Here is a 566,738-nt window from a genome sequence, read left to right as displayed (position 1 = left end):
CATTACTTCCTGGTTGTGCAACATTAGCTTGCTGAGATCATGAGGCAGCCCCCAGCGTGCTTGAAGTGGGCCATATTTATCATACAGTACGTGACTGTGATTGCCTGTGATTATCCCTCCCTCTCCCGCTCCTTTCATTTGAGATTGCAATGATGTCACCCTGCTCTTTGGAATGTCAGGGACTATTACCTTGACTACGTAGTCATGGGATGGAAGGCAGGAAAGGGAGGTTCATTAATAGAAGGTCTCTAGGATCTGCAGATGTACCAACAGGCCACTGCCCCTCTGTAAGGATGGACGTTGTTGCAAAAGAAATGTGGAAAATAAATGTTGTCTAAGGTTGAGAGAAGTTCACAGTCAGAAGAACTAATCTTCCACTGTGGAAATCCAACATTCAAAATGTAGTAGACCTTTGTGGATAGCAGCTTCAAAACAAAAGGAACTTATTAAAAATGGAAGTAGTTCATGGAATTATTTATTCTCTGATGAAAATATTTGATGTAAGAGCATTGGGATTCCAAGTGTTGTCCAAAACAAATCTATTGGCAATATGAAACATACAACATACATATACAATAGTATAAATTGTATGTCAACACAGAGAGAAAAAAGCAACTGAAAAGAGAGAAGGAAGGAAGGAAGGAAGGAAGGAAGGAAGGAAGAGAAGCAGCCGTTTAGAAGCTTTCCTTCAAGTTGTTTCTGGCAGGGCCAGATTGCAGAGATTTATGCAATTCATGCCAGATACAATTGATTCAGTAACAGTATTTTGCAGACAGTGGTCTAATAATAGAAATGTTGAAACTTCTTCAAGAAGGAAGGGGGTCAAGAAGCATATTAGTGGGTTTAGATTTTGCCACGAGCTTGAAGAATATTTCAATAGAAATATTCAGTGAGAATCAGGATCAGTGAGAATGTCAATGTGCAGGGGGGCTAGGGCTGAAGGGGGGTTTGTGGTACAGATCTGTATGTCCAGGCTGCTGGATCAAAGTGTCACGTTTTGCTGTTGATAGTTATAAAGCTGACAGTATAACTAACTTGGGTCAGTAGTTTCATTTAGCTGAACCCTGTCGGGAGAGTTAAGAAAGTGGGACAATGGCCTTGTTTTGTTTTTCCTCTCCTCTTGCAACACATCTCACTTTCAAGGTAATAAGAGACCCTGTCATCCATGGCTAAATGCATGCCTGCCTTTCTTTCTCCTCCACTCTTACTCTCCTTCATCCACACACACCACCTTTGTGAGGGATATATCTTAGTCTATTCTACTGCTCTCTCATCTTGCATTGGAACAACCTTGAAAAATCATCCTCAAACTCCAACCAATCATCCAATCTATACAATTAGCTAAATGATAATAGGTTTACAGAGAAAATAAAGTATATGATAGCATTACAGTACAGAGGCCCTTTACCACTATTTTCCAGGCTCTCTATGGAATTGCAGCTATAACTCATTGAAGAGGAGACACTTTCCTATCAGATATGGTTCTGCAACTAATACACTGAAAGGACCTCATCTGCTGAATTGAGGAAAGACTGGGCTCTGTACCGTAACGGCATGGCGTTATTGATTTTCTCCTTCAATAATAAGGAGTCTTTCCATTCACAGCTCAGCAAATAGAAACTGCCTCACTGTGTCAGAAGCCGAGGTAACCATGAAGACAGCTCCCACCGGTGACAGATGTCTTAACCATGAGAGGGCTGTTTTAACCAATGAGGAGCGCAGATACTGTACATGTGATCGTTGATGGATGTTATAACCATGAGAAGAGTGTTTTAACCAATGAGGAGAGCAGATACTGTACATGTGACCATTAATGGATGGCTTTCCACTTTTCACCCTTTATTGCAATGGTCAGGGAAAAATATGCATTTCGACTGATAAGCCTACTGGATTGCCATTCAAAAGTTTCACATATCAAGCTACTGTATGACCCCGAAATGTGGCAGAGAAGGAGGTCCTGAGGAGGTACATTTTGTCCCAGTGTGATGATAAACCAGGCATAACTCACAACCGTGTCGTGTGGGCCTCACTGCCAGCTTAGCAGCAGCAGCAGCTGTCTGGGACATGTGACCAGGTTCCCATAAAGGGAATGAGCTGTATCATGATTGATAAGCCCAAACATCACCTTAATTCTGATGAGCGGGGCCAGCCGGCCATGTCAGCGACAGCCATACACAAACTATTCAGTTCCCTTTTTCTCTGCTCTCTCCTCACACTGTTCTTTTCCCTTTTGTGTTTCCCTTTCTCATGCTCTCCCCTTTTTTCTTTCTCCCCAACTCCGCTCTCTCGCTTCCTGTCCTCCTTTGCTTTCTTTTCAAGGCTTTTTACCCAAATCTCTTATGCAACAAAAAACCTGTCGAGATGTATTATGAGGCTTCATCATTACACTAATACACTCTGAACACGTGGGGAACAGCTGGTGTGAACCAGTCCAAATTATTGCCTCAACCCTGCTTCCGTCCTACCCTGCGACCTCTATAACCCAAGGTCAGCTACAATCCCCCAATTCATTTCATGATGTAACTCTTCTATTATGGAGGACTAAATGGGACTAAATGTGCCAAAATTAAATACATAAATAAATAAATACTTAAATAAATAAATACTTAAATAAATAAATACTTAAATAAATAAATAAATAGACATCTCTTAAGTGATGATATTGTTAACATGTGGCCTGTTCACAGTCACGTTTATTGAAGCAAGCGCATGATCAGGTAAAGGGCCAGAGAAGTGTGTGCGTCTTGGTTGTGCCAGGCTGCCAGCACCGTTCTACAGCTCCACACCAGGCATAAACCATTACAGGTTACGTTTTAGGGCCATTTAAACATGTTCAGGAAAAAACTGTGTTTTATATAGCCTGAAACACTGCAGTTCCATGAGGACAGTTCTATCAAATGGTTTATGTTCCGCCTCTTTACATTTAAAATGAAATGTGCATTTTATTTTAAATGAAAAGAGGCGGGACATAAGCAGTTTTATCAAAGACCTGCCTCTTTACATTTAAAATGAAATGCGCATTTCATTTTAAATGTAAAGAGGCGGGACTTAAGCAGTTTTATCAAAGTCCCGCCTCTTTACATTTAAAATGAATTGCACATTTATTTTCCTTTGAAAAGAGGCGGGACATAACCAGTTGCACAGACCTGTCCTTATTGGACTGCAATGTTTTACTCTTTGAGCACTGTGATTGGACACTGTGTGTGATAGCAAACTGTCAGACCTGAGCTGTCAATCAAGGAGCAGATATATTCAATTTTATTGAAACGCAAATGGTCCACTTTGAAAACGATTGAACCAGATATGTTCTTGTTGACATGTGGCCTGTTCTCAGTCACGTTCATTGAAGCAAGCGCATGATCAGGTAGAGGGTCAGAGAAGTGTGTGTGTTTTGGTTGTGCCATGCTGCCAGCACCGTTCAACAGCTCAATACCAGGCATAAACCATTACAGGTTACATTTTAGGGCCATTCAAACATGTTCAGGAAAAAACAGTGTTTCATAAAACCCAAAACATTGCAGTTCCAGCTCTATCAAATGGCTTATGTCCCGCCCCTTTTCATTTAAAATGACACATTTCTTTTCCTTTGAAAAGAGGCGGGACAAAAGCAGTTTATCAAAGTCCTGCCTCTTTTCATATAAAATGAAATGCGCATTTCATTTTAAATGAAAAGAGGCGCGACATAAGCAGTTTTATCAAAGTCCCGCCTCTTTACATTTAAAATGAAATGCGCATTTCATTTTAAATGTAAAGAGGCGGGACTTGTTCAATCCTGAAGAATTATGTTATACAAGAATTATGTTATACAACAATTCTCAAAGACATCTTTTATCAGCACTAAGGCGTGAGGCCCAATTGTTTTTATAGGCCTCACCACTTGTTTATATAATTCAGTGAAGGACAAACATTGTCTCGAAGGAGCCGTTTCAATCATAAACATATATATTCAGAGTCGGTGGATTAGTGACTTTTTAGATTAGGCCACAGTCACATGACTCTATAAGAACTACCAGGCTATCTTATATGGAATACATAGAGTACATAACCCTGAGGTCAAAATGAGGTCAGGGTTTATAAACACAATTAAGTCCCAGCTCAAATTGGACAGGGTTAGAAATCTCCACATTACCAAGACTTCAGCAAACACAACATCTGCGGGATGTGTCCTCAAGTGAGCCCAATGAACAAGAATATTTGACGAGTGAAGTCTTACTCTGAGCTGTTTGCATTTATGGCACTCTCATTTGGACACAGCATATGTTAGACATACTCTGTTGTTCACGTCCTTAAGAAAGTGGACCATGTCTTTCTTGCTTTGGGAATGCTTGAGGATTGCCTTAGAATGATGTACTCAGGGCTCTGTTGTGCAACAGCATTTTACATATTACATTTATGATAAGTCGGTTGGTTGTTTTATTTGATTATGCTTGAGTGTACAGTAGCTTCATTGTGTATGTGTGTATGTTGGTATGTGTGTGTGTGCACACGTGTGTGCTTGTGTATATGTGTTTTTCTGCACTTTACTCTGTGTTTTGTAGTCAAGGTTTCCTTGTGAAAGAGATACAGGGGAAGTCTCAATAAGCCTGGATAGGGGAACAAGGTAAATGCAGAGAAGGTACATTTAATAAATGTTTATTCAAATGATTACTGACCAAGGACACAATACTTCCCGATGGATACAACAATTTGTAATCCAAACCCCTACAGTCATTAAGGTCACTGCAGAATCATGAATGAGGTTAGACTATGCAGGTTTCAAGGGGGAGCCTTTAGGTGAGGGTTTTCTCATTAGGCTATTCTTCCCCAATAGACAGATAGTCAGTGTGTGTATAGTGTGCCTCCGTGTGTGTTTCTGTGTGTGTTCCAGACTTCTACTTGGCATGCACGGGCAGGGCTGATTAGGTTCCCCTGTGCCCTGGCTCCCTGTCTACTTACTGGTATGTGTTTACAGGTACGATCAGGGTACCCGACACGGGTGTGTAACTAGAGAAGCATTGATACCACACAGACAGTGGGATTGGGTAAGGAGAGATCACACAAGAACAAAACAAAGGCTAAGCAAATTCTGCTAAATACTTATTATCAGGCCATTTAGAGATATATCATTTCAGAATGACTGTTACCCAGGTATGTCTCAAATCATTGATTTGAAGTACGAGTTTGTGTTCCTTATCATATCAAGAGTCTTCCTGAAAGGAATTGGGTCATCATGAATGGTACTAGGAAAGAAAGTTATTTTTGTTGAATATGCAGCTTTTATATTACGCACAAGGCACAGCTCTGGTATGATTTATAGTGTAGTTATCCAGGTAGCTGCAGATATATCACAAGCTCGCCTGAAATATTGTCTTCATGCCTGTGACGACAGCAGTAATGTAGAGGGAAACAGCATATAGGTCAAGCTAATAGATGGTCCATATTCTCTCATGTAAAACACAAAATGCTTTTGCAGACTACAATGGAGAATGTCAATGGACAACAATGGATAATGTGCCTGTACTTACTGTAAGTCGCTCTGGATAAGAGCGTCTGCCAAATAACTAAATGTAATGGGGCTCAGCTGATAGTATGCCTGGTATGCTGTGTTTAATACAACAACATTTAGTACACTGGGAGAAATGATGTATTCTATAGCCATCTTACATTTCGTTGGACTGTCAATTCTCATCACACAATGCGATACCATCTTTCCATCTCCGCAATGTAAACTTGCCATATACCTTTATAGACAACTGATTCGGTGATATTGCTGGTAAAACATTTCCCTCTGGCATTTCTGAGGATCAGAATGATGAGGATACATCTGGGAAAACAAGGCTGTATCAATCCCGTTTTTAATTGCAATGTCCAGTACAGTATGCAGCCCAAGAGTCTTTATTCTACTGGCTGATGTCAAAGAAGTCCCTTTCAAAGCCCTGAAAATTTAGTTACATTTATATGACATTACAGATTCAATCCATCACTCCATCTTTTCTTCTTTCCTTTTTCCATTTGTCCCTGTCCATGTCCCTCAGAGAGCTGCATGGTGACATCACTGAGAACAGCCTGCTCTGTCACATCCTAACCCCCTGACAGAGACACAACCCACACGTGTTGGTGTTAGTCCTGAACGGATTCACACCTCAGTGAAGCTACAACCCCAGAGTGAGTCGTTAGCCTGTCACAATACATCCAGATCCTTCAGTTTGTACCACTGGTTTCATTATGCCAGTAGTGAACGCTGAAGTCTTATTTTTAGCAACATTTATTTGATTGACATCTAATACAAAATGATTACTGACTACTGTAACAGTAATTATGAAGTTTGCAATTCATTATCCAGAGATTTCTAGATACAAACGATTACTGTAAAATCATGGGTATGAAGAAACCTGACTTGGAAATGTGAATACATTTTTAAACCAAACACTGTATGAACATTTTATAAAACAATGGACTGTAACATTGCATGAATAACCATGTTTACCCAGCTATAGTGCAGTATTGTACAGTTGATCTCTCTACCCGTCATACACGTACACTGTTCTTTCTGCATTGCAGTGGGATCCCCTCTCCTGTCAGTCTTTGATATCCCCTCATTGCCCCTCCTCCCTTGCTAAGACATCTTCTCTGTGCTAATTTTCACAGTGGGCCGAGCTAAAATAACTCTGCTGCACGTTCATAATTCCAGCTGCTTGTGCCGATGTTCTGTACAAATGTATAAAGAAAACAATCAGAGGCAGAGAGCACGTGAGTGGGAGCCCAGGTTTTATTTCTTGATTTGTTTAACCTTTATTTTAACAGGCAAGTCAATTATGGATCTTATTTACAAAAATCACCTGGCAAGAGATAAGGGGCCTCTTGGAGGGAAAGAGATTGGGAGAAAAAATAAAGAAACTAATGACAAACTCAAATAAATGGAGAAGAGAATCAAAGAAACATGTAGAATACAAATAGTAGATTGTACAACATAAAGCAGTACAACACAATAAAAGAGACAGAATAACTATACAGGGTTCAGTCATCGTTCTTAGGAATTACAGTCACATGCTCAAGGACTGTGTGTTACCCTCCTGCACCATGTTCCTACCCTCCTGCACCATGTTCTTACCCTCCTGCATCATGTTCCTACCCTCCTGCACCATGTTCCTACCCTCCTGCACCATGTTCTTACCCTCCTGCATCATGTTCTTACCCTCCTGCATCATGTTCCTACCCTCCTGCCCCATGTTCCTACCCTCCTGCACCATGTTCCTAACATCCTGCCCCATGTTCCTACCCTCCTGCACCATGTTCCTACCCTCCTGCATCATGTTCCTGGGGACAACTGTTCTCCAATGTGTTTGTAGCAGAGAACATTTACAGGAGATAACAATACAGAGAGGGGAGGGGGGTGTTGAGCCTGAGTGATTACTTCCATCGTCTGGAGGGGTTCCCTTTTGAAGGTCTGGAGCTTGTAGTGTGTGTGTGTGTGTGTGTGTGTGTGTGTGTGTGTGTGTGTGTGTGTGTGTGTGTGTGTGTGTGTGTGTATGTGTGTGTGTATGTGTGTGTGTGTGTTAGCGTGTGTGTGTGTGTGTGTTAGCGTGTGTGTGAAATTTGAATGTTAATATAGCAAGTGAGCTGTTTATAAAAACATGTGCATGTGTGTTCTATGTCATGTGCATGCTCTCCCACATTTGTACAGCTGCCCATGTTCTAGCTCATGTGGCTGTTACTGAGGCCCATCTACTTAGTCCAATCAGCTCACTGGGGAGCTTTGCTTGCCCGCCCCCTTTTTTCCTGCTGTCCCGACCCCAAGCAAACAGTAGTTGTGTTTTGTGCAGATTAATGGGCTGGAGTTGTCCCAGAAAATGTCTGGGAGTATCTTCCTGCCAGGAACTGAATTCTGGGATGCATCACAAGCCGTCTCATATTTCATCATCACTACAAGCCAGACCAACTCAGAGTTTGTATGCAAACAGCAGCACAAAAAGTACAACTTCTCTGTACCTCCCCCCTCTACTAAGTAGAGTTGGTCCACTTGAAGATCTTAACATTAATATCTTAAAATAGACCCTCCCACTCTCAGCGCCACTTCCCTGTTAATGCTGTACGATCTTTGTGTTGGCAGTCTCACAATCATCAAGTCCCCACCAGGCCACAACACAGAGCCAGATGGAGGGAACCAGATGTTCCAGATTACTAAGAAAACAAAAAAATCTGCATTTCATCATTAGCAAAAAAAGAAAGATATGAACGAAAATAATAAATAAATAAATGTTTTTTGGAGCATCAGTTCAATGAGACAAACAGAAATGCCCTTCGTATTTCAGGCTTTCATGTAATTACCACTTCTTTAAAAGATGGGTCTGTTAGCCCAACTGCTGTTACATAACAGCTTGAAATGGAAGCTCTGTTATTTAGCCTTGGCTTCGAACCCCTCTGAGCAGTGGGCCAGATATACGCCTCCAAGGCTGCTGCTGTTAGCTTAAGACCATGTGCCAGCCCAAGGAGTTGAGAATCCCCGTTGATGCACCACTTGTGACGACAGAGATGTGCAGAGTCAGCAGTTAAAGCAATGTCCCAACAGCAGTGGTCCTTGGGGGGCTTGGGGTTTTTAATATATCGTGTCCAAAGGGGTCGGGGAGACCATGTTAAGACCTTCAGCCTCAGAACAGTTTCAGTAGCATTTGTAAGCTTGTGATAAGAGTGCTCATAAGCCAAGCTCATACTGCACTCAGAGGGCATGGCATTACCGTAAAGTGAACCTTAAGCCAGTACCCCCACCAGATCAACAGCTCATACAACACTCTGAACAAACCCAACATGCACTACCACAACAACTGTTTTTGTAGACATTTCAGACATTTGATGATCCACTCACATTTTGTCTAAACACATTTTGACTGCTAATATTCTTTTTTCTTTACAGTTGTGAATACTGCATTTTACTATTTCAAATGGCATGAAGATTTGGAAGGAGTAAAAGAGAAAGGGCTGGAGCTGGATCCAGTGTGCAGTACGCAGAGTGGCACCTCCTCTTGTCAAAAATACCCCCTGATGCCTCTGCGTACTTGATCTCAGATGCCTAACCAAGGGCCACTTATATCATTATCTTTGCCTTCCTTGTCACATCAGTACCCTGCGGACAGCTCCTCAGGAGGGCATGGGTAGCAAGATGCTACCCTGGATAACAAGTCATCTACAGGGCCAACTGCACTCTGTGGAGTCCCCAAAGTGACTGACATATTTGCTTTTAGTTTTTTTTCATGCAGAACATTGGTTGGATGTGGAGCTACCATGGTTTGATGACTTGCAAAATTGTAAAGATATGGTAACTGAAAGACTCTGAACAAATAATATTCTGTGTTTATTTTTCCTTAGTAGAAACCATGCATTTACCAATATTCCTATTTTTTTTTTTCTCTCTCCTCTCTTTTGCACACTTAAAAGCCTTGGCCCAGATGCAAGTAAACAATGTCAGCTGCTGAAATTGTATCAGAGACTGAAGTCGCTCTCAGGTACACCAGTCACATCGTCTGAAAGAATCGAGGGTGGCAAAGCAATTCCAACAAATCATCAGCGGGTGCATTCTGCCGGTCGCTTGTGACATTACTTCAGTGTTCTCTGACCTGCTCTCAAGTGCCTCTGTTCCACCCAGAGCCTGGGTCAGGGCCGTTCACTGTCTAGAGTAACTGAACGCCACTGATTTTCTGGAGGGATCGTGTGGCCCTCCTTGTTTCAGTCACACTTGGCAGACACCTGGGGAAACTATGTAGGTCACACACTCCATGGACTCATTAAATATTCAGCATGGAGAGACTTAGGCAACACAAAAAGAAAAGCATTGGTCTCAATACCTTTCCCCAAAAAATCTAACTTTGTAAATCCAAATATATAATTAAATGATCAAAGGGCTACATACTGATTACTGTACATCCAAAAAGATACTATAATGCATATGAATGATTTTACCATCTTTAAATGAATGAACTGTCTTAGAATGTGGGTTTGTTTTCACAAACAGATAGAAGGCTGTATCCTGGAGCTGTTAAATTGCTTGGAGCTGTGTGCACATGGATGTCCCAGGGCACTTCAATGAGCAATGCTCTACGACATCATCTCAGAAACCTTTTATTCTAGCACTGCTTTGACATACACCAATCAGGTCAAACGACACAGGGAGATCTGTGTTGTCATATGTGACTGGTCAGAACATTGTCTATGGAGTCATGGGGATGTCCTCTGTAACTTGAAAACTGATAGACTGGAATGAATAGAGAGAGTGCAGCACAGCCGGTTTGTACTATTGTGTGATTTGTTTCTGCGAGATGCTTGTCAAATGTTATTTGAAGAAATAACAGTGGAAATTGCTTAGACAGAAATAGGTCATCTTATAGCTGCACATTTACAGTCCTTTCAATTAGCATACTGTACAACAGGATGAATAATCCTCATCGTGTTGCAACAGATCTTCTTGTGACTTGATTATGCTTCTGCTGCATTATGGAAATAGAGCATCGTAATCTGATTTTGTGGAGATTAATTGATTGGGACATATGTAGAGACTTATACTTACAGAACACTATGAAATAATCATAAGAAACATGCAAATATTACGAATTGTATCCACACCAAAATTAGACAATAATGTCATAAGTAAAGGGAGTGACGGTGGTGAAGCCATCCTCTCTCTATATACATATACATACACACACACACACACACGCACACACACACACACACACACACACACACACACACACACGCACACAAACACACACAGTACAAACACATGCTCGAGAGCCTCAAAGTTGTCTCAAGAGAATAGCCTTTGGATGCTATGATCTGTGAAGGCAGACTGCTATGACTGTATTTTCTTATCTCTTGTTTTAAGAGCAGGATACCTAGCCTCAGCAGCTGCCTACAGGTCCCCATAGGGCACAAACCACACAACGGCTGTCTTATTTACTCATGCCTCCTTACATTCAATAGAAATGTTGAGATTGCTGACATGTGGTTCTCACAGTGAGGCCTTGATACATTTTTACATTTCCCTTTACAGTTCAGACAAAGAAACTGTAAGAAAACCTATTCAAAGGACACTGGCCAAGTTTTAAGTTCATCTTACCATATAGTGTCAGCAGTGATAGCAGGCGTTTGCCTCACACATTCGTTAAATCTGACAATCAAACAGAAGTTGCTTTGTATCTTCGTCATAACTTAATTAATGGGTAGAGTGTAAGAATGACATTAGCTGTGCTCTGTTTAGATTTCACCTGAGTTGTAACTTGGTGTGGCACTCGCTGTCTGAGCATGTGCAGTGATACACTGCAGTGCTGTTGTGTGGTATGGTGTGGAGACGGAGTGATGTAGAGAGTGAAACTGATGAAAAAGAAGGGGGACAAAGAGAGAAACTCTGTGAGCAATAGAAGGAAAGAGAGGGGAAAGCAAAGTAAGAAGTAAGAGCAAGAGAGAGAGAGAGAGAGAGGGGAGGGGGGAAGAGAGAAGTGGGTGGGGGGTTTCACATGTAATGTGTGTTTTTTGCTTCTGTCAGCAGGGTGTCCAGACCCATTCTCTGTCTGGCAGCCTCTAAAATAGGTGTCTTCCTGATGATTGAAAGGATGAAAAGAACACAGCCTTGCTCGTTGTGGTCTGGCCACAGCATAGCGTCCCTCTCTGTTAAAACAGGCAGGAAAGGGTTAATGCGAAGCCAGGCAGCCATCATGCACCGACGGAAATGGATGGAGAGTCCATTCACTGGCTCAGATACCCCCATAACTCAGCTGAGAGGAAAGCTAATGGCAGAACTCTCTCTTTCGTCTTGCTCTGTTCTCTATGCTGAGGCATCAAAACAGGTGGAACATAAATGGCACAGCATGCGCATCCCCGAGCCATGACGCACCATGGTATTTTCAAAGGCCGTCATCCATTTTGTCGATGATGACGGTGAGGGTGGTGGTGAAAAGCGTTCTCTGAGATTAAAGAGCCACCATGTGGCCAAAGAGGGGATTTAACCTCCTGAACAGTGACAAGTGAGTCCCACACAAATTTAGTATGGTAGACACTACATGCTACATACTACAAACTGTGGTAGTATGGGTGTAGGCTAGGATACACCTGCATATTAATTGCAAATAACTGCAATTCCAGCATGTTTGGTTAATATGAAGACACTGTCCAGTTTAACCCTCCTCAATTAGATAAAGAGGCATAGCTTTTGGTTGTTTGTCCATTATTTTACAAAAAACTACAGAGTTCTGGGATGCATCCATGGCTGTGTTTATAGCACACTGAAAAGAATGGATTGGAAGGCAGCGAGTTTTACTCAGGAATCCTCATGGCTAGTCTACAAAGACAAGTAACCGTATGGATTCTCTTTTCAAAAGGTTATACTAGGACTGGATCTCTTTGGAAGTTATGAACATCCTTCAAATAAAAATACATGAAATAAAAAAGTTAATCGTATACGCTTGATTAATTGAGTGGTGACCATCAGTGTAAATGAAACCTGTGTTCTACTGTTACACTCAAATATCCCTTTTCGGGGTATTCAGTGGATCAGCTGTCCAGCTCACCGTAATGCCACACCACTTTCCTGAGAAACAGAAGACTGGCAGGTCTCTGCAGATGCCAATGGGAGGGGGAGCAGGGCATTACCTCACATTGGGGTCACGGTCATGGAGAGGTTAAGGTCAAATTTGGTACTGATCATTGTCCCACTGTTCAGCTTTGAATGGTGTGAAGCTTGCACCATATCACCTCTTGATTGTATTTGTACTGTAGTTTGTGACAGAAAACAGGTGCAGGAGTGATTTTTAGTGAATTAGATAAATAGATAAATTAGATATGCTTTTGTTGTTGTTGTTTTTACAGAATATTGATATGTTTATGTGATAGAATACATAATCATGCTCTTACAATGTGTGGTATTCATGTTGGAAATGTGTGTAATTCAAATTGTCTGAGTAAAAAACTGATAAACATAACTGTTTTGCAATTTACAGAAGAACAGCCACATTGAATTACTAGGCGACCTAAGTTCCCATTTTAATTTTGGTAATGCAAGTATGTACCTTTGCTGTAAAACACACATGAAAGGTCCTCAGGCAATTCATTCTTAAAAGTCTTCGGTTAGTGCATACCACCTCCTCGCTAAAACAAACGTGCTATTTAGATAGCATCGTTGAATTCAATTGTTTTTACCAAGTTCTACAGGGAGAAGTTTGGACACCAAATATCCATCGGTTTAATGAAAGTTGCCATTACTATCTCAACCACGTGGGGGTAGCAAAGATTACATCACCTCAATCAAAAGTCAAGGAAGAGAGTATGATTGAGAAAAACAGAAAACGCCCGGTGTCTTTAAATGTGTCCATGAAGTATTAACTTTTTAATGACGGTGTGACGTCATTTATTTCCCAAAGACAAGTCTGTCTACAAATGCACCCTATGCAAACGGCCCTTGTTCAGATCACTGCATGTCAGCAGCTCATGGAACGCCCCATAAATCATTAAGGGGTTAAGGCTTCGTGATATAGTAAAAAAAAATCCCCAACTTTCTAATCTTTAGAAATTATCAGGCGGTAGGAGGAGCCGATAGAGGGCTGAGCTCAGTTGTGAATGTGATACTCACTTGAGTCAGCAGCCCCGTGCGTCCTATCCAATCATTTAAGCTCTCCAATCGTCTCGTATAATTGCGTCTAGAAGCCCATAGTGGGGTACAGGTGTTCGGAGGTTACCGCTCTAGAGGAGATGATCTTTCAACGAAACGGGTCACCTCTTCTGATATCAGTGTTCTTTATGTTCTGCTCACAGGGCTTGTTTTGGTCTTACCGTGAAGAGCATGATGCCACTGACAGGTATGAGCGTACTGATTTATTACTTTGAATACACGTTTACTTTCCGGCTATAGACGAGAAAGTGTATTCGATTAAGTCATGCAATTATTTTACAGTGAAGTTTGTTCAGAAAACAAGATCGCCACAACAAAATATCCTTGCCTCAAATCATCTGGAGAGGTGACAACATGCTACAGGTAGGAAGGATTTTCGAATCAAAACTTAAACGTGAAATTATGTTTACTATAGGTCTACGTCGATATGGGTACCATGAATGGACTAACTTGCACAATGAAACATGTCATTGAGACTTTAAATGTTTGACCACAATATACATAGGTAAAGATTGCATATTTTCCAACCTGAATTGCCCTCTCTTCAAAATAAGCACATACAACTCCACAGTCGTTCCTAATGGGTGGATGATGTGAACAGGTCATCTGTGTTTCTATGACTACTGAGCTAGATCTGAGACCTACAATGCTTCTTTATTCGTTGAAGGTCTGGCAAAGCTCAGCTCATCCTTACAGGCAAGAGCAGACACAGACAGCCCTTACAGCACCACTTTAAAGCCTGTCTGATCGCCCTATGTCTTACATAATTGTTTATGCTCTTTAAGTGATTAGGTTGCTTATGGTTAGCCTATTGGCTCTTGTCTATTGTTTTATTCATAGAAGACAGATGTGGTGGTAGAGGGGGAACAACATTTTGCATAGCTTTGCAATCCACTCCCCAAATGGATTGTACAAGTTAACACATGACTGGCTCTGTATTACACTGTTGTTGTGTAATGGCAGTAGGTCTTATCAGCATCATTGTAAAGAGTGCTTCAGCGCTTGTCCCTGGGATGTACTTTCCTAATTATGCATTGCGGCATCTAAATGTTCAGTTTGGTCCTTGGTTTTGTTTGGTAATGTGTGATTTCATCCTTGTTGAGGTATGCTGTGCAAGTGTTTCCAGTGAGGACAGAGCCTCAGTTTATCATTTCCAACTGTTGGCAACAGTAGTTTTTGGTTGAATTTACAATTTGACCCTTCAAGCAAAAAACTTGACCCTGTAAGACAAATATAAAAAGAATGTTGTTTGTTTGGATCCTCTCTATGGAAACAAATACAGAGCTTTGTATGTTAGTAAAATCTCATTGGCTTACTTAATGAAACATTATATGGTGTAACCTAATGCAAATGAGGACTGAATAGTTAAATATGATGACTGGAGAGTGTGGTCCCTCACATACCTGTCCGTCACAGACACAACAATGGAGAAATAGGAGGTCTTTTCTATATCTCTTCTTGGTTGACGAGAGATTACACACAAGGCAGTGATTACATAGAGTTGATTTATTGCATACACCAGCTAGCTGCTAGCCTGCTACTCCAGGGTTCATAGGAGATGCTAAGCTGAGCCAGGGTTGCACTAACAGACCATTTCCATTCCAGCACCGCAACCGTCACACATAATTGACATGTGGCATATGTAATTGTTGCTTTGTTATTCTCCAAAATATTTGATGTGGTCTTAGGCAAGTTGTCCCCTCTTCCCACAGCCATTCACCTCTTCCTCTCGAATGCTTCATAGCCCTGGCATTCCTGGTTAAATCAGTTGACCTGAACGGAACTAAAGGACACATAATCTTCAATCTGATAAATAACGTCAAAACATTTGTACCCCCTGTGAGGCAAGATAGCCATAATACAGACACACACACTCACTCCTGTTATACACATCTCTCTGGCATTTTGATGGTATCCCACAATTGTTGGTATTTTTCATCTTCGTGAAAAGAGACAAGTGTTTTGATGTTATTTTGTCTCTGCACAATGTCCTCACCTTGCCAATAGTCCTTTATTCATCCACAAAAATGGGCCTCAGGGTTGGCAATTAAACTTGACCCTGAGTTGCATTATCTTACTGTTAAACCATAGGGATTAAATCCCCTTTGCCGATCCCATCTCCTGGCCACTTACTAAATTCTGCTCTGCTTTTTGTGTAAATTGCAATTATATCTGTTACTGTGGGCATTTTGGATTAATATCAGGCCATTCTGGGTTTCTGGGCTGTGACATTCTAGGCTTGTTCCCATCTCAACGTCAGTCATTAAGAGGGAGAGAGATGGAGCTCTGTGATTGCTGTAGTTGGCTGTCAGCTGTCATTTTTCCAGCATCTGGAATGACAAACTATCTTTTTGTGGCCCATCCTGAGGGCTGAGTAGATCCACCCCCTAGTGTTCACCTTCTGATTCATTCCTTGTTAGCTGGGTTTGAGGTTTTTGAATTTCACTGTGAATGTTCTCTGCATTGTTAACTGACTGCTGTGCAACAAAAAACGTGAATATAAAGACTGTGCCATGTGTTGATAAAGCATGAGTTTCACAAGATAATGACATTTTTGCTGACTCCACAGGAAGTACAGTCAACCCCAGTATGCATTTTCTTTGTGCAGTGTAGAATGGTCTCCTGTGGGTTTTGTAAATATCTAGAATTGTTCTACAGTTTCTGAAGAAACTCTTGTATAAAGTTTCACATTCAAAGTAGCCATGCATGTCTCATCAGTTGATTATTTTACCATCAAACTAAAGAGCTCTCTGTTTATTGCACTTATGAGTGTAACGGAAATATTAGGCAATTTACAATGATTAATATGTGTCACCGACATCTAGTCCAGATGTTTTTTATTAGTGGAAATCTAATCATTAGGCAAGCACTTGATGTATGTTACTGAAAGAGCTGTCATCTCTGTTGTAAAAGACCAGTCAGTGGAACTCCATGGAATTGAGCATTGAGCAATACATGACATGGTAGAGCAGTATTCTCAAAAGTGGCATTGATGTAACAGGAAATGTCTGTCGATGTGAGTGTGTGTGTTTCACTTTACTTAACGTTTCACCCCACGAGACCCAATGGCAAAGCGGTGATAAATTCGCTACACGTTGCATTCTATTCTAAACAAAATCGTTAAGATGAATGTTGCACCAGGGGCTCTTGTTTTCCAAAAACAATGAAGTACCTGAGTGAATAAAGAAGCTACACTAAAAAAGCTACACTAAAATCTCAGGTGTTATGTAATGTCTATTAATGGTCATTCCTTTACAACAAAAAAATCCTAGATCTCCATGTGTGAATAGGGAATAGGGAGCATGGAACACATTCTTAACGTTTCCCAACATCTAGAGGGAAACAACATTTTATAAAATTAGGCTCTTGATGGTATCTAAGATCAAATTGTTGCCAAAAATGTTTAAAATGAAAACCTGCCTTGGTTTTTACGTTTAAACATTTATGTTCAAATTGCCTTATAAAATAGTGACATAAAAGCATTATAAGTTTTTGCAAATGGTTTTTAAGCATATCTTGCTTACTAATACCCTAACATCATGAACTCCAGCTGCTAAGACTGTCCAATATCTCCTTCTATTTATAAAATATTAGCTGTAATCATTAAAACCAAAAGACTGTTCCAGGAGAAATTACATGTTGGAATCTGGCTGTTGTCACTGGAGACTTATGAACTAAACCTCTCCCATTGTGTTCTGTTCAACAGTTCAACTTTCAAGTCCATGCTAGTGAGGCTATGATGTGATCTCTCCACAGAGTTTAAGGGATGTTAATTATATATTTCAAGTAGGTTTTTGGGGAGTCCTTTAGTGGTGTCTCCCAAACAGCTGAAAGGCCATTCAAGTGAGGTCATAAGCTAGAGAGGTTAGCTGCTGTGTGATGGGAACGATCTCAGCTGTCACATTGAAGTGCTCCTGTTTACCAAAAAGTGAACATGTAGATAAAGTTGTCAACTGAAGTCATTATCCTCACTGTTATTGTTACCCGTCAAGATTACCAAAGGGCGTTACGGGAGACACATGCCCAGTTAATCATTGTTGTATTTTACTGGTCTGTACTTGTTATGGTGCTAAACTTCCCAAAAATCCACTATCTCCTCTGTCCTGTCCTTGATGGATTCTAAATCATTTTCGTCAGTGAAACCCAACTGTTCAAGAAAGCATAAGACTTTTATTTTATTACCAGATAATGGTAAACAGTGGTGAAGGTTTGGCCAGAATATTATTCAGCACTTTCAGAAGAAACAACCCATGCAGGCCAGCTGAAGGCTTCCATACCCTTCCCTGAAAAACAGTGAGGAGATTTGTGTTGGGGTGAGTTATGTTGGTGAGTGCAGGGGAGGACGTGTTGTTTGTGTTTAGCAGCATTCCTCAATGAGTTATGTGTAGCTCCAGAAACACTGTTTGTTCTATGGAGTTTGCTACCCCCCCCTCCTCCTACCCTTTGTTTCCTGTTGAAGACACCTCACTTTGACTTACAGTAAACCAATGTGTGATGAAATATAGTATATACAGCAGGAGTAGAGACATATCGTTCATGTGGAATTAATGTGCTCAAAGTGCAGTTAGTAGTTACTGTCAAAATGTTGCTGGAAGTGAGCTGAATGACATTAGTCTGATCTCTTTCTTTTCTCTTTCTTTGTTCTTTTTTCCCGCTCTCTCTCTTTTTTTAACAGTGTTCTTTCCATGTGTTAATCGTATCCTTTCCAAGCAAAAATGAGTGACAACTTCTTCCAGCCAGTTGCTTGCATTAAAACACAGAAAACCATACATTTCCATTAGTTTTTCCTATGGTACAGCAGCTAGATCTAAAACATCTATCACGAAGCACACCTCATTTAGACTCATGATAACTTGAATCACTTACAGATACAGAAATAACTTGACTCTAAGTTACGTTACTCCCACAATGTATCTGTTTTTTGTTTTCCGATTAATAATAATGCAATATTTCTGCACTTTGGTGGCAGATGTGATGGTAATTTGGTAATTTGATTTGTTCATCTGTTTCAGTTTGACTACATATTGTAATACAGGACATGCCTTCCCAGAAAGGCCATTACTTCAAATAATTTGTAATGGTTTGGGATGCCTTAAGTGGTTTTATCTGAAATGCACTATAGTTAAAGTGGATTGGGAAATTACCTTTTATTTCCCAGTGCTGTATCAATCAGAATATATCAAACAAGAAGAAACATTTGGGACCAAGGACTGTTAATGAGGATGGATTTGCAAAGCTATTGCTAAACTGAGATGCATTTACCATTTAATGAAAATATTCTAAATAGGGAAACAATATATATAAATAATTCCAATAGTCCCCATACACATGTAGGAGCCCGCTGTGTTATCATTTCTAAAGATCTTGGTATAATAGAATCAGATACACTACTAAATCAACATCTTACACTGGTGTGCCACAATGTCCTTGTGTCTTAAAATTCCATTCTAAATTTGCATTATAGAACCCTAAATAACTGTATAGATTCTTGTTGAATAAAATGTATCCAATATGAATCAAATTGGAAGATTTATTTTGCTTCTGTGAAATGGCCCAAATAAATGTACTGATACACATTAAACCTTATTGAAAACTCATGTTGACATGTCAATTGTGTCTTCTAAATAATGAGACTATAATGAGACACTTTTATCCAAAGCGACTTTCAAGAGAGAGCTTTACAAAAGCGCCTAGGTCACTGATCATAACAACGAGGTAGCCCCAAACATTGCAAGCAGCCAAAACATGAAGCATACATTGTGAAAAACCAATTCAGTGCCAAAGGGAAGAACCATAAGAGCAGGCAGTTAAACAAGTTACAATTAAACAACATGAAACTCAAAAAGTGCAAGTACAATTTAAACAGCATGAAACCCAAAAAGTGCAAGAGTGTACCTGTAGAGGAACAATCAAAAGTAAAATATTTCACAGCGAGTACAGTGAGAACTTTCAGAGATCCAAGCCTATTTAGAGAAATACAACCCTTTGGACAGTCTGTCTGCAGTCTCCGGCCTTGCCATGACCTGTCATTGTCCTGTCATGGTGCACAGTGAACCATCCTGTGGTTATGCTACGGGCATGCTACAGTTGTGCTAGCACATGGTCGCTAATCTCTAAAGCAGAGGTTGTGGTTGTGTGGCCTGCCCCTACTCTCTCATTTGATAAAAACACAGTGTTTGTTCTACGGATCTTGCTGCAAGAGAGAATGGCTCTTGTTATCTTAGTACGGCATGTAAGCCTCATCAAAACACTTGGATGTGGTAAAACTGAAACTGGCATTTAAATGTTACTTTTGTAATGTTAAATGTTTTTTATTGTTCATTATTGTTCCTCAACCTGGGGCCCACTGTTAATTTATTCTCACATTAGTGAAAAAGCGTAAGATGACAACTCTTAAGTCCTGCAGGACAGCAGCAAGCCAAAGGAAATGTTCCACACTGCTCCATTAAACATGGCCATACCAATCATTCTCTATTGCAAACAGCTGCCCCCTTCAAGATTAATAAAATAGTTTGGAACATAGGCTTCACATTTAGTGCTTTTTGGCATCACAAACGTCGCCCTCTGCCATTGTAATAATCCTGCAGGTATGCTTTTGAATTGTAATATATTGTCGGTTGTTTCCAGTACTTTGTAGTTACACCTCATTGCTGGGCTGTCTTGACACAGAGGTTCACCCTGACAGTCCAAACTGTTTTACTCAAAGGTGCAAACTCCTCTTTTGTCTTGGAGACCACAGTTAGGCCATTTAAGGGGACTGCACGTTATTGCATTTAATTTCTTCATGCCGAATCAAGTATAAAAGTTGGTATTATGATATTTAAATAATATTTAATATAATATAGTCCTCAGACAATCATGTCTTAGTAAAAAAAGAAAATCTAACCAGCTTCTTACAGTTTCTTCATGTTTGCTGGATTTTACGCTCCAAATGTTTTCCTTTAGGTTGAACCAAATGTTGACATAGGTTCACTTTTTAAAGAGGTCACTTCCCAAGTGAACACTTCTCATACACTCAACCCTTTCGTCATATGACTTCCTATATGAATAAGACTTTAAGTAAATAATATTATATTGACATCATGTGGACATAATGAGTAAATGATGGTATGTATCATTTGACAAGATGATAGAATGTGTTATTGATTAAGAACTCTATTTTTATGAATTCTGTATTTGTCAGGAATTTTTGTAATCTTTAATCAATCTTAAGATTCAAAAAGATGGAATTTGATAATGACAGCAAACCAGGAAAATCATAATATTTCTTCACACGGCATGCCTTTGATACTCCTTGCAGTATTTCAGCTGTGTAGACATCGAGGACACTAACAGTAATACAGTGTTTTAATCTGTAGAATCTGGTCTGTAGCCAGTAGGTTGTATGGTTCGAGTTATAGGAGGAAAGAGCCAAGAGGATACAATATGACTGGTGAAGTTACCCCTTGACAGCCACGTTCTCTACAATTTCCTGGGATGTCAGGATGAGACGCATCAGACAGAAGTCACTTGCTCCCTGCTGGGGGGATATTGTTGACATCCAGAGGTGAGTTAAGAAAAGACTGTGGGTTTGTCTGTGGGTGAGTGGTTTTGTTTCTCAATTTCAGCAGTGGAAAGCACCCTAGAGATAATGGATCACATATTTTCCTCCTGATCTAGGTTATAACCCGTCATGTTTTCAGACTTTAGAGGATGATAGGTGGTTTTTAGATCTTTTAGGCTGATAAAAGAAAAGCAAATTAAAAGAAAAAAACTCCTTTCCTCACTAGGTTCCCAAGCCCTTTGGTGGTCTTCGTATGTCTTCACATCGTTCTGAAATATTGAATGTCTTTTGAGTCCATTGCCTGCGGATATTGAGGTGGTAATGTAATGAATACCACAAATGAACTCTGTCTTTCTGTGAGACACGTATCACAGTTACCCACATTGACAATTATAGGCAATTCCTAATGTTTCCTCTGAGTCTAGCATGAATGATGTATGAGATAGGTATACAGGAATAAAGGCAAAGGGGCATGAATGAGAAAGGGTAGGCCTATGGAATTACAAGATTAAATGAAGCAGTACCTTTGTGCAAACTCTGTCTTGAGAGGGTGTTTTTTGGGATGAGGGGTCTTGCCCCGACAATTAAAACAATTTGGCTGTCTGAAGAAACTCTTGAGTACTAGGCCTCATTTAGCAATAGTTCTATACTGTGTTCAGATGGTGTATTATGAGCTGATATGCTCTTTCTCTTTGATTCATCATCGTGCTGTCTCTTGTAACTCTCACTTTTTCTTTATTTTTCTTTCTCTTTCTGTGTCTCTCCTTCTCTGGCTTACAGCTGCCTTGTTGTCTCTGTTAAACAGTGTTTAATACCGCCTTCCTCTGTGCTCTGGGGTCAGGGACTCAGCAGAATAGGGGCATACGGCCAGAGAAGCAGCAGGGTTCTGGAGCTTTCTCAGACAGCCCAATTGACTGCTTCACTCAAGGCTGGAAACGACACACTTCCTCCCCCACAGGCTGCCCACTCTGGGCTGTTTTTGGACTTCTTGGAAATACAGAATGAATGTAGAGAGAGGAGAAATGCAACGAGAATGTATTCACAAATCAATGTTTCAAAGCAATCAAGTCATTGGTGAACTGCTTCGGGTTTTACTGTACAACTTGTGTCTGTAATGGACTGTATCCAGCTGACTTAGTATGTGTAATATTAATTTCCAACATGATTCACCCTGCCCGGATGTCTGAAAACAGAGTAATTGTGTCGCAATAACAGACGATATAGCAGAGAAGTTAAACTACATTGTGGCAAATGTTTTTCTGAACAAATGAGAGTATCACATGCTGTCTTTACCTCCTGTCACCTGCTGAGTAATATTTTTTGTCAAGCAGATGATCCATCCAGGATGTGTTTTTTGATGTTGTTTTTTAAAGCATTTTTGATGACACAAGGTATTCAAGCATTCTTAGGTTCTCCTGCCCCAGAGTTAATGTCTTCCTTTAAACAGTATTCTCCAAGGACTTTGTGTTTGGACACAGCTACATCTTTCCAGCACAGACTGTCCTTTTTGATATACCGTTGTGTAGTTTTGACTTGCTGGTAATATTTTCTCCTCACATTATTTTAACTTTGTGATGATGGCCATGTCTCGTATACAACAAGATTTAGTTTGTTTTGACATCCAACTTATTATAGATCTCTGCTCTCAGTGACATCATGTGAATGTGCTTCCTGTCATAAGATGGTTAAATACAAGTGGTAATGTAAACACTGTGAGAATTGAAAAGAACTGGGATGTTTCTCTTATCATGAGCTGCTGCGAGGAGGCGGCCATGTTGACTGAATCTTTATGTCCTTGTGTTTGTCGTGTAAACTTAGTGTTTATGTCCTTGTGTTTGTCGTGTAAATTCCACTTTAGTGACCTGCTAAAGCTGGGTGCTTATCATCTGGCTCCTTTTCCTGGTACTTTATTTGATCAGTTTAGTATGACTGTGTAGTGTGTCATTGTGTGCATTTGATTGTTTAAATGAATATAAAAGTGTGTGTGGATGCAACAAGAACTAAGAAACCTCATGAATACAAATTATTCTCTCTCTCTAGTATATTGACCCCAAAAGAATATGTTGGTTTTGGACAGTTTTTGTTGTTGAGAACACAAAAACGGGACTTCCTGTTCCTGTCGGCCTCTTAGTCCTGCTTGTCACTATCGTCTCATCTGTTGAAGGCCCCAAAGCTCCAGTCATTCTAAAAGGCATTTCAACTCTTCAAAGGCATTGCTTTAGGAATTCCTTTGGATAGGAGGGAGCTCATTTAGTAATGTTTAATGAAGAGGTAAGCGGATGGTTTCATCCAAAGCAAGATTCAAACAGAAAGAGAGTAAAAGGTGAAGGATCCTAAGTGCTAGAGATATGATTGCACAGGCCTGTATAACATCTGACTGCTGGTTACAGGGAAATCAACGCAAGTGAAAGCATTGTTTTCACAAAGGAACACAATGGTTTCATAATACAAATATTATTGTGTAAATATGAGTTCAGATCTGCCTAGAGCACTGATACCTTCATGCTTAGAATTTAAAATCTGTTGACTTCCACCCCCCCCCCCCCCCCCCCCCCCCCCCCCCCCTGAAAAAAATATTGTTTTGTTGGGCGCAAATCCAAGTGTTTAAATGAAGCATTCTCACATCTATACCAAACTGATGGTAATCAGAACTGGAATCAGTTCTACACAGTCCAATAGCCACACTGAAATGGGTCCTCCTGCTCCATAGAGGATATTTAGCACTACATGCGTTTTTAATTGAGTCTCTCAAAGGAAACGTGGGGGGCGTAGAGAAAGAAAAGTCCAATCCATCTGGCCCTGTTTTGAGTTGAATGTTGAGCCATTGGTTGTGCTTTGTCAGTGTTCTTGATTATATATCAAAACCTACTAAGCATTCAGGCAGAGAGAAGTGTGTGTGTGTGCCTGCTAGGCTCCCAGACTGTATAGCCTCTGGCAGGATCCTGCATTAAGACATAAAAGACTAGTCTGGGGGAACTTGGATTGTTACGTTGTTACGGGAAAAAAAAACATCTGTCAGTGTGTTTGATACAATGTCTCTTAAAGTGACAGATAAGAAAGGCGAGGACGAAACAAAAACAAGCCGGCTCTGAGGGGACCTGCACAGCACCACATGGTCTCTCACAGCTGTCCTTGCTGAATGTGGCTGTGACCCACTTTGTTTTATAACCCAGTGTCTCAGAGAACTGTATGCAAGGAAAGGGATCATGCAGGCTAATCAGTCACTGAAGGTGGCATGAGGTTAAGTATCCGTAGCTGTCTCAGGGACATTGTGCGGCACTGGGCAGTTGCATGTGTACGTACCAACTTGTCCTGACTGACTTTGTGTGGTTGTTCTTGTGTTTGTGTGAGTGTGTGTGTGTTGCTCTGCATTGCAGAGCAGGCAAGTGTTTGTTTAGTGGGAGTCCTATGAATGTTTATGAGGTAATTAGAGTCCGTATAGCTAACTGGGGGTAACTGAGGTCAAGTTAATCTGTGTTGGTATTTCATGGGGCCCCAGAAATATGATACGGATGACTACAGAAAGTGAAATAACCTTGTATAAAAGAAAGCACAGGTGGAAAAGCACTCCCAAACTGTCTGTGAGTGACCTTGATCTCGCTGTCTTGGAACAGACGTGTGTGTGTGTGTGTGTGTGTGTGTGTGCACGTGTGAAATAAGTTCATTATGAGTAGTGTTACATGTTTGGTAAATATCATTTTTCACCTCTTAATCCTAGCTGATAGTTTTGCTTTTGTGCAGATTGGACAGTATAATGAGTGGGCCCTTTGTGGGCCGGAGCACAGTTTGAAAACAAAATTCCCTCCTTTAATATTGATTTATTCATGTAAGGAATCAAACAAACAATTTGATTGTCCCTGAGTCCAATCTCCCTGGATAGCAATATAGCGATCTACCGCTTAAAAAATCTAAATGGCTTGCAGGAAGGTGAGGTGTATTTTTAAGTAGGTTTGGGGATTTATCGATGCACCGTATTGACTGTACAGCTGAACAAAGAGACTGTCTTTTGAAATGCAGAGCTCAGTCATGTTCAGTTTCAGAGTTGGCACAGAATACAGAGGTCATTCAGAGCCTTTCAGAGGTCCAAAGGTTTACATACTGTGCCCAACCCCCACAACTGCATGGGTAAATGCCCCAAAATGTTAAACTGCTTTCCATGTCTAAAACATATTCTATTCCTTTTTTTAGGAGGTTACGGTATATATTTTTCATTTGTGCCGTTTGAACAGGTTTGCTCTCTAACCACCTCTCACTTTACAATATGTGATGGGTCAGTGGAGTGGTTATTTCACTGTTAAAGCACAATGACCCTTGCAAATAATTTCTAGCTTGGTGCCAATCCCCATGAGTTCCTTTTCAGCATCTGGTGCTCTGAGGTGCCCGTATCACTGGTATATTGGTTCAGTGTTTTCACTGCTGCTCAGACACCTCCTTTCACCTTCACTGAGAACCTCAGTGTTTTAATCAAGCACCAGCAAAATACTGACAAATGTGAATCAGTAGATTTGGGGTGGAAATTATGTAATAAATAAAAACATTGCTTCTCTGTTTCTTTTTTTGTCCTATTGTATCTTGCATTTAGCCTGTGAAATAATCATATATTCTCTGGACTTTGATCGGAACATGATCAAACACCCTCTGTGTTGAGATTTGTGGTCCTCAAGAGTGGGCTCTTCATCCCACTCCCTCCCTTATCCCTTTGTCTGTGAGATATCCAACGATAGTTTATGTCAAACATATGCACACACACATACTAGTGTAACCCACATCCAATTCCCAGCCCAGACCTGGAGTGCCTCTCAAGTAGGGAACTGATCAGGCACTAAATCAGACACAGTCACAGGGGTAGCGGTGTTGAGAGGCGGCAGAGACTTATAATCAGATTGTTGCATGTTCACACCCCTTCTGGGAAACTGAAGAGCATTGAGGGAGGTCCTTGCTGCTCCCACTTGAGGCAGTGAAATGTCCAGCTGCATGTGTGGAGAGCACTTGAATGGGAAGTGTATGCACTGAATATACGGCTCCACAACTTAGGGGGAATGTCCATTTCAGCACTGTGATGATGCTATTGTATGAACACTGAAGAGCCAGTTGGCCAAATGTTAGATGAAACTGTGAGGCATTGTGTTGTTTGAAATATTACTGCATTTCCTCATGGATTAAGTTCAGATGGCACAGTTTTGCACAATCCATTTAATTCAAGCAAGCTAATCAGATCTGTAAGGCGGAATGAAAAAGGGCATACAGTACTGTGGATAACATCTTTATGGAACATTGCCCGGCCACATGCTGATTCATTGAATCAACAAATGGCAGCATCAAAAGATCATTACAATAGAAAGCAGAGCTGAACATGGGGCATTTCCAGACCACACAAAGTGAGGACTGACTGGGAGAGGGGGCACTTAAACAGCCTGCCATCCCCCCAACTCCCTCCCCTTTACACCTGATTCCAAGCCATAAACTGTTACAGAGCCCACCCGTTCTCTGCACCGGTGAATCATGAGAACATGCCGGCATTGCTGTGATGCAACAGTGCCATGGGATTTGCCTTTGAAGAGAAACACCTGGCATCACTTTACGGTTTTTACTGTTAGCTTGAGTCGGTATCGGTAGGCTACATTGTAGCTGTCAAACCTGCACTACAAGAATTGTCTGTCCATTTGTAGCATCACAAAATGTTGTGACAAAAACCTAGGCTTGTTTCATCAAACATCCTGCAATAGTTGCTTTCAGCTATGAAAAATTGATGCACAACTCTGGCAAGTTATGGCCAGACTATTCCCTGCAACATCCCTGCTGGAAGTAGCGGCAACCATAAGTAGTGAGGCTTTCCTCTCATGTGAACCCAACCAGCCAGGGAAAGCACATTGACCTGGCATCTCCTACTCTCTGGGCAAGCGAGTGTTGTGGATGTTGTAATCTCATCAGAAGAGATAATCCTCCAAACAGATCCGCTGAGAAGGCAGGGAAAAATTACATGGAATGTATCCAGTTATTATGATTTGAGGTCCTCTGTATTTTAACCAATATACTTATGGTGAGATCAGACTGTGGTCTTTTTAAACTGTCCAGAAGTGTTTTTTACGTACATTTGTCTTATCTTTCTTTCAGGAAAAAATGCTGCAAAGGCTTTAAGTTTGTGTTGGGCCAATGCATTCCTGAAGGTATGGAAATGTTCCAGAGCTGTTTGGATGGTTGTCTGCGGTTTTCAGTTCAGATTTATTTTGGAAGTGTTCTGTTTCCTTTTGTTCCATGGATTTTCCTTACTTGGCTGATACATCATTATATTGATGTTCTGTTGTTTTAACCTACAGAAAACAATAAGAAATGGAAGACAGTTTTTTTTGTTTTCACACTACTTTTGTATTTCATCTTATGTTTTGATTTCTGGGGGATTTCTTCTCTGTTAGCATATTGTTAAAAAATGTATATGCATGTTGTAAAAGCCACTTAGTTTCTGAATACTGTATGTTAATCGCTGCTCCAATTTAAATTCAGATGTTACTGTTATCAAGATACGAAGGGCATACTCTAACTGAAAATAAATCTGTAAGTTAATGAACATTGACTGAAGAAGTGATTTGAGAGGCCATTGAAATGTGACCCAATGGTTTTGCAGACTTTGATGTGTGCGCTGGCGCCCCCTGTGAACAGCAGTGCACAGACCACTTTGGCCGTATTGTGTGCACCTGTTACCCGGGTTACCGCTACGACCGAGAGCGTCACAGGAACCGAGATAAACCATATTGTCTGGGTGAGTTTGTTATAATGCTCCACAGGCGATAGAGTCAATGTTTCATATTTGATTCTAATAGAACAGAATACTTGACTTAAATAAATGGGAATATTATTCTGAGCGTTAAGACCCACCTCGACAAATCTATGCTTTGTTGAAAGCACTTCACATTTTAATAATGTAACTTAAACTGTTACCCATTATTGGTAGTTGGTAAAAGCAAAGGACTCATCATCAAGGACTCAGACAGTATCATGTGTAGTTGTTCTTTTTAAACAGCCTCCTCGCCAGAGGTCACAAAAGCACAACCAGCAAGCATGCCACTGTATTCTCTTTATCCTTTCCTCTCCCTTCTCTCGTTACACACCCTCAATGGTATAGACATCGACGAATGCGCCAGCAAAAATGAGACAATGTGCTCTCAGGTCTGTGTCAACTCTGTCGGGAGCTACAGGTGTGAGTGTGAGAACGGCTATTTCCTGGAGGAAGACAAGAAAACCTGCACCGTGGGGGAGAGAGGTGAGAACTTATTTTTAGTAGGCATTTCTTATTCTTTACCCTCCAGAAGGGACATTTGATTGAGATGAGGAGGACTCACCGCTGCGTGTGTACAGACACCTGGTAGTCATTACACGGGCAGCTCCTCCACTACTTGTCAAAATGATTCTTCCCCCCTCCATAAAAACACACAGCTCTGCCCATTTGGCTCGTAGATTGTTTTGATTTGCCTGATGCCTCTGAAGCAAACATTAGAAATGGACCAGAGAGGGGAAAAAGGGTTTGCAAGTAAATGAAGCAGTCAGAGGCTGGCAGCTGCCTCTCATGAGGTTATCTTACACTTCTCAGAGGCTGGTATGTTCAAGAGATAGCTTTGTGGAACACGACCATGGCCCGGTATGTGGCGTGCTGCCGAGGATAAGAACATGTAAGAACACACTCTCACCTGCAATGTGAAAGTTCCAACTTCCAACCTCTTTCTCTACCGTTTAGTCTGCTGCAGACGTAAAAGCAAAACAGTGCTATGTGGCATATTTTGGTTTGTGTATTAACAGTTTTGTCCACCCCTACCAACATATACACACAGCCTCTTACCGTCATTCTGATAATAAACCTTGAACCAAGAGGAACGGCTGGTCGCGAGGTTGTCCCCATAACTTGCCAGCCTCAATGCCACACGCAGGTCTGGTCTTGAGAATTGCTGCGTACTGTAGGTACATCAAGCTGAACTGTTAGGGGGAAGTCCTGCGACCCGTAGCTATTCAGTCGGCTCAATTCCCCTCCTACTCTCTGGCACATTTACTAGAACAGCTTCCTGCCTCCGTCTGCTGTGTTCAGTGACCCGTCACAACAGAGTCCGAGTGTTGACATGTTACAATGTTTAGCTACATCACACTTGTCACTCATTGCCAACACAGCCAGTTAGCTTTTTATGCTATTAATTCTTTAATTCTTAATGCCTTTTTTAGTTTGGACTCTTGTTACTCTTATCTGTGGAGTAAACACTACTGTTACTATAGTACAGTAAAGATTGCATGCATGTAAAATTGTCTCTCTTAAATAGAAGGTACACTGTGGAGGTGACATACAGAGAACATGGTGAGGTGACATACAGAGAACATGGTGAGGCAACTGTGAGGTGACATCCAGAGAACATGGTGAGGTAACTGTAGAGGTGACATACAGAGAACATGGTGAGGTAACTGTGAGGTGACATCCAGAGAACATGGTGAGGTAACTGTGAGGTGACATACAGAGAACATGGTGAGGTAACTGTGAGGTGACATCCAGAGAACATGGTGAGGTAACTGTAGAGGTGACATCCAGAGAACATGGTGAGGTAACTGTGAGGTGACATCCAGAGAACATGGTGAGGTAACTGTGAGGTGACATCCAGAGAACATGGTGAGGTAACTGTAGAGGTGACATCCAGAGAACATGGTGAGGTAACTGTGAGGTGACATACAGAGAACATGGTGAGGCAACTGTGAGGTGACATCCAGAGAACATGGTGAGGCAACTGTGAGGTGACATCCAGAGAACATGGTGAGGTAACTGTGAGGTGACATCCAGAGAACATGGTGAGGTAACTGTGAGGTGACATCCAGAGAACATGGTGAGGTAACTGTAGAGGTGACATCCAGAGAACATGGTGAGGTAACTGTGTTGTTCTGTGTATCCCAGCAGCTCGTCTCTTTGAGAAGTCGGACAACGTGATGAAGGTGGGAATGTGTTCGGCCACCTGCGAGGACTTCCACCAGATCAAGATGGCTGTTCTACAGCTCAAACAGAAGGTGCTGCTTACCACTGGGTGACAATGACAAACAGGAGCTGAAGAGCCCTGAGCAACAGGGCATCAATTTACAGACATCAAATGCTTACTCACATACTACTTTACTACTAGATATACTCAAATTGAGACTCTGGGGCTGGTGAACTGTGATCCTTTATCAGTCCTCTCATACCAGTCCCCATATATGATGCACCTGCAAAGGGCTCAGAGTGACTGTGGGCCAAATTGTTCATTTGCTTTGTTTATCATTAAGGGCTTATATTACCATACCTGCCAACAGCTCAGAAATAACACCAGGTCTCCTTTTACACATCCTCAGGGATGCATTACAGAGGTTTACTGGCCAATAAAAAAAGATTGAAATAATTTCAAATACTGGAGCTAGTTAGTGGTGAGACTTTGTCCATGGTATTAAAATTTGTCGGTAAGTCATATTAAAGTCTGCCATGTGGTGATATTGCCCTGTGGGTATTTGCAGCCTTTGCAGTCTGTGCCTATCTGAACACCAGTCTGTCAACGAGGAAACTCAACGCTCTTCCTGTAATACATGAAATATGATGATATATCACTTGCAGCTGTATGGTTACACACGCTTTTCTTGCTGGAAAAAAAGGGAACGGATTTTGAGCCAACAAAGCAATCGCGCTGAAAGGTAGTTCACTGCCCATGTTTGGCTACAAGTACCTTAGGTCTTTTAAGGGCCACAGAAGGGGGGTTGTTCATCTGAGCTGCCTCCTCCCTCCACCCTCCATGGAAAGGTTTGGAGGGAAATTGGAAAGAATGTTTTGTACCTCAGGTACAATATGATATCCCCTGCCATGTAAAACTTCCAGTCGATCCATATGGAAAACACATGTAAAATCTTCAACTGATTAGATTTATATAATTGATTTTTCTGAATAATAATTAACAATTGTATGCTCTGCTAAAGCAGACGAGTGTGCTACTCCTATGAAGGAGAACATTTATTTCAGAACATTTTCAAAAAGTTCTTTTGAAACATGACACCAATATTGTGCACTACACAACATTGTTTATAGTGTCTTTTTGTGTAAGTTATATAAATAAATATATTTATATAATTTATAAATAAATGTTCTTGATTGATTGTCTTAGAATTGTGGTTTTGAAATAAATTAAGTTGAAGGCCTGAAAAATATTAAACGATCGGTGCGTTAGCAGTTACATGGCTACAAGAGTAAAGAGAGCGAGCAAAATAGAGCTATGTCTGTGGTTTATGGAGCCAGCCCAATAGTAGACCTGATTATGTGACCTGCAGGGTCATTCAATCATATGACCCAAGCTCCACAATGGAACCCACCACTCTTTGTAAAAAATGTTGTAATGATTTAAATTGTGGTAGTAAGGAAGTCACCCCCACCTCATGCCCCAGAGAAGGTTTTATCCTGGGCCGGCTTTGCCTGGCTCACCTGAATTATTCACAGAGGTTTCCCTCTGCCCCATATGTCAGCTTTCCAGCTCCAATAAAAGGCCTATTGAGTTTCAAGTCTGGCAGGTTCCATTTGTAATTTGACAGACAGTGTTTTTCCTATGAGCTCTCTTCAAGTCTTCCCTCATGTGGCCTATGATTTGTGTAAATGTATTGTCATGTAATATACATCCAGTGACAAATACGTCCTTGAATGTTTTGTGAACAGCAATTTCCTCAGACAGACAGCCAAGATTGACACCTAAATTACTTTACAGCGTGTGTACTGTTTCTCTCCTTGTTCTGACATAACTTCCTGTTTCAGATGCTGCCCAATAATGCAGAAGTCCACAAGCAGATGACCAGTGAGAAGATGCACTCTTTCCTGCCCGGGCCTCCTGGACAGCCAGGACCTCCAGGTGAGGACCCCTATTGCTTATTGGGTCTCAGTATATTTTACTCACAATCAGGCAGTCAAGGTTCACTCAGCCAGGAGAGCTGTGGAAGCTGCCATGTGCTCCCTAGGTGAATCGGGAGATGCATGTTATTAATTGTGGGTTTGCCATTGGGTTTGACTTGGAAGTTGCATTGAATTTTTTTTTTTATCTCTCTCTCTCTATCACTCTTTCTCTGCCCTGTGCCACCAAGGTCCACAGGGGGTCCCAGGACCTACCGGCCAGTCGGGAACCCCAGGCCTAGTCGGACCCAGGGGATTGATGGGGCCTGTAGGACCGTCACCAGACCTTGGCAACATCAAACAGGGCCGACGTGGACCAATGGTCAGTCCCTACGATTATATCCTTGTGCACTGTCCTGCTGTACTACTGTTAGAGGACTATAGGGCGTTATTAGACTCTAACATGTTGTTTTATGACACTGTGTACCGTGAGTCAAGAAATTACATTATCAAGCATTTTCTTATCCTCCCTTTTCCTGCAAGTATTATATTCTCCACTATATCAAATTCATAGTACATTTTAGATCTGCTGAGCTACCATGTTTGTAGTAACAAAGCGCTACTTATGCTGTGTGTGTGTGTGTTTCTGCCTCGCCAGCTAGTGATGACCTCTCTGGGGATATCTGGGACACTGCAAGTCTCCTTCTCAGTCCATAGATCATGTGCTCCATGGTTGAGATTGACAAGAGGCGCGATTGATTCATGATCCTGGATGGGATTGGAGTGCCCCACTTGGCCCTTCATGTCACACAATAACTTCAAAAGGATAAATGCAACGTTAAATGTGTCCGACAGTGTCAGACACACTAAACACACCCACATACTTACACACACTCCTGTCATGCCCTTAGGGGCAGCTTACAGACCCCTGGAGTTGACAAATGTTAATGATAATAACAGGGAAATGGCAGAATGCCAGCGTTGTTTTCTTTGGCTCGTTCCATGTTGAGGTTCTTGCAAGTTGCCTTGTCTGTGAGTGTTGACCTTTCTTTTTTAATGTACCAGACCTGAGAAGCAACGTGTCAAAATCGCAGAGGGAAAATGTTTATTCATGGTGGGTTTGCAATGGCCTGTATTAATGCACCAGGCCTTTTGAAATGCTAGGCCTATCACCACCTCTGATACTTACTTATGTGCAGTGCGGTGCTAGCACATGAGCTCCATGAAAAGTGTTATTCCTGTGGAGGAACCATTTGGGTTTCTACTATGAGGGGTCTATAATCGCACTGTTCGCACCCTGACATTCTTCTGCTGATGGGCCTGAATGCATGTCTGTGAATGTGCATGAAGCCAAAGGGGAGGGCCCTTCCTGTCCCATAAGACTTCTTATTGGCCTTTGGGCATGTGTTTGGGCGTATCCCCGGGTCATGGGTGACATGTGAGGGGCGGTGTGAGTCTCTGAGTGCCCAGTGTGAATACGTTTGGGCCTAAAGATCTGTCCCACACCCTTTATGCGGTCGCCAGGCCTCTTTCATTATGGTCATAACTTCAGGATGAGATACAGCTCTTTGCCTTTTGTGTGTTGAAAGCACTGTAATGCTTTGGAATTAGGCCCAACATCAAGCCTTTCTAATCCTTGTTGAAGCTGTAAAATGAAATACAGTCACGATATCTGGGATTTTCTGTTTTTCAAACCTACCCTAATAATCTCTTGGTTAATGTACTTGAAGGATTGTGGTTGATATTGATACCTGTGTTGTGTTTTTGATCCTGTACAGGGCCCTCCAGGTGCCCCAGGAAAAGATGGTATGAAGGTGAGTGTAGACCTCCATATAATCCTTCTCATCTGCAACAGCTGTTCTTTAAAACCAATGCAGTTTGTTAGGGCATTGGACTGTGAGGCTTCAAAATGACAGTGAGCCACAAAATTCCCTATGCATCAGATGTAAATACTGCCCTCATCTGGTCTGAAGATGACACAACATGCAACCTAAAGATGAAAGGGTACATTGTGAGAAGATTTTTATGAAGCCATGTGCAGATGTTAAAACAAAACAACAAAAAAACATGATGTAAGTGCATTCAATTCTGCATTATATGCTTAACATTTGGATTTGGACAAGAACCAGGTTAAGTGGTTGGCTAATGCAGGCGTCATGACAGCCAAATTACCTCTTTGTGTGGTTATGATTTGGTGAGTAGCTACATCCCTAGCATTTAAGTTATAGTACACAAAGCATAGAGATTTGCGTTAGATCATTGCCTCACTACGATAGGTAATGTTGGCCGTAGTAGGACTGTAATAAACATGCCCAATCATTGCGTTTGGACCAAATACAATTATTGGATGACATTCGGACGTAATGCAATGATTGGATGGGATGCTTGTCTGTCTACCTAGCTCCCAGCAGTAGTCAGGCAGCGGGTTCATGTGTTTTGGGGGAGTGTCTTTGAAGGGAGGGGGTGGGGTATTTTGAGTTGCATGTGTTCATACCCAAGCCAAAATGGCTAGTTTCGAAGAACTAATCTACCCTACCTTTAACCAAGCTTAATTGGATCTTCTCAATGCATTGTGGCGTTCACTCATGTTCACTCAGTATGGCATCCTGTTTTCCCATGCTTGAATTACACAAAGAAACTCCTAGACCGGCCAGTGAAGTATTCTTATGTTTTTTGTACTGTAACTCATCTTAGCCAAATATTTGTTTTGTTTCCCCAGGGAGATCGTGGGGCTCCTGGACTTTCCGGACCACCAGTAAGACTCTATTTTGATGCCACTCACTGTATTATTTCTATAAGTATTATGTACTTCTAGTACTAGATACTAGTATGATATACAGTAAAGCAGTAAAACTCAAATAAGTAATCCCATGAAAGACATGAAAATAGCGTACCCTAAGTACAGCAAATACACAGTAACAAATTTTCTCAGTTTTGTCCAGGATGTTATAGAAGAAGAGAGAGCGATAATGAGTTGGGAAAAAAGATGGCGAGGGAAAGGGAGGCAAGGGGTGAAATCTGTCAAGAGATTAAAAAAATAAGGCCTTGTGAACTGCTTAAGTTTAGAGGTCAATGAACAAATAGGCACCCTCCCATTCCAGGAGGAGCCAGACCAGAGCCAACGATGAATGTTCCTTCAAAGCTTTTGAAGATGTTTTAGCCAATAGATCACACTAATGGTGACAGAGTTCAGAAAAAAACACTAAATACCAACTTGTTCCACACCTGTGTGTAATAACACTGGAATGCCCCTCTCTCTACTGATATCAGTTTTAATAAGGAATGACAGTTTGTCTTATTTAACGTATTACTACAACGTCAATACTGTGAAAAGGTCAATGTTGTGAAGTTAAATTGGTTAACTTGACCTACTTATGTATATGCTGTCATTTATTGGTGGCATAGCTGTCTATAGCCATTTCTGTGGAGGATTTTAATGTCATTTTTTAAGTCAGAAGACCTTCAAATGACTGTGGGATGAATCTTCTCTGACCCATGTGACCCAGGGCCCTCCCGGATCATTCGACTTCCTGTTGCTGCTAATGGCAGACATCCGTAACGACATCGCTGAGTTGCAGCGCAAAGTGTTGGGCAGGCAGATCCCCTCACCGGGGGAGGACTTCCCCATGGCCCCCCACAGCTGGGGGGATAACCAGGACACCCTGGAAGCTGGCTCTGGAGAGGACTACAATGACTCCACATCCCACAGAGGCAGGGCCAAGAGCAGTAGGAAGAGAAAGCCCACAAGGGACTTTACAGACTCTGAATGGACACCTTGAGAATGCTTGCATTTGCCGCTGGTGTAAATAATAAGTATTTTATTTAACATATATTTTTTGACCTCTCAGTTAGAATGTATTACTTTTTTTACCAAATGTTTATTTTTATAAACTGGATATTGTGTGATATTTATATGTTGGACTAACTTGACCATCTTCAGCAGTATTTTGTCCAAGTGGCAGCGCTATTCTTTATCAGATTAATTATCCCTGAAAACTCAATCAGTGAAGGTTCCATTCTCTAAAGAGTAAACATTTCTGTTGTAAGGGTACCGAATAGGACCGCAGTAGGATTATTATTGGTTTATATTTATTCTGTACGTCCAAACACTATTTTGGGATTATGTCTGGTTTCCATGGTTACAAAGGAAGTGGGCAGCACTGCTTTAAGGTTGAATAATTCAGTCAGAACACTCAAACCATTAATCATCAGAAAAACAGGAGTGCTACTCACGTTAAACTTCTTTATCGAAATATTAATTTAAAAAAAGCTTCTATTTCAACATTGGGAAATTATACTTTCCTCTTGGTGGTCTCCAAACTGTCTGATAATGCAAAATAGCATGTCGTCAATTAAAATTTAAAATAGAGATATAGATAGACTGAGACTCTGAAATACTTCCAGTTGTGTGGCCATAGTTCGTCTGGTTGGTTTAGCTTCACATGACCAAAGTACTATTGCCTATTATCTGTTCTTCTGACTGTTGTCTGTTTATAAGAAGTGTTCGATATAAGATATTACAATATAGGAAATAATGTGAAAATAAGAATCATAACTTGTATTTTTGGTATGTGATGTCATGATTGGAGAAACATTAAAACTTGGGCTTTGATACAATCAGGCCTCCAGGCTTACAACCTTCCAAGCTTAAGCATTCCTCATCTCTGTCAAACTATTCTCCCTTTCAGCTGCCACTTTTCTCTTCAGCTTTTTATCTCTCTCAAACTCACACATTATCATTGTTTCTCTGAGCATAGGGCATAGGTGCAATAAGTGTATTGATCACAAAAATGATGTATCATTCTAATTGAGGCTGAGGAGAGGTCTACCTCATTGACACAGATGAATGTGGGCTGGGGGATAACATTTTAAATGTTTACTGAGTGGTTCTTGGTATTTATTTCATTGACATGGACAGCTCCACACACAAGAATTCATGCTGACAAAAGGGTTCTTATAATATTTTAAAACACCTTCCTTCGAATTACAATGCTAATACTATACCTAACACTACAAATTGGTCACACAATATGACTTTTAGTGATATATAACTCTGAGTGGGTTTTGGTATACAAACCACGTTTGGATGATCAGGCATTCAGTAGAAGGCTTAATGTGTTTGAACAGTGTGTTAATTTGTTTCATATTTCCCCAGCTGAAAGTCATAAATCACATCTGACCAACTGTCTCAATCTATCACCCTGAGCTGACAGAGGTTAAAATAGCTGGATCTTTCTAACACATGGGAAAGGAATGGGTTAATCTTACATGAATGGAAATTTGATGAAGCTGCAACTTTGTGTCCGGTTCTGATGTTTTTTTTATGTAAAAGTTTTTTTTTATAGTTAGTCCTAAGAAATTTTTTATTAGTATTGTATTGGTCCATTGTAGAAACTTGTTTTTCATTAGAATTGTATAACTTTGAATAACTAATGTTATGTCATGTATTCCACAGGATGAAAACGTTTTTATACAAATGACAGGTATTCTAATCTAAGGTAGTGTTATCATTTCATATTCAAAACTGTATCCAGTTTACTGTGTTGTCTTGTGGCGTTCTCATCAAGATCTTTGGGAGACTGACTTTGTATTGTTGAGAAAGTCAATCAACTGATAGTAGCACTGATAGTATTTACTCTGCATGATTTACTTGGCACTCTCAGTTCTTCTTTATATCCACTAGGTGGCAGTGACTGATTAACAATAGTCCACATTAAGAAACCCTATTAATAATTTCCTCAAATACAAAATGCCAACTGCGAGAGATGCACAGTTGGGCACTCAACATGATAGACTGGATGTTCCTCACCTGTTGTCATGTGATTCACTGTGTACATGCATTGAAAAGAGAAAGCAAGAGAATGTGCCAGAATGAGCAACTTACCGTGATAACTCACATATATGCATATTATAGTAACGTTTTGGAAGTAGCACAATGGTTTGAGCGTTTGACTACAGATCAAAAGGTTTCAGGTTTGAATCCCCTAGTGATCTATATATTGCTTCGGAGAAAAGTTTCTGCTAAATGAACATGTCTTTATAGAAAAGGGAAGGTTATTATGGTGACAAGTTTCTGGGTTGTAATTTATATTTTTGGTACAACCAACTCTGAGAAAAACTGAAGTGAGTCATCAAAAGCATTCATTACATTTGAGAGAATAATTGCATAAGTCAATAAAATTGCACTGCTTAACTAACAAAAGCATGAGAAAAAAAAAAAAACGCGTACTGAACAACAACTAAAAACTGTCCTGTCTAAGTCAAAAGACAACAACATTCTACATGGCAATGTTGCTGCCAGGGCCTGTAAGAGTATTAGTTGTTTTTAGTATGTCATGATTTTAAATTTTTTTATCCTGTGACAATTCAACCATAGCACTGTTACAACAATCCCAGACCATGGGGTAAACTGTAAAGTTTCACACTTTATATTTAAGAAAACAACATGCATTTTAAGTTTTATTTACATTTATACTATAACTACAGAAATGTGTAATGGAAAGATTGTTAGGTTATTTGTATGAAATATTGAATACAAAAGACAATCTGAGAAGCTATTTCTGCTATTGTATACAGACATGTTTAGTCCAATGGACAAATGTCCAATGGACAAATTGTGTTAAAAACACGATTTGGCTTTGATGGGCAGTTGCAACATGGAGAGAATTGAGATCTCAATGTGTGAAGGTGTATGTAATTACATTGGGTAGATTCTACCACTTTAACACAGCCACTAACTTTCTCCATAACAACGGTGATGAGGATAATTAAGTCAGCTGATATGTATCCGAAGAGATCAGAGAAGCCATGTTTCGTACATTTTGATGTACCGCCCCAACGTAATTAAAGCAATGTTACAAATCAAACACTTACGGAGCTTGAGCTTCATTAAACACTACATTATTGTTTACATGTTGTTTATTTGTTCCACAATGAGGCCATGCTCAGATAAATGTTTCATAATTGAAAAGGGACCAAAATACAAGTTTCAAGCACGTCCCCGCTTGGATGGGGGTGAATTGGCAAGATATTTTTGCAAAATACCATCTGGAAGTAATTAATCGACAGTGTACAAGTGGTTTGCCTTAAAAGATTTCAATTTTTTTCTGAAGTGCTCCTTGTGCCTAATTATATCTTCCTGCCTGTCTCTCTCATTATTTAGAACTGTCCACAACAAAAATGTGAGACTGAGTCCCCCTGCCCCCCTTTCTTTCAAATCATTCAATTAATCCTTAATGGAAGAGAATGAATGAGTTACTGTCCTGGAAAAAAGACATTAATGAGGTAATTCTATTAGCACGACTGGTCCAGAATTGTTGGGAAAACGGGGGTACACAGAGAGAGAAAATTAGTGTTACTCTACGCACTAATTAACGCATTTAAAGTATTTAGCGCAGCCACCAAATTAACTGCCCCAAAAACTTTCATTGACGGAAAAAAAGAGATACATTGTTGCCCACCCAACATAATTACAGGACAGTGCAAATTCAGTTCTAATGAGGTGAAAGCCACCCTTTAACATGTCCCCATCCCCACCCCCACCCTATCCCCTCCCCCACACTTTTGAGAGCCTTCTCTTGTTGGCCCTAAGTTTAAGGAAGCATTGAGGGAGGGGGAAATAATAGGTTGTTGGGGCCCTGAGTGCTTTACACGCTGCACACAGGTAAAGGGTTGAATAGCTCCCCTTCTGGGACTCCTGGGAGGCCAGTCTTCCCAGCACACACTTGGCCCTGAAAAAAGGGGGTCCAGCAAGGAGGCTAGAGGTGAATGGACCAACGCTACAGCAAGGAGACCTGAATGACCAGTCGTTCTTTTGCTGTACCCCCCTTTCCTTTCTCGCCAACCCTACCACCCCACCCCAAACCCCCCTCCTCATCAAGTTATCTTTACTCAAGCTTTGTCTCCTCTAATTGGAGCTGATGAGGGACTAATTGGTAGCTTTTTTACAAAACCTAGTACTTAAGAAATGGCAAGCTGAGGAGGACAGCATGAGCAGAGTTAATGAGAGGCTTTGCACAAATAAAGGCTTTAAATGGGCCTTTTTCACAGAATGAGAGAAAAGGAAAGTTGAGGATATCCTTTTGTGTCCTGACATCTTTCACTTACGTGCAGGTATCTGAAAGGAAGATTCCACACGGTGGTCGGAGAAATGTTGAGCACTTGTGGGCATAAAGGAGTCTATTCTGTATTGTTGGGGGGCCTTCATTTAGTGTCTATAAATAATGAGAGAGGGCTTTTCCTCAAATGAATGTCCTTCAGTCCCCCACAATGACATCCCACTTTTCTCTGGCAACACTTGCCCATGTTGAACCACTCTGAGGTAAATGTTTTAGTTCCCATAAACAATAGTAAATACCATATTGCCCTTATGTTGCACTGCATTGTCATGGGCTAGGATATATTGTATGTGTGCAGACAAATAATCAAACCAGGGAATGAATGGGCCAACAACACAGTGGCATGCTCCCTTTGCTGTGTACAATACAATAAGACAAATACAAAAAGGATTTACAAGTATGATTGAAATTGGAAAACAGCTGATGGCAGTGGTCAGAGAGAGCCAGTTTGAGTTGTTGTAGCAGTAATCTTCACGGCAGGTTGCAGGACATGACATTTCCTTAGCATGCTGGCCACTAAGCCAATACTGTGTTTATGTGTTAATTGTTGGCCTTGTACTACTTGGGCACAAATAAACTCCATGAGGTGGCTTCATTTAGCTAAGCTGTGGTGTCACACTGAGAGGAGGAGAAAACTACTCTCTCTCTCCCCCTGCGGTTAAGGTACCTGAGTCCCTGTAGTGGCAAACATCTCATTGCACCTGTGCATGAGTGTTCCACCATACATATTGAACAAACAAATAAGAAAGAGCCATTTTGAAATCAGCAACAGTTCTTTTTACTTGTATGGTTGAAAAGGTCAATGCTGACTAAACTAAAGAAATTACAAATGCACTTTCTGATGAAAGCGGCAATGCAGCCTACCTTTGCTCTGATTTACTGGAGGTTTTGCTAAAGCTAGAGCCATATTATTCAGGCTTACTCAGCATCAGTAACACCTAAGGTAACCTTTAGTCAGACCCCTATTTAATTGGCTGGCCAAATATTTGTGCTGACTAATTTGTAATGTTATTCACAGTCTAAGTGATCCATTAGCTTCCTACTGGTCTCATTGTCTAGATCCAAAAGCACTATTTGCATTTCTATTGTCATGAAAATCATGCATTTCCTCTAAAGAGTGAGAATTAACTCTTACAAAGGCCCCATACAAAGAGACACCCCTCTTTTTCGACTATATTTTAGAGTCCCCTAAACACAGACTATAGTTATGTCATTTGGCACTACAATGACATGAAATGTAGGAAATATATTTAGTTAAAGTTTACATTAATATATCCGGTGAAAAGTCCAGCAGAAAATTATACAAAAATTATACACGTGCCTGAATGGCTAATAGCCATATTAGTCTAAACGGTATTCCAAGAATGGTGACATGCTGACATGCAACACATTCAGGGGTCCTGTTTCACTATCAGGGGTAAGAGCATCGAAAGTGAATGGAGAATGAACGGCCAGGGGAATTGTGTCAAAGCGACCTCCCACTGTGGATTTAGGTTTCTCCGAGGAAGAGAGGTCGGCAGGGATCATGTCATAAAGTAAACCTTGATTTAAGCCTATGTGTCATTTCAGCTTGACCACCTGCACAGTGAGGTGTAATACACACTAACCGCATGAGCTCGTTTACTGTGGAGCACCTTCTATTCTGAGTCACGCAGTATGAAGCTCCGTCTGTAAAGGTGCACGTAAATCCTTCCAGGCTTCATTTTCTTCAGCAAATAGATCACCCATGTATTGATAATACAAACTCATTATTTTTAATCCGATTATCGTCATCATTATGATGTCTCTCTAATGTCTCTCTAATCGAGAGGGCGCTCAACTTTATATGGTTGTGGCATAGAGTTAGGGGTTGTAGTTATCTACGAGAAAAAAAAGATAATGGGCCACTGAGCATGAACAAAATCAGGCATGTAAAAAAATGCAAAACAGGTACTGACTTCTTGTGATTCAGTTTTGTAAACAGTATAGTGGCCTATAAAAAGTGAGATTTTCATTTGGCACGAATATAGCCTATTTGTGCTTCAAGTAACCTCGGTCTGGCAGCCTCATGTGTGCCTGAATAAATCGACCAATGAGGAAGCGCCCTGTTGGCCCTTCAGACGTACCCGTCATCCCCCTTGGATCAGCGCTACGTCAGCACTGGTATTGAAACATGGCGGTGTCCATAGGAAAGCTTCTGGCTGTAGATGCTTGTATACTTATTGCTTTCATATTTCACCAGACTTATGCCAATATTGACGCAGGTTCCTCAACTGCTGACGACCCACCACACCGCCGTTTTGAATATAAGTACAGTTTCAAAGGACCTCACTTGTCACAACCAGACGGCAGCATTCCTTTTTGGGTGCATACTGGAAGTAAGTTTGGCACCTGCTGTTAGCTAACGTTATCATAAACTCAAACGTACTCACTTCCTTGTGGTTGTGTGATCGTTGTTGAATTAATAAGACATCTTAAGATTCGGCTAGCATAAATGCATGCTAAAGTCATGAATGGCCGCTAGCATGCTATTACTGTTGCCAGATATAAGGTATCTGCTACCATAGCTAGAGCTAGCTATGTGAATTATGCAAATAGTGTCTTTACAATGTAGGAGAAATCCACCCACCTTTGTTCCCATGAACGAATGCTGGAATGTCCTGAATTTGCAATGAACCAAACAAGAATAATTAATTCAGGATTTAACACAGTTATCCTTTTACAGTCAGAATATGTTGCCAATTGATAATGTCCATACAAACGTAAATAGCAATGAACGACAGAAATGGCAAAAGTCACAGAATATAAATCTTGCTAGTCCCCCTAAAATGGGCTAAAGCTATAACTAGTTGTTGGACGAGCAATGACAAATGTGGATAGGAAAAGTCAAACACAAAGGAATAGTTTTCTGTCTGCTTCTTTCATCTTCATTGAACTAGTAGTGGCCTAAACAAAATGGTTCCCATTCAAATGTGTAGACATGAGTTACAGCATATGAGACACAATTGGGTCAAACATCAGACTTTGGGAGCTGACACTTACAAACTGACGTAACGTTAAGTAAAGTTTTTACTGTAAGCTACAGTGTTGGTTCTAAACATATTGTTCTGTACCCATTCATGGGTGTGTAAGGGTTAACAAATCAGTTTCAAGGGGCAGTGCAAAGGCCAGAGATATTGAAGTCAACATCAGCTCCCTGTACAAGATTGCACTATTACGACATTTGTCTTTGGGGAACACAAGCCAAGCCATTATGTGAACACTAGGATAAGACCCCTTAGTGTACTGAATTTTGAATATCTAACACATTGAATTTAATGGGGCATACCTTTATTTTGTTTTGGGTGAAGTTATCCTACAATCAACCCACTTACGACAGATCTGACACTTAAACTTAGATTGAGGTTTTTGGGCAACAACTAAGGTACACAGTATGTATTAGGTTAGCTGTTTTGTAGTGGTACCTTGTAGTTGGTTAACCACCTTTCTTGTTTTAGATGCCATCCCCAGTGCAGACCAGGTCCGGATCACTCCTTCACTCAGGAGTCAGAAGGGATCCGTGTGGACTAAGAACACTGTCAATTTTGAAAACTGGGAGGCAGAGGTGACCTTCCGTGTGTCTGGCCGAGGGAGAATGGGAGCAGATGGACTGGTAAAAGAGAATTGCAAGTTTATTCATTTTGTAATAATGTATAAGTACTTTGGAATTCTCTTCCTAGTGTTCAAACGTAAGTCCTAAATAGTTCCATCGCGGGATGTTTAGAATGATTTATTATGGGTAATTAAATTGAGTTCCAATGAATATAGTTGATTAGATTAGTTGCAATCATGTTTCATTCACCCACAAGTAGAAATTTCCCAGCAGCCCTCATTACATGAGATGCACAAGTTCGGGAGTGGACTTTGCTCGCACATGAACAAACATAGTAAATTGCAGCTGATGCTTTTTAAAATCATGACTGTTCACTCTGCTGTTCTAAACAGCAGAGAGAGATAGCATACCCGTTAGCCTTTTTCTAAATGGTCTATGCGATTGGTAAAACATTTTTTATGCCTCTGCTATAAATTGCGTGCAAACTCACTGCAATGTTGGGTGCAGACTCTAAAACGAATTGCTACGTCCCTTGGCAAACCTTAAGACCCCAAAGTAGGCCCATCTGTTCTTAATATCAAATGAACAGTGCCAGAGACAGCTTGGCCTAAGTTATGTTCTATCCAAGCCTAGTAAAGGCCCACATCTTTTAAGTGGGACTAAGCATTTGTGTGTCGTGATAATGTAATTAATCAAGTAACAAATTCATCCTTTTGTTCTAACAGGCTGTTTGGTTTACATCTCAACAAGGTCTTGACGGCCCAGTCTATGGTGCAGCTGATGCCTGGAATGGTATTGGCATTTTCTTTGACTCCTTTGACAATGACGGCAAGGTATGTGGCTGATGCTATTGTCTGTCAACATTGTCCGGGCCAAAAATATGCGATTCTTCAGTGCGTAATGCTCAGCAATGTATAGAATTTGGGGGAATTACTCAATTTTGACAATATCAAATATGATATTGATATTCTGTAAACAAAATAAATTGTGTAGATATAATGATATTCTATCTGGATTAAAGAAAAGGTTGTTTTCAAGTGGGATGATTTTAGGTTTGCTGGTTTAAAGAAGGGACACATATGACCTTGGTGTTGTAGATTAGGTGGATTTGGATTAACTCTTTCCTCATAATATTGTTTCAGAAAAATAACCCTGCTATTGTAGTTGTGGGAAACAATGGAAAACTTGTTTATGACCACCAAAAGTAAGTAAATGTTTCTCTGACCTCATCGCTCACTCAGATAAACTCAAATTTAACAACTTGAAGAAGATTAGAAAATATGATTATTTGTGCTTTGAGAAAATAATCCTCTATCTTTCGTAATCTCGCAGGCCAGTGAAAGCTTTAAATCACTTTTCTGTTCAGTGGTGTTGTATGCCCGTCTCAGATGTGACACAATTTCCCCCTCATTGCCCAGTGCTACAGCAGTGTTACAATAAAATAATTAAAGGATTTACCTCTTATCCAAAATATTTTTGTTGTTTTTTTGCTTGCCCTCCCAAACCTTCAAAACGTTTATGTACAATATTGTTTTGAATATCTTTTGAGATTTGGCAATTTGAGATTGTTGTTCAGAATTGTATGGATTGCTGTGCTGTATTGGAAAACTATGTTTTCCTACAGTGATGGCACAACACAAGCTCTGGGAACTTGCTTAAGGGACTTCAGAAACAAACCATACCCTGTCAGAGCCAAAATAGTATACTACAAGAGAACATTAACGGTAAAACCCATCAACCTTTTGAAATGTCAAAAAAACATTAAATGAATATAAATGGCAAGTGCTATAAATCTATCTATTTAGTCTAATACTAAGTGTGTCACTGCCTATCATATAACGTATAAACAAATTTACCCTCAAATCTCTGTATTCTCAGGTGTTTATAAATAATGGCTTCACACCAGATAAAGATGACTATGAGTTCTGTACGAAGGTAGAAAACATGGTCATTCCCAAGGAAGGCTACTTTGGAATCTCCGCAGCCACTGGTGGCTTAGCAGGTAGCTTTCCAGAATCCTTCAAAGCACAACATGTTATCTTCTTTTACCTGTATTATTATTATTATTGTTTTAATCTTATGGATAGCTAACAACTAGGCTATTATAACTTTGATTGATTTTACGGCTTCCGAAAAGGTTTATTTGGACCATTTGAATGATGGTTTCAGTGGTTATTTGTGAGCTCTTAAGTCATGATTCCAAAGCAGTTCAGATGAACATCTTTCTGTTTTCCAGATGACCATGATGTTCTCTCCTTCTTATTGTTCAGACTAGCTGAGCCAGGGCAACAACTGGTAACAAGATTCCCTTAATACCACTCTTCAGTGCAATTTAATTAGTAGAACATCTGACTGAAATTGTGTGGCCATTTCTGAATAGCAGTATATGAGAGTGGGGTGCAGCCTAAGGGGCCTCTTGTGAGTTCAGTGCTTGTTTTGTTTCTTCCATTGAAGCCCCCACCTGAAGCCGAGATTCCCAAGGAGGAGAAGGACAAGTACCAGGAGGAATTTGAGAACTTTCAGCAAGACCTCGACAAAAAGAAAGAAGAATTTCAGAAAGAGCATCCGGACGTGCAGGGAGAACCCAGTTAGTTTCACTGCAAAGATAACAAACATGTTTCAAATAGACCTCATTCTCTGTTCCTTATCACAGTCTTTGATGTTTGTGTTCAGTAAGATTTTGTTATGCTACACAAAAATGACAGCTCTAACTAAGTCATCAGGAGTGGATCAACTTTGTGAAATTAGATATATATATATTATTATTGTGATGAGTTGCAATTTTTTTGTAAATTAGTGGTGTTGAGGCTGATGGGTGTGTGTGTGTCCTGAGTAGTTGAGGACCTTTACGAGAGCGTAAATGATCGGGAGATCCGCCAGGTGTTTGAAGGGCAGAACAGGATCCACCTGGAGATCAAACAGCTCCACCGGCAGCTTGCCATGATCCTGGATGAGCAGCGCAGATATGTCTCAGTGATCACCGATGAGATGAGCAAGCGCGGGGCAAGCACAGAGACAGGACAGGTTGGATCACACCCACACGCACATCTACACACGCTTACACATGCACCTGTACACAGAACAAAAGCATAAACATACATCCACACACATTACATAACTCATGTTGTACCAATACACTTTATGGCAGTGTTCTGTCTATCCTTAAGGCCCCAAACCCAATTACATTTACATTACTTAGCTATTTTATTCTTTTCAAATCATTAAACCATGCACTATTTGTTTCCCTTTAGGCCCCCAGTCAAGAGATGGGTGCAGTGGTTGCAACACAACAGGAGGTACTTAAAAACCTGAATGAGCTGAGGTAAGTAACATCAGGAACAGTTGTTTTTGTTATTCTTGAATTGTATTTGTTTATCTCCACACACAATAATTGGAATACGCCCCAGGAAAAGAAAACGTGAAATATAATCCATAATATCCTTGAATCATTTAATCTCCCAATACAATAGTCCCCACTGTAACAGGTAGGACCACCCCTCCCCTCACCCAATACACAAACACGCTCTCTAGACTCAGTATGCAATACCTTAACCACCAATATCCTTCCCCCTCCCTCAGAAAAATATTCACCTTATCCCTCTGGGCTTATCCCTAAACCATATTTACATTAAGCTCTTGTGTGCTGACTATACTGTGATTTGACCCTGAGAATGTGACTACCTATAAGTAGTATTTGATCAATTAAAATGTAATTAATATTAAAACTGCAGATGAGGAATTAATAGTTATTTGCTCCTTTTTTTATGATTTTAGGAATATGTAAGGTATCTTGTGCACACATTGCTTTGTTTTGGGATTAGCTGACGGAGATCAAGATGTTTGTATGTACCATACAAAAACGCATAATTATGTACAGTTAAAACAAATATTATTTGTAAGTATTGTTTTAGTTTTATTTAGTTTATTTCTCCTTCTTTAATTGAGACATATGAGGCAGGGTCAGTGCGCGTGGTTATATGGTAAATACGTGGTTATATGGTAAATACGAGATTATACTGTAAATACGTGGTTATATGGTAAATACGTGGTTATAGGGTCCCAATCCCTTATTTTTGGAACAAACGTTATTTACTTTCCTTTCAACAGCGTTTTAAGGCCTACCATAGGAACCAATGAAACATATTGAGTAATTTTTAAGATGGCTATTTTCCACTTTGCAGCTGGAATTCAAATGAACATTTGGTTCACGGATAAGGCTAAGTAATAATGAGTTATTTGTCACCACCACTGTGATGGTTTTCATAAATACTAACAATAACGTACTTGTGTTTATATATGTTTTGGTGCTTTTAATTGTATTCAAATTTTTAGTAGATCATCATAGCACATGTTTCAATTGTAATGAAAGGATTACAGAACAGAAAGAACAATCACAATAGTTATGAAATACATTGTACGTTTTTAATCTGTTCTTACTATACTACAACTCTCCAATTATTTTGTCTAGTGAACGTGATAATAGACATTGACACTGTCAATGTCTATCTATGTAGCGTGTTAAAATTACACAAGCATATTTGCATAACCATTTAATCAGAATAAAGATGTAGTTATTAACTACTTTCAGTAATCTTCCAGACCCTCATTGCTTTATCATAGGGCAACCAAGCTGTTTTAGAATGTCCTTAATCCAACATTACATTCATTACATCTGAAATGTTGGCATTTACTGAGCATTCTTCCAAATCTTCTTGAGTGATGAATTATCATGTTGTCATATTTACGTTAAAGATATGGCTTTGCTACATGTCTGGTAGATAACTGAAAAGGGCAGGACACTCATATTGTTCTGATTCAGTTTGAGGAAAGCACAATACTAATAAATCTGTTGGTGATGTTCTAATACTAAATAATCTGATTGACATAATACAGTAATTCTCACATTGCATGCACTTGATTGATCTGCATAACCTTGTAGATTATGGACTCGGTAGGTCCTCATCCTTTCAATAAACACTTGATTGATCACATGACCTTATCTTAGTCTTTAAAATTAATATATCCAAGGAGGGCTTTCTGGTCATAAATGGGTCACTTGTACAGGATTAAGATTAGACGTGGGGTTTAATAAATGTACACTTACTTTTTCAAGGAGATTTGCCTTTTAATGTCCTTTTTCCTCCCTTAGAGGGAACATTTGATTTGTTTGTATGTCTTTGCTGTCAGTCTCTCAGCCATGTACCATGTGGCACTGCAAGAAAAAGCCAAGTCTTAGCACCAATTGTCCATCGGAGATTAGACAACAGAATTTAAATATATATACTTCAAACATTGTCCTCCTCTGATTAATTTCTTGCTGTCACAATCTCTTTCAAGGACGGCGTTCTTCTCTACACTCAAATTGCTTGTATTTATCAAGTTGTCAATGTAATCTTCTTTAATTTCTTGGAGACAATAAGGTTATACCGTCGGGTTGCCCCCTGTTAGTAATAATACATTTTAAGAGAATGTAATTTGATCAGGAACACAATCCTTTGGATCCTGTGATCTTTATTAAACGGTTAAATCTATTTTCATCATCCCTGGTTATAGACTGCTATGACACTGAGAAATGTTGGTTGGGCAGAATTTTGAGTGATTTTTATAGATATTTTTTGAAATGGACAATTTATGTTGGCCATCGGAAGGTCACGCTCAAAATTTTATAATAATAACTAGCTAATCAGAAAATAGGAAAATAAATAAAGATTTTATGATTGGGGGCAATACAAAAATATGGTGGGGCCCTACCTCCTACAACTAGCCCTGCTTTCGATACACACCACAGACCCAATATTTTAGTTTGGAAGTAAAGTTACAGATTTAGGTAGTGTGAAATGTTACATTAAATAGAATCAGTGCTTTTCTGAGTGTTTTTTTTTATTTTATGTCAGATCAAATGTGCTTTAGTGTTTTGTATTGTTAGCATGTAACAGTGGTGAGTATAATAATAATGTTCTTGGGTTTCGATTGATAGTAAGTTGCTAAACTATTCATAATTTTTTACTTTTAATTGAACAATTCAATCAAATTTTGATCACACTGGATTACATATTGTCAATAATGTCACAAAGCAAGTATGTTTTAAGATTGTCCATTTGTTGTAGGAATGTGTTTTTACAGGAGATTATTTTTTTTATCAATCCCCTCACTGGGACGGTAATTCATAGTTTATGATTTAAGGATATGGTCTCACGAGTAAGATTAAAAGATTAGTTTAGGAGACTTTATCGAAATATTTGTATGTAAATGGTTTGTTCCTGCAAGCTTTCAAATGAATAAACAATTAGTTCTTACTATATCGAATCAATCTTACACTTAGTTGACTATTCTTCATTTTTAGGTAGCGATCATCTTTTCATGGACAAATCAAATCTCTGGACTTAAGGTCCGTATTTAGATGTCTTTACAGCCAAGCAACAATGTTATCAATGCTTAATCCAACTCAATATTGTCTCCTTTTCTCAGAAACTCGTTTCACGAATCCTTGAAGCAGATTGGAGCAACCCAGAACCAAGGCAATGCCGTCGGTATGGGGACGTATGAGACTGTTCAACACTTTAATGACATCAAGGAACATCTTCACGTGGTTAAGAGGAATGTGGAGCACCTGATCCAACGTAATGGGGTGAGTATGTCCTGGTTCACAACATCCCTCAATGGGCACAATTGGAAATAAAATACATCCTTGTTGTAAATATAAGTCAGTACACCCTCAATCTTGGCTTTGGATTCAAGCCCTCCCCAAAAAACATATTTTTGCTGTTTTTAGAACCCTGGTGACAAAGTGGTAAAGTGTCCAGAACTGCCGGCGATGCCTTCCTGTTTGTCCACCGTCCACTTTGTGATTTTCGTGGTCATTCAGTCAGTCCTGTTCTTTAGCTATATCATGTACAGGTGAGAGCTTGTTTGAGTTTTTCTGTAACTTTTTATATAGTATTTCTGCTTCATTTATTCTGTAATAACTTTCTTCCTCCCCTATTATTCATTTGTTCTCTCTGTGTAGAAGTCAACAAGAAGCAGCAGCAAAGAAGTTCTTTTGATGATGTGCATAAATGAAATTACGACATATAAATAAGGGATTGTCTGTTTTGCTGGTTTCTGGTTTGTTTTTGTTTTCAATTTGTAAATTATTGTATTTTGAAAATTAGATTTACGTTTGAGACTTTTTTAGTTTCCTATTTTTAATTTGGTCAGAACTACAGGTTGTGTGTGTAAATGCTTTCTCGAAGCGTGTAGGACATATGGTTCAAGATTCCAAACATGATGTAATATATTCCATACAGTATTTTTGCCAAATGTTCTGGACATTTGTTCTGTGGACAAGTTCATGACAAAGTCCCATCGCTCAAAAAATAAATAAGCACTCTGTTCTCAAGTTTGGAAAACTGTGGATTAAATGTTCAATTTTGTTGAATTTCTAAACTATGTTGATGGCCAGAGCAGATGTACAGTGTGTGATTGTGTCTTGAATGGATGAAACTGTAGAGATCATCTCCCTAAGCAATTTATATAAACAAATACAAACCTTCTGTGTCTTTCCATCCTTTGTATCAAGCTATATCAATAACATTGTGTTCACCTGTACAGCAATGTAAACATTATTTTACTATGCCAAGCTCTTCCACAACAGAACACCTCTGAATAAAGTACATCTAATAGGATCGTGAGCAGGTGCCAGTGGGCATGAGTACTTGCAGTGATTGTGTGCGCAGACACTTAAGAGGATGCGTATGAACATGTTACAGTACTGTGCCATTCAGTGATGAGGTGCTAGCCCCCTGTGGCCTATAGGCATCATCAAGGTTCCTATATATGGCCTTGACACCAATATGTTCATTGCCCTTGAAGTAGACCTTTACATAAATGACCTGGTTACAGTGTGATTCACCTAATAAAGTATTGCTTTTTTATACAATGTAACAACCTGTACTTAATATGCATTTATACTGTAGAACAGACTATAATGACACTGCAAAAAATCTGCAGCCAAGCATCACTGTCACTGCTCTTTCAAGTGGTTGTAGTAAGGCTTTATTATATGAGAAAGTAGATGTTACTCCGTTTCTTACATTACGGTAATTGTAAGAATATGAATTGAATGTGAAGTGAGAGTTGGAATTTCTTGCAGGCCAACCCCTTGTTGTGTCAAGTGACTGAAAAAACAATTCAAACATCTGGAAAACACTGGCGGCAATATATTATTCTAATCAAAGGCTTTAGGAGATCTCTATAGAGTCTCTGTAATCCTGCTGCCATGCACATGAATGTTTAACTTATCCACTACAATCTGAAAAAGTAGGGGAACAGCAAAGCTGGGAATGTTAATGCACAACCCTATCTCTGTCTGTGGACATCATGGCAGTGCATGTCTGCCTGTATAGCATGTAGTGCAGCATATGCATGTAATACAACTCTCAAACCTTTACTAATTAAAGTGCACTGCACCTAAATACAATGCATAGATTGGTAATCCCCTTTCTGTCAGTCATCCCTTTTCCTTCTCCCTCACTGCCTACCTCTCTCTAACGCCCTCATACCAGCCCACGCTCTCTCTCCAACCCCACACCCTCCCCGACAACCACCCCCAGTAATAGAATTTGATCAGTGCATGTGAAAGTCCAGCACATCTGCCATACATGCCATCTTCACAAATCAATTGACAGCAGGACAAACATTTTCGCCTGACCACAATTAGTAGAGTAGCATGTGGTCACTACCCCTCTCACAATCAGATTTTAGTACATGTTTTAAATATCCAGATATACTGTATATCTTGTAATCTGACTTCATTGCAAAGAGAGTGAAAGGCTCATCTGAACAATACATTAAATCAAGTATAAAAATTATACAGAATATTTTCAAGAGGGAATCATTGCTCTTTGAAGGAGCAGTTTTACCACCCTCAACCCTGTATGTTCTGAAATCCTTTTTATTCAAGGCAACATAACACTTTGCAATAGAATCCTTTTAGAGATAGAAAGAACAGTTTATGTTCATGGCCATCAGCTCCCATACTTGTATTTTCTATTGTATATGCCGTGACAATAGGACTTTTGTTTTTTACAAAACCTAAATATTTTCAGATTACTGTTTGATTAATTTTGTATTGTTCACCCACATGATATTGTCACAGTTGAAAACACGTCAGCCTTACATATTTTAACTGCTTTTTTCACCATATAACTACATAACTGTGGAGAGAGGCTAATGCAAGCTTCATTACAGGGAATGAATGAACAACAGCCAATCTGCATTGGAGATAACATGTACTGCAGGGATGACTTGATATACAAGCACTTTTGAACAGCCTTTCTCTAAAACTTGACTCCCTGCCCCCTCGCCTCTCATTCCCCAATTAAAAGAGACATCGGTTGATGCCATAGAAAGACTTGTGGGCCTACACTAGCTCTTGTCCATCATGGTGCCGCTAAACAAAAGCCCAGGACAACCAGAGGATATGAATGGCTGTGTGAGTGGGGGATAAACAGTCTGGTAATCCTGCTTCTTGTGGCTCCTCAGCCCCAGCTCTAGCCCCAGCTCAGCGGTATAAATGGAAATCACCAGTGGATGCGCCACACGGGCCGCCCCCTTCTTAAGTAATGTGATTAACAACCAGTGGGCGGAAGCAACATATGTGACGCTACCAGGAAAACAAGAATGTCCTCTCAAAATCTTTCATTTTAACGATGATCTCTCAAGGTTCGAGGGTGTGAGGAAGGGTACCCAAAGACGTCAGATGTGATCAGTGTGCATCAATCATCGATATCAAATCTATAACATTTTGACATTCTAAAAAACAAACAAAGAAAACAGGCCATCTGCCTCTTAGTATAAGGGAGAGGTTTAATCCAGATTATGGCTGGGGCAAAACAGTTTTTTGTCGGCGTGTGTTGCTAGCCGTCAGTGTGTCCTTCACTACATAGACAAGCAGCAGTTTAGCTAGGCAGGCTCCCGGTGGACTTTGCGGGTGCAGGAATTTCAACCCAGGAGACGTCATACGGGAATAACTAGTCTCAACTATTGAAATATTATATTTATAAAAACAGATAGCAGACCCCATTGGACACAATGGCTTTTCTAATCAAAAGCATGCTGCCCAGTAACCCATTGAAGGGAATGGGTCTTGGTGGAGGAGAGGAACCAGCGGCGGAGGCCGCCCCCTCCGACCCAGCCAAAGCAGCAGGGATGACACGCGAAGAGTATGAAGAGTACCAGAAACAGGTGGTGGAGGAGAAGTGAGTAGAACACAATCACTTGATTTTGGTTTTGATAGTGCTAAATGGTCAGGGATGAAACATTTACAACAAATTCAATCACAGCAACGCTCTGACCTTGACAAGCACTAGGAAACTCCTTTACATTCAATTCTTTTTATTGCAATAAATATATAAATATGCTTGGTAAAATTACAGTTTTTTGGAATTTCAGTCTATAAAATAGTAGTTATAATCATGTCCATCTTGTTGGAAAAATGTTTTTCTTCCACTGCTCTTTTACTCAAGGTCATAAAAGACTGGTCATAACCATACTGTGCACTTTCTAGAATGCTCTTTGTAGAAAGGATTCAATAGCAAGCAACAGGACAATTATAGCCTTCAATTAATCTCCACTCAATGATCTTTATCTGTCTTCTAAACAAACGTGTTGTTGATAAAGATACAGATGAGCTTGTTGTTATCACTGAAATTGACCTCAAAAACACTGGGGTCCCCACTTTACAAAGATGGACTAAAATATCAACCCATTTTCTTTTTAAAGATTATTATATGGATTTACAGTATATATGCCACCTATTCTCTAGGCATACAAATCCTGCATGGTAAAATGGCGGCTGGGGTTTGACCAGGGATCATTTCACTGGGACTGCAGGTGGGGAGGGGTCTTGATGATGCAGGAAAAACAGAGCTTCAGAAATCAATAAATCGTATTTGGTGTGTAACTTTCACTTTTTTCTTGGTTATTAACTCTACATCAACAGTTTCAGAGAAAATGTAGTCTTTATCTGAGTGTTGCTGAGTGACAATATTTATGAAGATTGTGCTTAAAATGTTTGGTGGCCATTTTGTTTTATGTAAGATGTTTCTGACCAATAGGGCGTGTATAATTCTTACAGTGAGTTATTGAACAGAATCTGAATCCTGTCCGACTACAAGTGAAGCAGACTTACTATATGTCACACACTGATGTATTGTACATGTCTGTATTCTCCAACACTACTGATGTAGTGTATATGTATGTATTCTCCATCACAAAACAATTTTTCTTATTGTATTATACAGCAGTAGTCCACTGACAAATGTTTTACCCAAATAGGTTATATAACAAGATTTAAGATGTGTGACTGATTTTAGAACAATTAATGTGGCAGACAGTTTTTGAGACAATATTTTTTTGTAAATTTACAATATATTCCATCCCCCTTCTATATCTTTTTTTACAGTTATCTGCCCAATAATCAGATGTGTCACTCTAAAGTTACAAATACATGTTTAATTGAATTATTATTAGTAATCATTTTAAAGAAGGCATGGTTGCCTGATTGAGTAAAGCAATTAGCAGATGAACTAAGAGTTGCACATTTCACTAAAATAAATTTGGGCCCAGAGTATAAATTAGTCAGCGGGCCCAGAAACCCTTGCGGTGCCCCTGAAGATAGGGAACGTTCTTTACAGCAGATGATTAGTTTGGAACATTCTAACTCAAATGGATTAGGATCCAAACAAATCATCTTTTGTGAAGAATGTTCCCCAACATCACCTAAAGATATGAATGTTTGATGAGATGTGCTATTCTTGTTCATTTGCTCATTGGTTTATTAAATCAGGCGACCATACCTTTGTTTCACACACACAAAAATGTTATATTTATAACAGATTTAATTTTGTATTTGTAATGTTTGTACAGTGGCAGATTAATCTGTAACTTACGTTGTGGCATCAAGTCTAATTTTGTTATCATAAGCCTCCTCATTTGCTCCATCATGTGTGTAGTTATGCTGTTCGTCCTCAGTTCCAGAGAAACAGCACTATAAATAAACAATGACATTATACTTTTGCAGATGGGTTGTAGGTGAAGCATGTGTATTTAGATGAAAAACATGTTTATCTAAAAAGACTACTAAAAAGGAAATATACCCTATAACTGCCAGTGACATTTTATAGATAAAAGGTAACCCTGGACCCTATGAAACAAGGCATTTTCGCACTAGCATTTGAGTATCAGGCTAACGATGATATTATACTGTCTAAAAATACCTATCTGCACTTCTTACTTATACTCTTTCAAAATTACACACCAAGAACCACCATCAACAATCAATCCTCCCTCAACACACCACACACACCATACACGTATATAATAACACACAGTTTTTTTGTGTACTGTACACTGACTTGGCCATACATTAATATACAATCAATCACTAAATCACTATACTAAGCAGAAAGGTTAATCCAAAGTGTATGCACTTTATCTTCATAAGTTCTCATTCCAATAGGATATTTTTGTATAGTTTATCTTTTTTATGTGAGTTTACAAAAGTTAAACACATTCAACTCCCTGTGTATTTTAGGATGGAGAGAGATGCTGACTTCTTACACAAGAAGGCTGAGAGAGCAACTTTGCGAGTATGCCTCAGAGACAAATACAGGCTCCCCAAGGTAAGTAACTTAGTCAGCCATCTTGTTTCACACACACAAAGTATTTCTGACTTATTAGACCCACTGAAGAACTTAGGGTTTCAAGTCTCTAAATTGTTTACTAAAATAGTATTTGACAACAGTGTATAGCCATCTATTGTCTACACATATAACTTGATATGATCAGTTGGACTACAGCTACACTACAGTGGTACAGTCAGTCCTAGTGTGTAAATGGTGTTTAAAAACAGGCAGCTTCCTCACACTGGCCAAGCGTGCCTTTATCCCCTTTAGAACATGTCAGGTCATACAGGGCAAAGGAAGGTGGACACTGCCAAAGGATTAGGGACCAAGATGTTCAATAAAAGACCTGGAGGAGTTTACAAGTCCCATATTGCAGCCTGGCTTTAGACGTACACACAGCCATCTGCCGTACTGTGCCACAGGTGTCTCTGGGTCAGTAGGAAGGTTAAGGCACTGGATTGACTGACTACTGGATCCATATACATCACTGGATCCATTTGGTTTTATTACACATTTCTGAAAGTTGTTTCATAAGGATTTGATTTTAATTCTCCAAAATGGACGGAGGAAAAAAGGTACAGTAAGATTAAAATCACTCAACACTATCAACACAAAAAATTGTATTATTGTCTTCATATCTGAATTTAGAAAATATTGCTAGCTGCATTTGATTAACAAAATTCAAGGTCACTGTTGAATTTAACAACAGGAAACGTACCGTGTGGGAACCAAGAATTAGCAGCTTTACTCTGTGTCTCTTTGGAAAGACATTCACAATTAACATGTTTGTGACAGTGTTGTTTTCTCATGATATCATATACAATGAACTAATAACTTCAGGGATATTTTTTATTTATTTTTTACTCGCACTATTATTCTGCCACAATAACTAAGTGATGTGTGTATATTCCTGCATTAGATAGAGCAGAGATGAAATACATGGACGAGAATCAAGAATCGTTCTATCATTCTACTCCGATAGAATTAGTGTTTTGTTTAAAGGTACGGCAGGTGTCTAGACACTATTCCCAGGTGGAAGGCTAATACAGGTGTCAGCTAATTCTGTAGAGTGAAGTGTGCGGTTGCGTGTTTCAGGATAAGCTTCCCCCCCAAAAAAAATATTTTCAAGGACTACGTTAGTTTTCATTGCCTCTTTAGTTTATGTGTTCTAATTTTATGGATGAAATCTCCTGAACAGCCTTGTGTTGAACATACAGTCTCAAATGCAGAAAAAAATCCATTGAGTGGTTTGACTGATTTTGACTGGTGATAAAGGTATGTATTTTCAACTATATGGTTTGTAACCAAAGTGCCTCTCTGCTTGATCCTAAAGAGCGAGCAGGATGAGAACATGCTCCAAATGGCAGGTGATGATGTGGACGTTCCTGAGGAGCTCCTCAAGATGGTAGATGAGGACGCCACAGAGGAGGAAGATAAGGACTCCATCCTGGGGCAAATGGGGAACATCCAGAACATGGACATGGACCAGATCAAGGAGAAGGCCTCTGCCATGGCCACTGAGATGAAGACCAAGGCAGAGGAGAAGTGCTCTGTCATGTAGGAAACCCCTGCCCAGAATTCCAAATGTAACACAGAGAAACAAAGAAAATGGCTTCCCTTTCTTAAAAGTCTGAGGTCTACTGTGGGGATTCAATCAAGGCCACAGAGCTAATATTTATGCAGGGGCTCTTTAAAATCTGTATAAGTCTGAGTCTACTATGTCTGAGTAATGTTAACAAATAACAAAATATTGCTCAGGCAGTTTTGACTGAATTGTGGCCCAATGATTTTCCCATTTCCACCTCTATGGAAAAGTTCCAACAGCCTCCAAGTCTCACTGTTACCTCCCCAAAACTCCTTGTGTGAATGGTCTTTTTTCGATTTGTTCCTCTCAAATCCTTGTTAAATTCATATAGATGTTTTGGTATGTGTTTTCTGAATAAATGCTGTTATAGTTGTATTTTTCCCCTCTCCCTGCTTTTTGTATTTTTCTCCATCTTTCATCCCATCATTCAAGTTGACACTATTGAGGTTTTTTGTTTTAATGATCTGTTCCACTTCGCCCACACGTTATCCAGACCACACAACTGGCATTGTAATGTCATTTTATAGCATTTCCACCAGCAGTTGTAATCCAAAGAAAATCCATCCTGATCAACACTAATGCAAAGCCAATATGCAGTATTAAAATGTTAAAACTAGCAACACTATACTTGCAAATACACTGTTTTCAATCCTTAGTTAAAACTAAACATATCATTGACTCAACATCAGACAAACAAAAAAATATAAAAACAATTTTAAATGTGGACATAGGCTGGTGACTAATAAAATGACTGATTTGTAGCCTGTTTCATTTGACTATTCCGTCAGCAGTATTTAATGAACACAGAGCTAGCTGTATGAGTCCAAGTAAAGCCACTAATAAACATACATAGATTAAGTGCTTACTATTTGGAATTCACTAACACCAATAAAAAATGGGTCTTAATTTAATTGGAGATTATTGAAAAACACTTGGTGGAGTTGATTAGACAGAAGGAAAGGTCCAAAATCCTGTCTGTTGAGAGTTTCACATGCGACCAAGTTCATAGGGCCTTACTGAATTTCCAAAAGAGGCTATAGGATCAATGTAGTTGAAGTCATTGGCCCATCAGGGTTAAATGTCTTTGGCAGCTTCTCCCTGAAAGTGGGACTTGTGATCTCTGACGAGCTGGGAATAAATCCACATACACATTATCAGAAGGTCACAAACATTTGTCATACATTGTAATATCTATCAAATCTAAGTCGGTAAGTTTTGCATTTGGCTCTCCCCATTGTTATTTTAAAGGTGTGTGGTCATCAGTTAGATTACAGAATCTGTAATCTAACTTGCAGTGACCAAGATGATGGTACTGTTCTTTTCTCAACTGAATTAGAGAATTGTTGTTTGTTGATGTGCCGAACCATGCACTTATAATGTTACGTGGACATTTGTAGTTTGCATTCTGTTAAAATACAAAAATGTGGAGTCAAAACGGATAATTGAGTGCTGAAAGACCAAAATAATTTTGGGATGAGGTTGTTTATGGTTCTAGAAATTATTTAAATCTATTATATGCTATGAATAAATTGACTTATTATATTATTAGGATACTGTTAGGTGTGTTTGCAGTTATAAACTCCTAATGTGTTCATATGATAATATACAGTTTGGTTCAGATTCCATCTGATTGTGTTTCAATCTTAAAATTGCTTTCTGTCTCTCTTTCTTTCTCTTTCTCTGTGTGTCTCTCATTCTCTCTCTCTTTTTATCTCTGTCACACACACATGAATATTTACAATATCTGTATATATATATTAGTTGTCATGATGGCTGTATTGCAATAGTCATATTGCAAAACTTGTATTTACTTAGACATTACTTCACAACTCCACACATTTCTGAACTTCCATCCAGATGTAAACATGACAAACACATCCACGGCTTACTTTGCTGAGAACAAATGTTTAGTTGACATTTACATAATCAGAGTGAAAGAGAAGCGATCATGTCTCATTAGAGTCCCCAACCCCAAACTCTCAACACTGTCTCTGGGTCTTCCAACACAGTGAGCATCTATTTGGCAAACAAAGAATAATGTCACCTTGGGTAATTAGGAAAACCTTAATAGTTTTAAGAGTTTTAACTCTTTTGAGTAGAAAAACGTAATCCCCTTAAGCAGCGTGTGGCCGAAGGATTACCCAACTGCTGTCAATTGCTGTTAGTGTTAATTACGTATATCACTTCAATATTGATTAAGGACTTAAGACATTTCCTGTTTCTGGTTTGTTCTCAGTAATTCAAATAGAAGGTTCTATATGGTACACACTCTGCTGTTAGGAGAGGCTTGTTGGCACATTATTTAACCTAGGAGACAAACAAAAAACTACAGTATTCAAATAATGTCAAAAACTGCAAGGAATAGGCCCTCTTGATAAGGCAGACTCATCAACAATCAAAATTAAGCATATTAAATCAAATCATGATACTAGAAAAATAGCACATTGTATTTTGCTAGATATAAATGATACAAATGATAAAGTTAAAATCAATTACTGCAATTATTTGGTAATAAACGATGTGAACCTTTTTGCTTTGTGTGAAGACTGTGAAGGCATTTTAACAATAAATAGATATTCACAACACACAAAGAGCTGTTCCACTTAAAAAATATTACACTTCTCTTACAACTCTGTCGTATGTCATGTAATAATATCATTGATAATAAAATAGGTTTGATTAAATGTAAATCTGACATATTTGCAATCTGTGACCTGACCAAAATCTTGTATCTCTAAATTTCCTCTACCTTAAGCTTTAATCTGTAGGCCGGTCCTTTTTTCCTTTTTTTATTTTATTGCAGGCCATCATGGACATGACATCTGGAGGAGGAAAAGATGGTTTTAAGATTTATGTAAGGCAGTTTAAACCCTTGACTGTGTTGGTGCAAGATTTGAGGTAGGGAGGAGTTAGTGCTGACAGCACTGGGCATTGGTTCACTGGGACAATGTCATTACCCCTAAATCCAGGGCAAATCCGACATGACATCCCCTTTTGACGTGTCGTGGGGGCTGTCACATGGGCATGGGGGGTCTTGCCCGGGGTACTTAAAAGCCCCTAAGAGTGTGCGCTAACAAGTCCGGACAGATTATTTACGGAATACACATTTTGCAGTAATATATATTTTTTGCTTTACCTTTTTTACATTATATTGATATATTTTCGAATTGTATTTGATTGTAGCATATTTATTTTTCCGTTATTCAAACTTGTTGAATTGGCTTTTTTACCGCTTCTGAAGCTTCTTCAGGTGAATTCGGTGTTTAAGAGTTTTGACTGAAGAAGTTCTATTTATTCAATGTGGCTCATTGGTTCGCCTATGGAAGTTATGATGGAAGAGCGCATGTCACCTTCCGCACGTTTCGTCAGAAGTCCGGTGAACACATCCCGAGTTCACAGCATTGAAGCAATACTGGGATTTAAAGATGAAAACATTTTTCATCAGACAGTCTCGTACAACAGTTCGGGTAAATTACATGTGAAAGATTGCGAGGGAAAAGGGAATGAGAGTATGTCCGCACTCAAGAAAAAACATCACACAGACCATTTTGAAAGTAAGTAGAAAATTGTCAGAATATAGCCTATACTTTTTACTATAGCTTAAAAAGTATATTGTATTGGTCTAGCCCTATCCTATTAGTTCAGATCATGTTGTGTTGTACCAAGATGTGTTATTGACTCTAAACAAATTGATAACTCATGCATGGCGCTGTGTATTTTCAGGTGTTTGTTGCTCGAGCAGTTCGGGTGCCCCGGCTAGTCCTGACTCACTTGAGGGGGACAGTAAACTTTCTGATGATGAGAATCCCAAGAAAAAGCACAGGCGGAACAGGACGACGTTCACCACCTTTCAGCTTCACGAGCTGGAAAGAGCATTTGAAAAGTCCCACTACCCTGACGTGTACAGTCGAGAGGAACTTGCCCTTAAAGTTAATCTACCGGAAGTTCGAGTGCAGGTAAATTAACTGTCCTCATGCCTCACGTGTTGATAAATAAATAATTGTCTACAAGAGTTTGATAAAAATTCAACTGTTCAAATATTTTGCTAACAAAAAACTGGACACGTTTTTCATTTAGGAATCCAGTAGTCCAAAACATATGCTCCTTTTCAGTAATTCACAAAATGTTATGTACATATGCTATTAGAGCCTTTTATGTAGGCCTAATATAATTAAACAATCATATTTCTAGACTTTATATTCGTCTATAACCATCCAAACGGTTCCATATCATCATTTATAGTTAGGCCGATAGGCTATAACGTGTTCATTTAGTAATCAATTTCTTTTTTTAATTCAACAACATATTTGCACGTCATACACTTGACGACCAAAGGAATTATTTTTAATAACGCTTCTGTTCTTGATAAGCAATATTGTTTGTACTTAACTTGATTTTTCAAAAATCTAAAATATCAAAACACCATATCATTGTTCATCATATCGTTTGGGAGTTTAACCATGAATGACAAGATATGGCAATTCAAAAATTAAATGTAAAAAAATCAAGATTCTTTTACTCTTAGTTAAAATTGTTGATGGATCAGTAATTGTTGAGTAAAAAGCATTGGATGATTATTTTGATTCATTGTTAATCATACACTGTTAATAGTATAATCTAGGAACAAGACTATTCAGACTGTATCATCTTGGCAGAATTCATTAGTAAAAAAAACAATTTCCATGATTGTCCAACAAAAAATAAATAAGACTATATTATAAATACATTATTTATTCAAAAAATGTCAACCTATCCAGATAATAGTAATGTGTGGAATTATACATGACTAACCAAAGTCTTATTGTGTGATTGGCAGGTGTGGTTCCAGAACCGTAGGGCAAAGTGGCGACGCCAGGAGAAGCTGGAAGTCAGCGCCATCAAACTCCAGGACAGCGTCCTGTCTTTTAGCCGCTCTCCTCCACACTCCCTGGGCTCAGGGCTGCAGCTGGAGCCCTGGCTTAGTACCCCCATATCCACCTCCACCACCCTGCAGTCTCTCCCCGGCTTTATCAGCCCCCCGCAAGGCCTTCCCGGCAGTTATACCCCCCCACAGAACTTTCTTAACCCATCCTCTACCCTCGGACACAACCTGCCCCATTTAGGCACAGCCATGTGCCCTCCACCAACTTACCAGTGCTCTGGGTTCATGGACAAGCTGGTCATAGAGGGGACAGATCCCCGAAACTCCAGCATCGCTTCACTTAGGATGAAGGCTAAGGAGCACATCCAGTCTATTGGGAAGACGTGGTAATATTAGACTGAAGGCATCTTCCTCAAAGGGACATTCAGAGATGAAGGAAGATCCATAGACAAATATGGATACAACCCATGTACTGATGGAAGTTCCTGCTGCTGCTGCTTTTGAGCTACAGACTGCCATACAGAGAACACTTCTTTCTCACCGTACTTCTTTTTCTTCTTGTTGTACTTGATCTTAAATGCTGCCGCTGAGTTACAGTGGCAACATTTACAGTTGTACGTGTTTGTTTCACTGCTGTCTGTCTGTTATTATTTCATACATTACAATCTGTTTTCTTAATTTGATTTCTTATGTATCTACTTCCAGGACAATCACACATTAAAATAATTCATTTAATATTCTACTGCTATTATTTGTATATTTGGTAAATTGACACAATCCGGAGTCTGGATAGCTGTACTGAAATGAGTTTTAGACATCTATGAGATGGACACTGCAAGAATAAAATTACCTTAGATAAATAAACTATTATTTTGCACACTTTATATCTGGCTCCTATCAAGATCCTTTTTCTTGGTAGTATCATATTTAGATTCCCCATTTGCGGAAACCTCATCATAACTTTACCAAACTTAATCTTCTGCATCCGTTGTTCATTTGTATTAAGTGTTAATGAACAAATTCTGTTTTACATTTTGTTTTGCTTTGGAGTAATGTTTGTTCCACACTTGTTTTAGTAAGACACAGAACAACCTGTACAAACTACTTTAAACTTAATCACAGAATTTCACAATGATCGTTTCTTCTTTTCATTCGATCTTCATATCAAAGCATGAACCTCTTCTCCCTCTAGTGGTACATTATTGAACTCTATGAGTTCAAGAAAAAGCTATTTAGCAAATTTGTTTCCCACGAAGACAATATATTTTACATAGTTTTATTATTACCTCAACTGCCTCAAAATCTAAATCTCCACACTTGCGGCATTACAAACTCCTTACAACAGATCAGCCTTAAAACTATATAAATGCGTGCAGCATGGTATCAACTCATCAGTAAGGTCTTGCATCATAATGGCCTTACTTTTATTGGACAATGCCAGCCACAATAAAGGAGAACTAATACAGTGTACCATGGACTCAGAATACAGATGTGTGTCATTTCCTCCTCATTGATTTGTGCAAACACTATTCCTTTGACACTAGGATTACACTGGAAGAGGGAGGAAGTGGTGTAAGTGGTCCGTACCCCATTAACCATCATTCATCTGTGACAAATGAGGAAATAGGTTCAATCCTCCTCAATGCTGTGTGAACAGGATGAGATTTACCAACAAAATTTTGACAGTTAGCTTTTCTTAGTGGGAGCAACCCCTTGCCCAATACTTAAGTCCATTGTTTCCAGTGGACAGCTAAAAGACACTGGAGGAAAAGATGGTTGCTCAACATTCAATAATTGAGTTTCCAGACAAAATTATTTCATATGTTTTATATGAGTTGATAGTAAACCATATACCTGACCACAATAGAGTAACTTTTGGTAGGCTTCAAAAAGGATGGCAAATGAGGTTTTTATGTGTAATGTAACATTGAAAACATGTATGTAATTCAAATATGTAGGCTAAAGTAGGTTATCCTGGCTCTGCCCTCCTAGGTTCTTATGCGATGAGTTTTAAAATGCAATCTTGAACCTGACTGCCTGCAAATAAGTTATTGTCTGTCTTATTGTGGTTAATATCTGCTACTACATCTCTCACTCACCTCGGGCCATTCAACCAGTCTCCAACAGTAATGACCTATATTGAAACATGAGTGAATGCACAGCTATTCACTATGCAGTTATCCCAGTATTATATTTATTAATAGCTCTAAACACAACATGGTTGGTGTGTATGTGGTGACACCATTAAAATATCACAAAAAATTAAGATGGCACAAATATATTGTAACAATTGAAAATATCTTAACCATATTTGACAAGCAGTGATATGTTTACCCTTGAAATGGATTACTAAGAGTATATCAAATACACGGGTGTCATTCAAATCGTGAACCGCTCTAATGAGTCGCCATAGATGTAGGACAGAGAGTGTGTGGATGTTAAGCAGTCTCTGTGTGGTTGTATGAGGGAGCATTCTTCAGCTGGCGCTGTTCTCCTTTGTGTTCAGAACCTGGAGCAGAAGGCTTTCCAACTTTGGAGAGAAGAATAAAAAATACACAACAGTTCCAGTAGAGTAAAAGTTTGCCACAACAGCCAAATTGCAGTACACATTTGACAAAAATGTATTTTATGATTTGAATCTGACAAGACATGCACGGCATTCTAAACATACTTATATATATACACTGAGAGAGAAAGAGAGAGAGAGAAAGAGAGAGAGAGAGAGAGAGAGAGAGAGAGAGAGAGAGAGAGAGAGAGAAAGGCAGGTAGGAGAGGCAGGAGAACCCTCAACACACAGAAACCATTCAGTACTGACCTGTTGGATAAACATGTCTCTCTTTTGTTGTTCCTGCTGCCTGCTCCGGAACAGAGCCAGTCTGACGGGGGGTTGTCTCTGGGCCTCCCGTCCAAGCAGTAAGGACCCATACAGCCTGGATGGACGTTTGTTTTCTTCTGGGAGACGCACATGGTCACTGGCCTGAGCACGCTCCTCTGCTCCAGAGAGGCTGTCTAAGCTCTTCTTACCCATCAAGTGCCCTAGGAAGCAAATAAAGATTGTAAAGATAATGAAAGAAGATTTTCACAAGATGTAACAATTTTCATAATTTGTAGGTCCTGATTTCAATTTCAAGTTTCAAATTTCTATGATAGAAAGACATAGGAACATCTTTTTTATGACAACTTGTTTTGTTAACACATATTCAAAAGACAAAAACTACAGCCAAAATGTCACATTTCGTAAAAACACCAAAAACCTTAATGGATTCGGATATTGGAGCCGATGGTGCTCTAGGTGCTATGTACATGTCAAGTGTGGGACCTCTTTTCTGATTCAATAAACGTAGCCTATCTGATGACACACAAACAGTTCTCTACTGCAATACATTGAGAATTAATATAAACCTATAAAATTGCGTTATAGCTCTATAATTAATATTTTCACATTGATGTCCTCGTTAAGAAATCCTGCTATGTTGTTGTCATTGTTGAAATACTTCTTACCTACTGCCCAGTGGTTGCCGCGTGGATAAACGTTTTCAATAGTTGCTGGATTCTCTGAACATTGCATCACACATGTAATTGATAGCAAAATGACAACCATTGATGACGATGGTTTGTAAATCCATGGATGCCCGATCTCTCCCATGTTATAAAAATGAAAAGTAGTACAGAGCAGTCCTGTAACTTAATCCGAGCAGTTTACATGCGCAAGTCAAACATTCTTCAGACACAAAAAACGGGTGGTCCTTTATATCATTTCTGGAAGAAACTTCCAACTTGTTGATCTTGACGTTCTGAAGTTGCACACGAGGATCCCGCGGGAGTAATGTTTGTGAATAGGTGATGCTGAAAGTGAAATGCCTTCCATCATACGTCAGCAATCTTGAACTCATACGCCATCATGATGCTAAAATGACAAATTAAAAATGACAAATTGTAATAACCTGTCATCATCCAAACAATAACGATTCTTTGCCCGGAGACTGAGATGTCACCGTCTTTTCATTAATGTTGGCGTCCGATCTAATGTTAACAGTAAATTGATTTCTTCCACGCAGGTGCAAATTGCCCAAACTAATTTGTGGTTTCACAAGGTCTATTGTAAGACATATAACATATGTCATATAATAATGAGAGACAATCGTAGGATGATTTAGTCAATCCAATATTATAACAAGGTTCACTAACATTGCAAAGCAGATTAACCTAATTGGCCTAGGATGTGTTAAATTTAAATAGTATCCTACGTTTCTCCTAAATTCTAATAGGTTATCGATTTGTAAGATTCTCTTGGGTTCTAAATTCGTTTAAAAGTTTGATAAATTGCCTTAACTACCACGTTTACTCTCTTTTAGATCAGAAGTAGCTATATCAAACCAGATCGAAAGGTTATAACACATCATGTAGGCTAATTGTACCAATTATGAGAACAAACAAACAGACAAGCAGTGTCCAGGATGGTATTTGCTATCAAACCACAGCAACTGGGCAGCATTCATCTTTACACAAAGGCAAATGTTTCTCTTTACGGATGAATGTGGTCTTGATATTGGACATTATGGAATCAGTTATCAGTGAAGCCAATAAGCTGCTCAATATAGAAAGATCAACTGCATTAAGTAAGAAGCTTGTTGTTATAAATGGGCTTCTATGCACGTCCTCATGATTAAATGTGAATATTTGAGTGATCACATTCATTACAGTTGCGACACAAAGATCACTGTAGAAAGAATAGATGCAGACAGTTTGGCAATCCACCCAATGTGCAGCCTTGTGTTGCAAGCAGGTTACATTTGTACTGATAAGGTTGAGCATTTCCTCTGGCTATTGTCACTGCTGTAAAACTCTTCAGTGATTACTGGTAAGACTGCTTCCATGACATCTTCTGTGAATGGCATCATGCACATGATAAGTTCTGTATATTTGTTCATGATTCAATATGGCTATGAATAGCCAACAACATGTGATCCTACCCTTTTGTGTTCTATGTCAATATTGAAGCACTTAATTGTTAATAATTTAAAAAAGGATGCATCTCATTGCTGATTGCGTCATTTAGCTGAATGTCAACTACTAACAACTATTGTCCTCACTGACTCACAGAACTGATTAATTTCCCTTAGCAGATCCTCTGCATCCCAACACTCTTGTGTGTAAATCACTCTTGGTAATCTCACACCACAAATGAGGACAAAACAGTGGTAAAAGCAATGGATCTTAAAATATAAAGAGATTTGTTAAGTTGGTGTTGCACTAGGTAACACACACAGTTTAAATAATGGCAAATCAAGCCTTTTCAGATGTTATGTTAAACGTGTTTTATCTGAACTTGAAAAGAAAATCCATATATTATAGATTAATGAGTTTCCATCAGTTAAGCAAAGTGGAAGACACACATGCACACTTGGTGTGTTCCGTGTCACTCTGAGACATCAAGATGACACTAGATGGCAGTGTTTGGTCCTTCTTGTCAAAACCCAAGGCTCAATTAACAAAAATGACCTCACTGGCAAAGTATCATGACAACAATGGAGAATTTTCAATGAAGAGTGTGTAATTTAGGGTTGTCCTTTTAGCAGAATATATCAATTAAAGTTGATAATATGCTCGAATGGCCATTAGGAAGCCTGTGATGTGTGTCATATTAATGAATAGTGTTCCATTTACTCACTATTTCAATTACATAAAAAGACGCATGAAAAACCATTGTATAAATAATTGCAGCGTTACTCATGATAATCTTGGTTTGAAATTCACAGGGACATTGACATATTTCAATGCATGCTAAATCAAAGAATAACAGAAGAAATATTAATACTGTAATTAAACATTTATTTTAGGATTTAGCATATAGGCTTGAATAGACTATTTTTGGTGGTGGCCGTTGAATTTGAAAGATGTAAGTTATGTATGTAATATGCAAAATAGTAAAATGTACAAATTTATATTTGTGTCTCTAGCGAACCTTGAGTACCTGGGGGAGATGAGATGCTTGTAAGTCCTTTAATTTGTAAGTTTAGTTTCTGATGATCTTTAAGACAGCCTTGACATTGTGTTATTTTATTCCTAAATACGTTTTTGACAAGTTAAGTAAAATACATAGGCCTACAAGCAACCATGGTCCACAGCTGGAGATGGAAAAAAAATATGGTCTATACAAAAGACTGTGTCAAATTGAAATTTGTAAAAGTCCTTGATGACACAATTCATGTTATAATAATTCGATTTTTTTCAGTGTAATTGTGATTTTTGACAGTCAATTTGATGTCTAAACCTATTTCCCACTTTTATAATTATTGATCCTTTGATTGTGTGGCATACGTGCCAGAGAATCACGAAAGGCATTGTGGGTATGCGAAAGTCTGCACCGGCTTTAACGTCACATCTTTTTGAAAGTGTTCGCACATAGCGCGTTTCCGATAGTTTGTAGGCCTAGATAATAAACGCGTTTCCTAGCATACCTTTCGAATACTTTAGGATATATAAGTCCGACGCTGTAACAGTTTTCTTGTCATAATCAAGAATCAAAACACGTTGAAGAGTCACGTGACTGAATGAATTGGGGTGGGCAGCAACCTCTGCTCCTCTTCGTGCAGCTCTCAACGGTACAGCGCAGAGCTGTGAGCAAGAAGGTATCACACTGGCCTTCTCCCTCTCTAAATGTACATTTTCATTATCTGAACACTGACAGCATAGTTATGTGCAAATGTGACTCATTGATGCTGACAAACAAACATGTATCCTTTGCAGGTGAACTAAAATGCTGGTGATGATTTGAGAAGGTTTGGTGGCATTCTGCCTATGACAGTCTTCTTGTCTGAACATAGTGCTGCCAAGAAAATGACATCAACAAAGACAGCATTTTGCTACTGAGCCCATCTCGACACCCATCTCAGGTAGGTAGTCTATTACTTATAGATTAAGGTAACTGTATATGTGGCTCGTACTAATGCAGCCTGGGCAGATTGTCAGAATTAATCCAGGTGAATTGTACCCATATTACATCATATTGTACATCTGTTGTCATAACTGGGTAGCAAAATATTCCGTATTAGTATAAAAAATACAAACTTATTCAGCATGATGACAATAGTTTTTGTTTTATTGTGTGCTCTCAAAAAAAAAATCCCTAATATGAAAATTGACTTGTTATACATTTTGGTCCAACTGTAATAAAACAACAACCAGATTTAAAAACAGATAGCATACCTTCGGGTTACCCTGTGACTGAAACAAGCCCAAGGCCTACTATTGATAGTCTGCCCTTCGTAGGCCTACTGTAGGCCAGGCAAGAACATCTTAAAAATGTTGCCCTGCACAGGAAATAAAAAGACCCTGATCTTACAGAGCAGGACCATTGTGCTGTATAAAAGCACTAACTGTCTTTAAGTCCATCAGGTCTACTAATTATTTTGGCATCCGTACATGCCTAGACCTCTTTAACATTCACCCCATGCCCTCTTGAATTTTGTTTTCACCATATTCTCTCATGTTTCCCTCTCTCTTCCCCTCCTTTCCTCTCCTCTGTTCACTGACTTCTCCTCCCTGCACCAGCTGCTGCTGCTCCAGAGCCAGAGGAGTCACTTCTGCCCCCCCCTCCACACACACATACACAAAAGGCCTGATCGAGCTGTCGAATACTGCCCCTTTTTCCATGCATGTCGCAGAGTCTGGAGAGACGAGGCTGGGGCTGGGCCTGAGGCTGAGGCCGACCTACAGAGCAGGAACACTGTCCCGAGGGGGGAGAATGGGGGCTGGATTGCTTCTGTCAGTGTGCATGATGAGGCCTCCCCAGGAAGATTCCTCATAGTGGAAAAAACAGACAAGGGTATGGCACCATCTCCTTTATCCCCTGTCTTTGTGTATCTGTGTATGCATGTTTTATGCCTGCATACATTTAGATTGCTGTTTCTGTGTGTTTGTGTATGTATTGTTCTTTCCCTGCCCGTGTCAGAAAGAAAAATGACTGCTTGCGTATGTGTGTCAGGGGCCTTTGTTTCATAGATGGGTCAGACAGCTACCTAGGACTATAGGGATAATGACAGAGCGGCTACTCTATGGCCAAATTAGGCTGTCTGAGAAAAAGACATAGAGTAGACAGAGAGACAAGCGGCCAGTGAGACAGCCAGGAAAGCTTGCTCAGATGCAGGCAGACAGGGCCAGGTACCGACGTCTTACTTTTTCTGCGGCTGCTCCTTCCCCCATTCTGAGTTCTGCAGAGCTTGTTCATACAATCCGAGCTTGTTTAAAACAATATGTGCCTAAACTCACATGCTTTCTGTTCTGAGTCTTCTGTTTGTCTGTGTTTATTACAGTCTTCTGGGTTTGTGTTTACATAAGAATAGCTGTGAAACCACCATAGGGTATCGCTGTTTTTTCCCACTGAAGTTGTTGATGCGTTATCAAGGCCTATTTATATAGCTGGGTTTGTGACCTGAATTCCAAATTAGTTTGGCACATATCAGGAGCACATTCTAGAATTGATCTAGAATCTTCTCATGTGTAACACCAACACGGCCCCCCCACAACACCGTCAGAGTTTTTCGGTTAATTATAATGAATAAATCCAGTCAGCCACTGCAGCCAGAGAAGTACGCACAGTGTCTGAGTGGCTGTTCTGCAGCATAGGCTTTACGTGACCATAACCGGCTGAAACTGGTTTGAGGCAGACAGGGGGCTCAGGAACAATGCAGTCTCTGTGCTACACTGGGAGAGAGATAGCCCTGGCTGTTCCACGGCAGACCTTCTAGCTGAGAATGAGTCTTCAGCAGGAAGTCTCTGGTTGTGTAGCAGATTCGCCCGTCTGCAGTCTCTACTTTGGGTGTGCAAGCCGAGGCTTACTGCAGGCAGGGAGAGCTGAGGATGAGGCGGGGGGTGAGGAGGGGAGGGGGGCAAGTCTACAGCCCTTTAGCCGGCAGCCCTAGAGCCAAGCTCACAGGACCATTGCTTGTCTGTCTGCTGCGGCTGCTAGAAGTGCAGAGAATGACTCAGGAGTGTCACACACCACACACATCTCTGGGGGATGAAATCTGACCTCTGTGTTTTGCGCCCTGGTGTGTTGTGAGGAGGAATGGATGGGGGTGGTGGTTTGATGATGTTGAATCTATAGAGGCAGGAAGGAAGGAGGTTTGTAGGCTGGAGAGAGACAGAGGTTGAGAAGTGGCTCATTAGCATGCTTCCACTATTGCGTCTTTCTATCGGCACTGTCATTTGAATGGTTGACGTGACATGGTTAGTCCATTCAATTTAGGGTACGTGGTTGTATTGTTTTCTTTTGTATTCTCTTACATTCTATCATATGTTGGGCAGTTTTACTGCCACTAGTAACATGCTACAGGACGTCTTCTGTTCTCTCCTCTGAAATCAGCAGCACCCCCCCATGACACACATTTTCTTAATTTCTCTTTTTCCCCACTCCTTCTCAAACTAAATCTTTTTCTCAGTCTTTCTTTTCTATTTCTTCTCTTTGCTTGGCTGCTCCTTGTGGCAATGTTGTCATCTGTAGCCGGGGAGATGTTTTGTTGTGTTTGCTAGCCAGTTCAGATGTTAAGAGCTGATCATGTCTATACACTTCTCTGTCCTCCATTTTGATTAACCAGAAGTCCTGCTTTCATTCCAGCTGGGGGGTATTCCAGAAAGTAGGTTATGCAACATAACCGGGTAAGTTAACCCACCAGCTGATTCGCAATGTTGCAGCAGCCTACTGGAAATGTTGCTACAACGCTGGGTGTCAGCTGGGGAGTTAACTTACCCGGGTATGTCACATAACCTGCTTTCTAGAGTACCGCCCTGGTCAGCTCCATATCTGTGTCTTCTGCCTCCAATCAAACAACTTGCAGACATAATGTCCCTCCTGCAGTTCTTCGTAACAACATTATTATTCTGTATATATATAATAAATGTTATTTTTAATGCACCTTTATTGCGCCTAAAGCGTTACAAACAGTAAACATTGCAATCATAAAACATAATTACAATAATAATAAGAACAGACACAAATAAATTCAAAATTAAAAACAACAAAGTGACTACACAATTCACAAATGCATGCCCATGCGTACACAATCTATTCACAGAAAATACATGTTTGTAATTGGGTTGGATGTATAATAAAGTTACAGTATACATTAGATGTTTGTCAAATTAGTTCATTATTTGGGTCATGTTAAATACAAGGTTTTTATTATGATTTGATTGCAAGACTAAGTGATAGAGTGGTAAATGATTGTCAAATTGCTCAGAAGAACTACATATAGAGGGTTTGACGAATGTTATAAGTTGCATGTGATCGGAGACTTGGTGTGTAGAGAATTCTAATAATATGTGACATAAGCAAGAACCGTTTTGGACAAAGATGTGAAATTGTGGGAAATTCTAGATTTTTGTTTTGTTTGACAGTAATGCTACTTTTCTCACTACATTCAATGAGAAACTGTTGTATTGTATTATTTTACCATCTTATAGTGCTATAAAGTTGTACGTCACTAGAATATAGCAGTAGGGAGAGTAGCACACCATGTGGTTGACAGTGGTATTATTGATGCAGTGGATTGAAGTGCACTATTTGGCCAATAGTATACTGACACTTGATTGTTGAACCTTTCATAAAAACAAATTGAGTATTACAATTTGAATTGGTTCCCCTTGTGCTTCTATAACTGCCTTCACATTTCTGGAAAGGCTTTTCAACAGGAGTGTTATAATAGTTGTGATTGTCAGACTTGAATAATTTGCACTGATGTTTCTCCATTCATATTTGTCTCCTAAGGCTGATCTTGTCACCACCGTGAAAGGACCATGGGAGATGTGAAGACTCCTGACTTTGACGACCTGCTGGCAGCCTTCGATATCCCTGACATGGTAGACCCCAATGCAGCCATCGAGTTGAGCCACGATGACCAAAAACCCAGCATCCCCCAAGAGAACGAGGCCCACACCCCCTCCTCTGGCCCAGATGGAGGCATCAGCGTCATCGTCAAAAATGTCCGCAACTTGGATGCCAGTCAGCATGCCCAGTTGGAGAAAGAAGTCCACTCCCATGCCACCATTGGCAATGGGCTCCATAATGGCATCCCTGCCATGTCGCCTATCAATCGATATGGGATGAAAGGAGCAGACAAATCATCCTTTCAGGTGGGGGGTTGCAGTCAGGCTGTCAGTAGTCCTTCAACCTTTAACCAGTTCAGTCCCATATCTAGCGCAGAGGAGTTTGATGATGATGATAAGACTGAAATGGATGACCCTATGGACCAGCAGAAAAGTCAGATATTCTTTCGCCTGGCCCAAGATCCCATAAAAGTCCCTCTTATTAAAAGAGAGAACCAGACCAAAATCACCACATTGACAGACAGTCTAGCCAATCCTGGCTCCAATGGAAATTGTGATCAATCTAAAGTTAATAAAAACAACAAAAACAATGGTGCTTTGAGCCGTTTTACCCAGCAAAACTCCCTTAAAACAAGGAAAGTGGAGGCCCAAGCCGGAGACCTGGTTGATAAGTCCATGGAAGTGAGGGAGCCTGGAGACCATTCAGGTCAGGCTGCTTTATCCACCATCTCCCAGGACAAGGCCAAATCGTCAGCCAAGCTCTCTTACTGCATGGCTGCCTTAGCTGCCCTCAGTGCCAAAGTCACAGCTGATACAGGGCTGTCAGAGTCAGTCACTACGCAGACAGAATCCAAAGCTCCCCAGAGGGTGCCTCCCAAGGAGGGCAGAGAAGACACTAGGGTGACGGAGACACTCACAGAACAGGAGTCACCTTTGGAATCGGCCAAGATGCTACTGGCTAAACAGCCTGACAGCCCACTCGACATCCCCAGTGAGGGTGGCAGTAAGGGTTCCCCGTCCTCACCCACTGGCTGCACCCCTGTCATCCCCAAAGTACGGATCAAAACCATCAAGACCTCGTCAGGCCACATCAAACGCACTGTCACCAGAGTCCTGCCCGAGTTTGACCCAATGTTTCTCAAGAAAGGGGAAAACAACGCCTCCATCGTGGTCTCTTCCATCCTCTCCTCCCCCATGTCTACCTCCATATTCTCCACCCAAGCACGGACCTCCCTGCCTGCCATGGTTATAGCCAGTTCCGCAGGTCCCACCATGGAAATAACCAAACAGATGACCATCAAGCCCGTGGCCACAGCCTTCTTGCCCGTGTCGGCGGTAAAGACAGCAGGGTCCCAGGTCATCAACCTGAAACTGGCCAACAACACCACCGTAAAGGCTACGGTCATCCCTGCCACCTCAGTGCAGAGTGCCAGCAGTGCCATCCTCAAGGCGGCCAATGCCATCCAGCAGCAGGCCGTCATGGTGCAAACCTCCAGCCTGGCCAACGCCAAACTCATACCAAAAACCGTCCACCTCACCAACTTAAACCTCCTGCCTCAGACAACCTTGGCCACTGAGTTCCACCAGGTCCTGTCAAAGCCATTGCAGCAGCAGCCCATCACGCAGGCTCTTCTGGCAGCCCAGGGCCAGCTGCAGGTTCCTAGGAAGCTCTCCAGGATCCAGGTGTTGGCCAGCTCTCAGAGCTCCATGGTGGAGGCCTTTAACAAGGTTCTGAGCAGCATCAACCCCGTACCGGTGTATGTACCCAACCTCAGCCCCCCCTCCTTGGCCTGTATCTCCTTGCCTTCGCGAGGCTACAAGTGCCTGGAGTGTGAGGACTCATTTGCCCTGGAGAAGAGCCTCACGCAGCACTACGACCGCCGCAGTGTACGCATCGAGGTCACCTGCAACCACTGCACCAAAAACCTGGTTTTCTACAACAAATGCAGTTTGCTGTCCCACGCCCGAGGGCACAAGGATAAGGGTGTGGCCATGCAATGCTCTCACCTCATCCTAAAGCCAATCCCTGCTGACCAGATGATTACCGTGTCCTTTTCACCGGCCTCCACCCAAATCTCCACCCTGGCCCAGTGCTCTACTAGACAGCTTCCAGGGAAGGGACTCCAGGCAGCAGTGATCTCTGCCCCCTCTGGCACCCCCCAGATGGCAGCCATGCCCCTGGAGGACGACAGCCCTCGCCTCTGTAGACACAGTCTCAAGTGTCTGGAGTGCAGCGAGGTGTTCCAGGACGAGAGCTCTCTAGCTTTGCACTTTCAGCAGCCTCTGGAGTCCTGTAGACAGGTGTGCATATGTTTGGTTTTTCTTTGCTGTATGTTTCGAGTAATGGGGATAAAGTAGTTACGTTACACTTATTTTAATTCATTTAGCAGCTGCAGATAATCAAGGACACTGTTCTAACAGTATTACAGTGCCAAGGAATAGTATGTGTTTCAAAACACAGTGCAATAACAATATCACAATAAAGAGTACATTTCAACAGAGCTGACGTGTGTCTTGCAACTCCTTTTGCATTCATAGAAAACCTGCACTATCTGCCAAATGCTGCTGCCCAACCAGTGCAGTTTCACCTCCCATCAACGGATCCACCAGCACAAGTCACCTTATATCTGCCCGGAGTGTGGAGCCATCTGTCGCTCGGTCCACTTCCAGTCCCACGTCACAAAGAACTGCCTGCACTACACCCGCAGAGTGGGCTACCGGTCAGACTCAGTCTTCTGCTTTTCTACAAAGGGACCTGTTTAGTCCGTTAAAATCATTATATTAGTTATATATGAGTGGTAGAAGATTCTTGTTATTGGCCTTTGTTCCATGTGGTTTGTTCAATACATCACCACAAAGAATATCCAAATGTTAACCCCCCCTCTCCCCCCCGCTCCACTCAATATTGAAGTGTCCTCTGCACAATTCATATTCCTTCCTTCTCACTTCAAAGTGCCACTTGGTCAATCATGGCTAAGTAATTGCACAGCAATTTCAGTGTCAATTATCCCTTTGCATCAAGTACCAAAACGCCATTAAGGGTGACGTTTGAAGGTGTTTTTCTCCCCCTTGTTTTTGTCTCTTTTTCTCTGTCTCTCCCTCTCTCTGTTCTCCAGCTGTGTACACTGCAGCGTCATCTACACTGACGTGACTGCCCTCAAGGCTCACCTCCACAGTACCCACTGTGAGATCTTCTACAAATGCCCTATATGCCCCATGGCCTTCAAATCTGCCCCGGGAACCCACTCCCATGCCTACACACAGCACCCCGGGATCAAGATAGGAGAGTCCAAGTAAGTCCTGACATGGTTTCAGTTCATACAAAACAAGTCTGTTTCCAAATGTCGTTTTTATATACTTTTAATATACCATGTCAGTCTCGGAAAAAGCTGTTAACGTTGCATGATGCACTTTTAAAGGTTTAGTCCTAACCCTTTTTATTCATGTATGTCCAACCTTGTTAAGTTTTCATGGCATCCTGCTCTCTCACGACCTCTGCATTCCAGTTTGCTTTTGTATGTTGTTGACGCTCAAGCCCTTTCTGCTTCCCCAAATTAATCCAACCCAGTTTTGACGAGAAGCTGTTATCTGTTATCTGTATCATAATCCTTTTTGGTCAGACCTATTCACCGATTATAGTGAATGGTTGCGTGTTAAACAGTGTTAGATATGGTAGCTTTGTCGCTGTATTTTCCCTCATGGTGACCTTTCTCTAAATGCAACCCATCCCCCTAACTCCCACCGCCCATCACCAAACCACTAATGAATTTCCCAGACTGGAGCAGGTGTGCGTCCATGTACCCAGGACCCTATGAGCTCTCTCAGAAATGGTTCATTTAGAAGCTCACAGAAAACGGCACCTGGTCCTGAGTACATTCTCCAGAGAATGACAAGGCTGCTCCTCTGTTGTCTTTCAGGTTGATATATAAGTGTTCCATGTGCGATACGGTGTTTACCCAGCAGGCCTTGCTCTACTCCCACTTTGACCATCATCTGGCCAGTCAGAAGGTGTCTGTCTTCAAATGCCCGGACTGCTCAATGCACTATGTCCAGAAACAGCTAATGCTGGACCACATTAAGGTATCATCATAGTCAGAAAGGAACTCTGCTTTGTGTCAGAAACAAATGTAGTAAAAGGCATTTGTTACACAAACAAACAAAAAATATTGGGTATACAAAAACATCAGATTTGTTGTTTGTCTGTCGGTTTGTCTCTAAAGGCCATGCATGGCACCCTGAAATCCATCGAGGGCCCACCCAACCTGGGCATCACCCGGCCCCTCAACACCAAGCCCACCAAACCCCTGTCTGTGAGCCCCAACAACAGGGCGGGGCCTGGACTCAATGGCATGGACAGCAGTGACAAGAAACCACCTTCCTCATCCTCCCCCATCAAGAAGCCCCTTGGCCCCGGGTGGAAGTGCACACAGTGTGAGCGCCTCTTTCCTCAGAGGGAGGTCTTTGTGGCCCACATGAGACGAGAGCACGGCAAGGTCAGTAGTGAAGACCTGAACAGCTAAACAGTATAAGAGAGGAGCCCTTTCCTGAGAGAAGTCCAAATTGAAATGTGTGGTTGTAGCTTTCATGTCACCTCTGCCCACAGCACCTGAAAAAGCACCCGTGTCCTCAGTGCGACAAGTCCTTCAGCTCCTCCCACAGCCTGTTCCGACACAACCGTATCAAACACAAGGGCCTTCGCAAGATCTACTCCTGCCCGTGGGTACTCCTGCTGCGACATACTGGAGCTAGTGGACACATCAGTAGCACCGACACACATACAAACCTGGGTCTTTAAATGCTGTACTCTCAAAAGGATTTTAAAGGATTTATCAGGACTCAATTTGAAGTATTTCACCCTGGTGTGGGAAATATTTACTGTGTCATTCATAGACAGATTTTTAAATAGAAGCCATATTTCTTTCTTTTTTTTTTATTTACGCCACTATAGACACTGCCCAGATCTCAATCAAACGTTTACCAAGAGGTTGATGCTGGACAAACACATTCAGCTGGTGCATGATATAAAGGGTTCGGAGGGGAAGTCAGCACGGGACCATGAAAACCTGGAGGACGCACCTGAAAAGGTACAGCAACTTCACACACACACACAATCACACACACATACACACACAGTATACACTTAAGCTTACATTCACAGGCTAACAGCCCTCTGTGTGGTACTGGTCCTCCTCACCTGTTTCCACTCAGGCTCCCAGCCCTAAGAGAAACCAAGAAGAAGACGAGGGGTCTCCCGATGTGCAGTCCAGGGGCTCCGAGGCTCAGGCCCTGAAGAAGCTCAAGGTGAACGTTTTCAAAGAGCGCACGTGTGCGGTCTGTGGCTTCACCACTGAAGAGGTCGACACCTTCCGTGGCCACATCCCGCAGCATAAGTCGGATGGCTCGTCCTTCCAGTGCAGGGAGTGTGGCCTGTGCTACACCTCCCACCCTTCGCTGGCCCGACACCTCTTCATCGTCCACCGGGTAAAGGAGCCGCACAGTTTGGCCCGACGCTATGGAGCTCTCGAAGACGATGAGAGCCAGCAAGAGAACCAGCTGGGGCCATCACACAGCAACGCCGACGGGACACCAGAGACCAAATGCAAAGTGTGTGGGAAGATGTTTGAGACAGAAAGTAGCTTGAACACACACATGAGGACACATGGCATGGCTTTCATCAAGTCCAAGAGACTGAGCATGGCGGAGAAATAGGATGCAGACAGTGTGTTGGAGGTGCCTTTGAAAGCCTCTCTTTCCTCCCCACAGATACAACATTATCGCTGACGCCATTCACACCTGTGCCACACAGTCTGCTGGGTGTCACCATTGACTCCTCTAATCACATATATAAAGAATATACAGTATATGACAATATATACACACAGATTCTGAATGTGTAATACAAAGTAAGTGATAGATTCAAAGTGAATTTACATGTATTTAAATCAAGAATATGACATGACAACATTTTGTACACTTTACGACAGTTGTTTTTTATGGGTGTTGTTTTATACTGCGTCAAATATGTTTTCATGATTGTCCTCTCACCCTGATGGAAACATGTTTGGAGGATGTGTCCCAGTAAACATTCTGAGGGTTTGACAGTTGGTAAGGATTTGTTCTCTACTATGGGTTAATGCCTATTTCAGAAAGAATACACGGTTTAAGGTCTGTTTCCCAGACACTTTAACAGCGTAGTCCTCTGCCAGGGCCCTGAGATCCAAACTTTTAAGTTTTTCCTCTGAGGCGAGCATTGTCCATACCTCCATGTTAAATCAGACAAATTCAGGACAGGTGGACACATCTTAAGGAAAATTGTGAATGTGGTATGCCTGGCTTAACTACAACAACAGGAAATGGGTTTGATCATAAAATCTGTGATCAACATTGTCCCTGTCACAGCTAAGAGCAGGACAATCAGTCCAGAATGTGCAAGTTGGGTCTGCTTTGCCATCTCACTTCTCTATCTTTACAAAGCCATGTGTTATTTCTGAAGGGTCAATTAGCAAACAATTCAAACTGTTCAAACAATCAAGAGGGCTGCCTTTAATTCTCACATCTGGTTTACACCTGTTTTGTTTCCACCATGGTTTTTGGATATTACCTTTTCTAGAAAGATTGTATGGAGATATATCTGCATGAGAGAATCTATAGATAGTTGTTCTCAGTTTCTATGTGTCTCGCTGCTGGCCTCTAGATGTGTCTCAGCACTGGATACAAAGCAGCTCTTGGTGTTAATAAACTGTGGAACTAGAGGTGGGATTTGATGTCCACATGGAACATCAGATCCTCCTAGAAACAAATGACTTTGTTTGTCCGCCCTTGTTCATTAACCATCACGTTGGCACAGAAGACAACAGACCTACAGCATCACAGAAGCACACAGTTTAAGGACAACTTAACGGAGGTACATTATATGTTTTAGATGTGGGTCAGCAGTTCGAATAGCGATCTGCACCTGCTCCCTGTGGACTGTAGAGACAGCAACACAAACAATGTCATTTTGAAATGTAATTTTTTAAACAAACTGCAAATAAAAACATAACTACAAATAAAAACTTAATGACAGTGAAGAACAAGTAAGGTAGTACTACTCAAGAGGAAAACAGATTTAACGGTCCAGAGGTTCAGGCTAGTGACGACTGGCCAGGTAATTCACAGTGATGTGTGAAGCCTCAATTACCACGCTGATTGGTCTAGGTCAGATTAAGGGACAGGAAGTGATCACAGCCCAGGTGATCATGTGTCTCCCCCTGTGTTATTTAAAGAGCTGGTCTATTGAAAACATGCACTCCCTGAGATGGTCCTGGTCCGGGGCCCTCTGTTGTACCGTCTCACTCTGTGGGCTGTGGTGACAGCAGCCTACAGTGGGAACGTAACCGAGAGATGCATGCAGGACACCAAGGCTTTTCTCTGGGAGCTTAATCAGGACAGCCCAAGTCCATATGCTGCTCTAAGTAAGTACCTGATTGTCTCCTAAGATGATATGTAGTCAAGCTGAAGGATATTTGAATTGAAGTAATGATGTGACACCTCATTGATGTGCTGTGTGTATGTGTGCATGCACGCTTTTATGTACAGTGTACGATGCCTTTGGGAAGATAGGCAGCGATGTGAAGGGCGGCAACACTAACAGACCAGGGTCTCTCCAGGAGTGTCTCTCTGTCCAAGGCCCCTCCTTTTCAGGTCAATATTGCCAGGTGTTCCTCGAGCAGGTGAGGAGAACGAGTACTTAATGCAGACTTAGAATCCGCTTCACCAAAGCCACATCCTGACATTACTAATAAATGGGGGAAAAAACTAATAACCGATATAAGATCTGACCTAAAGCCTCCCCCAGGGCATATTGTATCATATTGTGACTTAATGCCAAGTTACTGTGTGTCCTGAATATGCATTTATGTTATAGGACCCAGTCCAGTATTTTGTAGGCATCTGTGTTCCTGACTCCTGTGATGAAGAAGAGGTGCAGAACATGGTTGTTTACGGTCGGTGTCAAGGTCAAAAAATTATCACAGACCGAACAAAGACAGACATGGGTCTCACACAACCGTGTAAAGGTTCCTATTCTATCTCTTTTTTTCGGATCCATTGATAGAATGTAAATGTGCGTTTCCAGAAATGTTCCAGAAAGGTCACACGCCCCTCATCCCTCCGTTTCCGTCCATCCTGGTGGCCCAGTCCACTCAGGGCATCTTCATAACTCATTGTCTAAGCAACACGGCCACCCCGGACCTGTCTGCTGTTACCTGCCTGTAAATATCTCTGACCTAACCTATTGTTCTCTTATTAGCTCAAGGCAGAAAGGCATTGTTTCATGGGCTGTGGCCATCTCTCTCTCATTCTACTCCAGGTTTGTTTGTTGCGCCATGGTGGCTGTTCCCCTTGCTGCAACTGTACTCATAGCCATCATCAAGTGGCAGCTGAACAGAGAAGTCAGTCCAGGAGTGGAGTCTTCTTCTCTGAGCACCAACCCTAACATGTATGGGACCCTCATGCACAATGGCTCCCCTAGTGTTGATATAAACCACTGCACTCTCCAACAGCTAAACCAGGTCAGCGAGACAGATGACAACCATAGAGAGGACTCTGAGGAAAACAGTAAGTTTGTGTGTGTGCCTAACCCTAACCCCTAATAAACACCCTCCTCTGTGTACTGCTTGCAAGAGTACTGTGCGTAGCCTTCTCAGGAAGTATAGGTGCTTTGGGGCTGATTCTATTGCCGCATCCAATTGCCTGGACCAGGAGAGGTCATCATTCAACTCTGTTACACCAATGTGTATCTGTGTGTAAACATGTACAGTACATGTGTGTGTGTGTCTGGGAGTCCCAACACCCCCCCTCCTGTGTGCTGCCAGGCTGGGTCTACTCGTGCCTGCAGGCCTTCTCCATCCAGAGGAGCAGCCAGGGGGTCCTGAGCTGGACGGGCACCAGGGCAAGCTACTCCTCCCTCAATGGTGTCCGTATCTTGAGCCTGCTCTGGATCATCTGTGGGCACACCATCCAGCTCAGCGCCTGGAACAACCTAGGTATGCCCTGATACGGCACATGTCGCCGATAGACCTCGCATGGAAAGAAGAGAAGCAACCTAGCCCTCTTTCAACTCACACTGCTCGTTCCAACAAGACGATCTAGAATGACCTGAATCAGAAATAAATGAGACACCAGTGGAAACCTTTAGATTATTGGGAAGCATATAAATGAGATGTTTCCATTACAGATAATGACAAGAGGTGGAAGGAGACAGTGGACAGGAATCCTCTGTATGTATTTGCTTTCAGTGGGCCTGTGTATCTGGCAGTAGACACCTTCCTGCTTTTGGGGTGAGTCTGGAACAATAAAGTAGTCCTGGTATAATTCTACAGATGAAAGTCAAGTGTGCACAAAGTGACTGCTCTTGCATGTGTGCATGTGTGTGTCAGAGGGCTCCTGAGTGCTAAGTCTCTACTGGGTTCCATACAAAAGTCTGATGACAAGTTGAGCCTCTGTCTGGTGGTCAGTTATCTCTTCAAGAGATTCAAAAGGTGGGTTCATTTTCCCCCAAATAGATAATGGAGTACTGAAAACGATTTCTCAGATGTGTATGCTCTCGTATTGTAAATCGTGCTGTAATGTCTGTGTGTAACATGTCCCCCACTCACCACCTGTCCAGAGTCCAGCCCCTGCACCTGTTCATCATCTGCGTGGCCATCGGATTCTTCTCTGTGGTCCATAGGGGAACCTTCTGGTTCATCGCTGAGGATGAAATCCTCAACTGCAAGAAGTACTGGTGGTCCAATCTGCTGCTGGTCAACAACCTCTTGACCATCACTGACATTGTGCGAACATAGTGTGTTTGGTGGGCTGGGGGAAAGAATATGGCAGGGTGGAGGAGGAATCGCTGTTTGCAACAAACATAAAGACTTTGTTTTGAATCTTGTCTTTTTCCACAGTGTGCACCTTGGACCTGGTATCTGTCCCTAGACTTCCAGTTCTATGCCACCACACCTCTGATTGTCTACCTCTACAGGCTGTGAGTCAGGCTCATCTGATACAATCATGAATATATTTCACATCATTTCCCTGGCCTTCTATTACAGTATGTTCTCCTCATTGACAGTGTTTCATAAAAACTGGGTTGCTCGACATTATGTTCAAACAAATTATGATCAATGAGTTCAGCCATCACTGGACATGGAATTGATTTGAACTGGCATGCCTATTGCATTGTTTCAATTCTACATCTCCACCTTTCACTGTGGCAGGAACAAAGGTTTGCTGGTTTCCATTGCAGCAGTCTTACTGGTTTTGTCCAGTGTCACCAGTGCTGTCCTTACTGCTTTCCTGCACCTCCCAGTTCACCAACCAACGACTCTGTAAGACCTACTCAAATAGAATTAGAAATACAGGAGATATATTTTAAGTGTATACTACTCGTTTATGTAGTTAATGTTGCTCTTGTTGTCTGTTTGTGTTTTTCCAGTGCCTATAAAAGCTACTTTCAATATTACTACAATAAACCATACACCAGATATGGGCCCTACCTAATAGGAATCCTATCAGGGATATTCATGACCACCAAAAAGAATAACTTCATAAGACTCCAGGTATGCTGCCATTCATATCTACTAGTCTTAGTACAAGGCATAAACACAATACTCTGCAGATGTATGACCTCATTTAAAATGAGCGTTACCATGGCTGCATTGACTGTATATGTCTCTGTCTCTTCTGTGACAGTGGCAAGCAGCGCTGGGTTGGTTCACCTCCCTGTCAGTCATGGCTGTGCTGGTGGGATTGGCCTATGTTCTCCGTGAGGTCCCTGCCCAGGCCTCTGCCCCCCATGCTCTCTACCAGGGTCTCCATCGCCCCCTGTGGGCCTTGACTGTGGCCTGGATAGTACTAGCCTGTGAGGAGGGCTATGGAGGTAAGAACAAATATTGACTCGAAAGATGCACTACTACTCCTTGATCACCTGCTGTACTTGTTATATTCACGATTTACGTTGCTTTGGATAAAAGCATCAAATGAAGGAAACATTGTTAAATGTAATTATTTGCCTGTGCTCTAACTCATTCTTTCTCTCTCAACAACTCTCTCTCTCTCTGCCTCCCTCTCGTTGCCTGTTTCCTTCTCTCTCTGCCACCCTTTAGGGTTAGTTGACAGGCTCCTGTCCCTCAGCCTGTGGGTTCCTCTGTCCAACATCAGCTTCGCCTGTTATCTCATCCACCCCATTCTTATCATCATCTACAATGGCAAACAGGAAACACCAATTCACTACACCGACATCAATTTTGTGAGTAGTTCATCGTCCTACGTAGTTTTGAATCATCCTGACTGATCAGACTCTGAGTTAAACTGGGTTCAAATGGGTTTGAGTGTCTAACGCTGTTTCCTTTTTTCTCCTCAGTTGTATCTGTTTATAGGCCACACAGTGCTCACGCTGGTGGTGGGCTATGTTCTAACAGTCCTGGTGGAGAAGCCATACCTGTTCCTGAAGGGGAAGAACACAAAGTACCAAAACTAAGTCATTGGACATTGGACCAGTCAAAATGCAGCCTCAGCCTAGTTCATCTCCACCCCTATGGGATCTATTCCCTATTCACTAGAACCAGTACATAGACAACCCCAACGACTGACCTCCTACTCGGTCAGGTTTAAGAGGAATGGATATGTACATGTACAAGCAAGATGGTGCTCACTTACTGGGAGAAGCCGGACATGAGAACTGATATGTGGACCAAATATGGACAAATGTGGACATGGAAGGAGTGTGCCAATTTAGTTGACAAAAACATACTTCATTTACCGTTTGTTTTCACATAGTTTTGTGGTTAATGTCTAGTCAGGGTTTTGATTCTGTGATATTTGTGAAACCTCAAACCTTAACGCCTAAGTGTTTATTGAAAGTGGTTAGAATGTACCGTAGTGCTGGAACATTCCAATAATAGCTAAAGCAAAACCCAGACGTAGAAAACTGTGGCTGTCAAGCAGGGGGACGGTCTCTGCTTCATGCAAACTGTGACCTTTACCTCTCCAACTGCCTGCCACCACATGTAAATGGGAGCATAGTAACCCAACCATCACACACAGTGAAGAACAGACACACACAAACACACATAAGCATGGCGTATATATGTCACACTTTTTCCATTGTTTTAAAATATTTGCCTGTTTATTAAGTCAATCTATCTACGAAGCATATAATGATAAAGGCACAGCTGACTGACTGAAGGAAGATGTGGGTGAGTGCAAAAGGGAACGGCCAAACATATAATGTCAGAATGAAGTGAATTGACAAGGAATCTTGTTGAATGGCTCTTGATTGGGCATTAAAGGTATCGCCATGGTAATTGTCAGAGTCAGCGTGTGAGTGAAACATTTTTAATTAACCGTAATCAACCTGTTGATTCAGATTACAAATGACCACTCTCTGTGATGAAGTGTCTCAGGTAGAGCTTTCAATTACCTCAGGCTGATCCAACACTCTCATATACACTTTTTTCGGCCCAACTAAATTTCCATGCAAAATACAATTCATAATTTATTTCCTTGTGATACATACTCCCCCCAGTGGACAGCTGTGAGATTGTCATTAAAGCGCTGAACAGCAAGGCAGTTCTGTGTAGAGGCTTTTGTAGTTGTTGCATTGAGAGTGACTCATCAGGCTGACTCATCCAAAAATATGTACCACAGTATCTTAACATGCTGTCCCTTTTAACATTGGACAACTGTGCCTTCCTGGTCTCTTGACATTTGGTCCTGGAGGTTAGCCGTTGTGGTCTCAGCCGTCGGCCCCCCTCTACCCTACCCACCACCACAGTGTGTGCGTCAGAATGGTGATTAACATGGAATCATGTTTTAAGATCAGCACGGTGGAATGGGGCGTGTTTTCATCTTCACAGCTTCGTGACATCTGTTGTTGGTTGACTCGGGTTATGAGCAAGAGTTTAAATGTTTTGGTTCATATCATAGAGATCCACACTGTATATTCCTCCACAGAAAACTGAATTAATCTCTACTACTGTTGTCACATAAATAAGGTTCTACTATGGGATGTATAATTTAGATAATAGATCATCTCCGTCAAGAAAAAACATCCATTTCATTAGAGCTGGAATGACCTAAACTGTCTCTTGGACAAAATCAATTCCACTGTAAAGCCTGTCAAGCATTGCTCCATAGTTGTCTGTCAGACAGTGTTGTGTGTGACTCAATCATTTCTGGGAAGTGATCCTGCAGGAGTCTCCAGTCAGCCGTCAACTCTTCTTGCGTGTGTCACACCCCCGTCCACCTGGCCCTGCGTAGGCATAGAGTCACCACTGGTCGGCGGGTGCCAAATGGCAAGTCGTTTGACAACACAAGGTAAATATAACTGAAGAAGGAAATCTGAAACCGTCCTCTGCATTTGGCTTCCTGAGACTTCCATGGGTTCAAATCAGCTCCGCTGAGAAGCTCGCACAACAACGGCAATAATCCACGCTTTCCTTATTACAGAGCCGAGCTGGACTATAGAGGTCTGATGTGCCTGTGAGTCCTCCAAAAGGGCATTTTCTGATTCATACAAATCCCAAATACTTTTGTGGAAGTCCTCAGTTTTAGATAGGAACATGTCATCTAATCTGTGCTCCACACAATTACAGTTTAGTATCTTGTTTTAGTTTACATGATTCTTCTATACTGTTTGTCACTGTCCACCCATCATAGAATACCTTCCTTCCTCTGCAGTTCCTCCTTTGATGAGGAACTTTTAAGAAGCCACAGTGAGGGTCACCCTTCAGCTATTGAGGGCCCATAACAAGTGTAGGCAACAGTTTCTTGGGCGCAAGTGTAGAAGTAACAACGTGCTGTAGCGTTCCTGGTAAATATACAGACTGAGGAATCAGTATCTCAATTGTTGCTTTTCGTATCAGCTAAGACCCTTTGTCTGCCATGTCAGCCACTAAAGCAACCTGTGTACTTGATTGGCTGTACTGCCGGCCTGGTCCTCTCTGTGCCCCATGGACCCTCTCAAGCTGAGTGTTGGAGAAAGCAGTGATAAGTAAAGACACAACACAGCATACTGGAGGGTATTTGGAACCCACAGAACATAAGTCTCACACTTGTTCGCACACACTGTGCCCTCTGGCTGTTATGTCACCTTAGCACTTTGTGTGTTTACAAAACAGGAACAGGTGTGGTAGGATGGAGGGAGAAGGGGGGACTGAAGAGAAGGACTGACCTCTGTGTATGTGACCTCAAGGGCATTTACCTGGCACATCAATTCCCAGGCAAACACCATGGAGAGACAGTACCACACACATGCACACACAAACACACAGCTACAAAGACTTGCAAATCCCTAAATAAACAAACCCCGTCGGAGACATAGCCAGGCCTCTCTAAACAACCTCACCAGTTGTTTCATGATGAGACAGTGGAGCTTAAATAAGTGACCCTATTACAAAACAGAACTACAGACAGATGATGTCACTATGGAATATTATAGACAACCATTATTTCAATTGCAAACAGGCTTTCAGGCTTTGTGTTGACTGCTCCCCAGTCACCAGTCACCAGTAACCAATGCTAAAACTGAAAGACTGCAAGTGGAGGAGCGCAGTACCAGGTGTTTTGAAAGAGGATGGATCGTTAGGTTTGGAGGCGTAGGAAAGTCTGGAGGGGTGACAGGGTGTTCTCCTTAGCCCTGGTGTGCTGCAGTGATATGGCTGTGGTTGATGCTGCAGTGATATGGCTGTGGTTGATGCTGCAGTGATATGGCTGTGGTTGATGCTGCAGTGATATGGCTGTGGTTGATGCTGCAGTGATATGGCTGTGGTTGATGCTGCAGTGATATGGCTGTGGTTGATGCTGCAGTGATATGGCTGTGGTTGATGCTGCAGTGATATGGCTGTGGTTGATGCTGCAGTGATATGGCTGTGGTTGATGCTGCAGTGATATGGCTGTGGTTGATGCTGCAGTGATATGGCTGTGGCTGTGACCGTCCAGGTGGGGTATTGGGCTGTGGGGATGGGCTGGGTGTGGGTGTGGAGGAAGGATAGGAAAGGGATGGACATAGGCAAGAAGGAGAGGCTGAGATATTAAGGCCCTAAAGAGAGAAGGAGAAAAGCTTTGTCAAGGTACATTCTGTGGGGAATGGGACTGATGGGCAAAGTGGAAAGTGGGAGAGGGGGACAGGTGCACAAACAGACGCTGTGGCTAACAGTGTGCACTCACTGTCTGGGCTGCATTAAATAGCATGTTCTGTAAGCCCTCGTGCTCCCTGAGTTGAGGTTGTATTCTTCGGTTCGGTCCTCAACAACCGCACAGTTTTAGGGTGACAGCTAAATCTTCCTTAACAGCAACCACACAGAGGTGGGGACTGGGCCACAGACAGAAGGGCATCCAGCCTGTGTGCTCTCATCTCTCACATACTTTGATATTCACTGACCTGGATATCAGCCAGTTGAGTGGGCTATCAGCCAGTTGATATCTACAAAGCTTTAAATCACTTCATCACAACTTTTCCATGCCATCTACCCAAGCCAGGATACCTTTCCTCGAATTGAGCCATGGAAATATGTGGTGCCCGGCCACCTGTCAAGAGGGGCCACCTCACATTTCCATCTCACAGGGTCAGTAGAGCTGACTTTAAAGGGTAGTGTGGACAACTGAGCCCAAGGATAAGAGGGGGGTCGGGAGTAGACTCTGTCAATAAGGCCTAACCTAGCCGGCTACTTCCCCTTAGTCTACAGTGAAACCCAGAGTTGTGCCTCAATGCCTCCTCTAGACAGCATTTCATAGCACAGCGTCCCAGATTCCCATCACCATCACAGTGTTCTGTGACGCCACTAAGATTACAAAGGAGAATGGGCACTAAACCTAATGACCACAGGCGTTTTCATCTATATATTTTTTTAAACATGTTAGAGCTGGATGTTTGTAAGGGCAATAGTTAGTGAAAACGACTGAAATATAGAGTATGTGTTAGGTCCTCAGGATTGGCATGTGTCCTTGCTATCAGGTAACTGACTTTGTACTTGAGGGGGGCAACAGCTAAAAATACGAGCCCCTTTGGCTAAGCTTGAGCTTGTACCCCATGTCCACTCTGTATAATCGACCACGCGGATGTAAAAAAGGTATGTAAAAGCCTTTTGGAAATACCCCTCTCTATGCAGACACCTGACTGTCTTAAACTTATGTGAGGTTTGCTGTTGTTATTTGACAGGGCTTGTTTGGTATGTTCACTTTAATGTGTTTACTGTAAGTGTTTATTCTGGACAAAATATCTATGTACATGGAAATAATTGTTGTTGGGCCCAAACAAATGTTATCAAAGTGTTAATCCTTGTTTCAGTATTTGCTTTGATATTTCTGAAATCACTTGTTTAGATATATTATAGATTAATCAAAACGGTTGCAAATTGTGGTGAGTTAATCAACAACATGTAGGTAGTGTGTCAGTGGTTGTTAAATAAAACACCAGGTTGATGATGACAGTTCTAGTGTGACGTTAGTGACATTTATGGCGACCTACATTTACCAGACTGCATTAAGCTTCTACAGAGGTACATGTAAAAGGTTGCTATGGTAATAGCAAGGCATATTTAGATAGTCTTGAACAGCCTTTGATTTGGATGAAGAACACACTGTCATGATCATGTGATCTGTGATTATACTGACTGGCATATACAGCATGTGGGCAGACAGAGCACATGCTGACAGCTTTATTGTTCCTTAATGTCAGACCAAACAAATGTATGACCTTTCACCTGGGGGTAGGGGGGATAATGGTCACAGTGACAGTCATGATACGTCACATAGTTGATCCTAGGCAGCATCAATACAATAATTCGAGTAAATTATCTGTGTGTATCTCCAGTTCTCTGGCGCATGGTCGGCACTCAGATGCATTCTAATTGGACAATATGGGAGGAAAATATTTATAATGAGCTACCGATCACTGAAAACAATGATGGTCAAATACAATTCTTGACATCTTTAAAGGTGTGAAACAACAATAATGTGTATAGGCAGATCATATGTTTTAGGGTAGGGGAAGATGGAACCTGTGTGGAACAGGTTTATAAATGTAGTCTGAACTTTGTCAACAGGTCTCTTTCTAGTCTTGGTAAACATCGCAAATGTCCCTGTTCAGGCGCCCTTCATCTTAAATGGAATTCCACTGACGCAGGACATGGGCTGAACTGGTATTTTTCCAGAATGGCTGCCTTTCCCCCTGCCCCCACCCCCTCTTCTCCTCCTCCCTGGAAACTAAAACAGGCTGCACCTCCCCCCCCCCCACTTCTGTCCTGTCGTCTCCAATCTCTCTGGATGGTACCACACTGGCTACATCAGGTCATTAGGTTATCTGATGGTTCAAGCAACTAGTGTAGCTATCTATGACAGAGTAGAATTCCTGGATGTGGCCAGACAGCTAGAGAGAGTTGTTGGGCTTATTGAGTGATGAGACTTAACACTGCTGTTAAAACCTGCTGATGCTGATGAACTGCTGCTGCCTTTTTTCTTTCTTTCCTTGTTTTGTTCACCCCCTGACTTCACAGAAGTGTAGAGAGAAGTTTTACTGCTTGGGAGGAAATTACAGCTGATCAGGTTGATTCTGAAGAGGCCAATCATTTACTGTTCGCTAACCTCTCCACTGTCCAGCCACAACCCCTGCCCACACCCTTCACCCTGGGGTTACTGGGAAAAACCACCAATGGTGTGACTCTAGTCTAAGTTCTGGAGTTTACACGCATTTCTCATTCAGCTGAATGGACAGTGTAAGACCAGACAAGCAATTGGACTCAAGAATTATAAATAGATCAAAGACACAGAGAGGGCCTGCTACAAAGTTTTTCATAGGCAGGAAGGTCAGAGAGCTACTTTTATAGTGAACACGAAGAAAACGGAGACAAGAGATGACAGCTGGTATAAAGAAAAGAAGGCGGATAAATACAAAAGGCAGTCCTTGAATACTATGTTAGTTTTCTTACCGGTCGGAGCACAGGACATGGAGAATACACTAGAGTAAAAGGGGACATACTCACAAGACTGCAATACAATAATCAATACAACTGAGTATGGTAAAATGTAGATAACAATGTATAATCTAATGCAAGATGTTAATAAGGCAAAACTTGATCACTGATTTGGATTGACACATGCCAACAGTAAATCCTTCAATTTCTTTACAATCACAACTCCGGCTACCCCATCTAAGACTCAATAGCCTCTTCCCCTTCTGAAGCCCATATCAGGTCTCCCAGACAGCTTGATGGACCAGGACGGCATCTCCAATCATGGCACACCCCCTGACTCAGTGTGGACACCTCAGAACATTTCAATCGGGACCATTGAGTACAGTCTCAGGATTGACAGGGCAGTGGATGACAGGACTGTCGATGACAGGGCAGTGGATGACAATGTGATTAATAGTGAGTCTGACTATGACACACGTGTCTTATTCTTGCTCTCGAAGGATCCAACAACAGAAGCCAAACGGATTAGTGAACAGGGGCCCCTGAGCCTGTCAGAAATGGGCCAGCGCGAAATCGAGCTGCCCTCTGTCACTGTTGGGAGCTTAACACGCAAGATCAGGCCCACGACACCAGAGGTTATCTACATATCCACGGAGGAGGAAGAAAGTGACACTTCTAATGAGTTGTGGTTGGACGCGTGCCAATACTTGGCAGATGAGGAGAATGAGGGGGCTATTTTAGACAAGTGTGGACATTCTCTGGACGTGGGCAGGACTTGGCCAAGATTCTCTGCCGACAACACAAAGGTGTCAGATTTCACCTGTGGAGCGGACACTGTCATTGGTCAGATTGGCAGTGACTTGGACCACTTGAGGCCACCGGTTGAGAGGTGGCTGTCTGCAGACAGCTGGTCAAGCGCACTTTCAGACTGGGCGGTCGAAGAACAAGTCCCCGAGGACTTCATTGCAGCCTTCACGCCAACACAAACAGCCACTCAGGGACATCCACAGTTGCCCATGGCCATCCAGGACCAGATGTTGGAGCCCGGCCCCAGCACAGAGAGCCCCATCCTCACTGGGCAACACTGTTTCAGCACCACCAGCCCTACCATCCCAGGCAAACTACCTAAGGAAGCCCAGTTCCAGGTCAGAGACAGAGAAGACAACCAGACAGCCAAGTTGAAACCGAGTCGAGTGGAAACACCATCAGTGAAAGGAGATGAGGAGCCCAGAGAGAGCCAAGCCACCCAAGATGACAGCTTTGACTGCCCTGCAGACACACTCTGTGGCACACGGGGCTCTGAACAATATCTTTTCTGTGAGGGCGCACCATCAGACAGAGTTTTTACAGGGAATTATGAAGCTGGTGTGGAAATGGACACTCTCTTATTGTCCTCTGAAGAAGACAGTGAGTGTCAATATACCTTCCTGGAGGGTGACTATACCTTTGTGAAGAAGGATAAAACAGAGGTAGGATTTCATCGTTTATGTTTTTCATGTTTGGTATTAGTTTTGAAAAAATATTCTGTGTTTTATTGGAATTGCTTTTTGAATACTAAAATGGTGTAGTGTGTGTGTCTCAGCAGCAACATTTAAGGGCATATTTTCATGGGAAAGAAGAAAGCTGGTAAATTAGGTTAAGGAGAGTAGCGTCATACACTCATGTATCACACCCTTTTACTGGAGTGATGTCACCTTGAGATGTACCCTTGAGGATCTTTGCATGGTGCAAATGTAACACACTAGCCACAGTCAAGTCAAAATAAATATTTCCACTGCAACACCCAATGTTTTAACGTCATCCCTATCCTGCTGAGCTCTGCTCTCGACCTGGCACCAAATCAGTCTACTGGTTCATAAGAATAGTCACCTTGCACAGTTCTCAAGTCATCCTCTTAGTACTCTAGATTGGAAATTGGAAGGAGTCCACCAGTCTTTTAGTTGAACTTGTCCACGAGGCCTGGCTACTGTGTTTCAGACTGACAGCAGGGTATGGAAAGGAAATGGGAGGGCTAGAGATAAGGTATCCGATGGATAAAAATGGCGTCTAATTATAACGGGTGTTCGGTTATATAAGCACGCATCGCAAGCGTGTCAGACAAGTGGGGTGAAGGGAGAGCACAGCTGACGATGTCACAGAAACTCCCCCTCCCCAGCGTGCGGATACACAGTGTCAAGAAGCTCACTGGCCGACTGGTCTGTGGAGGCATCTTTGGATTGGCTCTGCCCTAGGGCTGCCTATAAAGAGGGCTTGTTTGTTTTAGTAGTCTGAGAAAGACCCTTTATGTAGAGAGGGCCATATTGACAGTAACTCTGACATGTAAGCATGATGTTTTGTCCAATCCTGTCCTGACGTTCCATAGAAAGGTACGTCTATGACATGAATGCTCTGTGAACGATAATGTGAGAAATGTGGAGGATGACGTGTTTTAACCAAACACTGCCAGCTAAAACATTAACAGCTACCTACTATTTTACAATTCAAAAACTGTTGCATACAAAAACATTGTATGTTTGTTGGAACTGTCAATAAAACACATATACATCCTTGATTACTATACATTTAATAATGATAATGAGCTATGTTAAAACATGTAACAAAATGTTTAGTAATCATAATGATTAAATCCACTTTAAACTATTTTTGTGTGATTTTTTTTGTTTCTCCAGAGTAGTACAGAAGTACTGAGGAAGGAGACAGAGGAAGGTGTCGTGACGCAGCTGGCTTCGCTGGTGGAGGAGAGAGGTGCAGGGAGTTATGGGTCAGCAATAAGCCTCTCACATTTCCCATGTCAAGAGGCGACCAAGGTTGAGTGTGTGTGTGGCAAAGCAGCCGAACAGTTGACGGAGCTTCACATCTCCACACACACCCAGAGGAACACTCTTGTAACCACGGACTTGCAAGGAAAGGGCACGCACGTGTCCTTAAACACATCGTCCCTCCAGGAGGGGAACAAGGAAGGAACATGGGGGAGTCCACATTTTATGATTCCATTAGCTCCTCTCAGTGTTGGCTCCACTCATAGGTCAAACAGTGCTTTGGGAGGAGAACCAGCCTGTGCCAAGAGTTCTTTCAATGGTGCCAAAGGCCAGACGTGTCACTGTACACAACCTAGCGAACTCTGGCTATCATTTAGAGGAAATACTGACAAGCCAAATTTGGACAATCATGTTAAAAACTTGTCAGGTGGGCATCGTGGACAGTTGACGTTTGGCTCCACTTGGAGTCTGAATGAAGATTCTCTCACGTACTCTGGTGAAAAGGAGGAGTATTACTTCAATGACAAGACAACAAATGCACAGGATCTCAAGGAACTTGGCAAAGAACTATCCAATCTGATCATACTAACCAGTGATAAACTTGTGGTTTCTGAGGAAGACCGAGTTGCCTGTGTCACACTGGATCTCCAGGACTCCTTGACCTCCAGTTTTAAACCTGTTTTCAAATCTGTTATGGCGGGCAACGGACACTGCATTATGGATCAGAAAATGGGCCAGAAGATGCCTCACAAATCGGCCAAGAACACTTCAGAGATGAAAACACGCTCCAAGAAGGATTTGTGTCACCAATTAGCTCCGCAGGCTTCAAAGAAGCAGATTATTGGACCGAACCAAATATCCTCAAAGCAGCAGGAGAATATGGGAGCCAATGAGAACCAGGACGACAGTTTGGTGACTGTCATAGAGACAGGTGTCATCACAGAGAAAGTTGCAAAAGCCCATGGTAAGAAAAAGAAAAAACACTCACAAAATGCAGCGGTGAAAAGCGAGGCTGAGCCATTGGTGGAGGTAGAGAACGGAGCTAAACAGAAAATAGCAAAAGGTAAAAATTACATCACTGAGGCCAAAGCGTCTGCCGTGAGTGGGCAAAGTAACCCAACATCAGCTTGTCAGAAAGACAACAGTGAAACAGCTTACCCTGAAAGACAGCCACAGCAACCTGCTGTCAAATATGCATCTGAGGGGGTCACTAACAAAGTGGTCTCTGTAGGGGAACCTCTCTCTGTGACCCCTAAGGTACCCCAGAATATTGTCTTATTGGGCCAGCGGAGTGATGATGTCATCAAACGGCGACGTGTTTCTGAGCTGAAGTTGGGTAAGCACGCGGTGGAATCCAAAGCACAGCAGTCAGCAGAGTGTTCTGTCCAAGCGAGAGGAGAGGAGACCAAGGCACCTGTGGAAACAGCTCGGAAAAAAGCCTACAGTGAAGTGGTCAAGAAGAACGTTCACAGAAACATAGAAGGTCAATGGAAAGTCTAATCAAAGTTTCAATCCAATAACTGTAACATTTGGCCTGGGTGGTTTCCAATGTTTGTCCACATCTTTCTCCAGTGCCCAGAGTGGTACAGCCCATCCAGGCAGGACCCGTGGATGAAGACCCTCAGAGCCTCTGTCTGTGGTGCCAGTTCTCTGCTGTGTTCACAGACCACACAGTCACATGGACCAGAGACGGTGCTGCCCTGGCTGTGGTCCATAGAAGGTGAGTCCGCTTCTTATCTTGGGTGTTTTTTGTCTCACCACTGGGTGGTGCTCTTCTCCACCACAAGGAGCAAATGCCTTTCGTAACCCATGTGGTGATGATTCAACCCCAATCTAGAGTGGGAGGAAGAGACACGTTTTCTGTTTATTCATTTTTTCTCAGCTTTCTCACCAGAAAAAAAACCCCACTTCTCATGTAGACTTGGCTAAAGCAAATCACAGCCACTGGGTGACATCTCCTAACGTCACATAAAAAAGAATCACGTTTTACAGGGCACTGTGTGAACAGTCTCACTTGGACATGGTCATATTCGTCTTCTGTGGAGACTCGTGAGCCATGTTGAGTGGTGTTTCCAACAGCCTCTCTCCTTCGTCCAGTGCAGGAGATGAGAGTCGAGTGTCCGTCGCTCTCTCCAAGGCCTCTAACAAGGACCTGGGAAGGTACCAGTGCTGCCTCAGATGTCCTGATGGCTCCGTCTCCCTGGACTATCTCCTCACTTATGAAGGTATGAATGCAACACTCCTCCTCTGCCAGAGAGACGGAGGGAGGCAGGATGTGAACGACCACTAAGGATCTAATTTTGACTCCACAATGAAACTCACCTTTTTTGTTTTCTGACCTCGCTTCCACAGTGCTCAGTGAGATAATCATCCCCCCTCAGAGAAATATCCCAGGTACAAAATAAAGACTATTTAAAGAACATACATTGATGACCCAAAACATTATGACCACCTGCCTAATATGCGGTTGGTCCTCCATGTGCTGCCAAAACAGCACCGACCCACTGAGGCATGGACTCTACCAGCTCCCTGAACATGTCTTGTGGTATCTGGCACCAAAACATTAGCAGCTCATCCTTCAAGTCCTGTCCACAAGGCAATGCCTCAGCGGGTCAGCACTGTTTTAACAGCAGGCAGAAGACCAACAGCATATTAGTCAGACGGTTGTCATTTTTGGGCTTATCGATATAAGCAACCGTCTTCTACAGATGATTCATTACATTCATGGTATTTCTCATCTTCCAGCTGCCCCTGCAGAGGTGGAGGAGGAGGAAGAGGATATTAAGTGCTCCAGACTGCTGTTTCACAAGGACTTCCTGTGTGACCAGCACTTTGCTGAGGACCAGTCTGCTAGCGTTGTGACGGAGAAGGTCCACTTTGGCGAGGGCATGCACCGCCGTGCCTTTCGCACCAAGATGCAGGCTGGCATGGTCTCTGTATTTATGCCTGGGCACCCCTGCGTGCTGAAGGTCCACAACGCCATCAGCTACGGGACCAAGAACAATGAGGAGCTGATTCAGAGGAACTACAACCTGGCCGTCGAGGTAAGTAGTTAGGTCGGTCCGGTATTGATGGCCAGTAGATTCTGCAAGGTTCTAATGTTCTGGTGTGTGTGTCTGTAGGAGTGCCACGTCCAGAACACAGCCAGAGAGTACATCAAGGCCTACACAGTTGTGGCCCAGTCCAAGGAGTCCTTTGGTGATGTTCCAGAGTGAGTATTGCCTCTTTAAAGAGAAACATTTTGAGCAGACATTTAAGTACATTTCTAATCTTGATACGAGTATGCGTTTGTGCGACAATTTTAGGATTATTCCCATCTACCTGGTCCACCGGCCATCCAATGACATCCCGTATGCCACCCTGGAGGAGGAGCTACGGGGAGACTTTGTCAAGTACTCAGTGAGGGACGGGAAGGAGATCAACCTCATGAGACGCGACTCAGAGGCTGGGCAGAAGTGCTGCACTTTCCAGCACTGGGTTTACCACAAGACTGAAGGAAACCTGCTGGTCACCGACATGCAAGGTGGGTTAAAGCGAATGGTCACGCACATATACATAAACACATGCACAGCAAGGACATTCTTTTTTGCTACATATATCTCGTCTCACTCTAGGAGTTGGAATGAGACTGACAGATGTGGGAATCGCAACCTGTAAGAAAGGGTGAGCATGTTTATGAGTGAGAGAGAGGAACATAGAAAAAGCGCTGTGATAAATTTGATTGGGTGTAGTGATTGTGGTTGGGATTCACTAATTGTGCCTTGTGTCTACTTTATCCAGATACAGAGGTTTCCGTGGTAACTGTGCCACATCCTTCATCGACCAGTTCAAAGTCTTGCACCTGTGCAACAAGTACTGTGAGCTGTTGGGACTCAAATCTCTACAGCCTAAACCCAAGAAGGTGGTCTCTGCCCCTAAACCTAAAGCACACCCTGCCCCTAAAAAAAAGACATTTGGACCCACTGTCAAGGGCAAGCTCTGATAGGTCGATGCCCTCAGATCACAGGCATTAGCTGGCTGTCGGAGATGGCAGAGTCAAGGTTGCGCCACATGCTGTTAGGGCTTTGATCTGGGTTTGGGGCCTAAACTGTGGAGAAATCTGTAATTCGTTCAGATTAACAGGTGTATTTCTTGTATTTCAGCAGTTTGGGGACTGGATAAACGTCTTACATTTTATTGGACTTCACATTAACTATTTGTCTCTTTTAAAATGTTATCTTGTTGCATCTGAGTTTTTTGTACTTTGAAGGCACATCTGAACATTTTTATTGATTTAACATGTGTCATATGAATACATACAGCAGTTTGTGAAATAAAAAAATGTAAGCAGAAAGATGATTCTGCTACAGTTGAAAGGTGAAAATATTGTACGTAGAAGTTGGACTGAGTGTTGGTTTTGTTCCAAGGCAATGAGACATTGTGGTCTCCGAAACTACAGTATCTATGTATATTTTCTAGTGTGTAATACAATTTGTTCATTTAGTAAATACTTTTGTCTAATTTTGACTCTTTTTGTTTACTTTATCTTGACATTCACCACATTACCAAAATATTTATAATGTATGATATAAAATGATCCACAAGTCTACAACCAAAGCTTAAATAATCCATTATAACTATGTTTAAGGGAAGTTTATAATGATTGCCAGTTATTACCCTTCACAGCAGTCTCAGGGGAGGTAGAGTGTGATTTTAACACTTGAGAGCCCCACCTCCCCTGGCGACATCTTAAGCCAGCTGTCGGCCTATACAACCTTGTCAGAATGTTGGCTGTGCCTCTAATCCTGCCAGGTGGTTATGGGAGATGTGCATTGACATCTGAGCTGCCAGCCTCTACACTGTTCACACCACTGCTAGTGTAATTTAGGTTGTCTTACTGAATTAGGTAGGGTGATGCAATGGGTGGTAGTGGTCCTCATCAACTGTCCATTAGGGTTGATGTTAGTGTGTGAGAGAGTGAGAGAGTTTACAGATACCGACATAGTCACTGCTGTTTGTCGGCTATTTTCATGTATTCTGATGTCATACAGTCCTAGTTTGGCAGCCAGAAATGACATGGCATGACAGCTCCATTGTTTTTAAAATGCAGACCACCTGGTCCATACGAATGTGAGAATGTGATCGAAGGGCAAAATAAATGGTACAATAAAGGTTCAATCTTCACAAATGTTTATTATATGAATGCATTTTACAATACAGCACAACACTAAAGCTTTGTCGGGCACAAAATGGGTCATGTATTTTTGTCGGTGAGGATCACAGTATTTGTGCATTAGAGACCCATGAACACCACCTCGGCACGCAGAGAACTGGGTCACCATCTGAGACCTTGGTTTTTGACACGGTGTCACTCATCTACAGTGTTTAACTCTATGACCTCCCCACCTTACTCTGCCCAGCAACAGATGACTCATCTGATTTCAATGTAACTGTCGATTTAAAATAAAGTATGTGTACGGTTGGTTGATCGGCCTAAAATGAGTTTTTTTTGCTCAGCATGTTGCTACACCTGGAAACAAAAACTCTGTTATCCATATACTGTAGGTGGATGTTTGTTTGTCTTGTGAGTTCTGAGGAACGCAATGACATCAGCAGCCAGTCAAGGCCAGGTGGTTCTCTTCTCACCCTAGCTATTTGGTGTGATAATGGCGTTTGATAGCAGTGGACACAAACACCATTGTCACACTCCAAAGCTCAGGAAGATTAGACAAGGAGGAAGCATCTGCAGTAGTGACAGGGTGAGGGGGGGGGAGAGAATGACAGGTTGAGAGACTGATAACAAGTGGAAACTCATCGGAGAATCATCAGTTACTTGTTGGAGACATCTAAAAGGATCAGGATTGCTGTCTGGTATTTAAGTGCCAAACTGTGAAATATTGGCCACACAAAATACTATTATGTTCAAAATGAAGTCCAGTTCTATCTAATGATGATTCTCAGTCATTCAATAAATGACAAAATACATCAACTTTGCGAGTGTAAAGATGTGGTTTAGCATGGTTCTCCAGGTAGTTAGAGTTACTCACTGTGGGGCTTCCACTTTGGGCCCCAGGGTTTCCTCCTGGCCGATCCCTTCACTCCGCACTGTTCACTCAGCAGCGCTCTCCCTCTGCCTCCAGTCGAAGGCGTTTCCATCCAAGGCCTCTCTTTCATTGATTTCTCTCATCCTGCCACCCAGTCCATCTTTGGGCCTTATTCTTTTGTGTGTATCTGTCTCTTTTATTCCCTTTCCCTCTCTCAATGGCTGTCTCTCTTTCCTCCCATCTCTGTGGCAGTACGAGTCCAGGCCAGCTCCCAGTCCTCCATCCAGGTGCAGCAGGCAGGGCTGGCGTTCTGCGCTCCATTTGGGGTGCGTGTATCCACGTTCCCTGCCTTTATGTAGCCAGAGGCGGGTTTAGACAAACAGCTAGCTACCCTCTGTGATAAGCTGCGGGGAAGTATTGATCGACCCTGACCAGTAGAGATGGATGGGAGGAGGGGTGCAGCACTAACCACCTGCCCCAGTATGGCAGAAGGCCCACACCAACATTTTACTCTCACTTACAATCTTCTCTATTTTAGGTCAACCTATAACATCCTAAAAGTCCCAATTGCTCATAATACAGAATACATACATTTTTGTTTGGGGAGTTGCTTTGATTTACTATGACTAGTCTGATATATTGTAAGCAAGTGATCCCCACCAGCTTTTGTTTCCACAGGCAGCTCATAAAAAAACTAGACACTTTAGAACAGGGGTGTCGAACTCCGGTCCTCGAGGGCCGCTGTCCTGCATGTTTTAGATGTTTCCCTGCTCCAACACACCTGATTCAATTAAAAGGGTTGTTATAACGACCATTCATTCGAATCAGGTGAGCTGGATCAGGGAAACATCTAAAACATGCAGGACAGCGGCCCTCGAGGACCGGAGTTCGACACCCCTGCTTTAGAAGATGACAGGATAGATGCATGAATGAGGTACAGTGATTACCCACATATCAGAGGGATCCAAAGTTACCTTGCCAATCACCACTCTCAAAACTATTTATATATCTGTTCCATGAGACATTGAAAAGAACAGAAACACTGCATGTGACTGACTGCTAATCTGTTGAGCTAGCGTCAAGTTATCAGAGGTTATGCTATGGATGTCCCAGGTTGGCTCCTTATTACAAGACAGTAGTCCCAGTCAGAACCACTACAATTCTGTAAACAAGATCAGTTCAAATGCAGCTTACGGTCAAGCCTGGTTCTAACCTTGTACTGACTTCTGTCTGAGTTCAGCTCAGGTCAAGGCTGCCAATCAATCCTGGTAACTATGGATACCATGGTCCTTGGCCTGTGCTTGAAAGGCTAAGCTAAATATAAGGATTAACCCTGGAGATCGTGACTTGGTCTGTGTGTTCTGTAGATGTCTGTGTATTTTACCTTTCCGTTTCGCAGTACACGTCAACTTAGAATCTGACTTTTGAGAACCCCAGGATACTGTCAGCACAGATTCATTCTAATGGGACCTTTGTGACATTTTCTTATAACAGACGATGAGAAACGCTTGGCTCCAGGATTGTTTGTGACCAGAGAAAGGGGGCTTGATAAAATGTACCAGGACTGGCAGGAAGGCCACCTTATATTTACTTGTCCTTGGAGCTGATAACTATTAGATTGCCTGTGTGAATGAACTAGGTTCCTTTCACTCCACACATGCCCCAGGCCCAGCCTTACACCATATCTACTACCTGTGTGAAACAAGAGACTTACTCCAGTTTATGGATGAATTACATTTCAGAAGCAAAATATGTCTTTAGGAAGGGAGGTTTGTTTTTCTGTACTACCATGTGTTTGTTCCACCAATACAATGAGCCAGCAGATGGCATCCATCTGCTCTGAAACTATTTTAAAAAGCATGAGCTGAATTTAATTTACAATAAACCCCAGCATCTACTGGTCTCATGTACCAAGCAGAAGTAATCTACAGTAACTACTTTTGGTCACTGACTAGGGTCACTGATATAATTCTGGATTTGACTACTGAGCCGATATAGGGATTTAGTTAATCTTTAACCTTGCCTTGGTCTAAAGGTTTTGCAGGGCTTCAGAATTGTCTATTGGCAAGTTTCCTATGGCTACTGATAAACAGGATCAATGGTGAAACATGCACACAAGCAAATACACATCTGTGGTTTAAATACAACATATTAAAGCGAGGGGAGGGTGCAGGGGAGGATGTGGGAAGGTTCTATTAGGATCATGTCAAACTATTTCACATGACGAACATAACAGAACACCAACAGGTTCCATGTTTCAGGTTTATTTTGACCCATGTTACAGAATATGAACCGCAGGGGCTTACAGAATAGTGACATTTAACAAAAGTGAACTTTGCCCCCTGAAAAAACAGCAGTCCCTCAAACAGAAGTCAACGAAGACCACATCTACAGAGAGTAGAGGGCAAAACAAAGGGATGGGACAGAATATCAAAAGTCCTGTCCATCATTCTTATTTCCTCCACCTTTGTACCTGAACTGCAAAGGAGGAGATGTTTCCTGCCTCCACGAGATATTCCTTCAACAAGAGCTGAGAGAAAACATGGAATCATAGAGACATTTTGAAATTCGACCAGAGAGGCTCAACCGGCAAAAGCTTCCGTCTGCCATTTTTCTACATTAGCAGCAGTCAGATGTGCAGACTATTTGATATTGCACAAGGTTAACAAGTGCTCTCAATGAAAAAGAATCACATTCAAGTTAATGATAAAAGACATACAAAAGGTGACATGAGCTTAGTGTCATGTGTAAAGTGCCCTCTAGGTTCAGTGGTGTTAGAAAACGGAGAACTAAACAAGAAATAGGAGAACTGAACAAAAAAAACTAAAGGAATTTCATTTTTAAGAGCGTGCTAGTGTCAAATCACAGCTTAATTTAATCTGTTCTTAATACTTCTGTAAAATGTAATGTGTGTGTGTATATATTTATATACACACACACACAGGATATATATGAGAGATTGAGTGTGAAATAATTTCATAGAAATACATTTACAGCTTTTTGAATAGGGAAAGGCATAACATATTGATATATTATTTGTGACATAAACCTTTCCGCTTTCCCCAAGACTTTGAAACCAAGAAGGAGCATACACTGTTAATTACTATGTAATCAAAGCAAACACAAGGTACATTTTCATGCCATTGCCATAGCACTACAACAACCATGTTATTATCACGTTCACGCATTGATATGGATCAGAATCAGTTTCCAATCAGCCAGATTTACACACTATATCATATATTGTCAAAAAGAGTAAACAACATTATCGTCAGTACAAATACATCAGAGTGTTTCTTTTGTTAAGAATGACAATAACAATAAAAATATAAAAAATGATCCCCTTTCCTTCTTGACAAAAGAAGCTTAAAAAATCTGCCCCCCTCCCCCTCCACTGTCCCTCCCTCTCCAGTGGAGAGACCTTATTCTAAACAGGCAGAGATGACAGATGGACATGTGTCCCCAGTCAGGCTGCTAGGAGGGTGTGTCTGATCTCCAGATGAAGGGATTTTTCTGTATTCCTAAGGTAATCTGGTGGTGCTGTAAGGATTGGGGTGGGGGGGGGGGTAGTTACATCAGCATTGTAGAACAGTTAGTTAAACAGAGAAAGAGAGAGAGACAGAAAAAGAGAGAGAGAGAGAGAGAGAGAGAGAGAGAGAGAGAGAGAGAGAGAGAGTGCAGGAACCAGATTAAGGCCCATCATGCTCTGCTACTTGGCAGGGTGTGAGTATAGTACTGTACTGTAGGCGTACAAACAGGAGCTGTTGAAATGCATAAGAGGTTCCAGCACGGTAGATTGCACTCGAGGCAAGAATGGGGGGCGTTCGAAGCCCCGTCCAAACCCCCAGCACCTTGGATTGGCCCAGACACATGAGAGGACATGAGCTGGTTGGCTCAGTTAAGTCAGTACAGTCTCCTACTGCCACCGCGGTGACACATCCAGTAGGCATACAGTCCAACATGCTTGCATACACTACTCCAGCCACGACAGGCCGGACGAGGGCAGCAGCGTCATTCCTGTGGACGCCACTTAGCCACGTGTTCTAGTCGACGCCCTCGAAGCCCTGGGCGTTCTCCACGGCCATGAGGAGCTTCTCTCGCAGGTCCTCGAAGGTCTCGTAGGTGGGCAGGTCCAGGCGGTTGAAACTGGAGAGTGGACGGGACCTCATTAACACTTAGAAGCAGAGCTCTGAGGCATCAACCGCGTGGTGATACACACCGATCAGCCATGACAGTACGACCACCTGCCTAATATTGTGTAGGTCCCCCTTTTTGATGCCAAAACAGCCCTGCCCTGAGGCATGGACTCCACTAGACCTCTGAAAGTGGGCTGTGGTATCTGGCACCGAGGCGTTAGCAACAGATCTTTTCAATCCTGTAAATTGTGAGGTAGGGCCTTCACCTTTATTGCCTAACATATGCCACCCACTGACAGGTGCCATGATAACGAGATAAGCAGTGTTATTCACTTCACCTGTGAGTGGTCATCATGTTATGGCAAATCGGTGTGTTTGCATGGTGACAAGACAAGCCTGTGTGCACACAGCGCACAAGAAGCCCACCAGAGCCAGTGTGGAGGTGGTTGATGTGGGCCGATTCTCACTTTGACGGTTTCTTACCAGGTGTGGGCTCTGGGCAGTTTTTCTGGGGTCCCCCACTGTTCAATGGTGAAGAGCTGTGGTCCATTGGAACCTGACACACAGACATGAAAGAAATGGAGGTGGTTAGATTGAACACAGGCCCAGCTCCAGAACACAGGCCCAGCTCCACAGCAGCTCACCGTAGAGCTCAGCAAAGCCGTTCATGGGAACCCTCGACGTTCCTGTGACAAACTGCAGCAGTCGGATCCTCTTCTCGGCGTCCATCAGCAGCACGGCCTGCAGAGAGACAGGGCTCATCAACATCTGCTACATCAACAGGCTCAGAAACATCTGCTACATCAACAGGCTCAGAAACATCTGCTACATCAACGGGGCTCAGAAACATCTGCTACATCAGCGGGGCTCAGAAACATCTGCGACATCAGCGGGGCTCAGAAACATATGCTACATCAACGGGGGCTCAGAAACATCTTCTACATCAACGGGGCTCAGAAACATCTGTTACATAGGCAGGGCTCAGAAACACAGCTCTGAGACACACCACACACAAACGGATCACCTAATGCAAATATCACACTGAGGTTAACAGTGGCTCTATCAACTTATACTGCAACATGTTTTTAAGAGTTTGTAGATCAGATGAGTTGTATGGTTCTTAGTTAACCATTAGGATACTAATATGAGCTAAGGAGGGCGCTAACCAGGTAAAGTTTCCATATAGTTGTGCTCTAATAAAGTATCTTAACATATTCCATCTCATGGAAAGGATATGGGGATGTTAGAGTTTCTACTACAAACATTTTGACCCTGAAAGATGTGTGTGTGTGTGTGCGTACAACATTAGCCTGGCTCCGGTCAGGAGATAACGGGATAACTCTCATTCTTTCATCAGTGTAAACACGGCCGTTTCACCAAACAGACTTTGATCTTTACATGCCATTAACCTGTCATGAGCTTGACTAAGCTTCTGTAGAACCATCCAGCACACGGTATAACTACAGATGGACGTCTGCATGTCCAGTTTGTCCCCAAGTTATTTTATCACCAGCAAATGAAGTACACTGCAGCTAATTGACTTGACAAAAAATGTCCAACAAGGTATCGAATTAGTTCCTAAATTGACCAGAGGGGAATTCTGGAAGTCTTTAGCCTGCAAGCTGCTTGACTTTGCTCACAACCACACGTTTTATTTAACACACACTTGCACCCGCACAGAGCACACTAATACTCTTTCTTTGAGGGCTTTGTGGCTCAGGATGCATGCAGGCAGGGCAGGTCCTACAGGCTTGTATTTCATTGAAGATTGATGGTGACCTTTCACACACTGCTGTGCTAAACATAGGAGCTGGCCAAGGCAGGTCTGTTTGGACACTGTATCGCAACCCCTGAATTTTAAGGCAGGGCTGCTACCTGTATTGGAGGGTGTGTGTGTGTTTTGTAGGTGTGTGTGTGTGACTAACCTTCCAGAACCACTGGATGACAGGGTGGTTGGGGCAGTAGCCATTTTTGTAGACGGTGTGTTGTCTCCAATCGTTGACGTCCACATCACCTAGCCCACACATCAATAGCTGAGAAAGAGAGAGAGAGACAGAGACAGAGACAGAGAGAGAGAGAGAGAGATATTAGGGAAAGTAGAGTAAGAAGAGAGAGAGAGCCCAAGTAGAAAGAGAGAGACGCACACAACAGTCAGTTCTACTAATCTCACTCATTAGAAATGAACTGTTTACTTGCCAAGAGGCACAGAGCACCCTCAGCCGTTTGACAGAGAGGGAAGTGTTTCAGAGGGCGGGAATGCCAAGATTCCCATCCACCTCTAAAACACTGGCGTACAGTGATACCTGCCGTCCTGTTTAGTTCGACCCTTAGCAACATGTTAACATCTATGACAGCGTCACAGTAAGTTTTGAGAGATTGATTCGATGAACAATACCTCCAGCTCGTTTTCATCAAAAATCTTGATCAAGTCAATGAGAATGAGCTCTGTGAACCCCTGGAAGACAAACACAGAGCAGCATCATGACTTAGATCTACACACACAGTACAGTGTGCTAGCAACACACCCCTGTCGTTGACAAGTGGACACCACACAGCTCACAGACAGATGCTGCCATCATGAGGCCTGTGGGGGAACTGCTCTTTTACCTCAAGAAACGCATTCATCTGCTTCTGGACCCGGTTGACAAACCTCCACTGGATGACTAGGCTGTAAGAGGGGAAACATTCATATCAGACCACAAACTTCCCAAATATTTTACACAGATTCAGGTCTCAAAAGACTTCAGACAGAAGCTTAATTTCTTTTGATAAAAGCGATATTTTCCTTACTCAATGTATTCTTTCTTGTTGTCGTTGGTGACCAGCATATCTGATCCACTGGGTTTCAGGTCGACCTGGTATGTCTGGAGGGCACACATTCCTATCATTGTCACAGGTTCAAGCAGGATCCAGCTGTACAATTGTGCAATATCCTGAAATGCCCCCTCTCGTCCATTCCACACCTGGCGTCTTGGTTCCTGGTGTGGGGGTGGAAGGGGCTGTGTGTGTGTGTGTATAAAGGGGGGATTCTGTACCTGTCCAAAGTTGTCCTCGTCGATACTGAACCGCAGGTCCAACTCGGTGGGGTCGTTCTCCAGAATCCACTTTAGAGAGTTGTAGTATTCACTGTCCTAAATTAGCAGGGAGGGGGGGTGCGGTAAAAAGATGAAAAAATGTCAGGTTCATACTGTACATCCTGAGCTAAGTTATTTCCGGAGAGGTGACAAAAGATCTATGAATACCTATAAAGAATGCCTGATAAATAGCACATTGCTGAGACTGTCATGGCACGGTCACAGCTAACATTACTGTGATACCATTTTGCAGTGTGATAACTCAAGTCAGTATTGTGTAATAAGCAAAACATGAACAACACGTAATTGCACTTTGCAAATACATTGTGGAACAGTCTGTAATTACACAATGCAAGTCTATGAGTCAACAAGTGTTGACTCATAGAATCAACACGTGACGTTGAGAGCACGTCTCTGCTCTGCTCTTTCAAGCAACTGGAGTAGGCTGCCTCCCACTAATAAGAATGCTCCTCAAAGTTTGACTTTCCCTATGACTGCTTATGTGATGTCACGATAGTGAGAACACTCCTGACAGGTTTGTTAATAGGATGTAGTAAACACTGGGACTGAGCTTGCTGTAGACACCCACCACAGACTCCATGTCCTTCAGAGAAATCTGCTTCCCCAGCATCATCTTGTAAAAGGGCCGGATGAAGAACCCTAGAGAGACAGTTCAGTACAGGGTAGCGGTTTTTCAGCCAGGCTTTTGTAGTCTTTTCAGGATTTGGAAAACCTCTTACTAAGTCAGGCCCATTCAACAACAGACTGGGACTCTTACCATCCAATAGCTTCCCGTGGAAAACGGCCATCCCAGCCACGCGGCCAATGAACTTGAAGTAGGAGAGGTGGTCCTCATTGCACAAGCCGGAGTTGGGGTTGATCTGGAGAGTGTAGTTATCTCTGAGGACCACCGAGAGAACAGGGTCAAATATATGACCAGGTCAGAAGGAACCATTTCACACAGACTCATCCTTGTCCTGGACTACCATTTTCTTACAAGGAACCCCCTAAAACTTCTGTTGGTCGAAATTCCTTTAACCCAAGGGCTCCTGCTATTATTGTATGTATGAATATTTTTAGAAAGCCTTTTCCTTTTGGGTGCCTTTTAGGTTAGACACTGTGTTTTTGTGGAAAGTGAGACAGGCTGTGGAGAATACTGTAGCTATTCAGGAAACCAGGAAGAATGAGAGGAAAGGGGTGCCCAGAAACATGAGGAAGCTATATAAGGAACGGGGAGGAAAGCCAGATGATTTCCAGAACTCACGTGGCCGAATACTCAAAGAGGCCGTAGTAAGGGTTGAACATCTCTTTGGACAACAGAAAGAACCACTCTCTGGCCACACCCCCATAGTCCAGTCCCTTCTCCGACTCAAACTCGATCCAGAGACGGGCCTTGAGGATGTCCGGCCTCTTCAGCGACATGATGCGCCGGTACGACTCCTCAAAGATGTTGTTCCTGTGGAGCTTCATCTCAAAGCGGTTGGGGATGTCCGCCTGCCAGACACCGATCACATTAATACAGGCCTAGCCAAACACAGATGTGACACACTAACGTGTGTTAAGTACTATACATCCAATTAACACCAAACCCTAAGGACGTGAAATAATTTGACACTGAATATTTCAAAAACGTTTTGACTTAAGCTTGTTTTAAAGCACATTCATAAGAGGTCTCATTCCAAGTTGATAAGTGTCAGTGATAAGCAATTATAATTAAACCCATCAAGGTGGGGGATAGGAATAGAGACTTTACCGGTTTCTTCAACTTCTTTCTGAAGTAATCATATTTCTGTTTGAATTCTCTAGAGTACGGCACAGCCTGCAAAGGAACACACACACACACACGCAGCAGTCAGAGACAGGCTAATCTACCCTTCAGGGATTTGGATTTACAGACAGACAGACAGACAGCATCTATAAAGTGAAACATGGACACTGCTGCTGAAGCGAGAGCACAAAAGGACCACAAGGTGGCAGGACTGAGTGGGGGTGCACCTACAGGCAACACCCGCCCATTCCTAACATAAACATGGTTACACTGCAGATGGGGCCGCCATTACAATCATCTTTGAGCTTTTTATCATCACGATCAGAGAGCTTTTAGAGAGCCATCCTGCCCAGCCCTTCCCGTCTGCTGGACTGGACGGCCCAGGATACTCACAGGTCCTGTGATGGCTGGGCTCTGGAGCCGGGGGTCTTCCCATTGGGTGTTCTTGGTGTCTGAGGGAGAAGGTCAGATGAAATCTCAAAAAGCATGATGGGAAACCTCATACACACATACACACACACACAAGGTACACGCCCAAGTCATTTCCTGCTTGTTAGCGAGGAACATGTCAACACATCCATAATGTGTCCTGTTAGTTTGAATAATTAATGTGCGGTAAGATGATGATGCAGAGAAGGGTTTTTTGTAATTGATCTGGGAAGGGAACATTCAGTCTGAACAGATGTTTCCACTGATAAGGTGTTCTGGAACAAGCACTCTCTACTTGTATCTGTTGAAACTAGCAATCTGGGTTTCAGAGGGAGGGAAGGAGGGAGTGACAAAGAGAGAGATACAGTACGGAAACCAAAAGCAACAGAAAAAAAAGAACAGACTAGAGTGAGACAGTCCCATACAGACAGGAGAGAGAGAGAGAGAGAATATATACGTTGGAAAGGTTGAAAGAGAGAGACAGAGAGAGAAAGAGAGAGAGAGAGTAAGAGGAGAACAAAAGGAAATGACGGGAGGACTAGGCTTGGAGCGAAGGACAGGAAGTGGGCTTACTGTGGTCGATGTAGAAGGTGCGTCCATCTGCGTGGATACGCTCCTCCCAGCCGGGCTACAGAGAGGTGGAGGACAGAGAAGGGTCAGAAACACACTCACGTGCATTAGGGGGGACAACACACCACCTTAGAGAACAGATACTGCCCCAACCGCCGTGTCAGCCAAGGCTTGTGGAAGGTCTCACACACACACGCACACGCGCGCATCTCGTGGCAGGCCAAGGAGACCAGTGCTGCATAAGTCCAAATCAGTACAGCAGCAAGGTGACCACAGTGAAGCAGGCCACAGACACAGTACACTGGCAGTCACAGGCAAGCAGTGGAAACGGGGGCCAAGTACAGGGGGGCCAGGCCCCTGATGACCCAACACCACCACCATGTATCTCTCCTTAAGGTGTGTGTGGGAAGGGGGGGGGGTGCTGATTAGCATGCAGCACTTCCTCACCCTGTACCTACTCTGACCTACAGTTCCCTCTACCCCTAATCTGCTCCCCTTGTCTATCAGCTTATCGTAAGGAAGCAGATCTGAGGAGGCTATGCAGGGCTAGGGGGAGAGGTCAGTGGCTGGTGGTGTTGGTGCTGGGGCGGGGGGGCGCGAGTAGAGAGACAATGAAGGAACAGAGGAGTGTCGGTGGGGGGTGGGAGGGCACAGTCATCCATGCCAGTTATGATAGAACAGTCTGGAAGCAAGGCCGTTCAGACAAGACCAGACCAGACAGGCAACCAAGACGAGCAGAGGAAAGGGAGAGAGGGGAGGCAGGCTGCACGACCAACCTCCTCTAGTAGGTTCTGCCACAAGCATGAACGGAGCACACACGAGAGGTCTCCCACGCCATGGAGAGGACAGAGAGAAAACACACACATACACACCACTAGTCGGTGAGAATGGCACTCGCACTGAACACCGTTTAAGGCTTTGGTTAGTAAGTACAGTACAGTCCATTGGTTAGAAGAAACTAGCCAGGTTTGGTCCTACGGAGTCGACTCTGGAGCTTAATTCCTGAGTGCATGGGGCTCCCTCTTCTCTCTCCCCTGCCCTGGTCCACTGCCCTGGTCCACTGCCGCAAACACAACCCACACGCTAACACTACACAAGGCTGTGTCGGCTTGTTAGTGTCATCACACAAGTTAGGACTGTGTGGTAGTCAATATCACATGAACAATGCACTTCATATGCTATCAAGAAACAGCCAGTTATGACTCAGTGATGTACTGTATGTGCCACCAAACTGAGCACCACTTTGCTCTTTCACACGGTTGTAGAAGACTTTCTATTTTTGGTATATTATTACTCATAGTACATACATAATCAAATGCATGTTAGTCAATTTGATACATGGTCTATTAAACGGTACTTACACAGTACTTACAGTGTAGCACCCATGTAAAGTGTGAACACAAAACACTTATTTTCTTATTTGGACCGATAACTGAGTCTCTGTGATGGTTCAGACCTGGAAGACCGGATTAACATGTATTCCGGATGAGCGTGTGCGCGTGTGTGTGTGTGTGTGTGTACATTGTGAGGAGAGACACCCTGGAGGATGTGGCCCCCAGGCTGGTAACTGAGTAGCCCTGTACCATGTCATAAAGAAGGCCTCATCCAATAGGAGACTTCTATACCGCTGCTCCTCCTTCCTTCTACCTCAGTCCCAAATCAAGGTCATTGGGGCCACAGTATAGAACTTCTTCTTCTACTCTCCAAACCTGCTCTCTTGCTGTACTGGTGGCTTCCTTTCCCCAAACTACTACTCAGAGGGCCCTCCAAACCAGGAAGTCAAGGGTTGATCTACTGGGACGCTCTGACTCTGGACCAGACTAGGAGGAGGAGGGGTTTTAACTTTCCCGGATGAGTGCTGCTACTCACAGGAAGAGGTCCTAGGTCACCCGGATCCAAAGAAGCCTTGGTCCTCAAGTGGACCGGATACTTCAACCTGGGGTCCTCCTGGGGTGGGGGGGAGGGAATGCAGAGAGTGACAGAGAAAGATAAGTAGTCAAGGGGGAGAGACCTCCAGCCAAGGGGGAGAGACCCCCATCTAAGGACATTAAATCAATACTAGTTCATGTGTCACTGCTGGATTTTTCCAGTGCACCTACATCAAGTCACAGAGCTTTTCAGCCACTAAGCTACCTTGGTGATAGCTGCCTGTCTATGTGGTGTGGTATCTCACCCAGGTTGTGACCCTGCTGTTGTGGTCTATGAAGAAGGGCCGTCCGTTGGGGGCTATCCTCATCTCCCAGCCCGGGGGCAGGAAGCTCTGCTGGGCCTTGTGCTGTGACTTGGGGGAGCTGTAGGGGGACGGCTGGGGAGACTGGGGGTTGGAGAGGGTGTCCTTCACCGCCCGACGCACCTGGATGTTGCTGGCCCCCTGAGGCAAACACAGGGACACAAACCAGGAAGAGCTTAGATGGTCGATTTCAACGCACCAATCAAGAGTGCATGTTGATGCTACTGCCGCCTACCAGTGCATAGTTAGGCGAGGGGTATTATTAGACTTATTAGAGGGCTTTACAAACTCTAATAACTTAAATTAAAAAGTGCAATTAAAAAGAAGAAACAGTCAGCCATGCCTGAGTTCTTCATATCTACAGTGAACTGACCCTGGCTTACACCTCTTTAATCACTTTAAATGCAAGTGTGTGAGCCTGGCTAATAAGTTCCTTCAACAGTCTTTTAAAACAAATTATCTTTCTGGTCCTTAAATAATGTCTGCTTTTTAATAGGAGAAAGGACCTTTTTAATTATTCTACTAATCCTTTCCTCACTTCACCCAGGAACCTTTTCTAATTGCCACAGTCGTGAGTCGCTCTTTTTGTCTCTCTCTCTCTCCGAGGTTAAGACCGCCCTACTTATTTCCTTCTGTCTCTCTTTAAATATACTCTCTTCATTTATAGAATACATCTCCACAGACCCCATTGGAAAGCAAAGACTTTCTACCCAGTTGGAAGACTACACTTGCCTAATTAGCCAAGTTCACACTTTCGTAGCCTTGTCCTAAGCATCTCGATATAAATCAAATGAAGGAAAGTACACAAAACTTCAGTGAGCCCTCAGTTAACACACTCGGTTCGGTCATACACAAAGTTCACTTATATCAACTGCTGAAGTCACCATCGTTTGTGATGCCAGATGTATAACGTCTTCAATGCTACGTACACTTGGGCCTCGGGTAGAGCTGACATTATGGTATACAAAAATGTCCCCAGTGTCTTTATCATATTATTAAGTAATAGTTAATTCAACACCCATGTGAACATTTGTCATGAAATGACAAGATGTTAATATTCTAAACATGGTCAAAAGTACATTTTAATGCCACTAAGCCAGACACTGTGGGATCTTTCCACCTGAAGCATCTCTCATGAACCAGGCATGACTAACAGGACCAGAAATGATACAGTCAGTACTATAACTGTCAGACCACTCACAGGACATGAAATGAGGATTATGAACAGGATTCAAAAAATCAATTTGGATTAAACGACTGATAATGGAGCTCAGGTAAATATATTGTTGACGTACACAAAAGGCGGGGAGAATAGGTCTGCTCCCGTGACCATTTTTGAAACATCTCCCAGTGAGAGAGGAAGCAAACTAGGAAGAAAGAAAGACAGAAAGCAAAATATATAGACTAGAAAGCAAGAAAGAATGAACAGGAGGAGAGCAAGGGGGGGAGTGGAACATGCATGTTTAAGGTTGACAGATACCAGGAAGGATCTGAGAGGACTGGCAATATGGAGGAGGGTGCATGTCTACTGTCTAGAGGGTGATGTGTAAGGAGGGAGGAGGGCTCACCTCCAGGGGGGTGGACAGGGTAACTGTGGGGGAACTGAGGCTACGGGGCCGGCGGACTTGGGGCTCGATGATGTGACTGTTGGAGGCTGAGGCAGAGGAAGAGGAGGGCGAAGGGCTGGCCGCCGCGGGCCCTGGGGAGGCAGCCGAGGTGCCGGCTCTGTCTTCAGGTAGCTGACAGAGGAAAACACTGGTCAGTTTACACACGCAGGAGCTCAGGATACGATCCCATGCGCTCCAGAACACTTACCCTGTGGAAAGAAACTGGAGGAGGAAAAAATAAATACAAGTCAAGAGGAAAGGAAAGTGGGAGAGGGACTTGGCACAAAATGGTGGGTGGGGGGGGGGGGGGCTAGAGAGAGAGAGACAGAGAGAGAGAGACAGAGAGAGACAGAGAGAACTAGAGGGAAAGCTAGAGAGAGAGCTAGAGAGAGAGAGCTAGAGAGAGCAAGAGCCAGGCTGCAACAGGCCCAAACAGAAGGCTGCTGCTGGGTGGGCTCTGTTCCAAGTAACAGCACGGGAAAGGAGGGGGGTCAGGCCAGGAGGGGATGGGGGCAGGCCTGAGTACCTGCGCAACAGGTCTGGTCCAAGTGGTGCTGCGGGTGTTATGGTTGACGTAGTAGGTGCGTCCCTTGCCGTCCTTCCTTTCCTCCCATCCAGGGGGCAGACCTGGGGTGGTCAGGGCGTAGGCCGCTGACGAGGGCGACTGGCCAAGCAGAGAGGCAAGTTAAAACAGCTGGTAAGATCTGTGTCAGGACAACTTCCAGACTTTTAACTGTGAAATTACTTCCTGACTGAGGGAAAACTATAGAAAATGGGTTAGGGTTTAGAAATGTTAGTGCTTCCCCTCAAGCAAGGGTGATCCTTAAGAAAAAATAACTTTCACCACTGTTTTATCACATTATTATTATTATTATTATTACTACATCACAACAATAACAAAAATGTATATGCAAGACGGAATGACATGAACTTCGAAGAACAAAACACACCAGAAACTATTTCAACACACGATTAATGAACTGCAACATTGAAGAAGTGGTGGTACCACAGCTCCAGGCCATAAAGTGGTCACACGATACTGAGGCATGAGGCAACTGAGTTGCCAATACTCAGCGTCCACGTACACACTTGAAGCAGAAGGACTGCGAGTGTGTGTCGGGCGGGGGGGACGGGGGGACCAAATTGCGCAGCTAGCTAAGATGGCGGCAGAACCCGTGATGTTCTGTGCGAGTGGTTGGTTATTTACCATGGGCTCCTCTACGCCCGTGACTGTCTGGGCTCTGGTTCTTCTGGTCTGGGAGCTCTGCTGGTAGACAACAGGATTCTTTAGAGATACATGTTTGGTGGAGGAGCAGGGAGGGAGTGAGTGAGGTACAGGGGGAGGCTGTGGTGGTGGTAGGAGGTGATTAGGAGAAGGAGGAGGGACTCGGAGGGCGGTGGTGGGTAAAGGAAGGTGGTGGTGGTGGTTTTGGTGTAGTACCAAAAGAGAAACAGTAGAAGGGGCAGTAAGAATCTTCAACTGTGAATTGTCATTGATTGATTCCAGGGTGAGATGAGGGTGAAAACAGGCTGTTAGGTATGATTTTGGTTGCTTGATTTTGGTTTAGAAAGTGTTAGGGATTTTCAGTGTACATCTGATTCGTTTCAAAGAAGTAATCTTTTCACAGTGAATCACCACGGTGCTCCAGCTTTAAATCCTCAGGAGAAAATCCTACAGACTGCGTGTGTTAGCATGAGTTGACAGTGCCCACATGGTGGACCTCAGTGAGAGATGGTGTGACCGTGACTGAGCCCCTCTCTCGCCTGGCCACACGTTCCCACCACACAGCGGTCCCTCTGTCTGTGACATCATTCACTGCCATCAGCGAAACTCTACTCGGCCACACACTCCAGTGGATGTTCTAGGGTGGCTAGAAGAGGTGAAATAGCTGTGTATTCTTGCCTTAGAGCCAAAGTAAGACAGTATAGCCACATAATCACGTTGAGGCATATTCTGAATGTCCATACTGACGCTTTTTAAAAGCTTACCCTCTGCTGACACACTATAAACCACTGACGAGGTTGCCTTTGAACCGGCCTCAGAGGAGGGCGTCCACCAGTTTGTGGCTGCGACCAACACCCCACCGCCTTTCTCTCCTCCTTGTCCTCTCTGTATCCCTTTATACCTCTTTCTGCACATTCTTGGAAAATATCCCCTGCTCCCAGTATCAAACAGGACTATTCACGGGGTTTCACAATGCCTTTCATCACAATAGAGTCTCTGGCGGAAGGCACATTCCAACAATCAACATCATAAACAAATCATCTAACTTGAAAGTCTGTGCAGTCCTGACTTGCTGGCCACTGGAACTTAGGGCTGAACTGTCTTTGATTCCAATTGCGTAAAATGCTGCTCTGTCTCTGCTGGCGAAGCACCCAGTAAGGAATGCTGGTGCGTGATCGAGCAGGACGGTGAGGAAGTGAATCACCGTCCACACGGGAAGACCGGAGGAGGACAAGGAAGCGAGGCTGGGATGGTGGAGGTGGTGAGAAACGAGGGAGGAGGGAGGAGGACTGAAGAGGCTGCCCACACAGCGCGGGAGGTGAGAAGACGGGAACAATGGAGGGGAGAGAGAGAGAGAGAAAGAGAGAGACGGAGAAGTGAAAAGGAGGAAGAAAGCGTTTACCGCGGGAGGAGGCTGGGCTTGGAGGTCACTCACTCCATCTGTCATGCTGGAGGAACGCAGTCTGTTTGAGAGCTGACTCTGCTGAGGAGAGAGAGAGAGAGACGTTGAGTTAGAGCAAGGGAAAGAGCCCTAGACTGAAATAGAAAGAGATAGAACACAACCTACAAAGTCACAGTCACAGATAAACGATGGACAAACAATGGATCCAACCGGAATGGATCCTTCATGGACAAGTCCCTTTCCCAAGCCCAGTGAGGAGTGTGATGTGAACCGAAAGTAAACCAGAGGCCCACCAGAGCAGAGCTGGGTCCTGCCACCTCTCCGTTGGTGTCGGGCCCCAGGGGGCCCGGGGTGAGGGACAGCCGCAGGGACACCTCCTCGGAAAACTCCTGGGAGGCCGGCGTCTGCTGGAGGGGCGTCACTGCCAGCGAGGAGGAGGGGCCTGGAGCAGGATCGCTGGGGTCCTCCTCAGAGATTGGCTCCCAAGACTAGGAAGGGAGGAGTTATGTTTAACCATAGGTCTTTTTCTGTGTATGTGTGTCTGTGCGTGTGTGTCTCTCACATCATCCATGTCTCTGGGCTCGACGTGTTCGTTCTCTAGGTCCTCGCTGATGTGGCGTCGCGAGCGGAACACCCTGTGGGCCTGCTGGGTGATCTGACGCTGCTGGTTGTCGCTCTCCGTTTCCGAGATCACGTCCCTGAGACGCGCACACAAAAAATAGGCTTCTAGACCTTTTCCAGTGTACTGCACAAGTCTGGCTCTATTTAACAGCTAGCGCGGTCCTCAATCACTGTACGTGAGAATGTGCAACGTGATCCAGAGACGCAGGAACAACATACATGGTGCTGGGACGTTTCCACTGTGTAGTGCGTTTGTTGTGGTTGACGTAGTAGGTGCGCCCGAGGTTGTCCACCTTCTCCTCCCAGCCAGGGGGCAGCGGGGGCAGCAGCTGCTGGGGCCGCTGGGAGCCCGGGTCGGCAGAGTCGGCCACCTCCCACCCCTGGTCACGGATGTCACAAGCAGCAGATGGGTTAGACTAATGCCCTTGAAATTCATGGAGTACATCCACTTTTTTCACCACATTTACAATGTATTTCCAACACACACACACACACACACACAAAGGTGGCTTTCTTTCCAGACAACCTCATTTCCCCAAATCCAGGCAAATGAATAAATGTTTTTTCCAGAGAAGAACTACAGCCAGAGCTGAAGACCAGATGTTTTCTCCAGAAGGTTCTGGCTGGAGCGATCCTCACCTCTGCCTCCTCCCTTACATCGGCACCCTCTTCTTCTGGACCACCTTGCTTTGGTAGATAAGCCATCTTCAGACGCAGGAAGCCCTTCACCCTGGACTTGTGGCTAGAGAAACAACAGATACCAATAGTCACTCACAGGACACCAGGGGTGGGGGGAGACCTCAGCAGACCCTCTTTAAAACAAGGATCTGGTTACATCCATCCCACCATGACGTTTCAGAGCAACGTGTTGGAGAAACTGGCCTCACACCATCCTAATAGATGTTCCATGTTGAACATAATAGTAGAACCAATTCTTATAATGATTTCTTGTTCTTACTGGACAATCTAGGAGTATTTTGGGGCAAATTTGGTGAAGGTGTGCTGATGTAGAACTGACCTTCGTGGACGGAGATTGAAGTCCTTAAATGTGTACGGACGCTCCATTGCAGGATCCTCCGTCTAAATAGAGAGCAACAATATCCCATGAGTCAACACAAACAAACATGTCTGAGACAAAGCCTTCCGTAAATTACTGTTTCTGTGTTGTAGGTGTAATAACTCACTATATGCGCTAATACTGTCTGTGTATTTTTTTTTATTTCTACATTCTTGATGCCCAGTAGAACAACATGGGGTGAAGCTAACAACGTTAAGAAAAAAGAAAAAATCTTGAAGAAACTGTACATAGAACACCCCACCAAAGCATCCATGGTGAAGACTCCCCAGTATGCTGTCAAAACCATTCAGAGGTTAGGAGGGCTAGGCCCACAGAGCCCACCATGCCGTCATGTCTAAAGCAAAAGCATTTTGGGTCCCAAGTGAGCAAGGAAGACAATTTGATTTTATCTGCAACTGTTTGAACCAGGCTCTTTTCTCAGGCTAACTGTCTAAACCGTAGGGACTACAGTACAGTAGGTGACAGATTATTAACCTTCACAACCAGTCTAGTAAGCTTCTTTTTTTTTTGTTGCTGTAAACACAACCTTAGAAATCACAACATTTAGGCTACTTTCGACACTTCAGAGTTCAAGCTATTGGGTAAAGTTGTGGGTTGTGTGGTTTGTGTGTTTCACAAGACCAAGTGTTTTCCGTCAGCTAGTCTAGGGGTAGCCACCACTCAGGTCAGCTCTTGTTTACATTCTAACCAGGTTTCTTTCCACTCCTACTTGGGTTCGCTCTCCAGTGTTTTGCAACCTAATTACAACAACAGGGTGCTCAAGTGACACAGCCCTCACCACCAGCCCCCACTTCTAACACACAGCCCCACTCTCCCACATTCCCCTCCTACCCCTCCTTCAAAATGACCTACACAGAGTTAACTGGGCAGAACAAACATGCTGATAAGGAACAGCTGAGTGTTTAGAAATCTTTCAAAAAAACATCAATGTCTGCCCCATGGACTCACCGGCAAATGATTGAGAGGCACGTCGACTTGTCCAAGGAAATCATCTCTGGTCTGTGAAAGAAAACATGGAAACAGAGGTTAGACTGTAGCGATGGGATAGAAAGACTGGCTCCACAGCCAACAGGATGTTAACAGAGGAGGAGGGATAAACCACAATGAGGGGGGAGGGGGGAGGGGATAGACCTAGCAGTGTGACCCTGGCATGAGAAGCAAATGCACACAGAGAAGGGCCGGGGGATGTTGGCTGCAGGGGCTAGGTGTTGTTTCTGAACAGACCTAAAGAACCACCACAGGAGCATAAGAACCCACACCCTAGCAAGGAACAGTCACATACATCGGATGAGAGTGAGGGAGCCAGAGAGTGTGCGTGTGTGTGTGTGTGTGTGTGTGTGGGGTGGGGGGGCAAAGGGAAGGAGCGAGGAAGAGGTGTGCCAAATCACGTGAGCATCTAGTCCATTGAGGCCGCCCTCGTTAATATGGATTGGAGGAAAAAAGGTGAGATTGGCAGGTGATTGAGCTGCACGCCATCGGTGGCAGGTGATTGAGTCACACAGAGTCTTGGATTACCTGTCCGAGGTTGAAAAGACCATTCTTGGAGCGATCATGGCCAAAGACAGCCTGTGTGTGGGACACAACTGATTTAGACAACACAAAAAGGGATATAGCGCCGCTGCATAAGCAACAGCGGGCTTGTAGGACTGGCACTGTTGTGTACATCCAGGGGCTGGCCCAGTTCTTACTTGTCAGAACTTTAGGGATACCTTGAGTTGGATCTGTGGGATTGTTTACCTAACTCATAAAGCCAAATAGTGTTCAGTTGGTAGGCTAGTGATCAATTAATGGTGTGCATGTATATTACAACTAAGATTGAGGGAAAGGACATAATGACACCATAGCATATTTAGACATTTACCACAGGAATATATAAAAGTTCACCACTGAATTGTGTATGAATGCAGACTCTTGATGTTGCATCTCTGGAGTATCACTCTGGATACACAGAAGAAGAGGAATCTCTGCAAACAGTAACCTGACAGTATACCTACATATGTTGCTTAAGGTTATGCTCTTCAGAGAATGAGCTACAAATAAGTCAGTGAATAAAAGTGTTACTCAAAGGCAAACAGGCACACACACACTAGCCTAACAATATTTTTCTTGGAACCAGCCATGTAACTGTGGGCATTTATGAGTTACTAATCTATCATGTGGTAAATCGCTTGTGTAATGGCATTTTTCCCTGTGTTCAACACGGCAAACAGAAAAACTCAGTTTAAAGCTCGCAAACAAACAATAAAGAGCCTACAGGGGAGAGACAGCGAGGTAGAGAACAACCACCCTCTCTCATACCTAGGCCTCCTTAGCTCTGCCCCTCCTGCAAGGCATTCAACGTTTCAGGTAGGCAACAATGGGGTTGCCATCCTCCCTGAGGTAAAGCAGGAGGTGCCATCCTCTCTGAGGTAAAGCAGGAGGTGCCATCCTCCCTGAGGTAAAGCAGGAGGTACCATCCTCTCTGAGGTAAAGCAGGAGGTGCCATCCTCCCTGAGGTAAAGCAGGAGGTGCCATCCTCCCTGAGGTAAAGCAGGAGGTGCCATCCTCCCTGAGGTAAAGCAGGAGGTGCCATCCTCCCTGAGGTAAAGCAGGAGGTACCATCCTCTCTGAGGTAAAGCAGGAGGTGCCATCCTCCCTGAGGTAAAGCAGGAGGTGCCATCCTCCCTGAGGTAAAGCAGGAGGTGCCATCCTCCCTGAGGTAAAGCAGGAGGGACCCAATCAGGGGAGCCCACGCCGCCCCCTACCACGACTGATCCTCAAAGACCTGGTGGTTGAGGGAGATATTTCATGGAGTCATGGAGGGGGTCACGGCTGAGCCTGCAGCTGCCTGGCAGGGCCACGTTACACTGGGAGAGAGCGCGCCATGGGAAAGGAAGCATGGGATTGGGGGGGGGGGGGAGGGGGTAGGCCTGTTGATGTACTTTAAGGTGGAAAGGACACTGGAGTTTTAGTGTTGTTCTTGAAGTGTAATTACATGTACTATGGCACTTTGTAACAAATTAAGTATGGTATCATGTACTAACTGTTATGACACACTGTCAAATTGTATATGTGGAATAAATATTATACACCAACAGGAGAGAGCCTTACTACAATCCTGAGAAAGCGCAGTGGTGCTTGGTGCCACAAAGAATAGCATTGTCTGTTCCACAACGTAATTGCATCTTAAGTGTTAACCTTTAAAACAGTACAAGGTAAAGTGTTACTGGGATTGCATACGGAGGGGGACAGAGACGTAGAGAGGAGGCTTCTAGGAAGTTCTGCCTGAAAAGCAGTTGTCGAAACTGATCCACAGGAGACTAAGCCTACGTTCTGAAGGTAAGTGGAATACAGGAGTTCAGAGGGTTAATGATGAAGTCCTACTCTACTCACCTTGCAAAACTGCAAAGTTGACAAAACTGGAGAGCTGGAGCAACGGGCTTAAATATAGCCTCCCGCCAACTCTGAGGCCCAGCTGAGTTACTATCCCATCACAGAACACCACAACAACCCCCTCTGCACTCACATGCACAAGCCTCCGGCCGGCCAGCCCCTGAGACAGTGTGTGAATGGCCACTGGGCTGGTCAGGTGGAGCTGGGAGGAAGAGGACATGGCTGCATTGTAGGAGCACACATGCACAGCAATGCATCAGTGAAGGATCTGTCATTAGGGGCTGGAGAAGGATTCCCTTAGCTAACACTATATAGAAATAAAGCACATTACACCTACGGGAGCTTTGCAACATCCCATTCTAAAGCCAAAGGCTATATTATGGAGCGGCTTCCCCCCTATGTGGCGATGACAGCTTCCACTCTTCTGCGGACCTCGCTTTGTTCATTGGGTTGAAATCAGGTTAACAATGGAGGCTGTTTTTCCTGGTTTTGGGCTAGAGCCTTTGTTCTACTGATGGATTTATTCAGGCTTGAAGCATGAAATGTTACTCTAGACAAATCTGTGCTTCAAACTCTGTGGAAACATTTGGGTCCTTTTCCTGTTTGGCCTTGATCATGCTGCTATGCACAAAGCGAGGTCCATGCATAGCTGTTTAGGAGAGTTTGGTGTGAAAAACCCTGGGCCTGCACAGACCCCCCTGACCATCACACACATTTGTGTTTTCATAGCAACAAACTGTGCTGAGGTGCAGAAGGTGGAAGAGCAGAAGATGACAGTAATATAAGCTCTGTCATAGGGAACTTGCTACCTGTCAGAGCAACAGACTGCCTACTTAACAAAGCTTACTTCCCACATGACGTTGCAGTAAAACACTTTACAAAAACCAGCCCAAGAGAGATTAAACAGTGACCAGGTATATTCGTTGGAAAGCGAGTCCCAATAGGAACCTTTACAGCAGAAAGATTGTGTTAAAGCCTTGGTGTCCGCCAGTTGTTGCAATCTGACTTCCATGTTAAGGTGTTTTAAAATAGTCCCAACCTCCTGTGAGACAGACTCCAGTGTGTTTCAGGTTAAGCATTTGAATAGCTGACATTTCCATTAGATGGTGACAACTGTATGTGGGACTAAAGGAAATGGATTGGGTCTGAATCATAGAAAAAAGTGAATAAAATAATATCTTTAAGAGACTTCTAGAAAGGTGAATGGATTTCTGCCACATCAAACCATCCAAGACTTGTTGATATGGATAGCATGTTAGATTCCTTAATTGTCAATTGACCCTCAATGACATCTAAGATCTTAATCACGTGTTGAACAGCTGCAAGAAGCGACCCATACCAACCTCAGGCCTACAGAGACCTACGGCTCACTCAAAATCAAGAAGCACATTCAAAACAGACCCCAAAATAGCACCAGCCACAACTCACAAAATTGGGTCGGCCAGTTTGCCAACAGTTACATCCACTCTTTAGTGAGTAAGCAAAAAGTGAATCTTGTTTTCCTCCCTTTTTCTTATAGTGTGTGAGAGTCCACTCAAGTTATACACTTGGAAGATCAAATGGCTGTGGGTTGTGAAAAGGAAGCTGGTGTGTGTGGTTAGGATCTGTGCCTTGACTTCTTAGACTCCCACTTCCCAGAATGTCACCCCCCTTTTCCTGCCCAGTCAGCTATTAAAGTCAGCTATACCTGTCAGCTATTAAACCTGTTGTATTACATTAGCTAACAGTAAATCACCACCATAAATGAACCTAATAATATTAATAATTAATATACTTTAAAATAATGGTCTGGTTCATATATTCTAGCTAGTTAGTATAGGCAACTTTTAACCCAGACTATAAGGATCACCCCTACTGTAAAAGTAGTTTTGTTCCCCATAGGCAAATGATCAGCCTACCTGGGGACTATTCCTGCCAGTGCCATTTCCAAAGCTTGTGTCCTGTGCAGTGTGATTGCCTGCACCTTGACCGAAATAGATCTTGAAGTGAGGCTGTCTTTTCAACGACTCCCTCCTGATTTTGAAAGTACAGCCTTTGGGTTCATCTTCCACCTCCATTTTCTGACTGCCCATCTCAGAAGGTGAGGGGGAGATCTCTTCTCTGGCAAGGGGCTCCTCACCAGGGCTGGCTCTCTGGGAACTTTCCACGGGCTGTGGCTGGTGGGAAGGTTTCCTTTCCAGTCGAAACTTGGGATAACGCACCACACGGCCGCCCTTGGAACCTGTGATGCCGAGATCAGCACTTGGACCCATGCTGCCCTGCCGTTCCTGGAGCTGAAACACCAGCCTCTGGGTCCCACCAGGACCTGTGTCTGAGTTCTGCTGGACAGACCAGTGACGCGGTCCACTGGGACCTCCAGAACCATAGGGTAGGATCCTGACTTGCTGGACGTCCGAGCCATCAGGGGAGTTCCTCTGGATGCAAAACCCTCCGATGCTGACTCCAGGCAGACCTCTGTTAGGGGCGTTAGTCATGCTGTTGGAGCCATTCTGGGGCAACATGACAACCCTGCGTTTTGGTAGGTCAGGCTCCGTGAAGCTGGCTGAGACGTCTCTGTTATAGTAGGGTGGCGGTAAGTCCATGCTGCCTGGCTCTGTGTAGGCTGGGGCCGGCCCCTGCGTGTAGCTGGGTGGCGGAATCTCCTCGTCTACAGGCCCGGCGGCCGAGCGCTGGAGGGAGATCTGCATGGAAGAGCTCATGGTGGGCCGCGGCTCGGCCGAGGTGAGCTGGGGGATAAACATGGAGGAACTGCGTTTAAGGGAGCAGTCTGGAGGCCCGGGGAAATACAGTGTCCTGAATGGCGGCGGATGCGGCTGCCTGCGGAACGCTGCGGCCCGGTCGTCTTCCTGCGTGGCGGATTCGTCTTGGTCCTCCAGCACCGGGCCCGTGTCGCTGCAGCCGGAGCCAAAGTAGAGACGCAGCCGGTGGGACATTTTCACTTCCCGTCTGCCTGCTGGCTCCTACTCCCGTCTCTGGATCTGTCTGTCTGCGTCGCCCCCTTCTCATCTGGCTGGCTGATCCCCTTTTCTTGTCTTCTCAATCCCTCTGCCTGCCTCTCCCCCTCCCCCTCCCCCTCCCCCTCCCCCTCCCCCTCTCCCTCTCCCTCTCCCTCTCCCTCTCCCTCTCTCTCTCTCTCTCTCTCTCTGCAACTTTCCCTTCCACGGTGACCAGAGCAGGGGAAAGAGGAGCAGTTCACACCACAATAACAAAAGAGGCACTGCCAGGGAGCCTCTCATCCAAGAGAGAGGGGTGGAAGAGGGAGACGCGGCGTGCGGACGTGGGAGAGAAAGAGAGGGAAACCGAAAACGGGGACACCCGTCTGCCAAACTGTTACCACTGCCGCCTGACAACGACAAACAGCAGAAATAGCCCAGTGACAAGAAGCATTCCACAGATGATTGGATAAGGACTCTTGGCGCGCCCGGTAACTGAGGTGAGGGTAGGGTGGCTATGGTCATGTGACCATAAATGGTTTTTACCCCCCCCCCATAACCCACCCCATCCCATCAACAGTAGCACCTGTCCTTAAAGCCCACCCACCCATCCCCTTGACCACCCCCACACCAGACACCCACACCCCTGTGCCCCAATCACTCAAACCTATCAACCCCTACGTACCCTCTCCTGTCCCCGCCCATTCTCCTCCTTTACCAGAACTTCCTGTAACGATCTAACCGCTCACCCGCCTCCCACCACCCCACCCCCACATGCTGGCAACTTCTACACAGTACGAGAGCCAAGCAGCACCCTCTCAGCTGCTGCTGATCCGTCAGAAGACGGGGGCCCGGTGGGAGGGAGGAGGGCTCTCGAAGCTGACTCAGGTTGGACAACCCCCGCAGAGCCAGAAATATGTGCTGCTCTGCTGTCCCACATGCTGGGGACAGGAGGGCATCTCTTCATCTGCCGTGACCCCCCAGGCCACCTTAAAGGTGATGTTTATGTAAGCAAACATGTCCCTTACTGGGGTGGTCACCCACGTGAACTTGCACCAGTTTTCAGATCAACTCCCCTGCCAAGACGATTCCCAAACCGCCAGGTGGTTTACAAACCCCCGTCCGCTTGATACAACTGTAACGACGGACAAAAGACAGCTACATTCCTTGTGCTCAGCGTAAACTGAGGCAAGCTTTCAATGACACCTCTGCTCTGACACAAAGAAAAGGCTCCATGGATGACAATTCCAGTACACGGCTGTACTGGTCTGGAATCATGTTTATTCCAGTACTACTGTTACAGCACTGTAGCTATGCTGGTTTGCTGTACTCCCAATAACATTCAACACAAAACACTTTGTTTATGCATTGGTTTACTTTGGATTGTTGAGGTCATTTTAATTTCCTTTCTTTTAAGATTAATAAACCATTACATACACTCATCATACAAAATGTTTGTTTTTTATTGTAATTTCTGCTACGGATCAAATCCTCTTTGATAATATGCGAGAATTGTATGAGAGTATAATGTTTTTATGGTTTACCAGCCTTTTGGAATATGGCCACAAAGCATTCCACACACCACAATGCATCACATGACATCAACAGAAGGAGGGAAACAGGCTGCATGTTACAGTGTGTCTCACTGAGGCAAAGGGGTCTCACTGAGGCAAAGGGGTCTCCCTGAGGAAAATGGTAATGTGGCCTTTGAGAGGTCTCCAGTGCTCATACTGGCTGCTTTGTTCTGGTGGCTAGGACAGCTAAGCCCTGTGGTCTGGTCTCCCTACTGTGTCAGACTATCTCAGCCACACAGACTGGAGCGACAACAACGACCACAACGTCTGGCCACCGGCAGAGAGGAGGGGGTGAGGGAGGGAGGGAGAATGTGGTGGATTGTGATGGAGGGATAGGCCTAATTGCTGAGCAGGGGTGACTTTCTCAAGGACAGAGACACCCCCCCAGTGGGGGAGACTATGTGGGCAGTAAATGTCTGTGAGGCATTTACTGTAAAGCCACTGCAGGATACTTTTTTTGCGCAGTTAGGGTAAGAAGTTCAGCTACTGGGTAGCTGGCAATCCAAACACAGTTTCATATGACACTGAGAAGTATGCAGCGTGGGAGGAAATATTGTAAATGCACAAAAGGTATGAGACATAATGAAGACGCTTGGAAGTTGTTGGTGCTTAGTGTGCTACGCTCTTCAATATCCAGCGTAGGCAAACTTCAATGGAGCCTCGAAGACTGAATGATCAGGCAGGCATGTTGGAGGCTCGCTAGGCTAACCTTTTCCTAGAAGACTGAGCATGTCGTTTAAACCCTACCTGCCAATTCCACTACTTCTCAGCAGCGGCCTTGTAAGCAGCCCGGAACGTATGCGACCCAACAGGCCACGTCTTTCCTGTTGCTACTCGCACTGAACATCTAGCCCCGCCCCCTTCCACCATTGTAACCCACCATACTCAGACAGTTAAACTTAATCATGATTGCCCAATCTGGCATGGTTTTCATGACATATGTCCCACATGTAACTTTATTCTATGTAGTTAAACAGAATCATACATTCAAAACATATAGGTAGCCTTCATTAGAAATACGGCCATCTTGTAGAAATAAAGTAGCGTTATTATTGGCAATAACTCAAATCAAATGTATTTTTATAGCCCTTTTTACACGCAAGCATGTCACAGAGGGCTTCACATACGCCCATAGAACTGCCAGTAACTACAGTGGACCAAACATGACACTGAGAAGCAATACTTCATAAAGATTTGGGGGATACACACAACTTATAGGATGACTCATGGAAGACACTGGATAAACCCGCTCAATCTTACCAGTCTGTTTTCATCAAACACCTCAAAGAGAAGTCTGTGGTTCTGAGGGCACACCTGTGGACAGAAGGCCAGTGGGCCACGTTTAAAAAAACGCATTTGGATAAAGAACACAAGGCTGCTGCCTTATCTGTTACAGATAAGAATTTCCACAAAAGATTAGAAATGTACTCGTAAAAAATGGACACAGTGTAGCTAAGGTTCCTTTAGAATTCTGCACAAAACAGATCCAGTCGTAGAATCGTACGGCCTCATGTCTGAGGTTAACTTATGATCCCATCATCCCCAAATCTCACAACTATAAAACAAACGCAAGTATTCTCAGGTAGGTGAAATCTTTATCTCCATCTTTATTGGAGGGCATAAAACATGATGCAGAAAGTAATTACTCCCAGAATAGGAGACAAGGGATGAATCACATAAGTGCGGACTGGCTTGTAAACAAAGCAATGGCAAGCTTGATGACAAGACAGGCCGACTCCTGCATCCCACACTGGAGTCTACTGGCATGAGAATAAAGGTAGTTGCCCCACCATTCAATGACAAAGAGGAATTAGATTGCCTTCCGTCAAAACAGCCGTTTCGATTTTGGTATCTTCAAATGTTATGGAGCTGTGAGGTGTGAATAGCAATCATAATCATGCTTAAATGAAATGACCCCATCAAATACTTGAAATGTAACTCACTCTGAAATGGAACTCCTCGTTCCATTTGGGATTCAGAGTCTGAAAGAGAAGACGAGCACATATAGTTAGAGAGTCTTGAGTCATGATTACTGGTACTATGACATCATCCTTCCTCCGAACCCAGAAAACAGAATGCACAGTAAGAGGTAAGAACTTGCCCCCTGTTTCATAGATCCTCTTAAGGTCTCATTGATTGGTATTAGGCTATGTCCCAAATACTTAGTCAAACAGGATTCACAGTGGCTAAATTTGCGAGACAGGGTTGTCACAATCCCCACTTACCTACCTACAAGACACAGTTGACACTGTGATATTTGTACACACAATCATTTCTTTGGTAGTTTAAGAGCTTGTTAACATTCCACTGCTTATTAAAACACCAGAATGTCAATTACCGAATTGCTTGAATTTCTCGTGTCAGTCTGATCATTAACATTCTTACACCCTTGTAACATGTCTGGAAAAACTGCAGTCTTATATCAGACATCACTGAACCCAGTAGTCGCAATGCTTGTCATTGTGAGTACCTGATGCAATCTAGTTAGTAGCTGATAATCATTTAGTATAGCTAGCTTTCTGTATTCATTTGTAGCTAGGATCATATGCAGTCATCCTGGAGGGATATCTTATGGCTGCAGGATAATATCTGACCTGCTCCGGACGAGTGCTTAAAGTCAATCCAGCTAACTGCCACAAGGCAGAGTATTTTTGCCTTGATTGAAAGGAGGCACTTTATATACACACACATACACACCACACGGGCAGAGCAAATGAAAAGCCTAGGAGTGAGTCCTCTTCTGCTCCATATAGCAGCGCATTGTCAGCTATTTTTATCCTGACCGTAGTCGGCATATGTCTGCCTGCTTCCCTGCCTGCCTGTGAGGGTGCCAGTCTCCAGCAGGGGGAGGAGCCAGCAGCCATCATCACAGCAGGGGAAGCTCTACCCAGGGGAGAGACAGGGCCCTGTTTAAGCAGTGTCATTTATTTTTCCTTCCCCTTTATCCTTTCACTTCTATAACGTTGCTGATATCTCAATGCCTAAACGCAGAAAAGGAACAGCATGGCAAGCATTTGACCGACTGACTGTGACTTTTTAATGGAGGGAGAGGGGATGAACTTGAGCAGATTGAACTATTGCCGACAGCATGAATTGAGATTCTCTCTACCATTTTAATCTTTCCAATTTTCCATTTAGTGAGACAACTGTATAGCTGGTAACTGTGAACTTTTAAAATGCAGCCACATGTGGCTCACAAAAGAGTTGTTTTTCCCTGTGTTTTCTGGTTACGTGAAAGTGTACAATATAAGACCTTACTCATGAGGAAGAGATCATGCCATCACAGTTTACACTTTGTTGTGTGTCTGGTTCCAGCATCCAAAAAACTCCCCTAAAACCTTGATTCTGTACTGATGGAAGCCCCTTTAGGACTGGGGTTAATGGGTATGAAATGGCTCCCTCTACTGTAAACTGCATCCCCAGATCCCTCCACCCTCTTGGGGTCGAGCGCCCATCCCAAAGGAAGGGGAATCCCTGTCAAAGGCATTATAGCCTGAACTTTTAAAACTCAACTTACCTTTTTGATGGTTTTAGTTTGGACGAGGGCAAGTTCTTTGTTTTCATCGGCAACATAGAGTGAGAGTTTGACATAGGGATCACTGAAAGGCAATGGGGGGAAAAGGAATGGGATGCAAATTAATGACCAAAAGATGGACTACGCAATGCAAGCACGTCTTGTACAAGTGAACACAAAGCAAGCCGTTCCCTACTCTTCTGCACTTCTCCGGGAAATTCTGGTGGCCCCTTGTTCTCTCTGCTCACCAGGGGTTAAGGAAGGCAACTCCAGACAGTGGCTGCTCTCAAGCCTTAATTACAAAAGAAAGTTTCCAGGATTTCCACTGCCTCCATTTGTGTGTTTGTGTTGGGCTCTGATCTATCTTGACTGAACACACACAATGGGCCTACTGTAAGTCTGTTACACAGCCTCCTTGGCTTCTCCTTCTCACTCATGACTCACAAACACACTCGCCTCTCACTCCAAGAGTTACGCAATGTAGGTTAGTTCAGGTCAAGAACGATGAAAAAGTTGCACTAATTAGGCTTGGCCAACGTCCGTATTTGTATGACAAGTAGAGACATAGCCTGTCTTTTGAGCCATTAGTAGGGAACCGGGAAAAACAATTCTTACAAAATAGAAGAGAAAGGAGCAAAACTAATTAGAATGGCTCTCAAGTCATGATGAGGTGAGTGTGGAGTTGTCTCTGCAGGCAGGCTGTACTGTGAGTACATCAAGCCACCATGCTCCATGTGTGTCACCAGGTATGGTAACTAGACTTGGTCCTCAGTCCTGGGTTGACGGTGCTGAGGGGTGCTGACAGGGGCACATCAGGAAGCTAAAGCATTGGCCCCATAGGTGAGCATAACTCACCCAACAGTCCACATGCTGGGGCCCTGATTAGAATGGACATGGAACCAAACCTGGGCATGGCATGGTATGAAAAGATGACATGAGAAAAATCTAAATTCTATGTCTACTCTTGAAAGCTCACGGAGGGCAGAGAACAAGAAGAGGCTTCTGGCTCCAGAACCAGAAGTTCCACTTTGAAATTGAGATACAGGAGCTGTTTCTCCCTGCTTTTGTGTCACCCTCTCCAACTCTCTCTATAAATAAAGCCAAAAAGGTCCCCAAAAAGCGTAGACTGCGTAGAGTACAGAGGGATTTGACCTTGTGACCTCTCGATCTGCAGTGCTTTTACCAATAGTTGTAGTACTTCAACCACAACATAGATGGCTGGCACAGTCATAATAGACTTACTAGAACAGAACGGAAACCTACTCCTGATTCAATGGAAATGAGTAATTTAGACTAACACTGGTGGTCTTTCAAATTCATTTTCAGGTATGCAGTACACTACTTGGTTATGCAATAACATGTCCCTAGCTTAAAGTTCAACATCATAGTGGAGATGTTATGCAACAGCTGCAGTTGCAGATAGCCAGCTATGTTTTATTGCACATTGGTCATTAAAGAAAGTATGAATGGCTTGGCAGCACACTTTGATCAGAACAGCTAGAAATTGTTCAACCTTACTATACACAGTATTACACCAATTAGCATCAAAATGCTAAGATCTCTAATGGAAAAAAGTGGATTCTACCAAATATGATGATAATACTTTTCTTAATTGGTGTGTGAAGCCAGTTATTTAGCCTAATCATTGCTTAATGTTTGGGGCAAAAATCAATTCAAACTGAATATGAGTGTATTGTTGAGCGTTCTGAAAGAACACATTTAAAGAGTGAGAGGGAAGTGAACACAACAATGGACTAAAGTTTGGTGAGGAAAGTTCTTAAAGATGCAGGCCCAAGCATTGAGAACCCTTGTCAGGAAAGCTTGACAATGTGTTTCATCCTCTCTCCTCCTCCTTTTTTCTTCTCAACATGCTCAGCAGTGTGGGTCTAGGAGGCAGAGCGTTAAGATTTGACACATCCGCCCACCAACCCACTAGGCTCATCAACACATTAATCTAGTATGTAATAAATGAGTGAATAGGCCTGACTCATAAAGCACTAATGACACATGCAGCAGTGGTCCCAACCTCACCTGGCTCCAAGGATGTCTTTTTTTGCCAGATCGATTCCTGCAATAACCTTGACCCGCAGAACCCTGGATTCATTCTAAAAAAAGAAAAAAGAAGAAGGCAAAGATCTTTTGTCAAGAATTTCCGCTAGTTCCTCGTACTTTGCAAAAAGTGTTCAGTTGCAGTCACATTATTTTATTGGCTACACTACACTGCCTATTGTCCAAGTATTTTATTTGTCAGGTACACAGAACAACACAAGGTTATACTGGGCACTGAAATTCTCAAGACAAGACAACGCAAGCACCTGGCATAACATAACATATAAGTACACGGAAAATAATTTACATCTATGTTGAGCTTAAATAAGTGAAACTTCCTAAATATATAAATAGCAATAAATAATCGACTATACTAACCCTAATACTAAAACTTACTAAATTACAGATAACAATAAATAGTACACTATACTAACCCTAAATGCACATAAAACCTATTTCAACCCTATTGTGATGCAAGCAAAATTAAATTAGTGGCACTCAATGCCCAGTGAGTAACGTTCATGTGATATAATGTTTGACAACAAAACCCCATCACTCACTAGGCCTGGGCTGATTATGATAAGTGCTATGGGGATGGAAGGAACAGGTATCAAACATGTGGCAATCCTAACCAGTTGTTACTTCACCCAGTACCCATGAATCCGGGAACCAGCTATTGCATTAAACTTTCCTACGTCCCTTTCTATGGAAGTAGTGTGTATAATTATACCCCTTTTGACAATAATGACTCAAAGGGCAAATAACCATCTACACACAGCATGATTGTACATTCTCACTTTCCCCTTGTCAAACACTTTCACCTTCCATTGACTGATTACAGACTCGCACTAATAATGCAGGCAAGTATGCACGTATTATGACTCCATCCAAAAATGTTAAACGACACACTCATCAAATAACCTGGCTAAAAGGCCTGCTTCAATCTCTTTGTCGGACTTTATACTACTATCAACAGCAAACATCGCCGCTGCCTATTAAGTCAAAGTTAGCTAGTCAAACCACTTAGAGCTACTAGCCTAGCTGCGTGAGAGATTAGTATACACAGTAGGACTCTAGTGTGGATAACTAACGCTAGCTAGGTGTTAGCTTGCTAACCATTGCATGGCTGGTCTAGTAGATGGGGTCGATTTTATCTAAAACCTGCTCGTTCATGGTAGAGTTAGCTAGCGAATTGGATAGGGCTAACAAAGAATACAGTTCAGGACTTACGATTTTCATAATATTCACCTACCTCATCTTCCGAAAGTCCATAAATGGGGTCAAGATTCGTAGCCATATAGACTGCAGGACCTCACACAAACGTAAGCCGCTTAGCAAACAAGCTAGCTGGCTAACCTAAACAATAGCAAAATACCCTCTCGGCAACTGTATGGTGGTTCCTCTGTCTGATAGGTGGAATCCGTTTTTCTTATTTGGACTCCGAGTCGCTGGCAACCAGTTACTTATTTAGGGCGATCTTATTCTAAATATTAAACGGTATGAGCTCAAACGTTCAAGATTGCATTGGCTGAGATATCTCACTATACTTCAACTCAAATCTCTTTACGCTGGTCTCTTTTGACAGCTGTTATGACAGTTGACTTCCTGCTCTCTCAGTCTCACGCTCGGCCTACAGTGGCACTACTTCGCCTGAGTGATAACTGGGCACGCCAACCAAGTGGTTCTGCGGTTCCTAAAAACCAATAACATTAGTGGGCGTGTGTGTTGAGAATTTTAGGTTGTGTGCAAGATCCAGAATTGTATTGTGATGAAATATCTGTGAAAAGATTGTCTGTTGTCCTATACCGCCGCCTATAGGTTTCTGTTCGAGGCATTGGGAATAACACGCTTATCCACGAGCATTTAAAGTGATAGTTTGACCTCCGTTAGATGCATTTACCGACTATTTGAGTGTATGCATGTGCAATTGCAAAGTCTTTGCATTAATCTAATTCACGTTATACAGCCTATTAGACCATGGTCTGAATGAACGGTTCTAATTGTCTGTAGGGTGTCGGCCAATATTTTCTGATTATGGACACCTCATCGGGCACATACTAAGTATTTCCAGTTAAACTGTGTGTTCAGTGTTCTAATTAAATGTGCTGGCTACATAGTTGGCCTTGCACCCTATATCTAGATTAGATAGATGGATTAGATAGAAGTGTTTGTATAGATTATCACCCCTACAATACCACCATGACCAATTATACATCTATAAACCATAAAATGTACCAAGATGAACACTAGATGTCCATAAATCCCAACATTTTCAAAGATTAGGCTACTCCTACAGTGTTAAAGTGTTATTACCAACCCACTTATACTATCCACAGACATTAATAGGTAAAAAAAAAAAAAAAAGGAAGGTAGGTAGACTGTGTATGTTATATAAATAAATACAATTGGTTTGGTAATAAATCAAGCTGAGAGGAAAAAAGTCCCAAACCAAGTAGGCTGGAATACTGGAAATACTAGAATGCATTTCTTTATAATTTCGTTTAATTTGAATCTGAATTACTGAATATTACAGAATATTTACTTGAAATGTTTTTGGCAATGTCATGTAGAACTCCGAATAAATGATTTAAATAAATCAGAGTAGGCTACCAGATGGGTCGTATTATATAATGCTGTTGCATCTGAATAGCGATTAAATAGAGATTTCCCATGCACCCTCCCTAGATACAGGCCAACTGACTGTAATTTTACAGTAGGATTTCATGACCTGGTTAAGTGTAATGGGTTTTCTGACCTCAGATAGACAATATATGCCTACCTTTCTAAGATGGTAGAAACCAACTTAACAGAACCATTTCTGGAGACACAAAGTATGAACTAATAGACTTGTCAAGCTCAATGAATTCAGAGGAGTCTGTTTTTGAAGCTAAATCATTTACAGGACTTGTGTTGCTCTCACTCACACTTATCTGCAATGACTAACACTAGGCTATAATGTGTAAGCTAAGTTGATAGTCTTTAAAATCTTTAAGATATATCATGAAATACAACATGTCATTTTAATTTTTCGAAAAATAAAAATAAATATGCCCATTCTGGATCTGGCCTTCTCACAGATTACACACTCACATTAATCTTACACCTCCACATTTTCAGTAAATCTCTCTTGTAGTTGACACAGTAACCTTAACATCCAAACCTCCATTATAATGCTTTCAAGAATCTTGTTTCTTTGAGTATTGAGTATTGATACGTAATGACCTTTGTATCTTGTTACAACTGCATGCACCCAAACCGTGGTATTAAAGGTGGATTCACCTCAGGACCACAGTCCTTATTATCTTGAGACTTGTTTGTAAAAAAAAAAAAAAATGATAAAAATTCAAGTAAGCATTTTTATAATCTTCACAATATCCCATTAGCTTTTTTGTTATGTTGGCTCAATACATGCCTCACAAACAACCACAGTCACGCAAATAGAATAAGCCTACTTCTAAGTTAGTTAAAACACAACAGCTGTTAAGCCCTCATGTCGGCATACATTGATGCGTTATGTGCAATAGTCAAGAGGATGGAGCAACAGCTGGAAGAGTGTCTGGCAAAGGATGCCAAGGCTCCGCCAGTTCAATCTCAGAGGGATTATGAGATCAGAGCAGCCATGTTGCATTGCTCTGGAGATATAGTCAGTGGCCCAGGGGGATCCAGGCAATCCCCAGGTCTGTGTGGGGTGCCTGCACCTCAGGAATCTTTTGTGTAACAGCTAAGTAGACTGTACCTCAAGACATCATTCTGCATGTAACAATCATTCCCAAAATAAATTGTATATTAAACACTAGGTATTTGACCGTAATGGGGGTCTACCAGAATGTCAGATGAATTTTTATGTTTTACAATGACATGGATCTATGAATGTAGTTTACTATGAACCATCATGACTTTAATTTCAGTTTTAGGTCTATTCACATTGTATGTGCTTGGGTGTCTGTGATATTCCTATAGGATTTGTATGTGTCATTTTCAGGGCTTAGCTGCCTGTCCCACTAGTAGGAATTTCTGAGCCCATAGGAATTCGAAGGTGTTTGGTTTTAGCACTGCCAGAGCCATAGAGATAAATTATCTCTATGGCTCTGAGTACTGTTAACTATGATCAAATACATTTCCCAGATGTTACTTATTTTTTTAATTTCAGACTCAGGGTCCAGTTAAGATACAAGACAATACATAAAATGAAAAATAAGAAAATGATAAACTATTCAGATCAGTGTGTTACAAGATGCCATGGAACCAATGTCTACACTGCTTGGATTGGTAGCATATAGTTCTGATCCTTATATTCAACATCAAAATTGTTTTTAATTTTCAGCCTTGTTGAACCACCAAATTAACTTATACATAACATTTCTTAAAACAGCACAAAAAGTATTAACTCCTGCAGCCACAAACATTTCACTTGCACCATACCATCTGGGTTTCTTTAATAACATTCTCATTGCACTTTGACCAAAAATGTGCAGTGCAGAGTGGTATGCTTGTCATGACATCTTCACACTATCTGTACATGCCCTAAACTTCCGTAAAAGTATGTTAGCCTGTACATACATGCAGCGTTGCCATCAATGTCCTCATCATCTGTCATCTGCTTGGTAATAAATGAAAAAGTTAAGATATTTGACCTTCACACAAACATTAAGAGAATTTTCATACCATTTAATAACAGGAAAGTTTAGACATGTATCCTCATTAGTTCTGCAAACCATAACAACACTCTTACCATCATCATGGAATAGATACAAGAACAGATGCAGAATCTTGACAGATATATATGAGTTTTGTCCCCTACATGTCTCATGGCATTTATTGAGATTGAATGTCTCTAGACTCTCTCTGGAACTGCCCTGTCTTAGCTTTTTGAAATTGCTTGTGATTCCATTCAAATCTTTAGTGTGTTGTTACAATAACTTTTCTCAAATGATCCAAGGAGACTAATTGTCTGCTCTGCTTTCATGTCAGTGAGGAAGGATATAGGCAGATGGCACACCGGACATTGTATCAGGATGATCCATTACGTGGAGGGTACATGGTTGATACAGTAGCACTCTCACTAACTGTCTGTGTTGCCATGAAGCCTTTTACTTGATGATCAAAGGGCTCAGGACATTTTATGTTTCCTGTGCAAAATACTTTAAGAACCTTGGAAACACAAACACCCTATTTGAAAATGAGAGCACATTTTACGTCTTGAGAAAGATACATATAAAAACTGAAATCTACAGTGATCTCTAGAAATGATTAGTTCATGGCTTTCAAGTATTAACAGTAATAGCATTGTATTATAGCAGAATAGAGTGGTAATATAATTAACTTGGTGTTATGGATTCACATTGCTGTTGCTGGGTTGAGAGAGTGATTATGAGTGAGTACTAATAGATTTGGTAAAACCCTTTCCAGTTTTAGTCTATATTGACGCGGCAGCCCTGTTTGTGAAGAGTCACTCCGTCTCTCAGAGATTTGGCTATGTTTATGGCTCTATGAGAGGAACCAAAAAGAGAATGAAGCATCGGTAAACATCATGTTCAAAAACATGGAGCAGCTTTACAGCTGTGATCGTCATTCTGTGTTTTACAATGTTTGATTTGAGTCCTGTGACAGAGCACCTGAGTAACAAGCACAAAACATTGCAGTGCCCTGGAGGATTGTAATGTTTTGGAAGAGTAAATAATCATCTCAAGTTTTCCCTAAGTTTATTCATTTTCACTTCCAGTAAAAAAAAATAAAAAAATAAAAAATAGGGCTGACCAGTTGACTTTCTAAGAATTTGTGAATGTCTCTGGCATACCTGTTTCTTGGGTTGTGTATCGTTCACTCGTGAGAACTGTATCATATAGCAAAACAAATAGAAACCGTCTTCAAAAACAGATTGCTCTCTTTCCCTCTCTCTCTCTCTCTCTTTCCCTCTCTCTCTCTTTCCCTCTCTCTCTCTCTCTCTCTCTCTCGCTCTCTCTCTCTCTCTCTCTCTCTCTCTCTCTCTCTCTGTCACACACATACGTATGCATCATCATATATAGCCATATGGCTATTAAGATTTGTTTTCTTTTGTTTATAGAATTTGCATTTTATCTTTTGTAATTGTCAGTATTGCAACCACAGCACACATTTCCTGTCTTCTGCTGGGCGGAGTTTTTAAAGGAAGGTTCTGACAGTACTAACTAAACACGCCCTCGTCCTCAGGACCGGTTTAGCAGAAAGTCTCTGCACTCAGTCACTCATCAGTCATTCCTAAGATAGACATCTCTGCCGGTCCTTTCTTCGCTTTCAGCAAATGATCTTGTTATACTACAGATCACGGTGCAACATTTTTATATTCCTTTATACTTTGTGGTTTAAGGAATTAGCGTGACTTCGAATGCAATTGAGGTAGGTTACGTGCGTGCTGCTCATCACTCGACTGTATTTGTGTGTCCAGGTGTCTGAAGAGAATTTGTATTTTTTTCCGCTTGTTAGTTGTTGTTTTTGACTGTTTGTTGCAATGTTTTAGACTACGCTTTATATGTTGATTGGGACTTATTGTTACTTACTTAGGGCCTTTGTTGTTGTTTGTTAATCCACCACAAGCAAACAGCACGATACGTTTCCCACACAGGTGTCGACGTTACAGGTTCATTATGGATTATCATACCATTCATTTGCCGTAGACAAATCCCCTTTACTGGACAAATTACACTGGGTAGAAAAAAAATGGCTATTAGTCTAATGAGACGTATCCATTGATAAGACCTTGTATTTGGGTAATCACTTTCAGTGGTGTGGGGTGAGAAGGTGACACCTGTCAGTTATAGCACCTAACGGTCTAAAACTCTCACAGGATTACCATGTTAACTTGCACTGCTGTTCCAAAGTAAACAGGCCTACTGTTTTACAGCGCGAAATAAGTTGTTACAATTTTCCTTGAATCGTTGAGGAGCAACCACCTCTAAATCTGGTGGGGGTGTCTCTGTGATTAAGTGTTGTGGTAGGGTAGATATGTGGTGGGAAGTGTCTTTAGTGGCAAAATGTAGTATTTAGGCCTTTCCATTTATATCACAAGTACAGCCTTTAGACAGGGAGCACACAGGCTATTCAGATGTTTTGTCTACACAGCCTCAGATAAGAACAAAAAACCAGTGACCTACAGTTCAAGAAACATTGTTCTTGCATAAAAAATGATGTACTTACTCAAGATGTATATAGTGTGGGAATGTTTTCCTGGTCGCGATTTCTTTCTTTTTGAAACAGTTGTAGCACTGATTGTAAGAACAAAGTGCCACTGAAGACTCATAATGTACGTCTGCTAGAGAGCTTGACGTTACAATAAATGTAACAAATACACCCGACAGCACTGAACTACTGACTATTAGTTCATTTTGACATGGTCACAGGAGATTTAATCTACTCACTCAAGACAATATGTTTGACTTAATTTAGACACTCCTGGACTTAAGTAATTCTACAATGAAGTTAGGAAAGTTTGTGCAGTGGAAGGTGCTTCTTGGAATTGTTGTGGTTCTTGGAATTACGCCCATATGCATTCTCCACCTTTCTCACACAGCCCAAGGCATCATTCAACCGGTAAGTGTATAGTGAGCTCACAACACAATTATGCTCAAGAGTTAAGCATGATGGTCCAACCAGTTTGTGTTTTACTTGGAAGTAGGCTGATATGACATTATGCTTGAAAGGGGAGATAACTAATCATTGCTGTTTCTGTTTTCAAGGTTAGAAATACAAATACAGAGCAAGAATTTATTGAGTCCATTGCAACTTTTTTCACAGTAATTGTTAGATTGTTCAGCCATAAGTGCCTACTGAATCTAGGGCAAAGGGAAGTCACAGAATAGATGGAATTTTTTAACTGACTGGAAATGAAATGATGAATGTATACAGTGATTCAGTTCATTCTGACATGCATTTCTAAAGTTATAGTCTTCAGATTAGATGTTATCTAAAGTCTGCAGAACAGAGAACAAGCTCAGCTGTGTACAGTGTGGTTTGTATCTTAACCTTGGGAAAGAACAGCAGCCTGTTTACCTTCGTTCAGAGGTTGAACAATAATTATCAACTCACCTTTTCCCTATTAAGTAGGACGGAGCCTCATGTGTGTTCATGCGTGAGTCACTCCCCTTTTCCTTCACCATTCATCATACACACCTTATTTGTAGCGATTTTATAACGTGTTCCAATTAGCGGTTCAAAGTTACGTGGTTTTTGGTTGTTTTACAAATGGCAGACACCATATATTGCATCAACAAAGGCTCTGGGAGCTTATTAACAGTGGTGATGTTGCTACCAGAATCCACCTGAGCCACTTTTTTCCCGAGAGGGCCCTGATTATTCACCATGAGCGAGATGTGAACATAGCACAGGCAGTCCTGGAAAAGATTGTCTTACTTGGGTTCCTGTGTTCAATTTCAGGAGGTGTGAATGTTGAGTGTCAGATGGCACCTATGGGTGACAGACTGTGGTTTATATGGTTGTAAGAGGATAAATTATTGATTATTCCTCACAGCAGCCCCTGTGTTCGATTTCAGTAGGTGTAAGGGTGAAGTGTCAGTTCACTCCTGTAGTTGTCCTACGGCGACTCACATTATAGGCAGAAAATACATATTCACCACTATCTCCACTCTTAACTATCGTTTTTTTACTGTCCACTTTCCGTGTTGTGGTTTCTGCCATGATTTGTATAGCTGTGGGACGACTGAGTGACAGAGGAGGCAGACTAGCCTAGCTACTAGGCCTGGATCACTACAAGACCATATCAGTTCACATTGACTGCCTCCCCAGTGTAGTCCACACTTTCTCTGTTGAGCAGCTTACTGCCTCTGGGTTATATAAGAGGGCTAAATGCAGCCGAAGGCCAACCGTTGCCTCAGCTATAATGCCAATTATCAGATCATGGTGACGTTTTTTGAAATCAAGCCCCCATGGAGTAAAGTACATAATACCTGTATCAACACAGAATGAAAGCTATTGAAAAAGTAGGGGAGGCCCTACTAGTGCCTGAAGCCTATGGGCTAAATTATGTGGTTAACCATGGTAGAAGGGTCCAATGCTTATTGTCAACTATAGTCCACTGTGACTGTTTTCCCTTTCCTGTGGTCCAACCCTCAGTAATTTCTTTGATCTTTATCTGATTTCCTTGTGTACACAGCTAACTGCATTGTAGCTAATCACTCTATTAATGGACCAAGTTCTTACGGCAGAGGTAAGCTGTTCTATTGCTGGGCCAACAAGTTCATTAAGTCGACACAGTATCCTCAACTGGAATCAGTAACATCTAACCTTTAATTTAACCAGATTGCCCGGTCAGAATGAATTTCATAATGGAAAAGCTGAAAATGTTTCTGGGTTCTCTGTCATCTGGTCTGAAACAACTGTTACTGGATACTGACAGACTTTGAGGGGAGGGTTGAGGGGAATGATTTTGCAACCCTGACCTGGCCAGTCAGACATGCCTTACCCAATCACCCAGTTTTCCGAGCTAGCTGAGCCTTTGTACACTGGGATGAGTGAAAACTAGAGAATGTTTAGGCTCAGTTGCCACTGATACTCCCTGTTCATTTCCTTGTTGACTTCCACAGTCTATAAATCTCCCAGCCCTTCCCCATCAGAGTCAGAGGTTGTGGAGAGTAATAACCCTAACATCTGTAACATCTGTACAGGAAAAAAAGAAGACTGTCATCCATGTGAATAGGGGCGCTGGGCTTCGCTGCTGCTCTACCAGCATGAGCCCGCTGCAGCAGCACTATCCCTGTGTTTTGGCATTCGTTTCGGTGACATAAGCCCTTATGCAATCGGATATTCTTGTTTGAACCATCTGGCAGGAAAGCATTTTGTGTAAATCGAAAAGCATTATAGCACACACAGGTAAACAATGACGATGATTTTAGATCAGTTTTTAAGACTTTAAGGTCTTTTTCTATGCTGTAATTTTGTATTATTGAAGTACGTATGCGCTAAGACAAGGCTCATTGAGAGTAGCATAGAGAGCTTAATCACTTTTATACTTAAGTTGTTTGGTCTGGTAGATAAATTGGGTATTAGTTGGCAGGAAGCATGGAGATAGATGGATTGACTATTCTGGATTGGCCTGAAATTATGTTGGCAAACAATTTTTTACTTATCCTTTGTGACTATAGGTAGGTTAAGACCTTTGTCACTTCTCTGTGGTTGACCATGCATTAAGTAAGTCAAAACATTCTTTAATCTATAAATTGGAAGCACAGCACAGTCCATGAGTCCAGTCAAGTAACAAAGAGTAAAACCTAAACTTTACTTTTATTTTAGCAGCCCAATTTTCAGCGGACACAAGCCCGCATTGGACGTGATGGTGGTGTCTGATGATCTAAGGCACTGCATTGGTTAATGGTTCACTTGTGTTCTGTTTTTCTTTCCAGAAACGCACCTGACACCGGATCCTGTGTTGCTGCATGATGAGGAGGGACAATGGAGTCGTGGCGATTCTGTCACTTCTGGCATTATTCAAACAAGGAGCATGTAAGTCTCTGACCAAGCAGGTTCTGACAAGATTAGTTTGGGGTGGCCTAAATGTCATATAGTGTTGACTGCCTTGTAGATACACCCCTTACTAAATCTGTCAAAACATCAAATGGATGTCATTCCAGTGTAGTAGCATGGTGTTTATGGATCTCATCCTTTAACTCTGCTACTGTGATAATGGTTCTTGAGTGTGATCACACATCCAGTACCTACTGCACATCCTGACCAACACAGTCTGACCCTTCACGCTAACAGGCCACCGTAGATATTGAAAAAGGTATCTCTGTCCTATCAGGCCACACTTTACCAGGGAAGCCCAAGCTGACGAGCTGCAGGTCTCCGGATAAAGAAACCTTCACCTGTTGGTGGGAGCCAGGCTCAGACGGGGGACTGCCTACAAGCTATGCCCTCCTCTACAGCAGGGAAAAGTATGTCCTTCATTCTTTCATTTATTGATTTGTTTGTGTGTTTGATCATTTGCTCATTCCTTCTTTCTTTCTGTCAGTCATTATTATCACTGTCCATACACTTATTGTTTTCATATGAACAAATCATTGTGCAAATGTGCCACCACAAACATGCCAGACAATGACATATACAGATTAAAATATTATTTTGTGACCATTATTATTCATGCAGTGTTTTGGTAACACTTGGCTTTGAACCGAGTGAGCCCTTGCGGGACTGTGCACTTATGAAGATGCACGACACTGTTATAAAAATGATCACCCACATATGCACACACACTTGGGAATTGTGTGAATTGTTTATGTAGACACAGGTCATGACAACAGATCCCTGTTGTTTTGGAAATAGAAACACTAGCATAACACTGCAAATAGCAGGGTGTCTATGTCATTGATTTGAAAGACCAAGGGTTGTGGTATAACAAGGCACTTCACTGTACACAAGGTTAAAGGATCTCTAACATAAGAATTCGCTCATATGTGCACCCTCCCCCTTAGTTCTGACGCGGTGTATGAGTGTACAGACTACCAGACAGCTGGGAAGAACTCCTGCTTCTTCAACAAGAACGACACGTCCATTTGGGTTAACTACAACATCACTGTGGCGGCAACCAACGCGCTGGGTAGCAACTATTCTGACCCTGTTGATGTGGACGTGATTTACATTGGTGAGCACGTCTTCCATATTTTCGTACTTCACAATACATTATTTCACCAATGCAGGAGATATGTTCTGGTACTGGGTGACATTTGTAAGCCTAGTGTGGAACAAATCGATTATAAGGTCAGATTTGTGTTAATGGTGAAACATTCCACAGACTAAAGACCTTGGACTCATTTACCACCTGTCTGACTATCAGAGCAGCGTCAGCAGTTTCAAAACTCCTTCTGTATCATTCTGTCCTTCAAAACTTTGACATTAAAAGCAGGATAGGCAAGTTTTGCGAACTTAGCAATTTTAGCTTGAGTTTGAAAGGATTCAACCCAAAATATTCGTCCCCTCATTTCAAAGCCACTCCTCCATAACACATGAACGTCTGAACGCATGAACTGCCTGACTACTGCCGGGAGGCAGACAGACAAGTAGCCCGTCCAATCCTTGTATTTGGTCTGTGCGCCGTCAAATAATGAGTTGCTGGTCCGACCTTAATGATTGGTTGTGTTTATTACAGTTCTGTGACGCCCACAGATATCGGATTGATTTAATTTCACTGTCAAACCTTTAGATTTATTGGTTGCTATCAGGACGTAAAGTTTATTTCAGCAAATATGACAAAATTGCTTCTCAACTATACTGCCTATCCTTCCTTTAACATGCCCTCTCTTTTGTGAGTCCACTGACAGTTACTTTCTCACTTTAACTTTTTAACTCAACTTCACTGTCATAAACCTGTTTGGGAGGTGTAAAATATGTGTGAAAGTCCACGAGTGAAAGTTCATGACATGATCCTCATTTCTGTCTTCAGTCCAGCCACACACACCAGAGAATGTGACAGTGGTGGTGCTGGAGGACAAAGAGGTGCCCTTCCTCAGGGTGTCTTGGAACCCCCCCCACAAGGCCGACACCCGCTCAGGCTGGATCACCCTCATCTATGAGCTCAGAGTCAAACTGAAGGGCGATGAGGAGTGGGAGGTCCGTGGCTTAACAAATCTAGTTTTGCTGCCTATCGTTTAGTTGTTGTTCACTAGAATAATCTACTTTAAAGGACCACATACTACTCAACCTAACCTAAATACTACACTAGTTTGGAAGTTGTATGCGGTTATTATATTGAGGGGGGCTTGGTGGTTCCACATCCCCCATATGAGACATTTTCCCACCTGCCATCCACCTTGGGGACTGCTCAAGACCTCTGACACAATTCGAACAATGGTTTTATGCAATAGGTGCAGGATTAAGATGTGGTTACATCAACCCTGCCAAGGAAGTAAGAAGTGATTAGAAGGATATTCTTGATAGTTCATCACCTCAACAGTGGCTCAGAGGTGTAATGGTGCATTAGGTGACATGTGGCAACGTACGCATGTTAGTCTTTTTAAGTCATTTATTTGGGCTTAAATGCAGGCTTAGGTGCAGGTCACATTAAACAACACTTTTTGCCTGCTGCAACATTTGCCAAATGACCCATGTACCATTGTAAATGTGATTGTGTTTGGAATGCAATGTTAATGTTTGTGTTTGTGATTCTTATTCCTCTAGGAGCACTATGCAGGTCAGCAGAAGATTTTTAACATCTTCAGCCTGCGGTCAGGAGGAGTATATATGATCGAGGTGCGCTGTAAGCCAGACCATGGCTTCTGGAGTGAATGGAGCACTGCTACCTACGTCAGAATCCCAAACTGTAAGTCAATCAACACTTGCAGAATAATGATCACAGTATGTAGGGTGCATACAGACAAGCTACATATGTGAAATAATTAAAACTAATGCTACAAATGTTTGCCTTCCCACAATCAATTAAATTCAATAAAAAATTCCTTACAGTTATGAATATTATTTGACTGAGATTAACTATTTGAACCTGTGAGCACATATGGATTCTGTAAATAAACGCTTGTGCAATTGGCTTGTGTCGTTCAGATATCCCTCGGGAACATTCCATGTGGATCCTGACTGGCACGTTTTCAGCCTTCCTCTTCATCATCCTCACATGCATACTGAGTCTGAAGAGACCGAGGTAGGAAGGGGGATTGGATATTTGTTCTCCAAGATTAATAAATATACATTCTAACAAAACACCAAATTACTGTTTTCACTAAGACCACCTTTCACTTCTATTCAGTGTGAAGCATTTGTTTCTACCACCTGTCCCAGGACCAAAAATTAAAGGATTTGACAACCAGCTTCTGAAGGTAACAGGACGAGTCTTAAATCTAATATAAGTACTTGGTTGCATCAGAATTATAAACCATAAATATGGCTGCAAGCAGCAATGGCGGATTCCTCCTTCAAAATGGCAAAATGTTGTAAAATTGACATAATAGATAGTTACACTGGGATTACCCAGAAGACTTGAAACTGTAATTTCTGTCATCATTTAAAAAATTAATACCTCTGACCAGTGGGGAACCGTCAGGGCCCTCTAGGCCCTCAGAGAACACCTAATATATTCCAAAAATATATATTTTAAAAGTAATCTGTTATAATTGTATTTTATCAATCCATAATTGACAATGTTTCAGAAATAAACCCTTTAATCCTGCCTATTCAGTTTATGTTGTAATGTGAAGAGTTAAATGAAAAAATCCAGTTTTGTCACCCTAAGCTTCGCTGCTGCTTGGCCCCTAATAATAAAAAAACTAACAAAAACAATAGGTGCCTCAGTAGCTTCGCTGCTGCTTGGCCCCTAATAATACCAACAATTACAATAGGGATTGAATCCTAAATACAGTCGGTATATAGTATTTATTTTCCACCTGATCTTATTCACTCATCCTTTTTGCTTGGCAGAATGGGAAATCAGAGGAGGTGTTCAACGCTCTAGTCATTCAGGGCTTTCCCCCGACTTCTTCAGACTACGAGGACCTGCTAGTGGAGTACCTGGAGGTGTATGTCAGCGAGGAGCAGGAACTAATTATGCAGGAAGGGAAGGACCCCCAAGACAGCTTCCTCAAGTCCAAGATCTCCTCATCTGACAGTGACTCGGGGAGAGGCAGCTGCGACAGCCACACTCTACTGATGGAGAAGTGTGGTGAGGGCACGGCCAGGGAGGAAGAGAAGGACTCGGGCAGCAAAGAGGGGAAGAGCCAGACACAGCGCCAGCCAGTTTGGGAGAATCTGGAGGAAGTGGATAGCCAGGCTGTGGAGATCCATAGCCCAGACTCTTCTGATGAAAGAGTGAATACCTGGCCCTCTGTTTTCTCCCCCAACCTCCAATGCAGCCCGGGGCCCTCAGAACATGGCTTAACAGAGACCACCAGGCAGCTCTACCTCTCAGACAGCCTCTTCTCCTCCACCTCAGCCAATCCCCTGCATTCAGAGCTCGGAGGGATCCTTCTAGGCAAAAACCCTCCTCCATCCCTACCGCCCTGGCGCCTGGAGGCCCAAAGCGAGTTTAACATCTCCAGCATGGAGAGCAAGAGGCCTGCCGCGGGGCTGCAGCTGCCCCCCTCCAAGTCGCTGGAGTATGTGGAAGTCCAGAGGGTCAATCGGGAAAACATGCTGGTCCTGCAGCCCCTTTCCAGGCACAGCCAGGAGCCCTTGCAGGTTCAGTTTGCCACTGCAAGGGAAGACTACAGCAAGGTGAAGGGCGTTGTCAGTGACAGTGTACTGTTGCTCCAGAGGGAGATGGTGGATGATCAGTGTACGTGTGACGACCAGGAAAGGGAATGGCCAGAAGAGGGATGGCATGCTGATTCCACCCACCAGCCACAAGAGAAGATGGAAATTCACACAACTGTCACTCCAGCCCAGGAGTTGGGCATTTTCCTGGCCCCCAATGGTTATGTTGACACTGCTACTATGCTGCCCACCTTTTAACCAACTTATTCACTAATGGAAACAAGACCTAGATAGGAATGGCAAGGAAACCAAACAAAGACATTATTTTGTCAGCAAGGCAATTGTGTATTTGCTTTCTTTCAAGAGACTAGTGACACTGATTTAATTTAACATCATGCAACTTGTACATTATCTTAAATAAAAGTGTATGAGTTTGGAATCTTAGTGTATGTGTACAGGATTATGAGTTGTAATTGATATCTGATCATGACTGAGTGCTACCTTATTGCTTCCTTTGCTGTGCAACTTTGTTTCATGAACCCAGACAGGTTGTTTCCCTAACTAACCTGCAGTGTATGTATGTATATTTTCTCTGCATAGGCAATATACGGGTGTGTAAAGTATACAACCAAATGGGGACACCACTAATGAAATATATTTTATGTTGACTTTTCTATGTAGTAGATGTCTGTTTCATTTACATTATTGAGCTGCCGATTTCAGTTTCTATCAGATAAATCTATTTTGGGTGTTTTGTAAATAAGAGACAAAAATATTTTTTTTAAAAGAATACAGAAGGAAATGATTTAGAGAGTGGGATATTTTTCATACAGAGTGAGGATTTTATGGTTTATGTGCATACATATGTTATTCTATTGATTTGTCCCATGGATGACTGTTGTTTATTAAAGATGTTATCAAACAAAGCACTTCAATCTAGTTTATTGTTCAAGTACAAGTTCAAGTCTTTTATTGTCAGGTACACAGAACAACACAAGGTTAGACTGGGCACTTGTTTACCTTGTTTGCAGACCAGCAAGTTAAGTCCCCCTCCTTGAGATACCGCAAACAGAAAGCATACATTCTGAACAATTGCATGAACCAGTATTAGCTAGTTTCCCTAGAGGCAGAATGAAGTCATGTGGAACTGTCAAATGTGAAAAGAGGACCTAATTTGTTAATCATTTAACTCTTCATTACAGTCTATTCCAGAAGCATTATAGTGGCAAATGGCAGTTGGTAATAGAATGAATAATACATGTAATGAATGTGTGAACTGTGAATGTTCAGATATTAGTCATTTTCTGCTGTCAATTTGTCAAAACTGAAATCTCCCATATTCAAACAGCAGTAGAGACTATTTCACAACTACATTCTGTTAGTTTAATAAATGCATGCAATTATCTAAATTTAAATAGTGGGCTATAACGCTGGTTTACTTCTTCTTATTTTCTGGAAGGAAGAAAGGCTACTTGGGAGCTTCTGAATCCCTGAAACGCTTTTGAATGTTGGCTCTCTACGTTGAGTGTATGGATTTCAAACCAAGAAATGTGTTCGTAGTGTCAGAAAAGGTGATGGGGATTATGTATTGGTATTATTGTACATTTTAATTAAAGTGGGGATAGGGAGTGTTAGTGCCTTGGTATTACCCTGCCACCATATAATTTTCGTTTTGTCAGGACGTCTCTCTGACGGCAGTTGCTCTGTAGAAGGCTATGCCGTCGCATGGAATGGCCTACTTTGCATACGCTTTAAAATGCCTAGGTGTTCTGTCTCCTGTGATGATATGCACTGTCTGTCTTACATTTTGCAATAGACTTATCAGACCTATTTTTTAGCTTTGTGCTTGTAGGCTAACTTGTATTGCACTTTATCTCCCACCTGTCTCCTCAGGCCATCAAGATACCTTTCCTCTAAACAAGCTGTCAAATTGCTTAACTTTTACTGTCCTACCTGGTTAAATAAGGGTGGAAAGAAGACACTTTGCTTTGCTTGGAGGAAGTGGGGGATCGTACCAACAGATAAAGAACGATTTCACCGTGGAATGGTTGGTCTAGTAGCCAAGACCCTGATTGGTCGGAACTGCTCTCCTCCCTTCAGTTAAATGTGTGAATAACAAAAAAAAATCTCAGTCGGAAACAATCAGGGCAACCAGGTGACACAACATTCTAAGTGCCGCAACTGCCAGCATGTACAAGTTTTATTCTCGATTAAATGGCCAGAATTCGGGTCTAATAGGATACCCCTGCAATGCTTTCGTTGGCATGGCCAAATTCCACCGGCCTAGTGGTAAGTTTCCTAGGTGATATGTCTACGAAACATCAACCTAACCTGCGTTTCCTTCTGGTAAAGTTCAAATTACCAGATTTTGCTTGTAAAATGTCATTTCTATGTCTATGTGTTTGGTCAAACATATCTATGTTCCATAGCTGTCTATGTTGTCCATAGCTATAGAAACGTTTTCTACATGAATCTCAAGCGGCCCCTCTCAAAATTTAAAGTGCCACACACACTGCGCACGCAGTATTTTCATCAGCCTGGTTTTGTGTGGACTACAAATAGGATTTCTATTTCACCCTATATACGCACCCTATCCAGTGTATATTAGATTGCAGTCATTTAGTTATTTATATGAGTTCATATTGACATCGTCTTCAACAATTCAATCTTTAATTATTTTTTCAATTCAATTGAATCTTTGGATAGGCCTACACCTAGCCTACTTCTGCGTCTGCGAAAGACCTGTCATTGACACTGATCAATGTCGACATTCTTTCCAATTTACCAACCAATTTAGGTAAATCTGGTGTATATAAATCCATGCTTTCTACTAACAATAGCGTACATCAGTATTTCACAAATTACTCACATGCCTGTATGGTACACTGACACTGCTTACTTGACTTTGGCCAGCAGAATAATAGAGTAATGAGTAAAGAGTAATAAGTTCAGACAAGACTTGGAGCTACTGATTCTCAAATTTGAATTTATTTTAAATATTAGTTAATACAGCGTTAGTCCTAAGTGTGTTACCCTAAATGTAGATCCTTGTCATAGGCATACTTGTGTTCTACATTGTCTTGGCAGGGAAATGTATTTCTGTTAAAACGTATAGTACCACAAAAGTAAAGAACATGCATCTGTTTCCATCCACATAAAAACCCTTCCTTTAACTCTTTCAGGTGCATTGGGTCAGAAGTCAGCCCTTAAGTACCCGCCCCCAGACCTTTCCCCGATGCCCCCATGTAATTTCAAACCAGATGAATATAAGGTAAAATGACAACCGGAGGTCTGTACAGAGTTTTTGGTGAGGGTGTCAGCTTAATCCACTTAATCATGTACGCTGAATGTGAATTTTCTTACACCAAAAAATGTGTTACATTTATAAAGGGAAATTGGCAAATAACCCCAACCAGTAATATAATTTTAAGCAAACAAATGTATTTGGATAGAATGAAAACATGTGACTGCCACCCTGTAGGACTTGTCAAAGGAGCGTATGATGGAGATCCGCAGGCTCAACTGCCACCCAATGATAATGAAGGTGACATACTACAAAAAACCTGTGTTCATCCACCAAGGACACATGCAGTGGCTATGGGATGTTGACGGCAGACGCTACCTGGACCTGTTTGCAGGGGTTGCTACCGTGAGCGTGGGGCATTGCCATCCGTAAGGTCCCTCACTGTTCAATGCAAAACCTAATTTGCCATTGTTCTATTTTGTAGCAAAATGTTGAGTGCATTTCAGCATTGGTTTATATTTATTTACAAATACGTTTATTTCCGAAGCTCCAATTACATATTTCCTAATAAATTATATCTTTCATCCCTATTAAATTGGAGAAGCCAGTCTGCCTGGCTCACTTTCGAAATCTCAGAAAGTTGTAGAAAACTGTGTTTAGTCATTAAGCATGGTGCTCAACTGCTTGTAGTGACTGTACAACAACTCCCCCTTGCAAAAGACACATTGTGACACTGACACAGTGGTTACAGTCTACCAGATTGTTGGTAGGATATAATTCCTAGTATTGTGTCTGTGCAGAAAGGTGAGGGAGGCTGCAGAACAGCAGCTCAGGAAACTATGGCACACCACTAACATCTATGTGTACTCTCCTCTCCATGAGTACTGTGAGAAGCTAGCAGCCCATTTTCCAGAGCCACTAAAGGTAGGAGTACAACAGTAGTCAAACCGTGTATGTATTATGTGTAAACCCAATTTTAACTTACTTTACCAGGGCCTGAATAAATATTAGTTCCCTAATAATGCTTTTCTGAATTACTCAGGTTGTCTACCTGACAAACAGTGGCTCCGAGGCCAATGACCTGGCTATGCTCATGGCTAGAATCCACACTGGCAACTTTGACATTATAACCCTGAGGTGAGGTCACTGATCACTGTCCAGGAATAAGATCTAGCCCTTACCACTGTACGCTTATATATGTAAACAGTGACTACGTTAAAGTGCACAAAATATCATATTTTTTCATATTTTATTGCTCTAGTCCGAAAAAGACTATATAACTACTAATATGTTTGTTTGGCAAATTAAAATGTATATTATACAAATATTCCCGTTTTCATGCTGTGCATACACCGATTAACTGGTTTGTGTATAATACACAGAGCTGACAGTAATCACGCAGTGTGTGTTGCAAACTGCTGTGAAAACCTCAATTAAGACACATATCCAAATGTGCAGTACTATACAGTGCATACAGCCTAACTCGACATATCCCACGTCTTAATCGGAAAATACTATATTTGGAATATGGCCTAATTCAGAATATCTAAACAGAATTGTGTTTACATGACCCGTTGTATTGTCATAGTTGGAATAAGTGGAATATTTGTGTGCATTTAAACTTACTCAGTGATAAAATGATATATAGGAAGATACTAGGACAGTATGATGCTTGCTCTTTTATGTTGGATGGCTTTAGATCTTAGCTAAGGTACTGCTAATATTAAAGCTACTATACTGGAGACTAAAAACATTTTCAATGGAGATCTTCATTACATTTTTCTTTTACTTCAGGACTAGGCTTAATCCATGTTGGGGAAACTGGGCCTATGTGACCTACTCTTCACAGTCTGGGATTAGTTGATTAACCGGTGTGTGTCTTGCTTAGGGGTTCCTACCATGGCGGAAGTCCTCAGACAATGGGTCTGACCTCCAACTCAGCATACAAGTACCCCATTGCCTCTGGAATAGGCTGCCACAATGCAAGTCTATGTTGGGAAACCTTGGCATACCGTTTTTTCTTTTTATCACTGCGTGTGAGTTCCCTTAAGTTTATGGTGCTCCTTTCTCCTGACAGACCATGTGTCCTGATGTGTTTAGAGGGCCGTGGGGAGGAAGTCACTGCAGAGATTCCCCAATACAGACTAGCAGAGAATGTGACTGCTCCAAAGGTACACACACTTTATGATGTTACACTTAATGACACATGCACACCAGTACTGCATGTATTAACACCAACAGGCTCACAAACATATACTCCTGTGCAAACAGGCCAATGCTTGACCTCCCTTAGAGGCTTCCACATCATATTTCTGGTTAAGTTGTGAAATTCATACACCACATTAAACTTCAGTTAATGCACCATAGCCAGGAGAATGCTTGAACACTCCTGGCTGGTCCTGGTTTGCTGATTTGTTTACTCATGGGGCTGTCACTAAGTAGCAAACAGGGAAGGAAGACAGACTTTGTGGTATTTTTTTTTAGGAGCCCATTTATGGAGTACAGTTTTCTATTCTCAGTGTGGGCTGAATAAAATAACTTAACCAATCCATCTGTTAAAGTCTACAGTAAATGTGACCTTTGAGTCGATAGGTAACAAAAGAAGTACAGCTGACAGTTGTGCTCAGGCCTTAAAACATCAATGCCAAGAATGGCACTTAAAATACAGTCTAAAGTTCAAAGTCATTCCCTTTAATGAAACATTTACCAATTCTAAGAAAATACCTCAAACCATTTACTTTATGACTTTCATGTATCAACTAGTAACTGTGTACTACAAGGAAACAAACTTGGATTCATGGAATCTTTTCCATGTTTGCAGAATTTTGGAAGAATGAGCTTCAGATAGTGGTCTTGGGTAGTGTTTAGCATAATTGAATTGAGTGTACAAACCATTAGTACAGACATATCATCTTGGCAGGATGCTTCTGTTTTGCGACAGCTCTCTGACCGAGAAACCCAGTTTGAGATTAGATATCAGCGGCAGAAGGTTTTGCTATACATCATTCCCCTGAATGATAAGCAAAGACACAACTAAGGGTGGAAAGCTTGGGTGGCCAACAGAACAACACAAATATGAACATTTGTAACGTACTTGGTAGCAATGTCAAAAGAGCATAGATAGACTGCACTGGGAACTTTGGTGAGGATGATTGTGCACAATATGACAGTAATATTGCCGATTGACATAGTGCCTCTTGGAGCCCACCACCTGAACTAGCTTAGACCATTTTCATCACCTCATATACAGAACTATGAAAGACATGCTCATGATCACCCGAAACTATTACAAAGCCATAATCCATAACCAAATAAAATGTGTTGTTTACGTCTTTGTTGACGGCAGGTCATTGTCAGGCAAATGACAAATACATTGGTCAACTCAAAGAAGTGTTTGCTACAAGTGTTCCAAGTCGAATTGCGGCTTTCTTTGGAGAACCCATTCAGGTATGTCTTTAAATGTGATAAAGTGCCACCAACAACCTTGCTAAATGTTTCAAGGAAGTATTTTCTGAGTGAGTTTGATAAATCAGCCTGGGTAATTCTTGGCTGTCTGCAAGCTATAATAAATCATTGTGATTCATCTACTGGCTGTGGCTCACTATAGACATATTTATTGTGTTTGAGTTTCGCTAATACTGTTAGTGTCACAATTGTTTGTATTTGAGTGAATTGGAAATGTATTCACAGGGTGTTGGAGGAGCTGTTCAGTACCCTAAAGATTACTTAAAGGACACCTACCGGCTTGTGAGGGAGCGTGGCGGCATCTGCATAGCTGATGAGGTTACATACGTGTCATTCCTTGTATACTCACAGTGCTTTACATGTTTCACAAACATACTGCATAAAAAATACTTCCTATACTTACAATACTCTATATTCTGTAGTTGTTTCATATATTAATTAAACTATCAGAAACTCTCTGAACATTCACCGTCATACTGTGTGTGTGATTTCGGTCTGGATCTCAGGTTCAGACAGGATTTGGCCGTACAGGAAGTCACTTTTGGGGATTCGAAGGTCATGATGTGATGCCAGACATGGTGACCATGGCAAAGGGCATTGCTAATGGATTCCCAATGGGAGCTGTTGTAACAACACCAGGTTAGACCAGCAATTTATTTTTGTATTTATGTAATAATACCATAGTTACGTCCCGTTGTTACGTCCCCTTCATGTATTTTTATATGTATCTCTATGCATCTGCCTAGCTCCCTAGCTATTTGTCTATTACACAGCCATAGTAACCTGGTTACACTGAAGTCATCACTTCCACACTGCTTGGTTGGACATGCTAAGTGTGAGATGTGAAGAATGATAAACCTTGTGATTGGTTATTGATTTGTTTAGCAAATAGCTGAAATCATGTTTGCAATTGGTAAGAAGCTTGGTTCAGCCTCACCTCATAGTTAGGCTATATTAACCATGTTCTTGTCATGATGTCCTGTCTTGGCACTGCCTCCATCCTTGACTTCCTCGAGGCGTTACAGCCTCTTTGCTGTCTTTTCTTTGTACAATCTTTCATCTCCAACATCCTGGATCGGAGTCACTTTCAAATTGATCATAAGAACTTGATTCATCTATTGCTTTCAAACAATAATTCCAGGTTTAAATATTTCAATTTGAGTTATGTTTTATACATTTGATTATTTTCCAGAGATTGCTGCTTCCTTTGCCAAGGGAGTCCACTTCAACACCTTTGGAGGAAACCCTGTGGCTTGTGCCATTGGCTCTGCAGTACTGGATGTAAGAACAACACTTTCATTTTCTAGCTGTATGATTGTGAAAAAGGTACTGTGTGTGGTCATATCTAATTGGGAAAATGTTGCCACGATACATTGGAAATATGAACTTCAACTTCTTCCCCATAGAAAACTGTACCACTCATGCTTGAGCCATAGACATTTTTACTTGCTGATGTATTACGATGCCAGATTAAGTTGCTCGGCATTTGAAACCATATGTACACATACCAATTTGTCATCTACTGACTTTTTGTATGTGTGTGATCTATTTACCTACAGCAGAAAGCGGATTTTAACTGCAGTCATTTTCAATATAACAGTTCATGTTCAATTGTCAAGATGGCCGTTATTTGTATGTTCACTTTCAGACAATCAAGGAGGACGGCACCCAGAAGATCAGTGATGAGGTGGGAACTTATCTGTTGACAGAGCTGGCCAAGCTCAGGGACAATTATGAGATCATTGGTGATGTTCGTGGAAAGGGCCTACAGATTGGCGTAGAGATGGTGAAAGACAAGGTAGGTCACGAGGTTATAGTTGTTGTTTTTTTAGCTTAATTTTGTCTTAATCGTGAGTCATTCTTTAATCCGATACCATGAATTTTCATACCATACAGGTTGAGTGTGTACAATGCACACAATGTGTTGGCCTGAAGCTAACAACTTTTGTCTAGGGGGGAGGAAAAACATTGTGAAGACTGAAAAAGTTAATGTGGAGAAAAATGTAGATGGTCCATTAGAGAAGGGTTGAACATAAGGGAGTGCTCAATGTCTTGTTGACCCCATAAATAACTCTTGTGTGACTCTACCTCATGCGCTGGGCATGGTTCAGACCAGTACCAGTTAAACATTACACAGGAGGCAATTGTGCAAAATGCATAACACTGTGCTACGTTATGTCATGTTTTGTTCCCACTCTGGACATATTTTCAATTACTTACGTATCCCAGGACATTTTGGCAGATGGTAGGTCTAAATGGATTACTTGGACAACATAATACAAGTGAAAGACATCAGCTACCTGGCCTTTTGTTTTCCCTCTCCAGGCTAGCAGAGCCCCCCTGCCTGCAGAGGCCATGAATGAGATCTTTGAAGACACCAAAGACATGGGTGTTCTCATAGGGAAGGGTGGGCTGTATGGACAGGTAGGATCACATTCCTTCCACACTGTTTGAGTGACAATAATACATGTTTTCATATACATGGGTGGAGATGTTTAAAAGGATCACCTTCCCCTTGTTTTAACAAATTGCACAATAGTGTTTCCTGACCAGGTAAACATCTGCTGATGCCATCACAAAAACCTTGTGTAAATCCTATGAACGGTCATAATTCACAGTTTATTTCAGTCCAAATGACTGCGAAAGGTAAACGTTGAGTTCATAGGAATATAAATACATATATTTTTATTTCACAGGATAGGCAAATAGAGTACAGGGGTGTAAAATTGATGTGTTCTGTCTTATCTTGTCTGCAAAATAACTGGAATTATTTTGGAATGAGACACCTGCCAGAGGCATGTTATTATTATTCTCTCAGTATTTCTTTGTGTTATTCATCCCTCTGTCTCCAGACATTCCGGATCAAGCCTCCAATGTGCATCACCATGGATGATGCTAATTTCTTCCTGGCTGTGTTCAACCAGGCCATTCAGAACTACCTGGCCAGGAAATGATCCTAAATGTTTTGCTCTCAGCAAGAGCCAAGACAGGGAACCAAGTTGTTTCTCGATTCATCTTTGTTTTCCTCTATGTTCCACATCCCTCTCACCCAATATCTAAGCAAGGGTTATTTGAATGTCCACATACTTACATAACTAAGACCCTACAGGGTCCTCCTACTCACTGTTATCTGTTGTTGCCTTACTGGTGTGCACACTGAGCTCCCCTGGTATTGTCGGCATAGGAGTATTGAAAAGAGAGAACCAGGAGATTACATATTATTGACATTATTTAAAAAATGTTACTTGGCTATAATTAAAATAGTCTGTACCTAGCTGGATTTGAATGTCTACATACACCATTTAAAAGTTGTAATGTAAATGTATTACTTCTAACCCACTACCCTCAGTAAAAGAAATACCTTGCAACTAAGTTGTGTAGTAAACCCTTTACCCCAGGGTAACTTGCAGAGGGCATTTCCATTCTTTAACATTTCTTGGAAGGCGCAGTGGCTCATGCCTGTAAAGTGCGTGTGAGACTGACGTGTTTAAACACGCTTCATAGTGAGATATTCAAACCAGCCTCCTCACTTGTCCTTCTTTTACGTACATACTTTGATCCAACGCTTGAAATGGTTCCTGCCCGAAAAAGGCAGAAGTATGTTTATTGGTTGTTTATTGGCATAAATGCAAACAAGCAGCATCATTTTCAGTGTTTTGTTCCATGTGAATGGGGCTATTGTCATTTCTCTGGGAACAGTTGGAACTTCTGGCACACAGTTGAAAAGTCTGGCCCGATGGAGGTTCTTCAGTTGTAGGCAGACAACTATACAGGATGAAGACATTCTTATGGTGTTTTCTTCAGCCAGGTCATGGAAGTGCTTGAATCGGGAAAACTTGTGTTGGAAAGCCACTGCTTTGCTGATTGTTGTTCGGATGTTCAGGAACCATCCAAATGTTTAATATTTATGGTGAACAAAGGATGGGACGTTCATTTCGAATGTAACTACATTTAACTTCAGTTCTCTGTCCTCTGTGTTCAATTGTCTTATAATCCTGCTGTATTTCCACCGGTGCTATGGTGTAGCCCCAATTTACATGTATAAATAAGGTGTTCAATAAAAATAGATGCAGTGGTTGGAGATGAGCAGGTCATCTTCTCATCAAAATGCCTTTCAGAATAACATTGTTGCCATTTTTAGAATATAGAAAAACTACAAACAGCTATTGTGTGACGCTGTCCATTTTAGACAGTCTGAGCGTTAAAATTTCAGACGGCTCTGCTTGAAAGCTCCGCTGACGAATGCCATCTCACCACCATGGATGTCACACCTGCCATTTTAATTCGATCACCTGGATCGTAAGTGTCGCTATCTGGACTTCTTTGTGTCTTTCTTGCTCCTTGCAGTGCTGCGTGGAGGGCCAGAAGAGAGGGCGGTGGCATGGCCCGTGGACTTCAAGTGGTCAAACAGCTTGTTCCTGGTAGAAAACTCGTAGTGGCAGGTCACACAGTGCAGGTTCCCCTCTCTCTGGAAAAGGGTTCGGGTGGAGGGGGTTTAAGGAGTTTGTTAAGGTATAGGCCTACTATTACCTGACAGTCAGGCACAGATAATTGAAAGCAATGGCAAGACTAATAGGCGTGAGGTGTTGACGCTAGAGAGGGAGCTAACTTTAGAAGGAGGCAGGTGATGCATACCTCAGGTGCTTGCTCTCCTCCTGCCTGGGGTTTCACATTCTTTTTTAAATCTTTCTCTTTGCTCTTCTTTCCCTTCACCTTTACAGAACTGGTAGGAACAAACAACAAACCATAGAAACTGATCAATTCACTCAGTCCTGAGTTGAAAAAAATATTGTTAGAAGTATAGAGATAAAACTAGAATATGATTACACATGACCAGGTTAAAGTAAGATTTATGGAAAGAAAAGCAGGTCCCACTTTATTTGTACTCTTAATTCTAGTGTGTTTATCACTCATGTCAGTTATTTTAAACTACAGAAATTGCAGTCATTGACCACATATTTCCTGAGCAATCCACTCTGTAACGTGTTAACTTGTTGACATTTTGAAATCTCATGGCTCTTTTTTTTTTGCCATGGTATTCAAATATATACATTTAATTGGTATTATATTTAAGTTGTAAAGAAATTCAAAATTCTGTATAATCACAGGTAAAGGTCACCTCTTTGTCTCTGAAGAGAGGCCATCCTCTTGTTCCACTGGCTCTGTCGGGCCCTCTGAGGGCTCTGCCAGTGTCTGGGCTTTATCCCCTTGGCCCATATCCAGGGGCGGGGGGGTCTCCGGGGATTTCTGGGTCTCAGGAGGGGTGGACTCTGACACAGGGTGCCCCTGCTCCTCCTCTGTGACACTCTGGGAGAACAAGATAGAGATAGATTGGTGAGATAAGATACACCCATAAATAACAATTGCCATCGAGATTGAATTACAAGGGCAGGACATAAAATGACTCACTTGCACAACTTTATGTTGTCTCTTTTTTTTCTTCTGCTTTTTGGACAACCTGAGAACGTAACATAATTCATGATGATTTCTGAGGGTGTTCTCCTTGTTAAGTTACTTTCATAAACCACATCAAAATAATCGGAATGAAAATGTTCCTTATGTTAGTTTCATCATTCAAACTTTTGTATGTGTATATACTCTGACATGGTTTCCTTTGTTAAGGTAATTACACACTTCGGTCTCAGTATGTCATCATCGGCCCCCTCGTCCTCCCCCATCCTTCCACCCTCATTCTTGTCGTCAGAGTTAAGACTCAGTGACTCCTCCTCGTCCTCCAGCTGTTGCCGTAGCAATGCCACCAGCTCTCTGTGCTTTTTGGACTTCTCGTGATTCTTCATTCTGCAGAAGAAGAAAAAGACCAGAACAGAATGCAACGCTTTGTATGAACACAGTTGCTTCACAGAATCACACAGGAAAATGTACTTGACTGTGATCAAAGAGAAATAGATGGGTATTGGGCAGAACCAACAAGCAGAAGTGTAAAAGGGTTTTGGGGATAACAGAAAGCCTTGTGGTCCCTTCATGTGTGCCTTCATGTTTGGAGAAGCACCTACAGGTCCTGAGGGGGCCCTGCATACTCACGCTTTATCCGATTTGAAGAACTTGTCACATGCAGGGCAGTAGAGGTCATTATAGTAGTCCATGACCTCATCCTCTCCATTTGGTAGCTCATTGTCTGTGGGAGAGAGACCAGGTGTGTCACACGGGATTGGTCCCCGCATATCTCCTAAGTGCTGTGCACATAAAACACTCATACGTACAATCCTACATGGCGGGCGTACTGTATGCCCAGTATTTTAAGTACAAATCTCTTAATGGATAACTACAACAACAACAACATCTAACTACTGTTAAATACTGTAGGTGGGCCTAGTTCTCAACTGGTTTGGGCTTACTATGCTATACACACAGATTGCAACAGATAAAAGTAGATAATCGGAAAAACCAGACGAGCATTGCTGAACTTCTGACCTCCCATGCTCTGGTCCGGCTTGTCTTGAGCATTTGCCTCCTCTTCATTCTCAGAAGCGTCGCCAAACTCCTCCTCGTACTGGGCCTCTATCTGCTGCAGCTCCTTCTCCAACTCAGACATGGCCGCCCAACTCTGCTCTTTATACTCCTCTGCCAACCTGGAGGTTTGGAGTACATAATTAGTTGTGTGTATTTGTGTTGTATATTGGTGTGTGTTCAAAAACATTCTGTACTGTACTTGCCCCTTACACAGAATGTTTGGGGTTGGCCCTGAAAAGCCAGAGCTTACAAATATTCAAAATAAGGTCAACCTGCTCTGGGCTTAAGGTCAATGCGAGGCTACTACAGAATGTGCAAACAGTCCTTTAGTATGGGATTAAGCATACTAAATTGCTGTAGCTTAATCCCCACTTTGAAAAATGGTACTTGACAAAGCTACCATTTGTTTTTTTAAGAACACACATTCTACAGAGGGTGTACTTCAATTGCAGCATTACTCTTCCACTTTCTGTCAGATGACGAGCTCATCAGAAACCCGCTTTTCCATGATTGGTTGGGAGCCCTGTCACTCACTTGGCCTGGTTGAGTTTCTGCTTGCGTCTCAGCTCCTCCACCTTCTTGGCCTTTTCCGTGTTCTGTTCCTCCACAAGCTTCTTGTGGGCCTGTACTCTGCGGTCACGCTTGCGCACATAGGCCACTAGTTGGCGCAACAGCTCACTGCGCTCCTTCCTGGCCTTGTCACGGACCTTCTTGTTCTCCTTCTCCATGGCTCTTTTCTCCCAGCGGTTGGATGCCTGGCGTGTGTCGTACTCCTCCTTCCAGGCAAAGTTCTTCCTGGTGGAGAAACTCTGCCAGTAGCCATAGAACAGGTGCACTACCTAAGGGGAGGGGGGGCAATAAGCCAAAAATCAGTATCTGGACCAAAAGCACACAGATTTGTTTGGTTTTATTCCAAATGGGATGCTGGAAAAACAAAATCAAAAGTCAAGTCTGACTTGACTTTTACAAGATTTCTATTAAATATGTAATATACAATGCTGAAGGCCAATTACTTTAGTCAGTTTCAGGTTATCAGGAAATTGTGCATTCTTCGTTTACTGTGGAAGGGTACCAACAAATTTGAGCACGTCTGTATATTGATTCTACCCTACTGGAAGGAAGCATACAAAGCTGATATAAATGCTTTGTCCTTTCTCAGCACAATGACGTAATTTGTACTGGGAAGGCCATGAATGTGTTTCACTATCAGTGTGAGCAGTTATTACCGTGTCATAATCGCTCTGAGAATCACCAAACGTAGGAAACTCATCATCCTCCTCGTCCTCTTCTTTGCTGTGCTCCATCTCCTCTTTCACGATGGACTCATACAGGTTTCTGTACACAGTGTAGAAACCCTGGGAGGAGGGAGGGAGGGAGGGAGGGAGGCAGGCAGGCAGACAGATACAGTTAATCTGTCAACCCAGCTCTCCATAGCAAACAAATACTGGCATTTGACAAACAATAGACAGCAACACAAACACTGTGGTAATACTGCAAGGGTGATATCATAACCCTCACTGAGTCACATGTCAGGATGTTCTGGCTGCATGTGCTTTGTTTCATGTTAAGCTCCGCCTGCTCTTCATTTACAGCATACTATAATGTGACTGAGCATCAGAGGAGAAAAGGAATAATGTATAAATAAATGGATGGAATAAGAGAGTAAATTGAAAATAGACAGTTCCATCCATAATGTGCTATTGCTATTACATCGGCTTATACATGACCAGATGGGGTTCTGAAATGAGACGTTGTTGTCCAAATACATAGGTTGAGGGTGATGAGCATTATGAAATAATTCAAATTTTGAGTTCAGTCAAGACAGTCACATATTAGATTTGAGCATTTATTGATTGACATTGAAATAAGTTTGACTTTGGCGGAGTGGATGATCAAAGGGAAGCGCTCGATGTGACACATACATACATGACATATGAGGCAGGGAGCAATAGAGATATAATCCCCCTGATGGATAGAACATACAGACAGCAAGGGGGAGAAGGGGATGGTGGAGGGCGGCAGCAGCACTGATCATAAAACAAGCGCGGTGAGTGTGTGCGTATGGGCTTGTGCTGGCTAATGTGCTGGCTTGGTGTGGTAATGAGCGGGTGACGCGTGCTGCCCGAGTGCCATGCCTGAACTAGCTTCGCTCATTTGTGGCAGCAGAACATGTGCAGGTCTTTGGCTGTGTGTGTTGTTGTTATTCTACTATGAAGGTTGCTAAGAAACACCAGGAACAATATGTTGATGTTCCATAAAATAAATCTTTTAACATTCGAATTACCTGTGCACAAACTAAGCTGACATTTGGTTAAATAAATAAAAACGATTTCCATCGTCCATTACAGGCTCCCTATCCACATAAGACATTTGACTACATACTTATTAATATCCTCAAGAATTTGTTCCTAGCTCCTTTCAATAATAAAAAGAGCTGTACATACTCTGCAATGCATTGAGCACATTAAATTCATTCAGTCAGTAATATTCAGCTAAACAGTGAGAGGATTGAGGAAGGCCCCACACTAGGGCTGTGCGATATGACCAAAATATCATATCCTGATATAGATCCTTTCTTATCCCGATAACGATACAACACACGATATGGCAAATTTTTTGTAAATTAAATGAATAAATCGTTTTTATAAAATGACCACATGGAGGGGCCAATCTCTTATTAAATTATATATAGAACATCATCACTCATATTTGAGTTGTTTTTTTCAACCAACATTTTGGTCACATATGCTCCCGAAATTGTAACTGTGCAACCTCAAAATATATTTGGGAGTGAAGTGGACTGCTTGTACATTATTGACTGGACAGGTTCAAGAGGACACTGTACCTTGAAGAGCGCAGTGAGTTCTGGGCTACATTGTGGGTAGCCAGCTATGTTTTAGGTTCAAAAAGTATTGTCTTTGTAGGCCTACATGAATAAACGACGCACAAAGTTGTGTGCCAAAAGGGAGAAGAACTAAACTGCCAAAAACGGTTCTGCTTTTTGGAACAGTAGGAACTACATTTAACATTGTGTAGGGCCCGCAGAGGCTGTAGCTTCACCTGTAAGGACTTCGCAGTGACTACAGTTACAGTTGATTTAGATTTGCTGCCAACTCCTGGTAGTAAATTGTCACTGCATGTTTGTATGCCCACCACAATATTAATACATAATTATAATATGACAACGGCTTTAGTAAGAACATATACAGTACCAATCAAGAGTTTGGAATATGTGTCCAAACTTTTGACTGGTACTGTATATATATATATAATGTATTATATAAATACCACTACATATTTAGAATGCAACTGACCATCTAGAACAAAAACCTAGGGGGAGTCAATGCGGCCTATTTGACATTACAAATACACTCACCTTCTCATCATCTCCATAACCAGAGTAGCAAGACACAGTGAAGTACTGGAGCAGATCGATGCTGTTGTCCTCATAGTCTCCACTCACTCCTCCCTTCAGGAGGGCTTCTCTGTGGTTATCATACCTGAAAAGGACCAGAGACTAAATGGACTGTCTGAGAACAGGATTGTTCTCTAGATAGTATCTAGAGGTCTTTGAGCTGAGGTGAAGGCTTATGTGGAAAACTATTATATTTTTCAACATTTAACAACAGCATGGAAAAAGGCATTTAGACTCTATTGCCCATTTCCCCAGACATGGATTAAGCCTAGTCCTAAAGTAAGAGAACATTTCAATGAAGATCTCCATTGAACACGTTTTTAGTCTAGGACTAGGCTAAATCCATGTCTGGAAAACTGGGCCTATATGTCCACGTCAGTCCGTAATGATGAGAAGTGGACTCACCAAGCCCTTTCCTGTGGGTCACTCAGGACATCATAAGCAGCCTGAAGAAGCTTGAAGTGCTCTGCTGCCTCTTCAGGATTGTCCAAGTTTTTGTCTGACAATAACAAAATACTGTCACACACTGACACAAAACTAGTGACAGTTGAACGAAAGACGTACACCCGAAGAACCAGTCGATTGCTTAACTGGTCATTTATTTTTCCTTTAGGCTACTGATAGATACTATAATTTATCATGGCTGGTTATGCATTTTGATGATTTCTGCCTTAGGAATATGATACATGTTTGTGGTCGGACGTATTCCGGGAATTGTCAATAGGGGTTATGCGCAACATTCTTCCTGGTTCTACAAAACAGATGTAACTACTTCCGGCCGGCCGCTTTTGAGGTAAACACAGTGTAGTAAAGGCCACCTACTATAGCCGGTGTTTAAAGGAGCTACCCTTAATTACATTTCCCATGTACACAGGATTGGCAAACGGACTTCCAGAGCCCCGAGTACCCTGGAGTAGCCTTTTTTTTTTGCTCGCAGACGATTAAAACAGTCAAACGAAGACTGTACCTGTAGACGTCCAAGTGGACTCAAAGAATGCAGTGTTTGGCAATCAACTGCAACTACCAGTGTGACAGTATTTATTTACAGGTCAATTTTGTCGGTAACGTAATCTTATACACCTGCTAACTTTAACGTTTTGTTTGGCCTAGTAGTAGGCTAGTAAACGTAATTCCTTCCTTCTAGCTATAGAAACCAGAATAATGATATGGATATGACACTAAATTAAAATGAGCTTCTTAAATTAATTTGCTGAATTCATATATTTCATTGATAACTTAGCACTAGTTGTGTAGCTATGTAGCCTACTGTAACGTTGTAGTTAATGTGTAGAGCTAGTGCTACCTCCTGGGAAACGGTCTAATGTTAGGCTATTATAACGTTATATGAACTCATCACTTTATTCCTGTCACACTTACCCTAATGTAGAGAGTAATACAACGTATAAAATCCTTGAACTTCCCTGCAATATAAGTTATTTGGATCACCTAGAGCTGCAGATGTGTACAGAAGTGAGAAGCGGAAACGATTACATCTGTTTTCCGGTTCGAACGCTGAGCGCTCCGCATAACCCCTATTGAATGTGGAACAGTCACAGCCACATCCACCTCCGGGCCCTATGGATACATTTTAACATATCTGGCTATTCTACCATCAGAGGACAAGTCTGCAAAAATTTGCAGGTGTGAACCTGTGGTCTTGATAAGGCAGACTATTATCAATCATTATGGGGAATTTGAATAAAACGCAGTGGTAATCTCATTATGAACTGTTTATTAACTGTTTATTAACTGTTAACTGTGTATATGATCATTTGGAAAAGAAACCTTCAAGTTTTCAAATAGTGAAATAAAACAGCTCTGTCATTTTACATACATAACATAACTGTCAATTTACAATACTGATATGAACAAACAAACCGGTTGGGAATTAGCTAGCGCTAACTAGCTAAATCATACCTGGATGCCACTTCAAAGCTAATTTGCGATAGGCCTTCTTCAGGTCATCATCACTGGCGTCTCTTTTGACTCCCAACACCTCGTAATGACACTTCATTTTGCCTTAATCTTCTTCCCAGCAGAAAGTAATGTTGGTAACTAACTATACTCTGTCACTGTTCTCTTCTTGGCTTGCTAACGTGATGGCTATGGACTGGTTCTGTCTGGCGTGGTAGGCTAGCTACAACTAGAATACCCGCTACCGTAAGAGTACTTTCTGATTAGTGAGAATAAATAAAACAGAGCTAGCAGCTTGTTAAGCTCGCCATGTTAAAAAAAAACATTAAATATCCCATTATATAGCTAAATTTCTTAGTGTCTAGCATCATTGTGGCTTTAGTATATCTCCCCCATACATACTCTCAGCTCAATCTTACGTAAACACACCACACGACACTGACTGGCTGAGTCGCGATACATTTGACGTCATTCAACATCGACGTTTGGTCGCAATTCCACCGGTTTGGCCGGTGTGCCGGAGAACTCGGTTCCCGTTACCTATTCCTTGCACGTGCGCGAAATCATGACGTTTTCTCTTGTTGCTTGGTGGAGTTGAATGTTATTTATATAATTGCGGGATATTACGAATAGCTCCGAACCTCCTGGCCATTTCAGTTTTAGTTCAATGAAAAATAACGTGCTGTATAATTAGATGTTCGTAAGTGGGAGATATTACTGCATTACGTATTTTTTGTCTTAAGAATCAGAAAGGGATTTATTGGCCATAAAAGTCTGCACAGAAAAGGAATTTACTTTGGCAGAAAAGTGCATACAATAAACATATAGGAACCTAAATTAAAATATGTGGACTATCTATACTACGGGTACATAGACTAGCATTACTAAGTGGAATTATAATTTAATCAAATGTACAGTAAAATATAGGTCATAAGCCATGAAATATATCCTTGTCAGTTCCAATCCACACATCCATACCCAATAACGATTAAACTCTTAAATTCAATAGTATGTATGTATCTTACTGGTGTTTACCATGTGAATTGTTAGACCCAGGAAAAGACAAGTGTTGGTAAATTGTTAACACTGAAGGAATTCAGGTTTATTTTACATGGAAAAAAAAGAAAAAAGGTATAGCGACTTTTCAGAGGTTGTTTAGAGCATCTAAATAGACTGCTGGACAATCAAAATTGGAGCACTGAACATGTGTGTAGACTCCTGGGCTGCAGTTATAATTTTCTTTTTACTTCTAGATCATTTTCAAAAACAGACAATAGCAAAGGCAAGGTATGTTGTCAATGTTCTTCCCAAATGGTAATATGTCAAGATTTCCAATATGCCATCTTGCAGAGCGCCATTAGAACAAGTAAATTGCTCAATGTTCTTGTGGATTATTCACTAGCGCATCCTCTGTCGTTGGAATTTCTTGTGCTTGTTCTTTTTAACAACTTTGACAGTAGGAGCCTCCAGCTGTATCTGGACTGGCTTCTCCTCTGCAGGTGTCAGGAACACATCGGCGGTGACATCCTTGGTCACATCTTCCTTTGCCTCTGTTCTCTTCAGCTTCTGCAGCTCTTTTACCATCTGCTTCTCCCTCAGCCTGGACGCTGTAGCCATCCGGATCAACCGTCGATGCTAAGGATATGGAGGAGAGGCGACCATGAAGCAATCATGAAGGATCCATGCAAGCATCAGAAAGGTTTAATTGAAATGTTTATAGACGTTAACAGACTCAGTGGGTTCCCTGTCCCCGATAATTTGTGTTCTTGGTTGAAGTCATGTGGCCTTAGAGAATATATTACCGTATTGGGGGACTGAAAGTGTGGATTTTCAAAGAGGGTGGGGCCACCAAAGCTACCCTGGAATATCTTAATAAGGTTGAGGACAAAACGAGGGCCAATTTCAACCAGTGCCGCATCCTCCTCAATGATCTGTAGGAGACAAACGTATTTTAAACAAAACCTCAGATGTTCCATTTCCCTTTCAGAGGACATTAAACAAAATATGGATGAACACTTAAATTCAAAATGGTTCCTTTCGCTAACCTGATAGTTTCTGAACCATATCCTGTTGTCTGCTATGGTAAACGTGAATACATGGTCCACAAAGGGCTGGCTTTTTGGGTGATACTGAGGAGTCGAAAATGTCTGGAAAAACAAGATCAAGTGTGACTGTGTATCCATTTTAGCATGACTTTATATCTTGATGTATCCATTTAACATAACCTTTAAATCTTGATGTAATCGACTAACCTGGATGAATAATTCCTTCAGCAGTGCATAATGTGGCTCCTTGTCAAATTGCTAATAGACAGGGAACACAATTATTGTTATTATTGTCAAGACCCACACCAAGAACAGCAAGATAAGAGAAATATGAAATACTCACAGGATCAAATGAGAGGAGGGGTCTGGATCCTTTGAGGCAGTTTCCTGTCATTTTGAGTTCGGCAAGTGTGTGAACTAAAGTAGAGGAAAGACACTACAAGTCAGAAAAGCATTTTGACATAGCCCAATCCATTACTGATTAGGACAACACAGGATATTTATGAAGTGCTACAACATTACATAACACTTGTGGTTACTTACTATTCTGAACTAAGAACTTTGCAGAAGGGCCATGGGGAACATTAGCAATCCTGTAAAAAAAAAAAAAAGAAGATATTGTTACATAATTCTGAAATGGTCAATGAGTAAAAAAGATTAACAACCAAACCACAATACGCACCACATGTAAAGATCCTGCTTTTTCTTTGCTTCAAAGAACAGACATTTGTTGCAGTTCTTGATTTCACATACTTCATTTATGACGAAAAGTTTATCTTTTCTGTCCATTTTTGTATCTGTGGAAATGAGGCATACAGTTTAACATACAGTGGGCCTACACCTTTCCTCAACAACGTCAGACTCTGAATTTAAGTGGAGTTTACAGTACAGTTACTACAGTACTAGAGAATGGGAGACTCAAACCTGCTTTAGTGTGCGGCATGATAGTCCTCAAGTCCTGCATCAAATGTCGGGTTCTGAAATTTATGCCTCTAGAAGAAAACACCAGAACTCTTTCTTTGTTCGTCCACTTGCCCTGGTAGGTGAAAAAGTGTAATAAGTTAAGTAAATGCAACACTATGGTGCTAACGAGTTTGTTGTATTGGTTAACCTGTTTGTTTGCTAGCTTTACTTGATATTGCTAGTGCTAACTACAGTAAGTAGTAATTGTTGGACCTTACCATGGAAACAGGTGCAGGGACAATTATTTCATTACTCCGCTCTTGCACAGTGGTACTTGGTGGCTGGTCTCCATTTTCGGCGAATTTAACTTTTTTTCCCTTTTCTCCACCTGGACTTGCTCTTCCACGTTTTCTTTTGAGCGGCGACATCTTGCTTTCAGTAAAATAAGCAGCGTGGCGCGAGCCTCGTAAGCAATCTAATGTCCGGTTTGTTTCCTTAAACCTTTTTCAAAATAAAAGTCAAGAGACAACCTGTGTTTATTCCCATTCAAAAGTACTTGCTTTCCCAAATTGCCAGGAAAACATCAAGGGAACAGTTAGATGCATATTATCAAGATAATAAAATAGCCTAACATTAATGACGATAGCCATTCAACGTAGAAAATATGAATGACTATAATGATTCAACTTAGCAAATCTTTCGTGGACCTATTTCTAGCCTAGGGTGGTCCGACTGCAGACCTCGCTCCTTAGGCCCGTCTCATCTAGGTGTTACCGCCCCCGCTGGTCGGAGGATGTATTATATTTATTATAATAATTAACGTTGAACTTAATAAAGAGTTGAAATAAAGAGGGATCTCTTTAGAGATCGAACCCACAATGCTTTTGACTATATAGTAGGCCTACTTATGCCATCGTTGATCTACGAACATTACGCCTCATGTATTAATTTAGCCCAACATATTTAATCAAATGTTTGATAGCCTTAAACAACGTTCTGCATCAACACCATACAGTATCATACTTATAGCAACCAATAGATTTGAGATAGGTCAGCAAGAACTAAGCATTTTATGCTTTAAATAAAAGCAAATAAAGCAACACCACAAACTCTTTACAATAACATTGATAGAAAAAAATTATTCCTAAGACACATCAAACAGCAAGTGTGTGTCTCTGGTCTATTCATATGTGTTTATATAGATCTACTCTTCCTCCACCTCTTCATCTGGACAACAGTAGTATTCCACAAAGCAGATCTGTCCATCATCGTTCCTGATCAGGTACTGTAGAGACAGGAAACCTCGGCTGTCAGTCCTCACTGACACCTTACAGGACAGAGCCAATGCTTTGGTGGAAGGCTTTAGCAGAGACATCTTGTACCTGACAAGTAGAGTAGAATTGTATTATCCCTGGGAGAGAATTGCACCATTACAGCTGCATTAAAAGATACAGAATAATGTCTAAAACACAAGGCATGAGAGACCTGTTTGTTTGAGTCTTTGTGCACTGGAATAGCTCCATCATGTCAGAGTCTTTAGGGTAATCATAGTGGGCATTCCCAGAATTTCCAAATGTAGACAACCTATACATGAAGGAAGAAGTCAAATGAAAAGACGGTCTATGCTCATAGCATACAACAGAACCAAAATTAGGTGCAAATTGTCATTATCCTCAAGGTCCAAATGCACGTTTGGCTTCATCACTAGCTAGGGACCGAGGCTTTCTTCACACACACACACACTGATTAAAAAACTAAAACACCCAAATTCAAATCTAACCTGAAGTATGGTTGAATGGGGGACATGGTGATCTGCAGGACCTCACTGCTCATGTCCAGTTCAGAAAAAGCCTCTTTCAAGCTGTCGGACTGCAGAATCACTTTGTTGGTCACATTGGTGCTGCTGAACTCAAAGTCTATGGGATCCTCTTGTTCCTGGGTGTTGATTTTACACACAGTGACCACACCTGCCTCTTCAAGAAACAGGGTCAGAGGAAAGCCATAACCCTTGTAGCACATCCGCAAAGCAGTAGTTACTCCTGTCATAGAGAAACACAAAAGATGTGTTAATAGAATCAGTAAATGTGGAATGCACAGCATCGAATTCTAGTCAAGTGTCATAGAACATTCATGGTTGTTGTCACCTGGAACCGTGCTTCCTCCAAAGATAGTAAGGCATTCCAGAAGTACAGTCAGATTCACCTGAAAGCCCACTGCATCTTCTTTTATAGTGAATTCCTGGAATATTTCAGCCTAGCAAGAAAACCATGCAAATTAAAGATTCTCCACTACATACGAGTTGAGTGTTCACATGTTTGTTTTACAAGTCCACCACAACCTGAATGAAGGCATTGGCTTGAAGACATTTGGAGTCCTCCACAGTTACTTTGAGTCCATTTGGTGTGGCACTGAAGATAGCATAGTCTTTGAAGGTGATGGCTTTCAAAATGTTGGATAGATTCCTTGCATTATCCAAACTGGCTACCAGGATATCTTGGTCATCTCCAGTTTGAGATTGAGTGGCCAGGGGCATTTTTACTGAAATGACAGACGCAGCTGAAAGAGTCAAGTGCAAATAAAGTTAGTTAGCTAGCTAGCTAGCTTGTTATGTCTGTTGCTATTTCAATATAAACATCGCTAGTATAAACACTGATAATGATATCCACCGTAGGCTATCACAGCCAGGAACTATTTTAAATAGCTTACCAACAGTAGGACATCAATATCTAGGGATGGGACGTATGGCACTGACGCATCGATGCTTGTGTCGCAAAACCAATACGCACAGTTTCGAAAAAGTGTTTTGGAGCTTGTATCAAATTACGAAACCACGTGACAGATGACGTTCAATGCTTCAAACGTCACGAACTGGTTCGAAGTTTTGCCGCTCTTCTGAACCAGAGCCATGGAAGGAACGAAGCCACCGTTTCTTGTTAAAGACAAATCTCACATTGTCAGAGAAGCAGCACCAGGCATCGCTAGAGTTTCTTCCATCAGTCATTATTATTTAGCCAAATCCGTATAGTAATAATTATAAATCCGTGCATTTGTGTTGTGTTATTTTATTGAAATGAAACGTAACATGATAGGACTAGGTAGGTCTATACAGTGCCCAGAAAACAAATGTTGATGATTCGTCAACATTGTCAACAGTAATAATAATTTGTAAAAATAAAGTTCCCCCAGTTCACAATAGACCTACATATAACAAATGTTAAGAAAAAATCTGTGTTATCTAGTTTAATTGATATAAAGACCATATCGTATAAAGTCCGTCCAACCGCTTTAACAAGTAATGGTCTCTTCGGTGGTGTAGTTGGTTAAAGCGTTGTACGACTACATATTGTTAATGCGAATCTGGGATCCCAAGTCCAGTGAATCTCGTACGATAGTCTTTAACTTTTACTGTGAGAAAATGACATAATTCTAAAGGCCTACGGATGTATCACAACATTTTAATGTGTGAGCACTAATATCAGATCAAAATGAACACATGTAGCCTTAATTAAATATTGAATAACGTAGGGTAGTCTACGGTCGGAGACAACCACTACGCCTCATTCAGCCAGTTTAAACGGCTGCTAGATGACGCTGTTCATTTTCAAAGCGCCGATAGTTCGGCTCTTTGGGCCGGCACAATCCGGAAGAAACCACCAAAGCTTCACAAGGCATCGTTCGCCCATCCCTATCAATATCCTTCCCATAAAAACCCTACAGTTTAGGTTCGTCTCAATATTGGAGGATGCTGAGTAAAAAAATAATAATAACTGCTTCTTTCCATATTATGGCAGATTGGAATACAACTAACATTTATGATGTGAATCATCGCCACCTACAGTTCGGGAGTGTCAGGCCGGCGATTTACACCATCCAGCCTCTCACGCATTAAAACCATTGATTGTAAAAACAACCATTTCTCACGCTCTCACGCAACACGTATTTCTCTCGCATTTCAAACATTTGTCACGCTATATACAATTAATCAATTAGTAGACGAAGGGCAGATTTCTGCCGAGTTGATAATTGTCTAGATTTACTGAGTTATACAGCGTTAATCCCCCCCCCCACCCATAGTTTAATAGTTTACACTTAAACTTCCAGAAGAAATATCAAATTAATTGATTGAATGTTTATATAAACTGAACTAAAATCATAAATTGTAAAGCCTATCGTAAACTGTACAATGCTGTAAAATGTATATTGTGAAGTGTCACCATCGCCTCAGATGATTTTTCCGATGTAGCCTATAGATCTCTACACATATTTTTTTTTTCTTCAAATATATATATAAAATAATAAAAAATAAAAACATAAAGTAGTCAAAAATAACAGGCTGTCGCATGTGCCTTCCAAGTAGGCTAGTTAGGAGCGTACTTCAGCTGAACTACTCGTATTACTCTTTGTTTAATAGTTTCTTTAATTTAATACATTTACAGAATGGAAAAAAACATCATATTTCTAATGCAAGTTGAATAGATATGATGTTACAAACGTAGTGGTAATATTTTACGGAAGAAATGTTAACACCCCTTCTTTGATGACTGTTTGTCACTATTCCCGCCGCCGCAGCAGGTTTTTCTTCAGTCGTCAGAATTAATTCGGTCCATTCAACGATCAGCAGCACACCTGACGCCACGTGGAACGCCACCAAGAGTTATTGAAGGCTACCCTATACAGTAGGTATCGTTAATGATTTTTAGATTTTAAAAATCAATGTAAGATGTTGTCTGACTGTCAATCCAAATACGTTATTTTGAAGAAATACACTCGAAATCAACGCTTTATTCCACAGTCGAGACTTGATTAGCTAGCAATTATGCGCGTGCACATTTAACCTAATTTAATATACACAGTTGATAAATCAACATTTAACTTTTGACCTTTTTCTATCCTTGTTCATATTTTTAAGCCATATACCGAAATATAGTATGGAGAACGTTGCTAACTTTAATCTAGTTTACTGGCGGTAATAGCTAGCTAACTTGAAACGTGTGGTAGCTGCTGTAGCTAACTCTACATCGACATGGTGTGCAACAAGGAGGAAACTATATATTGCAATCCGGCATTAGTTCTGAGTGGTCTGTAAAATATAGAACTATGCTGATTTGGATGTAACCAGTCGGTTACCTACTATTGAAAGTACGTTAGTAATTTATTGGGCTAGTTTGGCAAGGAAATTAGGCTATGGCTAGTTCTTGGAACATGTTGGCCATGATAGGTTCAGCAGCACGTGGCCTCTGACTGATTTGACCCCTACTTGGGAAATATGCATAGGTTTACTGGCAAACATATTGAATACACTTTTAACCGACAAGTATTTCTATGATAACTTGCTGCTTGCCGTAAGCATTTAATAATTATAACGATGTATGTTAGAAGACAATATTTCACACCTAACTAGCTGTCACGTTCATCTTAATTGCAGGCAGCCACTTCACAAAAAATGGACGACTGGGTAGAGGAGGTAAGCTATTTTAAGTGGAACAGCATTGACGCGTGATGCTAGTTTGATTCAAACGATTGTTTTCCAATTGCATTTTCTTTTTTTTCAGGATGCCAGTACCACATTTGCCAGCAATATATCAAATATTGGTCGGTAAAGTCTGATGTTTTGAACACTTATTACTAATTTCACCAGTTAATTGGTGTTTCTGAAAAGACTTCAGCAGTTAATAAATGTGAGATTGATTGCACTCAAATTCTATTTTGTTAAATGGGACGTTTTGATGGATTTCATTTTTATTTGATCTTATGTAACTGTAGATGACCGAGGCAGCTCTTGGAACAATGGAGGTGGAGACTTTGGAAGAGGTGGTAGCAGAGGTGAATCTCCTGTCGATTTAAAAGCAAATGGCACATTTTCTTGATACGTTTTTATTATTTAATATATTTTGAAATATTCTGTCCTTCAGGCAGGGGAGGGTCCAAGAGTTCATTCTCTTTTGGTATGTTTATTAACTTAATGAATGTCTAAATCTACTCATGTACTCCTTTACATACTAAAAGCCTTTTTTTCTTATTTTGAGCAGGGACTGATAAAAATGAGAATGGTAAGTAGAAAAAAATCTTTCATTAGTTATTCTAGATTATCCATTAACTCCAGCATCTCCTGCAGTTGCCATTGGCCTTGATACTGTCCTGACTACTAGCCTACTCTTCAATTCAACCAGCTGTGTAAAGGTGTCTCCTGCTGTACCTCACTAAATGGGATACCTTTTCACAGCGTTTTGGAGATGTCTGTACAACATTTTGTATGTGTCGCTATGTCAAGGGTCATATTCAACTGTACAGAACAAGTGTTCTGTTATGGTCCCAACATATTAATACATTTTTAATTGCCTGGCTTCACTGTTTTGTACCATGCCATTTGTCTTTAGATACTATTCCAAAATTGACCTGATTGTAATCTTTCTGGGCATTTTAAACTTGATTGACTTGAGTTTACTGTGTGCACCTTAGATGTTGATGGGGGCAGCTTTGGGAACAGAGGCGGTGGGAGGGGAGGCTTCGGTGGAAGAGGAGGCAGGGGTAAGTGTTTAATTGGATCCAAAGCTAATTGAACATAGAGTATACTGAAATGTAAAATTAACCTGCAACACTGCTTTCTCACCAGGAGGTGGCAGAGGGTCAAGGGGAGGTGGTGGATTCAGTAACGGTAAGATTAGTCTGGTTCTATATTATCCTAGATCATGGCTGATTTGGCTCATTCATTGTCTGGCATGTGTCGTTTCATTCCATTCATTAGTTTTGCTAATAGTATCTTGTGTATGCATGTTGCCTTGGCTGGTGTTATTTATAAGTGTTTTTGTTTTAGGCAGTGAAGATGGTGGAAGAGGGGACTTTGGCAGTGGGGGAGGTAATTGATTATGCAAATGGAACAATTATATGCAGTATTATGACACCATGATATGAAATGGTGATTCCTTTGTGAAATGTCCTTGTTACACTAGGTTACCGTGGAAGAGATGAAGAAGTATTTTCTAAAGGTTCCATGTCTTATAATTACTTTTCAATTTTAATTAAACAGATTGATAGAAAAGACCCATTTTGATATACTATTCTCTGTTGTTTAGCCAGGGATGGTGAAGGGGGAGGAGATATGGAAAATGCAGGTTAGTATCTCTGGTCTTATGTGACTTCAAATTCTAAACGTTTTTGAAGTACTTGAATGGCCTGAGTGAAAACGGCAAATCTACTTTTGAATGTACCCAGGTCCACCAAAGGTGACCTACGTACCTCCAGCCCTCTCTGAAGAGGAGGACTCCATTTTTGCCCATTACGAGTCGGGTATCAACTTTGACAAGTACGACAACATCCTAGTGGATGTTAGTGGCAGCAATCCCCCAAAGGCCATCATGGTAAGCAGAACAACACTGTGTGCATGCCACTTTTAATACTGTTTATTGTATGCACCTGTGCACCAAAGCAAATAAACCTGATTCTTCTAGAGCAGTGGTTCTCAACCCTGGTCCTCGGGCCCTCCTGCCTGCATGTTTTAGACGTTTCCCTGCTCCAACACACCTGATTTCAAATGAATTGGTCGTTATCAGGCTTCTGTTGAGCTTGATAATGACCCATTCAAAAACATGCAGGCTAGGGGGGCACAAGGACCAAGATGGAGAACCACTGTTCTACAGTATTGACTGTCATTTGAATAGAACATCATTCTGATATTACATCACTGGGGTGTGCAGTTGTTCTCTATGTTAGGAAGAGTTATTCATTGACCCTCGGTTTATTTCCTCAGACATTTCAAGAGGCAGCCTTGTGCGACACCTTGAACAGAAATGTCAGCAAGTCTGGCTATGTGAAGCCCACTCCGGTACAAAAGCATGGTATCCCTATTATTGCTGCAGGGAGGGATCTGATGGCTTGTGCCCAGACAGGTTCAGGAAAAACGGTGTGTTTTGTACATACACATAAGACCATGGCTGAGGGTGACACGGTCCCAGTTCCCTAACCCTCTGACATGTCTTTCAGGCTGCTTTCTTGCTGCCAATCCTGCAGAAGCTGATGGCGGATGGCGTGGCCGCGAGTCAGTTCAGTGAGTTACAGGAGCCTGAGGCCATCATAGTGGCCCCTACCCGGGAGCTGATCAACCAGATCTATATGGAGGCCAGGAAATTTGCCCATGGGTATGTAGTCTTCATCAGTGTTTGTTAGGTCTGTGCAGAGATGCCACTGCCTGCATGTGGACAATACCAGACATGATCTGTACAGCTAAAACATTTAAAACCAGAAGTGGGTGTGGCACCAACCAAAAACAACTTTTCATCTTTCCAAACGTCTTTCTTTATGTGATGTGTAGGACTTGTGTGCGTCCAGTGGTGGTTTACGGTGGCATAAGCACCGGTTACACGATCAGAGAGGTGATGAAGGGCTGCAACGTGTTGTGTGGGACTCCAGGAAGACTGCTGGACATTATTGGTAGAGGAAAGGTATAGACCCACATTGACACTTCAATTTGAAACATAATACAATGATACATTTTGGCAAAAAAAACTCTGCCAAAATTGTACTATGGAGAAGATGAGCATAACTATCCAATCTCACAAGGTTGGCCTCAGCAAGTTGAAATACCTGGTGCTGGATGAGGCAGACAGAATGTTGGACATGGGGTTTGAGCCAGACATGAGGAAGCTGGTGGGCTCCCCTGGCATGCCCCCCAAAGAGCAGCGGCAGACCCTTCTGTTCAGTGCCACCTATCCTGAGGACATCCAGAGGTCTGTTCGTTTTGGACAACATGCAGCCATACATGGTTTTATTTGATAGTTAAGATTGAAACAACTCATACTATTAATAAATGATGACTATAGGCCTGTATCTGACCTAAAATGTTGTATAATACTTTATAAAAATGTTTTGTCACACTACAGATTGGCTGCTGACTTCCTGAAGACTGACTACCTGTTTCTGGCGGTGGGCGTGGTGGGTGGAGCCTGTAGTGACGTGGAGCAAGTGGTTGTCCAGGTGGACAAGTTCTCCAAGAGACAGCAACTGTTGGATGTCCTCAAGACTACAGGTACTCAACTTCAGCCATGACTTTAGTTCCTCAATGAATACAGATTCATTGGTATGTTTTACTGCAGGTACTGATCGCACAATGGTGTTCGTGGAAACCAAGAGACAGGCTGACTTCATTGCAACCTTCCTCTGTCAGGAGAACGTTTCTACTACAAGCATTCATGGGTACAGTTTGTTATCATGCATCATGTCCCCTCAAATGATCTAGTGCAACTGACACGATGGTGTATGTTTTATACTCTTGACTTGTTGTCTTGTAACAGTGATCGTGAGCAGAGGGAGCGAGAGCAGGCACTCAGTGACTTCCGCACAGGCAAATGTCCTGTACTGGTGGCCACCTCCGTAGCTGCCCGCGGCCTGGACATCGATCATGTCCAGCATGTTGTGAACTTTGACCTCCCCAACAATATAGATGAGTACGTCCACCGCATTGGTAGAACGGGCCGTTGTGGAAATACCGGGCGAGCAGTGTCTTTTTTCGACCCGCAAAACGACGTCCAGCTGGCCCGTTCTATGGTCAAAGTACTCTCTGGGGTAGGTCTCTTTGCCGACCATAAGTGGCTGAAACGGCATCTTGATCCAAGCAAGACTTTTTAAATACTGTGACCTTCGACAGGCCCAGCAGGAGGTGCCCTCGTGGCTTGAAGAACTGGCCTTTAGTGCCCATGGAACCTCAGGGTTCAATCCCAGAGGAAGCACCTTTGCCTCTACTGATAGTAGGAAGGTATGTATTTTAAGCGATTCATTTTAAAACGTCTAGAACATGTAGGGTGTTGTGCATGCTTTAATTGGATGTCTGTTGCACCAGGGGGGTTCTTTCCAGAGTGAGGCCTCAAGCCAGCCTGCAGCCCAAACCACAGGTGGTGACGATGATGACTGGGAGTAAAGCTCAAGCTGTTTTTTGTGTTGATTTTCAAGACTGCTTTTGTTCAGTGTTACTTTTACCTTTTTCATATTGTTTGAACATAATTTTGTCTTAATCAGAAATTGTTAATTGCTTGAGCCTGGTCTGAGATGAATCTTATTGATTAATGTGATGGGCATTTGAATTGTGATTTAAGCTTTCTTCTATAATTTTACCTCAAATCTGTGTAGATCTAGCCGAGTGTGTTTTCATTGTAGACATATGGTGTTGGAAAAGCATGTTTGTTTCCTGGTTGACTATGTAATTTATGTAAGAAATCATAACTTACTCCAGTAAAGGATATTGTGGTTCTGTTCACTGATTTGATACGACCTGTCAGTGTTTTATTCTACATGGAGACGACTGATGGTTACCGTTAACACTTCCTCTTTATCGCTGTTGTGAGCAAAGTAGACTGCATCCACATCGAAGTCGTACCGGGTTTTTTTCTTATTCAGTCTCGAGTTAAGAGGGAAACAAGTTCCAATCCGATTCACTGGATGTCACCTAATTTTAAAGTTATTCTTGCTAAAGTTTGAAGATGTATTTTTCGTTATTGTGCATTCTCCTGACGCCAGTTCTTGCAACAGGTACCTTAACAAACTTAACTGTATTTAAGACAGTTGTAGGATTTGAATAAGCCTTGCTTTTACAAATGTAAAGAATTTGTATGGTTTCTAAGGAATCATTTTAAAGTAAAGGAATAAGGATTATGCTTGACCACTGTTAAAGATTTAATTTATTAACTTGGTTTGAAAATAACATTAAATTGTTTGTTGCTAGAAGTTATCCCACAAGACCCATACATAGAACTGGGTTCTGATATCAAGATCTTGTTCATGAGTAAAGCATCATCGTACAGCCATGGGCAAATCTACTGGACTTTAAATAACAACAGGATAAATGGATGCTTCTATGAAACCATCAACTCCACCTCCTCTGCTGTATACCTTCATCATTTTACTCTTCAGAATGCAGTTGTGCAATGTCACAGCATGACTGGACAAGTCTTGGGTGGAACCTTTATCAAAACATACCGTTAGTACATTTGAAAAGATTTACAAGTATTTCATGTCTGTCTCACTGATCCATGGTTACATCGTTTTTATTCTTTATCATCAACAGAGAAGCCCACCAACATATCATGTATCACATACATTTCAAAAAAGAAGTTCACATGTAATTGGATGTTGAACTCTTCATTGAACGTGAACTACATTGTGTACAGGAAATGGTAATACCCTTTGGCCTCCTTTGTTTTGTATTTCCTCATTACATGTAAGTATTTCGCTACAATGTCTTCTCTTGAATGTTTTCTTCAGCATTGGGGAGTTGTACAATGTCAGCTGTAGCACAGACAAACTGTCTTGCACCTTTGACAGAACAGCATTTAATCCCTGTACTGTCACTGTGAGAGCCAGAACCATAGCTTGGGAAGTTGATTCAGACTCGTATCAAGTAGACTTATGGAATACAGGTATGTTTAATAGTATTGTAAATGCACAGGACAAAATACAACCAATACATCCTGCAATATGTGGAATTAGCAATATTTGTATAGATTTACTCTGATTTGTTTCCAGTTAAGCCTGAACCTCCAGAGAATGTTAAAGCAGAAATGATACCTTTCTCTAACAATTTGAAAGTTAAATGGGACAGACCAGAGGGCAAATCTTTTTACTTCTCCATTTTAAACTGTCAAGTTAAGTATGCTCAGGTATGCAAATATATGTATTATATTGTTACACCTATATTTCCAATATCTGGTGTTCAAGAATATATTAATTGTTGGACATTTCAACTACCATGTTGGTCTAGTTTTCTCAACCTCTTTCAATCCTTAGCTGACTACTGAAATTTGGGTTTTATGTTTTTGGTGTAGTATATGGTAAATACAACAATGGATAAACAGGCTCTCAGTGGCAATCTGACCATTGAGGTAGTGGAGCCATGCACCAACCACACCATCTCTGTTCGATGTCATTTGGGCAAAGGTCACTGGAGTGAATGGAGCCGGGAGGCAACGGTCCTATCCCATCTGAAAGGTAAGGAATCACACCATGTTCTATAAACTGATCTCTTCAGAGTGACTTGTCTTCCTTTCAAAGAGGATGGATTTGGTCTAAGTAGGCTTTTAATCCAGTGTATTTAGATCCATAAAGGGGAGGAATATTGTGGAGAGAAGATTATCAGAGCTTGTTTAACTTGTTCCATGTGTGTTGCCCCCTGATTATAGCCTCTTGGGGTATGATACATTTGTGCATTCACCTGCTCATATGTTAACCTTGACAAATTCCTCTAGAAAATCTATACTGTAATGCTAGGAATTTGTGTGTATGTCTTAGCAAATGTGTATCTGTGCAAATCTTATAGTGGGATTTTAGGTTGGCTTTAGTCTAACTCATAAGCTCGAGAACCAGACACTGCAAATATGTTTATTTGCAGGTGTGTAGTTGGAAATGCAGGGGTTGTGACGTTTCTTGTAAGCCAACCTTCTCAAGAAGGATATGGCAATTATAGTAACTTTCTCGTAAATTTTCACTGTTATTAGTCCTTCACATTTTCCATTTATTAATACTGTAGGTCACAAGATTTCTTGTTATTACAGAGCCCTTAGAGTAAAAGGGTGGACCAGAATTATTTTACAACTTAACTGCATTAGCAAATTAACTCTATAACCCTGCTCTATTGTTAACAGTGAATGCTGTTCAGCTCTATCTATGGAGAAAGATAGAGGCACCAGATGATTCTGGGACAAGAAGAGTGTTCTTTATGTGGAAGGTAAGATGTCAAGACAATATTTACAATGTCTTGAGTCACAATTGATGCAGTCATGTATGTATAATTGGGATTAACTAAGTATTCTGTCCTTCACCCCTTAGGGGATTTCAACTTTGTGCAAGGCTATAGATGGGTACAGCCTAGAAGTTTTTTCTGGCGACAGTCTAAAACCCAGTAGCCTTTTTAACACAACTCAGGATACGCTTTCTGTTCTCCTGGGCAAGGCAGCACACATAGGCACCCTCACTGCCTTTCATGGTGACATCATAATTCAAGAACAGTCCACGTATGTGCCCGCCACTGGAGAGAGTAAGATATTTAATGTTGTGATTTAGCAATACTTCTCTAAATCACGCCTTAATACAGTGATGGATATTTTTTTTTAAAGTTTTGTATTGAATGATTATGCTCTCTATGCTTTAGCCTTTTGTGTCATGTTTTTGTGTGTGTGTGTGTGTCAGGTCTTCCCCAAGTTAAGGAACTCCATGCCTCGGTCTTCCGTGGTGATTTTGTGGTCACCTGGGCTCCTCCTGACCAGCCTGTCAGTACCTATGTTGTGGACTGGAACACGGAAGTGGGCCCACACAACTGGATAGACACCAGGAACACAAACATCATACTAACTGGTACTGTAGGTTGTGTGGAGGGAGGGAGGGCTGATGTATAAATGGATGGATTAGATTAGAACAAGATGATGGATCTTGACCGCCACTCTATCAGCTGTTTAAACCCACTCTGAACAGACCTTGCTGTACTTTACTAGAATAGTTAATATCCTTCTGAATATATTGCATGTGGTTTATTTAGTGCATTATGCAGACCTCATTATGTGTTTATGTATACCTTTTTTATTGAGGTTAAATCAATTAGGCTAAATCCATATAGATTTTCTGACTCGTACCAAAAAGCTTTATGAGTTGGTTGTTGTTGTTCACACCACATCATCGACTCATCTACTCCTTTTCACAATCGAATCTCTCTGACCCACAGGGCTGCTATCATGTCAACTATACAATGTGTCAGTCACCCCTTTGTTCCATGACAGCTCTGGACAGGAAAACCGAGTTCAGATATGCTCTAGCGAAGGAGGTACGTATGGTATTTCAATCATTTCCTTTTGTGCACTCGAAGACACTCCTGTTTGAAAAGGATGATAATCCTATTCCTGTCTTCAAATCTAGCTCCAGGAATTGTCTCTACTGATGTCATCCCTCAAGACATAAGTGCTCGGGTAAACTGGACTGTGGTGCCAAAGACTGAATGTCGTGGGGCAGTCGTCAACTATACTGTGTTCTACTGGAACAACACTGGTCCTAAACTCAGTAAGTTCCCTGGAACTTTAGTCATATGTTCACATTAAAAGATGGCAAATGTAGTTTGGGTGTTGATGACTGTCTTCTCTCCTTCCCAGATATAACTGTAGAAAGACATAAGCAGGAAGTCCTTTTGGAGGGACTCCAGCCAGGCATGCATTACAGCTTCTACGTCACAGCCAACGCTGTCACCCGGGCAACCAACAGCAGTGTGACTTCCTTTTTCACCAACAAATATGGTGGGTTACAATTTGCTACAACCCACCTTATAGACACCTATTGAATTAGTATGGTCCATAGTTATGCTGGATTTAATTCAATGTTCTAGCTAATTTAATACATGATCCTACTCCTTTCCTGCAGATCTTTTCTTTCTTAAAACACTGAGTGTCTGCGGAGGCCTTTTCATAATCGGTGTCCTCTTTACTGGACTCTGCTGCGTCATCCAGTAAGCCACTGACGTCTTGATTCCATTTAATCACAACACTTGTTGGATTTAAGCAATCCATTTGTAGGTTACCTTTTCCTTTATTTCACCTATTTGATCTTTGTGTTCACTGTGTTTGCTGATGAAATAAAATGTGATGTTCCAGGTGGAAGAGTTTCCTGGGAAAGATGGTGCCTGACCCTGGTCACAGCTCCTTGGTTCAGTGGCTCTCTCAGAGCTCCCAGCAGGTTAACGGAATCCCAAAGGCTTTCAGAAATGCTCTAAATCAAACTTTCATCTTGTTGTCGTAAATGCATAAATTATCATATTCTTTTAATATTAGCTTTAACTGAACATTTAAATGGGGTATTATGCAGTCATCACTGTCAATTTTGTCTATTCTTTTGAATGATCATTATCAAGTTGTTTCAGTTGAGTGACCAGTCTCATCATTCCAGGTTGAAGTTCCCGTCACCAATTTTCTGTGCTTTCTTTTCAGAAACATTTCCTTATGACTCAACAAATCTGTCCCTCCAACAAACTTCATGAACATGAGAAGATCTACCACTGCAAGGTGGACACAATGGCAAGTGACACTATTTTTGAGTCGAGTGGGGATAAGGAACAACAGGCTGAAGCCATGAAGTTCATTGGTGCCCAATCTGAGGAAGAGCTGAGCTCTGGTTGTGGTCGCAGGACCCTGTGTGAGTGGGAACCCAGAGAGGAGAGATTTGACACTGACCCGAACTCTCCTAGCCTCCCAACACCATGTGGGGAGGACACAATGAAGACAATGACGTTTGAGGACTCTTTCAACCCACAAGCCTTGAATACTTGTGTCCGCAGCCCTTATTGGAACCAAGACCCTGTGGAGAGATTAGGTGCACGGAGAGGAGAGACGAGGTTGCTTTCCACTAAGGAGAGTAAGCATATATGACTTTGGATACGTTACAACAGAGCATAGGGTAAAGGAGAAGAGAAGCCAACGTTTAACCACTCTCCTTCTGTAATTTATTTGGACAGATGCGATTTCGGGGCCTGGGAAGCTTTCTAACACAGGTACAAACATGATGTATTTAAAAATTAAAAAAAATAAAACTGATCAATTCTAAATACAGCTAAATTAGTTCCTTGTTTTTAGTATTCAGTTATATTTGCATACAAATTATTGCATGTAAAGCAAAGATTTAAACTGAAATATATTGAAAATGTAATATAAGACAAACTGGTACAAATATATATCTTTGTATAGATTATAGATTTAATTTGTTCAGTCAAGACACTCACGCGATTTGATTTGAGCATTTATTGATAACCATAGACATGGAAATAGGTTTTACTTTGGCAGAGTGTATGTATGTATCTAGGGGAAGCACTCCCTGTCTCTAGCATTAGTGAGCAACACACAGAATATGAGGCAGGGAGTAAATAGAGAAATAATTCCCCTGATGGCCAGTAACACACAGACAACCCTGGGAAGATGGGGCTGTTGGAGGGTGGCAGCAGCACAATAATACAGCTGGGAGTGATTTTAGGAGAATCTGTGCAGTCCTATCGGACGTGGACCAATGGGTTTGAAGCAGGCTAACACAGGTGTAGTTGATGAGTGTAAAGAGGTGCACTGCCAGAGTGCCACACCTGAACTAGGCTTTGAGGGTATTTTATTTCTCCACATTGAGCATCGATACAGCAACACACACAGCAATTCCTCTTTTAACTGTTTGCAGCAAGAAACTTGGCATGAAGGGGAAGGGGTGTTACAACACCCCAGCTTCCTGAGTACAGAAAGTGACTTCCAAGATAGAAAGCAGAACACATTCAGTATGTTAGGACATTCAAGTTGCATGCTGTGTATGGACTTGACTAGCATATATTCATCAGAAAGTTTATAAAGTTGTTCTCTGAGTTAAATGGGGGGTCAGATGGCTGAGCGGTTAGGGATTTGGGCTATTAATCAGAAGGTTGCTGGTTAGATGCAAAATGATGTGAGTCATGTGACCTTGGCCAAGGCACTTCACCCTACTTGCCTCGGGGAAAATGTCCCTGTACTTTAGTGGCTCTGGATAAGAGCGTCTGCTAAAATTACTAAATGTAAATGTGAATAAATCTAGAAGAATCTTAAATTCTTGGGAAGAGATTCTTGGGAGGACATCTCCTGGCAAGTCTCTTAGTGCAGCCATAACAAATTTAAAAAAGATTTTGGACAAGTATTGACTTTTAGGTAACTGTCAGTCTTGGTGATAAAGTGTCAAAATATGACAAACCGTCCTATAGATTAAGCCAAGTTCTTTAAATTAATTAAATGTGAAACACTGTCTATATTGGCATTATTACGAGCTGAGAGTTTGGGACATAGGAAAATCCAGCTAGTTGCCTAATGAGGTTTGTGATTTGGGCAAGGAATGAAACTGCACAACACAGTGGCCTCATGAATAGTGTCCTTGAAACTGGAGGTTCCATCCCCAACTGACACATTCCAAGCCCCGCTAGACACCAGAGCTGCTTCACATGATTTGTTGAGAATATTAGTCTAATCAGTTACCATAGGAATGAGAATGTTTCGCTACTACTATACACTTTTTAGCTTAGTTATAATAGTATATGTAGTTTCTTTACAAATAGTAAATTAATTAGTTGCAAGAACTTGGGGTCAACAATATATTTTTTGTGATGAGTCAATAAAATAGTCAGAAAAGGTCACCAAAATGAGAATGCTTTGTAACATGAATGAATCAACATGAATGTAACATTCTCAACTTAAGTATGACCACAAAACCAGTCAGCACCATATCTGGCAGTTTATTTTATAACTGTTTGTTACAAATTCACAAACCATGCACCAAAAACGGCACATTTGCATGGATGGCATGCAGTGAACTATTTTGCTTCATATTAAATGTAGTGTTATGTCAATATTGATAGCTCTCAAACTATTGGATATATTTTTTTCCCAAGCACAGATGCATTTTGTAAAAGCTCAAGGTATAGTTTAGTCATTTACTAATTCAAGAGATTCATGACAACTTTCGACTTATTCAAAAATAAAAACATGCAACTTTGAATTCTACACAAAACAAAAAGGCTGTGAAAAATAAGGCAAAGACCTACATTAAGTAAAGTTCAGAACATCTGAAGTTAGTAATAAGGCAATATTCAATGCTGAACCATTTCTTCTAACTCTTCTATTATTTTGGTGTTTGAACTACATGCTGAAATGTATAGCATAGTTGGGGGTGTAGTACTGTACAGTTAGTCCTTAATCCTCTTTTTCCCCAAGAATTTTCCCAAGAAGGGAAAGACCGAAGCTTGATAAGTTAAGAGTAGCAGCAGTAACATGTTCAGTAATTCATATAGTAGCGCAGTTGATGAGCCTTGGCCATGAAATGCTTTACCTATGCATAATACTATTTTAAGTTTTAAAAAAAATCCCACACATGTAACATCTCCATGAAGTCATGAATACCATTTGGTTGCTTAATCAATACTGCTGATTATACAAAGACAATGCCTTTAAAAAGATTTGAAATTCATCTCCGAAAGAGGCACAGAGAAAGTTGTGGCAAATAAATTGCAGCATCCAGAAAATGTCAACATTGTAGCCTCAATCACTGTGGCCTGTAGCCATTCAGCTGGGGCATGTAGCTAGAGGCTGGATCAGCAGGCTGTCCATCAGAAGACTGCCCTTCCTCTGTGGGCGTGGTCTGCTGAGAGGCCTCATCCAGGGGGCTGAACCTGAGCATGGCCACACACCCCTGCCCCTCCATCTCCAGTTGGCTAAATTCAGCCGCAGGTTTACCACCATCTTCGTTGGCCCCAGGCCAGCGTCTGAAGTAGGGGTTGCAGGGGTAGCGCTGGGTCTGTCCACTGCCCTCCTGTCCCAGCAGGTCAGGGTGCTCCTCAGAGTCCAGTAGAGGCTGAGTGGATTCGGAACGGGCAAAAGTGGGCTGCTGCGTCGGGCCTTGGCTCGGACGGAGCAAGCTGGGTGTTTGACCCTTGTAGCCACTGGTCGCCACCACCGAGGAGTACTGAACAGTGCTGGCTGTGGTCTGACCAGAGTCACTGCCCTCATCGCTGTCCGACACGCTCTGACGGGGCGAGGACATGCAGGAAGAGCCTCCGATGCCACTGCTGTGCTCCTCTGACAGGTACTTGTCCTTTTTCAGGGGCAAGCAAGTCTTCTCCTCCTCAAAGAGGGACTTGCTGTCCAACATGTCTGCCTCCACCTCCATCACGCTCACGTCAGCCAGGGCACCCTCTTTCGGAGTGTCAGGCTGTGAAGGAGAAGAGAAACATCTATACTAGAATTACTGAAATCTGTGTGTGCAAGTTTTAGAGTGGGACTTTAGGTTGACTTTAGTGGAATGATTTTCTCAAGAACAGGGCACCAGACAATGTTGTAATTTTGCAAGTGGCGATCTCAGCACCCAAGGATGTGCGGTGCCGAGTTTGACGTTATTTTGATTTGAGCTTTAGGAAACAAAACATGGACTTGAAATTGTGATCTGAGAAATGTACAAGACCAACAGATAAAAACTACAGATGCATAACAGACACAAATCACGAGCACTGCATTATCTATGGTTCCAGGAATCTCTGTGTGTCACCAGTATCTTCATCATTGACTGCATCACGGGCACTGTGCACTAGTTAGTAGAGATTGGCAAAAATCGATGTTTGCTCTCACTCACCCAAAGCCTAAACACTATAGTGTAGCAACTGTTCACAATAAACAAGTTTAGAAATTAGGCAGATTCTTCTCCCCACACTGAGCAGCTCTCCAGACTATCTATCCTATACTTACCTAAACCAAACCACGAAAGCTAGTACAACCACTTTCATGACTTAGGGTTGTGAGTGCAGACTGAGTCAGTGTAATACAGAATGTTTGAGGATGATATGATTAACTCCACTTTTATTGTAGGTAGCAGCTTACTTTAGAGGGGAAGTCAGGAGACCAAGTAGCAATGGTGCTGTTCGAAGGGTTCGGGACATCTGGCCAAAATATCTTTTTTATCCTATAGATGGAAGAGAAAACAACTTTCATCATTTGGAAAACTGATATTTCAGAAGTCAATGGCACCAGTGTTGGAAACACACACATCCATGTTTTGTACGCACCTACTACACATCAATGTGTCATGCAAGTTTGTGGTTGAAACACCTATTTAGCAGACACCACTTGTCTATGATGGGATGAGTCCTAAATCAGTCCCCCAGTCTTAATTATGCAACATATCAGGCAACATCAAAATGTATTTACACTTTTATATCCACTACATTAAGTCCTACACTACTAGGTCAAAGAATTAGATAGAATTTGGACTCACCAGCTCTTAAAATTAAACCACAGTATTAAGACCACTAATACACACAACAGGAAGGCGAAGCACACTCCCACCACAATGCCTTCTAGCTCCCCTTTAGCTAAGAGAAACACAGAAAGGAGGTCATTAATGTCACTGGAGAGACTGAGATAATAAGCAACAGTACCATTTTCTCATTGGAGCATTACAGTACATATTATACAGTATTGAAAGTTTAGCAATGAGGGTGAAGTGGAGGAACATCAAGCATGAGTGCAGCATACACATGGACTAGAAGGTAACCTTGTCAAGTATTTGAGTAACAAAACACTGCATTAAGTTATACATACAGCTCTGGAAAAAATTAAGAGACCACTGCTTTTTTCTTTTCTTTCCAAAAACATTGAGAAGGAACATTTTGAGTAAGGAACAGAAGGGTTCAATTTAAGAGGCCACTGCACGTTGAACCCTTCTGTTCCTCACTCAAAACACCCCTTATCTCATTATTTGGAGAGGAGAGAAGGAGCAGTGGCTTCTTATGCATTTCCAGAGCTGTAGATGCTCATATCCACAGCATTGGTACAGTAAGAGGTCAGAGAAAAGCCTAACTCACCATATTTCAGAGTGCTGAAAGTCCTTCCGGGACCGTGGAATGAGCCATTAATTGTAGATGCTGCTATTGAGACCTCATAACTGGTGTGACTGGACAAGGGCTTCAGAGTGTAGGAGAAGGTGGTGGAAGGGACTGTTTCTGTTACTGAAAATAAATATAATACATGATTGGGGGGGATATAGTTGCCATGTGACTGTGATGTAATTGAATGTAAGTATGCCTATTGCGAGCGTAGTTCTACAAGAAGAAATACTAAGATGGAGAGAAAGCACAATATTCAATAAATCCAGCACTGGATCATTTACTTACAGTAGTCCTTGTTATTTAACCGGCAGAAAATGGTATAGTTGACAATGATTCCATGTTGTTTGTCTAGTGGAATTTCCAACCATTGCAGCTCAAGGTCATACTTCCCAATTCTTTTCAGATGCAAAAAGGGAGCCTCCGATGGAGCTAAATATAATATGAATAAATATAATTATAAAATATTACAAAATAAGTACATTTACAGAATCATAACATAGCTAGAGGATTTTTTTATTTATATTTTTTTTTACTGGAGATCTGTACTGTGGATACTGTATTAGCAATGATAACGTGAGACATTAAAGGAAAGTGGATAAATAAAATACATAATACATAGTGCTTTACCCCCTTGTTCCAGAAAAGCCACTGTAGTCATTGGTTTCCCAGCCATTCCAGAATACACTGGATACACTGACACGTTGTAGTGTTTAAACTTCTGAAGATTACCTTGATTAGAAAATGCAAATCATGTAGAAATTTAAACTGGACAATCTTGATCAGTTGTCCTCAACCCTGGCCCTCAGGGACACCCTGCCATGCATGTTTAGATGTTTTCCTGCTCCAACACACCTGATTCAAATGAAAAGGTCATTATAAAGCTCAGCAAAAGCCTTTTAATGACCATTTGAATCAGGTGTGTTGGAACAAGGAAACATATAAAACATGCAGAGCATAGGCCATAAGGTTAACCCTGTTATCGTTTCATCCCGCTCTTCACAATCTTAATCATTTTCTAAAAGACATTTCGTGGTTCACCTTGCGGCCTAGCAGGGGGTCCCTGAAGACCAGGGTTGAAAACCACTGATCAAGATGATAATATGCATGAGAAACAACAAGTCACAACTTAACTCAATATAATATGTTGAGGTGCGCCCCCTTCTGTCCAAATAAGTTATTTCCTAATATTACCAGCAATTGCATCATTATTCTAGACAGTCATTCTACACTCAGTAAGTTTGATGCATCATTTTCATCATCCAATCAATTTTCTATTTACATTCACTTATTTAGCATTTCATTAAAATTGTCAGTAAATAACAAACAAAAAACGACTTACCCAAAATGGCCGCCTTACTTGCGTGTCTGTGTTCTCTCTGCCAGTCCATCTGCCCGTCGCTCACCGACACCCACTCCACCACGTACTCGGTCAGGTTGACCCTGTTTATGGAGTTCAGTTTCCACTTTACCCACAGTTTGCCTTCGTCGTTGTACCAACGTAATTCCTCCACATGAGGAAGATCTGAAACACATAGCACACGGAAGTATCTCCATATATCATGAAAGTTGTATCACACACACATTTTACCACACAATTACATGTTTATAACAATCAATATACTCTGTAAAGAGACAAGAAAAATAAACATGGATGCATACAGAATCTGGCACGGTCACGTACCTTGACTTATTTTCGGTATGACTAAGGACACTTCAGGAGACTTGCCCACAGCATTGTGAGCAATCACATCAAAGTGGGCTGTTACACTGTCAGATATGTCAATCTTGCGAAATACAGTAATTTTCCTTTCTTGGAAGCTTGAATCCAGATCTGTATTGTTGACTGTCACAGTCTCCCAATTTGTATTTGGAAACCTGATGTCATATTTTCTGATCTTTCCATTGGACTGTACAGGAGCCTGCCAAAACAACAGGTGGCAAAAAACATAAAATAAGTTCCATAGATGATCTTGTTCCAATATGACTTAGAGGGCACACCCAAAGCATTGACCACCATTATACCCAGACCTTACCTTACTATAGACCTGCACTCCTCGCTCACTTCTTCCTTCCATAGGGACAATAACTCGCCACACATCTGGCTTACTTGCGGGTTCTGGGGGCAGAAATGGGAGAACAAAAGATTATCAAGATTGAAAAACATAGTCCTGATTCACAGGCGTATAGCCCACTTGGATCAGATGGCCACAATTCAGAATACATAGACTTATCAAATATCAAACCATTCTAAGCCGTTGTACTTTGATAGTTACGCCTACAGTACTTACTGGCTTCAGGGGTCCTGGCTTCAACACTTTTACTCCAATCGCTCCAGTAGCCGCCCCCCTCACTGTGTATGCAACGCACTTCAACCACATAGACAGTGTCTGGCTTAAGAACCTGAAGCCGAAAAGATTCAATGTAGTTCTCTGTGTCACTTTGAGGAACCTGTAAACACATTCAAAAACAATGAAAAAATGGTTACAAAACTGTTTTGGCTTCATATTATTTGCTGAATGCTTAAATATAGGTCAGAGTAACATTTGTTTTACTTAAGAAACTTGTACTAATGAGAAATTATGCAATATTGATTGAAACATGAAACAATCAGATTTACCTCAGACCACTCTTTGGAGCTAGCTGTGCAAAACCTTATGTGGTATCTCAAATGTAAATACACACGATCTATAGGACGTTTCCATTCCACACGGAGGGACCTGGGAAATCCCTCCTCTGGGATTAGCTTGACTTCAAAGGGGGGGTTTGTTTTCACTGCAATACAGAATTTAATTACATTCAGTATGAGAGGAATTAGAGTGTCAAAAGCGAAAGTCAAGTCAAGGGGACATTCCACTAGTATACGTACCCAATTTATTGGCATCTATCTCTAGGTGATCTGACTGGACCTTCCCTAGTTTGTTCTCCTCATCCACCCATATTTCCAGCTGCACAAAGCTTGGAAATGTGGACAAGTCTACTATCCCACTGCCTCTCTGTGTATGGTTTTTGTGTGGTTCCCTATCAGAATACCTGAGGGGCAAAAAACAAAAACACATTGTGACACTCCTTTACAGTACAAATGTTGTCAAATGAGGAGGGATCCACAAAATGCACTGATTATTGATGATCAAATGCATATTCAAGGGCACGCTCACTTTTCGTAGACAAACAGGGTGTACTTTGCGTCCTGTGTCACAGGCTCCTTCAGTCCAGATACCCATGTACATGATATGTAGGGGGAGATTCGTTCGCCAGATTGTAATGCTTGGCAAGAAAGATTTGTCGGCTTCCCTGGTGGATCTAACAAAATGACAAAGTGTGAAAACCGGGAAGTAGAACATTTTCCATTGCATTACATTAAGTCACCACTGTGGAGAGAAATTGATTTGTTTGTGAGTATTTATGCAAAATGGAACTTTCAAGAATAAAGATGGGAATACTTACACTCTTTTGTCAGTATTATCCCATGGACAGGAGAAGGTAGCCGTCGACTTTTACAATACAACCATTGCCCTGTGTTACTGGTAATGGTTATAGTGACGTTCACAGCAGACTCATTTATTTTGGTGTATTGTCCTTTCGGTATTTCGATAGTATTAGTCCAATATATGTCCTCTGCAGTGGATAACGCGTCTTTGTACAATACACATGTAGCAGTGAAGTTTTTACCAATCTCCACTGTTGGAGATTGTGGCTGTATCATTCCATAGTTAGCGATAGCACCTGAAAAATTCAAATTAATACAAGACATCACTACAAAACACATGTTTAACGCTTATATTCTTTTTGGTTAGTATACTATGTACTTCCAGTTTAAGTAGGCTCTTTGTCTTACCAGAAGCAGTACTGGCCAGGAATACCAAAGATATAAATGTGTCCATGATGTCTAGGATTCAAATACAGGTAGTTATATACACTGAAAATGCTTAGCAAAACACATTATTAAAGAGTATGAGAACAGATTTTGAATTAAACACATACAATCAGATTTACTTAAATTAATACTTTATGGCTTTGCTTAATCACATTTTGGAATGCTTAGGCTACAATTACAGGAGTTTAAGCTGCTAGTATTATGAAACTAAAACAATACGTTTTGCTTTTATTAGTGTCGTGTTAAATGTACAGATATATGCTTAGCTAATAGCTAATTAACAAAGCATACTGTGTTTCAAAAGCCCCCCTATAATTGACGTAGATTTCACCAAGGCCAACAAATGACGAGGCATCAGGCATCATTAACGACCCTGATACTTTAAATTGAAGCGTATAGGCTACAATAACATTAAACCTATTGGTAAAACATTGTTGACAATGTAATGTAACCAAAGAATGTTTTCAAAACAAATGGACACAAATGTGTCCAATATCTGTGGAAATACAAATTCAATTAAAGGGAAGGTGAAATGTGCCACGGCCTGGGGAAATGACAAGTGAGGCTATACATCAATATTACTTACACTAATTACTGTAGCTAATAAACTATCATGAGTGTGTGTAGTACAGTAGGCCTAAGTTTTACATAGCATTCTAGTGCTACGTGCTTTTCTGTGTGTTCTCCAATAGCGGCAGAGGATGTGTGTTCTGACCTCAACGTAATTTACCAGCTACACTTTATTGCTAACACCACTTACATCGCAGTCAAACAGAAAGACAGAGACAAGAATTGATTTACCTAGAATCGCACAGCATGCAGCATGGCTAGTAGGTTAGCTCAGATGCAGGCTAGCTTACTTATGGTTCCAAAGCTAATCGTTAGCCAACAATATCGGTCAGGTGCACTAAGAAACACTCACATCAATCCTGCTCGGTCGGTCTTGGCCAGTTGGGGCGTTGTTGGAAACACTTTAAGAAAAGAACATGTTTGAATCCACCTAATTAGCAATAAATGTGTAGATGTAGCTATTACACAGATATTTGGTCGAAATCTAGTTGTCCCGTCTTCAATACCGATGTCCCACCTCTCTCTGATACTTCCAGTTTGTTCTGTATTGAGTGTTGATACTTGGTATTGCGGCGGAAGAATAACAGAATTACAATCACTAAGCTAAACTAAGCAATAGATCGAGAATTAACGTGTCTCAACAATTCGTTTACAAGTTTGCTTACGAAAGACTTCCTGGAATCCTTATACGGTGATTTGCCAATAGAATTGTCGGTGAAAGTATTACTGTCTAATCACAGTGCTTGCTCTAAGCAAAACACTGCTGGTTTCCAGTCAGTCCCCACCCACTTCCTCTCCCATTTACCTGATGTTCCACATGTAGACTTGTACTTCTCAGTATACTTACGCGTACAGACCTTCTTTTTACAGTCATTGGTACAGACAGGCAGGCATCATATTTCAGAATGAGTTGCATTTTATGAGTCCCAGCTGTGATCTTCTCACAATGTTGTAGATGTCTGTGCTTTAAACAGAATAGGTAAGCTATTGTAATTGATCCCTTTCCTGTGGTATCAAAGTAATGGAGTCCATGTGATGTCAAAATTATGGAGAACAACAGACAACAAAAAATACACAGTTATGGATGTAATACTAATATTAAACAAATCCAGAGTCAAATAAAGTCCACTCTATAGTCTTGGCAGACATGGCAACATTCATTCAGAACATTAGATAGTCATGACTAAAACTGTGATATGTTCTACACTAGTCACACAAACACTCACACTAAGTGATAAAAACATCATATTTTATTCATTTACTAAACATAACACATAAGGATGTCACATAATAACCTAAACATACAGTATGTCTTCATTGAAAAGTGCAAGAAGATCCAACAGTACATACTGCATGCCCTTCGTTCTGGTGTTACTCAGTGTCAATTTGTAAAAATAGAGTCCTGTTTTTTAAACAAAAAATGAAAATCGGTAGCTATTTTGTCTGATATTTACCGATCATTTCTCTTAATGAGTTTTGAGTCATAGTCTGACTTGACTAATATACATGTGTATGCTGTAAGCATAAATGTCTCTTTACGCCAGTGTTCCATCACTTTACACCTGAGAAGAATCAACTCTGCATCACATGCTGTAAATTTACCCAGTCAAATAACAGTCATGATATCTTGGGTCAGTAATCAGTCGCTCGAAGTCGATCAGTCGATCGAAGCTCGACATTGGCCTTGTTAGGCATTCATTTCTGGTCTGATTGTCTGTGTGTCTAGTATGTGTTGTAAATAGCTCAAAGCCATGCAAATTACAAAAACGTGTGCAGGGGATGATGCATGTTTTAGAAATTTGAGGTTGTTATAAACCCAACTGTCCAGTTTTGTAATAACCGTAACGTTTTTTTAAAGGTTTAAGGAAACCCACCGAATCTACAAGAGCAATGTCATGCTCGTAATAGAGATTCTTTGAGTCAGTAATGGGAGGCTGATGATTCCCTTTTACAGTGCATCAGGTAAACCCCATTACTCATTCGAAAAACAGTATGAGCCTTCTGGTTGAATCAGGTTCTGTTCTCCAAGTTGTCAATGCCATCCGTTTTACTTTCAGTCACAGGGGGGCTGTGTCTCCTTTGAGAGGGAATGGCTGGAAGGACCTGGACAGTCCTCAGAGGGTCTCCATTCAACATGGGCAAGAAAGAGCAGAGGGACTGGCTTTGGGGTATCCCAGACCTTTGTGACTTTGAGGTGACAGGTGGGGGGAGTCCCCCTGAACCCCGACCCAAGGTGTTGAGGGGCAAGGACTTGGACTTCTTCACTCCTTTGGAGACTTGGTCGGGTGGCAAAGAAACTGCAATGGGAAATTCAAATAATACATTTGGGTAATCTGCTGATGAAAGTATCAAAAAACAAGTATCCACACAACAGTACTTTTCTTTCAGTACAAAAGCCTTCACATAAACACCCAGTGGACAGGAAAAATGCCATTAGTGGTGGTGAGAAAAAGGTATACTTACACCGGTGGGTACAGTGATCACGAATGGGAGCTAAACTGTTGCGTGTAAGAGCAGTATCCCTCATCTTCAACCTGTCCAGTGGTAGCAGGTGTGTCTTTGGAGCTGTGAAAAAACATGTAATTTAGATCTGAAAAAGAACATGGCCTTTTTTCTGCAAAGTGTCATTACTCTGGTTTAACGGGTACTTTGGTCAGGTATCAAAGTTCCCCCTTTGAGGTTGCACAACTTTGTCTAATCAAAACCTGAAAGGTTTAATTCACATTTTTGTCACTTAACCGTTGTATGTTACCTTGTTCATTCTTCAGGGTGTATGGGGCTTGGTTGGGACAAACAATATCCAAAGGACCGGATGTCTCATGTAACAGTTTATTCAACAGTCTCTCTGTAGGGGGTGGTATCCAGCACTTCTGGGTCAAAACAGACTGATTAGACTTTGTCTTCCAGGTATGGTTGACAAAAACATGTCCCTTTGGCCTGCTGTCAAACAAGTCATGCTCGCTCTTGCTTTTCTGAGACCGGTGAACAAAGTGGTTCACTGGTGGTCCATTGACTTGATTCTGCTGCACAGCATTCTGGGAGCATTGTAACAAAGAGTTCCCCAAAGTGATCGGTGGAAGGCTTTGCGTCCGTATGGGAGGCAATCCATTGTAGTCTTTCTCAGTTGGGTCATCGTGAAGATGGAGCTTCTGTGTTTCCGTTGGCCTTTTCCTCATTCTGAAGCTTTCATCTCCCAGCTCCTTGGTCATCAAGGAAGAGGAGGAGGAGTCCACCAGGCAGTCGAACATGGTGATGATGTCATCCACCTCGGAGGTCTCCTCGGTCAAGTCGCGTCTCAGCTCTCTCTGTCGGGCAATGTGATGCTCCTTCTTCCTCTTGCAGGAGAAGATTTGGTTGAGCATACGGAACTTGCCTTCCTTCTTCTGAGTCTGGTCACTCCCCTGAGTAGGCAGGGGTCTAGCAGAATCAGATCTGGGAGAATCAATCAATGACCGCGGTGTGTTAATCGCCAATCAGTCTCGATTGTGGTATTGACTGACACATTTTCTACCTTGCAAAATGAATTTAATCTTTATGGACATCAACTGGTCTAGGACCACACACTATATGCCATAGATGTACACTGGAAGCACATTTCAGTTGCACTGTGAGTGTCTAACTGAAAGCATAGTACCAGACCTAATCAGCTCAACACTTAACAGGTCTGTACCTGTTGTCCACAGAAAGGAGTTTGATGCAGGCAGTGTGGCCACAGTACATTGCATAAGTGAGTGGTGTATTCTCGTTGATATCCCTGGGTCCAGGCTCCACTCCCTGCTGTATTAAGGCCCGAACACAGTCATCCTTCCCTGCTGCTGCTGCCCAATGGAGAGGGGTCCTGTAGGATGAAGAGAAAACACTCTCCTAGACGTAGTTTAAAATACTTTGAACTCTTACTTACAGTTAAATAAAGCATATAATAAACAGGCCTGAATGATTGTAAAAGAGATGTTTAGAGATGTGTCAACCTGTGAGCTTGTGTTTTATTTGCTCTGACAGATAGATAGTTCGGATCCAGCCTGGGTACCAGATGAATCTACCACCTCATATTATATTTGATCTGGCAGGTGATTCTGGCCACCCTCCCTTTCAAAAAATTTCCTCCAACCAAAATCTGAACCAATTACAACCATGTATCTGATATGGGGCAAGTTTGAAACAGTGACTACAGATAAGTGACGTTGAGGCATTTTTAACTGCCAAGATTAAGTTTAGCCACTCTGATTGGGCCGACCTCCTAGGTTAGCGTCAAATGATTGACAACAAATTATTATGAACAGAAGGAAATGTGTTGCAGATTTAATTTACCTTTCATCCACATCTAATGCCTGCAGGTTGGTTTCTGGAAAGTGTGCCAGTTCATACAAGATGTCGCTATAACCAGCAGCTGCAGCGATGTGCACGCACGTTTTTCCATTCTCATCATCATAGTTGATGACTGAAGAGCCCTGGGGGTGCTCCAGGATCAGGGAACACATGGATCTGCTGCCACTCTATTGAAGGAAAAGATTGAACAATAAACATTGTTAAAAAAAGAATATCCAAAGGCCGCTAACTAAGGCAGTAATTTCTCACCGGTTATAGAGACACATGTTAGGACACTTAATTGTTATAGTTACTAAAGATTTGTTGTCAGCTGTTGGGTTAATATTGTATGTTGTGATATTTTTTTAATTGTTTATTTGTTTGAGATTGCAGGTTTAAAATGTTTATGGACTCATAATGACAGTATTTTTCACAGAATGCTCAAGTCAGCATGGGTAAGGAAACAGTTATTGATGAGTCACTGTGTGTCACTGTGAAGGATCAGCCTATAGAAACCAGCTAACCGTACCCTGGGCAGGTTATGATTGTTCAGTTGATAGTAAAGCACTGTATTTCCATGTGGTTCTATGACCCCTACAGAAAAAAACATGTAAAACTGAAAGTGCACGTTCAGCTTAAAAATGTGCATGGGGTTTATGCCAACTGATAGTTTTTAATGAGTGATTCACAGTGTGGTTGTAGAGTCCCAGTCATAATAGGAGGCCCAGTGTCAGCCTCAGGTCTCAATGGGATTGAACCAACTGGGAGGACCAGCCTATACAAGCCTATTTGGAGTTTGCTCCATGTGTGCAAGTTTTGATGGGTGAACACTTACTGTGCATGTTACTGGGTCAAATATTATCCACAAATGTCATCATGACTACAATGTTCATGGAATGAGAACAGTTATAATCGAACATGACAAAAATGCATCAGTATTGTAACATTGTAGGTTAGTTAACCTGCACTGCCCAGTGGAGGGCTGTCTTGAAGTCCTTGTCCACGAGTGTGGGATCTGCCCCCTTCTGCAAGAGTGCCTGCACATGCTCAGGACGGTTATGGAAAGACGCCCAATGAAGAGCAGTCATGCCCTACCAAACAAAATCAGATTGGGACATGTTGCAAACACATATAACACATTTGTTGTAGCAACACATTTTGTGTCAATTTACTTAGTTTGGTACTTAATTATTATTTTGTAAGGTAATTTATTGTTAAGGTTTTTATTTCAAAATTGTAATTGACTTGAAATTCTTGACTAAGGATTGGAGTTTGATGAAAACATTTACAGACAGACAGTTATGAACTGTGTCTTCTCTACTTAAACTTGTTTTCTTTGGAGGACATTTCCCACACTCTTCCCCTCACTCACACTATAGAGAGACAGGTTATGTGTATCCAGCTGCCCTGCATTACTGTAGTGAGGTGTGTTGATGCCTACCTCATTGTCTTGGTGGTTTATTTCACATGCAGTGGATTGCTGCAACAGGACTGCCATGAGTCTGTGGATCAAATACAGCAAATAGTTATACTATGAGTTCAAACTCAATGCTCAATATTTGAGCATTAAGTACTGAACATTTGTCCACACAACGTTAGAAACAAAAATCCATTGCAATTGAAAAAGTTGTTGATGTGTTTGAGACTGGACTATTTTTGTAGAGAAAGTATGGTAATCCAAAAGGTCCTTCCTTCTCGTAGAAAAAAGTACACATTAAAACTATTGTGATAAAGTGTACACCTCAGAAATACCGGGAATGTTTACTCCCATTTCTTTAACAAATAATATGAAAGCAGAACAGAGGTCCAGGAAGGAATAGGAAGCTGAGGTCAAAGAACTTGCGTCTGTTGTTTTTGTCAACCAGATGCACAATGCAGTGGACTGGATAGTCCAGCTATTGTATATTGTACAGCTAACTGACATAGCAATAATAGATAAAGGTTGTGAGAAAGACTGAGAGAACAAGGGTAGTAAAATATATGTTTTGTGGGTGCTAGGGAAAAAGAGAGAAGAGAGAGTGAAAGAGGAAACCCAGTACAGCAGCTGTTGCTGTCTCAGCGTATTGAGCAAAGGTCTATGGTCGCTATGGGGATTGCAAACACATGCATGTAAGCACACATCCAAACACCCCCACAGAAACACACACATCATAGTGAACAAGGCTTTTCTGTCCACGTAACAAGCCACCCAGCTAATGACCCCCATCGAGCAGCAAGCCTATGAACAATGGTGACATGATGTTTCAATGTTGACACATGTAAAAGTACAGTGTAGAAGTTTATGAAGGGCTAACTTTTTCATCCTAGAATTTCTCATAGCCTACAATTTTCCGGGATGGGAACTGTTTTGAAGTATAGCAATATAATAATAATCATGACATTACATAAATAAAGATGTACTGATGAAAAATCGCATGTGGATGGCAGTGATTTACTGTACACTGGTGCTCACTTAAGGTCAGTTTCAGCGGTTGCCGCATGAAGTGGCAGGCGGCCGTTCTTATCAGGGATGTTCTGTTTGGCTCCATTTCGCAATAGGCACACACAGCCTTCAAGCCAGCCCTGCAAGAGAGAGAGAGCAGTGAATTTACACTAGGGATGTTTAATTACAGCACTTTACTTAAAAATAAATGGCTTGAGAAAAGAAGAAACTGCAAATGAAAATTGTCTCAAAAAATATATATATTTTAAACCCAGCTCAACAAATAATGGTACATTTTGAGCAGTCCATTTACATTACCTCTTTTGCTTTTGTCACTGACCTGAAATTGACTGAATATTCATCTTGGAGGATCCCTGACATACGTATTCATATTACATCAGGATCCCTGACATACATATTCATATTACATCAGGGCTTATGCCAATAAAAGGAATGGAGCCAAATCTAAGGATTTACAATGTGCTGTATTGGAACTTCATACTGTACCAAGTATGTAGCCAGTGAGAGTGAGGTCCGTCCACAAGCATCCTGAGTGTTGATAGAGGCGCCCATCTTTAAAAGCAGCTTCACTGTGTCCACCTGCCTCCCTGACACTGCATGCATCAACGGAGTGGAACCTGCAGTAGGAAACACAAGAAAAGTTATATTTCAAGTATGGAGGTATAACCTCAAAATCCTGTCACTACAATCACAGCAGCTTTTTATTGCATGGAGAGAAGATTGTAGGCCTTATTATGGCAGAGGTCATTGAAAATACAGCCATGGTTGTTAATAATAATAATAATAATGCATTTTATTTATGTAGCGCTTTTCAAAGTACTCAAAGTCCCTGTACATGGTTAAAATAAACATAAAACAAGTACATCATATAAAATCACAGCATTAATTACACATTAAAAGCAGATCTAAAACAAATGATCTTGACCCAAAACAAAACTTTCATATATCACAAAAGAAAATTACTCAATATCCCATTTTCATCCCTGCTTAACATGGCACTTTGCACCAAGTTAATGATGCTGCAGCTGTTTACTGTATACCTTCGCCATCACAGCACTCCAAGATGGAGGGATCCTCCCGTATGGTTGCTGTTAATGTGTTGACATCCCCGTTGGCAGCTGCTTGGTAAACTAAACTCAGGTCCACTTCTTCAGCAGAATCTAGAGCACACCAATACATTTAGTAGACAATCGTATAACAATGTAAGAAATTTAGATTTTTTTTTATGAACTGACAGTTTTAAATAAATAAACATGAAAGAACCAAATGAGGCAGGTTTATAGGCTCATATGTTATACAAAAACTTAGAAGAGGTTTCCTGAAAGAGGATAACCTGTAAAATCTAAGTGAATTGTGTTATATCTTTTCAGTGTAAATTGAAAAACACTTTGAATGTGTGTATTGACACATTTTGCACTTCCCAACTCTTTAAGGCCTAATTGTTTGGTTGAGACTATTTATTCGTTCATAAGGAATCCATGATATAGTTCATAAAAGCAATAGATTCATTAATTAACCTATATCATTCATAATATATTAATTTAATCAAAGCTACATCTCTGACATGTATTCTTTCTGGCACAATCCAAATGAAAGATTTCTTTCCTCTTTAACTAAACAGGAAAAAAGCATAGAGGGGCAAAATCATGGAATTACTGGTGGTGTAAGAACACCTGCCTGTCCTCCAGACAATGATTGACTTTGATCCATTCATGGAGTTTGCTTGCGGCAACATTCTCCCTATCTTGAAGACCCCTACTGTAATGCAGACAGAATCTCCTATGAAGGGTTAACGACTGAATATAAGACAACATTTAGGTTTTGGCCTGAGTCTTGAAACACTGGATCATAAGTCATTTTAAAATCATACACACGCACACACACCATACTCACACTATGCTGTGTTAAAACAACCATCTGTACTTATAATGAAGCCAAAGCCAAGTGGAGGGAACACTGCATTTCCATGGCAACAGAGGCAGCAACTGTCCCCCGCCCCCTTTATTTTCTTCCTTTCTGTCTATCCTTCTCTCAACCCTGGTACCTCCTTCTCTTTTTTGTAATAATATCCAATGTCTTACCTTTCTGCTGGTCGAACACGGATGAGGCGCTAAACTCCATTGCAAGCTGAGTATTGTGTTGTACGATCAACTCCTGAGAAAAAGAGACACATTTGCCAGTGGTTGAAACACGTTTCGCTTACACCTCTAGCTCATTCAGACTTCCCTCCACTCCTCCCCCCCCCCCCCTCCTTCTCCTCTTTGAATCTTCATTCATCCATTGCAGCAGGAAGATAAGAAATAGGCAGGAAAGGAGAGAATGATCCCCCCCCAAAATGGTGGAGTCGGCGTTGCAAATCACAGATGGACAGATGAAGAATCCACCTGTTTCAGAGGACAGAAGACAGAAGGGATGAATGAATGGAGGGTGGGATGGAGAGATCAGGCATCCAGCGAGAGGAGGAGTCTGAATGGATGGTGAGAGGCAGCCTCAGCAGCATACTGCCCACCCAGACAATGGATGAGGGGCAGATAAATGAATGGAGGATGCTTGGGAACCCATTGAGCATGTGCGGGAGAGAGAGAGGGGCGAGAGAGAGAGAGAGAGAGAGAGAGAGAGAGAGAGGAGCGAGTGAGACACACATAAACACACACACAGCCTGCTGGTGGTGACTGGTATTGTTTTCATTGTACTGTATCACTCTCAGACTGGGTAACACACTTGGTCACACAGCCAGGGCATTAGTATGTTTCTAAACCATCCCATAACCCCCCACAGAGAAACATGTACACACACAAACAACCTTTCGAGGGGTTACTTTAAGTTCCCATTTTTCACCTGCCGTCACCCCCCTGCCATGTGTTACAGCCAGCCAACTAGATCGATACTAAGGCACCAGGATGTGTTATTCATTGATATTTTGTGTCAACGTAGGGAGGACATCCACTTGACTCAACAAAAGAGCAGTTCGGCTGAGCTTGAATGAAAGTGGGTGGATGATGGAGAGAGAAAATGAATTTCTCCTTTTCATTATAATCCTGCTCAATCTTTAAACGTCTATAATGAAAAGGATTACATTTTTTATAGATTTGATTTCAAGTATCTCCATAACAACACAGAGCATGTGATTGTGTGCTGAAACGAAACAGGAATCTACTCAAGGGAAAATAAATATTTTCATTCCATTCATAGTTATTCTGCTGCCAGTTGTCATGGGAACCTGAGATGACAGCCATTATTATAGGAAAAATAAGTCCCGCCTCCCTCTCTCTCTGATAAGTGGATAGACTGTCTGGCTTGTTTTCAGACTGAAGCGTGACATCCAAGACACGTTCACAATTAGATTCTATAAACAAGAGAGTTGTTTCTGATTCATATTCTTGTGTTAAATCATAGCGTTAAAGGCTGCCATGATGTTTTTTTTTGTCATAAAGCAAATAGTGCCCTGTACAATCGAAATATTGTATTTCTTAAAAGCATCAACGAATTGAGATACAACAATTATCTTGGTGTACTGTGGCCAACACACTAAACATTGTATGTATGGCAAGCAACATGTGTGTGGTTTGTTATAGTATAGTAATATATAATTACCCCTGGACTGTACATCGCTTTGAATAATACTTTATTATTAATAATAATGTTTAAGAACCTGATGTAGAGGATGTGGATTGTTTGTTGATGTAAGCGTAGTTCTGATTTCCATCCACAAGATGTCACTATTTAATAAAATAGACGTTAAGACAAGAACCATGCACTTAGTATGATGATGAAATACATTATTTCCACTGCAGAACAGTTTGACACTTTCTAAAAAGTCAATTATTCAAAAAATAGAAATACTTCTTTTGTTTCAGTAAGCAAACATTTGTTGTTCTTGGTAGGATGAGCTCACAGTGAGCATAATTTACTATGTCTGGTCAGAGAATGTTAGGATAGCAAACCAACAAGTCCAGGGATGTGTCATATGAGTTGCCTTTACCTCTATCGTAAAATAAATGTACAAATACATTTTTAAGTGGGATCATCTGAGGTGACCACTGAATAGTTGGAGTGACATCTGACTGGACAGGATACACAGGAATGCTTGTGTTAGCACACTGACTACTGACATCGGTCCGTGTCTTCAAATGTGTCATCTGAATGGCAAGTGATTGCGCTGGGTGTGTAGTATGACATTTGAGGCCACTGTCTGCTTCGCACTACTTTGTTTCATCCACCCTAGGTGCAAATGTGTCCAATAACAAGGAGCACTCACTTGTAAGTTTAGAATTAAAGGTCAAGACGTATACTGTTTAGTCTCTCTCAAGACTTGTTAAGTTCTGACAGTTTATGTTTCAATGAAAAAAAGCATACATTTTTTGCACTTTTCAAGTAGTGTTTGCTGTATAGCTCTTCTGTACGTTTCTAGAATGTGTAGTTTCACTGTTTCTGTCCTGGTCAATGTTGTTGACACAATACCCCTCTTGACATGTGTCTGCGTCCATGACTTATAATGATCTTAGAGAGAGAAAGACCATTGAGATGTTAAAATGAAATACATAAAAATGTGTATACATTTGTTTACCAAAAAAGTTATAATCTCCATTTCTACTTAAAAACACATTCAATTGACAATTTTATTTCAGGTCAAACTTTGAATTAATTCATGTATTATCATTTGTTTTTACAGTTATTGGCTTTTTTCCAAGGGCCTTGGACTCAACATAACACTGAGACCAGTTGCTTGTCTGTGCTTCACCGTGGGCAGCCTCTTTTGTTCCTTGGAATTCTAAATTAGTGAGTGTGGGAGACGTCTGACCTGAACCAGGCTCTGACAGGCAGTGAGTGTGTGTGTGTTGGGTGGATTAACCTGTTATGTATTGTCATATTGTAGAACTCCTGTTGTTTTGTGTCACATAGATGACAGTAGATGTCTTGCTCTGTGACTTTTCAACAACCACATCCCCACATCACTGATAACCTAGATAAGTCAGAGGACTCAACAAAGCCCTTCTGAACTGAATACTGACACTTAACCTTAAAGTGCAGCTCAAGCACATGTGCTAAAGCACAATAAATGTGTTATTTAAATCCTTTGGAATAGATCCAAGCATTTACAATTTGAACTGAAATACATCAGAGGGTCCAGATGACTTCTGTGATGAATACCACTATGACATATCCAAGAATTAACAGGAAGAAAGCACAGTAAGGGTGGATGGAGAGAAGCCAACAGGGTACATTGCCAGCACCATGCGACCACCACCTACTAACGGATGGCCAGGAAATGATTTACAGAAGCAGATCATATAGTAACAGTAAATGCTATTGAAAGACTTGAGAGAGAATGAGAAAGATAATTCCTTGAACCCCAACACACCACATCAATTTCTACTCTTGCGCTCCTTCTCACTGCCAGCTTGACACTCCCCCCCCCCCACACACACACACACACACACACACACACACACACATACCCCTCTCCTCTATCCCACATGTCTGATTGTGGGGACTGTTGGCACTCCACCTCCTTCACATTGTCATTCTCAAGTGTGAAGTTTATGATACGCTGGGGTTCAAGTTAATGGATTTACTGAGATTTGGCTCAAGCCAGTTGTGCCACTTGGCAAACAATTCAAGGGAGAGTTCCCTCTCACTCCTTTCATCAGCCTGCTCACCTGTTCTCTTGTGAACAGCTTGACTGATGGAATCTGGCGCAGCTTGAAGAGCATGGGGACCATTGTTTCATCTTTTCTGCCTTGCCTCAGCACTGGCCTGAAACTGTTCACATTAAATTACATTTTTCCAAAAAGTCGATATAAAAATGCTGCATTATTGTTATTTAAATGTTGCTTATTCATGTTAATCTTTCATGAGGATACAGGAGAAGGAGGTTTCATTGTAGCTTGAGGGACATTTTTTGTCACCTTGCCCTCATCCCATGTTTAGTCCATCCATGTTGATCACATAGTCATATTTAGTATTGGCTTCAAAGTCTTAAAATACCAAAGTTAATAATAATGGTCACTCAATTTTAAGGGAAATTATCAAATAACAAATGCAGTTGTACCCTGGCCCTTTCGAACTCTGCCAAGACAAAGAGCAAACCAATGTATGCTTGTTTTACATTACCTGACCCAGGGTTTTAAATTTGTATGATTTTTGCGCCAGAGAAGGAAGGCAGAAGAAAAAAATATAGAAAGAGAGAAAAAGGGGAGGGAGTGTAGAGGGCATGGAGGATAAAGAAAAATACAAAAGGGGGCTTTGAAAAGGGGCCCTATTTTTCCCCTGCAGTAAACTTTGCTGGCCACAAGATGATTTGCAGTCATCAGAGGGTAGGACAATGGCAGCACATCCTTGAACAAAGCAAAGTGAGAGAGAGAGAGAGAGAGAGAGAGAGAGAGAGAGAGAGAGAGAGAGAGAGAGAGAGAGAGAGAGAGAGAGAGAGAGAGAGAGAGAGAGCGTAATTGTGAACAAAGCATAGTGAGGGAGAGAGAAAGAGAGAGAGAACGAAAAAAAAAGGTAGATAACAGGTCAAACACTGGAGGGTTTAAAAGCAGAACAGAGAGAAGTAGGAGTGGATTTACCCTCTTTGATCTTCGTCCTGAAAACATGGCAATAATTTAGGCCTATTTGTGAAAAAATCTGCTTTACAAAAATGGGTAACAAAATGTTTTCACTCAATGGCGATTTGAGGAATCCAAAACAGGTATATGGGACACCACCCAGTGGTTTGTCCAGTTATTTTGACCAAACATTTAATTTGGCGATCCAGATTAGGGCTGGGCGATATGACGATATGTATTGTGTGACGATAGAAAAAAGTACATTGTTATGCTCTATTGTTTATCTCGTGCCGTAAATCCCTTTCGATACGGGAATATTTGGCACACCATTATAATAAGCACTGGGTTGCGAGTGCACAAAAAACGTACAGGTATGCTACCTGCTTTGTCGGTGTATGTTCTCTGTTACCATAGTTACACTGTCTTTTGCTAAATTCTCCTGTAGAGTATCAGGTGACAAAACATGGACTAATTTATGCTAAACCACATAATGTTCTTGCAACTGGCACCACAAGCCAAACACAACATTTTTAAACCCTTGCATAGACAGTTCGAAAGCACTGAATGCATTGCTGAAAATCGTTCAATTTCTGTAACCTTTTTCCATTCTTTTCAACCAGTAATGTCTGATGATCACCAGCACCCAAAGTGTAACAGTGTAAATAAGTAAAAAGTTAAATATTTGTTTAATTCTTATATAAATGGTTAAACAGAGATACAATTATCCCATAAGCGCCACATTCAAATGCCTTTGTGGAACCATGGAGGGACCAGCGGTCACAGCCATTTTATTTTTTTTATTTTTTAGTCATTTAGCAGACGCTCTTATCCAGAGCGACTTACAGTAAGTACAGGGACATTCCCCCGAGGCAAGTAGGGTGAAGTGCCTTGCCCAAGGACACAACATCATTTGGCTTGGCAGGGAATCGATCCGGTAACCTTCTGATTACTAGTCCGACTCCCTCACCGCTCAGCCATCTGACTCCATCTGGTGCCCACCATAAATTGTGTCTGTAGCGAGATGTGTGAACATACAGTATGTGTTCCAGCAAAGCCCTCGTGTCTAGCTGGTGTCTAGTGGAAGCTGCATACAACTTGATGGTGGATGATGACCATTACTTAAACATGAACTGTAGGAAAGACGCAAAACAGCATCTTTTATGGAAAAACCCCCCACTTTGATCAGTTCTTCTAATCTGGTCTAATCTTGATGAAGAATAAGGGGATGTGCTCTACATAGGTGGCAAACCTGTACTTCTGATTGGCCAAGTATACATTTGTTTTTCTCCGGCTGAATTGGCAACATGGGTATACAGATATGTTAGTTGTTGTTATCAGATTTTTGGGTGCTGATGAAAGTATAGAGAAAATCATGACAAGGATGTGGTGGTAGCAACAATATTTGACATGCTTCCATGCTGCATGGTGTTATGGTGCCATGCTGCATGGTGTTATGGTGCCATGCTGCATGGCGTTATGGTGCCATGCTGCATGGTGTTATGGTGCCGTCTGCTCATCCGCTTCAGATGTTTGCTTCCCTGCTGGTCAGACCAAGGCGAAGTAGAGAAGAGAAAGGAAGGAGAGGACAAGAGGAAAGAAGAGAGGCAGAGGGGGAGAGGACAAGAGGGAACCTGCTGTCCCCCCATGGCCTTCATAATCATCAGACTGTGAGAGCGCTCTACTGATTGGCAGACATAACTCACAGACACTCATCACTTCACCATCTGCCAAAGACAGCACAACTAACAGACACTTGGCCGCAGAACAAACCTGACAACTGTGGATGCTTGTGTTGTTGCAAATGGGAACACAAAGTTCTAATAAACTGGTCTTGGAACTTTCGACAGGTTCCATTGTTGACAAAGGTTGCAAGGCATATTGTAATAATATATCTACTAGAATGTATACTGACACTCTGATTTAATATGTCAAAGTTTTAATACCGGACCAAATGATCAAACAAACCAATGTGTCATACATTGTTATGTTTTGAGGGTTGGCGGTAGGAGAGGAAATCAACTCTATTTCTTCTGTCCCCTCAGTCTTCCTGTGTCCATGGAGGAAATAAAAGACGTGTCACTCAATTTCATCCACCTTTGAGATAAAGCATTGAACTCTCATTAGTGCAGCGGTTTGAGCCATATACAGTGCCCTCCAAAAGTATTGGAACAGTGAGGCGAATTCCTTTATTTTTGCTGTAGACTGAAAACATTTGGGCTTGACATCAAATAATGAACGTGAGACCAGAGATCAACATTTCAGCTTTTATTTCCAGGTATTTACATCAGGATCTGATGCACAACTAAGAAAATATCACATTTTGTTTGAATCCACCCATTTGTCATGTGAGCAAAAGTATTGGAACAGATATACTTAAAACATATTTAAGTGAATAAGACTTAATATTTAGTTGCAAATCCTTTGCTTTCAATAACTGCAGCAAGTCTGTGACCCATTGACGTCACCAAACTTTTGCATTCTTCCTTTTTGATGCTTTCCCAGGCTTTCACTGCAGCCTCTTTCAGTTGTTGTTTGTTTTGTGGGGTTCCTCCCTTCAGTCTCCTCTTAAGCAGGTAAAATGCATGCTCTATAGGGTTTAAGTCTGGAGATTGACTTGGCCAGTCTAATACCTTCCATTTCTTGCCCCTGATGAACTCCTTTGTTGTTTTGGCAGTGTGTTTTGGGTCGTTATCTTGCTGCATGATGAAGGCTCTGCCAATCAGTTTGGTTGCATCTTTCCTTAAATTGGCAGACAAAATGTTTCTGTAGACTTCCGAGTTCATTTTGCTGCTGCCATCATGTGTTACATCCTCAATGAAGATTAATGAGCCCGTCCCAGAAGAAGCCATGCAAGCCCAAGCCATGACATTACCTCCACCGTGTTTCACAGATGAGCTTGTGTGTTTGGGATCATGAGCAGTTCCTTTCTTTCTCCAAACTTTAGCCTTTCCATCACTTTGGTAAAAGTTAATCTTTGTCTCATCAGTCCATAAAACTTTGTCCCAGAATTTTTGAGGTTCATCTCTGTACTTTTTGGCAAATTCCAGCCTGGCCTTCCTATTCTTCTTGCTAATGAGTGGTTTGCATCTTCTGGTGTAGCCCTTGTACTTTTGTTCATGAAGTCTTCTGCGAACAGTAGATAGTGATACCTTCACTCCTGCCATCTGGAGGTTGTTGCTGATCTCACTAACAGTTGTTTTAGGGTCTTTCTTTACAGCTCTCACAATGTTTCTGTCATCAACTGCTGATGTTTTCCTTGGTCTACCTGTTCGACGTCTGTTACTTAGTACACCAGTAGTTTTCTTCTTCTTCAGGACATTCCAAATGGTTGTACTGGCTATGGCCAATGTTTCTGCAATGGCTCTGATTGATTTTCCATCTTCTCTAAGACTCACAATTGCTTGTTTTTCACCCAAAGACAGCGCTCTGGTTTTCATGTTGTTTTCACCTCTGAATACAGTCTGCCTAGACAAAACCTATCTTACCCAATCTGAACCTGAGTGTAGACATTCAGTGGTATTTATTGATTGAATAATGTATGTAATAGGACACACCTGGGCAACAAAACACACCTGTCAGTCACATGTTCCAATACTTTTGCTCACGTGACAAATGGGTGGGTTCGAACAAAAAGGTGATATTTTCTAATTTGTGCATCAGATCCTGATGTAAATACCTGGAAATAAAAGCTGAAACGTTGATCTCTGGTTTCACATTCATCGTTTGATGTCAAGCCCAAATGTTTTCAGTCTACAGCAAAAATAAAGGAATTGGCCTCACTGTTCCAATACTTTTGGAGGGCACTGTATGTTTCATACATGATGGAGAACAATCGCATCTTTCCACCAAGCTGTTTCCGGTCTTTACCTAAACATAAAAGCTGAGCACTGCAGCCACGGGGGGGGGGGGGGGGGGGGGGGGGGGGGGGACTGGCCACTTCCTGGTATCAATGGCCATGATTTAGTCTGTTTTTAGATCGTTTTTGCATCTGTGGAAACCAAAAATAGGTTTTCTGTATTTCAAAAATATGTATACATCATATCAGACACAATAACATAATGGGAAATTAGTGTTATTTATAAGTTAAATAATTACCTCATAAACACTCATAGCTATTAAAAGCTGCAAAACTGAAGAGACGCATGGCCACATTCCTTCCAGAGTAAACCAGCTTCCATTATGTTGCTGTGAAGAGCTGCCTGAACAGTTGCTTCCTGTTTGAGCTCTCTAGAGGTCAAGGGTCAGACTGATGACCTAGAGTGCCCAGAGCTTCTTTCTGTGCACAATATCCTCTTTATCCAGTCCAAAGTGTTTTAACTCGCAAAGCATTGCCCCAAATACAGTCACATTGGCAACAAACCAAAATGTGAAATAATTTGGGGTTTGTTTATGTGTCCACTTGAAAGAAAATGTATTTATTGTGTGAGAGGTAAACATTTATTTTTAGCAAGGGTGCTTTTTACAGTAAAAAATACACCAGTACTTTAAATCTGTGTTTTTACAGGTTGATGACGTTTTTGTTTGTCTATCAGAGTGCTTTTCACCAACAAGACAATTAATCAAATTTGTAACAATATAAAAATACACCCAATAAAGTGCATGTTATGGTGGTGTATGCTAGATGTGATATGAATATATGAGAGGACAAAAGACTAAAGAGAATAGAAACATTGGAGACACGTGTAACTGATATCTGAAGATGTTCCTGACATCAAAACAATACTTATGAAGTAATTGGGATTGTTGTATATTGTGTTCCTTAACACATACTACTCAATGTTCTTGAATGTACATTGTATCTAAGGTCCTTTATGTTTAACCAACGCAAGAGTTGACTTGGCTGACATGTATTATACCACAACATCAAAAATGGTCATATGCATTTCAGGTCTGTTGAGGGTGGCATAACAGATGAAAAGCTGTCTTAATTTTTTTTGAAGTGTTGCTCAAAACCAAAGTCCTTCAACACAATCAATTTAGGGTGCAGTTTGGAGAACTTGCTTACCTGTGCTATGTTACTCAAAATCAAAATAAAACCAACAAGCTCAACTTTACCCCTTAGCATAAACATGGACAGCCAAGCAGAAAACTCAACTATCACAGTAGAAGACACTAAAGGCAGGACTGTGTACTCAAACTCCTACCAAAGCCAAATTCCAGAGCTTTTAATTTCACAGTGACTAGTGAATATATCATCAGAATCTTTTGGGGCCTTTGAAATAAGGCTATGGTGAAAGATAAGTGGAAGGGGATTTGTAGGAGAGAACCCTGCACTCCCCCATAGGGGAGTGTGTGTCTGTGTGTGTGTGTTTGTGTGTGTCTGTGTGTGTGTGGAGGAGTGGAGGAGGGGCAGAGGGAGGGGAGGGACAGCTGCTGTGCTTCATCAGGCTAAGTGGAAGGTGGGGGTACCACAGAGAAATAAAGACAATTATCAAACACCATGATTTTGTGCCAAACAAATGCTTGAGAGAGGATATGAGAGATGTGATGACGTCCTAATGTCTGTTTTTGCTCACAGTAACTTTTGACAGTGATGTTTATGGAGTTGTAACTCCAATTTGAATTAAGAAATGTTTTGTTGTGGAACAATTGCAGTCACTTTTGCTTCCCCAGATTTTAGTCATGCTCTATTCCGTACAATTTCAATTTTGTATGAATTCAGCCATGACAAAAGATTGACGTGGCACTCAGCTTTAGGTGGGGTAATGTGGGATATTTCAAAGTGAAATGCAGGTAGGTAAGAAGAAACTGCTGAGTTTCTAGAACAGACATGGGAAATAGAGGACAAGAGGGTGGTGTCAAGACTGGCTAGCCTCCTCTTTGTCCTCCCACCTGGTTAGAGTTCAGTGCCTAGCACTGCATGATCCCTTCACTCCTCAAAACAATGACTAATCTACAACCCCCCAGGACGCTCTGACCGACACACTGTGTGTGTGTGTGTGTGTGTGTGTAGAACACAGACCAAAACAAACTGGGTTGGTCCGTCTTTGTATCTGGTTTCAAGGACTTTTGATCAGAGCTCAGAGGTTTAGAGGACTAGCATAACCTTCCACACTCGGGTTTTTCTACATGAGTCATAGAAAGTTCATACAAACTCTAACACTCCTTTTATATCATAGGTAAAATAGGCAGATGTTGTCACAAATGCTATTACGGAACCATACCATTACTGCACTGAAACCTTTGCCTCTTTCCATAATTTGGTGTTGTTGTTGCACAGCTTTGTATGAACAAGACCAGATAGATACACAACTCACTCTGAACATCCAACATTCTGCTGGAGACAGGAGGTGTCTAAACCTCCTGCAGCCACAGACCAAAATAGGATTAGAGGAAAAGATTAATTACTTTAAAGAACCTCTGCTTGTTCTTTAAAAAGCTGGTTTTGCACCACATGCCTGTTTGAGTTTTCTCAGTCATGGGTAAAGTAAATGCTTGATTCTCAGATGAACAATTAAAAGGATTTTAACTCAGTGGCTGCACTACCTCCCAAATATCCTCAGATAGACACCATGTTGTTCTGGCTCAAAGCTGAAGCAATTCGTTTTACAAGTTAATCTTATCCCACTCCAACAATGGCATAATGCTTTTTGGGGGGTTGGGATCTATTCTGACACAATGTGTTTGCCTGTTGTAAATGGTAACTAATAAATGTGCAACTAATACCACTGGATACTTGCATTTGTAGAATTCTGTACTACAAAAAATCAATATCTCAATGTCTCTGCTACAATGTCAAAAAAAAGAATGTATCTTCTGTGGAAGGAACAGCATTAAAAACGGATCGACCTATCATTGCATTCGGTCTGAATGTAATGATAGGATGTCCTTCCTGACTGTAAATCTATTTTTGCACTCCGCCGCCCAACTTGTTCAAACAGACAGTCACACGTCATCAACGCGGGTTCCTTGTCGCTGTGCAGAGCGAGCACAAGAATGGAAGATGAACAGCAGGTACTTTATGTTGCTCCTGAACCTCCAGTAAAAGAAAACAAGAAAAGACAAACCGTGTTAGAAACTTCTACAAAAAAAACCCATAAGGATCAAGAGCGTGCTATAAGCAGAATTAAAAGCTTTTCCACGCTGGAGGCAACAGAGGGACTCAAAGGGTCAAATACAACGGCTAGCCTCTGTGGATTACACATCCTAGCTTTAAGCCTTGTGATGAAAGTTCTTGTCCTATTTGAAAACAAAATGAAAGGCTGTGTAGGGGCTATGCATGTCCATGCCAGCCTATTTCCTCCAGAAATAACAGTTAGGTCTAACCCCAAGTTGATACAGTGTTGATTTCAAAGGAGGAGCTGACCCAGCTAACTAGTGGCGGTGTTTGAACAGCCATTCTGGAGACGTCCTGGGGAGAAGGCAAGGATTCAATTCATGGCCCACCACAGTTAACCTTGTTCAGCAGGTTAGTGAAAATGGCACATTCTTGAGGACATGAAACCTTGAACTTTGGAATACTGCATCTTACAGTATGCATCTACCAGCCTCTTGGGAAAGTGATCCCACAAAAAAAACTATCCCCACCCCCACCTCTCAACTGAAGCTGACAGATTCTGGGCCAGGGTTCCAAGCTGGTCTGACATGCCTGCATCCGCATGCAAAGGATTAATATGCCCCAGCGTGGGTTGTTCCTCGGACAGAAGAATTGGGATTTGGATTTAATAGGGAATTGCACATAGTTGAACACGGCCATAAAGCAATCATCCAGAGGCTATCACACAAATTGAGAGCATTTGACACCCAGGGGTTAAATTCATTTATGTGCTTGTCAGAAGAGGGCAGGAGTGTGAAATCAATGGCAAATCAAATGGAATGAGTGGCATCTCTTTGGGGAAAACCGTTGCTAAACACAATGAAAATGGCAAAAAAGGAAAGAAAAAAAGACACTGGCATGGGTTTCGTTATTCTCAGAAAACTGTAGCAACGGGGTGTCCTCTATTGCATACTAGAACTGATATTCATAGCCCAGAATGTATCTTTGGCTTGTTATCTACTAAACATTGTGAGGAAAACGATATAACATTTGTTGTGAAGATTTCCTTGTGAGTTTACAGTGTGAAACATACAGATATTATATTCAGATTGTTCCTTAGATACAGTCGATATGATCTTTAACCAATCATTGTCTTGTGGAATCATAATTAGGAAAACATGCTGATAGTGGAGCAATCTTCTATCAAATCAAATCAAATTTATTTGTATAGCCCTTTTTACACGCAAGCATGTCACAGAGGGCTTCACATGCGCCCATAGAACTGCCCCTCAACCAACCTAAACCCTCAAGGAAGACAAGGAAAAACTCCCAGAAAAACTCCCACCGGGAGAAAAAATGGAAGAAACCTTGGGAGGAGCAATTCAGAGAGGGATCCCCTCCTCCAGAGACGGTTGGTAAGAGAGAGGAGCAGAACACAAGCTAAACATAGTCATACAGTGTCAATGGGTTTTGAAACACCAAAATCCATTGTTCGGCTTTATAGACGTTGGATGGGACCGGGAAACTCGCTGTTGGCCGTCATGGAGACTGGATTCCGGGTGACGACCTGGTTCAGCGTAGGCAGACCGACGACCAAGCAGGTCCTGACAGCTCAAACCCCCCACACCACAGGGAATGTGTGTGGGGGGGGACAGATATGTACTATGTAAACTGTTTGTCATACTGGGTATTAGCTTAAGCCTATTTTCTTGTTTATACTGTATTTAACATTGATTAAAAACAGTATTTTACATTTCCTTCATAACATTTGTGTGTGGGTGCAGTCTCTTGCAAGACAGTGATCTAAAGTACAACATACAGACATGGGATGAATTTGCCTTATTTATTTACTTTTCACTGTGGTGTCACACTCAGATTTCAGGGATTTGTGGCTGCCCTGGGCCACCCTGTAAACATGTGACTTTTAATGGAGTCAATTACAGTATAAAAATGTAGGTAGGTATACTAACTCTTTATACTAACTCTAAATGTATTGGACTCACTGTTCATTGTATTGGTAGAGATTCCAATACATTTTTTGTGATTATTTACTAGAATATGAAATACTGGCTAATTATTGCATAGAAATTACTTTTAATGAACTGTACTTTAACAAAGTATCAAGGTGTATTGAAGCATTTTGACAAAATCACCCAAAAAATAATTCAAAGACAAAAAAATTGGTTTGTCATGTTTTCGGCACAGGTGAACAGGAAGTGGTAAACTACAGGAAGCCTGGTTTCTAAGAATAGCACTTAGTGATGGATTGGATTCACACTTACAGGAAATTGGGCTCAATGGTGGCTAAGACTTCCAAGATCTCTCTGTGTTGTTTTGTCCCCTATGTGGTGGAAGCTAATAAGGCCTTCTGAGAGTTGTTTAGCAACACAGACAAGTGCCTGTGGAATATAAATTCCCAATTTTGGAGTGGTCACTACTTTCAAGCCAATTAGGTACAAGCAATTCTGTACCAGCCAATCGCCTTTGATGAGGCGGGCATTCATCCTGGGCTTATATTGTCAAACTCGAGCTGGGGGAAAGTACACAAGTTCAGAGAAGAAGCGGGTGCGCTTCTCATATTTGAATTTTATTAATTACCTATAGCAGATTTAATATTAAAATAAACATTGCAAGGTAAAATTGTTATAGAAAATTATAATTTTCATGTCAATCTATATCACATTGAGTCCATGCAGTTTGAACTGTCTTTACAATACAAAAACACATGATTAATAGCAATGACTAAGTGTATTCCAAAGCTGATGAAAGTAAAAATGTTCTTGACAGAATTTGGTAAGGTATAGTTTAGGCTCATTTCTTATTGGCTGTGACTTAACCCTTTCCACCCCTTGTTTTAATTTAGAGAGTAGGCTATCACGTATTTATATTACGATTATCACATAAGTGGTAGAAATAGTGTTCTTGTCCTATACCTGTTTGACAACCGACCGAGGAGCAGGCCTGAATCTTCAAGTTACAGACCCTGTGCAGTGCCTGTGATGCAGTCGGTGATTCAGATGTTGCTTAGTTGATTCAGTGGCACAGACATTCCTGGAATTATAGATGCAGTGCTCATATCTGTTATGCAGCTGGTGATTGTAATGCTATAGCATTTGGTGTTAGTTTAATTGGACTTTGTGCACATTTGCAATGTGCAATGCGAGTTTTTGCATTAGTAAACACATTAACAAATGCAACACAATTCACTGATGAATACTGAAATAAAGTATGCAGTCTGACCAGCAACAGTCAAAGGATTATGAAAAATATTCTGGCTCATCTGGAGGTATTGGTACACACACACACACACACACACACACACACAGATTCCTGGCATTATTAGATAGATGACCCTGCAGGTGTAGAGTTCATGCAAGCCTGCATCTGCTACACGAAAGTTCAGTGTGACTATGCTCACCTTAATGAATCCGTGATGGCAAAATATAAACCGTGTTTAATGAAGCGATAACAACTTACCACGGGATATGTTTTTTTCTTGTCAACGTCAAAATTGCATTTGTGTTTACTGTGCATATTGCGCGAACTTGTGTTATTGTGACATGAAAACAACCCAGTTCTCATGCTCCTCCCTCCAGATCCTCCCCCAATTCCCTCCACTCCCTCTTTTCCATAGAAGCTAATAAGTGATAAACTCCGGGACAGAAAATGGCGACGGCGGGGAGCCGGACCTCGTCGTCGGAAATATCTAACTCAAACAACGGCACAAACGTTGGAAGCGGTCCTCAGGGAAATTCAAGTGACCCTGGTCTTCCAAGCAGTCCCGGTAAGGCGAAGAGTAATACCGGGGAAAACTCACAATGGAGACGTAAAGAGCTGCGGAAAGTCAGAAGTGTGGATCTGGATAAACCTGAGTCGCTGTTCCTATCTCCCGAGACTGGGACGGCTCCGATATCAGCGCAGCTGCACTTCTTGTCTATTTCCTCGCCTGGTGCTGTTCAGGCTACTTTATTACAGCAAGCTCACCACATTCAGCAGAGCAATTCACTCACCGATCATCCAATTTCAGATAAAAGTAATACTCTTTCTTCAGCTGCTCAGGAATTGTTGAAAACTTCTTTAAAACACTACAGCGACCCTCTCAGTCCTGATAATGGTGCTACCGGAACTTCAATGGAAGTGAGCGCTTCACAAAATAGGTAAGATTATCTCATAAAGACTATCTTCAGTATTAGTTTAATGTGATAGTTGTATGTCCTAACTGACTACTTTTACAACTTCTTATTGGCGACTTTTCAACTTGTTTGTTTTTATGTTTGCATTGTTTTTATGTTTGCATCCTTTTATGATTAGCATAACTTTTTATTGTTGTCTACATGGCCAATAGATAGCCGACAGTATTTGTCTAAAAGTGCCACATGCTACTATTTGTCAGTGGAAATTTTAATTTTACCATTGTTTTGTTTGCAATGCTTATCGTCCAACAGTTTCAAATTTGCTAAAGTCCGTTATGTTATTTTGCTTGTATTTACACCACTTTAATTGTGTTTAAAGGTATCTATTATTTAAGAGGTAATACAAGCTTAAAGTGGCATGCGGATTTTATTGATGTCATCCTAGATTTAAGTATTTGTAGTAGGTTAATGGCCTCCCATCGTTGCCTACGACATTAGCTATGGTTTGCCTATGTCAGTTATTGCCAACTGCGAAGTTTATAGCCTATGCAAGAACACATTCACCAGCATCAATATTAACAGATTGTTTGCGTCTGTATCGTCAAAATATTTAAGCACTGATTTCTTGACTTACTTTACTGTTGACCCTCAATCTCTAAACTGAAACAATATTACTGATGATTCTTCATGATTATATGTCATCTGGCTTTACACCTATTCTATGGTGTCAAACGTATTATGCAATTCAATAATCATTCTAAGTTTAAATTGTTTTGGTACACAGGGGCCTCATCTCATCTTTATAAAAATAAAATTATATGTTGGCTACCTTACCTACTTATTGAAAGAAAAGTATTGGTTAATGAGTGACAGTGCGAAGATCAGTTAACATAATCATGTGAGAAAGTCTAGAGTTTATGGGATGAATGACAGTTTCTTAGAAAAGAAACATTGTGAACTGAGAATTTGTTGCAACATGAGACGTTGGCTTTTGGAACTGTACAGATAATGAAAGATGAATAGGATGTTGAAAACCAAAGAAATGGATGGAAAGAGAGCTGGATTCCATTGTTGCGTTTCTTGTCCTGGATAATGGACTAAGGCAAACCATCAGGATCCCCTCACAACAAAGGTAGAATTCCAACAAACAACTGAAATCCTTTCACTGAAGACCCACTATTGGACCTCAGAGGCCCAAGCCCTTTTTCTATACACAATAGTTCCCCATTTGAACTTTAGTCCTCTTCGATGATCCTTTGGAGTGCCACACTGAAATATGAAGACTACAACATAATTTTATTTATAGATGATCTGAACGGCAATATAGAATTTGTAATTGAGAGGTGCTGACACCCCAATAGTCTACCTCTGGTCCAGTTTGTCTATTTAGGCATGTACCATTGTAGGCTTCAGTGAGGATAGGAATACATTTGTGGTATTATATTTGCATGTGATTTTATCAGCTGAAGGATAGTTTTTGACCTGAGGCTCACAAAACAAAATGTTCTCTTGGAACACAAGAACATGCTGAAGACTATGCTTTACATTTTCAGATTTAGGCGATTTCCAGAACATCCTAAGAGCCTCACATGTCATGTCTAAGATACTTCCATTAGACCTTTTTACTACTAACTTACAAGGAATGCCTACTGTCATGTCCATCACAGGTAGGACTTGAAGAGCAGCACACCTTTTATTTTTTGGATTACAAATGCTAATGGATTAAAGGGAAATACTTGTTCAGGGTAAACAGTAAACTGTTAGGTGCCAAAAATTAGTGCACTTAACATTTCTTAAACATGTTTCTTGACCTCAGACGAACGTCTTAAAGGCCTGTACTTCCTGTGTATACGATGCATGCTTTCAATGATGGCAGGTCTGTTGTTGTTGTATTGGCCCCCAGCTCTAGCATTTCTCTGAAGCTACATCAGGCTTTTAGTCAGACAAAGCAAATGGACTTTTGCGTTAGCAAACAGAATAACTTACTTCACTTCTTTATTTCTTTTGATATTCATTGTTGGGGTTTTTCCCCTTTTAAACACCCCCTGCAGATATAAGCTGTCACAGACCCTACAACAGGTGTGGAAAGGGTTACAGGTGTGAATTACTGTATTATTTAATCTTGTTGAAACATGTCTGTTAGAACAGTTGTCATCCTGATGAGGGATCAAAGTCTCCTTTTTTAGTCAAACCTTTCTTGTGGCGAACATGGTTTGAAGGGGTTACGTGACTCACAGGCTTGACCTTTCTTCTTTCCGTCAGATGTTACAGTGATGCTTGCACATTAAAGTCAGAAGCGTCTTTAAACTCAGTGCTTGTATTTGTGCATGGAGCTGGAAAAAAAACTTCCTGAAGGAAAGACTATTAGCATGTTTAATTACCCTTATAGCAGGGCTTCTATGAAATTTGCCAATTAACTCTGGCTCGTAATTATATTAGAATAGTAGATACAAGATTTATGATTTTATATAGATTTCCCAGAGTAGCCTAGTATGTTATTCTTTCTGTTAGTTCCTCATATCCTGTCTACATTGTGGCTGAGTTGTAGTGGAGAAGTGTATCACTTGCACTGCCTAGGGCCAGAAAACCCCTCCATCACCATTTCCTCCTCATAAGATCATACAAATCAGAAAGTTTAACCTTTTTATTGAGCCTTCATTTGGAAGCTTTCCCAGCTCTATGCACACACTCAATCATCTGTTGACACTGGACATGCTGAAAAATGGTGGAGCCCGATTGTGCATTTGATTTTAAAATGCAACATTTTTCTTTGGAAATAATTGTTTTGTGTATGTTCCCCACCCACAGATTTGTAATTAATTTGTGTTTGCATGTCCAGCAGGAATTCTGACATTCGGTCTGATGGGGAGATTTATATAAGAGCTTTTGGATTTCACTGTAACACCCTTAATTGGTGGTTGCCTGAGTTTATCATTCTTAGGGAAACCTTTTTTTAAGTTTATCAGCTGGATCACAACATCAGTAGCAATTTGTGTGGCATACTTCCTTTGGATTGCACCCCTCCCAGTAATCAAGTCAGACATTTTGGTTCAAAAATAGATTAGAAAAAAATCCCCTCATTGCTTATAGGTGCCAAATTCAGAGTTTCTGTATCTCTGAAGTTATCAAATCTCTCACATTTGACTTATCTGATGCTGTCCTGGTCTTGTGTTCCAACACGATTCTGACCTCTTGGAGGACATCAACCAATACATAAGATGTAGGTCATCTATTTTCTTTGGTTGTTTGCTGCAGGCGTGGGAGGATTTAATGAATATCTTACGTTATCCTCTCATCTTGGCCAAATGAGTCATCGTGGCTAAAGGACTGGCATTGGTTACTGGACATCTGGAGAACCGTCTGTTTTAGTCTTCTCTCAATTAGTGGCTATTGAACATCTGGATCTGAAGTTGAAGGGAAGCAACATGACCCCATAACCCTCTAAACACTATGCTCTCAAATAATTTCCCATTTTCCCTAAAAGTTCAGTTCTGGATATTACAGCCAAATAAAGCATTGATGTGTAAATGGACAGCTATCGACCTTTGATTAAGTTGAGTGCGTGAACGTTTCAGCATCAGTCAAGTGTAATATAATAGTGGTCAGTAATGTGTAAATAAAGTTGGTGTGCACTGAAGGATATGAGTTGTTTGTGTGGCGCTTTAGTGTGAAATGCAACACTGGCTCTTTGGGTTTGGGGTGTGTCAAGGTAAGAATCTAAATGTTATTTCACTACTGTTGCATGGCTTTATTCTTGCCAGGGGAGTGCTGAATAGTTCACCAATTATTTATTTGTTAAGGCTTTTTTGCCTCTAACAACAGGTTTTTTTGACTGAATACTAGAAGTTCTTTGACACTAGTCAGAAAAAATGCCAGTTTATTGCCAGTCGAGAGGTGCACATATAAGTTTTAAGGCAGATGTGGAATGTTTTTGAACGACTTTTTCGTTCAAGTGTAATAGAACTTTAAGCCCCATACTTTGAAACTATTGTCAAGGTTTTGACTTGCCTGGATAAATGTAAAGCTTCTATAAAGATAACGTGGCTATGTTTATAACGAGCAGTTGCTCTGGGTTGCCAGACTCTGAATTATTCTGAAATGCACTGTTGCTAGGCAGGCTGCAGTTGGAATGCTCTCAAATTGAATTCTCACATGGGAGTCAGAAGCCATCTTTTGTCCTTCAACATTCTCCACCAGGTTCTGAAAAAGCCAAATGCTATTTGTAGTAATTGGTATATGATTTAAGAGGTGGCACTCATACCATTGTGTCTCCAGAAAACACATTTGTGTAAATGCCTTGCTCTGTGTGTGGTTTGAACCATTTCATAATCACTAGCAAAGAGAACTAAAATGATCTCAAATGAACTTTACTTGAACTTCACTGGATTTCAGCTTGTAGCCTTAAGCTAATGTAAGAAAATGCTATACTTTTTTGCAACAAGTGCAAAATAGTTTCTAACTTTTTGGATTTTGCTAAGCTGCTACCTAACCAATTCCCTTAGCTTTTGACTTTTAGCTGGTTCGGCAGTGTTGTAGTAGAACAACCTGGTTTGCAGTGGTGGGCCGAGCCCCCAGTGAGCTGTGGGAGCAGTGAGCTCCTGAGGGTTGGAGGTGGGGTTTGACTGTTTTGTCTAACCAGCCTGCCTGGGCCTCCCCACGGTCACCAGCACTGGCTGTTTAAAGCCTGGGGTTAGTTGAACGCTCAGAGTTGGAGTCCAGCAACAAAAGGCCCGGATATTTCCAACCCTGTTAGGCGTGTCGGCAGGCCTAGGGGTCCCCCCTCCCAGATTCTGTTTAGTTAGCAGCAGGACGAGGCAAGCTGGAGATTACATGTGAAAAGTAAACACATGGGTCCCTGGCTAATCAGGGCTAGATTACCAGTTAAAACAACTGGTCTCCTGCAGGCCCTCTGCAGACGCATTCTACACATTCAATTCAATAAATCTTTATTGTCCATGGAGGGCAATTCTGGTGCAGCAGAAAAAAACATATAAGATATACTGTACACACAACTACAAAAACACAATTAACAAGTAGTAGCAGACATTAAGTAGGTGAGTAAAAAAGTACCAATACAAGTGAAAAAATAGGATGCGGACTATTTCATGGCTGTTCAGTTATTTCCTTAAATGAAGGAGAGGGTTCCTGAACCTAGGGAGCCTGTAACTCCTCCCAGAGGACAGAGAGCGTGTCTCATGGTGCAAGGGGTGAAATGGGTCGGCCATGATGAAGGTGACCTTTCTTACCAGGTGTCTGTTCTGTGAAGAGTGTAAAGACTGAGTTTGGACACCCCTGTGATCTTAAAGTAGGTGTTTGCCACTCTCTGTAGCTTTGTCTTGCTCATCAATTTAAGATTCCCAAATCAGCAGATCAGAACAAATGTAAAAATGTATTCAAAAAAAGTAATAAACGTTTTTGTCAACATTAAGAGTTTAGCTTCCTTCGTAAAACAGTTTTTGTTGTGCTATGGAGTTGATGGCTTTTGTTGTCCACCTATTGCAGTTTGAAGATGATGATCCAAGGTATTTCAATTTTGTAGTCTGAGATGTAAGTATTTTCCTAAAATCTATCAGCATTCGTCATTCTTAAATTATTTAGGTAAGACGCTTTACACCTGTCCATAAGATCATGCCAGGCTTTCCTATGGGCATTGTTTCGAAGCTGACTGACGACAACAAAATCGTCAGTGTATTTTAAAACATTCCTATTCTCATACCGGCTCCTGCTACTGTCGGTATACCGTACGTACAGTGGATAAAAATGTGCAGTTTCTACTGTTAAATATTTAAACTAGGTGGTCAGGGACACATCCAGTACACGTTAACACCTGCCACTTAAGCTGGCATGCTTTTGTAAGTCACTGTTGATATTTTGTGCCAGCCCCATTCTGGGACATTTGCTAGCTCATGATCTGCAGACACGAGAGAAAGCAAGTCATACAATTCTAGAATTTTCTTTGACTTTTCTGAAGTTACAGTATTCACAATTAAAGAAACAACAATATGGTAGAACATTTAGGTTTTGGAATGCTTAATTAGCTTGAAGATATTGCTCTACATTGAGGATATTGTTTGACTATCATTGTCACGGTCTGTTGGTTAACAACTTTTCATCGGCTTGAAAAAAGCCTGTTTAAAAAATCAGGTTTCTAAAGTGTGCTAACTGTATTTGTGCCATGACGTCTAACTGCTGAATCAGATACTAGTAGTTTTAATTCCAAAGGTTGTGTGACAGGAATTTGTTTGGCTGACCACTGGGTACAAAACTGGTCAAGTAATCTATGTTTGAGTTGATGGACAGTGACACAATGTCCGTGGGAAAGCTGTAACACTTTGAGCTGTTGTAACAGCAGAGGAAAAATCTGTAATGTTGGACAAATGAATCAATGGGTCTTTTGTTTCATTGAAGAGCTACTTGTAGCCCACATTGTGAAGTATAACCACATTAGAATGACACATTTCTAGTTGTAATAGTACAGGACAGTCATACGTCAGACAGATTTGGTTTTCTCGCTGGTCTACCTCTGGGGTTTGCCTCTGGTGATAAGCTTGGAAATATGTCAGTGTCAGAGCCAATTGATTGGTCCTCTCTGGGGTACATTCCCCATGGATTTTCATATGAGGACGCAGGCAGATCAACACTGGACAAAGGCATACATTGTGGGGCCTCTCTTTTTCTACAGAGCCCCTTGCTTGCTTGGTTCTAAGCCCCCAATGCTGTAATGAGGTGGATCTCTTGACTCTGCTGTACCCCCATACTGGAGAGTCTTCAAAAGAAAGCCGGTGTTTGAATGGCCCAACCGGACACACTTCCAGCTCAGACAGGCCCTCCCGATAGCTACAGGCCAAGCTGTTTTTGGAAGGGCTTGGAAATGTTTACTTAGCCACGCCTTTCTTCCACAGTACGTTCTTCCGGGGCAGCTGCTTGGAGTTGCATATTACCCCAGGGTCACTGTTCCACTGTTGTTTTCCCTTTGTCTTCCTTTGTTTTTGAGGTTAGAGGTGAAGTTTTTTTATTTTCTTTCTCTAGACATACTTCCTCATGCTGCTCACTGAGTGTGCCTGCTGAATGAAGCCTTTTCTACACTTTGTTTCTCCTGCTTGAGTGTCGTGCCTTTGCAACACTTCTTTTTAACCGTCTTTGGGCACTTTAAAGGAGCCTGGTTAAGTTTACAAGTGTCTCAATTGCTCCGGTGTGATCCCCAGTTGAAGGATCTTGCTGTGCCAAAACCAGCCTTTTATGGAACGTTTACGAGCTGTGGAAATGCTCATGCTGGAGGGTGACGTTCAACTGATATTTTGCCGTGGCACTCTCAGAAAGTCTAAAGGGGGATTTGATCACCTGAAAAAAGACACCGCTGGCTACATGTAGCTATACATAAGTATGAGCTAAATGTTGACCTATAAAAATATCCATGCCTGGAAAAGAAATAGATCTACTTTCTAATGTCAGAGCTTAGCCAACTAATTCAGGCATACTTCCCCTTCAGAGCCAATTCTTCATATCACTCTCCCACTCACATCTCTTTCTCTCTCATCCTCTTTCTGTCAGTAGTGCAGGGGAAGAGGCCATGCATGTGATTCTTTGGGCAGATTTGTCCCGGATTTCCCAATGCATTGAGTGTCTTTACATGTGACTGGGTGGAAGATGTGACCCTTAGAACATTAACATTTAGTAGACGCTCTTATCCAGAGCGACTTACAGTAAGTACAGGGACATTCCCCCCGAGGCAAGTAGGGTGAAGTGCCTTGCCCAAGGACACAACGTCAGATTGGCGGGGCGGGAATCGATCCGGCAACCTTCTGATTACTAGCCCGACTCCCTCACCGCTGAGCCATCTGACTCTCACTAGAAGCTGCTGTTGCCTCTGCGTATACTGTACTTGGAGTCCGCCATTTTTGTGTTTCTGCCATTTTCTTCTTTAGAGGGGCAGAAAAAGATGCTTTGTGCTTTATCATGTGGGCCTTTGCGTCCCTTAGTTTTCCCCATCAACCTGCATCACCAGTGAGGATGTTAATGTGCACGAGGACCATAACTCATCTCTAAGACTGGAGCCTATCTAAGTGAACATGAGGGAGGTAAGAGGCAGGAATATCCTATTGAAGAGTTCCATGGGTGGAGTTTCACATGCTCACTACTGTGAGAATGCTCTCCACTCTATGACAAACCAGTGGTGCTGTGATGTTTTATGAGGAATCTTGAAGGCCTGAGCTGCCTATTATGAAGAAACTAATTGTGAGTTATATTCTGGGTTCACAAAATTTGAAGAACACCATTTCCAGCCTGTCCAACTACTAGTGAGAGACAGTCAAGGCCAGTTTATGAAGGCTTCCATAACAATACAGAACATACAAACTAACTTCCTAATCACATAACCATCTACATGGTTTGGTGTATTTGGTTGAGGCTACTTATGTATCCATTGAGTATTTATTTCTGCTAAATGAGTATTTAACGCCTACCATGTTTGCAGGTTAAATAAGATATCAGTATCTGTCTTCCTTGCCTCTAGTATGATGAGTATGTACTGAAGATGCATATTTCTTTTGTCCAACCCTACAATGGCTTGGTTTGTCTTCAGAATTAGCATTTTCTCAAACAGACACTCTAATGACATCTGGACAAAGTTTGCATTGACTAAAGAGAACGTGACTCCTGTTTTGAAAGTTTGGGGTGTTTTTGAACTGCAGATCACTCGACCCTCAAGTACATCTGGTAGTTGTCTATCTGTCCAGAAAGATTTAAATGGGACATTGTCAGTGACTGAGGGAAGCATGGTTCAGAATTGTTCATTCCAAAAATCTAACCAGAGTTACACGAACCAGAGAAAATGCTTCTCAATGTTCTCAAAAGCCATATTAGTTGGTCCTCTGAATTCTGGTGACACGTGGAATGGAATTGTATAAGCCTCAACAAGAGAAATCTTCCCCTCCCTTCCTAAAACCAGTGTTCATCCTACCTCATGAGCCCCCGTGTTCCCCAGCTCCCTCCCTCCCTCCCTGCTACCCTGAGGCAATGCTCCACTTCCCGAGCACTGGCCAGTGGGCCATTAATGGAGTTTCTGCTTGTCAGGGCACTGCGCACAATCGCACTTGACACGCTTGGGGATGAGAGCCCCGGGGATGAGGGGTGGTGGTGTGTTCAGGCCTAATGTGTGTCAGGAACATCTCACCCACCAATTTCCACTTCTCCATTGATGCACTCTTCTCCAGCCTTTTGCAAAACCGAAGAGTTTCCCGTAATTCTGAAAGTTTAGGGAGTTTAAATGTTGATTTCGGCACAGAAAAAGGTCAGGATTATGAGGAAGCGTGTGAATGTGAGCCAGCGGGCCTGTTGGGTCTTATTTTTAAGTGTGGAGGGTTTGGGGAGAGGTTAGTAGGCTTCCCCCGCTGTGAGAGGGAAGGTGGGAAGATGCTGTGGTTGTGACCCCCCCAGGGGTGGCCATGCGCACTGAACAGCTCTGGGTGGGAGGAACTTCTCTGCATTCCAGCAACATTCCAGATCCCAGCAGTGGGCACTGACCTGAGCGAGACATCACAGCTTTTTCAACACATAGCCACACATTCACACAAACTCCCACTTGCCGTTTGAATCTGGTATAAAACAACCTGTTTTTGTCCTGTGTTTTACAGACTTGTGAAGCTAGTTTGGCAACCATATATCGTTCAGACAGTGTGTTAGTAACTCCTAAAATCAAAGCTTCAGATTACCTCCCAAAATATAATCTATATTCAGACTGTCCTGTTTTGTGAGATGTATACCAGGAAGAGTCCAGTCGCATGCCTTTAGAGGTCACGTCTTTTTTACATTGATGGACCAAAATGACGAAGTAGGCTTATTTATGTCTTACTTGCGCACCTTCAATCAGCAAATATAATTTTTATTTGATACCTGGATGCTATGGGAGATGTTTGAAACAAGCTTCTATCGGAAGTCTGTGTAAGACACCTGCTAAAATAAAAGATGACATACATAAACCATTTATGTTTATGTATGTTTGTTTGTTTTTGAGTCAAGGACATATTACAATCTCTTTTTATTATGAGTATTTCACCACACTGAAAGAGCTCTAGAGGCTAACCCTTTGTGCTCAAAATGTCAATCTTGTAGTAATGTGAGTATTGTTACAGTGATTGGGTTCGTCTCTGGTGTATATTTTGTAAAGCCAGAGGGGCATCTGAAAAGTATACCACTGCTCAGTTTCGGGTGTTGCACAACATAAAAAATGACATTCTTCCCTATGAAATGGTCCACCGGTGTTTTGTTTATGTACTTTTAAACCTGAACCTTTTCGTACCATTGTGACAAGCTTTGATGTTCTAATTTTGTCTTCTTGGCTTTTGGCTATCACATTTTTACCCACTGAGTACAGTTATGTCCTCACCACCAATGTAAAATCAACACTCCATTAAACACTCCACTTTCTCCATTTCTTTCCTGTATCATCTGAAGGAGCCCAGTGCCCAGAGGCAAGGACACCTGATTTTCTTCTTTGCCTTGAGACTGTAGGCAAGGACCTCAACTGGTTTGGTCCTACTAAAGTTACATGTACCAGACTGACCGGGTAGTGGTGTGTTTTTAAATAAACACATTTCCAAAAATCCTTGTTTGAATATTGCGAAACTAACTGGTCACACAGTTGTTTTTATAAGTCGTCCTCATGATCTGAGACAAATTGGGAAATGGTCCTCTGTTACTGGTTAACTGTTCTTTGTTATGTTGGATGTGTGTTGGATGTATGCTCTCTACCTTTGGTAAAAATAACATTCAGTGCATCTTAATTCGTCAAGTGTTTGCTTGGGTGATACACTCCCATGGCTTAATCTTTTAAGGAACATTGCAGCACTTTCTGAAAAAGGTATTCCACCATGTAACAATTCACTTATAGGACAATGGTCAACAAAAACCTCTGCAAATGGGTTTTAATGAGAATCTCTCCATAATATTGCAGTCTGATTAGGCTAATGGGTAAAGCTGCAAGAGCTGACTGTCACCTCAGTCCATTTAATTTGTGCTGTATCAAGCCTTTTAAGATGTGCTGGTCTCAGTATTGCAGAATTGCCTCAAACCTGCATCATGCAGTGTCATTGTGTGTGTGTTGTCTTTGAGTGTGGAAGCCTGTGTCAGTTAAGGATCCTATTTAGAATTTGGCACCCTGTTCACAGTGCTTAGTCCTATTTTTCTAACAGCATAACTAATAGTGGTTGGGTGATGTCGGCACCAGTTCACTCAGTATTTAGTAGCACCCTTTATGTGACGATGAGGCTATTTGATTTGGCTGTCTGTTTGAGCTTTATCCTGCTGTATTTCATGTTCATTTACTAATAATTTAAGCCACAGATTTATCATTTTGCTGTCATTCATTACTAGTAGCTTTTCCACTCATTTAAAATGATAACTTGCCCTGCCTATTTACAGTGGCTGGGTTTGTTGTTTTCAAAAGACACAACAGGCAGAATCGACCATTATCTTCTGTATGCCATGTCTCCACAGTCGTCCCCCCCCCCCCCCCCCCCCCCCCCCACAGCAGAGGCCGGGATTGTGAGAACCTGTAACCTGAGTTTTACAATCACCATGGCCCATGAGAAAGGGTGTGTGCCCAGAAACCGTGCGTGTGTGTGTGATGCAGTCTCAGTTTACGTGGATGTTTGAAAATGGACCTTCAGCCTGCTGGCCCTTCCACGTCCCACCTGCACGGCCCCACAATGCCCCATTGTTCCCAGCCACTGTGGGATAGCTGTTATTTGAGAGGCGAAGGATGGCCTCTCCACCAGTTGTTATTCAGAGTAAAGATGGGGAACTATCTGGTTGCACTGTCCCCATACTTTGTCACTCAAAGGAGCTACCTAGTCCCTGCCTGCAAGGCCCTGTTTATCACTTCATTACCTAGATGACGTTTTCACTATTTACCATTTTGGTTTTGTTCTGTGAGAAAGGGTTTGGTTCAGTGGTGACGTTTCACTAAAACCTTAGGGTATGGCATCATTCCCTCTGGCCATACAACGGCATTCCTGAGTAACAGAACCATAAAAACACATTAGATCTAAACACAATATACAAAAATTCACCATGAAAGAAGAATCCACAGACATGCACAGACAACATCAGCACAAAAGAAAAAGAACAATCCTGAAGGGGGATCCAATCAGAGAAGTCGTCATTAAGACCGTAACAGCAGCGCTCATCATGAGACCTCGTTATATTTGGATTATCTTTAACGAGCAGCGTCATGAGCTGTTTGTGTCCGGTGTTGTCTGTCTGAATGGCGACTGAATGCCAGAGTATGGTGACTGCCATGCACACATGCCGCCTCTGGTTTGGAGTACTCTCCATGTGTTGACATGTTGCTATCAAAGAATGAATTTACGCAACTTTAATGGCCCTTATTGTAATTTTCTTGTGCATTTTGTGGAGTTAATATCATATTTCCATGACGAGGTGAATACACACACCTTTTCACTTTTATACAGACTTCATTTTATGACTCTTTCCATTACCTAGACACAATACCCCACAATGACTCGTTTCAAATTCAACTTTCACTGTTTCCAAAACATAACATTTTGATCATATAAAAATGTCAAAATATCTAAGTTACACAAGTAATCAGACCCTCCCACCAGCTTTGCACACCTGGATTTGGACAGGTTATCCCATTCTTCCCTGCAGATCCTCTCAAACTTGGATTTCACTAGAATCTTTGATGAAATGCAATCTTTAGGTATTTCCACAGATTCTTTTGATATGGTTTGTCTGGGCTTTGGCTCTACCTTACAGCATGTTGTGTGCACGCTGCAACAGGTGTGTTTCAGGTATCTCTATGTTCTGCTCTGTAGTCATTCCCTCTCTCAACACTGTAACCCAAATCTTCAAACCCAGTAAACATTGTTTTCAGAACCATGTTTGTAAAAATTACAGGGCTCATTTTGGCCCATCCAATATCTCTGGCCTACTTGGATAACCCCACCAAACAGTTTTAACACTGAATCTACCAACCATCTAATATTAGGAAACTTGCACACAAGAAGATTTCCCACTTACAAAATTAAGCCAACAGCAACTATTGACTCAGGGCCATTCCACTTCCTTGTTGGTTCTTAAATCTGTTCAAACGAGTCTGCACAGAACAGGAAGTCTCTCTCTTCCTGTCCCTCCACCAGCTATGCTTTACTTGTTTTTCTCTGAACGATGTTCGTTAGTCGTGGTGGGTGAGCGTCCCTTTGCTTTTCAGTTGACTAACAGAAGAGACCGAGGGAGAGGGTAGAGAAGGAGGCCGCAGCTGGCCTTTCCCTGCGTGTGACTCCCCATGTGGAGATGCTAGGCCTTATTGGTACGTTTCTTTTCAGGAGCTGAGTTTTTCAACCCATTGTTAAGTTGATGGGCTTGCTATAACAATATCCAGTGGAGGTATTCTTGGGGGTAAAGGCTGATATGTTTGCTTTAATGAGAGTTGAATTAAATTTTATTTTCACAGAGTAATTGCAGCTATCAATGTCTGTTGATAGTCTATCCTAAATTCCCTAGTTTATCGGGTTTTGTCTTGGAATCTCAAAATGTGAGTTTTGGATCAGGAGGTGTTGAATTTTTACTGTTGCTCTGTGTTTTTTCTGTGATTTAAGGCTTGTTCTTTCTCAATTAACCTGTGATTCATGTGCCATACCATTTGTTTTGTCCATGACTTGTAATGGTAATGAACCTTTAACATCATGGACTTTTGACCACCCCTAACCCAGAGTCGACCTAGAGTTATTTCCAGTCCCAGAGACGAATGTAACAACAACCCAGGAGGCTTGCCTGCATTCTGTACCTACTCTCTTATAACCTTCTAAAGAGGGAGAGAGAGAGAGTCTTTTTTACCATGGGTCATGAGGAAAGCACCGTGAATCAAGCTGACAGGCCTCATTTGTACGATGCACTGTAAATCTCAGGCTCAGACCGCTGCTGTTCTGTATCGTAACATCCTCTCACGGGAGGTGGAATATTTGCTCAGAAGCATCCCAACACCCTCCTCTACAGACCGGCAGCAGAAGAGGATGGGGTTGGCTTATTCAGGGTCGGGGGACGACGGGTCAGTTAGGCAGGGTGACGAGTTATGTATAGCCCTGTGCAATGCCACTGTCCACAGGCCATACAGGGCCTCTGATGGTCGTATGCTGTTCTGACAAACTAAAAGGCAAAATTGTAAGATGCCTGTAATGTAAAGTGAAACTCCAAAACTTGTGAAAAATGTATAAAAGGTCAAAAGTTCTACGGAGATCCCATGTGTGGGCACATATTTGCAGTTAATGAAGCATGGGTACCTTTACCAGGCATAACTAAAAGGCAGTACTTTTCTTTCATATTTGTGCAAAAAGTACTCGTCAGATGCAGTGTCAGCTTTATTTGTATTGGGTAACTTCCTCCCATAGTACTCTGCTGTCCTCACGGCCGCCATTATTATGGGAAGTGTGTTCACGGCTCATCTCTGATTGTCTTTTTATGCAGTCGTGACATGGAGAGCAAGGACACCCTGCGGGGGCTGCAGAAGATGGAGGACCGGCCGGAGGAACGCATGATCAGAGAGAAGCTCAAAGCCACCTGCATGCCCACCTGGAGGCACGAGTGGTTGGAGAGACGCAGTAGGAGGGGCCCAGTGGTGAGCAGACCTGTATCCATATACACACACACACACACACACACACACACACACACACACACACTGCATGTACGCACACACACCACACACAATATACAGGATGTTCTGTCCTGTCAACTCTAACCCTAACCTCATCCTGTATGCTCCCCTCTCCCAAAACCAAATCAGGTGGTGAAGCCCATTCCTCTGCGACCAGACGGGAGTGAGGCTGGCCGTCAGGGAGCGGAGGCTGGAAGCGGTTCACAAACAAGCTCCTCCTCCCAGAGCAGGGGCCGCCGCAGTCCCTCCCCCGGCCCCTCCTTGTCCTCCTCCTCTTCCTCTTCCTACAGCAAGACCTGTGGGAAGCCTGAGTCGCCCGGGGTGCGCAGGAAGAGAGTGTCCCCTGTGCCAGTGAGTAGCTGCCCTTTGTTCCTCCCCCGCCAACCCCATCAATGTTTGAACACAGTTCGCACCTGCTTTCCCCTCTAACCATTGTTCAACTGTTCAAAGACGGCTTAGTGTACTTAGACAGAAGGTTAGGCAACACTTTACCTTAAGGTTACCTTAACTACCATGACAATACCTATAGTAAAGTAATTGTAGGTTGTAATTAACATTTGTACATTGTTATTCATACTGACATTTATTACATAATTGTATGTAATAAAATGTGCAATATAGGTTGTTATGAAAGTGTAACAAGGCATAGCAGGGGGAGGGGTGTATTCAGATGCTCCCTGGGCCAATGAGACCAAATTAGGGGCCTCCAAAAATGTTGTAGCCCAGAGGACCAAGGCAGGATTAAATGGGTAACTGGATGTTGTAAAGGGGCAGTTGAAATTTGTTACCAAAACAAGATCAACAGGTTAAAATCCCCTTACCTCTGGAAAACCCGACCCCACCATTACCAACTTTCATTTGTGTAATGAAGTGCAACTACATACTTTAGCAGTTTCTATGGAACTGTGTTACAGAAGGTAATGCAATGATAGTTAATGTACCCTTTTTGTAAAGTGTTCACGAAGGTTGGAAGTTCAATGCTATTGATCTACATAGCTACAGCCAAATAAACAGTAGTAGTAGTAGTAGTAGTAGTAGTAGTAGTAGTGGTGGTGATATCAAGTATCATGAATTTGCCTTGGGTGTAATGTTGTGTTGTGTTGTGTAGTTTCAGAGTGGAAGAGTCACCCCTCCCAGGAGAGCTCCCTCCCCAGATGGCTTCTCCCCCTACAGCCCAGAGGAGACCAGTCGCAGAGTAAACAAGGTCATGAGGGCCCGCCTCTACCTTCTACAGCAAATAGGACCCAACTCCTTCCTGATAGGAGGAGACAGCCCTGACAACAAATACCGGGTCTTCATTGGGCCACAGGTAGGAAAGGCACACATGAGCAATCAAGACTTCTCAAATTGACTCAGCAGACTCATGTCAAACTTGACCTTCACTGTCTGCTTTAGACATATAGTTGGCACCAAAAGTCCTTTTCGAACAGTCCTCCCATTTCTTTAGGGGTTTGTAATCCAGACTAGACATTAACAGCTCTCTTATGCTGGCACGGCAAAATACCTGTTTAATGAAACGGCTGTATAGCTAGCTTTTTGCAGTACTGTAAAATTGAGGGACTTGAATACCTACCTTGAAAACATCCAGGCTTGGACAAATACATACTGCCATTGTTCTGGCTCACAGTGAGGCATTTAACGTATAATGGCTGCTAGCAAGAAGGACTTCCCATAATGCTCCTTGTGACACTGGGTTTTGATCAGTCTTGCGCTAAAAAAGCTCAGCTTCAACACAACCATCTCATGGAGGGGGTGATAGGCATTTTCCGTTGTCCTCTTGGAATTCACGACCATCTCTTTCGTCTTGGATATTGAGCTGCAGGTAGTTCTTATCTCACCACCCAACAGTCATCCATCAGGCCCCTGTAACTCACCTTCGTAACCGTCCTGGATAAACCACAAATAGAAGTGTCAGAGAATTTCTGCATATGGCATTTCATGGCTCTTTTATTTAAATTTTTACATTCATTTAGTACAATGCTGGAATGGTATAGGCCTCATTAGATCTTACAACACAATTGTGAATAATCTTGTTTTTAATGACTGTTAGAATGTGATCTTGTTGTGAGTCAGTAAAACTGTGTGTGAAAGTATCCACAAGTGTGTTTGTCTTTACTTGTGTGGGAGTGATTGCATTAGTGTGGTCCATCTAATCTGTCTGACCCGTCTAATGTGTCTTCCAACTTGTTTGGTCTGCCCCTGCAGACATGCAGCTGTGGCCGGGGGGCTTTCTGCATCCACGTCCTCTTTGTCATGCTCAGGGTCTTTCAACTGGAGCCCTCAGACCCACTGCTCTGGAGGAAAACTCTGAAAAACTTTGAGGTAACCTCACAGCCAACACCCCACATATACGATTACCAAGCTAACAGTTCTATTTAACTAAGTGACCACAAATACTTTTTAAAAGTGCAATGGTACCGGAAATAATTTGTGATTGCCAAGTAGTTTCTGGGAGGACAATGATAGTTTCCCATGATTCCGAATCCTTCTTATTGGCTAAAACACCCGGTGTCTTGTCATTCAGGTCGAGAGCTTGTTCCAAAAATACCACAATCGACGCAGCTCACGCATCAAGGCTCCCTCCCGCAACACCATCCAGAAGTTTGTGTCACGCATGTCCAACTCCCACACCACCTGTACTTCCAGCACCTCCACCTCTAGCAACGAGAACAGGTGAATGAACACACACACAAAGTACACCTTTAGTAGTACAGCATATGCAAGAACCCTGTTTGAATATTGCAAGGTAGCACACAGATGTACACAACCAATTGTCTCTGCTGCTAGAGACCGAAGGCAAACTGTTAAATATATAGATTTGTAAAGTCGACTTTAAAACATGTAAGAAATATGTTTCGAAAAGACACTAATTAAGTCTTTGTTTCTATTGATGTGACATCTCACCTCTCACCACACCTCAACCAAATGTGCCCCCTTCTTTACTTAATCGTGTCTGTCTACCCACCTGCCTTCATCTCTCCCCCTCTCACTTCTTTCTCCATCTCTGTCTCTCATCAGTCTGAAGGATGAGGAGGAGCAGATGTGTCCGATCTGTCTGCTTGACATGCTGGATGAGGAGAGTCTGACCGTGTGCGAGGAGGGCTGCCGGAACAAGTTGCACCACCACTGCATGTCTATTTGTGAGTACTGTAGTACACCATACTACTCAGTAAAGTACTACATACAAGGGTTAGATCTGGTCCATAGCCTCGACCATCCCTGAAAGTCAGAAGGCATTGCTCCCGTTTCTGTGAGTTTGCGTGCATGTGTCAAGTATGTGTTGGAGGGGAAACATGGCTGTGTCATTTACATGTGAGCACGTATACATAAGTGTGTTACAAACTCCAACCTACAGGCTGTTGCGTGAGCGTACACACGTCTGGGCCCTGTGCCGACGATGAATCATTTAGTTCTCTCCCTTGTCCAAACCACAGGGGCAGAGGAATGCAGGCGTAACCATGAGACTCTCATCTGCCCACTCTGCAGAGCCAAGTGGAAGTCCCATGATTTCTACAGGTGATTCATTACAATGCCTCAACACAGCTTACGTGAGGGGGGAGAGAACACTGTTTTGTCTACACTAGCTATGTGTGTTATTGTTGTGTTAAAGCCTGGGGAAATGGCACAAGCTTCTCTGTTGGGTGGAGAAAAAATACCTGCCCCAGTACAGGTCCCATACAGATGCACCAACACCACCAACAATCAGACAATACCATATGCAATTTAGGAAACGGAGTACATTTACTTTTTGTGTAAATTAATCAGTATTCATCGAAGACCCGTGATGAGTGTAGATAACTGGAAGTGAAAGACATGTTTGTTCTCTCAGAAATTGCAGAAGGAGCTCTCTGGATTTAGTTTCAAATGCAACTTTGATTTTCAAAGACAGCTAGCTAACACGGTGTGCCACAACCAGCTCCCACCCTGTCAAACATCAGGTTTTAAGAATAGTCGAAAGCTAAGCATGGGGTGGATATTCAAGCCAGCCTTTCAAAGATCCCATAGAGCTACAGACATACACACATATGCACCGCGACCAGCAGCTAGCCACCATAAAGTGTTCAAAAATTAAGCACACACTGTGGTTTTAGAAAGACATGCTGGATTTTACACATTCATTAGAGCAGATTAATCCAAATTAGAAATGAAACACAGATCTTGTTAAAAATAATTGAATAGTTGGAGGACAGGCACTGAGTTTGTCAGACATCAAGGGACAAGAAAACGAAACCTCTCCACAATTTGATTGTCTTGCTTTTTGAACTTGAAGAAACACGCCACTAAAGATAATTAGTGGCTTGTGTTGCTGCCTTAGCATTGTATATCGGTGTGAATGTACTGAGGTTTGTCCCTAGCTGGATCCACTCCATGCGGTGGTTAGGTAAGCTAGACAGACAGGCACCAGCCCTTGTTTTTTGTGTGCACCTAGGACTGAAATGAAAGCGTCTTGCCCCCCCACGTCATAAACACATTAAAACATTCAGGCATACTGTACAAACATTCCTCCATAACTATAAAACACGCAATTCTGAAACTGGACCCAGTTGTTTTTCTAATGAGAAATGGGACAATGGGACAGTGACACGCGGTGTCACATGACCCTTGTGTACATACTCCAGAATGGCCCAATTGGAACAGATTTACATTTTTCAAGATCTGTAGTTTTATAAATCCTATTTGATGGAAAATCAAATTCTCTTGGCTATTTTTCATTTTAATTGTACAATGCTATGTTGCTGTAGCACATCTAGCCCGAAACTAACTTTATGGTTATCTCCACAGCCACGACCCTTCCTCCATCTCCATGGAGACGTCATCTGGGCATGTGCAGTCATCAGGGTCCACGTCATCATCAACGCCTCACAGCGAGAGCTCCAGAGCGTTGTCCCAGGAGGCGGACTTTGCGCTTCCTCAATATGGTGTCCAGCAGATCCCTCAAACCTACAAAGAGCTGGCTGAGCCCTGGATCAAGGTGTGGGTCTGTGGGGGGGGGGGGGGGGGGGGTGTGGGGGGGGGGGGGGGGGGGGGGGGGGGTCCGCTTAGGTCTTAGAGATGTATGCCCTTTTCACGTTCCTATTGTGATACGACTCATTTACAAGTAGTCTTCCTGTGTGTCTCCTGTCCTGCCAAGGTGTTTGGCATTGAGCTGGTGGGCTGCCTCTTCTCCAGAAACTGGAACATCCGGGAGATGGCGCTGCGTCGGCTCTCCCACGACGTCAGCGGCGCCCTCCTCCTAGCCAATGGCGAGCGCTCCTGCCCGGGGGCGGGAGCGGGGTCGGGGGCGGCGATGGCCGCGTCTGGAGGCGGGGCGAGCTGCGGTGAGGTGTCGGGAGACGTGGTGGTGGAGTCGTGCTGCAGCGTGCTCTCCATGGTGTGTGCCGACCCCGTCTACAGAGTCTACGTGGCCGCACTGGTGAGGAGACCTTTCACTGTTGGTTCCCTCTGTTATAATTAGAAGGTTGTTATTGATCGTCGAGGGGTCAATAAGGAGCCGGTTCATACAGCAATCAGTGTTTAAAGCAACCATACAAAGGTATTGCATTAACAGTTTCCTCAACATTTCCCTTTCTTTCCAAATGTCCCTTTATCTTGAACTCTACACATGCAAGGATGTTTACAGGGTTTACACCCAGCAACCACAGAAAAAGACTGGTTGCCACCATTCACCAAGCTGTCCAGCGATTGATTTGATAGCTTGGCTAGAACCTAGCTTTTACCCTTTGCCCCCCCCCCCCCCCCCCCCCCCCCCCACACACATTTTTGAAGTTATCTCCAAAGCAGGCTAAAGTTCAATTTTATAAACAAGCTGGGATAGGCTTATAGTGTTAAAGTCCATTGAAGAGCAGAAGGTCTGAAAAGCGGCAGGGAACAACAACAGGTCTTAATTTGTTTGCCTATTTATTATTTTTTAAGACTGAATGGTGGTTCTTAGTGAGCACTCTTGAGTGCATTCTTTTTAATCAAAGTTGGAAAGACACCATACCAATGACTTTTTGAGAAGGTGTGATACCAAAGCAATCTTTTTGTCGGTGAAGACTCACGGTTCCTGTGTTATTGAATTCTTGCACCTCAACCATCTTGACTTGTTTGAAAGTTCAGTTTGTCCCGAAGAAAGGTTTGTTTGTTCTTGTTCATGGGTTGTCTCTGCTGGGACTGTGTAAGCTGTGGAGCATGCTGTTATGTGGGTGGAGTGAGACAGAAAGAAACAAAGAGAGTGGGACTTGGGGGGTAACAGTGAGGCGGGAAGAGATGGAGGGATAGATAATGAGAGAGAGAAGTGGGAGGGTGCAGTCAGAGTAAAGGAGTATCCCTGACTGGTTTACATGAGAGAGAGAAACGATAGGATGTTGAAAAGTTTGAGAGAGAGGGTGTGTGTGAGAGAGCACTCTGATCCTTAAGTCTAGCTGTCTGGGCAGTATTCCAGTGCAACACTCTCATGCACCACTCCCCTCTTCTCTCTCTCTCTCTCTCTCTCTCTCTCTCTCTCTCTCTCTCTCTCTCTCTCTCTCTCTCTCTCTCTCTCTCTCTCTCTCTCTCCCTCTCTTCCTTCCTTCCTTCTCTCTTTCTTTCTCTCTCTTTCTCACCCTCTCGGTTTTCCATCTCCCTCTGTCTTTCTATGTGTGTGCGTGTATGTGGGAGGGGGTCAGACTGAACCAATATGCTAGCAGCACCTCCACCCTTCTCCTGGGAACAGCGCTTCCTGCTATGCCACCCCCTCCCCCTGGGTTTGTTGTCAGACTTGACTTTTCCAGTCATGTCATCTAGAGCCGTCAGGGTTTTACACAAAATGCCAACGCAGCTTCCTTAGTTGGAACTCTTATTAAGTTAAAGTACAGCTTTCTTCGGGCGTGTCAAACCAGAGTTGACTTTGAAACTGTGTTGTTTCACTGTCCTCTAAACACAGGGGGATAATATCCCCCTTGTATGTTGATTGTTGGGACAACAAAAAGTGACGGCCTGTCCGTTTCCCCTCGTGTTTATAGAAAACGTTGCGGGCCATGCTGGTGTACACGCCTTGCCACTCTGTGTCGGAGCGCTCGCGGCTGCAGCAGTTGCTTCGACCTGTAGTGGAGACCATCCTGGTCAAGTGTGCCGATGCCAACAGGTAAGACACTTCTCAAAGAAGAAAAACTTCAACAGAAGACTATATTCGGCTTGTTAGCTGCTGCCCTCTTGTGGGGAGAGGTAGAGAACCAAAAAACTGCATGCGGCAGTCGAGTATGTCAGTTCAAGTATAGCTTTCACAAATTGTAGTGTGGCACCTTCAAATATACACAAACCATGTTGTCTAATGCTGTGCAACCTACAATGAAGCACTTTTATATGGAGGATGATGTGTGCCTGTGTCCTTAGTCGTACCAGCCAGCTGTCTGTGTCCACCCTGCTGGAGCTGTGTAAGGGCCAGGTGGGAGAGCTGGCTGTGGGAAGAGAGATCCTCAAAGCGGGTAAGAAAATGACCATAAAAGGTCTCCACCACAACAGCAGCTGCAGCATGCTATGCACCAGCATCTCAACAAGATGGCATTCCGCCCGCCATTTACAAATCAATCCCTTACGGGGAAAAAAATTACATTGTTGCATTGGTATTTTTATTTATGGCTCACAGACATTCATCCATTTAAAGACTTTGGGTGGTTAACGATTAATGATCGCTTCAAGTCATGCTGCCTTTTGTTCTCCCCTTCTGCCCGCTTCCGCTGCTCCAGGGTCTATTGGCATTGAAGGTGTGGACTACGTCCTCAACTGCATCCTGGGGCCCCAAACCGAAGCCAACAACTGGCAGGCCTTGCTGGGCCGCCTGTGCCTGATCGACCGGCTCCTGCTAGAGTTCCCTGGCGACTTCTACCCTCACATCGTCTCTTCTGGAGGAGGAGGTGACTACCACCAGTCCCAGACCCTGGTGGAGAGGTATGCTACAGGGGAAGGGAGGGTTTCAGGGGGAGATTTTATATTGGTGGATTTTTGGGAGGTGGCGGGTTTCTTTTGTAAAGGAATGTTCTAATGATATACTTGTCATTTATACCAAGGACATTGTTTGGTTTTATCCGTGCCATTGCAGTTGGAAGTAGACTGTCTTAAGCTCATAGGGATAGATTGTGCATTTGGTACCTTTGACCCGATACCTTGACCTTGAGCTACAAGCCCATAGGCACAGTCCGTGAGTTTGTTCGTACAGTTACTTTGGGCTCAAAGCTATGTCCCGAGCACTGGTGTTAAAGATAAGCATGTTACTAGATCAGAGTGTCCTGTACCTTATGGTGTAAGCACAACATAGACATGTATTGATATGGTTTCCCTCTAACATACTAGTAACTCAACAGATGGCACCGTTTTATGTGTAAAGAAAACATCAACTGAGTAAAACATGAAGAATATTTTTTTTACTTAGAAAGATAGAAATTCACAAAGTTTGGGCAGGCATCTTATCCATCTTCTCCTAACTCCTCTCTATCTCTCTCACTCTCTCTCTCCCCATCCTCTCTCTCTCTCCACCCTCTCTCTCCCTCCAGGTACCAGAAGCTTCTGCCTCTGCTCAGCTTTGCCCTTCAGTCCATAGACAACTCCCACTCCATGGTGGGCAAGCTGTCCCGCCGGGTCTTCCTCAGCGCTGCTCGCATGGTGGCCCGCGTGCCGCACATCTTTGTCAAGCTCCTGGACATGCTCAGCGTCACCAGCTCCACCCACTATGCCCGCATGCGCCGCCGCCTCCTGGCCATTGCTGAGGAAATGGACATCCTGGACGCCATTAACCTGGGCCTGGAGAGCAGCATGGCTAATGGGGCCGAGGCGCAGGAACAGACTTCTGCTGCCTTTTTGGAACCCACAGTGCCACAGAACTCGCCCAGCGCCACCGAGAGCAACACGCCCACTCACACGGTCCAGCTAACGTCTGTCAAGGCCCACGGTGGGAGGGCAGGAGCGAGCCCAGAGGATGTAACTGAGCGGCTGGCAGCAATATCCTTGACGGGGCATCCAAATATGGGTGCAGTCCCAGCCGAGCACCCAAAGCCCCCTGTTCAGGCCCGCAACAGGCCTCTCAGCCAGTGCCTGCACTCCCCTTCATCTTCCTCCCCGCCCTGCAATCAGACACCCACCCTCCCTTCGCCTTCAGCTTCCCATCCTCCCACCTGCTTCCCTGGCCCGGACTCCAGCCCCAAGGCCCGGCCTCAGAGCTTCATCCCTAGCAAACTAGCTTCCCCCTCTAGCACCTCTTGCTCCTCTTCCCCAGGCGCCCAGCGCCGGTTTCCCCCACAGAAGAGCTTAGTCAAGGACCCAGATAAGCAGCTTCCCTCCCCTGTCTTCACCCAGGCACGGCCTCTCCCCTCCAGCCAGATCCATAGACCAAAGCCCTCCCGACCCACCCCCAACCCTGCTGCCTGCACCTCCTCTGAGTGTGCTACGGGAATCTGTGCCCCTCCCACCCCCACTGCCTCCAAGCAAAGCTTAAAGCTGGACCTCCATGGGGGGGCAGAGACCATGGGGGTTGCCACCACCCTCATTCCTAGCGAGGACACCTGCTTCACCCCCGTAGAGGAGAAGTTCCGCTTCCTGGATGCCTCAGCTGAGCTCAACTCCTCCATGGAGGACCTCCTGGAAGCTTCCATGCCCACCATTGGCGACACTACAGTTACCTTCCAGTCGGAGGTTGCTGTCTTGTCACCGGAGCGGGTCGGCAGGCCAGGTGAGGGCACGTACAGCGAGGACGTGACGCAGCACCAGAAGTGCAAGGAGAAGATGGAGGCAGAAGAGGAGGAGGCGCTGGCGGTGGTAATGGCCATGTCAGAGTCGCAGGATGCGCTGCCCGTCGTCCCCCAGCTTCAGGTGGATAAAAATGAAGACGTCATTATCATCCAGGTGGATGTGAGTAAAACACAACTGCCGGTCTATTTTCCAGTGTGAAACTGGGATCACCAACTATTGTCTGTAAATGTAAATCAATATAGCTTGATATCCGAGAGTGACTATAGAACCAATAAAATCCCCAAATGTCAACACATTTAGATCAAATCTGTTGAAATGTACAAAATTGCCAATTGGTAACAATGTCACATTTGGACAGACTGTTACTGATTTGATGTATTGTTTGGCCCCAAGACCCCAGAGACCCTTCCTGGCCACACCAAAGCAAAGCAGCCATACAGGGAGGGGGCAGAGTGGCTGAAGGGTCAGCAGATCGGCCTTGGGGCCTTCTCCTCCTGCTACCAGGCTCAGGACGTGGGCACCGGCACCCTGATGGCGGTCAAACAGGTGAGGGTAACATGGACTACCCCTCAGGAGTCCTAGAAGTAGCGTACGGTTCTGCATTCTGATTGAAAATAGCCTACTATACAATAGATGAAAGATCCCCCCCCTGTCCCCATCTGCAGTCATGTTGCACCATGTCTGACTGTAACCTGTCTGACTGTAACCTGTCTGACTGTAACCTCCTCTGCAGTCATGTTGCACCATGTCTGACTGTAACCTGTCTGACTGTAACATGTCTGACTGTAACCTGTCTGACTGTAACATGTCTGACTGTAACCTCCTCTTCCTGAAGGTGACGTATGTGCGCAACACCTCCTCAGAGCAGGAGGAGGTGGTAGAGGCCCTGAGAGAGGAGATCCGGATGATGGCCCACCTTAACCACCCCAACATCATTCGCATGCTAGGGGCCACCTGCGAGAAGAACAATTACAACCTTTTTGTGGAGTGGATGGCAGGTAAGACTTTGGACCCACTCCATCCCCCTGAGTATTGCATCGGATCAAATTTTTCTTTTATTCAAACCCTGATTACACATGCACTGTCTTAAAGGAGTTCAAAGATGCCGTTTGATGTCAACACACAAGGGCAACCCTTGAACTTTTTGACACTTCAGTTGTCTCGCTCTCACTCTCTGCTGGAAGGTTGTGAGCAAACGTCATATGAAGTTGTCTTCGTTTCTTTCTCTGTCAGGCGGCAGTGTGTCTCACCTGCTGAACAAATATGGAGCCTTCAAGGAGGCTGTGATCATCAACTACACAGAGCAGCTGCTGCGTGGCCTGGCCTACCTCCACGAGAACCAGATCATTCACAGAGACATTAAAGGTGAGTGCTCAGAGGCCCATGCTCAACTTGCGCATGCACAGCACGTAAAAGCACAAACCCTGCCCCCAGGGGGCCTATGGTGCTGCACTTCATGGTGGGTTATGGGTGTAAGGGGGAGGGGCTGATTAGATAACACGGTACACAAACACGTATACATACCTCGTCTATTGCCCCTTGCTGTGTTACACTATAACAAACAACCCCCCCCCTCTCATTCTTTCCACACCCACCTAGGTGCCAACCTGCTCATTGACAGCACAGGGCACAGGCTGCGCATTGCTGACTTTGGGGCAGCTGCTAGGCTGGCATTCAAAGGCACGGGTGCAGGCGAGTTCCAGGGCCAGCTCTTGGGAACCATTGCCTTCATGGCCCCTGAGGTAGGCATAAGACAGGGGAGATTACCTCCACTACCTGTGTACCATTCACTCTCTTGGTGGACGTAAGATCAAGGGGGTGGGGGGGACTTATGTACGATGAGATTTAACATAGAAAGGTGAGCCAAAGGTACACTCTTCATAGTTTACTGTAAGGCTTAGTGTGCATTTGTATTTGAGCTACTCATCAAAGGACGGCAGTGCAGAATTCACTTCCCCAGGCTTTCTCTTCCTCCTTATGCTCTGGGGGTGTCTATTTAAATGTCAATGGCTTCAGACAAAGCTTTTTTTGTAGTGACATCCAGTCGCCATTATGCGATGCCATTCAGTCACGTGTGCCGCTTTGGTAACTGGCTAAAGTGGATTTGGATTTCTTAGTAACTCAGAATGAAAGAAAATTGTAATCCCTTTTGAGAGGGACCACAATGGCTGCTGCCCCCTAATGCCTTGTTATCATTGTGGTGCCCAACCTTGTTTAATTGGGAGGGAGTTCAGCTGGCCAGGGGCCTCAGGCAGCAGTGGACCAGTTCATTATCAGAGCTCACTCCCTGGCTGTCTCTTTCTCTCTCCCTAAGCAGTCAGAGATGTTAGTTGTTTTGCAACTACAGTACTTTTTTTGGTTTGTGAAAACAACTACATTACAATAGAATATGTTTTAAGAACTAGGTGAGGCCTACTTGATAGTATTTATATTTAAACACATCTCCAACACCCCCCTCTCTCGCTCTCGTTCAGCTTTATTCTCAACTTTATTTCTAGAAGACGATGGATGAAATGAATGAACATGATTATAAATAATGTATGAGTCTATAGCTGATTGGTAGCAAACACTGGATGCATGCTTCTGAAATATCACACTCACATGCCACTTTCAGATCGAAACCCCGCTTTTTGGTTTTTCATCATTTGTCGCACTGCTGAAATGGATGAATCAGCATAGCACAGTCTGGTTCTCTAACTTCAATGAAAGGATTGTGGAGGGTTGGGGTTAACTACTCGGCGCTATTATTGAGACTACTACAATATGAGCAATGAGCTGATGGTTATGTGTTGTGGGCAACAAGGCAAACTATAAAATGAATGATATTGGTATCTTTCAACTCTTTCACTCACCGCCTCTCTGTCTGTCTCTTTCAGTATATGAAGTGTTGGAATTGTATTGTTTTTGTTATTACTTTTTATGTTTACTGTAGTTGAGGCTCACAAATGAAACCATCGTGGTTGACGTCAGGGGACTGTAATGATGTTAACTGCATCATGTTTATTGCGTAGGTGTTGAGGGGCCAGCAGTATGGGCGTAGCTGTGACGTGTGGAGCGTGGGATGTGCCATCATTGAAATGTCCTGCGCAAAGCCCCCCTGGAATGCTGAGAAACATTCAAACCACCTGGCATTGATCTTCAAGGTATGTCGCTGTTAGACACATTAATGCATCTTCCAAAGTCATACACCATATAAATAGCTTTAGCTTTTACTGTAGTATCGCTGTTTTAACATGACCACACTTCTCCATCCTCCAGATTGCAAGTGCCACAACAGCTCCCTCCATCCCCCCTCAGCTGACCCCGGGCCTGAGGGATGTCACCCTGCGCTGCTTGGAGCTGCAGCCCACAGACAGGCCCCCCTCCAGGGAACTTCTCAAACACCCTGTGTTTCGCCTCAACTGGTAGCCCCCTCCCCACAACGTCCGCACGGAAATACTACTGAAGACCCTGCCAGCCTGCCCGCCTTACTGCTACCGACCAGTCACCCTCACTGACCACCCCTCCCCCCATGGTGTCAAACTGCTGTACCTTAGCACAAAATGCAAAAACATCAAATTGCAGAAGTTCCACTACAAAAACGGTGCCTTCTTTGGAGTGCCATGTTGGGATACTGTTATTTGGTTATTGCTTTTTTTTATTGAAGCCCTGTTTCAATTAGAAAATGGTTCCTGTTGCACTTAGGCAGCCATTTTTTCACTGTCATAAAGATTTTGAGAAGTTCTGTTAATTTGAAGTAAAACATAGAAGTCCTTAAAACAGGAGAAACTTTGTTTTTAGTCCTTGTTATGTTTTAAAGTTTTGCCCTAAATTTCAGATTTTTGTCTTCGAACCTACGTATGTGTTAAAGGAAAGTGGAATCAAATGTGCTTGTAATTGTAACATTTAAATTTTTGGGGGGTGCATTCTGTGTTTCTACACAGATGCCTTTTGAAGATGTGCATTTTACTGTTGGGCCATAAAGCTTATTTGAATAATCATTAAAATGTTGTCATTAAGTGTATCAGGGAACGATGATATATCTAATTGAAACTTTGCTAGTTTGGCTAGCATAATGCTGAATGTGAATGCTAATGATGGCGGTATTTGTCTCTCAATAGTTTTGTTTTTCCTTTTTTATCTAAAAAATCCCACTTTATGAAGTTCTGATTATATAAAGTTTGTTTCTCATCTTATTGGGTGTAATTGTGTTTCAAAGCTATCCCCAGTTTAAGATGTTTGCTGAGTATTGGCGTTTCCTAACTTTGTTAATGTCATGCCCTGCCGTTATCCTGGCCTCTTAACCCTCACTGTTACGTTGAGCCATGTCACCAATGAGCCCTCAAAATTAAGCTATGTCCTTTCATTCAAAAATGTTAAGTTCATTACTGATCTACCATTGTTTTGGTGCTGTTCCTTATAGAATGTTATGCTCCAATTTAACTTTTGATGTGATCATAATTTTTTCATATACAGTATGTTATAAGAATGTGTGTTCATCTGAGGTTTTCTAAAACTCTTTTCTATTATGGATTTTCCAACATGGATTTTCTATATGATACTGATAACTACTGTACAGCATTTCAGGTGGAGGGATGATTCTGAAATCATAGCTTTCTGCTTGTAAATTTTTAAACATCTCTTCTTTTTTTTTTTTTTATTAGAATTATACAAGCATGTTCCGAAATCGTTTTGCTTGTCTAAACTGTAACTCTTCAAGTGTTGCCATTCTGATTGTAATCAGTTAAGAAAGTTAAAGGATGATAATCATGATTCAAATCCAAATTTAACCTTATAAAATGGGAAATGCTACTTATTTGGAATTTCTTGAGAAAATAATCATGCAATGCTTTTGGCCATTTTTAAATACTTACTTAGAAAATTTCTTTATTTAATTAAAATCCTATTTCTTTATGTGGAGTACAAGCTGGTTGAGCTTGAAGAGTTAAATGTAAATAAATGTGAAGTTTGGTAGCTACATTTATTGTACTTGACTGTCTTTTTATACTACAATATTTTCCATAAAATACATTTTGTTTTGTTCCTGCTTCGGGTTATTTTTCTTATCTTACTTCTAAATGTATTTTTAAAAGCTTTAAGATTATGCACTCTTGTCTTTTTATATACTGGAAGATAAATCAGATTCTGTTATTCATAAATGCAAATCAGTATTACTTCAATTTGTCATGTTGAAAATTCTTACCAATCTCAATGCCTTCTGAATCATACAGTTGTCCACCTGTGTCTCATCCAGCTTGCTGGTTTTCATGTATTTTATTTTCTTATTTTATGCTGATGTGATCTTATGTCCTTTTTGGATCTGAGCTGGACTGAATTGTTGTATGAAATTGTATGCAGTTTCATGTGTCACTTGGTGGTACTTTTTTTGTAAAACACATCTATTGCTGTTTTATTCCAGTCTCTACTACCTCAGGTGTCCTATAGTCTCTTTTACCAAAGTTCACTTTCTCAATATATATAAATATATATTCTTTTTTGACTATTTGTTTATGATCTCTCTTTTTCAAAGATTTCCAGGGCTTAAGGGCAAACATTAGCACCTTTATCGTGCAAATAAACTCATAGAATCTTTGGGTTAAGACCATTGAAATTGGCTTAAGATATATTCTGTAAATTAAAATATATCAATATATTTTAATTATGATTTTTTTTACCCCCTCTGAAGCATTTTATAGCATAAACTTGACTTATATTGGTGTTTGTCTTTATAGTAAATAAACTGAAAATTGGGAAACAATTTCTCCTGTCATTTTATTACACTGAAAATTAAGACAATTAATACTCTCCTACAGATGAGCTTTTTTTAACTGTCAGAAGAACATTTTGGTCATTGCTTTATATGACCTTGTTTGGTTTTAACGTGGAAGGGGTCCACAAAAAGGTGTAGGCCGATACAATATGTGCTGCATGTGTTTAAGATAGTAGGCTACAAATGTTGATTGCATGCTGAAGGTTCTCTTTTCAGCATGTCTGATATCTAACAGATATGCAGTGTGTAAGTGCCCTAAAGCTTTCAACTTTCCGGGCCATGATCTTCGACACATCTTCGAACATGGAGGGTTGTTAGTGTAACAGACTTTAACTGGTCCGCTACAATAATATATTTTAAAAAAAAAAAGTATTTTTGTGGTCAGCTGTATGAAAAGTAGAGACGTAGGGACGTGAAGTCGCGGGCATCAGGTTTATTTCCCTGTAACAGGAATAGTGAAGCATTCACGTGGGCTCACACACAGTAGAACACGTCAATCATCCACTGTTACAAACTTCCACAAGCGAGAAAGTTTGAAAGGTGCAACCTCAATTATCGCCCCACCCGGAACAATACTCAACCCAATATAGGAGCCAAACCAAATATTAAATACATTAGAATCGATTTTGGAGAAAGTTCACTAAAGAAACTTAGCTTCATTGTAACCTCGTTACATTAGGACAGTATGTTTTTCGAGTTTAGTTAAAAGCAGACAACTGCTTAGAAAGGTTTTAATCATACAAGTTATATTCAATAGTGCGTTACACCCTCAAACATGCACAAGTTTAGTTCTTTAGATTGTTAATGTCATGTACCCTTGACAAAGTACACCCGGCTGCTCGTTGTCAAGGCGACACCATTCAACTTCCTCGCAGACAGGAGCGCGAATAAGTCACCATCCGAGAGCCTTCCTACATCGCCAGGAATCAGAAGTCCTTCCTGATTGGTCTCTTCTCTCTCGCCACATACCGTCGCTCTCACACCATTGAACGGCTCAGATTCCTGGAACGCATGGTCTCTCTTTAATGATCACTGATTGGTTTGAAACTTGAAGGGCTGAGCAACGCTGAAACTTCAGAAATGTTGATATCCGTTGTGATTGGACATGAAGCCGTCACTTGGAAAACGGGGTGTAGTCGACAGGTAACAGTCCTCCTATCATCATTATATAAATGTGCAGTTGGAAGGCTCAAGCTATCGTTTAATGTGCTGAGTTTGTGTGAGTGTCAACTTCTCATTTTGAATGTGAGTACAGCCTACTTTATTAAAATATAATTGTTTTTCTAAATGCTGAATGTGAATGAAGTGATAAGCTATTTTGGAAGTTTGGGAGGTATCTTATTAGACTAGCTATATCAATGCGAGTATTCATTGGAAACAATTGACAAAACATTTTCTTGCTATAACATCGTGTATTTTGTTCTAATTATAAATGAATACATTTTTAGTTGCATGTTGCTTTAAAATATATAATTTGAAGTTAAGTGCCTCATAATAGTTATCGAGACAATAAATATCAATATCAGTCCTGACCTGTTACATCTTTGCACTTTACCATTTGGCGTGTCATCGATAATTCTAGTAAACTTTTTTGCTATCATGTGTGTGCCACAACAAAAATCGATGTAATATTGCGCAGGTAACTTGAGCGCATAATTCTAACACGACTAATAACTGACTAATAAGTTTAGGCGGAAGCTGGTCCGTCTCCTTTTTCGTCCGGCTGCGGGTGGTCGCATCTCAAATTCTGACCTTACGATTTATCTAGTCACGGTTAGGCAGTAATCCTGTCATTCACACTGTAAATACTTCAGGTGAGATGAGACCTATTATTGATAAGTGTACTTTTTCTATTGTTTATTGGCGTTACTTCTAATGCAATTAGAAGCTAGCTACGAACGGGCAGCTAAAATTAAAAAAGCCTGCTACTAGTACAGGACAGTAGCAGTACACAAGCTAGTCTAGCTGCTAGCTAGCTAGCTTTACAGTATGTGATAGACAAGTACTGTTATGTACATTTCATTTGTGACAATCTTAGTTCATCCGCCAAGCCTGTCGTTTTCGGTCATCCTACTCCTGGCTTTTAGCCAAATTAGCAAGCGCAACATTAGTGATTGATATATTTGAGTTTGGTCGATCGTCTGTTTTGCATTGAGGTTTGACAGATGGCGAACCCATGCTACAGTAGGTGTTCTACAGCCTGTATTTCCCGTAATATTTTCGAGTCCTATGATGTACAGCATTCTGATTTACGCAGTGCTAACTGTAACACATATTTTTTTGACGATCTTGCATGATCTTCACACTTTTTGACCAGATTACAAAGGGGGACTCTGATCTGATCGTTTTGTAACTGTGTGAAAGGTCATCAGTTAATAACCTTAATGCCCTTTACCCTACTTTAACATAATTAGCTCTAGATTACAGACGATCGGTCCGTGTGAGTTAGTTTGCTTGAGCAAGTGGGATCATTTCAGGAGGCTGAATGCGCAACAAACTGACCTAACAGTTCCAGTTCGGGTGTCGTCTTTTATCTGTAGTTGGGGCAATTTACTCACGACAGTATTAAACCAGTTTAAGTACTCATTTAATACAATAATGCTATACTTTTGCACAATTCTTCCAGCCCTTACAAAATGCCTGGATCAGTCCCAGCCAGCGGTGAGGCCACATGGCCCAAAGATGTGGGCATCATTGCCATGGAGATCTACTTCCCCTCCCAGTACGTGGATCAAGCAGAGCTGGAACAGTTTGATGGTGTGTCAGCGGGAAAGTACACAGTGGGTCTGGGCCAGGCACGTATGGGCTTCTGTTCAGACCGCGAGGACATCAACTCCCTGTGCCTGACTGTGGTCCAGAGGCTGATGGAGAGGAACTGCCTGTCCTACGACAGCGTTGGGCGCCTGGAGGTTGGTACCGAAACCATCATTGACAAGTCCAAGTCTGTCAAGACGGTCATCATGCAGCTGTTTGAGGAGTCGGGCAACACAGACGTAGAGGGAATTGATACGACCAACGCCTGCTATGGTGGCACCGCCGCCCTCTTCAATGCTGTCAACTGGGTGGAGTCCAGTTCCTGGGACGGTAAGAGACGTTGTGCTTGACAATGTTCTGATGTACATTAAGTGAATTTTCTTAATGGCTTTTTATTGTTTCAGCCTCAGGTTTTATACTTATGTAATGCTCTGTATCCATACCGAAAACTCAGTCTTCTGTTTATCTGTGTTCACACCCAATTCTCTGTCACCCAGGTCGCTATGCAGTGGTGGTGGCAGGAGATATTGCTGTTTATGCTACTGGAGGTGCCAGGCCAACGGGGGGTGCTGGTGCAGTCGCCATGTTGGTTGGACCCAATGCTCCATTGGTTTTTGACAGAGGTAAATCATTCCACCACTCTGGTTAGAAATGCTAACACTGATCTGTAAGGACTGCTGTGTGACATGAACATTTACAAATGAGATGCCTCATTTGTTGTTTTTAGATTGGGTCAATATCAGCTCAGTAGAACATGACTTATTGTACTTTGACTGGTCAAATTGTAAACAAGGTGCTGTGTGTCAATGAACCTAGGCCTACTTTCCATGATGTAGCCAACAAGTTTCTCTTTTTCTCTATGTTTTAGTGGGTTAGATGCTAATTGTGTGTGTTTGACCTCATAGGTCTTCGGGGAACACACATGCAGCACGCTTATGACTTTTACAAGCCAGATATGGTGTCAGAGTACCCTGTTGTGGATGGCAAGTTGTCTATCGAGTGCTACCTGAGTGCGTTGGACCGCTGTTACTCTGTGTACCGCAACAAGATCCATGCACAGTGGCAAAGGGGTAAGGAATGGTTTCAAAGTATAGATGGGGGATTTGGTTTATCTTTGTGCTCAGTGTTGACAGAAACTAATGTTCAGTGCCGTCCTATATCTTGGAGTCCCTCTCTCACACACACATCCCTTAGGGATAATGCTTAAGTCGTTAAGTGGGCTTAGAATGTACCCTGGGAAACTATAGGCATGTTTTAAGAAGTTCATATGAGTTCATGACATTGGCCTCACCACATGTGCAGCATTGCAGAAAATTGGTTTCGTCAGATTGGCTTGTGGTCAACTCTTGGTTTACTGCAAGTGTATTCACATGTATTCACCGTTTGTTCACAGAGGGTGTGGAGAAGCGTTTTAGCCTAGAAGACTTTGGCTATATGGTCTTTCACTCTCCTTACTGCAAGCTGGTGCAGAAGTCTCTGGCCCGTCTCATGCTCAACGACTTCCTGAGTCACCCCAACCCCAACACCGAGACTGGACCATTCAGCGGTCTGGAAGCCTTCAGGTTAGATTAACACATTGTTTTATGGAATTTCATAGCTTGTATTTGTTGGTATAAATGACCTCAGAGACCACACTTGCATCGTCATGGTAATAACAAGGATGAGCTGGTGTGAGATGCCATTATCTGTATTGGTCTAACCTAAAACAATAATCTGCATCTGTACTTGGGTACAAAGCTTAACATTGCGTAAATTACGGTACAGCGGTTAAAAGCGTTCTTGTCCTATATATTTTTTATTGCCTATAATTCTCTTTTTTTATCGTTTATAATTGATCATAACCTGTAAATACAAACCAATTGTTTCCAAAACGTTTGCTTTGCAAACAAGCCTATATGCTCTAAATACACATTGCAGTATGGACATACATTTGCTAAACACCTACATCAATCAATTTAAATTCAGTTCTAATTTAAAGAAAATAATTGACAAAACAGATTCTTAGAATCTTTTTTTGTAGTTGTTCCTCGGTCTGTGAGAGTGAACTTGTTGTCTCTGTCGTACAGCTTGTTCACAGACCCACCCGCCCCATCCATATGTGTAGTGTGGCCATTTGTTCCTGAGCAGGCCGATCATCAGTGCCCCTCCCCCTTTTGTTGACAGTCTCAGCTAGGCACTGTCACACTGTTTACAACTTTTATGACAGTGCCTCAGACATTGAGCATCTACTTAGGTTAGGTATAATACTTTTAAGCTGTGTAGCTAGCGATTATCTTACGATGTCGCTATATTGCCTGTCCTCATAACTTTATGCCTATTTTTATTTTAAATACATATTTAAAGAACATAATTTTCATACATAGTTTCATACTTAGTTGACGTAAGAATGAAATCTGACCCGTAGGGAGATAAAGCCAGAAGAAACCTACTTTGACCGTGATGTGGAGAAGGCCTTCATGAAAGCCAGCACGCAGCTGTTTGAGGATAAGACCAAGGCCTCCCTCCTGGTCTCCAACCAGAACGGCAACATGTACACGCCCTCAGTGTACGGCTGCCTGGCATCAGTCCTCGCACAGTAAGTCTGCCTTTCAATCATCAGGACTGGATTACTTGCATTTTCCTGTGTCACGTTTAATCAAAGGTAATCGTAGTGCTAGTGCTATGTTGTAGTTCTAGTAATTTATTGAAGCTGGTATTTCAATTAAAATACATACCCATACAACTATCCCTATACTATGTGTGACCATGTTTGTCCCTCTGCAGATATACATCTGAACAGCTGGCGGGTCAGAGAATTGGATTGTTCTCCTATGGCTCAGGCTTCGCCGCAACACTCTACTCCCTCAGAGTTTCACAGGACTCAAATCCAGGTCTGCTTGTTCACAATTGGACTGATCCCTTTGCTCCCTGCTGTCCCATCCAATAAGAAGTGTCCTTCATGCTCCTGTATTTTGTCAGGAAACGCTGCAAACATAGTTTCCCCTACGATATCCTACTCACATGATATCCCACTCACATGATGCAAGATGGATATGTCAGTAGATTTAACCTAGTCAGCAGTTGGATAGACACCATCATTGAGCCTTCTTACTTAATGTGTTCTGACTTGTCTTAAATGCTCCTGTCCCTTCAATTGGTTTTCCCCAGGTTCTGTATTGGACAAGCTGTTGTCCAGTCTGTGTGACCTGAAGGCCAGACTTGACTCCAGGAGAAAAGTGTCTCCTGCTGTGTTTGCTGAGAACATGAAGCTGAGGGAGGAGACTCACCACCTAGGTAGGCTTTACACTTTACGCCATCTCCCTCTCTTTCTTTCTTTCTTTCTTTCTTTCTTTCTTTCTTTCTTTCTTTCTTTCTGTCTCTCTCTCTCTCTCTCTCTTTCTCTCTTTCTCCATATCTCTTTCTCCCTCTCTCTCTCTCTCTCTCTCTCTCTCTCTCACTCCATCTCTCTTTCTCCATCTGTCTCCCTCTCTCTCTCTCTTTCTCTCTCTCACTCCATCTCTCTTTCTTTCTCCATCTGTCTCTCTCTCTCTCTCTCTGTCTCTCTCAGCATGCACATACTATATAACCTCAATCTTCTCAGGTACTGTTTTCTTTTACATTTGATCAGGTCAGCTGGTGAATCAAAGAATAAAGCAAAGGGCCCCAATGATTTCATTAAGATTTGATTATTTATAAACAACTCTATTCAAAGGAATTAGACCACAATTGAGTCTAATCTAGTCTAACGTAACTCCACATTATATGAAACACTCAAACGTGTAATGTTCCTATTTGGCCACAATAAAGTATTTCTCCTTCCTTCTTCCTGGTCAATTGCAGCAAACTACATTCCTCAGGGCTCTGTTGATGAGCTGTTCCCGGGGACATGGTACCTGAGCCGGGTGGATGAGAAGCACCGCAGGGAGTATGCCAGACGCTCCCTCAACGACGACCTACCCCTGGAGGCTGGCAGGGTGAACTCCACCACAACCATAGAGGTAATGGTGGCCATTTTTCCTTTTTATTTCACACTGCAGAACATCATATACCATTCCTCTGTCTCAACATTATAAATCATATAGATTACACAACCAAGGGTAAATAAAACATTATTTTCATGAAATGTTTGACAGGAGTTACAAGTCTATTTGATCCAACATTCTAGATGTGTAACTGAGGGATGCATTGACCTAGAGTTCTTCTCTTTTCCTTCCTTAGCAGCACATCCCCAGCCCTGCAAAGAAGATGCCCCGAATCCCTGGCACAACAGGTGGGCCAGAGGCAGTGGCCATCAGCAACGGGGACCATTAAGCTCCTATCCTCTGTGAGGTCTATTTTTAGGCTGACTGACACGTGGAGATGGATCAACTAGAACAAACAAACAAACAAACTGAAAGAATGGTAAATGAAGAGCAATGTCCGTTCACCTCTTCAGTGATATATCACTGACTGTGGTGTGACTCACCACATCATCTATCCCTCTCTGAACTTGGTTTATTTAAAATAACATTAATTGTGGGATTGTACACATTTAAGTAGGTTATAATATTTTTTTCGTGGGAGGCCCAGGAAAAAGACATTGGCTTTGTCAAGGTTGCAGACACTCCTAAAATTTTATTCCTCAACTTTCTGTTCAGCTAAAAAGAAGGAAGAACAATTGCAGTTAGTTCCGTAATATGGACTGTAACAAATCGTTTTGTTTTGTAATGTGCTTACATTAATGGTCCATTCATAAAGAAAACATATATATATATATAACCTAATATATATTAAAATGGTAGTGTTGCACAAACTGCTGTGGAACCAGTAGTTAATTAATTTGACCTAATTACACAATGATAAGAGGAAACCTGAAGGGGGAATGTCTTCTTTGACCCATGCTTCTGTTGTATTGAACTATTTAGCTTATCTTCCCTCTCTGCCAAGAAAGATCCTAAACAGGAATGTGGCCCTAGTGGGCATAAAGGGAAGTTAGCCTTATCTGTGTGTTGATTTATCAAAATGCTGCTACTAATGCAACCTGCTACAATGTGTCTGACCTGTTAATGTGTAACTGTCCACAGAAGAATACCTCAGTTTACTGTGTAAGTAAATGTAAAACAAAATGGCCTGATGTCTTCCTCTTGTGACACAGAGACAACAAGGGCAGAGTGACGGGGAGGTCAGAGGTGTTTGGGGGTTTTTCTGCCACAGCTTCAGTCATGCAATCAATGTTTATTTTGACAGTGGATGCTGCAGCATTACAAGGAGGAATGCAATCACCTGACTTGATGGGGAAATTGATTGAAACTCATGCAATTGATTAAATTAAATTATTTAATAACTAATCTGGGCCAAGCTCTTAACAACTATACAGATGGCATAGACCTTTTTTTATTTTACAGAGTTTAGAGACATTGTAATTAAATTACCTGTTTCTAATTCCATTTCCAATGTGTATTGGGGAATAATTACTTAAGAAAAGCTTTGAAGGTAGAAAAAAAAAGAAAAGTCAGTAAGCACAAACCCATATGCAATCTTGTTAACTTGTTCATGCATTACATTCGGTTCTTTGCTCTGCCAGACTGAGCTTTAGAACTTTCCACGCCTGTCTGTTTTGTGTCAGTGATTCCCTTGTCATTAGTTGTGCCAAATCGCTATGGTAAGAGAGAAGCACTGTTAGGGTTGGTCTCAACTGTAGGTGTATTTTGGGCAGGATGACACCGATGCCCATTGTGCCTCTGTGAGCTGCAGTAATCCAAATACACATTGGGGAGTTGCCTTTCTACAGAAGTCTGAAAGGATGGACGAGGAGGGGACAGGGCAAGCATCACACTTTAGCCAGCATTTTCAGGGCCTTAACTCAAGGGCTTATGGTGAGTTCTGCTTTATCTAAAGGGGTGTGCTTTTTTATGTTAGTTCCATGTTGTGCGATATACAGAAGAAAGTAATGTTCAGTGTCCTTCCAACATGTCTTTTCTGAAAGACGAGTGACCAGATGCAGTCCTGAAAGGGTTGTGTTCCCAGAAAGGTCTCTCTCAAAACGTAGTTTTTATTGTAACATTGACAGGGATAAGGAATACACTGTACTAGCTACCAACTCTTGACATAGGCAAAAAGTGCTCAGCCAGAAAAATCTGCAAACATCAGCCTTAAGGGTCTAGAGTGGGGCATATGTTATTCTTTATTGACTGTTGTGGATTACCTCAGTGACTTTAGCTGTTGAGCTACTGTCATTGAATGAAAGGCTCTGAGGAAAAAATAACTTATTCTTAGATGACAGATTGCTCAAGTTTTCAGAAGCCTTACAGTAAGCATGTACTGAATGACAAAGCTATACTCAAAACTGTAGAGATATTACTCTTTTTAATTAATACAGCCAAGATAAGTTGCATCTGAGGTTACATCTGTATATGGCTGATGTTTACACAATGTTTCTCTGAGATCTGATAATTTTACCAATTTTTGGTGAGTAATGTACAGTAATAACTAAGGTTTATATTTATAGATATAAATAAATTGGTGTCTGATCAAGTGTCTTTTTTTTATAGGAACTATCTGTATAGACAACATGTTACAACCATCTAGAGATTGAATGATAAATAAATATCTCTTTATTCAATGTGCTTTCAATTCCTCTGTTGTATTACATTTCCAAACAAAAACTAAAATAGGCCCAACATCTCAACGGCCGTGTTAAGACGGTAATTGATGTAGTCTCCAGAACACGAACGCTAAATTAGGCTACACGATTGAGTTAAATTAAGCCGATTCACATCGGCTAGGCTACACCTGACGGGGGTATTTCAGAAAGCAGGTTATGCAACATAACTGGGTAAATTAACCCACCAGCTGATTCACTGTTGCAGCAGCCTACTGGCAATGTTGCTACAACGCTGGGTGTCAGCTGGGGAGTTAATTTACCCGGGTATGTAACCTGCTTTCTGGAATACCCCCGACGTCATGTTCCATTGCCAATTTGTCATACGCTTTTACTGAAACAACGCCCCTGCTTCGTGGAGGTTTACAGCCCCCCGGAGGATGTGGTATATTTGGGATGAGGAGAAACAGCAGACCAGTTTGTTTAGTTTATTAAAATGCGGTGTTTTTTTAATTTATTAAATAAGAATGGAACTAGTCATTGTTTCAAATTGTGACGCGTGAAGAAGATCGCGCTCTGCATTTGCAGTACCTATCTTACTTTAGCTGTAGGCTATCTGGTCAAAACTGACAATTGTTGACATCGGCTGTCAGCTGCTACTGCTACCCCCCCCAAGCCCCCCCCCACCCACCCCACCCCCACCACCCAGTTGTTGACACTTGGATTGTAGTAACACTAACAAGACACATGATGTCAGTGGTTCTGCATTTAGTGACATTAACTTGCCAGTCAAATGGTAGGTTTAGCAGATTGAGGATCAAACACATATTTTGGGGCACAAAATATTGTTACGAATTGAAGGGCAAGCGTGGTTCTTGTCTTATCAAGCATGTTCAATTTAGGTTTCTAATCCACCTTTATCCGATCCCCATTTTCCAAGTCTATGTCAAAGGCCGTTCTTCTTATACTATAAGACTAACTAATAGCCTACAGGCTAGTTACTATAGCCTAATTAGATGCTATGGCGCGCCGGAATGGTGCATTTAACCCTTAGGTATATATGTAATCGTCTATTATTGTGATGTGTCAGAACATCTCACGTTGAATTAAGCTATTACAAGAAATTAGCATTGACTAAAACTAAATTGTTGTGAATACCCCAGTACACCGCCCTTGCCAGCAGCATGATTGTCTGTGCTCTGAGTCGCTGAAGGGTGGAGTTTGATCGCCGACTCTAAAAGAAGTAGGGAGTAGTGAGGGAGCTGAAAAAACTATCTGACATTTACCAGCGTTTTAGAACACCATTTCTGCTGGGTAAAGGGATTTAATATCGACATTTCACTTTTAAAAGCGTAGAAATCGTCGTGGAAATAGCAAATAAAGGTAAGAACAGCAACAATGTGTTTTATTTGTTTAGAACTTTTGCCAAGCTCCTACGTGTGAAGTGTTCTATGTAAAACTTTAAACCAGTCACAGTCTAGTTTCAGGGCCAAACTCGAACGGCTCTTTTGACAGCTGTTTGCGTGAATGAGTTAAAAGATAAAGCCCAGTTAAGAAAACATTTACCATGTACTAAACGTTTTGGTCATCTGATTCACTTTCCCGGGGGTTTAAGAATAGCTATCCGGTTCATGAATGTAGATGTGAAACGTAGCTTCAAGGCATGCCATTAGCCTGTATCAAGATATAGCTTTCCATGGAAGATGAAGAAATGTTTTTCAGTTGTGGCTATGTTCCACGCATTTGATAACAAAACAACAATAAAACTAAGGCTTCATGTAAGCTACTCAGCTCAACAGTTAACATGTCGGCTGTACTGTAGTAGGATATTCGCCAATGACGTTGATTGGTCTTATTGCCATTAGCACTACATATAGGCCTAGTTTTTTTACAGGCCACTTGTGAAGCAAGAAGCAAACATTATATCCAGTCAGCTCTATTAGTCTTTGTATGCTGGGTCACTTTTTGGGCATAACTACTGCGCTCAACTATTCTTTCTTAAATGAATTAGACCTAAGAGACTAATTTATTTGACCAAGTATCCCAGTTAAAGCTTGGTGTTAAGTTCTTATCTAAACGGCTTCCTCGAATCAATTGTATCAACGTTTTGTATGTACGTGTTCTACAGTTGTCAAACAAGTTGGAGAAATATGCAGCCTCTGGGTGTGAATTCCAACACCAAAAGAGGTGTGGTGTCACCATTTCTGTAACGTAAAACATAGTTCAAGCCTATATTATGAGGACCCAACGCGATCATATAGTAAATGAAGCCAATGAATTGTATTGATTTATAGGTAAGCACTAGTGGACCTTTTGTAAATTTGGCACAGATGCAAAAAAACGTTATATTCTGAAGTCTTGACCGACTCAGCAATTTGTTAGTGTTGCTTCAGGGGATGGTTCCTACATGTTCCTGCATGAACATGTGTGAAAGCATACCATGGAGCATTATAAAGCACTTTTGTGTTTGGACTGTTACACATTGCTATCTATGTCTCTGTTTTTGATCGATGGACCACTAAACATATATCTTTTGGTGACATTTTATAATGTACAACCATTTAGGCATCAATCCATAGCTCACCATGTTAATTGTTAAGGACATTTATATATATGTTACAGCTTTTGGTTCAAAGAAAAAATAGTTAATGGTCTCACAGCCAGACATTCATTTTAATAGCAAACATGCCAACTGTCCTTGAGTGTCCCAGTCACTCATCACAACAGTGTAACAGTTGGTGTGGATAGAGGGGGAGGGGATGTAGGTGAAAATTGCACTTCACACTATGATTACTGTCATTTATTCTAAGCAAAAGAGAACAATAAACTTCCCTATGCTAGTAGCCAGTCCCTTGCAGTCTTAAAGTGTAAGAGGATGGCCTTTGCCTGTTCAGTATCTGTAAGGGTTTTTCAAGGTCAAAATAGTATTATTTTCAGTCATGCCTTCATGCCTGCAAATAAAAGCGGATTTTCTTCAACGATTAGTTAGAGCACAATCATTCCTTGTGGAGCAACAATGTTTGTGTGTTTATAATAGTTTACATCTTATGCTTGTGTTCATTGTATCCAATTTGCACAAATTAGTTGAGATGTTTTATATAGATAATAAGTTGTAACGGTTACAGACAACTCAGAAAAAAGACTACCATTTCAAATAATACAACAACCCACACTCCTATGTTGAACATTTTTAGAAACTCAATGTCCATGCAAGGTGTGTTTTTCTATTTGATTGCTATGTGAGTGCTTAGTTCCTGAGAAGAGTGATTCAGCTCAATAGTATGCCAGCAGTCTTTGAATGCCTGCAATGTTCCAGTCTAACCAGCGATGAAGATCCTAACTCTGCTCCCCTCCAAGAACAATCAAGGCCAGATACTCACTGCACTTTGTACAATAGTCATGAATTATGCAGCATGTATGCTTCTGCTCTCTGAGTATGATTTTACAGATGGAGCATCTACAATCTACCTTTGTAACCTGACTACCCTGTTCTGTATTGTTGTTTTTTTTTTAAACAAAGTTTTAAAGACATTGCCAACCAGGCTTAAAGAACTTGCACAACTAACATATTTAGCAACAAAGCTCCACTGTGTCAAACCTTCCAAGGCTTTGATGTTGAACACCACTCAATAGTCCACCGTGGAGAAGTGTTAATAGAGACTTGTAATGTTGCTGCTTCTACAGATGAAGAGCATAGCCAGCCAGGCTCCAGACAGACAAAGGCTTGCTGGTAGAAGCATGTGCCACAGACTATCCTGGGTAACAAGGTTGTCATTGTGGACCCACTGTGTGTAATTGTGTCAAAGAGGGTGGTGGGGGTAAAGGACTTCTTTGTTGTCGGGAAGCATGGGTGTTGGAGGAAAATTCTGCTGCTGTGTGCACAGATGTGCACAGTGGGAGGCAACTCCTCTGCCTCTGGTGCCCAAAGGTGCTCTTACACCGCTTGACTCTTACCACTCCCTTTTCATTAAACCTGCACCCTGACCCTCATATTGGCCAATTGGTGCAGGAACTACCAAGGACTTCCAAATAATTTTCTTACAATGTTCTTATTTGCAATGCGAGAAGCATCTCGTTTTGGGTTTTTATTGTCTCACTACCTTATTAAAACAGGAAATATAACTTTATACCCATAGGAAAGATATTGCTGATGGCTGTCAAGCAATGCTTTTGGATTTCGTTATTATGGACGGTTAAGTATGGGATTGAAGCAAAGCAATAACTGTCATTTTGGCAAACATTATATTTGTGTTGTGTTGAAGACAGTAATCTTTGGTCCTTGATGCATAAAAAGTGTCCTAGCCCATTTTCGTGTGTGTCAAAGCACCCATTAGACTTGGTTGCATGTGGCCTAGTGTGTTTGTTGACAGTCATTTGTGCAGGTAAGTAATCTTAATGATGCTGACAATTCAATAGTGCAAAAATGCAAAGACGATATTAGTCGTGGCCTGTTTTACAAACAAGCAATGCATTTAGAATGATGGCAAGTGTGGCTACAGTGAAGCATTGCATTGTGGAAACTGGTTGCAAAATGTTTAAAAAGTACTTTTTTTTATTTTGATAGTAGAAAATACTTCCAGTAGTGTTGGGTAAGCTGTCCACTGATTTTGTATTTGCATAATACGGATAGTTTAACTAAAGCCACAAAATGATTTTATCTAGGCAAAGCAGCTCAATGCAAACCTCAATCATTTCCTAAAGCAGCATCTGACCTAGTGCAGCCAAACTAAGAAATCTCCTGACTCGGAACTCCGAAGCTGAAACAAAGAAAAACACTAAAGTCAAGTGATAGACATTATAGTGCCTCAATCTAGTTAAAAATACAGATGGGAGGAGATGACAAGATGAGGTCAGGTCTAATGTTGACCCCTAGCCTGCACTGCACCAGGATGTTTCCCCTGGACACCAAAACACACATTCCCTGGAGGAAGCCCAAAGGGCGGGAGATTGGCAGCGTCAACAGGAGAAACATGGATAACTGCTAAAAGACCAGAGAAAAGAGAGGTTTATGTCTGTTCTGAATCTGCATCTGACTGCTCAGATCAGTTTTGTTTGATAGGGTTTTCCACAGCACATCAAGCGGTTATTAATCAGCCAAACTAAGACCCTTTGGAAATCGACCTGATCATTTATTAGAAGGTAGTGCCATTTTTAGTTCCGATATCTATAGTACAGCAAATCTTTCAGTCTCTGTCCGTGCATTGATGTAGCAAGCCACTGTTATCCATGGCATTGTAGTTCCCAGATTTGGCGAGCTAAGCAAAGCATTTGGAGTGATGTTGGTACAGTATGGGGCCTGGGCCACTCTCTCCTGTTTAGGAGATCTGGATGTGGATGTGTGTTTCATTTCAAGGTGCAGGAGGCGCCCCTCCATGGCAGTGTTTTCAGCCAGCCATATTTGGTCAAGGCAATGTGGACTGGCTTTCTTTTTCTCCACCCCTCCCAATAGCCACCTCATTTAATCTGTCCAAGAGAATTTCAAATACCCTAAACACCATCTATGTATTTGGTGTGGCGTGTCACACTTAACAGTCACATACTATTCCAGAAAGTTAATATATGTATTTAAAATATAACGTATTTAACATTTATATATATTAAAATATATTATAACCGTATTAAGAAACTGAACATGTGCTTTTGGTGCATGAGCAAGTTACATGTGACTCTGAGGACCAGGGCACTTACAGATATGCTGTTATACATCCAGTAGTCACTCTGACCCACCCACAGTCTCACTTACAAGAAGAGCCATTGGTATAGAACACCTTCAGAATGAGCCTCTCAATTAGCAAACGTTTATACCCACCCAACCAAGGTGTTCAGATGACATTCCTCCTTGGTGTCTGAAAGTTGGATGTAGCGCACAAACACTACATTTTGCATAGCTCGCGGACTGTGTCATTGCTTATATTAGGAGTCCTGCCTCTGGTCTCCTGAGTTCTGTCATGTGTGTAAATAGTCTGCTTCATTCACAGATTACTCATGTCTGTGCTTTCTGTAGCGTGAGGTCAGCCTATTTGACATGCTGAGGTGGAATGGAGAGCAGGTGTGAAGGTAACAGGCAGTTTGAGCTCCCTCAGTGACGAGCGAGTGGCCTCCATTCCTCTGTAGCCCTATCCCGTCTTCCCTTACAAGGTATTGCCTTGAGAACCATGTGTACATGGTGAAACAAGTGACATGTGAACAAGAATGAAAGCTATGATTTTGGAATGACTTTGTACTCAAACAATTTATCACTATGTGGCATTTGGTTCACAAACATTGCTCTAGACAGAAAATGTAATACTATGGATGAGCTGCCCAGTGCTACAAGCATTTTTCATATTATGTTATAAAAAAAATGCTTTGCTGACTAGAATATTGAATTAAGTTTGCATGTACTCAAGTGTAGTTGCAACCCTCCCAACCACCATTCACCTTGTCAAGAAAAAATATCTGTGTCAGTGACTAGAAGTGAATAGAACCATACCATTAAAATACAAGAATCCAATGTAATCTTGAATGTATGACTTTCAGCATTAGCTGCTGGATACAGCTGCACTGACAAACGTGTCAGTCTCTGTGAACTCGAAGGAGAACATGCATCAGTATCAACTTCCTGTTTCACTCTGGGAATGGAAGTGCAAGAATGTGGATGTGCTGTTGGTTTCAGTATAGTGTGAGGTTCAATGGTCCCTGAAGCAGCTCCATTTTCTCATCTGTCAGATCGCTTGAATACCAGACTGCTAATTAAGGATCTTAAGCGTATTGGGGCAGCGTCACTTTGAAATTATAGAATGGAGCAAATGAGGGTGTCATACCTTCAGCACAAACTGCAGTCTTCATTGCTGTGGCACCAAGGCAGTCACAGGACTAAGCCAAGTCCAACACTTATGTGTTTACAAGGTTCTCCCTGCACACGCAACTGGGAACTAACCTCTCCTACTTTGTTTTAGCTTGTGCTCTTCCTCAATACACCGTCTTAATCAAGCAACTTCAGTTTTACTCAGACTCAAGTATTATTCAGACTTTGCTTCCTCAAATCCCAAAATGATTCTAGTACTCACAGGATGAAATGTTTCTGGGTTTGTTGGCTGTCCACAGTGGTAAACAGATTTGGAGGAATGTTGAGCATCAACAATAACACTAACTAGATAGAATGCTTATCAAAATGAGCCGTTATGTGGGCAATGGGTGAAGAATGCATGACTTCCCGGTGACCCTCCCTTACTGAAAGCCACACAGAAGTCAAAATTGACAACGCTTTGTTTTTCTCAAGCATGGTCATGGTAATCCATTTTCTAGCATCCGATCAGTTTGTTGCATGAACTTTGGAAACCGTACATTTATAAAACCCTGTAGCATTTGATAACATGCAGGACAGAAAGGTTTGGCAGTATTTTGCACAGACACCACAAGCAGGTCTGTTTTAGCAAGGCTATATTTTACATTTTCCTCCTAAGTTTGCATGGGCTACTATTTTCAACTCCCTCTTTGTCCCTGTTCCCTTTTTCCAGACGGACCTGATAATGCTTAGAAGAATCAGAGAACCAGAGTTCTGAAGCTGTTTCCTTGTCCCATTCCCATGGTCCTTTTAGGAACAAATGAGTTGTGTTCCCCTCCCTCTCTCCAATGACAAGGGCCACCCTTCCCTCTGCGCCTCCCTCCCTCCCTCTCATCTGCTTCTCCAGACCCTGGACTCCATAGAGAATTGTTGCGGAACTCCAAAGGAATGTGAGATGGAATTCAGCCATTGGGGCTGGCGGGCCCGAGTAGTCTGGCTGTCTCTAGCCCAGCTCATGTTGCTGTTCTAAATCCACCAGCACTTTATTTATGGGTGGAGGACTGTCTGTGTTGTGGGGGGGAGATTTTTTCATATGTACCCCCCCCCCCTAGTTATTTTATGCTAGTCACTATGATAGCAGGCTATCAAAGTTTGGTGCTACAATCCATGTGTTTACAGCTGTTTCTTTCTGTTGTCCAACTAAACAACTTTGAACTAGAACAGTTTAGAATAGACAGCCAAAGGAAAAATCATTTATTTTTGTTCCTAAAAGTCCTGCACATTTTTGCCATAAAAACATTACCACAAGGTCCCCAAGTAATTGCCCTCCCCAAATAAATAAAAAATTACTTTTGACGGTTACCCAAGCTGAAGTAACCTTTACATTGTGTATGGTTTCAAAATATGTCATGATCAAAATGAGCAGGACTTTTTGGTCAGCAACCGGAGGATAAAGCAAACTGGCATGTTTTTAGAATACAAAAACAGACTATCATTGTTCATTTGTATGGTGTTTCATACATCAAAGTGGTACAATCGGTTTAGGACAACTCAAACCATAGGATTACGACCAAGCAGCTTCTACTAGTTCTTGTTTGCTCTGACCAGCCACTCTTTCTCCACTCCATGACCAGTTTGCTTCTCTTGGCGCTCCACCACTCAATGCACTCCATTTACACTAGAAAGAGTCAACTCGTCTGATGTTAATATGTACAGAGAGATTAAAGGCGTGAAATGTAGGCCCGCAAGGATTACACTTAAACAGATGTTACTCTGTTACGGCTTCTGCTTCCACTCCCCCATTGGATGATCCTTAGGAGCACCACAGAGCCTGCCAGGAGGAAACAAGGGGACCCGTAGTGGTGAACTTCACGTTGGTGTGGTGAAACTCACCGTTTGACTGCATTCCCCCTGGGCCCCTGGGTGTGCTTGTCCATTCTGAGGAAAACTTAACAGGGCTATTTTTAATAGTGATGTGACTAGGACGGCCTACCTGAGGAAGCACTTACAAGTTTTTTCCATTTACTTGTATTGGAACACCAGATCACGAGAAAATAATGAAGGATATGGAAATGCGCATACATTTTTCTTTCCTGCATTTTTTGAAGTACAGCTGTTACAACATGAGGAAAACTGTATGAAACCATACCACAGATGCCAGTCTTGTGTTTTGTAAATATGTGGAGATTTGCCACCATATTTATGAGCGCTCTTGGAATTCAGACGTGGCTGATAGTACAGATGTCAGATACTCTTCTGTCCTCTGGCACACACAGATATGTCATATTAATACTCATGTTGTTGTTTTGGGCTGGTAACTTCAAGTCACAGTCAAAAGATAGGGATGAGGGCCGTCGTTGATGGCATAAACGGAGATGGCCGTGTGCTTGAGATAGTGAGAATCTTTAGGTCATATGCAATGACTGTTATCAATCATGCCTGAAGCACAGGAAGTGATTTGACACGATGCAATGAGTGAATGGGTGTAAGGTCTTTTTCTGGATCTCATTAAGTTGTCTCTTGTTAGAACTTATGGGAATAATCTCCACTCCAAGGAGGAAGGAGGAAATACTGCAAGCTATCGGAATGCAATGTTGGCAGAGATTGCCTTGGGGTGCCTCTACACTTAGGGGTGGCATATATTTTTGGCTCATATTCTCATTTGTCAGAAAACCAATCCTTATTTTACAAAGCGGGGGTGGATTTGGTGTTCGTTTGGACACACACAGGCACCCACACACACTGGGGACTGCAGTGTTGAGAATATGACTGTTGGTGGGACTAGGACAGCCAGTGTCATAGCTGACATAGCAGAGTGTGTGTGTGTGCCCACACGGGGTGTGGCAGGCGGCTGTCATGACACATAGAGAAAACATATTGTCCAAATCGTCACTTCCCATAAGGTGCTTAGGTTTCAAAACTTCGCCGGTGACTCATTTTTCCATGGTGGAGTCATGTAAAGTCTAAAATCAGATTCTCCCATCACAACCTCCCAGTTAATCAAAATGATTATGTACATTGACATTTGTCTAGCGTGTTTTGAGTAAACACTGTAATTTTATATATTCATCCCAAAGACCACCCCCTTGTCCCTAACCTACTTAAATAAATGATGAACTACATTAAGCAGGTTTATCTCAAACCTGTCATGTTCTTTCCAAGTAGACCAAATGTAGGAACTAATGTGTACTCCCCAGTGTCCTAATTACAGTAGGCTGTGCCAGCTGTTGGATGTCTGTTGTGGAGAAAGGCTCCCTGACCTGTTCAGTCACCCAGACTAAAACACTATGGGGGTGCATTGGAACATAGTGTGACCTCTTACAATGTGTGACATATAGAGTACTGTGTTATTGTAGTCTACTATTGAGAACAGACCTTGCCTTGGTAGACTAGGAGCAATAAACTGTACCGGTTTAAGGTTTTTGAAGATTCGTATTTAATACTGTACTCAATACTGAAATTAGCACGTACTGTATGTTTAACAAGGCCCTGAAGGCTGAAGGTTCGCAGCTAAAGATTCTCGGATAAACTTGTCTTGTGGCTGGCTAATTGGATGAGCAAATTCACTTGACTTGGCTGATTGAAAGTCTGGGCCCCATGAACATCAGACAGTAAGACAGACCAGATAGACTGGTGAAAGTTCTTTCTGAACAAAGTAATGATTTCTGAGTGGAGAAGATTTTTTGTAGCTAGAATTGGAGACTGTTATTGATTTTATATTTGGGTGTGTAGTAAGAGGCAGTGAGAAATGACTAGTGAAAAGATGTGATGTTGCAAAATTTCACCTCAAAAGTGATGCAGCTGAGAGGTCTGGGATTCAATCAATCAATTCCCTGCTATAAATGGTAACCTGGTCACCTGCCTGGTAACATTATTTCACTGGAAATGATTCCATTGGGAATGATGGCATGGACATTGGTCTTTGACAGGAAAAAATCGTTGTCTGGTATTTCCTCACACCTTGTTGCCACTGTTGTTGGTTGTATCACTGCTTCTTACCTAATTAACAGTTATATGACACTGTTAACTTCCAGTTGGCTCCTTTATCCCACTCTCTGGTGCATGCCGGGATTGGGTTGCCGCGGTCACTCTGTGTGAGAGTATATCCCATGTCACCAATCTATATTTTGATTTCAATATATGACCCCTCCAAAATAAAATGGCTGCTATCTGTAAACTTGTGTGCGGCTCAATGTTGGCCTTCAACATTCTGCAACATAGGTAGGCAAACATTACATAAATTAATTTTTATTATTGGAACGTAGACTATAATTGAGATTCCCAAGTTAAAACATGAATTTTTGGTTGTTGAGTTCTACTTAATTGCTGTATTATGTTTTGGTGGGTTGTGTTTTAGACTTGAAGGTGAATTGCATCAGTTATTTTGCTCTATTTAGCTGCATTCTCTTGTAAACTAATAAACATTGTATTTTTAGTTTGCCCACATATTTCAAGCTTTTAAAAAGCTTAACAGCTGAACAACATATTTCAACATAACAAACAAAATGTTTTATGCTTGCAAAATGTGTTTACTTGCATAAGAGCAAGTTTTAATAGAAGAATTGTACTCTTTATTGCATTTAGTGCATTATGAACCGCATTATCAAGCTAAATCCAGCTTCTATTGAACAAGTTGCAGTTACATTGAAGGGCAAAATAGAGTTTGATATTGCATTGAATTAGTGCTTCTGCTCTCTCTCTCTTTCTTTTTAAACAGATACTCAATTTGTTGGGGTCATACTTAAAACCTCCCAGATGTCATATTGGTACTTCAGACAAACTGATAAGCGGTTGTTGTATTGTTTTAATGTACACTCAACTGAACCCTGTAACGGAAGTGCAGAAGTAATTGTTGCTCTGGTTAAGGACTTCCTATTCTCAGAAAGGGTGTGGCATGTTTTATGAACTCGGACATAGACAAGCTCCAGATAGCTGCTGCACACATCAGCCGACTTTTATAAAAAACAACAGGAATCAAAATTTCAAAGACCTCGGTAAGCCAAAAGGAACCCCAAAAGTTTTTGTTGCGCTGGAAAGATCAATGATCTAGTTTACTTTGAACTGAATCGAAGTAATCTTAGAGTGGTCTTCATTGACATCACTAAGGTTCTATCAAATTTAAATGTCTGGGATTGTATTATTTAACTTCATGTGCCTTTCCCTCATTACTTACAATAGCAGTCCTCAAAAGTTAATCCTTCATTAAAATAGCTTCTATCCACTTTGTAATATCTGGTGCTCAACCACAGTTCTGAATACACATTTGCTTGCTTTCGTACAGTACTTTCGCATCTTTCTAAAAAGCTAAACAAACCCTCCCTTCCTTTACTACTAACTAATTGCACAGGATACTAAGATCCTGCTGGAGGAAAGTCGTGTGTTCTTTAAGCCTGCAGACGGCAAACAAATTCCCTTTTATGGCATTGGAGGGCTTTTGAAACAGGAAATGACATCACAACATGCTGAAGTAGCGAGGGGGAGCTAGTTACAACTCTGTAGCATTCCAGACAGAGTGAGTTGCAGCTTGCCTGGCAATGAAGCTCCTGACACATGAATCGCCTAGACTCACTCAAACAGAAATAGCTGAGGACATTAGCAGGATGTAGCTCGATTGAGATGTTATTTCATCTATGATGGGTTGAATGATACTGACAAACTAAAATAATTAATGGCAATCAGCAGTTTATGGTATCAGGAGGTCGCGTTGAGAGACAACCAAAAAAAGATTTGTTGAAGATTGAAAGGGCTCTAGCAAGAAGTTGATGTTGTGTTTGGCAGAGTCAAGGAGAATGGGAGTGGACAATGCTGAGGGGTCCAGAAAATGAGCGAGAAAGAGAGAAGGGAATAGTCCGAACATAAGAGTCAGAGGGCGTACCATGTGCGTGTGTCACTCCCTGGGAGGGGCCATGTCTTGACTGGGACGTACGCACACACACATAGTCACTCCCTCCAGGAAGTGAGTGGTGTACATGCTTGAGGTTACACTGCTAGTTAGAGGATCTGAGACCTGTTGATTCCTTTACCAGCCTTCTAAGGCCTCAAGACAGAGATTACATTAATAGGTGCACCGTCAACAGGGATTTTGTTGTCTTAACATGGCACTTGACAGCTTTATTTGCAGAACATTTTCTATCATTACAAAGAAGAAAATGTGTAGTTCTAACCAGTTAGGCTTTTCATTTAGCCTCGTTCTTCATACAGTTAAAATGTGGGCAGTCCTAAATGAGATGAGCACTGAAGTATACAGTATTGGTATGCCTACTGGCTTAATGAGTTAGGCCTATTACTGATAATGTCAACATCAGATGCACAGAGGTCAAATATGACCTGGAGAGGCAAGCAGTCATTTAGTGTGATGCCTTCAGAAAGATACTGACAGTGATCAAAGTAGACTTTTGGCAGAGTTGTATGCTCACTGACTGTGTAAATAGAGCCCTACAAGAAGACTAAGATTATGTCAGGATTCATGAACATAGTTGCAGGGGTTGTATCTTTTTTACATGTGATATCTTGATTATATTTGTGTTCATTGAGAACATCCTTCATAAAGCATGTACCGTACGCTGTATTGTACAGTATTTAATTGTCCTGAGTAAATGAAATAATTCAGACCAAAACCTTTCACTCACGCTAACTGCCTTCTTTGTTAACCTGCAGCCGAGGAGAGGAAATCCCGCGTACCACATCTGACTGGGAGGACATCTCCCACTGAGACGGGTTTCTATCAGGTAGGACAGTGCTGCTTCTCCTTTACCCCCTTTCTTTACTTCCCTTTGCTTGTGGATCTCCCAGCAGCACATGCATTCCTAAAAAAAAAAAACTGAAGACTTTGGATCTTAAGAAAACTGGACTAATTTCATCAATCTGTATTCACTTGTAGACCAGTTTGGAGTGACCTAGAGAGGCTTTTGTAGCTTGGACAGCAGGGACTCCTTTTTAGCACAGCAGGCTAAGATTAAGAGGTGGATATTCTATCACTTTTTAATGCTGATGGACTTCTTAAGTTTAAACTTACAGCCTGTCAATGTAGTCAAGTGAGAACTTGTTTACGCATAAGAGCACTAGCGTGTCATTAGCGCTAAATGTTCGAGGCATAATTGGCACTGTCAAGGGTCCATTCAGCAAGTTAGAGGTGGAGAAAAACAAACAGCTGTGAGGAGAAAACCTACCCACGGGACACCCCTCTCCAAGTCTTGATGACTTTTGCTCTTCTTTAGGCCATTTCTATCCATTCACAAACAGTAGTGACTTTCACAAGCAGAAGCAACAATGTCCGGTTCCAATGTTTGAACTATCCTTTCAATAATCATTCATATTAAACACTAGCTACATAGCCAGTTAAGGTGATGTCAGAATAGTGTCCATCAGAATTTGAACTGCTGACCTTCTATTCACAGATCTAGTGACCGTTGTCGGTGAAACCTTTGGATAACTAATACTCATAGACTTTCTACCCACAAAAAACATGATTCTGATGAAATACAGAAGTCTAATTACTCATGCCTTGACTAAAACCTGTTACACCCAAATCAAGGGATCATTTAAATATCCTGGACTACGTAGCAATATATAACAGTATTATAGATACATAGGAACTGTTCTGTAGTTACTATATAGTTCATTTATGATTTAGAGGTAAGTGACACTTGGTAGGGGGGAGTTTGGGCTTTGCAGGGGTAAGTGGATGTTGACTCTGTAAAGGAATGTGTTGCCCCTTTATAATCAAAATATTTGTATCGGTGTGCCGCTAAGACATGCAATTGGATGCTTAGTTTTGTTTTCAAAAGCATTGTTGTTTTGTAGCCAAAGCACTCTGTTTCTTTTTTGAGAAGTCTGTCCTAAACAATTTTGCAGCGACCAGCAAGCTTCTGATCTAGTGATCGCCTGATGTCTTTTGGTGGACGGTTTCCTCAGTCATCACATGTTTACAAGTTGTGTTGAGCACGGACAGAAATAGGCACATTATTTACTTTCATAGAAAGCAAAAATACTCTTTGAAAGGTAAAGTGAATGCTGTGTCTGAATTTGAATACTTTGGATGATATCAAAAACGTCCTCCCTAGTTATCTTTCAGTTCTTGGACAGCTTTTATGTTTGTATTTTCATTTAATTTCACTGTAAGTCTTCATGAGAAGCGCAAATACATTCATTCTTCAAGGTTAAGGTCACTGACCAATGAATGTGATCTTCTTCCAGGCCCATATAGGACCAGAGAGTGGTCAATGAGGGCCTAGAACCTCCTGTGTCAAACACAGGTGATGTCTACAGTAATTTGCAGTGTATCGACTAGGGATGGGCATTCGACTAAATTGTCTTAATCGATCGTTGGGAGAATTAACGATCGATTTTCGATTAATCATTAAAAAATTTATATTAAAATTAACTATTTATAGGCTATATTAAAATGCAGTGAAAATAGAAGAAACAGCGTGTTTCCACATTGAGATCTGTAGCTATTACAAGATTAGAAAAACAACTATTTCTGTAACTCCTAGAAGCGGAGCCGACAGCTAGAAGCCTGTGCTCAAACACAACTGACCCTCGTTTTTTTCCGGCTAATTAACAAACCTTCATAAGGTGGCCGCTCATTTTTATGAACCTTCCAGCTTCATAAAAACCTTCGCCCTCAACAATACTTTAGGGTAGCCTATCCATCTCAATGGACTTGCAGATTCGTTTGGGTAATTTTCTCTGCTCGTTGTACATCGCAGCTCCTCCGTGCTAGCACCGAGAGCAGGATGCACCGCCACTAACCAGTGTCGGATGTACGTTCTTCAAGTGGTACATCATTTGAGTCGTAGAGGAGTTGTATTTATACTCAGCTTTGCAGTGTTGGCAGTGAACAAAGTAATTTTTTGTTAATATGGTGTCACGCTACACTTCGCCGTGACCTCTTCATGTTTACTTTTGAAATACATGGAAACTCGCCGGTAACTGAGTAGGCCTGTGGCGTTTTTTTCTCCAAACATTGGCTTCATTTGGTAAAATGTTTAATTGCTGCCACATAGCGAAATCCATTGCATTCCTTCAAGACTCACACTACGCAACAGAACACGCATTAGTTTTATCGATGAACCAATAATGTCATCGACTAAATTCTTAATGATCGATAATCGATCGTCGATTAATTATGCCCATCCCTAGTATCGACAAAGCTATCTCCAAGATGCAGAGACTCCAAGACAGTGGCTATTGTCAGTAGATGTCTATAATGATGCAAACAAGTATACATCTGGGATGTGCCTGGTGTATCCTGTTAAACATAGGCAGGATTTACAAGCCTTAAAGTTGAATTCCTCTGAAGAATGTATTTGGAATCCAAGGGAACCCACAGATGGAGAAGGGACATTAAAGTGTCACTGGAAATAAATTATGTTTTGGCTTGATGATGGATCTGTAGAGAATGGATTAGTGTGTTAATGAACAATGGTGGCTTTGCACACAGCTCCAACCCCCAAGTCATTTTCAAATTAACTCCAAAATCCCAAATATTAATGGTATATTATTGAACTGCTGGCTTTAGAAATGTTAGGAAATGGACAAGCATACAAGTTACAAGTATGTTAGGAGATCTGTAATAATGTTGTCATGATGGGATGAATGTTCTGCTACATCCACTGGCATCTACACACATTACTAGGCAACCTCAGCAGAGCCATCCCTGGAATTATCTTGCTGTCGGGCAAAATATTTCACAGCAAAAACTATTGTTTTTCCCTGTGGCAAGTATGTGAATTCCATGTGTTAGTAGAGTAACTTCAGATTCACACTACTCTCTCAAAACATGACTCTTGAACCATTGGTCATTATGTGGAAATGTGCACTTTTAAAAGAGCAGAAGTCACACTTCTGCTAAACGTCTGCAATTTCCATGCACGTTAACTTCGTTTTGGGACTTTTGAATTGAGTTCCCCATTTCTAGGCTTGTCATGAAGACTTAAGTGTAGATGCTATAATTCCCCTCAGAAAGGAGGAAGTAGCTTACTGTCTGAAAGATTCGACTTGGTTGCCTAACACCATGGCCCTCTTCTCCCATTTCCCCAGTTTGAATATTACCTTTCAGTTTCTTGCACAGTACAGTAGGAGGTGAAAAAAGACACTTTCCATTTGCCTAATATATATATATGCATAATAAAATGATTTTACAGAAACTAGTGTTGAAAGTATCCTGATTCCTGCTTCCTTTTCCTCAGCCATTAAGTCACGCCTTTTCAAGGAACTGTTTCAAAATGGCATGTAACATCATACCGTGGCATTTTTACACGGTTATGGGTATACGCCAAACAAACCATCCGGCTCGTGTTCTGACGGCAGGTGTAACAGCGGTGGAATCAGAGAACGGCAGTCATGGTGGCACTGTCATTGAAGATCGGCGTGGGGAACGTGGTGAAGACCATGCAGTTTGAGCCCTCCACCATGGTGTACGACGCATGCCGCATCATCAGGGAGAGAGTACCGGAGGCACAGCTGGGCCAGCGTGAGTAGTGAGCTGCACACACAAATAATGTTCCTTTCACGGCTCCTATCGTCGATATCCGATGTATTTGTCAGTTTACCGACCGGGTGTAAACAAACCGTATATGTTCCGTGATGATTCATTGGTAGTCTAACAACACCATGACAAAACATTGAGAAATTTGAAATTGGGAAAGCCTGTGTGCATCCACACCCATCTTTCCTCATGCATAAACGCCTTCTTCTTGTGTCCTGTCATTGTCCCCAGCCAGTTGATTTTCCTCCCTAAGTGCAATTAGGTCATATGCACCAGGTCCAATTGGAATTTTGCAATTGCAAACGACTACAAAAGTTACACAAGTATTTCTAAACGTGTGCTTTGTGGATAGTCTCTTCTTTACTTGTCCCAACCTGTAAGTAATTTTCCACTTAAAGCAGGGGGGAGAAAGACTGAGCCAGAAAGAGTTAGAAGGAGCATGAGCGAGAGAGGACAGAGCTGGCCAACATTAACAGCTAATATGGAATGTTCAGCAGCTTAAATGGCAGAGAACTATGCAGCTCTGGGGTGCAAGCTATAGGCATTAAATATACAGTGCCCTCCAAAAGTATTGGAACAGTGAGGCGAATTCCTTTATTTTTGCTGTAGACTGAAAACATTTGGGCTTGACATCAAATAATGAACGTGAGACCAGAGATCAACATTTCAGCTTTTATTTCCAGGTATTTACATCAGGATCTGATGCACAACTAAGAAAATATCACATTTTGTTTGAATCCACCCATTTGTCATGTGAGCAAAAGTATTGGAACAGATATACTTAAAACATATTTAAGTGAATAAGACTTAATATTTAGTTGCAAATCCTTTGCTTTCAATAACTGCAGCAAGTCTGTGACCCATTGACGTCACCAAACTTTTGCATTCTTCCTTTTTGATGCTTTCCCAGGCTTTCACTGCAGCCTCTTTCAGTTGTTGTTTGTTTTGTGGGGTTCCTCCCTTCAGTCTCCTCTTAAGCAGGTAAAATGCATGCTCTATAGGGTTTAAGTCTGGAGATTGACTTGGCCAGTCTAATACCTTCCATTTCTTGCCCCTGATGAACTCCTTTGTTGTTTTGGCAGTGTGTTTTGGGTCGTTATCTTGCTGCATGATGAAGGCTCTGCCAATCAGTTTGGTTGCATCTTTCCTTAAATTGGCAGACAAAATGTTTCTGTAGACTTCCGAGGTCATTTTGCTGCTGCCATCATGTGTTACATCCTCAATGAAGATTAATGAGCCCGTCCCAGAAGAAGCCATGCAAGCCCAAGCCATGACATTACCTCCACCGTGTTTCACAGATGAGCTTGTGTGTTTGGGATCATGAGCAGTTCCTTTCTTTCTCCAAACTTTAGCCTTTCCATCACTTTGGTAAAAGTTAATCTTTGTCTCATCAGTCCATAAAACTTTGTCCCAGAATTTTTGAGGTTCATCTCTGTACTTTTTGGCAATTTCCAGCCTGGCCTTCCTATTCTTCTTGCTAATGAGTGGTTTGCATCTTCTGGTGTAGCCCTTGTACTTTTGTTCATGAAGTCTTCTGCGAACAGTAGATAGTGATACCTTCACTCCTGCCATCTGGAGGTTGTTGCTGATCTCACTAACAGTTGTTTTAGGGTCTTTCTTTACAGCTCTCACAATGTTTCTGTCATCAACTGCTGATGTTTTCCTTGGTCTACCTGTTCGACGTCTGTTACTTAGTACACCAGTAGTTTTCTTCTTCTTCAGGACATTCCAAATGGTTATACTGGCTATGGCCAATGTTTCTGCAATGGCTCTGATTGATTTTCCATCTTCTCTAAGACTCACAATTGCTTGTTTTTCACCCAAAGACAGCGCTCTGGTTTTCATGTTGTTTTCACCTCTGAATACAGTCTGCATAGACAAAACCTATCTTACCCAATCTGAACCTGAGTGTAGACATTCAGTGGTATTTATTGATTGAATAATGTATGTAATAGGACACACCTGGGCAACAAAACACACCTGTCAGTCACATGTTCCAATACTTTTGCTCACGTGACAAATGGGTGGGTTCGAACAAAAAGGTGATATTTTCTAATTTGTGCATCAGATCCTGATGTAAATACCTGGAAATAAAAGCTGAAACGTTGATCTCTGGTTTCACATTCATCGTTTGATGTCAAGCCCAAATGTTTTCAGTCTACAGCAAAAATAAAGGAATTGGCCTCACTGTTCCAATACTTTTGGAGGGCACTGTATATATATAACGCCCTACAGGGACACGCTGTTACATTCTTTCTAATGTGGATCAAGGTAAAGCACTACAGCTGTTAGTTGTTGACACCATTGTAGCTGTCAGTGGTTGCCTCATGCTTTCGAGATTGTTTTTAATACATCTTTCCAATAAAGGTTGGTATAGCTTACATGGATGCATACACACACACAGCCTCTGACAGGCTCTTTTGCTCTCCTTCTGCAGCCAATGATTATGGCCTGTTCTTGTCGGACGAGGACCCAAAGAAAGGCATCTGGCTGGAGGCAGGCAAAGCCCTGGACTACTACATGTTGAGGAATGGAGTGAGTGACTTCCAGTTGACCAGTTTATGTTGCCCACCAATATGAATCCCAACTCTCCTAAGTAGTTCCATATCCTTGTCGTCTTGTTCACCCAATACAACATAGCCAGTACTGAAGGACTTGTCACCTACTTTTCTTCTTAGGGCCATACTTGTTTGGATTAGTAGTCTGAAGGGCTGTATGTGAACTTGGCATGTTCAAAGTTATTCTACACCAGAGTGTGTGGCACACAGCGGTATTTAGATATGTGCCGTGATGATTCTAGTAGCAAAATCAAATTACAAATTGTATGCAGTCCAATTATAAATCGACTGCCAGTGAATGCAATGGCTAACATTCAGATTTAGTGAGGTGGCTTAAATTGCTGAGGTGAATGGTTAACCTTGTATATTTTCTTTGTCAGGACACTCTGGAATACAAGAAGAAGCAGAGGCCACTGAAGATCCGCATGCTGGACGGGACAGTGAAAACCGTCATGGTGGACGACTCCAAGATTGTCAGCGACATGCTTATGACCATCTGTGCCAGGATAGGTAAGTGGATGTATGGCAGTATCCTCGTCACTAGCTAGCTAACACAGTCACAATCTCTTAGTTGTGGTAGTATGCTAATGTGAGTTGGTTGACTACCTAACTAACTAAAGTATGGTACACCTTATGATGTAGTTGATCAAAAGCGTTTTTCTTTGTCGACAAGAGTTGTCAACTGCCTCCCTGACAATCCATTTTATTCAGGTATCACAAATTACGACGAGTACTCATTGGTTCATGACCTTGGTGAGGAGAAGAAGGAGGAGACCACAGGCACTCTGAAGAGGGACAAAACCCTCCTCCGAGATGACAAGAAGATGGAGAAACTAAAGCAGAAACTTCACACAGATGATGAATGTAAGACGCATAGTAACACGTTCACTCAAAGGCTTCGCCTCACCAGGATAAGGCATCTTATATCCTTGCAGCTCACTATATCCTGAACTGTCATCTATTGACATAAATTATATTGTTTCACATCAGCAAAGTATTTGACGTTGCTTGACAATAATATGCAGCCATACTGCACAATTATACAAATGTATTGATTGTGACTATTCATTGATTGACAGTGGTCTAGCAATTGACTGACTGTATCACTGTATAACTGACTGTCCAACTGCTGACTGATTGCTGTTATCAGTGAACTGGCTGGACCACGGGCGTACCCTGAGGGAGCAGGGCGTGGAGGAGACAGAAATGCTGCTTCTTAGGAGGAAATTCTTCTACTCAGATCAGAATGTGGACTCCAGAGACCCCGTTCAGCTCAACCTGCTCTACGTCCAGGTAAACGCAAGCACAGACTCAGAACTCAGGCTGATGCTTTTACACCTGTGAACAACCGCCGACACCACGTATCCATAACACTCATAACACACTATCCTTTAACTGTGTCAATTAAAAAATAATTTGCAATTTTGAGGAGGAATCCGCCATTGCAGCATGAAGCTATATTTAATTTTGTATTTTCATTGGAAGTTACTTAGAAACCAAAAGGAAACTCTACAGTATCCAGTCATGCTGTTCTCCGCCCTGTTTCTTTCTTCTGGCTCTGTTGAAAATCCTGTGTTCTCTCTTGACTCATAATTTTGTAATGTTTTGCTTGTAAAATGGAGAGACCCGCAAATAATGACCCGATTGTGTCTTTTTATCCCTATGCAGGCACGTGATGACATTCTGAATGGCTCCCATCCTGTCTCTTTTGAAAAGGCCTGCGACTTTGCTGGTTACCAGTGTCAAATCCAGTTTGGTGACCACAACGAGACAAAGCACAAACCAGGATTTTTAGAGTAAGCACCTATTTGATCAAAACATCAAACAGGTTTATAAACAGTATCTTGTTGGAAGAATTGCAAAGATTTAGTTTTTGCTCATCAACTATTTTTTCTTCTTCTTTGTAAAAGTGTGTTTATATTTAATAATAACCTCCCCCTTTTGTCCCATTCATCCCTACTCTCAGTCTGAAGGAGTTCCTCCCTAAAGAGTACATCAAAAACAAGGGCGAGAAAAGAATCTTCCAGGTAAGGCTTTACAGTTGGCCACCACAGCCTCTAGACCCTCAGCCCCATGTGAGGGGGGTCAATGTCAGGTCAGTCATACTTAATCTGCTCTGGCCCTGATCCAAGGCCAGGCAAATATGTCATTTGGGTCTGAAAATATCGTAGTCCTTTCAGCGGGTGTTTGTTATAATGTAAAATAATAACAAAGGCTTGCTTCTCTGTCTGCCATCTTTTTATCATTGTTAAAATATGCATGATAAGTAAAACGAGGCTGACTTTGTTGAGTTTATTGTTGCACATAATACCAACCTTATTCATGTGGATTTATTGTACCTTGTTTTATATCACTTGTTGTAAAGAATCTAGCCTTTGATTATTGGGCATATTTTCTTTTTCCTCTCTCTACAGGCACACAAGAACTACCAAAACATGACAGAAATAGAGGCTAAAGTCAGCTATGTCAAACTGGCCCGGTCTCTCAAGACCTATGGAGTGTCTTTCTTCTTAGTCAAGGTAAAGTAAGACCTCCCGAGATGTAATTGATGTCTGAATGCTGTGTGCTTGTGTGCAGCCTACATAATGCTATTATGCAGTCAACAAACAAAAGTTCTATAGTATGACATTTTGGCATCAATTGGCAATCCTTATTCAGTCCAGTTTCTACGTTTTTTAAGCCCCTCTCAAATGCCCCAGACTGTTGAGGATATGAAAATGCTGTTTTGTTCTCAATGCTTGTGTTCTTTGTAAGGAAATGCTAAAGTGATTTAATGTCATTTTGTGTGCATTGGCCTTTAATCGTTTATGTGGACAATCTCTCTCCTGCAGGAGAAGATGAAGGGCAAGAACAAACTGGTACCTCGTCTGCTGGGCATCACCAAGGAGTGTGTGATGAGGGTGGATGAGAAGACCAAGGAAGTGATCCAGGAGTGGAACCTGACCAACATCAAGCGCTGGGCTGCCTCACCCAAGAGCTTCACCCTGGTAGGTCATCTTTCTCACCTTGACCCACTAAAACTCAGTATAACTGCTGGTAATCAGCTGTTCTGATAGTTCCCACCTCAGCACACTGTACTGTGTACTAGACTGTTAGTGACCAGGATGTAGTACTACTTGGAATAACCATAGTATATTTACTAGGCTGTAGTTTTGACCCTTGACGCTGCATTCTACATGTCACAGGGACATTCCAATTAACATGTTTATCTTTTCTGACCCATGTTTATGATGTTTGAGCAACATTGTTAATCTTATAAACGGATGAACAATAACAAAAAAAATTTTTTTTTCTTATTGTTTCATATTTCTTTTTCATGTAGTTTTTGCATTTTTTGCTTTATCTTTGTTCATTCTAAATATTTTGAATGCTTAAAAAATAAGAATTAAAGCAGTGTTTGGCAGGCTTTGATGATTTTGTTACAACTGATAAATTCATTCATCCTGCTGTAGGATTTTGGGGACTATCAAGATGGCTACTACTCTGTCCAAACCACTGAAGGAGAACAAATTGCCCAGCTGATTGCCGGCTATATTGACATTATCCTTAAAAAGGTAAATGTGCAACATCAAGTCACACCAAATGTTATTTGACTCATGAAGCTGGTTGTGGTCTACGTACGCTTTACTACATTAGGACAATGAGTTATTGTCTAGTGATGCATCCTCTTTATGTGGCATAAGTGGGGTCTGCAGTGCCCTTTGTGTAACTTCTGTAGGGAGGGACAGCCCCAGATCTTGCACCCTCACATCTTTTTTGTATACTGCATGGAAATAGCAGAGCTTCATGGAAATACTGAATGTACAGTCCATAAACAATACATGCTGTGTTTTCTGAGTTAAGTACATCACAGACACCATACTGAAAGTGAAATGTGCTCTCCAAGAAATTGTAACCTTCTAAAGATCCAGCCATAAGATTCCAAAATGTCCCTTTGAACTTCTAAAAGATCTTGAACTGTAGATTCAATGACTAACCCTCGGTGAGTACTTTTAATGTTCAGTGACCAGTTGAACTACTACATAAACCTAAATATCTCATTTCCTGTCCTTCCTCAGAAAAAGAGCAAAGACCACTTTGGCTTAGAGGGAGATGAGGAGTCCACTATGTTGGAGGACTCTGTGTCGCCCAAAAAGTGAGTGCAGCTGTTCTGCAGCAGTGTGTGTTTGTGTGTGTCAGATATTTGTCATCCGGTAGCATAGCTTCCTGTCCGTGGGTGTGTATTCAGTGATATCAGTGTGTGGAATGGAGTGAAGTCAGCCCTGTCACTGGCTACATTCTTGTTTGTAGGGTGGGTATGGAATTTTTTAGGGGCTTGCTATTTTTTCATGTTTGGTATGTTTATAATCTGCTTCTGTACTGTGTTGCTTTAATCCTTATTTGTATCCATTTTAATAGTTTGATGGTCCATGAAGCACAGTATCGTATTAGTTGCCTGATATTTTCCCTCTGCCCCATCTACCCTTGTTTCGTTTCCCTGTCCTCTCCAACCCCCTTCCCCCCCCCCAGGTCCACAGTGCTACAGCAACAGTTCAACAAGGTGGTGAAGGTAGAAACGGGCTCTGTGGCCCTGCCCGCCATCATGCGCTCGGGGGCCGGGGGCCCAGAGAGCTTCCAGATGGGCTCCATGCCTCAGGCCAAGCAGCACATCACCAGTGGACAGATGCACCGGGGACACATGCCCCCGCTGGTGAGACCAAATGTCACAAGATCAAGTAAATGCCAGCATATGAGGCTAGATGTCGTTGCTGTAGCTGGTTAGTCCAGAAATACAGTAGGACTGTCATGCACGTACCATTTGAAGGCTCGGTTTATAAGGAAAGTCGCATCACATGTGGAAATAAAAGAGGCCTCCATATGGTTGTGCTGTAATGAATACAATATCTAAAAAATGAGTATGAAATAGCATAGTGGAAAATGTATATTGTGAAATGTATCCGTATTTTAGGATAGTTTCTGTAATTCTGTCTCCCTCCCCTGCAGACGTCAGCCCAGCAGGCCTTAACTGGCACCATCAATTCCAGCATGCAGGCAGTGCAGGCTGCCCAGGCCTCGCTGGATGAGTTGGATGCCTTGCCTCCGTTGGGCACGGACGCGGTAAGACACAATTGAAAATCTGTGTGCGATATGACTTCTGCCTTTTGGTTTATTGTTGATGGTGATATTACTTAGTTTAGCACATGTTTTGCAGTTAAATGAATACTTTGAGGAATTCCAATCATACACACAAACAGCATTTTGTTCAACTGCTGCTAACTTTGAGAAGACCAATCCAAATGGCAGAATGTATATTCAGCTTCAAGCTGAGTGTTGTTATAAACTGTTACCGGGCCCTCCCCATGTCCAGGCCTCCCAAGCCTGGCGCAAGAACAAGATGGACGAGTCCAAACACGAGATCCACTCCCAGGTGGACGCCATTACTGCAGGAACAGCCTCCATGGTCAACCTCACTGCAGGTGCGGACAGCCCAGCATGGCCAGCACAGTCTTGGACTCTAGAACCTTAGACGTCTGGTAGTACTGGTGGTGAAACTGCTCAATCTCCTTTGAAGAAAGGGGAAAGAAGCAATTAGTTTTGTCATTTTCGCCCCATTTTTCCAGGTGATCCGGCGGAGACTGACTACACGGCAGTGGGCTGTGCTGTCACCACCATCTCCTCCAACCTGACAGAGATGTCTAAGGGTGTCAAGCTGCTGGCCGCCCTCATGGAAGACGAGGGCGGCAATGGACAGCAGCTCCTAGGCGCCGCCAAGAACCTGGCATTTGCCGTGTCCGACATGCTCAAGACGGCGCAGCCAGCCAATACTGAGGTAGGGTCAAGAGGATGAAGGGAAATGAAGTAGTGTTTGTTGCAGATATATTGATCAGGTATTCGATATTCTAAGTTGTATAGTAAAATTGTTTGGTCATATGTTCTTGGTTTTTACATTGCATTTCATGAATGGATTGCTTTGGGTAAGCATTTTAAATTAACGAGTCACTTAACGACATTGTTTTGTAGTTACCCTGTTAGCTACATGTATACAATGTTTCTACTCTATATAATATTTGAATTAAAGTAACAGACACATAGGAAAGAACAAAGGTAATCACCGCTCATTAGAGAACCGTTAGCTGCCAATGTTGTTCTGTCATGTGACCTGTGTTTTTGTTGTCTTTTTCCCCCAATCAGCCCCGCCAGAACCTTCTGCAGGCTGCAGGCAATGTAGGCCAGGCCAGCGGCGAGCTGCTTTCTCACATCGGTGAAACGGATGCAAACCCTCACTTCCAGGTAGTAACCCCACCAACCATAACCCCACCCAGAGTGAACCAGCCCAGACTAAACTGTTTGGCTATGGTGATTCTAATGAACACAATCAGACCTGATGTATATTTGTCTTATTCAGACTTTAGTGGAAATACGTAGGCTAATGACTGTCCAGGTTCATATTCTAAATGAACAAGGCCTTCATACCAAAAAAGTTCCCAGTTGTTGTGGACTAACTTATCTGTATAAGACTACCTGGCCGTCAGATACTATAACCTTATCTTTTATGACTGCGTTATTCAGTTTTTAGGTAAAGGATCTTTCAGGGGTGCCATGAGGAACGTCCCCCCTTATTGTCAAATGATGGTAACAAACCTGTCCTCGAAAACACAAGCTAATCAGTCTCACTGGCCAATCATACTACTGTGTAATTCAACATCAGATGATGGGGATCATAATTGTGCCTATGCAATCTCAGTAACAGTCTCCTTTTTTTCAACTCGCTGTCAAATGATTTGCATTTCAGAAATCAATAGTAGTTACATCTGGTTTCTCCTTGTGTCATGAAATTGATTCAGTCCTGTTTTTGAGAACTTGGTCAGTTCTACGACCTGCAAGTATCATCAGATACCAAAAGAAATGTGTATTGTCAACAAAGGGTACAACATTAGTGTTCTGGGGTTCTCGTTTGAGCCAAGCTTCCAGACCCACTCTCTATCTAGAAACACCCTCTCTAAATCTAACATTTTGTGTATGTCCAGAGCTGTGTTCCATATTGTACCTTAGCATTTGGACAGCGAGCACAGATCCTGTATAGTGGTGTACTCTGGAGCAGCTTTTAAAGGCCTTTCTCTCCCCATGTCAATGACTTCCATGTGTTCCGTGTGCCTGCGTGTGTGTGTGTAGCAGCGTGGCCTGGCTGTCTGGCAGGACAGTGTGATAACAGCCAGGGTCTCTCCAGCTGGCTGGGATCATGTTTCACACACCTAGCAAGGCCCCTCGTCACTTTTTTCTTCCAGGGGGAAAATGCTACTGTGCTGACATAACACGTTTGGCAGCACATGCATCAGTTTTCCTCCGTTAAGAAATATCTGATAATCAGGATTTAAACAGTTGCACATGTTTTAAGGCATTTCCACCTCTTTGTTACTCAGGCCCAAACTAATGGCAATTCCAGTTTTAAATGAGATAGAATTAGTTAGTACCCAACTCTGATCCATGCAATACAGAGCTTGACTTGAGTCTTGACTCTTTCCCCTTCTGTGGGTGAAAGAATGTTGGGAAGTTATATAGAGAGGGATGTATTGATAGAAGAGTCACCAATACGACCCTCATGTCTACCTGTGTTCTACCTGCTGGGGTGATGTCATATATTCTTATAGCAGATGCTTTGAACCTAGTGACACACGGAGGGGGCCTAGAACCTGCGAAATCTTGATCTGCAGGGCTGTGTTGGGTATTTTTGAATTGCATGAAATATTCTTAATTTACACAATTTAATTTCTAGAATTTTCCAAACAATTTAGAACGTGTAATTCCGGAAAATCTTTATTTTTTATTTTATTTGTCAACATAATTTTCTTCCTTTTAGGTTTGGGGTTGACTAATAATAAGGCTACCTACTGTACGTTAATGGGATGCAAAAACGGGTGTTTACCAGTGTGCTTACTTGGTTTTCAGGACATGCTTATGCAGCTGGCGAAGGCTGTGGCTAATGCCGCTGCTGCGCTAGTGCTGAAGGCCAAGAACGTGGCCCAGAAGACGGAGGACTCGGCCCTCCAGAACCGCGTCATTGCTGCCGCAACCCAGTGTGCCCTCTCCACCTCCCAGCTGGTGGCCTGCACCCGCGTGAGTGATCACTAACTAAATCATGCTGGATTTTGTTACACTCTAACTTGTTAAAAGTTGTCATCATCATACAAATCATACTTCTACCCAAACCCTGACATCTCTCTCCTTCATCTTTTGCCTCTGCTCCTCCCGCCCCCCTTCCAACCTTTCCCCTCAGGTGGTAGCACCCACCATTAGCTCGCCGGTGTGCCAGGAGCAGTTGATTGAGGCGGGGAAGCTGGTGGCTAAGTCGGTCGAGGGCTGCGTGGAGGCTTCGCAAGGTGCCACCAGCGATGAGCAGCTCTTGAAGCAGGTGGGCGTCGCCGCAACTGGTGTGACGCACGCCCTCAACGACCTACTGCAGCACATTAAGCAGTATGCCTCCGGCAGCCAGCCAATCGGACCCCATGGCGAGGCCACCGACCGCATCTTAGACGTGACAGAGAACATCTTCAGCTCCATGGGAGATGCTGGTGGGTGTGGGGGCCGGACGGGTCAATGTTTGGTTGTGGGGGTCAACCTCCAACTAGTGATTAGTTATCATGCCCAATGTAGGGAAATGTATGCATTCAATGAGAATTTCCTTGTTGGATCCTTTCTACTTTTGCTCTTGCACCATTAAAACCAAATATGGATTAAGATCTTGCTGAATCTTTTCCTTCTCCATTCATCCCACTCTATTCCTTAACACCCCCTTTTTTGATTGTCTCTTTTTCCACTGCCCTTCTCTTTTCCCCCTTTTTCTGCCTGTTAACATCTCTTTCTCCCCCTCTTCCCCCTTCCCTCTTTCAGGTGAGATGGTGAGGCAGGCCCGTATCCTGGCCCAGGCCACCTCTGACCTGGTCAACGCCATCAAGATGGATGCCGAGGGCGAGTCGGACTTGGAGAACTCTCGCAAGCTGCTGTCTGCTGCCAAGCTGTTGGCCGATGCCACTGCAAAGATGGTGGAGGCTGCCAAGGTCTGACACTGAGCTACAGCCCCCCCAACATACTCTTCCCTCATCCCATCCCCTTCCCAACTATTCCCTTCATCCAACTTCTAAGATTTATGAGTGTAGTATTGGCACTGAGGCCTCGATTTAAGAACTGGTCTGTCTGTTTGGAGCAGTAAGATTTGAATGGTGAAGTTGTGTAAGGCCTTTCCTAGCATTTATAAATGATGTACCTCCAGATCTGTTTCCAAGCTGTGAGTGTTTGTACGTGTTCTCAGGGCGCTGCTGCGAACCCAGACAGCGAGGAGCAGCAGCAGAAGCTACGCGAGGCTGCTGAGGGGCTACGCATGGCCACTAATGCCGCCGCACAGAACGCCATCAAAAAGAGACTCGTGAACAAACTTGAGGTGAGGAGGAAGATTAGGAGGATTGTGGTGTCTGACTGTTTGTCATGGGAAAGAGAATACCCACAGGGCTGCCAACTCTCACGCATTGGCCGTGAGACACACGCAGTTCACACGCCCTCACGCCACACCTTGTATTTCTCACGCTAAGACAACGCCAACCAAGTAGTCCTGCTCACGTTGTAAACAGTAGTGGACGAGCCACAGGCACATGGAGTGAAGCAACATAGACACGCGAACACCCGCAAAAGCTAGCTCCAAGTTTTTTGAAAAGTTGGCAGCCCTGTACCCAGACAAACAAGTTGAGACTAGAGGCTGAAACGAGTAGGGAATATTTGAACATCTGCAGCAGATTTACTGGTGAGCTTGAGAGCTCCCTATTCAACCATACTGAGAGCTAATAAAGTCTGCCTACTCACATTACAATAGGCTCCCCCCCCCCAAAAAAAAAAACTATCAAAACACATGGTAAAGAGCACAACAATCAAATGTTTTGGTGTTATAAATTCACCTATTTGTGTTGCCCTGTGGCTAGCATTAATACTGCCTCATGTTTAGTAATACTGCAGGTCCACAAGAACAGCTTTGTATCTGGAAGTTCCCCTATAGCAACAAGTAGCTAAGACATGTCTTAACTTAGCAGAGAGGGAGGCATAGGCGTGTAGAGCAACGCTTCTGAAAGATTTTATTGTAAATGTTGTCATGGTCAAACAATTTGTTTGTGTGAAACACATAGCGTCATTACCTCTTGCTGCTTGTTAGCATGCATAAACAAACATTAACATATGCACAGATATTAAATCATATAAAAATAAGGGAGTCAGATGGCTGAGCGGTGAGGGAGTCGGGCTAGTAATCAGAAGGTTACCGGATCGATTCCCCGCCGGGTCAAATGATGTTGTGTCCTTGGGCAAGTGCCTTGGGCAAGGCACTTCACCCTACTTGCCTCTTCACCCTACTTGAATGTCCCTGTACTTACTGTAAGTCGCTCTGGATAAGAGCGTCTGCTAAATGACTAAATGTAATGTAAATGTAAATCACATCAGGATGTTTGCCTTGTAGAAGTTAGCATAATCTTCAGAATTCTGAGCCAATTTTGGTCTGTGCTCAAATGAGCAGATAAGCTTCAAGCGTGCATCCAGTTAGCGCATGTGCTGTTTACAGAGGCTCAAGATTTGTATCTAACATAAATAACCATTTCCTTTTTTTGTCAGAATGCAGCCAAGCAGGCAGCAGCAGCTGCCACTCAAACCATCGCTGCTGCCCAGCATGCTGCCTCATCCAATAAGAACCCAGCTGCCCAGCAACAGCTTGTACAGAGCTGCAAGGTAAGAGACCTGATGCCATGGCAACACCCCTCTCACTTCCTTGTTTCTCTTTTAAGCATTGGTTTCATACTAGCAGATATTGCTAGTGTCACACCTCCATACAATACACTGTGAGAAAGCATGTGTCTCTATAGACTCACTGTGTGTGTGTGTGTGTGTGTGTGTGTGTGTGTGTGTGTGTGTGTGTGTGTGTGTGTGTGTGTGTGTGTGTGTGTGTGTGTGTGTGTGTGTGTGTGTGTGTGTGTGTGTGTGTGTGTGTGTGTGTGTGTGTGTGTGTGTGTGTGTGTAAGGTGGTGGCAGACCAGATCCCACAGTTGGTCCAGGGGGTACGTGGTAGCCAATCCCAGCCAGACAGCCCCAGTGCCCAGCTCTCCCTCATTGGTGCCGGCCAGAACTTCCTCCAGGTCAGTTGGTGTTTCCCACAAAGAACACACTTGCCACCAATTTCAGTTGTATGAATATAAGATAGATAAGATTTTCTTTCTAAGAGGTAAGTGCTCTGTCATGTCATGCCATATCAGACGTTGCTGTATAGACAGTTTTTGTTTTGTTTTTACAATATGACACTTCTTCTTTATAGGCGTTTTTGCATTACTGTATGTGTAATTGTTTCAGTAAAGCTTTTTTTTGAAGTTGTGCAGTGACACTATGTGCCTGAGGATCATAGAAGGATGCATGTTATAAGGAAGAGACCAGCGGAAACCAAACACAAAAGCAGGAAGCTTGGATATTTCTTCTGAAATCCTGTTTTATATGGCACACCACTGGGTGTTTGCCTGTCACTTTTGCAGCACCACGTAGCCCAAAATAACGCAAACACGCTTTCCTTTGTCTGTGAAAGAATGTATAGTAACCAGCAACACCTTACTCTTCCTCTCAGCCCGGTGCCAAGATGGTGACCGCTGCCAAAGCGACAGTACCCACCATCAGTGACCAGGCCTCTGCTATGCAGCTCAGCCAGTGTGCCAAGAACCTGGCCAGTGCACTCGCAGAGCTCCGCACTGCCTCCCAGAAGGTACCACACCCCACCCTGATATTACAAGCAGGGACTGGGCTAGGGTGCATTTAGTGTTTATTCAGGGCTTTAGGATTGTTCACCATTATTCCAATGGGAAGGTAACATTTGTTGCCTCCCCTTTTAATTGTGTTCAACGGCTATGCTTGGATTTTATTTATACCAATATAGCATTATAGCAATATAAACATTCAGACATAAAATTATCATCAACATCAAACATAAAAACTGGACTTAATTCACTGCCATCTTCCAAGCTAATTGTATTTGTAACATGTCCTGCCTCTCTCAAAATGGGGTACCTATCCTTTTCCCCAACACTCTGCTCATTTTCTTGTCATCACTTCCTGTTTTTTGGCGCAGGCACAGGAAGCGTGTGGCCCTCTGGAGATAGACAATGCTCTGACAGTGGTGAGGGGACTGGAGAAAGACATGCAGGAGGCCAAGGTCTCTGCTGCCGACGGCAAACTCAAACCCCTGCCAGGAGAGACGGTGAGAAAGGATGGCCAGCACACAAACACACACATGCCGTCTTACACACTCAAACAGGTCCAGAGGTACCACCTACTCAACAGATGGCCATCTGTATACTTCTTCCACATGCACACAAACAAACTGTATTCTCCCTCGAACCAGGAAAAAGTTCTTTTCAAACTTAAAAACAAACTTAAAAAAAGTAAATAAGCTAGTGTCAAGAGGTTTTTTGTTTGTTCCCGTTCAGCTGGAGAAGTGTTCTCAAGACCTGGGCGCTTGCACCAAGGCTGTGAGCTCTGCCATGGCCCAGCTACTGAGCGAAACCACCCAGGGCAACGAGAACTACACAGGTAGCCCTACATTAAAGTACTGCAGTACACTACACTCATGTCTGGATTTGATATTAAGTGATATTTTATCTACAATAGAGGAGTCATAATTAGGTAAACTGGTATGTATATGATAAAGCTTATTACTGTTGGCATTACTTCCATATGTAGATTCGTTTGCTTGAGATGCTGTGTGTGGGTGTGATTCAACTGGAAATTATGCAACAGGCTCAGACAGAAGGACCCATGACTGAACAGCACCCCCTAGTTACCCCTCCCCATACTTTTTCAACTTTTCACTAACTGCTTTTCTCTCTCACCTCTCCCCACCTCTCTCTCACCTCTCTCCCCCATCTCTCCCCCACCTCTCGCTCACCTTTCTCCCATCTCTCTCTCCCATCTCTCTCTCACTTCTCTCCCCCATCTCTCCCCTCTCTCTCTCACCTCTCTCTCACCTCTCTCCCCTACCTCTCTCTCCCATCTCTCTCTCTCACCTCTCTCCCATCTCTCTCCCCCATCTCTCTCCCCTCTCTTGCTGTCCTCCCACCCTCTCCCAGGTATGGCCGCCAGAGACGTGGCCCAGGCCTTGCGTTCCCTCGCCTCCGCAGCAAGGGGCGTGGCAGCCACCACTGCTGATCCCCAGGCCCGTGAAGCCATGCTGGACTGTGCCGGCGACGTCATGGACAAGTCAGCCAACCTAATCGAGGAGACCAAGAGGGCCATCGCCAAGCCGGGTGACCCCGACAGCCAGCAGAGACTGGCCCAGGTAGGCTATGAGGGAGCAAGAGAAAGAGATGATGGGAGGTAGTGGTAGGTGGCAAGACAGTACGATATACTGTATAGACAGCACTATGTCTGTGTGTATCTGTGTGTAGGTGGCCAAGGCTGTGTCCCAGGCACTGAACAGATGTGTGAACTGCCTGCCGGGACAGAGAGAGGTGGACAACGCCATCCGCACAGTGGGAGAGGCCAGCAAGAGGCTACTGGCCGACTCTGTAAGTCATCTTAATGTTCTGCCGCCTGACACTATAAGGCTTTTGTAAACCGTGAAAATATTTATATAACCATTTTTACCGTTTTACTAAGTATATATATTTTTATTTTTATAAAGATGTGATTATTCTCTGACTCTAATCACAAAAATATTGTTAGAAATAAGAATTTCAGATCTTTAATTTTCCCCTCCTCTCCCCTCCTCTATTATTCTGTCTGCATCTCTCTCCTCCCCTCCTGGATTCTTCTCGCTCTCTTCTCTTCTTTCCTCCATCCCTTCCTACTTACCTCCCAAGTTCCCAGCCAGCGGGAAGAGTTTCCAGGAGGCTCAGGGTAACCTCAACCAGGCAGCGGCTGGCCTCAACCAGTCTGCCAATGAGCTGGTGCAGTCCTCGCGCGGCACCACTCAGGACCTGGCGAAGGCCACCGGCAAGTTCGGTCAGGACTTCAATGAGTTCCTGGGAGCTGGTGTGGACATGGCGGGCCACTCGCAGGTAGTGTAGGAGTGGGGGGGAGAGACACCTACAACTAGTGATCCCTTTTCCCCCTGCATGTCTGACCCCTGTCATGTGACATCACATTCCTCTATGTCATTGACCCCATTAACCCTGTTTACCCTCCATCTTCTCCTGCAGTCCAAGGAGGACCAGACCCAGGTGGTGTCCAACCTGAAGACTATTTCCATGTCTTCCAGTAAGCTCCTGTTGGCTTCCAAGGTCCTCTCCACCGACCCCAACTCCCCAAACCTCAAGAACCAACTGGCAGCCGCCGCACGGTAAGAACCTAAAACAGTTCCTGATCATTGCACCACAACTCCGCTCATCTAATGAAACTAGTCCCTGGTCCCATACCATCTAAGTTCTGGAACTTGATAGAAATCCAGTAAAATTCTGTCTGTTTGGGATTTTGCTGCAGGGCAGAGTGTGCGTGCATATGTTTGTGTGGTGCACCAATGATGATGATGATGATGATGATGAATGGTACTTATGTCATGATGCCTCTAGACCTCTTGGTCTAGTATCATATACACACACACACACACACACAAATCATGTACATGTACACACACACACCCATGCATGGGTTCACAAAAAAGAAACACAGAGAGTATACTCACTTACATTGTACACCCACAAGCTTACACCCACACACAGATTCAGTATCATACTGTTACGTAATAAACACACACAGACACACACACACAAATGTGCAATAAACCAACCCTATTAAGTATGGGCAGCATTACAGAACATAACAAGGTGCCTGAAAATACAGTAGCAGTTTTGCTGGCATGTGCTTGAGTGCTTTACTCCTTCTGTCCCCACCACACCTGGTTCTCTTTGGATTGAGAGAACTTTGACAGTGGAGAGGTCTGTTGAGATGCCAAGCGGGAGAGCACTGGAGTGCGTGTGGGCGAAGTCTAATTTACAGCGGCTGTCGCTCTCCATCCCTCTCTCCCCCCTTACACACACACACACAATCACACATGCGGTCCTCAGTAGGTCTCTCACTCACTCACTCCCTCTTTCCCTCATGTCATTTTAAGATCTCTTCCTCCCCCTCTTACTCTCTCCCCTCTCTCTCTTTCTTTCTCTCAATATCTCTGTCTACCTCTCCTCCTCCCTGTCCACAGTGCCGTCACGGACAGCATCAACCAGCTGATCACCATGTGTACGCAGCAGGCACCAGGCCAGAAGGAGTGCGACAATGCTCTCCGGGAACTAGAGGTACAGTCCCCCTCTTCCTTTTCATTCCTTCTCTCCTTTTTTCCCCCGCTGTTGTTTTTGTTTGCACAGTATCTTCTGTGTGAACAGTTTTGACTGTTGAGAGATGACTCACCAAGTGTTGCATGTGTGAAAGATACTGAGTTAGTGGTTGCTAAGGCGTTGTGTGTGTGTGTGTACAGTGAATGTTTTTCATAGTATTGGCCTGACGCTGAGGAGGGATTCACTGTTGATGTTATTGATGCTATTCTCTCCAGTTGGATTCTGAGGACGCCTTCACTGTTATTCATAAAAATCGGAAATGATGATTTAAATGTACTATTCTGTAGAGTTTTTGTAGTCCGCAAGTGGAATCTTCTGTTTTGAATGGTTATAAGTATGTCTATTTGTTTTGATGGTGGATATCATAGATAAGAGTAGTGTGATGCTATATCAACCAGAACTACAGTCACTAGCAAAGGGAAGTATTTGAGGGCTAAATATTGGATGCTATATTTGTTATTCCCAAATGGCCATTTCACCCGGAGTATGTAACTGTCAGGTGTGATTGTGTGTGTGTGTGTGTGTGTGTGTGTGTGTGTGGGGGTGTGTGTGTGTGTGTGGGGGTGTGTGTGTGTCTGCATGCGTTTGCAGATGTGTCTGCAGTATTGATGTATTTGACTGCATGTATGTGGAGGAGTCTTGACCTGAGCACCATATCTTTCCAGACTGTTCGAGGGATGCTAGAGAACCCAACTGAAGCCGTCAATGACCTCTCTTACTTTGACTGCATCGACAGTGTCATGGAAAACTCCAAGGTAAGCTAGACATAAAACACCTAATTTTTCCTCTCTCCTGCCTTCCTCCTCCTCCTTCCACCGCCTCCTACCCTCTTCTCCCTCCCTGCTTCTTCATCGCTTATTTAAGATGTGTGCCATGGTCCCTTCATCTTATTTAAGATGTGTGCCATGGTCCATTCATCTTATTTAAGATGTGTGCCATGGTCCATTCATCTTCTTCTCCCTCCTTGCTTCTACCCTACTTTTACTCTACACTGTTAACTACCTCTTCTTCTCTTCTGTGGAGAGACATGTACTTTATCGTGATAATGAAAACAAGGGCCATGTACTCTTTCAGTTGTAAACATTGCTGACTTCAATACATACAGTACATCATCATAAAGCCATTTCATTGATGGTATTTAATACAATTCATACAGTAATTACAATAAAGTCTTCCTGTAACTTGAAGAATTTAAGTTTAAAGTGTCCGTTTTAATACAATTTCAAATGTTTTCAATTAAAACTGTCAAGTTATTTACCTTTGCCCCTTAGGTCCTTGGAGAAGCTATGGCTGGAATCTCCCACAATGCCAAGAACAGTAACCTGCCTGAGTTTGGGGACTCTGTGAGCGCTGGCTCCAAAGCCTTATGTGGCCTCACTGAAGCAGCCGCTCAGGTAATCCATGTTGCTGTTATTGTGTATATTCCATTGTGTTTCCTCTATACACACAGAGTTTCAACTTAGACTCAAGTTGCAGAGGGGTTCTTCTCACCCAGTAGAAACTGCTGCTTGTACAGTCAGAGCCCATAGGGGAACAATGTGATGCATGCTAGACGATGACTCACGCTCAAATACACCTGGCCTAATTGTGCTCTCGGCCAATTAGAAGACTCGTTACTCAGGCCCCAATGCGTGAAACATTTGTATGAAACATCTGGAACAAGGAGGAGTGAGGAGCTTTTCAGTAGTGAATTTACTCCATTTTCATGCATGTACATATACAATACATCTTTATCATCTTACAGCAAAGGCAAAAACAAGCACAAATATTCTTCTTTGGAAGAATTCTGATCTAGCTCTTAAGTTTGTCTTCAGTGTGTATTTTGCACACACACACACACACACACACACACACACACACATTGACAAAAAATAAGGGAGGTGTATTAAGTTCTGTGTGCTTTCCTCTGAAATCTCCACTCACAACCAATCACTACCTGCTCCTCTTCCAGCACTCTCTCATTGTGCTTTCAAATAGCTCTCAGATAGGGCCCATGCAGTAGACAACTGCATGTGACGTCATGTGTGAATTGGCTGTTGCCATGGTAAAAATTTGCAAAATCCAGTAGCTAAAACTTTGCATCAACACATCTGAACTGTGGATTTCCATGGTCAGGATGTATGTTGAAATGTCCTGTTTAGGTCTACTGTATAATTTGTTAAACAAAAGATACTTTGGTCAAAGACTCGATATTAAGATTGGTACAGTATTATACTAAACCTAACTGGTTTGTTTATGTCAAAACTATTCCTTATTGGCTGGATTTTTGTGAACCAACCAATGATCTTCCTTAATCTTGCAGGGTGCCTACCTGGTGGGTGTGTCAGACGCCAACAGCCATGCCGGTCAGAAGGGCCTAGTGGACCCTGCCCAGTTTGCCCGTGCCAACCAGTCCATCCAGATGGCATGCCAGAACCTAGTGGACCCAGCTTGTACACAGTCCCAGGTAGAAGAACGCGCACATGCTCACACACACACAAGGACTCAAACTCACACATGCACACACATCATGAATGAATGAGCACACACTCTCATTCTTGAATGAGCATAGACTTCTGTGGGCTTTATCACTTACCCATCCATGTGGTGATTGTGACGATGACCTGTGCAACGACAGAAAATGTTGTTCACAAAAATTATCAATCTGTCTGTGACGTCCATGTCTCATAACTTAAAGGTACTTTATAGGTTTAAAGAAAATCTGAAGAAAAAAAAATGTCACCTGTAAACATGACGTGTAAGCTAACAAGGTCGTTTGGGAGTTGTTTAGCAACACATACAGCTCAGTGCCAGTGGAATGTCAATTTCACATTTTCCAGCCAATTATTTTCCAAAGTTCCTTTTCATCTGGTGAGATGGTCTCATCTTCTTGGTTTATTTAGTCAAGCCAGTTTGATCTGAAGGTAAGCACGGTAGTTCAGACAGGATGGGGGGTGCTGTTTCTTAAGTTAACTTATAATGTTACCTATTGAAGCATTAATTGCCTCATCGGTCAATGTCAGTAGACACTCCTACTTCATGACACTTCTCTTGTCATTTCCCAAGGTCCTCTCTGCTGCCACCATTGTTGCCAAACACACCTCTGCTCTCTGCAACGCCTGCCGCCTCGCCTCTTCCAAGACCGCCAACCCAGTTGCCAAGCGACAGTTTGTACAGTCTGCCAAAGAAGTGGCTAACAGCACCGCCAATCTGGTCAAGTCAATCAAAGTAAATCACAGTCCCACTGAGTTTTATTTTAAATATTATAATAAAATACAAATAAATTAGATTAGATTTTTGAAATTTGGATTTGGTGAATTTCTTTGAAAGCAAAACTAATATATTGTGAATGTGACTGCAGGTGAGATCTTTTTGTAGACTTTTGAACTGGTTCTGGAGAATAAACTTGTTTTAGATTTAGTTGATAATGCAATAACAAAACACAACCATTATTCATTATATACAGCTTAAGGCTGTAGTCCATTTAGAGATCTTTGCAGACACACAGAATGTGATAGAGCATGTATATTGGAGGGTTGTAATATGAATGAAATGTACGTATAGTACTACAAAGGTAAACTAATGTTGCATGATGGTCCTTGACCAGGCCCTGGACGGAGCGTTCAACCATGAGAACCGACAGAAGTGTAAAGCGGCTACAGGGCCCCTGATCGAGGCTGTGGACAACCTGACAGCCTTCGCCTCCAACCCAGAATTTGCCAGCGTGCCTGCTCAAATAAGCCCTGAGGTACCTCATTGTACTAAGTAGCCTGCCCTCTTAAACTCTGCAGGTCAATAGTGTGACCTGAAGTAGAAGGTGCAGTAGAACAGCAGTGGTCATTCCAGTTACATTATTTGTGTGAAGATTGAATTTATAATATAGTACTATGATATTATTGCCTTCCTGCACAAGCTGCTGTTTGTGTGAGAGTATATATATTAATGTTATGTTCCGTTTACATGCCCAGTAAATTTAAGCCAATTTGGTCTCAGTTTGTCGGATAAGTCATTCACCATAGAAGATTCAACCCTTAAATCTGTTAGGGTCACGCAGCCATGGAGCCCATTGTGGTGGCAGCCAAGACCATGCTGGAGAGCTCCACAGGCCTGATCCAGACTGCACGCTCCCTGGCCGTCAACCCCAAGGACCCCCCCAAGTGGTCCGTCCTGGCGGGGCACTCCAGGACCGTGTCCGACTCCATCAAGAAACTGATCACCAACATGAGGTATGATGAGTGGAAGTTGGATGTTTGTTACATGTTTATTTCATCATTCGAGTGGCTACGGATACTGAAATAGCACAGGAGCTATGAATGAATTTGTCAAATAAACAAAATATTTCTCAATATACAACATTTCAAGTAGTTGTCGTGAAAGTGTTCTGTACTGAGGGCTAGAATACTGCATCTTCTTTTACAGAATCGTTTTTAACCTCATCTGCATTAGATTATACTTCACATTTCAATTAATACAAATGTTTAATCACCATGCAGCACATGCAGAGACGTGTTTCCTCAAATCGTGATTGGCCAAGGGAATGCCTCACATTTCAAAAATCATTGTTATTAATTGAATTAGTAAATTACACATGCAAAGTACCCTTGCCCATTTTCCCAATAGCATTTCTCAAGGGATCACTTGCGTTTTTGCCTGCTGCCTTTTGTTTCTTGTCATTTAGATGGGACTGTTTAATGTCTTATCTGACATAAATTATTTGTGTGTGCAGAGATAAAGCCCCAGGCCAGAGGGAGTGTGACGAAGCCATCGAGGTTCTTAACAACTGTATCCGAGAAGTCGACCAGGCCTCCCTGGCAGCCATCAGCCAACAGCTCACTCCCAGAGAGGACATCTCCCACGAGGTTTGTGGACCTCTAGTTTAATGTCTATGCTATTTGTTTATCAAAATAATATATATAATTAAATGGAAAGGAGGCAGAGGTGTTTGCTTGACTGCTGTCTGTCGTTAGATGGTCATCAGATTACGTGATACATGGAAAGTGCTGGAAGAGAATGGAACGTGTGTTTGTGTGTCTGCATGTGCCCATCAGGCTCTCCATGATCAGATGGCTGCCTCAGTGCAAGAGATCAGCAATCTGATCGAGCCAGTGGCCATCGCCGCCCGCTCTGAGGCGTCCCACTTGGGACACAAGGTACACGGCTTTCAGACCCCCAATAACTCAAGTTTACACGTTTACGTTACATGCAGTATAAGTTGCCTGTGTGTGTGTGGGGGGGGGGGGAATGTGCATTTACTTTTCAAAAAAACAACTCTAGAATTAAGTACATTTTTGTAAATTGCTATATAACATACTGTATTCAATAGTTTTGTTTTGTCCTGTGTGTAAATATAGGCTTATTTATCCCTTATCTTTATATATCTTGCTGCCTTCTCCAGGTGTCTCAGATGGTCAGCTACTTTGAGCCCCTCATCATGGCATCCATCGGCACAGCCTCCAAGATCCTCAATAGTCAGCAGCAGATGGCAGTGTTAGACCAGACCAAGACACTGGCCGAGTCTGCTCTACAGATGCTCTACACGGCCAAGGAGGCTGGAGGAAACCCCAAGGTCTGCTCTAGTTCTACTGCACTGCCAAGTTGTTCAATTAACTACTGTTACACGATTACTAATGTTAAATGTACTACTGTTATACTACTACTGTTACAGGTACAGTAGGTAAAAACAAATACATTCCCTCTTAAACATGTTGTCAGCTAATGAGAGTAGCCCTCTGAGAGTTGTGTAGCAGCACAGACAGCTCAGTGTCAGTGGAATGTCCATTTCTAATTGTTGGAGCAGCCCGCTCTCTCCAGCCATTCCTGTTCCAGCTAATCGCCTTTGGCGAGGAAAACTTATTTTGTGAGACCACTGCTAATCAAACTCGAGCTGGAGGGAAGTATGGAAGTTCAGACAAGAATTGGGGGCACCGTTTCTCATATTGGAATTTCTTAATAACATTAAAGTATTATTATTATTATAGTGTTTAGAATCAAAACTCTTAGGTAGTAGTGGCCGATGTCTCAGTATACTGCACATCAACATGTGAAGGAAATCTCATTCTCATGTTATGTGTGCTTCCTCCCTCCACAGGCGGCCCACACTCAGGAGGCTCTGGAGGAGTCGGTGCAGATGATGAAGGAGGCCGTGGACGACCTGGCCGCCACCCTGAATGAGGCCGCCAGCGCAGCCGGTGCCGTCGGCGGCATGGTGGACTCCATCACCCATTCCATCAATAAAATGGAGGAGAACCCTGGTGAGCCTGAGGGCACCTTTGTGGACTACCAAACCACCATGGTCAAGACTGCCAAAGCCATCGCTGTCACTGTCCAGGAGATGGTGAGTCAAATTGGTTTTCTAAATTGTAATAAATGCTTCTTATACTTGTAATGAATGTAACCTTTTTCTTTTGAGTAGTACAAGTAATAAAGTGAAATACAAAGTATTTGTTGTGTTGATTTCAGGTGACCAAGTCCAACAACAACCCAGATGAGCTTGGAGGTTTAGCCAACCAGCTAACTAATGAATTTGGAGATCTGGCCACAGAGGCTAAATATGCTGCCATCACTGCTGAAAACGATGAGGTAATAAACGTCTTATAATGCTTTGTTAGGCCAACAGCCTCTTTGGTTAGTTGTTGGTGTCTTATGTCAATGGGATACAGAAAATCAAAGATTATTTTACAGCAATGCATAGCACAAGGAAAAAATACAAATGTTAATGTAAACATAGCACACACCCCGCACACACTGGATGGTGAATTAGGCCGACAATTATGACAGCTGGCTCAATCACTGTGCATGTAATAACTTATGTAATGAAATAAATGTCTAGATGTTTGTGGGGGTCATCTTACTCACCAACTGCATCTCGGGCACTATGCCCTATTTATAATTCCAGATTGGCTCCCACATCAAGAAACAAGTTGGGGATCTGGGCTTCACCTGTACAGGCCTGGTCACCAAGGCTGGAGCTCTGCAGTGCAGCCCCAATGATGCCTTCACAAAGAAGGAGCTGATCGACAGCGCTCGGAAGGTCTCCGAAAAGGTGAGCCACAAGTCTAGTAGGGGAACTCTCAGTATATAGTCACAGTAGTGCAGGAATTTGACTTCCTTGTGGACCATTTTATATACAATGTAGATTCCATATATGTTATACATATAGAATACAGTACATGCAATATACAGTATATGTAGTACTGTAAATAATGTGTATATATACAGGTTTGTGCAATATCATATGTATTCCATAGTACTCTATTTACTGTAAATTGAGATTGAATCTTCTCTCATCCTCAGGTGTCCCACGTGTTGGCAGCCCTTCAGGCTGGTAACCGTGGCACCCAGGCTTGTATCACTGCAGCCAGTGCTGTGTCGGGCATCATCGCTGACCTGGATACCACTATCATGTTCGCCACAGCAGGCACACTTAACCGCGAGAATTCCGAAACCTTTGCAGACCATAGGTAGGGCAACGACCATTTGGAATGGAGTATGGGGTGAAATGATCAAATCACTGAAATGTTCCTGTATTCTGTGTTTTAAATTAAAAGTTAAATGCACTCACTATGGCAGAGATAGTATTTTATGGTAATACTATGCTTCACTGTACTGTGTCATATAGAACACAAACATAATAGTAACAGTACTTTATTATGTACAATCTAAAGTGAGAGCATCTAATTCCTTCTGATAATGTTTGTCTGTCAGTTGACCCTGTGTGTCCCATGCTTGTCCCCCAGGGAGCATATCCTGAAGACTGCTAAGGCCCTGGTGGAGGACACCAAGCTGCTGGTGTCTGGTGCCGGAGCCAGCCAGGAGAGACTGGCCCAGGCCGCACAGTCCTCAGTCACGACCATCACCAAACTGGCCGATGTGGTCAAGCTGGGTGCTGCCAGCCTGGGTGCAGAGGATCCTGAAACACAGGTAGAACACCTGAAACACACCTGAAACACAGGTAGAACACCTGAAACACAGGTAGAACACCTGAAAAACACCTGAAACACAGGTAGAACACCTGAAACACACCTGAAACACAGGTAGAACACCTGAAACACACCTGAAACACAGGTAGAACACCTGAAACACAGGTAGAACACCTGAAACACACCTGAAACACAGGTAGGACACCTGAAACACACCTGAAACACAGGTAGAACACCTGAAACACAGGTAGAACACCTGAAACACACCTGAAACACAGGTAGGACACCTGAAACACAGGTAGGACACCTGAAACACACCTGAAACACAGGTAGAACACCTGAAACACACCTGAAACACAGGTAGAACACCTGAAAAACACCTGAAACACAGGTAGAACACCTGAAACACACCTGAAACACAGGTAGGACACCTGAAACACACCTGAAACACAGGTAGAACACCTGGAAAACACCTGAAACACAGGTAGAACATCTGAAACACACCTGAAACACAGGTAGAACACCTGAAACACAGGTAGAACACCTGAAACACAGGTAGCCTAGGCTGCCTGTCGTTGTCCCTGTCTAAGGAGGGCCTTCATTTACCTGTGTCTAGTATCTACAATTTAGCTTACGGTACAAGCCAACACATAAAGTACATACAATTTAAATAGACATTTTTCTTAGGTAGTGTCGTGTTTAATCGTGTGCTCTGTGTGTGCTTGCTTTCCTTTCCTTATTTATGTACAAAGGCCCTTTTGTCTTACCATGGGGCTTCACTTTCTGATGATGTGGGTACTCTCCTTGAATCTGAACTCACCCATCCGTCCTGTGTGTGTTTTAGTGTGGAAGAAACAACTGTCTATGATGCAAATGATTAGGATGAAGAAAGACATGTTGGGTGATCAAATATGGATATAGATACTGTCCACTTCTTTACTCCCTCCTCAGGTCATACACATTATATACATTTCAGTAGTATAGGAGACTACAATGGCACTGTATTATACAGTACATGAAAAGGTCAAGGGTGCTTTTACCCTACCTACCTAAAGAGGGAGTTGTTGCAACAGCCTGCAACGTGGAAGGATATTTCATGGGGACAGGCAATCTAAAAAAAGACAAGGGTTTGTACTTGCATTCCTACTTTCTTTTCAGTTAGTTTGCCGACTGTGACTGTGTCTGACCGTCACAGATTAGTGCAGTAGGAGACGTGCACACCGCTCCTTATCATGGCTTCACAGTGGCAGACACAACACTCAGCTGTGCCTTCAGTTGTCAAGCTGTGAGCACATCAGCCTTTTACAAACTTCCTGTTTACGGAGTTGGCTAGTTCTGCGTTTTGTGGCCAGAGAAGTCGACTCCCCTAAGCCTATCTGTGGTCTTTATTCATGCTGACGTTTTGCAAAGGGTCCCGTTCTCTCATATTTGGTGGGTTTTGGATGTACTTTGCTTTCTTAGGCTTTGACTAACTAGTAACTAGGCTAACTATTTTGCATAAACCTGGTGTTTTATTGGCTGGTCCAAATTCTCATAAAATTGTTTGGCATCTTCCTTTGGCTGTTCTGCCCTTCTAACCACTTTTTTTTATCATGCTAGGTTGCATTTGTAGTTATATATAATAAGAATAATATATAAATAATTATTTTTACTAGAGCTTTGTTGATCTAGTTCAAAGCTGAAACTCAAGTTATGTTGGGTCACAATTGTCTTTTGAGGAGTTACAACATAAGAATTCCACTGGGATCCATCCCACCGCCTGTATCACAAGAAGCATTCCCATCTTCACTGGGGGGTTGATTGACTGGCACGTTCACAGTGGTATCTTGTCCATTGATCATGTTCATGTTTTGTAGTGGTGTTCATCATGCAATCCTGTGCATGTGTCTGTGTGTGGCCAGTGTGTTTGAGTCATTAGGTGCGTTCAACATGGACTGCGGCTGCATGAAACGACCGGCGAGAGTAGGCGCTTGCAGTCGGGGAGGACTTGAAAACGGCTCTGTGAAGTCGGACATTTCAGTTTCTCTCGGTTTGCTGCGTTGACGTCAGTCACGGCCGATTAAGCGCTGTTTGCTTACTTTACTTTATTTATAATTAAACGTAGTCTTTCCGTTAGTGAAGAGGCAGAGTAAAACCCTTTCTTCAACAATTTTTTTATTCAATTAAACAGTTTGGTCCGGATTTGAGCATTGGCAAAACTGAAGGTGTCAGAATAATTACAAAACACGCGTTAAAGTTGTCGTGTGTGAGTCTGGCCAATCATGAAATAGCTGTGTCGTCACTAGAACCCGTGCAGTTGCTCTTGAGAAAATGCGCTCGGCTACACAGCCGGCAGTTCTTTAAATCGATCAGGGACCTATCCTCGGCGCCGTCTCAAGTCGGACAAAAAGTCTAACCAGAATTAACTGTTTCAAGTGAGCCGGCTGCAGCGCTGCATGAAGTCAGTCCATGTCGAACGCACCTATTGTGTCTGTGTGTGAGAACAGGAAATGCCACCCAACCACATGGGTCACAATGTCAAGTCTGCAAATTTCAACTCACATGTAACTATTGTGCCCCCTGTAGGTGGTTCTGATCAACGCGGTCAAAGATGTGGCTAAAGCTCTGGGTGATCTCATCAGTGCCACCAAGGCGGCGTCGGGCAAGCCCCATGATGACCCTGCCATGCTGCAGCTAAAGAACTCTGCCAAGGTAAACTAGTTGTTCTCTCCTGGTAGAAACACTGCGGCAAGTTGACAACCTAAACTACTACTTACATGAAGGTAGTACTCTACATACAGTACAGTTACCATTTCCCATAACCCAGTTTCACACAACCCTCGCACCTCATTCATATAGCTCAAACCACTGTATGTGGTCATAATGAAAGTCTACCATCAGTTTAGCAATGTGGCAGGATGTACCTAATCTACCATCTTGTTATTGCATAGCCAGACTACGCCTCAGCAGTCTGTCATCTACTTTTAGGAGAGAATAAAAGGGTTATTGGGTGTAAAGTGGTGTGTGTTTGCTCCGTTACCAGTTTGTCTCCTGCAACAGCTCATAAACAGGTCCACACACTTCTCAGTGTTCACCTCTTTGAGGAACTGCTCGTTCACATGCAGGAAACACTCCTGACGTGTCTACAGAGACTTCTTCAATCCTGGTGTCTAGTTTTTCTGCCCTTTTCATTTAGATTTTCCGGTCATTAATCATCTTAGTTAGGGCCAGAAGTATCTGACAACAGCTGAGGAGTAACATTAGACTACCCCCCCCTCCTCTAACACACACACAGTCTGAAATGCTTCACGCCCTCACAGACAGACAGAAAGGATTACGACAATATAGAAACACAGACACACACCCACAGACTCTCCCAACCTCAGATTCAGACATGGAGATAACATGTCCTACTGGTTGCAGTAGAGCCACATTATACCACGACCCTCGAACTGACACGCACACAGACAAACACTTCGCAAAACTGGCTCATGCTTTCTTTGTTTACCATCTTACTGTTTACCTCTGTATGTCTTGACCTCTATTCTCACCTTACTGTGCATGTAAACGCAACTATACAAGGGTTAAAGACACAACACCATCCCCTTTTATTTTGGAAGCCCTGAAGTACAGGTGTCTGTCCCCCCCAGGTGATGGTGACCAACGTGACGTCGCTGCTGAAGACTGTAAAAGCAGTGGAGGATGAAGCCACTAAGGGCACCAGGGGGCTGGAGGCCACTATCGAGCACATCAAACAGGAGCTGGCTGTGAGTGCTACTGTCACAGCAGCGCAAGTGTCTTCATGTATTGTATTTTACATTGCAAAACGTGCAAACATATTTTCGCCAACATTATTGCCCAAATATTTAATATCATACTGTACTCTTTTGTAACATCTGAAGAGTTTTCTAAATATACATTTTGTTTAGCTGCTATGGTTATGATAGTTCATTAGTCAGCGTTATGATGTCATTGAGTTCAAATGAAACTAATGTTGTGATTGGTCCGGTCTCAGGTGTTCAGCAGCTCAGAGCCGCCTCCTAAAACAGCCACACCAGAGGAGTTCATCCGCATGACCAAAGGCATCACCCTAGCAACTGCCAAAGCAGTGGCTGCTGGGAACTCCTGTCGCCAGGAAGATGTCATTGCAACAGCGAACCTGAGTAGGAGAGCCATCGCTGATATGCTGCACTCGTGCAAGGTAAACAGAATGTCATCAAAACAAACCTTAACCATCAGACAACCCTTCATAAACATTTAAAAAGGTTTATTCTCAAATATCTGTCACTGTTTACAATGATCACAACAGTGGAGTGAATGGCTATGTACAGTATATATGACTGTCACACTAACATTGGCCTCCCTCATACCTCCTCAGCAAGCGGCCTATCACCCTGAGGTCAACATGGAGGTGCAGATGAGAGCCCTGCGCTATGGCAACGAGTGTGCTGTTGGGTACCTGGGTCTGCTCGAACACGTGCTAGTGGTGAGAGGGCTCTGCTGTCACACACACACACTCAAACACAAGCACAACCATGCAAACACACACACACATACTGTACATTTCCTTCTATTGGATTCCTGCTATTCTCAAGAATCTGTAAGAATGTATTTCCACAGATGTTAAAATCTTTAGAGTGAATTCCCTTAACCTGGACAGCTAGCTGGTGCTAACCGTCCAGTTCAATCACACAGGTATAACTTCTTCATAATTGAAGAATGAATGTAACCAAGTCTGTTACTGCTGGTCTGGCAGTAACAAGCCATTCAAAGAAAGGTGTCTGCTTACAGTGAAGTGCACATTAAGACCACAGCCTTCCCACCCTGCTTACAGTCACAAAACTAACAGGACGTGCCCCCAGTAAAATATTGCCCTAGCCAACCCGACCCTGAACCCTTTGTTATTTGACATTTCATGTCCTGGTTCTACAGTGGCTAGCTCTCCGTCCACTTAGGGAGTGCCCACTCAGCCACTTGTTTGTGAAGGCAGGGTACAATATGAAAAATTGGAGGGAAATTTTCGATTAATTGGAAATCCTAATATACATTATGTTTTGAAGCATTTATATTATGTTGTGAAGCATTTACGATATGTTGTGAAGCATTTAAATGTTCAAAAGGAGATTTTTTATTCATTTTTACCAAGAGTTAACACCTCATTTTAGAACGTTATTTCACTTAAGTAATTAAAGGATCTCTGAATTATGGAAAGCTCAAGGCAAGAGGTTGAATAATATTTTCTCTAGATCAGTGAAAGTGATCTAATTAGTGTAGGTAGGCAGGTGTTAAGCTCCAGTAATATCCAAAGTATTTTTGAGATTTCACTCATGCACAGTTGTAAAGGGTAAACCATTAACATTTCCACAGGAAGAATGAAGTATCTTTTGTTGCCAGGTCTGTTAGGGGTGTCCTCATGAGAAACCCAATAGAAGATGCATCAAGCTGTCATCTTAGCTAAAATGAGTTTATTTACAGTTTATTGGTTCAATAACATCACATTTATCTTTCACTTGCATGCTTGCATTTGTATGTCCATGAATGCAGTGTAAATATAAAATTCCCACATATGAAAACAATTACGAAAAAAAATAAATGATTTTGCCCCCTCTATTCTTCCTCCATCCAAACATTTTGTCAATGTTCCATCAATGTTCCATGAATGTTGACTGATAGCCGGTGAGTAAGGCAACATGATTGACCTGCACGAGTGTGGAGCTGCTTTGGTTGGGTGCCTTGGGACATACTTACACTTCAGCAGGTCTCATATAAGAATAACCCCATCTCTCCTTACCTGACTCTGAGCATACATTAACTCCTTTGGATCTTTAGATTGAATGCGCAACTACAGTGTATTACATGATGGAACAAAACCATGTGAACGGTTTGATGTAAACTAACATAATCAGGCTCACAATCGTTTTTTTTTATAAAATGGCTAACTTGAGAATAGTACCCCTCCCCCCAAAGATTGAGATATATATTTTTTTTTATTGCATGAAGGTTTGTGTGTGTGTTACCGTGCATTTAAGATACCATGCCATTCTTTGACGCTCATTTTGAAAACATGTTCTGTTGCCATTCAAGTGGGGCTTGGGTGATCGAGCAGCCATCCTATGTGTGAATGTGCTGCTCGCTGGGCGAGTCGTTTGTGTGCGTCGGACACTTTCTGTGTGTGCGCATGTGTGTGCAGACATGATGCATTGGCGTGTGGCTGCTGTATTAGTCACTGTCATACTCCGCATTCCCATGCAGCCACTCTCATGCGTCTCTTGTCTTTTCTTAGTAGCGCATTTATACGAACTTGAGCACGGTATGCCTATTCGCTGTGGGCCTGTGGGCACAGATAGCTCCAGTAATGTCCTGCACCTGTCATCTGCCACCCACGACCTGGCGAGGGCGCCTCAGTAGAGGACACTCTGAGGACAGTCACTTAGACTGGAGCCAGCTTTCCCCCCCATTAGCCAGAGACAGGCAAACTCTCATTTGAGCTGAAAGGGACAATGGTTGCCAGGTTGGCCCAAAAGTTTCCAAGGCTTAAATTACATTTACATGGTTTTGGTTCTGGAACCTCTGGTACGCTCTGTACGCTCTACGATTTTTGGGCAGGCCACCCTTTGTCACAGTCAGGCAAGCCCTTTTAAATCTCTGTGACACTTCCCAATCTATTATTGTCCTAAACAAGGCCACAATAGTAACTGGTGGTGTCCTTATACAGTGCCCTCCAAAAGTATTGGAACAGTGAGGCCAATTCCTTTATTTTTGCTGTAGACTGAAAACATTTGGGCTTGACATCAAACGATGAATGTGAAACCAGAGATCAACGTTTCAGCTTTTATTTCCAGGTATTTACATCAGGATCTGATGCACAAATTAGAAAATATCACCTTTTTGTTCGAACCCACCCATTTGTCACGTGAGCAAAAGTATTGGAACATATGACTGACAGGTGTGTTTTGTTGCCCAGGTGTGTCCTATTACATACATTATTCAATCAATAAATACCAATGAATGTCTACACTCAGGTTCAGATTGGGTAAGATAGGTTTTGTCTATGCAGACTGTATTCAGAGGTGAAAACAACATGAAAACCGGAGCGCTGTCTTTGGGTGAAAAACAAGCAATTGTGAGTCTTAGAGAAGATGGAAAATCAATCAGAGCCATTGCAGAAACATTGGCCATAGCCAGTACAACCATTTGGAATGTCCTGAAGAAGAAGAAAACTACTGGTGTACTAAGTAACAGACGTCGAACAGGTAGACCAAGGAAAACATCAGCAGTTGATGACAGAAACATTGTGAGAGCTGTAAAGAAAGACCCTAAAACAACTGTTAGTGAGATCAGCAACAACCTCCAGATGGCAGGAGTGAAGGTATCACTATCTACTGTTCGCAGAAGACTTCCTGAACAAAAGTACAAGGGCTACACCAGAAGATGCAAACCACTCATTAGCAAGAAGAATAGGAAGGCCAGGCTGGAATTTGCCAAAAAGTACAGAGATGAACCTCAAAAATTCTGGGACAAAGTTTTATGGACTGATGAGACAAAGATTAACTTTTACCAAAGTGATGGAAAGGCTAAAGTTTGGAGAAAGAAAGGAACTGCTCATGATCCCAAACACACAAGCTCATCTGTGAAACACGGTGGAGGTAATGTCATGGCTTGGGCTTGCATGGCTTCTTCTAGGACGGGCTCATTAATCTTCATTGAGGATGTAACACATGATGGCAGCAGCAAAATGAACTCGGAAGTCTACAGAAACATTTTGTCTGCCAATTTAAGGAAAGATGCAACCAAACTGATTGGCAGAGCCTTCATCATGCAGCAAGATAACGACCCAAAACACACTGCCAAAACAACAAAGGAGTTCATCAGGGGCAAGAAATGGAAGGTATTAGACTGGCCAAGTCAATCTCCAGACTTAAACCCTATAGAGCATGCATTTTACCTGCTTAAGAGGAGACTGAAGGGAGGAACCCCACAAAACAAACAACAACTGAAAGAGGCTGCAGTGAAAGCCTGGGAAAGCATCAAAAAGGAAGAATGCAAAAGTTTGGTGACGTCAATGGGTCACAGACTTGCTGCAGTTATTGAAAGCAAAGGATTTGCAACTAAATATTAAGTCTTATTCACTTAAATATGTTTTAAGTATATCTGTTCCAATACTTTTGCTCACATGACAAATGGGTGGATTCAAACAAAATGTGATATTTTCTTAGTTGTGCATCAGATCCTGATGTAAATACCTGGAAATAAAAGCTGAAACGTTGATCTCTGGTCTCACGTTCATTATTTGATGTCAAGCCCAAATGTTTTCAGTCTACAGCAAAAATAAAGGAATTCGCCTCACTGTTCCAATACTTTTGGAGGGCACTGTATGTGTAGTCTGAATTGGCCACATTTATTTTCCTATCATGTCCAAACAGTTTTAATACCCTTTATCCTTAACAGAAGACACAAATGTCAAAATGTTCAACAAGCCCATTTTATTATTGTGATATGGGATGGATGTTTGAGAGATGCGAGCTTTACCCCTACAACCATAGTATGCAAAGTGAGAGTTGTTGTTATTACACCTACTGTATGTCAATGAATTACGCATGTTTGAACACAGAGGTTGACGTGTTTCCAGAGCCATCTGATGGTTGTCCCTTTTTTGTCCCCTTCCAACAGATCATCCACAAGCCCACCCATGAGCTCAAGCAGCAGCTGGCCACCTACTCGAAGCGCGTGGCTGGGTCTGTCACAGAGCTCATTCAGGCTGCGGAGGCCATGAAAGGTAGTTTGACCTCCGGGCTTTCAGATATCCAAACCACACCCCCCCCCTACGTGCACTCTTCCTCTTTCACATCTCCCGTTCTATAGGCTGTGTATAGGTTCCATCACTTTCTTATCGTTTCCTCCTCCACTTCAGTCCTTATCCACTTTCCCTCACAGATCTGATAGTACAAGATAGGCCATAGCAGTACACGCCATAGCAGTATGGATGAATATCAATAGCCTATAAACAGTGATGGTCTGATTGGCAAGGGCAAACCAACGAGGTCAAGATGAAGTATGTCCTTGGAATGAGACGCAGCCAAAGCATGTCTTAAGAGGAGGAGGAGGGGGGGGGTTGTCCCTGGCTGTTGACAGCCTCATTTTCACCAATGCTTCTCAGCTGATGTCCCCAGGACCTTCTCCTCTTACACACGACCATCTCCACACTCCCCCCTGCTCTGAAGGTGTCAAGTACAAACTGCGTCGTCCTCAAGGCAACAGCATGACTGCATCAACCACCAATGTTGTGATTCCACCCCCCACCCCCACCCAACCCCAAAAGAAAAAACACCCCCTTGCTTATTTCGACAAGCAATCTTCAACAGCTCTCATGTAAGAGGACTTAAGTGTAAGAGAACCCTGCTGGCTTTCGTGGTGATAATGTCACATCTTGATTTAAGGGCAGATGAAAATGGGATGTCTATATCTGCCCTTTGAGAGAGAAGGAGCAGGAGATTGATGTGGTTGGCTGGAAGTGGTAAAAGGCCCACTGAAAAGCCCATCAATTCGTCAGTATTAAATACTGCAGTAGTCATTTCCAAATAGTTTGAGAATGGATTTACTGGTCTACGTCTCTATATTTAGCCAATATCAAATCACAGGGAATGTTATGTAATATATTTTCTTATGTATCATCATTATATCGTAAGACACAGAGAATGTATAAGTGAACATGTAAAAGTTCAGTAGTATATTACAGCATGTGTCCTATGCCCTAACATTCCTAAAGGATGGTAACTGTGTGTGATCCCTGACTTTGGAGATTGCATGCTTTTGATTAAGGCCAAAGAGTGAAAAATTTACAGTGAATGTGAAGTTTGGTCAATAGTCATTAATTACTTCGGCTGATTGTTTCTTACAGGAACAGAATGGGTGGACCCCGAAGATCCGACCGTAATCGCAGAGAACGAGCTCTTAGGAGCAGCAGCCGCCATCGAAGCTGCCGCCAAGAAACTGGAGCAGCTGCGGCCCCGGACCAAGCCCAAGGTGAGAGGGCTTCTTCCAACTGCCTCAGGGCTTCTTCCACCTGCCTCAGGGCTTCCCATGGCTCACACCTCCACCCTGCTAGCTTAACCTCAGCCCTTCCCTGCCCTGCTGTTGCTCACAGCCTGCGTGCAATGCTTCTCAACTGGTGGTGCAGGTCTTGACTCTTGACCTCAGGCGTAGCAGCTTCAAAATGCATTGCCTTTGTTAGCTTGTGCATTTTAAAGAGAGGACTTGGCGGTGGTTAAGTAGTTGACACCCATGGGTCCTTGTGGAAGTTGCACAAAACCACACTATTGACATCAGAATGGGTGTGCTACTGTGTTGTTATGGCGTTCAAAACAGGTATTTGCACAGTCACATCTAGGTAGTTGCATTGTGTTTGTCAACTAAAGCATGCTTGCTGTCTCTGTAAACAGGAAGCTGATGAGAGCCTGAACTTCGAGGAGCAGATCCTTGAGGCGGCCAAATCGATTGCAGCCGCTACCAGTGCACTGGTGAAAGCTGCCTCAGCTGCCCAGAGGGAACTGGTCGCCCAGGGAAAGGTAAGCCTTCGCAGGTTTGATTGCAGCAAAGTGATTAATGAATCCTGGCACTATCCTGAAGTCTCATAAAGATTCTCATTCTGTGTTGACATTCTCTTCAACCCTCCTTTGTGCATGTCTCCTAGGTTGGTGCCATCCCAGCCAACGCAGCGGATGATGGACAGTGGTCTCAGGGTCTCATTTCAGCTGTAAGTGTCATGATGTCTCACACTTTTTTAATCTCACAGCAAATCGCCCTCACTAACATACTCCACACATGTCAGGCCCGTATGGTTGCAGCAGCCACCAACAACCTGTGCGAGGCAGCCAACTCCGCAGTACAGGGCCACGCCAGCGAGGAGAAGCTCATCTCCTCCGCTAAGCAGGTGGCTGCCTCCACGGCCCAGCTTCTGGTGGCCTGCAAAGTCAAGGCGGACCAGGACTCCCAGACCATGAAGAGGCTACAGGTCGGTGTGCCCGTGTGTGTGTGTGCCCGTGTGTGTGTGTGTGTGTGTGGAGGGGGGGGGGGAGGGGAGTTCATATTTTGGTTGGTGTCTCAGTTTCTAGTTTTACATGTGGCTCCCCTTCTGTGTACAGCTGTCACATCAGGCTTAGGTTGTCTATATTTATCCCAGTTTAAAGCAAGACTTTATATGCAGCTTTTATTTAATACTAACTAAGTAGCACTTCAGGTTGGAACACCACAGTTTATATTGATTGGAATCCTGCAAAGGGAGTGGGAATGTTGAATTTAGTTGGGTCATGTGGGCATGTCGCTTTGAATAAAAGTGCCTGCTACATGAATAAAATGTTAATGTGATCCATTCATGAATAATATTCCAGCACACTGTAGTTAACTTTGGTGTACGCTGAAAGTGGTCCACTTATCTCATATCTCAACTTAGACATTTCCTGTAAAGTTGTCAAGGTTGACTTGTTGCCAACAATTTTGAATAGGTGACAGGAAATGTATAAAGTTCAAAAGGTACACTAACATATTTAAAGCAACCTTGTGTCAATTCTAGATGTCCAAGTATGTGGTTAGTTTCCACATACAGTACATTTAAACAACCATGATCCCATCCACTCTTTAGATATAGTGTGTCCAGGGCTGTGAATATGTCAGCTAGCTCTAGGCACACCAAGCACATCAGGGAATCTCATAATCTGTGGTCCAATCAGCAAAGACTTATCTCCTTCTTCTCAGAGCCTGCAGCTGCTACGGAGGTCATTCCCATTTGTTTATACCATCATCCAGTACATAGACTTGAGATGTTGAATCCGCTGCTAGAAACTTTAGCCTCTGTCTATGATTTCCGCGACACTAAAGAATATGCACACTACAGTCGTCGAGTCCTTTCCCTTTTGGAAAGAAGCGTGATTAGGCCTCCTCAACATTACATTTATTCATTTAGCAGGAGTTTTTATCCAAAGCGACTTCCAAGAGAGAGCTTTACAAAAGCGCATAGGTCAATGATCATAAACATCGAGATAGCCCCAAAAACACATTGTGGGTGGCCAAAACAAAAAGCATACATTGTGAAAAGAAAATAAGTGCCAATGGGAAGAAATATAAGAGCATATAGTTAAACAAGTTACAATTAAACATGAACCTCCAAAGTGCAAGAGTGTACCTGTAGGAAAGCAAGCAACAAGCAAGCAACCAGGCCTCAAGGTGCCTGACCTCATTTATAAAGGTGCGAACACATAAAAACCATGCAAACTCAACCTCACATATATTAACTAACTTATATCAGATAAATTAATAAGTGAATCGACTTTCTCACCCACCCCTAATATATATGTTAAAAAAAAAGTAATTCTTTATTGGACAGTTTTTAAGTCAGAGAGAAAGGGGGGGGGCAAAGGGCTACGGGAAATGTGATCCCAGGACAATGTCCATAGAGTGCCAATCTTTATCCAAACTGAGACTTTCCTCAGTTAAAACAGCGAGCACCAACCTTGCGTCTTGTACCCATGAACAGCTGTTAAGTGTCTGAGAGGGTTTATATAGCATTGTGTGTTTATGTGAAGGCAGGCGAACAGTCACATTCCAGCATCACATAAATCAGGAGCCCGGGAATTTAACAAAGGCAGCCTAGTGGTGCCCTTGCCAGTGCAGCGCTTCTTTCTCTTAGCAAAGCCTCAAAAGGAGAAAAAATCAGACTCCTTGTTTGCAATGCGCCGCCAAGAGAGTCTCTCAGAGATGTATGTTTTGCTTCAAGTGAGCTACGACGAGCAGCTTTCTTGCCTTTTAAAGTCATCTCCTCAAGTACAGAGAGGGGAGAGTGTTTTGGTTTGCTTGTCTGGCTTTGGTAGAGGCTGACGTTTCCTTTCCAGGGGCGAACGAGGAGTGGATTAGTCATGTTAAGTCTAACTGTGTGCGTCAGTCACCAAGGCTGTACACCTAACTCAAATACCTAAAAATAAATACCTAACTCATCTCCCCGAACCCTTAGAAATCCAGGTAATATCTAACCAGAGCACAAAATCAGTTCCATTCAAGTGAATCCCTAACTGTCAGACAGACGTCTAGGCCCCATTCTAATATTGTTTGGCCTTTGGTTCGGTGGTCATGGCTCCCTTTAACCATTCTGACCTTCCACAGGCTGCAGGAAACGCTGTGAAGAGGGCCTCAGATAACTTGGTGAAGGCAGCTCAGAAAGCAGCCTTTGATGCCCAAGATGATCAGGCTGTTGTGGTTAAGAGCAAAATGGTGGGCGGTATTGCCCAGGTAAGTCCTTGATAATTATACTTAGAATCAAATACTCTGTTCTAAGATTGCATGTGCTATCTTACTTGCACAGTTTGGGGTGTCTATCATCCATTTTGAGTTTGTGAAAGCTCATTGGTTGTGTTTTGTTGCAGATCATTGCTGCTCAGGAGGAGATGCTGAGGAAGGAGAGAGAGCTGGATGAAGCCAGGAAGAGGCTGGCACATATCAGACAGCAGCAGTACAAGTTCCTGCCCACAGAGCTTAGAGACGATGGGCAGGAGCAGTGAGATCACACACACACACACACTTTTTAGACACACAGCGGAGACAAATCAGATGCTCAGGGCCTCGCCCGGGCTATTATTAGAGAAAACTATATAGTGTTATGCTTAAAAGAGCAATATTGGGCAAAGTAATTAAAGAAATTATTGGGGTAAAAAGTGAAAGTTGTCTATTTTCAATGTGTTTTTCTTAGTTTGTCACTTTCAAGAGCCTTATTACAGTGCCACTGATTGTTTTCTGGATTATGCAAAAAATAAATGCAAGTCCTGGAGGTAACTGCGCTTTTCATAGTTTCTATGTTAATAATGCAATAGTAAGGTCCTTTAGGCTAGCTCTTATATCTAGATTGCATGTCTGCCCAGCATCTACAATCTTTTTACTCAATAAATTGTCGCAAAAAAAAATATATTTTCCTTCACTGCTAGAGCAATACTATTTTTATAGCGAGCACAATGACCATCTGGTTGGAGGTATCTATGCTGTGTTTTTAATTAGAAAAATGCAGCCACCAAAAGTACTGCTGTGGGTGGGTAAGAGTGATAAGAAGTCATAGCTGACTGCTCAATGATTTAAACTGTCCACTAGCTATATCATGAAACATAGTGATGTGATTGCCATGAACGAGTGTGGGTCTGGTCATGTACCAAAGACGACAGTTCAACTCAAATATGGGGGGTTTGTCAGGTGCTCTTTATCTGAACCAAGGACATTTACAGTAACTGCATTTTGATGCAATTTGGACCAGAGGTGCAATGATTTACTGCGTTGAAAAATTAATAGAAAGAATAAAAACATATCATTTTTTAAAGATAAATAAAGCTATGAAATGTGTTACCAATGGTATCTTCTATTAAATGTGTATGTTAATAAAGTGATTTGTTTGTCAACGTTTGGAGATCATCGGTTCTGTTTGGCCAGCTGTCTTGTTTGAAGCTCGTAAAGCCATATTTTATTTCTTTCTTCAAGACATTGTATTTTTAAATCATTAATGCTATGTTTCTTTTGGTGCTATTGAGTGGTTAAATTGTTAACTGTTATGTGTCAAATAGACCTAACCAACTGAAACCAGTACATTTTGAGAAAAAAATTAAAATATACAGTATATTGTGGATGAAATCCTCTTTACAGCACAATCGTATGATAGCAATGAGGTAGAAGAATATGTACCCACGTTTAGTTTCTTATGAGTAATTATTTTTCTTGATTTAGCTGCCTATTTCACATTTTCACGAGCTTCAATGTAACCTTCTGTCTGTTCAACATATCAATGCATCAAAAAGTGCCTGCTTAATGTATTTTACAGTAATGTGTAACTGTTAACCTTTTCCATCATCAAGTGCACTTATCCATTTGTTTAACTTAACAAAATATAAATTCACTCTTTTACAAAATGTTTCTTGCATTTGTTTATCTCAATAAAGTATTAAAGGTACAGTTTCAAAAGTTTGTGAACTCTTTTGAATAATTGTTTTCAACTCTGCATTCAAAATAACAACTTTTTTTCTGCTACACCAAATATCTGTTAGTACAGTGAGGTAGTCATGTTTGGTACCTGGTGGCTTGATGTCTACTGTCACTCTCCCAAGCTCATATTACAACACCAATATGTATTTTAATGAGTCAATGATAATTCAGCAGTGGACCATACTCTTTTTTTCTAATCTAAAAAAAAGTGGAAATTGAGCAGCAGAGGTACCTGATGGATTGATCCTAGTATGTGACTTCAGACCTGTGCAGGAACTGTACTCAAGGTCACATATCTAGTGTATTCACATGAGATGTTCCAGTATTGGATAATAATAATAATGATGATTACATGAAATATCTGTGTATTATAAACCATTATAATCCATTTTGAATTTGGCCTGTTGGATTGAAAATGGGAATTAGTTAAAAAGTTCACCAACTTTCTTTCCTGAACTTAAAATACAATGTTTGTGTATTTAATAACACATAGATGATTTCTTAGTTGGCTCATTCACATACATTTTCTTAAAATAGGCCCTCAGGAGGTTTAGAAAAAATATGAAATCACCTGCGATATTATATCATTTAAATGTTCTCGTAACCATAATTATTAGGATAAACACAATATTTTAGACGTGTAGGCTGTAGCTGCTTGGGTATTTAACTTAAACAGTCACATGTTAAGTTCACTAAAATCTTCCATCTGCTATTTACTGTGTTTGTCATAGTGCTCTTACGAGTTAGGGAAAGTCCATGAAAGCAATTCTGTTCATTTTAAAATTACTATTTGAAGACAAACTGCGTGACTATCACCCAGATAACAAAGAGAATCTGTCCTACGTTTTGGAACGTCGTATTCTAAGTCTCACAGACATCGGGCCACAAGGGGATTTCGTCTAAAGTCACTGTTAAACCATCGTGCGTAATGTTAGATTCATATCTATATATATAAATCACGGATAAGATTTATGCAAAAACCTTTTAATAAAGTGCTATCAAATCTATACTTTGAATAAAGCACTTTGAATAAAGTGCTAAAATATCTTTACAACTGCAAATACACATTGGAAAAATATTATACCACGGTGACGGTTAAGATGAGACACTCCCAAAGATGGACAAAATATCTGCGCTCAATTACAAGCCAATGCTTTAGCGCACGACGTCACTCACAATTCAAAGTGACCTAACTGAACTTTCCAAAAAAGTCTTGACTCCTTTGCTGAGAATTCCACGTTCCCCTCCCTCCCTACCCAGCACAGGACAAGCTTTGGCTCATCACTCGGCGTGTGCTGCTGCTCCTGTGCACTACAGTCATCTGCGTCTCTGGGGCTCGTGCGCGTCTGTCTAAACTCCCAACTCTTATCCCTTTTCGTCTGGTATTCGGAAAAAACACCAAACGCAGCCATGGATGCCATCAAGAAGAAAATGCAGATGTTGAAACTGGATAAGGAGAATGCTATTGATCGGGCAGAACAAGCTGAGGGAGACAAAAAGGGGGCAGAGGACAAATGCAAACAGGTATGGGAACACTGTAGGACAGTTCTGCACACTGGATGCAAGACATTTTTGCATTAATTATGGTTAATATTCACCTCCCTTCATGATAAGGCTACAGTGGAAATCCTCCCCCCTCAACAAAAAAAAAAAGAAAGTGCATGAAAAGGGATTTATTGCTCCTGATATTGAGTAGCAGTTGCTTATTTGAGATAGACTCGTTCAGAGTTGTGCATCAGTCTCTTATGTAGATTGATAGGTGAGAAAATAGCCATTCACACCAACAGCCCACACTTATCAGTCTGGACCGTTTGAGGTTATTTAGCCAGTGCTAGTTTCCCTGACTCAAAGCACACTGATGAGTGGTCACAAGCTTATTAAGTTCATTCTCAGAATTTTGCTGAGCCTAGTGTGAAGGAGAGACATTCTACCTCCAACCTCATTTGGGATGGTACATCTACAGTTAAAGGAGGGAAGAGTTACTGACATGGAATTAACTAATGACCATATCCAACATAAAGGATGCTTTAGTTTCTCAACTTCATTACAATTTGCTCTGAGAGGAGAACACTTAGTTGGACCCACATTCTTCTTTACCCTTAAACTTATGCGATTATACAGAGCTGAAATCAGTGGAGACAGCAACAGATGACAGTTACTTTATCCTTTGAATAGTCAAGAACAATATGATATCCATGGGGGGAAATACCGCTAAACTTGACATTTCTTTATTTTAAGGGGACAGAACCTTTGCTGCTCTTCGGAAAGTCAGGTCTACATAATATGAGGTCTTAACATGTGTAGTCCAAGCCTGGCCACACCTCAGATAAAGGTGGCTGCGCTGTTGCTGTAGAAAAAATAGTTCATACTGGGGTCACTTCATTATTGTATTCTATTGTTGTTTTCCATGGCAGACAAATATAAATAGATATTGCTTTGAGTTCCCACTTCAATTTCGTCCTCAAGACACAAAAGCCTCCAGTGGATAGGGAACCAGAAACCCTTGAAGATTTGCTTTGTCTCTGGTGTGTTTGCAATACCAAGGCAATACAATCAGTTCTAGACTGGGAATTATGGAAATAGAGTAAAGTAAAATGGTTTGGGTTTTGTTACCATACACCGGAGCCTACTGATCTCAAGTCAACACATTTTCATCTCACTTCACCCCAGCATTTAATTGATGGGCTCAGCATGCAACATATGGAGTCTATAAATAACACCGCTGCCTTAACAAGTATTTGTTTGGGAAGAACACACCTTGGGTCTATTCCTATACCAGCACCACTATTTGTCTTCACTGCAGCCTTGATACTGGCATGTCTATTTCTGTGATCAGTTTAAAGACCCGCACCTTCTTTGAATTGTTGTCTTACAAAGAAGGGGTCACAGCTGGGTCCAGGGTCAGAGATGTCACCCCCTGTAAACCACATAGAACCAATCCAGTGCCAGGTCTGGGATGAAAATGTCCCAGGGACTAGAGGAGCTATTTCTGACCCAGAAGCTACAATGCAGACGCATAGTCGAAGCCTGAAAGCTTGTCAAAATCTGTCAGCTGTAATAAAATAATGCAATTGGGGGGGGGGGGGGGGGGGGGGGGGGGGGAGTTCATGCATTGTCATTCACAATAGGCTTTTTATTAGGACTGAGGTAATTCTAACTCAAAAAGCTCTTATTAAGTTGTAGTGCACCTTGTTAAAGATTAAATCAGATATAAATTATCCATAATAAACGCTTTACATGACCATGGCTTTATATGGTGTATGGCCAGCGCATTTGATCTATTATCCTTCATTAGCAGGCACAAGACCATATACAGTAGCATATCTGCTTGTGTCACCAGAGTACAATAAATAGGTGGTTACTTTTATGAGAGTGGGCTGTGTCCTAGGCCTCATCTAACAGGGTTGTGTATAATATGCAGGACTTTACTTGACGCCTGTTGAAAGGGGAGAAGGTACAGCACCAGCTGTAGCCCACAGTCACTCTGTGGACTCTCTGAGGAGGACTATGACAGATTCCCCTCTGCCCCCCACCTAACCTTCCATAACACTAGATGCCAACAAGCTGCCACTAAAAGTAGATTTATAGCAGGACTCATGACTGGAGGATGGGGTAACCTTCAATGGACCCTGGAACAAGGGAAATGCATTATATAAATATCTGAAATTATATGTGTATCATGCTATGATCAGATAGCAGTAATTGTTTAAATAAAATCTATAAAAATACTTGGTGTATGTTTTTAATAATTAAAGTCCAAAGTAACTTCAAAATGATCACTGACGTTTCCTGGTGTTTGTGTTGTGTGTGTGCCGTTGTACATGTGTGGCTCTTGGTGTATGTGTTAGCTGGAAGAGGAGTTGCTGGGCCTCCAGAAAAAGCTGAAGGGAGTGGAAGATGAGTTGGATAAATACTCTGAGTCGTTGAAGGATGCCCAAGAGAAGCTGGAGCAGGCAGAAAAGAAGGCCACAGACGTAAGTGACACGGGGAGAGACCAAAGTGACGTCACCACATCAGCACATCTCACAACATCCCACCTTTTAGCCATTTACTTGTCCATCAAACTTACAAACATGGACAAACTGAAGGGATATGGAGATCGTCAGTGACGAGTGAATAGAAAAAAGGAGCAGTGGTGCTCTTCAGATTTGATCTTGATACTATTTGACTTAAAATGTCATCCACCAACTGTGCTGCCTACTCAAAACAATACTGATAAGTAGTCTAGGCCTACCCAAACAATGACATATCAAACTATTTAATTTGGAGCTATATACACAAGGATTCCAAGCCCCACCGCAAGTATAATTTCTCAATTTCCCTATTGCTGTTATTAGATTGTACTAGTAAATTACACTCTGCAAAAATGTTTTACCACTACACAATTTTAGTGGATAAATATAGATGCAAGCAGCACACTTTTACCCCTAATATGATGTCTCCCTCTTGTGGTATAAAACAGCACTGCACAATCTGTGCCTGTCCTACAGAGAACTCCACTACTCCACGATCTTATTTTTATAGGGAGGAGACTTTAATTTCACAATTTGGGAGAGGGATATTAACGTGTGACATTAATCCAACTTCCCCAGAGCACACTTCCAGGTCCAGGTGGAAGTTGAACTAAGTCAAATCAAATTCCCTTTCCCCATCTAAACAAAAATATGAATGTAATTGTAACCTTAACCATGTAACCACTGGTAATGCTAAACCAGAGACTTGCGTGTGACAGCCCCAACCGCCCCTCAATCAGTCCTTGAGGAAACCACACTCGCTTGTCGACAGCTGCAGAGGAGAAAGTGCCAAACCCGTCCCGTATCAGATTCTATCAACACGTCATGAAGCTTGTCAACACCTTGGGGCAAATGTTGGCTTTTCAAATGAATTTGATGAACTTGTGCTTCGACTTTATCGGCTTCCTTTGATTACTGTGTCACTGTCACTGATCTGCACACGAGGGCGTCCAAGCTTTAGTGTTGTGTGTTAACATGATGTCCAAGCTGCTCACAGTTATGATGTTACTGTTCTACAGGAAGGGTCATCCCTAAAACAATTGCAGACTATCTAAAAGCAAGATTCACACCCTATCATTCAATTGCAGCAGTTGTAAACTCTTCAGTACATTTAGTTACATTGTATTTTTACACTATAAACCATTCTGTGGTATGTATTATTGGACAGGATTTTGTCACAATATGCATAACAAACTTTCCAAGAAAATGTCCAGGTACACACTCTTCTAACCAATTCTGGAGCTATTATGATAAATCCTACAGTACCACACTGAGTTGGTCACTGCATCTGAGTCGGTCACTGCATCTGAGTCATATGTAGCCTGCAAATTGCAAATTGCCCAGTTTAAATATCAATAGTCATCCTCACTACTACAAAATGTAAGGTATAAAGACAACCCCTATGAGACACTTTATCTCGTCAATGTAGGCTATGTTACAGAGCATCTCACATTAGCCTACTCAAATATCTTCCAGAAATGCTCAAGTTTAAGCTAATGAACAAGACTACCACTCAGTTATTAACTTGAATCCACCTACAGCAAAAAATGGTAGGCCTAATGATCGACGGGTTGACCGTCGACCACTGTATGACGTGGAACAAAGTTTTTATCTAGACCACTACTCCTTTAAAAAGCGGCCGGCCTGTGACATCATTCGGCAAAAAGATAAAGGAGGAGGCGGAGAAAGGAAAATAGTAACTTTTGTGCCTATCCGTTAAATTCCAACGTCATAGCAGTTGTAGTAAGAAGGGGTAAGCAAGCAAGTTACACCTGACACGTAATATTCGCGTGTTGCATATGGATGCAAACGGCAAATAAATGTTGCACAGGTACATAGTGCCAATTTGATACTGGTGGATATAAAACGCCGTGTTACTCTACAATCCCATGATACCGCTGACGCTAGAGGCACTGCTATAACGTCAAATTCAAAGCCGTCTTATCTTTCATCGCTACAAATTGCATTGTTTCTTAGTAGCATCTACAATGGCAGGATTAACATCAATTGAAGCCGTGAAAAGAAAAATTCAGACTCTTCAGCAACAAGCGGACGATGCGGAGGACCGTGCTGAAATGCTTCAAGGAGAGGTGGATGTGGAGAGACAGGCCAGAGAAAGGGTAAGATATGTCAGGAATAAAACCGGGTTATTCGACTGGATGGATAAGCTCTGCAATTTTTCACATACAATGTGGAAATACATCCTCAAATTTTACCCAGCAACATTGTCTCTGTCGAGAGCAAATGCCACATTCCTCAGTTAAGACAGCTACTGCGACAGAGAAAGTGTAATTTACGCTGTGTGCGAATGAGCTACAGTCTATTATATAGGACAACATACATTTAGGCTACAAGATTAAGAAGTTCCATTATCTGGACAATTGTGGGTGCTGGCCACAAATGCACCCAAACGAGTGGCTTCTAAACTTCACATCTTGCACAACACGTGTAATATACAATTTTTGAGTGGTGTTATTTATCATAACATTACATGCATTAATTTAGAATGAAAATATGGATTGGCGAGGTCTAACACACATTAAGAGGACACAGGTCTAAGGCTGACACAGGAAGCATGCCTCCTTTAGGATGAGGGCACCTCAGAGTTAAATGGATCTCCCTTTGTGTCAAACTGACAAGGGTGAGGTGCTCTGTAGGAATACATTTATGAATGTATGTTGTTACAGGTCTATAACCGAATATTATGATCTGTTTAACTAAACATAAAATAATGAATAGGTTATTCAACGATCTTCAGATAATTGGAAATATTGCAGAAGCCAGCTCTTTTAAACAGGATAATGTGTTCCTTCCCCATCTCTTTATGTCTCTGTTTCGCTCTCGTTTTCTGTCTCTATGGGTACAGAGGGTTAATTATTTCCAAACTTTAGTCAGCTGAATGGAAACGGCCTTGGGTCAAAGCATACAGCCCACCCTGAGTCACTTTCCCATTAACACGACAGCTGGACCTCAACCTCTGTTTGCCTGCCTGCCATGGGAATTTGGCCATACTAGTTTGAATGGCTTTGAAATCCCCATCCACAAATTCTTGAATTAGGAAAATAGTAACGTTAGGGGCCTAGTTTAACTTCTACCAACAATGTTTAATTGTCTTCTTGTTCTCAGTCATGTAGCCTAATTATCTATATAGAGACCTTAGAGGTTCTTGTGAAATGGTAATCTTTGTTCATTTTGCCTGGAATATTGTATGTTTTTTTGACTAAAAGAAGCGAATTAAGTAAGGTAATAAACAGGGTGAATGGTGTCATATGTTGTGGACCGCATTCCTGAGTTTCTGGGATTTGATAGAAAGTGTGTGTGTGGGGGGGGTCTGGTTAGTTGTCTTCTGCTGAGAAATTAGGTATGGTAGTGGAAAGAAGTGGGTAGAGGGGACAGCGGTTCTTTTGTTTTGCCATCAATATCCCTCTGGGAAACATGGAATGCTTGTTTGTCTGATTGTAGTATCATCTCAGTGATCTACAGCTACTCATGGACTGGCTTGCTTGCTTGCTGCTTGATCAGTGTCCACCTGATTAAACTAGTAATGGAACATTTACATTTGATCTGCAAATGGAATGTTTTGTACAAGGTTTCATGTTGCTGGGACCAATATATTTATTTTAGGCATTTGAACGCATATCCAAGGGCTGACCTCTGTCTGATATTTTTTGATGGAAGGTCGGTACGACTAACAAGGTCAGGGCCATTATCGTTGGACAAATAAACTTGCATCAAGGTTCCTCCCCCAGTTACCAGTGCTGGACTTTTTCCAGACCTATTTGCCATCACACTTGCTTAAAAAAAGGTTGTCCAAAAACATTTACATGCTGTAACTGTTACCATCCAGTTGGACAACCCAAAATTAGTCTATTTAAGGTTAGACTCACTTAAACAGACCAGCTCTAACTTAATAAATAATTAATTGCCAACACAGTGTGACAGTCTTACTGTATAAGGATATGTCCATTTGACCCTATTTAATAATGATTCATTATAGAATCACTTCCCAAGAAATACATGAAGCAGACAACTCATACTGTGCAAAACATGTAGTAGATGTTTGTCCTAGACATTGTATTCATGTCGATGCTCTGTTGACTCAGTACAGTTGAGGGGTTCAAATAACGATTGACCTACTCTACTCCATAACTTAAACATATGACATACACCCTCACAAAGAACTTGATAGCACAAAACACCTACACCTTCTCTGACATGGCATCAAATACTTTTCTAAGCAGGTATGTGTCAGTCTCCATTTGGTGCTTTCCTATTTATCCTCTCTGTTTGTAACCCTCACAGGCAGAGGCCGAGGTGGCCTCCTTGAACAGACGTATCCAGCTGGTTGAGGAGGAGTTGGACAGGGCCCAGGAGAGACTGGCCACAGCGCTGCAGAAGCTGGAGGAGGCCGAGAAGGCTGCAGATGAAAGCGAGAGGTGGGACCTTCATCTCTTGTTCCGGCCTACTTAACTCATGTCAGATCTAATCTAAGGCTGTGTCAGGATCCAGCTTCTCTTTTTTCTTTTTTTTACTGTAGTAAAGCTAGCTTCTATTTGTTTCTTCCTCGCATATGTAAGTGTTGAGAAAAAAAGGAATCAAACCTTACCTAATACGATACTAAAGGGGATAATTGCTTAGACCACTCCCCATGCATCTTTGGAAGCCCTTTCAGTAGAATCTCTATGTACAGTATGTGCTATTTGTGTCACTAGAGGAATTGTTAATTGTTAACAACAATATACAGTCAAAATTAATCCACCTTTTTGTTCTGGCCTCCAGAGGAATGAAGGTCATAGAGAACCGGGCATCAAAAGATGAGGAGAAGATGGAGATCCAGGAAATGCAACTGAAGGAGGCCAAACACATCGCTGAGGAGGCTGACCGCAAATATGAGGAGGTGAGTCTTCCTCTGCTCTGGTGTTTGGTAGACTAGAGATGCGCTGCTTCAGAACCTGTAGAGGTTGGTTGTTAAGCTCAACTTGGAAGTTTTTTCTCAATTTCAGCATGGATGTCTACAGCTAGTGTATATTGTCTGTGTAACCTATTGCCATAGTGCAATAGGTTTTCATATGAGGTGTTTTTAAATAAGCACCCATAGGTATTTCTTCAAAGATGTCCTATGAAGCCAGGTTAACTGGACAGCCTCTTAACCAGATGTAAGTTTGCCTGCTACATATGGTGTAGCAGAGCAGAACAGGCTTATCATCTGTAGCTAACATCACATTCCTGACTCTTCATACTTGCAATAACCTTTGGAAGTGCATACTAATACATACTTGCAATAACCTTTGTACAGGCCCTTGCCTTCAGGAATTACATGAGACATAATATGAAACATGAGATGATTCCAGTTATTCACGCTTACCCCCTTTGACAGATAATTCATACTGTAGATAAAGTAATGTTCAATTACTTGACACAGTTCATCGTAATAGCACTCGACAGATAATTCATACTGTAGACAAAGTAATGTTTAATTACTTGACACAGTTCATCGTAATAGCACTCAACAGGACACCTTCTAGCTAGCTTGTTTAGATTAGCAGTACTGTTCATACAGTACTATACACGCCACCCACCAGTAGTTAATTACAAACTCCCTCCCTTTACTAAGATGACTGCCAGTCTGACTTTGACTCCACATTCTCCCAGTGTAATGTGTTTATAGACGTCTTGGAGCTTAGCTTGTCTCTGGAATTCACATGCGAGTCTGGCATTCCAGTCTGCAAGAATAGGCTGACTATAGATGTGACTGTAGATGAAGAAGCTGGCTAATTGACTTACACAGTCCCAGCCCTGTTATTCATGGCCTTTCTTCTTCTCCTACTTACTCAGTAGCTAATAACACTCAGCCATTCGATTGCACTTCCGCTTTTAAAAGGCACTCTGGGAAATGGAATTGTTATGCCATTGGGGTTGTATGCTTGATAATGGCTTGTGGATGGCACCACAGAATACGTACAGTCCCTTTCAATTTAAAAGTTTAATAATGCGCCTTTAACGTATGTTGTATACACCTGTTTACATGAGTGTACCGTTTGGTGAATGGGCTAGGCCTTTCTGATACACTAAACCTCTAGACTGTAAATGGTACCTGAACACGTGTGTGTTTGTCTGACTGCAGGTGGCACGTAAGCTGGTGATCCTTGAGGGTGATCTGGAGCGATCTGAGGAGCGTGCTGAGGTGGCAGAGGCGTAAGTTCAGCTCCTCATCCAATCAACACTAAACTGAGAACCTTTTAATCTGTATTATTTATGTGCCATTTGATGGTACTGTGGTTTGATATTTAAATGTCAATTACATTCAGCTGTGACAACTTGAGTTGGTTCACCCATAATTAATACAGTATGCTGTAGTCTTTGGCAAGCAGAAATGTGAATCTGAAATCCATTGTTGGGATATTATTGCATGGACCCATTGCAGTCCCAGACTGTCCTGTTTATCAGACGCATGACTGTTTTAGTGACTGAAATGGACTAAAGAACAGCAGGCCCATTCATTTACACATTGCAGGGAGGTTTTCAACTATTCTCAGAAAACAATACGCTTCTCCATTCCTTTGTAGTCCCATAGACATACATAAACACAAGTCACTTTGTGTCAGTGGAGGGGGAAGGTGTCCTTGTCCTGGGACATGTACGTCTCCAACCTGCTGCTTTTAGTCGTTTCAGTTTTCCCACACACCTCCCCAACCCCACCATACCGCCCCAAGTGTGAAATGCGAGAACACGGAATACACTAACCCACAGGTGTGCACCTGGATGTGTGTGCGTGTGTGTTTGTGTGTGTGTTTGTGTGTGTGTTCTCTCCCTTGTGTTTCATGTAATGCATGCCTGAATACACCACCACCACCACGTCCACAACCCCTCCATCTGGGACTTGCCCTGTTTCTGGTTCCCCTGCCCCCTCCCTCCCTGCCCCCTCCCTGGCTGTGGACTAACCCAGTCGAGTCAGAGAGCTGGAGGAGGAGCTTAGGCTAATGGACCAGAATATGAAGTCCATGATGTCCGGAGAGGAAGAGGTACAGCTGCCCCTCCCCCTTCCTGGAGCTCCAGGGCCTGATTTCAAACACTGACTTGCTTCCAAGTCTCTTCCTCCTTCTCCTCCACCCTTCCTTTGGCTTACCCTTCACTACTTCTTTCAGACTCTGTGCCCTTCACTTGCACTCTATGGGGTCTTCCTGCCACTGATCTCATGTATGAGGATCATGTCATACAAATCATAAAGGCAATATTCCATGAAGAGGGATCCTTGATGTGTCAATGTCCTTTAGAGATATGTTTGTTTACATATTTCATAACTGTTCTCGATGGTCCGATACTGTCCATCAAGGATCCTTTCTTATACTAGTTAAAGAGTTATTGGACTTAAATCTTCAGGTAAGTGGTTTATGGCATGCACTATGCAAACACACTCCCTTCCCTCTGGCGGGCGTTTGTTTTCCTCTGTCCTCTCAACTCGCTCTCTCTCCTTGTCCTCTCCCTCTTTTTCCCCTACCTCTCTTTCGGGAATTGTTTAGTAAATCTGGTGATCTTGAGGAAGAATTGAAAAATGTCACCAACAACTTGAAGTCTCTGGAGGCGCAGGCTGAGAAGGTAGGAGGGAAGCTGTTCAGAGACAGTGTAGTTTAGGAACATTCACACAGATTCTCTCTCTCTCTCACACACACACACTTTCTCTCTCTCTCTGTCACACACTGTCTTAAACTGCCTTAATTGTAGCCATGCCGTTGTAGACGTTACTACTGTTTTAACATGTTAACATTTGAAGGATACTGTAGTCAGTTAGCATTGACAAGGGCTTTTGTGTTAAGAGACGAGAGAAACTGATATCTGAATGAATACTGGGTTGCAAAGAAAATAATGGAATCCCTAACATGGTGAGGTTTTAGAGAAAGATATGATGCTACAACTTGAGCACTAGCCTGGGTCAATACTATCAAGTTGCTCCTGTCTTTTCTTTGTACAAAATAGCTCTCTCCTTTTACTTAAACAATGCAACTGCTACTCAGACTTCTATGGCATACACAGTAGCTTTGCAAATAAATTTGTACCTCAATGTGACAATCCTGTAGGTCAAATTAAATACATGTCTTGAGTATATATGGTTAATTGATTGATATATGTTAGTTCTTGGAAGACAAAGATTTGCTCACTTGTCAATATGCTTATTGGTTGTTTCTTTTCTAGTACTCACAAAAGGAGGACAAATATGAAGAGGAAATCAAAGTCCTTACCGACAAACTGAAAGAGGCGAGTTTGTGTCTTCTTTTGTAAAAGTTGAATTAAATCGTACACCATTTTACGGAATAAGGATAAACTATTCAGATGCAGGTTAGGCTTGGGGGGGGGGGGAAGTATTATGGGAATCAAGACACTTTTTGGAGAATCAAGACACTTCTTGCTGCTGGTGAAAATCAATCTGAAATTCGTGTGCTCTGTTGCGTTCCAGGCTGAGACTCGTGCCGAGTTTGCTGAAAGGTCTGTGGCCAAGCTTGAGAAGACCATTGATGATTTGGAAGGTATTTCTTAAAACACTCTTATTCAGTGAATCTGTACTTTCCCTGTAGTAAAGCCACTAACAGCATCGTCAGACTCACTAAGCATGATGGACTTGTTATTACTCTCAAAGGTGCAAGAAAAACATTTGCAAAACTACATACTTATTTTTATATTAGTTTATCTTAGTTAACTTGCCACGCTAATTTTCTAGTATAACCATATGGCACATTTAGTCTGTATATTATTACTTAAATGTTGTAAAAACCACAAAAGTTCAGGTTTGTCTTGAAGTTGTAATGGAAATCAATCTAATAATTTGTAGTTTATTATGACCATAGTTTATGGTAAATAAACCAGATTTAAACCAGATTACGTAATATGTTATATACTAGCAATACTATTTTCAGTCACAACATTTATGGATAAAAAAAGATGTAATCGAATAAATCTGGTAGGGAATAAATCCAACTGGAAAAAAGTGATAATTCATGTGCAATGTGCTTGACTTTAATTTACATTTTGTCTTGTTTACTCAAAACTTGTTTGATAGACACATTTTTGGCAAAATGTTAATAGTTTGGCACCCTGTGCATGCATTGTGTTTTAGAGTGGATTGCACTGCAAGTAGAGTTTCATGATATGCTAAAGGCATCATGACCTGCTAACCTTGAGTGGATTTGGACCGGAGTTGGTAGGGACCTGGTTTGATTGTATTAGAACATGACTCTAAACTAAGCTTTAGCAACGGCAGTTCTGGCTAAGTAAATGCACGTGTGGTGATAACCGTGTTTGATCTGTATTGAGGATACATGGTCTGATAAACTAACTTCATTGGATTTTGACAGAATTTGAATGGAATGGTTTGTTGCGTGTTACATCTTTGATGTTTTGTGGGTTGTTGCGGATAGCTTTTTAGACATGTTTCATGATCATATAGATTATAATTGTTTTGTTTTCTTAGCATTCCTTTAGTTTCTTACTTTCCTCAGCCATTTCTTAATCTGCTCATCTCCTTTTGTTCTCCTCTTGTCTTGTGCGTCTCTGTCCTTTCTGTCCTTCCATTCCCCCTGCAGACGAGGTGTATGCTCAAAAGCTGAAGGGCAAGGCCCTCAGTGAGGAGCTTGACCTGGCTCTCAACGACATGACAACACTGTAGATGCTCCCTTTCCTCCTCTTTATCATCCCCCTCTTTGATGCTGTCTACTTCCCTCTCTGATGCTGTCCACCTCCCTCTCTGATGCTGTCCACCTCCAACTGTGTGGTTCACGCATTCTCTCTGTCCTGTCTTTTTTTCATTCCCAAGCTATTCAGACAGGACTGTGATCGATCAATCCATTGCAAAACACCCTTGGTTGAGAAAGATACAATTCTAAATAGAAACATCGGATTCATAAAAGCTAATGCTACGTTTACAAGATTGAGACCCTAACTTGAGAACCTTAGGGATAAAGCTGTGAGCACTCCACAGAGAGACACATCCCCTTTCCTTTTAGTTCCTCTCCCGTCCGTTGTGTCAGAGGTACTGGCACTGTTCAGCGATCCACATGCAGTTTCAAAACGGCCCCTAGTATACGAGCCATCCACTTTGTGGTTTGTCTTTCACAATGTTGATACCTCGAGAAGATCTGGGTTAGACTTTGTTTGTATTCTGTATTTATGTATTAATGTCAACTCTCGTATCTTTTCCTTTCTCTCACTGTAATAAATGTCCAAAAGCCTTCTCTTTACACTCCTGTTTTCTTTGTGTTTAATTTCTTGATTCCATTTTTTTCATGATTCTATTTTCTATTGATAATTTCTATGTGATTATTTCTCTATGATTTCTGTGATCCATATTTCTAATAAAAGGTTAGGGTTACTCTACATGCAGATATAGAGTTGGAGACGCTTGTGATTGTGCCCGACTGAAAAAATATTTGATTTGATGACTACAATTTTGAAATGTGCATTTCAAAGTTATCTGTAACCTTGAGCACTAAACGATCAATGACATGAATCTCTGATGTGGTGAGAATTGATCAGGGCAACAACCTTAAAGTAAGCGTTTTCACTTATCAGCCGTTTAGCTCTACTATGGATATGGACTTAACCACCATCACAGTATGTAAACTGACCCCCAGAGGCTACTGTATTAACTTCAGAGCATGGAAAGTCCAACTGTCAGAGACTCAAAGGCTTTAAGTTAAAACCTACTTCAAAAGTGTATGTCTATAAACAGTAATAGCCATATCAAACCAACTAGCTCAACCTTTTCACTGCCTTAGTGTGAGAGATATGTACAAGGAGAACGTGTAACTTTAAATGCAAAATGATAGTTTATTATCTAAAAGATAATCAATACATAATAATAATAATGAAACCAATCAATATAAAACATACCTTCAGAGCAATGGTTAAAGAAGGTAATCACAATGAAATTAGGTGCCTGACATATAGTAAACAAAACTTTAATTTCTTGGTATAGCTTCGCCATATATACACCCAGCCGGCATACTAAAATAGGTACACCGGCTATATGAAAGAATGCATACAAATTCAAATTGGACCATCACTGATTTAATCAATGGCTGCAGTATACCACATGTGATGCCTTTGCAAGACAAGGGAATATTTAAACACATTTTGGACTTCTGGAGGCACAAACTCTGTAAACCCTGTGAATTTGTTTTACAACACTAAAAGTATAACTGGAATGTGATATATGAAATAAGAAACAAAAACATATCAAATTAGACATTAAAAGCTGTTAAGATCTGTATTTACATGAACACAACTTTTAATGATAATTTCAGTCATCCTCAGTTTAGCTTCCTCTTCATCTGATGAGACCACCTCTCCAGTAGTGTGTGCTAGAAGGTGTGATTGTATTTAACATTACAGTCCCTTTGTTGCAAATGAAGAAATGATGAAAGACAATCAACTTTTTAAATATAGTATCTACATTTCCATTGACTAGGCCTCAAATATAGTTTGATTACAAAAGTTTATATTCAAACATAAAATTCAGCCAAAATAGTCATTTCGTTTAATGATGGATGCATATGTGTATTCAATCAGTCTATATTTTAGTTCTTAATTTAAACCATACTTGTTTGAGAGTTTTCTGTGTATATCCCCATTATAAAAGTGCAAGCAAGTTTGAATGTAGTGTCCCACTATTGCTCCATGTCATGCAATGAATGCCTTTGCTTTCCAGAAAGTCAAGTAAATTGACCAAGCCAAGAAGTGTGAAGTACAGTACCTCTTTGAAGGGCGGGGAGCTTTTTTCTCTAGTCTTCCTTTACCTTGTGATCTTTAATGCACTAACTTTCCCTGTTTCTCCTTCTTTTTCTCTCCCCTTTCCTATATCTTCACACTGGCTTTCTATGATTCTCCTGGCGCCACAGATCGCTATCACAAGGAGGTGGACAAAAACCGAATTCTCAGTAACGAACTGAGGGTTGTTCTAACTGAGCTGAACAGCTGTTAAGGCTGAAGCTTTTGCAGACTCGCTTCCACTGTTCCACTATTCCACTATGATTGTGCACTTAATATTCTGACAAAGATTGGAACCTGTTGTTACAGTTCGTTTTAAGGGTGAGAGAGACCAACTATAAGTACTGTAGGATATTTAGGCAAAGGGTTGATTAGGTGTACTCCAACTGACGATTGTTTGGTTTGTTGAAGGGACAATGGATCACCCCTCAGGATGTTTTTAGTTTGTTTTGTTTTTATGTGGAGGAAAGCAATAATAATTGGAAGAAGAAAAATAAATAATTGGTAGACTCAAATCCTTCATATCTGGTTCCAAATTTGTCAGAATAAGGAAATATCACAAATTTTACATTTCACGTGCATCTTCCACTGGTCACCCTTGAGAGGGCTTAATCGAGAGCAAGTCTAGCAATCTCGAATGTCATACAATCATCTATGTTTTTAACCAAGTAATGCCTGAAGTAAAGTTCTAAATAAGAAAATCAATGCGGTAAATGTTCATTAACAATAAGAAATAAGAAAAAATCTTGAAAGTATGAAAAAGAACAAAAAGAACATGAAAGTATATAAAAAAAGACCTGCTGTTTATTTATGCATGGTATTCTGCTGCTCTAACAGATATATGGACATACTTGAGAAAAAGAGTAATATGAATGCATTTTGAGTTTTTTTTAATGTATTTTTTTATAACATTATGCTCAGACTGTTATGCATGGATAGTTAACCAAATGTGACTTTATAGGCTTTGCAAAGGTTTGAAGTTACCCTGTTTTGTGCATTCTTTTCCTACCTAGGATTATATTCAATAGTTGTTCAAGAAGCATCCATTCTCAATATGTATAGCCCTTAAATCAATTTAAGTGCATTATCCTTTTCCTAGTTAATGTTCTCCATTTATTTACAGTAGTATGTCAGTTTTACTTGGATACACAAATTTACTAGAAGTCTTTGGGTGTTTACTGAAATACCTGGACTTCACTGCATAGTGGCCTCAAGACAATTTGAGTCATTTTACCTTGAGAATTTAGTGCAATTGCAATTAGATTGTGTAGTTAGCTAATTTTGTATTTTGTGCTAATTATATTCACACTAGCTTTACTCTGATTGCTCTAACTACTATCTACCTTCACCTGGCCCATTGAATAGTATGACAACCAGTTGCATCTGCTATCCTCTATATAAGAGTGTTATTGTGCACACTGAAATCCAATGCATCACCTGACATTCTACGGACACAGGAAGCACTGTCTTCTCATTTCAATGGATTGGTCCGGAACTCTTACAATGGCACTTCACCAGCAAGTAGAGTACGACAGACCGGCCTCAATGAAGTCTGAAACGAGGATGACTCACTTTTTGATTTGGATTACTGACTGGCTTTTTAATTACTTGCCTCATCTGACTTTGCATGTTATCTTTACAACAGCCTTAGATTTGCTTGCCTTTCTTTCTTTCTACTGACCACTTTATTTGTTTTGTATTTTACATAAATATGCAGTATGTGAAGTATTATTTTGTAAATTCTACTGTGTCATATTCCATTGTCAATGTCAGACAAAGCCTGGCTCAAGTTGGTGCTCACTTATCCTTTTGTCTCCCTCCTCATCACCAGAGAAACTGGCTCAAGCTAAAGAAGAGAACCTAGACATGCACCAGACATTGGACCAAACCCTCCTGGAGCTCAACAATCTATAAACAGAGCTCTGTCTGGGCTGATGAACAAGAGCCACAAGGAGAAAGATACATTTAAAAAGCTTTACACTTTATTGGGGCTCTTTCCTCTTTAATACATACTCAAACAAATAATTAAAGTCTTGCCTGTTAAAGGTATTGGTGACTGATCCTTATGCTTTAGTAGTAGGTTAGTAATAGTAGTCAAAGCTGAGATAAATAAGATGCAGAAAGTAGAAATTAGTCATTTTATAGAAGGTGTTTTTGCACACATGCAAGTCACAAATTCCAAACTTCACCAACTACAGTAGAATAGGTTTTACAGGTGTAAATGCACACAAACAACATTGTGCAACAGAACATTTGTACATTTATACATTTGTATGTTACATGTCTTAAGTTTGAGTCAATTTCAGATGTCGATGTAAAGAATCAAGATTACATTTGCTTCATTCTTCAGCAATCTTTGTTGTTATCTTTACCCATTGTATTGGAATATAAAATGTACAACAGACAGTATAACCCAGTGGTTTGAGCATTTGACTGCAGATCAATAAGTCGCAGATTCAAATCCCTTCTGTGCTATACATCCCTGTGGATAAAAGTGTGTGCTAATTGAAGACATGATTTCTAAAACGACTGGTATTATTCTACATTATTGTGATGTGCCACTCTGTTTTTAATTAATAAATTGCTCACAGTAAATATTACATTATTATAGATTTGATCTGTACAGGGAAAATTACTATTTACTTGTTTGAGCTATTTCAGTCCTATCTGGGATTAATACATCTTTTGAATGAATGTCCATGTTAGTGTTTCAAAATGACTTCCCAAGGGATCTGTTGATATCCTCATAAACAACTTCAGCAACCTGTTTTTTGTTATTGTGCCCATTTGCTTGAAATTTCATTCTTTTGATTTGGTCAATAAAAAGGCTTGTAGATTTGACAAATTCCACATAATGAGAAGTGTACTATCTGCCAAGCATCTTCCATTAACATAGAATTTGGCAATGTCCATATTTAACCATTTCTTTTTCTCAGTAACCCCCAATAGAATAAAAACAATAATTTGTGTTTCTTTTTCATCTTATTTTGTAGCTCTTTTTAAATACAGTCACTTTCTGTGGTTAGTGATAATTGCTATGAGCATTGTAATTTGAGGAGAGTTCCACATTTGAGTTTAGAAATTATTTATTTTCTTTCTTTTTTTATCACCCATTATATAAACTTCCCAATCAACTGTGTAGGCTCTTTGTTTATGGCAAATAAATGTTTAAAGGCAAGATGGATTTCAATTTTTTTCAGAGTCGTTTTTAAGCTTCTCATGTTTTTTTGCAAAGGAATTGACTGCTATTGTCTAGTGTGTAACACGTTTGTGCCATTATGTTGATACTTAGCCATATCATTGGCAATGAAAACAGTATGAACGTGTAGCCCATCATGTAGAAGAACTAACTCATAATTGCTAAAATATTACAATTTCAAACATCAAATCCCAGTATGCAGAGCCAATTAAAGATAATTATGTCAGTGGCTTGGAGGGTAACATATATAGTGGTCTTAAGATGCATTACGTGGTCTTAAGATGCATTAAACCTTAATGTTAATTTGATTAGTTTCAAAGTATCAGATAAAGTTTACTGTCATACAGTTTTCGACTAATCCCTTATGTAGGGGCACTCGTAAAAAGCATTGGCCTCCCTGATACTTCTGTGTGCAATTTGAGATTAATACATCTTTAAACATCGTTTTATTACAGGGTCCTATTATCGTCCAGCTAGTCGGAGAGACGGTTATTGGACGATAATGCCAATGCCCCCCCGCCCACACTCATTTACAAGTGCTAACCTAAAGACGAACCCGGAAGTGCTTTCGCGTTCAATGTTGCAACCGTTATCATAGTTACTGGTAGCTAGCTTTTAATAAATCGGACTTCATTTACAAGAACTGCAAGGTTTATACAAAGTAATTGATACATTCAAAAAATAAATCAGAAAACGCAGACTTAATTTTACAAGATAGCGCGGTATGCAGTTTGCTGAAGATGTGTAGAAGTAGCTCTAGGCATTAGTTCTTAGCTAGCCTCTGAAGTACGCCAAAATAGCTAAACCAGTGATAGTGGGACTTCTGAAACCAAAAGTTGAAGGCTTGGACTATTTCGACAACGCAGGTTATTGTACATGTACCACCTGTTTACCTTTTTACGTCAGTTAGGTTAGCTATAAAGGTTTCACAAACTTTCTTTGATGCTAGCCACATAGTCTAACTGGATTGAAATGACAGCTGCAGTGTTTTTCGGGTGTTCCTTCATTGCCTTTGGTCCAGCGTTCGCCCTGTTCATCTTCACAATCGCTAAGGATCCATTACGAGTCATAATTCTAATCGCTGGGTAAGATATACCCACATATAACTATCATGTGTTATAATGATAATTCTTCATTGAGTAGTTAACAGGTAGTTGGAGCTAGCTATGTGATCCATGCACCGGTAGCGGATTAGATTATACCCTCCCACCACGATTGTAGTTTAAAATAAAACCTTGCAAAACAATTTGATATCATTTTTTCATAGTCCAAACGGATTCAGCTTTTTTGGTAAATGTAACAGTCTATATTGATCCATCAAACAAAAACACTTACTCTTACGTGACTGTACCTGCGCTGGATTTCTATTGCTCTGGTAAAAAAAAAAAAAACATGAGGACATATCTCTTAGGATATCATATTTCCTATAAACGTACCTAGTGCTAGGTCTTAGGTCCTCGTAGCCAGCTACATGTCCTTATACCCCAATTACCGGCCTCATTCATAATGCATGAATGAGGTGCGCCCAAAACAAATACATTAAATAAAATAATAATCAAAAAGTGAAGTGGCTTCCACATCAGCAATAACTCCGGAATAACGTCTAAATCTGACTGCTTTGTCTTCCAGGGCGTTCTTCTGGCTACTGTCCCTCCTGCTTTCCTCTCTGGTGTGGTTCATAGCTATGAAGGCCACCAGTGGCCTGGACCAGACTCTCCAGAAAGGCCTGCTTATTTTCGGTGTAATGTTCTCTGTGATATTGCAGGAGGTGTTCCGCTTCGGTTACTACAGGCTCCTCAGGTCTTGATTCTATCTTTATTTATTTTTTCTCTCCAGATAGGATAAGGAAATGAGAAAGCAAGACATATGGTTATGATGGCCATTTTAACAAGATGTTATCATTTATTATGCATTTATATAGGTTTACCAGAAGGTATATTACAAAACACAAACTGATTTGAGAAACAATATATACAGACTGCAGTCAGAGTCATTTGCCACTTATACTGGAATTAAACCATTCCCATGAAATGTAACTAGTTGTCAAGTTGTGTCAAAATCTACAGATAACTGAAGTTCTGTCAGCTACATTATGTCTAAATACACAGATAATGCAAAAGATGGTTTGCCTATGATGTCAATTTTCAAATGTTAAATATTTCAAATATTTTTCATTGAATCGTCAGGAAAGCCACTGAAGGACTAGCAGCCATTAGTGAAGAGGACAGCCCACCCATTTCAGTACAACAAATGGCCTATGGTATATCAATATCTTTAATTCCCTAGAATACCTACTGTTTGATTGACAGACTTCTGTATTACTTCTGTGTATTTCTATGACCATTTACTTTCAGTTGTGTTTACATTAGGACTAATCTATACATGGATTGCAGTATAGGTCCCATACAGTACAATATTCTGATAGTAGTTCTGTGAGTTAACAACAGCATTATCATCACAGACAATGTCTGCATGTCTAGAAGATAAGAGTGATAAAACAGGAAATTAAATGAGCATGCTTTATGTATGGTCTTTGTAGGTTAGAACTTCAAAGTTGGTGAAATGGCAATTTAACAAACAATTTCTTCATCTTCTTGTGATCGGATTACTGATAGTCTTTTGTTTTCAGAATATCCCCCTTTGATATTATTTTTTATGATGTACAAAGGAGTTTTTCCCTGACAGCTCTCTTGCTATGCCAGTGTGTAGGAACCCTGCTGACTGTGTTGATATGGTTTCTACAGTGGCTGGGCTGGGCTTTGGCATTATGAGTGGCGCCTTCTCTATGATCAACACCCTGTCTGACTCCTTGGGCCCAGGGACTGTGGGTATTTTTGGAGACTCCCAGTACTACTTCATCACCTCAGGTACATGTGAAGATCACCAATAACCATTGCATTGTTCATCTTTCGTATAGGCTAATTGGCCTTTGATTGGTATTTAGAGTTCTCCCTTGTTATGGATTTGGGTCCAGATTAATTACTGTGTAATTGTCATTGATCTGTCTTTTCTATCTCCAAAATCTTTTAATATTAGAATTGTGCTCTATTGCATTCTCATTTGCCAGCTATCAGCCTGTAATGTACCCTGTGCTGAATTTTTTAATCCATTAAATTAAATTATCTTAAAAATTATGTGCAGCCTTTATGTGGGTTTGAAATCAGTAAATAATGAATTATAATAAAATAGCACTGGACTGTGACCTCTACCTATCTGTAGCTCTCATGACCCTGGCACTGACTCTTCTCCACACCTTCTGGGGCGTGGTCTTCTTTGAGGGCTGTGAGAAGAAAAGGTGGTGGGTCATTGCTGTGGTACTCTGCCTCCACCTGGTGGTGTCTGGTCTGGTAAGGCACACACAAAAGCCTGCACATGCGTGTATACAACATATTATGACATGTTTTGAAATGCTTTTATATTTAGTCTGACTTCTTTGGATACATGTTGATGCCAGAACACAGTACTGTCACGTGGCATATTTGTAAGATTCTTTGGCTATATGGTGTGTATTAGGCAGACAGGTGGGATTTAGGCAGTAGTATGTGGCGGACTTATCCTATTTGATTGACTAATATAAGACTCATGGTCTTTCTCTCCATCCAGTCTCTGTTAAACCCCTTCTATGCGGGAAGCCTCCCCCCTGTCTTTGTCATCATGGTGCTGATGGCTGTGTGGGCCTTCTTCTCCTCAGGGGGCTGCCTGCACAACCTCACCTTGCTCTGGACTTGTAAGACGTCTAATAATCTGACATACACACACAACATGCACATACCAGGGTTCCCACAGGGCCTTGATATCCTTGAAAGTTTGTGAATTTGAGAGACAAAAATCAAGGCCTTGTAAGTTTTTGAAAATAGACATAAGTCATTGAAATAGCTTGAATTTATATATTTTGTGCAATAATAGAAATTTAACTGCTCTGCTGTGTTAAAGGCAAGAGATCACAGTCTGCCATCACTGTAACACGGCACAATTGATAAGAGTTCTTTTAACTGTTGTCTATGAGCTTCTTTAAAGCCTGCTAGTTCTCATTATAAAAAAATATTAGTGTTGTAACAGGAATCAACCATATCTGTGTCTCAAACAATGCCTTGGGTCCATGGATTTAAGGGAATTCGGCCTGGAAAGTATTTGAAAAGTCCATAGATTTGATGTTTCAAAATACGCAAACCAACATATGAATACATTCATTTGTTGGTAGGTGTGACCTTCAGTCTCAAATTAGTGATTTAAATTGAGATTAAGATTTAATTGCACGAAATTAACATGATTGATTGGTATGGGATGGCAGGCATTCATCCCATAGTGTTAATGTATATACATTTATATATTCACATAACATAATATAATAACTTATTGATGTCTGTTTTTTTCTGTGTTTCACAGGTAAGAAAAATAATGTTGACACCTCCTAACTCTCATCTTCTGATATAAACTTTTATGAGTGGTCAAAGGACATCTTAACTCTACGTGCTCTAGTCCAGTGGACCAACTGCTTGAGACATCACTCTTCTCACTGAACTACTCCAGTTAGTCTGGATGGGTAGGCCTAGCAATGTCTAGCCCAGCCTACTCTTCTGAAAGTGAGTAAGCATCTGAAGGGAAATCCCTGTAAATAACCTAGTAAAATAAAATAGTTTATACAGACATTACTACAGAAGCTTTCAAGAATGCAGGGGATTTCAGTTTGTATTAATCGTTTCTGCTTTATATTTCCTGGATTTTGATTAGCATTACCTGAAATATTTCCTGTTCATTTCATGAATGACGATTCACACAATAAATACTCAAAATACCTAGTAAGAGCATGAAAATGGACACAAATTTAGCTCAAAAAAACAATATAAAAAATAATTTTTGATGCTTTGTTTGAAGCATAAACACAATAGCACATTCTCTCGACTCAGCTCAACTTGATCTTTAGTGGTAAACATCACGTGCAGGACACGTAAATATAAATATAAGACAGTATTGTTTTATGGGGCATCATTGTCCACCAGATAATTGTGGAAAGGAGACATGCTTATCAGTCTCATGCATTAATTATAGTATTCAGATGGGCCAGTAATAAACCATGGTAGGCCTATCTGAATGAAGAATGAAGAAATAAGGATTTAATGGTTATGACAATTACGATTTCCTTAAACATTGAAAGTTAAAATGTAGTGTTCAAACAGGTGCTGTGTTCCTGCCATCATGACAAATTTTCCGCACACAGTATTGAATGCTTTCAGATTGATTATATTCTTGTGTTATGAGATTTTTTGAATTTCACACAAACAAGTTTGAAACAGTTATGTAACTATTTTTTGTCACAGTGAATCACTTTAATCATTCCATGTTTTAAGTGCTATCAGTGCTGTGCATAAGCCCTTGTGCAGACCAGTTTTGTATTTACGTTTTGAAGTGTACCTTTGATTGAATGTATTGACCAAGTCATTCATTTTACCAGCTAGTATAATAACCTTCCTGTAATCCAACCAATCCTGGTACTGTGTATCATTAGTAACATATATTTAAATTCTACAGTTAATTATAATGTTATCATAGTTTCTTTCATTGTTTTAAGTATTCAATATTTATCAATGCCAGATTTGACTGAAATGTTTTTGCTTCGTATTATAATTTGCTCACTTCTCACATCCAATAATGTGTTCCATATGTGTTATGAAAGAGAAGTACCATGTGAGTTTGCTACATCACTGAGTCAGCAGGCATATTTAATAAGTGTGTATTTTCTGCAGTGATGGGACACCTCACATTATGGTCAATGTGAAGTGATATTCTACAAGTGTGCATCTTTCCATCTATACAGTGTTTTAAAGCACTGTGTACTATTATAGTGTTTAAAACTCCATCTACGCTTGAAGAATGAAAATTTAAACTTTGTGTGTCACATGTATTTTTAAAGAGAATGGTGCCAAAAAGGATCTGATGTCACAGATAAAGCATTTGTAGTTAATTAAGTTGTGTTGTATGATTTCCATTATGTGGTCTCAGTTTCAGCATTTTGTAAGGGGTGGTGAATTAAATCAATCAAACTTTACCTATTCAGCACGTTTCATACCAGGAGGCAACACAATGTGCTTCACAGAGGGAGGATACAAACACACATTAGATTATCTATGCCACAGACTTTTAAAGCCACAATACATATCAAACAGTATCAAATAGGCGATAATAAAGAGGCATGTCTTAAGATATTATTAAACTCACTTAATTGGCAGTTTCAGCCATTCTACGGTTCTCTGGCAGAGTATTCCAAAGGCTGGGAGGATAAAAACTAAAAGCTGCCTCCATGTCTCTTGGTCCTGGCTTTTGGAACTGTTCAGAGTTTTGAGCCAGAAAACCTCAGGGTTCTACTCTGTGCACATCTTGAAAGTATGCTGGAAATACATTCAGGTGCATGACTATGAGGTAACTGATATTAACTAGTAAAATATTATGAAAATCTATTCAATAACTAACAGGCAATCAGTGCAGTGATTGTAAGACTGGTGTGAAGTGCGCCCTCTGTCTAGTTTTGGTGAGGACTCGTGCTGCAGCATTCTGTATCATTTGTAGTTGACCAATAGCTTTCTTTGTAAGAGCAGACAAGACAGTGTTAAAGTAGTCCAGCCTGCTTGTGATAAAAGCATGCATCAGTCTTTCAGTGTCACCCTGAGAAAGACAAGGCGTCACCGTAGCAATATTTCTAAGGTGATAAAAAGACGTTATATTTTTGATATGGTTTTCAAAATTAAAGTCAGAGTAAATTGTAAAAGGCATTGTGTAACTGTTCATAGCCAGCAGGTGACACTGTTGACTGTTCAGTATAAAATACTATCATTTCGAATCACAGACTGTTCTAGGATAATGTTTGGGTTGTAATTTATGTATTTTTAATAGATTGGCATACATTGACATATAGTACTGACGCGACTTCATCATGGCCAGTTGACCTATTGACATCACTAAACCATGGTCAATTGGGAGTTATGGTTCCCCAAAGACCAACTGGAAATAAGTCTATATTACATTTTTGCCTACACTTCTACGCTACCAGGGGCATTTCTACACGGGGGCCAACAGGGGCCAGTACCCCTGTAAAAATGTCCCTGGCAACCCCTGTGGCCCCCCTGAGCTGACTGACTTTCCTTCTTCTAGTAGTCATCATGAACCGAGGAAGGGACATTGCAGGCTTTTTTTTGACACAGTAAATAAAAAGTTAGAGAAACATATCAAGGTATTGAGAGAGTTGAGGAGCTGGAAGAAGGAGACCCAGAGCATTTTGTATGATTTTAATGTAAAGCAAAATTAAAGTATTTAATGTGTAAATATCCTTTGTTTCTGTTTTTTAATGTGCCCCCCTGATTAAACACTGCCCCCCCCTTGCCCCCCCCCCTTCAGTAAAATGAGTCTAGAACCGCCACTGTACGCTTCTGAACATGAAGGAACTTACAGTTAAATATTATTTTGGTGTTCCATACACCCAATATCGAATACAATGCTTAGGTCCCATTTGTTTATCAATATTGTAGTTTAAAAAAGTAGTGGTGTTGTTTGCGTGGTAAAATAGGACTATCGTCTAAATTGATATTTTACCCCCCTTGCGGAGAACCGTCGTGAGCGACGTCGAATAGGGGCGGACACCTCTTTATTAAAGGTCGTCGCGTCTCCACAAAGTCACAAGTGCATACAGCACAGAGGGAACAAGAATGGATATACTCAGAACCATCGCTCACCAACCCATAAGCAACCCTAAAATGTGTGACCACTCGTTAAACAAGCCATCGGAGATCAAACGGAAGAAATCAGAGGAACACATTCCAGGGCCACAAGAGATGTCCCGGATTGTTACAGATTCTACTACAGGGAAATGTTATTGTCGTGGAAAAGTTCTTGGCAAGGTAAGGATTTGCATAGGCTATGAATACTGCTTGAAATATAGGAACCAGCCATGTAGTTATATTTTCCCCATGTTTTTAGAAATTTGGTTTTATATTTTCATTATCATGATTGTAGGAGTAGTATTATTATTCAAAGTCAAAATTATTCAAATAATTTCGGTAGGATAGACTGTTGATGCATCTCTGTGTGCGTCCTCGCAAGTGTTAAGAGTGAAACACGCTACAATATGCGTGTCTGTTTCAGTAAACCACATAATCAATCATGTATCTGCTTTGTTCCCAGGGTGGATTTGCCAAATGCTACGAATTCACAGACTTGACAACAGGAAAAGTATACGCTGCGAAGATCATTCCACACACTCGCGTCTCCAAGCCGCATCAAAGGGAAAAGGTATGCACAATGGTATCTTGGTTTTTCCTGGTGGCAACGCTTTTGTTGATTGGCTATAGTTTACAATGCATAACCATAATTTGATTTACAGATCGACAGAGAGATAGAGCTACACAGTGTTCTCCACCACAGACACATCGTCCATTTCTACCACCACTTTGAAGACAAAGACAACATCTACATTCTGTTGGAGTACTGCAGTAGACGGGTAAGATGAACCCTTGCTATCCAACAGCCCGTCAACTAAAAGGAAGCTAGGGAGATATTTCTGTGCATAAAACCATCTGAATTACTGTCCTGTGGTTGTTGGTGACATCCTTTCAGTGACACCTATTTAACCACTTTGTTTACCTTGCAGTCACTTGCCCACATCCTGAAGGCTAGGAAAGTTCTGACAGAGCCAGAGGTGAGGTACTACCTCCGACAGATTGTCTCTGGTCTCAAGTACCTCCATGAGCAGGAGATCCTCCATAGGGACCTTAAACTGGGTAAGTTAGTTAACCAGTCACCTGTCACTCCCGAAATTTTCTTACAACCTAAATGTCATTTGCATCACTGACATCACTGGGTGTTTATAATAGCTGGCTGCTTTATTGCTATCTCATTGCAGTGTGCATCTATACTTTGACAAAGGTTCATGAAATTTGAGACCTTAAACTCATGTTTGGAATTGAATCAATTAAGCGAAAAACCCTCCTCAGACTTATTTAGCACAAAGGTCATTCCCCATCTTTTAATGACATCTGGCATGCCTCTCTGATGACGCCACAGACGTGCATGCAAATCCAGTTAAAATAAAAAACTAATTACCAGGTAGACCCGTGTCTAATTATCTAGTTATCTAAAATTATATAGACTCTCTCCGGTTTACCATCTTTCTTCACAGTAATTCTCCTCACCAAAAACCAATTTTACTAAACCAGTACCGCTATGTCTTCTATGACAGGTAATTTCTTCATCAACGAGTCAATGGAGTTAAAGGTGGGAGACTTTGGGCTGGCAGCCAAGCTAGAGCGGGTCGAGAACCGCAGAAGAACGATATGTGGCACACCCAACTACCTTTCCCCAGAAGTGCTGAACAAGCAGGGGCACGGCTGTGAGTCGGATGTGTGGGCCCTAGGTTGTGTAATGTAAGTTTACAAATAATTTGTGCAATGATTTGAATATGCTGCTTGTTATAGTAACATATTATAGTGTGTTGTAATATTGATACATTAATGATACTAGTAGTAAATAGCTTTTGGACAATAAAGAGTGCATTGACACATAGGATCAGTGGTTATTGACAGTTCTCTGGTCTCTTCAGGTACACCATGCTCCTGGGCAAACCCCCATTTGAGACCACCAACCTGAAGGAGACATACAGGTGCATTCGAGAGGCTCGGTTCTCCATCCCCTCCTCCCTGTCGATTCAGGCCAAGCAGCTGATCAGCAGCATGCTATCCAAGACCCCAGCAGACAGACCCCACCTAGAGGACATTCTCCAACATGACTTTACACAGGTGTGTGTGTGTGGGGGGGGGGGGGGTAGTAGGCAATGGTTATGTAACAACCCATCCATTCCTTGCTGCACCACCCTCTTATTCTAATGTTCTAATTCTCTCTCTCTCTCTCCAGGGCTTCACCCCAGACAGGCTGTCATCTAGCTGTTGCCACACAGTTCCAATCCTCCACCACAACAGCCCGGCCAAGAGCTTCTTCAAGAAGGCTGCTGCTGCCCTGTTCGGAGGGGGCAAAAAGGACAAGGCCAAGTACTTTGAAACTCTGAGTAAGCACTTTGCAGTACTTATCATCTTGGAGTGTTGATTACCAGTGAATGCAATTTTGGTAAATTGCACAAAGATCCTCCATATCAGTTGAAAATGACTTGACCTATTCAAACTGATTTAAGATTTATTTTACTCATTTTGTCCATTTTCAATTCAATAAAGGCATACATACATGTATATATTTTCCACATACTGTAATGTCTTACTGTATAAAATGATTAAATATCCAACCGTTTGTCCTTTACAGACAGAATGACCAAAGAGGAAGAGGACATCAACAGGTTACAAAATGACTTGAGAAACACCTCAATTAGTCATCCCCCCTGCAGCAGACAGGCCTTAGAGGTGAGTTACCCAGATTCTTGCAGCATCATCCCCTCCAAACAGTGTTATAAACTCCTATCAGCTTCCCTTCTCTTCTCTATTCTTATTTTCAGTTCACCAAAACATTAAATTACTTCATATTCCAAAGCAGTACTGACATATAATTTTGAAGTAAACATGTATTTAATGTATTTACAAGATGTATTAGATTATGCTTTTAATAAAAATTGTATAACAGTCCAACTCAAATCCCCCTCCTTTTTACCCTCTCAGGACAGCAAGGCTCTGTGTGTCCCTGTGGCACACAATGCGCTACCCCTTAAAGAAGGGGTCAGCCACAACACCAACAAGCAACAGCTGAGGGGCACCATTCGCATGATCGTCAAGGGGACACTGGGCAGCTGTAGCACCCGCAGCGAATGTACGTATAGTTTGCATGACATGACATTGTGGATGACATTGTGGATTTGCGTAAATCTTTTTCTATCATGAAATATAAGTTCATCTGTGGAGGATGGATGTGCCATGTCAATTTTTTGCTCTGTGCCACAAAACACAATACATTCAAAAACATGTGAATCTGCAGGATGGATTTTAATTAGATTTTTACTTCAGGTCTGGAAGACAGTACAATGGGCAGTGTAGCTGACACTGTTGCCAGAGTCCTGAGAAATTGTCTGGAGAACATGCCAGAAGGTAGGTAGAACTGGAAACCAAATTTATCAAATAAATGTATGGAATGTAGACAGTATTGTTATAAGATCTTTCACTGAATTTACTGACAAAGAAACTTGGTACTGTCCTGTTTTTAATTGTACAGTTTAGCATTCCAGATTAAGATAATTATCTTAAAATAATTGCTTGTTTTGCTCCTTCCAGCTGAGGACATTCCCCAAAACAGTATGGGCACCAGTTTCCAGTGGGTTACAAAATGGGTGGACTATTCCAACAAGTATGGCTTTGGCTACCAGTTGTCTAATCACGTTGTAGGAGTTCTCTTCAACAATGGCACACACATGAGTCTACTGTCTGACAAAAAGTGAGTTCTCAGATTCTAAGCTTATCTGTATGGATTTCTTTGAATTTATGATGTGTGCGTATGGAAAAGTCCAGATCACTCGCTATTAGGTGAGAAGATTTGGGAGCTTCTGTCCAGAAAAGGCCAACATTTTAGCTTTACTGTATCAGAGTAGTGAATATCAAGATGTCAAATACAATATGTAGGTATTAGGTGATGTGAGAGTTTATACATGGGTATAAGTAGAAAGGCAATTGGAAGATCAAGTATTGGATTCAACAACATGTTTTTTCCCCGCCAAATTGTTTCCCTTCCCAACTGTTTTCCATTCCCTGACTCTCCTGTTCCATGTTCTCTCCAGGACTGTGCACTACTATGCAGAGCCACACAAATGTTTGGTCTTCTCAACAAGCGAGGCACCAGAACCCTTCATGGGTCAGGTGACCATCCTTAAGTACTTTGCTCACTACATGGAGGAGAATCTTATGGACGTAAGTACTGTGGCCATTTTACTCCATTAACTGTATTGTTAGCATCTTTCTTATTACATAAACTAAAAAAGTTATATTGTCACTTGATATGACATACTACACTTAAGTACCCTAAAGAGGAAGTACAGATACTGTACACACCTTTGTCAATATGAGTTGACTCAAATAAATGCTGTATGTAGTGTAAATATTGACCCCTCTACGCTTTTCTATGTAGGGTGGTGACTTGCCCAATGTGACAGACACCAGGAAGCCCAGGCTCTACCTTCTGCAGTGGCTCAAATCTGATTGTGCTCTCATGATGCTCTTCAATGATGGCACTTTCCAGGTATAGTCAGCGTTATATCTGACTATAACCCTGCATGCAAATTAGAATTTCAATTTCCTTTCAGCTTATTTTCTCTGTTGAACCATTTTCTAACTGATGCTATTCAAGTGATAAAAATACAAAAATACATTCTGGGTCACCATTCATCACTCGTCCTAACCTCAACCATTCCTCTATCAGGTGAACTTCTACCACGACCACACAAAGATCATCCTGTGCAACCAAAACGAGGAGTACTTGCTTACTTACATCAACGAGGAGCGTGTCTCTACCACCCTGCGCCTCAGCACCCTGCTCATGTCCGGCTGCAGCGCAGACCTGCACAGTCGCATGGAGTATGCACTCAACATGCTGCTTGAGAGGTGCAGCTAAAGCCAGGAACGACAGCCATTTTGTACCTTTCAAGGGGTTTGACCAAGCAGTTAACTGGATTTGGTGGACTTTGGCATTCAAAATGACCAATCCTATTGTGACTTGTGGCTTTGGATAAAGGAAGAAACCTGTCCTGAGTGGAGTGAAATTGGGGGTAAAAGTAACTCATCCTTTAAATGAAGTCTTGGTGAAAAAACAAGGCTGAAGATGAAAAGAAACCTGCTGGGCTGGAACCAGACGATAGACAAACAAACCAAAACTATTTGGTTTCAACACTTGATGCGTTGAGATGGACTATGAGAAAGCAAGATTTTGAACAGTTTATGCTACAGACTTCAGAAGGGTCCTATTAGAAAATGTACTTCTCTGTAGAGCAGAGAACAGAAAAAAATTAAATGGTGACAACTGTAAAAACATTAACCCTAACCCTATTGTGACATCAATGTTAAAACAAAATCAACAAGGACCAATAGCATTTTAGTCTAATCCCAGTAATGATGAATTGTGCAGTATTAATTTATACAAAAATAATTTAAATCCTATTTGGATTATTTTTGGTTATAACTTGCTGTTTGCTGATTAAAAGATGTTTTTTCAAAATGACCTAATTTCAAATAAATCATAGTCATTTTTATGTTATAAGTCTGTGTTATTTCTATCCTCTTATTTATTATGACCTAACTAGGCTCTTATGAAGGACTAGACTATTGGATCTATGATAGTAGTCACCAAGTGTTTGTGAGCAAGTGGCAGTTGAGTCAAAATGTATGTTGAGTCAAAATGTAAACCCTAGAGGCCCTCTTCAGTAAATTTTTCTAAAGTGCCAATTTTATTATACAAATGGCACTTTAGATGTGCCACAGACATTGATGGTTCTATTGTAAATTATAGTATATTGGGCATAACCTTGATAAGGTAATATGTGTAATATTTCCAACTTCTTTACTTGTCCATACACAAAATTGACAAGCCAATGAAAGCCATTCTACACCACTGTAGGCAACCTAGATCACTAAGTTTATAAGTAGTTTGTAGGTAATGCTAATGGACCTGCAAAATACGGTGATTGACAAACACCCATGCAATTATTTAGCAATTTCCGACCATCAGTTTTCCATTTAGCAGGCATTCTTAAATCCATGGTGGCTGCTGCAAAGTGCCTTCAAGTCACATTTTCTGTTCTGCTTTAATACTAAAAACCATAGTGAGGCTCAGTGACTTCCTGTCTGATGGGGACCCTGCAGTAAACTGGTTCTTGGGGGATTAAGCCTCAGGAAATTATAAAGCTTTTTCTAAGCATCTTTCAAACTACCTGGAGTTTATAAACCCAAGTATTCACTGCAAAGTGTCCGCTGGGGCACCAACAGAAATATAGAAAGACAGGGAAAAATACATCTGACAAAGACGAGCCTATCCAGAAAGAATTCTGACAAATTATAATTTAAAGTGGAAATGCAAAATTGTGCTGTGCCTACAGTGTACAAATATAATTCCAATTCCCCAGGTCTATCATCACACCACAGCACACTCCATCCGTAAACACTGAGGAGTGTTACATCATTGTGAATGTAAACCAGGGCAATAAAACTAGAAATATATTAAGGTGGATTTCCATGGGAAATTATGTCAGTTGGTTAACATGTCAACGTCACTTGAATCACTTATTTTTTCCTGTGTGAACAAATGTTGCTCTCTCCAAAAGCTGTTCCAATTGGCACTTTGTTCACTTGGTTCTGGTGAAGAAGATTCTAGAGAGAAACCAAAGGTTGATGACCTGAGCCATCTAACAGAATGGTCCGACAGCTGGCATCATTAGATTGCAAATGTAGGTCACTTCTGAAATGAATCAAATAAAATGTCATAACACAATAAATTGGTCAAACAATTGACTTTCCTTTTTGCATGAAACAGCATAATACTTTCAGTGCGTCCTTGTGGAACAAACTGTAAGGGAATAATTGCTTGCAGGCTCCCTGAGGTAACCTTTCACCTTATGTGCAGCAAGGTCAGGAGCATCCATCCATCATCCCTCAGTTGATGCAAAGCATTCTAAAACACTTAATATCTAATTTCATCTTGAACATAATTGATTCTCCACCACCTCTGAAGAGACACACAACCTTCTACATGATTGATAATGTTGTGCAGAGGTCCTCTTGTAACATGTTGAAGTTAACCCAGTTCCCATATCATCACTTACCGTGCGTGTCCACTACAGTGGCGCGGAGCGTCAGCTTCCAATCCATTTTCAATGAAAGTGTAAGGCATTGTGGGAGCGTACACGAGCGTCAACGCCCAGTTTCATTGAAAATGGATTGGAAGCCGCCGCTCCGCGCCGCTGTAGTGGACACGCACGGTTAGACAGCTGGTACTGAGGCTGGCACTCACACAAGACTTCAATTTAGTCAATTTAGTAGTTTCCCCCTTAACACCATTAGCCTTGAACTTCATGTATGGTAGACACAGGAACAGAAATCAAGATCTCTGGAGAAGGACTCACAGCCTTGAAATTGTAGTATATGTCTGACCTCAGACAATTTCGTAGTTTTATAGTCATTTCTCTATGCTAATTGTAGTGTGGTACATACAGTGACACATAACTGGAGAGTCCTTTTCTATTTTTGAACATGATTAATTTTTATATTCCAGGCACATGCAATTTACCACAAGTGAGACTCAAAAGTAGAATCATCTGCTTGAAACCAGTTTGTAACAGGCACAAATGGCATATAATTGGTACTTAAGAAGTACAAGGGTGTTATGCTAAGCCATCAGTAAAGATTAATGTTATAATAGATTGTCTTCAGTTATTTGGAAGAACAAAATATTTATGTAACGATGTGCAGGAATAGCAAATAAGACTTTGGATCCAACCAGAGGATATGGCACATGCATGCCATACATTTCTTAGGGGCAAGCAACATCTGAGGCCTGTGAATCACACTGTCTTACATAACTCCATCTTCCAGAAATGGCTAGGAATCCTTTGTGAGTGTCCAACTGCCCCACATAACAGCATGCATCATGAGAGTCTGACCTATGTCCTTTGGAGGACAGACGGACAAACAAACAGACGGGTGGGTAGACACATTACCAGATGGACACTAACGAATGAAAAATAACACCAACGAGAGTAAAGCAGAGCATTAGCTGTTACATCAGAACATTGCTGACATTTTTCCCACCTCTTCACAATGCCATGTTTAATCATACCGATCTACTGTGCCAGGTGAAGAATGTCGGTAGACATGGAGGTTGCTATGGTGGCAATCAAATGTAGTTTTTTTTTTAAGCAAATAAGCTTTTCTGAGGATAGACCATGAGGAGTTGTAGTGTTTTCTCCGTTTTTGTTCTACTACTGTTTGGCATCAACGTGTAGAAATCACCAGTGTGTACAAATTACTTTGTTTTGTATTTAATAAAGCCAGATTGATTGAATGTTTAGTTTTTTACAAATTTAAATGCAATAAGCTGTCCTAGAAAGGTATTCTTCGAGGTGTCCTTCAAAACCTATTTCCTGAAAAGGTGTCCTGCGAACAATCATCTACATTTAAGGCATGACATAGCTTCTGTTGCTTTCTTCCTTCTAAATCTCTTCCAAAGCTCTAACAGGAATGGCAAAAAGTAAACCATCTTGACTTGCCAACCCTGCATACAGGTTTGAGAGGAAACCGGATATGATAGGCTCAGGCTGAAACAAGCAAATTCCTTAGAGGAAAACCCCCATGTCATGAAAATATGTAAGGCAGCAGGCAGGTTGGGTGTGATGGAACTTGAGGAAAACTCCATTCACATAGACATACTTGAAATGTCTGGACAGTATTATTAACCACAAAATGAACACCTGTTATGACCACAGAGGGCAGTGACTATTAACTGAATTCAATACTTCTTTAACTCTGAAAAGGTGCACCCATTTGACATTTTGACAGTCTTTAGATACTTTTCGAAAGACTGGGAGGATTGTCATACTGTACATTAATCATACCTGATCTGCCCTGCATAACTCTGTCTGTTTGACTTGCTCGCTCATGTTTGCTCGCCCATGCAAATGTAGCACCTCATAAATTTCCTCTGAACTGATACCACACCTATTAGCACATTCCAAAACACTCCCAACCAACAAACACACACACACACACACACACTGTATCTCTCCCTCTGCCTACACATGGGCATGCAGAGACACACACATACCCTTTCTCTACCTATAAACAACAGAGCAGGGTGGAATCCTATCTCTACAAACAGCAACATAAACTGAACTTTAGTAACCTTCCTTTCTAAAGACTCAAGACATTTTGAACTGTCTAAAAGGATACAAATTGTAAAACCTAAAAACTGTAATACCACCTTGTCTGTTGTATGCGAACCTGGCTAAAGCCTGTTGTTACCTACAATGGTGATACTGTAGGCTGCACAGTAGTAGTAGTATTGTATTGTAAGCATTGTGAAACCAGATACTATACCATACCAAAACACAAACTGTAGCAATGTAGAAAGAATGTTTGACAGTAGTGGAAAAGCTTTCATCAATAAAGGAGAATATGTGGAGGGTATTCTATATTCTCTATTGCGCCCAACTACTGTCTCCCAGCCTTTTTATCCTTTGTGGAGGATCACCTTTGTGAACACATACTACACAGGTTCAGACTCCCTATCTCACTCTCTCTATCCCTTTCTCTCATAACCCCCCCCCCAACACACACACAAATCATTATAAAAGCACACACACATTGTCTTTGGGGTACATGTGTGTACCAATCTTTTCATATCCAGATGGTTATCCTATTGAGAAACCAGGTGGAAACTCGTAGGCATGTTTCCAGCTGGATGTGAATTGACCCCAGGACTCTGGACCACAGAGCAGAACAGCACCTCCAGTCCTAGTTACCTTACCACGCTAAGGCCCTTCCCCTCAACTCTCAGTGATTCCACAAGTGACTGGCCACGCTCGTGCCACTAGTACTCAAAAGCATGTTAGCATTCAGATGACCAAACAAAACCCACTGACGGCATGAGCAGACCAGTCATAGGAGAGACAATGGTGGAGAAGTTACTGTAAAAACCACAATAGTAAACAGCCATCCACAAAAAACCTGCACAGCTCACGTCTGGTGGTAGGAACTAGGAACACAGTGAAAGCTGCCACTTTGGAATCTACAGGTCACACTTGACCATGCCCAACCTGTTTACCCAAGTAGGTCACCGTAGCCTTAACAAATAAATCCTGTGATAGGAAGTGACTTGTTTGTCTAAGAGCACTTGACGGGGAGATTGGAATTGATAACACCAGTAAGTACAAGAGGGATAGAAGGAGAGAGGGAGAGACAGGGAAAGAGAAAGAGAGTGAAACAAAGTAATCAGCAATCAGGCTTAATACTGATGAAGGTGTAGACTGTAGAGCAAGCCTCAGGTCAATTGAGTGATGGTGACTTTTACTGAATGGTTTATTTGTGGATGTTTTCACTTTAAGTACAAAGACGCATAGATCCCAGCAATAAAATTTAATCAGAGACAGCTACTAAAATAAAAGGTAAGGTGCCCTAGAGTTCCGAATATATACAATGAATTTTCCTTATCCTCTTCTTGAATAAATGAATGAAGTCATGAATGAATGAAGTCAATTAATGACTTCATTTGCCCCCCCCCCCCCCCCCCTAGTTATCAACCTCTGAAATTGCATTTTCTATTTTCATCCACTTGTCCAATGAAAAACATTCAGCATCCTCACACTGGAACTAGTTTTGCTGAAGGGTCTCCACTATGACATCTTATGAAATTTTCCTGCCTCATTCCTGCCATCCCCCTGCCCCTCCCCCCTGCTTGCCTCCTTCTGTCAACACATCCATTATTTATGAATATTTCACCGGCATTTATGTAATAACGCCATGAGTGGATGAATTTTATATGGTGGGCTACTTGACAGGCATCTGGTGTTGGGTGAGGTCATCGTGTTGTTAAACAGCCTTCCTAGCATGAACTCATTGTTGCATAACACATCCAGCACACAAAACAGCCTTTACATCAATAATCTTTCAGATCCTATATGCTCTATTAGGCATGACTGATGGACATTGTTATTTGCAGTGAGTGATTAGACAATAGTCCATTTGTGACTTTTTCATGTACATGGTGACTGATGGAAAGAGGAATGAATATACATGGATGTGTGCAGACCGGGAAAGCAATAACGGGCTGCTTACCTCTGGTTTTTAATTTTATGAACTTACTTGTTTATTTATTAGGCTGAGAGTGCTTTAATGGGAAGAACTCTGTTGTTTCCGTTTCCTCGTGTTTGCAGAGGCATAGCCCTGGCACCACTCAACACCAGTTCTTCCTCTGTCATCAAGAAAACACAAATATACTGTATATTAAAGAACCTTCACATAAATCGCATAATGGTCTACAATGGTTTCACTCAGTTGTTTTAGGAGTAAACCAGAAATCAGTTCCAACAGGTCTTTTGAAAACGTCTCTCCATTTTATTCTTCTTTCCCCTGGTGATGCCCAAATTAATTTCCTTCCCCAGGAGAGAGGAATCAGATCATGTGCAGAGGGTGGGTCCAACACATCAAGGCCCAGCACCAAATTGCAGCAAATTGTTTACAGCTAAGAAACGGCGCAGTCTCACGATAATGGCAGCCTTTGGCCAGATGACAGAATGGAGAAAGAGCTTGGCTTTAACACTGCCATTTGCTTTCCACCCCCTTCAAAGCAGGGATGTGTTTTGGCTTTGTATACTTGTGGTTTGCGGCATACCCCTTCCTGAGATAACATCATGTTTGGATTTTCTAAATTTAGTCTGTGTGATGGCCCGATAGATAGGGTCAAAGCCCAAATTACTGACATTAGAATGAGAAGGGGCCAGCGATGGTTTACTGTCAAGAAGAGAGATAGATAGATAATGCAGATAGAGATGGCTGTTTCCATCTTTTGTTTACTAAGGGTAGTTGTAGTGTAGCAGAGATAAAATGGTTCTGCGTAATGAAGTTTGACAAAATGTGTTTTCATATGCACTGGCATTGTTCTCAAGGCTCACCATGTTGGGCACTAGTATTTAAATGTAGTCTTTTGAACACCGTTCCCCTTCCATTTCTGCATGTTCAGAGATAAGGCTGGTGGGTAAAGATTGATACTATTGTACGTTTTGCTGGATTATGGTTCAAATCAGGAATGTAACCTAGAGTTAAAACATTACGGTAATCTGTGACCTCAGGAGTGTGGTCGGAAGTAGGCTTTGATGGATAACAGCCCCACCCACTTACCTATGTACAAGACTGGTTTAAAATAGGGCTAGTATTATTTACTTGTCGTAAATAATTCTGTTTAATGTTGGTGAGTATAATTTGATGTCCGAAGTGTCCGATCGTGGTATTTTGCCAACTCAAAGTCACTGTGTGCCTTGAGAGTCAACCACTTGATCCAGCTCTGTCCTTTAATAGCAATTTATTAAAAGAGTCTGCCTTTGACCAAAACCCATTAATCCCCAAACAACACAGCCTATTTTCTATTTTTAGCTGCATTGATGTTGTTTTGTTCTAAATTCTCACTAAAAGTGCACTCTTGGTAGATACTGCAAATAGCAAGCTACTCAGCATGTTCTAACTGGATGTCAAGTTGTGGTCTAGCATGCTCTCTGGTTATTCTCCAGAGATTGGTCTCCAAATCAGAATCAGACTTTGCATCTGGGTTGAGGCTGAGCAGCTAGATAATAAGTCCGGTAGAAGAAGGGCTGGATAAAAATCACATCTTTGATATTTGTTTCTTTTTACAGTAAGCACTTTGAACATTACACAATGACCATGAGTTTAAAGGGCTAACAGGGTATAAAAACGTTTTTTTGCAAAGTTATTTAGTCTTGATTCCAGGGTTTGCATTTGCCTTTGGAGACAACTGCTGGGATATGACAACATACAAAAGCAGTTTAATAAAACTCAATTAAATAATCTGTCATAGGCAGTGCAAACATGTTGGGCATGCTGCAAGGTTAGGTTTGCTTTTCACCCTGTATGCTAACACTGCCCTTGCTCTGTGCAAAGTTGAAAAGGGGAGAAGAGCCTTTGGCTGCAATTACAAGTCTTCTTGATATACTTCTTACTTTGCACACCTTGAGCAGCTTCTCTCTTAATTCTTCTTAATGAAAAGCAGATACATGTACATATGTTTGGAGCCTCCTTCTTTTTACGGGCAGATTTTAGCTGGAGGTTAGGTTATTAGCCCACAAAGAGGTGCCATCACCATTGTAAAAGTAGGCTCGAATTGCCTAGCTATAGATATGTAGCTTCTAAAAGCTTAAGGTTTTTTGCACAATGCAAGACAAAGCACATGCACCTTCATTTCCCATCCAGGATTCTGACTGTGCATTTAGTTGTGTTACTGCTGCTCCTGTGAATTCCGTAATGAGGTGTTTTCTAATTCACCCCCCACCCAGGTTCTGAGTTAAAATCTAAACTAAGCTGGCATGTAATTGCCTCATGGTACTCTAAAAGACAGCATATGTGATTTCCTGGCATCTGAAAGTTCTAGAAATGTTGTTTTGAATCTCAAACACTAATGCATTTTATATTTGTAGCTGACTTCATTTCCCAACTACACTATTACACCATTGAAGGCAACTTTAGGGTAGGTAATGTTGTTGAGTATACATTTTTGCAGAAATAAACGTCATATCCTGAACCAAAACATTTAACGGTTTGACAGTAAAATGAAATCAATCCGATATCTGTGGGCATCGAAGAACTATAATAAACACGACCAATTATTAAGGTTGGACTGGTACTAATGATTGGACGACCTTCGGACCGAAAGCAATGACTGGACAGGATACTTGTATGTGTTTATCTACTTACTTCCGGCAGTGTTCATATTTTTTGGAGAAGTGGATTTTGAGGGACGGGGTGGGATATTGGTTTGAATCATTTCAAACTCAAGCTAAAATAGTTAGGTTCACAAAACTTACCTATCGTGCCTTTAATGTTGTGCTTGGTGCTAGCGTTGCTGGGAAAGATGAAATGTACACAGTGACCTATGACCTACAGAGGTGGCTCTCTAGTCCATGGAAAAGCAAACCGAATCTTGGAAGGCTAAGCATCAGACTGGCACCCTGGGAAAGAAATACATGACTACCATGCTTCATCTCTTAGTAAAAATGCAATGCTCAAAGTGAAAGAGATAAAGAATGATTGAAAAAGAATTAAAAAAGACACTTAATATTTTCAATGTTGTTTCTAATTGATTCATCTGGCCTAATTGGTTTTGCAGACATAAAGGATCAATTTGGCTGGGAAACTGCAATTTAGTGATGCTAGGGCTGTCAATACTGAGGTCAAAGCTTTTGTTAATAGAAATAGGATTTGCTCAGACAATGGTGATTACAGTATAATTAAAGTGTTCCCTTGTTAGGTCATCTCGATGTAAATAACAGAGGCTGACTCTTTCATGGCTAGTCAGTTACCTCGTAAAAAAGAAATGTAAAAAAGGTGTAAAATGTATGATCGAAATGGTCTTATATAAGTGAAGTCAACTGATAAGTGGAGAGTAGCATTGGAAAGCTATGGCAATTAAGTTATAATTATAGAATAAGGATTCAGTAGAACTCAATTTAACATCCCCCAAAAAACGAGTTAAGACAAAAATCCTCAAAATAATGTTCAGTAAATAATTTACTGAAAGGCTCAAACCACACCCAGAAACGTGCAATGTTAGCATACACACACACACACATTTACATCCCTGTAGTTCTAGGTCAATGATCCCTCATTCACAAATTAGATCAATTTTCATTATCTAAGTAAGGGTATCAATATCACAGAAACAAGAAAGAGGATATGTGTGGGTACATTTCCATTTGAGAGTGTGCCCAATATCCTTGGATGCCTGAGATTCCAAGATAAAGTCCCCCTGTGCCAATTGGAGTGAGGTTCTGGAAAGCTTCCGACAGCTTCGAATGCCCATGACACATGGCAGGCAGAAAGGGAGACCATCAAGAACCCTTGAGATCTTAATCAGTCATCTGTAGGGATACATGTTTGGCAACCAAAAACAGCAAAAAGAAAATATACTTTCGGTGTTTGGCCAAACAAGTGAAAAGACTGAATAAAGTTGACCAGACAATTATGTTTTTAATTACGCAATCAAATAGCAACCAGCGTGGAGTGAGTCGCGAGCACTTTTATGCAGCAAACATTGTCAGCATGATAAAGCATTTCAAAGTGTCCCGAGAAAGACAAAACATCACATCTTGATCCGAAAGCCTGTCCTGTAAAGAGGTTTCTCATTTGTTACGTCTTTATTGTGGGTACTATAGAGAGGCATTCTGTCAGTCTCATTAACTTTGGACCAGGAAGACAGTACAACCCAGCAGACCTTTTGTTGTTCGGTCTGTCGGTCTTCAGCCATTAGTCAGAGGATACACAAGTCTACTAAGAACCCAACACAGCCTAGTTAATTTAAGTAGTAGTAGTCTTTAAGATATTATTTCAAACCCACAGAAACCCATTACAAATCCAGTTTGTGGATGTGAACATTAACAATGGCACTCTCTCATTGGCTTTAAGATCCAACATGAGAGCAGAAAGCTTCTGAAGTTCCTAACATGCTCTTTGCATTCTCCAAGCTCAGCTTTGGGACTAGCTGACCACAACTGATTAGACATTGCATCTGAAGCAAAGAGGCTTTCAAGTAGCAAGTTAGAATTCCACATTTTGCACAATGGCACAACTGGCCATGAGTAGCTAACTCCCACCTTCCAAGTGGCCCACATACGCCCACAAGAGGCGTTATAGGCCACACCCAAAGTCGACGTGATTTTCCCTGATAAGCAATAAGAACAAAAATACAAAAAGGAGCCTATATGAAATTTCCACAATATGTACGTCCATAAATAAAATTGTTTTTCAAACCTAACAGCCTTAAAGATTACATGACTCGAAAAGATTAATTGGCTGTATGAATTTGTCTGAGGTTCCTCTTTAGGCTGTTGTTGCAGCCAACTGCACAACATTTTGCAGGCATGACTGACCTACACCATGATATGAGACCGAGTCGGTCGGGAAGATGGCGGAGCAAAGCTACAGTGACGTCATGTGACCCAAATGAATAGTAATGCACATGCTAGCAGGCATTTGTAAGGATTAACATTTTGCTTACCTGACGAAGCAGGCGGTAGTCGGGACTCTGTTTTGCTCCTAGCTTCAGGCCTGACCCCCACGGTCAGTAACTTCTAGAGCAGGGGTGTCAAACATACGGCCCGCGGGCCGGAACCGGCCCCCAAGGAGGTTCGATCAGGCCCGCAGGATAATTTGAAAGTGGAAAAAATGCATAAAAGACATGGAATTAATATTTTTAAATCGCTGTAATTCATGGATTATCCGCTAAGGGGCGCACTCTTTCCATCAGAGTAGAAGACAAGCCGCATCACTGAGACAGACTGAAAACAGCAGACGGTATCAATTAATACCTTGGTCTCTACTAGGGATGGGCGAACGATGCCTTGTGAAGCTTTGGTGGTTTCTTCCGGATTGTGCCGGCCCAAAGAGCCGAACTATCGGCGCTTTGAAAATGAACAGCGTCATCTAGCAGCCGTTTAAACTGGCTGAATGAGGCGTAGTGGTTGTCTCCGACGGTAGACTACCCTACGTTATTCAATATTTAATTAAGGCTACATGTGTTCATTTTGATCTGATATTAGTGCTCACACATTAAAATGTTGTGATACATCCGTAGGCCTTTAGAATTATGTCATTTTCTCACAGTAAAAGTTAAAGAATATCGTACGAGATTCACTGGACTGTGGCGCGAACTTGGGATCCCAGATTCGCATTAACAATATGTAACCGTACAACGCTTTAACCAACTACACCACCGAAGAGATCATTACTTGTTAAAGCGGTTGGACGGACTTTATACGATATGGTCTTTATATCAATTAAACTAGATAACACAGAAGAAAGACATGATATTTTGGTTATTTATAGCAGAGTATGGTATAATTTTAATGGTCCGGCCCACTTGACATCTCCCTAGGCCGTATGTGGCCCACGATGCGAAATGAGTTTGACACCCCTGTTCTAGAGCTAACTACTGGTGTGTGGGATTGCTAGAACTAACTGGGCCGAACGAAGGGGAGCCCACTTCCGTTTTTCAGACATAGGATAGCACTATGCTAGTTTTCGCTGAAACTGACAAACATACAGGGTGTTACGGCCTGAAAATATAGCTAGCTAGTTACATAAGATGGTGTCACCCTGGCCAGCTGTGCCTGTGCATGGCATTTCTGCAGCTGTCTTTTTGCATTTTGATCTGGAAGCTAACTAGCTCTAACTAAACCAGACCTGCAGCCTACTGCTGTAGGTAAATGCGCTCAGGTGTGTAACGTCGTGATGTTGGTGACGTTTGTGACTGGCTAGCTACTTTTCGCCACTCTTCATAAACCGGCGTGTAACTGAACCTTCCAGAAAGTAATAGCAAAGCTTTCGGAACGAGATTCACATTTTAGCACCATTCATGTGTTTTTAATAATTACCATTATGAACTAGAAAAAGTAATTGCTGAAAGCAGTTGAACTATTTCGTTTTGATATTAAGATTTTGTAAAGGTTGGCAATATCTGCAATCATATTTAGCATGCAGTAGGAAAGTACAGCTATGTATCAGTCGTTATCTTTATTTCTGTGATACTTTCTTACTGTTGGAAATTTGAGAAAATATGTAGAGTATCTTTCAGTCACTTCCGTTGGTTTTATAGCGTGAAAAGTATAAAAGATTGAAAGGTTTTACAGTTGTAAACAACTGCTCAACTTTAAGACAAGACAGAAATCATGTTATCAATGTCAAAAGGTCAAAACACACAAGCGCATGTTAGCCTCTATCAAATAAAGTTGGCAGTGTTTACAGCTATAGGCAGTTTCCAGAAAAAGTAGAAACACAATAGGTTGTCTACACAGCTTCGATGCTTGGCCCCTATACATATTTTCCTAACATACTATTTATTTGTGGTAGTGCACACTATTCAGAGGAAAGTTTTGTTTTATGCTGTGTGTAGGATGACCAATGGGAACCTATTTAAATTGAATAAACAAGTTTACGCCCTCTAGTGGTAGAAAAAGCTGTTTTCCATCAATAAGTACTCTGGTCAAAACAGATTCATAGGACAGTACACCATCCCTCAGTAAGGTTCATAAGAAGGAAGAATTATGTGAAGAACAAAGAAACACTTTTGCATGCACTTTTTTTACAGTCATTGTACTGTATTGATGCAGGATTGCAATATAGCTTTTATCATTATTCGTTTTTTAGAAAAATATTTATTTCTAGGTATGTAGACCCTAGCAGTGAAAGTATTTCCATCACCTGTCTCTACAGTCCACACCTGTGAGCAGTGCACATTGGGTAATCTGGTCATGGCTTCCAGAGTACCAGAGTTAAAGGTCACCTTTATTTTAAGAGTGGCCTCATCTGAAAGAGAAGTGTAAGGTTGAACAAGTTAGCGAGTGTAAATCTAAATGCCAAATGTTATTGTGAAAATGTCAGTAAGTGAATATAAAAATAATCAGAATGTTTTATCTTACCATGGCTCAAAAGTGAATGACATAATGCATTTAATAGACACAACTTCATTATTTAACTATTATTTTTTATAATAAAATCCAAACCTAAAAATGCCATGGAAATCGACAGCCAGTCACCAACTTCACTTCTAATAAGAATTGGAGTCAACCAAACATTTAGTCATTTAGCAGACGCTCTTATCCAGACACAGCTCACATCTGCAGCACAGGTAAGGATGTAGTCTGTGAGCCTGAGATGTGAGTGATTTGCTAGTAAATTTGTGGTCAGACAAGGAATTTTCACTGCAGAGGCCTCTAGTTGGTTTCAACCTTTCAGGAGAAGGTAACTACCCACTGCCCCAGCTACTATATTACCTAGCTGGCTTTACACAGGTAAGCATGTCCTGCTCATTGGTAAGTTATGTTGCTAGGTAGGGTTATGGCTACTACAGAGGAATCAGATCAAGAGGGTTAGCAGACCCTCTTCCTACAGTGGCGTACCAGAGCCGGCCCAAGGCATAAGCAAACTAAGTGGCTGCTTAGGGCCCCCAAGAGCACATGAAATTACAGCTTTATATTGTATTTTTTTTTTACAACGACCACTTGATCTACAGTCAAATGCACTTTGAGCTACACCCACCCCCAGTCAGACTATAATCAGCCAGAAGGACATCCACCAGAGAGCCACCAGCTGTGAATTGCAATCATTTTATTTAATAGCCTCCAGAACGGACTTTATTTTCACATTCATCATACGGTACGTATTATCAATCTTTTTCAATGATGGAACAAACATGTAGTCCAACATTGAAGTCTCCCACCGCCCCTTTGCCCCAACAAAAAAGGGGGGTTTCTTTACGGAAACAATAATAGTGTTCTTTCTCAAGTCCATTCTGAACGTTTGTCTGGTGGGTGAGAGGTGGGGTCTGTGAAATGGTGGGAGGGCCTCAGAACTGCCCGATCATCTGCTTTTGTGGTGGTGGTGCAGTTAAATGTGTGTTGGGGGCGAGGTTTCGGATGAGGGTTGGTCCTAGGCCTCGTCATCCGAGGTGTCGCTGCTGCTGGTCTCCGTCTCCTCTGTGGTATTTGTGACAATTTTGAAGTTGGTGGTCCTCCAAGCAGTCATTGGGTCAGAGGGAGGACTATTCTTCAAGAGGCCATTCTTCCTCAGACCATTCTTCTGTAGCTGTGGAGGGTCAACAGACCTTCAGGTTATATAGTCGGGGTCTGATTTTATAGGATCAGTATTACATCATGTGTGAACGGAATATTTACCTGTTCGCTGATGGCCTGAAACTCCCTCATCTCATCCTCAGTTAAAGGAGCACACGTCTCATCATTCTCACTCTCCTCCTGCCAGCCCATCTCCTTCAGTAACCTGACACATTATAGATAGCACTTGTATGAATATTAACAGATTAAGCAATTACACCCTCATCATCAGCCATTTACAAGACAACTGGAACCACCAGTGGTGACCATTTCACGTCAATGGTATTGTTCCATTTTCTCCCTCAACATATCCTTGCCTTTGTTGCAAGCTGATCTTTAACAGCAACGTCTTCATTACAATTCATTAATCATGGCTCTTGCACAATAACAACAATCCAGCTGCTTTACATGTCTCAAAACAGAGCACAGTAGCTGAGGTCTGGTTGGAATGCTTAACAACTACAGCTTTCCTTCCTGACCTCCTCCATACAGTCTTGGATTGACTGTAAATGGATGGGTACATGAGTTCTTCTACACTTAAGTCATCAAAGCCAGATATTTCCAAAAGGAGTAAAGGTGGGAGCATCCTAACAGAGCCTTTGCCTACGTGAATGCACAGCGGCAAGTCTGTTCTGTGTCTACCTGTGCTCTGCCTCCAGGGAGCTGGACAGCACCTCCTGCTGGGGGAAGCTGGAGGAGCACAGCACCTGCTGCCTCATGCTCATGGTGCCAGGCTTGCTGTTGCCGTTCTCCAGTGGGCTACTTCCAGTGCCACGCTCATAGCCATTGAGGTTCTCGTCCCCACCGCCCAGGTTGTTATTGTGTAGATGAAAACTATCCTCATCCTGGATGGTCAGTAGACAATCAAAAGGGAAATGGTCACATAAAAATACGCTGCACAAACTTTTAGATGCAAACTGATTGAAGGCTTACACATTAATCGAAGGGGCATGGGAACTTTGATTAGTCAGCAATTGCACCATAAAATGTGCTACTCACACAAACACACAATTACATTTGTACACACAAATGATGTATTGACCTTGCAGTGTAGGTGAAGTTTTTCTTCTCCCACCATGTCCTGTTTGAGGGCTTTCAGGAAGTGGCTTTTCTTGTCGGAGCGCATGCGGGTCAGACGCATCATCAGCCGGGGCTGGCTGCCCTGCTCAACAGGGGAGGACGAGCTGGAGCGACTCACCTGGGAGAGACAAACATAACCAAGCACTCCATATTCATATATTCATCTGAAAATGTCAAGCAAACCTTAAGTACCATTTGGATCTAAATTTACATGTGGAAACGCATAAGTTCTTTTGTGGCAGTAACCCAAAAAAGTTGTTTACACACACTCACAGTAACCTATCCTAACCCTAAAGATCAGTAACTGAGATTGTAGGATGCAGAAGGCTAATAATTCATTTCTGGGACCCAGATCGAATGTTTCACCTTGACTGGAAGACTGACTGATTTCGGTATGGGACCCTTGTTAAGAGATGGGCCAGTGCCATTGCGAGATGGGCCCTGTTGCTGGGCTGGGCTGGTGCTAGACAGTGTCGGCAAAGATTCTTCCCGTGAGATGCGTCGGATCACCATCATTTTAGAGCCTCTGGACTGAGGGTTGGGAGGGTGTTCTATAACAGTAGATAGAAAATTGAAGATCTTACTTCAACTGGTATTTCAAGAATGTGACTTCTTAATGCATATTGTAAAATAATGACAGTTGGCCCAGATGACCTTCTGGAGAGTACACAGCATCCACATAGAAAGATTTTTAGGTCACTCACCCCATACACCTGCAGCTTTGTTACGGTTGACTTCTCGTTTTGCATCAGGATTCAGAGAAGGCTGCAAGAAGGGACAATAAGTGTGTGTGTGTGGGGGGGGGGATTACATACATTTGGAATCTTACAAGTAATATGACATCCATATGTCTTGGCTGTTACTGGTGCTCATAAGTTTGCGACACAAAATACACCAACAGCCCTAACAAAGCACTTACAAAATCTTCAGCTGCAAACTTCTTTCGTTTATCCCCATTTTCCCTGTTGTCATGCTCCTGCAGGCCTTTGATCTTAGAGGTGCAAGAAGGGCCAACATCGCAGCTGCTGTATTGGAGAGGGGCCCGCGGGCTAGATCCCTCACTAGTGCCATTGAGGACCTTCCATCCATTCCTCTCGATCCTGGAGTAGCCTCCTATGGAGCATGCACAGTGTGAGTGAATAACACTGCAGTGTGAACAGATGTACACAAAAATATATATTTGAAAACGATCTGCTGGTGTTTTCTTTGGCAAGTGGAGGTTAGTGAAAAGCCTCTAATGAGAACCACAACCCCTAACCAAAGCTAACAATGCACAAGCAAGATTTAACAGCACTCTATGCTATTACACCCTTACAACCTGGTAGCTATCGGTTTAATGTGCATCAAACTTCATAGACTTACCACTGGGCAGTTTACTTGGGATTCGCCCATTGACTGACTCTGAGCCATCTGAGGAGTTGTGACATCTGCGACTCACATTGCCTTGGTTGTCAAGACGGTCAGGGGTAGATTCGTAGCTGTGAGAGGGCTAACACACACACACACAAAGTCAAACACACAAGAGCCTATGATGACACCAAATACACACACACATTCATGCCAACATGTTCCCATACCTTGGCCGGTGATGGTGCTGTGGGAAAGTTAAGCCAGGCTGGAGTGAAGTCATGCTGCGCCATTTAGGTTTGCGTCTCCAATAGGTTAGGCACGACATCAACACCTCATCATCTCACTGGCCCCTGAAAGAGAATGGAGACAGAGAGGTGAGAAACCAGCACATAATGCACTCATTGAAAGGGGACTGAGACTCACTAAGCTTTCTCTACCAATTGTGTTTATGGCATTTCTAGAAGCTAATGTTCCTGTACACTGTTGCTTTCCTTGTATAGGGCATAGAGGGCCTCTGCATTTGTTCACTCGAATTTCCTCCCGTCCACTACAGTATCCTTATTCTGCACACATAAAGGATGTAGCTACATGCACACAGAACTGGCATAACTTTACAATGTCATAAGAACTTATACAAACCAGCTGCGGACGACCGAGCAGAGGCGTCTGCTGTAGCAGTTTTGTAGTCCCACAGTTCTCAGTCCTCTACTGTTGGTTTTCTTCTCAATATGGATTGATGTCCAGTTAATCTGCTCCCCACATGAGGCTTGCAGATAGGATATTTTTCCAAATGTTTCCAGGTGTGTTTACAATCAGGTATCCATATCGGTCATGCAATTTCAGTCAATGATGATTCCTTTTAAGGGAAGGAGAACTTTTCCTGTGGCCCTTTCTTGAGATGTTACAAAGGGGACATTCGGGTGTTTCTACTCTATAGTAACGCTTTAAAGTGATGAGATGTGGTATAGAAATTAAAGCAATCTATCATTCACCATGTCATATTTTCAGCAGATACATAAGTAACATAGAACTACTCAAATAAGGGTCACATGTTGCCACTATTGACTTTAGTTCATGATTAACAGTTGATGCATGACACAATTTTAGCAAATCAATGAAAGACTTGTGAAGTAGTTGGTGAGAAATCGTTTCAATGCATGCCTTTGCTTATGTCCACTCAACTCCCATTGAAACCTGAGACACGAAAAACTTGCTAGCTAGCTACTTAATATCAAAGAAACCATTCGACATGTTCGGTTCAGTAGTTTCTCAGCTCATCCATAACTGTTCAGGTACTGGAGAATCAATCATCAAGACGCGTGAGCTGTTCCATGTAGCTACAGTGCCCACCTTGATCTAAAATGAGAAACAAAACAGCTGTTTTATGTTTGCAACTATTACTGTAACTTAACGAGTTAGCGTAGCCTAGGTAAATTCACTATGAAAGCATACGGGCCTGTTAGTACTGAGCGAGCTAGCCATGCCGTTTACCTCAAGGCTCAAGCAACAACATGACAGCTTGTAGTTTGCTAGCAACCAAAGCTAAAACAGTTAGCCTAGCTAGCGCGTTAACACAATTGTAAATGTGTTAGAAAGCTATAGTCCGGTCCTGCACCCAACTCTGCTGCAAACTATAACCCGGATGGTTAGCTAGCTTGCTCTACACTGTTACAAGCCTTACAATCATTTTACAATAGCCCACCTATCGTACTATAGTAACTACCGTTACATACACAAAATCATCTCCGTTTTGATGAGCGTTAGCTAGCTACACTTCAATTCATGCTAGCTCATAAACAAGCCAGAGTAGCCAGCTATGCAAGTGGTTGGCTAGACCTATCTGTGTTGTTTGCGTTATTTACCTTGCCGAATCTCACAGCTCAGTCCCCATTCGAAAGTTGTCAGTTAGTCATTTCATTTTTAGGACCTGACTTCCACGTCAAAAACATAACCAGGTAGTTAGCAGTATATGTATCCACAACAAATATTTCCAGAAGTTGCTCAAATGTTTGCAAAATACTCCTTTATCTTTAAAATTTTGCCGCTTTTGACAAACTCCTTCCCAAAATGGCGCAACCGCAATGCTTCGCTAAAAGGAGAATCTCGTTAGCCTACCCCGTTGAGCTTTGGAGTGAAGTCGACCCCTAGCGGCTGTTGTCAGGTCACTTTTGGAAAGTTAGAAAGCAGGTGTTATGAGATAAATAGGCTGCACTGCAAGGGTATTCACTAACCAAGGCCCAACTACTGGCATTCTAAAATAATGCATTCTGCTTTGCCATTAGGTTTGTTCTGTATTAGCATACATATCTTTAGAGACATCCAAAGATCTACAACTGTGACAAGTCAGATGTTTTAACAAGTCAGAGGTTTTAACAAGTCAGTGGTTTCAACAAGTCAGAGGTTTCAACAAGTTGAGGATTTCCACAACAGCAGTGCCAAGGTGCTGGTCAAGAAAGGGTGAAAACATCCCTACAAACAGGCACCAGGGACCACATCACAGTGTTTGTATGCCTGAACTTAACTTGGGGCGACATGCCTCTTTCATCATCTATGGGGGAAAAATAAGAAAACATTTTTATTTGGCACTTTCCAACCGATTATAAAATCCTATTTTCAAAAGTATTTATTATCCTAATTTCGGATAGGCTAGTTCTGAAATATGACAATTCTTACAGCATGTGCACCAGGAGAATTGGCTTAACATCAAATCACATGGCTTCACTTACACTGACAACACGTATCTGTTCCTCTCCTTTCCACCCTCAGTCCCCCAAGTCATCGAAATAATGTTTTGCATGTCTGGTTGATGCATCCTCATGGATGTCTCCACCTGAAACTATATCACAACAAGACGGAGCTACTCTTCATCCCTGCCAGATCCTCCCTGTCACCAGCAGAGCTCCACTGTACGTCATTAATTACGGCATGTCTGAGACAGCCTCTAGCTCGGAAAGATCCTCAGCAAGATGAAAACCTGTATTTCAAGAAACACATTGCTGGCATGATGCAGACCTACCGGCATCAAGAAGACCTATCAGTATCTGACAGAATACTTCACCCAGCTGCTCGTCCAGGCCATAGTGCTCTCCCGTTTGGACTTCCATTCCATGTACCATTATGCATTCTGCAGATCATCCAGAATGCAGCTTCCGCTTAGTCTTCAAGCTTGGCTGTAGTTTTGCTAGTTTCTATCTGCACTATTTGGTTGTCATGTTGCTTTGGATAAAAGCGTCTGCTAAATGAATACAATGTTTGCATTTGGTGTTTCCTAAGGTGAGCATGGATCCAGTTAAATATGCACATACATAACCCATTTATTTTCAAATATGACACAAGACTATCACTCATTCAGATGAACAAAATCTATTTATCTGCACGACGTGTCTAGGTATGTGAATGGAGACAATAACTAGATATGATCAGAACATCTGATTATTAAATAGATTTTTACCGCGATGGGTTTAAAGTTGTGTAGCAAATGGCAATCAAGGAAAATAAATAACTGCCCATGATTGGCTGTGTACTTCATCCGGGTATCCATCGTAGCTAATCTGGTATTTTAAAGGTACCAATATGGCGGAGGTGAGTAGGAAATCGGGAAAGGAGCGTCGTAATATAAATGCATATCTTTATTATTATGGGGGGTTAACTGCACTAAGCCGTAATCGATCATGTTTTTAAGGCTTTCATTTCAATTTAAATGAAAAAAAAAATATTTAAGAAATTACATTAGACGTCAAAAATTGTATTGGAAAATAGCGGCGTCCCCTGTTACAGATTTTTAGGCCCCGGCGTTTGCATAAACAAACTGCTAGCTTACTGCTAGCGTAGTGGACAGTTAATCAGCTTGCTATCGAAATTATTCATTATATATTGTAACTTTTAAAATATTCATACACTTTTTATGTGACGTTTCAAAGACGATTTATACTGGTGGCAAATTCAAGAATTGCAGCTGATTGGTAACATAGATAGCGTTAGCTAGCTAACTTGTTTCTCCGTAGCTAAGATGTCTTGTAACAATTTCGAGCCAACGGGTGATTCAGCTGTTCATGAACATGAAATGTTCACGCTAGCAAATAATCATATCAGCGGAAGGTAGTGACAAAATATGATGCATTCACTGAGTTTATCTAAAGGCAAATACATATAAAATACAATTGTGTAATCTACAATTAGCTATTTTCAAAATCGTGCAGCATTTGGTCATTGAAATCTAAACCTCTTTTACTTTTCAGGCTTCCTTTGGAAGTACGAGCCCAGGTTGGTTATTGTATAATTGGTCTTACACACACGATGATAATGCTGTTGCATGTTGTGATCACAACTTCAAACCCCTTAATGTCTTTACCACGAGCTTAGCTTTATTGAAACGTGAACAATTAATTGATTAAGCCCACTGTGTTTTCTAGTTGGCTCTCTGTCTTCGGAAGACCATGACTTTGATCCAACAGCGGAGATGTTGGTCCATGATTATGACGACGAGCGAACGTTGGAGGATGAAGAGATGCAGGACGAAGGATCAAGTGTCAGTGCAGAAATAGATGATTTAGAAAAGGTAGGATAGTACTTGAAAACCGAGGTTTAGGTGTCCAAATAAATAGTCAATTAAACTGTAATTTGCTGCAGGTAGACTAAAATGGAATTTTCTGCATTTCATTTTTTGTAATATTTGATTATCTTGTGAAACACTGTCAGTGGCGGTTCTAGACAAATTTGACTGGGGGGGGGGGCAGTGTTTAATCAGAGGGCCACATAAAAAATTGGAAACAAATTATATTTAAACATTAAATACTTTTTGCTTTACATTAAAATCTTACAAACAGCTCTGGGTCTCCCTCTTCCAGCTCCTCAGCTCAATACCTTGATATGTTTCTCTCACTTTTTTATTTACTGGGGCAAAAAAGGCTGTAATGTCCCTTCCTCGTTTCATGATGACTACTAGAAGAAGAAAAACAACGTGTAAAAAGGGGGGGGGGGGGGGCAGAGACATTTGGCCCCTGTGTAGAACCGCCCCTGAACACTAGTAATAAGTTATGTCTAATTTATCTCAACAAGAGCATTAATTGACTTGAATGTCTAACTGGGAACAGAGTTGTAGGAACAGAATAGAGTTCAGTGTTTCCCACAGATTAGAAATCTAATTGTGGCGGGGAGGGGTGGGGGTTGTCAGACCGGGGGGGGGGGGGGGGGGGGGGGGGGTCGTGTCGTAATAATTCCTTCGTTAATAATTCGTTACACAGTTAATTTGTTAATAATTTGTTACATTAAATATTAATCCAAAATGATTCACACCTTCACAAATTAACAACAACTAACATCATTTCTGCATTATGCATGTAGCAACGCTAGTGGTAAACAACTATTTAACTGGTTGGCTCCATGACGCCGAGTAAGTAGCTAGCTCTTGAGACTTCTCACCAAAAGAACGAAGGGGAAACTTCGAGTACTGTAAGTCGCTCTGGATAAGAGCGTCTGCTAAATGACTAAATGTAAATGTGAGTAAGGTACTTAGCGAAAAGTAGCCTCAACTTTCCTCGACTTTTAGCTACGGCACTAATGCTGAAGGCTCGCTGATATCTGTCGGTCTTACTAGAACGGCATGTGTATGCATTGTTGCTAACGTGTGCTGACGTAGTGACTGTGTGCATATGTGGGAAAGACGCATGAGTGACAGAGAGACGGAGGGAGAGCAGGGGAAAGGAAATGCAGCTGAACGAATACGCTGCGTGTTTGAACCTAAATAGCGATTAAAAAAAAATGTTTTACGAAACGCAATGTGTGGCGGCCGGTGTTGATTCTGTGGCGCACCGCCACAAATTAGTCTGTGTGTGGGAAACACTGGAGTTTTTCTGTAAACTTTGATTGTAAAGCTCATTTGAACCTTTAACATTCTACTAGGAGGGAAACATGCCACTAGAGGAGCTGTTGACAATGTACAGATATGAGGCCTCTGTCAGCCTGGCAGGAGGCTCCAGTGCAGATAGCTCTTCTGCAGAACTAACAGACGAACTACCCGACATGACTTTGGATAAAGTGAGTAAAGGGACTTGTTTTCATGATGGAATACATAAAAATAATATTTTGCCAATTGAACTAATTCAAACATGTATTTAATCTATTTTCATTTTCTCCAGGAGGAAATTGCTAAAGATCTACTGTCGGGCGACGATGAAGAAACACAGTCCTCAGCAGATGACCTCACACCTTCGGTCACATCCCATGAAACCAGCGACTTCTTCCCTCGAACATTGCGCTGTAAGTTGCTTTTAAACAGGTGTTAGGTCATATGTTGATATGTTACATGTACTGCCACTGTCCGTCCAACCTGGTCCTAAATTTAAGTCCCTTATTTGTTTCCAGCTAACACCATATATGATGGGGACAAGGAATCAGAGGGAGAGGAAGATAGTGTGTGTCCTGACGATTCCAGAAAGGTGTGCTTTTGGTGATCTTGGAATGCAGACCTCATTGGTCAGTTGAAGCACAGTTGTTCAATTGATTAAACTATGTATTTCTCTTTTCAGGAAATAATGGTTGGATCCCAGTATCAAGCTGAAATCCCTACACTTGTCTGCAACCATGATAATGATGAAAAGGGTGAGTGTGAAGACTTTTTTGTCTACTTTCATACCAAGTATATTGTTTTCTTTCGACATATATTGTTCGTATGTGCAATGTAGCTAGCTTTCTGAAGTTCAGCCAACATAAGGTAACGTAAGGTCCTGTCTCCTACAGTGTATGAGAACGAAGACCAGTTGCTATGGCAGCCTGACTCCCTGTCCGAGCAGAGAGTCAAAGACTACCTGCGTGACAGTGCCGCCCCATTAGTGGATGGGAAGGTGGCCACAGTGCCTCAGGGTTGTCTTGTTCAAGACAATGAGCAGGTAAATATGTCCCAACGTTTGCACATGTATACACTGGCAGAAACAAACTTGAGACATGACTAATACATGTGCTCATTCTCAAGGCCTTGTATGAGCTTGTGAAGTGCAACTATAACGTCCAAGATGCTCTGGAGCGATACCGCAGGAGTGGCAAGACCTTGAAAGGTAGGTTGAAAGTAGATCTTGATCCAGATTGTGTACTAAGAGTTTGTGGAATTTTACATTTTCATCTTCTGCCATTGTAGGGCAAATGTCCCCGTGGTCCGAAGAAGAATGCAGAAACTTTGAACACGCGCTGCTCCTGTACGAGAAAAACTTTCACCTCATACAGAAGCATAAGGTGAGGAATGCAAAATTGGTAGTCGTCGAATAAAGTTACCGTAAGGGAACAGTGGCTGATGGGGTTTTGAAGGAAACATATTCTTTTTGCCATCCTGACCTATTGTGTTACCCCCCAGGTGAAAACAAGGACAGTGGCCGAGTGTGTGGCCTTCTACTACATGTGGAAAAAATCGGAGCGCTTCGATTTCTTCGTCCAGCAAAACCGGTTTGGGAAAAAGAAGTACACCAGCTACCCCGGCGTAACGTGAGTAATCATCTAGCTGACATCAACCTTCCCTATCCCAGAGCTCTACTCTTTCTGTCAAAGAGCCTTTTGAAGAAGCATCTTTGAAACGTTTTTGCCCCAAATGTAGCCTTGTAGCATTGCTTGAGGTGCACATTGCGTATCATATTTATGCCATTTGTATTAATCAGGCCATACCTTCTCATCTTCTAAGTATATGTTGCTAGTAACCCTGCCACCCTCTTCACCTGTGCCCCATGATGCAGGGACCTTATGGACCGCTTGGTGGATGAGGCGGAGGGCCTGGTGGATGGTTCAGCTTCTGTGTGCTCCAGTGGCAGTGGTGGGATGGAGCCCACAGCCGAGCAGCAGCTCAGCCTTCTCAACTCCATCACTGCCAGCGACCTTTCTGGTGAGTCACTTGAGGGGCTGCAAGTTTGCAGAGGACCAAAGATGAGGCTGACACTGTGTCCTGACTGGTTACGACGCGGGCGAGCGTCAGCAACAAAATCAGTTAGATTGCCGTGTGTTCTACGGGAATGTCCTAACTGGACACAAGCAATGCGCCTTTGGGCGTCTTTAGGGTGTTGGATGCCCTGTTTCGATGTATTTTTAGTCGCTCTGTTGAAAGCTCTGTAGGACACGGTGTCATAGGGTACATGGTTTGCATGACGTAACGGAAGTCAATATGACGATTTGTTTGGACTGAGAGCGTCCCCCTGTGACACGATAATCGGACGCTCGCATTCAGTTAGGACACGTCTTAGGGATGTCTTAGGGGATATAGTGTGAACTGTATTAGGGTGTAGATGTCCTCAGTTGGTTGCTTGGTCATGTGTTCAAATTGCAGTATCAAAATGTAGATATATTGTAAGAAACAGGCATTATCTGCTATGGTCATGTGAATTAATCCAGAGGAATATATGGCAAATAATCATTTTTCAAATCCTTTTCACAGCATTGACCAGCAGCGTAGCATCGGTGTGCAACACAGCAGATGTAAACTGCCTGGACTCGTACAGTTTTCCCCAGCTAGAGGGCCTCCACCGGGCCTCCCTAAACCACAACGAGGCCCTGGGCTTCACCCCCAATGGACCTGTAGATCCCGACTGCCTCAACCTGCTTGGTGCCGGGTTCTACCACTCTGACCTGGGACAGCTGGGTGCCTGTGCCACAGACTGCGAGCGCCCACCCTCCAAGCGCCTCAAGTTGAGCTTGTCGGAGCCCTTCAATCAGGCCGCTGTGGGGAACTTGGGGCTTGATTATGAGGCAGCCACGCGCGCGCACCACATCACCAGCGCCAAAATGGCTGTGTCAGTTACGGACTTTGGCAGCCGGGGATCTGGCGAGGCTAACAGCTACATGGGAGTACACTCGCACGCTCACACTCACACATTGCACCAACAGCATACGGCGGTACAATCCGAGTGAAGTGTGACCCTCCCACAGACTGTACATATTTGTTAGAGAATCTATTTGCTGTTCTAAATATGTGTGTGTGTGTATATGTGCGCACAGACACAACCTTTTTTACTATGACATCAGTGATGTCATCTTGTACAGAACTAAAGGAACTAGAGGAACAAAATCTTGAATTCTCAAGAGTTGAATAGCCATTTATTTTCAGTCCTAAACTCTGTGAAAGGTTTTGCAAAAACCACCACACACATGATCTGTAGTGTCTTCATATGGTGGGACTGAACCTACATTGGGATAGACCATGCCCCCCCCCCCCCCCCAACCCTCAGTGGCCCTACAGTCACACTCACTAACCTGACCCTGGATGTAGCATTTTTTTTAAGGGTCTTAGGTTTTTGTATATTTTAAACAGATGCACTTACCAAGTGCAAATATGTAAATTTGGGACTCAGAAGAAGCACTTCAAATTATTTTATGGTGAGAAAGGAGTTTACACCTCAGACATTGGCAAAAGTCAAACCAGTTCAGATCCCCCCCCATGTTAAAACATAATCATTGTTTGTGGTGAATTCAGCCATGTTAAGATGAGCTGTATTGCAAAATGTAACAAATGACAGTAAAAATGAACAATCTTTGCATATGTGTTTAGCTGATGAAAAAGCCAAATGGGGGGGGGGGTTCTTGTTTGGCAAAGTGTTGGTATTTATTACAAAAGGCATTGGACTGCAACTTAGTCACTGACATTGTATACTTTTTCCTGTTTTATACCTCTGAAAATGCTTTGCAGGCAGAAAAAGGCACATTTAAGCAATTGTGTTAGAAAGCACCAGGGTAGTATTGATTGCTATTTATACTTAGTTGCGCATGTATATCCCACAAGTTGTACTGTAAGGTTAAGTTAAAAATGGTTGGAGTTTTAACACCAACCATTGCTAATAAATTATGCAAATGCTTGGGGTTTAGATTGCTGCTGCATATGCCACTACTCTGCCCCCTCTTTATCTGTTTGTATTTTGTAGGCCAGTGTAAACTTTTTTTTGTCTATGCATTGGAAATTAATGAGGTTTAACTGGAGGTAACTTTTGATAGAATGTTGATGAACGTTTGAGAACTTAGTGAAATAGTTTGGACATGAACATGGTTATTGTTGCTTAAATCCTGACTTCAGATTTTTTGTCCTGGCCTTTATCATAATGTTTAAACTTTCGTATTGACCTCCAACCCTCACTACAGTTAGTTTTTCATTGTTCTAAGCTCATAAAGGTGCAATTTCTTCCATACATTTACACCCGTAATCCCACACCCACCCAACCCCCAAGTCTTAATTAACAGGATGTTGGATATTTTTGCCCTGTCAGTGAAGTATGATACTGTATTGCCTCCCTTGCTTATGGCAATAATGTGTGTAAATATGTACAGAGATACAGGTTGACCCTCCTCTTTGTGGAAGTGGAACACAAGTCTAGTCTTAAAGCAAGAGCCACAGAAAAACCCAGACAAAACAGGTTTTAGAAAAATTTTGGGGTTCATTTTTGTTACGTTTTTGCATTCATGGAGAACATAATTTATTATTTATTAATCTGATTAGCATTGATAATGTACTTGCATTGTACAGTGCCCAATACTGGACTCAGGACAAGACAGTACACTGTTTGAAATAGTGAAAACAATTTGGTAGTGAGAAAGTATGTACAGTATGCAGTATTAAAATTGTATCTGAGAATTTAGTCCACGAGTGTTCATGGGAAAGTGTTTGGAGGGAAAATGCCATTGCATTTCTAGATATAGAATAAACTTACTGGAAGACAGTTTGCTTGCAGGACTGCCTGCATAAATATATTTCCAGTTTTTTTTATTCCATATGGTGGCAATCCAGTGATGTTTATATGCAATGCAAAGAAAATTAGAGTGAGTTATACAGGACATGGCTTAAGAGTGGTGTTTTACCAGCCCTAATGGAGTCATATTCCATTTGTTTGCAGTTAATTTTTCCCCCTTATACACATATATATATATATATATACACTTGAAGAATGTTTGAGACCAGTGGTTTAGTCAAACTTAACATCATGCTATATTGGGCAATATAGTAATATGTGCAATTACTCATGTCCTTAAAGGAACATAACACATTTTTACCCAGAGCTTTAGAAAATAAAAATACTGGTGCAGGAATGTTAATGTATATCTAATGCTGTATTTTTAAATAAGTTGGAACAAAATAGTAAATCTAGTTATTACCATTTTCATGCAGGGGCCTACATGTAAACTTTGTATCCCCTCACTTTGTTAAGGAAAAATTTGGTTTTTAGAAATAAGTCTTGATTGTCTTTTGTAATATTTTACTTTACATTTGAAAATGTTTCCATAGAAAAAGTTTTTTAACATTTGGGGATTTAAAGACAGTTTAGGTTAAAATAGACAATCAAGACATGATTGAATATCAGTTATTCAAAGTAAAATGTATTGTTTATAAAACTGTACATATACATTTGTTTGTTTCTGACTTTTGTATTTTATGTTTCAGTCCAATACAGGCTGTACAGATGCAGAAATAAATAGAAATGTTCTTATGAATATGGACATCTCTCTTCTTCATTTGACTTAAGAGAACCAATCCCATTTCAGTGTCTTCAAGGGTTGACCACTTAATGCACGATGGTGTAGTAGTTGGAGAAGAGTTCCTCTCCAGGGTGGATGTTCTGGAGTGAGACGAGTACCACACATCGCAAAGGCCTTGAAGAAAGGAATAACAAAAGGTGTGACTCTTCTGTCTACTGCTGTCCTGTACATGAAACTGATGGTGAGCAGGTAGAATTCAATATGAGGCATCTATTTTTCTAACTAGAGACACTGATCTACTTTTCCTCTTGTATAGTTGAACATCTGGGCCTACCACATTTCATGCTATTCTTGTTAGAGCCAGCTGTACTGTAGTCAAATCAAAATGTATTTGTACGGAGCATTTAATACACGGAGGTAACACAAGGCGCCTCACAGTAGGAAGGGGAAAAAAAGGGAGGGGGGGTTAAAAGAAAAATAAATAAATGTTCCATACATGTTAAATAAATACATTTTACAGTGAGTGATAAGCGAGATCGAAGAGGTATGTCTCAAGTGTATGTTTAAAAGTGTCAACCGTTTCAGCCATTCTAAGGTATTCTGGCAGTGTTCCAAAGGCTGGGAGCATAGAAACTAAAAGCTGCTTCCCCATGTCTCTTTGTCCTGGCTTCTGGAACTGTTAGAAGTTCAGTACCAGAGGACCTCAGGGATCTACTGGGTGTGTACCTTGACAGCATGTCTAATATATTCAGGTGCATGATTATGGAGTGATTTATAGACTAGTAAGAGAATCTTGAACTCTATTCCAAAGCAGGTAACCAGTGCAGTGATTTTAATACTGTGTGATGTGCGCTCTCCGTCTTGTTTTAGTAAAGACTCGCGCTGCTGCATTCTGCATTGTTTGTAGCTGACTAATGGCTTTTTTTGGTAGACCAAACAAAAGCGAGTTACAGTGGTCTAGCCTGCTCGTGATAAATGCGTTACATTAGTATTGTCTTGACCGTACTTTGTAATTAGTTAAATGCCACTTTGGTTAATAAACTTACCAATTTCTTCCCTGAGGAGCAAAATATGTACATTTGTCCCCCAGTGTATACACTGCACTGTTGTCAAGTCAACTGAAAGATTCTGAAAGTAATTTCTCAAGTCTTGCCTCTGGGCGTCATGTGTGTAGTTCACGTTAGGTAGGTACTGGCGAAGCTCCAGAGGAAATTCATCAGGCACGTCATACTCCTGATAGCAAACGTTAGCAGCCCACTCTTGAGTAGGACAGGGAAATAACAACATGCTATTACTCTGTGGGCCACACAATTGACAATATAGAATAGAAAACAGTAAGGCCCAAAAATGAGAAGCTGTGTTGCTATGTCTATAACACTGAGAATGCTGCAAGAAAACAGAATGATTTGATGAAGTTGACATACCATTGGTGCAGTTATTGACATACTGACCCACTGCAAGTGGATTCACTGGATTGGTTGTCAACCAGGTGGTGTCACTCAGCGTTAAAGGACCCAGTCTGTCCCTTCCGCTGCATGACCTGGCGTACACAAACACATTCCAAAACCAACACTCACTAACGATGCATGTCTAATTGTGCAACAAAAAGAGACATACTTGAGAATAGCAAGGATTATACAGTATATCATATACTTTACATACATGTACAGTGGGCTCCAAAATTACTGGCATCCCTTGGCAAAGATGAGTAAAAAGTGTTCTTTTTATAAAGTTACCTTTTTGTAATTTAGCTTAATGTCACTTTGGAAAACATTTGAACAATCCAACCTTCAATTGAAGTAGAGGCCTTTCATGCCGCATGCCTTCCAAATAAAAAAATATTTGCAAGGCATGCATGGAACTTTGACCTAAACGGTGTTCTATGGAAGATTAAACAAAATTTAGCTTTTTGGTAAACAAATACTCAAGGTGGGTTTAATACCGAAGTTGGTGAAGTATGGAGGGTCTGTGATGATGTGTAGCTGTTTTTCCTCCAAAGGAGGGATTGTGGATATTTCCACAAATGTAATACTGCTGGCTCAGCATTTTATGTGGTACCAGTCATTCCATATAGGCTACCGAATATGAAGTATGGTTGAACATAGCTTTGTTTGAAATCTCAAAAAATTACTAAATGGTTTAGTAATAGAATATAGTTCCTTAGGCATCTGTCTCACCTGTACACCATCTTCGAAATGCCTTTATCATTGCCATCAATCAAAACACAGTCGATGCATCGAAACACAAAAGGGTTCCGGATGGACTGGAAAAGAATTGGATCATAAGGCTGGTAGACAGTGCCTGAAAGAAGAACACAAAATTGAGTAAATCCCTCAAACATAGCAGTACTTTACAGATCAGTATTATAAATGTAAGTTCTTATCATTAATGCAAGTTCTTATCATGACAGAAACCACATGTGTTTCATTTCATATGTATTCTGTGTTGTTACAGTCACTGTTTGTGTCTGAATGTGTTGTCCTGACTTCTACCTGGATACATGGCAACCGTGACTCCTTTAGGCACCCATCCTTTGGTAACAAATACCCCGGTTCCACCGAATGGCAAGGTGCTGGGCTGCCGCTCAAGACAGAACCCAACATTGTGTAACATCAAATCAAATCCTCTTTTGGGTCCATCTACTTTAAAATACATAAATAATGGAGGGCACAGGCATTGTGTCATCTGCAAGGAAAACACTGGGGGGAAAAAAACAAGCACATACATTTGGTGGTATGTAGTAAAAACCAAATTTAACCTCTACCAGCCTCTTCTGTGGTTTCCTTTCCATTGTTTTGTTGTCCGAGGTAATGTGTTTGGGTTGAGGTGGGGAGCTGGCTGAGAACGTCTCCCTGGTTGACCAGGTCATTTCTGAACAGGGCCCTGAAGAGTCGCAAGAGAGTCTCTGTCACCTCCTCATCAGGCACCAGCTTGTCCTGGGAGCGCTTTGTGACTTGACGAAGAGTTCTGAGAAAGCGTAATGTTGTCTTCAACATATTGTGGTAGTAGGTCTAATTTAAATATGGTTTAAAATGTAAATACCCTGGATCTCTTGGTGGTATAAGGTAGCTACCATTAGCAAATACATTGTGAAAAAATCTTTATCAAAATTAAACAAACACAATAATGGTAACTGCAAAATTACCGTTCATTTTTGCGGAGATTCAGTGCAATCCACGGGACAAATCTGTGTCGGTAAGACTTCCATTTCTCTTCAAATATTTTCAGTGCAGTACTAAACATAATATGGCCAAGGGGGCTGACATTTTTCTCACTATAAAACTGCCTGTTAGTGTGTTATCGCCATCTTCTGGGCGGGAGAAATGTCATCGACGTTATGATTAAACGTTGGGTTAAAAAAAGACAGAGGATTGATTTGCCGAATAATTAGGCCTACAATTATTTCCATTCAATTTCAATCATTTCCCTTTCATGTTACACAATAGAATAAGATGTCGAGGAGTTGTTATTGACGTTTAACACCTGCTATCCTAGGGCCTAGACAAGTCTTCCAATCAAAACAGTAGGCCTACTTGCAATTGTCTCGCAAACCAGGCACACAGCACAGTCCATACAATTACAATCTGCTCAAATTACACCCAATTTCATAACCCTGTTGTAGCTAGTTGTAATCATTGATTAGTATTGGTTTCAGTCAGTGCGCCATTACATTGGGCAGAGGGGAGGGAAAGGCGGGTCTTCCTATCCAAGGGCCAATAAAATGAATAGGGTGAGTGTATCCGCCCCTTGTGTGAGCACTGATGGAAAGAGTGAAAGATTCCCACCTATCAGAACGAGGACTTTTAATTTTGGTACCATTATAGCCATACGCTACGTCTGTGTACGTTCCGGTGGAAAAAGAGGTGCAGTAACCGACCTTACCCGTTTAATTTGAGTGACGTAACTGTACCTTTCTGTTGACAACAGGACTCGAGCTTTTTCTAGGCTCACCGTGCAGAATGGCAGGGGCGGTGGGAAGCAGAGGGTGTTTAAAAATCAGAGGTTCTCAATTACGAGATCTCCTCGACGCAAAGCACAACGTCCTTTTCGATTGCGACGGTGTCATCTGGAATGGCGAAACGGTGGTGACAGGCGCTCCAGAGGTGGTGACACTATTGAAACAGCAAGGCAAAAAGGTATTTTTCGTGACTAACAACTGCACCAGGCCCAGAGCTAACTACGTGACAAAGTTTGCGCGTTTGGGGTTCACTGATGTGGATGAGGAAGATATATTCAGCTCTGCGTACTGCTCTGCAGCTTACCTGCGCGACGTGGCGAAGGTGCAGGGAAAGGTGTATGTCATCGGTTGTCAAGGGGTTGTGAAGGAGCTACAGGAGGCCGGAGTTCCCATAGTGGAGGAGAGTGAAGACGCACAAACAGGGACCATTTACGACTATCCATTGGACCAGGACGTTAAGGCAGTGCTTGTTGGATATGACGAAAAATTCAACTTCATAAAACTGGCAAAAGCTACCTGTTATTTACAAAACCCCAATTGCCTATTTGTAGCTACTGACCCTGACCCTTGGCACCCTCTGCGAGGTGGTAGAATAACACCAGGTAGGTTTGTCTCCCCAAGGGTTGAAGTGCATGGAATGGGATTTACAATGGGAAAGAAGGCTGTAGCCTTATTTAGTCACTAGGGAATTAAATACTTCTTAGTTACTTAAGAAGTATTTAATACTTAATAGTTCAGAATAGTAATTCAACTGCAGTCTGTTTCTAACCAAACTCTTTTGGTCTTTCATAAAAAAGGCCAAACACAACACAATAATTATACATGACGCAACATAATTATAATCATTCAACGCATCAAGACAAAGATTTGGGAGTTTGGAAGAGCCTTTGGACATTGCATTAATATCACTACATATACTACCCAATGTTATTTGTTTGATTAATGGAGTTTCCCATAGCCATTTATCTTCTGGCTACAACAGAGACCTAGTAAAACTGCTTTAAAATCGTGCAGCATTATGTTGAGCATCTGTTGGAACAACAACTGGGTGACTAAATGCCACATCAGCATTTCTCGTTGCATTTGTTAGCTGTGGCCATAGATGTGGCTTTCTATAGAACGGGATTGAATGCAGTTTGAAAAACAAGTTTGTCTTTTTGTCAGGCTACACACAATCCTTAACTGTTTGTGACAATGTATGGTGTTTGATATGTGTGGCTGGAATCACTTTCTACACAGTCGTCGTCCCCCCCAAATTAACAAATTTTATCGGTAATCTGTAGAAACGTCTTCTCACTCCTCTCTCTCAGGATCGGGGAGCCTCACGGCTGCCGTGGAAACGGCCAGCAGCAGGACGGCTATAGTGATTGGCAAGCCTAGCCGCTTCATGTTTGATTGCATGGCAAGCCAGTTCGGCCTGGACCCAGCCCAGTCCATTATGGTTGGCGATCGCCTGGAGACGGACATCCTGTTTGGGGCTAAGTGTGGCTTGGACACCATGCTTACTTTGACAGGGGTGTCCACCATGGAAGAGGCCCAGAGCTATAAGGACAGTGACGACCCAGAGAAGATGCACTTCGTGCCAGATTACGTGGTGGAAACCATTGGCGATTTTATCAAAGCATACGAGGAGGAAGCGAAGGAGGGCTGAAGTCTTGATGGACATAAATAAACCGCTAAAGCTGTGCCTGTGCTTAGAAACTTGGACATATCACTGAATAGTGAAGTAGTGATCTGTATTTAAGGTGGTGTTGTGTAGTCATTCCTAAAAGGCCTCATGAATTCTGCAATGCGTTGTTAGTCTTGCCATAAGCATGCACGGCATTGTTCTGCAGAGACTGTGAGATGGCATGAAGCATCTGATGAACCTATCACAGTAGGCACCCATGTTTGGTGTTGCTTCGCATGCTTATGGCAGGTCTTTGCAATGACACATTCTCCAACATCTCAGAGGGTTTTTTGAATGATGACTTCAATAGTGTAAACACATTAAAGCCTAATCAACACAGTTCAAAGGTATTGGCTTGTTGTCGAAACAGTTCCTTCAGTAACAGTGTATGTGTTTCATTAGTTGGAAAATGTCTTCTTTCCTTGATCACTGCTTACTCGTTTCCTCCAAAAATATGCATATGCATAAATGTTGTTCTGCAAATGCATACAGCATCTGCTGTCCCAATATTGAAGGAAGTGAGCAAAGGTACCGTAAACTGTAACATACACAAAAACAGAGAATGGAAACACAACATTTATATAAGTGTATCCTTTGCTTAAGTTTATTTTAGAAACAAAGTCCATGCCCTTAAGCATATCAAATGTGTAGTGCAAATGACATACACCTTTGTCTACAAAAAGAAGAAACGTGAAGGGGTAAATTAAAGCAACAATATTTCTCAATCTGGCAGTTCAATCTACACAAATGTACCCACACCAATGAGCCACACAATTATGACCAATGCTGTTGGTCCTTCATTTGCCGCCGAAACAGTACAGACACGCTGACACATGGAGCCAATGCACTCTGTTGTGACATTCCTCTGCTGTATTAACTAAACGTAGTTTGTCCCTCCTTGGACCACTGTCTGTAGGATACCATGTCTGACCAGGAGCACACCATAAGCTTTGGCTTTTGTAAGATGCTCTGACCCAGTTTTCTGGCCATGATTTGGCCCCTGTCAACGTCCTTCAGGTTTTTACCCATTTCTCCTGCATCCAACATGTTGACAACAAGAACTGATTGTTTGTTTACCATCTTATATACCCTGACCTCATGTGCCATTGTTAGAAGATGATGACGTTACTCACTTTCCTTATGTGTAGTCATAATATTTTGGCTCATTGGTGTACATACACTTTTAGATCAATACAATTAGATCAATGTTTTTAGAATGTTTTTCACAGTAGACACATGAATGGTGAAGTATTAAAATGGTAAAACAAAAAATTGGATGTTGTAAAAGCACCAGTGTATGGTGCCGGAATACATAAGCATCCCAATAGTCCCTTAATCTGCTTAGCCCTTCATGTTGTCTAACCTGTCTTAATTTTTGTCTAACTTGACAAGCTCTTTTTCTTATCAAGGGTTAAAGAAAATCATCCCGAAAGGCCTGCCATCCATTCAGAACCAAATGTACTTCTCTGTTGTCAAAACACAGATATATGTATTCTGTTATGCCCTCATGCCTCCCTTTTACATAAGGCTTTCGACATACTATGAAATGTGGGCTGATTTGATGTAGGTTATTGTTGCATCAATGTTTAACTTCAGCCTGAACATCTGTCCTGATGTGTAATTTCTTGAGAACAGTTGTGTGGAACTCAAAATGCCACAATTGTATGGTTCCTGTAAGGACCCTTCCCAATAGTAAAAACAAGTTTAGCTTTGTGCCAATATTGACCAATCGTCAATTGCAATACTAACCCTAACCCCAATGAATCAGATACTTGAAAGATGTTGCATCTTTTACTGTCATTGAAAATTGAATTTGTTGTGAACAGGATCAATGATACGTTGGATAATAAATGCAGTATCATGTTATAAAATGGTGTAGCACAAGAAATTTATAAATGCCATTATGGGTTGTTTCTATTGCAGTAATTCTGCAAAATAGTTTGCAAATAAGTGCAAAAGAGATAGGTTATTCAATTAAGTTTCAATGCATTTTTCCGATTATAATTGCAATTTACTTGTTTTAGAAAGTATGTGTGTTTTCTTGGGTTACATTGATAATGGTGAAACACAATATGATTGATCATCTGAGAGAAATAACATTTTGTTGTTACACTTAGCTAAAAATTGTACAGAAAAAAATATTTTAGACTTGAAGACTACTTTCATACTGAAGATTAATTACCTAATTCAATGAGGAATGCCAAACAGTTCAGTGTGAATTACAACAATTAGACATTATGCATATAGTGAATTATGTTTGAAATGTATGACTGTAGTGCCAACAAGGATTTGATTTTTAATTAAAAACTCCTGCTTTGTATCAGTTTGAATTGTTTCCATCTATGCAATACTGCATAAGTGCAGAATCATTTTAAAAGAAGAAACACATTTTAAAAGAAGTATGGATGTGAAAATGGAGGATTGTTGCCATGAAATATCTTGAGCTTTGATTTCAATGTTCCCTCATTTAACATGAAGATGTATGATGTGTTCCTCAAATATATGCTGCAGTCAATACACTTCTTCATTTCCTCTAAGACTGATCCCCAGTGTGCCACTGTGACATCTTGAAATGCTCAACTGTGTACATGTGGACTTTATTTTGCTGGTGCACAGGCAATTTCTTTTTCAAGTTATACGCAGTATGTAAAAGCACCTCAGAAGTCTGAAATATTAATGATAGCATGCACCATAGCATAAACTGATTATATATTCTCTAAGGGAGATTACAGAATAGGTATATCCAGCCGTATGATTTATTCATAGCTTCTTAAAACAATAATAGTAGTAATAACAGTCAATGACTAACATAAAAACATTTGAAATTGTAAATGTCTAATGTTGGGTATATTTGGATATATGAAAAAGTATTTTCAGCAAGTACCATCACAAATGAAAAAGAAACGGAGTGGTAATCAAGACTGAATATGGATTATGCCAATAGTCTGAACATGAGAATACAGTCAATTGTAACCATTGGCGATTTTACCGCAGGTGCAGGGGGTGCATTTTGTTTGTTGTACTCTAATGATTAATTTTAAATTTAAGATCTAGAATTAATTGTCATTTTTTGTAAGCAAAATATTATAAAATCACTACCCTTTGCACCCCCAGTTTTAAAACCTAGAATCGCCTATGGTTGTACCCCTAGAAATTAACTGAAGTGGAAGCTTGCAACATGAGTTTCTCGTGGGTGAGATCTGTCTGAGCATGCCTCATCTGCTTGAGTCTTCTCAGGATCCTCCTCACTCTTAGGTCAGAACAGTATTTCTTACCATTTGCATATAGTCTAGAGGGAGACAGAGTGAGATTGTTAGAGCAAATGTTGTAAAAGGTAAACAGATGGTCTGTGGAAATGCAAAAATAGTTCTATGTGGTACTGACAATAAAAAATTTGTAGAGATAGAACAAAAGGCCACTAGCATAGAGATGTCAACAATTGAATGTCCTTGAAAGCTTTCAAGTGTTCTTGTAATCATGCAAAAGTATTTGATTCGGTATTAAGTTATGAAACATAACATTCAGCAATCATTCACGCAAGTGTATTATGTCAAATGTAATCCACTAGGGTGGTGTACTTACATCAGGGCTTCAATGTCACATGGCCCATGGCTGTTCTGCATTTCATAACGTTCCACACTCATTAGTAAACTCTGAGGAAAGTGCTTTGAGGTTGCAACACAACATTTAGGAATGGCTCCTAAAAATAAGCATTGGTGGTTACATCAATACAAAATAATAACAATTAAATTAGATTAAGTGAAGAGCTAAGTGGTAAGATACTGCTGGCCATGTAATCATTCACATTGCACAGTTCAGAATTTTAAATACATATAAATGTTATTACCTTGCACATCAGCAAACCAAACACCAGCACAAAGCATTAGAGCAAAAACCCTGAGATCCATCAATAAAAGGAAAAAGTCCAAAAGCTGGAGAAGAATGTGTCGTCTATCTTTGCCTTGTCTCAATATCTGGTTTCTTTTTTCTAATCTTTCCAGCCTTTGCGTGTACGAAAAACCACTCCCTTTACAGGTAAGACCTCATTGGCTTATTCAATTATGGTCAACACATTGTTATGTTAGTTTTCCCCAGGATCACGATAACTCTTATTGAGAGACTTGTTGCTCTTGTTGGTTCGTTGTAACTGTCTTAAAATGATTGTACTCGCTGTGAAATACATTATTGTTGCTTGCTTTTTCCACAGGTACACTCTTGCACTTTTGGGGTTCTTGCTGTTTAATTGTAACTTGTCTAACTACATGCTCTTATTGTTCTTCCCTTTGGGACTTATTTGGCTTCACAATGTATGCTTCATGTTTGGCTACCCGCAATGTTTGGGGCTATCTCGTTGTTATGATCAGTGACCTATGCACTTTTGTAAAACTCTCTCTTGGAAGTCGCTTTGGATAAAAGCGTCTGCTAAATGCATAAATGGAAATGTCTTTGGATAGGTTTTGTATGTTCAGTTTTTCTAAAATATTCAGTGTTAATTTCAAATTATATTCATTGAAAGGCTTAAGGCTTTTAATGATTTGAACAAAATACCCCATAATGAGGAACTGATTATTTTTCTTTTGAAATTGCAAATGTTGTCCATGCAGGAACACGTTTTATTAAATTTTCGATTCAGTCAGTGCAAATTCTATAACATTTGAGCCCATGTGAGCGGGGAGAAGATACAAACTCCACACAGACCTCAAAGATGGCCCACCTGTGCACCGCCCCAAGCAAACCTTGGACCTCTTGCTGTGAGGTGATCAGATGAATGTGAACTCAGGCAGACACATAGAAAAAAGGGATAATTTAAAACATGTTTATTCAGTACATGTAATAACTTAATTTACATTTAAATAGAGAAATAAACAGCTAAAACACAAATGACCTTTCAATTTAAAACAGCAGCCAGTAAAACTGAACAATTAAAATACTATTATTTGTAAGGAGGTTTTTCCATAAAATGTGTTCAGAAGTGTTCAGGCATTACAGAATATTGTCAAGGTTATTCTGTTTTTTAAATCAATGAACAGCAGCCATGAGTTAAAATACTCCTTCCTGTGGATTAGGAATCTGCAAGAAACAAATAAATACAACATGAAAAATGTTTCTCTTTACTGTATTATGCCTTAAGTATCATGAACAGATCAACGCATTCAAGACTAGGTAGGATTAGATGTGAATATCGACAACATGTGCAACTGGTGTCATTCCATCGCTTGTCAGTATCGCTTCCTCCCTTTCTTGCCCACACTGGGGTTCAATCTAAGGTCCTCTTGACTCACACATGCAATGATTACCTCTCAAACAACGCTTTATCCAGCTCTGCCACCAAAAAGCTAGCAATTAGATGCTGCGGGTGGGCGGTTTTTATACTGAATAGCGAGCCATAACAAATGCAACTCAGTTAAATATGCAGACGCACTAAAATTCTGTCCCATGACCTACCAGGCCTCTTCCAGGAAGGTGTAATGTGAGGGATAGAAGACTGATCCAGACTACCTGAGAAGTGCTGAGGAGGAGAGAGATCGAAGGGCAGGAAAGAGAGATTTAGACACCACTAAACCACATTTCTTTTCCAACCCCAATGGGCTTGAAAATAAAAGAAGAACGTAATAGTTTACTGATACCTAACCAATTCAAAGTTGTTGTTTTTAAAATCAGCAAATTCAAATGAACTCATTGTATTGGAATATTGAAAGACATGTCCCAGCAAGAGCTGTAGTCCTACATCATGTTGCTCTAAAATTGCAGTGGCAACTTTATTGGTAAATTCCGCAAAGGCACTTGTACTGACATGTCGGATGCAAGTTTTTATGCATCTCACACAAAGTGGCTTAAATATAATAACCCTCTATTGAGGCTCCTTGGTGATGTTTTTCTAAGGCTTGTATTGCAGTTTCTCAGTCGCTTTGGCGGATTTCTCAGATATATAAATATATTATGGATCCCTGTAGAAAAAGTCTTATCGATCACAATATCTCACCTGTTGCACATGCTGAATCTCCCGCATAGCCAGCCTTATAGATGGGTACAGCCTGGGAAATGTCCTCTTATTCTCACCCTCACCATCATACCCTCCAACACTTCTACCCTGCTGGAGTCTGCCCTCCCAGCTCTCTCCCTGAGCTTCCATCCTATGTCTGCGGTCAGAGATCCGCCGAAGGACCGGAGGTCGGTTGTCAGAACTAGGATTTTGACTTGGGGGCACAAAGAGACGCTGAAACTCCTGGTGGATCTGGTCTGGTTGGGATTCTTCCACCAACTCCTCCCCAGGCTGGAGGGACCGGTAGAAGGGGTGAATGCCCTTCAGCTCCTCGTAGTCTGGCTCCTGGTCACACATCTGGAAAAAACACATGAACAATTAATAGTTGTTGATGTCATTATTCGTCATGGTTTGGTGCAAAAAGGCCCAAGAAGTTATTTATATTGCCCATGGGTTTGAGTAGGGAACAAGGTAGTAAACTTAAAGGAAATTGAAACACTGAATTCTTATTTTTTATACCCCCATCCTTCAAGAAACTTTTACTGAAAGGAACAAAAAAGAATAGACTATATAAACACACAGCACACACCATAACCGTGTGTATAGAATAGTATAAAAGTATAGACCCCACCTGTCCACAGGGGCTGGTGAGCAGTTCCATCAAGGGCTTGATGCCAGTGTGGTTGTGGTATTCCACCAGGTCAGGCAGGGAAGAGTGGGCACGGTCCTCACCCAGGATCACATACTTCCCATTGGACTGCATGTCAATCATGTAGTGTCTGCAGCGGTTCTCCCCTCTGATTGGACACAGGAAGAAGTCACATGTCATGGGGTAAGAGGGTTTGGTCCCAAAAGCTTTTTAGGAGTGTTTTTGACAGTGTATGCGTTACCTTTAGCCTTACCTGTATGACAGTGTGTAACCCTTTCGGCTTTGTCCCACTCGGATCAGGAAACATCCGACAGGCTTGTCTGTCAGCAGGTCCTCAGATTGTCTATAAATCAGAGACACACCGACCAATGACAGTTAAAACTAAACAGCAACCATGAATTGTCTGTTCACTGAATTCTCACACTGAATCAGAAGAACCTTGTGGAAAAAATGGGATTTCCTATGTGCTTATTTTAATCAAAATCAGCTGTTACCCTTATCATCTGTTCAATCCTCTGTCTTATTACCCATTCATATGCATGTGTTGCTACTGTAACCGACTGTGTTCTGATGACAGTCACAGTTCCATGATGTAGTATCCGCCTGCCTACAATAACATACAGCTGTAGGCTGTATGTTCTTTGTTTTTCCCTATTCACTATGAACACTGTCCGCTGGCCTTCAGTGCAGAGTGAGACATGATTGAGATCAAAGCCTGGTGTTCATCTATTGTCAGAGATCTCTTTCACTCCCAATTTGCAGATTACAAAACTGAGAACTCAACGGTCACTCCGTTAATGAAGAGACAGACTAAACCCTTTGTTCGTCACCCCCCACTTTGTCTCTCACCTGCGTGTGATCATGCCATGGAACCAGCCGGGGAAGGCTCCGTCGCGCATCACCTTACGTGCTTGCGTTTCCTTAAACCAGCGAATGGTGTTCCTCCTCTTTGTGCTCCTCTCCCTCGCCCGCTCCTCTACGCTCCCTGCCCCTCCCACCAGCTCTGCAATGTGGGTGTTTAACGGACCGTCCAAAGCATTGTCGAAGGGAGTGGCCTTGGTGAGGGAGAATGACCGATATGAAACAAAACAGACAGAAGAGGAAGACTTTGAATAGAAACTCATGAGGTTGATGTGATAGGTTAGGATAACCTGAGTTGTAAAGGGCGGAAGTGGCAAGCCAGTGGTTGAGAATAACATGTTGATATGTTACACCACCACACTAGTATTTTGATCTTAAATCTTGTACCTTAACCACAATCTATGATCTCAACTCACCTCTAACATTTTACTGCGGGGTCGAGGAACAGGTGCAACCTTGGGTCCCCCGATCCCAACGAGGATGGAGCGAGGCTTTGGCTGGGGCTTTTTGCTCCTGGGCAGGGGGACAGGTGGAGAGGCTGGTCCTGGGAAACACACACAGGAAGGCAACAAACCATTCAAACAACCCAACTACAAACCAGTTCTATTTTTGTTATCGATATTGATACTACCAATATTCCTGATCATTTCCTGTGTGATACAGAGATAGAATACAAGTGACAAATATACAAACACAGACAGAAGTAAACAAAATGCATGAAAAGAGGATGTGTGAGTAAAACAGCATGAGGAAAGGAACATTTTCAGAAGAAAAAAAAACTCACTCTTGTTCTCTTGTTCCATTTCCAGACGCTTCTTTATCTCCTCCTCCAGCAATATTGTCCTCCTCCTCTCCTCCTCCTCCTCCCTTGCTTCCCTTTCCTCACCCTCTCTTTGGGCCTGTCTCTGTTTGCGCAATTCCACCAGCAGAGCCAGGTAAATCCTCCTGCAGCAAAAAGTGCGGTAGTCTGCAGAAAATAGACACATTTATAGTTTTTTGTATAATTTATATATTTTGTTTTTGCTTTAAAGAAATTGAGTGGACAGTTATCTCCTAATCTGAAGTGCCTCCCATACAATCACAGATGGTAAAATGGACCCTGCAGGATCTTTGAGTTTTAGTGCTACTAGCAAGTGCATGAGTACACATTGCTGTTTGTTGGTTGTACCACCATTGAGTAATGGTGGTGATGCTCGATTGAGATATCAATAGTCTTTTAGTCTGCCAAGCCTAGATGCCAGGGTAACATTGTGTACCCAGATTGAAAAACTGTCTCTTTGTGCAATCATGTCCCATCATGTGCTGTTTAATTCAAGTCTTCACTATAGTGTACACATCAGAAAAGAGATTTACCTTCAGGGTTCACAGTCACAAACCAATAAAACTACACTGACTGGTTTCTGACTGGCAGTTGAGCACTTTTTTAACGAAACATAAACAAAGCCATGAATGTACAAGATGAACTTTTGCAAGTACATACATGTACACAGTATTACATTTGTTTCTAAAAAGTACATTAATATTAATCATTACAAGATTATTTCTACAGATTTGCATTCATGTCAAAAGCATTGCGTCTATTGGCAAAAGGGCAAAAGCATGCATCTATGGTAGGGCTGACAAACTTTGCTCCTGGAGAGATCCTGGAGACCCTTCTGTAAAACCTTTCACTCCAACCCCAGTTGTGACAAACATGATTACGGTTGTCAACCAGCACATTAGAATAGGGTGTACTGGATTGAAGTTAAAATGAAAACTTATAGGACAACAGATCTTCAAGGCAGGGTTGGTCAGCCCTGTTCTACAGTATTGACAACATTATCATGTGCTTGGGAGGCTCATCACATTTCTGGATGATGAGGGCTGCTCTGCCCAGTCTCTCCAGCAGCCTGGCCAAGTCGTCCTGGTGCCAGTGCTTAAAGAACAGACGAGACGAACTGCCGGAGCATAGAGAGACAGAGGAAGGAAAAAGAGAAGATTGAATAAATAAATATAAATACTAAAAGTAGCATGACTTCTTATTTAGTGCACAGGATTGGTGCAGAGGATTACCTCCACTCCTCTAATCAAAGGGTTATTGTAAATTGTGAACCTTGATAATAAACTGACAAGCAATCTGTATGTGCAGCAACACTTTAGTAAGACAGAGTCAGCTGCTGACACATAACTGAAATCAAAACAATTACATTTATACCCAAATTAAATCCCAACATTGAATTGGTGTGGAGGGCATTCTTACCCACACTTCCAGCCATGGATCTCAGTAGTATTAAGAATGGACATGCAGCTGAGGAAAGAACAATAAAAAAAGGGTCAAGTAACTTTGAGACCAGTCTGTATTTTGTGTTCAACTAAACATCAAGTGCACTGTGAAAAGGTAAGCCTCCATGTTTTAGTTTAGGCTACCATTGCATCCTCACACTTCCACAAAATACAAAGAGTACATCTATCCTTAAATAATAAATAATGAAGTGCTTACCTTTCTTTGGTAAGCGGTAAATCAGGTTTTACTAGCAGGATGTTGTACCTGGAGGAGAAGGAGACTCAGTGTGATAACAAACCTGCATGTCAGTGCTACACCACTCATGTTATATACACAGAGATATATAACTCCTTCTTTCACTCTCATGCACAAACACACACACACACCTCTTTGCAAATTCTTGGAAGGTGGGCCGCCAACAGAATCCATCTCTTCGTATCCTAATGGTCTCCATTAAGCCATTATATCTCAACTGCAAAATAGAAGATGTGTGGTTCAAATCAACATTACATAAGAGCCACTGGCACTTACTAAAATATCTGCACTGATTTCTTAAGCACAGCACTGAAACCACCGCTCATATTTTGCATTCAATTTCCATGCACCCATTTATGAGTGCAATGCGAGTTCTGAACTGCAGGGGGCCATATAGCACAGTGTCAATTCAAACAGTTCTGAACTGCAGGGGGCCATATAGCACAGTGTCAATTCAAACAGATCAGAAAGCAGTTGGGGTTGTCTTATTTTAACAACTGCTTAATAAAGAGTAAAAAATATGCCTCAAATCAGTGACAAAGACACATGACACTTTTTGACTGACGCGTATTAAGCTGTAGAGCTGAATCAGGGGTACATGACTACATTTTTATTGCATTCTCATGCGCTACAGATCTTGAAAAAACGATGTAAAGAGTATCTAATACTTTAATAAGAAGTACTACTGTAATAATAATAATAATAATAATACTTTAATAAGACAAACTACAAAATAGATATTAATTGAACCGCTCAAATGACTTTACAGGACCATGTATGTCATTAATAGACAACACCCCTCCAGGCTATACACTATAATGTTTAGAGAACAATGTCCCCTCTTCGCTGTGTTAAGGATGAACCTCCCGAGGCAGAATTCCATTGACATTAACAGACAGCCAGCCAACTGGAAACCCTGTGACCTAACAAGCTAGCTGACTGTCTGGCTTACCAGCCACTGATTACTTTCCTTACAGGGCACAGTGGAATCACAACTATATGGTGGAGTGACCTACACCCTCACGGTTGGTCATAAAATATATTTGAAGAAACAAGGTAAATTTAGTCGTTTTAAAAGGTTTACTATGTTGAGAATGAAAGAACGTGTATCCAAAAGGCTAGAACATGTACTTAATTGAGTCATTAAGACATTTGATGTCGGTCATTAGAGTACAATGGGACAAGACAGACAGCTCAAAAACAAGCTTCACCCGTCCATCAGGTTAAGGGAGGCTAAAATGCCACTGAAAAATGGCCCTGGTTGCTGCTTAATCCACCTCTACAGTATAATTTTGAACTTGAAATATGGCCCTAGACAAGCCTGCCTATTGTACTGTTGTATAGTAATGGTATTGTAGTGAAGATTGGTGTTGTAATGTGTTTTGTTCCTCACCTGGTCCATGACTAGCTTGCTGTCCACTTGATCTGGCAGCTTACTGCCATTGGGTTTGATACAGCGAACAAAGTGAGGATTGGCAGCAAACATTTTCTCCATCAGCACAGCCAAGGAATGCTAGAGAGATGCACAGGGTTTCATTATCCATGATTGTCTGCAATTGGAGGCATGTGATGGAAATACAAACTTGCACATGGCTTTGAAATTTGTGACAGACTGATTTGCTTTAATTCCTACCATACCTTAAACTGAGCCCCTACAGAATGTTTCCTGGTAGAATTGAAGTTGTCATCCTCTTTCTGTTGGAGCTGAAAGGAAATAAAATGTAGTTAAGAACATCTCACAATAACCCCTGATGTCTACCTACTATTTTCCAGCCAGTCTGCTTTCTACTACACAAACTATCATATGATGCTTTCCTCTGTGAAATGAGACCAACAAAAGTGCCCACCTTTGCTTTGCGGGGCATCAGAGTCCCTGTTCTGGATATGGTGGCTGAAAAACACATGGAATGTGAATCACACTTGATTCAAGTTCAAGACACCAAACTGATAATAATTAAACTTTTAGTAAAGAGCAATAAACTACATCTACCTCATTGACCCAGTAAAAACACATGCAGGGTGTGTGTGCATCCTACAGTTCACTTTAGCTATACACTACAAATGAGTAGTGTATGATAGCATCATAGTACCTCAGCTAACCACGCACACACTTTAAATTAAGGGGTACAACACTATTTTCAATAAATGGCCTTTAGAGATTGAACTCTGAATCAAAGTAATCCCTTCAACTTCTCCTTTTCACCTGCAAAGAGCACACTGAGGAGAGGAGTAACACTGTTGATAAAGAGTCCTCTGATACTGGCTGGAATAGTGTCTCGGTTCTTTTCCAGGAAACCCTTCCCGTTATACTGGACCTGAGGAAAGGACACACAAATCACTGAAGAACAATCCCACACAACAAATTATTTGTACACAAATATATTTTTACCTTGCAAAACAATTTTTTTCCAAACCGCCTAGACAATACCCCATACTGTATATTGACGACAAAGAAAATAATTTATGATAACAAAATACAGAAATATCTCATTTGCAGGGGTGTTCACCCCAATTAATACAATGATTTGTTGTAGTAGCAAATGGTTGTCACCTTCCCGGCATAGTGCACCACGGTGAACAGTGGGCTGTGACTGCGCACCAGTTCGTAGTGGGGATTGCTTTTGAACTTGCTGTTCAGCTTCTCCACAAAGTTTTTATCTGAGGCCTAACAAAGAAGAAGAAAGAGGGTGGTTAGAGTGTCTGTGTAAATCACTCCTCCTGTTCAAATGAAAACACCGTCATATTTGCATGCCACACTTTGTTTGGAGAACATTTAGCAAGGTTACCTGAGGGAAGGCACTCTGCTCGTCCAGGAGAGACAGTATGCCGATGGGCTTTGTGAGGAAGAGGTCCTGCAAGGAGGGTAAGGGACATCATTTAGGGTACAACAGCAGCTGGTCACAGACATTTGTTGACAACCAATGAAATACATGCAAACTTGAGCGAACCAAATTAAACAATAATTTGTCTATCATGTGGCTTCAGCTAAGCTACGGAGAAATAAAATAGTTTTTGCCAAATTAAACAAGTGTCTCCCCTCTAGATTCAGATAACTAACATACACAAACTTCTGGTATGTTTGCATATGGCCTCTTCTGTGTTTGTGTGTGCTCTAAACTAAACCATACTGTCAGCAGAGAGACAAAACGCACAGTGGGCTATTAGTAGAATGACAGAAGTTGCAACAGAACAAGAAAAGAAATGAGGTGCAGATGAGTGTATGAGAAAGGAAACATAAGAGGTGAAGATAAAGATGGTGTTGAGCATCCCTAACCAGTATAGGTTTGTTGTCTTTAAAGGCAATGTTTTCCCATTGGATCCCTTCTTCTTTGTATTCATTCTGTTCCATCAGGAAGATATGCTGAGGAGGAAAAAACACCATCATGACATGGTTATGCTTGACCCAAAAGTAAAGATATTAAACTAACATCCCCTTTTCTGATTAACATGTTCTGGTCCAAAACAGAGGATTCACAGAGGTCTGATGCAGTAAGAACATAGAGGTGGGTTAGGGAGTAAGGATACAGCTGGGTGTTATTGTTGTCTGGCCTGTTTGTACTGTAGCACATGGATTAGTGCAGTGTTATAGAGCTGACTGAAAATGCGGGTACTTGCACAGCATTTTTTGGAGGTGATTAATGGCAGTGGTTAAGATACTTTTATAATGTTTATGTATATGTGTACACACCTGGTACCTAACCTTAAAACTACTAAACTAAAAAGCATCAATATCTTCACACACACACACACACACACACACACACACACACACACACACACACGGCCTGTGTTACCCGCACATTTGTTTTAGTTTTTTAGGTCATTAGCTTTTGTTTAAGAGTTTGGGTTGTAACATATCTTTTCAAGTCCTTCTAAAATGACAGTTAAAGCATGCATGGCTGGGTCCCTTAATAACAGGGCAACTTCCATCTGCTGCTTCTATTTATACTTACATGGTTAAAGAAGAACTGCAACTGTTCATTCGCCAGATTGATGCAAAGCTGCTCAAAACGGTTTACAGCAAAATTTTCAAATCCAAAAATGTCAAGAATACCTGGAAGAAATACACTTTAGTGAAATATCTACATACTCAAAAGAAAGGAAAACTTTTAGAAGGTTTATAAACTCACCTATTTCATGCATCTCAAGATCAACATTTGGTGCCAGAAGTTCGTTGATCTTGCTGACTATCCAACCAAACACTCTCCCATAGGCCACTTTAGCTATAGAATCCCTAGCATCTGCATTTACAAAAACATGAACAAAACTTAAAAGCAGCATTTGTGACAGAAAAACATGACATCTCAATTTGCAACTCTAGTCGAGCAAATTCAGATGTTTTTGGCATGGTGGAGACAATTTGTCCATAGTTTGTAAGTTATTTATGTGAGACATGCCCCCAGACAATTATATCCTAGATATTGCATGTATCCATCTAGACATACAGAACACATAAATTATGTCAAATCCAGAAGGAAAAACATTAAAAGCTATGCAAATACCATCCTATTACCCTCTGGGATCAGTTTCACAAAGGAACTGTGCCCTCAGGCAACCCCAGTGACTAGGGCAATTGCATCATTGAGGGTCTGTTGTAAGTGTACTCCTTTAACATGCTGACATTGAAAAGATTCTGTGTTGGTTCTCACCTTCAGCTTGCTGCTGGTTATGAAGTCTACGGATGACCTCACCTCGGGTCATGGTCAGGGTACAGGTCAAACTCCTCAGTAGCTCCTCCTCCTGAACCCCAAACTGACCCTGGGGGCCCAAACACACACACGACTGTCAACACACTCCCTGAGCTCTTTCCACAATAAAATAATGAAGATGATGTTTATTTCACAACATGAATATGCGGTCACCTGCGGATCCCAGATCTGCTGATATTCATCAATAATGCAATCCCTCATGTGATATTGCTTAATTAACTACTACCTTGTACCAAGACAGACATTACTTGTAAGGAGTAAGGACTAGAAAACACATTGTGCAACAGCTTAACCAGAGAGAAGTAGGAACAAAGAGCCCTCAAACATTCTGGCGACTCATTTTACTGCAACATTGTTTATTTTATATCGTCATGTATATTTTGTATTATGCTTGTCAATACAGCTAGAACAGCCATTTCCCCAGGCATGAAGAAAGTACTACTGAACTCTCTCTCTCTGCTCCATACAATGAAATGCAAGGAGTGGACAAGGGTTGGCTGATCCAGTTTAATCTTAGAAGTGTTGTTCACAGTGCCTCTCTCCCAACATAGCCTTGTGACCTTTAATGGCTATTTTGTCTTATCAGACCAAGCCAGATGAGGCTCAAGCTCTGCTTTAAAAAGGGTGTGGATGGTAGAGGGGGAAGGGCAGTGATTCATTAATGGTTGTAGAATGGGTTTGCGATCAGGCATGCACATGGTTACCTGTTAAATAGGGTTTCATTTTTTTAGCGCACTATACAATAGTTGATGAACACATTCACAAAAACACATGCAAAAGGTACACTATGAAGTATGTGCTAAATAGACAAATGGGTATGTACATCGGTAGCACAAATACATTTCAGATGGAAAGATTATAGATCAATATGCGGGTAGAGGACTGTAACAATTAAATCAACAATAACCTTTACCCAATGTACACTCAGTGTAAAGTTTTTCGTTTTGTGTTGGTGTACTCTACATAAACACACACCTCTGGCTTTTGAGCACACACCCTTCATTCACCGCATGACTGCTGCAGATGACAAATGTGTCAAAAAGTCAGACAGAAACCATCCTCCCTTTATCTAGCACCAACCTTTGAAACATTTTACAACCAACCATATACTGTCGGGTAAACTGTGTTGTTATGTATAATGAAATGCAGTACCATTTGTATCAAATTGAAAGAGGAAGTGCTGAAGGCAAAAACATAGAGGGAACACCATTTATGTTCTGTAAAAAGTTAGTTATTCTAACCAGGCCAATAAAAAACAGGAGTGTCTGATAACAAAAGAATGACAAATGTAATGGGAGAATAGGTAGCAATCACAGGACTTAACCTTCCTAATCAATCCAATAATCTTACCAAATCATCCCATACAGATCCAAAGAGAATTGAGGAATATGGAGGCAGCTCTAGATTAAACTAAACTCACCCAACTAACTAATCAACCAAATAAACTAAACTATCCCAGCAAGTTTACCCCCCACCAACCCACAAAACATACCAACTTAATCCAACTAAACAACCTTGATATCCCAACCAGCCTAAAAAAGCCAGACTGACTGAAAATTGTAGAGCGTGACTTACAGCAGTAGCTTTGAGCCAGCCCATGGACTTGTCTGTGACCTTGACACTGTCTGTGTCGGTGGGTTGAAACATAGTGTTGCCCAGAGACAGGATTCCTGCCAGAATGGTCATCATGTCTACTTTTTCCTGGATAGACAACAAAATACAGATGTTTCATTTGTCAAGCATATCAATCATTCAAGGAAACCAATTGACTGATTCACTGTTTTAAGAAATACAAAACTGTCAATAGAAAAATACATGATATAATTAACAAAGATTTGGCAGATTAGAAAATAATAAACTAATTGTCCTCATTCACAAGAACAATTCACCTACTGCAGCTCCTATGAGGAAACAACAAACACAACAAGGGAAACATAGTACCGCACATGTACAAAAGCACCTAGTACAGTACAATTCGGCATTTGTGAAAACAGTGAGGATTGTAATATCCAGTTGTCTGAGGTTTTACCTGTTCCTCGAAGCCCACCATATCCATGGCGTTGCACACCTCGCGATACTTCTCGTTCCACCTGCTCCCCATATCTTCAGAACCGAAGCGTCCGTCCAGATACCTAACACATATTCTAATTGGTTTATTTTTGTACAGATTCTATAGACAAAAAGGTATCCCTTCCAGACAGCCAACACATTATATACAAACAAACCTGCACAGGCATGCAATAGACTAATGCACGGGAGGCTAGTTTGTGCGATAGACTAATGCAAAGAAGGGAGATTGGCATTTTGGAATGGAAGGGAGAAAACAGGACAGAGTAACACGGCAGACATTGCTATTAAAAAAATAAAAATAAACTTTTTGCAAAACTGTGTTGCTTAGGTGGCCGCCTTAAATTGAAAAGTACTGCAGGAAACCCTGCATACCCCAGTCTTACAGAACTTTCTTTGATGCATTCACACAGGCTTCCTTTCTAATACTTTACACAAGGGTACATGCAACAGCATAAACTACCATCAGCTATCGGCGATAGATGCAGTGACCGTTGACAACATTTTGAATTTGGAAAACGTGTGCCTTTCGCCCAACCCTAGGCTGTGACCCACCTGTACTGTGTAGGATCCAGAAGGCCATACATCTCCTTGTCATCTGGTGAGATGCCTGCAAGCATGAAGTAGAAGATATGGAAGTTCTTCTCTCCTTCATCCTGGTGGACCACGCGAGACTTCTCCAACAGATACTCGTTGATCTTGGCACCTTTTACTGTTGAGACCGAGACAGACAGTGACTACAAATACAATAAGACTACCAAGAGAGAAGAAAGCTTACACAACTGGTAGACATACACACACAGAGAGCTCCAAGAGAGAAGAAAGCTTACACAGCTGGTAGACATACACACACAGAGAGCTGCTCACACATGATCAACACAAGGTCCATACACAAACATGTGACCCACCTGAAGAGTTGTAGAAGCGCAGCTGAATGTATTTTCCAAAACGACTGCTGTTGTCATTCATGACAGTCTGGGCATTGCCAAAAGCTTCTAGAAGAGGATTCACCTAAGGATGACAAAACACAACATTATTAAAGTAGAGGAACTCCGATTCTAGTACAATGGCTGGAAATGACTGTCTGGAGCCTAGTAACGTGGCTGGAATCTTTTTTTAAACACAGTGAAACGCTTATGGAAACATTTGCACAAAATTAATTTATGGAAACACTTGATTTGAAAACACAAATTGATTTCAATATAAACTGATCAATTTAGTACAACCTATGGAGTATCCATTTAGTCCATACTCTCCTTCCATCTGTAAAGTGTTACAGAACCCTCTGCTATCACTCCAGTGGGTTTCCCTCAGCTGTCCACCTTCTGAACTTTGGACTCAAGCGCTGACCCCACTCAGTAACCTTCCACTACTACTGTACTATTAAGGACAGATGATAGAACAGTAATGTGTCTGAAGATATTGCAGAACATATTTTCACAAGTTAAACCGGTAACACAGGATTTCCTCCTCACTGAAAATGTGTGTGGAAATGTTACAACTGCAGTGTTTCCCCTACCATTATATGAAGGGGGGTGGCCCTGTAAGGTCAAGTTAATTTTTTTATATAGCGCCAGATCACAAAATAAGTCATTTAAGGTTCCCTTTCCTATAGGTCTATAGCTTGCTCTTTTATTAAACAGACTAAATGGCCTTATGTTATTTATCTTTTTACACGACGGCATGTTATTTCTGTCTCTATAGCAGTGGTTCCCAAAGTGGGGGTCGCGACCAGCGAGGGGGGGTCGCGAGATGATTTCCAGAAATCAAGGAACATTTTAAAACAATTATAAATAGCATATTTTAGCCCAAAATCTAACAAGTTAGTAGTTAAATTAGTGCATGCAAATAAAAAAGCCATCAGCCTTTTGATTTTCCATTCACTGTAAATACGGTAAACCATCTGACATCCGACCAGGAGGACGCATTAGTTGAACTGTCAAGCGACCAAACGTTAAAGGCAGCGTTTTCAGCCAAGACACTGGCTGAATTTTGGATTTCAGTGGAGAGGGAATACCCATTGCCGCGGGAACTAGGTGTGCTGAGGGTGTTGCAGCAAACACATAATGTGCATGCATTAGCAAGTTACCCCCCCCCCCCCCCAAAGCTGTACACCTAGGGGAAACACTAAACTGGCCCTATCCAAGCTAGTTTATATGGGCCAGGCAACTGAGCTTGGTTCAGATCAAAAGAACACAGAAAACAGTAGGTGGAAATGGAAAACCTGAAATTGCAAAAAGGCCTACTCCCTAACAGCTCCACTATACTGGAAGAATGTGTCATGCTAGCCACTCCTTCTGTGACTTTGTGCTAAAGTACGCAAGGTATATGCACTGGTCTGAAATGTCTAGTGTTCCCTTGAATTAGCTGGAAGACATTCAATTAGGTTTATTATAGTATTTGGCTACATACTGTCTACCTCAGATTAATGAAATGATGTACTCACCATCTACATATAGGCTGTAGATGTAGTGTGTGTAAACACACACACACACACACACTCCTGACCCCAGAGCAGTGTAGCTCACAGCCATGGAACAACTCACTTCAACTGAAGTTTAAATGCATTTTCTAGGAAGAGCCATTGGAATTTTCCAAACTCACTCAAGTTTTAGGGGTCCCACATCATCTCCTCTCCTACTGAGAATTTCTCCTGGCACAAAGTCATGCGAAAATGAAGACTGGAGAGTCATCAGTAATCAGAGTATTTACCAAACACAAACAGGGAAGCTATGGGATGTAAAGACAGAAGCAAAAAACATTCTGTTGTGAAATACCAAGTCAGTATCAAGTGGTTGAAAGGGGTTAGGAAAAGAGCTACTGGTTGACTCAGAAGAGTGATAGGTTTGAGTGTTAGGAACAGCTCAAATATAGAGATCTATAAGTTAGAATTGCATTTGAGGTTCAAAGGGGCTAGAATAATCTCCCTTTCCTCCCAATGGGTTGTTGCCAATCTATCAAAAATCCAAGGTTAATGTTGATGTTTGTATTAAAAAAATTGTATGGGAAATGTACAGAAAGACTTGAAATAGGAGAATAGTACAAGCCTTAATCCATATAGACTACTTTGTTTACATAGCCTTGGAGCGAACCTTGAGCTACAATTCCAGACAGAAAAAGACAGGGGCAGTTCCGTTTTAGGATTACATCTCATCTTGCATATCTCCATAGCGTCCAATTTCCTTCTAAGGATAATGCAATTTCCCCTCACAACAGCATAAATGGTTCGAAAGAAAAAGCACAACCGCAACTATGCAATTGTTTTTACATTAACCTAATCGGAGGCTATTAACAGTTTGATATTGAACCTCCAATAATCTTTCCACCAAAGACTCCTTGGTTGGCTGCTTAAAGTCAATAAACAAACTGCTTGTAATGTAGAAAAACGCATTCCTGGACTAGATGACGTTGATCACGTTACAACCTGTAAGGCAGTGCTACAAGTCCAACCAGAAAATCTACTTGAGAGTAAAGGCAGTACAAACATACCGGGTTGTCATAAATTACTCAACATTTTGGGATATGACGTGAATACAGCTCAGTGGTAGAGCAGCTGATCACAGCTCAAGAGACAACGCCAACGCCTTACTTTACAAGCCTGAGAAGCGTGCAGTAATAGTGAACCATGGTTAACAAACATACACAGACTTGAAAAACTGACCCACCTTAATCTCACACATCACCCCAGCCTGCTCCCTAGAGTACTATTGATATGACTTACCCTTATAAAGGGTAAGAGGACTACATTGCTGCTTGGTTATTCTTCATTTTTATACAATATTCTACCTGTAGTATCTGTTGTTCCAGTTGGGAGTTGGCCCTACATAACTCCATGATGTGTCGGAGCAGTAGCTTGGTGCTTTCAGTCTTTCCAGCTCCACTTTCTCCACTGTAAAAAAGAAACAAAACAACAACACATACATTTAAAATAATGCATTGAAAAGAAAAGAAAAAACATGATATCCACAATGCCATGCTAGCTAGGCCTGAACATGCTTGTTCACAAACAAGTTGAGACTGCTTCTGATCCAGGACTGGAAATAATTTGGCAGCCAAATTACAAGAGCCATGAATGCTTGCCTACCAAGCTGATAAACAATTGATATTAATTCACCCTAAAAAGTTTTTTGCATGAGGCTCACAAATGTGCACATGCTTTCTTGTGTGTGTACAAGCACGTTTAGCATTCTACACTTCTTAGGGAATAAGAAAAACATGGCATGGGGTAAAATGTGATATGGGTTGATTCCAAGGGCATGGTCACTAATGTGTGGGAGTCATTTCCCCTAACTGATAAGGTATAAAGCACAACACAATTTTCTTCCTGTGTTCAGAGGTTGTCGGAAGTAAGACAGAGCCAATATCAACTAAGGTGAATAGGTATATAAAAAACAAAACCTAGATATATGCATATACTTTGGAAAATTATTGATAATGGCTGAAATAAAACCACTACTACTACCACCACTACATCCTTTTATCACCAATGGCAACTATCGCTTTAGCCCCTTACAAACCCTGAGTGGCTGACCGGTTCATTGGTCAGTGACATTGTTGTAACCCAGGGTGACAGGGCCCATTCAAAGACTGCTGGAACCAAGAGGCCAGTGTGCTTAACACACAATGGGAGAAAGGCTAAATAACCCAGATGTATGGATGGAGAAAACTACAAACGTGTCTTTGTTTATACAATGTTAGGGTCAACCTATCGTATCGCCCAGACAGAAACTGGAGGCTGCCCACAAAAAAAATCACAAAGGATGAGAAGACCCTTTGTAAATTACTTCAGTAGACTTCGTTACTGGTTAAAAACAACTGCCAATTTGGGATACTAACTCATTGAAATCTTGCATTTATAGCTACATGTCACTAAAGATTTGTTTCTCCCCCCCCCCCCTAACTATGATAAAAAGGGAAAGTAAGCAACTAAATTAGAAACATCGCTAAATTTCACAAATACAAGTAGAAGAGTGCACCAAAATTGTTGTTGATCTGATTTGAGGCCAGCTCATGCTTTCTTCAGCACACACATAGCTAATCTATGGGAATGTTGAACAAAAAGACATTTGCAATTTTACGAGTTTAAGAGTTTTTTTACTGCTGCTTTTTTTTTATAATGACATGCTCATTTACAATGAAGTACCCCACCAACAGTTTTGAAGCCAGAAATAAATTACATTTGTGTTTGATATCATTTAAAGGCAGAAGCATATATTTAGAAAGGCTTCTTTTACTCTTCACTGCTGCTAAATCCATTGAGGTGAACTTCCTTTCCTCAGCCATGTTTACAGTGGTTGTGCAGTAGGTTTATGCAAGAGCAGTGTTTCAGTGTATGCTCCATCCTTAGGGAGATATTCACATATTACAGTGGAAAAGCTCTGCTTGATTCTGGAGTCACGTGTAAACCAAACCAAGCCTCCCTCCTACAGTGGAAAAGTAATTATGGTTTCATAAAACTGAAGAAATATAATTTTAAGGATTTTTTTTTCTGTAGAGATGTCGTGAGCCAACAATGATGAGAAATGGAGGTTGCTAGTAAGTGCTGGATGAAGAGTGGTAGAGAATGAGAACAAGACAGCAAGGGGAAGTGGAAATGAACAAGAATAAACTGCTGGATATGAAAAATACTGGTGCAACCAAACAAAACTCAATTTAGCCAGGCACACCAGAAAAACTGTTTCCTCAACAACTTATCCACAATTCAAGTTGAAAGGTCATGCTGACATGACAAGACTGGTGTTTATGTGACCACAAAAAAAACACACCAGCTAGCCCAACTGCAGCAGTGCTAATCCACTGACAACATATTCATACAGCAGACCTGCAAGTTCTTACTATAATCATTTATTGTATCCATCCCTATGGCGAAAGAAGGGAGGGTCGCATTGTTATTATAATGCTTTAACTGAGATTAAATGGATTGCATAAGCCTGGGCTGGGCAGAACATAGTTGCATTGGTTTGAGTATTCTTCACATTATCATACTGTAGCACCCACCTGATAACAATACACTGGTTCTGTGGTTCTGTGGCCAGACGTCCAAGCATGGACTGGTAGGCTCTGTCTGCCACAGCGAATATGTGAGGTGGTAGTGAACTTTTCTCATGGCACTTGTAGCTCTCTGACACCTGTGTCCAGATTCAGGCAAGATGTTAGAGAAGGAAATAAAACTAGCACTTTTCATTTGTTACACAATTAGCATATGTCTCCTTATACAATACAGAGAACTGGGAAAATGTTGTTCAACAAAACATACTGTAAAGTGTGGATGTATATCCCAGACAAAAGCATTCCTACAGGGGAGGAATCTTTGATTGTAGACAAAAGGGAGAATTAGCCTTGTCAGACTGAGTCATGAACAGGCCAGCCTTCAGGAGAACCTGCCAGCTCAACTAAACAGTCTGTTTGTCTTGTGGAAGTACTTACTTTTTTCTCATAAAGAGGGAGGTATTTAAAGGGATTGATGGCCACCAAGATGTCCCCAATGTAGGTCTGAAGAAAGGCGACATAATAAATAAATAAATGTTAGTTTACAAGCAACGGCTGACGTGTTTTCATACAAATCTTTTATATTCTTCACAAACAGAAAATAATCCCTCGGTGAGATTCCAGTAAACCCTCACTAAATATCGGTTGATAAACCCACCTCTCAAAACATGGAGATAATAAAAGCTTTGCTTGGAAGAATTTAGCAACGTGTTAAAAGCACTGGGAACTAAACGCAATAGAGTGGCAATCGTGCAGGCTAATCCTATTGCAATGAACCGGTGTATGGTAAAAAAGTATGTGCAATTAGATCTAGTAGCTTTTCTTTTTACCCATCTCTCAAAGCCATCATGAATGGCACTATATAACAAATACCAAGACAGGGCAAAGGGTTTATAATTTCCCTTGACGTGGAACGTAGCCTACTGCACTTGAAAAAGAAGAGAACGTTTAGTAGCCCATCCTATGAACACAAAATCTCAACATTTAACTATCGTCGCAGAATATGAAAATGTCTGTTTTTCTAAAGGACTTAGGCAACAATTACATTTTTCAAATGTGGGTGAAACAGCAGAGTTCACGTGAAATTTTAAGCCTGTTTGTTCACTCACATAGATGCGATCTTGATTAAAACGTCGAGTCAGGGACTCCAACAAACTCTTCTCATCCAAGTCCGACAACGCTGCCAAATCTTCACAGAGCGACTCCACCATTGCTTAAATTTAAGAAGAATTTAAAACACACGTGCTAGGCTACAACAATGTTCCAAAACTTGACTGAAACCATAAGCAGACCATTAAGCCCCAGCTTGGGGAACCGCAGCAAAGTTTAAACCGCAGTGACCAACTGTATGCTGCATGAACTGCAGTTCAAATGACATTATGTCTCCCTCGGAACTGAAAAGCTAAATTGCAAAGGTTGTTTGTTCCCGCCCCTTTCTTTGAGAGCGCTTTAACCAATTTCTTCAAAGTTTACATTTTAATCCAAAATAAATCCAAAATAAAGCCTACTAACTGCTTAAATTTATTTATTCATGATTAAATACATGTTTTGATATACGTCAGATGTTTTTTGTTTTATGGATTTAAGCTGTTATACAAATAGTATGAAGCAATTCAGTGAAACATTGTGTAGGCCTATATCTATCAGCAAGGTGAAGTTAGTTTCATTTTGACATTCAACATGCGTCTCACATTCGGGAAATTCTAACCCTAACCCTAGTTTGCAGCATCGCGTTAGGGACCGGGTTTAAACTACCTATTCAATTGAGTAAAACGATGACATAGTATTTCATCAAACTACCACTTCCACAACCATTAATTTTTCTATTACGTTTTTTTAAAAGGATGGACAATTGCTAATCTCTGAAATAGCATGAAATCCTCGTAAATCGTAATAAAAAACGTAAATCGTTTTAAAAAAACAAAATTTTACAAATATCAAATATACACCAGATTATTTTAATAATGTCAGACCTACTTTCACTTCCTTTACTTTTTCAATTAAGTTTGAAACAAAATGATAGAAAATCGCTAATCTCTGAAAATAGATACGTAATTGAAAAAGTAGGCTAAAGGGTATGGAAGAAGGCCAGACTTTATTAGAATAATATGGTGTCAATTTGAGATTTTTGACACAAATTTGAAAAAGCTTTTAAATTTAGCGAGGAGTTCATGCTATTTTCAGAGATTAGCGATTTTCTATCGTTTGTTTAAAAACGTGATCGAAAAAGTAAAGGATGTGGAAGTAGGCCAGAGATCACTAGAATAATCTGGTGTAGGCCTATATTTGAGACTTTTCAGTACAGATTTGAAAAAGTTATTACGTTTAGCAAGGATTTCATGCTATTTTCAAAGATTAGTGATTTTCTATCATAGAAAAAAAATGTTTATTGAAAAGTTAAAGGGTGAGGAGGTAGGCCAGACTTTATTGGAATAATATGGTTTCAATTTGAGATTTTTTGACATAAACTTGAAAAAGTTATTAAGATTAACAAGGATTTCATGCTATTTTCAGAGATTAGCAATTTTATATATATTTCAAACTTAATTGAAAAAGTAAAGGATGTGGAAGTATACCAGACATTATTAGAATACTCAGGTGTCCGTTTGAGGTTTTATATTCATAGAAATATTATAATAGCCATCATTTTTTATGACTATAGTAGTTCAAACCCTGTCCCTAACCCGATGCTGTAAACTAGCGTTTTCCGAATGTGAGACGAATGTTGAATGTCGAATATGAAATTAACTTAACCTCGGTAGGCCGATCTTCATTATGGAGGACCATTGTATAAAATGCATAGGCTATTGTTTATTTTGTTTATGTAATCTTTCTAGCAATATTTTATATTTCCCAATTTGTTAATTAATTGCCTTATTAATTTCTGCCTTACCATTTTCATTTCAAAAGATTCATACTAACTAGTGCTAAATGCCTGTGATGCAGTCCGTGATGAAAATGGCGGTGAGACACACAAACCAGGGGCGATTCTAGGATCAGACCTTTAGGGGGGCTCAGCCCCCAACGAAATCTGCACCATTAAATTAACTACCTACTTCTTCTCTCCTCTTCTGAAAGGTGCATGGCAACACTGGATATTAAACCTGTTGAAAGCCCTGTTATTGTTATCATCATCTGTCACTAACAGACACTTTTGCAAACTCTTATGTAGAGCACTCAAACTGATTTAAGATAATAATTCATAATAATGCTTTTTTTTTATGTTTCATTATTATTTTTAGGGGTGATGAGATTACATTTAGGTGTGCTAAGCACCCTAAAAAGAGTCTAAAATCACAACTGACACAAACACTGATTCCTGGAACTACAGACAACCCACAACTGACCGAGGAGGCTAAATGCTTGTTTTCGCCTCGCTATATCCATGCCTCAAGAAACCAACCGAAGTTGCTAAAGTGATAGGAATAGTGTTCTTGTCCTATCGTTTCAACACCGACAACCGACCGAGGAACACCTGAACTATTTATAGGCCTATATGAAAAAGATTATAGTCAAGTTTTGAAAAACATATTTATTTTTGTCCTTTGAACCGTACAGACCAGATCAGAAATAAATTCATCCATTGATATACTGACAATTAAGTATTTGTATCATGTCATTTCCATATGTTATCAATATGTTTAGGCTACATTTCAATCCATTGCTTCCAGACACCAGTTTCAACTTCAAAACAACATCATGTACAAAATCTTTTATGTCTAGTTTATAAGTTAAACATAGATCTATGCTCTTAATTTGGCTCATAGTCTTAACAGTGCAGTGTATAAATAATTTCCTTCAAAACTGGCATGTCATATTTGTATTCATAGTAAACAAAAACTGACTTGACAAAGTTTAGAAATACCAAAGAGATTGGTGATAGCATGTAAAAAATATTCTCTAGTTCATTTCAATGTCCGGCACTGGCTGTCTCTTTCCTCTGTTGTCTTTCTCCTTCCTAGAAAGGAGAGAAGGTTGTCTGGTTATCGTTTTACTCTGTCATCTGAATGTCAAGAGTTACTATTAAATTACATTTAAACCAATTGATTACAAAAATCTGTATCTGTTCCTGTACTGTGGATTGCATACAGTATCAAAGCAAACGTGAGTTCCCTTCCCTTCCTTTCTCACATGCTTTAACCCTTTAAATGTTACTAAAACATCTACTTTTCTTACTTTTGTTTGACAATAAGAACAATAGAAGCGATCACAGCAACTGTGAAAACTACTCCTCCCAGAATTCCCACAATCAAGCCTGAGACAAAACAAAAACAAAAGCAAGGATTAAGATTTCAAAGATAATTAAATGTTCAAATTCATATGTAAACCTAACCCTTGAGAACAATTTAAATTAACCAAATGTATCCAATTGTATAATTGAACCCAATCACATTTTTATGTTCAACCATTTCATACCTGCATCAGTGGTGGCCTGATCTGGGTTAGGGATTGCCCCAGCCCCAATCCTGCCTGATCGTGCTGTAGAGAAGGAGCACACCTCATTTCAATTAGTACATACAGGAAAATGCTATCAGTGGTCATGGTGAGACTTCTTGTGGATACAACAGGAACTGCACAACTGAGCAACTGCATGGCCAGGTGGAAGGAGCTGAATAATGTGGTTTTATTGCAGTTGCCCAACCCTGTTCCTGGAGAGCTATGATGTGGGTTTCTGGTTGGACAGCCCTGGTACAATAGGGAATTGTGCGAAATGTGTGATTTCTGCAGAATAACTTAATTGGAAAGATTGCAATATTTTCATTGCAAATACCTCAATATATTTGTTTACTTAACATTCAAAATACACCAAAACCCTTTTGTTTACCTCACAGTACTCTATTAGTCATTTACATATTTTTTTAAGTGCATTCTTAATATTTGCTAATATATTAGTATACTGTCATATAGTAATATACACACTATATGACAAACATTGATAACCAACCCATGCAGATATCCTGGCATTCCTCTCTGGTCTCAAAGCGGTTTCCATTGCCCTGGCAGCCTCTGTACATGAATAGACGACAGTTCTTGTCCTCTGGGCTGTAGTGGTACCTCAGGAGCACGCCGAAGCAGCTGCCTTGGTCTACTTTGAGGCTACATAAAGCATCTGGGAGAAAGGAAGAACAGGAAACATGTAGATTAAATTGACATTGACCACAGTACAGTACTTAAAATATATAAACAGTGTGGGAAAATTGAACTGCAAATAAGTGCAACTGTAATGCCTTAATTTAAAATTATGAGTTAACCTCATACAAAAAATGATAAATGAACAAACATTTTTGCGGCAAAATAAAAAATAATTCTTAGGCAAGACTTTAGTTAAATAGTATGATATTAATTGTATAAACAATCTGGGTAAAACATTGAGTTTAGTTTACAATTTACTGTATCATTTACTGCAAACAAAAAACATGAATCAATGTACAGGTCAAACTCTAAAATGTAAGAAGTTTGGTACGTTAACTTCCTTCCCGCCTTCTTCCTCATTAAACCTCACTTCTCACAAAATGGCCACGGGCATGGCTGGGTGTCTGCCTACCTTTAGCTGGGTACAGATCATTGTACTTGGAGGAGCAAGACTCCATGCAGTCTTTGTCGTTGTGAAATCGGTTGTCATTCCCTCCCTGTCCTTTGTAGAAGAAAGGCATGCAGAATCCAGTACTGTGGTCATAGAAGTACTGCAGTTTAGACTCTTCTCCGGTCCCTTCGTCCATTTGCATACTGCAGTTTGGGTCTAAGAGAAAAATGGCTACTGGTCAGCATCTTAGGAGTGACAGAGGTCATTCAGGCATGGTTTATTAGATACAAATGTAAACGTTCTAAGATTTTTTGTGGTCTTTGTTCTAAAAGTAGCCTTCTGCACCTGTATGACACACCAGTCTTCCATACATTCACCCAAATAGCAAAACACAAACAAAACAGCAACTGGGTAATCAAACATTGAAATAAGACATCATACTAAATATGACAAAACAAATATATAGTTGATCATAATTTGTGTCTATGTGAACATTCTAACATGACAAAATCTCTAAGAAATTAAACATTTGGCCAATGTAGGGTGGCAAATTCTTACTGTTACAATAACACAATGAAAGCAAAGCCACGAGGTACTCCAGACAATTTAAAAAAAAGTTTCATAAACTTACTTTCAGCTGAAGTCATACAAAGTGTTACACCAAGTAATAACAATTGAAAGTAGATTTTTGCCATTTTGTTGCCGTTGCTAGACCCAAGCGTAAGTTTACTGTTGAGGTAAAAGTGTCTCTCTTTTCAAATCCTACTCTTGTTAGTCCAGGTAAGTTCTGTCCTTTGGACCCCTTATCAAGGATTTTAGAGTTATACGACAAGGGAGTGTCTCTCCGTCTCTTCCCTCTGACTTCATGGTTTCTATCATAAAACATGAAAATGACTGACAGTATCGAAGCAATAAAGACATGGTCTTTATTGTAGTTCAGTATCAAGTTCAAACGAATCAATACAGTTCTTGATTCTGTGTCATAGTATTTGAGGAGCAAAAAACAGTTAAACCAGTATGAACCAGTACTTTCACATACAACATCAACATAAGGTTAAGAAACTTTCCACATAAGATCTTGTAAATGTGCAAATATTCACCAGAATGACATTTTGCTTTTATGATGTGCATAAGTGACAAGATGATGTGGAGGTTGAACAAGTAGCCTATTTTGAGAATTGTAGTTGTGATCTGGGAAATGTCAGTACCAAACCACCGAAGAGCTTTCATCATTTGCTGCATCACGGGCACTGAACTATGTATTCCAGATATCTGTGTGTTACACACATCTTACTGCATCTTTACTCTGCCCTATCTAGTTCAGAAATCTGTGTTTGTGTCACATCTTAATCACCGACTGCATCACAGACGTGCACTAGTGATAACTAAAAGACAGGAAAGGTTTATGCTGCTGCGTATTTTTAAACTATTGTTTCATCTTCTTTAATTCACTTAGTTTGAGAGCGTAGCGCTGTTGCCTTATTGTGAAAGTTTCACTGAAACGTGACGAAATATCTGCATGCACATTGGTTCGTTGTCTGAACCAGTCCAAAGCATTGGTTTCAATCCAGTGGTTGGTTACCAGTCGCCATATCAACAATAACTCGTTTGCAGCTAGCTAAACTAACTGAAGGAGTAGAAATTTGTATTTGTATAATCTGTCTTTCCGTTTAAGACGTCTTGTTCGACATGTAGGCTAGCATGTACACGACACACACGGAAGCACACTCCAGCTCGCTTAACAGATAGGTTGTACATGGTGTTGCAATTTGACTGATCTGGTTAGGCTATGTGTCAGCTAGCTATACTCGTGTGCTTAAGTCAATGTAGCCGATAGCTATGTTCAAAAATGTGTTTGGGTCAGGATTTCTTGTAAGGACTGCGCACATTATCCTCACATGGGTGATAACGTTAATTCTCTTCCTACATGATACAGGTAACGTTAGCCAACCAGTTACTTAAAGTGGATTTGCATGTACAAAGCTTAGATATTAATGAGAAAATCGTCTAGGGTTAGGGTACATTTGAGGTTTCAGACAAATTATTAGACTACAGTAGCTGTATTAAGTATTTTCTATATAGTTATTGTGCTAGTGTATGATACTCTAGGCTAATTCTGTTGCTATAAGTTGTCACTGCATACAAAACAACGTCCATTCTGTGTGTAAAACACTTGAATTTATGCAACTCTTTGGGAAAGGTCGTCGTCTAGTAATATTTGTAATAATCTTTGCTGCTCATTATGTTGCAGATCTCCGGAAACAAGAAGAGTCAGGGCACCTAATACAACCTGTACTCTTCGTCCTTCTGGTTCTCTTGTCAGTGTTGCTGTATTTTACAGTGTCACTGATGGACCCCGGCTTTGTGCTATCTGATGACCGCGATTTGCTAGTGAGTTAGACATGTATTCTGCTATTATTCAGTCTGTAATTAATGTCAAGGTGATGTGTTTTGCATTGAATGTACTGTCAACACACCCAGTGTTAAGGTTCATATGACTGACATGCACCTGTCCTGCATTCTATTGTCAGTTCACTCTTGGCATTACTGAAGAGCAAGATGATATGATTCCACCGACTACAAAATCACTTAGACAACGTCGCTGTGGACATTGCTTACTTCAGGTAAGTATGGATATGATAGCATGGACATGTCTAAGACAAATATTTAAAGTTCTTAAAACATGAACATGGCAAACCTGACTGATTGACAATAACCAGCTTCTCCCTCTGTTGTTGAGCAGCAGCCAATGAGATCCAAGCATTGTCAGACCTGTCAGCATTGCGTCCGTCGCTATGACCACCACTGCCCCTGGATAGAAAATTGTGTTGGGGAAAGGAACCATCGCTGGTTTGTGCTCTATCTGGCTGTCCAGTTGCTTGTTCTGATGTGGGGTCTACATATGGCATGGTGAGTAATATTGCCTTTGTTTGGATGGAGTTACACTGACAAGTCATTCATTCCTGAGGGAGTCAGATGGCTGAGCGGTGAGGGAGTCGGGCTAGTAATCAGAAGGTTGCCGGATCGATTCCCCGCCGTGCCACATGATGTTGTGTCCTTGTGTCCTGTGGGCAAGGCACTTCACCCTACTTGCCTCAGGGGGAATGTCCCTGTACTTACTGTAAGTCGCTCTGGATAAGAGCGTCTGCCAAATGACTAAATGTAAATGTAAATTCCAGTGGTTCCACAATGTTGCTCATACGGCACTGATATGGACATGCAGTAGGGATGGCCATTAAACATTAATAGTATAATGCAGATGCTTTTATCCAAAGGAACGTACAAACGGGGATTATAACTGCCAACCTTTCGAAATGCTCTACCTCTGAATGTCACTGAATAAACAATTTCAGACAGTTTACACCCCTGAGAACACTGCTTTTTTTGTGGTTTGCACCCATTACCCATTGATCAATTGAAAAAAGACAGGTTGCAAAAAGGAGACATTCGTCATGCCGGTAGAAATGGGTACTGTAGGCATTTCTCATCAATATGACAGCAGTTGGATAATGTCATTGTCTATATACGCAAGATTCCTTCAATGAAAGTAAGTGGGCCACTAGACAAATGACCAGCCCAATAATTTAGTGTCTTACAGTGGAGCATACTTGGTGTACATATGATGTTTTTTATGTGATTAATGTGGTTGACAAAGTAGTCATATATCATATGACTACTATAATTACTATAATAATAATCATTTTTTCTTCTTCAGGTCAGGGTTCATGTTTGCCCCTACCTGGCAGCTGTGGTTACATGCTAACGGAGTGCTCTTGGGGGCGGCTGTGATGGAGGCTGTCCTCTCCCTGACAGTGTTGCTCCTCCTCGGCTCCCACCTCTATCTCGTCTCTCTTAACACCACCACTTGGGAGTTCATGTCACGCCACCGCATCTCTTACCTCAAACACTGTGGGATTGATGAGAACCCCTTTGACCGTGGTGCATTGCGCAACCTGTGGGGATTCTTTTGTGGCTGGGGGACTGTCGTGTGGGAGCAGGTGTACTTCAGGGAGGGAAACGACCCCATTTAGGTCATAGTTTGTCTTATGTCTACATACCTACAGTAGACGCGGTATTTATTATATTTATCAAATAATTTACAATGTTTACAGTGTCTCTATTGGAAATACATTTTGATATGCACCCTGACCCCAACAAACGAAAATGTTTCAGAAACAGACGTTATGGGGAATGATTCCTTTATACCATTTCATGTTTCCTTGTGCTATTTCATTAGTAAAAAAATATTTTAAAATAGCAGTGCAATTGAATTGCAAACTTGTTACATGATAATAGAAGTAGACCAGCGAAATACCAACAAAAAAGGTCAAGGGGACTGGTACATGTATAGATTGATAGGGGACTGATACATGTATAGATTGATAGGGGACTGATACATGTATAGATTGATAGGGGACTGATACATGTATAGATTGATAGCAAGTAAAGCCTGTGCAGACTTACCTTTATGATGATACAGGAGAAAAGGGAACATGTTTATCTGGTATTGGTTCCTTAGCCATGGGATGAAGCTAGTTCTTCTGTGTGTTTTTTATAGACTCAATGCTTTTTGGACTCATTGGAGTAAAGCCCTATACTGGGCATTTCTATAGGCGAGTCTCATGACTTCAGTGGAACTCGATGGGCAGCTGTGGGAAACTCGACCAGCATAATCATAATCCTAGTCGTATCCTATTGTCTTGTCTCAAGACTTTTATACTCCTCCCCACATTGTTCTCTAGCCTGACATGTATAAATGACCAAAATGCACCTTTACCTGTTTTTAAATGCTGATTATCATGGATCATACTAAAGTGAGCAGTATTTTCCCGCTCATCATCTTGCCTCCTGGGAACGAATAGAAAATATTGTATTGTCTGACAGGAACAAATGAACTCAATTCACTTTTGATCTCCAGCTGTATTATAATCAACCACATACCACACTACCTGTTACAAAGGAAGACTGGATCTAGTAGACCTAGTGGACCTCTTAGTTCCTCTTAAGTTGTGTTGATACTGAAAATCAACAAAGAACACACATTGATCAATGATACTGCTCTGTACTTTTTTCCAAAGCACATTCCTGTTTTATGTTGTGTTTCTTACAAATAATTTTTGTCTAATCACTAAATTACCTGTACTTTATCTGTACAATAATGCAGGCTTAGTTTTTGGCCCCACCACAGCTCAATGATACATTTCCAGAGGAAAACATTCAAGCCAAATTATTCATGTGTACTCGTTTCATACTATTAACCTTATAACAGGGTAAAATAACACTGGTATGGTACAACACCCGTTCTTTTTGGTGAAAGGGGTATGAGGTTTTTACAATCAAGAAATACAAACACTTTGTTTTAACACTTTGTGAGCTTATGTTCATTGTGAAATGCTAAATAGGTAATTGTTTCTTATTGAATGGTACTGAAGCATTAAGATATTTATATAGAGTTAATCAGTTTTAAAACAAGTTGGGTAATAGCAAATACCATGTCTAGTAAATATTCACTGGGATTACTGAGATTATTTTTGTAAACATTTATATTTATAGTTCTAAATTAATTTCATCTGTTAATTTGTTTTATAAAAGCAAGTCAGTTTTACATGTTTAAAGTTATGTATACTGTGAGCACTTAAGTACTGTTAGATGAGGTGAATTTGAGAACAAAGAGGACTGTCTTGTGTATTCCTTTTACATTTTCTGCTGTGGAATATAGTGACTATCAGAGAGCAATAATTGTAAATCCTTATTTTTAAAGTTTGTATTTATTTTGTAACTGGAAATTGTTATATTAGGATTTTAAAATGCAATTGACCTGCAATTTGACATTGTTTGTTCAGTGACTTAACATTTTTGAATATTTATGCAACATTCCTTGTTCTATATGTTTTCTACTTTGCAGTGTTTCCTCCAATAAATGTATTAAATGCAATATTTATTAAACGTCACTAAAATTTGAGTCAAATATTGCTTTATTAATTTACATTTTTCTTCATGTGTTAAGGAAATTCTTTCATTCAATTTTGTACTTTGCATATCAACTTCCAATTCAACTTAAACAATAATTGTTCACCAAATCTACTCTGGTAAATTAAATCCTATTCATTACTGTAAAAGGAGTATAAAGCAAGCTTTGATCATGTATCAGAAAATATATTTAACATTTCATATATTTATCTTAGAAATAAATCAAGACCTTGTATTTTAGTGATGTTCACTGACAAAATTAGAATATGGTAATATAATCAAAAGTACATTCGACTGAACCCAAATTCAATCCCACAAGAAAAATGCATTTAAATGTGTAATAAAACAAAGCTTCTCATTCTTAACAACACAAATCAATAACAAACATTTGAACAAGGAAGAGACAAAACAAAACCATCTACTGTAGTTAACAGAAGAACAAGAAATCAATTTAGCTAAGAACAGTGGTTTTCAAAGTAAAAGTAACAGACTAATGTCTCATTAGTATGCACAGATGTTGTAGGCAGTGAGTGTAGGATGCCAATGAATGTGTACACAGGGGCTTGAGTTTGCAAAGATAGGGGCAAAACAATAGAGCAACAGTGGTTATGTTGCCAAGGGAAACCATTCCAAATAGCTTTACACTAAATGCTTTGAGCAGAAGTCAAAATCAGCAAATATATCCTTTTGCTTGGCAGTTAGGAGGTAAGGTGTTTGGGGAGGGGTAAGTACAGGTCTGAGAGATGTGAACTCCTTGTCAAAGTTACTGACATCTGTTGGTGCTTTAATCGAGGGTATGAATGGAGGTTTCACCTTTTTGGCTAGTAAAGCCTCCCAGACAACACCCTGCAAAAGAAAAAATACTGTACATTCAGCAAGAAGAAAACATTGAACATTGAAACATAGTTTGCTAAAACAACCGATGGCATTCCTTTAAGAAATGTGAACTTCAAATGAAAATATAAACCAGTAGCCACCCCGGTTGCTGAGGTTACATGCGCAACACTGGTTCTTCTTTTTTGACTGATGTACAAGTGAAATTATTATCTTTTGAACAAAAAGAGATGAAAGGACCACCAAACAGTGAGTGTTTACCTGGAAGAACCTGTGTCTCTTGACCTCGTTAGAATCCTGCTCTCCTGCTCCTAGTCTTCTCTCAGGGTTCTTTTGTAGCAGCTACAGGAACGGGAAATTGCAAATCATTATCCAGGCAAAGTATATTCAACCACTCTACTTATAGGATTCCATCTACAGACTTCTGTTAAGTGGCATTAATTCAAACGTTTTATTTAATTTAATATACACACTTGAAATGCTAGTTAATTTGAACTATTAACTTACCTAGATTTACTCAACAGAATTTTCACTTCAATATAATTTGTCCTATGCACTGCTATTGATGAAACTGATCTTACTCTGCTATTCTTTAATTCAACGCAACAGACTACGTCAGTGCAACACACCATCTTACCTTTTGGATGACGGACACAGATTCAGGTGATAGGAATCTAGGATAGCGAACTTCATCATTCACAATGCTGTCAAACACCTCCTCTTCGTCATCACCAGGAAAAGGAGACTTTCAGTGACAAGAAAAGAGACGTAAAGAAATGCATCATAGATAATTTATGTATAACCGTAATATTCATCTTTAATATGTGTTCTGTTATAGCAAGCAAATTCAAAAAGTATATGTTACGGCAAAATAGACTTTCTATAGGCACTGTACCTTCGGGTCAACACATTATAGAACTTACCTCCCCCACCAGCATTTCATAAATGAGCACTCCCAGACCCCACCAGTCCACAGAGCGTGTGTAGTTATTTTCTGTCAACACCTCCGGAGCTAGAAACTCAGGTGTGCCACAGAAGGTGGAAGTGTAATCCCCGTGGCCCATACCTGCATTCAGATACACAGAAATATCACGTTAAGAATCATTCAAACATTTATTATTTCACTTTGTTTGAAGCATGCATGATTGATGTAGTGTTCTGTTAAAATGGTACATCTTTTAAAATAACGGGCAGCATCATGAACCAAATGGTGTTGACATTGCTGAAGTTCTTAGAATTGCAAGACAGAGTGTAGGAGTATCCGTGCGGCATTACAATGCTGCCTTATTGTACATGGCCCAATGGGCTTGAAGCAGGCCAACACAAGTGTCGTTAATGAACATAATGAGTGCCCAAGTGCCATGCCGTAACTAGACTTCGCTCATATGTTGTAAACTACTTTTGCCATCTTTCTGTTGCTTAGCTTGCTACATTTCCATGGTGGGTAGCTTTAGTGTAAAACAGCTTCATTTAATGTAACTGGTAGCTTAGATCACTATATTTTCCAAGTAGCTTGCCCAACACTAAGTATGGACATTTTACCATGCTTAATGATCTATGGACAACCCTGATATTGATTAAAAGTCCCACCCAAGTAAATGGCATGTTGTCAAAACTGACTTACCTTCTTTGCACAACCCAAAGTCTGCTATTTTTACAAAGCCATCTGCATCCATTAGCAGGTTGTCAAGCTTCATATCACTGAAAGAGTAAGAGAGATTACAATTCATAGATTAATTTGGCCTTCCACGTAAAACAGTTATGCGTCTACTGCTACTGGTATTTAGCCTCTAGTTAAAAATTGGTGATGTTGCAGCACAATGGAACCTTAAAACAATTTTCAATTACATTTATTAAATTGAACCTTGCAATTAAATTATCCACTATGTGGTGTAGGAATTTTCCAAATCGCAAATTTCCCTGCCTGGTGATTAATAGTGTGATTATATAAATAAAATAATCATCCTCCAATATTAAATGGGTTTGGTCTATTTCAGACTTGTTGGTTCAGATTTGTTCAGATTTTGTGGAGGTTGATTCAATCCTTATTTTTTTTATGAGGATACTTACTACAGTAGCAAAACCCCTAGGCTGAAAAGGTTTACATCACAGCAGCACAAGACTGTCAAGTTTACTGATGTGAGACTAAATGTTAGTGGAATGGTCAGTCTGGTTAGCTGGGCTAGTGACCTTTGAACTCACCGGTAAACTATTTTGTTCTGATGAAGAAACTCCAGTCCGAGAAGCACACAGGAAGCATAGAACCTACACAATAAACACACATGCACTTTTCAGACAGTCAAGTTCTTGAATGGAATTAAAGTTTTACATCAGTAACTGTATGGTTGTTATAGTACTGCAGGGCTTGAAATGTATGCCACTCAAAGACCTTGTGCGTGAAAGTTTTTACCGGGTCTGTTTCTCAGTGAAGATGTTTGCATGTATGTGAGTCATTAGGTCGCCACCAGGTGAATAGTCCATGACAAAGCAAAAGTGTTCCACCGTCTGGAAGCTGCCATGCAGATTCACCAGGAAGGGATGGTCTGATTGGTTGATTGTCTCAAAAATCCTCTTCTCACACATAAGACTGATTAACGACACTCATGCACACACAGACATAGAGAGAGAGAGTTATGTTATAGACTTGCTTAATTAGGGCTGAGTTGGTTCTACTCCATGCAGGTTGTTGCCATTGCAGTATTTTTTAATCAACTCATCAGCCTCTCTCACCTTTCCACTTCATCACGTGTCACCACATCACCTTTCTTCAGTGCTTTTATGGCGAATATTTGCCCAGACTTCTTATACTGTGCCAGCAGGACCTTGGGACAAAAACGCACACTTAATTTGTTATCTGACCATTACTTTGTTAATCTGACCAGTTTTTAAAACTTAGGCACTAAGCCTCTAATATAATTATACCCAGCAATCTTTGCACATGAAATGTGCACTTCATTCTCTGAGGACCCTGAATTGGCGACCCACCACATATCTTTTATGAGGTATCCGATCCATTGTGGTATCCATGAAGAACTACATCTAAGCACAGAGATTTACCTTTCCAAAGTGTCCTCTTCCCAGAACGGAGATGCAATTGAAATCGTCCATCTGCAATCCTTTTTTCCTAAATAGAGGCATTATAGATTAGATTACTTGGCAAGGAGGGCTTAGATAAAAAGGGTAGGTTTACGTAAACCCTGCATGGGAAGATCCAGAGTGACATGGAAGACCAACTTACTTAGGAGAGGGATGGTATATGGTCTTTTCTATGGGTGCATGGTATTCAGATGCGCCATCTATAAAAGGCTTAAGGGAGAAGGTGAGATGGAGATGTGAACACAGAGAGAGAACAAGCACTTGACATCAAGCAACTGACTATGCAAAGAAGTAAAGAGCGAACAAGCTTTTAATATGAAGCTTCTTAAGTGACGTACAAGGTCAACAGTGTTAAGAGTTTGAAATACCCGAATAGAATCAAACAACCACAGAATTCTTTCTTGCACTTTGCCACATACAAATAAGGAAGAAAAGGATGTGTACATCTGGCAGACTCATACCACAGAGGGAGAGATTTGTGGTGCAGGAGTTTTTTCCAGTGTGTGACGTGGGGCTTTAGCAGGACGGTCTTCACTAAAGTCGAGTTTCATCACAGCAGCATCTCTGCAACAGTGTTACTGTTCCTTTAAACATCTGATTTTTCCGATTTCTTTTTTTTTTTTTTTTTTTTTACTTATTCCTACAATATTAACTCTTCATCTTTCTGTTGTGTACCTAGACCTAAATATTGTTGGTACATTTGTTGGGTTAGGCCTATCTTAGTTGCTTTAATCCTTGTTTTTAAATAGTGGTTGAAGCTTCATTGCATACCCTTGAAGATTAGGGGTGGACACAGTTCTCTCAGTTATGGGGGGAGAGATAACATCCAGGCCCATGGCTGCCAGGGAGCCACAGGGGGGCAGGATGCTCATCATCAGACGACCCCATGTAGCAAAGTTCATGTTCATCTGGGCTGCCCGTAAAAAATGTTTCCCTGAGGAGACGGGCTCAGTTTAAATCTTCTAGTTAATACTATTACGTAACTTTATTTAATATAATAAAGCTCAAATGTGTTCCTCTACACAGCTGTACTCATGTCAAATTAGTTTACTAGTATATATAAAGTATATTTGTGTACAAGGTAGGGTAAAAAGTCTGAATTAAATACACAAGATAAACATAGGATATGTATACACAATGAGGAGTAGTCAATTTAGACTGAGCTCAATAAATATGAGGCACTGAAGTAATACTATGCAATAATTTAAATGCTCATCAATAACTGTTCCAAATAGATTACAAGCTTGGAAATGGAATGGTTGATTCACTGGGGGAAACTATTTTCCTACTTCATATCATTCATCACACTTAGATGATGCATTTATCGAGACTGCTTTCAGTGCACACTTCCTCTACAAAAGGGCTGCAAATACTTAGTTTGGAAGTTGTATCTCAAACATGTCTTAGGCCATACCAGGAAAATAATGATTTCATGAATAAATTATACTTTAACAGTAATTTACCTTTTTCTTTCGGAAAAATGCGCTTCTGTCTCTGCAGTTTGGTGAGCCGCTCTATGACAGGTTTGATAAAGGTGACCTAAAAAAAGAAAACAGTGAGATACTAATTAATATCAAGAATAAAACATGGCTAGTGTGCTTGTAGGGAATGAGTAAAAAGTAAGAGGTAAACATCACTGGCTAAATAAAAAGCATTGGCTAAATAATTGAATTGTTGTTTTGATCCAAATATTTTAGTAATGTTTGTGTTTTTGAGGTGTGGAATCACTAAATGTTCTGATGGTTTCGAGTTATCGTATCACCCACTTGATGTGCTGAGCCCGATCTCCAGAACAATAACACACTTAGAAAAACACTATCTGGGAAACATTCTTGGAAAATATGGGTAGGTTGGTACTTGGTACTTAGTAACTGTACAGCACTCATTACAAGTAATACTGCCTTTCGTTCCAATGGCTAGTCTATGAAAGTACTAACCTTATTGAAGAGGAACAAACTGCACCTGTGGTACACATTGACAGTCAGGCCTTTGATACATGACCCTGTTTTCTCACTGGTCTCCACACTAACCTCTGTGAACAGCATGCCTTGGGGCTCAAGGTTCAGACACAGGCTATGGCGCTGGTTATCCAGAAAGTCCTCCAGACGAAGGAACTGGATTGCACACAGGTTCCTCCAATCCCGCCAGTACACACCAATGTCCAGCTCTCTGGACTAAAGAAGGGTGATTGAACAATGGTGACACAAACAAATACCACACATTTTTTGGCTCTAAAGGCACTAACTCTCTTCCGATTAGTTGCTAAATTGATAATTGTAATGGTAATAAGAATCAAGATAAGATGTATAGGAGAAAAGACTGAGTGAGTCAGAAAGACTGACTCGCTCAAGTTCAATGCTGAAGCTCTGGTTCCAGGCATCTTTGCTGAGGGATCTCCAGTTGGTGCTACCGACCATTCTATTGTCCAACTTCAGCACAGCGCTGATCTCAGCTGAGGACAAGTGTCAGGAAACAGGAAACACAATATTTAGTGGCAACATTTTCTGGTTTACTTTCCTTAATTCAGCATGAATTTATGTGAATACATTGTATTTGTACATTTACTAATTGACACCAAGAGTCATTTAGTGATATGCTTGATATAATTGGAAAGCTAAGAGTCTGTTGTTTCATCTGATATCAAATAAAAAAATGGAGAGTCAGTTTAAATCATTAGTTGAACCAGCCAGAAGAAAAGGTTATCTATATTTGGATATGAGAGTGGGACATGTAAAACAGGGTGGGAAAAGCATTTAGAAAACAAATTGTGGTTGTGTTTACAGGGGATACACTTACAGGAGAGTTCGTCAGTTTTAGAGGCTTTGCCATTGGTGCCTCGACCATAAAGGCCAGCTCTCAGCTTCAAGGACTTAGCCTCTGAGGGGCTTTCAGGGGTTGTTTGGATGCTGGTCATGTGACAGCGGCTGGGAATAGATTCCAACAGGTCCTGACAGCCCATAATACGTACCTCAAGTCTCCCTGGAAGTCCATATAAGGGTTTGGGCAAACAAATTAGAACACATTTTGGATGGATGGTTAGATATAAAGACTTGTATAATACAACAGGCAGAAAAATTTGATCATAGAAATGTCTTATTTATTGTACCTAATACAATGAGAGCTATGAATCAGAAATGCAAATACAATGCTATTCTGTTATTTACCTGTAAGGCTGACGGGTTTAAAGAACTTAGAAGAGCCAGAAGAAGAAACTGAAGTAGTACTGGAGTTTAAGCTTCCTTTCTGCAAACCCATGGAGGGTGTTGACCCCTGAGTGAGTTCGTCCTTTATAGCAGCACGTTGGGGATGGTCTTGGGGAAGCTCATTCAATCGCCGTTCCAAAGACAGATGCAGCAGGTCAATCTTCTGAGAGGATTCTTGAAATCGTGCCCGGGCCTTTGTGTGAACACCCCCATACACACAGATCCAAACATTACAGTACACGCAATGAGTGGTTACAAAAACGGGCAGCAGAAGATTTGCAACATTTAGCCTGTCTTACTGGAAGTGTGTTTTTATGGTTGGCTATTTTTATTTTGATGTTTGGAGAAATCATATCTATTAAGAGCTAAGAGTATTCTGTCTGAATGAATACCTTGAATACCTGAATTACCAATAGGGGAATAATTAAGAAAACTGGCACCATTAACATTAGGATAAACCAATTTGGGTCATTTATAGGTTAAAAGTGGTCTACCTCTGCTAATCCCCGGTGATCCAGCACCTTGAGTCCCCCCAGTTGCTTCACCACATTCTTGGCACCCTCAGCCACAGCTGCCTCAATCTTTAGGTGGTGCCTGAGTTCTGCCACTCTTAGTTCGAGAAGACCAATAGCATCTGGCTTTCGACCTGAGTGGGAAGAGGGTACAGATGTACATAAAGGTACGCAACTTTTAGATAATTTCCGAGAAGCATGGTGGGATTAATTAATATAAAATGAAATACATTTGGAACCATTAAGAGTGCTCTGGAGTGAATGCACACAACCTCAGACTGGGGCTAAGATTGATTTTTCAGCATTGCAACTAATCCAAGCACAAAGCCATGCAATGCTGAACAATTAATCTTAGCCCCAGTCTGAGGTTGTGTGCACTGCTATCCGTGTCCCATGATGGTTGTGTTGACTAACTCACCATCCATATCTGTGGCATCTCTATCCCCATTTCTAGTCTGGTTAACTTTGACAATTTGCATGCGGAGCAACTCAATCTTAGTCCGACTGTCTTGTAACATTTGCTGGGCTGTAAAAACCAATTTACGGTCCTGGAGAAGAGAAGTTAAGGACACAAGGCACTGGTTCCTAGATTTGAGAAGATAGGTAAAAAGCTTGTTTAATACTGCAACAGGCAGTATGTGTTAAGTCCCAAACCTTTACGGAGCTGCTGGCGTAGGTCTGAATGATGTTCTCAGCCCCCTGTTTAACTTTGGTCTCCATGGTCAACTGTTTTTTCAATGTGATGACACGATTAGCCAATGGTGACATGGGTTCCTCCCAACAACATGGGTCAGGTGATGTGGTGTCCTCTACTACTTCAAAAAAGCGAAACAAAAGTTTTGTTTTGTTCAGGCACAGGAAGAGCCTTCATTTTAGTGCCATCTCCTTTATGGTCACTTCCAAACCAGAAAGGGTGTGGATCCTTAAGAAGTTTGGCAGCATTTGTAATCTATACTAAATACTATATTATTTACAAGCTGATAAAATGATACCTGCATTTCTGTCCTTTTCTGTGGCCATGGCACGGGCAGTGAGTTCTTGCAACTCCCAGTGTAAGTGCTCCAACTTGCGGTTTGATGCTCTCAGCTGGCCTTCTACATCAGCAGCACTCTTGCGGTTAGTGACAGCACGTCGAAGCCTCTCTGCTGCCTCCTTGATCTTCAGCTCGCGCTGGATCTCCTGCCTGAGCGTGGTGCGTGCATCTTCAAGTCGCTGCTGAAATTTGGGGTCCAGGATGTCTCCATCAACAAAGCCTTGCATGCAAGTGTTCTGCCAAAGAAGAAAACAATTGGCTGATTCCATGTGAAGATCAAGAAGCAAAACCAGACGTCATCACTTGTCAACCCCAAGGGGGAGGTAGCTGAGTTGCATGCATTGCATTTGAAAAGACAAAGCCCCTTAAACATCAACAGCTGACGTGGGGTGGAAGAACTTGACTAGCTCACACACATCTAAAACCCCAGAAAACACGTTTAGGATGACAGAATGGAAAAGGAAACAAACCCATAATTTATTATCACACATAGGCTACTTTCCCCTAGGCGGTGAATCGAATCCAGCCACAAGACAGTTTATATTTTTTGTAAGGTAGGCTACATTACCCAAATAAGCCTTTTGTAAGCGTTCACAGCCAGATTCATTCATAATTTCATGTCCCCGTGGGTACAGAACAATTTTTTTAAGTAGGCCTAGGCTAGCCTAGCCTAGAACGTACAGAAATTGAGTTGAGTTATCTACATGACCTATGCTGCACACGAATTACAATTTCCCAGTGCTTACCTGAAGTGTTAAACCTGCCATGTCAAAATAGCACACTTTTTTATGACAATGGGGTTTCCAAAACACTAACCCGCCGTCCGCAATCCTCAAGTTTGCTAGGGTAGCTTACTATAGCTGGCTAACAAACGTTCCACTAAAATCATTAAAAATGTCAATATAGGTTAGAGAACAAACTCTGTAGTTTGTTAAGAGAAAAGCAAAACACAATACAGATGGGTTTTCCCCCCAAAACTATACTACATAGCAGGATACACCTGTCCAAGTCCCTATAGCAGCACACTAACGGGCTAACAATCATCCCAGGTGAGATGAGGGCGTGTCAAAATGGTGGTATGAGTTTTCAAACTTTTTGGGGGTTCTAAAACTTTACTGTTTTAAGACCTTTTCAATTGCCGAAGCCTACATTAATGGAAGCAATTATAAAACGCATAAAAAGCATTTTATTATTTATCTTAAGAAGTGAAGTCGTCTATCTTCTTCTTTGTTGATATTAGGCCTATGGCAGATTGCATGTGGGGCAGCTGTTCAATGCTTAAAATAGAATTACTTGGACTTATTCAGGGTATTTAAGATGCATGTTGAAGGCAGTTTGGACGGTATCAAAAACTGTGAGACGCTGTTTGGGAATGCGCCATTTCTGATCACCGTCATCTGATGGTTGTGTGTCCCATGGTGATGTTTGTGTATAGTGGTACAGGGGCTGTTTAATAAATACCCGTTTGAAAGACATTTAACTGTCTTTAGCAATTGTTATTCTTAGATTGCTCGATGTAGGCCTATGTGTGTAGGCTAGCATGTGTTCCATAGACTGTCTATGTAGCTATATCCATCCATACATCCATCCAAAATTGTGATTGGCGTGAGAACATTTTGTATGAGAACCCCACTCTTCTTTCAGTGGTGTGTGTGTGTCTGGCATTGTGGTTCCAAACAAATTTGATGGTTTAAGTTTACTAGTACACCATCAGTTGGAACCACGACCTCTAACGGCTGTTCGGCATCGTAACTCGGTATCTTCCGACAGTTTCCGTCATTTTCGGTTCTCGCTGCGGTGTATGTCGTCACTGCATCATATTCACCAGATAGACAACCTTTGGATCCGACATCATAAGGGTACTGTTGCCCGATTCTTCGATCCAGTTCTTGAAAGCCTCTCACGTTTATTGCAAAGGTAGGCATTATGCATTATTCATTATGTATACTTAACACATATTCGAACAATTTAATTCATTAAATTGTATGTTCTTTTGTTGGCCTCGATTAACAGTATGTCAGAATGCTACCTAACTAACTAGCATAGCTAGCTATAATTTGGTTCTAACCTAGCGCCGACGTTATTCCTCCGCTAGCTAGCTAGTTAACACAATTATTCAATTGATGCTAGTTAACTTAGAAAGCTACTGTGGCAGCGTCAGCGCACCTTGTATCACATTGTCCATTATCTATCGGAACTTTTTTGCATAACCATCATCACTGATATGGGGACCAATGTTAGCAGAATAAATAACATTGCCTAGTAGTATGGCTGCTAGCCGACCTTTGCTCGCGCAGAGTAGCACGAGTTTACACGTAACTAGCTATACATTATGTCCAGAAAATGTTTCCGTATAATGTTATTAAAGGGATTAACTGCATACACTGGAATGCAAAATTGTAATTCTACAATATCACTTTTATTTCAATGGAAAATATGCACATTATCGCCGCTAGACAGTTGAGTATTTGTCGGCCTTAATCGACGACGGACCCGCCCAGCATTGTTGGAATGCTAGCGCACAAATGGCTCCAGCTGTTATCTGACCAACGCCTACATGTATGACATAACGGCAATGATCACACTTTCTTCTAGTGAAATACAGAAAAACGTCTGATTATTACTTTAAAGATTGTTGTTCACTGTCAATAAAATTGTTTTTACAGAAGATAGCTTATGTAGAGATGTGAGTCTCAATACGTTGCATCTGGCTGTTTCATGCATGCTCGTCGGTTCGGGTTCGGTTTCTCACATTGGTAATAGTATGAGATTCAGAATATGTCTCGGGCAGTGGTATAATGGGTCACTTTTGTGCTTAATGTTAGAAAATCAGTATGCAAGGTTTTGGGATTTTGTATTCGCCAAGTCTATATTTGGCGTGCACAGATGGGACCAGTAGGCTTTGCATCCTGTGATCAGTTTTATTAAGTTGTGGTAGACAAATAGGGTCACATCAAGTTGATGAACATTGTTAATTTGGACAGGGTGACTCATTAAGTCCTGCATCATTGCTTTTGACTGTCTAACAAGCTTTTTTGGAGAGTGGCATCACTTATTGGTTAGTTATGCCCCTCCCCACTCAAAAAAAAATCCAGAGATCTCATCCATCAGAAGCCTGTGATAGTCCTATGAGTGAATATCCACTCTTGTGGTCTCAAGTATACATCAGTGCTCATTTACTAATTGAGTTATGATAGTGTCCAAAAAAGGCAGATTTATTTTGTTTATAGCTATACCAGGGGTTGAGCTTCCTGCAGATGGTTGTGAAGGATAAGAATCAGTGAACAATGGGTGTTCTTTTTACATACTTAACTTTTTGGCCTTGATAGTTCATAGACTACCAAAAAAAAATGGAAATGCCATCTGTCAGTCCTCTCACCAAGTTGGGACGTAACTTCCTTGTTCACTGACTGAGACGGCGTGGCCGGAGTGATGTGCCCACTGTGCAGTGTTATCCAAGTCACTGAACAAGGAAGTGACGTCCTAACTGAAGACCCTACTCATAAAGAAAAGTATGTTTTTATTTTGTCTTTGAATGGATTACACCCACGTTGGTGCCAACATTTCTAAATACCTATATGATCATTTTCATTGCATTTGTATTGGGCTCAGTAATAGCCTAAATTAATTTGGACTGAGAATGGGCTATCATGCTTGGCTTGCACATGTTAAGTCTTCCATTTACCAATGGCCTTGTTGTCCAGCAATTTAGGTATTGCCAGAATATCAGGTATCAAGCTGCATTCATTTGTAACTAGATCTAGTGCTACTTTCCCCTTCTTGCCTGAGACTAGATTAGTTAGTGGGTGTTTCAATATGCAAAGATCTGAGCTAGTGGATCACTTCAGTTACCTAAATAATTACAAGTGTATTGGGTTGATTCTGTTACACTGTTAGTTGGATTGGAAGCCTATAAATGTTTGACTTTATTTTATTATGAATCCTTCTTACTTATTACACTTCATAGTCATCTATGTGTGTATTCCAATACATTATTTTAGTGTGATTAAATCCTTATTGATTGTTATGTTCACCGTTGTGCCCTGTAGCCAGCCACCAAAGGCAACTGACACCATGTCCAAGTTTGTTAAACCCAAACTGAAGGTAAAAACGTGTGTCATTCGAGTGTGTTTTCTGTGTGTGCTTTTCGAGATGTTGTTCTAGGTGTAGCCTACGTTGTAGGTTTATCTAGACAGATCAATGCATGGAAGGTTCTGGAATGCTGATAGCAGAGGGTTAAGTATTTGAAAGTAAATGATGTTGTTTTGCTGAGTAGGGAAAGTGAAGGATGAAAAGGGAGAGAGAGATGGATAGAGAGAAGGGATAGGCTGGTCTTGGCTTTCTCCCCACATTGCCTAGCCACTGCAGGGGCAATGCGTCTGTTTGTGCTACAGAGGACGTAAGACGAGAAGGAATGGTGTTGTTTTTGTCTCCTTTTGCCTTAGTAAAGACTGTTTTTGGAGGGTAGGCTCTACAGACTGGCTGTATATCCACATCACCACAGGTACTGATGGTATACAATAAGGCAATAGATAAAAACAGTAAAATATCTTAAATTACTGGTGTAGTCGGTTCTTGTGTAGGCTTTAAGACACAAGATTTGTTTCTTAAATTGTCTTTATTTCTTACGTAGCTCTGTTATGTATAAGAAGATTCATAATGGCAGACTTGAAAGTAAAGGTGCACCTTGACTGATCTGTAAATCTATCTTAAATCAGTTTTTAATTTGATAATAGATTTCACTAGATGTGCATGTGCACATTAATAAGAATGAATCTAGGCTGATTGAAGAACAAGTGGGTGAGGCTTAATATATGTAAGATGATTGACTTATGACTGAGACATTAAGGGTACTGTGATGGATTTTAGCTGCATGGTAAATGAATAATAGTCAGGCGTGTTTTTACTGCATGCTGTGTGTGTGTTTTTCTATTTGCATATCTGTATTAGATTTTTTTTATGTGTAACCCTTGGCCTAAAGTGTACAATAGTTTAAGGGTGTTGTCACACTTTGTCCCTTTTAGCTCTCTAAACAAATTCAGATTGATTAGTCAGATTTTTTGCGCATAGTGCCATGTCATTTTTAATACCGAACCTAAACAAAAGGCATAAGGAGAAACCTGATTGGACAGCTTTCATGGTTCAAATTTAGTGCGCACCAAACAAGCGGACCGACACCGCCTGAATTGTGGGGTCTCGTTTCGCTTCCAAGAAAACTCTGGCGCGGTTGGACTGATATATGAACACTATATGGACCAAAGATGCCTAAACACCTAACTCCTTGTGTCTGTATGTTAAAAATACCAGTGTGAACGATAGAGACCTTGACCAAATCATTTTCTCTAGAAAACCGAACTGTGTGTGAAGTGTGAACACACCCTGAGAGGACTGAGTTTGGTTTGTTCAATAAGGACTATACTATATGTGAAATCACCTTAACTGCGCTACTTTCTCATTTCTCAGTCAGTATGTAGTTTTCCTTCAAACCATGCTATGGATTTGTATTGGATTGTGTGACTGCCATAGGACCCTAATTCTTTCCCCCCAATCTTCAGTTTTAAATAGCTGTTTTAAGTTTGGTCTGTTTTATTTTTCTGGGATTGTGTGGCAACAATATTTTCTCCTCTTTAGCATGAATTCTGATTGATAAAAGCATAAAACTAAGAAGTTTTTACTATTTTATGGGACGTATTTTCAAGGCTTTTGATCTTTCAGGTGATGTTCTTCAGTTTCATTTAACATTTGGTCTGCACATTACATATTAGGGAAACAATAAGGTACCGCCCTCGTGTTTCCTGTATATTCCCGTTGGAATTTATCCTCCCAGTATTGCATCATCAGCCATTCACAAACAGTGGTGTCCAAAAGTGTAATTTGGAAACCAGGATGGGGCTTTTTGTTACATGACCTCATCCGTTTCCCCCGCTCTCTCTGGCCTCCCTTTGGGGAGAGGCCTTTCTGCTTATGAGAAGTCATGACTGCTCTACAGAGTTAAACCAAGAGCAGCGTGGAGTCAAGGCCACACTAATGGCTCTCTTTCTTGTTTTAATCCCTTTGTTTCCTCCTGTCTACCTAGTTAGTGTATTGGAAGGCTGTAGCCTGAATAGTTGGAAATCATTTCAAATGTGTTAGTCTAGTTATAGGAAGGCAGCTTGGTCCTACAATAACTACTGAATTATTCAGGTACTAAAGGCAATGCGTAGGCAGTAGTTCTAATGGAATGAATCAATAGCCCATGCCTCCCTCCACCCACTTATGTTGCATAGATTGGAGCCTCACAGGGTCTCTATAAATATTTCTGTCTTTTTTCTCAAATGGAATCTGTGGCACCTCTGTACTTGACAGACCTGATTATGTTGAAGAAGTGGGAATACATGGAACACCATCACATAACAGGCTTGATCGTAGACTACTCCCACTGCTGTATTTCAGCACATTTTCTCTGTGAGCTTGGAGGGGTCTGTTCACTATACTTTTCAGTATTGTAATGTGTGGGTGTGTGCGAGAGAATTCCGCCATGGTAGAAAAACACTATGTAAAAATGGCAGTGAAATGGAGGACGAGTAGGTGTTATCTGCCATTAACAGCATCAGAATGTTGTGCTATCTGCCGTTGCAGATGTACTGTACTTTGGGCTTTCATGTGGAAAAGGACACTTTCTAGTTCAAAGTGGCCTCTTCTATTTTACTTAACTATGAATTCCCTCATCTACAGTTTGCAAACCCTTGTCTTGGAATCCACTGACCTGTTCAGATTCTCACTGGAGTGAGTGTCGCACCTGACTGTAAAATGTGCTGTGTCATCCGCATTTACGTCATGCCCTATGCGAAATGACACCACTGTAGAAAGGTTGTTTCACTAAAGACTTACTGTTATTTGTCCATGTAACTGTCTGTGTGGTCAGTCCTGTGATCTTTATTCTTCATCCCTCACAGGCAAATATCTGGCTAGAACACAGCACTAAATCCAGGGATGATTTAAATCCTCCTGAATTGGGACCAGTGGTGGGGGATGGGTCTCGGTTGGGGGAGGGGAGACATGGTTATCAGCTGGCCATAGCCAGTTGCTGTTTACAGAAATGGGGCAGTGTGGAGAGGATGGTAATCCTTTATTTTAATATTTTTTTCCTTTAAAATCGAGTCAGTATTTCAAATATTTACAGTAGATGGAGTTGGTCTAGTGCCACATGAAATGCCCATGTTAAGCCGTTGGGTATTTATAAGATTTCATGACACCTTCATGAAAGCACTCATGACATGTCCATGAATTTTGTTGTACCATTCATAGCGACCTTTATAGTAACAACCTTGCCACACCACAGCCACATTAATTTGGATTCATGATGGACCACATTTTGTAGATGTTAGTGTAGAGGTGCATCTTGGTTTCCAGGATGTTGTTTGTAGTTTAGTATATTTGTTTTTCTTCCCACTCACCTCTTCAGATTTCTCTGCGTCTGTCCTGACTCCTAACATTTTCATCATTATTCATTCCCACATGGTGTATCGCCTCCAGGGCTGGCCTGCTCTCATTTTCTTTCTGGCCTACTATCTCATTCTACCCACATGAGGGCCATTGACCTTGAGTTGGTTAAGCATATCAAAGTTATTTCCACTGAAATACAATTGCCACTCTGTTCACTGAATTCTGTTCTTAATGCAATGCAGTGTAGTCAGCAGCTTTGCCAATTACATTCTTTATTCCTTAAGACGTAATTATGAGGACTCTTTTGTATGATGGATGGATGTCATTCTTTGATCATTTCCTTTATTTCATACCTGTGTAACGGGTTGCGTGGGTGCATGTGGATTTGTGTGCGCTTGTTAGGACCTATTCACTTTAACAGAATGTGACTAGGGGCACAGGATGGGTTTAGTAATGGGGGGGCTGACGACTGCAGTCCCATTGTGATGTGAAGCTTGGTCACTGTTTGTTCAGAGCTGTGTGGAATTTTGTCCCACCCCATCACACCCCACCCCACATCATTCTCGTTACAGCTGCTAGCCTCACAAGAAGCTAGTTTAACTGGCCACAGCAGCTATTTCTCCCTCAAGATAGCTACATATCCTCGTCTTCTCCTTTTTCCTTTCTTGAAGTCCAGTGTCTGACTTGGTTAAGACCATTTCAGTGGTGAGTTAAAAATCCATAATGGGACCACTGTATTACAACAGTCTACTTTATGAATGTGAAAAGGCTGTAGAATCTTCCAGTGTGCTATTGGAACTAAACGAATGGGGGTAGGCTAATTTTAAACGGCCAAGTAAGAATTCTGGAGAACATTCTCGCGTAGCCATGGCAGCCTTGGACTAAGCACTGAGTGTTCTCTGCATAAGGAAGTCCAAATGGGAGCTGCCATAATGGACAGAAAAACTGTTTATCAAGATTGCTGCCAGAACCTCCCCAGGAGTTATCTTGCATGCTTTCTTCTGGGGGAACGTTCTACTTCCTGCTGTAATTGCAAGCCACTCGTGGTAACACAAGTGATGACATTAATATCCAGAGAATCTCACTCAGTTCCAGATCCGTTATTTTACCTCTTTGTTTTCTGTGTGTTAAGAGAATGGATACCAGCGGGGCTAAAGTGCTGGAGTCGGCTGACGACATCCAGGAGCGCCGGCAGCAGGTGCTGGACCGCTACCGACGCTTCAAGGAACTGTCGATGGTGCGCCGCCAGAAACTGGAAGACTCCTATCGCTTCCAGTTCTTCCGCCGTGATGCAGATGAGCTGGAGAAGTGGATCCAGGAGAAACTGCAGATTGCTTCGGATGAGAATTACAAGGATCCCACCAACCTGCAGGTTTGTTTGTGTGACACTTTTTGAAAAAAACCGACCCCATGAGAAGACAATGTTTTTTGCACTTTCAGGGATGAGGATTGCAATGTGTGCCAAATATTCTACTGTTACTCTTAATTCTGCCTGAAATAGGCTAATATAGAGTTTCACCAGTTAGCATTATCAAGTGAAAGGACTTCATGTGTAGTAGCCTACCCACCCACTCAAACTGCAGGGAGGGTCGATGAGTAATGCATCACTACACCAGATGGACTACAATCATGTCTACCTCACTTAGTAAGGCGTGTACATTTCCAAAGTAATAGTATGGTTCGGAATATTGAGTCAGCCTTAGTTTAGTTCAGAGCATTAGCATATACAAGGAACCAGATTCAATTTAATTGCAAGCTTTTACTGAAATACTCCTTGTGTTGACTGTTGTTGGGCTTGCCACTGGCAATTCATGAGCAGCACGACTGTAAACCTTGTGTTGAAATGACTGTCATAAGACCTTTTGGTGTTGTAACTTTGGACACGTTTTTTATGGCAATGCATCCTGTATGAATAGGATACTAAAGTTGCACTGCTTGTCCTCTGCCCAGGGTAAGCTCCAGAAACACCAGGCCTTTGAGGCAGAAGTGCAGGCCAACGCCGGAGCAATCATCAAACTGGACGACACTGGCAACCTTATGATTACAGAGGGCCACTTTGCCTCTGAGACCATACGTGTAAGACACACTCTCACATCCTGATATGCACACACACCCTTCCTTACCATACGGTAACTATAACACTAAATCTTTATTGTCCCAAGTGTTAAATGGCATCTTTGTCACCTTTCCCCAGCACTTGATATTGATGGATGACAAAACAAAATGGTTACCTATCAATGGTCATGACTGAAAAGAGACAGAGAAAGGAAGCCGTTTGAGGATTGGGACACATCCATTCAATTTGAGTTAAAGAAAATAAATAAATCACACTGCATGAAAAATGCAACCAACTTAAGATAGAAAGAGTGTTTGGTTATCAACCCATGCAGCAGTCTCCATACAATGTTTTTAAACCCCTCATGTGTGGTTTAGTCCTACACGCCCTACCGGACTCAACAGAGACCCATAGTAAAAAGTTTCAATATGGCTGAGTATATACAAGTAGGTAAATGGGTGCTGTGAACTGCCTGGACCTTTGTCCCCTTCTCCTTCTGTTTGGCTACTTTAGTCATTATCCTGTGTTTGCTGTGTTTTGAGAGATTTTTACAGCTAAGGCAAGATTAATGCTTAATCTTAACAGGTATGATTGACCTAAATTAAGTTTATTCTCCATTTTCTCATCAATTGATAAGCCCTTTATCTTGTATTGTTAAAGACCGTATTATGTGGACGTGAGTGAAGGTCCATCTTTTCTTAATACCCATCCTTAAGCCGGTGTCGGCTTCTAAATGAGGCGTTTCAGTCATGGGTTTTGAAGTTTGCCTGTCATGCGCTCTGACTCCAGCCTTTCCTGTTGCCCATACTTTCCTCTCCTTATTTCTTCTTTACCTCCACACTTTCCTGAGTTTCATTGTCATTTAACGAATTTCTCCATACATTTGTATCATTCGGTTAAACCTTTTTTCACGACTCCCCCTGTCTATCCCTCTTTGCCCACCTCTCCTTGTCCTCCTCTTTTGTTGACCCTGCTGTCTTTTCTTTGCTGCACAGACTCGCCTGGAGGAGCTGCACCGCCTGTGGGATCTGCTGCTGCAGAAGACCAAGGAGAAGGGTGTGCGTCTGCTGCAGGCCCAGAAGCTGGTGCAGTACTTGCGGGAGTGTGAGGATGCCCTGGACTGGATCAGTGATAAGGTTTGTGTAATTTAAGGCACGGCACATTTTTGAGTGATGCTAAGCTAGGCAAAATGTAAACTCAAACTTTATACCAGGGATTTTCAAATACACTTTAAGAGGGTCCACATACATTTCTAAAGTAGGAAAGGTCCTGCTAGGGATTCTGACATTTGGATCTGCTTTGTCTTTTCCTTCGGCTTAACTTTAAGTCAGCAGCTTCACTCATTCTTTGACCATCTTTGCATCAGTAAATGGCTTTTTGCGTGTTCCCAAGGGCCAAAGCTATACTCAGTGAGCACTCTGTTGTACAATCTGGGAAGGGAATGAACATGTCAGGGAATGGCCAAGAACTTTGGTGGAGTGTTCCTATTGGGCTTCGAGGTCATGCATCCCTTCTGTGTTTTGGGGATACCTTTGCTTGAAATTACTGTCTCACGTTGCGTAGAGGAGTGCAGAGTGTAATGTCCTGCCAACAGTTTGTTGCTGTTGTGTGAAAATGTTAACTTGCACCTATCCAGGAGGCCATGGCCACCTCGGAGGAGCTGGGCCAAGACCTGGAGCATGTGGAGGTGCTCCAGAAGAAGTTTGAGGAGTTCCAGACGGACTTGGCGGCCCACGAGGAGAGGGTGAATGAGGTTAATCAGCTGGCGGCCAAACTCACCCAGGAGACCCACCCCGAGGCTGAGCTCATTGTCAGGAAGCAGGATGAAGTCAACGCTGCCTGGCAGAGGCTCAAGGGCCTGGCCCAGCAGAGGCAGGGCCGGCTCTTTGGTGCTGCCGAGGTGCAGCGCTTCAACAGGTACGTTTGGGATGTGACACTTGCAGTTAAATTGATATACCAGCAAGAGATGATAGACTGAGATGGCAATAATAAAAAAAAAAAGAGCCAAATTGTCACTGTAAAAAGCTGTGGACAGCTAGTCATTGCGTCTTATTCCTTAGGGATGTGGATGAGACCATCAGCTGGATTAAGGAAAAAGAGCAACTCATGGCATCTGATGACTTTGGTCGTGACTTGGCTAGCGTCCAGGCCCTTCTTCGCAAGCACGAGGGTCTAGAGAGAGACCTGGCTGCCCTCGAAGACAAGGTGCGTGCTGGGGCCGATACACCCTTCACAGCATTTGGTCTACATACAGCTTCCCAGACTTTAGATGTGTCTTTCACTCAATTGAATATAGCAATGCTAACTACCTCCAATCCTCCTGATCTCTTCTCCCTCCTCCTGTCCTTAGGTGAACACCCTGGGAGGAGAAGCAGAGCGCCTGCAGCAGACCCATCCGCAGAATGCCTCTCAGATCCACCTGAAGAGGGACGAGCTCATCACTAACTGGGAGCAGATCCGCACGCTGGCCGCCGAGCGTCACGCCCACCTCAACGACTCTTACAGGTGGGCTGGTGGGACGCAGTCATAGCGGGGGCAACATGGACATTATGTTTCATTGCAGACAGATTATTGTTTTCGCTTGCGACTGGGTCTGAGCTGCTCTGTCACTAGTTCCATTAGCATCAAGTAATCTCATTGTGGTTCTAAATGGGTCTCACCTGTGGATGTTTTTTTTAGGTCAGTGATTCCCAACCTGTGGGCAATAGCCCACTAGTGGTCTGTGAGGGTAATGCAGGTGGGCTGGGAAAGCGAACTGTTGGGCTCCTGTGGTGTTGATAAATATATATGATGAGCACATGAACGGATGTGTTGCGGGGCCGCAAAAATAGTTGAACTATGCAAGTGGGCTGCAAAGTGTAAAAGGTCGGGAATGGCTGGTATAGAGCATCCAGATGAGGCCTTGATGACTATGTCTCAGGTAGTTGGGCTTGGTTTTGTTCCGTAAACGGTCATAGCCCTCTTGACTGATAGTCAGAGCGACTCTCTCCCCTGCAGGCTACAGCGCTTCACCGCCGACTTCCGTGACCTGACCAGCTGGGTGACAGAGATGAAGGCTCTGATCAATGCTGATGAGCTGGCCAATGATGTGGCTGGAGCTGAAGCCCTCCTTGACCGCCACCAGGAACACAAGGTGAGGTTACGTCTTGTTTCCAGCCACAAATACATTGTTATTTTATGAAGTTAAATTATGAAAAGGGCCAGATTGAAGGAGAGTCAATACAAGTGAGTTTCATCTTCCGGCGTGTGGATGTATTTTTGGTTTGTTTGACAAAAGATTAATTTAGTAATAGCATAGAAATACAAATGTTCTAACAATATCTACAGAGAGATAACAATGTTCCTTCTCTATGACTATAGCAATGTGTTTGTTAAAGAATCCCATGTGTGTCGACTGACTGTCGTTCCCAACACTGACTAGGGGGAGATTGATGCCCATGAGGACAGCTTCAAATCCACGGACGAGGCCGGCCAGGCCCTACTTAACACCGGACATTATGCCTCTGATGAGGTGAAGGAGAAGGTAGGATTCTTCCTTGCAAATCCACATTTTTTGCAACATGTAGATAGTTGTTCCTTCCTCTTTATTTATTTTACTAGGACTTTTATTTGCCATATTCACTCTATCTTGACTCTTGCAATCCCTGTGAGAGCCACATTTTCTCCATAATACTTTCCTGCATGCATTTTGAACTAGAAAGAATTTGATGTCAGTGATGTGTGTGTGTGTGTGTGTGTGTGAAGCTTGGGGTGCTGACAGAGGAGAAGGAGTCCCTGCTGGAGCTTTGGGAGGTGCGCAGGCAGCAGTACGAGCAGTGCATGGACCTGCAGCTCTTCTACAGGGACACGGAGCAGGTGGACAACTGGATGAGCAAACAGGAGGTACGCCCATCACACACACACACACTCACACACACGTATACACATTAATGTCCATGCACAGACCTTTTAGTTCCTTTCAAAGAATTATGTTTGATATTTTAAATGCTTAAATACTGCACACAACTTGAAATTGGTTCTGTTCCGTTTGTCTTGAAATGTAATGATCCATGTTGTGGTTGAAGGCGTTCCTCCTGAATGAGGATTTGGGAGACTCCCTGGACAGTGTAGAGGCCCTTCTGAAGAAACACGAGGACTTTGAGAAGTCCCTCAGCGCCCAGGAGGAGAAGATCACTGTGAGTACCAACTAGACTCAACCTCAGAAGTATATGAGAAACATCTACAAGCTCTTGGATTGGACTGATATTGGATCCACATTTAGGAGCTTTTTCCATTGCTATACTATTGCCACTTCTCTTTAATAAAACTTTTTTGCTGAATTTTTGGCACATTCAAGTTATTGTTAGCTCATATCTATCCTTCTCATTTAGGCTTTGGATGAATTTGCCACCAAGTTGATCCAAAACAATCACTATGCCAAGGAGGATGTGGCCACCCGTAGAGACGCTGTAAGTATTTAGGACAGAAACTTGCTATGAAAGAACAATATATAAGAAAAAACGATCTTTACAGTTCGTATATTGACATTCCCCCCCCCCCCCCCCCCCACCCCCAAAAAATGCTTTCTCCCGCCAGCTGTTGAGCCGTCGCAACACCCTACATGAGCGTGCCCAGTCTCGCCGTGCTGCCCTGGAGGACTCCTTCCACCTGCAGCAGTTCTTCCGCGACTCTGATGAGCTCAAGAGCTGGATCAATGAGAAGATGAAGACTGCCACTGATGAGGCATACAAGGTAATATTGAACTTCAATTTATTTTGCCTTGAATGTGTGCGTAATTAAGGAGACTCATAAAAATTGCATATTAGAATACCATTATTGACAACTCCGAGAACAAACGGTCTTCATATAGACCTGTACTTTATTTGTTGCTTGATTCTGTTGACCAAGTTATATAAATAAAATAAACAGTTACTTATGTTAGATTCTCCAACATGGTTCTGTATTTTGCAGCCATTTTCTTGTCCCACAACTCATATTCTTATCATCTCCACCCATCTCTGTCTTTATCGCAGGACCCCTCCAACCTGCAAGGCAAGGTTCAGAAGCACCAAGCTTTTGAGGCCGAGCTCTCTGCCAACCAGAGCCGCATCGATGCCCTCCAGAAGTCGGGACAGGAGCTGCTGGATGGAAAGCACTATGCCTCAGACGAGGTGGCTGCCCGCATGGAGGAGGTCAGCTCCCAGTGGAAGAAGCTGCTGGAAGCCACTGAACTCAAAGGTGAGAAGGTTTTTGCGTGTTACAAAGTCAATTCAAAATGGTAGTTGCATTCTAAGGAATGCCCCTCTTTTGGATCATTTTTATGCATTATAAATGTAATCATTATTATTTTGAACTCATCTTTTCTCATAGGCATCAAGCTGCGTGAGGCCAACCAGCAGCAGCAGTTCAACAGGAATGTGGAGGACATCGAGCTGTGGCTGTACGAGGTGGAGGGTCACCTGGCCTCCGATGACTATGGCAAAGACCTGACCAGCGTCCAGAACCTGCAGAAGAAACACGCCCTGCTTGAGGCAGATGTGACTGCACACCAGGTACAACCATAAAACCACTCAAGAACAAACATTAAAACTGATTCATATATTGAGAAAAGTCTCAATCTCATTAAATCTACTTTTCAGTGCAATTCATTTACTGCTGAACTCGTTTCCCTACAATTGTAATGGAAGCACTGACTCATGTCTGAACTGTAGCATGTACCACCTCATCGTTTATGGCGAGGGCTATTCAAACTATATCCTCTAAATGTATAGGACCGTATCGACGGCATCACCATCCAGGCGCGTCAGTTCCAAGAGGCGGGGCACTTTGACGCCGACAACATCCGCAAGAAGCAGGAGGCTCTGGTAGTGCGCTACGAGGCGCTGCGGGAGCCCATGGCGGCCCGCAAGCAGAAGCTGTCTGACTCGCTGCGTCTGCAGCAGCTCTTCCGGGATGTGGAGGACGAGGAGACCTGGATCAGGGAGAAGGAGCCCATCGCCGCTTCCACCAACAGAGGTGCGTTTGCGTGGGGTTAAGCGTGGTAACGCTGGGATGGATGTGCTAATATGAAGGGAACATTCATATATTGCTCATATTAGTCATTTAGACGTTTGTACAATCCTGTTAGAAAGACTGATATTTTTGGGTTACCTGGAGAAATGTCGGAGAGTAGTTCAAGATTGCCTTCACTGTTATTATTTGTCCAAGACAAGGAAGTCCATCTACTAATGAGGATCCAAATAATGTATAAAAAAATATTTGTATCCTAATCTGCCCCAGGCAAAGACCTGATTGGTGTCCAGAACCTGTTGAAGAAGCACCAGGCCCTGCAGGCTGAGATATCCGGCCATGAGCCCCGCATCAAGGCGGTCACCCAGAAGGGAGACGCCATGGTTGAGGAAGGTCGGCATTTCACAAACTTTGTATATCCATTGCCATGTCACAATAATAAAAAGTTATAGCTGTTATCATAGGTAGTAAACAAACATACTCCATACTCACACATTTCTCTGGTACCCCCAGGTCACTTTGCAGGAGAAGAGGTCAAGGTAAAGTTAGGGGAGCTGAATGGCCGGTGGGAAACCCTTAAAGGCAAGGCCTTCCAGCGCAGGCAGGATCTGGAGGACTCCCTGCAGGCCCAGCAGTACTTTGCTGATGCCAATGAGGCCGAGTCTTGGATGAGGGAGAAGGAGCCCATCGTCGGAAGCCCCGACTACGGCAAGGATGAGGACTCTGCCGAGGTGAAGAGAAACGAGTGTATCATGTCTGTGTATCATTTAGTCATGTAGGATGCATGTTCTGAAAAACATCCGAACTTTTTGTCCCTCAAGGCCTTGCTTAAGAAACACGAGGCGCTGATGTCTGACCTGAGTGCCTACGGTAGCAGCATCCAGGGTCTGAAGGAGCAGGCCCAGTCTTGCAGGGTAAATACAACTTTCTATCCTTAAATGTCCAATTATTCTGTTTTCTGCATTGATCTATAATCTTTCCAGGAATATTTTCCCTACCTTGAAGACTTCTAGGGATCAAAGTATTTTTTGTGTTACTACTCTGCAACGGAGAATGTGCTGTATACATTTTTGGATTGCCATTTTATGTGATTTGAATACTTAATCTTATTGTTATCTGAAAAACGTTGTATTATTCTAATCTACAGCAACAAGTGGCACCTACTGATGATGAGACTGGAAAGGAACTGGTCCTGGCTCTGTATGACTACCAGGAGAAGAGCCCCCGTGAGGTCACCATGAAGAAGGGAGACATCCTCACTCTCCTCAACAGCACCAACAAGGTATGGCACATCAATCTGCCTGATTGGATGTTTAGGCCATTGTGAACAGCCTTTTGATGAATCTAAGAGAAAAAAACACAGTGCGGACTAGCCCTGTCTACCTTCGTCATTCTTTCTTTTACTAGTGCAGTGCCTGTTGACGTCTCACAAGATCCATGGCTCCATTACTTAATGCAGCTCAACATGGTGGCAAACGTGTTGATATAACGTGTTCATATAAATAGACCAATTAGTTATGCTAACGAAACTACGCAGCCTAACAACTAAACCATATAATGACAATTCTCAAGAGAATCAAGCCATAAACACACAGACAGACTGAGATTCCTGCCTTTTATAGTTGAATGTTTCAATTGTATTTTCTTGCGTCTCTTTTCTGTAGGACTGGTGGAAGGTGGAGGTCAACGACCGGCAGGGCTTTGTCCCTGCTGCCTATGTCAAGAAGCTGGATCCCACCCAGTCCTCTTCCAGGGAAAACCTTCTGGATGAGCAGGGCAGCATTGCTCTGCGTCAGGATCAGATTGAGAACCAGTAAGAAAAACCAACACACTCTTAATACTGAAGCTGGGCCCCCTTATAGCAAGTGTCTGCTCTAACTAATACTTCTAATCAAAGACCTTTCTCCCTAAGTTCTCTTCTGTCACTAATGGGCTTCCCCCTTTCTTTTCTGTCTCTTTAACTACTAACACCTGTGTATGTCACTGCGTGATCTCCCTGCCACTGTGCAGGCTGGTCACCAAGGAGACGTGCAGCGTGTCTGTACGCATGAAGCAGGTGGAGGAACTGTGAGTAGGACAGCCCCTCTCGATGTTGTGATTGTGAAGCAACGCGTCATACCAAGGAAGTGCCACCCGTGACACTTTTTTCACAGTACCCCATTCTCCTATTAAGTCCCTTGTGAATTTCTCGTTTCTCTCTCATGCCATTGGTCATCTCTTCTATTCCGTTGTGGGATAGAAGCATTGTTTCCCTCCCATTCCTTCCTCTCTTGTCCAATGCCTGTCTGTGATTGGATGGTGTGAGTTACAATTGAGGTGTAGGTTGTTACGATGCATGAAATTAAGTTATGCCAAATACAGAATTGTTGCTATTATCCAGCCTTCTGCCATTCCAGTGGTACCTTCTGCAAGTCCTGCATCAACCATCTTTAGGCATTGTTATAGTTCCTTTTCCCTCACATTTTGCATTTAAACAAGGGATTTTAACACAAGCTGCTGTCTCCTCCTCCCAAAGGTACGGCACTCTCATGGAGTTGGGTGAGAAGCGCAAGGACATGCTGGAGAAGAGCTGCAAGAAGTTCATGCTGTTCAGAGAGGCCAACGAGCTGCAGCAGTGGATCAACGAGAAAGAGGGCGCCCTCACCAACGAGGAGGTGGGCTCCGACCTGGAACAGGTGGAGGTGCTGCAGAAAAAGTTTGACGACTTCCAGAAGGTAACAGAACAAAGTTGTCCTTTTGAAAATGTCTTATGCTTCCTTTAGGTGATACAGAAACACCTTCACAAATGTGCTCTGCTGTAGACAAACTAATAAAGTTTTAAAAACAAATCCTGAATTAATTCATAATAGATGTTTACCAGATTATTTTTGCAGGCTATGCTTTAAAGGCTGCATTTATACAAATGTTTAACCTGTCCATTTCCTGTACTCTGTTGTTCCACTCCTGAACTGTAAGTGTAATTTGCTTTCCGTTATATTCTTCCCTGGCCATTAGGACCTGAAGGCCAACGAGTCTCGCCTGAGGGACATCAATAAGGTGGCGTCTGAGCTGGAGTCTGAAGGGCTCATGGCAGAGGAGGCACCCATGGTGCAGGCCCAGGTAACACTCCAGATCTTTGGGTATCCCACACTTTGTTTGGTTATTGTCATATGAACTGGCATAAATGGATGCACAAAATGCATTTTTCAGAAATGCCTTAACAACTATAGTCTACGTAAGCCTTACAGCCTTTTGTGGAGTTGCGTGATGGGTGATGAAATGATATGTTCTGATGACAGATTGTTCTACACCCTATACATTTCCCAATATCAAATATCATATAAAAAGTTTTAATGAAAGATGAACCAGAATTTGACAGACTAAGACAAAGTTTGTTTCTCTCTCCAGCAACAGGAGATGTTGGGCTCAACTCCTGGCAAAGTAAGACTCCTTTCACTATTGCATGCTTATTTGGGTCCCCATTTGCCGTTCCTTGTATAGACACTACCTGTTTCTTTTGGTGTGTTGACACCAAAAGAGACCTGTGTCTTCTGAACTGATAGAAGGAAGCTCTGTATTTTGTTACAAAGGGGCCAGAGGGAGTTTTTCTGTCCATGTTACTGGGTTGAGTTATCTTGTTTTATACAACATGCAATCGTTGTGCTAAATCTCAAACCTTTTCATTCTCACAGGACGAAGCCGATTCCAAGAATGCCTCTCCGTGGAAGGTAAAATCATAACATTAACATGCTGTGTGGAGAAAACCATTTCTTTGTTGAATCTGTCCATATTCAGCTTTTGTTTTCCTCTTGTCTGGTTGGGGTGTTAAAGGTTCAAATGCAAAAGATTCGATAGCACACACATGTTTGTGCTATATTGTCAATCTTGATGTGGCATTGTACCTGTGCATGCAGATGCTGCATTTGAGGGGTGCACTTAATCATAATCATTACAACGGGAGTCAGATGGCTGAACGGTGAGGGAGTCGGGCTAGCAATCTAAAGGTTGCGAGTTCGATTCCCAGCCGTGCCAAATGATGTTGTGTCCTTGGGCAAGGCACTTCACCCTACTTGCTTCAAGGGGAATGTCCCTTTACTTTACTGTAAGTCGCACTGGATAAGAGCGTCTGCTAAATGTAAATGTACAACAATTAACATAACTCTTTATATAACTTAATTTTACAAAATACAGAAAGCTCTGAGTGGACACTTTTCTTTAGTATGTTTAAAGGTCTAGTATCCACTACATGCACAATTATGGGCATTATTTGCAATCTGGTGGTCTTTAATCAGAGTGATGGTGCTGCTAACTGTCTCTTGGGAAATGTAAAGACATGGGGGAAGTCTTTACACTCCGCTGTGTTTGGTTGTGGTCTTGACTCTTGTGATTTTTGTTTTTGTCCCCAACCCACTCCTTCCTTCCTTCTCCTCCATGTTGTTCTGGATTTGTTTTGGGTTTTTGTTTTGTTTTTTACACTTTTTATTGTAGAATGTACGAATGGCTGTTCAAACGACTGCTAACTTTAATACTATTAAGGTAAGATTTAAAAGAACCTCTTTCCCTTCCCTTCTCACCCGCCAGTTCCTTGCATCTGTATGTTGTTTGGGAGTCTAACCCCCTCATCTCATGGTGATTCTACTGTGAACGGCCTGCTCTGGTTGCCTCGGCCAGACGGTGCTGCAGTATGACTGTTTGTTAGTTCTCCATCCTGTGTATTGTCATAACCATGCATCCAGCTTCCTGCCTGACACACCTAGTTGTTCCTCTCAGTTTGTGTCGTTATTGTCTTCATCGTCATCCAAATATTGTCTGTTTCTCTATCAAGTACACAAAAGAAACCAGCATTGTAAATTATACAGACTGAATTGTGTAATCAAGATAAACCCTAAATCTAAATTTAATTGACATAATAATGCATTCATTCTTCTAATTCATTCATGAAATACAAATATTTAATGGATTTAATGTGTCTTACACACACTTTTGATTTTCAAAATTCCCTTTCAATATATATATATATTTATTATTTGAGCACTGAAAAAGGAAGATTTACAAAAAGTTGAAGGCCCTCCTCAAGCTTTACTGAAGATCTTTTTTAGTCTGAAAACCTTTATTTGCTGGCTTGTTTTAGGAACTGAACAACCGCTGGAGGTCTTTGCAGCAGCTGGCTGAGGACAGAAGCAATATGCTCGGGAGTGCTCATGAAGTGCAGAGGTTTCATAGGTACAAACACACACACAAACACAAATGCACGCTGTCCAAATACTCTCAATGAACTCTTGGAAACAAGTAGTTATTGACTTTTAACTCCAATTGTAATATTAAATAGATACTAGTAGTATAACAGCCAGCACCAATCAAGACTGGAACAATGGAACAACCCAAAATCGTCTCTCAGTACTTAATAGATAGACGTTCATTCATTGCTCCGTTTCTTTCAAGGGATGCGGATGAGACTAAGGAGTGGATCGAGGAGAAAAACCAAGCCCTTAACACTGACAACTATGGCCATGACCTGGCCAGTGTTCAGGCCCTGCAGCGCAAGCATGAGGGCTTTGAGAGAGACCTGGCTGCCCTTGGAGATAAGGTGAAATAGGACATGACCTCTCACATACTCCCAAACACACATTCCCTCTCAAAACACCCAATGTTCCCTTTAAACCTGTTTCTTACAGAAACCTTGGTAATACACGTCTGGTCACCAACCAGATCTCCAAATACTATTAGTCTAATCTTGATTGACTTGACTGATAACTCGCTGCCTCTCCCCCATTGTCCAGGTAAACTCCTTGGGGGAAACGGCGGAGCGTTTGATCCAATCCCACCCCGAAGCGGTAGATGACATCCAGGAGAAGTGCACCGAGCTGAACACCGCCTGGAGCAGCCTTGTGGGTCGCGCTGACCAGCGCAAAGACAAGCTGGGAAATTCCCATGACCTGCAGCGGTTCCTCTCCGACTTTAGGTAAGGACGGAGTGAATGGATAAAGGACAGGAGGAAAGACTGAAGGACCAAAGAAAGACTAAAGCCTAATGGATATTTTCGGTTAACAGAGACTTGATGTCCTGGATCAATGGCATCCGTGGCCTGGTGTCATCTGAGGAGCTGGCTAAGGATGTGACCGGAGCCGAGGCCTTGCTGGAGAGACACCAGGTATTTATGCACATATATGCATAATACACAACTCATAGATGTGCACCAACTCGATGAAGCTTTTGGGGGTGCTACTCAATAGCTATTGGACAGTCTTCTACTTCTTGCTCTCTAAGGCTATTGTTCCTCCATCTCACTCTTTCTCCCACCTCCCTTCTTCCAGGAACATCGTACCGAGATTGATGCCCGGGCTGGCACCTTCCAAGCCTTCGAGCAGTTTGGCCAGCAGCTGCTGGCGCGGGGACACTACGCCAGCCCAGAGATCCAGCAGAAGCTGGAGGCTCTGGACCGTGAGCGTGCTGACCTGGAAAAGGCCTGGGTGCAGCGGCGCATGATGCTGGACCAGTGCCTGGAGCTCCAGGTGATTAATCAATGCATAAAACGTACCATTTTCGCTCAGAACGCAGTAAATACCATTTACAATCATTTATTCAATCAGACCCATCTTTTATGACACACGTGTGAAACAGATATGCAGCAAAGGCCCAGTCAATTCATGACCTCCCCCCATATCTCAGCTGTTCAACAGGGACTGTGAGCAGGCGGAGAACTGGATGGCTGCCCGCGAGGCTTTCCTGGCCAGTGACGACAAGGGAGACTCCCTGGACAGTGTGGAGGCCCTCATCAAGAAACACGAGGACTTTGACAAGGCCATCAATGTGCAGGTTCGCTGGTGAAATACTTTAACACATCTAGATACTTTTAATATCAAGCTCATTTGATTGTAACAATGGTACTGTTTACATATTGTGTCTTCTTTTCTGCTCGATAGGAGGAGAAGATAGCAGCGCTGCAGTCCTTCGCCGACCAGCTGGTTGGAGCTGACCACTACGCCAAACCTGAGATCTTCAACCGCCGGAATGAGGTTCTGGATAGGTCAGTCACTGCTGTTCATATTGTTGTAGTGTGCGTGCTTGTGTTCATTTCTCGACGTGGATCTGTGTGGCCTAACACTGATTTGACCCATAGGTGGCGCCGTCTGAAGGCTCAGATGATTGAGAAGCGTTCCAAGCTGGGTGAGTCACAGACCCTGCAGCAGTTCAGCAGGGATGTGGACGAGATCGAGGCCTGGATCAGTGAGAAGCTGCAGACCGCCACGGACGAATCTTATAAAGATCCCACCAACATCCAGGTAGGCATCAAGCTAAAACTGATGTGGAGGTCCAATCTATAGACCTCATAGTGGCATATATACAGATCTCCAGATTTTGCCATGAGACTGAGAAATGAAAACTGCTTATCCTGCATGTCTCTGAGGGCCATATCTTCAACCACATGTTTAACCAATGACACATACATCTGACCTTTGGCAATGATGAGGGACAACTTCCGCTCTTCTTTTGAGGCTTTCCTCCTGGTCTTTCACTTCCAATATTTGACATTTTTTATAATTTGTTACTTGACCTTAATGTGCAAAATGCTCCTTGTGTTTGGGGGTAGGCAGCACAATGTTGCATCTTATTTGTGAGGATTTAATACTGGAAGGTCAATGTCTTGTTTTTCCCTTGTCAATAATGAATGATGTTACCCCATCCTTTAACCGGACCAAGTCCCCACCCCTATGTCTGAGACTGAATCTCTCTCTGTTCTTTTATTGTCTCTGTTTATAGCTGTCCAAACTGCTGGTAAGTTATGTAGTGTGTCAGTTGAACTAACATTGCAGTAGGTCACTCTTGTTCACATGTCCTCGTCTTTGCCTTGTGTGTAGACATGCTATAGTCAAAAAAAAAAAAAAAAGTTCATCCTAGTGTGTATTCATTCATGCCGGCTTTTCATGTTCTTTTTTTACATTTTATTTTGGTTTATTTGTCTCCATCTTGCGTAAAAAGCACATTTTGTGTGTAGTTTAAGTTGTGTTGTGTTGTTCAGCAAATGTCCCTTCTTTGGACCTGGGTGTGGCTTCCATCCTTCTATTTATTTGTTTATTTTCTCCATTGTCAGGGTCATCTTCAGACTCGCTCCACAGAAAAAGTGCACATCTTTTTTTTTTGTGCTTTTTGTCATTTTGAGAATCGATCTTGAGTTGTATTTATTTAAACATTAACATTTTGGTCCTTGTTATTGTTGCTAATACATTTTTATCATCAAACATGATTACATTTGTAATTAATCTTAGGGGTTACACTGTCCATATTTAATGCTGCACCTGAGAGAGAATGAGACTGAGGGCACCGCAAAATGCTTTGCTTTATTGCTTATGCCTTTAGTAAAAAAGCTAGTAGCGCATTTTTGTGAAGGAAGATGCTTTTGCAACACGTCTGTCTGCCTCCAGTAGTGTTTTTACAAGTAAGCTATAGAAGAAATATCATAGACACCATAGGTGTGCGTGGTACATGCGTGGTACATACAGTGCCCTCCAAAAGTATTGGAACAGTGAGGCCAATTCCTTTATTTTTGCTGTAGACTGAAAACATTTGGGCTTGACATCAAACGATGAATGTGAAACCAGAGATCAACGTTTCAGCTTTTATTTCCAGGTATTTACATCAGGATCTGATGCACAAATTAGAAAATATCACCTTTTTGTTCGAACCCACCCATTTGTCACGTGAGCAAAAGTATTGGAACATGTGACTGACAGGTGTGTTTTGTTGCCCAGGTGTGTCCTATTACATACATTATTCAATCAATAAATACCACTGAATGTCTACACTCAGGTTCAGATTGGGTAAGATAGGTTTTGTCTATGCAGACTGTATTCAGAGGTGAAAACAACATGAAAACCAGAGCGCTGTCTTTGGGTGAAAAACAAGCAATTGTGAGTCTTAGAGAAGATGGAAAATCAATCAGAGCCATTGCAGAAACATTGGCCATAGCCAGTACAACCATTTGGAATGTCCTGAAGAAGAAGAAAACTACTGGTGTACTAAGTAACAGACGTCGAACAGGTAGACCAAGGAAAACATCAGCAGTTGATGACAGAAACATTGTGAGAGCTGTAAAGAAAGACCCTAAAACAACTGTTAGTGAGATCAGCAACAACCTCCAGATGGCAGGAGTGAAGGTATCACTATCTACTGTTCGCAGAAGACTTCATGAACAAAAGTACAAGGGCTACACCAGAAGATGCAAACCACTCATTAGCAAGAAGAATAGGAAGGCCAGGCTGGAATTTGCCAAAAAGTACAGAGATGAACCTCAAAAATTCTGGGACAAAGTTTTATGGACTGATGAGACAAAGATTAACTTTTACCAAAGTGATGGAAAGGCTAAAGTTTGGAGAAAGAAAGGAACTGCTCATGATCCCAAACACACAAGCTCATCTGTGAAACACGGTGGAGGTAATGTCATGGCTTGGGCTTGCATGGCTTCTTCTGGGACGGGCTCATTAATCTTCATTGAGGATGTAACACATGATGGCAGCAGCAAAATGAACTCGGAAGTCTACAGAAACATTTTGTCTGCCAATTTAAGGAAAGATGCAACCAAACTGATTGGCAGAGCCTTCATCATGCAGCAAGATAACGACCCAAAACACACTGCCAAAACAACAAAGGAGTTCATCAGGGGCAAGAAATGGAAGGTATTAGACTGGCCAAGTCAATCTCCAGACTTAAACCCTATAGAGCATGCATTTTACCTGCTTAAGAGGAGACTGAAGGGAGGAACCCCACAAAACAAACAACAACTGAAAGAGGCTGCAGTGAAAGCCTGGGAAAGCATCAAAAAGGAAGAATGCAAAAGTTTGGTGACGTCAATGGGTCACAGACTTGCTGCAGTTATTGAAAGCAAAGGATTTGCAACTAAATATTAAGTCTTATTCACTTAAATATGTTTTAAGTATATCTGTTCCAATACTTTTGATCACATGACAAATGGGTGGATTCAAACAAAATGTGATATTTTCTTAGTTGTGCATCAGATCCTGATGTAAATACCTGGAAATAAAAGCTGAAACGTTGATCTCTGGTCTCACGTTCATTATTTGATGTCAAGCCCAAATGTTTTCAGTCTACAGCAAAAATAAAGGAATTCGCCTCACTGTTCCAATACTTTTGGAGGGCACTGTAGGTGTCTCATATCTCTCATAGGGTGTGTGCACGTTGTGGAACGACTTGAAAAAGACCCTCTTTTCCTTTTGAGTGTTACAAGCGCATTCTTTTGTCACAGACATGGTCCTTTGTCCCTCCACTTTTTGTCTGCCACTGGTGTCTTATGTTTGTAGACGCCAACATATTGTCCTGTCAAGTTATGGTGGTGTTTCAACTTTACCTCTTTTTCTTCCTTGTGTTCATACATACAAACAATTGGAGACTGCACACATCTGTTTTAGTCTTGTAGATAAGTTAATAGTTGTATACTTTCAAGTAGAAAATATGGCATACCATACCAGATTATTGGCATACAATTTCTTTGAGCTGAAAAAGTGTTTTTGTATTTCTGGCAATTGGGAAGTTTAGTATTTTCAACAATCAACATTCTTTCATTAAACCAAATAAGACTTCCATTGAAGTAACTGAATGGAAATAAAACATGTAAACTTAATACAACGACACACTTATAAATCCTAGGAGACTGATCCACCCCAACAGCTCACTCACTCAATTTTCCTCCGTAGTTCTCACATTCTCATGTGCTCTCTCTTTACCTTCCAATTTTGCTCCTTGCTATCAGAGCAAGCATCAGAAACACCAGGCCTTTGAGGCGGAACTGCATGCCAATGCAGACCGTATCCGGGGGGTCATTGACACAGGCAACGCCCTCATCCAGAGAGGCGCCTGCGCCGGAAGTGAGGATGCTGTCAAGGTGATCTATCCATTAGTCCTTTCGTTGCACGTAAATGGGTCAATTTGTATATTTATCCTGCTTATCACAAACAGCATCTGAAATGGATGATGAATTACTATTATTCCTGGAACTGAAAACAGACAACCTAACAAGTGTGTGTACCCCCAGGTACGCCTTAATGCACTGGACGAGCAGTGGCAGTTCCTGGTGAACAAGTCAGCAGAGAAGAGTCAGAAGCTGAAGGAGGCTAACAAGCAGCAGAACTTCAATACTGGTATCAAGGACTTTGACTTCTGGCTCTCTGAGGTAAAAAATGAATAATTCCTTTAAAGTTTACATAAATCAAACTACAGATGTAGAAAGATGTAAACATATGACTTCTGAACCTTCCATCTTCTAAATGCTTTTGTTCTGTAGGTGGAGGCCCTTCTTGCATCTGAGGATTATGGCAAGGATCTGGCTTCGGTCAACAACTTGCTGAAAAAACATCAGCTTCTGGAAGCAGACATATCTGCCCATGAAGTAATGAATCCTCACTGTACCAGATTAGTTTTAGTGCATGAAAACAAAACAGGAAAACATGCACATCGTACATGTTAAAACAATTCATAGGCCTTGGAATGTGGGTCAGACAGATTGGTCTTTTGGATTTTAAGAATGTTCAATCTGCCATCACCTGCATTTACAATTAGCCTCAGATGCTCACCACCTTACTTCTCCTCCCTCAGGATCGCTTAAAGGACCTGAACGGCCAGGCTGATAGCCTGATGGGCAGCAACGCCTTTGACACCACACAAGTAAAGGACAAGCGTGACGCCGTCAATGTCCGCTTCACCAAGATCAAGAGCATGGCAGCTGGACGCCGCGCCAAGCTGAACGAGTCGCACCGCCTGCACCAGTTCTTCAGGGACCTGGATGACGAAGAGTCTTGGATCAAGTAAGAAACCTTCAACGTGTAATATTTAACCCAGGGAAGGGTGCAAATGTGCCCTTAACAATATCTTAACAAACTCTTGGTGTCCATCTGACCCCAGAGAGAAGAAATTGCTAGTAAGTTCGGAGGACTATGGACGTGATTTGACTGGAGTGCAGAATCTGAGGAAGAAGCACAAGAGGCTGGAGGCTGAGTTGGGGGCCCATGAGCCGGCCATTCAGGTAAGAAAGATTGTGGAGAAAACTACAATTATGTAAACAGTAAATACACACGTATATTAAAGCATTCAATATATTGAAATGTCTACTGAGTTCTGAGTCAGGGATATGCATTTACATAGAATTAACATTTGCATGTTAATTAACATTGGAAAGCAATAGATGCTAAACACTAAGATTTTTTTTGTGTATAGGCTTTGCAGTCTAATTTGTCTTTTTTTTCCCTCTCCATCGGTAGTCTGTGCTGGATACAGGGAAGAAGCTGTCTGATGACAACACCATTGGCCAGGAGGAAATCCAGCAGAGGCTAGCTCAGTTTGTGGACCATTGGAAGGAGTTAAAGGACTTTGCTTCAGCTAGGTAAGACAGGACACTATGACTACTGTGTACACACACAGGAATAGCTATAACTAGGATGGTTTAATAATGAAACATTAACCATGTTGTGTAAATATTAACCACCTGTGCATGTTTGAATTTATGGTATAGGATAGGCTGATGAATGTTAATATTGGTGTCTATTACAGAGGACAGAGGTTGGAGGAATCGCTGGAATACCAGCAGTTTGTGGCGAATGTAGAAGAAGAGGAAGCCTGGATTAACGAGAAATTGAACTTGGTAGGAAGTGAAGACTATGGGGATACGCTGGCTGCTGTGCAGGTATGTAGTTCATAAGTCATAGACCGCAAAATGTCTTGGATTTATTTTTCTAAATTATTCTTGATTTGCTTCCTACATTCACTGGCCAGTTTATATAGATAACTTTGAATAGAATCCGTTGTTCTGTCATTCTCTCCAGGGCCTGTTGAAGAAGCATGAAGCATTTGAGACCGACTTCACCGTGCACAGGGATAGGGTGAACGATGTGTGCTCTAATGGGGATGAACTCATCAACAAGGTACAGTAGGGACAAATGCACATCTAGCTTTGAGACATATTTAACAGCAAATGTGAATTTCTTTTAGAAATTATCCCAGAAAAATCTATAGCCCAAAATGTTACTTACTTGCATGTGTGTCTTTCCGATAGAATAACCACCATGTGGACAACATTAGTGCCAAGATGAAGGCTCTGAGAAGCAAAGTGACTGAGCTGGAGGGAGCGGCGGCCCAAAGGAAGGCCAAGCTGGATGAGAACTCAGCTTTCCTGCAGTTTAACTGGAAAGCTGATGTGGTGGAGTCCTGGATCGGTGAGCGCTTTCATCAAGATTTTCATGAAAACACCCCAATTGTTGTTATTATTATAGACAATGTATTTACATGTATACATATTACAGTCTTTAAACATTCTGTCCTTAGACGGCAGGTCACAGATAGCTTCAGTGGTAACCCTAACACATTTGATATCTTGATTTATTAAAAGTTCAAACTGAACACAGGTAACGTTGTCACTGACTACTTGATGTTTGTCTCTAGGGGAGAAGGAGAACAGCCTGAAGACTGATGACTATGGCAGGGACCTGTCCTCTGTACAGACCCTCCTTACCAAACAGGTACACGATTGCCTTAATTTGGGAAACTCTTGACTGAACGTGCCATTTGTCACAAGCAGTAACTCTGGTTTACTGGTTACTTTCTAATTGGTTTAATAAAGCAATCCTGAGAACAAAAAACTTCAAAGTCAATTTGGAATTTCATCTACATAAAATATGGTAACAGTTGTTTATCCTCTGTGGGTCTACGAGGGATGACATTCTTACTTTCTTGTTGTTCATCATTATTCTCTTCTGGACATCAACAGGAGACATTTGATGCAGGCTTGCAGGCCTTCCAACAGGAGGGCATCACCAACATCACAGCCCTCAAGGATCAGCTGCTGGCTGCCAAGCACGTGCAGTCCAAGGCTATTGAAGCACGCCACGCTGCCCTTATGAAGCGTTGGAACCATCTGCTCTCCAACTCGACAGCCCGTAAGAAGAAGCTGTTGGAGGCCCAGGAGCACTTCCGGAAGGTATGAACGAAGTGTCATCGGACAAAAAAGTAATTTGCCCATCCAAATAAAGAACATTCTTACCTACACCACCTTTCTCTTTCCCCAAGGTGGAAGACCTGTTCCTTACCTTTGCCAAGAAAGCCTCAGCTTTCAACAGCTGGTTTGAGAATGCAGAGGAGGACCTGACGGACCCGGTGCGCTGCAATTCTCTGGAGGAGATCAAGGCCCTCCGTGAAGCCCACGAGGCCTTCCGCTCCTCGCTCAGCTCAGCACAGGCCGACTTCAACCAGTTGGCCGAGCTGGACCGACAGATCAAAAGCTACCAGGTGGTGTCCAACCCATACACCTGGTTCACTATGGAGGCCCTGGAGGAGACCTGGAGGAACCTTCAGAAGATTATCAAGGTCAGGAGAGAAAAAAAAACAGGAAGAAATTAGACAGTGAAGGTTTCAGGAAATATCTACTACTATTAGACAATTTCATGTAAAATGTGTGAATTGTACTGAAATTGGTACTGAATGCCAAAAAGTTATAAATAATAACAATCTTTAATCACAAGTTGTCTCCCTCTCTCATGCTCTCCTCTCTGTAGGAAAGAGAGCTGGAGCTGCAGAAGGAGCAGAGGAGGCAGGAGGAGAACGACAAGCTGCGTCAGGAGTTTGCGCAACACGCCAACGCATTCCACCAGTGGCTGCAGGAGACCAGGTAACGTCTTATAAAGACAGAGGGAAAATTGGCACCAACCTCTACTCTTCTGCCATAATACAGCAGAGTCCAAAGCCAAATGTCCTCATATATATATATTTATTTATTTTATGGACATGAGGGAGTATGTTACTACCATCCACCCAGCTTTTGATTACTGTGCTAGAGTCTGGGTGTGTGTTAAGCAAGAGAAAGCAGTAGACATAATGCCCCCTGCTTGGTGTAACATTTGTCTCTTTTTCCCTCCCCCTTCTCTTTACTGCTACCTCGATGATGCTTGGAAACACTTTAATCAGGACGTATCTTCTGGATGGGTAAATATCACTTTTCTATATTCATGTGTTTGCGAGTGTATGTGCGTGTGTGGATCTGACAGTCAGTGTTGTTAAGATATTGCAATCAGGTCTGTGATTCAAAATATTGAAATGGCATCACTCTACACCATTCAATGCAAGACATATTTATGAATAGCACATTTTGAGCTATACAAAACAAAAAGGTACCAAAAGCTTATAGATTAATGTTAAAAACATAACAAATGTAAAAAAAAAAAAAAAAAAAAACTTTGTCTTTCCTTCCTTTTTATGCCCTTTGTTTCTATTTCTTTTGATATACAATATCTGTAAACTAATATAATGCGATAAATTCCCTGTGTCTGTCTTCCCCTTCAATTTTGTTTGATTTGACTTCTGTCTTCCCCCCCCCCCCCCCCTTCCTTGTCTAATTAGAATAGCCTACCGTCGAGTTATCCAAGTTTATCAGTATGAAGTCGGTGATGATCTTTCTGGAAGGTTTTTCTTTCCCTTTTCCCTATTCTTCCTTACTCCCCCCCCCCCCCCCCCGCCCTTTCATGTGTGACCTCATGCACCAATCTAAAACACACCATTTTCGAAGTTGTGTGTTCATCAATGGTTTTTCTCAACTAACAGTCACCATAGTGTAGCACCCAATGACATCTTCTTGAACAGATTGGGCCATGTTTGCAGTAGTCTTAACATAGCATGGAATACCATGTGTACGTTAGCTTCTGTGATGTAAACTGATGGCGCATCTCAACTGCCACTCTGAACCGTGGTGTTTGGCCGCAGAAGTATCTGCCTTTGGTTTCTGCAACAAGAAATAGGCAGTTGGACGTGGGTGAACCTGGACAGAAACCTTTTAGACTTCTAATTTATTTTTTACAACATCAATCCTTTTCTTTTCCCTGTAACCTTCACCCTGGATTAAACATTAAGCCCACTAGTGTTACCGGCCAAAAGGAAGTTAGGGGACACTGGTGTGCAGTGGGAAAGCACCACTTAATTTGTAAAACACCATTACAGTAATTGCACAAACTAACTGAATGAAATGTAGGAATCCTGTGGTTTGTGTGTTTAGCTGTGGTCAAATCTAGTTTTAATGCAAGGAGCTAATTGACCATGACCATGACACAGACCATGGTTGGATTCACACATCCAGATGGGAAAAGAGTGTGTGTGGTTGAGTTTATTGATGGCCGCAGCTTGTTGTATGGCGTCTAAATAAAAATGATCTTTGCCTTTAACTAGTGTTTATGCAAATGTATTTGCAGGTCATGTATGGTAGAAGAGTCTGGAACTTTGGAGTCACAACTTGAGGCAACCAAGGTAAGATTGTGATTTAATAAATATTCATCATATATTTCATTAAATCAAAATTCTAGACAGGGAAATTACAGCTTGTCTACTCTGCAGAGGATACGTTGAGATTTTGCCTGGATTTCTATGTACTCCACTTGGCAAAAATGTAGATTCCATTGTCGATCAGGCTTAATGCTCCATGTTATATATGTCTGTGTAGCGTAAGCACCAGGAAATTAGGGCCATGCGTAGCCAGCTGAAGAAAATAGAAGACCTGGGGGCAGCCATGGAAGAGGCTCTGATCCTGGATAACAAGTACACTGAGCACAGCACAGTGGGCCTGGCCCAGCAGTGGGACCAGCTGGACCAGCTGGGCATGAGGATGCAGCACAACCTGGAGCAGCAGATCCAAGCCAGGTCAGAGAGACACTCATGCAAGCATCTAGTGTAACAAACATTCAGGGAAGAACTGTCGGCTACAGTACTATAGACATTATGAAACTGTAGATTGTCATGGTAGATGCAATGAAAGTACTATTGAAGAAGAAAAAAGACTATTCACTGAAATGTTTTCACAATTTCTTTCCCTAATTTAATTGTGTTTATTTGCTTTGTAGAAACACCACTGGAGTGACAGAGGAGGCCCTGAAAGAGTTCAGCATGATGTTCAAGTAAGTAGCCATCATTTATTGTCAGAGATTTGTCATTTTGAACATAGCAGCTGGGTCAGTGAAATCGAATGACCTTACTCTGGTAAATTTTTCTCCTTTTCTCCCAGGCACTTTGACAAGGAGAAGTCTGGCCGTTTGAACCACCAGGAGTTCAAATCATGTCTTCGCTCCCTGGGATATGACTTACCCATGGTGGAGGAGGGAGAGCCAGATCCAGAATTTGAGTCCATACTAGATACAGTGGATCCCAACAGGTCAACATGAACTCATAAAAGTTCCTTTGTATTATTATATAAAATTATTAGAAAGAGCACCAGAAAATGTTGTTTGGTTAGGCTCTAAACTATTTCCTTTTCTGTACAGGGATGGCAACGTGTCATTGCAGGAGTATATGGCCTTCATGATTAGCCGTGAAACTGAAAACGTCAAATCCAGCGAGGAGATCGAGAGCGCCTTCCGAGCCCTCAGTGCGGAAAACAAACCTTTTGTCACAAAGGAAGAGCTGTACCAGGTAACTTTCTTGTTCTATTATCTCCTTCTATGCCCACACAATTCCTTATCACTTCAACCGTTTGCATCCTTCCATTATCACAAGTATAGTCCATAAGTAAAATGAAAGTCAGTGGAATAAGACGCGTTCATAAATGTCAATAATGATTTATTCTTTTCCTTCTACTTTAAGAACTTGACCAAGGAACAGGCGGACTATTGCATCTCACACATGAAACCCTTCCTAGACAGCAAGGGGCGTGAGATGCCATCGGCCTTCGACTTTGTTGAATTCACCCGCTCACTTTTTGTCAATTGATCCTTCCTTGCCTGCCAGTGACTAATCGGGATGCGTTTGTCCCCCACACTCAATTACAAATACACGGCTGAAACTGCATGAATCTGACACTAGAATATAGTTTAGTTCAGTACCTACCTACTTATCCAAGTATTTCACTCTTTGTGCTTCAATGATAGCTTAGTGGTTAAGTCTGCATTTTAATGTGGTTATTTAGCTTGTGCTTTGCTGGATTTAAGAAACCTTATAGACACAGTAATGCTGTAACATCACCGTATAAACTGCAGTGCTTTAATAAACGCGACTGGTTATAACTGGAAATGGTTTATTCAGTGTGGTTTTATTACAAAGATAACTATATTACATTCCTTACTTAAATAAATAATGGTGTTAATAACTGACACAAAAGTAACAAGTGTCATTTAACAGATCAATGGGGAAACAAATGTTTTTAACATACAACACAAACATACTGAACCACAAATTATCACCAACTCTGATGTGATTTACTGTTCTTGTTTTAAAGGTGCAGTTTGTGCCTCATTCAGCCACTTCATTTGCCAGTTGCTCTAGCTTGGCAGTCTCTCTTGGCCCCTGCTCTGTTAGTTTAGTACTCAGGTGCCATATGTTGACACTGCCATCTGCATTGCCAACTGCCAGAAGGTGTGTCTGCCGAGTATTAAATTCCAGGCAGTAGACTGGTTGGCCGGCTGTGGTCTGGTCAATCGTGGCTGCTGGTTTCCAAGATCTCCTACCCAAATCAAATATCTGCACCAGACCTAGAAGGAAAAATATATCCTATTTCATGTATGGGCTATTTACCAATCATATCACAGTTAACATTTGACATGTATTCATTTAGCAGATGCTCTCATCCAAAGTGACATACAAATGGCGCTTATAGAAAACACAGCAGAAGAAAAGTGGTCAGACTCAAGAAACTATTTCCTTGCCTCATTACAAAGTACCATATCTCAGCTACCAGGAACTGTGGACATCAACACTAAACAACTATAACAACTTAGAAGTGGAGATTCTGACCAAAAGCAAAACATTTTCTCATCTGAAAGCAAACATTTGTCCCTGGTCCTTGTTTAATCCCTGCCATGCATGTGCAAATTGCCCTGGAGCTTGATACAGTGGAGAAGTGAGAATTCCGAAACTACAGCAGAGGTGTATCAAGTATTGGTATAAAGTGTTATCTAAACAGAATACATCCATAAATGATTATGTTTGTATTGGACTACCTTGTCCTGTGGCTGCAGCAAAGATGAGTGGCCTCGTTGGGGACCAGCGCACACCAAACACGTAGGATTCTGACACCTGCAGCGAGGCAAGGGGTTCAGCCTGGAGCAAAGAGTGGAGATGGGCCATGCCATCTGTGCCCCCCGTCAAAAACAGGTTCCTTTAGAGGGTGGGGGAATATCAGTTAATACTATAGATTCACAATCATTAAAGCTTCACAAACTCAGATCTAATATATGTTTATATTATTTGGGTGAAAATGTGTAGCAACAGGTGTAACAATTGTTATGGACAACAAACAAACAAAAATTCCTAATATTCAATGCACACCAAAGACTTAAGTGATCAGACTTGTATACATAATCCAATGGGAATACAGTGTTTTTACATTTGAGTGGAGGAATTAAGTATATATATTTTGAAGGAAAGAGCACAGGCCCTACTCACGTTTCCAAAACCCAACCCATTTTCATTTGAACAGTCAAGTTAGGAAAGATTACCTCAAGGACAATTGACACCTTACCTATGGAAAGGTGAGCAGTGTAAGGAATGGATGGGACCTCCTTGTTGGTTAAAAGCAAACTGGACTGGTGCTCGTAGTACTATGTTCTCGCAGTTTGAAGGTGTGGCAGCAGGGGTTTGGGCAGAGAAGGAACACTTAAGAACCAAACCGCCCTCTGAGCCAACCAGGAAAATGTCTGGGTCCCAGGGAGACAGGGCCACAGAGGTGACACCTACATTGCTGCTTCCTTTGGCCTATGGGTCACATGGAAGGACAAATTATGTTTACCAATGGGCCAAAGAACATACTCCTTTAAAACATGTTATATTTGCTTTCTCTACATCCACTTTCTGAGATGACTTTGGCCTTGAGACACCTGTTGTCGGACCAAGGCATAGCCTGCACTGAGCACCAGCTCCCCCTTTGCTGCATCCACACTCCACAGCAGGACCCTTCCCCCTGAGCCAGCACTCAGAACTACAAGTTCTCCTTTTTTCTGGCCCGGGACCCAACCAACCTGCAGAAAAAACAGATGCACTGCTTTTACACCAATTTAGACCAATACATTAAGATTTAATACGGTGGTCTTCAATAGTTTCCTTAAATGACTCAAAAAGGTAGTTTAGACTACAATTGGTGAATAATTTAATATACACCAATTAGTCTATGAAGAGCTTTTGTCTAAAATGGACATACCTGATAGACAGGCTCTCTATGAATGTTGGCGGACATTCCTGTTTGTGCCAATACAAGGTCCTGTGTCCGACTTGTGTCCCAGATAACAACCTCTCCACTGTAAAGACCCCCTGCAACAAATGACAGAATGTTAACAAAGGAATAAGATTACTGATTTATACATTTTCGAGTTAGAAAGTAATTTTTTTAAGTAAAGCTCTTCCATACTGAGGGGGAGAGGTATGCAGACAAATTGTTCAAACGGTTTTTAGCATAACTCAATTGACCGACATACCAGTAATGAGAGAGGGACGGGAGGGGTGAAATGACAGTGCCATGACGGGCCTTGCCACATCTATCACTGTGTCAGGCCGCCTGGGGTTGAGGCCTTTACGATCCAGGTTCCAGGTACAAATAAAAGACCTTTCTGTGATCCAGTCTCCATCATCAATGCTGTGGCAAAAGCACATTGTTGTCATCTCTACACTAGACTTTGTCATCATCAATATATATTCTTTGACTCTGGAGATGCATGGTGTATAATGAGTACATCTTTAACAGTGGCAAGTTTAATTCTGCGCCATGATAACACTTTTAGCAGCAAAGCACAGTATAGCCTGAATAGAGAGCAAACTTACCGACCGAAGGCACATGCAATGACCGAACCTGTGCAATTCCAGGATATACTGGTAACATGCAGACCCCTCTCCTGGGCTTCAGGATATTGAAGGCGATGTAGGCATGAAACCTATACATTACAAGCATCATGTAAAAACAAGTTAAAAAAAAATATATATTTTGCCTTGTGCATTGAAACCCATTTGTAACCATTTTAAGAGGCTTTGCAAGCCCTCTCAATGATCTAGCAACCAAACCCAGGACCAGGTTGAAAGAAATAAAGCTGGTCTTCCAACATGGTTACTGGGGGATTGAGAATTAACTTACAAAGCCATTTGTGAAATTTTAGCCTGTGAAGGACTCATTGATCTTTCCTACCGTTTCATTCTGATCTTCCCAATTCACATCAAATCTATCAAATGCATGGCTCCTGGAATTTTTCTCCAACTCTTTGACAACCATGTCCTCAACACAATGGAGGAACTCCATCAACCCGGGGGACTCTGGTGTGTCACAATCATGGAGTTGCGTGAGGTGGTCAAATGGGTCAGTCTGGGTGTCACTTTCTGACACAGACAGAGACTGTATTTGGGCATCCGCAGTGTGTAGTGGTTGAGTTTGACATCCTCTCTGAAACCCAAATGAGAGTGGGTGACTTATTACATTTATATATTATGTTGTTAGCTATGTTACATGCATGCTTACAATTGGACTTTTCCTAGATTCAAGGCTATGCCTTCTGAGAATATGAATTCAGACCGATACTTTTAGAAGGGGAAGGTTCCCATGTACACAGTGGGCTCCATCATTGTCAAATGATAGAAGTTTGGAGCTAACAAGACTGATTATGTATTATGGTCAACCAGCCTTTCTATCTAGCACGTCACAAAATGATGGTGACACTCATGCTTGCCATTGGCATTGTTGTCATCATGTGAACATACCGAGTCCTGTGCAGACTGATGTGATTTCCTCCACAGTGAATCGACACCCACGGCATCAATTGTTTCATCTTTAAACATGGTTTTCGACAGCTAGCCAAGTACACACTTGACTCACATTCACTCTGTTTTCCCACTTTCTGTCGGCGAACTAATCATTAATGAACGCGTTAGCTGTCCTAACTAGAGCTAGCTAGATACTTTAGCTAGCTACTTAGATACTTAAGATATTCTATACTTAAGCTAGCTGCTGTACAAGCATCTAACATGGTAAAAGTAGTTACCCTTTCGTGCTAACTTAAAGATCCATCTTTTAGCTAGTGATTGAAGGTAACGTTAATCTGTTGTTAGTTCTGCATCACAGAAATCCACATTTTGTTCAGCATACACATTAAAAACTATACATCAAAGCAATGTTGGGATTTTCTCGATTTCACCTGCCTGGTTACAGTACCAATAGGTAATACTACCATGGCAACAGAGTTTTGTAGCTGCTCTGGTTTCTTCTGGGTAAGGTGGCAGAATGCAATCAACGTCAATGAAGTGCACCGTCGCCATCTATTGTTGGGGGGTGTAAAGCCGGTTGCCTCAAACATAAATGAATAAAACAGCTCTCTGGGCTAATGTGAAATATTCTCTTCTGTCTCTTGTCTCTTCTCTTGCGTCAGATATGACTATGGTACCACGCTGCCATAGACAGCCTATAGCCCCTTATTTTGATGAGAAACTTGCACAAAGCAGCACAAAACTTCATGGGATTAAATGTACACCATTGCTGTTTTAACTAATGATGCACAGCAGACTACATTAGCTCGTTTGTACAAATCTTCAGGTCATCCTCAATCCACAATATTTTATAATCTTATCTTTACTTATACAGTAGCCTACATATGTAGGCTATTGTCTTCACTATTACTGTAGGCCTACATTAAGAATACAAAATCTGTTTTAGACTTTACTTCACAACCAGTTTAAATTAAACAGCAACTTTCTTTTTAACCAAGAAAGTATGATTTACCAAAACTATGCAAACAGCGCTAAAAAGACTAAAAAGGCAATCTTACGTGTTGATTATGTCTATATGCCATTGTCAAGGGAGCATTTAGGTTACTGTAGGCATACATTTGTTAACTGGAGTTAATTAATTTCAATCAAATGATTTTTTTTCACTTGGCCTCAGAGTGATTTGTTCATTGTCTCACTTTAGTGCGCTGCGCCATAACCGTACCCATGATTGTTAACTCACAACGACTACGTTAGTGATTTGTACAATTATTAGGTTGTGTAGTATAATGATTATAGCTCCAACATGGACCATTTAGAAATATGGAATTTTTGATCGGTTTTGCAATGAGGTATTGCTGCTTGGCTGCAGTGCAGTTGGATATTTGGGGGATTTGTACGGCCTTTGGCGCCAATGTCACTCGCAAGCGTACGTTTTCAAGCATTGCAAGGGATGTACGAGAGCGAGCGGAATTTTCGATCGACTTTCGAAAAGCGCGTGCATTATTAAGAGGCGCGAGCATGCGCTACTGGCGGGGGGTGTGCATGTGCGCAACCTCTTTGGTTATACACTTCGGGTTAACCACGGCACACGTTGTATACACGCGAGCCATTTAAGGAGTAATAAACAATTCTCTTCCAAGAGAAGACTACAACAGGCAAAACCTACCCAGTTATCAAAATCTGTGTTTTTCAAAATCATGTCGGCCTCGGCGGCGAAAGTGAGTAGAAAGGAGAACTCGAATCATGACGGAGCGGACGAGACCTCCGGTAAGGAATGGCGGCCTCCTTGTTCAACGCCATTTTCACTTGTTAATCTTTCATTGTCTATGGACTAGATAGTATGCTACTCAAATGTTACCAACTTATCTGTCTCGTATTCGTTGGTTTGTCTAAGACGTTTCGGGTCACAATTATCAGGGTAGTGTACAGGACTTCCCTGATTGAAGATTTGATTAGCTTGCTAACGCTAATTCATAAGCTAGCTAGCTATCTTAGCAACACAACACAGCGTCCGAGGTAGGGAGCCATATTTGCCTGGGACTGGCTCGTACAAGTTCATTGTGCCACGCACGTTTAGCTTGCTAGCTATACAACACAAACTAAGTTCAACAGCTTGCATCCAAGATCAGTCTGCACGACATTTATAGTCTTTAATGGGTTATAATAATTGCTCTATAGCGTTATTTGTAGAATTAGGTACAGTACCTAGTTAAAGCAGTCTGAGATTTGGTATGCTAATGGTGCTATCTCGCTATGGCTTGCTAGCGGCATTCTGTACCTAGGCTAGCTAACAAGGTCCAGGCCGCCTTAAACATTGCCAAAGTGTGAATTTACAAGCTGGCCAACTAATTAGCAATATGAATTTATTCCAATTTTACATAACCTTTTTTCAGAAGCATTTATTATGTATTTTTTGCGGCTGCATGTTAAACTGGTAGTTTGTTATAAAAAGTAAATACCCCCCAGCGTGCCCCCCATTCATTCAGGCCAGGCGCCCCGAGACGCTTTAAAGACAGTTGTTGCCAGGAGGGTAGCTACTGTTATGTCTAAAGCAACGTGTGGTATGTATAATACTTTTTGTAAAAACTAAAATGTTGTTGTCTGCACTTTCCAGAAAAGGAGCAGCAAGAGGCTATTGAACACATTGATGAAGTACAGAATGAAATTGACAGGTAAACTTTATAATGTAATTACTTTAAAGAGCATTTTAGATATGTAATTAATTATAGCATGGTTCTAATGTTACATATCTCTCTGTCCTCTAGATTGAACGAACAGGCCAGTGAGGAAATTTTAAAAGTAGAGCAGAAGTACAATAAATTACGCCAGCCATTCTTTCAGAAGCGGTCCGAACTCATAGCAAAAATACCAAACTTCTGGGTCACAACATTTGTCAACCATCCACAAGGTAAATACTGATGCTCTTTTATAGCTATGGCACATGGTGCCCTTGAACTGTGTGTGTGTGTATATATATGTATATGTGTATTTAAGGAAGTTTAGGAAACTGTCGATCAATGTCTCATCATTTTAAATACATCTGTGTTTTTTTGTCTGAATAGAGACAATGGCAGATTTGTGCAATTGTAGGCAACACTTTAAAAGCCATCGAGTACATCCTGACATCACTTGCTTCCTTATTAATGTGCCTATTCACATTTAAAATTGTTTCTTTATTTTGTTGCCAACAGTTTCAGCTCTTCTTGGTGAGGAAGATGAGGAGGCACTTCATTACCTTTCCAGAGTGGAGGTTACCGAGTTTGAGGACATCAAGTCAGGCTATAGAATAGATTTTGTAAGTGTCTGGATTTAAAATACAACACTGCCACAAAAGTGATTTTCATAAATAATGAAATGGTGTAAACCTAACTTGTAATTCTTTTTGCAGTACTTTGACGAGAACCCATATTTTGAGAACAAAGTTCTTTCAAAAGAGTTTCACTTGAATGAGAGTGGGGACCCATCTTCAAAGTCAACTGAAATCAAATGGAAAGCTGGGAAGGTTTGTTTTTCCATTCACGTTGCATAGAAATTTTACAAAGGCATGTTTATTGGCTACTTCCAACCAAAAATGTTTTCCTTAAAATCTCCCCAAATTATTCCCAAATAAATTAAGTGTACCTCCACAACCATATGGACCTAAATAATTTAGTACCGGCAGAAAGCTTTAGATGTGTGATGTAAAGATCCAATATTCATTCATGCTGAGAACTAACTAATTAATAATATTTGTTTTCACTTTGTAATAATGGGTGGTTCTTGTGCGTAGAAGTTAATATATGTACCCGTACTCATGAAATTCTTCTATATTGTCCTGTCCAGGACCTGACAAAGCGTACAGCCCAAACACAGAATAAGGCTGGGAAAAAGAGGCAACATGAAGAACCAGAGAGCTTCTTCACCTGGTTTACGGATCACTCCGATGCAGGAGCAGATGAGCTTGGAGAAGTGATCAAGGACGATATCTGGCCCAACCCATTACAGTACTACTTGGTAAGAGTCTGTCAATAATTGCTTGCAATTCACTAATCATTTCAATGTTTAAAACAGTGGCTAGATGACACAAACCTATTTGAAGGCCAATAGGGGGTGCTCTAGGTGTAAGTGCCTGATTAACAGCCATGCACCACCCAGTTGGGTGCTCTATATTTGTAATGCAATGCTTTTTGATTATGTATAAAGCAATATGAAACACAAGCATCTCAATTTCTTCTAGGTCCCTGACATGGAAGATGATGGAGAGGGTGAGGATGATGATGACGATGAAGAGGGCTTGGAGGATATTGATGAGGAGGGTGATGAGGATGATGGTGAGGAAGATGAAGATGAAGATGGTGAAGATGGCGAGGTATGTTTCAGGTTTCTGTTATCTGGGAAGTGTGACAGGATACATGAATTAAGTTATTACAAATAATTTTCCCATCGTAATCCAAACACAGTAACCCATAATGGTAAAGACAAGTGTTTAGACAAGATTGTATTGGGACACAGATCTATCAAACGACTTGGATAATTAATAAATGAAAGATGTTTAAAACAGATATGACTGTTCCTAATGCTGGCTCTACAGTAAAATTGGACTTTGGTCATGGAGGTGACGATCCTGATGGTTACTCTAAGATGCAGAGGATCTTATTGAAATGTGATCCTCACTAAAAGGCAGTTTTAGTTTGCCAAAAAGCACCTAAAAGACTCAGACAAGGAAAAACATATGTAATAGGGTTGTACTTAAATGTTTGACTATTAGGAAATTTGTTTATTGGGCATGTATTCAGTTTTCAATTTTGGGATTACGGTATTCGTTTTAATAGTCAGCTGCAAAATAAATTGTCAGTGCCCCTGTCATCCATGGTCGTTAAAGGAAAGAGAACACGTTAAATTGAGCGATGACCAAACAAAGGCATTGTGCCAAAAATGCTATTTGAAACTACCACACCTACCACGGTGGTACAACCAGTACTAAACATCACCTATAGTACCAGGCTATTGCTTATCCCTGTGTAAAAAATAAAATCAGAGACTAGGCTATCTAGCAAACTTGGCTTAGAATGACTAATCTTGATTTTCCAGGCGCCATGATGAAGCAGCTTTTGTCCGCCGTGTAAACAGTAATGTTACACAAATGTGACTGCTTTGCTTTGTTGCAACTGATCCAAATATTTAAATATAACAAGGAGCAATGGGGTGACTTTTTGTTAAATTCAGGCTGTAAAACGCAATAGATTAGACAGCTAATAGATTAGACAGCTAGTAGCTGATGGATTTAGGAACTGGCGTTGGTTGCAAGGCGCTGCACTGTGGGTTCTTATATTCACTGTGGATTACTATTGAAGCCCTGAATTTCCTTGCTCCAACACACCTGATTCAAATGAATGGTTGCCACTAAGCTTATGCTTAGCTAGATAATGACCCATTCATTTGAATCTGGTGTTTTGAAGCAGGGAAATATCTAAAACATGCAGGACAGGAGTTCCTGAGGACCAGGGTTGACAACCACTGAGCTATAAGTACTCCATTAGGGGTATGAACATTTATGAAAATGTGCTATTTCAGTTTACGTTGTCTTTAAGGGGTATTGTGTAATGCCTCATTGCGATGAGAATAGCATTAAATCCATTTTAGAGTAAGACTTGAACAAAATGTAGAAAAGACAAAGTGGCCGTAATAATTGAATTAATACAGTGTTTATATACAGAGGTTGAAACGATCCAATTTGGGTCTGGAATGTATTCCCAAAGCCAAGATATTGTTTTAAGCCTTAATTGTTATTTTAATACTTTCAGGATGATGGCGAGGATGATTAAAAAAAGCAAGGACATACTCCAACCAATACTTTTTCCGGTTTTTACCCTATAATCATCCTCACCCTTGGGAGCAAGATTTATTTTTTATTTTTTCTATTTTGTGCCGTCTTCTCTTCTCCTGAAGCCTTTGCCTGTTTGTACCATGTCTCAAAATGATTTAATTTTCTGGACATGCCATCTGGACAAGTAGTCGCCATCTAGAGTCTCACCTGTCATTGAGTTACCACACATCTCCAAAGACCAATACAAGAAAAGATATTCATAATCTGCACGTCATTTTATGTAGACAAAAAGAACCTAGTGATTTACATGTAAGATATATAAATAAGGTTTCTGTTCAAGTTGTGAGTTGAATAAAAGAATAAGCCATGGTGCAGTGACAACTTAATCATAGCATCCCTAGCGCCCTTTTTATATAGACCATTCACAAAAAGGAGGAAGGGACTTTCAAGGGCCTAATAGAATTCACACTGGTTTTTGTTTGACTCTTCATACTAATGGAACTGATTGAAAGTGCTGGCTTGTTTCAGTCAACTATTGTAATTGTTTTGAGGTCAGACTGATACTGTTGTTGGTGGACAATGAAATGGTTTGTGGTGGGGAAAGTGGGCATTCAACACATCAGCATTTGGGTTTGTTGATTTGAATTTTCATTGTATTGTTTTACCCATGAGGTTTGAAATATACATTTTTAATAAAAACAAAACACAAAAAATTCCTTGTAATTTTAAGCTCTGCAAATAAACAAAATATGATGAGAGAACAAAGACCAAGTAGACTAATACAGAAGCTACATTGGTGTATTTCTCCACCTTTTCCACTGGATAACTGTTCACGTTAACATTTAAGTGTACCAGTTGCTTTGTTACAATAAATAAATGTATACACTTATGTTTGAAGTACTTTCTGAACAAGTGTATAATTTCAAGTCAAAATACTGAAATCAGTGTGTATGTGTGCAAGTTTTGTAGTGGGTTGATTATTGTGGTGGAACAATTTGCCTGAGAAGCTGTCATTTTGCAGGTGTCCATGTCAGGACCCATAAATGTGTGGAGCTGTGGCTGACACGGTTTGGATCAACGCCTCGAGATTGAAAAAAAAAAAAGAATTGCTGCCATATTTTGTGATGGATCCCTTTAAAGAATGTTATGGATGTTGTGAGAAATATCACAGCATGGAGCTGAGTTTCACTAAGCGCTTGAGCCACTAATCTTGCGAGCCGAAAGTGGGTAAAGATGACTCAGACTTTCCTTCAATTCCTTGCCACTGTAGCTGGACATCAGCAAAATATTTCTATCTTGTAAAAGTTTAAGGCTTTTAGTCAAGTTATATTGTAATAGCTGCTTTTAATGGCTACTTTTCATTTTCCAATGAGGTATAGGGCCCATAATGAATGAGCTATTCCGTATATGCCCAGCATGCTGATTTATTAAAGAAAATAAGAAAAAAACCTGATGGCAATGAGCCGTCAAACATTTGTGGTCAGGGGTGTGTAACTGATGATTCGGGCCTGCTCCTCGGACGGTTGTCGGTGTCGAAACGAACCGCAACGGTCATGACTGCATCATGGGCACTATAATTCCAGGAATTTCTGAATTGTGTGTCACCGATATCTTTATCGACTGCATCACGAGAACTGCACAAGTCTAGGTCAAGTATATATTGATGTTGCAATTACAGTGCCACCATGTGTTTGGTTCGATTTTTCACAATTGTCAGGAGTTAATTTCTTGTTCAAAATTGTAATATTCCAAACAAAAGATTTAATTTAAAAGTGGAAAAGATACAGATAAGATAGCAAAATAGTCTTAACAATTTTTAAAAGATAAAACCTTTGGGGACCCCGGGAGCTATAAGTCATTTTGAACCCTAAGAAATACAGCCTGAGAAAGATGAACTGCAGAAACCTTTTTCCCCCCAAAGGGGGCTTTTTTGAGTAGATTATAGTCATAAATTAAAAAAAAACGTTTTTTATTGCATTCAAGTTATATAAAATAACATTTTAATTGCTGAAGCTATAGCACACAAATCTTTACAATAACTACCCTTTTCTAGTTTAATTGTAATCTGGTTACAAAGTTACGGATTTTTGGTCATTACACAAGTGGAATAAGGACTGTAGCATTTATATAAACTGTTCAACCCTATTTGCACATACAAACCAAACAATACATGTTTTTATGTAAAAAGTTTTATGATCATTTTTTTTCCACAGAGAGCAACATTAAATTATACCATAATATATGTATAAAAGTGTGCCCTTTACTGTACTTTGAGACAAGCCGAGCTAGCCTTTTTGTGCTTGTGAATCCATTTGACCCGGACCAATGGTCCAGTGTGATCAGGATATGAATGGGTTGAGTTTAGGCTTGGCTTTCATGCTATCCCAAACAAACTAAAATGTGTATTTAATTAAGAAGCATTAATTAGGATAATTATTACAACAATGTTCACAAAAACTAGTCTGCAGTCACTGTTACCATTGAGCCATATTCTTGACTATTGTGATTAACACACAAAATATTCAAAGGTTATCAGGTTAGAGAGGGAGGTTGGGATGAAACTAAATGAATATATGCTTCTTGACATGCCTTTTTACCAACAGCACAAGTTCATATTTCCATACAGTAAAGTGCAAGGCTACCATGATCATTATCACATATAATAAAATAGTACCATTACTATCATAGTAATACAGGGAGGGTAACAGTGGCAGTTTCCCCCTGACTCTCCATGTCCTTGGAATGTAGGCTGAACAGGCTGAAGAACAGAAGAGGGACCCACAGAAATGATGCACCATTCACAATATGCTGATTGCATATCTCTTCACACAATTTTTACATTTAACTACCTTACTACACACATACTACAGACAATAACGTCTCTGTGCTGAAAGCTATTATTTTGTCTGTAAACATACAATATACACAGTGTAAAGTACACAAATATACACATTTTAAAACATGATTGCTTTCTTAATTTAGTCTAAGAATTCAAATTTCCTAGTAATGTAAAAATCTGCTTAGCAAATTGTCATTTGTGACCATAAGCTTGTAAGAGGGCAGTTTTTTCCCCATCTGCTTGCTCAATTACAATACACATCCATTATGGGTTCCATCAAGAATACATTAATTTAACCTTGGCAACATGCAGTAAAAATCTCAACAGACTTGCAGTTAACACTGACATGTACAGGGCAGCATAAGCTAAGGACAATATAGACATGCAAAGAAATACAACAAGCAGCAGAATTAACTTGCCAAAAAGGCTAGCAATAGTATACCGGTTACGGAATGCAAGGAGGGGTGTCAAATAAAGTAATTCCTAATGGTCTGAGGTTGGTTTCCCAAACTCCATCATTGAAGTAGGCTGTGTTTTTTGATTGATGGTATACCAGTTGAGCTGGAACAACAATAATAAATGGATGCGCTCTGCTGCGATACGTGTCAAGAACCAAACAAATAATTAAAAATTATTGGAGACTTAAGATAACTATAATGCATCCATAAAATATTCCTAAAATTTAAATGAAACATTAAAATATACTACCAATACCATAAACATTTTAGTGCATTAATGTATACCAAATATATCTATGGAGAAAAATATTTTTGAATACTTTGAAGAGTAGTCAGTGGCCAGATTAGCATGCAGTTTTCTATTGATATGTATGCTCTAAAAACAAAAAGTTAATAAACTACCTGAAAACTGAAAGGTTTTAAAGTCAAAGAGGATTTTGAATCATCCACAATATCTGTTGAGTTCCCATTAGCTGCTATAGCAACTAGCTTCAAATGTTTTCCAAGGAGGGTCTATTTCACTTCTGTGTGTAAGTCCATAGTTGTCGTTATACATAATTCCCAAAGTGTATTCTTAAAATCCATTAGTGTCCAACTTAAATAGTAAAATGTTAATTGGCAATGGACACCACGAATGGGATGAAAGCTAATCGAAGGCCAACTAAAAAAATGTTATTAAGCAGATGTCACAGTTTTTAAACATTCTTCTTACAAACCCCCTTCATGTGGCCAATAATTCACGTTCATAATATTTTCTATTCTGACACCTTCACATGTTAATTTCATCAGGAGTGACAATAACTCAATGTTTAAATTTAACATCTTAAATTGTTGACACCAAAATAAAACGTTTCCACCTATGTTGATGAAGCTTAGTAATGGTCAGGCTTACTTCAACAAAAAGCAGCAGCATAAAGTATTAAACCTTTTGGTTACAACGCACAGTGTTTTTACAAACAAACCTACCTCAACGGGAAGAATGTTTTCTTATAACACATACAACTGCTCAATGTTATCAACAAGCGTATTGAAAATATTGGCTGTATTTAACTTAATATATTTACTTTTGGGTACACTTTAATTTGAATGTGCTGGCCTCAGAATAGTATGCTTTCCACACGTGTGCTCAAATACCGCTGCATATGTTCCTGAGTATCTAAATTACATTTCAACTCATAAAAAAAGACAAAGAAAACTTTGGCAAATATTCACATTACTGTTCACCGTCAACAACTTCACTCAGCTTATGTAAATTACAAAGGCAAATAAGTGAAAAATGTAATGGTTAAGTGTGTGAAGTTGGAACACTCAGTTGGAACGGCTTACATAAGTGCACAAATTTAAAATGGACTTTGCATACATGTTTAGTCAGGTACTACAGTTTTTTTTTCCCCCATCATACCTTTGTATAACCAAAGTTATACTCCCTGGTATAAAAATGGAGCATGTTGTATAAAATAAGTATAAAGAATGGATCTTTTTTTCAAATCTAATCCTAAATAAATGCAAGCAGTCTTTTAGAACCTATTAACTAGTCCACCCATCATTACTTTGTTGCATGATTTAACCCTTAATTGAAACTAGATTCCTTCATTTTTGTATTTTAATTAGATTAAACAAGTGTGTCAACCATAATTTATTCACAATTAGCTCTCAATGGAGACTGATCAAGTGCTCTAAACTATCAACAATTACACTGAAAGTGATATTAAGTGTACCGCCCTCACAATCTTTCCTTAAATTCCATCTAAAATAACAAATTTCAAATAAATTAAAAATAACCCCCACAACTATGGGAGCCACAAGCATACAAATGGTGCCAAACAATAACACTATGAGAGTGTCACTGACAAAACAAATTAATAAATTATTCATTAAGCCAAATGACTGATTAAGTTTGAAAAATTACTTCTTAGTCTCAGCAACCAAAAATACCATTGGATCGATTAATTGATCAATTTTAGTGCAATCTCACCTTTCAGCATACTACCACATTCTGTGTTTGCAAGCGTGAGCTGAGATAATAAGTCAAGGAAGCGCACACAGGCAGTCAACTTTCTAAGGTTTAGACTCTAGAACGTAGCCTGTTGGTCACATAGTGTAATGATTGGAATTGTTTGAAAGAATCCACAGGTTCACTTGATACTATTACCAATTAATTGAGTGGATTTAGCAGGAAAGGGGAAAATATTCATTTCAATACTAATCCATATTTTCAAACATAGGAAAAAGATGTGGTTCTGTTTATTATTTGTTCTTTAGGAACATGTATGAGGACATATGAATGGTAAACAGCTGGGTCTACTCCTTTTGATAATATACAGCTTGCAGGGATGCATTGATTAGTGCCTTGTTGATATTTAAAAAGCTGGACTCACAGATGCACATACAAAATGATTTTGTCAGATTATTATTTTAAAGGTTTGTGTAAAAATTACATTTGTCATATTTCTTGGTATAATTTACTTTCGAATTACGTGTTTTTTGTTCCAACTTAATTCTTTTTTTTCTCCTTCAAATCTTGGGAAGCCTTGATTTTGAATGTTATGATAAACAAATAAAATAGATAAAATATACATACCATTGATGTAGAGCATTACCCTACAGTGTAAATGCATGTCTTTTTCAGTCCAGACATCTGGAATCATTACCGGCAGTGGTGGAAAAGTTCTAGGTCAATATATATATATATTTCTTTTTTTGGGGGAGGGTTATTCTGTTCTTGTGTGCCCTACATTGACTTGATAGCTGGACCATGTTGATTTCATTGCAAATATACAGTATGTATATTGAATGCTCAACCAGATTCATGTATTTCATATGTAGGTTAAAGAGTAAAAGAAACTGGATGAGCTCAACAAGCAATTAAATTACCTGTAATAGACAGTAAGGTGGCTTTTACAAATGTTAACATTTGTTTGCTATTATATAACCTATGAAATTGCTGACTAGTCCTTCTCACTTAGTTGTTCTCCTGCATGTCATTCCAGAAAAGATTTTGCACATCTAGCATGGCTGCCAGCTCGAGAACATGCTTCTGCAAAACACTACTCTCCACGGTCTCCTGTTTGGGTAGCTGTGGGTATGACTCTGGGAAGCTTCTGGATTCCTGTGAGAAGGGAAATGTGTGCAACTGTTACAGTGCAACTAGCTTTTCACCTAGCAATAAATATTTCTTGTAATAAAAATGTTCTATGCAGTAATTGCACAAAAAGTGAGTGATTTACCCGGAAGAGTTTGTGGAGTCTCAGTGTAGCTGAGCAGAACACAAAGCGAACCAGCAGTAATCGAAGGAACTCGTCTCCATAGAATTGTAGAAAGGCTTGGTCTATGAAAACATTTTCATTGAGATAATATTGAATATTAACCAAATGTTATCGGTTTGCGGATTAAAAAGTATTACAGCAGCTAAGACAGGAAACAACTTTTAATTAATATAATAATAAAAAACATTATACACCATATTTAAAGGCAGGGTATGCAATGTTGTTGAGAAGCACTTTTTGTCATATTTGCCGAAAGCAACTTCACATCTTGATAGCAACCAATATATTAAAGGTTTGACGGTAATATGAAATCATTCCGATATCTGTGGGCGTCGCAATACTGTAATAAACACGACCAATCATTAAGGGGTAGTCTGACTATTGATTGGACGGGCTACCAGTCTGTCTGTCTACCTACCTACCTGTGCGCACTCTGCCCCTCCACTCAATGCTCATTCCTGTAGTTTTGTGGGAGTGGCTTTGAAGGGAGGAGGTGGGATATTTTGGTTTGAATCGTGTCAAAAAGAAGCTAAAATAGCTAGCTTTGTGCAATTGGCCTACCCTGCCTTTAACCCTCTAAATTACAGGATAAAAGGGAGGAGAGTCTAGCAAAGACAGGAAAAAAGTATGCTTAAGCAACATAAATTATATCAAAGGGACCCTGGGATAGAGAAATGAGACTGAAAGTGGCTGGGAGCAAGACAGACATCTTGTGATGTTGCAGTTCACAGTCGACAAGACCAGTAAAAAATATGGCAGCCTTTGCATTTCCCACGTTGAGTGTAATGAGGTTTTGATTAACTGCATTTCCAAAACTTGCCATGTAAAGACTGCAAAAAATATATCAGTGTTCACTATTTTGTATCACCTCTCTACAGCTTAACCGTAAAGTAAGTCCACTGACAATTTAATAAGGCTTAATCATTACCAAAGTCAAGATGTGGTGGTGGAAAAAATCTATAATAATTAAGCAAATCAATGTTAAATTAAATACTTCAAACACATCTCACAAACTGTATTTAAATGTATGTATAAATGTATGTATACATGCATATATATATTTACACATGCATGAATAAAATAGCATTCACAAAGCTGGGAGATACCTATGGTTCGCGAGCGTGTCATCATCTGGCCAATGTCACGATACACCTTGCGGAGAAACTCTTGAGCCTTTTCCCACAATACTTGGCGCACATTGCTCAAGCCACACACTGACAAAAATGCCATTAGGGGGCAGTAAAGGAACAGCGTGAAAAGGCTTCCACGCTGGGATTGATCTGAAATAAAGGTAGCAGTTATGACTGTGAAGAACAGAAAAGTATCAAATGTGACAAATATTGTTTTATAAAAGTAAATATAACTAAACATGGTGTAGCATTATGTAACGCTACTTTGGCATGTCAGATCAGGTTATAGATACTGATTGTACATCTCATTGCTACAGCGGCACAACACATGAGAGCATGGAGCCTAATGTAGTCAAATAGGTCTGACGCACTTTTAATACTTCCTGAAGACACTAAGTTTAATATTGTATATACTGTATACATCCAAGAATGTTAATGTCTGATATCTGTCCTAAATAGGTTAAACATGCAAATATCAGTTTTTACACTGCAGACCTTAGGAAACCCCTCTTCTTCCCACTGCATGACACCTGACTGAAAACACCCTTTGATCCCCCTCACACTCCCCTAACTTCCCAACGTACTCTTAATATAAACTACCTCTCTGAGGCCCTTATGTTCTAGTCACAGTGTTTTGTAATTTCCCTTAACTTTATTTAGATCAGCTAACATGGTATTTATTTAGATGAGAAAACTGACTGATATATGGCTTAATAATGTACCTTGTATACCCTTAGGATAGGCTGTGGGAGATAGCAGGCACACCAGCGGCTGGCCAAAGAGATTTGAGAAATTCTGTAAGAAAAGATTGTGTCACGCCACATCTTCTTCTTCACATTGCTTGAATTTAACAATATTACTTTGATTACATTTTCAAAATTACATCATAGTGACGGGTGAAGACACATTAAGGTTCCTTTTTCCTTGGGAATGTATACAGTCAAAAAGTTGAAATCATCTTTTTGTATGTGGATAAAAACTCTCAGAATCCTTCTCAGCATAATCAAAACTGAATGGGGCCTATTCATGCAACTATATGCAAACGTCACCACTGCAAGCTGTAGGACTTGGGAGTAGTAGCAAGACAGACATAAATATATATTTATGTTGGATATTTAATGCATTTATTAGTCATTAATATTTTTGACTAAATAACATTATGCTATTGTTAGTTGATTACTATTCTCAGAAATTATTGGATCTTTGCTACCAAGGTTGTGACCATATCTACACAATATGGCCAATAGTATATGGACCTTGCTTTGTGCATGAGGCATTTTCAAGCCGAAACAGTAAATAGCTTTCTCCAAATGCTCTTTAGCATTAATATGTCCAGCAGTATAACTAAGGGATTTTCATCCAAATCCATGAAAAACTGCCCAAATTGGTAATTGGCTTAATAATATCTCCAAGCAGAAAGCGACAAAATAAATTTGGGATCAATTCTAATGCCATCTGTAATTACCAAAAACAGTGCCCAACCTCTCTAAGGCTCTTGTGACTGAATAGGCACACATTCACAATCCAAAATCTTGTAGACAGCCTTCCCAGAAGAGTGGCAGCTGTTATAACACCATACGGGGGGCAAGTCCATTTAAATGCTCATGGTTTTGGAATGGGATGTCCAACCAACTCATATAAGGTGTGATGGTCTGGTGTTTATACTTTTGTCCATATGGTGTATGGCAGGATTCTCCAATCCTGGTCCTTGAGGGCAGCTGTCCTGTATGTTTTAGATGTTTCCCTGCTCCAGCACACCTGATACAAATGAATGGTCATTACCCGGCTTCCACAGAGCTTGATAACAACCCATTCATTTGAAACAGGTGTGCTGGAGCAGGGAATATCTAAAACCTACAGGACAGCTGCCCTCAAGGACCAGGATTAGAGAACCCTGGTGTATGGGATTGAACCTTCTCAAATTATTATTACATACTTTGACATATGGTCAATAAAAAAAAAAAAAAGTAAATCAATGTAACAAACCTTATAGGCTGTGCTGTTGGAAGAGTCCACTATGACAAACAGCGGCTTCCGGGTGAAAGGGAACAAGTCTCCGGGGTGAAGGCTTGGGCACATTGCAAACAGAAAATACATAAAAACTTTGCAAATTTAAGTTATTCATATAAAACAATACATATTTGTAAGGACATGTATAATATGTATACTCAGTTGGTCCTAAAATAACTGCAAGATAGCTAAACGCTGTATTGACTAACTCATTCTTACCAGTGCATTTCTTTCTGGGCATTGTTTCTTTTCTGCTGTGTCTCCCCATTCACCACATCTCGATTTGTGTTAGTAAGAACTCCTCCAAAGTCATATGGCCCTATGAAAAAATGGAAGTTCAAGTCATCAAACCAAGAGAACATTTTAAGACAATGACCCTGATCTCATTAATATAATCACACATGGCAAAATACTATTCTTATGTGACTACCACTTCCAGCATGACTACCTATTCATCATATGAGTGGCAAAATGAATGATTTGACTAAGGTGTGTCATTCATACAGCACATATTAGCTAATGCCTGTGTTTTCTTCAAAAATACATATGACATAATTTATAACAAAAACAAGGCTCAAGGCCCTACATACCCTCATAATCTGAGCGTCCTGTAGGAAAGACTCCAGTGGCTGAGATATAGACAAGCAGCACACTGTTTGCTGGTAATTCCTACAAAATACCATAATTTAAATTAGAATTCAGACAATTTCCCTATATATATATATATATATATATATACACTGATCAGATCAAATGATGACACCAAAATAACATATATATACACTGATCAGATCAAATAAATGATGAAATTGAGATTTGACAAAATAAATTTATCGAAAATGAGCAGACGAAGTGTCTCATTAGAAACAGACCTTAAAAGAGGCAGACAGGAAAGTGTATAGCTGGCTGAATGTCGGCTTGTACAGTAAATACTTGTGAGGATTTTCTCTCTTAGCTGGCTTCTCACTAGGTTCCTATAAAGAAATACAAATACATATAATTTGTAAACTTTTACATTTAGTCATTTAGCAGACGCTCTTATCCAGAGCGACTTACAGTAAGTACAGGGATATTCTCCCCGAAGCAAGTAGGGTGAAGTGCCTTGCCCAAGGACACAACGTCATTTGACACGGCTGGGAATCGAACTGGCAACCTTCAGATTACTAGCCCGACTCCCTCACTGCCCAGCCAACTGACTTTTCCACAAAGGAATGTATTTTTTTGCAGCTTGAATACCTTAAAGTTCTACAATCAATTTATAGTGTTGTTCTGTTAGCAACCCAGCATTTCATCCATAAAAAAACGTTTGAAAGCAGCTGATTCATTTGCCCGCGAAGAGAGCAAACAAAATGTCCGTATTTTCCTTACTACGAACTCTGGTGCGTTAAGCGCTTAATTTCATTTCATTACAAATGCCTTTGTTAATCACATTTGTTCATTAACTAAACTTAATTCACTGAAGTTATCATACAGCCTCCTATCTCTAGTACATAGAAAGTCCAAGTGCTTCGTGAAACGTATCGTGCGAGCTGAACATGGCTGAAAAAGATCCATCGCAAAACCGGTGGCAAATTATTTTTGGGAAATGCTTATCCAACAACATCAAACGTGTCACTCCACTCCATTGGATTTAAAAAACAACACCTGCAAAATATGAACTTTATGCCCAGTTCTTGAGATAATCGTGGAAACTCGCTGCCCTAAAATCCCATTCAAAAAAATTCACAGACACACACACACACTCCTGGCATTATTAGAGAGATGAAAGACACTCATGGTGTGTTACACTTACCAATGACCCTGTTTTAGTTGTTTGAATAGCCAGATTGACCGGTTCCCGTTCTAAAGCTTGAAGCATGCGAAACATGTCGATAGTTAGCTCACTGAATTTCACCTACCAAAAAAAAAAATTATAAAAAAGAATTGGAGAGAAACAGGTTTAGAATGTTAAATATTTTGGAAATGTGATGGGTTTTTATTGTATTTCTAAACAATGCCTTATTATTTGAGCAAGAAAAACATTTTAAGCAAATTTCAGTCAGGTTTGAGAGCAGGTCAAAGCAGCAACCTGATTTGTCCCAATTACATTAGATCAAATCAAACTTGGATGAAAGATCACCAAGCTGCCTTATTAATTTACTTATCCAAAGGTTTATATACTTTTATTTACTAGCCATATACCATGGGGTTGTGGCAGACAATGAAAACCAAAAATAAATGTTTGGTTTGAAATGTACTATTACATTACAAGTGTACTTTCCCAATACCAGATGGGAACAGTTACAGAATAAATCAAACAACAAACTTGAGACAATAAGAAAGACGGTTTCAAATGGGATAGAAACAGATCAAACCACACAAAAGACAAAATAGAGTGTTCACAGTACTGCTACAATCTTTCAATAAATCACAATAAGTTAATACCTGGTTGTTACAGTTGCCAACGATAAGCGCATCTGCCAGGATAAGTTGCCCAACAACCATTCCCTGTTCCAATGCTGGCACACCACCCTCCTGCAGTCGATTGGTGGTCACGGCAACAGAATTTTCATTGTTTAGGACCATCACTGGGTCTGCCTGCTCAAATAATACAGGACAACAACACATAACACACGGTAGGCATTCCTGCATGAGTGTGAAATAAATGTAGACATTTATATTTGACAGGAAAGTGCAATGAGATGGTTCCTTTCTTTTTAAAGACCATCCTGAATTTAGGTCAGAACTCATCTTGACTCTTTTTTTGCGTTGTACTGTTCCACTTTGGGTGGGTAATGATGTAATGACTATATACACGGCACAGAAAAAGTTTGCATGTCCCAGACATTAGGCATTAATATCAACAAAGGACAACTTTGAATGCATTATTAGCTTATAAAACCTTTTTTTAATTGACAAAGTTATTTAAGGATCTGACCTCCACAAAAGCTGCAACCTCTTGTAAAACAAGATTCCATTCTAACTGATCTTCAGTATTGAATCTCTGAGTGTAGTCTTCTATTTCCTCTGACAGCTCCTACAAAAGAAAACACAAGACATTATAAATATGGTAAAATATGCGTGTATAGAGTTTGTGTGTGCCTCAAGATTATGTCCAGATGTTTGAAAAAATTGAATTAAATTGCGAACTATATTAAGTGTAGGTTAGTGTTAAGAAAAGATGGTTAAACACTAATTTCCTTAGCATTAAGTGTTGATTAAACAATGAATCATGTATATCTTAAATTCATAATTTAAAAAATGGGTCATATTAAAGCCTTCATTGACTACATTTGCATGAATTTTGACTTTAACTTTGAAGATTCCATTTAACCTTATTTCAACACATACACAACTATTGTTGCCATTAATGGCAGGTAAAAGTTAACCCCTAATCTACACTTGACTCTTTATATTCCTTATCATAGAAGCACAACTTTTTGTTCATAAAAACGGTTCCATACCTTGACCAAAACTTTCACAAGGTCCATCTTGTTCAGCAGTAAACAGACGACTATGTAGCGAGCATAATATCGAAGCTTTTTCACTACCAACTCTGGCCTAACATGGAGGGGAGAAGGGGTGTGGTGGGGTGGATGAAATAAAGCAGGACACAGTTAACTAGGGGAAAGGGGGAATTTGATTAACCACTGCCCTTAAGATTACAAAAGTTAAATTAATTTAATATATTTTTTATTTATTTACACAATCAAATATGTATTGATTACACTGAACACTACAGTAGGTCAGTCAAATAGCTAGGCTACTTACGGTAAATAGCCACCTACTAAGCAAAAACATATACCTACATTACTCGTATTGCCCATACAGCAATGCCAGCTAAATGAGCCAAGGAAACAATAGTGCCTTTCCATACATTTCTAAAACAAGACAACTTTACTTCTACTACTTACCTATCTTCTTTGTTAACCTGATAGTAGTAGGAACGCTGTCGGATGGCAGAGTAGAATGAAAATGCTTCATTCAGGTAACTTGTCTCTGAGGTACGAAGGCTGTAACAAAGAAACTGAAATAAAAGGGCTTGCTTTGTCTCTGACACTTTTTAACACATCAATATCATCATTGGTTTCATTTACCTATCAAAAGGACAGTCATGTTGTACTCTGCCAGTCATTGTTATGACTCTCAAGATAAATTAATTGTGAGTAAAATACCATGATACGAGTTTGAAAATACTTGCACACATCAACAGAAGATTTTCCAACTGAAAGGCTTCAACAATCCAATTCTGCTCTGCCCAAGCCTGGCAGTTAGTGTGTTTTTGAGGTCAACCAGTAGGAAAATCCATTCTTTACGAGTTCATTTATTCACGACCACACCTTTCACTTAGATAAATGAGTACATAAAACTTTATGTTAAAATAATTCAAATTGTTACAGTCTACGGCATTTGACATCAATTTCTTAAAACACTAGAATACATCTAAAACTACTGTAGAGGGGAATTTAAGTCATTTACTGCATCCTAATTATATGTATTTTACATGTGGTAAATCAGCCAAGCCATTTCTATGCATTTGGACCCGGACACTACAATCTTGTGGTGTATGGTGACAGTATAAACAATGATAATACATTATAAAGCTTACTAATAGTGATAGTAAAGCTGCCCAATTTTGGATGCAACCTCTCCAATCTGCCATCTCTTCAGGCCATATCGATTGTCCAGCACCTGCCTGCACTCAAAAAAGTAAGCACTGTTTAGCCATAACTATGCAAACATTTGACTTTGATATTTTTTAAATTTATATTAACTACTGAAAGGATCATTCAGAAAGAACATTTTTTTTTTGAACACTGGCTTTTCTTCCCTTGACTCACTTGTCTGACCCCAGCAGTACAATACGCTCAAAAGACAATTTAGTGTCACCTAACGTACAGGCCTGTAAGATTGGCTGAAGCCTTCCATCATAAAGATTTCACACAAACAACAGTGGACACTATCTTAACTGCATACTAGGTTTGGAATATTCTGCATTGATGCTAAACCAACTATAAGGTGTTCGCAAAATGTATTCAAGCAAGGTATTAATATGTATTCAACTGACCTGTGCTGCTGTTGAAATTTCCACAGTTTTGTATAGACGTCAAAGGTGCGCCCAAAGTAGGACTGCCACTGCTTATGTCCGTACTGTGGAAGGTCTCTATTTTAACAGAAGATAGTACCAAATCATCAATTAATTAGTCAAGGGACTGCAGCAAAACCACTAAATCTGACTACATAAATAGATGTTGATGCAAACATGGCAGTAAAAAAAAACAAAAAAAACATGTAAGACCTAAACTAGCAGAAAACCTGACCTCAGCCCATTGAAGAGTTGTTTAGACTTGTCCAGCAGGTAGCAAAAGTCTGTAACTGTCTTCCTTTCACCTGATGGAATGTCATCTTCAGCCCCAGCTCCAGTCATGGCACTTATTTTTCCACACCTTAACAAGATATTATTGCTGCATAAATGCTGACCTTAACATTGTGCGTTCTTAAATATTGTATGTTCTAATAGTCATTCATAATTTCACTAATTAAATAAAACGTAATTTTTGAATTAGAAAGAAATTGGGATCGGTTGCGTTCAGCAAAATGTAAATAGGTAAATTTCCTAACTTTAATATGAGAGGCTCCAGTTTCTAGTAGGTCAATGGTGTTAAATAGGAAAAGGAGCCAGAAGACACAACTGAGTGAGTAACTAGCTACTAGCACATGGATTCTCAAATATGTAAAATTATTTGAAAGTGACGGGATGGTTGATCTTCAGTAATTAATGGTATCTTAGTTATGTCAAATGTAGGCTGGTTCAAATTGTATATGTCAATTCAAGTGGATATGTTCCACATCGTTGCAATAATCAAGCGAGTCCACAGCCAGAAGATGCTCCAAGCGGGTTGTGCACATCATCACTGCCTGGCTTGTCTAGGCTAGCATGCCCAACTCAACACAATTCCATTGTGTGGCGCTTAACACTAGTTTCTAGTATCGCTTTTTAGACGCAGCTAGCTTCTAGCATGCTTAAGACAGTCATCCAGTTAACGTTATAAATACATAGGCAGCAATCGATCTTACCAGAATTGTCCCCCAGCTAACAGACACAAAACAGCTGTTTAATGATGCCCTGCTGCGACGACCCTTATCCTCTAGTCGAAAATGTTAGCTAGCTTGCTAGCCAATGCTTAGTTTCTCCAGCATTTCCGTCAAGGCTAGCTACCGACTTTCTCGATTTACTGGGTGACAGTCCTGTTGTATGCAACTGTTTGGCTGTCAATCTGGGGATAAAGTCCCGCTTTTAATCAATGGGAATGCAGATGTCGCTCACTTCTCTGATTAGCTTGATAGAACTGCTGCATCTCGCAGCTACTACTACACTAGGTCACAACAGCATCCAGTCGCAGGGTAGCCGCGAGAGCGAGCACAGCATACCTTGCTGCATCTGGATTCGAATTTCAAAATAAAGGTCATACAGCGCCGGAGTCCTTAAAGGTGCAGTGGGGGATTTTGTGAAACGACTGCACAGTGCATATGTTGGTCTACAGCACAAACACAGATTCCTGTAACTATAGATACTGCCCAGTACCTGGGATGTAGGTGACACACATATTGCTGGAATTATAGATAGTGCTCGTGATGCAGTTGGTGAGCAAGAGAAGGCATTGGCGGAAATCCCGGGGTGATACAACCCAACAATCCTAGGCAAAATATGATTTGTCCCCCAAATAGTATGTCATGTGTTACAACATTACTTTCTGTGTGTCCCCTCAAATATTACTCTTCAGATAAATTCATGTTACTGTCCCACCCAAAGTATATATGAGATTTTCACCCCTGAGAGTAGGCTAAATTTGTAAAATCATTGTTCATGTTGAATGCCTGTTTGTGGATCACTATATCCATGCCTCAAGAAACCGACCAAGGAGGCTTAAGTGGTAGGAATAATGTTCTTGTCCTGTACCTGTTGTGGATTGTTTCAACAGCCAAATGTTTTATTTGGTAGATGATTTCATCCATAAAACCTACTGGGGTGTTGAGCTTGCTACTTCTTGATGTGCTCATGTGGACAGAACAAAATGTTAGGGTCATCAAACAAAACAGAAAAATTATGTACATTTAAGTTTTACAAATACAAAATAATATAAGGGAATGGGTTCGCAATTTACAAATGTCCTGCAGCAATGGAAGTCACTTAAACCATGTAAATTGATTAAATAACAATTCCTTCAGTGTCCAAACTTTTGTTGATTTATTACAAACTCAGCATTAAAGCAGTGTTGAAACTGACTGTGTTACAACACCCTCTTAATGCTCACTCCAAGTTAATAATCACAACAAAGCAGCTGGTTTGTAGCTTAGTGGATTTCTTATTTGAGCTCTCTCTCCACAGGTCTTAACTAAATAGGGGTACCACAAACAAACAAATCAGGGTTACCACAAACAAATTAATGTCAGGATATACGTATTGACATAATACAAATTAAAAGGTACATTGAGTTTTAAGTATTTTATTTTCAATTGGTAAGTAATTGGCAGTCTAAAATAATAAGATAAGGATAACTAAGACATAAAATTGTGTATAAAACCTTTACAACCCACATGCCAAAAACTGTGCCCTGCCCCTCAAATGTTTTCCTTTTAATATTGAAATAAAAGGAAACGGGATAGAGTAAAATCTCACTTAAGTTATTACAAGTGGAACAATGGATGTTGGGGTGCAATTCTCCACAGATAAGTTAAAATATTTTTCTGCCAGCAACAAAAAACATTTGTTTCTAGATGTTTATGCTTTTCCTACGTACAGGCCAACATTAACTGGATCTTAAAATATTATATTATTAAGGACTGAATTGCTTATACTGAAAATCTTAAGTGGTATACCAGATGCACAACCATTCACAAAATGATGCATTTTGTCATTTTGTATATGGTGGTATTTTGACATGGGAACAGAAAATGACCAACAACTTTTTTTTTCTTCTAAATTTGTGAAAACTCATTCGGATTATTTTTTTAAATGAGATTCAGCCAGACTGGATATTTTTTTCATAAGTATGTTATAGAAATTTCTAAAGAATTATAAATAAAATTTGGAGGAGGTAACGGCCATGATCAAAGAGAGATCCAGTCAACTAAAACACTCATTCCATGAATGAATATATAGGTATAAACAGATTTACCAAAGACAAAGTTAAGATTTCTCCAGAACATCAGATATGGCTCACAACACGTTCCTACTTACAAAACTTGCTGGAAGTCTGCAACTGAAAGGTTCTGGGATACGACTGTTTAGACTTAAACTGTATGGAGCAAATACCATGTTAGATGGTCGTGGGGGGCAGGGAACACCTTCTGGGAAAACAAATTATCTTAAAACTACAGGAAGTAAGGTGTTGTTGTTCGGGGTGGAATAACCCGCTCCGAGTCTGGAACAGCACGGAAAAGCTTGGGCTCTCGTGTATTCACATCCTTGAAGACCATGATTGATGCTATGTTTCCACAGCGGTAGCAGTAGTTGGGTGCCGACCACACAGTCACCAGCTTCTCATCAAACATGAACTTGTAACCCTCATGGACCAGCTGATGTGCACGACAAATCAGCTTGAGATTGTTGATGTGAACAAACTGAAAAGAAAAAAAAGTAATCAGAGCTATAATTTAGTGCCTCTGATAATCCCAAGGATGGTTTTAAATCTATTTTGGAAACAGGGGTTTAACACATTTTTTAAAGGGACCGAGGCCCAAATTCAATTGTTCCTTAAAATTGGAAATTGGAAAAACAGTCAAATTCATGGCGTTTACCTCATTAGTAACTTTGGCACCAAAAAGCCATCCTGCCCCTCGTGGACTGATAGCCCAGGTGTCAACATCCTCTGGGTCTGACCACACAAGGTCACAGAAGGCCCCTTTGTGGGGGATTTCTTGGTTGCGCTCAATAGTGCGGATCTGGTCCAGGGTCTTGATGTCGGGCGAAAGGCCGCCGTGCACACAGAGTACCTGCTCATCGATCAACTGTGAATACAAGCTAAAGTTAATTACCCATTTTGAAAACCTTAAGTGTCGGTAGTTAAATTATGTATATTAAAAAAGATAATGTAAGAGTTTCTGGGAAAGTAAATGATTGGTTTTACTCACAGCAGCAACAGTTAGCATGTCAAACACTTTTGTGCAGTATCTCCATGCATTGGCATTTCCATATTTAGTTTGGCACTCATCTGGAAAATGGAAACAAATATAAACATTCATACTGACTATGTTCCCTCTATTTTTAGCATAAATATGCTGCAAGAAATTCACAAATCCATGTACTTGTAATAAACATTTTCATCAAATGAAAAACACATACTGTAATAGCACATGCACACTGTACATGACACTGGGCAAAGTTGAATAATCTAGGGTTAATGAATAGAAATCTATGTACAGGTCTCATCAGTTCAATGACAACTGATATGTTTTAGCCATTCAAGCTTTTGGAGCGGTAAATTAGAAGTAACTAATACATATTCAAGTCCATTGTATTTGGAAGATATTGTATTTTTACCATAAAACCCATACACTTGTGTAATCTGTCTGCTTTCATGATTCCCTCTCAGAAGTGTGATGCGATCTGGCCACTTCGCTTTTAAGGCTAGCAGATGTGTAAATGTTTCCAAACTGTAGTATCCTCTATCAACAAAGTCTCCCTGGGGAAAATAAATGAACATACATATGATTTATTTCAGCCAACTGCGGCACAATCAGATAAGCAGAGAAATGCTTTATATTTAATAAAATGTAAGATGGCAGTGATACAATCCAATATAAATAAAGGCTGCTCTACCTACAGTGTATTACAAACAGATCTATTATAATATATCTATATTATAACCAATTGTTTAACTCACCATGAAAATGTAATTTGTGTCTGGAACTTGTCCACCAGTTCTGAAGAGCTCACATAGGTCATAAAACTGAGAACAATAAGCAGAAAGTTAAGTGTTTTTGACAGATGCATGTATCACATGTCAGAATACTAAAATTCTAAAAGACACTATGAACTTATTTGGTGGTGGAAGTACGAGATCTTCCAAAAATGTGTAAGAGAGAGGTAAACAAGTAAAATAACGCAACCAATTCGAACGAGATCTTACCTGACCATGGATGTCTCCACAAACAGTGACAGGAGTGGTGACTGGTTGAACATTTGATTCCTCTAGTAGCAAGTCACACACATAGTCACATAATCTCTGCAACATTAGGAACATGAAGTCAATTTACAAAATCGTTTAAAAGCTAATCTTACAAAACTACTTGGCAAATTTGTGTACCGTAAGTTTTGGATTAAATCAATCTAACAGCGTTTGGTATGCACTGGATATGTCTGATTTAGCGAGCAAGTCCGTAGTTCACCAATGACTTGATGTTAATAATTGCCCTCAGCTAATACTAGCGTTTAATTAGCTACTTTGCTCGTTAGTTAGTAGATATTCAGCAAGGATGGTTCAATTCAAGAGAGACTCATTAACTAAAATAGCTGCTCTAACTAGCCTAAACAGCTAGTAAGCTTGCTAATAGCTAATGGCTACCCTGCCTTGTCTGTTTGTAATGTTTCCTTCAACTGTTAGCTTCTGAATGACCTAGCTACTTTTAGCACAACTATTATTTGCTACAATTATTGTTCAATACAATTAATCACAATATGTACACTCATTAAAACTTACCTTCAAGTCGTTTTCTGGTAAATATTTGCACTGTCTTGCAATCTCCACATATTTATCTAAATCTAACGGCGCCATGTTGTGAACAACATGTAGGACGGGAGAAGCCAGTAAAAGATTCTCATTTCCGGTTGATTTCTTCAGTATTAACATAAACAAGTTGAACTTGAAAATTAACTAATCTTTCTTTCCCAAAGATACAAGAATATGAACAAGATAATTGAATACTACTATGTAAACATAATGACTCATTTCAGAAAATTGCTAAAATAATAAGAACGTTTAGGTTCAACTTGTGAGGCTTGGCAACCAACCAGGCCTACAGTTTTTTTTGTTTGTTTATTACCAAATGTGGGTCTGTTTATTTATTGTTCACTAGGACATATGTTTTCAACTGGTCAGATAATAAACCCATAGATTTTAAAAAGAATGGACGACGCGTCTCCGCTTCCTATCACTGCACAAAAATGAAGCCAAAATATCCTGGATACGGGTGCTGCCATCTTGCGCTTGGGATGTTACTTGGGGCTAGAGTCTGCGCAGTTGTGATCGGGTGGTGGAGCCGCGGTATCGAGGTCCTACCAGCCACCAGGGAGCGATCGCGATGTTTTGGCTTCACATTTGAGGAGTTGTCATGCGCCCATTCTTTTTTACAGGACCCACATTTGTAATTGGTAATTGTCACGACCCCAAAATAATTTCATTTCGGAACCATTATATGCTTAATTTGTTCTACAAAACAATAAGTGCAGTAGGCTAATCGACAATGTCTGAAATGCACACAGAGACACACCTGCAGGTAGACAGAAAACACTAGGGGGGCTAATTACAACATTAGGCAGTGCTGTTTCAGGGATTGGAAATGGATGACTATAGTCCACAAAGCACTTATTTTGGAAAATAATATAATTGACCTACTTTGTAAATGTAAAACATGTGGGTAAAACGTTTTTTTAAATGCTTTTGTAGACTGTGTTGTAAGGGAATAAATGATTACTCCCTGTGTGACTCAGTTTGTTCACAATTGCTGTTTTATTTCCAGTTTGCCGCTCATCTGCAGGTTCCCCTTGATAAACTGAAACTCTCAAATGATTTCCATGGGTAAACAAACATTAAATGAAATGTATTTTTTTTAAATGTGTGATGAACTTCCTTGAGATGTGTTATATTTGACCTATACCTTTACACCCTCTACCATGTACTTATTTACAATTCTTTAAAATAATATTTGTCCTCTCTTTGATGCACTTACATTACATTTAGTAGACACTCTTATCCAGAGTGACTTACAGTAAGTACATGGACATACCCCCGAGGCAAGTAGGGTGAAGTGCCTTGCCCAAAGACAGACCGTCATTTGGCATGGCCGGAATCAAACTGACAACCTTCTGATTACTAGCCTGATTCCCTGACCGCTAAGCCATCTGACCTCCACTTGCCTTACTGTTCTGTCTCCAATGAATAGATCCCTACATCCTCTTTTGGCTCCAGTTGATCCTCTTTCTGCTCCAGTCCACTTTTGTTTATTAAAACAATCAATAAAATAATAAACCATGGTGACTAAATACATTTGATACATTTCAGTCAACCAATATAACAGGTTACAATGATCCCTTCAGACATAGGGCATGCCAGATGCTGGGCCACCCCAGGTGCCTTCTGAGATAATTACAGACATTCTATGGAAGGTGCAAATAATGATGTTGATAAAATCAGTCAAATGTTATAACACATCTAAAAACAAGAAAAATACACCCCTTAGATTCTCTGTGTGTGGCTATACGCCATTTAATACAATAGGAGAAACTAAGCCATGAGTGTCACGGCCACAGCCGTGTCCCCCTGTTGTTTTTGATTTTGCCCTGCCCTAGTGTTTCCCTGTCATTGTCTTCACCTGTGTCTCGTTCTCATTAGCGTCATTGTGTCCACCTGTGTGCCATTTGGTTCTGTATTTAGGTTCCTGTTTTGTGTCCAGTCTTTGTCTTGTCCTTATGACCTGTGTCATGTGAGTACCCTTTCTGTGTTCCTGTCTTTTTCCGGTAATAAACCCTTTGTTTTCGAAATGGCTGCGTACTCTCGTGCATTTGGGTCTTACCCCACCTCACACTGTGAAAATGATATGCCTTAGTAAGACACCGGTAACCCTTAACCTAATTTTTTTTATCCATCATCCCAAATTCACACACTTACAGGAACTGACACAGTGAAACTGACAACAGATTTTTTTTTCTCTCTTCATGATAAATCAGTCTGGAGCATAGGGTGTTATACAGTGTGCAATATCAGCGCAGATTGTAGTGTGTTTGCAGAACAGTAGTATAATACCAGTGCTATCCTTGAAGATTTGCTTAGATTGTCAACATGACTTTTGTACATTACAATAAATAAATCAACTACTTCTTTAAGGCAAGGTAGGTAATGTTTTTGAGAAGCACTTTGTGTCATTTGCTGAAATAAACTTGACATCCTGATAGCAATCAATACATCAAATGCTCTGACTGTAAAATAAAATAAATCTGCTAACAGTGGCTGTCGCAGGACTGTAATAAACTAAGAATCATTGCTTTGGAACAAATGCAATGATTGGACTGAACAGGCTACTTACCTTTGAACCTATCTACCTGCATGCTCTCTGCCTGTGTATCAATGCAGAAGTCAGGCAGCGTGTTTGTGTTTTAGGGGAGTGGCTTTGAAGAGAGAGGGTGGAATATTTTGGGTTGGATACTTTCAAACTCAAACCAAAATAGCTGGTTTGGCAAAACGTACCTACCCTGCCTTTAACATACAGAATACCTGTACAAAAAGTTACAGCAGCAGCCATTCAAATGTCTTCATTGGTTTTAAAATCAACGAAATTGTACTTTGTGCAAAAAAAACATTAAAGGCATTACTTTATAAAACATTAAACGCCATAATCACATCAAATAAGTGTGTATTTCCTAAGCATCCAATGACAGTGGGTGCATCATTTTGTACTCAGCAGCAATGTGCTTCAGTTGCCTGCTCCTTGTATTGGCATACTGACACTCATTAACAAAATAAATAGATAGAAAAACATAGTTCATAAGCTGCGTTTTTGTCAACTCTCCAGTGACATTCAGTTTGGATCCCTGCTTTCTTCCTTGTAAATTAAAACAATTCTCAAGCAGGAATATTAATGTCACTGGATATTCCCCCCATGATGTTTATATAGAAGCCGTGGTCTTGAATGATTATCGACCAAGATCCACACTACTTCAGTTATACTGAGTCCATGTTCATATGCTCTCTAAGTAGCTGAGAAGGGCAAGATGGGCAGAAAGAGGGCAGAACAGACAACAGATCTGTCCCTTTCAGATGACAAGGAGCATATTTAACAGTCCACACTAGAGGATGGAGAGAGAATGAATTAGTTTTCTACAACATACTTTAAATACAAATTAATTGTTTACAAGCTAAAATAGTTTAAGACCAAAAGACAGATTTCTTCTTCGTAAATTCAGTAGATCCAGAAATTCTGTCAAAAACCTCAACTCTCTCTACCCCCTATTTGGGTGGAGAGAGTGCAAACTTTTCCTCCCATATATTATAATCAACTGTGCCTGGAGAAAGTGAACATGGTTTTCTTGATGGAGTCAACCAGTACTTACAGTGTGGAGAACCAAGGGCATGTTATGCTACACAAGCCCGTCATACAGCGATAGTGCTTGGACAATGGAGGGGTCTGCTTTGGAGCCTTCCTGGAATTCCTGCAGAGTCAGCATACCATCTGCATTCTGACAAAAGACATACACATTTTAATTTTTTGTTTAGATACTGACTACGGGTGCCTTTGGAAAGTATTCAGTATTGTCGTATTTTCTTGCATTAATCTACACGGAACACCCCAAAATATTGTTATTATTGTTTGTTGACTGCATGTATATATACCCTAAATCTGGTAACTCTGGGCCAAATCATCAAATTTTTTATATACATTTTAATTACATTTGGCATGCTGATTTGGTCAAGTAAGAATCCCATGGAACCAAAATGTCAGCCGTTTCGGATACCTATAAAGGGAGATGTAGTTTATATTAACGTGTAAGAACCTTGAGTCATGGGTATCCCTCTACTAGCTTTGAACAACTAGATTTTAGCATTTTTTCCTCCCAGCTTCTCTGATATATTAAATGGAGGGATCTGCAATCTTAAGGTCTCTCCATACATATTCTATGGGGTTCAAGTCTGACCTTTGGCTGAGCCACTAAAGGACCTTTAGACAAATAAACCAAGGACTTAATGTAGTGGATTATTACATTAATATCAGTTTTACTCTCAAAACGTAACACTGTGTTCCAAATCAGTAGAAGAGTATTGAGAGCCAGATCCTTTATCTCAGAACAGAAAAACCTTCCCACCAGATCAGCACAACTGCTTCGAGTTGCTTGGTATGTATTCCTAACTGATCTACTTGTGTTCCTACCATGTTTGTGTTTCTCTACCTTGTCCATTAATGCAAAGATACGGTCCACTCTTTTCTCAGGTGTGTTTTCCTCCTCTGGCAACTCCACTGTGTTTCCCTGAGGAGTGCACGCAAACCCAGATGCACAAATAAAGACATACTGTATGTGGCCCACAATGACCAATTCTTCACAAGATATTACCATTTGTTTTTTTGTTGTTAAATAGCACTTGGAAGACTGATTTCACTCATTTGAGGGGCAGGAAATAAGAGGAAAGACGTACCACCATTTGGTAGATTGCATCTACAATGTTCAGCATCTCGTCTCGCGTTATGTAGCCATCATTGTCCAGATCGTAAAGCTTGAAGGCCCCTGTGGGAACCGGAAAAGCAGCACATGGGAAAACGTCTTTACATTTGTTTTTACATTCACATAAACAGACAAGACATGTTTCATACATCTCTGTGATATTACATCTCTGCACAGCAGTTACTCAAACACTGTGAAGCCCAAAAGGAAATGTATAACAGTATGTTTGTGTGTGTGTAATTTAAACACCTTAGTCAGTTATGTTAGGAAATGTAATTGTTATTTCCATTTGTAAAAATAATAATAACTTTACTCGTAAAACCCACACCACTAACTCTGTGTAGTGACACAGTGTAGTGTTTTTGCTTATTAAACCAATTCAAAATAAGGCAATTTGCTATTTTTTTTTAACCTATAATCACATCCAAGGAATTCACAACAACCCACGCCATGAATAAATTCAAATGTACAAAGGTATCCTGACTGAGAGGTGAACAAAATAGTGGGTGGACTAAGGTCACGTAGTGGATTATATGGTGTTCTCTTACATCGTAGTTTTTCATCCAGTGTGCCCCTGGAAGTAACTGACAGTGCCTGAATGAATTCTGAGAATTCAATACGCCCATCCTGCAGAGAAATATACAATGTAGAACACGATGGAGACAAAGTGTTGAGAGAGTCAAAGAAAAGTACAGTAAAGAAATAAAGGGCAGAAATAAAAGGGAAAAAGTTGTAAGAACAAAAAATAAGAATAAGACAATATGAGACAAGTGGGGAGACAAGAAAGTAGTGTGATATTGCATTTCCATTAATTTCATGAATAGCACTAGACAAAGGTGGTGTCCATTATATACATCAAAACAGTTTGGACAAACATAGCCATACACTTGCACATACTTGCACAAACACACACAACCACAGACAAGACCTAAACTATACTTGGACATAGTCTGTTACCTTATTCTCATCAAAGACATTGAAGACAAAGGTGGCAAACTTGGTTGGGTCACCAAAGGGGAAGAATTGTTTATAAATCTTTTGGAAGCCAGCTGAGTCTAGCTGACCACTGGGGCAGTCTTTGATGAAGCCTTTATACCTGTGAAGAAATCATTCAGGTAAAAAGAGTTGTGGAAAGTGGAAAACAGGGGAAGGAAAAGAAAGAGATGCAGAGCAATAGAGAAGATGTAAAAGTGGTCTACGTATATTGTACATCAATCACCTTTAGTTTGAAGTCACTCCCTGGTCCCCTGTCTGCCTGCCTGCCTGTACCTTTAGCCTGCCTGACCTGCTTGTCACACCTCCCTGCCCTGTCAACCCAATGTCAACCCAACCTGCCCTACCTATCCCGTTGGCCTACCTGCACTGTCTGCCTCGTCTGACCAGCCCTTTTCTCCTGCCTTGCCCGCCTCTCAACAACCCCTGATCCTTCATTAAACACCCCCTTCATTTGAACCCTTCGTCATAAGTTGCGTTTCTCCTGCATTTGGGTTAATGCAAAGACACTTTTAACCACTTCAATAGTCTTGACTGTGTATTACCATCAGCTTTTGGAATGGCCGAAAGCCACTGGCGACACATGGACTTCGCCCCAGTCTGAGGCTGTGTGTACTAATGGAGTTTTTTAAATGAATCTCTCAATATTTGTCTCCATTCATCCTTCGCTCAGTCCTGACCAGTCTCCCTGCCCCTACTCCTAAGATGAAACCCTAAAGCACGATGTTGCCACCACCATGCTCCATCGTGGGGATAGTTTATGTGAGGGCACGAGGAGGCTATGGTTTAGGCCAGAAGAGTGCTTGGCCATTTAGTAAAATGTTCTATGCCAGAGATATTCCTACCCCTAAGTGAGTTTAAACTTTATATAGGAGGATCTAAATCTACTGCTGCATCCATTATTACTACAGTACGAACTGTGTAAAGTCTTTAGAGCACTACCGTCTTAGGTCTTAATTTCTTTACAAACAGTCAAACATCACTCATCTGCTTTGTACATTTATCCTGCACTACACTCACTGTGCAATGCAAAAGCCATGTTAATGCACAGTACAACAAGCCAAGCAAATAGTTCCATGTTCTAATGCACACCAGCCACCAATTTGAATTGTGATCTTAATGTTTGTTGTGAAGGGCACAGTTTATGCACTGTCTACATTTTTACTTGTGGTGGTAACAGCTATGAAAGCTGTTGAAAACAGTTCAACAGTGACAATTTGTGCGCCTGCAATTTTTTCTATTTCCATCCAAGATCTTGTGGAGAAAATACAAAGTGTTGTGTTCGGTGTCCATGGCAACAGAAGACTCAAATAGAAGGTTGCTGGAACAAATAGTGTAAATATTTCTGCATGGTATTTTATTGAGATAAATAAGGTGGAAGGAACCTCGAAAGGAAAGATGATTAAATTTGAACTGTTTACATCTGTCACCAGACTCAAAGACACATGGGTAGAATATTCAACATTTATTATGTAGAAAGATTATAGCACAATGGGCTGGAAAGAATTAGCTTGATGAAAGAATTATGAAAACTTACCATTGTTGTACCTCTTTTTCAGTGACTGTAGAGACAACAGAAAAGGATTAGTGTTAGGATTATAAAGCCTGTTCATCAGCTTGTGGATACTGATGTTTCCGGTATAATTTGCTTCTGTGTTTAAGAACCTGGTCATGTTGGCAACAATTTATGTCCCTCTCCCAGAACTTTTGGTTAAAAGCATGTTTACAGTTTGTCCTGTACTCTAGCATCTCTCACATGGAGTACATTGGGAAATCTTGCGATTCTGCTTAGCCCTGCTAAATAGGTCTAGGGAACACATTACACTGGATCCAAGACAGTTTCTTCCCTCTTGAGTGCTCTATATGAGGTGTTTACAGATGAGGAAACCCTGTTCTCTATCTCTAATACATATCCACTACAAATTCACGTCTCCATTTGAGAGTGGGCTGTGAGCCCTATGCACCCTCAATCAGCCACGTGTGGATGGTCTTCCCCTTCCCTGTTCAAGGGTTGGAGGGGAAAAGGGGATTAGCTTTCATAAGGGAGAGCAGATAGGGGTCTCATACAATAAGAAGGACAGGCAGATAATAAGAAATAAGGCTAGATAAGCTACAATGTGATGGGAAAATAAATGAGGAATGGAAAATGAAGCAAAAGACCACAGATAGAGAGTGAAATGAGAAGAATGAAGAGGAAAGAGGACCGTAATTACATATCACACTTCTCAGTCAAAGAGAAGCGATTACAGACTGGGAGGGAATGCTTGGAGACAATGGCAGAAAAAAGCAATGGTTTCCCTGTAACCAAATGACAATCACCCTTGCATACTTCTACCAAAGGTCACTATTGAGAAATGAGTTACTGTATATTATAAATCAAATGGATGGCTCTACATAAATGTCTAATAATTTGTATTTTATTAACAATTACTCTGAATATTTGGTGTCAAGGCAACAGAGCAAAACCCCATCTAAAAGCATCTAATCATTTTGAGGAAGCTATGATTAAGATAAATGTGTAAGCCATAGCCTCACTCACCATATCACTACGAAGGCAACTAATGGATTGACTACTGGCTGAAGGTTTTGATATTCCTCCAAACTAAGGAGTCCTTTTCATCTGTTCTCACTCGCCAGCAAGCATCACTAGCACACACCCATAATTAGGATACACTTTGTGAATCCCACTGTGAGAGCAGGAAACTAGCCCCAGTGAAACCCTCTCTTTCCCTCTGCAGGGGGTGTTCATCCAGATACACGCTATCACACACCCAACTCCCCTCATATGGTGGTGAATGTCAGTTGTTTCCCACATGTACACTTATATTACATTCTGCTTATAAATAATACATACTTTCTAGTGAATTGGTAAACTAATGGGAAAAAGTTCACTATGTCAAGCAATGCAGTCACTCATGTCTAAAACTGTCTCATAATTGATGTCATTATCTTAAGTACACTTGGATCAACTACATATCGGTATGTAATTCTGACAAACTGACCAGCTGACCAGCTTCCAATGACTGGCACCTGTCTTTAGTGTGTACCCAATATGTTCAATTGTGAGTCTAATATAGTTTTACTACAGACAAGAACAAGCCCTCCATGACCAATAATATTAAGTGTGTTCACATGAGGGGACAGCTGATTGCTACAAACGTGGTTGAAGGACAGGGGCAAAATTGAAGAGGAAGACAAATGTGGACGTTTATTTGACTCTGGCAATGGATCTGCAATTCAAATGACAATGCACTGTGGCACAAATGGCAATTCAATGTGCAAAGTGACAGTGCAATACAAAATTATGTTTGAATACACCGTGGAAGTTCATTAAACTATTGTTTCTCATAAAATAAGGCATCATATTAAAAAATATAAATCATGAGAAAAATCTAGCTTTAGAGATGTTGAAGAAAATAATTTTGTGATTTAGGGTAATAGATACATGCTGATGGCTTGGGTAAGGTAATTTGAAAATGGCGTGAGAGGACAATAAAGTTAATTTGTTTAAGCTTTTAGTTTTATTGCTGGAACATGTATAGTTGAGATGAGGCCATCGCAATGTTTGTTGAACTTGTCTTACATGAAAGTCTACTTTTGTGATGAATAGTGTTTCAAACGATTACAGAAGAAAACAGAATCGTTATGACAGAAAATAAATGGATATTAATAATTGGTCTTTGAATTTTTCAAATAGTGAGAGGTGAATAGAACACATACATTTTACCGTTTGCAATCTTGAGCAGAACTGGCTACATCATTCAGCATGTGGCAGGTTTTACTTCTGCATGCAATTTCTGTTTGGATGGAGACTGGGCAAAGCAACCTATTTAATTTGGGAAGGCTCAATGATTTATTTATTTTCCATCAAGCCAAATCTATCGCTTAATTGATAAACTTCTCAGTGATGTGCTTCAAACTGGTGTCTTCAATCACACAGTTGTATGTTATGTTTACAATATGTTTGTGTCTTGATATTCTTTGGCTAATTGATATTAAGATATTAGGAATTTCACACTACAACATGTCAATGATATTATAATGCGGTTGTCTTCAGAAATGTATTTCTGATCAACCTCATTGGAACTTGTGACTAAATTCCAAATTTCCACTTATCCTGTTGATAAAATGGGGGTGTGTTCTACCTGTGGTTACAAGATTCACTAACAACTGCAATTCAAGGGAATAGAAAGAGAGAGAACTTACAGTAGGTCTTCCTGGTCAGTTCCTCCACAACCTCAGGCTTGAGTTTGCTGTTAGACTTCCCCATGGCTCCCAAGTAGCCACGGTGGTATAAGCTTCCGCCACAACCCTCAAAACACTTGAGATGTTTTAGCACTCATTCTAAATGCATGGAAAAATGTAATGGGCACTTGCTCCTTAGATGGCAGTCAAAGTAGGACAGGAAGTTACGTTACGATAAAAAGATAAAATCAAAGACAGGACGTTAAAAGGGTAGAAATACGATTACATAGCAGGACCGGCCCCTCCTTGGGTAGAAAGACTGCAGCGAGCAAGCGATAAGCAAGGCTGTCTGGGGAGAGAAAGAGAGGGGGCTGTCACCCACTCTGTTGTGTCCCTCCTGCTTCCTGTGATCCTGCTTTGCCACCACCGCTGCAGGACCTGAAACTCCCTATAGAGAACAGAGATGCTTTTTGGGGGGGGGGGGGGGGTTTAGGCCCAGTGATATCTCTCATGCCCTGAAGATTTTCCAGCGTCAGGCTAGGGACAAATGGAGGGATTGGGCTGGCACAAAGAGAATGTTTCCTGTCTGCCTCACTGCTCTGAAAGAGGGTGGGAGTGTGTCTGAAAGACGTGTTGATACTGTTGTCCCTGGCAACGTGAACCACTCCCCCTCTTTACTGGCTTTTGCTCTTCTCTGTTTCTCTCCTCTACATAGAAATATACAGCTGATCTACTCAAAGAAGATTAATGCCTTATTTTCATGCACTTAAAACAGGGCTTTTCTAGGGTCCAGCCAACTAGCATTTGCATATGTTAAAATCCCTTCAGACAAAGCATGTGAAAGTGCTCATGAATATTAGGAAATTGGCAGAAGATGTGACTGACTCTTATTGGAGTGAACACAGGCTCCAGTTTTTCCTCTGAGGTACTGGAACAGTGATGAGTCACTGCTCCAGTTGTCCAGAAACAGCCCTTTCTGAGATGGGGCTGGGTGACCACCACAGAGCCAGAGACCTGGGAAATGTCAGGGGTTGATCCTGTGGATGAACTGCTTGAAGTGCAAGTTTACCTTACCACAGCATGAGAAACTTTCCAAAGCACCATCACTCTGTCTAATGCAATGGGCAGGCCGGTCAGTACATTTCAAGTTTTGTAGAGTGGGTCAGTGAGGTTGGCAGTGGCATTGTTCACAAAGTGGAGAGCTCTCAACTAAAGGAGAAAGTGGTAATGTGAAAACAGCATTATTATTTTTTTATCCCAGCTAGTTACATTTTCTTCATAAGGACAATTGATTAATTTCACAGCATTAACAGCATTGTAGTACCTGAGTTATATCCACTTAAATCAAGCAGCAGAGAATTGTCTGTATATTTTCTGCAGGTGTCCACCCACATGTCAGAGCCTGTCTCATTTCCAGAAAAATTCCATACACAAATGACCAAATTATTGTAATTTTTCCAGGAGTGTTAGACAGTACCCATGATACACTGGTGCAGTCTGTGGTCTCATAATCTGGGCCTCTGAAATTATAAACATATCAAGGATAATAGAGGAATTTCTCAGCTCAATTGTTTCATAATAAATTGTCTCTTTACCTTCAGTATACATTATCTTTTCATAAAAACATTATATTCAGCATTATGGGTTATGTTAATTTAGGTCCAGGAGTATATACAGCAGATGCATTGCATTACCCTTAACCTTAATCAAAACGAGAGAAAAGGCAGACAAACAGGGTGAAAAGCCACTTTATGAACACAGTATTTTCACATTAATGTATTCTGTCATTGATCTTAACGGAAACTTAAGGTGCTATTGAATATGAAGACGTGTAACACAACCCTGATAAAAATTCAAAAAGAATGCAGCTGTCTTAAAAATTAAATGCAAAGAAAAAGCTTATTGGGTCAAGCACATCTGGCCTATGCACAACCTGCCATAACAGCAGCATAACTGTCAAATTGGTTAATTTGTTGTCTATATAGGTTGTGCAGTTATCTACAAAACAACACTGCACTCTACTCTTTCTCTGACTCATGCCTCTGCTTTGGAAATGCTGATGGTAATTACATTAATTTATTTGTGACTTGGGATTGGACATCCATAATAACCATATCATCTGACAATCCATAATAATCTATCTATCCCTACTAACTAACTAACCATTGGGTGTTTAGGCATTCCTCTCGAATAGTACGTTGACATTTCCATCCGTATTACAGTGCTGTTGCTTTCAGTTAGCAACCCATGAGCTAGACTGGGTATTTTAATCCACAACGATCAGAAATTGTAAACATTTTACTTGCCTCAACACAACCACAGTACCACTCCACAGTAAAAGCGCACATTGCATAATTCTGATTCACAACACAAGTATAACTAAAATAAAAGTTTACTTTTCATAGTTTTTAGAAGATTGTTTTCTATATTTATAGGAAGATAGGATATATATCAAGGCAAGTCAATAGTCAATATATATATATATATACACACACTGTATAACTACAGTTGTATATGCACTCATTTGCAATGTTATATACTGTACAGTAGTGTAAAAGTCTTTGGCCACTCTGAACAGTGCCAGTGGACACATCAGACTTGGTCCCCAACCTCAGCATAATTGAAGCAATTTGGGTTCCTTTGGACAGGTTAATGAACCAGAGCTGTCAAAATAAAAAGGAGAGCTATGGCAAGTTCATTGAAGGAAAACATGGAACTGATGTTATGTTCTAAGGAAGGCCATACAAGACACAGCCTTCTAAAACAATGTTTTTCCTCAAAGAATGCTTCTTTCCTATCAGCGTTTTTAAAACAAGTCGGTATTTTGTGTAACAGCTTCTATTACGTTGAGGCTGGGACTTTTTGTGGTTGAAGACTGATTACTAATTTATACAAAAATAAATAAACAGCAATAACAAAGTTAAATAAATATTGAGCAATCACCAGAGTGTGAAAACAATACATAAGGAATCAAAATAATTTGGTTATTAAGAATTGACTGAAAAATTCAAATTAAGTGTCCACATATATTGTACATATATACACTTACATACTGTACAGTTAAGTCCACCTTTGTGTAAAAGAGGGATCTATCACCCAAGCTCAGGTAGTGTGGGTATGTAATACTCTGTTCCTTCACTGAGTAAGCAAGTATCGGAAACCAAGTGCAAGCCAAGGAAATACATTTCACATCAGGCCATGCTTTCCCTCTCCTCTGGGGAAGAGCCGTTTGACACCTTCTTCACCTTCTTTACACCATCTCCCATTGCTGTTGATGTGGTAATGCTAAAGATTGCAAAAAGAAAGAAAATAACATATGGATCAAAAACATTTACAGATTTTTTTTTTTTACAAAATCATACATTATATACAAAATAGGTCAAAACCTCATTCCTCATTACTGCTTTGAATTCTTTTTATGTGCATTAAGTTTATTACCATGCCGATGACACAAATGAATGGCTATTTGCGGAGGGTCGAGGAGTACATTTGGGAACGATAAAACATCTAAATAAATGCAGAAATGATGTTTGTAGCTTGGAATACCTCCATCCAGTGTTTTGATGGCATTTGGGGTACATTCAGAACATGTTTTGCCTTTTGCATTTGTGTATTTTCGAGAATCAGGGAGAGGAATGAGTTTCTTGATTCCACTAACAGCTCCTCCAAGTCTGATGCCAGTTCCCTAGGCTGACGACCCAGTTACAAGCACCTTGGTTGACGGTGAGATTTTGGGAGGCAGAGAGAGCCAGGGAAGTAAAAGGTGGACAAGGGGGAGAAGGTATCCTAGACCCAGTTTGCCAGCGGCAGCAGGGGCTTTATTTATAAAACCTGATTTATATATTTCTTGTTGGTAAGCATGGCATAAGCTTGAGAGGAAATGCATGTAGTGTGACAAAAAATAACCTTTTTCATGAAGGGCATAAAATAATTACTGATGCTGTAGGCAATATTTGGTTGCACAGTTTTTGTCAAAATGGGAAGCAAATAAAGCACTTAATACAACTATTGTGAACTTCCTGCATATCTCTACTGGCAGTCTGGCTCATTCAAACTGCTATGGTTCTTCCAACTTTAAGCATGCCTTCTTTTTACTGATGTGTGATGATTTCTACACCGTTTTCCTATCAGGACACATTTTTTGGCAACACAATGATTATGCTGCAATAACTAATCCAACGTCATTACACATTATGAAAACGGGAACCCCAAGGTCACTAGAGGTGGTATTGTAGCATGTTTGAGGTGAAGACCTTAATATTTTATACTACATATCTTGAGTACATTGAATAACCCTGTTAAATATTTAGTAAGGGAAACTGTCCTGAATTGAAAGAAAAGAGACAGAAGGGGAAAAGTAGAGTATGTAGAGAGAAGGAAACAAGCACACTTGCTATGGTTATTTCTGGTAATGGGAAAAAGAGAGACAAGGCTAAAAGTGCCTGGAGGAAGGTGGAATGAAGGAAGAGGGAGTCTAGCTATAGCCCCATGTAGCAAAGGACAAAGACCACAAAGTTTATAAACGGGAAGGATAAGAGGAGAGAGAGGGCCCAGAAAAAGCAGACAGTGATTAATCAACGGGATGTTGAGACACTAAAAACAGACAAGGACAAAAGAATATAGTAGAATGTAGTAGAATGTAGGCTGAAGTAGGTGCAGTCACTAAGAATGTCCCTAAAATTGGGTTACTCTCAATCAGATGTCATTTTTGTGCTCCTCTTGGGGTTTTAACAGATGGCACCTAGGGTGGCAAACCTATGCCACACAACTGCCTCCTCTGACTTACTGTGCCTGACACTTATGAGCCAGAGGAAACAGAAACAACAATATAGGCTACAACTGAACCTTAAGAGGGGAGATATCAAGATATGCAACATGGTCTTGCACTAACTCTTAAGCTGTATTCATCTTAGATGAGATGGTAACAATCTGCTTTTACAAATACAACAAATATTTAAATGTTACCATTAAAGACTGGAAAGTACCCATGATGTTCCCAAGTCTTAATGTTTAATTTGCATCTTTAATCTTGTACTGGTAAATTGGAAAACCTTTAAAACATCACAAAACTGTGTAGAACTAGTCTTTAGAAAACATCCATCCCTCACCTCACTTAACAGCATTGAAGCTTTTCATAATAAATAAGGAATGAGGAAACCTTGCTGGTGTGTCGCCAGTTACTTACACGTCATCCATCTCCAGGTCCTCCTCATCCTCTGCAGACAGCAGCAGGTAGGGGTTATAAGAGGCGGGACGGAATTGGTGACCCGTCAGGAAGAAAAATACCAGAGTGGCCAGCTCGTCCAATAGCTAGAGAGGAGAGTTGGCAGTAGGGAGAGGGTAATCATAGAAGAGAGGGGAAATTAAACAGTGGGAGAGGCATTATGAGGAAATGAGACTTCCAAATAATCGCATTAGTGTTACAAATGTGATGTGAGGAAACTGTACTGTAACCGTTGGGTTAACAAGGTCCATTGCAACTTATGTTGCTTTTGTTCAACTTTGCAAACTACTTTCTGTGTACAGTCAACCAGCTGGGTCTATGAACATAAAAGAAATTAAGGCAAAAAAATACACTCACCTGATATAGCCATTTCCACTGAAAAGGCACGATGAATTTGATGAGAATGGCTATTATACGAGTGAAGTATATATAGCATACAATCTACAGGGAAGAGAAATATGTCAGAAACTTGTTCAAATTATAGTATGAACAAGTCATCACACTCACAAGTCATCGACCGTTATTTGGAGATAGTATTTGGACAATACAAATTTCCATTTACTAAATTCCCATACATTTTCCATTTACTAAACTTAGAAATACATTTTCTTGGACATTTCCATTTAGGAATGTACAAGAGACGATCTAGGGGCAGTGAATGTACGGTGTGTGTCTGTGTTTATATATTGAGTCAAATAAGCTTCTTACCATCACATAGTAGTGCCTGAAGAGCTTCAACTGGGCAAGATTGATGGCAGCTACAAAGACCAAAAAAGCATGTTAGTCACCAAGCAAGGCCAAAACCCCATGACAGCACTTCAGTTCTGTGTGTCTGACATCATCCGTCAACATTATCACACAAATAAACAGCTCTAAAGACTAACTTTTCAAATCAGTTACGTTAGAGAAATTATTTAGGCCTCCAGAGGGAAAAGGTTCACCAAAAGTATTTTTATCCATACCAGACATTTCAGACATGATTCTGCAAGTTTTTTTCTCACAGTGATAAATGTACTCCACTGTGCAAAGCAATAACAGAAGAAACATAATTTTTCAACCACTTGTAACTTTCAAATGGAAAGGTTGCTACTTGGCAGGGTTTAATACTCATTCAAGTATTCTGGGTAGTTCCAAGTTGTGTGAAGGATAGCTACATGACAGGGATTTATAATAGTGTCTGACTGTCCTCATTTCAAATAGGGCCTAAAAGTTATTCCCTTACAAATATACATAACTTTTCTCAAAACCAACAGGTGGCTTAGCAGATGATGGATTCACTTCAAGAGTCTTTGCGGCACATGTGTACAGTCATTTGAACAACAGTGGCAATGATGAACATTTGGATTTGAAGCCAGATTTGGCTTGTGGACTCAGGTTGAAGGTGATGAGTAAAGTGGGATATTTTAATATTGAGTGGAAGCTTACCTTTACCATCAGTGGATGAAGCTTCTTGTAAATGTCGTATTGACCTGTTGGAAGGCGGGAATACTATTTATAAAATTGAAATAATTTAATTAATCTTACATTTGATAGGTGTACTTTCAAGTGTAGATGTCATTTACTTATACATATATATCACCAAACAATATTGACACTGATTGACTTAGTTACTACACAACTGCATCAATATTAAAATATTACAAATATATTAATTTTGAGGTTGTGAATTAGGTTTTGGCAAACAGATAAAAATGAAAACTTACCAAACCACAGGGAAGAGAATGGCCCCACAGCAAAGCAAGTCGACCAGGAAAAGAATCTCCTTCCACAAGCCATATTCTGTGGTGCCCTCCTCAGTCGACTCAATGATGATGTACGCAACATTAGCCAGCACCTAGAGGAAACACATAACATTTAGAAGAATTTGCTAAGAAATAACTTCAGCCCACCTTCTACTTCAGAAGTTAAATATGTTTAACTTGGTTTATAATGTGAAATAACAATGTGCATTACAAATCTGGAATTTAATGGATGTTCGTTCAGTTAAAGGCTTTGACATTTGGGGAATTCATTAAGGCTGTGTTACCTGTAGTGGAATGACTATCATAAAAATCTTCTTGTCCTTATCTGAGAGGATATGCTTGACAAAAGCCCAGCCAGTCCCTATCAGAGCAATGGTGATGAACAATAGTGCCCCCTTCAGTCTAACAACATAACAGAAATCATATATTAGTCACACAAAGTGTATGTTCTAAGTATTCATGAAGAGACAGAATAATTGTATTACTGAATAGTAACTTAGTGTACCATTATGAAGCGCTTCATCAAATTAAGGGACAATTGAGAGGAAAAACTTTGTGTTGGTTAAATATAGTACTATAGAACTTACAGATGAGTAATGTAATACACAACTGCCCAGCCTTCAATCGGGAACCCTTGGTTTGAGATGTAGTGGTAGTCAATCTGAAAAACATACAATATGCAATGTCTTGTTACTGCCAACTCAAACTCCAAAAAACGTGAGAGGATAATAGAGGGATATAATATGAAAGTGGTGCTAAGTCTGACATGCCCAATTCAGTTGTAAATATTAGTAGTTATTTTGTAGAGACAATGTATGGAAAAAAACACAGTAAAGTTGTTTAAGATAAAAAACACTGTACAAACTACAAACTTGAACTCACCGCATGGAAGATGAGTGAGAGACACTTGGTGAAGGGAAGAGCTGCCATCAGCCAGTGGATTTTATATACATCAGTTCTGAGATAAAAGGACAAATAAAAATATTTGGTGGAAAGCTTTGGAATCCTAGAACATGTTTGACGATGTGCTGCCCTCTGTTGGTTGTTGTGGAATACAGCCAGAGACTTTAATTGTAGAAGACTAATGTGACCAAAACCATTAATGACCTCTAGCATTATGAAAACATTCATCTTATTTTCAGTGGCCGTACTACGCCTGCAAATTTTACCTGCGTGTGCGGAGGATGTGGACCCAGAGTGTGCCGATGACAAAGAAAAACATGGACATGATGATGTACAACTTCGGCAAGGGTATTTCACCAGCAGAGAGGTAACTGTTAGGGTTTTTCTCCACAATACTAATCTGGAAACAGCAGAAAGAGATATGAAATTTTTAGTTAACAGAATGCAGACGGATTAATGAAGTGTCTTTTTTTAACATTTTGTGACCGATATCAATATCTGCTGTAATTGAATTTGAGCTTGTACCAGGATGCAGAACATTGTCTACATCAGTTTTGATTATCTAGCACGTAACAGTGAAAGAAAGGTGGTGAAAAAAGACAGATTCCAGACTGCAGATCAACTGCTAAGATTTCATCAATTTAGTGGATTTGACTGTCAAATATATGTACGTTGTAAGGTCTCACCTCCATGCTGAAGCGTAAAGGGTTAGCTATTACAGTAGTGTTTTTGCAGTTGTGGAAATAAAAGTTGTAAAGTCCTTGCTGCTCATCCGTGCTGATGTTGAAGTGAAACTGCACATTGGGGAAAACAAACAGTATGTCACATCTGTGATTAATAACACAAATACTGCCATAGAGTAGTGGCAAAATTGTTGTAAGATATTTGTAAGTAAACCCTAGTCACTTCATTTCATTTATCCTGTTCCAAAATGATTTTACTAGCTATATACTCAATATAATTCTCAGATATATCTTTTAAAGTTGTATATATTGGAGACTTTTCACATAATGATCTTTAAAGCAGAAAAACTGTACCTGGAATGAGTATGAACTATCTTTCTGGTGGAGAGGGTATGAAAGCACTGTCTTTTTCTGCAGGAGTGAAAAAAAGGAGTCACTCCAGTCATGAGAAGACATTCATTGTTAATATTAGTAATTTCCGGAAAATAATAAAGGAAGATCATGTTAATGCATGCAAATCAAGCCTCTTACCTTTGAAACATCTCTCTTGGTTTTACTCCCACCTAACATCGGAAAAACAACATTGATTTCTTACAACAACGGGTAAAACGTCAAATTAAAAGCCATGTTCTCTCTGGATCTTAATTTCTCCCATCGTCAACAAGAGAACACAGCTATGTCCTGGCACATTAAAGTATTTTTTTTAAAGGAATTGTTCAAAAGGAAAAGAATGGTAAGAACGTATAAACATACCATAAGGTACTATTTAGTCTTTTAACTTGAAGTAAGAGATGAGAGTTGAAGAGATGACACCTACCAGCATTCTTCCCATTCACAGGGTCTGTCTGAGGGTTGGCGGCTTCTTGCTCTTCTGCAGTTTTATCTTGGTCTCCTCCAGCTGCGGTCTTCCTAACTCCATGGAAACCGCTAATGATGTCGGGGAACTGTTTCTCGTCTACGGACATCTTCATCTTCACGCTAAAAACATGCATCATGTTTTTCAGAAATTAAACAGTTGACTTCCAATGTACAACCTTCTGCAGTTTATTAGAAATAATGTGTATGTGGTAGTAATTAACTGAAAATGATAGGGTTGCCAGTCTATAAACAAGGAGATGATGAGATTAGATAAAAATGCGTTCTAATTACCACATTACAGTATATTATGAATTCTGGTTGAACAAGTGTGCCCAAGATCACAATGGTGATTGAGACAGATTTCAAGTATTGGGTGTTTAACTCACTCTTCCTTTTGGAAGTCAAATAACAGCATTGCCACAGGAACATCACTAATGGGATTCTTCTTCAGGACACAATAGTCCAGGTCTTCATCCTATACAATACAAGCACACACAGTTCACACACTGTTAGGTCCTCCAAGAGTTGTCTCACAGTGTGTCTGTTTCAATAAAGGATTTAAGTTTGAAACCGTTTAGTCACTTTGGAACAAGTGCTTGAATGGAAAGGTTTACCAAAAGCCTAACTCCTGCTACATCCTTAACATGGATAATATAGTAACAAAAACACAATTGGAATTTTCCAGGGACTTAAAGAAAGCATACTTACCAAGTAAGTAGAGAATCCATTACTGCTGGTTCTATCCAGGCTAAATCCAACCTGAAAAATAATTAGTATCAATAAACTGTCCAGAAAAAAACATTCTTCATACTGAGGAGTATTCAAAATTAATCGGCAAAATAGACACTGAAACAAATCTGATGATGATTATCTTCTCTCTCTCACTCAAGAACCACTCATTGAAATACAATGGAAATGTTCCTTACCGTGGAGCTGTCAATATGGTCAATGTCCTCTCCTGAAAGGGTTAGGCTTGACATGTTCACAATCATATAACCGTGCTTGTAGAACCCAAAGGTGTTCAAGTGGACTTTTTGTCGGATGTCATCCTGAGAGAAATGATCAAATTAAGGGAGGCATATTCTTAGTTAAATTAGTGGATTGACAATATGTTTATGGTTGATAGCAAATATACATAATGTAAGGAAACATTTGCGATTTACAGAGGGCATTGTCCTCTGTCTTCATGTGTTTGTTTGACTTTCTTTAAAAATATGATTTTGGAAGAAAGTGCTGAAGTTGCCATTTGGGAAATGGCATTGTCCTCATGCCCCAATTCTGCTCCGCCTAATCCATAGCAAAACATTTTGTTGCTGTATAAAATATTGCTGCCAATACGCAAATATTTAGGGCTAACCCAAAACCTAACCTTAACCTCCCTGTGCTCAAGCGCAGTACCTGCTGGTAGCAGGTTCACATGGGTAGCAATGACAGGACACTGCAGGCAGAGAACAGCAGCATGGTCGCGCTCTATAGTATCATAGATAGAGATGTATGTGGCACAGTCAGAGGGGCTAGATATTATACTGTGTTGTTTAGAAAGGGAAGTGCCAAGTAATAACTGTATGATGGGCCATACAGGTTGAAAACGGTGTGGAGGGAGGGGGACACATCCATGCCCTGCATAACCATGTATTGTTTTTCTTTAGCAGACGCGTTCATCCAAACAAAGCGATGTACAGTAGGGAATTTGAACCTGCGACCTTTAGCTCTGCAGTCAAATGATCAACCATGGAGCTATACCCACCCAAATTCGTCCTTGAGAGAGAGTAGCATAAACAAACCTGGTTAACTAGTTAGCTAAGCTAATAGGCAAGGTGTTACAGAATATCACCAGCTGTTTAGTTAGCTCGAGAGCCATACATGTCTCCATGACAGATTAAGAAGCTTGTCAATGTTAAATTAGGTGACTGTAGTTACATCATCGTATCACATCTTAAACCGATACATTTGGCTTGCTATGCATTTATAATTTAGGAATACTGGACAAACTTGGATGCTTCAAGTGAGCTGATCCGGACCACCAAGCAATTGCCAGCCTAGTAATGTGAAACAGCGAGCATAGCATATGCCCCACTAACACATACCTTGAGTACTAGGTGATGAAGCCTACAGTGACTTTGGCTGAGATGTAACAAAACTAATACAAATACTCCCGTCCATATTCTTTTGTCAGTCGCCATTTTTCTATTAAAGCGTTTTTGGATTCACTTCCGGCAAGTGCCGCGTTGACGTATCAGAAATGACGTTTAAAGGTATGGTAAACGGAATAGACTACCCTGAGTCTACCTGGCTGACAGACATAGGTGACTGAGTAGCCTTCTAAATTATGGAAGCAAATCGTGATCAAAATTCAAATGAAAATGCATTTCCAGAAATGCATTTTCATTTTAAGAATGTGGCTGCATTATTTGACTCATAAATCAAATTAGTATTCAATCATCCTATTTGCATTTTCATTTTCTTCTTTAAGACTGCTCATTCTTTCCCTTCATTAAAATGAAAACGAAAAAGACATTTGAAATTTAATTTTCAAAATATGCCCCTGCAAATAGATACCAAAATTCAATTTGAAATGTAAAATTTGAAAATGAAAATGCATTTCCAGAAATGCATTTTCATTTTAAGAACGTGGCTGCAAAATCGTGACCACAATTCAAATTCAAATGCATTTCCAGAAATGCATTTTCATTTTCAAGAACGTGGCTGCAAAATCGTGACCACAATTCAAATTCAAATGCATTTTCAGAAATGCATTTTCATTTTAAGAACGTGGCTGCAAAATCGTGACCACAATTCAAATTCAAATGTATTTCCAGAAATGCATTTTCATTTTAAGAATGTGGCTGCATTATTTGACTCATAAATCAAATTAGTACTGATTAGTACTGAGCGGACATTGCATTTTCATTTTCATGTTCTGCCCGCAAAGAACTGCCCATAATTCGAAAACGAAAATGCATTCTGAGCGGCGCAGTTGAGTGACGTCAGTAGCCGCTCTTCTTCAGCTCCCAGCTGACCGAGCTACCCATCTTGTTCGGTAGGGGGCGGTGTGCACATACGCATTGCATTACATGGCAAATGTGCCGGGAAATTGATTGAATTGCCGGGTCTTTAGAGGAAGCATCACAGATCATGGCGCTCCCTCAAATTGTGCAGACACTGATAGAATTAGCTGAGCTGGTAGAAACTAATAATATATCTGAGTCTGATGCCCGTGACCGAGTAGAACAAGTCACAGAGAGCTTGGCTGCATACTCTGCCGTCACAGACGTACACATTAATGAGGTTGCCATAGTAAACCTCTCTTCAGTCCTGGAACGGCTGGATGCTGTGGAGCCTCAAATGGGACGGGGACGACCAACCATCCACATCCCGTTCGAGTCCATCGAGAACTATTTATTAAATGGTCTACTTTTTCCTGTGAAAGCAAGCTGTTTCACCTTTGGCCTGGTTCAGACAAAATCTGAATTTCCGCAATCTGAATTTGAATTTCCGCAATCTGAATTTCAAGAATCTGAATTCCTGCAATCTGAATTTTAGAATGTTTTATTTTTGGATCAAAATAATTCAGTTGTATTAAATTTGGCATACAAATAATTCAGATATTATATATTCAACAGCAATATATTTCAGTTTTATGAAATTCGACACACAAATATTTCAGATCTTTCATATTCAAATTCAGATACTTTTGTCAGCTTTCTAGCTCCATAAATCCGTTGCTTTGCATCCTCCGACGGATGGTCTGGTGGCCGACAACAGCTCCGCTATGTCCTTTATTTTTAAACCATTTAATAAATAGTTTTCGATGGACTCGAACGGGATGTGGATGGTTGGTCGTCCCCGTCCCATTTGAGGCTCCACAGCATCCAGCCGTTCCAGGACTGAAGAGAGGTTTACTATGGCAACCTCATTAATGTGTACGTCTGTGACGGCAGAGTATGCAGCCAAGCTCTCTGTGACTTGTTCTACTCGGTCACGGGCATCAGACTCAGATATATTATTAGTTTCTACCAGCTCAGCTAATTCTATCAGTGTCTGCACAATTTGAGGGAGCGCCATGATCTGTGATGCTTCCTCTAAAGACCCGGCAATTCAATCAATTTCCCGGCACATTTGCCATGTAATGCAATGCGTATGTGCACACCGCCCCCTACCGAACAAGATGGGTAGCTCGGTCAGCTGGGAGCTGAAGAAGAGCGGCTACTGACGTCACTCAACTGCGCCGCTCAGAATGCATTTTCGTTTTCGAATTATGGGCAGTTCTTTGCGGGCAGAACATGAAAATGAAAATGCAATGTCCGCTCAGTACTAATCAGTACTAATTTGATTTATGAGTCAAATAATGCAGCCACATTCTTAAAATGAAAATGCATTTCTGGAAATACATTTGAATTTGAATTGTGGTCACGATTTTGCAGCCACGTTCTTAAAATGAAAATGCATTTCTGAAAATGCATTTGAATTTGAATTGTGGTCACGATTTTGCAGCCACGTTCTTGAAAATGAAAATGCATTTCTGGAAATGCATTTGAATTTGAATTGTGGTCACGATTTTGCAGCCACGTTCTTAAAATGAAAATGCATTTCTGGAAATGCATTTTCATTTTCAAATTTTACATTTCAAATTGAATTTTGGTATCTATTTGCTGGGGCATATTTTGAAAATTAAATTTCAAATGTCTTTTTCGTTTTCATTTTAATTAAGGGAAAGAATGAGCAGTCTTAAAGAAGAAAATGAAAATGCAAATAGGATGATTGAATACTAATTTGATTTATGAGTCAAATAATGCAGCCACATTCTTAAAATGAAAATGCATTTCTGGAAATGCATTTTCATTTGAATTTTGGTCACGATTTGCTTCCATACTAAATAAGTCTACATTAGTTGTTCATCCTTTTCAGTGAGTGAGCAGGATGATCAAGGCGTGGCCTAGGTTGGAGCTTGAAGGCCATCTCAGTGTCATGTTTTGTTTCACAGTTTGAGAAAACGTTCGATTCATGACTATTAATTACTCAATCAAATTAATTAATTTCAGCATTGAGGAACAGTGGATGTAGCCTACGGCTACAGCAGGCAAGGAATTCTTAAATTCGTTGGAGTGTATTTTAGGAAATAAAATCAGACTGCTTGAGTCTCATGTTTTTATTTTCATAATCTGTTCTCTTGCTACATTTGTGTTCAGCACCATATATGTGTCCGTGTCATATAAGTAAAACAAATATGACTGACATGTGAGACTGAGTGCAAATCATCTGTAAAACTTGTTGAACAATGACAAGTTAAGTAGCAACATCCGATGGACTAAGGATGGGATGTGGGTCTGGAGACTAGTCATAGCCAAAAGTATTTAGGCAGTTACACATTTTGTTAGTTTTGCTAATTTTTCACGTTTCTATGGAATACTGGAAAACAATAACACACATTTAATGTTATAAAACTTTTGTTGGCAAAAACGTTCAATATACGTAGCAATCAATCAGAATGATAGTGATTTCACCTGACCAGAACTACTTCACATTTTCCCAAGTGCTGATAAGACTAGTGAAATGATGTTAGCAGTCATTTGGCCAGGCCCCAAAAACTGTGAAATAGTTTTTTTGTGATTATATTTCATCTTTAGGGGGCCAATGAGGCTTTTATTAAAAGTCCTTCTGATCACTCTGCACAATAATTGAGTAACAATGTGAATCAACACCACAACAATTGAAGCAGCAAACTTTGCAAACACAAAATGTATATCACTGCCAATACTTTTGGCCATGACTATACAGTCAATATAAAAACAATGCCCCCCCCCCCCCACACACACACAGACAAACCTGAAATTACTGTGGACATCAATCTTATTGTGGAACAGTGTTAATCATAGTAAATATATACCTGACACATGCTCTGTCCACATTCCATCCTGCGTTCTTCAAAGAAACATTACGATAATTACCAGTCTGTACATTCTTTAAGTGTTCATGTGTTAACACGTGTAATATTTGTACAAAACTGTAACTACAAAAACAGTTCCACTGTCTATGTGTCTTTTGTAGCTGAATCAAGGAACATGGCACACAGTAAAAGGCAATCAATCAATCAGTCCCATTGTTCATCATTAAAAACAATACATACATATTATTTTAATGTTTCCAAAACCTAGCCATGCATTAGCCTCACCTGTTTCAGCTCAAATCATTTAACCTTGGCCTTGTCTACAGTCTAGCCTACTCTCACAGCTTGGCCTTAGGTGTCTGCTCCAGTAAGCTTTGCATATCCAATAAAGCATCTTCCAGGGCTTTGGCCATGCGTGCTGCGTTCGTTTCATTGCAGCTGTTGAAAGCAGATACGGAAAAGTTGATGTGATTGGCCATGGGATTGTAGCACACTCCATAGCCATCAGGCACCACAGGACCAAAGCACATGACACAGTCCGTTTTGGCTGGCACCTGGTAGGGGTTGTGGAGGTAGAGAAGAAAAGTACATATGAATATAAAATCGCAAGATGTTGCAGCTCTACAAGAGCAGCAAATTGCCTTGGTGGCCAAGAACTAGGCAGCTGCCATTTTGCTTAGGCTCAGAAATGGGGATTACTGTTTTCACACTGAGGAACATTTTCAGTTTTAGTTAGGGTAGGTGATACACTCTCAAGAAGAAGCCTTGCATCAATGTAGGTGGTTTGGTTTCTGGGCTCCATGAGCCATGAACTCACTCAATCACTTCAAGCTAGTAAGGTACAACAACCCCTGATAATTTTGTGTGGCAAAAGGCAAAAGTACTGTGATTCTAAGCCAAAACTTCACCTGGCTAGTAGAGAGGTTGTAGTGCAAGGCCACGGCATAGGATGTGTCCATGAAGATCTCTGGCATGGAGGCCAGGTCCTCTATCGCCTGCAGTTTCAGGCCAAGGAGATGTCTGTCAATGGCCTGGCCTTGGATGGCCTAGGGACAGAGTTAAAAAATATATATATATATATATAAATAAGGGAACAAGACAACTCAGTACGCAGGTTAGTCCTCTGCAAACAAAAATCCCTCTCCCATGGGACTTCTCATGCATCTCATTCACACAATAAATACACTGAGATAGTAGAGAAAAGATGGTGATAAGAAACATTCTGTATTCATTGTTAATTGTAGTGTAACAAGCTAAAGCTCATAGTTGTGACCACATACGCACCAGCTACTTTTCTAGACCAACAAACTGACCGAGATATAGAGCTACTACCCGTAGCTAAAAGGTCTTGTCTTAATATATACATAATTAATTTGACTACTGTGATAAATATACTCACCATGTTAGTGTATGCCCTATGTGCTTTCACAGCTTTCTCCATTAAAGCCACCTTTTCTGTGTTCTGTCCAAAGATGATTTGAATCAAAGATATTACTCACGACATTTAAACATTTGTAGATTGGTATAAAGCTCTCAAGTTGGCATTACAAATAGCACACACATCCTCGTGTCATGCAAAATTAAACATTGGTTGTTATATGAATTACTATAATCATCTTTTGCCTCTATTTTGAATTGGGTTGTCTCTCTCACTTGTCTCGCTGGTTCATCAAAGGCCTTCACAAAGTTGGCAGAGTCAATGGAAGCAGAGCGAATGGTGTCTGTACGGCCCAGCTTGAACATACGCAGGGAGGCACTCTCGTATGTGGCACAACATCGCTTGTACATCCTGAGAGAGAGAGAGCGGGGGGAGGCAGCAGAAAGACAGAGGCCGACAAAGGAGGAGGGGTAGGGAGAAAGCAGCAATGGAAGACAAAGAGAGAGAAGATATGGTGAGAAGAAAGATGGGGACAGGAAGAATATATGGTAGATAATTTTTCATAAACAGATGCTGAATAGAACAAATTGGACAATATCTTACCTATAGTAGGATAGCTGTAAAGCCATCTGAATGAAGGCATCCGGGCTCATACTGTGGGCCTTAGGGACGTTTTTACCAAAGTGGGAGAAGACTATCACTTTAACATCCAGGTCATGCACCATTCTGTGGGGTAAAGTGTGAAACATAGCAGTGGTTTTAGAACACTAGAGTAATAAAAAAGTCCAGCTTTTTGCAAATGGTGGCAAAGAAAAGTGATATGCTTTATGGACTTGTTCATTGCCATTCATTGGACCTCACATGTTCATGTTCTGCTTGGCCTTCTCAATGTCCTTCTTGACTTCGGGTGTGATGTTAAAGCGTAGCTTCTTGGGCATGGGCAGGGGCACCATGGGTGTACGTATCATCTCAAATGTCTTCCTGTTTGCGGACAACAAATAGAAAACAATTCTCAAATGATTTACAGTATGTTCAACATTTTGTCAGATGCCTGTCTGGTATATCAGGATGTAAAACGTATTACTAAACAATTATGTAATATCTCTATACGACAAATTCAGAGTCAAATGTAGAGTTCATACAAAAAACAACTACCATTATTAGCTTATTTAAGTCATGGAAATTAAACAACAGTGTCCAATAAAACAATAACTTAAACCAAGTTATTAAAAACAAACTAATGAATAGTAGTTGTTCACTTACGTGTACTCGACCACATGGTCAATCAAGGAAACAATTGGTGGGCCTTCTGCAGGGGCGTGTTCATAGATCAGACCACATGACCCATCTTCACCAATGACAAACTAGAAAGAGTGAAACGGTTCAAATCTAGAAATCTAGCAAACAAATAACTCTGTGTCTGGAGTTTGTTATTAGTGCATCAATTATTAGTTATAATGCTTTGTGTTTGTCTCTGTCTCCAAGTGTGTACATTTTGGGGTTTTCTAACTTGCCCGCTGGTCTCACCTGCAGGGTCTTGTCAAACCAGCGGTTGCCGCTATTCCAGCGACTGCCTCCTCCGTGGATCATCTGGACGGCGGCCCGGCTGTGGTACATCTCATCTGAGACACGTGGCATGGGAGCATCCAGACACACAGTGAAGATGCTCTTCTGGATGGCTCGCACAGAGTCCTTATTTGTCTTTTCTGGAGGGGAAGAATTCAATTAAAAGGGAATAATAATTGGTCAAATGCGGTGTGCAGTGCAGCCTCAATGTTGAGATACAACTGAACTGGTTGTTCAAGGAAAAGGCATTTGCAGATTTGAGATGAACATAATCTGAGATTACAATAAATTATTCCTAATAAAGTCTGCAAGACAGAAAGAAATCTAAGTAATCAAATGTATTCAGTCTGTGTTAACCCTTGATAAGGTTGTTGTAGGCCTTCCCCCAGGTATTGCGATGCTGTGAAGTCAGTATTCCGATTGGCTCCTTGTTAGTCTGTAGGGAGGAGTTCCAGATCTTCTCCAGCTGCCCGTACAGCTGGTCCACCGTCAGTGGGGTTCCATCACTGTTATACACGTCCAACACAAAGAACTGGAAGATGTGTAACATAGAGTTATACTCATGTATACTTTGGCACTTTATATGATTTATGATTTGGTCCAATAGTGCAAATTTACAGCGGTGTATGTGTGCAAGATGTCCTTAGACACACACACACCTCAGTTAAGATGTGTTCTGTACCTGGAAGTTGTGAACCACAGTGATGTGTGTGGGGGGTCTGGAGCTCTGGGCATGGTTGACCACTGTATCTTGCTTCAGGCCAGGGATGCGACAGGATGACAGGATCTGGTAGTACTGATGCATACACAGAGGTTTCCCTCCCAGGTACTCCACTGGTACAGTCTCACTGACAAGATAATCAAAAGCAATGTTAATCGCAATGTTAATGTTAATGATAATCAAAAGCAATGCTTGTGTCTGCATACTTGGATTATTACAAATGAGAATATAATATTATGATATTGATGATTGATCAAAGAAAAGTTCAATTAAATCAAATAAATCTAGATCCCTAGGTCAGTGCTTTATGGGCATACTTAATTATGTGGAGACTTCGTTATAGTTTAAAGTAATAACTAACATGTAGTGGGCTGCATACTGTATTAACATACAGTATGCAGCCCTTAAATCAAGCTAATTGGTACACTATGACCCCAATGGTAGGTGCAGAGTGTGGACATGTGTTGTCATCTGTTTATCAAAACAAATGTCAACAGCTCTTATAACCAAGTCTGAATAATAATAATTAAAGCCTGTTTAGAAATTGATTAGAAAGTGATTACTATTGCTGTGGCAATCCCCTTAAATCTGATTGATTAATTTATCATGGCTTTTTAACGGGTGGCTTTGTGTCTGGGTGGCCAAAGTCCCCTCTAGGATAAAGAAGTGGTACTCACTTGTCAATCATTGCCTTAAAGTCCAGAACTCCAGCAATCAGTTTGGCAGCAAATCTGTATAGAGGGTATGAGATTGTTGTAGGTTTCCATATAGTGCATGATAATCAAGCACACCAATCAATCACAAACATGCATTTAAGATTTGTATGCCTTATTTTCTTCAATTATGGACAGCTGATATCACATCAAGGTCAATGTAATAAGTCAGCTAGCATACTCCTAATATCACAGTGCAGACTGTAGGTTAGTGTGTACAAAGGTCGTGGCCTAGAGTAGTAAGGTATAAAGCACACAGTGACTACATTATGGTATACCATCCCGTTACCAACAGGGCACAAGGGTAAAGGAAAGACACAGCAAATCTTTGTTTATTTGGGGCAGAAGTTTATATGTGGCCTGCTCCATTTAGAGCAAGACAGTCATGCTGTCATTATGTATTTTTACAGTAGTAAGGTATAAAGCACACAGTGACTACATTATGGTATACCATCCCGTTACCAACAGGGCACAAGGGTAAAGGAAAGACACAGCAAATCTTTGTTTATTTGGGGCAGAAGTTTATATGTGGCCTGCTCCATTTAGAGCAAGACAGTCATGCTGTCATTATGTATTTTTACAGACTGGACTCTGGACTCTTTTTAAATATCATTCTTCTCAGATGACAAGACAATGGCCAAGAAATGCAGAACACCTGTTCATTACCTAATGGAGCCTAAATCTGTGTTTCTTGTAAACTGGTGACAAACAAAGCTTAACCATCTATGCTCTCAGTTTGGTTCATTACATTTTCAGCCATACTGTCAAAACTCAGCAGACAAATATAAATGGTAGCAATTTGAGTCATGACATGTTCTTGTACACAGAAATCACTTTCATAACTCCCAAATCAGTTAATTAGGTACACCCATCTAGTACAGGGTTGGACTTTCCTTTAGAGCACCCTCTCAGGGGCATGGATTTTACAAGGTGGAGTTTAACAGGGATGTTAGTCAATGCTGGCACAATGACATCTAACAGATTCTTCATATTGACCAGTGGTTCATTCCATATCCCAAAGATGCTTGGGTTAAGGTCCGGGGAGTGTGTAAAATGAACGCCATCTTCCTTGAACATTCTGAGATAATATGTGCATGGGGCAATACACACCTGGAAGTATTCGTGTAATCAACTCATAACCATGCAAGGATACACCATATCTGCAAGAATGTTGAGAAATGCTGTGGCATTCAAAACATTGCTCATTTGGTATCAGGGAACATAATGTTTGCCTGGAAAACTCCCCACATGATTATACCACCTGTACCATTGATGCTAGATAGGATGGTCCATTAACTCATTTTGCCTACACCATATCCTGAACTGGGACTCACCTAGCTATGTTTTCACACCTCAATTCACTAATGTTGGTGATAGTTGGTAACCACTGGAGCCACTTCTTGTGTTAAGCAGACAGTAGTGGAACCTGGTGTGGTTGTCTACAAACACAGCTCCTAATTTTTAGGTGCACCTGTTAGTTTTCAGAAATAGATTCATTGCATAACCCTAATTGTTTATCAATAAGCTGTTTATTTCCACAGGACTGCTGCTGGATGTGTGTTACACAATTTTTGCGGCAAACCCTACACATTGTAGCAGGGGAAAAGCACGTGTTTGTGTGTGTGTGCGTATGAGGGGGAGGGTCTCACCTCATCTGTCCCTGCCTGTCATTGAACTCCATGCGTGGCAGAACCACCCCAGGGCTTGAGTGGATCACCACAGGCATCCTGTAGTCTAGATAGGCTGTTTTCAACCACCAGTCTGAGAGCTGTTGTGTAGGTGTACATTTATATGATACAGAAAGTAAGACAGACAAAAACACATTTTAAGTAACAGTTAAAACCTTTTTTTAAATTTAGTGGAAAGAAATCCCAGCGGCCACCTCAGAGTCCAGACCACAACATAACTAAAACGAGGAATCACTTGGACAAGTTGACTGAAGGAGGACTCTGTAGTAGCTAATGGGATTTTTCCCATTTTACGGTTACTTTACCATATCCAATTGATCCTAGATACTACCCCAATTATCTTCATGTTGGGGCTTCCTACTGCATACTACTGTAGGTCATTCAAGGAATTGAAGGTGAAGAGGAATTAATATACTGTCTGTAATATCATCCGTTTTTCTGTACCTCATAAAGTCTGGCTAATCTGCTCTGTCACTGGAATTTGGTTGGTTTTGCTTACGGAATGCATGATGCCTAAATACAGTGTGTTTAATTCCAATCTATGTTGGGGCCCATTATCAGGATCTAAGCGTATTGCTTCAGAAAACCCAAAAGATGCACTCAAGAATACCATAATTTGTCTCTACTTTTCAGCAAACCTTTTTTTCCATCACTCAGCATCCAAGGCATACGAGATCCCAATGCAGAAGCAAAGGTCAGCCCAGTTACTTTCACAGTCCATAAAAATGGAGGCAGCACATTTTGGATGGTGATTTATACTGCAGATGAATAACATCAGAAACGTAAGAATTTGTTACACCTGTAGAGCACTAGTGAGGGCCATCTGTGGTGTAGGTGTACTTACGTTTTCTATGTATATTGTTTCACTGTCTTGTAAAACACAGACTGCCTTGGGACTAATCACTGTAATACTGTTAGAACAGATTCTGGTTTTTGATTATCTGCATTACTTGTTACCGGCACTTCTATACGTTGCTTTGAATAAAGTTGTCTGCTAAATTAAGAAATTGGAATGTAACAACACAACATCTGGTCCGGCCCCCTCACCCAGTTCTCAGTCTTTTGCGCCCTCCTTTCCAGGCTCCTCTGTAATCTCTCCCCCACACCCCCTGGCTTCTGAAATTCAGCTATCAGCTCCTTGGTGTGACTGAGCTCCTCCTTGTCCACAATAGGCTCCATGGCCATGATGAAGCGTTGGCAAGTCTGCTGCAAAGGCGGCACGGGCAGGTGGGGGAGCCCTTCCTGGTGAGCCAGGTAGCGACCGGTAATCCGCGTCACAGACACAGGCTTAACCAAGCAACAGGATTTCTCCATACCTGTCTTTGCCTATGAGAGAAGATAAAGTAAAAATTATATATTGTCTGGTCTGTACTAAATACTCTGTAAGTTTATTCTTACAAACGTATGTACTGTAGGGATGGCTTCAACCAACAAAATGTAGTGGCACAATGAAGCAAGCATCCGACTGACACAAAGGAGACTCCGTTTCAACCTCGGTTTAGGTAAGAGTTAGAAGTCTATTTACAGAATTATTTATGATATTTTAAGGTAAGTGATAGATTCACACACTATCAGTCATTATTGAGTTTCATTGAATTGAACTTTAACTAGTACGTTAACATTTCTGATTATGTGGAAAGTAAATTAATACAAAGTATATGAGTAGTCTTTTGAAAAAGGATTGAGAACGTAGTAAGGTAGTATCAAGGTTGTAATAAACTATACAAAATAATGTAATAATGTTATAATAATGCCGTTAACTCCAGTTACAAAGTCTGACTCCAAATCCAACCTAGAGACCCTGATTCCTGAAAATGCAGAACACTGCTTGGGCCCGACTCAAAGCTGCTTCTTTTTATTTGATAAACATATATATCTTCAACTTCCAATTTACATTTGCCATGGACCTGCTGTAAATTCACCAGAAAGAACTGTGAAAGAAAGAAAAACGATGCACAAACAAGGTGATACTAATGGTATGATGTTTGAAGTACAGTAGACCAACATGTCTGTGGCAGGTGTAAAGGCTCTGTAGGCCAACTGGAGTAAGTTGGGCTAGGTTTGAGGGGATCATTTGAATTTCCTTTCTTGTGAGGCTTTTCATAAACCATAACTCGTCACATAAAAAAAAAAGTTGTTTTTATTTCGTGCTTAAAGTGCTTAAAGCCTTGAAGAATGGGCTTCCAAACCTTCCAAACCTTTAAAGAAACATATAACCGGGTGAGACCTGCTGTGGCCGCTAACCCATGGAGGGTGTAATCAGAGATTCTAGAGGTATCGAAAGATGGTCCACATGTTCACCAATTAATGTGAAAACATGTTACACATCAATTATCTACAATTGTAAAAAAAAAAAAGTAAAAAGATTGCAATGTTAGCTGACTTGATCATAAAAAACATAATTTCATAATTTACTCATGTTTTATGATTTCACGTAGAATTATAATCGGCGTTCTTCCAGATATAACCGACTGTTAAGGCCTAGGTAGCCTACTTCCCAACAATAATGTGTACTTTACCGAAATCAAAAGCTACAGTAAAAGCAGACATATAATGTAAATAGAGCTTGACAGCACCCTTAGTTCAGAAGTACTTAACTAGCTAACGTGGGTAGCGTGGAACTTTATCCCCAATCGTAGTATATTGTATTTGCACCTCTGCCGGGTTTGTTGTTACAATTCGTCAGCAAGCAGCATTAAGCAATGCGTTCATTTTCATCTTCAGCATTTGTTCACACTTAGCTAGCAATTCAACGGTTAGTAACAACATTTTACTGAAGATAAAATATGTCAGCTGCCATAATGATTTCTGTAGTAAATCTGCTATGACAGTGAGCTACGACTCAAAGTCACAGAACGACAAGCTGCGCAACGAAGTCTCAAAGTTTGATGGCTTTGGCTCGCTAAATAGTTACACCAACATGCACTTGTTTGTTAATACTAGTAGCAGGCAAGCTCGTGCTAGTATTATCTGGTTGACAACGAGCAAACTGAAACTCTGGAATTTGGCGAAATTCTTCTCTACTTACCATGGTCCTGGCCAAAATACTCAACATCGTGAATTCCAGAAATACGCCCCCAAAGGGCCTGTGTTAGGTAGCGCTTGAAACACCCGAAGAAGGGTGAATTATTAACTTCCAGAGATTCTAGAAGGTTACCAAGCTAGTCAACATCATCACACGTCAATCTAGTACCGAAGTCCCGCCTCTTCCTGTTGCAGCTATCTTGATAGCAGTCAACGTCGATGCATCACCGCTAGTGCTACCTACTGTACGTTTATGTGTAGTAGGTTTATCTCAGTGGATCTATCTGACTGCCGACCAAGAGTTTGCAGGTTAAAATCCTAAACCGGGTGACACCCCAACCCTCTCTAAACACAGCTCCCTCAGCACATAAATACACTCACATGTCAAAACAACACATGATTTACAGATTTCAAGAAGTTTCATTAAAGAAAAGTCTGAGACTATACTCTAACAAGTAGTTCCAACAATGACCAAAAAAACGTTGTCAATGACATATTTAATCAAGGTCCTATTAAGAAGAATACATCGCATTTGCACCCCATTCCTGACACTGCATGCATGAAGTTACGGCTTCTCTTGGCTATACTCTCTTACATTCCCAACTGTATTTAAATGGCTATGTGTTCCAGGTCAGTTTCTCCTCAAACCATGATAAACCGTAACACTTTCCATTGGGGGGAGGGGGGGGGGGGGGGGGGGGCATTGCCCGTCAAACCCCTTGGGGCCGACCCTGCATAGGGGTACAACTGAAAACTCTTTAAGCACATATCGAATATAGATTATTTTAGCCTACCAAGTACGTGTACTTTATGGCATGATTTTAAGTCATGTGTCTAGAGGTATAAAAAGCGCGTTTCTTAAAAATTGCTGAAATGTTTTTTGTCCTCCGTACCGGTAGGACGACGCTCTATTTTAAATTGATGTTCATTTAGTTGTCTAAATGGACTTAGGCAGGTGAAAGTTCAAAGTTTATGTTGTCAAAACTCTTCGCTTCTATCAAAACATGGCGGAGACGAAACAACAGACAGGTAACTAAGAAACAACTCATTATAATAGACGTGGGGCCGCAGTCCTAGGTATATTTTAGCCACTGGATGTGCTATTAACTAATCCTTTTCTGACGACTAGTCGACTGTGCTAGATAGCTAGCTATCTTAATCTAGCCAGTTTATCTTGTAGCCTAAAGCAGCAGGAGGCTAGCTAGTTGGTTAGACATTTAATTTGCGTAATTATCACGTTTAGTACAGTATCTCAGCCAAGTAGCTTGATGTTCAATATAATCTTAAAATGAGTCAGGCTTTAATTATAAAATTGTATTAATGTTTGGATTTTGAAATGCCTAATATTAGCAGCTGCCGTAACATGGAAGTAGCCTATCTAGCTTTCCTACTTATAAATAAAGATATAGTTACTTGACTATTATTATCAAGAAATATAACCGCATTAGCAAGGCATTCTCTTTAGCTAGTTGATGTCAATGTGTAATTGTGGATTTTTCATTGGATGGCCATACACATTTCAGATGAATGGTCGAGTTAGTGTGTGAGAGTTTGTTTATTTGTATCACTTTCATCAGTTCAATATGTATTTATTTGAAATCAACTAAATAAAACATTAAATGCATTCATGCATAAATTATGATTTTTTGGAGCAAGCTTTATGGAACAGGCCCATTGTGTACGTGTCCATTATGATAGGCATGCTTATGTTTTTGAAGGATTTCTGCAAAGAGGAATTCCGTTGATGTTGTTGTTTTGCATGAGTTTTTTCCTTGAAACTGCTAGATAACTCTGGGATGAGGACTTGCTTAGATTGGACAATTGATTATGTATGCAATCAAAGTCTTAAATCCTACAAGATTAGCTAAACCGCACGTGGTGTGCAAGGCACCACCTGAAATTGACTGAAATATTAGAAAGCTATTCACTTTCAGAGAACAGAGCATGTAGATTTAGAATCTTCTATGATTTTGTGCTACTCGAGGATCCTCCCCTGAAGATGACTTGGTCCCAGTCCTGAGCAATCTTACCTTCATGGTGCCAAAGAAAGAGATCAGCATGGTTCCGGACATGGGGAAATGGAAACGCTCACAGGTATCTCACACAAATAGCATAGCATGTTATTTAGGCCTACAGTAGCTTCAACCTCTTATTAGACTAAATAATTTTAAGACTAAACTAACCCCAAACACTTTATTAGAATGCACAGTCCTATGATTACCAAAACATTTTGGTTGTAAAGAAAGTTGGTATGTGCATCCAAAGCATTTCTGATTTCCTATCTACACCTTTCCTTGCCCCCATCATGAGGCACCATGGTTGTACCAAGTCATATATTTACATAATTTCTTCTAATTTGCTACAAAGGCATATGCTGACTACATGGGATTCATTTTGACGATGAACGAGGGAGTGAAGGGGAAGAAGCTGACATGTGAATACAAAGTGTCGGAGGTAGGTACCAGTATGTGCAAACTGCTTGTCTTGTCAAGCACAATTTAAGTTGGCAATCTGGTGGTTGAGGATCTGGGTGCAAACAACTGGGCAAACTCAAACTCTCTTGTACCCAAAGTATAACAGATGCAGAGAGTTCTTGTAAATATATGTGTACGTTTATATTGAAATGGAAATTAAATAATGGATTAATGCACAAAAGCAAATTGTGTGTTTTTACTAGATACTATGCAGTGTAGGTTGATGATATACAACCACAATTCTTAGCAACAACTCCACACTGATTCATTAGAATTTGTGCTAACTATCAAAACAACAGATACAGTGCTGTGATACTTTTGGACTTCTAATGATCCTCACTTACTTTATGGAGAGAGCGTTGTGTGATTCCACTGTTGACCATAATGTGTAAGAATCTTTGGTTTTATGTGGGATAGGGTGATTCATTTTTGCTTAATTGCAATGCCAAAATATTGTGGTAGATGTCGTGTGTCGCTGACATAAGTGGATTACATTGGCAGGAGAATGTTGTTGTGAGCTATGGGAAAAAGGGATCTAACATTGGGCTGATAGGATCCATACAGGTTACCCATGTTCAGCCAGGCCAGCATGGCACCCACATCTTGACAGATATTTGGCAAGAACCTTTAGCTTTTCTGTCTGTTTTTTGAACAGGCTAAAATTCTGCCACACTAGAAACAAAAAATGATCTGTTATCTGAGCTTTTCCAAATATGGTATCCTGCTTTAGATACATCATTCCACACACACACACACACACACACACACACACACACACACACACACACACACACACACACACACACACACACATACATATGCAGAAACATGTAATAACACACATACAGAAACATGCCTTGCTCTGGAGACTGCTAATGAATTATGGAATATTTTGTTCAGGGGGAGGGTAGTATCTACAGCCATAGCAACACTGTCACTCAGGGTGTGAAAGATTGGTGCCGCCCTTTCTGTCTAATGGGTCCCTGGAGGCAACAGTCAAAGAAGGAGAGAGATGGAGAGAGAAAAATACATGAACCTGAGAGTGAATGGCAAAAGAGGAAAAGCTTCATGTTAAAGTGCAATTGCCAATTGCTGCAGTATGGATGTTTTTAAATGGACTAAATAAAAATGTCTTCCATAATAACAAAGCAATAACATGTTTTTCACAATATGTTTAGAGAAATGTTTGTGTGCTGATTATCAGTTGGTTTTTATACTTTACTGTTTTGAATAGGATGTCATTGTAAATGATAAATAGTTCTTAAAAGACTCATTCTAATAATAATAAGGGTGAAGCATTCTATTTCAGACAATAGAGAAGTTACTGGGTCTGTTGGACACACTAGACCGCTGGATTGATGAGACCCCCCCCGTAGACCAGCCTTCACGTTTTGGCAACAAAGCCTACAGGACCTGGTATGCCAAGCTGGACCAGGTGTGTACATACACATGCACTAACACATGCTTCAGAGGTTTTTGAAAAAGTTCGAACTTAAGATATGATGTGTGCTTTTCTGCGTAGGAGGCAGAGACACTGGTTGCAGAAGTGATCCCGGCAGACAAGAGTGCAGCAGTTCCAGAGATAGCTGTGTATCTGAAGGAGGCTGTGGGCAACTCCACTAGAATAGACTACGGAACAGGTAATCACACATGTAGTCTCACACAAACCCCATTTTCGATGTCCATGCGAGAGCCATTGCACACAATTCCTCTTTTTCACCTTTTTATTGGTTGTCAGTTGTTTTAAATGTAATGGGTAAGTACCTTGAGTAGCAGATGACTGACTGAGGGGATGGGGGGGGTTGTGTTCTCAGGTCATGAAGCAGCCTTTGCCACCTTCCTTTGCTGTCTCTGCAAAATAGGAGCTCTCAGGGTGGACGACCAGTTGGCCATCGTTTTTAAGGTGTTCGAGAGGTAGGGTGTGCTCTTGTTTCAATGAAACAACGTTCTATGTGTGTGAGACAACATAAAATGCCAATTGTTTTCAAAATCAGCACCTGTCATTGCTAATTCAGCAGTGTTGTACCCATCTAACCTGGTCAGGTATCTGGCAGTTATGCGAAAGCTTCAGCACTATTACAGAATGGAGCCTGCTGGCAGCCAAGGCGTTTGGGGGCTAGACGATTTCCAATTTCTCCCCTTTATTTGGGGTAGTTCCCAGTTCATAGGTAAGAACCCAATCCTAAAACCTGAGACCACTTTGTAAAATTTTTTCCTCCTGCTTCAAAAATATTCAAATGTATCGTTCTTGAAATTAAGTCCCTGTGAGAAAATCACTGATTCAGAACTGTCTGCATTGAATAGCTTCTTTTTATCCAGGCAATCCTTTGAGATGACAAGGCTTAACATACGAGCAAAATTGAACTTCTGTTCAAGTACCTTGTCCAAACAATATACTTTGCAGTCATGGTTTGATTAGGGAGGGTCCTGAAAAATGAATGTGGAAAGTTACATGAAAAATCTCTAAATAAATGATGTTTCCTATATTAAAGAAAGAAATCATACTTGTATCATACTTGTGAAGGGATAGGAGGACACCCAGTGGTGTAAACGAGTAAGTACATGCAATTCTCCTTTCTCTCTCCACCCTTTGTCCTAGATCACCCAACACTTGAACCAAGGCATTTTGTAGATGAGAAAGTGGTGAACGAGAATTACAAGGACTACATGTTTCTGGAGTGCATTAAATTCATAAATCAGGTGAGTAGGAAAATGTCTCCCAAGGATCACACATGTTGATCAAAGGAATGAAAATAAAATGAGGATTGAAGGCCAAAGCGAAAACGAGGCGGGGACAGGCTTTTATATAGGACAGATTTTCTTGTTCTGGAGTAAGACCCTTAAGCACACACTAAGGAAAAGGTAATGTGTTTCTATATAACTTTACATCAGTTAGCTAGCTGGGATACTTGACCAAAAAAGGAGTGGGAATAATAAAAATAATGGAGGGTGGGGGTAACCCATGGAGGGGAGTAAAGAGGGGGAGGAGGCACTGGCAATGTCATGTCTCCCACCCTCCCGAACCTTTCACCTTACTTCTTCCCCACCCACCCACCTCCCTTCTCCTCATCCACCTCCTTCCCAATAACAGGCTACGTTAAGAGAAGATGCTACAGCTACATAGAGCCTCTCTCTCTCTGTCTGGCGGGCCTTCTCTTTGTTTCCTGATACCAGGACTCATTCTGTGTTTGTCAGCCTCTCACAATCTGTCTGTTGTCTGGATGTCTTTTAGTGTGTTTGAGTCTTATTTGTCTCACTGCTCTTTTTTCTATTTCACTCTGTCTGCCTTTCCCTCTCTCTATGTTGTGTCAGACTGTCTCGGTTCTCCCGGTCCCTCCATCCCCCCGCCCCCCTCCCCTCTCTGGCTCAGTTTCCTGTAGCAGAGGAAGGAAAGAAGGGGTGGAGAAAGGAAAGACGGGAAAATAGAGGAAACTGCATAAAATAAGAGAGCAGTGGTTTAGGGCCCCTGACTCAACTGAAGATCATTTTTCTCAATCTTAATGTCACTCCTTCCTTTTCTCTTCTTCTGCTTATGCTTTTGTTGGAACCTGGAAAATATAGTTGTCACTTTTTTGTGTGTTTGTGTCTCTTGACCTTGCCAGCTCCTTTATTTGTATGTGTATGCCATCAGCACATTCCATTCCTTTTCCATGCTCTACCATGCACACATAGACACTCAAATGGGTACTTGCTCTGTTTTACACTCACACTCACACATTGTGTGTGCGTGCGTGCGTGCGCGTGTGTGTAGAGTCCTAAGCTCACATGAGTCACTTCCTTCCCCACATACTGTTGTGAATCACTCCTTCCCCAAGGGACCCTCCTTCAACCCCACCCCCATCCCTCTCTCCCTCCCTCCCTCACATCTCTCTTCTCCCCTCCCCCCTTCCTTCCTCACATGAGGCCATAGCAAATGGTGTAGTCTAAGAGGGGGGGTGGTGGATGGAGGCCTGAGGGAAGCCAGGGACTAACTTGGGGTTCCTGCCCAGGTCAAAAGATGCCCTCTGGGTAAGGAGGTGCTGGGAAAATAAGGGGGGTTATGGGAAGAGGGTTCAGTCCCTTCAAATCCAGGGTATTAATTTGTTGAAATGTTTCCTCATTAAAAGATATTGAGACACACAGCATAATATAAGGTCCTAAATAACAAATATGGGTTGATTGTTGACTGAAAGGTCAAATGTCAATTTGTTGCTCCTACTTTTGTCTCTCCTTCATTATTTTAATTCATTCACAAGTCTGATGTGTGCTGAATTTAACTGATATATTTTAACTCCTTATATCTCATATATTTCCCTTCCCCTCTCCTATTTCAACCCTGCCTTCCCTACCCCCATCATTTTCCTGGCCCTCTTTCTTTCTCCCCGTGTCTCTCTCTGTCTCTTTCTTTCACCTTCTTTCTGTAGATGAAGACAGGTCCGTTTGCCGAGCACTCCAACCAGTTGTGGAACATCAGCGCTGTTCCCAATTGGTCCAAAGTGAACCAGGGTTTGATACGAATGTACAAAGCAGAGGTAGGATATATTTACAGTCTTATAGGCATATTCAGCACATTAACGTCAACATATTTTAAAATCTCAACCAGAGATTTCATTTTCTTCTTATTCCTCTCCAGCCTACTCTTAAAATATATACATACAAACATACATATTTTACTCAAACACTGCCCAAATGCTCACTCAGTCAGATTGATTGTCCAAAAATCAAGGTTTTACGTTTTTTCTATTGTACCACAGTGACACCTGTGCTAATAATTGAGGAACACATTAAAAGAGAACCTACATTTCAGTCATTACTCTTGTTCGTTTTGTGGATGAGCAAATCAGTTTGTTGTGTAAGCATCTGGGTTCTGTAGTTTTAAGGTTTTAATTTTAATATTTTAGTCACACCTTGCTTGCGCTGTACACTTTAAAAGGAGTGATTTTATCATGCCTTTCAATTTGAGAGGGAGTGTGACAATAAAGGGTTAACTTGAGAGGAAAGAACTGTGTGTGTGTGTGTGTATGTGTGGGCCCCACCCCCTTCTCCTGCCTGTGAGCCCACATCCTGTGTTTTCGAGTGCAGCCTGTGACTCTTCCCAGAGCTGAGGGGCCAAACTGTCTGCCTTCACCCCCCCCCCCCCCCCCCCCCCCACCTCCCCCGCACCCTCCGCCCATACACTATCCACTCTCACCCCCACCCCTCCCCCCTCTCCTTCCAAGCCTGGAGCAGCCATCAGCAGGCTCGCATTCCACTCTCCCTCCCCCGGCCCCACACACACAGGGAACAAGCTCCTCTCTCTTCTCAGCCTCTTTCCCTCTACTTCTGTGGCTTTCAATCTATATTTTGCTTTCACTGTAGGTCTATTCTCTTTCTGCATCTCTCCATTTTTCTCATTATGCTTCTCTCAGAAATTACCCTTACTTTCTTTTTTTGTCCTCTTTCTCTCTGTGTATTTCCATCTTTTTCCTTGTCTCTGTTTCTGACTCTCTCAATCTCAGCTAGTCTCTCTTTCCCTATTTGCTGGCGCTCAAAAACCAAACATTTAGCTCAGAATAGTTAAGTAACGCCAAGTGACTTTCTAAAAAACATATTATTTATGAGCCATTTATGAAACAGATGAGTAATGAAGTAAAGAATGACGCCCCTGTGTGAGGTGTTCAAGTTAAAACAGTAGTCTTTGTTATCTTTCCACTCCTGAACTTCATACACATACTGTATCGCCATGCTGTATTTTAGTGTGTAGGATTCAAAACCATTTACTAATTATTTGAAACTATCCACAAGCCACTTTAAATGGTTGGTTTATGAACTAATATATGTATCCAGGTGTATACTGGGTAGTTATGTTACCTATAATTGAATTTCAAGGTTTCTGCATGATTTTTTGGGAGTTGTTGTTTGAAGTTTACAAAGTAGAGTAAATGGATTTTATAGAATCTGCTGGACTTTCATACATCAGAGAACAAATTGAAACTTTCTGCCATGTAAAAGTAATTATCATAAACTCCTGTCAGACTAGAATTTAATCCTGTTTCAGTTCAAGTCCTGAAAATTATACTGATGTTCAATTAATTACCTAAATTAATAGCAAGGACCATTTTCTGATCTTTGATTAGACTAGATTCACACTTTATTTACCCCCATCTCTTTTATAGGTACTGCTTCAATAAAACATGTTTGAGTGTTTTACTTTTGAATGGTGAAGGCTCTGGTTCTGGTATTTATTTTGGTATTAGATTGGCACATCCAGAGAATAGCTAACCCAGTCACATGAAAAGAGAAAAGAAAGAAGTTTGAGGTAATATCTACTCAAGTTAGGAACCCTGGGGTTGCTCAAGTTAGGAACCCTCAGAACACAAATAAGACCAAATGTAGGAATTTGATGTTTTCAGTTGTCTCAGGTAACTAAGCTTCCAGCTAACCCCAAACCACTGTTTTCCATGTTTAGAAATACACTTATTTAGCTTAATCACGGTTTATTAACAGTATTTATGTATTTACAATATGTTCCATCATAAAGTGCATCATTCTTATGTATTAGGTGTATTATCAAGTTTGTATTTGCAAATATCCTACTCTGTGTTCTTCACACACTGCCATATCAATGCTGAGCTTAACCAACTTTTTTGAAAGCAAAGTTTAACATCAACATTATACTTTTTGTGTGAATTACATTTGGAAGTCGTCAAATATGATAATTATTATTACATCAGAGAGTAATAAATTAATGGTCACTTTCTCTAAAGCAGCAGGACTTACTTTGGCTCATATATTCAAACATACATTCCATACCTACATTTCATATTGGTTTCAGTTTTATACTGGTCCCATGCAATACCTGTGCAGGAAAGTGGCCACAGTTTCACATAAGATGTTTCACAGAACATGTCATTGACTTTGACTTAAGTAATTGCATTTGATGTTGAAAATAAGGTGGGAACTCTGCAAAAGGCACATTCATAAATGTGGTTTTACCAGTACACAAGTAAACCAGTTTGCATGCCGTGATGTAAATGTAGTGTTTGCTTAGACAGTAGAGCACTTCAAGAGTAAAGGTGAACCACCTAAAACAACAATGTTTCAAAGTGATTGTGGTATGTAATTTAAGAAATATATTTATTTCCTTTTTACCTAACAAGAATCCTTTTTGTTTCCTGCCCTTTTTCTCCAACTTTTCTCCTCTCTCTCTTTTCCATCTCTCTTGTCCCCCTATCTCTACCTTCTTCACCATATCTAGTGCTTGGAGAAGTTCCCAGTCATTCAGCACTTCAAGTTTGGCAGCCTCCTCTCTATTCAACCTGTGAAGCCCTAATCATGTCATTGAGAGATTTCATGTATGATGGAAAGACCAAACACCCAATCCACCACCCAACCAACAGTAGCATACAATCAACCCCCTATTAGGTGTCTCTTTACACGTCATATGTTCCACACAATTGTAATTAATGCCACCATCATTCATAGTCAAGCTTCTAGATGATAAATCTTCCACTGAATGTTGCAACTGCTGGAAATGATTTGTTTTGTTGTGTGTGCATATGGTCCAAAAAATTACTAAACATTGCAATACTGAGCATAAATCATTACAAGCCTGTATTTATTTGAAAATATACTTAAATTGGATGGTCCTTGGTACATGGTACACAGCAGGAAGCAAGGTGCTTGTGCTTAGTGTAAGTAGAAAGATACGTGAATTTTCTAAGTAACATACTCTTACTTATTAAGAGATTCAGCATTTAAAAGAATTCTGAATCGTTTTCATATTTCAGCAGTGTAGTTTTGTTTGAACAATCCAGATTTTTTCATCTTGTTTTGGCCAATTGTACGTGCAGTTTTGTTGCAAATGTTGTTGCCTTTCCACAGTCATCTTACTCATATTTTAATTTTTGCTATTGGAATGTTCTTTCACAGAAACGGCTTTGATTTTGAGCATACTCTCAAATGTTCGTTAAACTATGTCTTTATTTAAAGGGATGAAAACAAAAATAGTCTGTAATTGATTGTTCTTTACTAAATGGCTCTGAGTACTACACAACAGGTAATAAACCGAATAAGCTTGAGTTTGTAAATACATTCAGACATCTTATCACTATCGAAGATTGGTTCGCCTGCTTCTTCTGACTACATGGCCCTATCAAGTGAACTTGAAAAGCTCTAGACTGCCACTGCAGTTCTTCTGTAGCCTTCCCAGTAATGCTTGTGTCATCAACAATGTGTGTTTGATAATTCAAAAGTTCACATAGTGGAGATTAAATGCATAATCTTGTATGTTTTACTCAAAATATGGCTGAAGTGCCATGATTGGATTAGTTGCATATAGCCGAGGTTTTCAAATCATTCAGGTGAGATGTCTCAATGAGGAAAGGATGTTTGTATTTACAGTAGATACCTAGAGTATATCAATGAGTCCACTGTATGTTTTATGAGGTGAATTAGGTTTGTTACTCCATAACTTTACAGATGAACTATCGAGATTATTTCAATACACAGTTTTCATAGCTACAGGACTAGAAGTGTTGGTCTACTGTACTTCAAAAAACATCTATTCACCACTGGTCAGGGTACTTAAGAGTCCAGCCTCTCCAACAACATGTCATAAAGTGCTTTAAAGTGTTTTTTAAATGGAATACATGGGACTTCATAATTACCATGAACATGATAGTGGTCACTCATTCTTTATCTCATAGTGTGGTTATTCATATCAATACTTAAATTGTGCTATCCATATTTCAGCTACTGTTGTGTTGGCTAACTACATGCAGTATTCTAATCTAAACTTGGCATTAACTTTGTAGGCAGTTGAAGTCACACACTGGCACAACAAAATGTTATAGTCAATTAGCATTTTTTATAAATTGAATGATTTAGATTCATTCATGTTAACACGGCTAACTTTAGAGACATCTTGTAAAAAGGTCCAAAGTACAATACCAAACAGCAATTCAGTTAAGTAGTTACGTTCATTTATTACAACACTGCTAGCAAACTGCCTGAGCACAACATCATGATTTTTTTAATCATCAGTTCTAGCAGTTGTCGTCGTCGTCATCTGCCGCTTGTCCGGGGATCGGGTCGCGGGGGCAGCGACCTAAGCAGGGAGGCCCAGACTTCCCTCCCCCCGGCCACTTCCGCCAGCTCTTCCTGGGGGACCCCAAGGCGTTCCCAGGCCAGCCGAGAGACATAGTCCCTCCAGCGTGTCCTGGGTCTTCCCCGGGGCCTCTTCCCAGTGGGACGTGCCCGGAACACCTCACCAGGGAGGCGTCCAGGAGGCATCCTAATCAGATGCCCGAGCCACCTCAGCTGGCTCCTCTCGACGCGGAGGAGCAGCGGTTCTACTCTGAGCCCCTCCCGGATGACCGAGCTTCTCACCCTATCTCTAAGGGAGAGCCCGGACACCCTACGGAGAAAGCTCATTTCGGCCGCTTGTATTCGCGATCTCGTTCTTTCGGTCACTACCCATAGTTCGTGACCATAGGTGAGGGTAGGAACGTAGATCGACTGGTAAATAGAGAGCTTCGCCTTTCGACTCAGCTCCTTCTTCACCACGACGGACCGATGCAGAGCCCGCATCACTGCGGACGCCGCACCGATCCGCCTGTCGACCTCGCGCTCCATTCTTCCCTCACTCGTGAACAAGACCCCGAGATACTTGAACTCCTCCGCTTGGTTCAGGATCTCCTCCCCGACCCGGAGATGGCACTCCACCCTTTTCCGGTCGATTACCATGGCCTCAGATTTGGAGGTGCTGATTCGCATCCCAGCCGCTTCACATTCGGTTGCGAACCGCTCCAGTGAGAGCTGAAGGTCACGGCCCGATGAAGCCAACAGGACCACATCATCCGCAAAAAGCAGCGACCCGATCCTGAGGTCACCAAACCGGACCCCCTCAACACCCTGGCTGCGCCTAGAAATTCTGTCCATATAGGTAATGAACAGAATCGGTGACATAGGGCAGCCCTGGCGGAGTCCAACCCTCACCGGAAACAAGTTCGACTTACTACCGGCAATGCGGACCAAACTCTGGCACCGGTCGTACAGGGACCGGACAGCCCCGATCAGGAAATCCGGTACCCCGTACTCTCGGAGCACCCCCCACATGAGCCCCCGAGGGACACGGTCGAACGCCTTTTCCAAATCCACAAAACATGTGTAGACTGGTTGGGCGAACTCCCACGTACCCTCCAGGACTCCGCGGAGTGTATAAAGCTGGTCCACTGTTCCACGGCCAGGACGAAAACCACATTGCTCCTCCTGAATCCGAGGTTCGACAATCCGACGGACCCTCCTCTCCAGGACCCCTGAATAGACTTTCCCAGGGAGGCTGAGGAGTGTGATCCCCCTAAAGTTGGAGCACACCCTCCGGTCCCCCTTTTTAAAGAGGGGAACCACCACCCCGGTCTGCCAGTCCAGAGGCACTGTCCCCGATGTCCACGCGATGTTGCAGAGTCGTGTCAACCAAGACAGCCCTACAACATCCAGAGCCTTAAGGAACTCCGGGCGGACCTCATCCACCCCAGGGGCCCTGCCACCGCGGAGCTTTTCAACCACCTCGGCGACCTCAGCCCCAGAGATAGAAGGGCCCCCCCCGATGTCCCCAGACTCTGCCTCCACGTCGGAAAGCGTGTTGGTGGAATTAAGGAGGTCTTCGAAGTATTCCTTCCACCGATCCAGGACGTCCCCCGTCGAGGTCAGCAGCGCACCATCCCCACCGTATACAGTGTTGACAGAGCACTGCTTCCCCCTCCTGAGCCGCCGGATGGTGGTCCAGAACCTTTTTGAAGCCGTTCGGAAGTCATTCTCCATGGCCTCGCCGAACTCCTCCCATGCCCGGGTTTTTGCCTCCGCGACCGCCAAAGCCGCGTTCCGCTTGGCCTGCCGGTACACATCAGCTGCCTCTGGAGTCCTACCAGCCAATAAAGTCCGATAGGCCTCCTTCTTCAGCTTGACGGCATCCCTCACCTCCGGAGTCCACCACCGGGTCCGAGGGCTACCGCCGCGACATGCACCGACCGCCCTGCGGCCGCAGCTCCGGTCAGCCGCTTCAACAATGGAGGCCCGGAACATGGCCCATTCGGACTCAATGTCCCCGGCCCCCCCCGAGACATGATCGAAGCTCTCCCGGAGGTGGGAGTTGAAGCTCCTTCTGACAGAGGGTTCCGCCAGACGTTCCCAGCAGACCCTCACATTACGTTTGGGCCTGCCAGGCCTGACCGGCGTCCTCCCCCACCATCGAAGCCAACTCACCACCAGGTGGTGATCAGTTGACAGCTCCGCCCCTCTCCTCACCCGAGTGTCCAAGACATGCGGCCCCAAGTCCGATGACACGACTACAAAGTCGATCATCGAACTGAGACCTCGGGTGTCCTGGTGCCAGGTGCACATATGGACACCCTTATGCTTGAACATGGTGTTCATTATGGACAAACCGTGTCTAGCACAGAAGTCCAACAACAAAACACCACTCGGGTTCAGATCGGGGGGGCCGTTCCTCCCAATCACGCCCCTCCAGGTCTCACTGTCATTGCCCACATGAGCATTGAAGTCCCCCAGGAGGACGAGGGAATCCCCAGGAGGAGCGCTTTCCAGCACCCCCCCCAGAGACTCCAAAAAGGGTGGGTACTCTGAGCTGCCGTTTGGTGCATAAGCACAAACGACAGTGAGGACCCGTCCCCCCACCCGAAGGCGGAGGGAGGCTACCCTCTCGTCCACCGGGGTGAACCCCAATGTACAGGCGCCGAACCGAGGGGAAACCAGTATTCCCACCCCAGCTCGACGCCTCTCACCAAGGGCAACTCCAGAGTGGAAGAGAGTCCAGCCCCTCTCAAGGAGACTGGTTCCGGAGCCCACGCTGTGCGTCGAGGCGAGGCCGACTATATCTAGCCGGAAACTCTCTACCTCGCGCACCAGCTCAGGCTCCTTTCCCGCCAGCGAGGTGACGTTCCACGTCCCTAAAGCTAACTTTTGCAGCCGAGGATCGGACCGCCAAGGCCCCCGCCTTCGGCCGCCGCCCGTCTCACACTGCACCCGACCCCCATGACCCCTCCTGCGGATGGTGAGCCCACTGGAAGAGGGTCCCACGTTGTCTCTTCGGGCTGTGCCCGACCGGGCCCCATGGGAAAAGGCCCGGCCACCAGGCGCTCGCCATCGAGCCCCACCCCCGGGCCTGGCTCCAGGGGGGGGCCCCGGTGACCCGCTTCCGGGCAGGGGCAACTGAGAACCATTGTTGTATTTCTTCATGGTTGGTTTTTTGAGCCACTCTTTGTCTGGTCTTTCACCTGGAACCTGTTTGCCTTGGGTGACCCTACCAGGGGCATGAAGCCCCCGACAACATAGCTTCCAGGATCACTAGGACACGCAAACCCCTCCACCGCGGTAAGGTGGTGACTCAAGGAGGGGTCTAGCAGTTGTCAGTATCCTATTTATTTATCCTCCATTCATACTAGTATGGTAAACAAATGACTTAGTCAGGACACTCTTTAATCAAGGGTGATTTGAAAATGTTATTCAAGTAAAGTTTAACATATAGGAACAGAATTAGTTAGTATAGTGTGTGAGTATTATTGTTGTTACTATTAATGTCATTTATTTGGGACATTGTTTTTGTTGGGTGCATGCATCTGAAAACCTTTGGGGCCCCTGAAATGGGTAGTTAATGGTTTGCTGAGTAATGCGAAAAGAGATGGTGGTATATTCAGTCTCTGCACCATTCTACAAATCAAAACGTTGTTCCTTTTCACACCACGTGGAGGAGCTCGCTCTACACTACGAAACGAACGAAACCAATTGACAACAGTTTCACTGTGGGAGTGCGCTGCTGCGGGTTAATATGGGCTAGAATAATAAAAAATTAAGATTTCCGCGCAAATTGTATGACAGGACTGTTCGCCCATAACCTACATTTAACATACAGCAAGTACAGAACAAAAAACGCATTCCAGGCTGTCATGTAGCCTTTAAGGTTGAGAACATGCACATTATTCCTGAGTAGTGTAGCCTAGCCTACATGTTTTTCATTTTCCAGTTAAGATAATGTTAACTTGCATAGCCTATAGGATATAGCCTACAACTGAAATAATCCGAAAAGTGGCGCACATTTTTGTATTGTTTTACAGACTGCGTAATTGTGATGTAGACTAGGCTTTGTCAAATATGGAGAAACGATGGAAATAGTCACGAGAAATGAAGAGACGTAGCAATTTGATGTTGGACGTAATGCGGTATCTCATTGAAAGGAGTCGAAAGGTCTCTGGTTGGAATAAAAACGAATGAGACAGAGGAGGAGGGGTGGGAAACGGGGTGGGTGAGAGGGAGGAGGGGGTGGGATGGCGGGGGTGGGGGATGAGGGCAGCAGAGCCGAGGTCAGCCCGAGGTGCCGCTACACAGGCTCTCTAAAGCCTTCATTCATTGATTTTGAAGAACACCACCAAGTGGCATGTAGCAGAGATAACACGACTGCAAGTTTTGGGTAAAAAAATATATCTGGCAAAAAGGCGGGCTGCTTCCGCAAAGCTCACAGCAGATTCACAACCCGCGAGAGTATGGGATTTAGACTAACCAAACGTTTTTTAAACGTTTTGAAAGCTTTCTGCGGTCAATAAAGATGCAAATGTCCCGAAATCCTGAGAATAAACGTAGGATTAGTTGGTATTGCTATAAAACAAAACAGTTGACCTAGGCCTCACTCAATGTAAAAAATATAGCCTACAGGATGTGCTGCATATTTAAACATTAGCAGGCCTACATTGCAGCAATGTCATGCATTCAAGTTCTGTAGGCTATGTATTAATGTTTTAATGTAGCCTACGCTATCATGATTTAAAGTGTAGGCTATTGTGTAGGCCCAGTCCATTGGTAAATTTCGGGACAACAGTCTCCCAATCATAGCCTTAATATTCTTACATTATGAAAAGACACCAAGATGTGTGTAGGCTAAGGTCTCAAGTGAGTGGCGATACAAGAAAAAAGACAATAATTTTCATTTTTTATTAAGATTATAAATTTTTAACAAATATGTTCTAAAACAGTTTTACCCGGTGATATACAATTTAATATGCACAAAAATACCAACATAATATGGAGAGAACGCCTGAAAACGTTATTTCAGTACACATAGTGCTTATATAATGTGTGGGTGTATGGCTAAATTATGATTTTGCCTTTTTAAAACAAAAGGTCTAAGATTTTTAGAAAATTAAACAAAACTCACAAAACCAAGTAATGTTGGCATCATGAATTACTGTAAAGGCTCGGTCAAACTTTGTGAAAGATTAAGGGGGAGGGGTTATGCTCAACAGACCAAAACTGTCAAAAAATACCTGGATTGATTCGATTCCGCGTGCATTCTGGGAGTTGGAGTAATTCATGGTTCCAATTCTGGCTTGATAGAAGTTGGGCCAATTGAGATGGCTCATAGTTGATGTATCCCTCGTGAGCTTTAAGATTCAAATTTAGGTCTGAACATTGATTGCTCTCAACTTGGGCTATGTGATCGAAACATGCCATAGGTCCTGCTTGTAAAGGCTTTACTCAATGTTCATCCCAAGAGACACAATATACAATATGTAGGCTAATAGCCTATGTTATGAAGCCAAGCCTTACATACATGTGCTTTGTTGTTTACAGAACACACCATTTAGCTAAGCCATCGTAATGGACACATTTTTAGACTGTGCAGAGGGCAATAGCATGATATTGGGTTTTCGTTGTATATAGTGTCTCAAAGTATTGTGTTTACACTTTTTAAATGAGAGCAATGCTCGAACATAATTTGCGAAAGAGACATTCAACCACTTCGAATGTTTGCAACAACAGCTAGCAGTAGTATGCGTTGGGTTTAAGGCAACGAAATGTACTTCGTTTGATAAAATTCACAATGTGTATGTCGACATTTTCGGTTTAAAAGGAAAGCCTGCACATCACATGTGGTAGCCTACAACCTTTCTCTCTCCCTCCCTGTAAAAAACGAAACCCAACAAATAAAAACTGTTCAATGTTTAAATAGCAGGTTTTTGTAAAAATAAAGTCGATTTGATTTAGACTTTGTACAATTATCATAAAGTGTTTGTTTCTAGCTTACCATGGAGTCAAAAAGCTACGATAGCTCTAGTCCATGCCCCGAGGCTCGCTAGGGCTTGTTTGCTACAGAATTGTCCGTTTAAGGCTTGCTCAAAGTCCGCCTGTCTGCTCACTAGCCCTGAAAACCCCGAGCCAAAGATCGAGATCAGATTGGAAATGTTTGACGGGTCCAAGTGTTCCGAATTTGCATATGAGCAGTCCTCGAATTTTGCTCTTTTACATGGTGTAAAATCCGGAATCTCCTCGATATCTGAAAGATAATAACCGAAGTCAACCTTGCGTTTCTTTGATGGGGTCTGTGCGCCCTGGCAGCACTGTTGGAGCGACGCGCAGCAGTCCTGATGAAGGTACCCATTCTCTACCGTAGTCACTACGTGTGTGTCCAAATCCAGCACTGTCGTTTTGTTGCAGTGCATGTTATTCACTGGAGAAAAGTCACAGTTGGTAACAGGGAAAGCTTCGGCACAACAGCTTCGGTAGAACGAAGGCTCTGTTTCCTTGCAGACCTCCTCGCTTTGGAGTGAGAGAGAGTGCGCCGCTGACTGCACTGCTGCTAGGTGGCACACAGGCGGTAGCGCGCCGCAGAGACTCGCCGGTTCGCTCGCTCCGACGTTGCCGCAGCAATCCCCACTCTGCTCCTCACAGTCTTCGGGCAAGTCGAGTGGGTTTAACTCCTGGATTTCGTTGCAGACGGTCATCACCTCCTCGTACTGTTGCATTCTGTAGATCTCCGCGTACTTCTCGTTCATGTAGACCTGCCTTGCGTTCCTCAACACATAAGAGACCAGGAGGTTTTTGTGCAGCTTGATTCCTCCTCTCTGCGTCCTGGAGTTGTGAATTTTTCGTAAAGAAATCGAAATTAGACTCTGTGCATCCACTGCACACTCCATAGTGTTGATCATTGTAATTATTTAGTCGTTTCCCCCTCCTCTCCTTTGAAGAAAACCGACTTTATCTCAGTGGAAGTCACGATATTTCGTTCGGGGGCGAAGGCTTAAGTCAGTTCTGTGGAGAAACATTGAACACGCTGTCCGCTACACTCTGTGTGTGAGCAAGCAATCATTTGCTAGGAACGCTTAGCCAGAGTATATATATTTCGAGAATGAGTCCGCCCACCTCGACTTCTGCCAATGAGCGCCCGGGTTTGCTGTTGAATGACATGCAAAGTCCGCCTTCAGGTGTCGTTCAGAGCGAATCAGAGTAAGGCGGTTGTTCTGTGCTATTCAAATTCCAAATCGACTTTATCAAGCTGGAATGAGATGCACTAAACCGAGTCAGGTCAAAATGTGGTCTATATGTGTCAAAGTTATAAACTTAAATCAGACTTATGTTTGTACAAAAAAATGAAACTAAAATAAAACATCTAAAATTCTAAGTAGTAAATGAGATGGGGATGGGGTGAAGGTCCATCCATTGATTTTATTTATTTATAATTCCTTGTGTATGTAAATACTACACAAATCCATTATTAAATTGTTATGTAATTACTTTATTGAACAAACATATGAGTGTTTAAAAAATATGTTCTGCTTCTTTAATGCTCACAACTTGTGGTCAACATTTAGCAACTGAGTAGTCTGCTTAAGATACTGTAAATTGATCTGAAATGTGTAGGGAGTTATTTTTGTTAAGTTGCTCCTATACAGTATAAAGTATAAGATGATATAAAGTATAATATAATTATATTGTTATTTCAAGAACTGTAAGACATTTGGAGCTCTTCATTTTTTTGACAGGATCAAGACGTTGAGGTGACCTTATCTCAGCTATGTTTTACCTATAAAACAACTATTTATTATCCAAGTCCATATGCAAATCACCATACCTTTCAGACTTTTGGTCATTGACAATTACAATCTAAAAGTTAGATGTACATTACATTTAAAATGTTACTCGTTTAGCTTTTCTCCAAAGTGAAAAACAAATAGTGGAACAAAGAAAATACACCAGAAGATCAAGAGTCAGAAGTGCATAGTTTAGTTGTTGTTTAGTGTTGTTGAAGCCAAGAGATGAAGCCATTATGTAATAGTGTCAATCAACAATAAATGCCTTCTGAAACATATATGGAGAAATCCATGGGATCTACATTCAAGTTAATATGTATTGGCCATCTAGATAAACATGACCAATGACAAAACAGGCTGTGAAAACATTGAATTGTTGTTTGTAAGCTTTTTATATATATATATATATATATATATATATATATATATATATATATATATATATATATATAAGAAGAAGGCATCCCGGATTTAATCGTATGAGTCAATGTTTTTGTAAATAAATATGTATTTTTAAAACATGCATGTCACTATCATAGGCACCCCTTGAGAATCCTATGAATAAAAATAATTGATGTATATTACAATCAGTATTTAAATTCAGAAAGTTTCTTTAAATCTTTAGGAACTCGTAAGTGGACATCCATGACATCATATTTTACTAGGGGAATAAATATGAAGTGTCCCATTTGTTCTCAATCAACATGGTAAAGGCAAAGGTAACCCAGAAATAACATGAGACAAATGGTTGTTTACCTTCACAAATTAAACAGTCCATTCATATAATTACTTGCTGGAAATCTAACTTAGTCGCCGTTTTTAACGTCCAAAAGTCTTTGTAACCTTATAAGACTACATGGCAACAAAGTCAATCAAGCACCAGGTGACATTAAGTCAAAACCTGTTTGTCTTAGCTGGCACTAAGTGGTCATTGGATCTTCAGACAGCAAAGAGATTCAAAACATATCTCCAAATCCATAGCATGAAGCTTTTGCATTTGCTATCATAGTCCCCTGATCTAAATCCCATTTAAAACCTGAGGGGCGAGCTGAAGAGGCAACATGCAAGCACCAATGACTCCAAGGTGAGAGAGTTGCTGTGTGAAGGAATGTTTTCAGATTATTTCCTGTTATGTTCTCCCACCTCATCAAAAATAATAGGAGACACTCAGATAAGTTAACTTGGGAAATAGAGGGCGCACAAAGTAATAAATGCAGGGCTGCCAATATTAGGGACATATTATAGGGATGATTTAGAAATAAAGCAAGATAAAAAACATTTCAGTTCAGAAAGAACTCAAAAGTCAGATCTTGTGTGATCATTTTAATGGCTTGAACTTAGAATGCGTTATTTGTAAATCCTAATTAATTAAAAGTGAGTAGGTAAGGATTGCAGGAAATTGTGATGGGATCTTCAAGCATGTTGCGTAGGGTGGCAAACAATCTTTTTTGAAACTTTATGAATTTTGGGTACATACACACAGGCACACAAATAGACACATTTCCATATAGCCACAAACATAAACACATACCACATTGACTTGCTCCTTGTATCCCTCTCTCCCCCTCTCCCCTACACCTTAGCTTGAAAATCCTTGAAGGGGAATGATGGGGGAATCATGCAGATACAGCACATCTAACGCTGCACAGCTATTCCAGCGCTGTCTCAGATCTGCTCCTCTCTACCCCTCTCTGGTTCTATCTCTCCTTCCACACACACACACACACACACACACGCGCACACACGCACACACACACACACACATACGTGCACTTTCCAATACCCCCACCACCACCCCTCTGTCTGTCTACCTCTCAAACATACGCACAGTTTCACTCTCCCTTAGATAGAGGAGAACTGCTGCTGCATCTTAACAATACCTGGGAACGGAGTGGCCTTCTCTTAGCTATGCATTGAGAGGGAAGAAATCAATAACCGCATGTGTAACTAAGGCAGACTACCAAACTGGAATAGTGATAAGCCCCTCTTTTTCTTTACACACAGGTGAATATTGTGTATGTATAGTGTCTGTCTGTCTCTCTGAGAGAGATATCTGCTTATGTGAATCTGCACAGCTTGTGGATGTGTCTACCATTTGGGTATTTTTAGCATGCAGGCGTGTCCAGGTGTGTGTGTTGGTTTCAGATACATGTATTCCTCTCATAATGAAACATTCTGTGGTATCTTTGAGATGAAGCCTTCTCTGTGGACCCCTTAGTGTCCATGGTGTATCTCTATGTTGTACATACTTTAGTTTTAATCAGGGATTAGTCCAAAGAGTATAAAGAGCCATTATCACCTAGCAGTACACCTGAGCTCTCCATGTGATTACAGCCCAGTGGGTAGAAAAAGAGAATACAAGGCAATTATTAGAAACCAAAAACATTTCTTACAAAATAAACTTCGTACTGGGCTTTGAAGAGCTATATTTTGGCTGTCTGATAAACTTGGTTATCTGTTGCATTACATTTTGATCAAAACAAATACATTTTGGTCTAATAAACAAATCCACTTTGATACTGTGAAAAACAGACACCGCACAGATTGATGTATTATAAGGTCCAATGGAACACAACTTTACTTTAGTCTACTTACTGCACCTCATCATTTTCTTGTACCGTGTTTTGGTACTGATAAGCATACATGGGTTGCCATTGATTGCATCATTAATTTCATTACTAAATTATGTTTCATATCAAATGTTTTTAAGCAATTATATACTCTGTTTTTCCTGTTACATCTCCGACAAACCAATAGTTCCAGAACATCTCTTAAGGGCACATTACACAGCTGATTATGCTACTCTGTTAATGCAACCATCATGCAACCTCATCCACTTATTCCACTCATTATGATGGCAGATGTCAGACCTAATACATACAACACAGCATCATAAAGCATAGCCTAAATGAAAAGGATAATGTGGCAACAAATCTGAATCAAATGTTATTTATTTATAAATACATACCTGTAGTTTTATTGCCCTAGCTTTCCCTTTTTAAATAATGTGTTTGTTTAGGTATTTTCACTTTTAAAATGAACTTCCGGCCAAATATGTCCTATGCGTTTTTATGCATTGTTCAGGTATTCTTTACAAATTCAAATAGGCCTAACCAATTATAAAGTGTTCAGATAAAACTGTAAACGAGTCTATATGTTCATAAGCATATAGGCAAATTTGTGACCCCGGGCATAAGTTCTACATCTTAAAATGTTTTGTGGAGCGCACCAGGATTTCTGACAACGCACTTTTTCCTGTCATCTAAGCCCAAATTGGAGTTTAGAAAACTACAGTTTCCGCCTTATGATTCAATGAGAATTTAGGGAAACCTACCATGAAAGCATTGTGGGATTTGAAGTTGGGACCTGCACATGGGACACTTGCAAGCACTCGGTTGCAGCAGGACTTGTAGCCTAGGTAAAATATCAAGGCGGAGCGTTCAGTGCTAGGCAGGCAGATGCTTTCTGAACTTAAAGGCAATGTAATCAGCTAAAACGTAAATCGCCCATTGCCAGTTCAGAGAGCCATTTGCCTCCATCATTCCTGGACACTTCGAACCGAAAACAATCCGCAGGGCGCAATGCTTTTGCAAAGAAGAAGCACGTTTGTAGTCGATCAGCACGTCTGTGAAGCCTATTTGATTATATCTGGATAGATGAAAGAACAATTAACCTACTTCATTTACTCGAATAACATGATTTCTTTGCTGTTTTGATGGGGTGTTTCGCAGTCTGTTGATGAGTCCTTGACTCACTGTGTGACCATGTTTGTACGGTAAGGTTCGTGCTCTCTTTATCGATCAATTCATCTTCTTTTGTAAGAGCCCGAAATATGAATACATATGCAACACAATGTAGCGACAATGTATCACACCTAATCTTTTATAGGTTTTGTACCCGGTGGTATTTATTGGCCTAGTTAATGCTAAGAAAAAGATCATGCCATTTAGGACTATAGCCCAATAAACGCTAAAATGCTATGCTAAAAAAACGTTACTAGTGTTTTTTTTTGTCTTTTATCCTCACGTTTTGAACTGGACAGTGGCGTAGATGGTTTGACAAGAGTTATGATGTGCTTCAAAAATAAACCTATACAAAGGCCATTCATTTACTGGTGTGGAACTACAATTGGAAATCTTGTGTAGCTACCGACTTTAACGTTAGTGTGTGACGCACTATAAGCATAGTCCTGGATTTAATGAATGGGTAAAAAAAGAGCTCCTCTCCCCTTTAAGAGTGTACGACCCTGTCACGGAGGAGGCGTTAAGCCTAGAGGCAGAATTCAGCCAATTAAAAAACTCTGACCCCCCTCCAGAGCGCATGTCAAAGGAAGGGCGGGCTCAAGGCTTGAGCAATGTGTGCAGTTTCCAAGGAAACTGAATGTCTTGACCTCTCCGTATCCCTCCACCCTCCCTAAGAAAAATGATCAGTTTCCATGGAGATGACAGTACCTGCAAGCATGCTGTTATTCCCGTAAAGTGTGCCGATGAAATGGTCGGAAAGAAGTCTCAATAGCTGTGTGTAAAAAATAGAAAAAACGTGGTAATAGAAAAAACGCCTAATATTTTTTGGGCAAAAAGGCAGTTATTGGCATATGCACACATAGCCTATACTGTGTGTACCTATAATCTCTCTCTCTCTCTCTCTCTCTCTCTCTCTCTCTCTCTCTCTCTCTCTCTCTCTCTCTCTCTCTCCCTCCCCCCCCCCCCCTCTCTCTCTCTCTCTCTCCCCCCCCCCCCCCCCCTCTCTCTCTCGCTCTCTCTCTCCATATTTATATATAACCAGTTCTGAACCTTATACATTAGTTCTGAATCTTATAAACAACATCCAAAAGCACATCTTGACAATCTGAAAAGGTTCTCAAATGGAACCCTTATTTACAACCTTTTTTAAAGTATCAACACCATTGTTATTTTTATGTAAGGTATGACAATGTTTTTTATATATTTTTATTTTACTTTACATGCAGGCTTGTGTTTGTGTGTGTTACGACCCCCTATATCTCTACAACCCTCTATGTGTTAGAGCCAATGTTCTTGAATGAGAACCGAGTATTATGTGCTCTACAGTGCTCTCCTGTGTTTGCTGCTGCTGCCTCCCTGCATCTCCCCAGGAATGTGACTAGCCTGCAACCTGTTCAGACTTATATGCATGCCTGCCTCTTTGGGTGTTTTTGCCAAGGAGCCACCCCCACACCTGCAAGCAATGGCTAGAGAAGGTAGAGTGACGTATTGGCTGTAAGAATGTAACAGTCGTATTCCACTGCTGTAATAATGTTCTGTTAAGTTTGACAGTGTATGACGTTTTTGAGTATGAAATCATGATATCAGGTGTCAGGCAGAATGCTGAGTGAAAATGTTGAGTTGGTGTCCCCTTTTTTTGCATAGTTAATGCATCATCAAAATGTTGTCTTCCACAATGAACACACTAATTTACACAGAGCAGAGTAAAGAATTGTAAAACCCAAACAAAGCTTTTTAATATAATCCCTAAACTTGGTATTGAATCATGAACCTCTTCCTGTCACCCAAAGCATTTGTTTACATGTTTACAGAGTAGTAAAAAGGTTATTTACTATAGCTTTGTAGCCCCTTTTACACATTTTTGTTGCAAGAGCTAAGATCTATTTCTGCAAGAGCTCAGATCTATTTCTAACAACTTGGTAACCATGTTGATTGCCGCCCATGTTAGTCTTACACACAATGGCAGCAGTGAGGTAAGGAAAAGCATGGTGTCCAATGCAGGCATTTTTTCCCTGCTGAGATGAATAGTATAAAGAAGCTTGGAGGCCATGCACATTTTTGTTGCTTCATCTTTCCATCCAAATGTGGCATAAGCTGCAAGAAGGCAAAGTAACCTCTGCCCCAGTCTCTACTGGATCATCAGAATATCTAAATTTAGTGACCAAGGATTAGTGAAAGATTAGTAGAATATGGAAGTGGAACAACGGGATGTATAGAGCTGACCATAATCTCACATTAGACAAACATACAGTACAGTACGGTTACATTATTTTTCTTGTTGGTTCTTCTTTTCAGGTGTTGCATCATAGAGGACTATCATTCTGATTGGTTATTCCAATTTTCACCATTCTGGTTGGTTCAAAAAAACAAAACAAAAATTCTGGGTACCTTATAGATGACTAAATGAAATAAGTTAATTGCAACTAAAGTATTTTTGCAGATATTGTCTTTGTAAACCAGATCAAAATATTGCTTTAGCACAGACAATTTGTAGATTAATGTTTGAGTTGAAGATGTTAATGTTGAGAATATGCTCTATAATCATCAAGACGTTTCAAGTTTGTCCAAATAATCAGTGACCAGAAATATCTGCACTTGAACAATTCACCATCTATGCAACAGTTCTGCCGTTAATGTGATATTATACAAAGTGTACATGAGAGACCATAGTCATTGTAACTGAGGTAAATTAATTGTTCTCTAGCATAGACTCCTTCTCCCTGACATATTCCATGTGTTGGTTCAAACTTGCTGAAATGTTTTTATCAAAAATAAAAGTGAAACTGACATGGCTGTAATGTTCCCTCAAGGAACTCTGCAGGAAAGACAACATTAGTCCAATAAGCTTAATACAGAACAGCTACTTCCTCTATACTGTAAAGTGGAACATTTAAAATGTTGAAAACAATTAATTCTGATATTTCTTTTAGTTTTTGTATGACTTTTAGTCAGAAGTCAAGAGTCAGTATTCCTGACACAGACGATGGTTTCTTGAGACTAATGTCTGTGACCTGAAATGATTAGAGAATAGGTTCAGTCTTAGAAACTGGGCTTGTTATTAGCAACATTTTTTATACTGTCGTAAATAGTATTATCATTGATATGGTACAAAATCTTCAATATTCAACAATAAACACAAATCTGTGTTTGACCCTTTTTAATGTGCTGACTTAATGTAAAAGTTCACTCAGCCAGGACAGTGTCATGAGCTGCTCTTCTTGTTGCTCATACTTTGAAAAGAGAATCCTAGTCAGTGGATGTTTTCTATCATAAGTCCAAAGCCAGAGGCTGGCAACCCATTAGTAGACATTTAATCATCTAAATGAAATCACTTTGTCTAATTAAGACATCTCCAGCGCCACTTGCTGGTCTGGGAATTATGGCACTTAGCCATAAAAGATTCTGCCCTTGTCTGAAAAGGAGGAATGGCAAGCTCTGGACAGTGTGTGGACTGTGTCTTAAATGTTGTTCTTTGGTAGATCAGTGATTGAGGGTTTGTTTGAATCTCCATAGTGAGGTGGATTCCTGTCATCTACGATTGAGGCTTGTTTCCATCTTCAGACAGATTTTAACATGGGACCAATGGAGAAAGGGGAAAGTACATTGTGCCACATTTTCTGCACCAAAGTTGTTTAATGGTCACTTTCCGAATGGTTGTCAGCATTTTGTTGTATTAAATAATTGTTTATTCAGTTAGTATGCTGATTTACTATGATAACAGTGAAGTGAGCCAGGAATGAGTTTTATATGACTCAATGTTGTTACATTTATAATGAACCTGAAATGTACTCTGAATCCCCTCATTATGTGGCCTAGAGTGCAATGGTCCTCTCTCATGCAACACAGTGTGGTTACTCTTTAACAAGTCACAAAAGTGACATCATTCCTCAAATATTGCTTGAAGGTGACCAGGTAAAAAATAACTGATTTAATTTAATCGAAAAGTTAATCAATGTCCACAAAGTGACATTCTGTGTGCAATTAGTTCACCATAAATACAGTGTACATGTGGTAGTTCTTCAAAAAGGGTGAGTCATTTGTCTTTGAACAGCAATAGATTATCCGTAAATCTCAAAAACATGTATTAATACCTAACAACATTAAAGTTGAATTGGGATCACTGAGGTTCCATAAAACCAAAACAAGCTGAGGGTCTTAGTGTGTAATAACTACATCCAAATCAGAATGGTTAGGTCGTAATAAAGCAATGGCACAAATGTTCGTTTTAAAGCTCAGTCCAACACAGGGTTAACAAAGCAAAAACCAGATTGGCTGCATTCAGGAACTTACCAACCAAGATGATGTCATGTTTCCTGCTCATTGTGAAACTGCTTGTTTCATACCAGGAACACTTACAGTCTTGAAACAGAGTGAAGTTGAAACATGTTCGTTTAAACACTGCACCAATAAGGCGAATTGAAATCAGCCTACAAAACTTAAACAATATGACAACAGAAATGGGAACAAAAGCCTCATTTATGGTTTAAAAAGACAGTTGTATTAAAGTAACAAAGGCATTTTAAAATCTCACAATATATCTTACAGTAATAATTGTATGTCAGTAGAGTTTGAAGTTTCTGTGAAGTTGGTAGTGAATGTTGTTACTGTTGGGAATTGATGTGGAAGGAAAGCTGTAATATTGTGTAAGTATGACTGCAGTCATGTGGTGTACTCCCCTCTGCCTGAGTACACTCTCCTCCCAGTTCTCAAAGTCACACACGTACACATGCACGCACACACACGCACGCATGCACACACACGCACACACACACACACACACACACACACACACACACACACACACACACACACACACACACACACACACACACACACACACACACACACACACACACACACACACAATGACTCTCTCTGTAACATTAGACAATGCTTATGGACAGAACACACAATTACACTCACACAGAGTTACACATAAACTAATGAATACACATACACGTACATACACACAGATTTGGAGACTCATGTCTGACTCAAGATTAACCAGAAGCAGACAGAACATTATTGTCTAAAGGGACTTGAGACTATGATCAGTCTTGTGACCAAGGACTTGAGACTTGACTACTGTATTTCAAAGAATGAATTGTCACAAACACACATACGCACGTGCTCAAATACATCCATGTAAACATAATGCACAAACACTGTTGTAGTATCGTCTTCTGCACTGCTATACAAACCACGATACCCCCTCAACCATGTTCCTGACTCATCTGCATGGTCATGTTTGAATTTCCTTCCTTCCTTTCAACTTTCTGTCCTTCATTCCTACCTTCCTCAGGATCCATCACAGGACTAAATATTTGCAGTTTAGTTAAGTCAGTCATTTGTTTTAGGTAGCATTCATCGTTACAGGATTCAGACAAGGTATACATATCATCTGGAGTCTCTACAGACAACCAGAGAGTGAGAAGTCCTAGTGGACCACTCCCAGGAAGCACATCTCCTTATCCCTCTTTTGGGAAATCACACAGAGTGCTTCACAGTCTCAAATACCATTGGTGCTTTGCATCACTTCTCAATGTCTCTCCTTTTTCTTATTCATATTAGACACTCTAAGGGTCTGGCTTAGAGCCAAAGTCTCAAAGGTAAAGGATGATAGAGGAGAAAAACAAGCCCTTCATGTAAAAAGAATTCAGCAATCAATTTTCTTGAAGTTGCATATCAATGCTGTTCACCTATATATAGAGGCACTTACATCAGGTTAGATGATAAGAAGGATGTATATGTCTGTTTGTGTGTTTGTTGAAGTGTGCTTGAGACAGAAGACGTAAGGACAAATCAACACAGGCCTATGTGTTTCTGATGACAAAAAGGGGTTGATTGTGTGTGTGGTAATGTGAATGTGTGTTTGCACTGCATAATAAAATGAGGGATACAGCAAAAATGTGTGTGGGCACAAGTATGTGTGTACCTAAATCTTGTCGAACCAGTCTATGCACGTGTTTGTGACTCATACCATTGGAGTGAAGCAGCAGGAAGGAGTGTTACAGAGGCAAACAGGAGCCCATTCTAACCTAGTCTACCCTAGACCTCCCTATATTATGAAGAAGACATTTGCCTGTAAAAAATTGACAACCCGATGGACGACCCTAACTCTTGACCTTGAGTTTCTTTTTTGTCACCTGAAGTTTTGAGCCATTTCTTTTGGTTTCAATTTGGAGAGGGGAAAGCCACCTCCATTCCCCCCCACCCCGTAGATATAACTGTTTCTGTAACCTCCCCAAAAGTGTAAGGATAGGTTTTTGCTCATTTGCATGTCATTTGTGTACACACTACACTCTTTTGGGTTGGAAGGAAAAGTTATGTCAGTGATGTAAATTCTTATCCACCAAATAATGCTATGATTGCATAATATGCAATCTGGAACAACCTAGATTCCCGAGAGCGCTCCATAAACAAACACTTAGTTGCTAGGGCTAATTCTAAACACATGGCGGCACTTGCAACTCCCCCCCCCCCCCCTCCTAGAAATACACAGAAACATTTTCATGTTCCTGAAGCAAGGGTCCAGGGCTGGGCCGTCGCTACACTGTGTATTATGCATTATGTATGGTGAGTTGGGACTGAAGTTTACTCTTCTTCTGACTCTATGACTCTAGGTTTGCGTATCAGGGACACATTTGTGTGTTTAAACATCGGTGAGAATAAATTTATGTAATTGATTCATCTAAAGAATGTATGAGTTTTCCATATTTCAAAGATTGGTAGACTACTAGATTTTTTCTACAATCAGCTAATGATGAGTATCTCTATTTCACCTAGGATGTGAACCAGCAACCCTTTGGGTACTGACAGCTCTGGTGAAAGGGGGGATTCCCCTCCTTCACTACAACACATTAAACAAGTCTCTTAACAAATGAGACCTTGTCCAGCAAACTCATCGCTCAGGATTGTTCTACACATGTCTATCGCTCCTGCGGTGCGGTAAATCTCCACAGACACAACACGGCAACATTCATCAGTCCAAACAACACATTTATCAACAACTCCTCAGGAGTGAATGAGTGAGTAAGTAAGGGGGGGAAGAGTAAAACAGAGCAGGAAGAGATTAGCTTCATGTACTGGGCTGCAGGTTGATGAGTAAGTGAACTTTCATGTTCTTTTATTATTTGCTCTTCATATGTAAAACATATGTAGGTCAACTAAAAAAACTATACACTGAATGAGTTTGTTCTCCAAAGTATATATTTTAACATTTGGTCAAATGTCATAATCCTGTGTCTCTGTGTGTTTATGTGTGTGTGTATAATTGTGAAGGTGTAACTGTGTGTGTGTGAATGCTTTAAACACATGTCTATGTATCTGCTTCTGTGTGTGTGCATGTGTGTGTTAGCTCTGTAACTGTGTGTGTGCATGTGTGTGTGTGTGTGTGTGTGTGTGTGTGCATGTGTGTGTTAGCTCTGTAACTGTGTGTGTGTGTGCATTTGTGCGTGTGTGTGTGTATGCATGTGTGTGTGGATGTGTGTGTGTGCATGTGTGTGTGTGTGTGTATGTGTTTGTTAGCTCTGTAACTGTGTGTGTGTGCATGTGTGTGTGTGTGTGTGCATGTGTGTGTTAGCTGTGTAACTGTGTAGCTGGTGCTGGTCGTGGGTGAGCTTGTTTGAACTCTGCGGTTAAGCTGTTAGTCTGAGATGAATGCAAGGGGGGGTTAGTGGAGGAGGAGGAGGGGCTTCTATGAGCCTCCTTTGAAGTCTGACACAGGGGGTTTACCCCTCCCACCAGGGGGGACAGTGGCAGAAAAAATGCCCCAGAAAAAGGAGGGCGAGAAACAACTTTAAACTGCTTTGTCTCAACAAAAATGACAGGTTCCTGTCCTTTAAGCCCACCCTCCAACTTTTGACTGTGGGAGCAGTGTAAAATATTTGGTTGTACAGAAATATTGAAACAGCGTAGAATGTATTGTATTAACAGTGTTGTCAGCTATATTTCTAAATGACAAAATAATATTTAATAGGTTAACTGTCTTGTTTCTAGTTTAAGTTATGTTTGTGAGAGAATCTTTTAAAATTAGTTCCCCTTTCTGTGTTAGAATATAGTAGGGAAACTCCCTGCAAACATTTTGTGTTACACATAACCGGACAGCCTTTCCATTTACACTGCTGGAGCAGCTGAAAACAAGTTGATGCTCACTTCTTTCCACAAAGAAGCACCTAAACATTCTTTCATTGTAGACAGCCATATCAAAAGCCAGTTAGACTTTGAGATTGCGGAGGAAAATCAAGACAGAGCAGAGAGAGAGAGTACAGAAGGAGAAAGAAAGACCAGAAGGAGCGAGAGAGAGAGAGAGAGAGAGACTAGAGCAGGAGAACAAAGAGAGAGAAAGGGATAGAAAGAGAGAAATACCTGAGAAGAATTTCAGTGGAGATAAGCAAGGGGGCCGGGCTGGGATGCGTACAAACAGGCCCTCTGATGAATCAGCTATGGGTGTGCCTGTGGACTGCCTGCTCCAAGTCGGTCTACAGTGCTTGCATGATTTATTCAAAAATGAGTCATCACTTTTCACTTAATTACATTTCCTCTTATTTGGAAAAGTGTCTACTGTTAGCCTATTTAATATTATTCTAATTATTTGTATTTTTTCCTCCTGTTGACATCATCATGGCTCTTAAACCATAGGACCTGAGTAAGGATTCATGCTTAAATGTATTCCAATGTCCTGAGTGTAGGGTTGTGGGCGAGTACAGACGAGGGAAAAGAATGGTTGAAGCTGCGTCAGTCAGTCTAAAACAGTAAGACACCTATCTCCACTGGATAGGGCCATGAGTTGGCGTACAACACTCATCAGCAAATACACTTTAACCTCAGAGAGGATACTGCTCTCATTGTGACACAGAAACCCAACACCACCAACCTTGTTGTAATACAACTGGGGGAAAAATAAGGAGGGAGAAATATACTGTAGCTATGGAGGAAAAGTTTGAGAGCCCAATGTTAGCCCTGATATATATTTGTCGTTCCTGAAAGGGGGCCTTAAAGGCTACAGGTCAGCTGTCCATGGGTCTTAGACATGCTGTAATTTAACATTACCCTTTTGGACCCCTGTCCACTTGTGTGGTCTGCTTTTAAAAGCTAGATGATAAATGTTGAGAACATTCGCGTTTGTTTTCAACCTGAATGATAACTGTCATGTTCGTTTCAAGTCATATAAAACTTTTTGACCAATAAAATTGAAGTGTGAAATACACCTAAAGGGTCCAGTGAAAAACCAAATGCAATGGCTATGGCTAACACTAACGTACAATGGTTACAGGTTACTATACGTGGTTATAGACCCTCACTGCTCACATAACTCTTTCTTCTCATATTACTCTACTATAAACTATACTACTTTAAGCAATATCAAAATGATTGATATTCCATAATAGACATTACATAAAAGTTAAAGAAAACTAAATGTAGTTTACTTAAACCGCATACCGTTCCTGGTACTTACAGAACTACTTGGCTAAAGTTGATGCCTGTGAAAATCTTTCTCTTTAGATTTCCCTCTAGGGCTTTAATAGTATTGTCCTCTGTAACAAATAAACCTACCTTCTTTAAAGAAGTGTTAGGTAAGTCTACCATTCAGCTTGTTAGAGGTGTGTTATCTGTCACAGTCCCTAGTGGCTTATGTATTGATACCTATTGTGATCGCTTCTTTCCTGGAAAAATAGAAACTCACAGCAAAATGTATGTTTTTCCCTTAAATGCTAGAATAGCATGCAAGGATCTACTCACTGAGACCCAGTAAAAGTGTACATGATAGTGATAACTGACTAATCAAATTAATAGGCACGCAATTAGCACTCTGTGCTTAAATTTTGCATAGCTGTAAAAGTAGTTAGACTGTATTATTGATTGAAAAGTGAAAGCTAAAGAATTGGATAATCAAGAGGACAGTCACAGGCCAAATCTTGCGTGTGCATGAACAAAGTGCCCACAATTGTAACTTTGTTATCATGATAGTTATCATGAAGCTGTATGCATGTTTTTCATGCAGTAGGACATGGGACTGTGTTCAGCTTCCTGACTTCAGTTCCAAAACCGAGTCTAAACTGGTCAAGGATTGGGCCTCACTTCAAATACAAGGCAAAGTTTCGCGAAACAGTAAACACAACTCTTAAAAAAAATAGCAAAAGTAAAAGAAAATCATGTCAGACTAAATTAAAACAGTTGGTCACAACTTATACAAATTACCTCCACAAATGGAACCACTTCTGCAGGTGTGCAAAACGTCTTTGCACTGTTGTCCAATCAACGACCAGTGCTGATTCATGGATAAAAGAGGTCACCTCTGGGTTTGTGTTTGCAAGGATGGACCACACAAGGGGGCGAGGCCAAAGGAGCGGTAGACGTTTCATAGAGGAAGATGGGTTCAGATGGAGATCGACAAGGTCAAATCCAGTGAATGTGTAGTGTACTGAACAATGCCTTTTTTTTGCAGAGATTTGATAGCTTGGTGTATTTTATTTATATTTCAGAGTCTGTATTTCATCTGTATTTCAGAGTACATTGGATTTGTAAAGGAGAAAAAATAAAAAAATGATAAATAAAGCCTTTTGATTCTTGAAATGTATGCTCATCAATTTGTAGGACAACAATAATAATAATAATCCAAATAATAAATGTCATGTTGTGATATGTCTACTTGCTTTTTAAATAGTACATACTATAACGTTTTAACAAATTGCCAAGACACCAATAAAAGGGTTAGTGTTATGTATTGATAATTGTTGTTAGTATTTGTTGGACCATTGTAATGATTGATTAAAATAACTTTTCATGATACAGTATTTCAAGGTGTATGTTTGGGTGGCGGTTGTTGAGTTTGTGTCAATCATTTTTGGTTTTAACAGTCTTTTCAAATGACATGTCAAAATCATTCAATTAGCGGCTGTTAATTGTTTTAAAAATTGATTTCTAATTGGAAAAATGTGCTTGAGCTATCGAAAAAATAACACTATTACTAGCCCCACTCTTCCCAGAGAATTGTCACACTATGGCTTTTCACCAGACCCACAGTTGTAATTAACCTGATTTAGTTTCAACTAGCCAATTACTAGCCAATTACCAAATATTTGAATCAGGTGGGCCAGATTAGAATGAAACGTTGGTGAAACCCTACAGGACGGTAGCTCACAAGGAATAGGGCAGCCATACACTATTGGGATTGTATAAACATGTGACCAGCGGTCACATGGACAGCATGGCATCAATAGAGCAGCTGGGCAGTGCTGCTAGGTGAGAGACCACCATGGGTGTGTGAGGTGCTAAGTGGTTTCCGATGTTCTGTCCTGTCTGAGAAGAGACTACCTGCTTTCCTCTTTCAGTATGTTCCTCTGTCTGTCAGTCTCTTCATTCTACTACTCTCTCTCTTTTTCTTCACTTTTACCATGTACCTAACCGTCCACTACTTGCTCCATCTTTTTCACTTTTGCTTCCTCCCTACTAATGTTTCTCTTTGTCTCACTTCAACTCCCTCCCTGTCATACCCACTTACAATGTCTCTCTCCCTCCTAAGAACACTTAGTCTGTTACTGTCCATGTGGTACCATTACTACAGTAATACAACAACCCTGCAACTAGTACACAACTATACGTTTTCACTTTGTCTTAAAAGGTCATTTATTTCGACAACCATTCTGTTTATTCTAAATTCAAGTTTTGCAAGACACACAAGACACATTGTGTGGATGGTGATAAATGGGATAATGCATGTGGTTCTGGAACAAGCTTTCCTGTCTCGTCATTGAAAAACTGCACTAGGTCACTATTTGCTTAGTGAGATTTTTCCTTGTTCCCATACTATATCCTAAAATAATGCATTAAATAACCAGCATGTTCCTGTTGAGGGTTGATCGAAAAAAAAGCTAAGCGCATTCCATGTTTTTTCGATTTCATACATTTCCACACCAGGTTCCATTCACACTTTATTTAATATTGACAGAATAGACGTAAGGCCCTATGTTGCCAGTGCATAATTATAGTGCTTTTCAATGTCTTAAGGCAATCCTTAATGTTACGTTTGCGGGATAGATAATACATGTGCACCTGCTTACATTTTAAAGATCAGTTAAATCTGAGACTGGATGCTAAGAAGGATGCTTTCAAAGAGTATTCAAACAGGGCCCTGGTGGGTGTGTGTGTGTCTGTGTGTGTGTGTGTGTGTGTGTGTGGGAGTCCCCTGGGAAAGGTGGAGCGAAAGTGAGTGGGTGTGTGTTTGTGTGTCAGGTATTTTCCACTCAAGAAGCTGCAGCTTTAGTGCCTCCAGTGGCTGATTTATGACTCTTGTTTAACCGTCCATTAAACTCACAGTCACAGAGAGAAAAACCCATGTATAGTAACACACCCTGAGTTTCCTGCCATTCATGCACCCCAAAACGCTGTCACAGTCCTCTCATGCACACCTGCACACAGAAAACACACACACACACACACACACACATGCACTTGCATGCAGGCATGTACACAATCCTCCCTCATGTGCAAACATTCACATGCACACACATACACAGACTTTCCCTGAATTATCATTATTTATTTTCTCCATCTCTCCTCGTGTAGTGTCTGGGCAAACCCTGTGGCATTCGCTGTATGTGATGGTAAAGGGAGATCCTGATGTGGTAGGCAGCAGTAAATGGTGACAGAGTCAGTCAGATGGACACGCCATGGTAGGAGACAGGGCAAGGCATACCGTCTCCTCAGAACAAACTGACAGCAGCATCCATAGACAACACAGTCACAAGAGTGGAGACAGCGGGAAGAAGAAAGACATAGGGTGTGAGCTTATGAGCAAAGACATGGTGTTGATGAGACACTCCAATTAAATGAAATGACATTTTCTTAACAGCTCAAGCACATTTGTCCAAACAGACAACATTTGTTGTATCAGCTTGAATGAGTGACAGTTAATTTAAGTTACTATGAACATGGGTGATGTAGATGGTAACATGCTTCAGGAATACACTGCATGTAATACATGATAAAGTATTAAAAAGGAGTATTTGAGACAAACCTTTAACATAGTCACCTGTAACCTGTCAAATTTGTTTCGTGAAAATGCATGTTTGTTAGCAGGATATCATTAGGATAAATGGGGTATATTACTGTATTTAACAGTTATACAGTATATTGTAAGAGTACAGGAATAATTAAAGCAAAAGTTATTTATTCTAGACTGAATGAGGTCTAGGGAGTCAGGTGGCTGAGTGGTTAGGAAATCGGGCTAGTAATCAGAAGGTCGCTGGATTCGATTCCTGGCAGTGCCAAATGATGTTGTGTCCTTGGGCAAGGCACTTCACCCTACTTGCCCTGGGGGGGAATGTCCCAGTACTTACCCAGTACTATGACTAAATGTAAATGTAAATGACAACTCTGAAATTTGCTAGAGTGACTAAAGGCCAGTACAGATAAAACAGTTTGTATTAAGAGATTTATGATCAGGGTGACATTTACCATTGCTGTTATACTGACAGAGGTTAAGACCAAAATGAGAAAGTGAGTGAGTATTCGTGTTTTGGGTTAACATCAATTGTGTTGTTGCGCCAACTCCGATTTAAGAATGATTTGGCATGGGTAGTAGTCGTCTTTGGCTGTGGCTCATTCCAAAACAACATCCCCACTTCACTGCCCTCTTTTGCCCAACTTTGTCTATGCATCAGCTCTAGGACAAAACTTTTGGTATGTATGCTAGTTTGTAGTGATTTACTTTGAACCCATTAATTCAATGAACAAAAATAGGTGGTGGATGGATTTAATTCACATGCTGAATCCATCCTGTTGGAATCATGCTCACAGGATTCCTTAAGTAAAGCTACAATGATGGTATCATCTTCACATCCTACACTTTTGTCACTTTGCCTAAATAACATGCAATAAGATGGTCTTGTCAGCGGAACAAGATTATTAACCAAACCCCAACATTTTCATATTCTGGTCTGTAACCTCCAATGAATGGATCCATGGCTCCATCGCTTAGTGCCACTCAACATGGCAGCAAATACGTTCATATATTTACAGGCCTGATTATTTTGGGGGTTATGAGAGATAAACTAGAAATATTACTTATTTTACTGATGACAACTAATATTGGTAATACAACTAATATATTACATTTTGGAAAAAAATTGCTAAGCATTTTCTTCTAACAGTGCAGAACACACAACTTTATTTTGTCAACAAAAGGTCCAGTATAATGATAGTCATATACAATTATTCCATCATTTAAAGAAAGGAATTTGAAACTGAGACCAAGTGTGCTTGTTTACAAGCATGTACATGTGTGAGTGTGCCCATGAATGTTGGTCACAGTGGAACCAGGATAAGCAGAACACCTTATACTAACCACATACAATTCTACTTCCCAATCTAATTGATGCTAATAATAAATGTGGAAACCGTAAAAGAGAGGGCGAATAGGGACAAAGTGGCTAGTTAGCGTCATGAGAAAAGTATGTGTGCAGATCACATACCAAATCTCTTAACTTGCCTCACTCTATCCCACCAATGCATTTCTAGTCATTCATTTCTGATTACTAAGTACACACCTTCACACTGTATTTCTCATTCATTGAACAATATTTAATTGTTTTCTCTGCTCACATTCTAAATACTGCAAATATACATATTACAAATGATGGAAGTAAATTGCTAAACAGTCTCTCTCTTTCTCACTTGGTTGTCTTATAGGAGCTCATCTGTTTGTTGGAACGTGAATCGGCAGCTACTCCCATGTCTCAATGAGAGAGGGAAGAACACAATGAGCAGGAGAGGGACATAGAGAGAGAGAGAGGAAAATAGGACAAGTTCCGCTAAACTGCTAAGACTGCTGTTTGTGAGTGAGGTTATTCTGTGTACAGCTTTATTTTCTTCTCTTTCCACCCCCTCGCCCTCGCTTTCTCTCTCTCTCTCACTCTCTCTCTTTCTCTCTTTATCTCTCTCTACCCAGCCCCCTCTCTCTCTCCCTCTCATTCTCTCTATGGGTAGCAAAGGCTTGTTACATAAGACTGTATGCTGGATATTTCAAGTGCTCTAAACCATCAACAACATACATGCCATTGAAAAGAGACATAATAATCTAAAATAATATTTTCCATTACTGATTTTTTAAATTTTTATAATTGTATTCACAGACTTTGTGTTTCAACATAGCTAAAGGTTCTGTGAATTAATGTAAACAAGTTCAGCCCTAGTTCAGTTAAAATAGACCCATAGAATTTCACCTGTTGGCGATGTTAATGACATATTTTGGACCTGTGATAACTGCTCCAGGCAGAGATCATATGTAGATGTTAGGCATCATCTCAAATGCTTACAATACTAGAGAGCAATGTTTCTGTTTGGTGGCTATTCAATTTGGTGGCTATTCAAATTCAAAACGGTCTGCAACATGCTAGAATAGTGGATAGTTTAGAGTGCCATATTCACATGACCTGTTAAGGACACTGCATTCAGCAGGTCATCTGTAACACATGCGACTTGTCAATATTGTATTATGTAAACAATGAAAAAGTGAGGTAAAGTTTTGAGTGCTGCAGGGTGGAAGTCAGAACAAGGATGTCACAAATGCTTAATATAATTGGGTTGCCTCTGAGAGACTATCGATGCAGAAGGCGTGGGGAAGATGGATGGAGTAGTACAATGTCTGGCCAGTAATGCAACACTGAAGTTAGTCTAGATGTGGAGTGTGCATGTTTTTGTGTGTGATTGTGACTGCTATGTAGATGAAATGCCTCTTCTACTAACAGATTAGAGACTAAACAATTGTAGTTGAGACACTGAATTACATTCATGACTCCATAATGCCATCTTGATTCAATGTTGCATCAAGCACTTTGTCTGCTACCTCACTTGTATGCAGTGCTCCTGACAGAGGACAGATGCGCTGCCCTGCAGATGTCCATGTGGGTTTGATCCTCCAGCCCCTCCACTACCACTTGGTTCACTAGGGATTAACTCTAGCAACGTCATCGGCTAAATATTTGACCTTATTTTCAGTCTCAGGAATTATGTCAGCATGTATAATTTCCATTGACTCAAGCTACAATAGGAATATGTTCAACAAAGAATTTATGTCAAATCACTGACTTCATTTACTAGGTCTAAATCATTTTCTGTGAAGAATCTACTGGGAACATTGTATCACACACAGAGGAGATCTAGTATCCTTGGTGTTTGAATGTTTTCCTTTACTCATACCATGGCATATTAAAAAAACATGTAATAAATGCATTTTATTTTTATTTTAGTTGTAATTTTCGTGGTATTCACGATAGAATGTATATATATTTGCTCTGTCAATATTGTGAAAATGAGGGGTGTGGTCATTGCTACTATATTGTATTATTTGCTTATTGCAGTTCCATTAATGTTTTCACATTATGTGTACTTTGATGGCAAACTCTGTGAGGGGCCAGTGTATGTCCATGACAATCAACCAAACAAAACTTTGCCAATGATGCCTCAACGTTTCTATGATATATGAAGCATGTGAGAGTATGTATATGACATCAGTGTAAAACAAGGTACTGAAACAATGGGACCCAGTTTGAAGCCGGTTGGGTGACTTCTGCTCATTGACATGAATCTAGCCAGGCCAGTTTCTCCAGTCTTCTGGCTATGCCATGTGCATCAAAGAGATGCAGTTCACACAGTGGGCATTTTTAATTAGGTCACACTACTCTGTCCTGGTTTCTGTCTCTCTTTTCTCTTCTTGTCTGTCTCTCTCCCTTTCCGTCCCTAGTATCGGATCTGCTAGCCATAAAAATACAGGAAGAGAAGAAAGCATTGAGCAGAAAAAAATGCCCTCTTGGTGAGACTGCTGAGAGGGAGGATACGCGGTAAAGGCTTGGTAGCTTGAAATAGTCATCTCTATATTTGGTTCGACAGCAAAACTCTCAGGGAAGAAAAATTGCATTTCTGTTTACAAGGCATGGAGGGATACATTGTAAGGTCCAAGAGGCCCTGAAACTTGGAAGCCCCTTCAGTGACCGTCTCGCTCCCTCTCCCTCTGCCTCTCCCTCTCCCTCTCCCTCTCCCTCTCCCTCTCCCTCTCCCTCTCCCTCTCCCTCTCCCTCTCCCTCTCCCTCTCCCTCTTCCTCTCTAATCTATCTATCTATCTATCTATCTATCTATCTATCTATCTATCTATCTATCTATCTATCTATCTATCTATCTATCTATCTATCTATCTATCTCTTTCTCTCTCTCCTGACAGACAGCAGACTGCCCCCTGGCTGGCAGACTACCTCTAAACACTACCTTAAACAATGGAGACAGAACAATACAACAGAACAAAACAACAGCAAATAACACCCAATTGTAGTGTCCGGTCTTCAAAAACTAGATTTTAACATTCTTGTTTATGGCATATTCCAGTAATGAACAAAATGTAAAATGATGTAAAGCCTACTAATTCAAAAAGTCTGCCTAAGCGTATTATCATTTGTTCAATAATGTGGTTTCAACTATGGTGTGCCTAGACTTGTTGCATTCAATTACATCCTTGTTGCCTGGTTCTCAGACACAAACTGTGTCGTAGACAACCTAGAGAGGTTTTGAGATGGAGACAGACAGATGGAGGCAGATGCCCAAATGTTTTATTGTTTAGTGAGGCAGAGTCTGTCTCCATCTTTCGACTTGTCTAAATCTCAACTTAAGAGATAAGACATGAATCTCTTGAGAACTAGGGCACCAAGTTGTCCTTTATAAATGCTGCATTCAGCACTGCTACTTAATCAACACATTATAGACAAAATAAGTTACATTAAATATATATTATTATGTCATACTTGGATATTTAAGTGGGTAAACTTTGTTTGTGTTGTTGTCATTGCATGTTATAGGACCTTTATTCTGAAATTGGAAGTGATTGGAACGTTGTATTTTTCAGATCCTGTTCCATCAATTCAAACAATGTTACTAAACATCTTGCTTTTCTTCAGAGCTTTTAAAACATAGTTTTACTTAGGATAACATACAACCCAACAGTGGCAAAGGATTAACACAGCCATCACAAAGCCTAAAAAATATAGGCCTACTTATTATAGTATATACACCTTTATATGGGCTCATGACAAATAGGAAAAACCTGCTAAGCTGAACGACATGACATTCAATAAATATATGGTTCAGTAAACCATAAAAAAAAAATCTCTGACACTTTATTGCTGAATGAAAGTTGCCTACTGGGTTATTGTGCATGTGTGTGTCTTTGTCAGAAGGGTTTATCATTTGAATATGAGAAAAGGCTAAACCATGAATACACCACCATTTTGTAATGTTGCACAATTTTTTTTATCTTCATGGTATGAGTCTTAGCACAATCAAAAGTTTACAGAAAAAGGTAAACATGTATTTTTTTTCTTCTGGAGGCTATCAAGCTCTCAGACTGACCTTCTGCCTTCAGTCTACCGTCAGTGTGGAATCTGCAGAGTATGGATGTGTTTGTTTGTGTCTGTGTGCTAGCATGAAACGGACCTGCAGGCTGCGTTTTAAGAGTGCTTCAAGTGTCAATCTTGCTTCATGTGTGTGTGCGCTTGTGCGTGAGAGTGAGGAAGCTGCAGATCGGCATGCGTGTGATTATCCCATCTTTCATCTTACACTGTGCGTGTGTGTGTGAGAGAGAGAGAGAGAGAGAGAGAGAGAGAGGGAGAGAGAGAGAGAGAGAGAGAGAGAGGGAGAGAGAGAGAGAGAGAGAGAGAGAGAGAGGGAGAGAGAGAGAGAGAGAGAGAGAGAGAGAGAGGGAGAGAGAGAGAGAGGGAGAGAGAGAGAGCAAATGAGGGAGAGTGTTAGGTCTCCGCCCCATCTGTGTGCTCCCTGTGCTGATTGGCTGGCGTTTCCATGGCGACCACCGCTCCGGAGAAAGGCGGGGTGCGTGTGTGTGTATTTGTATGTGTGTGCGTGCGTGTGAGGATGGGGAGGGGGCGCGGTGGAGGGAGGGAGCAGCTGCACGGCAACACTGGCTGGGGCTGTAGCTCCGTCTCACGTCCCCTTCTGAGCGGTGTGAGAGGCAGCCTGGCAAGTTCAGCTAGGCAGACAGGGTTGGGGGAAGAGAGAAATAGATTGCAAAAGAGGGAGGGAGCAAGAGGAAGAGAGAGGAGGGCAGAGAGAAAAATGGCCCACAGCAAAACGTACAGCCCAGAGACAGCACCCTCCACTGGGGGAGCAGGGGAAGGGAGATGGCACAGAGAGGGCGTAGAGTTGTGAAAAGAAAGTCAGTGGTAGAGAGAGACAGATACAAATGTATGGAGATCCTAAATATATGGAGACCCTAAAATAAAATATATTACTATTTTGATGATGTGCTTTTTTTATGGTCACATAACTGCTCTCAGAAACAATTTGTACACACATGATCACTGTAATTGAAACTGTGCCATATGAATTGTACCAAGAGAAGATAAGGTACAATGGATAATGTAGAAAGAAAGTGTAAAATCTAAGACAGGTTTGCACAGGTGGGCCTCTTCCCATTCCTCAGCCCCTCGAACATGTACATACACACACTAAACCTTTACCTCATTCCTGTTGAGACACGTTCACAGAGGATCTCTGAGTTCTCTTTAGACCCTCGTTGATGGTTCCTGTCCTGAGAGAGAAGAACTGACATCATTTATGAGAACTACAGCCCCTGCTGTTTGAAGCCTGAACATACCAACAGCTACTGAGGAAAGAACCTAAGGTTTGTGACAGACCAAATGCTTTTTTGGTGGGCAAGTGTGACGGGCATAAGAACAGTGTTGAGGCCCTTGTTCACCTGTACACATTTAATTATTGTTTATTGTATATAATAGCAGTTGTTTGGATCAAATAAATACAATACACATAAACGTGATGATAATACTGTTGTTTGACTCTCAATAGAGTTACCGTCATCTCAGGTTCTTGAGAACCTTACTGGTTTGGTAAGTTTTCTCAACTTAAAAAACACTAAAAAACAGCAATTTTCTGTCATGTTCAGCTCACAATCCTCGTCACTGAATGACAGACATTGATGTTTCAAGTACTTTGATTGTTTCAGCAAAAAGATTGGGAACCAACGTCTGTCTGGACGATTCCTGAAATCCCCCATTCCACAACTGGATTCCAACAGCTGTTCCCTGAGTTGAATACAAACAGCTCTCGGAACCCTTACATCGTCAGAATCTTTTTGTTAATATTTTTTTTTACATAGGATGTTGTTTTGGTGATTCCTGTTTTGTAACTGAGGAGGAGGTCCCTGGATTACTCGTAGATTGTCTGATGAGACATCCTCTTGTTTAAAAAATAAATAATTGCTTTCAGATCAACAGGAATCTATTAACTGTCAAACTGTTTATTAAAATAAAATTTTCCTAACAGCAAATTCAGGTTTTTGTTTAGCAGATTTAAGGACTAAATGTTAATAGATGATGTGAAGCTAAAGTTGGCAATTTTGAATCTGCACCTTATTGAAGCGTTTCTTTATCCAAGTCTAATAAAATACAACCCTTCTCAAAATTGGGCAAAATATTTTTTGTGCACGTATTTTTCTCCTACCATGCTAGTAACATAACATGCAAGCTAATATTGAGTTTAAGTATATGGATAATGAACAATAATGTGCTATACAAACAATTTGATCTATAAAAACTTGTCCCCTTTTGTGTTACTAATCATCTCCTGTTTTCTCTCCTCCTCCCTTCTTTCCTTTATTTTGACCTCTCCTTCTGCAACCCAGTTTCTGCAGACTGCTTGTTGGAAACCCTCACCCCACTGGCTTACTATGGAAATACCTCAGCGAACAGTGGAATGCAGCAACAACAAAGGCCTCTAAATCGCTGGGGCACTAATGCTTGCTAACACTGCAATGATAGTTTCTCAATGAATAGAGTGCTAACGCTAGCCAGTGCTAGGTGTGTAGGTGTGTCTGTATGTATGGGCCAGAGAACATGTGGACAAGGTTCTGCTAACCTCTCAGCCCCCCCAAAATAACATAAATAAAACTGTAATAACATCTTTTGTGTTGAACTGTGCAGACAGAGGATAAGAAGAGGGTAAAATGCATTGTAAGGAGGAGGGAAGAGTGTGTGTGTGTGGGGTTTGTGTGTGCCGTGATGGAAAGGAAGAGAGAAAAAGGGAGGGCCTTAACGGACGATAAACAAATCTTGACATGTTCCCCCATGCTCATTTGCATAAAGGCCCCTCGGGCAGTTGACGGGCGGCACTGCAGACGATGCTGGCACTCCTCTCCCTGTTCCTTCTGCTTTAAGACTGCTGGAGAGATAGAGGGAGTTCATGGGGGAGGGAGGTGATGGTAGGATGAGGAGGGGAGGAAAGGATGGGGAGGGGTGCAGTAGTTGCAGAAGAAGAAGAAGGGAAAGGAGAAGGGTTGGCCGGTGCATTGCGCTCCCCTGTGTTCTAATTGAGATATATCCTCCAAACTGCAGCCTCTATGAGGCAATGGAGCGCACACAGACAGAGAGGGAGAGAGAGACACACACACAGAAAAATGAGAAAGAGGCAGAGGAAGGGAAAAGAGGGAAAGGGAGGGGGGGTGAGCTGGAGACGCACAGGGAAGTGATTTGTAGTTGTGATGACACCTTGTGTGTCAAAAGTGCCTGTACATTAAAGGGAAGCTGGTAAATACACTCTTCAGTGTCTGCAGCAGTGTAAAGATAGGCTCTGCACAACGGGTTAAGCATTTGGTCTACTAACTTAGTTACTTTTCTCTGTCTCAACATAACATGTCATTTGTACAATAACATAATATTTATACAAAATGTTGAAGCCGTTCAAAAGACTTATGGCATACTAGTGTAATTGCAACAATAGTTTCATAAATGTGGATGTTCAAGGAAGTGTTTCGTTCTATATGAGAGCTGTACATCAACACACGCTTGTCTGGGAAAATATTGTTCACCTTAGAGAATTATGTATTGTACTACCATCTTATATTTGTATTTCAAATACAAATGTTAATGTATGGCAACATACAGTAAAGAAACCAAATGCTTTCTTAGTGAGATCCTTTGGATTT

General features: G+C 41.3%; 43 protein-coding genes and 3 long non-coding RNA genes across 80 annotated transcripts; 26 read left to right on the top strand and 20 right to left on the bottom strand.

Annotated features, from left to right (window-relative positions):
- Window positions 1-13,587: 13,587 nt before the first annotated feature.
- ccbe1 (collagen and calcium binding EGF domains 1) lies at window positions 13,588-38,874 on the top strand. 7 transcript variants are annotated; one of them, XR_006957946.1, is made up of 11 exons: window positions 13,588-13,820; window positions 13,916-13,996; window positions 27,291-27,343; window positions 27,799-27,933; window positions 28,297-28,434; window positions 30,097-30,206; window positions 31,960-32,053; window positions 32,283-32,413; window positions 32,690-33,145; window positions 33,810-33,845; window positions 34,751-34,786. XR_006957946.1 is itself a non-coding variant. In XM_047045053.1 (11 exons), exons 1-11 carry the CDS (start codon window positions 13,714-13,716, stop codon window positions 35,808-35,810), a joined length of 1,191 nt encoding a protein of 396 aa, XP_046901009.1. In that variant the 5' UTR covers window positions 13,588-13,713; the 3' UTR covers window positions 35,811-38,874. The 7 variants fall into 7 exon arrangements, 6 of the variants coding, with proteins under 6 accessions (XP_046901009.1, XP_046901008.1, XP_046901013.1 ...); XM_047045053.1 differs by lacking the exon at window positions 32,690-33,145 and adding an exon at window positions 35,538-38,874 and having other exon boundaries at window positions 30,100-30,206; XM_047045052.1 differs by lacking the exon at window positions 32,690-33,145 and adding an exon at window positions 35,538-38,874.
- Window positions 38,875-42,267: 3,393 nt separating this feature from the next.
- lman1 (lectin, mannose-binding, 1) lies at window positions 42,268-51,587 on the top strand. The gene is made up of 13 exons (XM_047045768.1): window positions 42,268-42,505; window positions 43,625-43,779; window positions 44,445-44,552; window positions 44,862-44,923; window positions 45,344-45,443; window positions 45,598-45,721; window positions 45,956-46,014; window positions 46,174-46,306; window positions 46,556-46,743; window positions 46,971-47,041; window positions 50,188-50,347; window positions 50,492-50,616; window positions 50,726-51,587. Exons 1-13 carry the CDS (start codon window positions 42,301-42,303, stop codon window positions 50,760-50,762), a joined length of 1,527 nt encoding a protein of 508 aa, XP_046901724.1. The 5' UTR covers window positions 42,268-42,300; the 3' UTR covers window positions 50,763-51,587.
- Window positions 51,588-53,612: 2,025 nt separating this feature from the next.
- cplx4a (complexin 4a) lies at window positions 53,613-58,344 on the top strand. Its single transcript, XM_047045621.1, has 3 exons — window positions 53,613-53,957; window positions 56,294-56,381; window positions 57,718-58,344. Exons 1-3 carry the CDS (start codon window positions 53,791-53,793, stop codon window positions 57,943-57,945), a joined length of 483 nt encoding a protein of 160 aa, XP_046901577.1. The 5' UTR covers window positions 53,613-53,790; the 3' UTR covers window positions 57,946-58,344.
- A 2,923-nt stretch (window positions 58,345-61,267) lies between these two features.
- On the top strand, window positions 61,268-63,220 carry rx3 (retinal homeobox gene 3). The gene is made up of 3 exons (XM_047045670.1): window positions 61,268-61,523; window positions 61,693-61,925; window positions 62,786-63,220. Exons 1-3 carry the CDS (start codon window positions 61,268-61,270, stop codon window positions 63,218-63,220), a joined length of 924 nt encoding a protein of 307 aa, XP_046901626.1.
- Window positions 63,221-65,028: 1,808 nt separating this feature from the next.
- Window positions 65,029-66,607, bottom strand: LOC124484783 (gastrin-releasing peptide). Its single transcript, XM_047045877.1, has 3 exons — window positions 66,332-66,607; window positions 65,646-65,866; window positions 65,029-65,360 (listed from the first exon to the last, which is right to left on the bottom strand). The coding sequence occupies exons 1-3, from the start codon at window positions 66,474-66,476 to the stop codon at window positions 65,307-65,309; spliced, it is 420 nt and encodes a 139-aa protein (XP_046901833.1). The 5' UTR covers window positions 66,477-66,607; the 3' UTR covers window positions 65,029-65,306.
- A 2,984-nt stretch (window positions 66,608-69,591) lies between these two features.
- Window positions 69,592-80,633, top strand: znf532 (zinc finger protein 532). The gene is made up of 10 exons (XM_047045943.1): window positions 69,592-69,726; window positions 70,498-70,658; window positions 73,599-75,958; window positions 76,196-76,377; window positions 76,774-76,950; window positions 77,575-77,737; window positions 77,878-78,150; window positions 78,261-78,373; window positions 78,606-78,741; window positions 78,866-80,633. Exons 3-10 carry the CDS (start codon window positions 73,628-73,630, stop codon window positions 79,364-79,366), a joined length of 3,876 nt encoding a protein of 1,291 aa, XP_046901899.1. The 5' UTR covers window positions 69,592-69,726; window positions 70,498-70,658; window positions 73,599-73,627; the 3' UTR covers window positions 79,367-80,633.
- A 422-nt stretch (window positions 80,634-81,055) lies between these two features.
- On the top strand, window positions 81,056-85,972 carry oacyl (O-acyltransferase like). The gene is made up of 16 exons (XM_047045625.1): window positions 81,056-81,111; window positions 81,236-81,369; window positions 81,564-81,654; window positions 81,789-81,909; window positions 82,008-82,199; window positions 82,405-82,420; window positions 82,482-82,683; window positions 82,875-82,977; window positions 83,077-83,178; window positions 83,307-83,472; window positions 83,587-83,666; window positions 83,899-84,009; window positions 84,117-84,240; window positions 84,374-84,560; window positions 84,787-84,929; window positions 85,044-85,972. Coding segments are annotated over exons 1-16 (1,890 nt in total). The 5' UTR covers window positions 81,056-81,110; the 3' UTR covers window positions 85,161-85,972.
- Window positions 85,973-91,833: 5,861 nt separating this feature from the next.
- alpk2 (alpha-kinase 2) lies at window positions 91,834-98,855 on the top strand. Of its 3 annotated transcripts, XM_047045828.1 has the most exons (11): window positions 91,834-93,062; window positions 94,263-94,653; window positions 94,777-95,835; window positions 95,925-96,072; window positions 96,450-96,577; window positions 96,705-96,746; window positions 97,098-97,396; window positions 97,475-97,563; window positions 97,658-97,875; window positions 97,967-98,015; window positions 98,133-98,855. In XM_047045828.1, the coding sequence occupies exons 1-11, from the start codon at window positions 91,890-91,892 to the stop codon at window positions 98,332-98,334; spliced, it is 3,798 nt and encodes a 1,265-aa protein (XP_046901784.1). In that variant the 5' UTR covers window positions 91,834-91,889; the 3' UTR covers window positions 98,335-98,855. The 3 variants fall into 3 exon arrangements, with proteins under 3 accessions (XP_046901784.1, XP_046901782.1, XP_046901783.1); XM_047045826.1 differs by having other exon boundaries at window positions 94,263-95,835; window positions 98,133-98,854; XM_047045827.1 differs by lacking the exon at window positions 97,967-98,015 and having other exon boundaries at window positions 94,263-95,835.
- A 3,768-nt stretch (window positions 98,856-102,623) lies between these two features.
- nedd4l (NEDD4 like E3 ubiquitin protein ligase) lies at window positions 102,624-133,646 on the bottom strand. 5 transcript variants are annotated; one of them, XM_047044333.1, is made up of 34 exons: window positions 133,210-133,646; window positions 131,940-132,013; window positions 129,912-129,993; window positions 128,338-128,376; window positions 127,655-127,708; window positions 120,031-120,081; window positions 119,464-119,514; window positions 118,456-118,517; window positions 118,077-118,179; window positions 117,657-117,817; window positions 117,379-117,514; window positions 117,110-117,304; window positions 116,817-116,897; window positions 115,397-115,456; window positions 114,716-114,853; window positions 114,151-114,321; window positions 113,878-113,949; window positions 112,526-112,723; window positions 112,222-112,299; window positions 111,129-111,143; window positions 110,356-110,410; window positions 109,747-109,805; window positions 109,339-109,404; window positions 108,850-109,079; window positions 108,364-108,485; window positions 108,175-108,245; window positions 107,547-107,642; window positions 107,302-107,375; window positions 107,119-107,179; window positions 106,907-106,966; window positions 106,437-106,544; window positions 105,156-105,252; window positions 104,995-105,067; window positions 102,624-104,521 (listed from the first exon to the last, which is right to left on the bottom strand). In XM_047044333.1, exons 1-34 carry the CDS (start codon window positions 133,252-133,254, stop codon window positions 104,419-104,421), a joined length of 3,141 nt encoding a protein of 1,046 aa, XP_046900289.1. In that variant the 5' UTR covers window positions 133,255-133,646; the 3' UTR covers window positions 102,624-104,418. The 5 variants fall into 5 exon arrangements, with proteins under 5 accessions (XP_046900289.1, XP_046900290.1, XP_046900287.1 ...); XM_047044334.1 differs by lacking the exon at window positions 113,878-113,949 and having other exon boundaries at window positions 133,210-133,645; XM_047044331.1 differs by lacking the exons at window positions 113,878-113,949; window positions 120,031-120,081; window positions 127,655-127,708; ... (2 more) ...; window positions 131,940-132,013; window positions 133,210-133,646 and adding an exon at window positions 123,786-124,960.
- A 4,502-nt stretch (window positions 133,647-138,148) lies between these two features.
- prlra (prolactin receptor a) lies at window positions 138,149-148,066 on the top strand. The gene is made up of 9 exons (XM_047044881.1): window positions 138,149-138,332; window positions 142,349-142,448; window positions 142,747-142,879; window positions 143,417-143,586; window positions 144,385-144,551; window positions 145,119-145,260; window positions 145,500-145,596; window positions 145,702-145,771; window positions 146,370-148,066. The coding sequence occupies exons 2-9, from the start codon at window positions 142,382-142,384 to the stop codon at window positions 147,396-147,398; spliced, it is 1,875 nt and encodes a 624-aa protein (XP_046900837.1). The 5' UTR covers window positions 138,149-138,332; window positions 142,349-142,381; the 3' UTR covers window positions 147,399-148,066.
- Window positions 148,067-149,269: 1,203 nt separating this feature from the next.
- Window positions 149,270-157,372, top strand: agxt2 (alanine--glyoxylate aminotransferase 2). Its single transcript, XM_047045649.1, has 14 exons — window positions 149,270-149,429; window positions 150,323-150,411; window positions 150,622-150,812; window positions 151,185-151,308; window positions 151,427-151,521; window positions 152,273-152,366; window positions 152,462-152,555; window positions 153,731-153,831; window positions 154,075-154,167; window positions 154,356-154,488; window positions 155,042-155,130; window positions 155,498-155,647; window positions 156,175-156,273; window positions 156,702-157,372. The coding sequence occupies exons 1-14, from the start codon at window positions 149,330-149,332 to the stop codon at window positions 156,801-156,803; spliced, it is 1,554 nt and encodes a 517-aa protein (XP_046901605.1). The 5' UTR covers window positions 149,270-149,329; the 3' UTR covers window positions 156,804-157,372.
- Window positions 157,373-157,430: 58 nt separating this feature from the next.
- dnajc21 (DnaJ heat shock protein family (Hsp40) member C21) lies at window positions 157,431-166,129 on the bottom strand. Its single transcript, XM_047045647.1, has 12 exons — window positions 165,653-166,129; window positions 164,141-164,234; window positions 163,697-163,820; window positions 161,547-161,675; window positions 160,855-161,159; window positions 160,282-160,439; window positions 159,892-159,985; window positions 159,484-159,648; window positions 159,259-159,307; window positions 158,969-159,156; window positions 158,485-158,572; window positions 157,431-158,317 (listed from the first exon to the last, which is right to left on the bottom strand). The coding sequence occupies exons 1-12, from the start codon at window positions 165,747-165,749 to the stop codon at window positions 158,159-158,161; spliced, it is 1,650 nt and encodes a 549-aa protein (XP_046901603.1). The 5' UTR covers window positions 165,750-166,129; the 3' UTR covers window positions 157,431-158,158.
- A 593-nt stretch (window positions 166,130-166,722) lies between these two features.
- Window positions 166,723-169,087, bottom strand: bxdc2 (brix domain containing 2). The gene is made up of 9 exons (XM_047045787.1): window positions 168,876-169,087; window positions 168,619-168,730; window positions 168,377-168,491; window positions 168,238-168,287; window positions 168,038-168,111; window positions 167,902-167,952; window positions 167,695-167,796; window positions 167,452-167,580; window positions 166,723-167,284 (listed from the first exon to the last, which is right to left on the bottom strand). Exons 1-9 carry the CDS (start codon window positions 169,023-169,025, stop codon window positions 167,048-167,050), a joined length of 1,020 nt encoding a protein of 339 aa, XP_046901743.1. The 5' UTR covers window positions 169,026-169,087; the 3' UTR covers window positions 166,723-167,047.
- Window positions 169,088-169,545: 458 nt separating this feature from the next.
- Window positions 169,546-171,431, bottom strand: rad1 (RAD1 homolog (S. pombe)). 2 transcript variants are annotated; one of them, XM_047045789.1, is made up of 6 exons: window positions 171,304-171,431; window positions 170,936-171,153; window positions 170,742-170,850; window positions 170,378-170,636; window positions 170,083-170,181; window positions 169,546-169,979 (listed from the first exon to the last, which is right to left on the bottom strand). In XM_047045789.1, the coding sequence occupies exons 2-6, from the start codon at window positions 171,128-171,130 to the stop codon at window positions 169,802-169,804; spliced, it is 840 nt and encodes a 279-aa protein (XP_046901745.1). In that variant the 5' UTR covers window positions 171,131-171,153; window positions 171,304-171,431; the 3' UTR covers window positions 169,546-169,801. The 2 variants fall into 2 exon arrangements, with proteins under 2 accessions (XP_046901745.1, XP_046901744.1); XM_047045788.1 differs by having other exon boundaries at window positions 170,936-171,135; window positions 171,304-171,400.
- Window positions 171,432-174,027: 2,596 nt separating this feature from the next.
- On the top strand, window positions 174,028-178,752 carry ddx4 (DEAD (Asp-Glu-Ala-Asp) box polypeptide 4). The gene is made up of 20 exons (XM_047045270.1): window positions 174,028-174,061; window positions 174,150-174,189; window positions 174,361-174,420; window positions 174,510-174,542; window positions 174,627-174,647; window positions 175,057-175,125; window positions 175,211-175,252; window positions 175,412-175,453; window positions 175,548-175,583; window positions 175,671-175,709; window positions 175,810-175,955; window positions 176,345-176,497; window positions 176,578-176,732; window positions 176,906-177,035; window positions 177,154-177,320; window positions 177,474-177,619; window positions 177,687-177,786; window positions 177,885-178,155; window positions 178,238-178,345; window positions 178,430-178,752. Exons 1-20 carry the CDS (start codon window positions 174,041-174,043, stop codon window positions 178,505-178,507), a joined length of 1,857 nt encoding a protein of 618 aa, XP_046901226.1. The 5' UTR covers window positions 174,028-174,040; the 3' UTR covers window positions 178,508-178,752.
- Window positions 178,753-178,935: 183 nt separating this feature from the next.
- On the top strand, window positions 178,936-184,159 carry LOC124483972 (interleukin-31 receptor subunit alpha-like). 4 transcript variants are annotated; one of them, XM_047044590.1, is made up of 15 exons: window positions 178,936-179,115; window positions 179,312-179,563; window positions 179,651-179,759; window positions 179,848-180,002; window positions 180,109-180,242; window positions 180,408-180,570; window positions 181,224-181,306; window positions 181,408-181,615; window positions 181,768-181,932; window positions 182,297-182,395; window positions 182,488-182,628; window positions 182,718-182,858; window positions 182,983-183,067; window positions 183,213-183,294; window positions 183,546-184,159. In XM_047044590.1, exons 1-15 carry the CDS (start codon window positions 179,067-179,069, stop codon window positions 183,981-183,983), a joined length of 2,304 nt encoding a protein of 767 aa, XP_046900546.1. In that variant the 5' UTR covers window positions 178,936-179,066; the 3' UTR covers window positions 183,984-184,159. The 4 variants fall into 4 exon arrangements, with proteins under 4 accessions (XP_046900546.1, XP_046900545.1, XP_046900547.1 ...); XM_047044589.1 differs by having other exon boundaries at window positions 179,309-179,563; XM_047044591.1 differs by lacking the exons at window positions 178,936-179,115; window positions 179,312-179,563 and having other exon boundaries at window positions 179,570-179,803; window positions 179,908-180,002.
- A 1,670-nt stretch (window positions 184,160-185,829) lies between these two features.
- il6st (interleukin 6 cytokine family signal transduce) lies at window positions 185,830-194,114 on the bottom strand. The gene is made up of 16 exons (XM_047044588.1): window positions 193,783-194,114; window positions 192,822-192,872; window positions 192,431-192,709; window positions 192,142-192,286; window positions 191,853-192,016; window positions 191,604-191,758; window positions 191,275-191,434; window positions 191,020-191,102; window positions 190,668-190,905; window positions 190,326-190,508; window positions 189,614-189,715; window positions 189,272-189,415; window positions 188,963-189,106; window positions 188,374-188,470; window positions 187,980-188,061; window positions 185,830-187,317 (listed from the first exon to the last, which is right to left on the bottom strand). Exons 2-16 carry the CDS (start codon window positions 192,865-192,867, stop codon window positions 186,652-186,654), a joined length of 2,688 nt encoding a protein of 895 aa, XP_046900544.1. The 5' UTR covers window positions 192,868-192,872; window positions 193,783-194,114; the 3' UTR covers window positions 185,830-186,651.
- Window positions 194,115-194,247: 133 nt separating this feature from the next.
- On the top strand, window positions 194,248-196,023 carry LOC124484284. The gene is made up of 3 exons (XR_006957954.1): window positions 194,248-194,409; window positions 195,289-195,392; window positions 195,488-196,023. It is a non-coding gene; the product is annotated as an uncharacterized LOC124484284 (long non-coding RNA).
- On the bottom strand, window positions 195,386-202,405 carry ankrd55 (ankyrin repeat domain 55). Its single transcript, XM_047045151.1, has 11 exons — window positions 202,260-202,405; window positions 201,219-201,338; window positions 200,665-200,795; window positions 200,188-200,297; window positions 199,177-199,237; window positions 198,698-198,826; window positions 197,739-197,923; window positions 197,101-197,268; window positions 196,183-196,862; window positions 195,894-195,995; window positions 195,386-195,727 (listed from the first exon to the last, which is right to left on the bottom strand). Exons 1-11 carry the CDS (start codon window positions 202,297-202,299, stop codon window positions 195,441-195,443), a joined length of 2,013 nt encoding a protein of 670 aa, XP_046901107.1. The 5' UTR covers window positions 202,300-202,405; the 3' UTR covers window positions 195,386-195,440.
- A 14,929-nt stretch (window positions 202,406-217,334) lies between these two features.
- On the top strand, window positions 217,335-247,695 carry map3k1 (mitogen-activated protein kinase kinase kinase 1, E3 ubiquitin protein ligase). Of its 2 annotated transcripts, none has more exons than XM_047044646.1 (20): window positions 217,335-217,859; window positions 232,320-232,470; window positions 232,639-232,860; window positions 233,618-233,818; window positions 234,715-234,831; window positions 235,034-235,182; window positions 235,528-235,649; window positions 235,944-236,025; window positions 237,292-237,481; window positions 237,641-237,922; window positions 239,493-239,614; window positions 239,863-239,954; window positions 240,216-240,417; window positions 241,020-242,370; window positions 242,605-242,757; window positions 243,047-243,209; window positions 243,445-243,576; window positions 243,811-243,953; window positions 245,223-245,354; window positions 245,470-247,695. In XM_047044646.1, the coding sequence occupies exons 1-20, from the start codon at window positions 217,369-217,371 to the stop codon at window positions 245,617-245,619; spliced, it is 4,647 nt and encodes a 1,548-aa protein (XP_046900602.1). In that variant the 5' UTR covers window positions 217,335-217,368; the 3' UTR covers window positions 245,620-247,695. The 2 variants fall into 2 exon arrangements, with proteins under 2 accessions (XP_046900602.1, XP_046900603.1); XM_047044647.1 differs by lacking the exon at window positions 217,335-217,859 and adding an exon at window positions 230,996-231,165.
- Window positions 247,696-249,100: 1,405 nt separating this feature from the next.
- hmgcs1 (3-hydroxy-3-methylglutaryl-CoA synthase 1 (soluble)) lies at window positions 249,101-255,331 on the top strand. Of its 3 annotated transcripts, none has more exons than XM_047045659.1 (10): window positions 249,101-249,205; window positions 250,587-251,044; window positions 251,212-251,337; window positions 251,620-251,784; window positions 252,108-252,276; window positions 253,119-253,289; window positions 253,478-253,584; window positions 253,862-253,987; window positions 254,534-254,691; window positions 254,912-255,331. In XM_047045659.1, exons 2-10 carry the CDS (start codon window positions 250,597-250,599, stop codon window positions 255,002-255,004), a joined length of 1,563 nt encoding a protein of 520 aa, XP_046901615.1. In that variant the 5' UTR covers window positions 249,101-249,205; window positions 250,587-250,596; the 3' UTR covers window positions 255,005-255,331. The 3 variants fall into 3 exon arrangements, with proteins under 3 accessions (XP_046901615.1, XP_046901616.1, XP_046901614.1); XM_047045660.1 differs by lacking the exon at window positions 249,101-249,205 and adding an exon at window positions 249,649-249,774 and having other exon boundaries at window positions 254,915-255,331; XM_047045658.1 differs by lacking the exon at window positions 249,101-249,205 and adding an exon at window positions 249,649-249,774.
- A 3,135-nt stretch (window positions 255,332-258,466) lies between these two features.
- On the top strand, window positions 258,467-315,216 carry tln1 (talin 1). 2 transcript variants are annotated; one of them, XM_047044336.1, is made up of 57 exons: window positions 258,467-258,656; window positions 270,697-270,767; window positions 274,354-274,516; window positions 276,969-277,066; window positions 277,470-277,599; window positions 277,801-277,953; window positions 278,240-278,382; window positions 278,758-278,885; window positions 279,056-279,116; window positions 279,504-279,608; window positions 279,921-280,076; window positions 280,542-280,643; window positions 281,148-281,224; window positions 281,599-281,779; window positions 282,073-282,186; window positions 282,437-282,545; window positions 282,690-282,898; window positions 283,261-283,359; window positions 285,016-285,183; window positions 285,344-285,638; window positions 285,958-286,124; window positions 286,376-286,504; window positions 287,716-287,829; window positions 288,120-288,233; window positions 288,710-288,844; window positions 289,208-289,336; window positions 289,566-289,668; window positions 290,205-290,413; window positions 290,523-290,642; window positions 290,937-291,134; window positions 291,276-291,415; window positions 292,274-292,367; window positions 293,072-293,161; window positions 293,678-293,800; window positions 294,709-294,852; window positions 295,452-295,613; window positions 295,993-296,133; window positions 296,430-296,611; window positions 297,112-297,244; window positions 297,434-297,535; window positions 297,781-297,951; window positions 298,474-298,719; window positions 298,845-298,964; window positions 299,281-299,427; window positions 299,679-299,845; window positions 300,122-300,305; window positions 302,870-302,995; window positions 303,934-304,050; window positions 304,299-304,484; window positions 304,662-304,769; window positions 308,954-309,059; window positions 310,182-310,306; window positions 310,723-310,848; window positions 310,974-311,036; window positions 311,112-311,294; window positions 313,436-313,561; window positions 313,696-315,216. In XM_047044336.1, exons 3-57 carry the CDS (start codon window positions 274,387-274,389, stop codon window positions 313,828-313,830), a joined length of 7,623 nt encoding a protein of 2,540 aa, XP_046900292.1. In that variant the 5' UTR covers window positions 258,467-258,656; window positions 270,697-270,767; window positions 274,354-274,386; the 3' UTR covers window positions 313,831-315,216. The 2 variants fall into 2 exon arrangements, with proteins under 2 accessions (XP_046900292.1, XP_046900293.1); XM_047044337.1 differs by lacking the exon at window positions 258,467-258,656 and adding an exon at window positions 268,935-269,033.
- A 1,302-nt stretch (window positions 315,217-316,518) lies between these two features.
- Window positions 316,519-334,249, top strand: tpm2 (tropomyosin 2 (beta)). Of its 4 annotated transcripts, none has more exons than XM_047044399.1 (9): window positions 316,519-316,813; window positions 319,138-319,263; window positions 323,605-323,738; window positions 324,082-324,199; window positions 325,427-325,497; window positions 326,249-326,324; window positions 327,493-327,555; window positions 327,755-327,824; window positions 332,891-334,249. In XM_047044399.1, the coding sequence occupies exons 1-9, from the start codon at window positions 316,700-316,702 to the stop codon at window positions 332,971-332,973; spliced, it is 855 nt and encodes a 284-aa protein (XP_046900355.1). In that variant the 5' UTR covers window positions 316,519-316,699; the 3' UTR covers window positions 332,974-334,249. The 4 variants fall into 4 exon arrangements, with proteins under 4 accessions (XP_046900355.1, XP_046900354.1, XP_046900353.1 ...); XM_047044398.1 differs by lacking the exon at window positions 332,891-334,249 and adding an exon at window positions 328,878-329,533 and having other exon boundaries at window positions 316,522-316,813; XM_047044397.1 differs by lacking the exon at window positions 326,249-326,324 and adding an exon at window positions 326,823-326,898 and having other exon boundaries at window positions 316,523-316,813.
- A 556-nt stretch (window positions 334,250-334,805) lies between these two features.
- Window positions 334,806-340,304, top strand: zgc:114200 (Gamma-secretase subunit Aph-1b-like). The gene is made up of 7 exons (XM_047044400.1): window positions 334,806-335,343; window positions 335,888-336,058; window positions 336,445-336,518; window positions 337,003-337,125; window positions 337,478-337,605; window positions 337,862-337,985; window positions 338,645-340,304. The coding sequence occupies exons 1-7, from the start codon at window positions 335,231-335,233 to the stop codon at window positions 338,671-338,673; spliced, it is 762 nt and encodes a 253-aa protein (XP_046900356.1). The 5' UTR covers window positions 334,806-335,230; the 3' UTR covers window positions 338,674-340,304.
- Window positions 340,305-341,899: 1,595 nt separating this feature from the next.
- LOC124484171 (serine/threonine-protein kinase PLK2-like) lies at window positions 341,900-347,466 on the top strand. The gene is made up of 14 exons (XM_047044972.1): window positions 341,900-342,147; window positions 342,431-342,538; window positions 342,630-342,746; window positions 342,897-343,026; window positions 343,485-343,668; window positions 343,845-344,040; window positions 344,156-344,306; window positions 344,555-344,652; window positions 344,905-345,052; window positions 345,247-345,327; window positions 345,511-345,670; window positions 346,011-346,140; window positions 346,358-346,468; window positions 346,649-347,466. The coding sequence occupies exons 1-14, from the start codon at window positions 341,956-341,958 to the stop codon at window positions 346,838-346,840; spliced, it is 1,998 nt and encodes a 665-aa protein (XP_046900928.1). The 5' UTR covers window positions 341,900-341,955; the 3' UTR covers window positions 346,841-347,466.
- Window positions 347,467-360,962: 13,496 nt separating this feature from the next.
- On the bottom strand, window positions 360,963-366,915 carry LOC124484719 (vasculin-like). Its single transcript, XM_047045785.1, has 12 exons — window positions 366,758-366,915; window positions 365,894-366,579; window positions 364,671-365,387; window positions 364,259-364,381; window positions 364,044-364,170; window positions 363,601-363,794; window positions 363,386-363,446; window positions 363,048-363,232; window positions 362,644-362,799; window positions 362,244-362,446; window positions 361,665-361,767; window positions 360,963-361,575 (listed from the first exon to the last, which is right to left on the bottom strand). Exons 4-12 carry the CDS (start codon window positions 364,319-364,321, stop codon window positions 361,420-361,422), a joined length of 1,248 nt encoding a protein of 415 aa, XP_046901741.1. The 5' UTR covers window positions 364,322-364,381; window positions 364,671-365,387; window positions 365,894-366,579; window positions 366,758-366,915; the 3' UTR covers window positions 360,963-361,419.
- A 667-nt stretch (window positions 366,916-367,582) lies between these two features.
- mier3a (mesoderm induction early response 1, family member 3 a) lies at window positions 367,583-373,200 on the top strand. The gene is made up of 13 exons (XM_047044531.1): window positions 367,583-367,613; window positions 368,270-368,294; window positions 368,444-368,589; window positions 369,933-370,067; window positions 370,169-370,289; window positions 370,395-370,468; window positions 370,559-370,631; window positions 370,770-370,918; window positions 371,002-371,083; window positions 371,164-371,258; window positions 371,377-371,504; window positions 371,750-371,895; window positions 372,442-373,200. Exons 1-13 carry the CDS (start codon window positions 367,605-367,607, stop codon window positions 372,912-372,914), a joined length of 1,656 nt encoding a protein of 551 aa, XP_046900487.1. The 5' UTR covers window positions 367,583-367,604; the 3' UTR covers window positions 372,915-373,200.
- Window positions 373,201-373,944: 744 nt separating this feature from the next.
- setd9 (SET domain containing 9) lies at window positions 373,945-379,146 on the bottom strand. Of its 5 annotated transcripts, none has more exons than XM_047044533.1 (7): window positions 378,610-379,146; window positions 378,223-378,431; window positions 377,957-378,106; window positions 377,642-377,765; window positions 376,889-377,004; window positions 376,618-376,723; window positions 373,945-375,638 (listed from the first exon to the last, which is right to left on the bottom strand). In XM_047044533.1, exons 1-7 carry the CDS (start codon window positions 378,705-378,707, stop codon window positions 375,551-375,553), a joined length of 891 nt encoding a protein of 296 aa, XP_046900489.1. In that variant the 5' UTR covers window positions 378,708-379,146; the 3' UTR covers window positions 373,945-375,550. The 5 variants fall into 5 exon arrangements, with proteins under 5 accessions (XP_046900489.1, XP_046900492.1, XP_046900490.1 ...); XM_047044536.1 differs by having other exon boundaries at window positions 376,916-377,004; XM_047044534.1 differs by having other exon boundaries at window positions 377,957-378,103.
- A 114-nt stretch (window positions 379,147-379,260) lies between these two features.
- LOC124483941 (pyridoxal (pyridoxine, vitamin B6) phosphatase) lies at window positions 379,261-383,411 on the top strand. The gene is made up of 2 exons (XM_047044532.1): window positions 379,261-380,024; window positions 380,733-383,411. Exons 1-2 carry the CDS (start codon window positions 379,424-379,426, stop codon window positions 381,071-381,073), a joined length of 942 nt encoding a protein of 313 aa, XP_046900488.1. The 5' UTR covers window positions 379,261-379,423; the 3' UTR covers window positions 381,074-383,411.
- Window positions 383,412-383,833: 422 nt separating this feature from the next.
- On the bottom strand, window positions 383,834-385,095 carry ccl27b (chemokine (C-C motif) ligand 27b). Its single transcript, XM_047044538.1, has 3 exons — window positions 384,939-385,095; window positions 384,674-384,791; window positions 383,834-384,380 (listed from the first exon to the last, which is right to left on the bottom strand). The coding sequence occupies exons 1-3, from the start codon at window positions 384,997-384,999 to the stop codon at window positions 384,239-384,241; spliced, it is 321 nt and encodes a 106-aa protein (XP_046900494.1). The 5' UTR covers window positions 385,000-385,095; the 3' UTR covers window positions 383,834-384,238.
- Window positions 385,096-385,893: 798 nt separating this feature from the next.
- Window positions 385,894-405,271, bottom strand: LOC124484197 (myosin-IIIb). The gene is made up of 30 exons (XM_047045015.1): window positions 404,976-405,271; window positions 404,305-404,370; window positions 403,876-404,006; window positions 401,665-401,767; window positions 398,787-398,889; window positions 398,434-398,590; window positions 397,841-397,943; window positions 397,387-397,512; window positions 395,752-395,860; window positions 395,233-395,343; window positions 395,056-395,156; window positions 394,377-394,463; window positions 393,889-393,954; window positions 393,654-393,767; window positions 393,306-393,417; window positions 392,950-392,993; window positions 392,741-392,806; window positions 392,496-392,615; window positions 391,234-391,319; window positions 391,064-391,111; window positions 390,824-390,871; window positions 390,430-390,521; window positions 389,369-389,551; window positions 389,001-389,128; window positions 388,573-388,778; window positions 387,977-388,066; window positions 387,706-387,871; window positions 387,075-387,431; window positions 386,537-386,600; window positions 385,894-386,161 (listed from the first exon to the last, which is right to left on the bottom strand). The coding sequence occupies exons 1-30, from the start codon at window positions 405,075-405,077 to the stop codon at window positions 386,154-386,156; spliced, it is 3,297 nt and encodes a 1,098-aa protein (XP_046900971.1). The 5' UTR covers window positions 405,078-405,271; the 3' UTR covers window positions 385,894-386,153.
- Window positions 405,272-407,383: 2,112 nt separating this feature from the next.
- wu:fb59d01 (uncharacterized protein LOC322379 homolog) lies at window positions 407,384-410,184 on the bottom strand. The gene is made up of 6 exons (XM_047045520.1): window positions 410,022-410,184; window positions 409,412-409,606; window positions 408,812-408,976; window positions 408,283-408,345; window positions 408,043-408,121; window positions 407,384-407,824 (listed from the first exon to the last, which is right to left on the bottom strand). The coding sequence occupies exons 1-6, from the start codon at window positions 410,083-410,085 to the stop codon at window positions 407,767-407,769; spliced, it is 624 nt and encodes a 207-aa protein (XP_046901476.1). The 5' UTR covers window positions 410,086-410,184; the 3' UTR covers window positions 407,384-407,766.
- Window positions 410,185-410,951: 767 nt separating this feature from the next.
- On the top strand, window positions 410,952-415,345 carry zdhhc12b (zinc finger DHHC-type palmitoyltransferase 12b). 2 transcript variants are annotated; one of them, XM_047045010.1, is made up of 5 exons: window positions 410,952-411,326; window positions 411,714-411,781; window positions 411,922-412,014; window positions 412,134-412,300; window positions 413,106-415,345. In XM_047045010.1, the coding sequence occupies exons 1-5, from the start codon at window positions 411,230-411,232 to the stop codon at window positions 413,419-413,421; spliced, it is 741 nt and encodes a 246-aa protein (XP_046900966.1). In that variant the 5' UTR covers window positions 410,952-411,229; the 3' UTR covers window positions 413,422-415,345. The 2 variants fall into 2 exon arrangements, with proteins under 2 accessions (XP_046900966.1, XP_046900965.1); XM_047045009.1 differs by having other exon boundaries at window positions 411,642-411,781.
- Window positions 415,346-415,696: 351 nt separating this feature from the next.
- pkn3 (protein kinase N3) lies at window positions 415,697-425,001 on the bottom strand. Its single transcript, XM_047045923.1, has 22 exons — window positions 424,785-425,001; window positions 423,998-424,274; window positions 423,660-423,817; window positions 423,424-423,553; window positions 422,988-423,139; window positions 422,455-422,686; window positions 422,087-422,269; window positions 421,633-421,742; window positions 421,321-421,464; window positions 420,754-420,829; window positions 420,062-420,224; window positions 419,752-419,854; window positions 419,433-419,500; window positions 419,252-419,318; window positions 418,925-419,016; window positions 418,605-418,781; window positions 418,397-418,459; window positions 417,819-417,895; window positions 417,118-417,260; window positions 416,832-416,939; window positions 416,456-416,536; window positions 415,697-416,206 (listed from the first exon to the last, which is right to left on the bottom strand). Exons 1-22 carry the CDS (start codon window positions 424,803-424,805, stop codon window positions 416,000-416,002), a joined length of 2,832 nt encoding a protein of 943 aa, XP_046901879.1. The 5' UTR covers window positions 424,806-425,001; the 3' UTR covers window positions 415,697-415,999.
- An 842-nt stretch (window positions 425,002-425,843) lies between these two features.
- sptan1 (spectrin alpha, non-erythrocytic 1) lies at window positions 425,844-457,531 on the top strand. 5 transcript variants are annotated; one of them, XM_047045921.1, is made up of 56 exons: window positions 425,844-425,955; window positions 432,596-432,835; window positions 433,414-433,539; window positions 434,515-434,655; window positions 435,156-435,436; window positions 435,580-435,724; window positions 435,870-436,024; window positions 436,517-436,652; window positions 436,941-437,042; window positions 437,264-437,401; window positions 437,584-437,694; window positions 437,890-437,967; window positions 438,095-438,250; window positions 438,532-438,736; window positions 438,869-439,050; window positions 439,270-439,513; window positions 439,778-439,900; window positions 440,021-440,238; window positions 440,329-440,421; window positions 440,655-440,789; window positions 441,172-441,320; window positions 441,518-441,574; window positions 442,023-442,221; window positions 442,502-442,606; window positions 442,895-442,927; window positions 443,179-443,214; window positions 443,975-444,022; window positions 444,618-444,709; window positions 444,929-445,073; window positions 445,267-445,448; window positions 445,538-445,637; window positions 445,801-445,998; window positions 446,156-446,302; window positions 446,410-446,513; window positions 446,607-446,769; window positions 447,248-447,262; window positions 450,252-450,383; window positions 450,534-450,671; window positions 450,783-450,887; window positions 451,094-451,302; window positions 451,400-451,520; window positions 451,756-451,877; window positions 452,045-452,177; window positions 452,317-452,415; window positions 452,547-452,706; window positions 452,933-453,009; window positions 453,258-453,467; window positions 453,557-453,853; window positions 454,042-454,154; window positions 454,451-454,468; window positions 455,725-455,779; window positions 455,973-456,169; window positions 456,370-456,423; window positions 456,531-456,677; window positions 456,787-456,934; window positions 457,106-457,531. In XM_047045921.1, exons 2-56 carry the CDS (start codon window positions 432,599-432,601, stop codon window positions 457,229-457,231), a joined length of 7,440 nt encoding a protein of 2,479 aa, XP_046901877.1. In that variant the 5' UTR covers window positions 425,844-425,955; window positions 432,596-432,598; the 3' UTR covers window positions 457,232-457,531. The 5 variants fall into 5 exon arrangements, with proteins under 5 accessions (XP_046901877.1, XP_046901873.1, XP_046901876.1 ...); XM_047045917.1 differs by lacking the exon at window positions 441,518-441,574 and having other exon boundaries at window positions 425,845-425,955; XM_047045918.1 differs by lacking the exons at window positions 425,844-425,955; window positions 441,518-441,574 and adding an exon at window positions 428,444-428,542.
- Window positions 457,449-461,697, bottom strand: dync2i2 (dynein 2 intermediate chain 2). Its single transcript, XM_047045922.1, has 9 exons — window positions 461,195-461,697; window positions 460,629-460,880; window positions 460,271-460,380; window positions 459,928-460,085; window positions 459,654-459,763; window positions 459,334-459,474; window positions 458,979-459,211; window positions 458,458-458,615; window positions 457,449-457,989 (listed from the first exon to the last, which is right to left on the bottom strand). Exons 1-9 carry the CDS (start codon window positions 461,270-461,272, stop codon window positions 457,751-457,753), a joined length of 1,479 nt encoding a protein of 492 aa, XP_046901878.1. The 5' UTR covers window positions 461,273-461,697; the 3' UTR covers window positions 457,449-457,750.
- Window positions 461,698-462,711: 1,014 nt separating this feature from the next.
- On the top strand, window positions 462,712-467,892 carry setb (SET nuclear proto-oncogene b). Its single transcript, XM_047044848.1, has 8 exons — window positions 462,712-462,964; window positions 463,812-463,869; window positions 463,963-464,105; window positions 464,389-464,492; window positions 464,586-464,699; window positions 465,020-465,190; window positions 465,414-465,545; window positions 466,981-467,892. Exons 1-8 carry the CDS (start codon window positions 462,895-462,897, stop codon window positions 466,999-467,001), a joined length of 813 nt encoding a protein of 270 aa, XP_046900804.1. The 5' UTR covers window positions 462,712-462,894; the 3' UTR covers window positions 467,002-467,892.
- On the bottom strand, window positions 467,660-483,104 carry scai (suppressor of cancer cell invasion). Its single transcript, XM_047044846.1, has 17 exons — window positions 482,764-483,104; window positions 482,007-482,132; window positions 481,754-481,849; window positions 481,295-481,381; window positions 480,600-480,698; window positions 480,150-480,246; window positions 479,624-479,722; window positions 479,131-479,283; window positions 478,499-478,600; window positions 477,579-477,680; window positions 477,297-477,375; window positions 476,926-477,025; window positions 476,683-476,764; window positions 475,419-475,491; window positions 474,673-474,846; window positions 473,528-473,628; window positions 467,660-473,409 (listed from the first exon to the last, which is right to left on the bottom strand). Exons 2-17 carry the CDS (start codon window positions 482,111-482,113, stop codon window positions 473,263-473,265), a joined length of 1,698 nt encoding a protein of 565 aa, XP_046900802.1. The 5' UTR covers window positions 482,114-482,132; window positions 482,764-483,104; the 3' UTR covers window positions 467,660-473,262.
- A 1,073-nt stretch (window positions 483,105-484,177) lies between these two features.
- LOC124484324 (serine/threonine-protein phosphatase 6 catalytic subunit) lies at window positions 484,178-487,507 on the bottom strand. Its single transcript, XM_047045206.1, has 7 exons — window positions 487,389-487,507; window positions 486,819-486,914; window positions 486,573-486,638; window positions 486,230-486,371; window positions 485,821-485,900; window positions 485,488-485,697; window positions 484,178-485,310 (listed from the first exon to the last, which is right to left on the bottom strand). The coding sequence occupies exons 1-7, from the start codon at window positions 487,461-487,463 to the stop codon at window positions 485,062-485,064; spliced, it is 918 nt and encodes a 305-aa protein (XP_046901162.1). The 5' UTR covers window positions 487,464-487,507; the 3' UTR covers window positions 484,178-485,061.
- Window positions 487,508-488,892: 1,385 nt separating this feature from the next.
- On the bottom strand, window positions 488,893-497,889 carry ncs1a (neuronal calcium sensor 1a). Of its 2 annotated transcripts, none has more exons than XM_047045208.1 (9): window positions 497,679-497,889; window positions 497,318-497,455; window positions 494,649-494,673; window positions 493,076-493,214; window positions 492,667-492,745; window positions 492,093-492,181; window positions 491,849-491,926; window positions 491,015-491,140; window positions 488,893-490,750 (listed from the first exon to the last, which is right to left on the bottom strand). In XM_047045208.1, exons 2-8 carry the CDS (start codon window positions 497,379-497,381, stop codon window positions 491,042-491,044), a joined length of 573 nt encoding a protein of 190 aa, XP_046901164.1. In that variant the 5' UTR covers window positions 497,382-497,455; window positions 497,679-497,889; the 3' UTR covers window positions 488,893-490,750; window positions 491,015-491,041. The 2 variants fall into 2 exon arrangements, with proteins under 2 accessions (XP_046901164.1, XP_046901163.1); XM_047045207.1 differs by having other exon boundaries at window positions 497,583-497,881.
- A 1,137-nt stretch (window positions 497,890-499,026) lies between these two features.
- Window positions 499,027-508,917, bottom strand: gpr107 (G protein-coupled receptor 107). The gene is made up of 18 exons (XM_047045769.1): window positions 508,794-508,917; window positions 507,633-507,755; window positions 507,415-507,465; window positions 507,093-507,181; window positions 506,666-506,826; window positions 506,380-506,411; window positions 506,203-506,259; window positions 505,852-505,959; window positions 505,432-505,565; window positions 505,145-505,220; window positions 504,850-504,923; window positions 504,547-504,664; window positions 504,224-504,354; window positions 503,946-503,989; window positions 503,229-503,278; window positions 502,878-502,961; window positions 502,482-502,606; window positions 499,027-500,581 (listed from the first exon to the last, which is right to left on the bottom strand). The coding sequence occupies exons 1-18, from the start codon at window positions 508,887-508,889 to the stop codon at window positions 500,488-500,490; spliced, it is 1,647 nt and encodes a 548-aa protein (XP_046901725.1). The 5' UTR covers window positions 508,890-508,917; the 3' UTR covers window positions 499,027-500,487.
- A 2,923-nt stretch (window positions 508,918-511,840) lies between these two features.
- crata (carnitine O-acetyltransferase a) lies at window positions 511,841-521,871 on the bottom strand. Its single transcript, XM_047045098.1, has 14 exons — window positions 521,688-521,871; window positions 519,707-519,985; window positions 518,621-518,739; window positions 516,936-516,989; window positions 516,220-516,385; window positions 515,895-516,069; window positions 515,499-515,677; window positions 515,235-515,335; window positions 514,833-514,952; window positions 514,575-514,697; window positions 514,247-514,382; window positions 513,993-514,055; window positions 513,502-513,639; window positions 511,841-513,147 (listed from the first exon to the last, which is right to left on the bottom strand). Exons 1-14 carry the CDS (start codon window positions 521,712-521,714, stop codon window positions 512,932-512,934), a joined length of 1,896 nt encoding a protein of 631 aa, XP_046901054.1. The 5' UTR covers window positions 521,715-521,871; the 3' UTR covers window positions 511,841-512,931.
- Window positions 521,872-522,610: 739 nt separating this feature from the next.
- Window positions 522,611-532,228, top strand: ptpa (protein phosphatase 2 phosphatase activator). Its single transcript, XM_047045780.1, has 10 exons — window positions 522,611-522,712; window positions 523,668-523,777; window positions 524,051-524,137; window positions 525,467-525,592; window positions 525,680-525,797; window positions 525,972-526,071; window positions 526,201-526,325; window positions 526,757-526,857; window positions 528,561-528,668; window positions 531,374-532,228. Exons 1-10 carry the CDS (start codon window positions 522,688-522,690, stop codon window positions 531,446-531,448), a joined length of 975 nt encoding a protein of 324 aa, XP_046901736.1. The 5' UTR covers window positions 522,611-522,687; the 3' UTR covers window positions 531,449-532,228.
- Window positions 532,229-538,105: 5,877 nt separating this feature from the next.
- ier5l (immediate early response 5-like) lies at window positions 538,106-540,283 on the bottom strand. Its single transcript, XM_047044994.1, has one exon. The coding sequence runs from the start codon at window positions 540,111-540,113 to the stop codon at window positions 539,220-539,222; it is 894 nt and encodes a 297-aa protein (XP_046900950.1). The 5' UTR covers window positions 540,114-540,283; the 3' UTR covers window positions 538,106-539,219.
- Window positions 540,284-544,388: 4,105 nt separating this feature from the next.
- On the top strand, window positions 544,389-549,248 carry LOC124484274. Its single transcript, XR_006957953.1, has 3 exons — window positions 544,389-544,770; window positions 546,065-546,213; window positions 547,034-549,248. It is a non-coding gene; the product is annotated as an uncharacterized LOC124484274 (long non-coding RNA).
- A 15,028-nt stretch (window positions 549,249-564,276) lies between these two features.
- LOC124484558 lies at window positions 564,277-565,610 on the top strand. Of its 2 annotated transcripts, XR_006957975.1 has the most exons (4): window positions 564,277-564,422; window positions 564,605-564,645; window positions 564,762-564,878; window positions 565,440-565,610. It is a non-coding gene; the product is annotated as an uncharacterized LOC124484558 (long non-coding RNA). The 2 variants fall into 2 exon arrangements; XR_006957974.1 differs by lacking the exon at window positions 565,440-565,610 and having other exon boundaries at window positions 564,762-565,229.
- The last annotated feature ends 1,128 nt before the right edge of the window (window positions 565,611-566,738 follow it).

The sequence above is a fragment of the Hypomesus transpacificus genome, chromosome 22 (genome assembly GCF_021917145.1).
Source record: "Hypomesus transpacificus isolate Combined female chromosome 22, fHypTra1, whole genome shotgun sequence".
Taxonomy (NCBI): Eukaryota; Metazoa; Chordata; class Actinopteri; order Osmeriformes; family Osmeridae; genus Hypomesus; species Hypomesus transpacificus.
Note: the sequence above shows the minus strand (reverse complement) of the source record. Positions and strands in the feature narration are given on the sequence as shown.

Coding starts and splice junctions, on each gene's coding strand:
- ccbe1 (XM_047045052.1), top strand. CDS start 13,714: ATGATCTTTCAACGAAACGGGTCACCTCTTCTGATATCAGTGTTCTTT. Junction 28,435..30,096: donor CTGCACCGTGGGGGAGAGAG/GTGAGAACTTAT, acceptor TGTGTATCCCAG/CAGCTCGTCTCTTTGAGAAG. Junction 30,207..31,959: donor TTCTACAGCTCAAACAGAAG/GTGCTGCTTACC, acceptor TTCCTGTTTCAG/ATGCTGCCCAATAATGCAGA.
- lman1 (XM_047045768.1), top strand. CDS start 42,301: ATGGCGGTGTCCATAGGAAAGCTTCTGGCTGTAGATGCTTGTATACTT. Junction 45,444..45,597: donor ACTACAAGAGAACATTAACG/GTAAAACCCATC, acceptor CTGTATTCTCAG/GTGTTTATAAATAATGGCTT. Junction 45,722..45,955: donor AGCCACTGGTGGCTTAGCAG/GTAGCTTTCCAG, acceptor TCTGTTTTCCAG/ATGACCATGATGTTCTCTCC.
- cplx4a (XM_047045621.1), top strand. CDS start 53,791: ATGGCTTTTCTAATCAAAAGCATGCTGCCCAGTAACCCATTGAAGGGA. Junction 53,958..56,293: donor AAACAGGTGGTGGAGGAGAA/GTGAGTAGAACA, acceptor TGTGTATTTTAG/GATGGAGAGAGATGCTGACT. Junction 56,382..57,717: donor ACAAATACAGGCTCCCCAAG/GTAAGTAACTTA, acceptor TTGATCCTAAAG/AGCGAGCAGGATGAGAACAT.
- rx3 (XM_047045670.1), top strand. CDS start 61,268: ATGTGGCTCATTGGTTCGCCTATGGAAGTTATGATGGAAGAGCGCATG. Junction 61,524..61,692: donor TCACACAGACCATTTTGAAA/GTAAGTAGAAAA, acceptor GTGTATTTTCAG/GTGTTTGTTGCTCGAGCAGT. Junction 61,926..62,785: donor TACCGGAAGTTCGAGTGCAG/GTAAATTAACTG, acceptor TGTGATTGGCAG/GTGTGGTTCCAGAACCGTAG.
- LOC124484783 (XM_047045877.1), bottom strand. CDS start 66,476: ATGGGAGAGATCGGGCATCCATGGATTTACAAACCATCGTCATCAATG. Junction 65,867..66,331: donor CGGCAACCACTGGGCAGTAG/GTAAGAAGTATT, acceptor TTTGCTTCCTAG/GGCACTTGATGGGTAAGAAG. Junction 65,361..65,645: donor GAGACATGTTTATCCAACAG/GTCAGTACTGAA, acceptor TTCTCTCCAAAG/TTGGAAAGCCTTCTGCTCCA.
- znf532 (XM_047045943.1), top strand. CDS start 73,628: ATGGGAGATGTGAAGACTCCTGACTTTGACGACCTGCTGGCAGCCTTC. Junction 76,378..76,773: donor ACCCGCAGAGTGGGCTACCG/GTCAGACTCAGT, acceptor TCTGTTCTCCAG/CTGTGTACACTGCAGCGTCA. Junction 76,951..77,574: donor ATCAAGATAGGAGAGTCCAA/GTAAGTCCTGAC, acceptor GTTGTCTTTCAG/GTTGATATATAAGTGTTCCA.
- oacyl (XM_047045625.1), top strand. Junction 81,910..82,007: donor CTGTCTGCTGTTACCTGCCT/GTAAATATCTCT, acceptor ATTCTACTCCAG/GTTTGTTTGTTGCGCCATGG. Junction 84,930..85,043: donor ACTACACCGACATCAATTTT/GTGAGTAGTTCA, acceptor TTTTCTCCTCAG/TTGTATCTGTTTATAGGCCA.
- alpk2 (XM_047045826.1), top strand. CDS start 91,890: ATGGACCAGGACGGCATCTCCAATCATGGCACACCCCCTGACTCAGTG. Junction 96,073..96,449: donor CTGGCTGTGGTCCATAGAAG/GTGAGTCCGCTT, acceptor TCCTTCGTCCAG/TGCAGGAGATGAGAGTCGAG. Junction 98,016..98,132: donor ATCGCAACCTGTAAGAAAGG/GTGAGCATGTTT, acceptor TACTTTATCCAG/ATACAGAGGTTTCCGTGGTA.
- nedd4l (XM_047044331.1), bottom strand. CDS start 124,820: ATGTCCCACCGGCTGCGTCTCTACTTTGGCTCCGGCTGCAGCGACACG. Junction 118,180..118,455: donor TTCAATCTCCGTCCACGAAG/GTCAGTTCTACA, acceptor TTGTTTCTCTAG/CCACAAGTCCAGGGTGAAGG. Junction 106,967..107,118: donor AGATGAATGCGTTTCTTGAG/GTAAAAGAGCAG, acceptor TTTGTCTTCCAG/GGGTTCACAGAGCTCATTCT.
- prlra (XM_047044881.1), top strand. CDS start 142,382: ATGATGAGGAGGGACAATGGAGTCGTGGCGATTCTGTCACTTCTGGCA. Junction 144,552..145,118: donor AGGGCGATGAGGAGTGGGAG/GTCCGTGGCTTA, acceptor TTATTCCTCTAG/GAGCACTATGCAGGTCAGCA. Junction 145,597..145,701: donor CTGAGTCTGAAGAGACCGAG/GTAGGAAGGGGG, acceptor ACTTCTATTCAG/TGTGAAGCATTTGTTTCTAC.
- agxt2 (XM_047045649.1), top strand. CDS start 149,330: ATGTACAAGTTTTATTCTCGATTAAATGGCCAGAATTCGGGTCTAATA. Junction 155,131..155,497: donor TTGGCTCTGCAGTACTGGAT/GTAAGAACAACA, acceptor GTTCACTTTCAG/ACAATCAAGGAGGACGGCAC. Junction 155,648..156,174: donor TAGAGATGGTGAAAGACAAG/GTAGGTCACGAG, acceptor TTCCCTCTCCAG/GCTAGCAGAGCCCCCCTGCC.
- dnajc21 (XM_047045647.1), bottom strand. CDS start 165,749: ATGAAGTGTCATTACGAGGTGTTGGGAGTCAAAAGAGACGCCAGTGAT. Junction 163,821..164,140: donor GACCCACAGGAAAGGGCTTG/GTGAGTCCACTT, acceptor GGTCCTTTTCAG/GTATGATAACCACAGAGAAG. Junction 161,160..161,546: donor CTCAGAGCGATTATGACACG/GTAATAACTGCT, acceptor CCCTCCCCTTAG/GTAGTGCACCTGTTCTATGG.
- bxdc2 (XM_047045787.1), bottom strand. CDS start 169,025: ATGTCGCCGCTCAAAAGAAAACGTGGAAGAGCAAGTCCAGGTGGAGAA. Junction 168,731..168,875: donor TCCCTGCACCTGTTTCCATG/GTAAGGTCCAAC, acceptor TTCACCTACCAG/GGCAAGTGGACGAACAAAGA. Junction 167,797..167,901: donor TGAAGGAATTATTCATCCAG/GTTAGTCGATTA, acceptor TTGTTTTTCCAG/ACATTTTCGACTCCTCAGTA.
- rad1 (XM_047045789.1), bottom strand. CDS start 171,130: ATGCCCCTGGCCACTCAATCTCAAACTGGAGATGACCAAGATATCCTG. Junction 170,851..170,935: donor AAGCCAATGCCTTCATTCAG/GTTGTGGTGGAC, acceptor TTTTCTTGCTAG/GCTGAAATATTCCAGGAATT. Junction 169,980..170,082: donor ACAAAGACTCAAACAAACAG/GTCTCTCATGCC, acceptor TCTACTTGTCAG/GTACAAGATGTCTCTGCTAA.
- ddx4 (XM_047045270.1), top strand. CDS start 174,041: ATGGACGACTGGGTAGAGGAG. Junction 174,062..174,149: donor TGGACGACTGGGTAGAGGAG/GTAAGCTATTTT, acceptor CTTTTTTTTCAG/GATGCCAGTACCACATTTGC. Junction 175,253..175,411: donor AGGTGGTGGATTCAGTAACG/GTAAGATTAGTC, acceptor TTTTTGTTTTAG/GCAGTGAAGATGGTGGAAGA.
- LOC124483972 (XM_047044589.1), top strand. CDS start 179,067: ATGTATTTTTCGTTATTGTGCATTCTCCTGACGCCAGTTCTTGCAACA. Junction 179,564..179,650: donor AACCTTTATCAAAACATACC/GTTAGTACATTT, acceptor TATCATCAACAG/AGAAGCCCACCAACATATCA. Junction 181,933..182,296: donor CACAAACATCATACTAACTG/GTACTGTAGGTT, acceptor TCTGACCCACAG/GGCTGCTATCATGTCAACTA.
- il6st (XM_047044588.1), bottom strand. CDS start 192,867: ATGGACACATTTATATCTTTGGTATTCCTGGCCAGTACTGCTTCTG. Junction 191,435..191,603: donor GCTCCAAAGAGTGGTCTGAG/GTAAATCTGATT, acceptor ATGTGTTTACAG/GTTCCTCAAAGTGACACAGA. Junction 188,471..188,962: donor TTTCAGCACTCTGAAATATG/GTGAGTTAGGCT, acceptor TGTTTCTCTTAG/CTAAAGGGGAGCTAGAAGGC.
- ankrd55 (XM_047045151.1), bottom strand. CDS start 202,299: ATGGAGTTTAGCGCCTCATCCGTGTTCGACCAGCAGAAAG. Junction 197,924..198,697: donor CCCTCCACTGGGCAGTGCAG/GTTAACTAACCT, acceptor TTCCTTCAATAG/AGTGGCAGCAGATCCATGTG. Junction 195,996..196,182: donor CACCCTGAAGAATGAACAAG/GTAACATACAAC, acceptor GTTTTTTCACAG/CTCCAAAGACACACCTGCTA.
- map3k1 (XM_047044646.1), top strand. CDS start 217,369: ATGGCGACGGCGGGGAGCCGGACCTCGTCGTCGGAAATATCTAACTCA. Junction 236,026..237,291: donor AAGTCCCATGATTTCTACAG/GTGATTCATTAC, acceptor TTATCTCCACAG/CCACGACCCTTCCTCCATCT. Junction 237,923..239,492: donor GAGTCTACGTGGCCGCACTG/GTGAGGAGACCT, acceptor TCGTGTTTATAG/AAAACGTTGCGGGCCATGCT.
- hmgcs1 (XM_047045659.1), top strand. CDS start 250,597: ATGCCTGGATCAGTCCCAGCCAGCGGTGAGGCCACATGGCCCAAAGAT. Junction 251,045..251,211: donor GGAGTCCAGTTCCTGGGACG/GTAAGAGACGTT, acceptor TCTGTCACCCAG/GTCGCTATGCAGTGGTGGTG. Junction 251,785..252,107: donor CCATGCACAGTGGCAAAGGG/GTAAGGAATGGT, acceptor GTTTGTTCACAG/AGGGTGTGGAGAAGCGTTTT.
- tln1 (XM_047044336.1), top strand. CDS start 274,387: ATGGTGGCACTGTCATTGAAGATCGGCGTGGGGAACGTGGTGAAGACC. Junction 277,954..278,239: donor ACTTCACACAGATGATGAAT/GTAAGACGCATA, acceptor TGCTGTTATCAG/TGAACTGGCTGGACCACGGG. Junction 304,485..304,661: donor ATATGCTGCACTCGTGCAAG/GTAAACAGAATG, acceptor ATACCTCCTCAG/CAAGCGGCCTATCACCCTGA.
- tpm2 (XM_047044399.1), top strand. CDS start 316,700: ATGGATGCCATCAAGAAGAAAATGCAGATGTTGAAACTGGATAAGGAG. Junction 316,814..319,137: donor CAGAGGACAAATGCAAACAG/GTATGGGAACAC, acceptor TGTATGTGTTAG/CTGGAAGAGGAGTTGCTGGG. Junction 323,739..324,081: donor GCTGCAGATGAAAGCGAGAG/GTGGGACCTTCA, acceptor TCTGGCCTCCAG/AGGAATGAAGGTCATAGAGA.
- zgc:114200 (XM_047044400.1), top strand. CDS start 335,231: ATGACAGCTGCAGTGTTTTTCGGGTGTTCCTTCATTGCCTTTGGTCCA. Junction 335,344..335,887: donor GTCATAATTCTAATCGCTGG/GTAAGATATACC, acceptor TTTGTCTTCCAG/GGCGTTCTTCTGGCTACTGT. Junction 337,606..337,861: donor ACCTGGTGGTGTCTGGTCTG/GTAAGGCACACA, acceptor CTCTCCATCCAG/TCTCTGTTAAACCCCTTCTA.
- LOC124484171 (XM_047044972.1), top strand. CDS start 341,956: ATGGATATACTCAGAACCATCGCTCACCAACCCATAAGCAACCCTAAA. Junction 343,027..343,484: donor CCATAGGGACCTTAAACTGG/GTAAGTTAGTTA, acceptor CTTCTATGACAG/GTAATTTCTTCATCAACGAG. Junction 345,671..346,010: donor AGTCTACTGTCTGACAAAAA/GTGAGTTCTCAG, acceptor TGTTCTCTCCAG/GACTGTGCACTACTATGCAG.
- LOC124484719 (XM_047045785.1), bottom strand. CDS start 364,321: ATGGCGCAGCATGACTTCACTCCAGCCTGGCTTAACTTTCCCACAGCA. Junction 362,447..362,643: donor AACTTCACCTACACTGCAAG/GTCAATACATCA, acceptor CTGACCATCCAG/GATGAGGATAGTTTTCATCT. Junction 361,768..362,243: donor TCCCTGGAGGCAGAGCACAG/GTAGACACAGAA, acceptor ATAATGTGTCAG/GTTACTGAAGGAGATGGGCT.
- mier3a (XM_047044531.1), top strand. Junction 370,068..370,168: donor CCGACATGACTTTGGATAAA/GTGAGTAAAGGG, acceptor CATTTTCTCCAG/GAGGAAATTGCTAAAGATCT. Junction 371,505..371,749: donor ACCAGCTACCCCGGCGTAAC/GTGAGTAATCAT, acceptor CCCATGATGCAG/GGACCTTATGGACCGCTTGG.
- setd9 (XM_047044533.1), bottom strand. CDS start 378,707: ATGTTTAGTACTGCACTGAAAATATTTGAAGAGAAATGGAAGTCTTAC. Junction 378,432..378,609: donor AATCTCCGCAAAAATGAACG/GTAATTTTGCAG, acceptor ACGCTTTCTCAG/AACTCTTCGTCAAGTCACAA. Junction 377,005..377,641: donor ATTTCGAAGATGGTGTACAG/GTGAGACAGATG, acceptor TGTGTACGCCAG/GTCATGCAGCGGAAGGGACA.
- LOC124483941 (XM_047044532.1), top strand. CDS start 379,424: ATGGCAGGGGCGGTGGGAAGCAGAGGGTGTTTAAAAATCAGAGGTTCT. Junction 380,025..380,732: donor AGGTGGTAGAATAACACCAG/GTAGGTTTGTCT, acceptor CCTCTCTCTCAG/GATCGGGGAGCCTCACGGCT.
- ccl27b (XM_047044538.1), bottom strand. CDS start 384,999: ATGGATCTCAGGGTTTTTGCTCTAATGCTTTGTGCTGGTGTTTGGTTT. Junction 384,792..384,938: donor TTGGTTTGCTGATGTGCAAG/GTAATAACATTT, acceptor GCTTATTTTTAG/GAGCCATTCCTAAATGTTGT. Junction 384,381..384,673: donor TGTGACATTGAAGCCCTGAT/GTAAGTACACCA, acceptor GTCTCCCTCTAG/ACTATATGCAAATGGTAAGA.
- LOC124484197 (XM_047045015.1), bottom strand. CDS start 405,077: ATGGTGGAGTCGCTCTGTGAAGATTTGGCAGCGTTGTCGGACTTGGAT. Junction 394,464..395,055: donor TGCAGTTCTTCTTTAACCAT/GTAAGTATAAAT, acceptor TTTCCTCCTCAG/CATATCTTCCTGATGGAACA. Junction 388,779..389,000: donor CCCGCAGTAAAATGTTAGAG/GTGAGTTGAGAT, acceptor TCCCTCACCAAG/GCCACTCCCTTCGACAATGC.
- wu:fb59d01 (XM_047045520.1), bottom strand. CDS start 410,085: ATGGCAAAAATCTACTTTCAATTGTTATTACTTGGTGTAACACTTTGT. Junction 409,607..410,021: donor TTGTATGACTTCAGCTGAAA/GTAAGTTTATGA, acceptor TTTTTCTCTTAG/ACCCAAACTGCAGTATGCAA. Junction 408,346..408,811: donor ATGCCAGGATATCTGCATGG/GTTGGTTATCAA, acceptor CCTTCTCTACAG/CACGATCAGGCAGGATTGGG.
- zdhhc12b (XM_047045009.1), top strand. CDS start 411,230: ATGTTCAAAAATGTGTTTGGGTCAGGATTTCTTGTAAGGACTGCGCAC. Junction 411,327..411,641: donor TCTCTTCCTACATGATACAG/GTAACGTTAGCC, acceptor ATTATGTTGCAG/ATCTCCGGAAACAAGAAGAG. Junction 412,015..412,133: donor GTGGACATTGCTTACTTCAG/GTAAGTATGGAT, acceptor GTTGTTGAGCAG/CAGCCAATGAGATCCAAGCA.
- pkn3 (XM_047045923.1), bottom strand. CDS start 424,805: ATGGCAGGTTTAACACTTCAG. Junction 419,319..419,432: donor ATATACCATCCCTCTCCTAA/GTAAGTTGGTCT, acceptor GCCTCTATTTAG/GAAAAAAGGATTGCAGATGG. Junction 417,261..417,818: donor CTTTGGGTTGTGCAAAGAAG/GTAAGTCAGTTT, acceptor ATCTGAATGCAG/GTATGGGCCACGGGGATTAC.
- sptan1 (XM_047045921.1), top strand. CDS start 432,599: ATGGATACCAGCGGGGCTAAAGTGCTGGAGTCGGCTGACGACATCCAG. Junction 445,074..445,266: donor TGGCTGCCCTTGGAGATAAG/GTGAAATAGGAC, acceptor CCCATTGTCCAG/GTAAACTCCTTGGGGGAAAC. Junction 456,935..457,105: donor CAAAGGAAGAGCTGTACCAG/GTAACTTTCTTG, acceptor TTCTACTTTAAG/AACTTGACCAAGGAACAGGC.
- dync2i2 (XM_047045922.1), bottom strand. CDS start 461,272: ATGTTTAAAGATGAAACAATTGATGCCGTGGGTGTCGATTCACTGTGG. Junction 460,381..460,628: donor GGGAAGATCAGAATGAAACG/GTAGGAAAGATC, acceptor TGTAATGTATAG/GTTTCATGCCTACATCGCCT. Junction 460,086..460,270: donor ATTGCATGTGCCTTCGGTCG/GTAAGTTTGCTC, acceptor CTTTTGCCACAG/CATTGATGATGGAGACTGGA.
- setb (XM_047044848.1), top strand. CDS start 462,895: ATGTCGGCCTCGGCGGCGAAAGTGAGTAGAAAGGAGAACTCGAATCAT. Junction 462,965..463,811: donor CGGAGCGGACGAGACCTCCG/GTAAGGAATGGC, acceptor TGCACTTTCCAG/AAAAGGAGCAGCAAGAGGCT. Junction 464,700..465,019: donor TCAAATGGAAAGCTGGGAAG/GTTTGTTTTTCC, acceptor TGTCCTGTCCAG/GACCTGACAAAGCGTACAGC.
- scai (XM_047044846.1), bottom strand. CDS start 482,113: ATGACTGGAGCTGGGGCTGAAGATGACATTCCATCAGGTGAAAGGAAG. Junction 476,765..476,925: donor GCCCAGAAAGAAATGCACTG/GTAAGAATGAGT, acceptor AATGTGCCCAAG/CCTTCACCCCGGAGACTTGT. Junction 474,847..475,418: donor CTATCCTAAGGGTATACAAG/GTACATTATTAA, acceptor CCTTTATTTCAG/ATCAATCCCAGCGTGGAAGC.
- LOC124484324 (XM_047045206.1), bottom strand. CDS start 487,463: ATGGCGCCGTTAGATTTAGATAAATATGTGGAGATTGCAAGACAGTGC. Junction 486,639..486,818: donor GTGGAGACATCCATGGTCAG/GTAAGATCTCGT, acceptor TATTGTTCTCAG/TTTTATGACCTATGTGAGCT. Junction 485,311..485,487: donor GTGCCAAAGTTACTAATGAG/GTAAACGCCATG, acceptor TTTTCTTTTCAG/TTTGTTCACATCAACAATCT.
- ncs1a (XM_047045208.1), bottom strand. CDS start 497,381: ATGGGGAAGTCTAACAGCAAACTCAAGCCTGAGGTTGTGGAGGAACTG. Junction 493,215..494,648: donor GAAAAAGAGGTACAACAATG/GTAAGTTTTCAT, acceptor ATTTCTTCACAG/GTATAAAGGCTTCATCAAAG. Junction 492,182..492,666: donor ACTGGATGAAAAACTACGAT/GTAAGAGAACAC, acceptor CGGTTCCCACAG/GGGCCTTCAAGCTTTACGAT.
- gpr107 (XM_047045769.1), bottom strand. CDS start 508,889: ATGGCGACTGACAAAAGAATATGGACGGGAGTATTTGTATTAGTTTTG. Junction 507,182..507,414: donor ATGGATTCTCTACTTACTTG/GTAAGTATGCTT, acceptor TGTATTGTATAG/GATGAAGACCTGGACTATTG. Junction 506,260..506,379: donor CCAAGAGAGATGTTTCAAAG/GTAAGAGGCTTG, acceptor TCACTCCTGCAG/AAAAAGACAGTGCTTTCATA.
- crata (XM_047045098.1), bottom strand. CDS start 521,714: ATGTTGAGTATTTTGGCCAGGACCATG. Junction 518,740..519,706: donor CGCAAAAGACTGAGAACTGG/GTGAGGGGGCCG, acceptor CCTACACAACAG/CTCTCAGACTGGTGGTTGAA. Junction 515,678..515,894: donor CTACAACAACCTTATCAAGG/GTTAACACAGAC, acceptor CTTCCCCTCCAG/AAAAGACAAATAAGGACTCT.
- ptpa (XM_047045780.1), top strand. CDS start 522,688: ATGGCGGAGACGAAACAACAGACAG. Junction 523,778..524,050: donor GGAAATGGAAACGCTCACAG/GTATCTCACACA, acceptor TTTGCTACAAAG/GCATATGCTGACTACATGGG. Junction 526,858..528,560: donor GCATTAAATTCATAAATCAG/GTGAGTAGGAAA, acceptor TTCTTTCTGTAG/ATGAAGACAGGTCCGTTTGC.
- ier5l (XM_047044994.1), bottom strand. CDS start 540,113: ATGATCAACACTATGGAGTGTGCAGTGGATGCACAGAGTCTAATTTCG.